The sequence below is a fragment of the Mirounga angustirostris genome, unplaced genomic scaffold, assembly GCF_029215605.1.
Source record: "Mirounga angustirostris isolate CCGP_5_RB_7025 unplaced genomic scaffold, mMirAng1.0.hap1 SCAF_7, whole genome shotgun sequence".
In the NCBI taxonomy this organism is placed as follows: Eukaryota; Metazoa; Chordata; class Mammalia; order Carnivora; family Phocidae; genus Mirounga; species Mirounga angustirostris.
The window spans coordinates 41,403,558-41,911,096 of NW_026991715.1; the positions used below are offsets into that span (position 1 = coordinate 41,403,558).

General features: G+C 39.3%; 10 protein-coding genes, 3 long non-coding RNA genes and 1 pseudogene across 28 annotated transcripts in view; 5 read left to right on the forward strand and 9 right to left on the reverse strand.

Moving 5' to 3' along the window:
- SPINK6 (serine peptidase inhibitor Kazal type 6) overlaps positions 1-4,140 on the forward strand; it is a 17,750-nt gene extending 13,610 nt beyond the window's left edge. The window contains exons 3-4 of the mRNA XM_045889620.1: positions 2,864-2,979; positions 4,095-4,140. Of these exons, the coding sequence (XP_045745576.1) occupies positions 2,864-2,979; positions 4,095-4,140 (162 nt within the window). The remainder of the gene's footprint in view (positions 1-2,863; positions 2,980-4,094) is intronic.
- Positions 4,141-64,051: 59,911 nt separating this feature from the next.
- Positions 64,052-71,020, forward strand: GZMA (granzyme A). The gene is made up of 5 exons (XM_045886732.3): positions 64,052-64,175; positions 66,404-66,542; positions 68,103-68,244; positions 68,445-68,714; positions 70,664-71,020. Exons 1-5 carry the CDS (start codon positions 64,106-64,108, stop codon positions 70,823-70,825), a joined length of 783 nt encoding a protein of 260 aa, XP_045742688.1. The 5' UTR covers positions 64,052-64,105; the 3' UTR covers positions 70,826-71,020.
- A 1,544-nt stretch (positions 71,021-72,564) lies between these two features.
- On the reverse strand, positions 72,565-116,628 carry CDC20B (cell division cycle 20B). The gene is made up of 12 exons (XM_045889632.2): positions 116,514-116,628; positions 115,982-116,044; positions 100,126-100,354; positions 99,031-99,161; positions 92,426-92,519; positions 89,794-89,910; positions 85,571-85,767; positions 84,312-84,406; positions 81,345-81,570; positions 79,350-79,475; positions 78,769-78,886; positions 72,565-74,550 (listed from the first exon to the last, which is right to left on the reverse strand). The coding sequence occupies exons 1-12, from the start codon at positions 116,574-116,576 to the stop codon at positions 74,366-74,368; spliced, it is 1,644 nt and encodes a 547-aa protein (XP_045745588.1). The 5' UTR covers positions 116,577-116,628; the 3' UTR covers positions 72,565-74,365.
- GPX8 (glutathione peroxidase 8 (putative)) lies at positions 105,007-119,030 on the forward strand. Of its 3 annotated transcripts, XM_054512007.2 has the most exons (4): positions 105,037-105,268; positions 105,824-106,085; positions 109,298-109,469; positions 115,893-119,030. In XM_054512007.2, exons 1-3 carry the CDS (start codon positions 105,065-105,067, stop codon positions 109,459-109,461), a joined length of 630 nt encoding a protein of 209 aa, XP_054367982.1. In that variant the 5' UTR covers positions 105,037-105,064; the 3' UTR covers positions 109,462-109,469; positions 115,893-119,030. The 3 variants fall into 3 exon arrangements, with proteins under 3 accessions (XP_064452198.1, XP_054367982.1, XP_045750854.1); XM_064596128.1 differs by lacking the exon at positions 115,893-119,030 and having other exon boundaries at positions 105,007-105,115; positions 109,298-109,932; XM_045894898.3 differs by lacking the exon at positions 115,893-119,030 and having other exon boundaries at positions 105,038-105,268; positions 109,298-109,932.
- A 28,609-nt stretch (positions 119,031-147,639) lies between these two features.
- On the reverse strand, positions 147,640-154,570 carry MCIDAS (multiciliate differentiation and DNA synthesis associated cell cycle protein). The gene is made up of 7 exons (XM_045886745.2): positions 154,454-154,570; positions 154,270-154,366; positions 153,997-154,088; positions 150,724-150,796; positions 149,942-150,165; positions 149,204-149,314; positions 147,640-148,953 (listed from the first exon to the last, which is right to left on the reverse strand). Exons 1-7 carry the CDS (start codon positions 154,568-154,570, stop codon positions 148,513-148,515), a joined length of 1,155 nt encoding a protein of 384 aa, XP_045742701.1. The 3' UTR covers positions 147,640-148,512.
- A 4,450-nt stretch (positions 154,571-159,020) lies between these two features.
- CCNO (cyclin O) lies at positions 159,021-161,440 on the reverse strand. The gene is made up of 3 exons (XM_045886757.2): positions 161,010-161,440; positions 160,201-160,386; positions 159,021-159,710 (listed from the first exon to the last, which is right to left on the reverse strand). The coding sequence occupies exons 1-3, from the start codon at positions 161,394-161,396 to the stop codon at positions 159,225-159,227; spliced, it is 1,059 nt and encodes a 352-aa protein (XP_045742713.1). The 5' UTR covers positions 161,397-161,440; the 3' UTR covers positions 159,021-159,224.
- Positions 161,441-161,802: 362 nt separating this feature from the next.
- On the forward strand, positions 161,803-171,284 carry LOC123852613 (uncharacterized). The gene is made up of 3 exons (XR_006792950.3): positions 161,803-161,906; positions 164,481-164,589; positions 171,023-171,284. It is a non-coding gene; the product is annotated as an uncharacterized LOC123852613 (long non-coding RNA).
- A 17,827-nt stretch (positions 171,285-189,111) lies between these two features.
- On the reverse strand, positions 189,112-233,549 carry DHX29 (DExH-box helicase 29). Of its 6 annotated transcripts, none has more exons than XM_045894921.3 (27): positions 233,177-233,549; positions 225,050-225,123; positions 223,543-223,656; positions 222,498-222,627; positions 221,662-221,804; positions 219,669-219,797; positions 216,195-216,321; positions 215,320-215,478; positions 213,343-213,508; positions 212,954-213,077; positions 210,886-211,500; positions 209,271-209,414; positions 204,935-205,111; positions 204,167-204,304; positions 202,545-202,689; positions 202,308-202,425; positions 201,414-201,498; positions 199,766-199,854; positions 198,702-198,830; positions 198,533-198,608; positions 197,365-197,589; positions 196,036-196,172; positions 195,516-195,609; positions 193,369-193,671; positions 192,321-192,452; positions 191,237-191,333; positions 189,112-189,401 (listed from the first exon to the last, which is right to left on the reverse strand). In XM_045894921.3, the coding sequence occupies exons 1-27, from the start codon at positions 233,355-233,357 to the stop codon at positions 189,346-189,348; spliced, it is 4,107 nt and encodes a 1,368-aa protein (XP_045750877.1). In that variant the 5' UTR covers positions 233,358-233,549; the 3' UTR covers positions 189,112-189,345. The 6 variants fall into 6 exon arrangements, with proteins under 6 accessions (XP_045750877.1, XP_064452199.1, XP_045750886.1 ...); XM_064596129.1 differs by having other exon boundaries at positions 191,222-191,333; XM_045894930.3 differs by lacking the exon at positions 215,320-215,478.
- Positions 233,550-233,599: 50 nt separating this feature from the next.
- Positions 233,600-360,108, forward strand: MTREX (Mtr4 exosome RNA helicase). Of its 4 annotated transcripts, none has more exons than XM_064596131.1 (27): positions 233,600-233,931; positions 244,132-244,269; positions 245,817-245,883; positions 249,807-249,869; positions 251,217-251,329; positions 257,088-257,262; positions 258,570-258,660; positions 260,265-260,389; positions 261,479-261,577; positions 262,216-262,318; positions 263,728-263,859; positions 265,448-265,527; positions 267,085-267,195; positions 268,787-268,888; positions 271,375-271,500; positions 280,722-280,872; positions 290,571-290,743; positions 291,494-291,562; positions 303,895-304,023; positions 321,940-322,050; positions 323,303-323,491; positions 328,128-328,291; positions 332,506-332,611; positions 335,675-335,731; positions 336,904-337,066; positions 346,117-346,221; positions 359,724-360,108. In XM_064596131.1, the coding sequence occupies exons 1-27, from the start codon at positions 233,798-233,800 to the stop codon at positions 359,768-359,770; spliced, it is 3,123 nt and encodes a 1,040-aa protein (XP_064452201.1). In that variant the 5' UTR covers positions 233,600-233,797; the 3' UTR covers positions 359,771-360,108. The 4 variants fall into 4 exon arrangements, with proteins under 4 accessions (XP_064452201.1, XP_064452203.1, XP_064452202.1 ...); XM_064596130.1 differs by lacking the exon at positions 359,724-360,108 and adding an exon at positions 347,602-347,896 and having other exon boundaries at positions 233,798-233,931; XM_064596133.1 differs by lacking the exons at positions 291,494-291,562; positions 359,724-360,108 and adding an exon at positions 347,602-347,896.
- On the reverse strand, positions 295,362-296,119 carry LOC123841159 (polyubiquitin). Its single transcript, XM_045870826.3, has one exon. It carries the CDS (start codon positions 296,030-296,032, stop codon positions 295,571-295,573), a length of 462 nt encoding a protein of 153 aa, XP_045726782.1. The 5' UTR covers positions 296,033-296,119; the 3' UTR covers positions 295,362-295,570.
- PLPP1 (phospholipid phosphatase 1) lies at positions 346,409-446,810 on the reverse strand. Of its 6 annotated transcripts, none has more exons than XM_054512024.2 (8): positions 446,253-446,810; positions 407,983-408,137; positions 382,282-382,321; positions 377,361-377,512; positions 371,249-371,529; positions 359,020-359,077; positions 348,724-348,900; positions 346,409-348,227 (listed from the first exon to the last, which is right to left on the reverse strand). In XM_054512024.2, exons 1-8 carry the CDS (start codon positions 446,368-446,370, stop codon positions 348,099-348,101), a joined length of 1,110 nt encoding a protein of 369 aa, XP_054367999.1. In that variant the 5' UTR covers positions 446,371-446,810; the 3' UTR covers positions 346,409-348,098. The 6 variants fall into 6 exon arrangements, with proteins under 6 accessions (XP_054367999.1, XP_045750928.1, XP_045750944.1 ...); XM_045894972.3 differs by having other exon boundaries at positions 446,313-446,809; XM_045894988.3 differs by lacking the exon at positions 407,983-408,137 and having other exon boundaries at positions 446,313-446,807.
- On the reverse strand, positions 363,799-371,242 carry LOC129046355 (uncharacterized). Its single transcript, XR_008507493.2, has 2 exons — positions 369,000-371,242; positions 363,799-368,453 (listed from the first exon to the last, which is right to left on the reverse strand). It is a non-coding gene; the product is annotated as an uncharacterized LOC129046355 (long non-coding RNA).
- Positions 372,606-372,703, reverse strand: LOC123836927 (U2 spliceosomal RNA; annotated as a pseudogene).
- A 14,354-nt stretch (positions 446,811-461,164) lies between the features above and the next one.
- Positions 461,165-471,768, reverse strand: LOC129046356 (uncharacterized). The gene is made up of 3 exons (XR_008507494.2): positions 471,433-471,768; positions 470,284-470,465; positions 461,165-465,410 (listed from the first exon to the last, which is right to left on the reverse strand). It is a non-coding gene; the product is annotated as an uncharacterized LOC129046356 (long non-coding RNA).
- Between the last annotated feature and the right edge of the window lie 35,771 nt (positions 471,769-507,539).

The window sequence follows — 507,539 nt, forward strand, 5'->3', positions numbered from 1 at the left end:
CTTCAGGGATCACTAGAGGCCAGGACAATCCGAAAGCATGAAGTGTGTCTATGTTCTGAGGAAGTCTGTGCATAGGCCATTTGATTGTTTGGGTTTTCGTTGTTGAAATCTTGTATTCTTCCAGGTCATTCCCAGGGGGCAGTGGAAGGGGAGAAGTGGGCTTGGGGAGGGGGTGGCGTCTAGACACTCCCAACAGTGAACCCTCCCCATCTGCCTCTTTCATATCACTTTCTGAAGGACAAAAGAGGCTGGATGGCAAGATCAGAGGGCCAACTGCCAGGGAAAGGTGTCTTAAGGAGGTGTCTCTCTCATATAAGAGACTTTGTTTTTTCTTTTTCTCACTGACCTGGCTGTAGAGACACATGTATCTCTGACCAAGATGCCCTGTCTTCAGCTTCCACAATGCCCGTGCCTGGCCCACTGTGGCATTGATCGCACATCATGCTATGGTTATCTGTGTCTTTTTTTTTTTTAAGATTTTATTTATTTATTTGTCAGAAAGAGAGAGAAGGCACAAGCAGGGGGAGCAGCAGGCAGAGGGAGAAGCAGACTCTCCGCTGAGCAGGGAGCCCAACGCGGGCTTGATCCCAGGAATCTGGGATCATGACCTGAGCTGAAAGCAGACACTTAACTGAGCCACCCAGGCGTCCCAGTTATCTATATTTTCTCTGCTTCCTTCATGCAGATGAGATGGTGAGCTTATATTGTTTATAACTGATTCTTCTCTGTATCACCAGAGCTCAGCACTGTGTCCTCCAAATAGTAGTTACCCATTGGCTGTTTGTGGAATAAATGAAAATATCAGAGATGATTCTGGTGTTTACAGTTTCTTGACTCAAGCACACAGCTGCAAATGTGTACATCAATGACTTAAGTGTAAAATACATTAGCTTTTGAGAAAATTATCCTATGATTTATAAGACCCCAAAGATTTTCCAGCCTTTTTTCTGTTTGGAGACCTAAAGGAAAGATTACCGTCTGGGAGGTAGTATGAGAGGATGGAGTTATCTTTAAGAGCTTTCAGGAAAAGTAGAACTTTAGGTGGGACTATGAGAAGCCTATCTTCTCGAAGCCATGCCCTAAGATCTCTGATAAGTACCATACTGCCCAACCTCAACAGTACAACTGCCAAATCTCAACAAACATCTATATTTAATAGTCTCAGGTGCCTTAAACCTGTTACATGTGATAATATTTTTAAACCCAGCAGTGTGATTCTTTTGCTGAGTGTTTCTCCATGCAAACCATCAGAGGGCTTTATCAATATATAATGGTTTACTCATATCTTAAACAAATAATTCATCTCACCTATGCCCAAACATTTCTCTAATAAGGTATTTTCATGAAGTCTCCAAGTCATGACTATAAGTGTGGTCAAGGGTGCATAGTGACAGTTGATCTTTATTTCTCTCAGTGAGGATGTGTTGGAAATCTGCCATAGTAGGTTGTTGGAAATTCTAGACCAGCAAGGAGAAGCAATATGTTTAAGCACTGGTTTCAGTGACATCTGCTTGTGTGGCATTGGTAAGCCACGTAATTTTCCTGAGGATCACTATTCACATCTGTAAACTAGATAATATAACATCGTTCGCCGTATATCTCAGGCAGGGTTATTGTAAGACTCAACTCACATAATCCATATAAGAGTAGCTTAAATATTATGACTCAATTAATAAACATAAGACAGTGTTGTTTTAATGGAACTAAGATGGAGTAAAGTATGGTCCCTGTGTTCATGTTTAAATGTTACTTCAGCCCACACAGCTGACATTTGGAGGAGTTCAGTTTTACCTATTACATATTGCCTGTACTCTGGAATAAAATGACTCAAATGCCATTTGCACACCAAATATTTACTCAGTTGACACTGAATTGAAAACTCCAGACTATTCTGAAAGACCGCTAAAACTAAGGAGAAATATTAGTGCATAGGTACTACCATCCCTTCTATAGAACCCATGATGATAATTACTAATCAGTCATAGTATGTGTTCTCACCAAGGCTGGATGCACCCTCAGAACCCTTCTAAATAGAGCAGCTTAGGCAGCTATTACTATGTTTTTATAGTAAGCACAAAAGTTCAAATCGTACAAATAGACTCCAAGACAGAGTAAGTTAATAATAAAGACATTAGACCATTGTTTTCAAGAGATAGTAAATGGATGTAGCAGCCAACAGGGAAAACTAACAAGCCATTACATAACATATGAGAACTCCGTGCAAGAATCATCCACGTCTTTATAGCAAGGCATAAAGACTGCAATTAGAGTTAAATTAATACAAAGAAAGAAAGAGAGAGAGAGAGACAAAAGAAAGAAAGAAAGAAGAAAGAAAGAAAAAGAAAGAAAGAAAGAAAGAAAGAAAGAAAGAAAGAAAGAAAGAAAGAAAGAAAGAAAGAAAGAAAGAAAGAAAAAGAAAGAGGGAGGGAGGAGGGAAGGAGAGAAGGAAGAGAAAGAAAGGCAGAAAGAAAAGAGCAAGCAAGCAGCATTTAAAGTTGAAAAACTAATCTCTGAATAATTAAGTGTTGGAGCAAAAAGTCATACCTATAGCATTTACCTCACTCCTTATATAAGAAGTAAGCATCTACCTTACATCATTAACTTACTCCTGAATACCATAACTACAGAAATGGGTTTCCTGTGTCTCAGAGAAAGAGTCTCATTTACATTTAGTAAATTCTGGTTAAGCAGATAAGGAAAGCTATTTTTCTATTTCAGGAAGCTTTACATCGGGAGCGCACGTGTGTGTGTGTGTGTGTGTGTGTGTGTGTGTTTAAGCTTGCTGTCTGAAGCTTCTGTTCTGAGGGATAGATCCATAGACTAGAATTCACTAATGTCAATGTCATCGTGCTTACGTTGGTAGATTGACTGTGGTGAGTTCCAGGATCCCAAGGTCTACTGCACGCGGGAATCTAACCCCCACTGTGGCTCTGATGGCCAGACATATGGCAATAAATGTGCCTTCTGTAAGGCAATGGTGTAAGTATCATACTCATCAAAATCAGAAACATGAAAAGTTTGGGGAAAATTTATCATCAATAAAAATATTATTTTATCCAAATTATTTTCAGACATTTTCTTTTATACCAAATTATATGTTACTAAGGTACAAATTTCTATTAATTCCTCTTTTAGTTTGATGAAAAAGAGCCGTTCAACAAAGAATAGAGGAAAAGATTATCCTTTAGAATGCAGACTAGTCAAACTTTACATAGTATACTAGGAAGATTCCATCAAGGACCCATGTGTATTGAATTTACACGTTTATAAGGAACAGAACAGATGCTATAGATTTTAGCCAATAAACTGTGACCTTCCCAAGGGATCAGTTTATAATTAATAAAAATTTATTCAATCAATCTTTTAGTCTAATTGATTGCCCTAAAACCAAGGAAATTATAACCCTTGTTTAAGCCAGATAAAAGTCTCTCACTCCTCGCCATTTTCTGGTATTAGAGTTTTCTGTGAATGTCTTAATTTCGCTCAACTTCACTGCAAAATGCCTAAGCACAGGGATTATATAACTACCTATTATAATAACAGAACCAGGCACATAGAATGAAATTAATAAATTAATATGTGCCTACTTGCTTATGTAACGTATCTGATTAATTAATACCAAACTTTCTCAGAGAAGAAAGGCAGTAGGGTAAACAGAGATTTAATTTAATGGACACATATTACTGAGAAAGTCTGAATATATATCCTGCTATAAAGTGCCAAATGCCGGAATATTTGGTTCAACCTCTTACATCTTCTATGAGGACTGTGGCCCTAGTGTACCTTTGCCATTACCTCTCCGGTCACTTTAACCTTTTCTGTTTGTATGCATATTTCCTCTCAGAGAATGAACAGTTGAAACCAAGAGGTCAAGCCTGGGTAAAAATCTGAAATTTGTGTAAGATTCATGTTTTCTGTAATTTGTCCAGATGTCATCTCTGAGTACATTTAATTAACCTCTGCCAAATCGTAAATGTGGATACCTATAGAATCAAATGATTGCAGGGACTCTGTGTAGTCAAAACTTCTTCCAACCTTTGTAATGAATAATAACAATATTACACTGAGCATATATTTGTCTTTCTCTTTTACAGGAAAAGTGGTGGGAAGATCAACCTAAAGCATCAAGGAAAATGCTGAATTTTGTGCAGTGTGTGTGCTGACTTCCAGCCACTTCTTTTCTCACTTCTATTTTTCTCTAATGGAGTCTTTAAATTTATAAAGATACGCCTTCTACTCTGCCTGCCTCTTGGGTAGTTCAGTTTATATCTATTTCCCTGGATTTGCTTGTTAATAAAGTAAATTCTGTAGAAGCATTGCTTGTGTTTTTACTTTGAGATCAAGAAGACATACGGATACATTATGGAATAATTGACCTCGCATAAACTTGGATAAAAAGCCCTGTTTTTTGGATCTAAATCAACCAACCAGTCACTGTGGGATCTTGGGAAAATCCCTTCCCCTTTCCTATTCTTGGAGTTGCATGTAGGTGATGAGGGACTTTTAACAATGTGACAATACATTATGTTTACAATTATTTTGCAATACCTATTATTTAGATGGTAGATCACATAATATTGTTTCTTCCTAAATTCAGGAAAAGTACTTTATATAAAAATAAAATATTCATCCTCCCTAGACCACAGTTTTTTCATCTCTATGGAATGGTAGATTTATGCACAGAGATGTTACCCTTCATGTATACTACTGAACAGGACCTAACCAAACTGGGGGTGCATCTGATCTTTAGATCAGGAGCCAGGGAGATTAGGTTATGCTAGGGAAAATACACCCTTCAACTCTTTCAAGTGTAGGATTTGTGCTCTTCCGTGCTTAAAGACTATTCCCCTTGCTGAAGACAAATGCCCACATAATACATAGTTCAGATAAGGCAATTATAAGAGGGTGGATCATTGAGTCACATGGACCAGAATGCGAGTCATGGGCTCTCACATAAGCTATGTGTCTTTGAACAAGTCAATTGACTTCTTTCATTTACAATGTACTCACCTGTAAAATGGGGACTAATACTTACCTCCTAAATTTATTGTGAAGATTAAGAAAATGATACATGTAAGCAGTTAAGTAATCTCTGATGTGTAAGGAGAGCTCAAAAATCAGTAGCTTTCACCATTGTGCTCTGTCATCGGTTTCAGCATGATACTGATGTCTTCACTGCCCAGGATATTTTTGTTCTTTTTCTCAGTATTTACATAGTTGGGTTTTTTTTAATGTCTATATTCCGTTCCTTTAACATTTTTGAAAATTCTCATCACATGGGGCTTTTTCTCTGTCCTGTTTTTATCTATATACTAAGTGCCCTGCTCATTAGCGAAATTGAGTTCTTTTCTCCTCTTCAGTTTCTGCTCTCTGGTGTAATTTAGTTACTTCTAATGTAGACACGTAGGTACTACATGTAGTTTGGAAACTGAGTCATTGTGCATGTTTGGACATATTGCCTCTCGACGTGGCCCACTCGTCCTCTCTCCTATTAGAACTGCCCCCTCCAGCCGGGCCAGGTTCCTATCAGCTATCCCTACAAATTGTTTCCACCGCTGTGTCCTGTCCTCCTGGAAGGCCTCTCGTGCTGCCTTGGGCCCCTCTGGCTACCCTTCCTTCCTCATACAAATCTCTCGCCTGCCTTAAGACTACCATTTATTTCAAGGCTTATTTCAGGTGCCATAACTGGGTAAATAACTCAATTACTATCTCTTGAATAGTTCTGAGCTATTCTTTGGGGGTGGAAGGCCAAAAATCCTGTATTTCTTAGAAAGAAGAGCAAGTCACATGTGAAATAATCAATGATCAGAATATAGGAGTTTAGGTTCAGAGATATATACATTTGTCAAACCTCAGTGAATACACACTTAAGATTTATGCGTGTCATAGTTTGCAAATTTGACATCCAAGTAAAAGAATGTAAACATGTAGCATAGTAGTATAGTCTTAACTGCGATACGCACAGTGGAGTTTTTCAGACAGAATGATGCTGATGTCTGCCATTTACTTTGAATTGTATCAAAGATGGATTAATGGACAGATACACGAAAGAACTAGCATAGTGAAATATAATGATACAATCTAGCTGGTGGGTTTCAAGGGGTTCACTCTAAAATTATTTTAATATTGTTATATATTTAAAATTTTTTCAGCAAAAATGTTTTTTTAAATGGTTTTTAAAAAACACGGAGGTTCTTCTAACAGAAGCAAATATTCATAATTCTGATTATGTTCCTCATTATGGTGAGAGCCAGGACAGAACACACTGTTTTAAGTATGGTTTGTACTCTTCTCTTGAAAGCATAAGAAAATAATTCATTTGATCCGAACATTCCTATCTATCATTATACCTTCGAATGACCACGGGAACATTGTCAAAACCGGATCATACCAAATTCATAAGCACTAACTATCCTCAGGCGCTTTTCTTTCCCCTCCAAGGGTTGCCAAGTCACGTCTTTCTCATCTGTTCACCTCTTCCTGGCTTTTGAAAGCTAAATTCACTGCAGAAATGATGTGCTGTGTCGGTGAGTAGGCTGAGTAAGGGGACCTTGTCCAGAGGCTTGCCTGTGCCTATGTAAAGCTTTCTTGAAGTAGTATACATAAACATATGCACCCCACACACATCCTCTAAAATTGAAAGGGGAACAACAGGGGGAAAAAAGGCCAGAGAAAATAGTAACTAAGATAAAAGACTGAAATAACTCACCACAGAAAATTAGGTTAACCAATCTATCACTGATTACCCGTGTTCCCAGTGATTAGCACCCAAACATGATCACATTTAAATTTAGCAATGGTCGTGAAGTTGCAGCTCCATTGCATGAGAGAGGTAGAGAGATATAAATGATTCACCCACACTCTCATACCCGGGGAGCGGCAGAGCCTCTACTCCAGATGGTCACATCAATCCCCTATTCCTAAACTACCTTTCACAAAATAGTAGTAATTTGAGTGACTTGGATATGTGTTGAATTGGAGGGATTAGTCCTATATGTTTGGAGACAACAGAATTAAAAGTATTCATAAACTTAGCAAAGGCTTAAAAGAAGATGCCAAGAGGGTGACAGCACCTACCATAATTCCAAATGTGTGAACACTGATGTTAATTTGTGATGGGGCTACAGCCATAGCCTGGAGTCCTTCAGCTGTAGCCTGAGGAGTCCTGGCTCAAAGGGTTTACTGAATCTGAACCAGGCATTCTCTGAAATGTTCTTGGTCTTTCTCTGACTTTCTTCTTTTCTTCCTCAGAGCTGGTATCTGGGACTTCACAGAACTCGAGTGCATTTCAGTTCTGTAGTTTGACCTAAGGAAAAATAAGCAGAACATATGTCTCCTGCTTTTGTGTGAGAAGATTTAGACCTAACCTAATAAGAGAAGGGTATCCTTGCATGGCCCCATTTAGCTCCCTAGTTACCCTTTAGATTTGATAAGACACATACACTAAAAGAATGCACATCATAAAGCACAATTCCGTAAGTTTTGGTATATTGTATCTCCATTTTCATTTGTCTCAAGTGTTTTGTTGTTTTTTTTTTAATTTCCCTGTTGATTTCTCCTTTGACAGTTGGGTTTTGTTGTTTTGTTTTTTTTTTTTTAGAAGTGTGTTGTTTAATTTCCACATATTTGTGAGTCTTCCTGTTGTCCTCTTATTCCTGATTTCCAGTTCCATAACTTTGTAATTGGAAAAAATATTGATATGACTTCAACTTCCTTAAATTTGTTAAGATTTACTGTGAGGCCTAACAAAAGATCTATCCTAGAGAATGTTCTGTATTCTGTTGCTGTTGGATGCACTGTTCTGTTCCACTTCATCCATCTGGCCTAAAAGTAGTTCAGATTCAATATTTCCTTTTTAATGTTATGTCCAGATGATTTAGCCTCTGTTGAAAATGGGATGTTGAAGTTCCCTACTATTATTGCTTTATTGTCTATTTCTCCCAACAGTTCTATTAATATTTGCTTTATATATTTAGATGCTCCAATGTTGGGTGCATATACGTTCACAATTGTTATATCCTCTTGATGAAACATTTTATCATTATTTAATGACCTTCTTTGTTTCTTGTTAAAGTCTTGATGAAAGAAATTGTAGAAGACACAAATAAATGGGAAGATATCCCATGTTCATAGGCTGGAAAGAATTAATATTGTTAAAACATCCATTGTACCTAAACTGTTCTACAGATTGAATGCAATTTCTATCAAAATTCCAATGGTATTTTTCACAGAAATAGAAAAAATAATCCTAAAATTCATTTGGAACCACAAAAGACCCTGCATAGCTAAAGCTATTGAGAAAGTCTTGAGAAAGAAGAGCAAAGCTGGAGACACCACTCACACTGATTTCAGATCATATTATACAGCTATAGGAATCAAAGCAGTATGGTAGTGGCTAAGAATGGACACACAAACCAATGGAACAGAATAGAGAATCCAGAAATAAACTCACACATAAATGGTCAACTAATCTTCAAGGAAGGTGCCAGGAATACAAAGTAGGAAAGGTAGTCTTGTCAATAAACGGCATTGGGAAAACTGGATATCCACATGCAAGAGAATGAAATTGGACCTTTATCTTATACTGTATACAAAAACCAACTTGAAATGGATTAACGACTAACTTAAACATAAGACCTGAAGTTGTAAAACTCCTAGAAGAAAACAAAGGGAAAAATCTCATGACTTTGGCTTTGACTGACTTTCTGGATATGGCATCAAAAGCACAAGCAACAGGTGCAGAACTAAACAAGTGGGACTACGTCACACTGGAAAGCTTTTGCACAACAAAAGAAATGATCAACTAAATAAAAAGGCAACCTACAGAATTGGAGAAAATATTTGCAAAGCATGTATCTGGTAAGGGGTTAGTATCCAAAATATATAAGGAACTCATACAACTCAAAAGTTAAGAAAATGATTAAAGAATGGGTAGAGGAAACAATAGATATTTTTCCAAAGAAGATGTATAAAGTTCCAACGGACACATAGAAAGATGCTTGACATCACTAACCATTAGGAAAATGCAACAAAAACACAATGCAATATCAGCTTACACCTGTTAGGATGGCTATTATCAAAAATTCAAAAAGTAACAAGTTTTGGCGAGGTTGTGGAGAGAAAAGAACCTTTATACATTGTTGGTGGGATTGTAAATCAGTACAGCCATTATGGAAAACAGTATGAAAATTTCTCAAAAAAAATTAAAAATAAAACTATCATGCGCTTCAGCAATCCCACTGCTAGGTATGTATCTAAAGGAAATTAGATCCTGATCTCAAAGAGATTTCTGTGCTCCCATGTTCACTGCAGCCTTATTCACAGTAGCCCAGATATGGAAACAACCTAAGTGGCTGTTGACAGAGGAATAAAGAAAATTTTGTGTGCGCTGTTAAAGGATAAATTGAGGCACACTAAAATTTACACATTTATTTGGGTAAACATTGATTCAAATCAGGCAGCACCAAACTTAAAATGGTATGAAGCACTGACAGAAGCTGGAGGAAAGGCTTTTACACAGAAGATGCGGAAGCAAAACAATTACTCGGCCGGCCCTACCTGAAGCAGTCGCCTTGTTTGGGAGAGCCTAGTTGGCTGTTGGCCATTAGTTTTTCCCACATCCCGCTTCCTCGGATTCGAGTGCGTTGACTTTGGCTTAGCTTGGATTTGCTTACTACATAGGCTACCAAGGCCTTAGAGCCACTTCAGTCCAATGTCCTCCTACTTTAATTACTTTAACTATATACAACTGAATGTTACTCAGCCAAAAAAAAAAAAAAAAAAAGGAGAAAATCCTGCCTTTTGCAATAGCAAGGATGAACCTAGAGGGCATTATGTTAAATGTAATGGCCAGACACAGAAAGACAAATACTGCATAATGTCACATATATGTGGAATCGAAAAAAGTCCAAGTCACAGAACCAGAAAGAAGAATGGTGGTTGCCAAGGGTGGGAAGGGCAAGGCAGAATGGGAGGATGTTGGTCAAAGGGTACACATTTTTAATTATAAGATGAATACGTGAATAAGTTCTGGCAATCTATTGTATAGCCTGGTGACTATAGTTAATAACACAGTATTGAAAAATTATGGAAGATCATCAGCTGAGAAAAGGAAGCAGCTGTGGGAGAGGTAACCACACAATTCTCAGGTTAGAATGACAGTGGCAGCTACCTGAATTATTTTATTTTTTGTACAAATAGTTTGACTTCATAAATACAGTCCTCAAGTTCTCATTACACAGAAAACTGTTCACCTAATAAAATCTAACCCATTTTGTGGTCATAATTTTGTTAGATGTGCAATGCTTTGAAAACAGTTTTATAGATTTCAGCAGACATCGTTAAATACTTTCCTACTGAGTATTTCAAGAGGCACTGAGCCCCTCCTACAGGTGTCACAACTAATTATAGGTTAATTTATGGGACTTACTGAAAACCTTCATACTCTTTTATATAAGTGAAACCGGCACAATCTCAAGAACACATTACCACATATGACTTCATGCCCGCCTCCCTAAGGACACCAACTTTTTGTTTCTCAAATCCTAGAATCTGGGAAGTGATTTGCTTCTTCTTGTTAATACGCTTTACCTGGCTCGTTTGAAGGGCATTGTTGCACCATGCTGCCTAGATGGGAAACTACAATGCTGCAGAAACACACCGACAGAGAAGTTCTGTTGGATAGAAATATGCCGAGGACGAAAACAAAAAGATGGCAAAAGGAATAATCATTATTTTTCGTGGATTTCCTTCTTGGCTTTTCCAGCTAAAATGTCATCTCCTCAATGGGCGCTTTGGCCATCTTTGTGCTCCTCATCAACTGTATCTGTATTGGAAATCAGTGTTCTTGGTACATCTGTACCACCAATAGTCTGTCAGTCTGTTTTCTCCAGGGATATTGAGTCCTTTGGAAGAAACTGGATTTGGAGTTAGACAGATGTCTTTGGAGTTAGACAGATGTCTTTGGTTTGGGTCCTACTAGCAATTGTGGGTTAAACCCTAACTTTCTAAGCCTCAATACTGTCACATGTGCAATAAAGAGAAGACTTGACAGATTTAGGAAAAATGAATAAATATAATGTGCAGAAAGTCCCCATACAAACTGTAAAGTGATACATCATGTACCTATAAGGAAATATGTTTTTAATAATAATAATAGTTTTAAAGGAAAATATCATCTAGTGCTGGGGAAACAGCCCTGAAATGTGCTCAGTAGGCTTACTGCAAATGAACTAGAGCTTCTTGCAATTTTCAGTTTTGTCTTTAGTTTCTGGTATGCTTATCTTCTTTTTTAAAATTAATAGATATTATTTTTAGAGCACTGTTAAGTTCATAGCAAAATTGAGCAGAAAACACATAGAATTCTTAAATACACCCTTCTCTCCTTCTCCACCAATAACATCCCCCACCAGTGGGGTGCATTAGTTACAATCAATGAATCAACACTGACCTATCATTATTAACCAAAGTCCATAGTTTAAAATAGGGTTGCTCTTGGGGCGCCTGGGTGGCTCAGTCATTAAGCGTCTGCCTTCGGCTCAGGTCATGATCCCAGGGTCCTGGGATCGAGTCCCACATCGGGCTCCCTGCCCGGCGGGAAGCCTGCTTCTCCCTCTCCCACTCCCCCTGCTTGTGTTCCTGCTCTTGCTATCTCTCTCTCTGTGTCAAATAAATAAATAAATAAATCTTTAAAAAAAAAATAGGATTGCTCTTTGTGTGATACATTCTCTGGGTTTGGACAAAAGTATCAACATGTATCTACTACTGTACAGAATTGTTTCCAAGCCCTAAAAATACCTTGTGCTCTACCTATTCATCTTTCTCTCCCCTTGAACCTCTGACAATCACTGATTTTTTTTTAACTGTTGATGAGGAGAACAAAGGCAAGAGAAATGTAGCCAAAGTTAAATTTCCTTCCAACTTGCAGCCCAGTGATAAATACCTGAGACGTGCAGAGTGTGACATTCCCCAAGGAACTCATGGCCGCCTTAATGTTGTTTTGCTAGAGACTAAAGGCAACCTTATCTTTTTTTTTTTTTTTTTAAAGATTTTATTTATTTATTTGACAGAGAGATACACAGCGAGAGAGGGAACACAAGCAGGGGGAGTGAGAGAGGGAGAAGCAGGCTTCCCGCCGAGCAGGGAGCCCGATGTGGGACTCGATCCCAGGACCCTGGGATCATGACCTGAGCCGAAGGCAGACGCTTAACGACTGAGCCACCCAGGCGCCCCAACCTTATCTTAATAATAGCCAGACCTCCAGGATCCTCTAACTCTTCTTTAACATGCAGAAACCCCTTTAGAAACTTAGGTTATCTCTACCCTCTCCCACCCCAAACCTAAAAGTATATAATCAGTCACTCTTCACAATGCAATGCAGCTCTTTCTGCCCACGGGTCCTGTCTCCCTCCATGCTATAATAAAAAAAAAAAAAAACCCTTTTGCACCATAAAATGCCTCAAGAATTCTTTCTTGACCATTGCTCTCCATGACCCCACATCGCTGTCTCTATAGTTTCGCCTTTTCCAGAATGTCATTTGCTTGGAATCACATGTCGTATAACTCTCTACAATTTCTACATTCCCATTTCAATGTGGAAGAGGGGATTTCCACCATGAAGCAATTCTTGGACACCAGCTGGGGGTACCATAATTCAACTCAAAGCTGACACTATCTACCCAGAGATAGCATTCGATTCCAAGGTTAAAGGGCCCCTCACCCATCTCAGAAGCCAGTCACAAGCCCAGGCTGTCACCTGTGCTTCTGACTGACAGGCTACAGATTACAAGTTCCAGTCACAAATCCAGGCTGTTACTTGAACTTCTGACCAATCCAGAAGCTCTCCAAACCCCACCTCTTGGTGTTTTTATGGAGGCTTCATTGCAAAACTTGACTGATAAAACCATTGACCAGTGGGAATTGATTCAACCTCTAGCTCCTCTCCCCTCCACAGAGGTCCGGGGGGGTGGGACTGAAAGTTCCAAACCTCTAATCATGGGGTTGACTCCTCTGGCAACCAGCCACCACGCCTAAGCTCTTTCCAAAAGTCATTCATTAACATCACCAAAAATAACCTTTAGCACCCTTAACACTTAGGAGATTCCAAGGGTTTGGGAAGCTGTGAGCCAGGAACCTCAGAAAAAGACCAAATATATATATATAAGAATAAATTGCAATATTGCAGTAGTCTTATCAGATTGACTTCTTTTATGTAAAAATATACATTTAAATTTCCTCCTTATCTTTCTGTGACTACTCTACATCCTTGTTACCATTCAATGTTGTCAGTGCTTTGGATTTTAGCCATTCTAAGAGATGTGTAGTGACATCTCATTCTTGTAATTTACAATTCCCTAAAAAGATATGATGTTGAGCATCTTTTCATAAGTTTTTTACTGTCCGAAAATCTCGTTTGTTGAGGTAAAAGCTCAGATCTTTTGCCCATTTTTAAATTGAATTGTTCATTTTCCTATGGTTGAGTTTTAAGAGATTTTTTGTATATTTTGAATAATAGTCCTTTGTCATATACATCTTTGACAAATATTTCTGCCAGTCAGTGGCTTACCTTCTCATTCTCTTGACTCTTCTTTTTTGCAGAGAAGAAATTTTGGATTTTAATGAAATCTTGAGACAAGGAAATTGAAGGTCTCCATAAAAATCTGCTTTTTGCTCCTTTTCCTGCTTCTGTTCTTGCTAGGACCTGCACCCCCGTCCCACTTTACACATGCCTTGTAAATAGTGTATGTCCTCCTTGCAAGGGACAAGGAATTAATGATTTTCTAGGATAAATAACATCTAAAGAAGGACCAGGTGAGAATGAAAACAGGATGCAGAAAAACTGAAAATAGAAAGCAGAAACAGGAAAATATGACCCTGAATCTGGAAAAATATCAATCATATAAACAGATCCAGCAATAACATAAATGATATAATTGATAAATGAGGCTATCAAATCAGTTATCTCTTCAAGAAGGTAGAAGAAAGATAGAGCATGTTCAGAAAGGTAGATGGAAGGTAAAGAAAGAAAGGAAGAAAGATCAAAGTATATTTTTAAAGATTAAAAAATCAAAATGTCTGATGAAAATAAACCATATGGTATTAACAGCAGATTAACTAGCACAGAAGAAAAGTCTAGCAAACTTGAAGACAGCATTAGAAATGAGCAAAAATAAAACACAGAAAAAATATATATTGAAAAGAACATCAGTAATTTGTAGGACAACTTCATTCAGTGTGGGAGAAGGATGACGAGGGAATAAAAAAAGATTTTAAAAAATAATAGTTACTAAAATTTCTAAATTTGATGAAAACTATAAACCCATAGATCCAGGGATCTTAATGAACCCAAGCACAAGAGTGATGACAAAACTCAGCATCGCCTATAAACCTTTCAACTTAAGGCCTGTCTGCATTTGAGTCTAATATTTCTCAAAACATACCTTAGTTCTTTTTTGTTTTCTTTTTTCCATATTAATCTTTATTCTTAGAATGCTGGTTATCACTTTATGTGTCTCCAACTTTCTTAAGTCTGAGGGTCAGATCCTCTGTGGTGCCTGATCCTGACCACCTTTCTCAGCCTTTCCCCCACCATCCCCCCCCATGATCCCCCCCGCCGAATGTGCTTCCTCAGGGCTCCCCTACTTATTTGTGTATAACATTAATCAAATTGCCTTCTTCTCCTCCAGTTGTGAACTTCTCTTACTCATCTTTAAATTTCCAGAATCTAATAAATTTCCTGGAATCAGTAGGTTCCACCCAGCAAGTGTCTGAGAAAAGAGTGAAGAATGTAAGCTCTATGAATCTGTCTTTGTTTTTACTGCATTTTCAGCATCTGGTAATATTTGGAACAATTGGCGCTCAATTATTATTTTTGAAAGAAGGAAGGAATTTTTATTGGTTAACGTTTGTAAAACCAGAATCATTCTACATGCTTCTATGTGCAAGACCTTGTTCTACGTATGGAGACATGGAGACACAGTAGTGGAAAAGATCCATGAGCTCATATCCTAGCATGTAGGTGCCTGCATTTGTGTGTATGACTGTGTATGGATATGTATTTATTTGGTGGGAAAATATACAAGTAAATAATGAAATGAGAAAGATAATTTTAGATATTGAAAAGAACTAAGAAGGCAGTAAGCACAATTAATTTGATTGGGGTAGGTGTACTTTGAATTGTCAGGGAAATCTTCACTGAGCAAGTAATATGTGAACTGATATTTCTAGAAAAAAAGGAACTATTCAAGTTTCTCAGCCAAGACTTTTCCAGGCAGAGGAAAGAGTGAGTACAAGAGCTCTAGTACATTGTGTGTTTGAGAAAGAGGAAGATGGTAAGTGTAGATGGCATTTATACATAATGACTAAAATCCACCTGTGAAAAACTTGCTAGAAGAAAAGTATTGAGTAAGAACCAACACACATGTGCTGCCTAAAAGCAAGGGATTGAAAGACACAGCCTCCAATTCACATTCACCTTGCATGTCTAGATTTTTAATGTAATGACTATTAGGGTTATGTTCTTAGTCTGCCTAATGAATTCCCCGATCTCAGAATACCTCCCATCAGCATTTTCACTGTCCTAGTAGCTGTGACACAAAACACTGTTAATGTTGTACATGTATTATACAGACCATCCTAGGTTACTGTCAGATAGAAGCTTTCTGGCCCAAAGTTCGGCTGGGGGCAGATAGATCAAAAAGCAAACTAGAATAAAATGACTTAATTGCAATTATCATCATGTGCTGCTGATGGGAGCAAATTCTGTGTGTGTTACATGTAATTCATTTCATTCTGTCTAACCATCACTTTTGGCCATTATTCCTGACTGTTTTGAAAAGGCATGAAATAAGCTTCTTTGGTTTCTGGTGTCTCTAATCGCTGGGGAAATAGATTACACAATCAGGGTGGAGAATCTGGCTGGTTGACAAATGTATATACTTCAATGCATGCATATGAATCCACTTATAAATACAGCCTGTAGAACATCCACAGTGGTGGACTCTATTAACACATTCCCTAAAGATCTTGCAGACCTCACTGACCATGAAGCCATCAGGCGGCTTTCTGCTTTTGGTCAGCATGGCCTATCTGTTCCTTTTTGCCGGTGAGTACTATATGTGTGAGAAATGACATTCTGGACCAGACTGGTTAGTGTCAGCAGTCTTGATGTGATGTTGTTAATGATGACAATGATAATGATGATGATAAGGATGGTTAATGATGGTGACTGCCCATCACATTTTTAATTGAGAAGGAACTTTTATTTGCAAACTAGCTACTTTAATTATCAGTACAATGCTACACAAAAGATGGTTTTATCCTATCGTAAAAACAATGTTACATCTCATAGGATGAGATGGCCTATCCTAGGTCACATGGGCCCCAAGTGGCTAATCTAGGAGTTCCAGGCCGATTAATTTTGTTCCCCTCAGCAGACCACAATTAACAGCAGAAGCTTCATTCCTCAAAGAAACAATTTATAGTGAAATTAGAAATTCTCATTTAAAGTCACCTTCAAGAAATTCTTATCTAAGGAGTTCAACTGCCAGAATTTTCCTGAGAAGCTTTCATTTTACAGAAAGCTGAGTCATTCTTATTTACCCAGTAGGTAAACAAAGTAGAGAGATAATTAGAAAGAGAGACTCAGAGAGAAGTAGAAAGTGCCCACTACTGGTGTGCTAAGATTTGACTTCTAATCCTCATTATGCTACAATCTTCTTCTTTAATATTGAGCAGCTCACTCCTGGCCTCTATTTCATCACATGAAAATAGAGAGTGTGAACCTAACTTGTTCTAAGACTTCTTTCAATAAATGATTATGTGTAAGTAGCTTGGCTCTAAAGCCTGGAAGACATGGGTTTGACTCCTGGCTCTGCCATTTATGAAGTATATGTCCTTAGACCAGTTATTTGCCCCAGAGCTCAACTTGCTTCTCTTTGGGATGACTGGAATGACTTAATGTATGTAAGATTTGATATGGTGCTTAAAACATAGAAATCTTCCAAGTCGATGGAGGATAGTGTTAGTGGGGAATGCTGATGAATCCTGACTTTTTTTAAGTGTTCTTGAAATTCTTTTGTATTATATTATTATATTGGCACTTGTTTGCCAGGTGTCTTGGTTATCTTTCAATCAAATGGTTTCTGGATTCTGGAATTTTCAACTTTTTTTCTGGTTAAATATATGCCTCTTTGACAAAGAATAGATCCAGACTCTGCCTTCCTTTCTTCAGGAATAGCTCAGTTTTAAGATAAACCCTAACGAAGTGAACCACATGCTTGGATAAAAGTCACATAAATCATAAATACCAAATGTAGGAAAAAGAGCTTTGTACTGGGCATTTGTAATCTGGCCTCAGGCTCAGTTGTGTGGCTAGGAGGTTGTGTGTCCTGAGCAATTTTCTTCCCTTCTCTGGGCCTCAGTTTTTCATCCATAAAGTAAGACAGTTGTAATGGACAATCACTAAGGATAATTTTAGCTGTTAAATTCTGGAATTCTTCTGAGCTGTTGTGATTTATCAGTGTGTGTTCTCTCATTACAGAGGCTGTAAGCCAAGGAGGTTCTCAGGTATGTACTCTCTCATGGGTCCTCTTCAGTCATAAGAGGCTGTCTTTCAACAATAGCAGATCTTGAGCTGAGGGGCCCAGTGGCTGTTCTGTTAAGAACTTCAGAGGTCATTTGGCTAGCCTGGTGAGAAGCCGAGATGGTAGCCTGACACACTGACATAGAGTGTCATCACGGGTGCAGAGGCACCAAAGGACTCGAAAATCACCTCCCATTTTCCTGAAATTAGTCAGATGTCTCATGTCCCTATAAGGAGTTTATAGGCAGTGTTTATAAAAGTATGGGGTGAATATCATTTATTTTCCAAATCAGGATAATTTTAAAAGTGAAAGTAGTGTATATAATAGTTATACCAAAAAGATAATAAAAAAGAAAACTGATAGTATCCCAGGCAACTCAGAACGTACAGTAACTCTGGATCTGTGTACCTTGTTCATAACATCACTACAAATGCTTCATAAAATGCACATTCCTGCTTCTTATACAGACATATTACATTATCAATTGAAGCAGGACATCTAGGGATTTTGAGTCTGAGCAATCTTCATTTTAAGAAGCCCCCTGTCATTTTGGCACACATTAAAATTGGAGAATCACAGCTCTAAATTTCTGTAAACATACTTGAGTATACGGAGTGAGTCTATGCCAGACTCATGAATAGCGAATCCTCTGGCAGTTTGTATTAGCAGTTAGTAATTACAGGATCAACGTTCTTGAGAAGGTCTACAATAAAAATAATAGTAACAATAATAATAGTACCCACATCAAAAAAATACATATATACCTTCAAATACAAAGAGATACGGTAGAGCGGTTTAGCCTATTTTTTGAAATACGAGCTTTGAGAAAGAATATTTAGGCTCATATTCCAGCCCTATTACTCACTAAATGTTTGACTTTAGGTAACTTACTTCAGTATTCTGTGCCTCAGTTTATCAATAAAATTTAGCTAATAATAGCACTTAATTCAGTATTATGTGAGTTAATTTATATACAGCCCATACGAGTGTTTAGCACATAATAAACGCTAAATACAAATTAGCTATTATTAAATGACAATTTTATGATTACATTTTAATAACTAAGCTACATTTATACTTTTACCTTTCTAATTGAACATTAAATATTTTTCACAAAATGTTTGTAAAGACATATAAGGAGAAACAACTTCAATGCTTTTGAACATTTAATCCACTCAACAAATATCCTGCACACCGATACCAAAGAATATTCTAACATTTAACTTCTGTCACTTGATTCTTTACTTTAAAAGCATAGATACTTTTCACCTGTTCAGAAGGTAATATCTAAATTCTTTAGCTTTGCATTTGAGTCCATTTCCAATCTGTGGGCAGTGTCCCTGTTTCACCTCATTCATTCTTTACCCGCCTGTGACCAGGGCATTGCCCATACCAGGTGGCCCACAGTCCCTGGCCAGCCAGGACCTCTCAGATGTTGTTGCTGATGTTGTTATTTATCTGAAAGACAATCACCAGCCACTGTCTGCGCCATCATCAAAGTGCTCCCATTCTCTCCGTCCGAAGGACTCTTACAGCCCTGCATATATAGAAATCTCCCACCGGCAAAATCACTTCTATCTATCGTCCCCACCAATGATTCATTGCATTCTCATCAGTATTTCTGTTGGATTTTATTAATGTACTTAATTCAACATTTATTTTATTCACAAATAGTCTTCTCTATTAGGACATGAGCTCTTTAAGGTCAGAAAAATGTTTTCTCTCCTTTGTGAATCCTAGTTTAAAAATGAATGAAAGATTCAGCAAATGATAGCGAATATATAAGAAGATTATCCGATGTGAAATGTATTATCAGTTCTACTTTCCAAAAATTAGCCTACTACAAAAATTTTGAGATGTGCCTTTTTTATCTACATATCTTACCTGAAAACTTAGTTTAAAATATGTTGATGAAGAGGTCTAAATGGACTTTTTTGTACTTATTTTTTGAAGTTTTTTTACTTTTTCATTTTGAAATAACTTGATTTAAAAAAAAAACAGTAAAAATAGTTCGAAGAAATACCATCTTAACATTTCACATAACTTTAGCACAGTCATCAAAATCAGGATCTTAACATTGACATGTAACTGTTAACTAATCTATCATCTTATCCAAATTTCACCAATTGTCCCAGAAATACCATCTTTCTAGTATGGGATCTAATCTAAAATCCCATGTACTTGTTTTATCTCCTCAATCTCCTCAACTCTTTTTAAGCAACAGTTACTTTCTTGAGGAAAAATTTGATTGTAAAATTTTCATTAGACATTTAGTTAGATGATCTTGGAAATCCAACTCACTGGCACAAGGTTGGCACTCAATCGACGTTTATTGAGCACACAGTAAAGAAATTAAATTGATTTCTTTAGGGAATCGTACAAAAGGGAATTAAAAAGGAAGCTAAATAATAAAAAGAGAGAAAATAAATTTTTGAAAACAGAATCATGATAAATAAGAAGGAAAATAAAAGGAGAATTTGATTATTTTTAAAGATTAACTTCTGGTAAAGTAAGTCCCCTCTGTCCCATCAAATGTAAACTCTGTATCAGACGTTGTTTTTGCAACAGAAAATGTTTGGGAAAAAACTAGCCAAATTCAGTCATTGCTTAAACTACATCATACCAAATACTTAGATTCTTTGAAACTATTTTGCCAATTGACAGGACTAAATATTTTATTTAAATCTGCAGTTTTCATGTGTTTTTTTTTTAAGATTTTATTTATTTATTTGACAGAGAGAGGAAACACAAGCAGGGGGGGTGGGAGAAGGAGAAGCAGGCTTCCTGCGGAGCAGGGAGCCTGATGCGAGGCTCAATACCAGAGTCCTGGATCCCAGGGTCCTGGATCATGACCTGAGCCGAAGGCAGACGCTTAATGACTGATCCACCCAGGCACCCCTCTTCATGTGTTTCGATACCACCTAAATATCTTTTATCCCATATGGTGACCGCAGAAAGCATAAAGATAACAAGTCAGATTCTTGTTCCAAGACAATGACGAATTTATGCTATCCAGGTTGATGACAATCTGCTTAACTCTGATATTTCTAATCCTTAGGCTGATATTTCTAATATTCTGTCTTGTTCCCCTCTTTACCACATGGGGAAAATGACATTCTGTGTGGCAGGTAGAGGAATATATTTTCCTGTTGAACTTTTAAGTCTAGAAAAACATGTTGAAGACCATTGCAATGAGATCATGACTTCAGCTTTACAAACGGCATTATTGCTATGATGCTTTTAATACCAACTAATTTGCAAGCAGATATATAAGTATGAATAGGAACTTCTTGGGAGAAGGGACTTAATATTCAAAATTAGGTGCTTGGAAAAATGCTTTCCAACCATCACCATGACAGATAAATAAAGACGAAAAGCAACCTAGAAAAATCACAGTGTATTAAGATATCAAAGCGTTAGTTCTATCTCCATTACCACGTCATGGAAATGTTGGAAGCATTTCTTCCAAGAGTAAGTGAGCCCTCAGAGTCCCCACCTGCAAAATTAGAACATTGGATTTATTACTTTTCAAAGACATATCTTTTTTTTTTTAAGATTTTATTTATTTATTTGAGAGAGAGAATGAGAGAGAGAGAGCATGAGAGGGGGGAGGATCAGAGGGAGAAGCAGACTCCCTGCTGAGCAGGGAGCCTGATGCAGGACTCGATCCCGGGACTCCAGGATCATGACCTGAGCCAAAGGCAGTCGCTTAACCAACTGAGCCACCCAGGCGCCCCTAAAGACATATCTTTTGATTAAATAAATGCAAAAGCAAAATTTCAGCAGGGGAAGTAATAAATTCAGACTTTTCTCTGGTTGAAGCACTGGTAAAGAAAGAAGGATACAAAGGTGGGCACTGAAAGTTTGTTTTCTATTCTTTTTTTTTTTTTAAGATTTTTTTTATTTATTTATTTGACAGAGAGAGAGATAGCGAGAGCAGGAACACAAGCAGGGGGAGTGGGAGAGGGAGAAGCAGGCTTCCCGCCGAGCAGGGAGCCAGATGTGGGACTCGATCCCAGGACCCTGGGATCATGACCTGAGCCGAAGGCAGACGCTTAACGACTGAGCTACCTAGGCGCCCTGTTTTCTATTCTTAAGAGGAAGATCTGTAAAAAAAAAAAAAAAAAAAAAAAAAAAAAAAGAGGAAGATCTGTAAACACACTTTATCCCAGGCTCTCTATTAAATTCAATAATTATTTATCCTATCCTCCCTACTTTTAACAACGCTTACTGAGCATCTATTACATTCAAGACATACAGGAAATACACATATGAAAAAATGATTCCTGACTTTTTACTGGATACCTGCATCAAAAGCCTTTAAAAAGGCAAATTCAAACACAGAGACTTTACTTCTAGAAATGCAGCCTGAGAAAAGAATTGGGGTTGTATCAAAAGGGCAGTATTGTTTGCATAACAAAACAACAAGGAAACAAACTAAATGTTTCTAAATGGGGATTTGCATAATAATCTGTATAACATGGTAATTATTCAAAATGCCTATACAACTATTCAAAATGGTCATATAAAATATATGTTACTTGACACAGATAGGAACTGAAAGTATATTTCAGGTTTAAAAAGCATTTGGTAAAATGCTGTCAATTGAGTGACCATATTTTAAAACTATATCAACATAGAAAATAGCAAATTTGTGGATAATGGATTCTGGGTTTTTAAGTAAATCCCTCTTGTACTGCTCTGTGTTTTTAAAAAATTCTATTATAAACATGCATTGTTTGTATGATTGGCAGGTAGGGAGATAAATAGCTAATGAAGAGATCAATGATAGAACATGATTATATATGTACATATTTTTTATCCCCTTTCTTTAAGAAGTTTGCATCAAGAAAAAAATTTTTTTTTAAAAACAAACATGTTTGCATTATTGAAGGTTGGTATCAAATAATGTTTGCCGGCATTTGGAAACGGGAAAAATCCATTTTTGCCTGAGAGCTATTATGAAAATTTTGAATATCAGATGGTACTTGAGATGTACATTAAAGAATGATATGAAAGGGAAAAGTTGTTCCAGGAGGAAGGGGTAATGTAGTGTTGAGGAAAAGCAAAGTGTTTTCAGAGGTTAGTAATGGACCCATTTGGCTCTATTAGTGGCCTCCTGTATGATCATAATGTGAAATGGCTAAGAATGTAGGCTCTGGAGTTAAACTGTCCTCATTTGACTTTGGTTTTTATGACTTAATAACTATGTGACTTCTAGTGCCTTGCTGGATGACATTTAGTAGGTACTGAGTAGGCATTAGTTGATGGAAAAAAGTACATGAATGCCAGATGCAGTGGTTCTGTGGATTTGGAGGGTGAAGAAAAATATTTTCTTTTTTTAAAATATTTTATTTATTTATTTGACAAAGAGAGAGAGACAGCAAGAGCAGGAACACAAGCAGAGGGAGTGGGAGAGGGAGAAGCAGCCTTCCTGTTGAGCAGGGAGCCCGATGTGGGGCTCGATTCCAGGACTCTGGGATCATGACCTGAGCCAAAGGCAGATGCTTAACAACTGAGCCATCGAGGTGCCCCAATAAATATTTTTTCGGTATTTGACTTTTACCAGGTCCTTTCCTAGGAAATGGATAAAGATGAATCCGATATGGCTTATTATCTCGAGACACTTCTAGCTGTGTTGAGGAGTGACTTATAAAAGACACTTAGACAAATTGACAGATTTCTCCAGAAAATTCCAAGAGATAAAGAATTTATACTTGGATATGCACTTATGATAAAGCAGTCTGGCAATCAGTATTGGGAGCATTAAAAGTTATGACCTTTGAGATAGCAATTCTTCTCATAAGAGCATACCCTAAGAAAGTAATCAGAATACATACAAGTATTTTATATATAAAATGGTGATTTTGACTCAATTAGTGTACAAAAGAAGAAATATACAACAATGGGGTATTAGTAAAATAAATCATTTCAAATTTTTATGATGGAGTATTACACCACAAAAATCCTGCTTTCTAGGATGTGCATAATGGTACAGAAAAGGTAAGTGATAAAGAATGAATGGGACATATATACAATGTGATTCTATTTTTATTATAAAACTGGCAATGCAATGCATAGAGAAGAAATGGAAAGAAAAACAAATGCTCAAAAAGGAAATCTCTGGGTGCTAGGACTACATGTAACTTTTATTACTTTTTATTTTCAACATATATCTTTGTTGGAATAATAAAATATGTGCTTTTTAAAAGAATTTCTAAGCATAAATGTAGTATATCTTTCATTCCTTGAGAGAACTAATGATGTCAGTGGCATTATTCATAAAGTTAAAAAAAGCACTTCATTTAAATTACAGGCTTCTTGCAGCAACTATGAGAAACCAGCTACAGGTGGAAAACCCTGTCCCAAGATCCACAAACCGGTGTGTGGTTCTGACGGGCAAACTTACCGCAATGGCTGTGAATTCTGCAAAGCAGCTATGTAAGCACGTGGAAGCAGCTTCTAGGAATGCACATTTAGTTTGGGCCAGTGGGGTATGGGCTTGGGAAAGTACTGGTTAAGCCTTTACTGTTCTAAGTATTGTACAGATAACTCTTAGTTAGAATAAAACAATGTAATTATCCCCAAAGAGAGAGACCTAGAAAACCGAAGTGCCCTCTCCCAATTCATCCAGTCTGGGCTGAACCCATTTCCACTACATTTCATTCTGAGCACCATCTTTTCTTTCAGGAAAAAAAATGGAAAGCTTGGTTTCAAACACAATGGGAAATGTTGACTCCTTGGACACTGCAAGGCTAGAGGTGCGCTCCGTTTGTCATTTGCATCAGAAGATTTGGTCCCTGTTACTCAATATCTTTTGCGGGGTATTTCCCACCTGTTATCATGCATAAAAGACAACAGTTTCAATGAAGGTACCTTGGCAGACTTTTGACATTGATGTTATTTTTGGATCACAGTGGAGCCACCTGTTTGATTTAGTTAGACCACCTGAATCTGAAATGATACCACTTGAAAACAAACACAGGGCTTAGAGTATTACTACACTTTTCAAACCCAGAATTCACCCATCAGTGCTTTGAATCTCAGTTCTTCAGACTTATGCAGATGAACTCAAGGTTAACAAAACTCGGTCCAAGAAAATATATATTATCTGACCCAAATTAGCATTCTTTAGTATATAGTGTAGTGATGGAAGTATTTTGCCCTAAGAGACATACTGAGTGTGTGTGTTTTAGAGCTTCTCAGCTTGTATGCAGAGATAAGAAACAAGTACCACATGAGACAGACTGTGGGTCCCTTCAGTCATCGAAGCAGCTGAATAGGTTCAGGAACAGCTGAAGCCTGTAGGATAGTTGTCTCGGGCTTTATCGGTTTTATCAGCTTTATCAGTTAACTACCTGTACTACATAAAATACGGAAAGCTTCTATGTGTGGTAAATTGTGAAAAACTTTGGAAGTATAGGTTTATTGGCATGTTGTAGGTGCTTAGAAATCTAAAGATGGACAGACAAGCTTGGCATCTTCAGTGTGTTTACAGACTACTTGGAGAGACAAATGTATCCCAACTTACTAAAATGTAGTTTGATATGCTCCTGTTTTTTAGAAAATCCCAATGAATGAAGTATTCCATTTATTAATTGCTTAAATAATTTTTCAATGCTTATGAGATACCAACTACCACTCCAAGAATGGGGTGAAGATCTCTACTACAAAGCATCATGCTTTAAGATTTAAGTGGGTGCACAAAATATATTTTAAAAATATATTTTCAGGGGGTGCCTGAGTTGGTTGAGCATCCGAATCTTGATTTTGGCTCAGGTCATGATCTCCGGGGGGGAGATCAAGTCCTGTGGCGGACTCTACCCTGGGCGTGGAGCCTGCTTAGGATTCTCTCTCTCCCTCTCCTTCTGACCCTCCCCCAGCCCTCCCTCCACCTCGAGCATGTGCATGTTCTCTTTCTCTCTCTAAAAAAAAAAAGGATAAAAATATTTTTTCAGTTATCAATAAATTTGTAAAGGAAATCAAATTAAGACATAAGATGCAGAAAAGTGGGTACAGTTTAGAGAAAGGAATTATTTGAAACTGGTTACTTTGAACTCAATCCTGAGGGCTTAAGTGTATTCAGTCCCATGTAAATTTGGAGGAAGAGTAGTACAAGGAAAGAGAAGGACAAACATGAAAACACAATCCAAAGAATAAAAATAAAAAAGAAGAATAATTTAAGAAATAACACACAATTCAAAAATCAAAACTTGGAAATGGAAATAAGTTTGGGCATGATCAAGGATGAAAGGAATTAGTTCATAAAGAGCCTTGGGAGCCAAGCTAAAGCAATTCATATCCTAAGAATTATAGGAAATTGTTGCAATGCATTAATAGAAAACTTCATTGCCGGGATGGCATTTTTAGCTGATCTATGACAGATAAGATATTTGCTGGGTTGAAAAGAATGGATTATGTAAGTGATGGATCACTAAATTCTACACCTGAAATCAATTTTACCATACATGTTAACTAGCTAGAATTTAAATAAAAACTTGAAAAAAAAAACCTCTTTATCAGCATTAAGGTGAATCATCATGCTATACCTGTACCAGGCAGATTAATGGGGCACTTCATGTATAAAGATAGCTTTAAAACATGAGTTTCTTGTGAAAGAAATATTTTTGAAGTACAAGCTGGAAGGATTTTCCAACAGTCTTTTTTTCAGAGTAATGTTGCATACAAACTAAAGATTGCCTCTTATATTGAATTGCATGATGAAAAATCAGTTTAATGGTTGACAAACATTGACATTCAAATAAAGATGTTGCTGGTATTAAGAAAGAAAGAAAGAAAAGAAAGAAAGAAAGGAAGGAAAGGAAGAAAGAAAGGAAGAAAGGAAGGAAGGAAGGAAAGGAGGAAAGGAGGAAAGAAGGAAAGAAGGAAAGAAAGAAAGAAAGAAAGAAAGAAAGAAAGAGGCAAGATGGTGGAGGAGTAGGAGACCTGGATTTCGTCTCCTCTCAGGAATTCAGCTGGATAGGGATCAAACCATTCTGAACACCTACAAACCCAACAGGAGATCGAAGAAAAGAAGAGCAACAACTCTCTCATCAGAAAAGCGACCACTTTCTGGAAGGTAGGACGTGCGGAGAAATGAATCCGGGGCGATATTCGGGAGGATAGACGGCGGGGGAGGGGCCTCCGTCGGCCGCTTCCGGCAAGTGATAGAGCCGCGGAGCACAAAATCGGAACTTTTAAAAGTCTGCTCCGCTGAGGGACGTCACTCTGGTGGCTAAGCGGGGGGTGGAACCCTCCGGGACAGTGTGGTCTCAGGACCCTCGGGGTCACAGAAAGACCGGGGGTGCCTGAGTGCGGCAGAGCTCCCAGGTAACGCAGCAGGGAAGCTGGCTGCAGAGGCGGAGCCCAGGCGCGGGCTCTCAGCTCGGGGTTGCCATAAACCGTGATCCGCGGCACAGTCGGGCCCCTGCTCCTCCAGCAGGGACCCAACAAGCGGCAGATCCGGGGAGACTCACCTTCCTCCCCCGGGAGGAGCTGCGCGGGAGTGCACCACAGGGATCTGCTGGGTTTGGAGACTCCACCCAGGGTCGGGTGCCAGAGAGAGAAACGCTCAGTCACAGGCCGGGTGAGCACGGAGTGCGGCCGGAGACCGGGGAGACGGGAGTGACTGACGGCTTTTCTCTGGGGGCTCACTGAGGAGCAGGGCCCCGAGTTCTCAGCTCCTCCGGGGCAGAGACTGGGAGGCCACCATTTTCACTCTCCGCCTCCAAAGCTGTACGGAAAGCTCGCAGGGAACAAAAGCCCCGGAGAGCAAACCCGAGCAGATTTCTTAGCCGGGAGGGGGCAAGGGCAGGGCAATTCCGCCTCCGGCAGAGACATTTGGAAACCACGGCAACAGGCCCCTCCCCAGAAGATCAGCGAGAACAGCCGGCCAAGACCAAGTTTACCGATCAATGAGAATGGCAGAACTCCCGCGCTAGGGGAATGATGCACATAGAATTCATGGCTTTTTTACCATGATTCTGTAGTCTTTTAAAGTTAATTTTTTTTAACTGTCTTTTTGTCTTTTTATTTCTTTTTGAATTTTTATTTTTCCCTTTTTCAAACAACATCTTATCAATCCCTTTTTTTAAAAAAACATTTTTATTTTTCATTTTTAGAGCCATATTCTATCCCTTCATAGTAGTTACCCGTATTTTTGGCTTATATATATAAGTTGTTCTCTCTTTAAAATTTTGAGATAATTTCTTCTAACAGATTAAAATATACCCTAAATCTCTAGTATATGGTGTTTTCTATTCCCCTGCCTGAGCACATCCTCTCCCTTTCTTTTTCTTTTTCTTTTTTTAAATCCTCTTCTTTCTTTTTTCAAACAACTTCTTATCAATTCCTTTTATAAAATTTTTTATAATTTCCATTTTTACAGTCATTTTCCATCCCTTCATCATATCAACCCTTATTTTTGTACATATATAAGTTTTTCTTTCTTTAAAATTTTGGGAGACACTTTCTTCTAAAAGACCAAAATACACCCCCAAATCTAGTGTGTGGCACTGATCTATAAACCATATAGATCATACTTGATCACATTCTGGTTTTTCTTTTGTTGTTGTTGTTTTGTTTGGTTTGTTTTTGTTTTTATCTTTATCTTTTTCTTTTTTTTCTTTTTCTTTTTTCTCTCTTTCCCCTTCCTATCCCACTGCTTCAGGTCTTTTCTGATTTGTTTAGAGTATATTTTCTGGGGACGTGGTTACTCTGCTAGCATTTTCTTCTTTCATTAATCTATTCTTCTCTGCACAAAATGACAAGACGGAAAAAATCACCTCAACAAAAAGAACAAGAGGCAGTACCGACTGCCAGGGACCTACTCAATACGGACATTAGTACGATGTCAGATCTAGAGTTCAGAATCATCACTTTAAAGATACTAGCTGGGCTTGAAAAAAATATGGAAGTTATTAGAGAAACTCTTTCTGGAGAAGTAAAAGAGCTAAAATCCAACCAAGTAGAAATCAAAAAGGCTATTAATGAGGTGCAATCAAAAATGGGGGCGCTAACTGCTAGAATAAATGAGGCAGAAGAGAGAATCAGTAATATAGAAGATGAAATGATGGAAAATAAAGAAGCTGAGAAAAAGAGAGATAAACAACTACTGGATCATGAGGGCAAAATTTGAGAGATAAGCGATACCATAAGACGAAACAACATTAGAATAATTGGGATCCCAGAAGAAGAAGAAAGAGAGAGAGGGCCAGAAGGTATAATGGAGCAAATTATAGCAGAGAACTTCCCTAATTTGGGGAAAGAAACAGGCATGAAAATCCAGGAAGCACAGAGAACCCCTCTCAAAATCAATAAAAATAGGTCAACTCCCCGACATCTAATAGTAAAACTTACGAGTCTCATAGACAAAGAGAAAATCCTGAAAGCAGCTCGGGAGAAGAGATATGTAACCTACAATGGTAGAAACATTAGATTGGCAACAGACCTATCCACAGAGACCTGGCAGGCCAGAAAGGACTGGCAGGATATATTCAGAGCACTAAATGAGAAAAATATGCAGCCAAGAATACTCTATCCAGCTAGGCTGTCATTGAAAATAGAAGGAGAGATAAAAAGCTTCCAGGACAAACAAAAACTAAAGGAATTTGCAAACACAAAACCAGCCCTACAGGAAATCTTGAAAGGGGTCCTCTAAGCAAAGAGAGACCCTAAAAGCAACATAGACCAGAAAGGAACACAGACAATATACGGTAACAGTCACCTTACAGGCAATACAATGGCACTAAATTCCTATCTTTCAATAGTTACCTTGAATGTAAATGGGCTAAATGCCCCAATCAAAAGACACAGGCTAACAGACTGGATTAAAAAACAAGATCCATCGATATGCTGTCTGCAAGAGACTCATGTTAGACCCAAAGACACCCCCAGATTGAAAGTGAGGGGGTGGAAAACCATTTACCATGCTAATGGACACCAAAAGAAAGCTGGGGTGGCAATCCTTATATCAGACAAATTAGATTTTAAACCAAAGACTGTAATAAGAGATGAGGAAGGACACTATATCCTACTTAAAGGATCTATCCAACAAGAAGATCTAACAATTGTAAATATCTATGCCCCTAACATGGGAGCAGCCAATTATATAAGGCAATTAATAACAAAAGCAAAGAAACACATCGACAACAATACAATAATAGTGGGGGACTTTAACATCCCCCTCACTGAAATGGACAGATCATCTAAGCAAAAGATCAACAAGGAAATAAAGACTTTAAATGACACACTGGACCAAATGGACTTCACAGACATATTCAGAACATTCCACCCCAAAGCAACGGAATACACATTCTTCTCTAGTGCCCATGGAACATTCTCCAGAATCGATCACATCCTAGGTCATAAATCAGGTCTCAACCGGTACCAAAAGATTGGGATCATTCCCTGCCTATTTTCAGACCACAATGCTTTGAAACTAGAACCCAATCCCAAGAGGAAAGTCGGAAAGAACTCAAATACATGGAGGCTAAAGAGCATCCTACTGAAGAATGAATGGGTCAACCAGGAAATTAAAGAAGAATTAAAAAAATACGTGGAAACCAATGAAAATGAAAACACAACTATTCAAAATCTTTGGGATGCAGCAAAGGCAGTCCTAAGAGGAAAGTATATAGCAATACAAGCCTTTCTCAAGAAACAAGAAAGGTCTCAAGTACACAATCTAACCCTACACCTAAAGGAGCTGGAGAAAGAACAGCAAATAAAGCCTAAACCCAGCAGGAGAAGAGAAATAATAAAGATCAGAGCAGAAATCAATGAAATAGAAACTAAAAGAACAGTAGAACAGATCAACGAAACTAGGAGCTGGTTCTTTGAAAGAATTAACAAGATTGATAAACCCCTGGCCAGACTTATCAAAAAGAGAAGAGAAATGACACAAATCAACAAAATCATGAATGAAAGAGGAGAGATCACAACCAACACCAAAGAAATACAAACAATTATAAGAACATATTATGAGCAACTCTATGCCAGCAAATTAGATAACCTGGAAGAGATGGATGCATTCCTAGAGATGTATCAACTACCAAAACTGAACCAGGATGAAATAGAAAACCTGAACAGACCTATAACCACTAAGGAAATGGAAGCAGTCATCAAAAATCTCCCAAAAAACAAAAGCCCAGGGCCAGATGGCTTCCCAGGGGAATTCTACCAAACATTTCAAGAAGAATTAATACCTATTCTTCTGAAACTGTTCCAAAAAATAGAAACGGAAGGAAAACTTCCAAACTCATTTTATGAGGCCAGCATTACCTTGATCCCAAAACCAGACAAAGACCCCATCAAAAAGGAGAATTACAGACCAATATCCCTGATGAACATGGATGCAAAAATTCTCACCAAAATACTAGCCAATAGGATCCAACAGTACATTAAAAGGATTATTCACCATGACCAAGTGGGATTTATCCCTGGGCTGCAAGGTTGGTTCAATATCTGCAAATCAATCAATGTGATACAGTACATTAACAAAAGAAAGAACAAGAATCATATGATCCTCTCAATAGATGCGGAAAAAGCTTTTGACAAAGTACAGCATCCTTTCTTGATCAAAACTCTTCAGAGTATAGGGATAGAGGGTACATACCTCAATATCATAAAAGCCATCTATGAGAAACCTACAGCAAATATTATTCTCAATGGGGAAAAACTGAGAGCTTTCCCCCTAAGGTCAGGAACGCGGCAGGGATGTCCACTATCACCACTGCTATTCAACATAGTATTGGAAGTCCTAGCCACAGCAATCAGACAACAAAAAGAAATCAAAGGCATCCAAATTGGCAAAGAAGAAGTCAAACTCTCACTCCTTGCAGATGATATGATACTTTATGTGGAAAACCCAAAGACTCCACCCCAAAACTGCTAGAACTCATACAGGAATTCAGTCAAGTGGCAGGATATAAAATCAATGCACAGAAGTCAGTGGCATTCCTATACACCAACAACAAGACAGAAGAAAGAGTAATTAAGGAGTCGATCCCATTTGCAATTGCACCCAAAACCATAAGATACCTAGGAATAAATCTAACCAAAGAGACAAAGGATCTGTACTCAGAAAACTATAAAATACTCATGAAAGAAATTGAGGAAGACACAAAGAAATGGAAAAACGTTCCATGCTCATGGATTGGAAGAACAAATATTGTGAAGATGTCAATGCTACCTAGAGCAATCTACACATTCAATGCAATCCCCATCAAAATACCATCCACTTTTTTCAAAGAAATGGAACAAATAATCCTAAAATTTGTATGGAACCAGAAAAGACCCCGCATAGCCAGAGGAATATTGAAAAAGAAAAGCAAAGCTGGTGGCATTACAATTCCGGACTTCAAGCTCTATTACAAAGCTGTCATCATCAAGACAGCATGGTACTGGCACAAAAACAGACACATAGATCAATGGAACAGAATAGAGAGCCCAGAAATGGACCCCCAACTCTATGGTCAACTAATCTTCGACAAAGCAGGAAAGAATGTCCAATGGAACAAAGACAGTCTCTTCAACAAATGGTGTTGGGAAAATTGGATAGCCACATGCAGAAGAATGAAACTGGACCATTTCCTTACACCACACACAAAAATAGACTCCAAATGGTTGAAAGACCTCAATGTGAGACAGGAGTCCATCAAAATCCTAAAGGAGAACACAGGCAGCAACCTCTTTGACTTCAGCCGCAGCAACTTCTTCCTAGAAACATCGCCAAAGGCAAGGGAAGCAAGGGCAAAAATGAACTATTGGGACTTCATCAAGATAAAAAGCTTTTGCAAAGCAAAGGAAACAGTTAACAAAACCAAAAGACAACCGACAGAATGGGAGAAGATATTTGCAAATGACATATCAGATAAAGGGCTAGTATCCAAAATCTATAAAGAACTCATCAAACTCAACACCCAAAGAACAAAGAATCCAATCAAGAAATGGGCAGAAGACATGAACAGACATTTTTCCAAAGAAGACATCCAAATGGCCAACAGACACATGAAAAAGTGTTCAATATCGCTCGGCATCAGGGAAATCCAAATCAAAACCTCAATGAGATACCACCTCACACCAGTCAGAACGGCTAAAATTAACAAGTCAGGAAACGACAGATGTTGGCGGGGATGCGGAGAAAGGGGAACCCTCCTACACTGTTGGTGGGAATGCAAACTGGTGCAGCCACTCTGGAAAACTGTATGGAGGTTCCTCAAAAAGTTGAAAATAGAGCTACCATATGATCCAGCAATTGCACTACTGGGTATTTACCCCAAAGATACAAAAGTAGGGATCCGAAGGGGTACGTGCACCCCGATGTTTATAGCAGCAATGTCCACAATAGCCAAACTGTGGAAAGAGCCAAGATGTCCATCGACAGATGAATGGATAAAGAAGAGGTGGTATATATATACAATGGAATATTATGCAGCCATCAAAAGGAATGAGATCTTGCCATTTGCAACGACGTGGTTGGAACTGGAGGGTATTATGTTGAGTGAAATAAGTCAAAAAGAGAAAGACATGTATCATATGACCTCACTGATATGAGGAATTCTTAATCGCAGGAAACAAACTGAGCGTTGTTGGAGTGGGGGGTGGTGTGGGAGGGATGGGGGACTGGGTGATAGACACTGGGGAGGGTATGTGCTCTGGTAAGCGCTGTGAATTGTGCAAGACTGTTGAATCTCAGATCTGTACCTCTGAAACAAATAATGCAATATATGTTAAGAAAAAAAAAAAAAGAAGAAGAAGAAGAAGGTAGCGGGAGGGGAAGAATGAAGCAGGGGAAATCGGAGGGGTAGACGAACCATGAGAGACGATGGACTCTGAAAAACAAACAGGGTTCTAGAGGGGAGGGGGGTGGGAGGATGGGTTAGCCTGGTGGTGGGTATTGAGGAGGGCACATTCTGCATGGAGCACTGGGTGTTGTGCACAAACAATGAATCATGGAACACTTCATCTAAAACTAATGTTGTAATGTATGGGGATTAACATAAGAATAAAAAAAATAAAAATAAAGTAAGGGAAATGTACAATTCACCTTGTAACCTTTGATAACACCTTATATAGTTTTCCCAGACTGGCTTATCATGTAACAATAAAGAAAACTTTTCTAGGCAAAAAAAAAAAAAAAAAAAAAAAGGAAAGAAAGAAAGAAAGAAAGAAAGAAAAAGAAGGAAGGAAGGAAGAAAAAGAAAGAAAGAGAAAGAAAAAAGAAAGGAAGGAAAGGGGGGAAAGCAGAAGAAAAAATTCAGAAACATTGTGAAAAATGACATCTTTGAGAAGGTTGTTTCCAAAGTCTCAAATTGAGTATGTGGAAAAACCAAGATCAGCACTCAGAGAATACCAGTATCACATACTTTTCAGCATACTGTTGCTAAAGCAGAGGTCTCCAACAAATGGCAAACAAGCTGGATATGGCTTCAGGATTTTCTTAGCCCACACACAGTCACTTCTTTTCATAGATGTCAACATTTGAAAACCGAAGAAGTGCACATAAAAAAAATGGATTTCTAGAAACTCTGGAAAAGTAAGAGGATCTACTGATGAGGTACCCATGTCCCTTAGTAACAACAATGGTTAACTTCTGACTCCTTTGGATGAGTCATTCCCACAGGGTCCCAGGACTCGTTCTCATTAGCTCCTGGCTCCTGATGGCATATGAGCTCTGTATCTCACTTTAAGGCACAACAGTTTCGAGCACCTCATCGAGTACTCTTGGTTTTGGAAAATTCACAACCTAAAGAAGCAGCCCATTCTATCAATACAGAACAATTTCTTTTGTTTTGTTTTGTTTTTTTAAGATTTTGTTATTATTTGAGAGAGAGGGAGGGGGAGCGCGAGGAGGAGCAGAGAGAGAGGGATCAGGAATGCCTGTTACAATATAAAGCAATGCCAAGACTGTATTTAGTTTGTAAAATCAGAAGAGAAAATACAAAATAAAAACTGAGGATAATTCTTTTGCAAAAGTTTAACTTAAAAAAACCCATGTTTAAACCACATTCTGATATTTTAGTTCTCTTTTTTACTCAAAAATTCCACCCCCGGTTTTTATTTTACAAATTTAGCCATGTGAGCAATGATATATTAATCACATTTTCCTTATATCATTGTTTGTACTAGTAGAAGAGGGGAAATGCAATAGCTATCCATTGCTAGAAGGCCATTTAAATAAATTATGGTAAATTTAACAAATGAAATAGTGTGCAGTCCTTAGGGAAAATAATAAAGGTGCTCTATATGTATCAATATAGAGAAACCTCACTGTACAGCCAAGGGAGACAATAAGGAGTAGAGCAGTGTATGATGTGCTATTAGTTGTGTGGAAAAATATACCCCTTATATTTGTAAATACATAAAACATCTCTGGAATAATACAGAAAAACCTAGTAAATGTAATTGTGTCCAAGGGGGGTTGGGACAGGAAAGGAAGGGAAAGTTATTTTAAACTATTTATCCTTGTGCATCTTTGAAATTAAATGTAATTTGCTGTATGACCTATTAAAAAAAACATAATTAACAAAGAAAATAGATCAGCTGATCTAGTTTTTACCATTTCATCCACATCTTTATTCTAATTGATTTCTTCTCAAAGTTACTGCTTGTTAAGGAACACTGTTTGGTTCTTACAACTCATGCATTTACTCATCTCTCTGCTGAAAATAATTATTTTCTTATCCATTTTTCTAGCTATAGCCTATCCTTCTTATGTGTCACCTCCTCCAGGAAGGAGAGACAATGCCCTACTATCTGATACCTTGACTCTGGGTCTATTGTCTAATTGACTTCTCACATTATAGCAGCGTTCATCCGACTACAAATGCCTATTTGCTTGTTTGCGCCCACTATTAGACTTTCCAGCTTCTTGGTGGCAGAATAACAATGTCTTATTCATGGCTGTGTGTCTAGATCTTACTATAGTTCTAGCATAGTAATGGTCTCTTCAAGTATACTTTTTGACAAATTGAAAGAATGGCTAGATCATACCCACAGACCCCACCCACACTTCACCACAGTTAGTAAGCCAGGTTACCAAGTGCCAAGCTCCTAAGCCTGGGTAAGACCTTAACCACCACCAATGTAATATACCATAGCATGCTCAATGGATAATAATTAACAAGGCATTTGATTTTAGTTAAATTTACCTGAATGCACAAGTGTGTACACTTGTGAAAATATGAAGCGGGCCAATTGCAAACGCAAGTGAAACTCCAGGCAAAGACTGGAACCATCCACACTGAAATGATTTCAAGTTATATAAATTGAAAAAATTACCAAGGATGCCTGTGAAGAAAAACAATGCAAGCCTGAAGACAACTTTTGAGGAAACCCCAAATTGAGAAAGTGAAGGGAAAAGGAGAGCCATTAAACAGAAAAGGTGATGATGACTCACAGACCTGTACCCCTGAAACAAATAATACATCATGTGTTAATAAAAAAAAATAAAAATAAATAAATAAATAAACAAAAAAAGTGAGGAAGCCAAAGAGAAACACTTGTACCAAACCAAAGACAAGAAACATAAGACCCAGTAGAACTCCATTGCACTCAACAACTAGAAAGCCATTCTATTGGCTTATGGATTATTGTCTAAACCCTGCTTATTTTGGAATAGAATTTGAATAAATCTTATATATATGTATATGTGTATATGTATATAAGATATATATATGTATATAGTAATGGATAAACTTCCAAAACCAATTTGAGAAACAGAGTAGATGGGTTATGAAACTTAGGTTTTAAGAAATAGTCGCAAAAAATAAAAAAGAAATAGTCACTTAATATCTACCACCTCCTCCAGTAGTTTGAGCACAAAAGAAAGAAACAAAAAACTACCAGAGAGTAGGACTGATTGATTGATGCTACGGCCCTTATGGGAAATGGTGGACATAAAGCTGATGTTCTGAAGAAGAAGGAAAATCACTGCCTTAGGAACAGGGGCAAGGAGGGAAGAAAACACCTACAGAAAGTATATATGGGGATGGAGAAGAGAATATGGAAGGAGGGCTCATGCCTGCCTGTCGGGTTTTATGTCTGGAAAATTGATGATAGCATCTTCTGTAGCGTGAGGTTGGGAATCCGGGAAATGGTTTTGTGATGTAGAGGAAGTTTATAATAGTCATAACTCAGAGACTGTTTGATTAATCAGGAAATCCTTAAAAGGAATTTGTAGTATGAAGCGCAAATAGTTCAGCTCAAGTAATTCAGACTCTGATTTAGAAATGGGACAGGCTGATTTGACCCCGTGATTTTTAGAAACCATGTAATACAGTTAAGAAAAAATGGAGGAACCAAAACATTAAGGTTATGAGAAGTTATGCAAAGCTTCTGTCTTGAGGTTTGGTAAAAAAAAAACAAATCAAAGAGGTGTAAAATACATACTACATCTGGGGATGAATGCTGTTGATTTTAAATTCTTGAAGTTAAATAACTTTATTTTATTTTTGTGCTTATGGTATCATTCCAGTGTCTTCAACCCAGATTTTGAAAACAAGTGTTTTTAAACCACAAGAGGGTCCAGAACCTGCATTTATTCTAGAGAGAAGAAATGAAGCTAACCATCAAGGAGAACAACAGGAATCTAATCAGCAAGGAGGTAGCAATACACAAGGAAAACAAGCAACATTTAGCCTGCAAGGACAACCAGGGTATTCTAACCAGCCAGGGAAACCAGGGAATTTTAATCAGCAAGGAAGGCCAGGAGTTCTCAATCAGTCTGGGAGTCTGCAAGGGAATTCAGGAGACTCTAATCCAAAAGGGAATGCTGAAGCTTCTAATGAACAAGGAAAACTGGGATCTTCTAGCAGCAAGGGAAACCGGGATCATCTGGCCAGCAAGGGCATCCAGGGTCATCCAGCCAGCAAGGGCATCCAGGGTCATCCGGCCAGCAAGGGCGTCCAGGGTCATCCGGCCAGCAAGGGCGTCCAGGGTCATCCGGCCAGCAAGGGAAGCCAGGATCATCTGGCCAGCAAGGGGGTCCAGGGTCTTCCAGCCAGCAAGGGAAGCCAGGGTCATCTAGTCAGCAAGGGGGTTCAGGGTCATCTGGCCAGCAAAAAAGACCAGGATTGTCTAGCCAACAAGGGAAATCAAGATCTTTCTTTCAAGAAGAAAGAAAAAATGCAGGCAACCCTTTGAATGCCAATATAACGGAGATTCAGGTTAGTGTTCATTTCTTTGTTTTTTTCCCTCTCTTAACTTAGCCATTCTATTTTCCAAGACTTGAAATAGTTAACAAAATATACTGTACTAATGACAGATACTTTGTGGTGATAGTGATTCAACAAAATGAGGAGGAATCTGGAGGAGGTGGTCATTTTCATATACACCTATGATCATTAATGAGCCATGCTCTTCCATTCCATTTCTCATTCCCTTCTATTGTCTTCCACTCCAACCTTTCTACCTATACTGGACTAGGTCAGACCTCTGTGAACTGAGTCCCCATACCCACCAGATTTGACGTCCATGCCCATCTCCATCCCATCCCTAATCTACAAGCCACTGAAGTGGTATTTCTAAATCACAAATCTCATCTGTTCTATCACTGCCCTGCTGGAAATTCTTCAGTGACACCTTACTGCCTAGAAGATAAGACCCAAACTCCTGAGCATGTAGGATTTTTTAATGACTGGACCCAATGTGCATGATTGGATATGATCGGACATTTCATGTCACTCTTGGTCATACATCATCCACGTTGTACAGAATCCTTTGATGTTCCACAAATGTATTCCAAATACCGATGATATCCTTTCTCATAGAATGTACCATATTGCTTTGTAATTGATTGTCTGTATGTTCAATTGGAATGTGAACTCCTCTAAAGAAAGTATCATTTCTTTTTAAATCTGTGTCCCCAGATTCTAGAACAAGACAGGCATATAATAGGTTCTCTTGAACTGCTTTTCAGATGAGTGAATAGATGATGTTTGGGAGACATCACTGCAAACAGCTGCACATCCATGACCCCTTTGTTCATCTTCTTCGTCCTACGAACACTAAGCCTCCTGTTGAAGATCCTCCCAATTTCATTTAGTGTCTCTGTTCTCGTCTGCTGTCAGAGCTCCTTTCTGTTCACAGGCTTCTGTCATTCTGTAACTTCATTCTAAGCCAGTGCCTCGGGTAGTACTTAACTCCACACAATCCTACCTCCTGCCTCATTTTCTTTCATGGGACAAGAAGAAAGAAAGATTCAATAAATTAGGACCATATGTGGAGTGCCTGTGTGTCAATCGGTTAAGTGTCTAACTCCTTATTTCGGCTCAGGTCATGATCACAGGGTCTGTGAGATGGAGCCCCAAGTGGGACTCCACACCCAGCGGGGAGTCTGTTTGAGATTCTCTCCCTCTGCCCCTCCCCGCACTCTCATGCACGCTCTTTCTCTCTCTTAAATAAATAAATAAATAAATAAATAAATAAATAAATAAATAAATAAATAAATAAATAAATCTGAAAAAAAAAATACGACCACATATGTTATTTGCCAGTATGACTTTTCCATAATTATTATTTTCTCAGGCAAGGGAAGGCTTGCCTACAAAGAATTAAAGTGGAGGCAGTCTGATGTGTAGTAAGAGCAGGGGCTCTGGAGTCACATAATTCAGGGTTTGCCCCCCAGCCTGGGTATTTCATCCATATCTGGTCTGGGGCTTGTCACTTAAATATACTGTATGCCTGCGATTATACAATAGAGCAAAATCTACTCTTTTTTCAGAATTGTTGTGTAGTTTAAGTTAAAATAAAAGGATTAATAAAACGATTGGTTTAGTGCAATGCTTAATCAACAATTAATTAGCAATAACCTTTGCTTTACTTACAATTTCAGAATTGAATTGAGTCCCCTTTATTTGCCTATTGGTCTTTCACATTACTGCAGACTGGCAAAACCAGCAGCAAGAACCCAACTGGAAATACAAAATGTCCATCTATCTACAAGTCAGTCTGTGGTTCTGATGGAAAAACCTATGGGAACCACTGTGTATTCAATGAAGCCAAAAGGTAAGATGACTCTTTGTGTCTTTGTATCAGGAAGTATTATTCTGATCCAAAGGGAGTAAAAACATTTTTCTCTGTGTCTCTAGTTCTCTCTCAATGGTGCCTGGGGTGTTTGTCCAAAGGAAACATGAAAGGTACCTAACCCTTAAACAGTAAATTCAGGCATTTTCTGAGAGAATGTGATACATTCAGCTTTTGAAGTAGAAATAAATTTATTATTGAGTCATTCATTTACCAAATATTTATTAAGCTTCCACTATATACCAGGCATTGCTCATGTGGAGGTAAGGTGGTGAACAAAACACACAGAATTGTTTCCTATTTCCTGCTTCCATGGAGCTTTTCTTCTTGCAGTTGAAGACAGCAAACAAAATGTATCAGAGGATAAATAGGACTATGAATTCCATAGATTACTTAATCTTGACTATTAAAATGTATTTTAAATTTAAATAACAGTATTAGAGAATGGATTTGGTGAGCAGGCAAACATTTAAGAGTTGCACGCTTGTCCATCCACATGAAATACGATGATTATAAGGCTGCTTAAAATGAGAACATGTGGCTAAGAAAGAGTTACATGTCTCAGCTTTCAAAATTAATGAAGGCTCAGCTATAAAGATAGTAATGAGGTAAAAATTATACCTCTCTTGGTTTTGATAGTTGAAATACGTATTAAAGACTCAAAAAATCATTCCTGCAGAAATAAATGTTAAAGGTAAGTAGGCCCTATAGCCATAAAAGTTAGAGCAGGAAGAAACATGAGACACCTGTTCTCTCATTTTATACATGAGACACCTAGCCCAGGGTCAAGGAGGGACTGGCACAAAGTCACAATTTCTCAAAGCACTCAGTGTGAAACAGGCAAGCCAAAGCTTAGACCTGCTCATTCCCATGTGAATTTTAAATAATCTCATTCTCTCTGTGTGTTGGTGCCACAATTTCTTGATCCTTAATTTCTTTCGTTAACCTGTTTTCAGGATAAGTAATGGGAAACTGAATCTGAACCATGAAGGGAAATGCTAAGCATTGACAGCAACCGAATTACCTGGAACCTCAAAATCTACTTTCATTTTTGTAAGCACTGGATTTCCTCGGGCATTCCACTGAGGTCAGCAAGAGTCTTACCGATATGATGGATCCTACATTATTTTCAAGTTTGTTCCACTACAAATAAAGTCAGTTCCAGAGTTGCTTCTGATTTCTGGGATCATTTATTTTCTAGACTTTCCCAAACTAATGGATATAGGACACAGATTGATTTTTCCCTGACACAGGGGATTAGGGTGAGAAAAATAGGTGAAAATTTTTAAAAAATAATAAGTTTTATTTTTAGTTCACTGTTTATGAACACTTCAAAAAATTAATGGCATTGATTTTCAAGGGATAAGATAGAAATTTTAACCAAAGAGTTCCCTTAGAAAAGGAATGGTCCAGGATTAGGTAAATATATTTAGCTGCCCAGATTATATCACCCCTGACTTATTTATGAATGGTCCTGTCTTTCCCATGATATCACTACTCTCTGATTAAGTCTCTTGAGGATAGCTGAAATTACAGATATACTAGAAAAAATCCCAAAGATTGGAAGAGACTTCAGTGCAATCCATTGTTCTACATTATCCCTATCACCATTGTCCTGACGAGCCCTAGTCCCTAGACTGCCACCTGAGGATTACCTTGTACAGTATCAACTCTACCACTTCCAGGCAACTGAAGCTTTATATTTCTCAGGGCTGCTTAATGAGAGCTATCTGGGAGTGAATGACAGTCCAGGCTGGGTAGGGTAAAGAGGCAACCCGTTGTACAAGGCCTAGAGTCTTGGCACAGCTGATGAGACATGAATGAACCAGCTCCATAAAAGTTTACCTCCCAGTAAGAGGACATAGGAAGATAAGGTCAGAAAGACACAGGGTAGAGAAGGGAAGGAGAATAGGAAAAGTCCTTCTTTACCATATGCAGAAGAAAGGGAACAAAAAATTTTAGGCAAATAAATGATATGAACAAAGGCCTTGATCCATACGGGGCATGGGTTATATGATACGGTACGTTTTTTCTGGGATCTGACGATGCTTATAGAAGCACCAGAGAATTCAAGCCAGGGCCAGTTGTATGACCAATTTTAATGATATTTAGATAATTTTTATTTCCTTCTAGAGGCCATGGAAAAAATTAGATCATTCTGAGCAGGAGGGAAATGAGTAAATTCCCATTAATAAATATGCTTAAATTAATTAATACTTATGTGACAGTAGAAGCATCATACAGTGTTTCAAAAGAATAAAGTGATTTACATAAAATGACATTAAAATAAGCTCAGCAGATATTAATTAAATAAAGCTTGTTGCAGAGCAGTTTATAAAATGTTCCTATTAAATACAAAAGCTCTGGTTTAGAACAGTGGGAAATGGTTGGAATGAAGTCCCAGAGGTAATTCTACATCCCTAGTTCTGTTACCCTCAACTGGAGCTGCACATTTATCTTAGTTACTGCGAAAAATGCTCCCCCAGAAAAGGTACGAATGCCCAGGGTCTGATGTAGAACAATTGAATCACCATCTCAGGGAAGGAAACCAGATATTATTATAAAGCTCCTCAGGTGATTCTCATATCTAGCAATTGTTTCAAATACTGAGGTTCTGGCCATATGTAGCGATTACAGATTTTAGAATTCTTGTTTTCTTGCCCTAGTTTTTTGGAACCTATACAACTTCCTTGCTTGGACAGATTGTACATAGCTTATCTATTATAAGACCTATAACTAACTACACATTATTTTCTCCCCTCCCAATTCATTTGTGCCTATCAGATCAAATGGTCCCCTACTCTATGCCCATGAGTAGTTTTGTTGCCATCTGTAGAAGGCAAGTTCCCAGAATCTGGGCAGGAGAAAGATACTCCAGTGCCTTATCTTTAGTATTTCTCTTACATCTAGTTTCTTACACAAAGATCTTTAGAGTAGATTTCTCAACATAGTATGGCTAGCTGAGGTGGCAAGAGTGAACAAGACAATCACAGTCATCCTTTGCCCTTTCTTCTTCCTGAAGGGGCAATCTGCGGTAGGTTTTGGTGGCTTTTGTGTATGAGATGGCTTTCCTTATCAACAAATTATGGAAAGAGCCCAAATGTCCATCAACGGATGAATGGAGAAAGAAGTTGTGGTATATATATACAATGGAATATTACTCAGCCATCGAAAAGAATGAAATCATGCCATTTGCAACAACGTGGATGGATCCAGTGTATTAAGCTAAGTGAAATCAGCCAGTCAGAAAAAGACAAATACCATATGATTTTATTCATATGTGGAATTTAAGAAACAAAACAAATGAACATAGGGGGAAAAAGAAGGGGGGGGAGGCAAACCATAAAAGAGACTCTTTTTTTCTTTTTTTTAAGATTTTATTTATTTATTTGACAGAGAGAGAGCAAGAGCAGGAACACAAGCAGGGGGAGTGGGAGAGGGAGAAGCAGGCTTCCCTCTGAGCAGGGAGCCCGATGTGGGACTCGATCCCAGGGTCCTGGGATCATGACCTGAGCCGAAGGCAGATGCTTAACGACTGAGCCACCCCCGCGCCCAAGAGACTCTTAACTATAGAGAACAAACTGAGGGTTACTGGAAGGGAGGTGGGTGGCGGATGGGCTAAATGGGTGATGGGGTTAAGGAGGGCACTTATGATGAGCACTGGGTGTTATATGTAAGTGATGAATCAGGAAAATCTACTCTTTGATCATTGCCTGAGACATCATCTCCCCCCCACCCTCCTTAGGAGAGAGAGAGAAAGAGGAAGTGCATGCAGGGAGGGGCAGAGGAAGAAAGAGGGAGAATCCCAAGCAAGCTCCAAGCTCAGAGCAGAGCCCTGATATCATGACCTGAACCGGAAATCAAGAGCCAGATGCTTAACCAAGGGAGCCTCCCAGGTGCCCCCAAGACATCTTTTAAAGAATGGAATATGGTACCAAATCCGTTTGGTTTCTTCTGAAACAGGGGTGAACTGGAAGAATTCAGTCTTTCATGAAATACTGATAAATGTGAACTTCTCTTACTCTCTTTTCAACAGTATGAAGTTTAAAACACACACACACACACACACACACATTATTCAGTGACCCCTGGGGAAGTTCAAGTACCAGTCTCAGTTGGTGTTTTACACGGTTAGGCAAAATCCAGGTAACTTGCTGTTATTGCCCAAAATGGCGGATTTCTTTGCCCACAATTTAAGGAGCAGCGGCACTGGGGAGACCGCAAACTGCTCTTCTCGTTTTTTCCCTTCCTTCTCCCTTAGTATCTCTATTATTTTAAAGATACTGTCTTCTCCTTCTTATCTTCCCTCTTAGGCAAGTTGAATAATATATTCATTTTTTTCTTCATGAAACTTTCAACTCACACATGTAACATCCCTTGTGCTGGGTAATTTAAAAAACAGAAAGACATGTGGCCGGCTGGGATTCACAGGCCGCCTCTCCTGCTCTTAATCTCTGCTTATGAGAACATACAAGAGAAGTCTACAGTGGGAGACATGCAGGGCTCCCCAGTAATTTCAACTCTAGACTTCGGTTTCCTTTTTCCTCAAATGTCCCGCATCAGAAGAACAGATCTACCCCAGAAGCCTCTGATGGTGTCTATGTCAATAATTCAAAGAGTAATTCAAAGGGTTCCTCTAAGAATAATATTCACTTAACTAAAATAATGGAGCACATTCTGCACTCACCAGATTTTGTATTCTTCCATTAAACTGGAGTCTGAGTGCTAGCTTTCCCCACAGCTGGTAAAAGGTAAGTTACATCAGGGTGGCAAAGATAAGCCTAACACCCAACTGTGAATGCAAACTGCCTTAATATTTTATCCCCCACATCTAAGACACAGGAATTGTTACTCCCACATTTAAAATAAAGAAGATGTATATTAGACTATCGAAACATTGTGTCAAGATCACTCAGTGGTAGATGAGAATTGAAATCGAGTCTTTCTATTGCCAAAACTCCAGAAATCAGACTGTGAAGGAGGTTAGTTAATTAGGGAGACAATGAGTGATTAAATCTTACCCTTTTCAAAGCCTCCAATGTCACCTACTTATTTAACTTAAGACATTGACCCATGGGGTCTCCATCTCATTTCTGTGAGTCTTCTTTATTTTTTTTCCAGGTTTATTGAGATGGAATTGACATATAACATTCTGTAAATTACAGCTGTACAACGTGATGACTGGATACACATTTATATCGAGAAAGGATTAACACAGTGAGTTGGTCTCTCCCGTGCCTACTACACACATCCTATCCTTTAGGCTACGTTCCAAAGCTGGCTATGCTGATACTCATCTGGGAGTTTTTCAAACATACCATTACCCAGGCTTCATGTACAAACAATTGATTCCCAATCTTGGTGGTGAGAGCAAACATGGACTAAAGGTCTCCAGCTGATATCAATTCCTGGCTGGGAATTTGCACTATAGTTTTACAAGAGGCTCCCAGTGGGAGAAACTGGATCGAGGAGGCAGGAGAGCTCTGTGTCATTTCTTACACTTGTATCGAACCTATAATTACCTCAGAAAACAAAGTTGAAATTTCAACTGTAAGGAGAGTTTCAATCTAAAACAATTCTCCGATTGAGTCTCTGTGCTCTCATGTTGCAAAATGCTAAGGGTCTTGGCCTGTATCTAATCACACTTCACAAAACTGCTCTTCTTGGCTGGCTTTGATTATCTCGTCCTTTCCAACTGAATAGCTTGGAAAGCTTACATATATTTTCTCTATCTTAGGATCTATAGTTACTCTGATTACCCTTTCCCATCTCATACCTCTGTACTCATTAGATCAAACTGTCCCAAGCCTCCCCCTGAGAGAACAACCAGGATGTCTTTACGACACAGAGCACACGCTGCTACGGATCATCTGTTTGGCGCCATCAGGCTCCTCACCAATAGGCCAGTAAAGGAGGTGCCTCTGCTGGGGGGGAGTGACTGAGAAAGACAGACAAGCAAAATAGACACAGTCAGTCCCTAGAGCTAAAGACCTCACTCTCTCCACTGCCTTCTCTGTCTCAGGTCAGTGAGGAGGACACCCACAAATGTAGCCCTGCTCAGAGCATGGCTGTGAGGACTGCTCCAGGTCACTCCCTCTAGAAATGACTGTTTCTATGTTCTGTGGAAAAACTGGGACCCCAAAGTGCCTATTTCCTTCAAGGCAGCCAGGCTCCTCGTGGCTGTGCCAGGCCTGGAGGAATGAGCAGCTCCTTCTGGAATGTGCTGAGAGGACTTATCTTGGCATTGCTCTCACCTCTTGAGGAAGCCTTTCGTTCACATATATGTCCTATTGAATCTGAGAGCAGGGGGAAGAAAAGTGAGAATACATGGTCTACCTTAATAAGCAAGCTAGGAATTAATTAGGACTCTAGGGGGTTGGATTTTGCCAGTCAGAAACCCTCATCTGGAAATAGGAAATTAGTCCATGTGCCATGTGTTACAAACACACCAAAATTTCTTCCCACAGACTTGAAAAAATGTCTCTCCTCTCATCATGGATCAAAGCCATTTTCATCATTGCCTTGGTGTTTCCTCTTTATTCTGGTGAGTAAGTTTTCCAGTTCAAGGTGAAATATTTCCAGTCCAAGGTGAAATATATCTTAGAACATGCAGGAAACCACTGCAGTAATCCAGGAGGGAGGAGCTCCTTCACAGCCTCTAAACTGATAAAGTGATAAGAGGCATAGTACAAGGGTCTTTACAGCTTTCTTCTTTTAAGATTTACCTATTTAATTTGAGAAAGAGAGAGAGAGAACAAGCCTGAGCTGGTGGGGGAGGGACAGAGGGTAAGGGAGAGAGAATCTTGAGCAGACTCCCAGCTGAACAGGGAGCCTGACAGGGGGCTCGATCCCAGGACCCTAAGATCACGACCTGAGCCGAAATCAAGAGTCAGTTGCTTAACTGATTGAGCCACCCAGGCACCCCAAAATGTCTTTTTAAAATTGCATCAGTGGGTTGTTTTTTCTCATTTCCTTTTTTGGACAAGTGGAGACAGAGTAGTGGGTTAGAATGGGCAGCAGAACTTCGCTCAATGTCCACCACCTGTGACTAAAGAACATGACCTAAATCCTTTTTTTTTTCCTTTTTGGAAGTCAAATCCATTGTTGTTAAATACAAACCACTGGAAGGAATGATCTCTTCTGGGTCTGCTGTTGGTTAATATTCTGGCTTCTTGATCACCCACTGAGGTCCCGAAAACAGGGCCTTTGTTTAAGGAGAAACACGTTGACTCCTCTGGCAAAAGTTATCTTTCTTAGAGCTGAAAGTGGACCATGAATTTCACAATAAGGCATCTGTGTTGTATTGGATAGATGCACACATTTAGATCAGGGTACTGATTCTTTAAGTACTGATTGATTTCTTCATATGTAAGTGACATGCTCTAAAGCATGGTCTTCTTGGTTTTGGATGTCTCATCTACAAAAATAAGGAGAAAAAAAATGCTATGTTCAAAGAAGGGTGTTAGGGATTATTAAAAATTATACATCAAATTATTTGTCACAGAGTAAGAATAATTGAAAATCCCAATTATTAAAAATATTTCCAGGGGCGCCTGGGTGGCTCAGTTGGTTAAGCGACTGCCTTCGGCTCAGGTCATGATCCTGGAGTCCCTGGATCGAGTCCCGCATCAGGCTCCCTGCTTGGCGGAGAATCTGCTTCTCCCTCTGACCCTCCCCCCTCTCATGTGCTCTCTCTCATTCTCTCTCTCTCAAATAAATAAATAAAAATCTTTAAAAAAAAATTTCCAAATTTGATAGCATTCAGTGAATTTTTCATTTTGCTAATGACACAAAGGCTCACCTCATTACTTGCAAGGTGTTGAGGAACAATTTCCATAGATTTATGCTATTAAGAGATGGGTTCTGTTTACCAAAAAGACCATTCTTCCTACTCCTCCCCACCCTGCTCCTCTTCATCCTCCTCCTCCTCTTCGTCTCTCTTCTCCTCCCTCATCCCTCCTCCTCCTTCTTCTCCTTACTCCTTCCTTTCTCTCCTTCTCCTTCTTCTCTTTCTCCTCCTCCTCCTCTTCTTCGCTTTTAATGATTTCACCTATTTGTTGGTTGCAGAAGCATCTTTTGCACATGTGACTGAAATCAGATTTGCGGTAAGTCAATAATGACGGAAGTTGGAAAAAATAAAATACTTAGCTTATTTTATTATAAATTTTAACATAAAAATTTATCAGACAAATGTACAAAAGAGAGATCTTTCAAAAATTAAAACAAAACTGTTATTCTTACACTAAAGTCAAGAAATAGAAACATAGCAGCCACATAAAATCATCTGTCATTATCTAGACAACATAAAAATATATATATCCCATTACACAAAAATACAGTTAAAGGGTGCAAATGTCGTACAAACGTCTGAGAGAGGTCAAATGGTGTTTACAGTAGAAGTGTTCATTTTAGCAAAACAAAAGGAAAAATGAACCAACCAAAATACACACTTTAAGGGTGGGTCAGATCTGATAATTTCCATATATACACAGAGAGGTGAAAATTAAAGTATGTATTTAACTATCTGAATAAACAGAGTCACAGAGAAATTTCAGAAGCTGATGAGATAAGCATGCACACGTATTGTTTATTTATGGAAATTACCAACACTGTCAACACTAAACAAATTGCATTTATATCTATATGTTTATGCACAGACACACACACATACATAGTGAAATTACCAAGAAAGATAAGGGAATGATGAATAGAAAAACTTCAGCTTCATGATTTCTTCTAGAGTGTGGAAGCAGAAATATGTGAAGGGAAGTGAGGATGGTGGTCACTAAATTAGAAAAACACAGTCAGCCAGTTCTGTGACCTTTTTAAAAAGTAATCACAGGTTTGTAAAGACGTTTTAATAACATCTTATTTTTTTAAGGGGCATATGTGTTCATTTTCTAGGTGTTGGTGTTATAGATGTTACCTTTTAAAACTACATATAGACTATATTTTTTCCAATTTTGATGCATAGCATTTCATAGGAAGATTAAAGAAAATTCTAGAGTTTCATTCTCTGATGAATTTTGTTGTATCTCTCTGTTGAGATGCCGGACTGTACACGATATTTACCTGGGCAAAAAGATTGCACCAGAGAATGGGATCCAGTCTGTGCCAGCAATGGAAGAACTTATGGCAATACATGTGTTTTCTGCAGGGAACGGGGGTAAGCACACAATAGTCAATCTTTGCTCTTCAAAAGTATGAAGAAACCATCACAAAGTGAAGGCAAAATCCATGTTGCTGATAACCTGGGCACAACATCCATAGACAGTAACTGTAAGATGTCTGTAAAAAATTAGGGGCCACACGTGTACCTTTCCCCAAAGTTCCTGTTTCTGAAAGTCATTTTGTATTTGAGTTTTCACGGTAATTTTGCTTGATACTGGGTAAAGGCAGAAATCAATTCATTGAACTTAATTGTGAATTACTAAGGGCAGACTAGTAGCCAGTATGATGTAATGCCTAAGCCCCGATGAAGAATAATAGATCTCTGTGGTGGCTGTGATCCTGTCCCTGCAGACCTCTCCTTGCAGAGGGCATACTCCTGTATGAACCTGAACTGACCTTTGCAATTTGAAATCCATCATAATGGACCCATTCTTGCTAGAAAGGAACTCCTCGGATGGTCCAATTTGTCTCATAACCTCCATGCCCGTCTCCAGATATCCTCCTTGGACAGCAGGGCGTTCTCGAGCACTCCTATCAAATCTCCCTTCCTGTCCCTTTCACTCTGAAAGAGTTTACAGTCTAACGCTCTGGCCATCTCCCTCCTCATTTTCTCTCACAGGTGTTTCCTTTCACAAATCTTTGCACATTGAATCCCCTCAAATTGGCCTCTGTTTCCAGAGAACCATTAAGAATATCTCCAGTATCTCCTCTCTCACACTGGGGTGCATCCCAAGACTGAGTCAGAACTGAGCATGTAGGAAGAGTCAAGTAGCCCGATAGGGGACATGTAGGGGTCGAGGACATGAGCCAGAGCCACACCCTAGGAGCAAGCTGAGCCCAACTGCTTCCAAAGTGGAGGACAGCCTCCCCACCATGTGCCAAGTTCAGATCCTCCCTGTTGAGATGCGCTTTGATATCGTCATGTGTCACATCCATATTCTCCATGTATATTATCTATATTTCTGCACCATAGAAATGGATCCAATTTGTGCAGCCTATGGTCAAATTTATAGCAGAGAATTTACTGTCTACAGTGAGATGACCCAGGGGGTTTAAAAGATTGCTTTTTTAAATAAAATTTTTATTTTAGAATAACTTTTGACTTTCAGAAAAATTTAAGAGATAGTACCAACTTTCCATGTCTCTTATCCAGTTTCTGCTAAGGTTACCACATTATAGAACCCTGGCACGTGTCTCAAACCTAAGAAATTAACATTGGTATATTACTATTAACTAGCCTATAAAATTCATTTGGATTTCACCAGCTTTTCCATTAACATCCTTCTTAATATTTTTTTAAATGTAGCACACTTTATTTCTTCCCTAAAACTCTTTAATTTCCTTTTTATTCTCTCTCTCTCTCTTTCTCTACAGGAATGATGTGTATTTTTCACATTTTGGTACTTGTTGAATATTGATCGAACTGCCCTTCAATGAATGTGTCATCACATTTTGTGGTACAGTCCACAGATGATTAGAATATTCTCAATCAGAGCCTGAAATTCATAGATGACCTGGTGCATCCTATGAACAGAAGATAAAATATAGAGCATTTAAAAATTTTTTCCAGCTCTAAGTTCCTGTGATTTCAGGATTTTTAATTCTCTGTGTTCAATTATTCAATGATAATTTGAAACACAAATGTCTTGATTGCATGTGTGATAACATGAAAAGTAATGTGATTTAAAATAATAAATATTTCATTCATTAAAATGTTAAATTGTCATTTTTATTAAAATACCCATTCTTTAACTGGGTAGTGGGTTAAGAGATGTGCATACTCTGGGCAAGTGTAATCAAAGCGATATATTCAGAGGTGAATAAATAATATGTTACTGGGGTGTTTAACAAAAGTTGAATTCTAGAAGTACCCAAGGCTAATGTGATGATCACAAAAGCTAGGCAGTAAGAACTTAATGAAGTAGTTTATTAGTAAGAGCTTAAATTTTGCAATGGAATGAAGTAAAGAATGTATTCAGAGATACTGTAAGATTTCAAAGGCTTGGGAAATATTTATTGTATTATTTACTTTCTCACAAATAAGTCAAGAGGTAAGTGACACTGGGATATCCATTTGTGGTGAGAGTCTGATGCTCTTCCATTTCTTTCCATCTCCCAACTAACAAGAAGCAGCTTTTAGCTGAGTGGCCAAATGCTCATTTAAAGCTCAATTTTAATGACAGAAAGGTAGATTGACTACTGGAATATAAGTATCAATCTGCCATATATAGTACGTCAAGCATGCTCATCTTTGGTCAAAAAAAACTTTTTTCCCATTTTTATGGAAGTGTGGGATCTATGTAGGGGCTATTTCTTTGTGTAAAATCTCCAGTATTAATTCTTAATGAAAATATCCATTGGAGTATACATTTTTTGAGTCATACTGTAAAAAAGCATTCAGCCAGTGCCATGACGTTTTTCCTTATAGAAATTTTCTCTAAAAAATGTTTCAAAAAGCAGATAAAAATCAAACTGAGATATCACCTCACATCCATTCAGCTGGCTACTATCAAAGAAGCAGAAAGTAACAAAGACGTGCAGAAATCGGAGTCTAGTGCTCTGTTGGTGGAATATAAAATGGTATGGCCAATGTATGCTATGACAAGTCTTCAAAAAGTTAAAAATAGAATTATCATATGATCCAGCAATTCCACTTCTGGGTATACACACAAAAGAACTGAAAGCAGGGACTCAAACTGATACTTGCCTACCCATGTTCACAGCAACTTCATTCACAGTCGCCAAAAGGTAGAAGCCACCCAAGGACCAGCAATGGGTGAAATGAGAAGGAAAATGTGGTACAAACATAGCAAGGGATATTATTGAGGATGGAAAGGCTGACAGCAGCTGCGAAATGGATAATCACTGAAAACGATATTCTAAGCGAAATAAGCCAGTCATGATAGAACAAAACTGTGTGAGTCCACTTATATGAAATACCTAGAGTGGTCAAATTCATAAAGACAGAAGGTAGAATGCTGGTTTCCAGAGGCTGGGTGAGGGAGGGATGGGGACTTATTGTTTAATGAGTATGGAGTTTCAGTTTGGAAAGACAGAAGAAGTTCTAAAGATGGATGTTTGTGAAGGTTGTGCCCTCTTTGCTTGTTGACTTCTGTTGTCTGTGTACATATGCGCACATACAGATGTAGGTGGATGCATGTGCTTGTTTAGAAGGTCTCAGCAGTAGACGCAGAGTCCAGGGATGGGATTCATAAGCGGTATCATGCAGGCATGAGGCAAGGTGCTGTCAGGTGGTGCCCAGTGAAGACAATCCCACATGATACAGAATGGGTCTCCACAAAGTAGCTGAAGAAGAACAAGTGGCCAACGTCCATGGACTTACTGGAGGCCAACAGGATCTGTGGTGACACCAACGTGTTGTTTGATACCATTTTGTGATCACTTTCCATGTTTTTTTTTTTAAGATTTTATTTATTTGACAGAGAGAGACAATATAGAATTTTATTTTCTCATGAATAAAGCTAAAAAGCAAATAAGTATCTTTTAAAAAAAGGAAAGCATTTGCAATTTGATTTTGTTTTATGTTTTAAGGTACAGAAGCTTTAACTTTTATGATTGAATCTATCAACCTTTTATTTTATGATTTCTAAATTCTTTGATGTCATATTTCAAAGTCTCCCATTTCTAAGCATGAATACTCATCTGTATCTTCATTTAGTGCTTTTATAGTTGAATGGTGTGAGTTAAGAATCTCCCTTCAGTTTTTCCTTGATGATTACCCAACAGCCTCAACAATGAATGTATCACATATCTATCCTTTCTCCACCAGAATAGGTTTAAAGATGATATTTCAAAACAATTTCTGATATATTGTTTCCATTTATGTTTAACATTGTGTAAAAAGAAAAAAGAAATCATAACTTAATTTCCAATGGTTTGGGTTTGGGGGGTGTTTTTTGCTTGTTAGCATTCAATGAACCTCCCTCCACACAGCTTCAAGCTACCAAGGAGAAGAACCCCCACACACCCTTAATCTTCTCCTCAACTCTTCTACTGAAGAATTCGGCCTTCATGATGCCAGGCTGTTTGGGGAGTGTTCCCTTTCCCAGAATTCTGTAGTAGCCCATCGCTCCACATCAATGATAGGAGTTAGCTCCAGTCCTGCTTCTGGCAGTGTGTCCCCGTGTCTGCTCATTGACCAGGGACTACAGTTTAACAAGGTTGACAGTTGGGCAGAAGCTCTGGTTCCTCTTTAAGTGGTAACGTCTCATACCAACTTTTCCTAAGTAACTTAAGTTACTTAGGAAATATTTGTCCAAGTTGATCCTGTGGTGATGAGTGCCACCAGCATTACCCTGGCCTCCTGGTGCTTCGTTGCTTGCAGATGCAGCCTTGTTATCTTCAGAGCTAGGATTCTTAACATGGGATCCATGAGCTCCTTCAAGGACATGGATGGACATCAAGAAGTCTGTGAATTTGCCAAAAAACAGTATGCAGGTATTTGGGTGCATATGTGTGTCTATACTTTATCAGATTCTCAAATGGCTCTACACTTCAAAAACAAACCAAAAAAAAAAAAATGGTAAAGAACCACTACTCTCGGAAAACAGTGTTTCACAATGAAAAGTTGATGGTTTTCACATGATGAGGAATTGGGTTAGAACCTTGCACTGCCATTTATTAGTTGTATGAACTTGGGCACTTTAATCGCCCTATCTAAATTCCATGGTCCTTATCTCTACATGGGAATAATAACACCTACCTTGCATTATAGTTAACATCAAAACCAATGTCTGGAATTAACCAGTGCCTGGAAAATCATAGTGTTATTGCTATTGTTACTGTAGTTGTTGATTTTTTTTCTTTAATATAACTTACTAAATTATCAGTCCAAATTATAATCTTGCCATGAAATACTGTGAGATTTTTAACATCAATAATGTAGTGTCCAATCTGAGACTGAGACAATGCAGCCCTATAGTAGGAAATGAACAGACTGGGAATGGCAGCAGCAGGAGAATGGGATATCTCCCCCACTCTGCTCTGTGTGATGTAGTTTTTAATCTTCTTGTTTTTTGAGCTTTAAAGAAAAGAGATTCTATTGCCTGATGCTTCCTACCTCCCATGGGTAGGAAGGAGATCGATATTACATTAAAGGTCCTCTGAATTCTTGGCGAAGAGAAGCAGAGAAGCATTGCTTAAATTCAAGATTCTGTTATCCAGAGATGTCATGGAAAATTGTAAAAGCTAGAGAAAAGTGAACCTGAACAATTAAAAGAATAATAGCAAGTCAAGTTGGAGGTTAAAAAATACCACTTTGCTAACAGTTTTCATGTTAAGGACTAGATAAGTGTCAAGTCTGGATTCCAAAGGCATTGAAACATGATGAATCATTAAGCTCTGTTTACCATTTCTCTGTGAGCCACCTGTCAGTCTCAAATCCCCGACTTACATCTACCTGAACCTGAAGTCTTCTCCCGCCCTGCCTGCTAAAGTCTCATCCTTCTTCCAATCTCTTTCAGAAGTAAATAACTAAATAAATATACATTCTTCATGAAGACCTTCCAGGCTCCCTACTGATGGTATTTGCCATGTCTCTGAATTCTTTCCTTTCCTCATTTATATTCCCCAGGCACTCAGCGTACTGTTTAGCACTGTGATCATTTGTGTATTTGTCCACAGCGTTGTCTTTTGTATCTTCCTACTACTCAGCTCTTTAAAGATAAGAACTATGTTTTGTTTTATTCATCTTTGCAGAAATCATCGAAAAACAGTTGTGGAATAATGGCACAGATTTAAAAAAAGTGAATTAATATGTGAATTGCGCAGGAAAAAGGTCTTGCCGTGATTTCAGCCTCTGGAATTAGAAGTACAAGCAAAAGTGTCCTTAATGAATTTGCTATTTGCCATTCCCTGCTGGGGACATTAGTCAACATGTGTTGTTGGGTTACAACATGTATTTTATAGCTGCACCCCTATTTTAGCTCATCTACCTTGTCTCGTTTTCCATATACATAATAACAAATAAGGGGGAAAGAGAAAAATAAATAAAAGCCACTAAAAACCTATAGCTTTATTATGTTCAAGGTGTACCATCATATTCAGTGCAGAGCCAGATGGTTCGGTGAGCTGGGCTCACATGAGGCTCAAGAAACCAAGGCAGTGGGTTTTATTTCTTTACAGATCACTCAGGCTCTCCTCGGGAAAAATGTGAACTCTCCAGCCATGTTGGCAGCCATGCCCAGGAATCACCTGGAAGGAGGGAGATGAAGGGAGGAAGAAAAAGGAGGGAAACTGAGTCTCCCCATGAGCCGTCTCTTCCCAGCCAGAATATCCGGGATGTAACCAGTCGCCCCAAAGACCACTTTTTCTTCTTCCAGGGGTTAAGATGCAAAGGTGCCTTTACTTACACGGGTACCTGTGTAACTAATAAGGCATTTTTTCAACTGTAACAATGGAAGCAGGCTCTCAATATCCTAGCTGCTGAATCCAAGGATGGAGAATTGTCCTCACTCAAGCTAAGGAGCAGGAGGTTTGTTTGGGGACCAGAGCCAAGTTGTGGGTGTCCTGCCAAGAGCGTTGCAGCCCTGGGCCATCCCACTCCAACCCTTTAGCTCTGATCACACTGTCCTCCTGGCTATCTATGCACACCTATGATCAAATAGCAAGCTGGTAAAATGCCCTCTGCTAGGAATACCTGCACAAAGAGGCAAAAGTAGTTTAACTCACTGCTTTCCAAGACTTGGTCACAGCCTTATAAATCCAGAACTGCTCTGGAGACTACCTGCATCAGAATCACTTGAAGTGTTTATTTAAAATGCAGGTTGCCACGTTCCCCCTCTAGGACTCTGACCCAGAGTCCCTGCAGGGGGCCTAGGAAATCTGCCTTTTAAGTAGGCACTCTGAGTGTTTACTATGACATTAGAGAACCATTCCTTAAAAAAAAAAAAAAAAGGAGCATTTCTAGATATTTCTCATTTTTGCCCTAACCATTTCAAAACAGAAATAAATCAATTGAGACACGTGGCAGAAAAAATGATTTAAAAACCTAACATACTAGGAAATTTGCTTATAATAAAACTCACCTGAATACTGAGTACTAAATTCATCGTGAGAAAGCACTAACAAGTGTGTGAGCATCACAAGGGATGGTAATTACAGATGCGAATGCCGCAGAAACAGGTGGGAAGCCTCACACCATCCACACTGCTTTGACCTTCTCTTCCTGACGCAGAGTGCCTGTCCATGTACACGGTAAACCAGTTCATTATAGCCAACTTGCTCAGTGCCACGTGTAGTGGGGAAGATGGGACTTCACTCTGGATCGCTTTCAGTTCTTCCAGAATCCTGTGAGGGATTATACAAGGAGATGAAATGTCATCTCATGCAAGAAGCTACGCGGCTCTAATCAGAGGGCTGGAAATCTGTGTAGGAGCTTTAGTCAAAGGAACCTTGCTGTTGGCCACTGCTCACTGTGACTTGTAAGTATTCTGAGCTCCTCTCATCCTCAAGGCACTTGGGGGAGGGCAGGTCTGTGAAAAGGACTCTGAAGTCCAAAACCAAAAAAAGGGATGGAGAAAAAAGTGGGTGAGCACATTCAGTGTTATGTTCTATTATAATATTTATCTTTTCCGTATCTATATCTTTTAATATCTATATCATATCTTTTAATATTTACGATACCTATAATACTGTAATATTTATCTCTATAAGCAAAGACCAGATCTTATAGAGTAAGATTGAAATGCATGACAATTTTCACATATTATTTTAAAATATTTTCTCACTGTAAATAGCAACATTATTAAATTTTTGAAAAACGGGAAAGGTAAAAATAGCACTCATAATGTTGTCAACCCCACACAAGCATTGTTAATATTTTGTTATATTTTATTGCAAGTAGGCTTTTTCATAAGCACGTTTAACATAGTCAAGCAAATTGTGTCCTCTGTGATTGCAAGTGATTTGCTTACTGTAGAGTTAGTGTTCTCCCACGTTGCTGTATGTTACATTGAACCATAGGAAATTACTGATATGTGACTATTTGACATTAAAAATATAGCCATTTCCTGTGGTCCAAACTACTGTTTTTCCTAATTGTGATTTGAAAGTCAGAATGATTATCATATAGATATGCTGCTCTGTTCTTCATTGATACCTGCTGTTGGTGATGAGTACCTGTTATTTCCTCGTTCACCTTAGCATAAATTGCATGCATAAAAGAAGAGACAGAAAAACTAGCTCTCACAAAGAAGATCCAAACAGATTTGTATTACATTGTTGTGTTGAATGAGAATTAACCAAGGAGGAACAATGTAGGTTGTAAATGAAGCTAGCCACAGGCATGCTTAATTAATAGACCCACTTGCTGCAGAGTCTGCCCAGCAAATCCAGAAATGTTTGTGCCCGCCGTTCCCAGACTAGCTTTAGGGTCACAAACCAGACTCCCAGCTAGCCCTCTTTGCTTGTTGACTTCTGTTGTCTGTGTACATACGTGCACGCACAGATGCAGGTGGATGCATGTGCTTGTTTAGATTCAGCTTTAAAATTTCACCGTAAGATCAAAGATGCACTTCCTTAGGTCCACCTAGGAAAAGCTGGACTCTTGTCAACCTATGCCATGTTTGAATGTTAAAGCGAGGTACATTATTTCCCTGAAGCACAGAAAAGCAAACCTGCTACTTCCACTCTAGTTCTTGGGTTTAGTCTCTTGGTTTGTGGGTTTAGTTTCTTCCCTTAGGTGTTGATTCCACAAATCCCAAGTAGGTGGAGGTACCCGCAGCTTCTCTGTCTGATCCTGTGTGGTCAGCACCCAAGCATACCTCTCCTGGCCTTTGCCACACAATGTTCTTGCTTCTGCCAGAGGCCTGGGATTCCCTTCCTGGTGCTTCTTCCTTGAAACGATGTGAAATGGAAGCAATTTGTGGTAACACACATTGTGGGAGTTTTAGGTAAAAGAAACACCAAAAGAAAGCCCCATAAATTCATCTGTCTCTCCGTGCTTATTTATAAATAGGAAGCCCTCTGAAAAAACTCATCAAATTTGAATAAAGTTCATGGTTTAATTTCCTCCATTCTCTGACATAAATGATATGCTGTCCTTGTTTCTTCCAAAAAGGCAAACATTGAGTTTTTCTTGGGACCCACCCCATGTCCCATAAAGAGAAACATGACCAAACATTTCCCCCCTTTAAAAAGGCAATTTCCAATAAATAAATAAATGAATGCATGAGTGAGTGAATCAACGAATGAACGGCAATTTCCTAACCCTGCTGTGATCCACAGTCATTTGAAGGGGATCTTCAACTCCTTCAGTTAAATATGTTTTTTTTTTAAATAACCATCTTGACTTTGGTCAGTTTAACCTGAAACTAGTTTTTACAAAGAGGTCCTCACAGCCAAGGTTGGCCAATGTGAGAGTGTGGGTAAGAAGCACAGCTGTGACCCAGCCTTTGCCTCAGATGCTCTCAGCAGATACTGGGAAAAGTCCTAGTGTGATAGGATCTGGCACTCCCAAGTGGTGAACTCCCCCGCAGTCAGACCAGACTTGGCCAACTGAAGCTTGCTCAGCAAGGGAGACAGTACACCTAGGACCCACGGAGTGGCTCAGTAAGTGTGTGTTGGGTGGGTCTTATCATGGGATCTAGGCTTGTGTCAGCAGTTTGGGGGAGGGTTCAAAGAAGCAGGAGTTTGCCCTGAACTGAGAGTTGTCAAGAAGTGGGGTAATTCTCTGACGGGCCACCCTAACAAATCTCACTTACCTAAAAGGCAGAAACAATAGAGACCACGTTTAAGAAGCAGCAGTGACTCATTTTAGCCAGTAGGGGGTGTTTGGTCACTTGTGGTGTACTCTGTGACCTGGTTTTTGCCTTTGCTCAGGCATGACTGCAGAGTGGCTTTGGCTTTGCTCGCCCTGTCTGATATTGGTGATCTTTGAGAGTGTTTATGATCAGCAGGAAAAATCAGGATCCTGCTGTGAGTGCCAGTCTGCTTTTCTCTTCCTCAGAAGATAGAGTCCTCAGGTCCTGCCCTAAAGACACTCCCAGGCTAGTGGGAGAGACAAGTAAGTTAACAGCCCTGATTTTTTTTTTCTCATCAGTGACAGAGATAACCAAGAAGGGGGTCAGGGAAGTTTTTCTAGAGATCTTCTAGAGAAGATAAGCAGGAAAAAGGGGGGAAGAGGGGAGAAGCTTCCAGGCAGGAAGAGCAGCATGGATAAGAGGAGTCTTTCTGGAAAATTTATTTGGAGGAAGTAGGAGAAAAAAAGAGAGTTCTCATGAGATTTGAGGAAGAGGGGACACAGGACAGAGGACCATGGAGCCAAGCACTGCAAACCATGGTAAGAAGTTTGAACTTGGTGGGGAAGGAAATGGGAAAGTGTTTTAAGGCGGACAGTGACGTGATCAGACTGGTTTTTAGAATGATTATCTGGCTGCCGTGCACAGAGTGGAATAGAAAAGGCACGGCTGGAAGGCAGAATGTGAATAGAAGAGTCAGACTAGTCCAAAGCGGGCTGCTAAGGAACTTGTCCAGCAGGAGCTACGAGAAGCTCAGGAGATCCACACAACCCCACATCAAGAGGAAAGAGAGAGCTCCAGACGTCTCCCCCCACACTCACTGCCCACTGATACTTATATCATGACTCCCCACACTATCTGCCTTAGGACATTGGGGGGACCTTTCTCTCAAGGTCACCCCTCCTTCCCATACTCTAATCCCTGTCTAGCATTCTGAGCAGTGAAAGGCAACTCCCTTCCCTGGCTTACTTCCCTGCTGCATTTTTCTTCCTGTCAGTTACCTCTGATACACTTTAGATGGTTTTTGTCTCCCTTACTGCAATGTAAGCTCCACAGAATGAGTATTTTTGTCCTTTTAGTTCTATATCCTCCAATGCCTAGAGTAATACTTGGTATATAAGAGACCCTCGGGCGCCTTGGTGGCTCAGTCGTTAAGCGTCTGCCTTTAGCTCGGGTCATGATCCCAGAGTCCTGGGATTGAGCCCCACATCGGGCTCCCTGCTCAGCGGGAAGCCTGCTTCTCCCTCTCCCACTCTCCCTGCTTGTGTTTCCTCTCTCGCTGTGTCTCTCTCTGTCAAATAAATAAAAATAAATAAAAATAAAAATAAAAAAAATAAGAGAACCTCAATAGGTATTTCCTGAATAATTTTGTGTAAAGGATAGAAGTAATCCAGACAGTGGCAAAGATAATCAAGAAGAGGCTAGTGATTTTGGACTCAGGTTTCAAGCAAGTAGTCGAAGTGGTGTCAGGTCTCCTTCAGGACCTGCAGTTCTTCTCTTTATAAGGATGTGGAATGGAGTAGGGGACGTGTGGGGTTTGTGTTCTTACAGTAAAGTCAGGAAACTCCGTCTCATCTCTGCCACCTCTGTGGCCAGCAGGGTGACGTTGCTCAAGAAACCATAAAGAGGGTGTGAGGACTTCAACATGGTTACACTTCCAGGGTTCAACATAATGGTGCACTCAGTGCTGTTCCGCATGCTTGTGCACAAGAGAGCTTGAGAGGACTGTGCCTTACTTACACATACAGGCTCCCCAGATTCCAGCTGTAATCCATTCATTAAGATCAAAAGTACCTTTAAGGCTCCTTCCTCCTTGTCCATCCAACCAGATAATAAGCATGAAGGCTGTGAGAAAGCATGAGTAGGAGAGAAGGAAAGAAGGTGCACGTGGGCATGTGACTCCGTGTTCTATGGAAAGGCTTGCCCTTGTGACCATTTCAGCTTCTAAATGTTAGCAAGGTGAACGCTGGGAGCACCAGCTGTTCAGAGGAGCCTCTGAGGAAGTGGGGGCAGTCAAAGGTGAGTAAGTGAGGACTGAAAACAATGCAAGGATAGGCATTGTGACCGGGGCCACAACTGTTGTGTCCTGTGTTTTTAGAAGGTCCATAATCCACAAAAAAAAAAAAAAAAAAAGAAGGTCCATAAGACCAAGACCCTCTGCAGTTTCAAACTGAGCTCAAGGCAAGAGAAAAGAAAGAGCTAGAATTGTCTCCCTCTCCTGTGTATTCAACCCTGAGCACACTCGCTACTTTCCTTACCTTGATTCTTTGAAAAGAGAGCAAGGTGGGTAGCCAAGAAGAGGCTTGGCGAATGGAAGAGAAGAGCAGACTGTGGGCAAGCCCTCAAAGGCAGGTGAGACCCTCAGGCTGGTTTGCACATGCTCAGAAGTGGGGAAAACACATTCCCACTGAGGTGGCAAATGAAGTCTCTGGTCCCTTTTCTGCCCAGCTGCACTGCACTAGAGCCCTGGTTTTCTTCCACTGGTCTCAATACCTGTCCATTCACAAACCTAAGGCCATCTGAATAATGACTGAGTTCTCCACTGCAGCTTTTCAAACACAGAACTGTCATCCACCACCAATATAATTTTATCACTGACAGGCCAGTGGAACTGAAGTTAACCTAGACTAGCATGGCAAAACACGCCTATAAACATATGCTGTGACTTTTTAGAAATCAGTTGCTGAAAACAGATGAGCATAGGGGAAAGGGAAAAAAAATGAGAGGGAGGCATACCATAAGAGACTCTTAACTGTAGAAAACAAACTGAGGGTTGCTGGAGGGAGGTGGGGGGTGGACTAAATGGGTGATGGGCATTAAGGAGGGCCCCTGTTAGGATGAGCCCTGGGTGTTATATCTAAGTGATGAATCACTGAATTCTCCTGAAACTAATATTACACTGTGTTAACTAACTGAAGTTTAAGTAAAAATTTGAAACATTAAAAAAAATTAATTTCTTATTGTCAATTATCAGAACATGTCTTCAGCCATGTCCTTCATTAGAACATACTAAATAAGCAAGACATTTATTTTAATCAGAGCTATTTTTTGGGTTGTGTTACTCTTGTCCTTGACTAAAACTGCATTTCCTATTTTCTAGCTGGAAGGTAAAGCTGCTATAAAACTGTAGAATACTTAAGCTACGAAAAATAAGAGGAAATGTCACACCTTACACCAGGTATCATGCAGCAAGAAAGATGGGAAAGCACCAAAAAAGACTCGTGAACAATTTCGAATACCTTGAGAGAAGTCAATGTCACTGTGAAACACTGAAAAATATGTAAGTGACACAGACCAGATTCTGGAAAAGGAGGAATAATGATGAATCATATCTGAGTATTAATTATTGCAAGGATTGCTGATTCTGGGGACTGATACAGTTCCTTTGATAGAGACACCAATAGATTAGAAAGGGAAAATCTCACTATAAGGAACTGTGACTTCACATTCAGGGTGAGAGTAAAGGGAGTTATATATTCCTGTCTAATCAGTAATCTTCTACCTGTAAATTGATGTGCTTTGAGATGAAAGAGGATGTGATTTCTTAGATATGACAACAAACACACAAGGCAAAAGAGGTTGGTAAGTTGGAGTTCATCAAAATTTAAAACTTCTGTGCTTTGAAAAACACCATCAAGAAAAATATAAGACAACCTCTAGACTAGGAGACAATATTTGCAAATCATGTATCTTATAAGGGAATCATATCCAGGATATATAAAGAGCACTTACAACTCAATAATAAAAAGATAAACAACCCCATTTTTTATAAGGCAAAATATGTGAATAGACATTTCTCCAACAAAGCGAGATAAAGGGCTAGTAAGCACGTGAAAAGAAGCTCGTAGTCATTCAGGAAATGCTAATCCAAACCACAATGGGATACTACTTCACACCCACTAGAATAGCAATTACTAAACAACAACAAGAAGTGTTGGCAACAATGTAAAAACCTTCTACAGTTTTGAAGATTGGAACCTTCATACAATGTTGATGGGAATGTGAAATGGTACAGTCACTTTGGAAAACAGTTTAGAAGTTCCTTAAAATGTTAAACATAGAGTTAATATATAACCCAGTAACCTGGGCCATATGGTAACTCTAATGGGTTATATGGTGACTACTAATGTGTACAAATCTTTTGGGACTGATGAACATGATCTAAAATGATTTAGGGTAATGGTTGCACAACTCAGTAAATATACTGAAAACCATTGAATTATAAACTTCAAATGGGTAAAATTAATGGTATGTAAAATATATTTCATAAAGCTCTTAAAAATCAACACGAATGAGGGAATAGCAACCATATTCACATTAAAAAAAAAAAAACAGAATTGTCACTGTTTCCATTAGGAAATTTTTAGTAGCCATAGTCAGTCAAGATTTGACTTTAAGTCTGCACTAAAATTACTTGCCACAACGAGAGGCTGGGTATCCCATTGCAATTACTGAAAATGATTAACCTTTGATGCACTAGTAATATCTGGGGAAAAGGAAACATAGGGGTCTCAGTAGGGCTTCCTTATAAGGTCATGTGATTTCTGAGAAACCACTAGGTCTGAAATTATCGACATGTTAACTCTGGGGATGGTTGCTGTAACACCAAACATCCTGAAAGAGCATATGACTGTGTGTATTATAATAAAGACCACATCCTCAGCTCAGAAAAGATCATAAAACATTTCTAATAGAAAGCATACTGAATATTGTTCCTTGAGGGACTGAGGTTCATCTGTCTTAAAGAAAAACATTCCTCAGTATTAGAACAAAATAGCCACGTCTGACTACCATTTTCCTTCTTTACTAAATCAGAAGGAAGGAAGAAAGGGAGGGAGAGAGTGGGGGAACGAGGGAGGAAAGGAGAGAGGGAAGATGAAGGGGAAGCTCAGTATCTTTCTTGTGTCTCAAGATGTATAATCAAACAATCAAGGGAAACACAGAGGGCTGGAAAGAGGCAACACTCCCTATCCCCACCTCCCTCTGTCTCCACACCTGCCAGAGACTTCAGATAGGAGCACAATAAACTATCGTCCACAAAATGGGGAAGGAGAATCTAGGCAGGAGCTTACTAATAAATAAGACTCCCTCCTGCATTTCCACTTGCCCTTGAACTATTAGTCCTTACATTAACCCAAGGAGATAACTAGAAAAAAATTTGGTTGCTGACCAATATTTTTCAAAGCTCTAATTTAAGTCTTCATAAATTCCATTAGTGGATGCAGAAGGTAGTATTGCTGCTGATGAAAACTAGAAGCCTCCAAATTTCTGCCGAGGCGTTTTAGAGTCTCTCCTTGTGTACTACATTCTGAGGGCAGCAGGGTCCTCTCGCCCCCACCCACACTATAGAGTCGCCCTCCCCTCGTTCAGCAGTCTTAGCCAAGGAAAGCAAGCCCACTTGGTAATGAGCAATTGTTCCCTGTTCTCACTTGTGTCTCATTTCTAAATGCTCAAGTTTGAAATTGGAAGGAGAGAAAACCACATCCTTTGTACCCTCAATATATAGATGGAGTCAGCCGAGAACTAACACAGATTTTCGTGCTGATTGATGTGGGGACAGTAGCCACAATGAGGAACTCCTGTATGTGTCTGGCAACCTCTCTCTCAATTGCCATTTTTCTCCTGCAGATTCCTGGAGGTAAGACTGCTTCTCATCATTTCCAGCATAACTATTAAGCAAATGGAGCAGACTGTCAGCAAACTTTTGACCAGATTAGCTCAGTACAAGAAGAGATATGTGTCCCCCATGCTTTAATATTCTCCCTTGGAGTCTATGTCTTTATTTGAGAAGGAAAAACATCCTTCTTTCCTCTTTAAAATTTCCTCACAAAAAAATGATAGAACTGCCAGTGCTTATTGCTGCCAATTTATAACTTGAAAATTGACAGAAAGACAATGTTAATGCAAGCAAATAAACAAAAATGCTTGCCTTAGGAAAATAGATAGTACCTTTCAGGAAAGAAATAGTGGTGTTCAGCCTTTCTTGCTGCAGAAAGTACATAGATGGTTTTAAACAAAAGTAAAAACAAAAACAAAAAAACCTGATTTCATTACCCAAAACAAATCAGGAATGATCTGAATTTATATCATTTCTCTAGGCTAGTGTGTCGTTGGGAATGTCCCCACATTGACTCTTTGGAAGTGCTATGGTATTTTGTATTGAGCTAATTCTTTGGCATTCCAAGTAATAACCGACATGCCTGGTTTTGTACGAGCTGCATGGGCATCAGTTTCAAATGCTCTGAAGCTCATGGCATTATCACAAGACAGGTTATACCCCCTGAGCGGCCTTAGATTTTCCTTGAAAACCTTCAAGAACGTGAGGACTGCTCTAGGGCTTCCTCAAGTTTGCTGACAAGTACGCACCAGCCATGGCGTTAGCCCAGGGTCCGTCAGCTTTGGGACATGGGAGCGGGGGGCAGGGGCTGATGGAAAAACCTGTCTCACCCAAGGAAGTTGTTCTATGGTTTATCTTGCACCTAAAAATGAGAAGAAATTTTTTTAAAATAATGAGGTTCCCGCATATTTGGGTAAAAAGTGTTGGCAGAGCATAAGCCTGGCATAGTATGACTGTGTTCAGGCATGTTAAATCCTCCATAACATCGAAAACAGAGCAGATAAAAAATCCAGTTATATCTTTCCTTCAAAGGAAACAACAGAAGCAGTTTGCTCTGCTCTTCTCTGTTTCCTGTGGTCAGAGAGAGCAATGTGGGCCCATAAGGGAACAGATATAGCAAAGCAAGACTTGATGCTCTGGACCGACGGTCTCAACTCTCCTATACTTTAGAATATTCTGGAGGGCTTTTTAAACAATACTTGCATCCAGCCCCAGCTCCAGAGATTCTCATTTATATTGATTCTGGGTAGGGATCAAGAATTGCTAGGTTCCAAAAGCTCCTCACCCGCTCTAAACTCTACCCCTGACCCTTTTAGGAGTGGTTGGTTGCAGATGTTGACTTTTTTTTTTTTTTTGAAGCTTGTGTATGTGCTCACCAAACAGGTGATTCTGCAAAATGAAGTTATTCTGTCGAGTGTATGATTTCTGCAGTTCAGATGGGATCTTTCCATACATGACTCACCCAAGGAAAATTTGAGATGTGGGTGAAGTTCTCTGGATTTCTCTAAATTCCTTATCCTTTAACTTCCCTATCCTTTCCCATTCCCAACACACTTCTGGAAATGAGAGCCCTTAGGACCACTCTCTTCCCCTTCTGTCACTCTTACCATTTGCATCTTTTTGTGAATTTGGCAGTGAGTTAGTTTTATGAATGGAGTAACTGTCACTCTGCCCTATTTGAGAAGCCATGGAGTCTCAGCCAGCGGTCAGGAGAAGTATTTTAGGAGAGTCCAAGAACATCTGGTGCAGGTGGTGGACTGAAAATATATCACAAAGGCACAAGATGGGTAAACCAGCATGGATGGTGTTTCTTGTGTAGTACAGATCTATTGTTCCGTAATAATGAAACTCCTGCTCTGTCATCAAGGAAATTTAATTGGTCGGTCTCCTTACAACATCTTCTCTCCTCTCTTCTCCTACCTCTTTGGAAAAGGCCTTCTGTTCAACCGTGTGTTTCAGTCTGCAGGTTGACGGGAGCCTCAGGTGCAATAGATACTATTCTGTCAACTTAGGAATGAGGAGAGTACAAATTTCAATTAAACAGAAGTCTCACAATGACCAAAGAACCCATAGGTGGGGGCACAGCTAAAAGGTACTATATCAGTAGTTGGGGGAGGTTGGGGGGGCTGGATGCTGTCACCTATGTTTCCTCTCCAAGCAGGAAAAGTCTGTCTGGTCTTAGGAACATGGCTTTAGGGAGAACTCTCTGGGGTGGGCACTGATAGGATTTGCCTTTTTCTTTTTAACAGATTTCTGTGTAGAAATTATTGGAGGAAATCAAGTGAGTCCTCATTCAAGACCCTATATGGTGCTACTTAAAGGAGAAAAAATCTGTGCTGGGGCTCTGATCGCAAAAGACTGGGTATTGACTGCAGCTCATTGTGCCCTGTAAGTGCTTGGGTTCTAAAAAATGTTTGTGCAGATATTCTCATTTGGGGGAATATTAATAAAGAGAATAAATCTTCACCAAAACCACAGGAAGCTCATGTGTATATCTTCACATCACTTAAGTCTCTGGGAAATTGCTTTACCCCAGCAGAGAGTTAAGCCCAGACTCAGCTCCAAAGTATCAGACCACTGGGGAATCCACAGTGAGCACCCTCACGCTTTGTGTTGGACTCCTCAAGAGCTACCGGCTCTGGATGCCCCAAGGCTTTGCTTCTGGTCTTGACTTCATGATTAGAGAGAATTAACCACAGTCTGGAAGGGTAAAACTCTGTCGCCTCGGGAGCCCGAGCACAACAGTCAAGTAGAGAAAGCTTGTTTCTAATACCTTCCTTTTTCCTTTCCTGAACGTCTCTCACACCTCAGCCATCTCTTAACTCCTGCTGACTACTAACTTCAAAGCTCTTCCAGGCCTGGTCTTTCCTCCTTTCTCATAATCAAGCCTCTCAACCTGGACTGTCCAATAGGGTAGCCACTGTCATACTGGTTTTATGAATTTACACGTGGCTCTATGAATTTAAATTAAAGTTAAATAAAATTACAGATTGAGTTCTTTGGTGGCACTAGCCATGTTTCAGGTCCTCGGTGGCCACAGTTGGCTAGTGGTTACCATTTTGGACAAGGCAGATGTGTAGAACATTTCATCATCAAGGTGTGCTCCACTGAAACCACGGTCTAGTTTCTCAAGTGAAACTCACATCAGCTGATGTAACAGAAAAAATGACAGTGTGACGATCTGGTTGGTTTCATTCACACTACGTTGTGAATGATGATAACCTTAATTATTAATACACCGGAGAGTATTTTTTTAAGTAGGACCCACGCCCCACGTGGGGCTTGAATTTACACCCCTGAGATCAAGAGGCACAGGCTCTACTTAACTGAACCAGCAAGACGCCTCCTGAGTATTTTGATTTTATTAACCAAAATGAACCTTTTGCAGGGAGTCAAAAAAAGAATCCTGGGCCTCTGCTTCCGATCACCATCCCCCCAATATACACACACTCAGTGCCATGCAAATAAGGTCCTTCGATGGGCAATCATATTTCTGAAAGCTTTCCCTTTTAAGTTTGTTGTTCTCTTACAAAGACCCCTTCAGTGCATTCTTCTACAACTACTGAATGCCTTTTGCTTCCATCTCTAGACCCCTGAGACCTTTGTTTTCCAGTATTCTGCAACCTGATTCTCTATCACAGCTCAGGGAAGGTAAGGGGGCACTAAAGACCCAACCCCTAAGACCCCAAGACTTGGCTTAGCTGCCATGGAATTCTCGTTATATGTTTTTCAGTGAACCTAGTTTAGCGTGTTACAAAGAAGCTGGTGGTGATGATGACAGATTCATAAACAATTTTTTATTCTTTACACTTTTTTCCTTCCTGAGCCACAAACAAGTATTGCCACAGAAAGTAGTTTTACAAATGAGACAGTAAAGCTGATCATATAATATGCTGAGCTCCTGATATAAAGAGGAAACCCAGTTAATAGTGTTGTGTCTGCTTTCAGGAACAGAAAGTCCCAGGTCATTCTTGGAGCTCACTCAATGACCAAGAGAGAGTCAGAAAAACAGATAATGTATGTTAAGAAAGAGTTTCCTTATCCGTGCTTTGACCAGGACACGCATGAGGGGGATCTGAAACTTTTACAGGTATGTACCTTTGATTGACTTCAGAGTCACAGAACCTCCTCCGATCTGGCCGCCTACATGGAAATTTTTTCCTCGGTGCTCTGTGGCCATAGACAATAGCTACATAATGGGGTCCTTGAAGGTTGGGCTAGAATTTAAGTAAAAATAGGACCATTTAAATGATCTTATTTTGTTAAGTCTTCATGCTTGTCTTCTAACAGCTGAACAAAAAAGCAAAAATTAATAAAAAAGTGAGTATCCTCCCTCTCCCTAAGAAGGGGGATGATGTCAAACCGGAAACCATGTGTCAAGTTGCAGGCTGGGGGAGCATTCACAATAACTCACCTCAGTCTGATACCCTGAGAGAAGTCAATATCACTGTCATAAACCGAAGAATCTGCAATGATGAAAAGCACTATAATTATAATCCTGTGATTGGACTGAATATGATCTGTGCCGGCAGCCTTAAAGGTGGAAAGGACTCGTGCAATGTAAGTAAAATAAGATCCCACGTTTTAGCTGTTGAAGTCATGCAGATAGAGAATATGTAACATCAGGCTTTGTCTTGTCATGGCCTTGGCTTCTGCAGGGTCCTGGTGCCTTTTTTTTTACAGAAGTTTGATAAAATCCCAAATAAATTCATGTTCTCAGCTCACGTAAGTCGTTCATCAGAAACCTGTTCTCATTTTTCGTACAAACACATACAGATCTCAATTTGAAAATATGTAACATCCAGGAGAGCTGAAGTCAGGGCTCCTCTAGGGTCTTCAATGCCCTTTCCCCCACCTCAGTACTCCCCGCAAAATTCACTGCCATTCGACCGAGCAAGTCTGAAATGCCTGTCCTTTCCAAGCCTAAGGATCTCTGGCTAGACTCTGCAGCTTCCTAGAGCCAAGCTCAGTCCCCAGGAAGCAGCTTCCAAATGTGACCCATACAGAGACTATGCAAGCCTCCATCCCAGAGTCCCCTGAGAGGCAGTGGGACATGGCCCTGCTTAAAGATACAAGTAGCAGAGACTCCTTAGAAAGTTTTAAGCTCTGAGTTTATCATTTCTCACTTTTCCCAAAGACCCTGTAGAGCCTCCCCTGAAGAGAAGGAGTTGCAGTGTAGGTGGTCTGGGAGTTTGAATCAGAGACTGAGAGATCCAGGGGTCTCTGTTCTTCCCAGAAGCTTGTCTAAACATCTGCAGAATCTGAATGGCTGGATTTCAGAACCAAGGCTAGGCACATCCCAGGAAGAGATGACATTGGTCCTCTGCACCTTTCCACTTTCTCTCCTTTGCCCTCCCTCCTCCCCTCCCCTCATCCACCATCCTGGCAATCCAGGAACCCAGAACCTTCGCGCCCTTGGAACCACATGCAACATCCTAAGGCCACAGCAGCGTCCCCAGTGTGCCTGTCCTCCTCTCCACAGCCACCCTCCAGGGCCGAAGCTTAGCAGTTCTTCTGCCATCCTTTTAGTGCCCAAGACCCCTTAGAATTGGCCGTGGGTGAATTAAACCTGAAGGACTCCCTGTGAAAATTTCAGACCCTCTGTGAAATATACCTGTCCAGAAGGGGTCCCAGGCTCCCACATACTTCCTCAGTTTATATACTCATAAGGCCAATTTTTGCCTGAAAAAGAGGGACCACTGATGCCTTCATGTGGCTGGGAAGGAGTTGGGCACTCAGAGTCCAGCGTTTGCAGAGTTTTATGCACATGCCTCAGTGGCCCTCTGTCTAGCACCACCGATATTCCCTAAAGCCAGAGCAGTGAAATGACCACTTCAGACTCTAGACCTCAAATACATTTAAATACGCTGATTCTAGAGTTCTTTGAGAAAATCCAGGCTCACAGAGTGGTGGCACAGGCAGGGGTGAAGCAGTGACCTCCAGCTAACTGAAGCCTCTCTGTTGGCGGAGTCAGCTAGCCCTGAAGTGAGATCACTGGTTTCTGGAAGCTCCCGTCCAGTGTCAGATGCTCCAAAGAGACTTGGGGAAGCAATTTCTGTCTATTTGATAGATGAAGGGGAAAGTTGCTTTGGTTTTGTTTCTTTAGGAAAACAGTTACATGCTAGAGAACCTAGAAGACGTGGTGCTTCCTCTTTGCCTCAACATCCCATCTGCATTGCACTATTTTACCCCTTGAGTTATTAAGCATTTTAAGAAAACGACAAACAGGAGGGTTTCCCTTCTAAAGCAGAATCAGTCTCAAAATTAGTGGGTAACATGAGCAACAATACAAGTTTTATTTCATGTTCACTGGTTTACAAATAAATTGAGTGAGCCAATTTAAAAATATTAAAACATTTCCAAACATTTGGGACTTTTAAGCACTAATTTTCATTTAAGTCAAGATTGGTTTTAACTCCACATTGAATGTTCCGCATTCAACAGAATTTTTCCCATCCCACTAGTGATCATGTTCCATGCTGATCCCCATTCCCTCTCTTGTTCTGCAGGGAGATTCTGGAAGCCCTTTGATATGTGAGGGTACGTTTAGAGGTATTACTGCCTTTGGCCTTCCAGGAAAATGCGGAGACCCTCGAGGACCTGGCATCTATACTCTTCTCTCGCAGAAGCATCTCAACTGGATAATTAAGACTATGAAGGGGTTAGTTTAGCTAATTGTACTTCATTTCATTTGCTGTCACTTCTTTTTTCATTGTTTGTTTCAAATTTTTATTTGAATTCCAGATAGTTAACATATAGTGTAGTATTGGCTTCGGGAGTAGAATTTTGTGATTCATCACTACGGGATGGGCACTTACTGTGACTTTTTAATCTTATCATAAATAAAATCAATTTGTGTAACTGTACCCATTTCTCCTATACCTTTAGTGAGCAGATCTGCACTGGCAAAGTGAAGCAGAGTAATATGACAACCTGACAGATATTGCAAGGGAGAGATGAGGGAACCAACGTCACCAGTGTCATCCATGTGTCAAGTGGCACACATACTTTCCTTGAATGATTCACTGTCCAAATGGGGCCCAGCAGGAGTGACAATAAGGTCAGGTCTGTCTAGTGACAGGCTCAGCAATTCTGCAGGGAACAGGAACAGACAGTCTGGAGCATTTGGGTTAAAAGGAAATGCGTTTGCCCTTCTAAGGCCATTGTTCCACATCAACACATGCTATCTATCTATTTCTCTGTCTCTCTCTATATATATCTAGCTCAAGAACCTGAGTCTAAGAAAGAAATAGAAATGTCTTACAGTGTTTTCCAAAGGCAGGTGAGAAATAGAAATTAAAATTCTAGGGGACAGAAAGAAAAGTCCCCTAGAATTGGCCAGAGAAGAAAAGTATACAACAGAGAGTCAGCCTCCTCTCTCATTAGTTTGCATATAAGCCTTTGATTATCTAGGTGATTTCTTGGTTCTCCTCATCTCTGAGCCTGGGTGGGTCCAGCCAACACAATGGTTACAGGGGCTGCCATCACATACTGGGGAGTAAGTGCTCAAAGTTTTCCTTGAAAACCCCCTATGTTGTTATTCAGCACATTGAACTCATTGGGTAGTCATCAGTCCAGCAGCCACTTCAAAATGGGATTATGTGAATGGATTCCTTCAATTTCCATCTGTTCCTTTAGGAGTATACATGCGCACGCACACACACACAATGTATACCCAAACCAAGAACATACATCACCACCAAGAGATAGCCACTTAAAACAAAGAGAGCATTGCTCAATTACAAATGCTCAGGCCTCACCTCTAGAAATTTTTATTTAATTGTATTCAATGAGACCCAGGACATAATATTCTCTATATAATTTCCCCAGTGATTCCAATATACAGCTGGGGATGGGAGTCCCTACACTAAAAAGTGAGGTCTGGTACTAACATCTAAAACAGGGCTCTAACAAGTCACTAGGATGATACTGTAGATACCTGTGATAATCCCTAATTCATAGTTAGGATTTTAACAGCAATAAGAGGATGGAATATTCCCTACTAGCAACATTACAGATTTTGAAGTCCACTTAAAAAGTAGTTGCATGGAACCCTCATTCATTGCTGATACTTCTTAGGAAAGTTAGCAGTGACTACTTAAAACTCAACAGACATATCCTATGACCAAGCAGTTCCACACCTGGGTATATACCCAACAGAAATGAGTGCTTTTGTCCACTAAAGAATGTTTAAAAATGTGCATAACAACTTTATTCTTTTTTTTAAAGATTTATTTATTTTTAGAGGGCATGTGAGCAAGGGGAGGGGTAAGGGGAGACTCCACCAAACAGATTCCCCATTGAGCACAGAGCCTGACATAGGCTTGATTTCACAACCTTGAGATCATGACCTGAGCCAAAATCAAGAGTTGGATACTTAACCAACTGAGCCACCCAGGTGCCCCACAACTTTATTCTTAGAGTCAAAACTGAAAATAGTTCAAATATTCATCCACAATAAGATGGATCAAAAATTGTCATACATTTATACAATGGAGTATTACACAGCAATGAAAGAGAAAAACCTACAGTTACATGTTACAACATAAATTAATATTACAAACTTAAAAGTGAGTGAAAGAAGTCAGACAAAAAGGATATACAGGGTGTGATTCCATTTATCTACAGGTTGGCATAAGACAAAACTAATCTATAGTGATAGAGGTCAGAATAATGGAAAGGTGTTGGCAGAGAGTAGGTATAAAGAAGTCTGTAGGGTACAGGAAATGTTCAAGTGGGTGGTATAGACTGGTGCCAAGAGTTCAAATCCAAGTAACATCATCTAGAAACACTTCCTGGAGAGGTTAAGACTTAAATGAGCAAAGAAAAGGAAGAGAGTAGTAGGAATTTCAGACTAGAAGAAAAGCTCCAACAAAGGCACCAAGGCAGGAAATTGCAAGACTTAGCCCAGGGTCAACACAGGAGATGAGCAAGGATTAACATTTAAAAGATAGAACAAGTGTGCCAGGTGGCCCAGTCGGTTAAGAGTCTGACTCTTGATCTCAGCTCTGGTCTTGATCTCAGAGTTGTGAGTTCAAGCCCCATGTTGGGCTCCATGCTGGGCATGGAGACTACTTAAAAAGAGAGAGAGAGAGAGAGAACAGTGGCCTGATCGAGCCTAAAAAAAGCTTAACAATTATCAAATCCAAATTTCTGTTCTTGTAAATGTTATGACCACATTGCAAGGTCACTCGGTCAGTCTATGGCAGGTCTAGAGCTCAGGACCCTAAGGTTTAAGTGATGGCTTTATGTAATAGGGAGTCATTGAGAGTTTCTGAGCAGGGGGCTGAGAAGATCACCACCATGCTTTTAGAAATGTAACCTAACAGTGTGGAGACCCATGAAGAATAAAGACAGGAAAAACAGAGGAATTACAACCAAGTGGTCATCAGGTATTCAGGACATGACTAGAATGAAACAGAAGAGAACAAGGTGTGAAAGGATTAAGCATGGAGCAGAATAATCAGGAGATTCCCTGAATGATGGGATGACCAAGATAGGGATGAGACCATGAAGAGGGTCAAAGGAGTCCTACAGGGGATCTCGTTTTGAGAGGAAATAATGTGCATGCTTAACATACTGCCTAGCATATAGTAGGATTTTAACCAATATTTTTCAAGTGAATAAGTGATGTTTTTAATGTATTTGATTTAAGCTAAATACAGGAAGGGATCTCAGAAAGGAAATATCCAGAGGCAGAAAGAAATATGAGGCTGGAGACTGGGAGAAAAGTCAAGTGGGAGAAAGGTGTTTGGAAATCTCTGCTATAGATATTCTTTTTTTTTTTTTTTTTTGAAGATTTTATTTATTTATTTGACAGAGAGAGACACAGTGAGAGAGGGAAAGCAAGCAGGAGGAGTGGGAGAAGGAGAAGCAGGCTTCCCGCTGAGCAGGGAGCCCGATGTGGGGCTCGATCCCAGGACCCTGGGATCATGACCTGAGCCAAAGGCAGACGCTTAACGACTGAGCCACCTAGGTGCCCCTCTGCTATAGATACTCTATCACAGTGGCAACACATCCCTAACAAGGAAGAGATAGAAAAGAAGAAAAAGGAGGAAGAAGAAGAGAAGGATGAGGGAGGGGAAAATAGAGAAGAGGCAAAGACAATGTCTGGGAAATGCAACAGGAGGAAGCAGAGCAAATAAAGTAACCTGAGAAAGAAGGTCACGAGAACATTCACCTCAGAAAAAGCACTTCATCCTGTTTGAGCGTCACAACAAATCCATGGAGAAGACAAGGCCACTGTCACTATTCTCACTTCGAAGCGAGGAAAGTGGAGCTCGTGGAGGAGCTGAGCGACAGCAATTCCATTCACAGGCTGTGCCATCAGCTGCAGCAGAAAACACCCGGGTCTGGTCTGGACTCAAAGCCAGGTGCAGCACTCTGCCTCTGGGGCCTGTGGGAAGAAGGGAGGACAGTTCATGTCCCACACTACATGGGCTGTTGCTGACGGGGGGTGGGGGGGCCACGTTTCCCCTCCCCAGAGGAAGGCATCTCTGAAACCTGCCATGTTTGAGGCTGGTGCTCCCACTGTGCCTTTGCTGTGGTAAACACCAGTCAGAGCTGACTGTGGGCAGCAACCTAAAGTGGCTGAGGTTTTGCTTCACTGGGTTTCCCTTTCAGAGCTCTTCCCCCCTTTTATTAGTTTCCTAGGGCTGCCATAACAAATTACCACACACTGCTTGAGACATGAGAAATTTATTTTCTCCCAACTCTGGTGACCGGAAGTCCAGAATCAAGGAGTTGGCAGGGCTAGCTCTCTCTGGAGGCTCCAGGAGAGATTCCAACCCGTGCCTCCTACCTTTGATTTGTGGCCACATCACTCTATTCTCTGCGTCTGTGGTCACATGGCCCTTTCTTCCATGTGCTTGTTCTCTTCTGTGTGTCTCTTCTTCGAAGTACACTTGTCATTGGATTTAGGGCCCATCTCAATAATCCAGGATGATCTCACCTCACAATCCTCAACTTAATTACATCAGCAAAGACCTCTTTGCTGAATAAGGTCACAATCACAGCCTCCAGGGATTTGATGAGGATAGCGTGGCGGGATCATTTAGCCCACCACACCCCTCATGCCCCAAACCCTTATCAGTTCTATCTTCTCTAATCCACCAACACCCAGGAATTGCTACTGCTGTTCTCCTGCCACCCATCCCATCCTTCTTCTTATCCTCTCCAAAAAGTCATCCCCTTGGGACCTAGGTTTTAAGGAGCTAATCAAATAAATTGAGGCAGCTTAATAGGAAAGGACCCAAAAAGCTCTTAGTTATGTAATTCTGGAGACAGTCCCCTTTTTTCTGTTATCTAACTGATCATCTCCCAAAGAACATTTTGTGAAACAATAATTCTATATGAGGTTAATAGGTATTAAAAACTGAAAAAAGTGTTTAATGTTCTCATTAGTTTGGGATCTCTAGGTTAAAAAAAAAATTAAACAGGATTCCTTATTTCAAGACTGCTTTATTTGGCAGAAAAGACTATAATCAGCATTTCTGAAACTTAGTTGACCTGAGTCCTTTTGATGTGAACTTCTCACGTGGCTCATGTTCCTTGGAAAATACTTGGCAGAATCTATCCTAACCCAACAGTGACTGTTAACAATCAAACTTTCAAGCCAAAGCAAACAAAACAGACTCCATGAAAGGAGGCTGGAGCCAGGAGGATAGAGGGAAGGAAAGAGGTTGGGTAAGTTCTTGATTGAGGAGGTATTTGGGGACACACATAAAATCTAGCTAGGGGGATGGTCATCTCAAAGAACCAGTACAGTTTACAACTCAAGTGAGCTCTGGAATTTCAGAAATAATCTTGTGTTCTGACACCAGATTCTCAGCATCAAGGGGTGCATACACATATTCCACTCCTGAAGGAGACATATCTCAGACACTTGGGAATTTTTCCATCCACACACATCACTCCCAATGCTCTCCTGCATGCTCATGCATGCACATACCCACATGCCCCCAAAGAGACATGGGATTGGCCCTGGGTGTATCAGTGCATTAAAAAATTTAGATTCATAGATACAAAGCAGCTCCCTTATTTTATAGATGAAAAAAAATTCAGGAATATCAGCTGCCTTGTCCCAGGTCACAAAGCTAATTAATGGCAGAACCAGAACTAGAATCAAATTCAGTGCTCTAACCGTTTAGCCCATTCTCCAAACCCAGAGCAAAGAAGAATCTCTTTTCCTATGGAAGACCAGTGTCCCTTATTTTTTTTAATTAAACATTTAAAAATTAAAGCAATATAAATGAAAACCACTTAATTTAGTTAGGATAAATATAAAACATTACATGAATGCTTTTAAACTTAAAAGTCAATTCAAGAAACATAGTAGGTGATAGCTATGCTTTCATTCTTTATTATGATGTGTTGAGATGAAGAAAAGCGGGGGGGGGGGGGGGGCGGGGAGTAGATAAGGAGTAACAGAGAAAAAAATTCCAAATCTTTTCCAAAGCAGGCTTTTGAAAAATGTCTTGACAAAAAAAAAAAAAAAAAAGGACAACTACTTCCAGAATTTGTTAGGAAAATGGAGTTTGGATTAGAAGCAAAGGCATTCTTGAAACACTTCTCTCATATTAGTGAAAATCTTAATTTACTAGATTAAGTGGGAAATGCAGTCTTTACCTCAGACAAAGGTCATCCTTTAGGATTTACATCCTTAAATTCCAAGAGTATTATTACTGAAAGGATTAAAAGTTTTATTTTTTTATGCAACTGTTTATAAAGGAGACCACCTATCGATGCATGTGCTAGGGACTGATGAAACCAAATCAAAGGCCAAATCTCACCTATAGGCTAGAAAGTTACCTATTCCTGTTTCAAAGCTTGTAAATTACAACTTTTGGAGGGTGAGGGGAAGGATGGCGAGTTGTCTTTCTTCTGCAGTTAGATGGGGGAGGCCTCTTCAACTGAATTTTCCCCCCAGAGAATCATGAGTGTGGTTATAACAGGGTGAGACAAAGGAAAGGCGTAGATAATAGTAGATAATCTAGAATAGCTTTTTCCAAGCTTTATGGCCACAATCCACAGTTCAAAACTATATTTTGTTTTGAAATATATCGAAGTTCCAGAGCTCACTTGAGGTGTAAACTGTACTGGTTCTTTGAGACGACCATCCCCCTAGCTAGACATATAGACAGGTAGGTGGTACTGCAGAACTATAACAAAAGTTCCACGAAATACTGTCTGCTTTTACATTGTTTCCATTCTCTACTATTCTATTTCATTTTTTTGATGCTAACCACATGATACACATTAATATAACAACCACCCTGCTAAATACTTTGGGGAAATATTGCATGTGGAAGAAACTACTGGGTCAGAGATGATCATTAGTGTCTAAGAACTGGAAAGTAACTGCATCTTCTCCAACCATAAACAGGTTAAGAGGAGAAAAGGTTAAATGTACTCTTTGGAACTCTGTCTAATATCAATGGAAAAAAGCACAAGGCATTACAGCTAAAGAATTTATAGCTTGTCAAGGCTAGAGAAAAAGGAAAATGTACCGGTTCAGTTCATTCCTTATTCCCAGGATCAGCAAATTGACTCCAGGATCTGTCAGAGGCCCCCACCTCACTGAAAGTTCTAGCTAGCTACTGGAAATGTAGTTTTGTAAAGAACCAGGTTTAAGACTTGATTTAAAATATTTCTCTAAGGCACCTGGGTGGCTCAGTTGGTTAAGCATCTGCCTTCGGCTCAGGTCATGATCTCTGGGTCCTGGGATCGAGCCCCATGTTGGCCTCCCTGCTCCGCGGGGAGTCGGCTTCTCCCTCTCCCTCTGCCCCTCCCCACCACTCATTCTCTCTCTCTCTCAAATAAATAAATAAAAATATTTCCCTAATCAGAAAACATATCCCGTGAATTACATATCTTATGATTTAAAATAGGCAAAGGATCAACTCACGTCCCTCCTACACTCATGCCTGGCCACCCAGGTAGCCCTGTCAAGAGCTGCCTACATTTTTATTTACCAAATCACATGGTATAACACTTAAGGATGTCAAAGTCATTCTGAGGTCAGACTGACCAGCAGGAGCAGGAAGTCTTTCTGTTAAGGGTGTTTTGTTGTTGCCGAATAACATTCTCAGAATCTACAAAGAGAGTCACAGTATTATCACTATCTAACGCTGTATATATTTGGGGTTTTCAGTCTGTTTCTTCCCACTAAAGTAGAGGCTCCATGAGGACAAAGATACTGTCTGTCTTGTTTATATGTATATCCCCAACACCCCCCAAAATTGCCTCACACACAGTAGATGCATATTCAATAAACCCACACACTGCAGCACTGCTGGTCTGCAAAATAAGGAAAGGTGAGTTATGATAACTAACTCCAGAGTTCCAGAAGAGTTTAGAAACTATCCCTGATCATCACTGCTTCATCCATGCATGTATGCAAGAAGACAGGACCACTGTAAGTAATGAACAGCCTTAGTCAAATTCAGAAACACTCATCTATACACGCCCTGAGGTGGGGTGGGTGTAGGCCTTTTTCCTCTGATAAAATAAATACTTCAAAGAGCCAGAGAAGATCTTTCATTCAGGGCTTTTCGGGCCAATGACAGCTCACTTAGCTATGGATACACAGCATTTTACTCACCCACGTACTTACCCAAAAATCCACGCGACCTGGCCAGACCAGGACAGGCCCACACAGTCACATCATTCTTGGGACTACCTTGGCCACTTACAATCTCCTTTGTCTTAGGTAGCCAGATTAGCGAACAAATCTGTAATAATGGCCAAAAAAAATACAGAGTTATGACAAAGTCTGATTCATTATGAATGTATTTCGAATGGATTCTAGGCAGTATGCTCTGTCCACATCCATCCTCCAGTCCATAGCTGGGGTTAAGGTGTTAGAGGAATTATGTTAGTTCTAGGAAATTTGATCCCAAGACAACAAAAGACTAAGTATACAAATAGGTTTAGGTGCAATGAACCTACAAACGTGAGCACAAAGCAATGCTAAGAAAGAAGGGAAATGTGGGAAATAGAGGGGGAAGGAAAGGACACACAGATCAACTTGCGACTCCCAGAGAAAATTTTACAAAAACCAACTGTCCAGAACTGAAATCCTTATAGACTCAAAAAGTACAGAGAGGTGTGTTTGGGTCCTATGCTCTATCAGCAATCATTTTCACAAGGTTCTAGAAGATCAAAGTGAAGGCAAACTCCCACAGAGATGTTTACCTGTGAGTTTGTGCTTGGGGTCTGGATGCTTTGACCAGTATTTATGTCCAAGACACGTAAATGTCCATCTTCCATTCCGCCTCCAACAGCAAGGACTGCAGACTGCCAGGGACACCAATCCATGGCCTTGAAAGTTCAAATAATCACACAGGCAGCTCAGCCTTGGAGAAAGTGAACTTGTGAAAGTGACATGCTCAGGTAAGCAGGAGTCCAGAGGTCTGCGCACACCCCAGCTCTCCTGGAGCTCTGATCTGAAGGCCGAAGCAATGGCACTCTCTAGAGATTACTTCTAAGGGACTAGAAATCACCTGGTAGGTGCCTTCCTCAAATTTTGAGAACTGCCAGTATATTAAACCAAGAAAAAGCATCCAATAATATGTTTTAAAAAATATACTCAACATGTCCTATAGGCCAAAAATCTGCTGCTGGAGTAGGTGACATGTGCCCACCAGAATCTGGTTCTGAAATGAAGCCTTTCTCTCATTTGTCTACCTGTGTCTTTAGGTTCTAGGTCAGAGAAAAAAGGACAAAATGGAGCCACACATAATTGCTCGCACCCCAAAACTCTCATGCATTTCAACTCCTAATACATTTTTTTAGTAAGGAAAATTGCCTTTGATTCCCTACTTATAAATTACTATAGGTAATCCTGAAAAATAAGATTCAGTATTGCATATTTATACTGATAATTGAAATGATGAGTAACAATAATTTTAAAGGACATTCTAAGAAATATTTCAGTTATATATATATCTGTATATCCTTATCTACATGTCCATCCTGCCATTAGCTGTCCCAAGCCTTGGCTTGCTCAGGCTTCAGAAACTCTTGGTTCAATTCACTGTATTTCTGACAAGGCACATAAGAAAGTAACTTGTTTTGCTTGGCTTGGGTTTTTCATGTGTTGGGTTTTTGTTTTGCTTTATTTTGTTTTTGTATTTTGTTTGCTGACAGAATATTTTACATACATTTTCCCTAGATTTTTCCCAAATCATTAATAATGGGAATTTGGACTTAAAATCATTCTTAATGTCCTGTGGATATTAAAAACCACAAGCCAGAGTACCACTGTGCTTTAGCAGCAGGTGCTACATATTACACCCTATGTCAGGAAACTCCGTGATAACTTTGTAAGTTCTCATTCTAACAAATTTGCTCATAGTTAATAAAGTAGAACCATTTCTTTGCTCTGTGGGTGATAAATATTCTGGGACTATGTTGAGGCCAAGACATATATCTATGACACCAAAGGAATGAGAGTATGGATTTTTTTTTACTAGGAGTAAGAATTTAATATCAGAGAAATAAAAAAATATTATCCAGAAAATGGTAGAATATTGGTTTAACTGTGCAGCACCCTTCCTCCTCCTTCTCACAGTGGGTCTCCTTTCCATGGGTGTGAGCTCATGACCTAGACCTGGACAGCCAGTGAACCCATCTCTCTGACCACAGTTATCTGCTGAGAGATGAGAATGTGCCCAAAGTCACACCAGAGTCCTGCCTGGGACTTTTCTACCAGAGTTACAAGGAGCGTAGTTTCTTAATCAGCTCCCATCAGGGAGAATCTGAATTCGAAGCCGTAAGAGCCACCTTGCCCACAAAATGTTGTCTGAATAAAGAATGAAACCCAACAGAGTCAGGCAGAGCCAAGAGCCAAAGAGAGAGGGTTCTAATGACATTATTTAAGGCCCTAGATCTGGACAGTATTGAAAGCAGCTGTATGTACCCAGGACTCCTCAGTCGTAAGAGGAAATACATTTACTTTTTTGCAGAAGCTCAAGCTTACCTCTGGTTTCAGTTACTTACAACTACAAAATCTGACACATGGGGGTGTATAAATAGGGTTGTCTTTCAAGACAGTGATGGCAAAATCCAAAACAAGTTCTGGGGGAAGAAAATCTCAAAGCATTGCCTTAATGGCTTCGTTCTCATGTGTGAAGGATAGTCAATGATCTCTGAGTGAAGAGCAACTTGGAAAGCTATTGGATGTCTTACCTTGACTGCTGTAGGTTGGGGTATAACTTTCAGCGGTTGAACCTGGGCTTTCGCACCCGGGTCATGGGGCCATATCGTCAGCAGCCCATCACTACAACCACTGGAAAGCAGCCTGCCATCAGGGGACCACTTGAGAGCACAAACAGCTTGCTTGTGGTGAAGTGTTCCAACGTGATGCTGGGCAACCCGAACATCGTGATGAGAAACACGGCCCAGCCTCGACCCGCTGCACAGAGGTAAAGGGGCAGGTTTCCAACAGAAAACTCGAGCCTGGGTTCTAGCAATAGCTTATAAGCATTTGAAAACATGAAGGAAAGCATAGTTCAAACTACCTAAAGACCCCTCAGGACAGATTCAAGACACAGGTTTTGAACATTTGTTGGGTTAATAAGGATAGAGTATCCTGCTTGGTGATTGTTTTCACAAGTGAAAAAATTTTTGTGGCAAAGTTTCAAATGTGGATATTGAGATGATATCCTTTGATAGATATTTATCTTTTTTACGATTTTATTTATTTATTCGAGAGAGAGAGAATGCAAGCAAGTGAGAGCACAAGGTGGGGGGAAGGGGCAGAGGGAGAGGGACAAGCAGACTCCCTGCTAAGCGGAGAGCCCAATGTGGGGCTCGATCCCAGCACCCTGGGATCATGACCTGAGCAGAAGGCAGCCGCTTAACCGACTGAGCCACATTTTGACAGATATTTCTAATGATTTTAATATGATGCAGGCAGCTATGGAAAAGATAAATTTAGAAGATTGCCATATTTCCCCAGGGAGTAGTTTATGTACTGAACCTAGGAAATAGTACTTTTCTGGAATTCAGAATATTTCATATTATCTCAATGCAATGGTTTTAGAATATATATATTTATAGTGAAATGTCAGAGATAGAAACATGTTATTTCCTTTTTCTATTAAACTACAAATCCACTATTAGTTTTGTTAATGTTACTAATATCTAAAAAGAGTAGAAAACTATCTGAATGTCACAGCAAACTGCAATGTGATTCAGAACCAGTAGATAATGTCACTGGTAGTGATTTGGATCCAAAGAATGATAAAGATCCTATCACTTTATCAAAGATAATAAACTCTTTCTGGGCTAATTTAATTTTCTCCAAGGAACAAGTAAACAACTATCTACAATTATTTCTGAAATTTCTCAAAATCTGGTCTCGTATTTTTTAAAACAATTCAGGCACCACACTGAACAGCCTTCTGATGAACAATATGGGCTCTGCAGCCAGACCACCTGGGTTCAAAGCCTGACTCTGCCCGTTTTACTAACCATGTGACCTCAGGCTAGTGTCTCAGTTTATTCATTAAGAATAAGTTGGCAGGAAATTAGAAACCCCTCTACAGCATTACTGAAGGGATTAAAACGCAATTATGCACATAAAGAGTACAGCACAATGCCCAGCACACTTTACTCCAAAAATATTAGCTGCTGTCATAAGAAATGATCTGTTCATTTTCCTCATGGATAATGAAACTAAATTTAAACAATGCAGACTGTAAAAAGAATTCATATAGAGAACTGACCTCACCACAACTTCTCACAGTAAATGATTAGCCCTTTATATGGTATTTTGTTTAAGTGGCTTTAAGTTTGACCTGTAATCACAAGGTATTGAAATCTCAAATTTATATCATAGCTGCTTAAATTATAAAAGACCTTGGAATTTATTTAATTTAAACCTACCTTAAGAACTACAGTATAAAAATGAATGGCGATGGGGCGCCTTGGTGACTCAGTCAGTTAAGCCTCTGCCTTCGGTTCAGGTCATGATGTCAGAGTCCTGGGATCGAGCCCCCCATGGGGAATCCCTGCCCAGCAGGGAGTCTGCTTCTCCCTCTCCCTCTGCTGCTCCCCCTGCTTGTGCTCTCTCTCAAATAAAAAGTAAAATCTTTAAAAAGATAATGAATGGCAATTATTAAAAGCAATATATATTTAGATCAATTATATAGGATCATAGGAAAAAGTCATTTAACTTTTCTGATTAAAAAGAATACACAAGGGCGCCTGGGTGGCTCAGTTGGTTAAGCGACTGCCTTCGGCTCAGATCATGATCCTGGAGTCCCGGGATCGAGTCCCGCATCGGGCTCTCTGCTCGGCAGGGAGTCTGCTTCTCCCTCTGACCCTCCCCCTCTCATGCTCTCTCTCTCTCATTCTCTCTCTCAAATAAATAAATAAAATCTTAAAAAAAAAAAAGAATACACAAACAATGAATCACGGAACACTACATCAAAAGCTAATGATGTAATGAATGGTGACTAACATAATATAATAAAATAAAATTTTTTTTAAAAAGTAGGTAGACTAAATCAGTAGTTCTCAAAAGTGACGAAGCATCAGCATCACTTTGGAAATTAGAAATGCAAATTATCGGCGCCTCTTCAGACCTACTGATTCAGAATTTCCTGGAGACAGACTAGCAATCTGTGTTGTAAGGAGCCCTCAGGTGATGTTGCTGCATGCTCAAGTTTGAGAATCATGGAACCGGCTGATCTATGAGGTTGCTTCTAGCTCTAACATCTATGGATCTATGGGAAATGTGCCCCAGAGAGCTTAACATATTCCAAATTATTGATCCTGATAGCAATAAATACTTGATTCCAACAAAATATCCCTCTGATAGGTATTACTTGGTACAGAGAAACGTTTTGCTTAAACAGATTTTTACCTTTTAGCTGAACAATTTAATGGATCCTGAACCTCGCTTTCCAATACCAGCATATGGCCCAGGCACATAGCCACCATTGTACCTGTGGCCACTGGACCACTGACCTCACCAGAAGATCAGGATATTCAAGAAGGTAGGATCATAACTGCTGCTAACTAATATCCTGTTTGGTTTTGGTTGGTTTTGGTTTTGGTTTTGGTTTTAAATATTATGGGTCTGTTCACTCAGCCCCCATAATCACTCAGTGATACAAATATAATCCATTCCACTAAGATGTTTCTTACCTGCTAAGAATACAGTCATTCCAGCTCAGAGCTGCAACCACTGACAAATGACCAAGCATATTTCTCAGCCGCTTTTTAGTTACCACATCCCATAACTGAAAAAATGAACAAGCAGAGAAATATAGCATTGTCTTTTTCACAGTCCACTGTCTTCTTAAAGGCCTGATAGCAATTAATGTTGCTACCGCCAGTCCTCGTACTAAGGGAAAGCTCAGCTCCTTTAACCCTGGGCAGCATTTCTCAACCCTGTCTGTATATGACATCACCTACGGAGCTTGCTATGGATGCTAGCCATTCTGATTTAATAATGGATACGACATTTATTTTATGACATTTATTTTAAAGCTCTCCAGGTGAATTCAATGGGCAGCCACAGGTTGAGAATGGCTCTCACACGTCTAGTTTCTTCTAAATTGTGGAATTTCATATCTGGAAATCCACTGACAGACTAAAAGACTCCTTTTCTGCCACCTATAAGTGATACTCTGACCCATATGAGAAATGGAACTTTGCTGTAAGAAGAAATCATTGACATAACCTTCATAGCATCCAATATTATTGTAGAGATGAGAAGGCAGTGAAAGCCATCCATGGTCCTCCAAAGTCATTGAACACATGAGCAATATTTTTACAGTTTTGCTATATTGCTGTATTGCTACAGTTTACAGTATTGCTAGTAATAATAACACATGAGAAGTTAAATAGACTGATGGAAACTGGGTAAATTCCCATTTCAGAGAGCCTATCAGAAAAAAAAAATTCACTCATTTTAAGTAACTCTACTCCTGATCAAAGCTTGTGCAGAGAAAGGAGAGCTGAAGGTTATCTTCCTCTCTCCAAAGTCCTAACCCTGGGGATTCTACAAGCCCAACTTTAATACAAGAAAAAAGACTTTTAAGGGCACCTGGCTGGTTCAATCAGAGGAGCATGCGACTCTTGATCTCAGAGTTGTGAGTTCATGCCCCACGTTGGGTGTAGAGATTACTTAAAAAAATAAAATCTTTGAAAAAAAAGACTTTTAAAAAGGTAAATATGACAGAAAGAAAGGTGGTGTGAAAAAAACTAGGTAGGGTATCCTTAAGTCCTCATTAAATGCCATTCAAAAAAGGAACCAGAATGCTATATCCACTCACTCCCCATAGTTTCAAGCACCACAATTAATAGAGATTCTCTATTGTATATTGTTATTAAAGGTCAATTTTAGTTATGTAGCAATTACACAGAGCACATTTTGAGGGGGAAAAAAAAACAACTGTTACTTGTACTTCTCCTTCGCTGGTGCCAACTGCCAGGCAGGTTCCGTCTCTTACCCAGGACACAGAAGATACATAGTTACAATTGAGATTTAGGTCTATGTTTTCAATCACATTGTAGTTTTCCCCATTCCAGACAAACACAGAGGATCCAAGGGCTAGAGCAACAAGATTTTGAAAATTCCAATCCAGAATATTCAGATCTATAAGAAAAGCATTTCATATTAGGGTAATTATTTAGTGAAATAAAAAATTTTCTTTTTTTTTTTTAAAGATTTTATTTATTTATTTGACAGAAAGAGACACAGCGAGAGAGGGAACACAAGCAGGGGGAGTGGGAGAGGGAGAAGCAGGCTCCCCGCAGAGCAGGGAGCCCGATGTGGGACTCGATCCCAGGACCCTGGGATCATGACCTGAGCCGAAGGCAGTCGCTCAACCGACTGAGCCACCCAGGCGCCCAAAAAACATTTTCAAGTAACCAACTTTTTTGCAGATAGATGAGCAAAATTAATACCTTTCCCATGGTAGTTGGAAAATAGAATCACATATGCAAGCAGATCATTAGAAGTTCAAAAATAAAAACTAGAATTCTGTGTTAAGATTCACAGTCTAATGAGCAATAATGCTTACTATTTATGCTCAAATATATTTATTTAGAGTCATTTAGAGAACTTGGAAGTTTAATCTACCATTATTAGTACACATGGATTTTACCTAACTGATCACTAAAAATTAAAAACACATATTTTTGTCATTGAAATTATCTGGTCTTTCTTTTTCTTTTTCTATTTTAATTCCAATATAGTTAACATATAGTGTTATATTAGTTTTAGGTATGGAATATAGTGATTCAACAATTTTACACATTACTCAGTGCTAATAATGATAAGTGTACTCTTAATCACCTGTTTCACCCATCCTACCCACCCACCTCCCGTCAGGCAAGGATCAGTTTGTTCTCCATAGTTAAGAGTCTGTTTTTTGGTTTGTCTCTTCATCATATGGTGTTTGTCTTTCTGTGACTGATGTATTTCACTTAGGTCCATCCTTGTTGTTGTAAATGACAAGATTTCATTCTTTTTTATGGCTGAATAATATTCTTTTTATGGCTGAATAAAATTCAAACATATATATACAGGCATATCGTATGTGTGTATATATATATACATATATATATCACATCTCTTTTTAAGATTTTTTTATTTGAGAGAGAGAGAACGCAAGCATGGGGAGGGTTAGAGGGAGAGGGACAGACTCCCCACCGAGTGTGGAGCCTGGTGTGGGGCTCAATCCCAGGACCCCGAGATCATGACCTGAGCTGAAGTCAGACGCCTAACAACTGAGCCTCCCAGGCACCCCCATACCGCATCTTTTTTATCCATTTATCTATCAGTGGACACTTGAGCTGCTTCCATAATTTGGTTATTGTAAATAATACTGCAGTAAACATAGGGGAAAAGCATAACCCTTACAGAGACATCCTTGAACGCTCAATATCCATATGAAAGATGCCACCATCATTTCAAACCAAAAATACCACCCAACTACAGTATATCTAGAAGAAGTGGTCACTGGCTTCTAAGTGATACTTGGAAGTTCCTAGCAGTGTTCTCCAGCTTCTACTATTAGAACTCTTTGCCAAAAGAATCCATATTTGTATGACCACATACTAAAATGTATCCTATCTTATTTCTTTTTTTTAATTGAGATATAGTTGACATATAACCCTATCTTATTTCTTATAAGACAAAAACTCTTATCCTCATTGATACATATCAATACAAAACTATGAAGCACACCAACTCCACTACAGTTTTCTAAGCCACCGATAATCCACCTCTCCCACCGATGACAACTCTAAACTCCGAACAAATAAAAAACAAACCCCCTCAGAACTGGAAAATAAGCAAAAGCAGTTAAACTAAGTAAAGGAGTCAAAACTAGAAGAAGCAACCTGCCCAGGGGTGAGCTTCTCACTTTTTTTTAATCACAAGGTTTGGCCAGAGGGTGGGCCCCAGTCACGGAACAGCAGCCCTGCTAAAACTCTGATAGAAAGCTCATCATCTTTCTGGTGAGAGGAGCCAGGGAAAGGAGGCTGAGGTGGCCAAAGTGTGTAGAGAAAGTCCTGGAGCGAAGAGAGCTACAGAAAGGCATTCCCTTGTTGTGAAAGTATGAACCCACACACATCTCAGCCCTACCGTGAAATCATGTTAGTACAGGGAAAACTCAAATCAGCTTAGCAAAGGCTTTGAGAACTGAACTGAGATTTGAAGTCCATTTAGGACTCAGACTAGACTCTGATCCGTATATATGAAGGATAGGCCCAAACCAGCATAGTCAAAGCAGAAGGAACTGATCTGAGACTCAAAACACCACCCACAGACACCTGGGTGCCTCAGTTGGTTAAATGTCTACTCGGCTCAGGTCATGATCCCAGGGTCCTGGGATCAAGTCCCGCATCGGGCTCCTTGCTCCTCAGGGAGCCTGCTTCTCCCTCTGCCTGCCGCTCCCCCTGCTTGTGCTCCCTCTCTCTCTCGTTCTCTGACAAATAAATAAATAAAATATTTTAAAAATAAAAATAAAACACCAGCCACAAAAGGCAAGAAAAAACTTAAGGTATAAACGTAACTAAGACAGGGGCGCCTGGGTGGCTCAGTTGGTAAAACATCTGCCTTCAGCTCAGGTCACGATCCCAGGGTCCTGCGATCGAGCCCCACATCAGGCTCCCTCCTCTGCAGAGAGCCTGCTTCTCCCTCTCCCTTTGCCCCTTGAATTGAAAAATAAATGAGCAAAACCTCAGGGACTTTTGGAATAATATCCAAAGATCTCATATGTGTAATTAGATTCAGGTCTTGGAAGCAAGACAGTAAGTCTTCAAATTACCTTAGAGCTCTCACCAGAAACTATGGAGGCCAGAAGTCACTATAATATCTTTAAAATGCTGAAAGAAAAAAATCTAGCAACCCAGAATTCTATATGCAGTAAAAAATATCATAAAATGGAATGTAAGAAGTGTAAGAGAAGTCTTTGCCAACTAACCTGATCTGAAAGATGCTAAGAGAAGCTTTTCAGGCTAAAGAGAAATTAGATGAAAGGGAAATTTGGATCATCAGGAATGAAAGAGAAGAGTGGAACTGGTATATATTTGGGTAAATATGAAGATCATTTTCCCCTCTTTTATCTGAAATACATATATGTATAGTTTTTAGAGTACAATGTATAACAATGGTAGATTTTCAATATATGTAGATGTAAAATATGACAACTGTAGTAACCTAAAAAATGTTGGGGGGTGGTGGCAACATGTGTAATTACAAAATTTGCATCTACCTACCTATTCACCAGTCCCCAGTGTATTCTCTTCATTGCCATTATCATTAATTACCAACATCCTGCCTTTGCTCACATTGTTAACATTGCTGAAAATGCTCTATCTTCTCTCCCCCACCCCTCCATATCCTACTCATTTTTCAAGACCCAGCTCAAGTCTGAATATCTCCACAAACTCTTTTTAGACAAAGATCCAAAGATCACTGAACTACTTATTATATAGCTCCTTTTACCCAACAGCTCATTATTTATATTCTACACTAGCATGTTGGTAGAAGTTCCATGTGAGTTAGTCCTGTCTTCCTAGGGCACCTGGGTGGCTCAGTCGGTTGAGTGTCTGCCTTCGGCTCGGGTCATGATCCTGGAGTCCTGGGATTGAGCCCCACATCGGGCTACCTGCTCTGCAGGAGTCTGTTACTCCCTCTCCCTCTGCTCCTCCCCCTGTTCATGTTCTCTCTCATGCTCGCTCACTCTCTCTCAAATAAATAAATAAAATCTTAAAAAAAAAAAAAAAAAGTCCTGTCTTCCCAGCTAGATTATAAACTAGGCACATAACAAGAAGACCCAATGTGGCTGTTTGACTGATTAGATTTATCCATGTTTAAAATATATGCCTAAGAATAGGCCCCCATTCTCAGAGTTCATTCTAATACAGTAAAAACAAAACAAAACAATGTATATTTCTCATACCCCACCAACACCAACAATACCCATTCCAAACATGAAATTTGCACAGGGAAAAACCAAACTACATTAACCATATTTGAATAGTACAGCTTTGGGACATGAGGCACAAGGGCCACTGGGTTTTTCCAGAAGCAAATTTCAAGTTTATGCCACAGCACAGGATACATTTTGTCACTCCAACTTTTCAATTCATGATCTAAACCATAACTTACAATAGTCATTTCGAAGACCAGTAAGATGAATCTTCACTTCCGGTTGGAGTATGGAATAGTCTCTATCATTGACTCTTTTAAGATGGAAGGATTCATCTCTGACTCCATCTCTGCAGCCTATAAAGAACAAACGGCTCCACATATCTTTATGATCCCAGAAGCATAATATTTATGCAGGTATTAAGACATAACAAAGTGAAAAAGAAAGTAATTGTCATGTTAGAACTGAATTACAAGTTGCAGGAGAAGGGAAGGAAAAAAAGACTTCAGTATTAATTTAAACAAAAATTTTTAAAAAATACTTCATGACATGGGGTGCCTGGTGGCTCAACCGTTAAGCATCTGCCTTCGGCTCAGGTCGTGACCCCAGGGTCCTGGGATCGAGACCCGCATCGGGCTCCCTGCTCCGCGGGAAGCCTGCTTCTCCCTCTCCCTCTGCCCCTCCCCCTGCTTGTGTTCCCTCTCTCGCTGTCTCTCTCTCTGTCAAACAAATAAATAAAATCTTTAAAAATATATATATATATTTCATGACAATTTTTACTAAAAAGCACAAGTGCCAGACCTAAATGTAATATCTTGTGGGAAGCATGCAGAAACACTATATCATACTTTGAATATTTATTCTGTCACTTGAGATTTTAAAATCACAGTAATTTTCGCATATCCATTTGTCTAGCACATCAACAATTACCTGATAGATGTAAGCTCTACTCTGAGTCTTTGTCAGTAAATATCTGTGGATTCATTTCTTTTGGCTCTTTGTCTCACTGTTTCTGTACCAGCGTACACAGAGTTACTTCTGGCTAGTTTTACCCATGACTGTCTGAGGTCAGGGTCCTACCTTGGGTTCAGTTTTAATTCTCATCAAAAGACCCACCTAAGTCTAAACCACAGGCCACCATCGTTTCATCCGTCCAACCACTTGGCTAGTGATCAAACCGAGAATGACATAAATTAATAGGCACTGAGCCCACCCAGGTAATATTTGGTCTCTATGACCACATGCCTTCTGATAAAAGGCCTAAGAGCTTCACGATGCTATACCAAGAAGTAGATCGTTACTCACTGCCTTGGTGTTAGCCACGAAGACCTGCAGTTGTGGGCAAAACTGAAAGGTTACTAGAAACACTCAAGCACCTCCAATAAAGGTTTTTTAAAAAAACAAGTACACACTTCCAGTTACAAAATGGAACTCAACACTCAACCGACTGAGCTACCCAGGTGCCCTGGGAAGTTACAAAAGTCATGGGGATGTAATGTACAGCATGGCAATTATAGTTAATAATACTGGATTGCATATTTGAAAATTACCAAGAGAATAGGTCTTAAGAACAAGAAAAAAAATTCTGTAACTATGAATGGTGATGAATGTTAACTGGACTTACTGTGGTGATCATTTTGCAATATATACAAATATCAAATCATTGTTTTACGCCTGAAGCTAATACCGATGGCCTATGAATAACATGGGTTTGAACTGCATGGGTCCACTTACATGTGGATTTTTTTTATAAATGCCACACAGTACTGTAAATGTATTTTCTCCTCCTTATAATTTTCCTAATAACATTTCCTTTTTTTCTAGCTTACTTTATTGTGAGAATATAGTATGTAATACATATGACATACAAAATATGTGTTAATCAGCTGTTTATATTATTGTTAAGACCTCCAGTCAACAGTAGGCTATGAGCAGTTAAGTTTTGGGGGAGTCAAAGTTATACACAGATTTTCACCCAAGTGAGGGGTTACTTTTCAGAAGCGTGATCTAAGGGGCACCTGGGTGGCTCAGCCGTTAAGCATCTGCCTTCGGCTCCGGTCATGATCCCAGGGTCTTGGGATCAAGCCCCGCATCAGGCTCCCTGCTAATAACCTTTCAGTTTTGCCCTATGGGAAGCCTGTTTCTCCCTCTCCCACTCCCCCTGCTTGTGTTCTCTCTCGCTGTCTCTCTCTGTCAAATAAATAAATAAAATCTTTGGGGTGCCTGGGTGGCTCAGTTGGTTAAGCGACTGCCTTCGGCTCAGGTCATGATCCTGGAGTCCCGGGATCGAGTCCCGCATCAGGCTCTCTGCTCAGCAGGGAGTCTGTTTCTCCCTCTGACCCTCCTCCCTCTCCTGCTCTCTGTCTCTCATTCTCTCTCTCTCAAATAAATAAATAAAATCTTTAAATAAATAAATAAATAAATAAATAAATAAATAAATAAATAAATAAATAAAATCTTTAAAAAAAAAAAAGAAGTGTGATCTAAGTAGACTGAAGGAGGTGAATGAAGCAGGAGAACTAAGTTCCTACCTACTATGCTAGAAAGATATGATAAAGTCTAAAATCTCAAGACAGAGCAGTTTACAAATATTACTTAGAAAATAGATGTATTTTAAAAAAGAAAAGAAAAGAGATGTAAATAGTAGGGGAAGAGCTGGAAGAGGTGGTTGCCTCTAGGAAACAAGACTTGGGGATGGGACAGGTAAGGCAGAGAAGTAGGAAAATTATCAAAATTTTATAATTATGTTGATTAGTCTAATAAATATAAAAATAATACATTCTAATATATTCTAAGGTAAGGAAGAAATGAAGGAAGCAGGGAGAGAGAAGGATAGGAAAGAAGGACAAACAGAAAATCTTTGGCCCATACCTTTCCAGGCACACTGGGATTGCTCACAGAGCTGCATTTGCCCACTAACCCACTGAGACACCTTCCGGGTCGAAAATAGCTGGTTTAGGCATTTCTGAAAACAAGCAAATAAATACTTCTTTAGAAATGTACATGTACAGGGGCGCCTGGGTGGCTCAGTTGGTTAAGCGACTGCCTTCGGCTCAGGTCATGATCCTCGAGTCCCGGGATCGAGTCCTGCATCGGGCTTCCTGCTCGGCAGGGAGCCTGCTTCTCCCTCTGACCCTCCCCCATCTCATGTGCTCTCTCTCATTCTCTCTCTCAAATAAATAAATAAAATCTTTAAAAAAAAAAAAAAGAAATGTACATGTACATCTCAGATGTTATGCATGATATAGTGTTAAAACTGATAATTCACTAGGAAGGTCAAAGTTTCCACATTATCAAACCCAGTGCTACAACTGTTATTATTTACTACCTAACCACTGTGTAGTGAACACAGTGCTGAGCATTTTACTTGTATTATTTCTAATGTCCCCAACAACTCCATAGGGCAGGTATTCCTTAGCTAGAATAAAATCTTCTTTTATTCTTATAGCCTAAAAATCCTTTTAGCCCACAAACCAACTAAAGGCCAGCGATATCATCAAAGCCTGCAAGAACTGAAATGTCATGATAGTTCTAGTACATTGTGAAATTGAAAGACATCCCCAAGATAACAAAGTTGAACATTAGTAAGGCTACTTTTTTAAGGAAGATTTCTTTCAAGAGGAGCCTCTCGGCATTCAACCTAGAGGTGTTCTTTCAGTCTGTACTGAGATTTTCTCTGGAACTTAATTTTCTTCATCTATAGTACGTCAGGTTTGAACTCATCATCTTAAGGGTCCTTTTCCATTTCCCTTTACCTACCAGAAGTGGGAACATCAAAAAATTTTTTAAAAAGTAAAAAAATAAATAATTTAAAATTTTTTTAAGATGGGAACATCAAATCACAGAGATCTTAAGTAACTTGCCTCAGTTTCCATGAACACAAAAATCTGATTGCTGTCTCTTTGGTCTAGTACATAAAAAGCATTTCTGACATTGTTAGACCCAACATCAATCAAAAACAGATAAGAAAATTAGTAGTAAGTGTAAAGAAAAGTACTTACTGGTATAAAAACATTCTAGCGAATAGTTAAAGCAGAGACAATTCCTTTCTTTCTCCATGATAATATATCTAACTGTACATGTAAAACAATCATTGGATCACCATAATTCATACAAAGGTCTCTCTCACAGGCATCATTTCGAGATTTTGGTTTTCTTCCCGGATATTACATCATTGCCAGTCAGTGAATCACGGATTTTTAGGTATTCAACTTATAACAATGAAGTATAAAGCAGGGTTTCTCATTTTTAGCACTACTGGAATTTGGCAGCAGATAATTCATTGTTGTGGGTGTTGTTCTGTGCATTATAGGAGGTTTAGAAGCATCTCAAACTCTATCTACTAGATGCCTTCCCCCTAGCTTGTGATAATCAAAAATGTGTTCAGACATTGTCAAATGTCCCCTGGGGAGCAAAATCACACCCAGTTGAGAGCTACTGATATAAAATAACATTCCTAAAATCAATGTAACTCTTCAGAGAGTCACTTCTTCAGAATCCCATAGTTGGCACAAAGCTGACCAGGGCATTGCCCAGCACAGGGCGCTTCTGTTCCACATACCCAAGGGTGCTCTTGCCTCAGTAAGATCTACTTATTACTTTAATGAACCACTTGGCATAGAGCTGACTATATATAATAATTTTGAACATCTTCACAGCTATGCAGGCCCTCGTCGTAGAAACACCCTCTGTGGGACCTCTGAGGACCACTTGAAGACCCACATTTCCTGTCATTGTGAAAGACCTCACAGCGTATCTGTACCACTCCTGATGCTGTTTGACTTCTAACTGGTCATGACAACAAATGCTTGATATAAAGTAGTGAGATAGTGTCCATTATCCCCTTCCCAGGTTCTTCAGTGACGCTGGGACTCTAAGAAGTCATGAGGTCAAGGCAGTAAAAACTCCAGTCTGTAAGACGTAGAGTGTGGAAAGGCAGTGGTGTTAATAACCTGGCCTGGGCGTAAGGTCAACATGCCCCTAATGACCTAGAACTCCCTGGCCATCTGCACCTCCAGACCCGTAACCAACAGTAAAGCACTTGGCAAAAGACCTGCCCTCAGATCTCAATTATTTGAGATCAATTTGCATATGATCTCAAATAATTAAATTTTATATTCACAATATTGTTCCTCTAGCAAGATATATAGAACACTGGAAGCACATACTAAATGGGTAACTTTGCCCAAGCTGAGAACTTATGACTTTCCTAGTTTAAAGCTTTCTAAATGAAACCTTGATTCCTTCTTCAAAAGGTCTTCATTGGATTTGATAAACCCTTAAAACATGCTAGTGATATTTAATGTACCCAAGGATTTAGATCAGACTCCTCTAAGATCTTAAAACCATAATAAATAAGATACTTAAAGGAACTAAATTAACTTAGTCAAGAAACAAACAAACAAAAAATAACAAAAACTTAAGGGAAATGTTTAAAAGACCATCTTATAGGGGCACCTGGGTGGCTCAGTAGGTTGAGCGTCTGTCTGACTCCTGATTTCGGCTCAGATCATGATCTCAGGGTCCTGGGATGAAGCCCCACCTAGAGCCCTGCCTCGAGCTCCACAGGGCTCTGCGCTCAGCAGGGAGCCTGCTTGGGATTCTGTCTCTTCCTCTCCCTCTGCCCCTCACCCTGCTCACACTTTCTCTGTCTCTCTAAAATAAATAAATAAATATTTTTTTTAAAAAAGACCATCTTATAGAGGAAGAATTTAACTTATCTTGAGAGACCCCAGAGGGCAGACCAAGTCACTAAATAGTTGGAAATGATTATACAAGAAGTTTTTTGGCTGAGGGGAAGCATACCATAATATGTATAATTTCATTATATTTTTAATCCTTACCTTTTTTAAAAAATCTTTATTTTTTAATTCAAATATAGTTAACATACAGTTTTGTTTTGTTTTTTTTTAAAGATTTTATTTATTTATTTGAGAGAGAGAGAACACATGAGAGGGGATAGGGTCAGAGGACGAAGCAGACTCCCTGCCGAGCAGGGAGCGCGATGCGGGACTCGATCCTGGGACTCCAGGATCATGACCTGAGCTGAAGGCAGTCGCTTAACCAACTGAGCCACCCAGGCGCCCTAACATACAGTTTTATAAGAGTTTCGGATGTACAATGTAATGATTCAACAATTCTGTACATTACACAATGCTCTACATTGTGAATTTTCTGGAATTTTCTTTTTATTTTGTTGATGGTTTCCTTCACTATGCAAAAGCTTTTATTTTGATGTAATCCCAGTAATTTGATTTTGCTTTTGTTTCCCTTGCCAGAGGAGACATATCCTTTTTTTATCTTTGAAATAAGAATGCTTTATTTTATTTTATTTTGTTTTATTATGTTATGTTAGTCACCATAGAGTACATCATTAGTTTTGGATGTAGTGTTCCATGATTCATTGTTTGCATATAACACCCAGTGCTCCAGGCAGTACATGCCCTCCTTGATACCCATCACCGGGCTAACCCACCCTCCCACCCCTCTCCCCTCTAAAACCCTGTTTGTTTCTCAGAGTCCATAGTCTCTCATGGTTCATCTCCCCCTCCGATTTTCCCCCCTTCATTTCTCCCTTCCTTCTCTTAATGTCCTCCATGCTATTCCTTATGTTCCACAAATAAGTGAAATCATGATAATTGACTTTCTCTGCTTGACTTATTTCACTTAGCATAATCCCCTCCAGTTCCATCCATGTCGATGCAAATGGTGGGTATTCATCCTTTCTGATGGCTGAGTAATATTCCATTGTATATATGGACCACATCTTCTTTATCCATTCATCTGTCGAAGGGCATCTCGGCTCTTTCCACAGTTTGGCTATTGTGGACATTGCTGCTATGAACATTGCGGTGCATATGGCCCTTCTTTTCACTACATCTGTGTCTTTGGGGTAAATACCCAGTAGTGCAATTGCTGGTCATAGGGTAGCTCTATTTTTAATTTTCTGAGGCACCTCCACACTGTTTTCCAAAGTGGCTGTACCAACTTGCATTCCCACCAACAGTGTAAGAGGGTTCCCCTTTCTCCACAACCTCTCCAACATTTGTTGTTTCTTACCTTGTCAATTTTTGCCATTCTAACTGGTGTAAGGTTAGAACTAACTGGTGTGGTCCAGTGTGGTTTTGATTTGAATTTCCCTGATGGCTAATGATGATGGACTTTTTTTCATGTGTCTGTTAACCATTTGTATGTCTTCTTTTGAGAAGTGTCTGTTCATGTCTTCTGCCCATTTATTGACTTGATTATTTGTTTTTTGGGTGTTGAGTTTGAGAAGTTCTTTATAGATCTTGGAAATCAGCGCTTTGTCTGTAGTGTCATTTGCAAATATCTTCTCCCATTCTGTGGGTTGCTTCTTTGTTTTGTTGACTACTTCCTCTGCTGTGCAGAAGCTTTTTATCTTGATGAAGTCCCAAAAGTTCATTTTCCTTTGTGTTTCCCTTGCCTTTGGGGAAGTGTCTTGAAAGAAGCTGCTGTGGCCGATGTCGAAGAAGTTACTGCCTATGTTCTCCAGTAGGATTTTGATGGATTCCTATCTCACATTGAGGTCTTTCATCCATTTTGAGTTTAACTTTGTGTATGGTGTAAGAGAATGGTCAAGTTTCATTCTTCTGTATATAGCTGTCCAATTTTCCCAGCATCATTTATTGAAGACACTGTCTTTTTTCCATTGCATATTTTTTCCTGCTTTGTCGAAGATTATTTGACCATAGAGTTGAGGGTCCATATCTGGGCTCTCTATTCTGTTCCATTGGTCTGTATGTCTGTTTTTGTGCCAGTACCAGGCTGTCTTGGTGATCACAGCTTTGTAATATAGCTTGAAATCAGGCAACATGATGTCCCCAGCTATGTTTTTTTTTTTCAACATTTCCTTGGTGATTCGGGGTCTTTTCTGATTCCATACAAATTTTAGGATTGTTTGTTCCAGCACTTTGAAAAATGCCATTGGAATTTTGATCAGGATGACATTGAAGGTGTAGATTGCTCTGGGCAGCACAGACATTTTAACAATGTTTATTCTTCCGATCCATGAGCATGGAATGTTTTTCCATCTTTTTGTGTCTTCTTCAATTTCTTTCATGAGTGTTCTGTAGTTTCTATAGTATCCTGCCACATTACTAAATTGCTGTATGAGTTCTAGTAATTTGGGAGTGGAGGCTTTTGGGTTTTCCACATAAAGTATCATGTCATCTGCAAAGAGAGAGAGTTTGACTTCTTCTTTGCCGATTTGGATGCCTTTTGTTTCTTGTTGTTGTCTGATTGCTGTGGCTAGGACTTCTAGTACTATGTTGAACAATAGTGGCGAGAGTGGGCATCCTTGACGTGTTCCTGATCTTAAGGGAAAGGCTCTCAGCTTTTCCCCATTGAGAATGATATTCACTGTGGGTTTTCCATAGGTGGATTTTATGAACTTGAGGAATGTTCCCTCTATCCCTGTACTCTGAAGGGTTTTAATCAGGAAAGAATGCTGTATTTTGTCAAATGCTTTTTCTGCATCAAATGAGAGGACCATATGGTTCTTCTCTCTCAGAGGAGACATATGTTAAAAAAATGTTTCTACAGCTGATGTCAAAGAGATTACTGCCTATGTTTTCTTCTAGGAATTTTATGGTTTCAGAAATCACATTTAATGGGTCTTTAACCCATTTTGTGGTTATTTTGTGTATGGTGTAAGAAAGTGGTCCAGTTTCATTCTTTTGCATGTAGCTGTCCAGTTTTCCCAACACCATTTGTTGAAAAGGCTTCGTTTTTCCCACTGCATATTCTTGCCTCCTTTGTAGTTCCAGACACATTTTAAGATTGTTCTAGTTCTCTGAAAAATGCTATTGATCTTTTGATAGGGGTTGCATTAAATCTGGAAATTGCTTTGGGTAATATTGACATTTTGACAAGATTTATTCTTCCAATCCATGAGCATGGAATATCTTTTTATTTGTTTGTGTCATCTTTAATTTCTTTCATCAGTGTTTTATAGTTTTCAAAATACAGGCCTTTTACTTCCCTGGTTAAGTTTATTCCTAGGTATCTTACTGTTTTTGGTGCAATTGTAAATGGGATTGTTTAATTTCTCTTTCTGATGCTTCATCATTAGTATATAGAAATGCAACAGATTTCTGTATACTTATTTTGTATCCTGCCACTTTACTTAATTCATTTATTATCAGTTCTGTTAGTCTTTTGATGGAGTCTTTAGGGTTTTCTCTATAGAATCATATCATCTGGATCTTTACCTTTTTTCTGTTTCATTTTCACTTTTTTGATTGATACTAACTGAACTTGTATATTTTTTGGGTATTATATTTCTTTTACAAAGTGCCCCTATTCATGTCCTTCACTCACTCATTTTTTTCTGTCAGGAACCCGTCATTTTCTTACTGACTTGTAAGAGCGGCTAAGCCAGTTCCTTCCTCACATTTGGGACTCATTTGTCTGAGCTTCTCAGGACATGAGATCGTCAGTTTTCTCTCTTTACCTACCTGGCCTTTTGAGGCAACGTTTTCATTCCAGCCTCTGCCCAGTGCATGAGCTGCCTTGCAAAAATGGAGAGCAGAGTTACTTGTTTCAAAACTCCTTTTGATGGGTGTCTTCAGTGGTTCTTGGTAGGACCCTGCAAGAAAAACATTTAGCTTTTGTTTTTCAAAATAAGATAATCACTTTGGTTGGTGGTTGACCACTGTGTCTTTCACAATAGAATGTGAAGACATAGGCCCTCATCTCTCCAAAATCCTGGCAGAGGTGGGTAAAAGAGGGAGGGTCAGCACAGGGCCTTATCCAGAACACCAGGATCATAAGTGAGCACTGCCTCAGTGGCCTCTGTAGGAAATGCCAAGATTAAAGACCTGACTCCCACTGCAACAGCAGCAGAAATGCTTTATCTCTGCACAGAAAGAACATATTTGCACATTTGAAGAATAGATACAAACAGTTCCAGAGTTTAAGATGATGGAGCAATGGTGTCTGGTTTGCCCAGGCTATGATCATCCTGCCAGGAAATCATTGTGGGATGCTTGCTTTCCTAATCATTTTGCCTCTCCCTCTTCCTTTTATAGAAAGATGCTGTAAGGATAGTTTGAGATGGCATCAGTGAAATACTTTCTAAGTTAAAGTAATAATAGAGTCAATGTTATTCTCATCATTATTATTCATATCTGTCCTCTTCTCAAGATTGAGAAAGCCCTTTACCAGACTTTTAACTGCACAGAAAACCCTGTCATGTCATCCTCTAAAACTAAGTATCTTATATGTTCATATCACTTGTTCATCAGAGGGGCCAAGGGACCATTGAAAAATCTTATATAATTATAATCTTTACAAAAGGAACCACATACCACTGTGATTCTCAGAAATGCATCTAAAATACAACATACTGTCTTTTGTTTTTGTTTCATTTCCCAACCCACCCCACCCCCACCCCCACATCACCACCTTGGAAATTTCTTATTCAAAGGAAGAAGAAAAGGAAAGCACTTGATGAATGTGATACTAGATAGTTTTACGAGACAAAGATTCTCTCTGGAATATCTGTTTCATTAACAATTTTTAAACAGCCTGTGGAATTTCTACTACCTCACCTAGAATCAGAGTCTCTTTCTCAGGTGTTATCTTCAGCATGGATCCGGAAGCTTCTGGGAGGTAAGTGGTTGAAAGCTCTTCCCCAAAGGAGCAGGCTGCCAGATCCCTGGTTTGGCTTTGCCGCCCTCTGGTGGTAACTGGGCTACTGGCGATGGGAACCTCAGCAGACAACCTCTTCACAAAGTTGCTCTTGAAGCTAGAATATGTAGTCTTAACTTCATCAAATGTCTATTTAACAAGAAAAAAAAGCTGTAATTTATAGTGGCCTCAATGATGTAAAAGTAGGTATTCCTTAAAGGAGAACTATAAACAACTCATCTAGTACAAAACAAATTATAAATCAGATTTTTAGTTTTTGTGACCTGAGAGAATGTTATTTTATATATATAAATATGTGTATGTGTGTGTGTATGTGTGTGTACTTAGAGCCTCTGTTCAAGGGTCTCAAGACGTATAAAGGCAGCTTAGAGAGTAATTATGTTTACAGTTATTACAATTACATATCAATATAAAATATGAAGTTGAAATAACCCTATATATTGAACAGACAAAATGTTTATACAAAATCACAAAATTGCAAATCTGGAAATAAACAGCAATTTTCTAGTCCAAACTTTTCATTTCACAGATGAGCTAACTGAGGTCTAAGTTGCTCAACATTCATCCCATTCCCTCTGAGAAACCCCAGGATTGGTATTTACAGATCCTATAATGGTGACCCAGGTCATGTATCTACATGAAATTAAAATGCAAATGACAAATTGGAAATATATTATATTTTTAATAAGATGTCAGGCATGTTAGATTAATATCTTTGTGTAAAGGACTCAGAAAAATTTAGACAAATTTTCAAACCAAATAGAAAAAAATAGGGCATAGGACCCAAAAAGACAATTCACAAAAGAGATATATAAATACCCCCAAAATATTCAACCTCACTAATAATCAAAGAAATGCTAATTTAAAACAGTAACAAGATGATAGCAGTGATTTTTTTTAAATGACAAGCCCCAGGATTGAAGGTTCTAGAAACAAACACTGACATTGCTGGTGGAGCATAAATTAGTATTCGGAAAAGACAATTTGGTAACGTGTCAAAAGCCTTCAAGTATGTGTATAACCTCTACTGACCCAGAAACGTCACAGCTAAGAATTTAAGGAAGAAATTAAAAAATATGAGCAAAGATGAACAAAACCAAAATATTTTGAGTGCTTACCACAATATGAACCCATATGCTAAATGTTTACACACATTCATATTTAATCGTCAGAAACACCTGTGAAGCAGGTCTGTTATTTATTCCCACTTTACCAATGAAGAAACTGAGGTTTAGAGGTTAAGTGAATTGCTTAACACCACACAGTGAGTCCATTGGAGATGCCATACCCTAATCTCATCTGTCTGACTCCACAGTCCACACTCAGCAGAGAACACGGGGGTGTTACTGCAGTATATATGTTTATAGGGGGAAAAGATGGGAAGGACTCAATATTTACCAATGGAGAATTGAGTAGATAGACTATGTGACATCCTTAAAAGGCAATACTCTGTACATTTGTACATACTCTGAAACTTTGTACATTGTTTATGGGGATGTAAAGTGGTACTACTGTGGAAAACAGTCGGCAATTCCTCAGAAAATTAAGCCTAGAATTACTGTATGATTGAACAATGTCACTGCTAGGTATAGACCCAAGGGAAATGAAAACAGGTACTCAAACTCAAACGCAGGTACATGCATGTTCATGGTAGTATTATTCACAATAGCCAGAAGGTAGAGATAACACAAATGACCATCAGCAAAGAAATGGACAAGCCAATTGTGTTTATGTATGTACATATACATGTTATACATAATATAATTATTTATTTATTCATGAATGACATCTCAGCTAAGAAAAATGATCAAGAAATTTCACACCAACAATCTTACACTGTCTCAGCAGGTGCATGTTTCTCTGGTTCATCTCCTGTCACATCCTCTATACTGTCTCCTCACCTGGGTGCTCTTCCCCAATTCTCTGCCAGGGTAACTTCTAGCCCACCTTCACAGCTGGGATCAGCCATCACGTCAGGAAGGTGTCTCTGACCTTCCCTTCCTCCCCGTTCCAAACTGGGTTAGGCAGTCCATGATATCCAAATAATTGCAATGGTTAATTCTATGTGTCAACTTGACTGGACTAAGGGCTGCCCAGAGAGCTGGTAAAACATTGTTTCTGGGTGTGGCTGGGAGGGTGTTTCTAGTGGAGATGAGCATTTGATTCAGTAGGCTGAGTAAAGAGATCCACCCTCACCACTGTGGGTGGGCTTCATCAAATCCACTGGAGGCCCAAATGGCACAAAAAGGCAAAGGAAGGGCATATTTTCTCTCTTCCTGAACTAGGACATCCATTTTCTCCTGCCCTCATACATCAGAGCTCCTGGTTTGTCAGACCTTCGTACTCCTTGATTTACACCAGCTGCTCCCCAGGCCTCAGGATTTTGGACTCAGATTGAATTAAACCACCAGCTTTCCTGTTCTCCAGCTTATAGCCTGCAGACTGTGGGACTTTTCAGCCTCCATAACCTCATGTATATATATTTACTTATATTCTATTGTTTTCTTTCCTCTAGAGAATCCTAATGCAAGAATGATTATTTTTCATTGCACGTGAGAGAGAGCTGATATGCAGTGAAAACGACTGGCAGTATTAGATACTCACCACCAAAATATGAATCAATAGCATAATGAGATGACTTTTTTTTAAGCATTACAATTTTAGGTCTCATTACGGGAAAAACAATGTCCAAAACAAGAGCGAGGGAAACCCAGTTGTCTCTGTGCTGGTCAGAACCCATCTGGAGAACTGTGTCCAGGCTTGGACCTGTCCTGTAAGGTGAGCCAGCCAGGATTCTAAACCTGAGTTCATTTAGAGGAAAGGGACTGCAGTGATTCGAGGTCAGGGAACACAGCAATGGAGCAAGACATGAACGGAGTGAGGGCACCGAGGGTATTTAATCTAGAGGAAATAAGACCCATAAGGAACTGTCTTCAAATATTTAAAGGAAGCCAATGTATGAAACAAAGAAATATTCACTTTGTATTGCTCTCTAGGACAAGACTGGGCGCTTCAAGCAGCAGGGTCAGAGAATTTAAGTCCAGGTGTCATATAAAGTTTGACTTTTTTAGTAATTCAGCCAGAGAGCACCCAACTAATACTATCATAGTTAAGAGGTGATACAATGGGTTTTGTGTACACTTTGGTTCTTTACCAGAAATTATGTGTACAGGAAGAGACTTTTCTATTGTATCCATCCTTACCAGCCTCCAAGAGAGTGGGAATGACATGGCTTATCAGTCTCTGACAGGTCGTACATGGCTAAGCCGTGGGTTCAGCTCATCTACCCCCAAGAGCACACACCACAGACGCAGGGCCCAGAAGCTGAGCTGTAGCTTCCTGAGCACATCCTCTAAAGTGCTAAAGATCTAATCCTGAAGGGAAAGGGCACACCCACAGTTTTTCAGATCCTTCCGTGCACTTTTTCCTAGCATTTTCTCTAATCACACCACGACCCCAAAATTCAGGCCAAATAGAATGAAGCACCTGCATTTGAAACTTGCTGTGTGTCTTAGGGAAGAGGCTAAGGTGACCCAAGGACTGCAGCCCTTAATTTCCCGTCCATTCATACCCCTGAAATTTTCAACAGTGAAGTTAGGCCTCCTATAAGAGGCGACAGCCGCGGGAAAAACAAAGACAAAAAAAAAAAAAAAAAAAGGAGAAAAAGAAGAAGAAATAACTAGATGAAGCACCCAAGGAGAGGTGGGTTTGGGGGATTTCCTTGTTTGTTTTTGCTTTCTTGGTAGAATTGTCTAATTTAATTGTTAAATTCCTGATTTATTATAGAGTTCAGTTTTTTTTTCTGTCTACAGGTTGCAGCCCATTAAATCATTGTCATGGGTCAGAACCAGGCTGTTTTAAAACTACCATAGGCGTGGGCGCCTGGGTGGCTCAGTTGGTTAAGCGATTGCCTTCGGCTCAGGTCATGATCCTGGAGTCCCGGGATCGAGTCCCGCATCGGGCTCCCTGCTCGGCAGGGGGTCTGCTTCTCCCTCTGACCCTCCCCCCTCTCATGTGCTCTTTCTCTCTCTCAAATAAATAAATAAAATCTTTAAAAAAAAAAAAAAACTACCATAGGCGTATCAACAGTCAAAGGGGAAGTATTGTTTAATGAAACTTCTCAGTTATGTATGTCTGCGTACTGAGTTAAATTGTAAAGTGCATTTCTTACTGGGGGTCATGATCAAAAATTTGAAAAACACTGGACTATAGTTTGCTTTACCATAGAGGAGGGGTTTTTTTAAGCCTTCATTGTGTTTGATCTGTTTATTTTTGCTATATTCACCTGGCACTGCCTTAATTAGATGAAGTCAGCACAAGCAGCCCCTTCACATATTTCTCCGCCGTTTCCACTGTAAATTCCTAGAACTCATGTAGCAAGTTTAATGCGTACGTATAACATTCAATTCCTTCAGGCTATATACATCGTATTAATAGACCACATTTAATCTACCCTCTGAACTATTCCTCAGTGGTGCTTACCCACTCCCCTACATTTAACCAGTTACTGGGAGGGCTCAATCCACAGCTTGTGCCCTACAAGGGCACCATCTTCTGGTGAAATATTTTGTCAGGAGAATGTTAAAGAACTATCAAAAAAGTCCTGATTTTTCTAGCAAAGATTGCAATGGGCATCATAAATACATTGATATTCTTTAGCACTCTTTATTTTATCCAGGAGTTTCACTCCTTTCCCCATCTGAGAAGGGTCTTTCTATTCCTTAGCAGGGAAAGAAGCTAGTCTGTCCTTCTTGGTTTTCCGTTAAACTGAGCCAGTGTCAAGTTTCAGCTCCTCCTCAAATTCCAGCCTGCTGAGACTTCCCTCTAGAATCATCCAAAATGGAGCCTCTTACAGCGTACCCTTTAAGATGTTCAGGGTCGAAAGCAAAGGTATTTGCAGTTTTACTGTCTATGGTTCTATGCACAGTAATGCTATTTCTTCTACAACTAAAATTCCTAAAACCTAAAATCAACAGCTTTTATACCTTTGAAGTGAAAGATGCAAAAGGAAGAACAGTTTCTCTGGAAAAGTTTAAAGGCAAAGTAAGTTGCATCTTCTGATTTTTTTTTCTATTGTTTGTTCATGTTCTCTGTTTAATGGACTCAATTTTTCATTGTTAAAGGGTCGTAAGTTATAATTTAGTCTTCAAAGTAATGTTATTAGTGTATCTCGCCATCAGAGTTCTCATAGTGTATCTGCTTCTAATTGACAAACTCTGACTGTCCTGTCTTCAGAGGCGTGCTGAATTAATACTTTAAGTTGTTTAGGAAATTCTTAGTTAGTAATGGGAATATGGAGACATTAAGAAATACTAATTCCATAATCTAGCAACATTAAAAAGCACTTATCGATGTTCTTATCATCTTTTATTTAAAAACAAACTGTTGTATCTGATGCTTTTTTTTAATGGTGGTGATCTTTCAGAGTCTTAATTCACGCGTCCAGGTTATGATTTTCAGTAAAATTGGGTAGGTCTAAAAATATGAAATAACTATCTGCTTCAAAATGGTTTAGGATTTTAACTACTTGCAGAATTCTTTTTTAATCTTTTCTTTGCTTCACTTTCCGGTTGGATTTTTTTTTTCTTTTTCCGGGAGGTTGCGCTAGTTGTAAACGTGGCTAGTGACTGCCAACTCACAGACAGAAATTACTTAGCACTGCAGGAACTGCACAAAGAGTTTGGACCATTTCACTTCAGCGTCTTGGCCTTTCCATGCAATCAGTTCGGAGAATCGGAGCCCCGCCCAAGCAAGGAAGTAGTATCTTTTGCAAGAAATAACTACGGAGTGACATTCCCCATCTTCCACAAGATTAAGATCCTAGGATCTGAAGCAGACCCTGCATTTAGATTTCTTGTTGGTAAATATCTACCTTGCCTCGCCAATTTAATGTTTTTAATTGCTTTTCATGTTTAAAACAAAGAGACCAGGACCATAGTCTTCTATTTCATTTGAAATGTCTTAGTGGGAAAGCTTGATAAAACTATCAAAGAGCCAGAATCTCATCTCTTGTAATTTTCTAGAAGTTATGCTTCCCTGAAATCAATGTTTTAACTTCTTGAATGGCAAAATGAGTCTACTCCAATGTATTTTATTCCTTGTGATCATTTTCCTGAAGAATTTACTTGAAGTGTGGTCACGGCTATCTTCACAAAATAGCTTCACAAAATAGCTCTTGGGGAAATGTCCCTCTCCATTACTAAAGCTATCCATGTCTCATGAATATTGCTAGGCATTATCAGTTAGACAGATCTTTGTGGTTAATTTTATGTTGCCTTACTTGTCTGAGATATTATCTTCAAGGATGAATGATATCTTGGTTTACCAGGCTTTTGCTAAAATTCAAAACAGAATATAAGGATTTTTTTGGAGGAGGGTGATATTAGGCTATTTCTAAAATTAGGCTAGCTACAGAAATCTGTTTAAAGATTTTCCAGGAGGGCACGCCTGGATGGCTCAGTCAGTTAAGCTGCTGCCTTCGGCTCAGGTCATGATCCCAGGATCCTGGGATCGAGCCCCTGCGCCAAGCTCCCTGCTCAGCGAGAGCCTTTTCCCTCTCCCTCTGCCTGCCGCTCTGCCTACTTGTGCTCTCTCTCTCTCTCTGTCTTTCTGTCAGATAAATAAAATCTTTAAAAAAAATAAAATATTTTCCAGGGCCGGTTAGCATAACTGTAGTGAGATATAGTGACTAAGGGCATAGGTTTTAGCTCCAGTCTCTGGCTTCAAACCCCTGCTCTGTTGCTTTTGCTGTGTGGCTTCAGGTACGTGACTTAACTCCTCTGTGCCTTCCTCATTTGTGAAATGAGACTATCAATAGTACCTACTTCCTAAGATTGTTTGGAGGATTAAGTGTATTAATAGTAAAAGTAAAGTATTTATACGCTGCTTACACCATGCCAAACACTATTCTAAAAGATATTCAGCTAATGTCCTCTCATCTGACTTATGCAGATGATATCCTCAGTCCTATTTTCAAAGATAATTTGAGTTTGGATAAAACTATGGCCCTCAGTCAGACAATCAAGCTTCCAGTCCAGTAAGTCGGCTAATGATGTTCTATAAAATTTAAGTGTGAAATCGGAATCTTTTAAAAACATTATATTTAGTTTCTAGGGAAAATTAATATAATGCTTAATACCCTGCATAGCAACCAGAGTGATGTCTTCATTCCTTTTATTTCCAGGATACACTGAGGAAAGAAAAGCCAGAGCACATGTCCTTGTAATCATTTTCAATTCTAGCAGCCAAGTATATGGGCATCATAGCTCCTAAGTTCTTCCCCTTTATCACTAAAAAAAGCTCCTGAAACTCCACCTACCCCATGTAATCAAAAAAAGTCACAGTGATTTAAGGTGGCACTGAAGTTAGGTGAAGCTCCAGAGACAAAGACTCTGAGATCAGGGCACCTGGGTGGCTCAGTCGTTAAGACGCCTGCCTTCGGCTCAGGTCATGATCCCAGGCTCCTGGGATCGAGCCCCACATCGGGCTCCCTGCTCGGCGGGAAGCCTGCTTCTCCCTCTCCCACTCCCTCTGCTTGTGTTCCCTCTCTCACTGTGTCTCTCTCTGTCAAATAAATAAAATCTTTTAAAAACGGGGGGGGGGGGGGAACAACTTTTCAAAATGATTTTAAGATGGCTTTAATGTAGTAGTATGATGCTCACACTGAGTCACTGATGTTTGCTCTAATCAGAAATATTTTTCTCTAATAATGAAATAAATTTAACTGCTTGGCATGGTGCACAAAGTAAAACACATTTAAGTAATCAGGCTACCTTTTATTTCTTATTTTTAACCTATGCTCTCTCGTTGGCTCTTTTTCTCAGCACAAAGCAAAGTATTGCACACCTTAAATCTCTAGGCAGTGTGTTCCTTCTACCTACTTAATCACTATTTCTGAAAGAATAGTTAACACTTGTTATCTGTTTCCCTGTCTCAGTTCCCTTCTTAGATCACTGCGTCTGGCTTCTTGCCAGGATCTCCTGAACCTCACAGGTTACCAGTGACATTGCCACTCTGGCCCCCTCTTTCTTCCTTTCAGGTTCCTCCTTTCCATCAACCCTTAACTCGCTGATCCTCAGGATCCTGCCACAATCCACTGGCGCTCTTCTTATTCTATCCCCTTTCCTTGAGTGAGTTCTCTCTCCTCAGCTCCAAAGCCATATATTCAGCGGCCTCCTCTGACTGGATGTCCCACTTACACCTGAATCCCCTCCTATACAAAAACGAATTTGTCATCATCCTCCTAAAATCTGTTTGCTTGTCCACAGGAGTAGGAAGGTCTGTGTATCAGTCCTGGTCCTACCGCTCACTAGCCGTGAGACCTCGAGTCTAGGACTCCATTTTTCTCAACTACAAAATGGGGTTAATAATAATACCCACCTCACAGGGTTGCTGTAAAGATTAAATGAAAGGATCCATTTAGAGCAATGAGCACAGATTACTAGGTACATAGTAGACAAGTTATTTATATTTTTTTCTCATGTTAGTCAATAATGCACATCAATTCTGGATAGTGTAAGTGGAAAAAAAATCTACATTTCTTACATAAATTAAGATGTATCAAAAGGACAGCATAATTTCTCAAAGTAATATGATTTAACATTATATGTTAACTGAAATTAAATAAACACTTAAAAAATATGATAAAGAATTCCTTTCCATTTTTGTCTACATAACATGTAACAATATTAAAACCATAGATAACATTTAATATGAAAAGAATTCCATACATGCCATTACCAAGGACCATTAGAACATCATTTTATCTTTTAAAATGTTAGGAAACAAAGTTTTGAGTGAAAAGGTAAATTTTTTGTTGTTTAGATCAAAGATCCAAAATGAACCCTTTGTTTCGTGATTCCCGATCAGTAGAATCATCAGTGAAGTCACCAAATATACAGAAATATGGTTACTCAAAGCTTGAGTTTTGCTTTGTTTGGGTGTTTTGTTTTTTGTTTTGTTTTTGACATTCCTAGAATTTGATTCTAAAGTTGTCACACAGATACTAATAGAAATGACTATCTTAGCAAAAGAATAAAATTACGCTCATGAAAATATATTCTGGTATTTTAGATTCTTCAAAGAAGGAACCGAGGTGGAATTTCTGGAAGTATCTGGTCAACCCTGAGGGCCAAGTTGTGAAGTCCTGGAGGCCAGAGGAACCCATTGAAGTCATCAGGCCTGAGATAGCAGCTCTGATTAGACAAATGATCATAAGAAAGAAAGAGGACCTGTGAACATGGCAGTGAGTCATTCAGATGCAGTAGTCCGAATATAGACATGTCCGGTGGGGCGTGGGGGCGGGGGAGGGTGTCTCATCTTAAAGACTCTGACAATTAAATGTGGCCCTGAAGGATGGGGTGTTTTGTTTTTAGGATACGTTGCCAGTGAGTGGTAATGAATGTCCCCAGGTCAGAGATGTTACCTAAAGCAAAAATAAAGAGTAGCTAAAGAATCAAAATACAATATATTAAATATTTCATCTGACCACACTAAGTAATTCAGAATACAGAGTCACCAATGTGCTTTAATATCCTGTTGTTCACCTTAACATTTTCCAGGATTGTACTTGATGGAAATGCCAACACACTAGACCACTGTTTGAATTCAAGACACTGTATATGACTGAAATTTTGGGAGTAACTAACTATAAATGGCTATTTTTATGTAATAAAATACAAAATAAACATTGAAAAATGTGAAATAGAGAGATTCAAATCCCTATATACTTCTGTTTCATGTACAGGATTTTGTTTCTTTAGGTTTTTTTGGTTTTGTTTTTTTTAAGTACAGGTTCATAGTATGTTTTATTATATCTGCCCAAATAGTCACTGATAAATGACACTATCCTAACATTTGAAAAAGCCTTCATCACTTTCAGTATTTCTCTATTATTTTCCAGAAGCAACTCAAATTTCATAAATAGAATATTAGTAGTTGAAATACAGTCTTTATTTCTGAATGAAAATCCTAAGTGTAAGAAAAAGGGAGTGTTTGGTGATTTAGCTCAAGTCTTGATATATTAATTTTGGTTGCTCATATAGTCAGGCTAGACGAGCCATGTGGAAAGAATTCCATGCCACATCATTCTGATAGCTGAAATAGTAAGAATCAACTCAGACTCATCAAAGGTCTGAATGTAAACGGGGGCGGTTTGCAGTCACACCAGCCTTAAACATCAGCAGTCACTGAACCCTTCGATAGAGTCACAACATGCTCTTTCTCCCGAAGTCATAACCTTTATGTTTTGTCAGTCTTGTAATTATTGGCTAACAAAGCAACCTGCCAATTTGGTGAAGGCTAATTATTGCCCCACGAAATAGATATTCATTTCATGAAGTCAAGAGGAAGACTAGGGCAAAAGAAAAAAAAAGGGAAAAGGCAATCCTGTAAAATTTGGCTAAGAAGGAAGACCCAATCTCAAAAGCCATGAGTTGGCTGCCAAATTCTGACCTGATTAATGCAAGTGAGGATGGTTTTATATGGTGAAATCAGTAATGCCACCTCATATGTAGTTCTGTGTAAGTGTTTAAAGTTCTTGGACAAAGCAGAAAAATTTCCCCGAACACCTTCTCTTTCAAAGTATATGTCCAACCACCCACAGTTGGGGGTACAGTTTCTATTAGAGGTCAAGAAGATTTACAAGGATAGCTTCAAGAGTGGCAGGTGACTGTGTCAGCAAACCTGCTTGTACCCCTCACCAGCCGTATGACTTTGGGCAAGTCACTTGACTACTTTTAGATTTGCTCACCCATAAATTGAGGTCGGACTGAACAAAGAGCCCCTTCCAGCTCTATGAGTCAAGGACCATGCTTAGCAAGGTGTCTTCAGTGATCAGGAACAGAATCAGTACCCATCTGAATTGTTTTTGAATAGAAGCCCCCGCACAAGCCTATCTGTCCTTTGCAATTTTGCCCCAAGAGCACAGAAGCAGTTTGAATTCTGAGCCTCTAAGCAAACTTTTGTTCAGGGCAAACTCTCCAAGTGTTGCTCCCAGAGCACTCTTGCCATATACCCCCACTTAGGACAAGTGCCGCAGGCCTGCTACAGAGTTTTATGTGCTCACATTAGGGGTATGAGCGGAAGTGTATACGGCAGCCCTACACAGGCCACGCAGACTCCCCACTGTCAGTTGGTGATGGAGCTGCATGGGGACCGACCAGCACTGTCCTGGTGAATGCAGTTGAGATGTCCCTCCTGCCCAAAGTCACTAGTCCTCCAAAGCCATATAAAGTGGGTTCTCGGTTATAGATCTCCAATCCTGGTCGCTTTATTCAACCTACAGTCTCCACTACGGTCAGTGCTTGATTCTCTCCCCTTGGCCTTTGGGTATGCAGGGAAGGCAGCTGGGGATTGGAAAGTGTGTGTCCAAGATTCTGTCACAACTAGGCTCTCTGTGCTAAAAGAGGGTATGGAGCCATTTGCTGATGTCCTGCTGCCCGTAACTCCAATGTCTTATGTGAATTCCACCAGGTATGCACATACAGAGGAAAAAATTGTAGCTTTCTTGAATTGAACATATCTTCCCTGTCTTGGCATCCAAAAGCCTGAGACATGGACTGCTGTGTCAGCTGAGGAGTATGACAGAAAGTAGCTGGCATCACTGTCACATCGGAGGGCATTCAGTTGCCCTTATGATGAAGGGACAAAATCAAATGCACTTCAGTGTGGTAATTCATTGGCTTGAAGTTTGGTTTATCCAGAACGTGGGAAGGAGTCCTTCATTCTAACTCCTAATCTTCATCTCATGGCACATATAGCCGCAGTGTTGGAGACTGGAATAAATATGAATTTGCCTGAGATACACCCTGAGAGTCAGACTTCATTTTTGAAAATGCTTGATAATTATAGCGCATCCATAATATGCATATGATTCCTAGTAATTATGGTATATATGGCATCTACCCAGAGGTGGCTGATAAATAACCATCACCTCTCTGGAGGAGGGGTCCCAATTTGCAGCACTTGCCAATTTCCATGGTATAAATGCTCCCACATGGCCAACTTCCATCTACCAATGGTTTAATATCTGGCATGCCGAATTTCGGAAAATCTAACAATCAGTTCTCACAAACCACTATAAGTGGGCTCCAGGACACCAAAATTCTTAAAAATCAGACTTGATTAGGTTACCATAAGGATCCCCAAAGAGAAAAAATCTAGAGTGAAAACTTACTGTATATTATTTATTTTTATTATAAATATACTGTTTAGGTAGGTTATATGAAAATGTGGATGTACAGTTACTGAAATATGCTAACAATATGCTATATAATCACAGTAAAATATAATGACTTAACTGGATTGTCTACAGGTAACCTCAAGTAGGAAAATACTAGAGTAAAAAGAAAGAAATGTAGACAAAGCCTCAGAAGAAAAACAAAAACTGTTTTTTGTGTGTTTCAACACACTAACTGTTTCAGAAGGTGACCTTAACAAGCTTAAAAGTCCTCAGTGGTCCCTGTATAAAATACTGTGTTCATTCATGGTGTTTCTTTGAAAGAAAAATGGTATGTCTGCGTGTAAACAATATGGGGACACTTGGTCCATGTTTATTCCTTACCTGGATTTCATCTTTCCCATGGAATAATAAAATTCTAATTTAACTGTCACACCTAGAAACTAACACACCACACTGTTCCCCACTCTTCTCTTCCTTCCTCTTGCTGATCTGTTAACACTTGGGGGGAATGAATGAAGAGTAGCTTTGAAGTCCCAAGTGTGGATCTCTCTCTTTCCCTCTTACTCCTATGGAAACACTGATCTTAATTTCTCTTTATTGCATTCCATTCTTTCCCTCCTTTCTCATCATCTCAATAATATGGAAAGGAAGAAGAGCTTTAAATATGTATTGTTTATTGAGTATAAATGTTGGCATTTTATGTCTTGTTCTTTAATTTAAAAAAATTAAAATACAAAGGCCAAGCCTTCTAAATTAAGTAGGTTTTATTTTTATCAACATGTCAGAGACTTTCCATAAAAAATAACACATTGAAATTTAACCTTTTAAGAAAAAAACAAGATGAAAACAGTATCTACACGGAAGGGATCCTTAAACAAAAAAATTCTGGAAATAGAATGATAATGGGCAACAGTGAAAAGAGAATGAGACATGAAAGTAGCAAAATGCATAAAGAACCGAATTATAGGCATCTATCTCCCATGGTTTAAATGTTTAAACTTAAATAAGGTAAGAATAAAAATTGTTATATCAATAATTTATAGTTCAGTACAGTAAACGGTAATATATTTCTCACATCTCACTTAGAATATAACTAATGGGCCACACCACCAAAGTCAGTTCCATGAACCTGCTGCAAATGTCCACATGAGGACATGTATGTCACTGTACGTCTGGGACCCAGCACGTACCTGACACTGTTGCATGGACCAAAATGGCCTCCAAAGGAATCAGAATACATTTAAAAGCATATTGTACAGTCAATTCTTCCCACTTCACACGCTAAATCTCATGCTGTCCTCCAAATATTTTATGAGTCTGTGACTTCACAGAAAATGAAGTGAATAATTGAGGCAAATCCTCCAAATGATTCAACCCCATCCCCACCCCCAAAAGTTCCAATTTTCTTGATATTGCAAGTGAAAATGTTTGAGTTGACTGTCTCATCTTGAAAGTTACCTCAATTCTCCTTTCAGCTGGTACATACACATGGTTATAGAGACCTGCTCTAATGTCATATTAAGAAACTGATTAGAGAGAATACTAAAGATTTAGTTGAAAACTTAGAGAAACATTTTAAGCTTTCCATTTCACATTGTCATTGTATCCTAAATTTTGTATTAAAAATAAATATATAATTTCACAAATACTTTCATACTGTGTACCCAGGCCTCCAAAAACATTAGCTGGGAAATTTTTTAAGAATTAATTGTATTGGTTTCTTCACCATTTATAAAGCTGTGTATTGTATTATTATTGAGTAACAGAATAGCAATTACAAATATTACGGTAACTAGTGCCCTGGTTCATAGCAAAAAATAAACACATGCATGCACACACACACACACACACACTAACTACAGAACTAATTATACGCTGATGTCCATTGTATATGCAATAAGATAGCAGTTGTATGTTAGCTGATGCCATTCATACATTCAACCAGCTAACAATACACTGCCAACCCATCACACACAGGTAACTAGTGCAGCTTGTTAATGAGAAGAATTTATCCAGAAGCAAGTGGCAGGGTAGTTGTGGCTGCCAAATTGACCCAAAGCAGCCAGCTAACAATACACTGCCTACCTGACTCAGGTCACTGCAGCTTGTAATGGCTCGTGACGTCACTGAAGCTACATTTGCAGTGTGAAACAGTGGCAGAACTGTAATCTTAATAGTCACATAAAAGAAAACTTTAAACAAAACTTGTTCCTCCAAAACTGTCATAAAATATAAAAACATTATTTTTAAATCTCCTCAAAAACTTAAAAAGGGGGCGCCTGGGTGGCTTAGTTGGTTAAGCGACTGCCTTCGGCTCAGGTCATGATCCTGGAGTCCCGGAATCGAGTCCCGCATCAGGCTCCCTGCTCGGCAGGGAGTCTGCTTCTCCCTCTGACCCTCCTCCCTCTCATGCTCTCTGTCTCTCATTCTCTCTCTCTAAAATAAATAAATAAAATCTTTAAAAAAAAAAAAACTTAAAAAGGAAAACTTTCAGAATACTTGCACTTAGCTATTTTAAAGTAAATGCTTGGATATCAAAATATGGTATCACGGTATATGCGAATTAACAAAAGTTACACTTAACTGTAGCTTTTCCAATTACTTCTATTTACTGATCCAAAGACCAGTTGTCTGTATTAGACAGCAAAATATTTAGGAGTAGTCATGGCAATACATAAGCTGGGCAAAAAACAAAACTGCTGCTATTTTGGAGGGGAAAAATCAATATTAAAGTATTTAGGGAGTTTAAGGACTTAAAATTGTCACTCATTGTCTCCCACTATAAATAACATTAGTCATTGCATTCCGAAAGGGCCATTCTGTGTTTATTGTGTCACCACTGAAATATTGAAAAATTTAAAGAAGATTAAGAAAAAATATTGATGGGTTTGAAAATAGAATCCATGAGTAAAGTCTAAAGGAATAAGAACAATTTCGAGAGAGAGGGCAAGGTGAAGGGTGATTATGAGAGATTTAAAGCATATGAGGGCTGTTTATGTGGGAAAAAAGAAAAACTCATCTAGATTTGTTTTCTCTTTACACTGATTACAAGAGTAGCTCTGGCCTTTGGCTTCAGACTTTCAAGGAGAAAAAGTACTACATTGGATCAACTTCAAACTGCTAACCGAAAGGACAGACCATCGATTATGCCACTTCTCCTATTGTCCACAAGATGGCACCATTTCCATTTCTTTTTGGGGGGGTGGGGCAAGCTTTTAAATGTAACAGTGGCAAATGCAACCAGCCACTGTTAAAATAAAATTCTAACAGCCAGCTAGCAATGCACTGCCTACCTGACACATCCATGCTTCATCCTTTTCTGTTGAGGCCAAAACTAGAAAGCACCAGTGATATACAAATTATTACCATTGTCAGGGATCTTCAATTTCTTACAGAAATGGGGGGTGAGGGGAGTGTATAGTTAGACTCTGTAGTTAATGATATCTTAAGAGATTGATTTTTTTAATTTTCATATCCTCATACCAGGCCATACTTCCAACAAATACCTTCTTTAGGAAGAATTATCTTGTTCAAGATCAGAATTAAGAGAACTAAAGCAAGCACCAGACGCTCACCCTGGGAGAACCTGGACTTCTCTTCTGCTTCAGGTCTTTGGCGAGCACCCGCATGACATTCTCCTTCGAAAATATAAAAAACATATGGAGAGAAAAACTATTTTTATTTTTATTTTTTTAAGATTTTTTAAATTTATTTATTTGACAGAAAGAGACACATCGAGAGAGGGAACACAAGCAGGGGGAGTGGGAGAGGGAGAAGCAGGCCTCCTGCGGAGGAGGGAGCCTGATGTGGGATTCGATCCCAGGGCCCTGGGATCATGACCTGAACCAAAGGCAGCCGCTTAACGACTGAGCCACCCAGGCGCCCCGAGAAAAACTATTTTTAAAAATCATAATGTTACGTGGAATGTTTCTAGGTCCTCAGCTTGTCCAACTGCATTTACTCTTTTTCTTTAGCAAGCAGGCACCTCCAGAATACAACTAAATTACACATCTCAAAATGCAGCATCAGGGTTTAGAGTTTTGTGCTACATCTTGGTCCTAGCGCCTTCGACGAGAAACCCCTGGGAAACAAAAGGACGTCACTCACCCACATCATCTCTTCTTCTGTCCGGACCCTCCTCCGGGCGGTGCGCTCCAGTTTCCACTCCATCTCCGGAGGACTTCCCGCTACCTGGAGATTGGCCTCCCCTCGATCGGCTCTGGTTTTCCCCTCAGGTCTAAGCCGATCTTGACGCCTAATCGTCAAACCTCTAGAGTCTCACCCCGCCCCCCCCCACCATCATTTTTCACCCTTAACTTCCATTTCCCCCATTCCTCCCACTGCCCCTAGACGGCATTCCCCAGGGTACTGTTTAAAAAGCCGGCGGGGCGGCATCCGGAGCGGGAATCCCCCAGTCCCGCTTCTCATTGGCCAGCGCTGCGGTGACGTCAGAGGCCGGGAGGGATTCCCCCCAGCGCGCCCGGCCGCCCGCCTCCACCTCCCGGCTGGCCTCCCCGCCCCGCCGCCCCCTGCTCTTTGTCCGCGGAGGCGCGCACAGAAGCGCCAAGCTTTGCCGCGAGCAGTGGCGGGCCGGATCTGGGCCAGGCGCCGAGGGCTGTCGCACCAGCAAGAGATGAGAGGGTTGGCGGGCGAAGAAGCGGGTTCTGTGAGTTCACGTTTTTTCCATTTTCAAGGCGGGGGGAGGGGGGAAGCTTCGTTCGTTATAACGGGGCCTACTCTCCATTGGTAATGTTCACCGTTTGTGTAAACCACTGATTTTAGACGTGTTCCCCCAATGTGTTCATCAGCTCTTGCTCCATTTTTCAAATAGGCAGGAAAACGTGGCCAGATTTCTGTGCTAATGAGAAGGGGGAGCGATCACATTGATTCAGTAAGTTCCTCTCCGCTGTAGCCATTTGAAAGTGGTCAGGTTCTCCCGCTTGAGCTTCCGAGCTATCTTCCCCAACAAGAGGTTAGTGAGCGAGATGAAAGAGTCAGTGAGCGCTGGTGACAGGGAGCACCTCAGGAGGAGTGCAGAGCCAGCAGGAAAGCTGAGCAGACTGGGGGCTAAGTCATAAAGGAGAGGATGATATTGGGGGTTAAGGGAGGGAGTTAAAGGGAAATGACAAGGAGCCAGATGGGCTGTTCAGCCTTAGCAGCCCCACCTGAGCTGCCACGGGAGGCTGGCTGTGCCATATGGCAGGAGGGCAAACTCTCTGGGAAACCTCTGAAAGACTGGCAACCAGCTTTTCCCTCCCAGTAACCTCCTCCCTCCCTTCCCCCATTTGACACTGGATTGTTTTTGCTTTAATGCAACATGTGGGTTTGGGCATTTTCCTGGTGAAAGAATTCGTAGACATCAGATACTCAAAAGGGTCAATGATTTAAAAAAAAAAAAAAAAAAACTAACTAACTAAACTCACTCTCCTGTTTCCTTCTTACTGAAAGCAAAGAAAATTGACATCAAGGCTGAGACCCAATCTTGAACCAGTTTTCCATCTGCAGTGATAAAGGTTAGGGAAAATGCTGCACAGGGTAACAAATGAGATTTATCAAAATGCTTGATAGCCAAAAAACCCATGGATTGAAAGATCTGTAAGTTTTGGGGCGCCTGGGTGGCTCAGTCGTTAAGCGTCTGCCTTCAGCTCAGGTCATGATCCCAGGGTTCTGGGATCGAGCCCCGCATCGAGCCCCGCATCGAGCCCCGCATCGAGCTCCCTGCTCGGCGGGAAGCCTGCTTCTCCCTCTCCCACTCCCCCTGCTTGTGTTCCCTCTCTTGCTGTCTTTCTCTGTCAGATAAATAAATAAAATCTTTAAAAAAAAAAAAAAGAAAGAAAGAAAGATCTGTAAGTTTCACCCACAAGAATTTTACCTTCCTTGTAGTGCATTCAATTTCCAGTAAATCCTTTCAGCAAACATTGAGGCTAAATAACGTGAAATATTGGCTGAGAGTCAAATGTATTGTTAATTTAAAGATCAATTTTGCAAATGCCAGCTAAAATTAGCAGCATATTGGAAATAATATGGAAGACTTTTTGTTCTACTTCTAAGTATCATTTTACATGTGCCATTTATGAGAATGGGCACAAACACAGAAGTAATAAAAACCAATTCAATTAATGAACTTGGAAACCCATGTAAACTGTGATTTTAGAATTCATCTCCCTACAAGTACTAAGAATAGGTGAAATACTCTTTTCGAATTTAATTATCTGTAATACACTCATAAATTCCGTTTTAGCTGCTAATTCCATAGCATATCACACCGCCTCCAAATGCCTTTTTTTCCCTAGGTTAAAACAGAAAAGTGAAAGCCAACTATTGTCTTTTTAAAAGTTATTGTGCATTTAAATATCCATATTGAAATTTAACAGGAATGAAGGAAATAGAAAAATCACCATTGGCAAACGGTTGCAGTCAAGGATCATGAATAGTAAAACTGGTGTACATATGATGAGGGTGTTTGCCTCCTATGATCCAATACAAAAAGGAAAATCACAACTTTTCATTGGACAAACCTGGCAGCCACCACCTCAACCAAGTAATAAATTAACCTCACCATTAATGACATATTGACATCCTGTGCCTCCTGATATGATGCACTGGGAAGGGCACAACATAAATTCTGTGATATCTTTGCCAAAAAACCAAACAAAAAACTGCATAACCTGAATTTAATAATGAGAAAGTGCTAAACAAACCAAATTAAAGGACATTCACAAAAATAAATGGCCAGTAGTACTCTTCAAAAGTGTCATCATGACAAAGAAAAACAGAGAAACTATCACAGATCAGAAGTATATATCTAAACATGACAAATGCATTGTGAGATCCTGGATTGAATCCTGGACCAGGGTGGGGGAAAAGGAGATTTGTTGGATAATTGTAGATACTTGAATATTATCTATAGATTAGTTAACAGAGTAGTAGTAATGCGGGGGTATAGCTCAGGGGTAGAGCATTTGACTGCAGAGTAGTAGTAATGCTTATTTCATACTTATAATCATTGTGCTATAGTTGTATTCAGTGTTAACATCTCGGGAAGCTGTATGAAGGACATAATGGAATTATTTGTACCATTTTTGTACCATTTTTCTAAGTCAAATTATGTCAAAATAAAACTTAAAAATGAAAAACATATATTAACTAAATATCATGTGGTCATATGAATAGAAACATTATGGCACAACTGTTTGGGACGAAATAGAAATATCCTGTAAACATTTTATCTTAGTTTTTATCAAATACGGTTTAGGAATAATGTTAATGTGTAGGTTTATGTGCCTGTGAGTAATTTACTATCTTCAAAATGTTTCCTCTTTGTGAGCGGGTTTTGCAGGCAGATCTGTGATAAGGACAAGGGCTGTGAGGAAGAGCCCTCCGCCCAGGCCAAGGCCAATTCGACGGATTTGCTGTAAGGTGAGGGGGACGAGAGGAGAAGCAGGGAGAAGGGAGAACAGGCGAACGTGAGAACACTTTTCTTGATTCCTGTCTTGACGGTGCTCTGAGAGTCTGAGCAGGTCCCTACGGATGGGAAGCGAGAGGTATCCAAGCCTCCCAAATGCAGATTTTTTTTCAGTTACATGATCACTTTTTCTGAATAATAATGTTACGTATCTCAAAAATACACCATGTACAGGGCGCCTGGGTGGCTCAGATGGTTAAGCGTCTGCCTTCGGCTCGGGTCATGATCCCAGCGTCCTGGGATCGAGTCCCGCATCGGGCTCCCTGCTCCTTGGGAGCCTGCTTCTCCCTCTGCCTCTCTCTCTGTCTCTCATGAATAAATAAATAAAATCTTAAAAAAAAAAAAATACGCCATGTACAAAGTCAGCTCCCTTCATCCGCCCTCCCAGCTTACTCCTTTCCCCAGAGCATCGTCAGACCATTTCCAATGCATTTACATAGTGTGTCCTCAGAGTTGGGCGCTGTGGATCTTCCTACGTAAATGCGATCTCGCTGCACTTAGCGTTTTGCAACTTGCTTTTTCTCCTTCACCGCATTCAGTTGCAAGCCGGAGAGCTTCCGCATCCCCCCGCCAACTGTCGGTTCTCACGCGGCTCGGAGCGCAGCGTCTCCCGTGGGCTCGCGCCCCCGCCTGGCGCGCACCGGCCCGCCCCGGGCTCGCGCCCCACCGCCCGCGCCCGCCGCCCTGGCTCCGGCGCCCGCCTGCTGGACGAAAGGGACCGTTGCTGTGCGCTGTAACCGCCCCTGGCGCACGTGCCCGCCGGGCAGGAGCTGGGAAAGCGCCGCTCCTGGCGGGGCCGATACGGCTCCAGCCCACGTGCGGCGGGGAAGACCGGGTGCAGAAGAGATCTCGGGGTATCGGCTGTGGGAGAGTCGGGACGTTAGCCCCGAAGTTTGGGGAAAGAAAGGGAAGGAGACCATTGTGTTCTGGACTGATGAACTGTCTGAGCATGTCTGCCCCCCAGAATATATAGCTCAAAATAGCTCATGGGAAGGAATGGATGAATTCCTTATAATTCAGACTATCAGCAGGACTCGAAAGACAACTTGTAAAGGTTCTAGCAAGTAAAAGCCTCAATCGGAAGAGTAGTCAATAAAACACCACCTCACCTCCGGTTACATTGACTTGTTATAAGTAGTTTATGTACATGCATATTTTTCCATTACTACCTGGTTTCTAAATACAGGGTCTGTCTTTTAAAATATATTTCTTTAAAATATATTTCTCTTAGGGGCGCCTGGGTGGCTCAGTCGTTAGGCGTCTGCCTTCGGCTCAGGTCATGATCCCAGGGTCCTGGGATCGAGCCCCATATCGGGCTCCCTGCTCGTTGGGAAGCCTGCTTGTCCCTCTCCCACTCCCCCTGCTTGTGTTCCCTCTCTCGCTGTGTCTCTCTCTCTCTGTGTCAAATAAATAAATAAAATCTTTAAAAAAAAATGTTTTAAAATATATTTCTCTTAAAAAAATTTTAAAAATAACATATTTCTCCATCCATTTTACCCAAGATGAAGGGTAAAATTTGCCCAGCTTAAAGCATGAAATCAGAAGATCACTTCACCTTCAACTATTTAGCTGCTTTAATGCATTTTTCCCTTCTCTTGCTGCTTAGGGTAGCTCTTGCACAGGATGCTAAGATACTTCCCCACGATTTTAAGGAATGTAAGGAAAATATCAAACTGAAATCATTACAAATCTGTATAAAACCATGGATGAAGTCAGGCATATGAACATGGTGCCCCCTCAAAGAAATAAAGGCTCATGAATGTTTGGAAATCCTTTTACTAGATATCTTTCTTACCAGCACTTCAAACACAACACAATCCAAAACAGAATTGAGAATCTTTCCTTATTCCTATTCTCCCCAAACCATGTTTTCACCCTATTCCCAATATCCCCGTCTCCCTGGTGGAACAGGGTCAAAGTCTTCCTCCTTTAAGACTTTCTCTTCCCATAAGCCCAAACCCAGATATCAGTGACAGTCATTTTCACCTCTGCACATCTGCCCTCTTCTTGAACTATTTCAGTAACCTAATTGATAATCCAATATCTAGTCTATTCCCCTTGAATCCATTCATTTAACATGTTTATTTGCACAGAGCAAGTTCCATGCACCATGTAAAGCAGTGAAGATCCAGTAATAAAGCTGTAAAAGGCTATGTGCAGTATCGTTAGCTGATTGTATTTCTGCCTGCTCAAATCCCTGCAAGGATCTTCCTTACACACAGAATTAAGTTCCAAACTTTCTAGCTCACATACAAGACTTCTACAGTTTAACTTCTACCTTTCTTGCATCATCTGCCACAATACCACCAGTATCTTCTGTTCCCCATAATGTGGATGATGCCCAGCACTCTCCTGCCCTCAGGCTACCTCACTTTTTGTTGTTTGTTTGTTTGTTTTTAAGGAATCTCTACACCCAATGTGGGGCTCATGCTCTAACAACTGAGCCCAGAGAGGTACCCCCCCACAGGCTACCTCACTTTTGAGGATATTTTTCCTGTCTTCTAGCAATCTTACCCTTGAAATTTCAGTTCCCTGTTCCAAAACCCTTCTCAAATCTCCCGAATTGTAATTTTTTCTTTTCTCTATGTTCCCATAACATTTTGTTTGTATCTTTAGTCAGCTTAATTCTAGATTTTATATTTGTGTTAAGTATATTGGAAGCTCCAAGAATATAAGGATCTTGTCTTTTTCATCTCTGTGTCCTCCAGAGAACGGCTCAGTGCTTTACACATTTATGCTTTTAGCTTTATACATAGTTCATATTTGATATCTGAGATTAGGACCTTTCCCAAATCATGGAACTAGGATTATAGAGTCACAAAAGAAAGACCTTAATATGGCTGTCCTTAGAAGGTGAAATACCCAATTGTAAGAAAATTATGAGTAAAAGAATGTAGTGGAAAGTGAAGGTGATTGGAGTAGAGTAGATCTGGGTCTTCCTAGGCTGCCATTTGCTAATTGTTTAACTTGAAACGTGTTATTTCATCCCTTTAAGTCTCCTGTAAAATATGATAATTAGTATCTTCTATACTGATTTATGATGAGGATCAAGAGAGATAATATAAAACCCTTAAAGTATAAATTATTTCCTTTGAGATGAAGTGATGGCACTTAGATGACTAATTTAAGAGTATTTGGATAATAAATATGTCTCTATAAAGCACTTGTCCAGAGGCTAGCATCCTTAGGTCCAGAGCCCATACACAGTAGGCGCCTGACACATAGTAGGTGTTCAAGAAAGATTACATAAGTGAACAAATTCTAAACTTCAATCCAGTTCTCTAAATAGTAACACACTAAATCAAGGGGAATCCATATAGCTACTCTAGTTTGATGGTTATGTCACTAGAGAATACACATTTAAATGTGTTCCAATTCTGCTCACCAAGCAACTTCTTGATTTATGACTTAAGCTTAAGTCCAGAAAGTCTTACCCCTGAAATGGAAGTGATCCTACTCTAGACAGTTATATATATATATATATATATATATATATATATATACATACACACACAATATATCTGTATATATTGTATATGTCTATAATATATATCTATAATATATCTATATTATATATAGATATATAATCTACAATTGTAAATGAATTGAATTATTGTTTATTCCCCAGATTTGAGCTTGGTAAGTCAGTACCACATAATTGCTATGACTTGAGGATAGTTCTAGAGAAGTGGAATAGAACTGGAGTGGTGAATTCCACTCTGCCATTCATTTACCATGTGATTTTGCCAAGTTACTCCTTCCCACAAATAGTCTGATTGCAAAATGAGGAGAGAGTAGCCTGAGGGAATGCTAACATATTTCTCACCTCTGCATCATACAGTTCACAAATTGCCCACCAAAGTGACCTCCACTTGGTACCCCCCAACTGGGAAACTCTGCCTGAAATCAGAGCCATTCATCCCATCACCATCACAGCCATCCTGAAGCCCCCTGGAACAGTTCCCACCAGTACATGAGAAGTTAGCTTTCTAGAGCTGAACATAAAAGGAAGCAGAATACCACCAAAGGGCAGTTTGGAGCCTTAAGCCCTAAAACCAGGGCTTCTTTTTATAAAGGCAGAGGGTGAAGAGTTGGAGGGGCAGTTTAGATAAACCCATGCAAAAAGTTGACTAATTTAAAAATCAGGGGGTACCTGGGTGGCGCAGCCCATTAAGCGTCTGCCTTCGGCTCAGGTCATGATCCCAGGGTCCTGGGATCAAGCCCCACATGAGACTCCCTGCTCAGTGGGAAGCCTGCTTCTCTCTCTCTCTCTCTCTCTCTCTCTCTCTCTCTCTCTCCCCTTGCTCCTGTTATCTCTCTCTCTCTCTCTTACTCTCAAATAAATTTTCAAAAATCTCTTTTAAAAATCAGTATTTGTTCCTTCTTACCTATCTTAAGATTGCTTGTTCTTACACCTTTTTTCCAAGTTTTCCAGGGGCCACTGGTAATTTAGATACAACCTTTTAGGTCTGGGTTTGATTTTTATCCTATTTACAGTCTAGAAAGTTAGTCTCTTGCTGGTTCATAGATGCTGGTAGAAGACAAAGACTGCTGGGTCAGAGACAAATGTTAGAGTTTCTGCTCCTAATCCAATTTTATTGTTATTGAATTTTATTATCTTCTTTAAAGTCAGAATGACACAAAATATGTTCCCTTTTGTCTTTTTGCTCCTTTGTAGCATAGAGTTGTGAAAAGATCACAGACCTTGGAGCCAGAAGACTTAGTTTTGGAATCTTAATGGAAACATTTACTAGTTGTATGAACTCGGCCACGTCATTAACCAGAACCTTCATAAAGCCTAAAATTCCCCAAATGATCTGGCCTTGGCCTTTCCCTCTAGCCTTACCTGGACCCACCCGCCTCTTCACCTTCTTCTTATAAAGACTTTTCTTTAAAGAAGCCATACTCCTTCACCTTGAGATCTGTGTATATAGTTGACCCTTGAACAATGCAGGGCTTAAGAGGTGCTAGCCCCCAACATGGTCGAAAATCTACATATAACTTTGATTCCCCCAAAACTCAACTACTAATAGACTACTGTTGACCAGAAGCCTTACCAATACCATCAACAGTTGATCAATGCATATTTTGTATGCTATATGTATGATACACTATATTCTTATAATAAAGTAAGCTAAAGAGAAAATGTTAAGAAAATCATGAGGAAAATACAGTACTATACTGTATTTATAGAAAAAAAATCTGTGTATAAGTGAATCCATGTAGTTTAAACCCATGTTGTTCAAGAGTCAACTGTCTTTTGGTCTTCCTATTGCTCCTCCTCCTTGATCTAGTTAATTTCTGCTCTTATTCCAGAACTGAAATCAAACATTACTTCCTTTTTTAACTTTCCAGGCCATATTACCCCCTAGTTATTTGCTCTCATAGCACCCTGTTCTTTTAACAATTAAGATTTATCATAATTTACCCCACCCCAAATCAGGTAGTAAACTATATGTGATTCTACTGCAAGAGATCTTGGAGTGACTTAACTTCTCTTATCCTCATTTTCCCCCTGCTACAGAACTGAAAGTTTGAATTAAAATCTCTACCTTCTCTGCATTGCTCTGATTTCTATTATTTCAGGTAAAGATTATTCCAGGAGGTAGTGTAGTGTAGATATTTAAGAACGTGGGCCCTTTTTTTGTATGGAGGCCATACAAATTTAATTTGAATATCCCCTCTTCCATTAACTAGCTGTGATATCTGGGGAAATTATTTGACCTCTTGGTTTTGATTTCCAGGTGAAAACACAAGTGATCATGGAACTTTACCTGAAAGGTTTCTTATCAGCCCTTAGTATGTGCCAGGCATATGGTATGTGCTCAGTAAATTTGTCATGAGTACTGCTACCACACTAATTTCTATGCCCTACAAAGCACTGCCCAGTAGAAATATAATATAAGCCATATATATAATTTTAAACTTTCTAGTAGACATATTTTAAAAAGTAAAAATAACTAGGTGAGATTAATCTAAATAATATATTTTATTTAACCTAATATATACAAAATATCATTTCCACATGTAATCCATATAAAAATGAAATACTTACAATTTTTTGTATTGATTCAAAATGTCGTGTATGTTCTCCACTAATAGCACATCTCAATTCCTATTATCTGCATTTCAAGTCCTCAATAGCTAGTGGCTACCATATTAGTGCAGCCCTAAACACTTCAAGGAGTTCTAGTAGCTCTCCCCCTTTTCCTCTCTCAGGTTGTTAATCTGACCTACTTCAGCTTCTTCAACAATTTATTCAGGTTCTTCAACCAAGTATTCATGGACTGAGTACCATTTTAAGTACTAGAAGTAATTGCTTAATTCTAGTTTTTAAGGCAATATGGAATATTTCCTTCTGAAACTGGTTAAAGGAACAAAATATCAAGGGAAACTGTTAAATCTCTTGGTGATAATGCAAGAATTGCCTGGTTTATATATTATGATCTAAGTATGGTGTTCCAAAAGAAAATAAATTAGAAAGAAATCCTATGCATTCATTTCTAATCAATTTTTAAATTTCCCACATCAAGATTTAAAAGCTCACAGATTGGTCTTCTGCATTGAACACAGCCAGGTAGAAAGAATCAGAGTAGACATTCTTATGATAATCAATTAAACTAAAGCATACATTTTCTATAGTATGCCTGATCTTTAGGTACTTGACCTAGCTCAATCCAGTAAGAATGCATTTGGGCTAAATTAAGGAAACTTCTTTCTCCTCAAGGTGGCACTGTGAACAAGGAAGAGTAATTAGCACTGTTCACTACAGAATTTATTCAGGAACTATAGGACTATATTATTAGATTTAAAAAATACACCCTAACATGTATCTTGGTTATTCTGATGCCTTTTGTAATCCTAATTGCTCTTTTTCTTTCATTTTTGATTGTGCTTTCTTTTTGAGATCAAAATTATTGTCTATTATAACTGGGCCCATTAACTTTGTGAATTTTTATATTAAGATACTGTTTTCTTTACAAGAAAACTAATAGCTAGAACTTCTTGAATGCTAGCTGTGTTTAGCCACTCTCTTAAGCACTTTAAATTCATTATAAGCACTTTTATACAAACTTCAGCAGGGGAATAAAGAAAGAAGCTATTTTAAAAGAATATTTAATGCCCACGATTCCAACACACTTGATTTTACTGGGAAATTAAGAGTTTAAATTAAAGAGCACCCAGGGGCGCCTGGGTGGCTCAGATGGTTAAGCATCTGCCTTCAGCTCAGGTCATGATCCCAGGGTCCTGGGTTCGAGTCCCACATCGGGCTCCCTGCTCAGCGGGGAGACTGCGTCTCCCTTTCCCTCTGCCTGCTGCTACCCCTGCTTGTGCTCTCTCTCTCCTGTCGAATAAATAAAAAAATCTTTAAAAAAAATTTTAAAAAAAAGTTTATGAACTTGTTTTTTTGCTTTTTGGGAGGAGGATAATATGTAAGGTGATAAGATATGATGTTTGTCTTCATTAACCAGAGACTTGACTAAATAAGAGACTTTGTTTTGTTACCTGCTACCAAAAGAAGAAAGATCTCATTAAGAACATTTTTGGGGTTGCCTGGGTGGCTCAGTTGGTTAAGTGTCTGCCTTCAGCTCACAGGGTCCTGGGATTGAGCCCCGCATTGGGCTCCCTGCTCCTTGGGGAGTCTGCTTCTCCCTCTCCCTCAGCTGCTCCCCCTGCTTGTGCTCTCTCCCTCTGTCAAATAAATAAATAAAATATTTAAAACAAAATTTTTTTTCAGTTTCCTGTTAACAAACCCCAACCAACCCTCACAAGAATCAGACCTAGTTTAGTATGGCACAAGCCACCTAAATTATTTTATCATCAAATATGATAAATTGTGTTTCAAACAACCTGAAAGTTTACAGTTACCCTACTGCTCAAGAGGCTAGCAAAATTTTACAACTCCCAGTTTGAGACCACATAATTTGAATACGTATATGGATTGGCTGTGTGAATTTTTCTGTAGAGATTCCCCAGCTTTATGCTCACATATTTAGTCAAAAAGTGCCCTGAAAACCTGAATTGTAGAACTATTCTGGAAAATGTGCCCTTCTGCTGCACCATAAGACTGTCCCATCATCACACTTAAATGAAACACTTCCAACTAAAGCTTATCCGGTAGGCAAACATACCTGTGTAAATACAGAAGCATTTAGTTAACATTTCATACAGTGCAAATTAGCAAGTGGGTCATAATTTCAACACAATTGTGTTTACATTTCAGTAATATTATATGCAAGGGCCTGATTTACTAGAGTAAGGCAGTGGGGCAAAACTCTTAAATTCTTCTTCATGGGAATGAGAAACACACAGCAGCATACTAGTCGTATGGCTGGTAATTTCTCTAGAAGTTCATGGAAATTAGCAAAGTGACTGTGGGCAGGACTAAAGTATCAATGCTCTCTCTTCGTTTGAGATGTCATAATTATGTTCAACTCCTGTTCAACAGATAGTTACTCTTCAAAAAGCACACACTACAGGATAAATAGAGAGTGAAATGAAATCATGCCTCTGGTACTCTCAGGCTAGAAGTGGAGACATGCACAACAATAATTCTAATACTGATGGACTGTGAATGTAGAATAATGAAAATGCAAGGTGCTATGGGATATTCTTTCTATATAAATAAGTATATAGTCAGTCATCTGTAAGCATTTTCTTCCTAAGGTTAAATAATTTCAATTCTTATTTCTCAATGCTTTGTTTACTGTCCTCCTCTGAATCCTCAGGTTTCAATATTTATCTTTGATTATAGAACTCCAAACTGTACCACCATTATAAAGGCCCCAGAGGCTGAAGATTGGAAGAAATACCTTAGTTCCCTTAATTTCCTAGCATTTTGTTTATTTTTGAAATAATTGTAGAATGTTCATGATCCCATGCAGTGTTGTTAAATATCCAGCCACAGGGTATTGGTTAGATAAATCCTCCCACATCTACATAATGAAATGGAGTCATTAAACTCTTTCAGAAATATGGGGCACCTGGCTGGCTCAGTCAGTAGAACATGTGATTTTTGTTGTTGTTGTTGTTGTATTTCACCATAATGATTTTTATTTTTTTCAAGTTTTTATTTAAATTCCAGTTAGTTAACATACAGTATAATATTAGTGTCAGGTGTAGAATTCAGTGATTCATCACTTATATACAATACCCAGTGCTCACCCCAACAAGTGCCCTCCTTAATACCTAGTTAACCCATCCCCCACACACACCTTCCCTCCAGCAACCCTCAGTTTGTTCTCTATTTTTAAGAGTCTATTTCCTGGTTTGCCTCTTTTTTTTTCCCCCATTTTCATCTGTTTTGTTTTTTAAATTCCACATATGAGTGAGATGATATGGTATTTGTCTTTGACTGCCTTATTTCACTTAGCATTTACACTCTCTAGCCTCATCCACATCATTGCAAATGACAAGATTTCATTCTTTTGATGGCTGAGTAATATTCCATTGTATGTATATATCCATCATCAGTCAATGGACATTTGGGCTCTTTCCATAGTATGGCTATTGTTGATAATGCTGCTATAAACATATGGGTGCATGTATCCCTTCAAATCAGTATGTTTTATCCTCTGGGTAAATACCTGGTAGTGCAATTGCTGGATCATAGGGTAGTTCTCTCTTTAACTTTTTGAGGAACCTCCATGCTGTCCTCCAGAGTGGCTGCACCAGTTTGCATTCCCACCAACAGTGTAAGAGGGTTCCTTTTTCTCCACATCCTGCCCAACATCTGTTGTTTCCTGTGTTGTTGATTTTAGCCATTCTGACTGGTGTGCAGTGATATCTCATTGTAGTTTTCATTTGCATTTCCCTGGTGATGAGTGATGTTGAACATCTTTTCATGTGTCTGTTAGCCGTCTGGATGTCTTCTTTGGAAGAATGTCTTCCATCATTTTTTAACTGGATTATTTGTTTTTTTGGTGGTTCAGTTTTGCTTTATATATTTTGGATACTAACCCTTTATCAGTTATGTCATTTGCAAATATCTTCTCCCATTCCAAAGGTTGCCTTTTAATTTTGTTGTTTCCTTTGCTGTGCAGAAGCTTTTTATCTGGAAGTCCCAATAGTTAATTTTTGCTTTTGTTTTCCTTTTCTCAGAAGACATATCTAGTAAGAAGTTGCTATCACCAATTTCAAAGAGTTTACTACCTGTATTCTCCTCTAGGATTTTGATGGTTTCTTATCTCACATTTAGGTCTTTCATCCATTTTGAATTTACTTCTGTGTGTGGTGTAAGAATATGGTCCAGTTTCATTCTTTGCATGTTGCTGTCCAGTTTTCCCAACATGATTTGTTGAAGAGCCTGTCTTTTTTCCATTGGCTATTCTTTCCTGCTTTGTCAAAGATTAGTAGACCATAGAGTTGTGTGTTCATTTCTGGGCTTTCTATTCTGTTCCAATGATCTATGTGTCTAGTTTTGTACCAGTACCATACTGTCCTGATCACTACAGCTTTGTAATATAACCTGAAGTCTGGAATTGTGATGTCTCCTGCTTTGCTTTGCTTTTTCAAGATCGCTTTGGCTATTTGGGGTCTTTTGTGGTTCCATACAAATTTTAAGATTATTTGTTCTAGTTCTGTGAAAAACACTGTTGGTATTTTGATAGGGATTGCATTAAATATGTAGATGGCTTTGGGTAGTGTAGACATTTTAACAACATCTGTTCTTACAATCCATGAGCATGGAATGTTTGTCCCTTTCTTTGTATCCTCTGCAATTTCTTTCATAAGTGTGTTATAGTTTTCAGAACACAGATCTTTTTCCTCTTTGGTTAGGTTTATGCCTAGGTATCTTATTGTTTTTGGTGCAGTTGTAAATGGGACTGATTCCTTGATTTCTCTTTCTGCTGCCTCATTATTGGTATATAGAACTGCAACAGATTTCAGTATTTTGATTTTGTATCCTACAATTTTACTGAATTCATGGGTCAGTTCCAGCAATTTTTTGGTGGAGTCTTTTGCATTTTCTATATACAGTATCATGTCATCTGCAAACAGTGAAAGTTTGACTTCTTCCTTGTTGATTTGGATGCTTTTATTTCTTCTTATTGTCTGATTGCTGAGGCTAGGACTTCCAATAGTGGTGAGAGCAGACATTCTTGTCTTGTTCCTGACTGTAGAGGAAAAGCTCTCAGTTTTTCCCTGTTGAGGATGATACTAACTGTGGGTTTTTTATATATGGCCTTTATGATGTTGAGGTATATTCTTTCTATCCCTATTTTATTGAGAGTTTTTATCATGAATACATGTTGTACTTTGTCAAATGATTTTTCTGCATCTATTGAGAGAATCATATGTCTTAGAACATGTGATTTTTGTGAGCTCGAGGCTGTGAGTTTGAGCCCCGCACTGAGTGTAGAGTTTACTTTTTAAAAAAATATTTCAGAAATAAAAAATCATAAAAGAATCATATTGTTAGGGAAAAAATGGGTGCACAATGGGGTATGATTCCTGTTCTTTAAAGTATATATTTATATATACTTTATATATAAGTATATATATACACAAATATATATTTATATATACTTATGTATATAAGTATATATATATATGTACACACACACACACAAAAATGGAAGTCTCCATCAAAGCAGGAGAACATGGGTTTTGTTACTCTTTTGGTTACTCTTTTTGCTTACGGTCATTGCTTTTGTAACAAGAAAAAAATAAGATGCTTCATTTCATAATAAAGTTCTCGAATTAAAGGAAATTTTAGAATCTTAATTTATTAGCATGAGGCCTAACAAATCTAAAGAAAAAAAGTAGAAATTGTATATATGAGAGAATTCTTACATTTTTAAGACTTTTCTTTTTTTTAAGATTTTATTTGAGAGAGAGACAAAGAGAGCACAAGCAGGAGAAGGGGCAGAGGGAGAGGGACAAGCAGACTCCCCGCTAAACATGGAGCCTGACATGGGGCTCGATCCCAGGACCCTGAGATCATGACCTGAGCCAAAGGCAGATGCTTAACCGACTGAGCCATCCAGGTGCCCCTTAAGACTTTTCAGCCTATTTTATTTTATTTCTTTTATAAAAGATTTAATTTTTAAGGGGCAACAGAGAGCCTGCTTCTCCCTCTTCCTCTGCCTGCCACTCCCCCGCTGTGCTCTCTCGCTCTCGTCAAATAAATAAATAGAATCTTAAAAAAAAAAAAAAGATTTTATTTTTAAGTAATATCTACACCCAGTGTGAGGCTCAAACTCACAACCCTGAGATCTACTGACTGAGCCAGCCAGGCACCCCTCAGCCAATTTTAAACAGACAAAATTCACAGATTAAATCACAGGCTGTTCATCACAAAAATCAGATCCCGGTGTAGAGTGGGCAGATCAGGCTGGCTCCCTAATGATACATAATTATACATAAGGATACAATTAGAGAGTTGCCTTTCCTTTAGATTCTACAAGTTCCTTTGGTTTTAAGATTTCTCTTTTAACACAGACGTTTCCTTGGCTGGATCACATAATTCAGTGTTATTTATGGACATCTTGCAAAAATGACGTAAAAGCAAGAATGAAATAGAGATCAATCCTGGGCATCACGGAGTGAAGGAGGAGTAAGAGAGCATGACAGACACCAGGAGTTTCGAGTGCCAAAAACAAACGGCTCAAATTTTACTGAGGCGGAAGGAATGTAAATATCCTGAGTACTTGTGTTAATCAAGCGAGAAAATGTTTGTAAAAGTACTTTAAAAATGTTAAAGCTCTCTACAAATAATAGCTAACACTTACTGAACTCTAATGTGACCACTGTACTCGGTCCCCTTAACATTCAATTATGCAAAATCCTGGCATCCACCTGCCCAGAGGTGGTGAAGGAGGCCCTGCTGGTATCTCCATTTTCCAGATAGGAAACTGAGGCATGGCGAGGTTAAATAATGCGCCAGGTCCCACAGCTAGTAAACGGTTGAGCTAGGATTAAGACCGAGATGGTGTGCTCCCAACCCACTCTTAATATTTTTTGTTAAAGATTTTATTTATTTTTTTGAGAGAGAGGATGAGAAAGAGAGAGCATGAGAAGGGGGAGGGTCAGAGGGAGAAGCAGGCTCCCAAGGAGCAGGGAGCCCGATGCGGGGCTCGATCCCAGGACCCTGGGATCATGACCCGAGCCGAAGGCAGACGCTTAACCATCTGAGCCACCCAGGCGCCCCCCGCTCTTAATATTTTTATGATATGTAGGTGTTAAGGTTTTCTTGTTGCTTTCTTCACAAGCACTATGGTGCTGTTTGTTTGTTTTAATGGCTTTACTGAGATATAATTCACATAACCGTATCAATGGTTTTTGGAATTCACAGAATCATGCAGGCATCACCACAATCAATTTTAGACCATTTTGATGAACCCAAAAGAAATTCCCTACCCTTTAGTAGTCTCCCCATTCCCTCTTTCCCCAGTCCTGGGCAACCACTCATCTATTTTCTGTCTCTCTGGATTTGCCAGTTCTGGATATTTCCTAAAAATAGACTCATTCAACATGGTCTTTTGTGGCTGGCTTCCTTCATTTAGCATAATGTTTACCAAATTTATCCATTTTGTAGCATGTATTAGTTCTTTACTCTTTTTTATTGCCGGATAATATTCTATGGCATGGACATACATTTATCTATCAGATGGTAGACATTGGGTTGTTTACACCTTTTGATTATATGAATAATGCTGCTACGAACATTCATGCAAAAATTTTTGTATGGACATGTTTCACTTCTCTTGGGTAGATATCTAAAAGTAGAATTGCTGGGTCAGGGCGCCTGGGTGGCTCAGTCGTTAAGCGTCTGCCTTTGGCTCAGGTCATGATCTCAGGGTCCTGGGATGGAGTCCCTAATCGGGCTCCCTGCTCAGCGGGAAGCCTGCTTCTCCCTCTCCCACTCCCCCTGCTTGTGTTCCTGCTCTCGCTCTCTCTCTGTCAAATAAATAAATAAAATCTTTAAAAAAAAAAAAAAGAAAGAAAGAAAAATAAAATAAATAAATAAATAAAAGAATTGCTGGGTCATATGGTATCTCTATGTTAACCTTTAAGGAACTGCCAAACTGTTTTTCAGAGTGGCTGTACCATTTCAAATTCCCACCAGCATTATATGAGGATTCTAATTTTTCATATTCTCACCAACACTTTTTATCTGTCTTTTTTATAATAGCAATCCCAGTGAGTGTGAAGTGGTATCTATCTCGTTGTGGTTTTTTTTTTTTTTTTTTTTTTTTTTAAGATTTTATTTATTTATTTGACAGAGAGAGACACAGTGAGAGAGGGAACACAAGCAGGGGGAGTGGGAGAGGGAGAAGCAGGCTTCCCGCGAAGCAGGGAGCCCGATGCGGGGCTCGATCCCAGGACCCTGGGATCATGACCTGAGCTGAAGGCAGACGCTTAATGACTGAGCCACCCAGGCGCCCCTCTCGTTGCGGTTTTGATTTGTATTTCCCTAATGGCTAATGATGTTAAGTATCTTTTCATAGTATGCCATGATCTGATAATTTCTAAAACAGAAAATCAAGACTTCAACCAATAGGAATATGGGAAAGACACTAACCTGTGAAAGATCAAGCTCCTGACCACAGGATCCTGGTTTCATTCATCTGGGAGACTTTTAGCACAAAGCACCATTCGTTACAGAGTAGAGGTGTTCCCGAAATGTTTGCTGAATTGCAGTCCTGATGTGCTTTTGTAAGTCAATTGCACTTTCCTACTTTCCTACAGAACTAATTTTAAATGGTATTAACTTCACAAATTAATCCTTAAAAGCCTTTTTAACCTTTAAGGTAGCAGAACCATGATATTAATAATACAAGCCTGAGCCCTAGGTCCTGCTAATGGAGTGATATAGTACAGTCGATTGCAGGACAAACAGAACTTTTCTAAACCTGTCCTGCTGTGAGCAGAGGTCCGGGCCTGGGGAGGGGGCGGGGAGAGATGCTGTTCCTTTCTTACTGATACATAACACACATAAAGTGCACTAATCTTAAATGTATAGCTTGATGATTTTTTTATATGAATACACCTATGTACCCACCATCCAGATGAAGAAATAAAACATTTCCACCACTCTAGTTTTCCTCATTCTGTTTTCCCTGTCAGTCCTGTCACCATAGGTATCCACTACTCTGACTTCAAAACCTTCCATTTTACCTAGAAAAACTTTTTATTTAGAATTTATCTCTGCCATCCTCCCACCTCCAATTCTAGACCCTGTTTTCTGATTACCTAGGGGGATGGAATTATCATGCTTTTCACAGCTCTGCCCTGACCTATCAGTTTCCCAAAGTACTCTTGGGTCCAAGAGTCTGTCTCCCTTCCCTTTAATCAAACTCCCCTTCTTTTGTTGACTCAGCGTTTCCCAGTAGACTGTGAGCATAGAGGCTATACTTTCCTTGCCTTTAGGCACATGGGGATGTTCAATCTGCCTGTCAAATAAAAGCGTATGACCTTGGGTATATAGGAAGGGAAAAACAAACGCAACATAACAAAATTGGAGTAATTCATGAATGCCATACAGTTCCGTATTCCTTCCAGAGGAGGTGGAAGAAGCTGCTTAGTCATGGGAGGTGGGGGGCAGGGGTAAGCTTACAATAAAGAGTGGGAGAATCGAGTCAAAATGTTATGGATCGGACGATCACAACTCTGAGGAAAATAAAACCAATGGTTGTAAAAAACTAGAATGAAATTCACCAAAATATGATTACATTTGGAAGGTGAAACTAGAGGTTGTTTCTCATTACTTTCTTTATTTTCTGAAACTGAATAACACCTACTACTGCTACAATGGGGGAAAATCATGTCATTTAATGAGACTACTTAATAACCCAAAATGATCTTTAATCAGAGAAAAGTCAGGCCATCTATCTAAGTGAAATGAAAAGATTTGCAAGGAACTGTGTTGGGGCAGAGCAAGAGGACTTTCCTGGTGTGGTGTCAACTCTCCTAAACTAAACCTGCTTTTTATATCCCTTCCCCAACTCCATTTCTGAATCTGAAACTGTTCCCTAAAATGCCCACCTGTTTCCACCCATAAAAGCATTTTATTTTTATTTTTCTTAAGATTTTATTTATTTATTTGAGAGAGAGAGAGTGCACGGCACATGAGCATGGGGGAGAGGCAGAGGGAAAAGCAGACTCCCTGCTGTGCAGGGAGCCCTCGATCCCAGGACCCTGAGATCATGACCTGAGCCAAAGGCAGCTGCCCAACCCACTGAGCCACCCAGGTGCCCCGGCAATAATAAACAACCTTAAGATAAAACCAAGATAGGGGTGCCTGGGTGGCTCAGTTGTTAAGTGTCTGCCTTCGGCTCAGGTCATGATCCCAGGGTCCTGGGATTGAGCCCCGCATCAGGCTCCCTGCTCTGCAGGAAGCCTGCTTCTCCCACTCCCCCTGCTTGTGTTCCTGCTCTCGCTATCTCTGTCAAATAAATAAATAAAATCTTTAAAAAAAAAGATAAAACCAAGATAACCAAGTGTTTTTAAATGTTCTTCTACTTACCTATCATGATTATTAGTTTCCTCTGAAGAAACAAGGAAATGTTTTCTGCCTCCCAATAACCCTACCGTCTTTTAAATTAATAAAGATTTTTTGTGGATTTTCTATGATCATAGAAGATTTAAGCCTATAAGGGGTCAGCCTCTTTTTATCTTTTCAGATCAAGAGGAAGCAAACCCAAAGGAGTTTATCCAAGTACATGATCTCCTAAACAATGAAAAAGAATATTTCGGGTAACGTTTGAGCCTGGAAGATTTTTTTTCTTTCTCTGCTAAAGCCAAGGCAATTCATAAAATCTCTTCTCATGCAGCAAGTGTTAATATACTAAGGAATCACTTCACAAAAAGTATGTGCAAGTATTAAGAAGCTTTTCCAAGTAGAATGTATTTAAATTAAGGGAGAATCACACCACCTAAATTTCATGCATCACATCAATTGGCATAAATGGGAAATGAAACTAGAAACAGCCAGTACCACAGAGTGTAAGTAATGGAGTCTCTATGGTTGAGGTAGAAAGTCTGTGTTTGAAAGACTAAACTTTAGGGGTTCCTGGGTGGTGCAGTCGGTTAAATGTCAGACTTTTGATTTCAGCTCAGGTCATGATCCCAGGGTCCTGAGATCGAGCCTTGAGTCAGGGATGGAGCCCCAAGTCAGGGTCCCTGCTCAGCAGTTGAGTCTGCTTCTCCCTCTCCCTCTGCCTCTCCCTGCCCACTTGTTCTCTCTCTCTCTCACAAATAAATAAAATATTTAAAAAAAATAAAAAACAAAACAAATGAACAAACAACAACCAAAGAGATAAACAGAGAACAAACCAGTGGTTGCCAAAAGGGAAGGGTGGGCAGGGAAGGGGTGAATGGGGAAGGAGATTAAGAGGTACAGACTTCCAGTTATAAATAAGTCATGGGGATGAAAAGTACAGTGTAAGGAATATAATCAATAATATTGTAATATACTTACTGTGGTAAGCATTTCATGATGTACATAATTATTGAATCACTATGTTGTACACCTGAAACTAATACGTGTCAACTATACTTCAATTTAAAAAAAGAGAATCTCTTCAGATATTTTTAAGAAGAAGCACTCTAAATGAGTAGAGCCAACAACTATTCAAAGATACCATCCTGGACAATAACTTATGTTCAGCCAAAATCTCACTGTAACTGTACCTCCAAAAATTAATTAAATAAAAACAAACTTAGGTTAAGCCACTATTTACCTGATGAACTGAAAATCACCTGTCAATATTATATGCCAAAGTTTGTTCCATAAGCTAGTCTGATAAAAATGTGTTGCCCATAAATATATACATTTAATAGAATAAGGACATTATTGTTTATATATAACAAAAACTAGTTTATATTTTTTTATATTTGGACAAGTTTTAATTTGTCATTCTAATTTGATCTAGAATTCCATTTAGTTGATAGGTTTTCAAACTAACTGTCGGCTTTTTTCCCCACCAGTATAAATCTCTTAAATATTTTGTGCCATCATGTTGCTAGCTTTCAGGTGCTTTAAGTATTTGGTTCAGAAGATAAAATACTTCTTGAGTAAATCATTTTTTAAACTAAACTCTGAAAAAAAAGCCATTCTCATGTTACAGATGTGACTTTTAGATGTTCCAATTTCTTTATACCACAATGACATAAAGATTTTTCTGTAATATAGCTGTTTTCATTATTCACTTAGCAATTTTGAATCAATTTCAAAATTCCCATAAAAGTAAGCCTAACGCATAACCCCATTCCCTCAGCCTCTCTCCTGCCAAGCTCTCCTCCACTTACTCTCTCCTTTCCATTCCCTCCACGTAGCAGAGCTCTCCATTCCTGGTATACATGCATTATGGTTAAGCCACTTACTGTGGAGTGTTTACTCTTAAGAATAGATATCAGTAAAACTTTCTAAATTTAAATGCAAACATGTCTTGCCTTCAATCCAGAAACAAAAGAACCTAAAGCTAAAGTTTCTCTAAGTAGTAGCACCTGTAAGTTCTTTATTTGTTGTTGAATTTGCAGTTTTACATTCTGTTTGTTCAATACTGGCCTTCATCATGTTGTCATGGTAACATTCTGATTTTACTTTTTAGTTTTTGCTAATTGATGGTTTCCTAAGCATTGCAGAAAAACCTAGCTTTAATTTCTCCCGCCTAGTCTAATATGTTTAAAGTTTATTATTCAAAGACAGGAAAACTTTGAACTAGAGGATCAAAAGGAAGAAAAAATGGGAAGGATTTTTTCTTTAAAGTCTTAAAATTTACAAAGAGATAACTAAATTTAACAAGACTCATTGAAGTGGGAGCAAAGCTAAGAATCAATTATATAGGCATTCATTCACTGATTTACTATGAGAACAATAACATTGAACCATTTTTTCCCTTCATCTGTAATGATAGTAATTAGCATATATACTAAACTATTGCAAAAATAATAATAATATATAGAGGATGTCATTGTAAAGTTTTAGGTAAAAGCCAGATATTAGTAAAATGAAAGCAAACATAATGAACATTGTTCTCAGTTACATTTGGGCATAAAGAGAAGACCTGCCACAGAAAAAGACATATACCATATGATTTCACTCATATGTGGAATTTAGGAAACAAAACAAAGGAAAAAAAGAGAGAGAAACCAAAAAACAGACTCTTACCTAGAGAGAAGAGAGGATTACCAGAGGGGAGGTGAGTGGGGGTGGGTGACAGGGATTAAAAGTACACTTATCTTGATGAGCACTGAGAAATACATGGAATTGTTGAAAGCTATATTGTACACCTGAAACTAATACAGCACTGTATGTTAACTACACTGGAATTTTAAAATAAATAATTAATTTTTAAAAAGACATACCAGTTTAGATTTAGAAATAATATTGAGTCTTACAGAGCAAGATAATTTTTACCATTTTCTTTGTTTAACTTGGAAAGAGTTGATAGGATGGATGGATGGATGGATGGATGGATGGATGGATGGAGAGACAGTGACAGCAATAAGACATAAATGTTATGGGGAAAAGAGACAAATTTCTCATGCAGAAAAACTCCAAATAATTTATGTAGATACTCTACCTCGAAGGAGGGACACAACACCTCCCCATTTCTTTTTTTTTTTTTTTAAGATTTATTTATTTATTTGGGGGCGCAGGGGGAAAGAGCAGAGGGAGAGGGACAGAGAATCTTAAGCAGACTTTACGCTGAGTGTGGGTCTGACCTGGGGCTCAGTCTCACAACCCTGAGATCACAACCTGAGCCAAAAACAAGAGTCAGTGCTTAACCAACTGTCCCACCCAGCTGTCCCCACAACTACCCATTTCTTTTTTATTTTTGAAGACTTTATTTAATTTGAGAGAGAGAGACAGAGAGTATGAGCAGGGGGAGGGGCAGAGAGAGAGGGAGAGAAGCAGAATCCCCCCTGAGCAAGGAGCCTGACTCGGAGTTCAATCTCAAGACCTGGAGATCATGACCTGAGCTGAAGGTAGATGCTTGATTCCAGGACCTGGAGATCATGACCTGAGCTGAAGGCAGATGCTTAACCGACTGAGCCACCCAGGTGCCCCCAAGTCCCCATTTATAAAGGGTAGGCTACATGTACTAGTCAGGGAAAAAGGAAGAATAACTTTATAGAGAAGGAACCTGATGAACATTGCATAGTCAGGTGATCAAAGTCAACAATTAACAGTCGTAAATTATGTTGATAGAATGTACCCTTGTTATGATGTGATGAAAATGGAACTTTTCCTATATGACCTTCCTCCAAAAAACATATAACACTGCTCTAATCATGATAAAAACATTAGATACATCTCAGTAGTGGGGAACATTTTAAAATATACCTGACCAGTACTTTTCAAAACTGTTAAAGACATCAAAAACAAAAAGTGTTAGAAACTGCCACAGACAAGGTAAGTATAAGGAGTCATGACAACTAAATGTAATGTGGTATTTTAGGTGGGACCCCAGAATAAAAAAAAGACAGTAGGTAAAAACTGAGGACATTTGAATAAAATATGAACTTCTGTTAATAATAGTGTATCAACATGGCTCATTAACTGTTACCAAATGTATTATATTAACATGTTAATATAGGAAACTGTATGCCAGGGGATATATGGGAACTCTACATCTTCTTAATTTTTCTATAAATCTAAAACTACTCTATAAGAGTCTATTAGAAATTATATATAAATGTTACATATATCAAATCAAACCAAATTACATCAAAATATCATAGTCTAAATTCAACAGATAATGTCTATCTTCAACTCATTTATGCCTGCATCTTGTTGATGCCAAAGTAAAGTAAAAGAAAATTAAAATAAAACATTAAGTTAACTAAGTCATATGCAGGGTGTGTACTAAACATCTGAATGACTGACTCTTAAAGTTTTCAGAAGATTTAATATTGTTTCCGGAGAAGTTCATTGAGCTGCAGTAAAAATGAAACCATGTTCACTGGTTTTATTTCTTCTTTTCTGATTCTTATGACTTTTAATTCTTTTCCTTGCCTTATTAAACTGGCTAAAATTTCCAGTACACTGTTAGCTAAAAATGAGCTTATTCATAGATGAGAAGTTTTATGGAGGAGAGAGATTATATTTTTAGCTTTATAGTGTATATTGATGGAATGTATATGGCAGTAGCTGAAGGATAAGGAGATGATCAACAGAATTATACTGTTCAGAATTTTTACTTGAAGTCACTCAACATTCACTTTTGAAGAGGCACATTTTAATCCCTAGATTAGCAACCCCTTATAAAAAAGATGCAAACAGATATAGCTAAATGGCCACCAGAGAAGTTAAAATGGAATACTAAAAAAAATTTATTAAAAGATGGCAAGTAAGAAGGAACAGAGGAACCAAAAAAAGGGTATATAAGACAAACAAGAAGCAAATGGCAAAATGGCAGACCAACTGTAACAAAATTACATTAAATGTAAATGAACTAAACACTACATATAAAAGACTGATATTGTCAGACTGGATAAAAAAGCAAGAACCTGGAATATGCTCTCTCTATATCCTAAATTTAAAGATAACAAATAAGTTGGAAGTAAAACAAAAGAAAAAAATATTCTAGGGGATGCCTGGCTGGCTCAGTCATAAGAGCATTTGACTCTTGATCTCTGGGTTGTGAGTTTGAGCCCATGTTGGGTATAGAGATTGCTTAAATAAAAACTTTTAGGGCGCCTGGGTGGCTCAGTCGTTAAGCGTCTGCCTTCGGCTCAGGTCATGATCCCAGGATCCTGGGATCGAGCCCCACATCGGGCTCCCTGCTCTGCGGGAAGCCTGCTTCTCCCTCTCCCACTCACCCTGCTTGTGTTCCTGCTCTCGCTATATCTCTCTCTGTCAAATAAATAAATAAAATCTTTAAAAAAAAACTTTTAAAATTCCATATATATAGAAGAACATATATATAGAAGAGCAGGAGTAGCTATGTTAATCCAGGCAAAATACACTTCAAGACAAAGATATGACCATAGATAGAAAAACTCCATAATAATAGAAAGGGCCAATACCTTAAAACATACTTAATAATTATATGTGCCTTAATATATGTGCCTAATAAACTTCACAGTATGTGAAGCAAAAGTTGACAGAATGAAAGGAAAAAATAGACAATTTCAAAATTACAGTTGAGGATTTTTTTTTAAAGATTTTTTATTTATTTGTTTTGACAGAGACACAGCGAGAGAGGGAACACAGGCAGGGGGAGTGGGAGAAGGAGAAGCAGGCTCCCTGCTCAGCAGGGAGCCAGATGTGGGGCTCAATCCCAGGACCCTGGGATCATGACCTGAGCCGAAGGCAGACGCTTAACAATTGAGCCACCCAGGCGCCCCTACAGTTGAGGATTTTAATAGTATTTGATAAGACAGAAAAAAACCCAAAAATCAGTAAGGTTGTAGATGATCTGAACAAAAATATCAACCACCTTAATCTAATTGACATTTAAAGTACACTACACTCAATAACTTGAGAATACAAATTCTTTTCAAATCATATATTACATGTACCAATTTAGTAGAACATAAGCATAACAAATCTCAGTAGATTTCAAAACATCAAAATCTTAAATAGTATTTTTTTTAACTGAAGCAGAATTCAATGTAGATGCCATCACAATGAGTTAAAGTAGAATATTTGCAGGTAAGACCCACATATTTGGTACTGTTTCCTAACCTCTCCAGGTGATTCTAATTAGAGCTGGTGTTGAAAACCAGTGATTTAGGGATATGGCAGCAACTAGCAAGGGAAACAGCCAAAAGAGATTTAAAAAATGGTGCATCTGGTGAGTACATTGACAATGGGAGATGCAGATCATTACTTTCATATAAGTTCTCTATTATTCTATTTTTTTTAAAGATTTTATTTATTTATTTGACAGAGAGACACACAGCGAGAGAGGGAACACAAGCAGGGGGAGTGGGAGAGGGAGAAGCAGGCTTCCCACCAAGCAGGGAGCCCGACATGGGACTCGATCCCAGGACTGGGATCATGACCTGAGCCGAAGGCAGATGCTTAACGACTGAGCCACCCAGGCGCCCTATTCTATTTTTTAACCATATGTATATTGCTTTGATAAAATTTCAAATTTACTACTTGAAATTTCTTCCTCTAAGGCGAAGTCCCCAGGTTCCTTTATGTAAGTGGATTCTCCACTGTTAGTCTCTATGTCTGACCTCTGTTTTCATCAAGGCACCTATTCCAATTTTAAATTACAGATTTATGTGTTTGCAGGTTATTATTTGTCTCATTCCCTAACTTCTAAGCTCCAAAGGGGCAGGTCCATGCCTGTTGTATTTACCAACATACACCAAATACCTAGCACACAGTAAGTATCGAGTATTTATTGGTTAAATTAGTGAATTATTAAATGGCTGGATTTTTAATTTCTACAACAAATGTGTATCACTGTTATAATACAGTAGAATATATACTGTTATAAAAAGAAAAATAATGTATTTTTAATATAAATATATAAATCAGTGGAATGTGGTATCCACATTCATGCTTGCTTAAATTTCTTTCCTGGTTCAGTCATTAGCAATTAAAGAAATACAATGCAATTTTCAAGGCTCATTTCACATTAATTGTATCAGGCTTTCTTATTTTCTAAGGTCTTATGCTCTTATTTTATACTTCCTTATAAATATTTTTGTAAAATCTAAAGATTTGTAGGGAAAATCGTGACACTAAGATTAAACCTTTCTGGGGCATCTCGGTGGCTCAGTCGGTTAAGTGTCCAACTCTTGATTTGGGCTCAGGTCATGATCTCAGGGTCCTGGTCCTCCACACTCAGTGGGGAGTCCGCTTGAGGATTCTCTCCCTCTCCCTCTGACCCCCACCCCTGCTCTCTCTGTCTCTGTCTCTCTCTCTCTAAAATAAAAATAAATAAATCTTTTAAAAAAAGATCAAACTTTCATATTTAGAAGTAACTCTATATGTGTATTGCTTTGAAATAAATGATTTGTTAATTTTCTATGTTTAGGAAAGATTAATTTTTGGTTTGTACAAAAATATATCTCACTCACTTCTCTGTTCTACTCTGTGTACTCCAATCTCCAGTGACACTAAATTGACCTAGGTTCATGGGGAGGATGACAGCTTTGTCAGCCTAGTGACCTTTGGAAACATCTCCCTCCCACCTATTCACTCCTCCCTTATAGAGTGAATGGTGAAAGCCAGTCTACAGTAAGATTTGTTTTTTTTTTTTTTAAGATTTTTATTTATTTTTTGAGAGAGATAGAGATAGAGAGAGAGCATGAGAGGGGGAGAGGTAGAGGGAGAAGCAGACTCCCCACTGAGCAGGGAGCCCTATGCGGGACTCGATCCTGGGACTCCAGGATCATGACCCTAGTGGAAGGCAGTCGCCCAAACAACTGAGCCACCCAGATGCCCTAGAGTAAGTTGGGGTTTTTTTTTTTTGTTTTTTTTTAATTCATGAGAGACAGAGAGAGAGAGAGAGAGAGAGAGGCAGAGGGAGAAGCAGGCTCCCAAGGAGCAGCGAGCCCGATGCGGGACTCGATCCCAGGACCCTGAGATCATGACCTGAGCCGAAGGCAGACGCTTAACCATCTGAGCCACCCAGGCGCCCATAAGGTTTTTTTTTATTATATTTCTTCAAATGTTGTTAATATTCACAAGGAGAAGATGCCTTAATTTTGGTTATAACTTTATAAATGTCCTTTTATTCACACCAAATTATGAGCAGGCGGTATCAAAGTACAAAAGAGACTGGTTTTGATTTTGCAGCAAGTATGCAAGGCCCCTCCAGTGTGATGATGGGCACACATTTACCATCTATACTGTATATCAAACCAAATAGCATATTCATCCGTTAACAAGAGCCACATTGTGTCATATTTTAAAGTTGAGCAGTAACATTATTTCCTTTGGAATTAACTGAAACTTAAGATTTACAATGGGCTGATGAGATTCAATTGCATAAAAGTAATATTTACAAAATTAATAGCAATTTAAGCTATCACAGTGTTTAAAGTTTATCCTTTTCTCAAAAAAACAAACAACTCCAACAAACAGAGAAAGACATGTATCATATGATCTCACTGATAGGAGGCATTCTTAATTGCAGGAAACAAACTGAGGGTTGCTGGAGTGGGGAGTGGGGTGGGAGGGATGGGGTGACTGGGTGATAGACACTGGGGAGGGTATGTGCTATGGTGAGCGCTGTGAATTGTGTGAGACTGTTGAATCACAGATCTGTACCTCTGAAACAAATAATGCAATATATGTTAAGAAAAAAAAAAGAAGGGGCGCCTGGGTGGCTCAGTTGGTTAAGCGACTGCCTTCCGCTCGGGTCATGATCCTGGAGTCCCGGGATCGAGTCCCGTATCGAGCTCCCTGCTCGGCGGGGAGTCTGCTTCTCCCTCTGACCCTCCTCCCTCTCATGCTCTCTGTCTCTCATTCTCTCTCTCTCAAATAAATAAATAAATAAATAAATAAATCTTTAAAAAAAAGAAGAAGAAGAAGAAGAAGAAGAAGAGGAAGAAGAAGAAGAAGAAGAAGAAGAAGAAGAAGAAGAAGAAGAGGAAGAAGAAGAAGAAAGAAGAAGAAGAAGGTAGCGGTAGGGGAAGAATGAAGCGGGGGAAATCGGAGGGGTAGACGAACCATGAGAGACGATGGACTCTGAAAAACAAACAGGGTTCTAGAGGGGAGGGGGGTGGGAGGATGGGTTAGCCTGGTGGTGGGTATTGAGGAGGGCACATTCTGCATGGAGCACTGGGTGTTATGCACAAACAATGAATCATGGAACACTTCATCTAAAACTAATGATGTAATGTATGGGGATTAACATAAGAATAAAAAATATAAATAAATAAATAAATAAATAAATAAATAAATAAATAAACAACTCCAAAAAAAGAAAAGGAAAAAGAAAAAATCTTAAAGCTACAGAATAATAAAGTTTGTAGTATCTACCACAAGGCCTCTGATTCTTGTAAGTATGGGGTTTTTTTTTAAGATTTTATTTATTTATTTGACAGAGAGAGAGCACAAGCAGGGGGAATGGCAGGCAGAGGGAGAGGGAGAAACAGGCTTCCCGCCAAGCAGGGAGCCCGATGCGGGGCTCCATCCCAGGACCCTGGTATCATGACCTGAGCTGAAGGCAGACACCTAACCAACTGAGCCACCCAGGCACCCCTCTTTTTTAAAAAATTTTTTATTGTTATGTTAATCACCATACATCATTAGTTTTTGATGTAGTGTTCCATGATTCATTGTTTGTGCATAACACCCAGTGCTCCATGCAGAATGTGCCCTCTTTAATACCCATCACCAGGCTAACCCATCCTCCCACCCCCCTCCCCTCTAGAACCCTCAGTTTGTTTTTCAGAGTCCATCGTCTCTCATGGTTCATCTCCCCCTCCGATTTCCCCCCCTTCATTCTTCCCCTCTTGCTATCTTCTTCTTTTTTTTTTTCTTAACATATATTGCATTATTTGTTTCAGAGGTACAGATCTGTGATTCAACAGTCTTGCACAATTCACAGTGCTCACCATAGCACATACCCTCCCCAATGTCTATCACCCAGCCACCCCATCCCTCCCACCCCACCCCCCACTCCAGCAACCCTCAGTTTGTTTCCTGTGATTAAGAATTCCTCCTATCAGTGAGGTCATATGATACATGTCTTTCTCTGATTGACTTATTTCTCTCAGCATAACACCCTCCAGTTCCAACCACGTCATTGCAAATGGCAAGCTCTCATTCCTTTTGATGGCTGCATAATATTCCATTATATATATATATAGCACATCTTCTTTATCCATTCATCTGTCGATGGACATCTTGGCTCTTTCCACAGTTTGGCTATTGTGGACATTGCTGCTATAAAGATCGGGGTGCATGTACCCCTTTGGATCCCTACATTTGTATCTTTGGGTTAAATACCCAGTAGTCCCAGGCACCCCTCTTATACGTATGTTTTTAGAGGGATTTAGACTGCAGGAGTTCCTGACTTCAGTGTAAGTAGAAACTACTGTTTGTTTCCCCCACAGCTTTGAGATTAATGGAAAAGAATTATTTGACTCGGGCACCAATCCCTTGACTTTCAGCACTAACCCAAAGGTCTCTCTCCTCTTTGTACTGGGAAAAAAAGGAGAGAGGCTGCCTGCTTGTTATTTGTCAGTGTCTTTCTGCCAGTTTTTTCTCAGGACAAGTTAAGGGTCTTTGTTGTTTTTGTTTTTTTCTGAACCTGAACTTCAGTAACTTTATATATATGCCGATGAAAAGAATTTTCAACTGTCCAGCGTACTTTTTAAGAGTCCATTTGTTAGACAAAATATGAGGAAATGTGGTCTATTTTATCACTTTTTTTTTGGTTTCTAAATACAGATAACAGTACATAGGACAAACTGGGGGAGCAGGTTCTGCCACTCTGCCCAGCTCACCTGTTATCTGATATCACCACTTAGATGGCAGAATGAGCGATGTGGTGTAATGGGGTTGGAAACTTGCCCACGCCGAGGCCACAGAAAGAAGTAGCTCTCATGTTGAGAACTGGGGAGGTTGGGACAAATCACTACTTGACATATGCCAGTCACATAATTTCACAACAGAGTACAAAAAGGAACCCCACACAAAAGGAAATAGAGAAAAAAAAGTCAAAGTGAAGGTACTATATAATGTATAAGTTTTTCTTAGAAGATCAACCCTAGAAATATGACATGAATGTGCACCACAGTTTTATCTATGGAATTCAAATGATAGTTTTACTTTTACCAAGATTTCCACACTTAGTTTCTGGTGCATGTGCACACACACACACTCCACACACACACATATACAAATACATATTATTTTTCAGGTGAAATATGCCATTTTCTTAAAACTTACGTTTTTTTTATCAACACAGTTTGCTTTTTGTGTGATTCTTCTGTTCAGACATATAAACTATATATAATTAATATAAACATATACCATAAATCTTACAAAATTATAGGAATGATCATTACAAACAAATGTGTTTAGCACCCATTTTGTAGATAGCCCATTGCCTCTGAGCATCTACATTTTTCTCTACTTTATTGCCCTAAAGCAAGTGTTTTGGCTATCTCTCCTAACTTTTTATTCTTCCAACCAGAATAAAAGTTTTCAACAGTAAGAAAATTAAGGGTCCTTCCAGGACCAGGGGAAGTTGAGTGATGTAAGGAAGCATTCACTCAGAAACCTGGCTTCTGGACCAATCTTTAAATAACTAGTGAGAAAGACCAGAAGTTCCCAATAATGCTTCTTATTATAGAAAATTACTTCATCTCTTAGAGCCTCCTTTTCCTTCTTATAAAAGTAGGGCATTATATAATTATAAAACAGCTAAGTGATTTCTAAGTCCTTTCCAGTTCTAAAGGTACATAATTCAAAGCTGCTAAAAATACTTTTTAAAAATTGATTGAGATTTATATATGTGTTTACACACACACACACACACGCACACTGTGAAAGGGGAGGGAATATACAGTATTTTATACCAAGACTTTACAGTACATCATTATGGAGACGTTTTTGCTCCTGAAAAATAAGTTTCAGGGTAGCATTCGCCCAGCAGGGGGAGCTCTTCTGAGAGTCCAGGTTCAGGAAACAGTTCCAGCTACTCCCACTTAGCCTCCAGGCGCTTCAGTCCGGATACAAGGCAGTGTTTGGGGGCACCACATCCTAGCTCAACTGGGGACCCAGCGGAATTTGTACCCCCCGTTGGCTGTCCTAATGGTGAAGGCATTGCCCTGGGGGAAAGCGAGGGTGCGGATGGTGCTATGGCTGCGGATGGGGGTGCTGAAGGAGCCGCCCTCTTCCAGCTCACTGTGGCTCAAGTTCAGCGCGCTCCGGCTGCAGTCTGTGCGCAGCCCCCGGAAGGTGCCGTGCAGGTTCCCCGGCATGCCTGCCTTGCTCGCGGGCTCCGGCTGTAGCCGCAGCCGCTTGGGGTCGCGGCTCTGCAGCGCTTCATCGCAGCGCTCGGAAATCTCCCTCAGGATGGCGTCCACTTCCGCGCAATCCTGCCCGGTAGCACTGAACAACTCCTCCAGGCTCCTTTTGGCTGTCGCCTTGAGCAGGAAGGGCTCGGCTGTCCTTCCGCAATCCCGGGACTGTGTGATCATCAGCTTCTACAAAAGATGGGGAGGAGCGCCAAGCTGGGGTCGGCTGGGCTCACCCTGCGCTGGGCGCGCAAAGCAGACCCGGGCGCCTTTTCGAACTCCGCGGGCTTAGACGCGGGCTGCAAGGGGCTCAGCAAGCTCTCAGCAGCCACCGCCGGTCTCCCAACCCCGCTGGGTCCCAATACTGGGAACAGGGTGGGGGCTGCACAGGAACATTTCCGACGTCCCGCAGTGTCCCACAGGCCCGCACCCCACTTACATCCAGCACCGAGGCCAGGTGCCGGGTCCGACTGGCAAGTTCCTTCAGTTGAACGTTCCGCTCTTTGAGCGAGGCGATCTCCTCCTGTTTCTGGGTCAGCGTCACGTGCAGCTGCAGGAGGAGACCCAAATATTAAGAGGTAGGCCACCGTGGTCGGTCTCATCTGTATACTCTGCATGAATTATACCAGGATCCTAACATCTAATCTGGGACTGGGGACCCAAGGGCACTTGCACTGGTGAGAATTATAATCACTTTTGTTTAGTTGTCCTTTGTTTTTACAAAGCACTTAGACAAAATGTATCTCAATCTTCAGTGTAGCGTGGTGGTGAAGAGTACGGACTTGGGCAACAAGCAGATACAGGTTCTGCCTCTGAAGTTCAATCTTCCTGTACCTCAGTTTCCTAACCTGTAAAATGGGGTAGTAAGGGTATCTTGTTCAGTGGTTGTATTAGAAGAAAAAGTAAATTGATAAGCACAATACCGGGTGTATAGGAAGCCTTCAGTAAATATTGGTGTCCCCTTTAAAAATCTGGTCGGGCAGGATCATTCCCGCTTACTGAGGTTGGAAACTGAGGAGAGCCACTGGAGCAATGGTAGCTACGAGAAGCATCCGCTCGTGCACTGGTTCTGACCTACACTGGGGCACATTCCCGCTCCTGCAACCCCCATTTCCGCCCAGAGCTCCATAACCTGTCCCCAACCCAGGATTCCTGGCGGCCAGCCGGGTGCCCCTACTTGGTTATTCTCAACGAGCGCGTCCCCCAGTGCCCTCTGGTTCTGGTCGGCCACCTCCTTCCAGTACTGCTCCGGCGGGGGCACGTCCGGAGGGCGCGGCGGCGGTGACTGCAGGGCCCTTGGGTCCAGCGGCGGAGAGAGACAGGGCCCAAATGGCAATACGTCGCAAGGAGAGAAGGGGAAGTCTCCGCCGGCCAGAGGAGGCGACATCAAAGAGGATGAGTCTGAGGAAGAGTGGGAGCTAGGTTTGCAGCCTCAGACTCGTGCCCAGCTAGCTACAGGGACAAAACGCCACGCCGGGTGTATTATGTGAAGACGTTAAGTAAAGCACCCCTCACTCTGCAATCCCTACTTTTCCCAGGCCCTTTCTGATCTTCTTCATACACAGCAGGCGCTCCATATATGCCTATTGAGTTGATCTGAATTCAGTCTCCACGGTGGCCAGGGCAAACCTGCCCGAAGTCCCCCAGGTCCGCCGTTCTGTACACTCCTGTCACCCAACATTTCCTTGACCACATCACAGCGTAGGGCTCCCTCTCCCAGAACTCACACCCGTAAACTGGGAAAGCGCTATAGATTTCAGCGATTCATCTTCTCCATTAGAAAGTGTGTTGTCCCATAAATATGAAAAAGCCTGACCCATTGACGAGTTACTGACGATGTTGACAGGTGCTGGGTTTACCACCTTCGCGACCACGAAATCGAATTCTGAACTAGTTTGATTTGCGGAGTGGGGGACACCCCCGCCTCCCTTTATTTAACTGCGAGGAGACTGCACTTGCCTGCAATGAGATCATCCACTGTGTCTCTGAAATCCTGCAGATCGAAGTCCGCTGCAGTTTGCAGAGAATGGTTCTGAAATAAACCAGAGGTGTAAGAGAGTTACTGTCAGGTCCAGCAGGCCTGAAACACTTCCCAGACCGACAGTCGCCCTCCCGGGCTTGGCAGCGGGTGTGCACGCACTGTCGCTCGCAACCGGGCCTCATACCTGAAAATCAAAGCCCCATCCCAGGCTTGGAACCCAGCAGGCTTGCACTGCCATGGTGAGGAGCGGCACTCGAAGCAGGGACCGGGTCCCCGAGGGTCCTGAAGGGCGCCGAAACCGTGCGGGGCTGTGTTTGAGGCGGGAGTCCTTCGGCGCTCAGCGTAGTGGCCCCACGCCTGGCAGCCGGCAGTCCCCGCGCCGCCTCACTGGACCGCCACCAGCCAACCAGTTGCCGCCGTGAGGCCCGAGGCGTCCCTCCAGGGCCCGCAGAACCTCAGGCTCAACTTACCTCCGCCCCGCCGAGGAGCTGTGCCCTAAGATAAGGGGGCGGGTGTGCCTGAACTCCGACTTCCCTTCCAAGACCTGAGGCTCTATATCCCGCCGAGACTCAGTCACAGCTAAACCACCTTCTCCCCATACAAGAAGGGAAAAGGTAGGCTATGATGAGGGGCAGGGATGCTCTGGAAAGTGCTTCTGTTCGGCCTGCAGCAAGGGTGACCCCTATTGCTCTTCCGTTTCTCAACAAGTCGGAGTTCACTTTCTCCCTACAGTGTGATGCTCCTCCTACATCTTGAGCTGGACACTCTCCTGGGTTCCCGCAATGTGCCTGGGTGTGTGAGGCAGGAGACAGTAGGAGGCTGACAGCCCCTTCTTATTCCCTTAATTCGTGGACATTGAGAGTGGACAAAATTAGCTCTTTTACACAGAGTCCCTATGCTAATTCTCACCCAATGTAGGAAGCACGCAGGACCCAGGAAGTGATTCCTCCCCCTTTGAAGAATCTGAAGCTCAGAGAAAGTGAATTGCCCAGTCATCCAACTCTGAAATGGAACTGGGGCTCCTGTCCTAGAATGATGGTGACTATTTCAATCTTCTTTCCTCCATACCTCATCGCCTCTAGCGTTGATCTCTTTTTTAAGAAAAGCCAGTCTTCCAATGAAGACAGCACTGGGGAAGAAGAAAGAAGTTTCTCAAGGCATATGGTGTGGGGGAATGCATCCAATATGCCCATTAGAAATATCTATTCTACTGATTCCACTATTGTTGATTGATTCCTTTGTGTTAATCATACTCATCTACCCGAAGCCCTTCTCTGCTATTCAAATATTGCCGAAAAGAGGAACATACTCTGACCCTAACCTTGAAGAAAGTACAAGGATCAGCTTTCCTCAAGGAGGAGAGCTTCAATCTGGGAGGCCTCAAGCACCAGTTGGGAAGTGAAGCTGTAAGGGTGAAAGGAGCTTAGAAAGGGCTGAGGCAAATCCTGAAGCACAAGTTGTGTCCTGGTTGAAGGAGCCAGAAACCAGACTGGTTTTCCAAGGGCTGAAATGTCTTCCTCTTAGTAGAGATTTGGCCAAAACCCTTACCATGAGGAGCCTTGAGGCCAAGTCAGGAACTGGGGCCCAGGAAATGCTTCTTCGTATGCTATCCCAGGTCTTTGGCTCATTCTGGACCTCAAACAAACACTTCTGGAGTGTTTCCGCCCTGTGTTCACCTTACCCAGCAGGAAGGAGGCTAGGAAATTTGACCTGAGTGTGCAATGGCCAGGGTCTTTCCAGGGGCTCTTCCTCTAGAGGGTGTCTCTCCCTCTCTACCAGCTCTCTCTCCCCCAGGAAAAGTCCTGGACCTCTTGGGCCATCAGGCATGAGCTCTGTGCTTGAAACTTTAAATCCTACCTTCCCAATTAGATAAAAATCTGGCATTTTTCCAAACCACAATGGCAGCCAAAAAAAAAAAAAAAAGGCTAATACAGAACATGATGTGAAATTTAAGTTCCGAATACTTAAGCAAAAATTCAACAAGAGCCTGGTTGGTTTTCATGACTTACAAAATAAACATGTTGGAGTTAAGATAGTGATTGGGCCTCTGGGTCAGTTGAAAGATGCTCAAGTATTGTCTTTCCTTATTTGAGCATCCAGATCTAAAAAGAAAAACAAAATGTCCTCTGCAGGGCAATGCCCACTCTCACCCCTTGCCTTACCACTCTCAGCTCTCTGTAGCTACCTACCCTGAGTCCATCTGGGCTCTAACCCAATTCTAGAGGCACTTAGGGGAAGCCTGGAAGGCTGTGTTCTACCACCAACCTCAGTTCTCAGAGGTGGTCATATCTTCTGGTGTTCAGTGCTGGACATTTCCCCCATGGAACCCGTGTCCCCAGGACCTGCTGCCAGGAAGCTGGAACTGGCACTCCTCCTGTAGGTTGCATCTAGCTAAGACCTCCTGTCCTTCTGGGCACTTCATGTCCCATCGATGAGCAAGGCAGGCTTCTGGCCTCCCACACACCAATGCTGGGAGGTTCCCTCATCAACTTGGGGAGTGTCAGCCGTGGCAAGTGTTAGAAGTGGGATGGGAGTAAGGAAATAAGTTTTTGAGGAAAAGAAAAAGTCAAATACCTCTTTGCCCCATGAGGGTAAGTGACATGAGCTTTTGGAGGGGGAGAAAATGACCTTTTTAAAGTGCCCCACTGCTGAAGAGCCATCTCTGCAGAGAGGAACGTTTGCTGTCGGATCTCTTCCAGAGTTCTTTGTCCTTCGTCCCTCTTCCCCTAAGTGTAAACTCTATTCGTCTTTCCCAGTCTTGATCGAGTAATTATCCGTCATTCTTCACACTCCTTAGATACCCAGGGAATGAAAATTGTTAGTGAATGGCCGGAAAGGGAATGTTGGGAGCACTGACAGGACATGTACCAGGTGCCCAGCGCTCCATTTTGTTCCCGCCTACTCGCCTGGGTCCTCAGTGCTCAATCTGCAGATTGCTTTGTCACAGCTCCAGGGAATAGATGGGGAGAACAGGGAACAGGAGACCCCGTACCTGGAGGCAAGTCCTCCAGGTGAGCCCCTCTGTCCCAAGTTGATCAGAACAGCTCTGAGAATGCGGCCGACGCAAAAGACTAGGCGGGAGGAAGAAGTTCCGATCCTCGGGGCTGAGATTCCGGCAAGTCTGCCCCCACTAGCTAAATCTGCCTGCGCTCCCGGCCTGAGATGAGCCTCTGCGGAAACCAGCCCTGGACTCCCGAGTCGGAATTTGGGCTGTCGGAGGCCGCCGGGCTTCAGGAGTTAAGGGGAGGTACCTGCGAGGCGGTCAAGTCACCACTAGGCGGCGCGTCGGACCCGAGTAGCGAGGAGCAGTCCGCGAGGTCCTGCAGGTCTATGGTGGTGAGCGCTGAGCGGGGAGAACCGGAGACACGCACGAGGCGGGCCCTGAGTCTCCCCGCCAGGGCTCGCCACTGGCATCCCCGCCAGGACATCCGAGCCCGGGGGAGAAATGTTCTTCTGGGCCGCGCGTGCCCTACCCACCCGGCGCGGGGAACCCGAGGGATCGCGCGGGAGCCAACCAGGCTCACCTGGCAGCGCAGCGGGCTCCGCGTCCGGGGGATCTTCGTACACCGACACTGGGCTGCTGCCGCTGCAACCAGGGAAGAACTTCCGCGGCGGGGCGAACTAGCCGGACACAGAAACGGTGAGCATGGGTCAGCCCACGGGACCCGGAGCGTGCGGACCCTGCCCGGCACCGGCCCGCGGCCCCACCTTCCTCTCCAGCTTCCCGGGCTTGACGAAAGGCCGGCCCCGCAGCTCCAGCATCCGGTTGGGGCAGATGCTGTCGAAGGCTCGGCGTCCCGCCGCGGCGCCTCCGCACGACTGCATCCTGCCTCCCCGCCCGCTTCGGCCCCGGAACGCGGTGCGGGTTATTCGGCAGCGGCGGCGGTGGCCGCGGCTGCAATAGCGACCCACAGTCAGCGCTCCGCCGGGCGCCTACACAGGCAGGCGCGTGGCCGGGTTGGAGGCGAGGGGCGGCTGTAGAGGTGCGGAGGGAGGGCCAGTGGAGAGGGAAGACTGCCGCGCGGGAGGGGCGGCTCGCGCCTGAGCGCCGGAGGTGGCGCCTTCAGCCCCGGACAATCTGCGCGCGGGCGGAGGCGTTAAACCCAACCTGGCAACGCGGCTTCCCCCGGGAGCAGCGAGCGCGGGACCTGGGCCCGCGAGCGCCCTTTTGGTGAGCGTTGGCGCCGCCGCCTCCCGGCAGCGCCTCAGAAAGGGAGGGTGGACGAGCCCCCAGTGGTCGCTAACACCGGGTACCGCCTTTCCGCTTTGGGACAGCAGGGATGGAAAAGTTAACGATTCTTATTTCATTTTCTTCCCACCCCAGCCATAAGGCACAAAATAAACGCGGAGTGACACTCGCCAAAGCCAGACTCCGGCATTTGACCGCCTTGTAGAATTTGGTGGGGATGTGGAATTCCCAAAACTACCCCCAGATTACAGAAGACCCTTCCCCCAAGGCTGGGGGCGCACTTCTGGCCTTGACTCACGGACTTGCCCTTGGTTTCTCTTGGCCTGATGCCTAGAGCCGAGCCCCGTACGCTAACCCCGCGCTTTCCCGGGCAGCGACGCCTGAGTGCAGCCTTTAAGAGAGAGTCATTTAAGAAAAAGCGACACCTACAAATTCTCCTCCCCGTTCGGAAAATGCCACACTGGACGGTCCCAAATCCCCTAAAGCCCCAGTCGCTTTCTCCCACGAAAGCCTCATTTGGCCACCGCAGCATTTGGCCACCCTGTACACAGCTGGCCTTGCTCGCTCGGCGGAAGTCTCCGCTGCCCTTCCCAAGACCAAGGCCTTTCCCAAGAAGGGACATCTCTAAATCCCTGGGTGAGGGGATCACTCAGACCACTCTTAGATCTATCGAATTTGAACGGTCATCTGAAATTACCTTTGGAACCTCCTATTGGGCACCTTGTTTGTGTCTTATACCAAGTAATAGTAACGAAAATCCTCTCTTAAAGAGGCATGATCCCTTTTTATTTCTCCCTGTTATCTGGATTAATAAAGACACCTCTTAACAGTGTTGGAGATGGTTCTACAATAGTAGAGCTAGAATAGACTTAGAGACTTTTTGACCTATCTATAAATGCAGGGACCTGGTTGGGGTGAGGGCAGGCAGCTAGAACTGGTGTGGTATCGCTGATGGTGAGGGGCTCTGGCTTCAGGGTCAGAGTACCTGAGGATTGGAACCAGGCTCCACCAGATCCGTGAGCCCCAGATCTTTAGGAAAAGCATAACACTGGGGCACCTAGCTGGCTCCAGTTAGTGGAGCATGTGACTTGATCTCAGGGTTGTGAGTTTGAGCCTCACGTTGGATGTGATTACTTTAAAAAAATAAAACTTTTTTTTTAAAAAAAGGAAAATCATAACACTGACTTCAATAGAGGTGCTATTGAAATGAGATTATGTAATGCAACTGGTGCTTGGTGTGGATAAGTTGATGTTTTTGATGTTGTTTTAAGGAGGCTTTTCAGCTGCTCCTCCAGCCTCCCACAACCTATTCTTGGCTTTGTTCTGATTCCTGAGTAGCCTAGTCACTAGCCAGTCCTCCATCCCTACCCATCTTCCCAGTCTGTAAGAGGAGGAGGGGAGCTCTTAGTTGAGTTTTGGGAAGATCTCTCACCTGCGACCATTCCTGATTTTACAGAATAGACTCATTTTTCCTCAGTGAGTTCCAAAGTGTAGAAAAATAGGGGCATCGTACATAAAAATGTGGCAGAAAGAGCTGGAATAGCATGAATATATGACTCCTATGACTCACATATGATTCTGCAACCAACTCACCCATATCCATCTTGGCTGAGTGATGGAGTAAATGCTGGTGAAAACAACTTCTCCCCAAAGTCACACTTCTGTAAAAGAGCCAGTGGCCCTACCCCCACCCTCAACAGTGGGTTTGAGGGCTCTAGATATTTGGGGACTTGGGTCAGAGGATACAACTTTTCCTTCTCCTTTTCATCATCACAGACCAGCTTCTTCTCAAACAGCTTTGGGATCACCACTTCCCTATCCCTGAGCCTAAGTCGAGAAAGTTCCTGGGGAGGTGAACATTAACATAAGGGGAGAGAAGGGATCTGAGGGGCTCAGAGTAAGTGGTCCTGGTGCTGGAGAGTACCTGGAGGGTGCTTGGGAAGAGAAGTACAAGGAAGATGCTCTAAATTTGGTTTGAGTTTGCTTGCTTTTCATTTATGCAAATTTGTCATACATTTAAACTGATCCTAAAGATAGAACATGACTGAGTTTGTTCCCCCAAAACTTAAGGGTTTTTTAATCTTTTTTTTTTAAAGATTTATTTATTTATTTTGACAGAGAGAGAGACAGCGAGAGAGGGAACACAAGCAGGGGAGAATGGAAGAGGGTGAAGCAGGCTTCCCACCGAGCAGAGAGCCCGATACGGGGCTCGATCCCAGAACCCTGGGATCATGACCCAAGCCGAAGGCAGACGCTTAACGACTGAGCCACCCAGGCGCCCCAAGGGTTTTTTAATCTTACAGAAAACTTGAAAAAAGTGCAATGAATAACAGTAGGTTCACTTACAATAGCTAACATTTTTTTCCATATTTGCCTTCTATTTCTTTCTCCAATTTTTTTTTCTGTGCTGCCACCAGTCTTCATTTCTTGAAAATTTGCTATATGCCAGGACTGTGTAGAGGGATTTGTATGGAACATCTCATGAAATCCATACCTCGGAGGCGCCTGGGTGGTGCAGTTGGTTAAGCATCCAGATGCTTGGTTTTGGCTGAGGTCATGAACTCAGGGTTGTGAGACAGAGCCCCGCATCAGGTTCTTCGCACTCAGTGCGGAGTCTGCTAAGAATTCTCTCTCCCTCTCTCTTTCCCCCTCTTTCTCCCTCCTCTCTCTCTAAATCTTAAAAATAAATCCATAACTCCATCCTACCAAATAGGTTATTGTTATTCCTAATTCTACAGAAGAGACTCCTGTGTAGAGATGAGACTTGCTCAAGCACTCCAGAGCCCACTTGTTTCATCACTATTTTATACTACCTCAGGATCTCACTTAGGCTTTACAACAGCACTATCAAGATTGTCAGGCTCAGAGAAGTGAAGACATTTGCTGGAGGTGACAGAAGTGAGATTCCTCTGGGTCTACAACAGACTCACCACAGTGAGAATGAAGGTGATGAGACAGCTGTGGAGTTAATTCCAGCAAGCCTCAGTCTTTCTAAGATTTTATTTGACAGAAAGAGAGAACACAAGCAGGGGGAGTGGCAGGCAGAAGCAGAAACAGGCTCCCCAAGGAGCAGGGAGCCCGACGCGAGACTCAATCCCAGGACCCTGGGATCATGACCTGAGCTGAAGGCAGACGCTTAAGCTTAACCCACTGAGCCACCCAGGCACCCTCAGTCTCACTTCTGGACTCCGTTTTCTCACCTGTGTCACGACTGGAGGCAGGGACTGTGCTGGCTCTCCAAATATGTTCTCTATAGTCTCTACTGAACGGAACACACTGAGTAGATAATTTGTCTCACACAAAACCCGCAGGAAGAGGGTTTTTAAAAAAGCACTTCCACAAACCTGTTAAGTGGGAGAAGTTGAGCGGTGTGGCTAAGGTTGTGGCTCTAGTCTCCGGATCACCTGCCTTCAAACCCTGATTGCTCTACTATTACCTACCCTCTCTGTGGTCCAGGGCCCTTCTCTGAAAAATGGGATAATAGAGTTGTTGGAGGATTGAGACAATGAACGCTGACCACAGTGCCTGGTACATTTAAGCACCCAATGATGGCCATGATTACTATTCCATTGTTCTCCCGGGCTCACATGCAGCAGGTGTAAGACAAGTGAACTGTTGAACCAAGTCATTGCAGGGTAAATGGGCTCTATTTATCATGGCCACAACAGCCTGCAAAGCCTTCATTTCCAACATCTGTTAGTTGTCAGAGTAGCCACTAGCTGTGGGTATGTGTGGTTCCCAGAGCTTCCCAGCTGGGCATCCTCGGTGTTCCCACCCCTCTAGACAGCATAGACTGCTGTGGGTTCTATTCAGGTTCACATCCCACCTTCCCTTTGGACCTCTGGGAATGAGCAGTCCTCAGCCTCATAAGAGGGTCATGGGATACAGGTCTACAAGTGACCCTCTCAGCGACTGGCATCTCAAAGGACCTAGTGTTCCCACATAGATATCCTAATTACAGAGTGGGAGCCAGGGAGGCAGGACCCCTCCGTCGTTACTACCTGTATTGCCCAGCTGCCCTCTCCTTCCCTCCCCGCAGACAACAGTAGCATCAGACAAACCAAAACTGATAGCCTGTTTATTGGGGAAAGCCTCGGGTCTCCCAGGTGCACTTAGCAAAATAAATAAACGAGGAGACGCTACTATCGTACACTATTTACAACCTGCAGGACGACCTCGGGACCAAGTGGGAGCCAGGAACCCCTCTTATGGGCCAAGACCGCACTCTTTCACAGCAATGGGAGAGGTCCGGCAGCCGGGCCGGGGTAGACAGGAAACCAAAGGTGTATTTCATTTCAATTTCGGCGACAGGCTGCACTTCTCGCGTATCTGGAAGGGCAGCATGTGAGTCAGGGAGGTCTCGTTTATGGCTACCAGTAGCTGCAGCTTGCCCAGGCAGTCCTGCAGTGCGGCCTCGGGGTGCCCGCCTAGGCTCAAGTCCACAGGGCGCGGGAGCTGTAGCATACGGTCGGCCAGCGCCAGGCAACAGATGGCCAGCAGGGAGGGAGTGTAGCTGGCGAAGGCATAGTCGGCCAGGCTCAGCTCCGCCAGCCCGCGCGCCAGGGCTTGAGCCTCCAGGGCTTCCGCGACCTCAGCCTGCCCGGCCTCCACACGCGCGTGCGTGAAATGCTCCAGGAAGAAGCTGATGGTTGGCGCGCCCAGGCTGAAGTGCAGTTTGTGCAGCACGATGCACTCGAGGTTGCAGAGTTGCTGCTGGGAGAAGGCACCGCAGCACAGGGCCAGGAGCTGCTTCACACGCGGCGGGTGCACCTCCACCTGCAACACAGGGGCGCTCAGCCCCCGCAGCGCGGCATCCAGGGCCAAGGCCCATCCCAGGGTCAAACCCGGGAGAAAACCAGGACTCCCCCCATCCCTTCCAGCGAGACAGCTGGGCCTTCGCCTCTCCGTTACTTCCACTTTAATCACCTGGGGTGTACTTCCAGCGCAGTTTCTCTAACTACTGTCCAGCTAAAAAAAGGTTTGAGAAATTTTAAATATTTCCCCCCCGGAGTCTAGAATAGCAGGGCTACAAAGAGCTGTTGGGATTTACTTTTGGGACTGACTTCTGCCTATTTCTTTAGGGGCCGGGTGAAAGGGCTGTTAGTAGGGAAGTGGGGGGAGCTATTGTGAAATTAAAGCTGTGGGATGTATACGTTTGCAAATGCATGGCAGAATGAATTCGGAGAGCCCAGCACTAAATCTTGTGCGCTGGAAAGCCTGGTGGTGGCCAGAGAGTGGCTGTCCCCCAGACCCCGCGTGGAGGTACCTGTTTGCAAGCGATGAGCAGGGACGTGACCCCAAGCAGCTGGAAGCAGTCTGCAGCCACAGGCGTGGTGGTAAGAAAGCGGTCCAGCGTGTTCACCGTCAGGCAGAGCGATTCGAAGGAGAGGTGGAACTGGCGGTGCACCGGGATCAGCCAGCTAAGCAGCTTACAGCGGGATTCCGCCGTGACCTGCGCGGAGGATCGTGGGAGGAGGACCCGTTGAGCCGCGGGCAAAGAGGGTCTGCAGAAGGAACCTACCAAGAAAACTCAGGGAGCCTCTCTGAAGGAAGGCACAAAAAGGAAAAACTTAAAAGCTCTGGAAACTGGGAAACACTGGGACGGCGCTGCTGCGCAAAGAGCAATGGTCTGGCAAGGAGCCGGAACCCTTGGATTCGTACCTGGCCCTGCGCCGCGTGTGTATACACATTACCTTGTAATCCTCTTGTCAATTCAGTGAGGGGAGAGGGCCACCACTTTGCAGATGAAGAAATAAGCTCAGAATTGTTAAATCACTTGCCCGGGGTCGGGAGGAGTCCTGACTCGAACCTAGAAACTGTCTTCACTCCTCCGCCTTCTACCGTGCTCCCGCTAACCAGTATGGAGACTTCGGGCAGGTCACTTAAGCCATCTAGGCCCCACTTTTCTCCATTTGTAAAATGAGGCTGGTGGCCCGGCCCTCTAAAGCCCCTTCCCGCTCGGACCGCGAACCTCCGTGCCCCGGGGCGCGTCGGAGCGCAGACGGAGCAGAAGAGGAAAGAGCCCGAGAGAGAAAGAGGAGCGGGGGTGGGGACCTCGCTCTCCCAACGCCTCACTTGTGGCTGCCGCGCCAGCGACTCCCGCGGGTGGAACTGGCTCTCCCGCGCCTTGCGGAAGACATAGCAGCTCTGACCGTAGTCACGGAAGGTCTGTAGATCTAGCTGCACCAACTGCTGGGCAGGAGCGGGTAGGGGGCTGCAGCCTAGCGCCGCGGATGCTGCAGGACTGTCTGCCCCATCAGACCCGGAGCTGGGGGACTCGAACACGTCGCAAACACCGGAGTCTCCAGGTACCGGGCACGGGTTCAGTGGCTGCAGCGGCTGTTTCCTCCGGAGGCGTGGACGCCTGCTCTTCTTCACCGGGGCGCGGAGGTTCTGGTCGTTGTCCCGCTTCCCAGACCGGGCGGCGGGACTCACGAGACTGGTGGGGCAGGGGGTCACCATGGTGCAGCCTGGTGGCCGCCCTACGACTCCTCGCCTGCGACAAACCGAAGGCGCGCTCCAGAGTACGAAGTAGGCTGCCCAGAGCCGCGGCGAAGCCCTAAGTACTCGGCGGGCGCCTTCCCCCTACCACACCCCCGGCTTCTCACTGGATGATTACTGAGCCGCACGAGGCCGCGCTTTCCCGGCCAAAGAACCGCTGGCGAGCAAGCTGCTGGCGGGGTGTAGCCTGCGCCGCCGGCAATGGAGAGGAGGAGCTACGCCCGGCTGAGCGCACCCGCCTTGCACTGCTGGTTCCGCGCGCGTCCCGCGTTCCCCAGGTAACGGAGACGGGGTTGCGGCGAGAGCTGCGCGCGCGGCCGGGGGTGGGGCGGCGGCTCGCGGGAGTGAGCGCCGAGTCCCGCGGAGGGGCGGGGCTGCTCCGGGGAAAAAAGATTCTCGCGGCCGCCATCTCCGCGTCCTGGTCCAGATAGTCTCGAAGTGCGATCGCCGTTCAGGCCGGCTATAATCCAGGTCGGTAATTTGGTAAAGATCAGTTTCCGACCTTTCAGGGCTCCAGCGAGAATTCTGTCAGTCCAGGAGTTTTCCTCGGTGACCCATACAAGCAATAATTCTAATTCGATTGCTTTTGTAATTTTTGTTTGAGGCAGGACCCTAGGTTCCAGTATCCCTCCTAGCGCTGGTCTCGGGCAGCAGAGCCTCCACAGGTTCTTCTGCGCTGTGTATCTGGGAGCTAGTCCAGCTCCCAGGCAGGCACTCGTGCGCGAAACAAAAGACTGCCCCGTGTCCCTCAGACAGCAGGTCTGAACTCCTGTAACCCTTGCTCCACACTTGCCCCACCAAACCAAGTAAACGGAGCGGTTTAAGGATATAACATGGTCGGAGCGTTGCATTGCTAGCTTGATCGAAGTGCTCAATCGGCCTCTTCTGTTTTAGGTCATTAGCTTCTAATCCTCTGCCACGGGTGGCTCACCCTTCCTTGGTTATTTCCTGCTCTCCGTTTCTGCTCCTTCAGAAGTTCACAAAAGTAGAGCTGGAGCGGGGGCGCCCAGGTAGGAGAGACTGGGCTGGACGAGGCAGTTTCCTCAGGACACTGCTGGTTTAGAACCTAGCCTCCCGCACTGGTAGAAGCTGGCGGCCTAAGCCTGAGTGAGTCTTCCTAAGGGGCACAAGTAGTATCTAGTCAGCCTTACAGGGAGGTCTCAGTGGCAGGAAACCCTCAGCCTGATGAACTTTCCAGAGGCACTCCCAGAAGTGAGCTTGTTAGGTGTCCCAAGAGCAGGTTCAACCATTCCCACCTGATTTCAGAAGAAAGCTGACAAATTTATGTCCTCAAATTGAAATCCCTGTCCCCAGAACTTTAGTTGGGTGTGGGGTGTTGTCTCTTAGAGATGCAGGAAAGAGAAAAGAGATGGATTTGGAGTTCTGGTCAGTTTTATTCCTATTTCCCTGTAACTCTAAGCAAGGTCTTTAGTCTTTAGACCTAAATAGTTTCGTTTGTCACTTGAGAGATTAGCTAAGAACCACCTGTCTTTCAAGATACAGGTGCCAGGACTTGCTGTCTCCTCAAGCTATTGTTGGGGAACCATTATGGGGTGAGCAGTGAAATCTGTGGAGAGGGGTCAGCTGTCAGACTTTTTCCTTGAGAAGCTTTCTGGATGAGGAGGAAGGACGTAGGAATCCCAATTCTTCTCATCGGCCCAGATGGCTGTGCAGGCCAGTGAAAAGAGCACAAAGTCAACTCCCAGGGTCAGAATTGTCACTCCCATTTATTGGTCATCATGGGCTGGCTGTTTACCTTCTTGGAGTCTCTGTTCCTCATTTGTTAAAAGTGGTTATTAATACTTGCCTTGAGGACCAAGTGAAATATGTCAAAAGCTCAAAGTCCTTTTTAAATATAAAACAGGGGGTTACATTAAAGCCTCCGTTGGGAAGTCAATATTCTCACCCTGGAGATATTCTGAAAAAGCAGAAAGATCATTTTATCCACCAGTGGATGTGAGGCTAGTGTCTGTAGTTAGAGTTAACTCCCAACAGAGGGTGCCTGAGCTTTGTACTGATGGGTCTACACCTCGGTATTTGTGGTATGCCTGCCATGCCTGGTCCAAGACTGTGATCAAGGCTGCATGGGTCCTGGGGCTCCTGGCTGGCTTAGTCAGCGGTGCGTGAGACTCTTGATCCTGGGGGTTGTAAGTTCCAGCCCCGGGTGGGCTGTATAGCTTACTTAAAAAAAAAAAAACAACACTTTTTTTTTTTAAGATTTTATTTATTTGACAGTGAGAGAGGGAACACAAGCAGGGGGAGTGGGAGAGGGAGAAGCAGCCTTCTCGCTGAGCAGAGAGCCTGATTCCAGGCTCCATCTCAGGACCCTGGGATCATGACCTGAGCTGAGGGCAGATGCTTAACTGACTGAGCCACCCAGGCTGCCACCCCCCAAAGAAAACCTTAAAGAAAAAAAAAAAAGAACAGGCTGCGTGGGTCTTTCCCTCATAGAGCTGACACTCTACTGGGGGAAGTGAAGAACCATGTGACACATTTTAAAAATGATTATGATAGAGGATCTCCTGACTAAAATATAGGATACCCAGTTAAACAACTGTCAGATAAATTTTAGCATGAGTATGTGTCAAATATTGCATGGGACATTGCAGTACCTTGTATGTACATTAAATGTTTAGACTTTACCTTAAGCCATTGAAGACTTACCAAATAGAATCTGTCTTTTGTTTTAAAAGATTATTCTGGCTGATGTGTGAAAAATGGATTGTAGGGGACAAGAATGGAGGCCATTTAGGTGCAGTATTTGTGGTATGAACAATACAGTGCAAGTTAAGGCCGTCTTATTTTCCCTATGAAGGGTCTTTAAAGTTAATTTCTCTTTTCTAATCTCTCTGGGACCTGGGTTGCAGTGCCCCTTTAAGGCACTAGGTAAATCTAAAATACTTTAAAGGTGTAGAACCTAATTAAACCCAGGCATCTGTAATGAAAGCTGCTTAACCATGATTTGACCCTGCTTATTTTCAGGTGTGATTTTTGAAATCTGCAGGATGAGTAATGGAACTGAAGTTATCTTGTTTTTCTTTCCAGTCTGGCACTCAAGCTTCAGTCAAAAGCTCTCACCGTCACCCTGTCCCAACTCTTGGACTCTGATTGAAGTAGGAAGAATACATTTGCTAACAGTACCTTGTTTAGCAGAGTAAGTGCGTTGGACTTGGTACCTAGGAGTGGACAGCTTTGTTAGTACCTCAAATGATCCTTAAGCTCACTTTTGATTTTAAGTCACTAAAATTTATATCTGTCACTAAAAATTGTATTTACTTAAGACTATTTTCTATTAATTTATTTAAGTGCCCAGATTGAGAAGTATTTAATGTAAAGTCTGACAAGTTTTTCTGGTATTTAGTAAAGAGCAGGAATTTTCTTTATTCTTTTTTTTTCTTTTAAGGATTTTATTTATTTATTTGAGAGAGAGAGAGAGAGAGAGAGAGCATGAGTGGAGAGAAGGAGCGGCAGACTCCCTGCTGAGCAGGGAGCCTGATGCTGGGCTCCATCCCAGGACCCTGGGATCATGACCTGAGCTGAAGGCAGACACTTAACCGACTGAGGCACCCAGGCGCCCCAAGAGGAGGAATTTTCAACACAGTTTTTAACGCCAGACATTTGACTTGCACATCTAAATGTTCACTAGTATCAGCACCTGGGGGAAAGGCCATCTCTTGGTTACCTGCCTTTCTGCTGCTTTGCCACTTGCCAGTTCACCAAGAGCTCAGTGCACACACTCAAGTGCATTGCTGCTTCCCTCATGCACACATGTGCTTTTTCTCCCGACTCACACCCACCAGTGGCATTCTGTCTGGCACAGGTGGTACCATGTAGTGGTGATGAGCTTCCGCTCTGGAGTCACCTCCTGGATCCTCATCCCAGCTCTGCAGCACACAAGCTCTGCAAACTTGGGCAAGTTACTCAGTTTTTTTATTCCTCTGTTTCCCTAGCTGTTAAAAAAATGGGGTGATAAGAGTCTCCTGTAAAACTGTGAGGATTAAATAAGGCACATAGTGTATGCATGCGTGCTCAGTATGAGTTAGCTACTGCTCCAATTATGTTTTTCTCTAGCTAAGGTATGTGTCTTTCTGCTAACCAGTGTGGCTAAAATAGTACCTGCTCTAATTTTGCGGATCGACATACATATATGATCAGAATTGGACATTGAGAAGAAGTCAAAGAGTAGTAAGCACAGTAGCATTATGCCTGAGGCCAGTCCAGTCCCCAGCTCTTCTGAAATATGGGAGACTAAGTGACCTGTTTCAGTGAGCCTTGAAAGAATTTCTTCAAACCATGATGATAGCCTAATGCTCTCTTTGCTGCTTTCCCTTTAGGTGGTAGAATTGCCCATGTAGATCAGGGGTGTCAGGAGGGAGCAGTTCTCATAATAATGAGAACTCAAAACAAAAATGCAAGCTAAAACTATCATGAGATACTATCTTGTACGTAATCTGATTGATAAAAGTTCATACTTTTGATAAGAGGATGCAGGGAAATAGGCCTCCTGTGTTTTTGGTGACAGTGTAAGTTGGTACAGCTGTTTTGGAAGATAATTTGGCAAGATTTATAAACATTTAAAATGAACATAATCTTTAACTCAGCATTTCTAATCCTGGATAATTATTCCGTATCAATGCAAATTTACTTTATAAAAAGGTATTTATCACAGTAGCCATATTAAAAGCAAAACATGGATTGTCCTAAAAAAAGGGCATCTAAAACAGAATATTATGTGGCCACTAAAAAGAATGAGGCAGATGTTTATGGACTGATGTGGAAGGATTTTCAAAATACCGTGCTAAACAAAATAAAGCGAGGTGCAAAGCACTATGTCAAATATGTTGTCACTGTGTAAAAAAAAAAAGAATACATACTACATACATATATCCTTATATATGCATAGAATCTCCCTGGAAAGATAGGCAAGAAACTGGTAACAGGTTGCCATTGGGAAGAAGATGTGGGAGACAGAAATAGAGAGGGAGGGACTTCCTATTGTACTTTCATTGACTTTTTGAATTTTGAACTCTATGTATGTGTTACCTCTTTTTAAAAATAGCATTTTTCATATGCAGAGGGTTGAAAGCTAGAAAACAAGGAACCCCGGTAAGTCCTGAAAAATGGTGATTGCTATTACATGTGGACATCAGATGGAGTGGTTGGAATAGGACAGGATCTGATCTGTTGTTTTGGAAGTTGGATTATATCAGTGAACAGAACAAACGGCCCTGTCTTCGCAGAGCTTCTCTGGGGTGTGGCAGTGCAGGGAGAGAGAGGATAGAGGGACTGGGACGCTGGGAGTGCCGGAGGCAGGCTGCGTTATTTAATATGTTGGTCAGATAAAGCTCACAGAGAAGATTGGGGCAGAGAACTCGAGGAGGTGGGGGAGTTGGCCATATGGGCATCTGGGGGAAAAGCATCCTAGCCAGACAAAATAGCAGTGCAAAGGCCCTGAGGCATGAACAGGTCTGCCCTGTGGAGGAAGAGCAAGGAGGCCAGTGTGGCTGGAGTAGGAGTGAAAAGGAGAGCAGCTGATGACGTCAGAGAGGTAATGGGGCCAGATCACATAGGGCCTTGTTATTGCTAGCAGTCATATGTCGTAAGACTTCTTATGCTTTGTTACGGTGCACTTTTATTTATTGTAGCATTTAACCATCACCTCAACCATGTGAGATAGGCACAGTTATTGTCCCCATTTTACAAAATGAGAGAATCTTCAGCAAGGATAAGGAGCTTGCTTGAAAATACACAGCTAGGGGCGCCTGGGTGGCTCAGATGGTTAAGCGTCTGCCTTCGGCTCAGGTCATGATCCCAGCGTCCTGGGATCGAGCCCCGCATCGAGCCCCGCATCATCGAGCCCCGCATCGGGCTTCCTGCTCAGCGGGGAGCCTGCTTCTCCCTCTCCCTCTGCCTCTCTCCCTGCTCATGCTCTCTCCCTCTCTCTCTCTCTCTCTCTCTGTATCTCTGTGTCTCAAATGAGTAAATAAAAATATCTTAAAAAAAAAAAATACACAGCTAGTAAGTGGAAAACTAGGACTTAAACCCAAGGCTGTGATTCTAGTCTGGACATTCATCCCTATGCTGTTCTGTGTTTCCTAAATGTTAAGAGAGAACCAAGAAAAGGCTTTGAGTCCACCCTTGGGCCACTGCTTAGAGAGGAGAGTAAAGCTGAGGGGATAGAGCTGGTTGAACTTTCTTAGAAAAACCTTGGAGGCTCTGTGGTGTAGTTTCGCAAGGCAGGCAGACTTCCCTGCCCCGAGTATGTGCCAGGAGGTACAAGCTGAGCTAGAATTGGGAGTGGGGAAAAGAAGTACGGCTTCGAGGCTAAAGGAAGTGTGAAGCCATTTGGAGTGTGATGACCACAGACTATGTCTAATTTCTATGAACCAGCCTCCTCTTGGGAGATGATTACATGAGAAAGTGACAGTTTCTCACAAAGAGCACAAGTTTCAGTTGTCTGGAGAGGGCAAGTTCGGTTATCTGGTAGCCTTGCTGGGAGTGCAGAGAAGGTCTCAGAAAGCAGAGGGGCCTGAAGAGTGAGGGAAACTGGTGGCTTTGTACTTAAGTAGTGACTGATAGGCTGTTCAAAAGTTCAGCTTTCCAGGCACTTGGGTGGCTCAGTCGGTTAAGCATCTGACTCTTGATTTTGGCTCAGGTCCTGATCTCCAGGTTGTGAGATGGAGCCCCCTGTCATGCTCCCCAGTCAGCGGGGAGTCTGCTTGGGTTTCTCTCACTCCCTCTGTCCCTCCCCTCCCCCTGTACTAGCTCGCTCTCTCGAATAAATCTTAAAAAAAATAAATTCAGCTTTCGTTCCACCTCCCGTTCTTGGTGTGAACATAATATCAAATGAAGTAGTAAATCTAAGACAAACCAGCAATGGAAGATTTCTAAAAAAGATCTCCTGTTACTAGACTATAACTGTACGGAGATAATGTAGTTGTCTGTCTCTGTTCTTCCACAGCCAGGTGCCTTCTGAGTGCTGGGCCTCGCTCTAGGTTCGCAGCAGAGGGAAGGACACACAAGGCCCCTGCTTGCATGGAATGGGGAGGGGAGAGGCTGAACACAAAACAGTAAACAAAATATAAACGTTTTCAGACCATACATAGTAAGTTCTGCACAGAGATTTGTGTGTGCAGGCCTAGAGTGTGGATGGATGGGGACTTTAAATTGGATGGTCAGGAATGCCCCTTTGAAGAGCTGTTCCCCTGTACTGCTTGTGTTCACAAGTGAAAATAAGTCTTTTTCTTTTATTGTTGTGCAAATCCATTCCCTAAGCGGGATTTCTCATAATACTGCTTACATTGATATATCATTGTTTGGGGAGCAGTATTTTCTGGTGGGGAGGGACTCCTACAAAGGTTTAGATTATAATAGTTAAATGCTCCTAACGTAGTTTTCCTGAGGTGATTTGTGAAGAAGTGAGCGAGGTAGCCCCACTGTACACAATGCATTTTTCCCAACCAAATGAAAGATAAATCTCCTACATCTCTGTGTTTGTTGTTGTTGCTTTTATTATTTTAAATGATGAGGCTGCAGCCTGCAGAAAGGTCTTCTTATGCCCCCGTGGGGCATCCTCTGTCATAATAACCTCAGGCTTCTCTGTTAAACAGGGGAGATCTACCCTGTCTTTTCTTTCTCTACCACACAGGAAACAAAGAGGGCAGCCATTAGTATCTTCAGACTATGGTAAAATAACCCCGTCCCAAATGTAAAGCAAAGCTGGTCCTATTGAAAAACAACAAAGGGAAAAGCTGAAGGGCACAGTACGTAATGCACCTGCTTGAATGTCAAATCACAGGGTGCGGATCAAAACAGAGCAGCTGTTGAGGGCTGCCTAGTCATATGTTTCTTAGAATTTATGAGAAAAGACACCAAGGGCCTGCAGTTAACAAAAGCTCTTAGCAAGTAGCAGGGTAGGTTGCCCTGTTGAGAGGCAGGATCCACTCTCTAGGAGTGTTCAGCTATGTAGATTTGAAATGAATGGATGCTGTGGCTGGATTTTTTTTTTCTTTTTTTTCTTTCCATGTGGCAAGTCTGGATGGTAAAGTTGTATCCTTCAGGAACAATGTTCCCTGGTACTTGGGAGAGACGGACAACTGTTCAGTTTTCCTCAGCATTATAACCCACATTTCTGTATTACTATTATATCTGCTGTTTCTCTTTCAGCTTGGAGGAATATATGTGTGAACCACTTAGGAAGCATCTGTTTTGTTCCAGACTTTGTGCTCTTCTGTATTCTAGATTGTAACATTAACTTTTAACTCAAAGACCAATTGCAGGTTTTATTTTCGGTGAAATGCACAAAACAATTTTAACAGGGAACTGTGAAAAATATTTTCACCAAAGTTAAACATTTAGAGAATGTGCCTGACTTACTTTGGTGATGTACAATCACTCTAAAATACGTAGTCCTTCTGGGAAGAGCAATGACAGTCGAATGCACCCCTTGTTCCAAAATAGCAATCAGAATACTCACTGTAAGAATACATTTCATCAATCAGTGTTCATTCAGTGTCTACCCTGCGCCTAGCCCATTGACTTTTTCATCAGTGACATTTATTGTATATTCCTGATTAGAAAATTAATCCCAGTTTGTTCCAATAAAATTAGAAAAAAAATTTTTTTTTAAGATTTATTTATTTATTTTTGAGAGATCAAGAGAGGGCGACAAGGGGAGGGACAGAGGAAGAGGGAGAGAGAGAATCCTCAAGCAGATTTCCCACTGAGCGCAGAGCCCGAGACACAGGTTTCTTTCTCAGGATCCTGAGATTGTGACCTGAGCAGAAATTAAGAGTCAGCTGCTTAACCGACTGAGCCACCCAGGAGCCCCCAAATAGAAATTTTTTATATTGAATAGAGAATTTTAGAGAATATTTTAGAGAAATAGAGAAAAAAATTTCCTGTTTTTAAAATAGGAAACACTAACATTGTGGTATGTACTCTTTCGGTACCTATGTTTATATTTAAACACACAACATATATATATATATATATACATATATATATATAGCCAGGTGGGGAGGAGAGAGGGCACGCACAACCAAGCTGAATAAGACTTGCTTATAGTAACTTTCAGCAGACGGTGGTTTGAAGCAAATTAATAATTCCATTGTGCAATTAAATATACATTGTGCATGTGTATCCCCACCAGTCTCCAAATTCTGTCTTCTACATAGCAATTAAGTAGGTGATAAAAATAAATTATCCCCTCTCTGGCATTTTGGAAGAGTGCAGGCAGTTTGACTTAGAATTCTTTATCTTAAAATGACTGGTTCTAAGTCAAAATCAGTACAACCTTTTGGTTTACCAAAGTGGGTTAGGAAAGAGAAAACATAGTGGATCAACATGCGCAGCCAGCCCTGATTCTTTCTGGCCTTCGCTTCACACACAGTCTGGGCACTGCACTTTGGGCCACAGCTACCTCACTCACCTTTTCTCTTTTGTTTTCTGGAGGCTAGGCTAAGCTCTTTTACAAGCAGCTTTTCTCAGTAACAGAGTGAAAAAAGAAATGTCCAAAGAACCGCTATTTGAAAACTGGGAACACATGCTTTTACTAGGCACTGATGCTTTTTTTTTATAAATTCTAGGCTAGAAGCAATGTCCACAATAGCCAAACTGTGGAAAGAGCCAAGATGTCCATCGACAGATGAATGGATAAAGAAGAGGTGGTATATATATACAATGGAATATTATGCAGCCATCAAAAGGAATGAGATCTTGCCATTTGCAACGACGTGGATGGAACTGGAGGGTATATGTTGAGTGAAATAAGTCAAACAGAGAAAGACACGTATCATATGATCTCACTGATATGAGGAATTCTTAATCTCAGAAAACAAACTGAGGGTTGCTGGAGTGGTGGGGGGTTGGAGGGATGGGGTGGCTGGGTGATAGACATTGGGGAGGGTATGTGCTCTGGTAAGCGCTGTGAATTGTGCAAGACTGTTGAATCTCAGATCTGTACCTCTGAAACAAATAATGCAATATATGTTAAAAAAAAAAAAAAGAAGAAGAAGGTAGCGGGAGGGGAAGAATGAAGCGGGGGAAATCGGAGGGGTAGACGAACCATGAGAGACGATGGACTCTGAAAAACAAACTGAGGGTTCTAGAGGGGAGGGGTGGTGGGAGGATGGGTTAGCCTGGTGGTGGGTATTGAGGAGGGCACATTCTGCATGGAGCACTGGGTGTTATGCACAAACAATGAATCATGGAACACTTCATCTAAAACTAATGATGTAATGTATGGGGATTAACATAAGAATAAAATAAAATAAAATAAAAAATTCTAGGCTAGAGTTCTACTAATAGCTAGTTTGACTTTGTTCTGGCCTCACTGTCCCTAGATCAAGTATCCTAGTCATTTGAGGTCTCTCTGCTAGAATGAATTTCACTGGTTAGGCAGGTACCCTACTCATTACCACAATTATATAGCAATTCCTTTTCTGTATGTTCTCAGAGATTCTTAACCTGAGCTTCAGGCTGCCCAAACCTAATTTTAAAATCTCTTTCTTCATCCCTTCTAGAAGTTCTTAAGGCTATCATCCCATAAGCCCTGCCCCTATCCTGGCCCTGTTTTTCTTAGTCTCAGTTAGTTTGTCCAAACTAAAGCATACTTCCTAGCTAGTTCTTAAGGTTGGCACTTCGGTGAAGTTGTCTTCTGCACCTGTGAGTCTAGCTTTACACTAGATTGGTCTCCCTAGTGTCCAAGTGGCATGTTTGACAGGGCTCTCTTCACTGGAATGTGCCTCTTAGGTGAGTCAGCTGAAAATACTTTATCTGTTTTGGGGGTTTTTTGAAATTTATTTATTTTAACTGATTTCTATACCCAGTGTGGGGCTTGAACTCATGATGCCAAGATCAAGAGTTCTGTGCTCTGCCAACTGTGCCAGCCAGACACCCCACTTTATCTGTTTTTGTTTCAAATTCTTGCCTCCCTGGTGGATTTCTCATCAGGTTCTGGTTTCTTGGACAAAAAATACAATTTTCTCACCCCAGGTCCCAGTGAAAGGTCACATCTTTCTTAGTGTATTCATCTTCTTTTTCATTTGGGTAATTCATTATGATTCTCCCAGAGGAGTCACCTCTTCCCAGCATCTCATCACAGTTTTGCTTTGGTCAGATACTTGAAGGAGATAGTAGGAACAGATTCATCTACAGGTGAACTAGTTATTGGAGTTAGTAGACAAGGACTTTAAAATAATTATTTTAGGGGCGCTTGGGTGGTTTAGTCAGTTAAGCATCTGAGTCTTGATTTTGGCTCAGGTCGTGATCTCAGGGTCATGAGATCAAGCCCTGTGTCGAGCTCTGCATTCAGCACAGAGTCTGCTTGAGATTCTCTCTTTCCTCTTCCTCTGCTCCTCCCCTGACTCATGCTTTCTCTAAAAATAAGCAAAGAAAGAAAATATTTTTTTAAAAGATAATTATCTTAAGTTTGCTAAGGAAAACAGAGGAATGAATAAAATGGGCAAAAGAGAATTTTTGGGGGGCACCTGGGTGGCTCAATCGGTTAAGCATCCAACTCTTGGTTTCAGCTTAGGTCATGATCTCCGGATCATGAGATCACATGCTGGGTCAGGCTCCCTGCTCAGCCTGGAGTCTGCTTGGGATTCTCTCCTGCTCCCTCTGCCCCTCCCTGCCCGCTCATGTGCTCTCTCTTAAAAAAAACTTTTTGGGGGTGCCTGGGTGGCTCAGTTGGTTAAGCGTCTGCCTTTGGCTTGGGTCATGATCCCAGAGACCTAGGATTGAGCCCTGTATGGGGTTCCCTGTTAGCGGGGTGTCTGCTTCTCCCTCTGCTTGTGCTCTCTTTCTCTCTCTCTCTTCATTTTACTTAAATGAATAATAAATCTTTAAATAAATAAATAATAAATAAATCTTTAAAAAAAATTTTATCAGACAGTTGGAATCTATAAAAATAAAATGAGCATATTATAATTGAAAAATATCTAAAACTACAGTAATTGAATGACTTTAACAGCAGTTGGAATATAAGAAAAGATAGGATTAGAGGTGCCTGGGTGGCTCAGTCGTTAAGCATCTGCCTTCGGCTCAGGTCATGATCCCGGGTTCCTGGGATCGAGCCCCGCATCTGGCTCCTTGCTTGGCAGGAGGCCTGCTTCTCCCTCTCCCACTTCCCCTGCTTGTGTTCTTGCTCTTGCTATCTCTCTCTCTCTGTCAAATAAATAAATAAAATCTTAAAAAAAAAAAAAGATTAGTGAGCTTGGAGACAGTTCATTAGAAACTACCCAAACTGAATCACAGATAAAAAATATTGACAGGGGGAAGCACAGAACATAAAATAACATGTAGGGTACAGAGAGTCTAACATGATGTGGGAAACAAAGGCAGAAGAAAAATTATTAAATTTCCTTACTACCTAGAGCCCATTGACAAGTCCTTGAAACAAGCAGAGAGACATTTCTCTAGGGACTCATCTGCCTCAATGTTAATACTTTGCTAAGGGCAAAAGGCAATCCTAGCCTGACCCCTGCCTTCCCCCCCCCCACCCCCACCCAACCTGGATCCTGTAAGTCCACTTTAACGTATAAAAATTCCTTTGGAAACTTCCTTTAACTCTAAACCCCCAAGATATGTGTTGACAATCATCCCCCAAACATATGGCCCACTGATATACATCTGAAGGGTCTCATGACTAAGGTTTTATTGGACAGTAATAAATGATCTGTTCCCAACAATAGCTAGCCCTCTCAAGGTCCTGGAAACCTTGCTTCCAAAATTCCTTAGAGACTTACGCTATCCCTAACCCCCTCCCAACTTGAGGGTATATAATGGGCCATTCCTCATGACCCCGGTGAAGCTCCTTCTGTTCACGGGTCCTGTCCCCGTGCTTTAATAAAATCACCTTTTTGCACCACAGACATCTCAAGAATTCTTTCTTGGCCGTCGGCTTCGAACCCTAATGTCTTTACTACGTCATAACATAAGTGAAGTTGGGATTCTAGGAGGAGAGGAGAGAGAGAATGGTTATGAGGCATTACTTATAGAGATGATGCTTGAGAAGTTACCAAACTGATAGAAAAAGTTAACAGGTTCCAGAAGCTCAGTGAACCTCAAGGAGGATCTGTATGTGTTAATAACAACAACAAACAACTCTAAGCACATCATAGTCACACTGCTTATGTCCAACAATCAAGAGAAAAATCATAAAAGTAGAAATCTATGTGTGGGGGGCGCCTGGGTGGCTCAGATGGTTGAGCGTCTGCCTTCAGCTCAGGTCATGATCCCGGGGTCCTGGGATCGAGTCCTACGTCGGGCTCCCAGCTCAGCGGGGAGCCTGCTTCTCCCTCTGACCCTCTCCCCTCTCATGCTGTTTCTCTCTCGCTCGCTCTCTAAAAAATAAATAAAATCTTTAAAAAAAAAAAAAAGAAATCTATGTGTGGGAATGGAAGACATATTACCCTTCAAAAGAGCAAGAATAAGATTTTGGCTGACTTTTTAGTAGAACTCATGAAAGCCAAAGTACAATGGAATGGCATCTTCAAAGTGCTGAAAGAAAAAGCAAAAATTGCAAACCTAGAATTCTATATCCTGTTGAAGATACCACTAAAAAAGTGAAGGTGAAATAAAGATGTTTTCAGCCCAAAGCAGAGGGAATTCATCAGCAGCACTGTACTATAAAAAATATTAGCAATTGTAATAATAATGTTTTGGTGTTTATTATGGATGTAGAAGTGAAATACGTGAGAACATATTTAACACAAAGGGTGTGAGAGAGTAAAATAAAGTTAAATGTTGCAAATATTGTCTTATTTGCAACCATGGGATTTTAATTTATGGAGGTAACTGAGAGACCACACAGAGAGTCCGGTGCCATTGGAAGATTTATTACATTTCCTGAGAGAAAGGGACACAGCATGCCATGCAAGTCCACATGGGGAGCACCAGGTTTCTGTCAGGAGGCAGAAGCAGGAATGAGGGGAAAGCCTAGGTCAGAGACTTTATTGGGGTTTCCATGGGAAAGGCAAGGCAGGGCCAAGTAAACAGTTTAGAGTTGGCTCCTTTGAATAATTCCAGGGGGCGATGGGCTATAGGGGTGGTCTCCAGTTGCCTGGTACCTGACCCCTGGGATGATTTAGGACAGAGGACATTTAGCTTGATGTGTGAGAGTTAGATAAAAGGGGTCCTTGGTATAAACTCAGGATTGGTTTATTTGCATATGAAAGGGGTGATCCGGCTAAGCCCCTTTCTATGGCCAAGAATTGGCCAGCCTTGGGAGGTGCACTCTCTCCTTGGTTGACAAGGGTTTTAAGTTGTCAAAACATCACAATATTCAGAAAATAGAAAACATGGTTAATAATTAATATTAATAAACAATAATCATGTATTGCTCAGGAAGCGGTGTTATAGTTTAAGATAGAATGTAGGAGGGTGAGGATGCATACTTAATATCTAGAGATGTGTTGTCCAGTATAGTAGCTACTAGTCATCTGTAGCTATTTATATTTAAATTAATTAAAATTACATAGAAGTAAAAATGTAGTTCACGTTAGTCACATTAGCCACATTCAAGTGCTCAATAACCACATGTAGCTAGCGGCTACCACATTGGAGACAGCAGATACAGAACATTTTTTTTTTTTTTTTTAAAAAGATTTTGTTTATTTGACAGAGAGAGACACAGCGAGAGAGGGAACACAAGCAGGGGGAGTGGGAGAGGGAGAAGCAGGCTTCCAGCTGAGCAGGGAGCCCGATGCAGGGCTCGATCCCAGGACCCTGGGATCATGACCTGAGCCCAAGGCAAATGCTTAACGACTGAGCCACCCATGCACCTGATACAGAACTTTTTTATCAGTGTAGAATTTTAGTGCACTATGCTGCTTAGGGTAATCACTAGAAGAATACAAAACAGTTTAGGTTAATAGAGTAGATAAATGGAACAAGAACAATCCTTGATTAATGCAATCGAAATCAGAATAGAATGGGAAAAGGAACCAAGAGCTTAAAGGACAGCTAGAAAACAAATAGCAAGATGGTAGACTTAACTCCACACCTAAAAAGATTTCAACACTTGAGTTAAAAGGCAAAACTGAAAGCAATAGAACTCAGAGTCGTGGTGCCCTCTGGGGCCGGGTGGGAGGCATTGACTCAGAAGGAGCAAGATAGTACAGCGGTGCGTTCTAGTTCTGGTGAGCCAGTTACACTCTGGGGCGGGTTGGAGGTTTACCTTCTTCACTTTCCATGCTCTCCTCTTTAATAGACCTTCAGTACTATTCTTGTCATTAAATGTTCTGTAAGGAGTATCACCTCACCTTTTCCTTTTGGGAATGTTAACAGAAGATTGAAGTTGTGGAAGAAAAAAGTTTCTGTGACTTTTTTTTTTTTTGCAAACACATGCTGTTGGCTGTGTGGGGAACTTAAGGTGGAGGACTCTGAGCTTGTACCCTCAGTCGACACCCTCAGCATTGTCAGATTAGGATCACGTGGCTTCATTTTTGGTCACGGGATAATTTTTTTTTTTTTTAAAGATTTTATTTATTTATTTGAGACAGAGAGAATGAGAGACAGAGAGCATGAGAGCGGGGAGGGTCAGAGGGAGAAGCAGACTCCCTGCTGAGCAGGGAGCCCGATGCGGGACTCGATCCCGGGACTCCAGGATCATGACCTGAGCCGAAGGCAGTCGCTTAACCAACTGAGCCACCCAGGCGCCCTGGTCACGGGATAATTTTCTACTGGTGGGTGAAGACCAAAGATACCTGTGATCACTCAGAGCTAGATGCTTCTCGGACAACCTTTTTAAAATTCATACCAACATTTCCTTGTTCGGAGTGTGTTTCTAGCCTTCTTCTCAATGTCCTAGTTCTTGTTCAACTTTTACCTCTCCCTTTGCAAACCCCAATCATTCTGTTAGCTGTTTGCTGGGCACTTTTTGGCTTGGATTCTTTTGAGAATAATAGGGCAGTGCCAGGACTCCAGATTTTTCACTCCCAAACCTGCTCTGTCCACAACCATCCTTGAATTGTCTCTGTGTTTCATACCTCACAGCCAAGCCTTGAGCACATTCCATCACCCATATCTTCTAGAATCATTGTTATTCGCCATATCCAGGGCTGCCACCATCTCTGATTTCAGTAGCCTCCTGAAGAGTCTTCCAGTTTCTCCCTTGTCCCTTGCAATTTATTCTACACAGTGGCCTGTGTGGTCCTTCTAATTTCCAAGTCAGATTATTTTACTCTCTTGCTCAGAACCTGCTAGTGGCTCCTCACTTCACTTAAAAGAAAAGCCAAAATCCTTATAGTGGCATGCGAGGCCCCATGTGATGGGGCCAGCCTGACCCCTGAGGTCTCCTAACGCTCTCTCCCTTGATCTCTCAATTCCAGCCCCACTGGCTGACTTACAGACCCTTGACTCCACCAGCCCATTTTCTTGCCCTAGAAGTTTCCTCTACTTGGACTTCTCATCAACCATGTCTTCGTGGCTAGTTCTCTCCCCTTTTTCAAGGCTTTGCTCTGTGGCCATCTCAGGAAGGCTTCCCTGACCACGCTATTTAAAACGGAAATCCTTCCTTTCTACTCCCCACCACTGCACTCCTGTCTCTTCTCTGCCCATATCAGCTGACATGCTGTTGGTCTGACTGGTTTATCATCCATCTCCCTCTCCCAGAATCCCTAATGGAAGAGATTTTTGTCCTTTTTTTCCACTGCTCTATGGCTAAGACCTGCCACAGTCCATGGAAACGCTCTGTAAATATGCTCAACACTTTGATGGCTCGGTGCCTGGTACTGAGTGCCCAGGAAGTGTGTATTGAAAGAATGGCAGTGTAGTTGCTTTCTGACGAATCTTCTTGCCTTTTTTCTATCTTTAATTCATCCCTTACCACTGTTACTTATTCTTCCTTAATATGAAACAAATTGTACATAAATGCAAAACCCATATTGAATAAAACATACAAATTCACCCTGTTGAAGTGTATGATTCAGTGGTTTTTAGAGTTGTGTAACTTCCATCACAATCTAATTGTGGAACATTTGCATTTCCCTGGAAAGAAACACCATTCCCCTTTATACCCAGCCTCTGGAAACCACTAATGAACTTTCTGTCTTTATAAATTTGCCTATTCTGGGCATTTTATACAAATAGAATCAATCATAGGTGATCTTTTGTGACAGACTTCTTTCATTTAGGGTGTTTCTATGGTTCATCCATGTTTTAGCATGCATTTAGGACCCTGTTCCTTTTTATGGCCAAATCATATTCCATTGTATTGATGCAGCATATTGACAAATTTTTTAAAAATTCATTGATCACCTGATAGACATGAATTGTTTCCACTTTTTGGCTTTTGTGAATAATGCTGTTGTGAATATACATATACAGGGTTTTTTTTAAAAATTGAAGTATAATTGATACACAGTATCTTACTAGTTTCAGGTGTTTATCATAGTGACTTGATATTTTTATACATTATGAAATGACCCCGTGAATAAGTATAGTTATCATGTCACTGTACAGACTTGTTACAATATTATTGACTGTATTCCCTATGCTGTACATTGCATTTCCTTGACATTTATAACCATAAGTTTTTACCTCTTAATCCTCCTCCCCTATTTCACTTGCCCTCCCAACTCCTTCTTCTTATGGTAACCAACAGTTTGTTTCCTATATCTGTGCGTTTGTTTCTGTTTTGTTTTTTTAGACTCTACATGTAATTGAAATCCTGTTGTATTTGTCTTCCTCTGTCTGGCTTATTTCACTTAGCATAATACCCTCTAGGTCTATCCATGTTGTCATGAACGGCAAGATCTCATTCTTTTTTTGTGGCTGTGAGTATTCCATTGTGTATATACATACCACATGTTCTTTGTCCATTCCTCTCGTGATGGACACTTAGGTTGCTTCTATATCTTGGCTTTTGTAAATAATGCTGCAGTGAACAGAGGGATGCATATATCTCTTCAAATGGGTGTTTTCATTTTCTTCAGATAAATACCCAGATGTGGAATTGCTGGATCATATCATGGTTGTAATTTTTGAGGACCCTCCATACTGTTTTACCTACTGGCTACACCAACTTCCATTTCCATCAGCAGTGTATGAGTGTTCCCTTTTCTCTGTATCCTTGCCAACAGTTGTTATTTTTTAACTGTTTGATAATAGCCAATCTGATAGGTGTGAGCTGATACCTCGTTGTGGTTCTTCTTGTGCACTTCTGTGGTGACTAGTATGTTGAGCATCTTTTCATGTGTCTGCTGGCCATCTGGATGTCTGTTTTTGGAAAAACGTCTATTCAAGTCCACTGCCCGTTTTATAATTGTTTGATTGTTTGGATACTAACCCCTTATCAGATGTATGATTTGCCAGTATCTTCTCTCATTCAATGGGTTTTTTTGTTGTTATTGGTTTCCTTCATTGTTCAAAAGATTTTTCATTTGATGTAATCTTGTTTGTTTATTTTAGCTTTTGTTTCCCTTGCCTGGAGGGACTGTCCAAAAAAAATATTGCTGAGACTAATGGCAAAAAGCTTACTGCCTGTGTTTTTTCTAGCAGTTTTATGGTTTCAGGTCTTTTTTTAAAGATTTTATTTATTTGACAGAGAGAGACACAGTGGGAGAGGGAACACAAGCAGGGGGAGTGGGAGAGGGAGAAGCAGGCTTCCTGCTGAGCAGGGAGCCTGATGTGGGGCTTGATTCCAGGACCCTGGGATCATGACCTGAGCCGAAGGCAGACGCTTAATGACCGAGCCACCCAGGCACCCCTGGTTTCAGGTCTTATATTCAAGTCTTTAATCCATCTTGAATGCGTTTCTGTGTATGGTGTAAGATAGTGGTCCCTTTTCATTCTTTTGCATGTTTGGTAATCTCAAAACCATTTACTGAAAAGACTGTCTTTTCCCCATTGTATATTCTTGCCTCTTTTCTCATAGATTAATTGACCTGGTAAGTGTAGGTTTATTTCTGGGCTCTCTATTCTATTCCTTTGATCTATAAGTCTGTTCTCTTGCCAGTACCAAACTGCTTTGATCGCTATAGGTTTGTAATATAGTTTGAAACCTGAGAGCTTGATATTTCCCACTTTATTCTTCTTTCTCAGGATTGCTTTGGCTGTTTGGGGTCATGTACAGCTTTTTGTGTGGACATAGGTGTTTATTTCTCTTGGGTATATAGTTAGAAATGGAATTGCTGTTGGGTCATATGTTAACTCTCCGTTTAACTTTTTGAGGAACTGCCAAACTGTTTTCCAAAGTGGCTGCATGATTTTTATATTCCCCCAGCAATGTATGAGAGGTTCATTTTCTCCAGATTCTCTCCAACACTTGATACTGTCTGCTTTTTTTTTAAAGGTTTTATTTATTTATTTGACAGAGAGAGACACAGCGAGAGAGGGAACACAGCAGGGGGAGTGGGAGAGGGAGAAGCAGGCTTCCCGCCGAGCAGGGAGCCCGATGTGGGGCTCCATCCCAGGACCCTGGGATCATGACCTGAGCCAAAGGCAGATGCTTAACGACTGAGCCACCCAGGCGCCCGATACTGTCTGCTTTTTATAGTTATCTTAGTAGTGGCGAGGAAGTATCTCAGTATGGGTTTGATTTGAATTTCTCTATTAACACCCTTAAACATCTTTTCACGGGCTTATTAGCCATTTGTTTATCTTCTGTGGAGAAAAATCTACTCAAATCCTTTGTTTTCTTTATTGTGGTAAAAAAAAAACCACACACACAGAGGAGATATACCCTCTTAATAAAGTTTAAGTACACACATACAGTATGAACCATACTATAAGTACAGTGCTGTATAGCAGACTGTAGAGCTTTTTCCTGTTATGTGATTGAAACTCTATACCATTGAACAGCATCTCCTCATTCCCTCCTCCCAGCCCCTGACAACCACCACTCTACATTCTGTTTCTGTCAGTTGACTACTTTAGATACCTCTTGTAAGGGGAATCATGTAGTGTTTGTCCTTCTGTGACTGGCTTATTTCACTTAGCCTAAAGCCCTCATTCTTTATTCATGTTGTCACATATTGCAGGATTTCCTTCATTTTAAAAGCTGAAAAATGGGCGCCTGGGTGGCTCAGTTGGTTAAGCGACTGCCTTCGGCTCAGGTCATGATCCTGGAGTCCCTGGATCAAGTCCCGCATCGGGCTCCCTGCTCTGCAGGGAGTCTTCTTCTCCCTCTGACCCTCCCCCCTCTCATGTGCTCTCTCTCATTCTCTCTCTCTCAAATAAATAAAAAATAAATAAATAAATAAAAAATAAAAGCTGAAAAATAATACATGGTGTGCATTTACCACCTTTTCTTTATCCATTCATCTGTCAGTGAACATCTTGGTTGTTTCTACTTCTTGGTTGCTGTGAATAATGCTGCAGTAAACATGAGTACAAGTATCTCTTTGAGATCCAGAGTCCAATTCTTCTGAATAAATATCCAGAAGTGGGATTGATGGTACATAATATGGTAGTTCTACTTCTAATTTTTTAAGAAAGCTCCATACTGTTTTCCCTGGCATCTGCACCATTTTACATTCCCACCGTCAGTGCAGAGTTTGCAATTTCTCTGCATCCTTGCTCACAGTGGTAATTTTCTGTATTTTTTGTTTGTTTGTTTGTTTGTTTAAATAATGGCCACCCTAACGGGTGTGAGGTAATACCTCATTATGGTTTTGATTCACATTTCCCTGATGGTTAGTGATGTTGATCATCTTTTCATATACCTGTTGGCCAATTTTTGTCTTCTTTGGAGAAATGTCTATTCAAGTCCTTTGCTCATTTTTAAAATCAGGTTATTTGGGGTTTGTTACTGAGTTGTAGGAGTATTTACTGGTTTTGGAGATTAACCCCTTGTCAGATACATGGCTTGCAAATATTGTCTCCCATACCATAGGTTGCCTTTTATCTCTTTTGATTGTTTTCTTTGCTATACAGAAACTTTTAAAATTTGATGTAGTCCTACTCTGTATCTTTGCTTTCTTGCCTGTGTTTTTAGCGTCCTATCCAGTGAATCATCTCCATTACCTGTGTTTTGAAGCTTTCCCCCTAGTTTTCTTGAGGAGTTTTACAGTTTTAGATCTTATTCTGTCTTTAATCTATTTTTAGTTGATTGTTATGTGTGGTGGAAGATAGGAGTGCAGTTTCATCCTTTTGCATATGGATATCCAATTTTCCCAATAACTTCTGTTGAAGAGACTATCCTCTCCCTATTTAGTTTTGGCACACTTTTTGAAGATCATTTGACCCTATAAGTGTGGATTTCCTTCTGTGCCCTTTATTCTGTTCTGTTGCTTTGTATGTCTGTCTTGGGTATCCCAGCATCACACCGTTTTGATGACCATAGCTTTGTAATGTTTAGAAATCAGAAGTATGAGGCCTTCAGCTTTGTTCTTTTTCTTCAAGATTGTTTCGACTAGTCAGGGCCATTTGTGGTTCCATTATAAATTTTAGAATTGTTTTTCCTATTTCTGTAAAAAAAAAAAAATACCATTGGGACTTTTATAGGGATTGCATCAAATCTGTAGACCATTTTGGGTAGTATAGATATTTTAACAATATTCAGTCTTCCAATCCATGAGCATTTAATTTCCTTTTATTTGCGTCATCTTTAATTTATTTTAGCAATGTTATTAGTATACAAATCTTCTGCCTCCTTGGTTACACTTTTCCTAAGTAATTCATTATTTTTTATGCCATTGAAAATGGGATTGTTTTCTTAATTTTTTTTTTTTTGGATTGTTCATTGTTAAGTGTGTAGAAATACAACTGATTTTTATATGGTGATTTTTTATCTTACAACTTTGCTAAATTCAATTATTATTTCTAAGTGTGTGTGTGTGTGTGTGATCTTTAGGGTTCCTTTTTCTACATAAAATATCATGTCACCTGCAAACAGGTAATTTTACTGCTTTTCTGATTTGAATGCCTTTTCTCTTTCTTGCATAGTTTGCTCTGGCTAGTATTTCCATTACTATGTTGAATACAAGTGGTTAGAGTGAGCATCCTTGCTTGTTCCTGATCTTAGAGTAAAAGCTTGTATTTCACCATTTAGTATGATGTTAGCTGTAGGATTTTCATATATGGCCTTTATTATGTTGTGGTGATTTCCTTCTATTCCTAGTTTGCTTATTTTTTAATTGGGTTGTCTTTTTATTGTTGAGTTGTAAGAGTTTTTATGTTCTAGATACAATCCCTTATCAGAGATATAACTTGCAAATCTTCCATTCGACGGGTTGTCTTTTTACTTCCTTATGGTGTCCTTTGAAGGACTAGTGTTTTTACTTTTAGCTTTATGATGCACTTGCAGTTAGTTTTTTGTATATGGTGTAAGATAAAGTTACAAATTAATTCTTTTGCCTGTGGATAGCCATTTGTCCCAGCACCATTTCTTGCAAAGACTGTTTTTTTTCCCATTCCCATTCCCAAATCAGCTCTCCATGGATGGGTTGGCTTATTTCTGAACTCTCAGTTCTGTTCCATAGATATATATGTCTATCTTTATGCCAGTACACTGCTCAGATTATTTTTCAGTGGTCTTTTCATTTTTCCTCACTAGCTGAGTGACCTCAGAAAATTTAGCTTCTTAGGCTCAGTTTCCTTTTTTGTAAATTGGAAATACATTACTCATTTCCCCTCAGGATTGTTGTCAGGACTAAACAAGAATATAATAAAGCTTTTATTGGTCAGTGCTTATCACATCATGCTCAGTTTAAAAAATTTTTAATGGAAATCTGCTTTCCTTTAATGTTTCCTTTGCCTCCAGCTAATCCTAATAAAGACTGTTGTACTTGTAAGAATGGATTTAATAAGAGGTTGGCATATTCCTGTCCCACTACCAGGATTCAACAAGTTCTTACCTGAAGAGCATGCCATTTTCTCATATGATCCTCTCATTCATTCATTCACTTATTCATTCATTCATTTTTGCTGGCTATTAAGTTGCGGGGCACTTTCCTGCTTTCCCCAAAAACTATAGCATGGAAGCACTGGCCTAGTCTTCATCCTTTTCTTACATCCCCACTGATAAACCGATATGTTGGCCCTCCTGTTTCTGAACCTACCTTCAGTGATAACCATCTTTATTTTGCTATCCACCAGCATTAGGTTTACTTATTACTGCAATAATTACATCTCAGATTTTAAATTCTCAAATTCTCTTCCTTAATCGGCCTTACTTTATTCACAATGAATTGGGATTGGATCCTGACCTCTAATTCCTCAGCCTCTCCATTTTCCTGGTCCATGGCCTCTCTTATGGCCCCATTTGCCTCTATGTAAGCATTTTTGGCCAACAATTCAATGAGACAATCTCTTTCATTCTAAGATCCCATGGTCACTTGAAAGCAAAAAACACCCACTATCAACTTTATCTGCTCATCTCCTCAAGCCCCTAAGCATTCATTGCTGAGAAAGCCAAAAAGCCTTTCCAGCTTTATCCCAATATTCTTCTTTAGTCCATTGTTGGCCTCCCTCGGATGCTAATATTATTCTATATAAATATATATACACATATATTAAATATAAGTAGGCTCCACATCCAATGTTGGGCTTGAACTCAAGACCCCTTGATCGAGAGTTGCATGCTCTGTGGACTGAGCCAGCCAGGTACCCCTGATGTTAGTATTATTCTTATTGTCTGCTGGTTAGTTCTCTTTTGTCTGTAAACCATTGAGGACCTTCCCATCCTAAAATATCTCATTCTTCAACCTCAGGCTTTGTTTCTTCATCATGTCTGTAAAGAGTACTCTTCATTTGGTGCACAGACCTTTTCATTTATATTCATTCCCTAAAAATTATGCTTTGTGTGTTTGTAGGAGAGTTAACATGGCAGGCCTCAGGTTGCTATCTTTAGAAAGGCCTGCTTGCACGGTTGGCTCTTGGCTGGAGCTGGAGTGCTTGGCTTTTGAAAAGTTCCGTGTTTTTCAGGTAACACTGTTTTGCCCGCTTGGAGCACTTAATAACTGCTTTCCTTCTGGGAGTCTGAAGTTTTTATAGTTATGGTTTTGGTCTTTGTGCCTACATGACCGGCCTCCAGTAAAATACTTGTGGACTCTTGAGTCTCACCTGGGCTTCTGTGGGCAGAAAGACCAAACATGTGTAGGAAGCCTATGTGTAGGTTCCTCCAGAATTCTATGTGATGTCTTTTTCCTTTGCTCATCCTGTTATGTATCCTTTCTCTATAATCAACTATACCCTCTGAGTCCTGCAAGTCCTAGTCAATCTTCAAATGTAGAGGTGGTTGTGGGACCTTGCCACCCTTAATTCAAACTGCTCTCTAAAGTTCGATCTCTTGATGTGGTAGTCTTTTCTTAGTCCGTAACACTTGTTGACAATACTCTTGCTTCCAGAAACTCTCCTTTCTTGACTTCCACAAGAAACTGCAGTCATAGTTGAACTCCTTGTTCTCGGTTCCCTCACACGTTATTCATTCATTCAGCAGACATTGACTGAATGCCTGTATGTGCCAGGCACTGTGCTCAGTATACGTGAGTGAAACAGTCATGGTGCAGCAGATGGGCTAGTGAGAGAAGTAAAAAAGCAGATATTACGTGTTGAGAAAAGTACTGTGTTGTGAGAATAATTAAGAGGGGAGATGTACTTCAGGAAGGGTGGTCAGTAAGGAAATCAGTAGGGTGGTCTCTGCAGACATCACTGATGCAGGGTAAGGTCTGTTTGGTAACGAACACAAGCAGTACTTTACAGCAGAGAACAGCATGTGCAAATGTTTAAAAAGCCACTTGGAATCTTCCAGTATTCAAAAGGAGTCTGGTGTGGCTGGAGCACTGTGAGAAATTTGGAAGAGGAGGAGAGCAGGTTGGAGTGGAGTGAGGACAGAACTTTGTAGGTCATGGTTAGGAGTTTTTATTTTAAAGGCACTGGGAGACCAGAAAGGGTTTAAATCAGCTAAGTGATAGGTATCTTTCAAAAGAGCATTTTTTTTTAAATTTAATTTTATTATGTTAGTCACCATTCATTACATCATTAGTTTTTGATGTAGTGTTCCATGATTCATTGTTTGCGTATAACACCCAGTGCTCCATTCAATATGTGCCCTCCTTAATACCCATCACCAGGCTAACCCATCCCCCCACCCCCCTCTCCAGAACCCTCAGTTTGTTTCTCAGAGCCCATAGTCTCTCATGGTTCGTCTCCCCCTCTGATTTCCCCCCCCTTCATTTTTCCCTTCCTACTTTTTTTTTTTTTAATGTATTATTTGTTTCAGAGGTACAGGTCTGTGATTCAACAGTCTTGCACAATTCACAGCGCTCACCATAGCACATACCCTCCCCAATGTCTATCACCTAGCCACCCCATCCCTCCCACCCCCACCACTCCAGCAACCCTCAGTTTGTTTCCTGAGATTAAGAATTCCTCATATCAGTGAGATCATATGATACATGTCTTTCTCTGATTGACTTATTTCACTTAGCATAATACCCTCTAGTTCCATCCACGTCATTGCAAATGGCAAGATTTCGTTTTCGGGGTTTTTTTTTTTTTGATGGCTGCATAATATTCCATTGTATATAATACCACATCTTTTTCATCCTTTCGTCTGTTGATGGACATCTTGGCTCTTTCAAAAAAGCATTCTTACAAAGATGTGAGACATAGATGTATATTTTGGGGTATTACTTATAGCCATAAAAGAATGAAAGCCTGCCATTTGCAACAACATGGACAGAACTGGAGAGTATTATGCTGAGTGAAATATCTCAGAGAAAGACAAAATACCATGAGATTTCACTCATGTGGAATTTAAGGAACCAATCAAAGGAGCCAGGGAAAAAAGAGACAAACCAAAATACAGATTCTTAACTGTAGAGAACCAACCTGATGGTTACCACAGGGGAGGTGGGTCAGGGAATGGGTGAAATATAGGGGAGAGGGATTAAGGACTACACTTGTCATGATGAGCACTGAGTAATGTACAGAGCTGGTCAGTCACTATATTGTATACTCCTGGAACTAATATAACACTCTTTGTTAACTATACTGGAATTAAAATGTGAAAAATAAAAAAAATTTAAAAAGCTCATTCTTAGAGTTGTAGAGAAGAACAGATTACAGAGGGATAGGAAGGGGAGAGCATAGTTTGGTAGTTACCACAGTGACATAGGTGGAAGATGACAATGACCTGGGTCAGAGTGACGGCTGAGGAGATGGAAAGGAGTGAATGGACTTTGAAATAGGGTGTTCTGCAAGATTTCAACCTCACCTGTTTTCCATCTGCTCTCTCCTTTGGTGCTTATCTCCACTCCCACATCTTTAACGATGATAAACCCATAGAAGACTCTAATCCGATGGCCCTCATCCTGATGCCACTATTTGACAATTTCGAAGGAATAACGGTATGGTTACGTTTCAGAAATTTAAATGTTTTTTTTTTTTATTTTTTTAAAGATTTTATTTATTTATTTGAGAGAGAGACTGAGAGAGAGAGCATGAGAGGGGGGAGGGTCAGGAGGGTCAGAGGGAGAAGACGACTCCCTGCTGAGCAGGAAGCCCGATGCGGGACTCGATCCAGGGACTCCAGGATCGGATCCAGGACTGAGCCGAAGGCAGTCGCTTAACCAACTGAGCCACCCAGGCGCCCTTTAAATGGTTTTAGAGCCATCATGCCTCTGTCACTTACTGCCAGTTTGATCTGGGCAAGTTACTTCACTTCTCTGTGCCTGCTTCCTCATTTGTACAATGGGCATAATGTGCTACCTACTCATAGGGTTGTTCTGAGGAGTAAATCAATACGTAAAAACCATTTGGGCACCAGCCTGCACACACCAGGTGATGGGAAACATTAGTTCTACCGCAGGACTCCACAATTTCCTTCTCCATGTCACAAACTGAACTTCCTCTAGCACCCAAACCACCACTTAGATCTGACAATGTCCAGTTCTATTAATGGCACTAGCTAGTGATTCCAAACTGCAGTCATATTTGACTCTTTGCTCTCAATTCAGTTATCACACTGCAGGCAGAAAGTTAAAATACAGATTGCTACTAAGTATTATTTTTACTTCCACCTGCACATAAAGTGAAAATTACAGCTTCTTTTATTCATTCATCAACAAATACTGAGTACCTATTAAGAGAGTCAAGCGGTTGGATTAGATTCCTACTCTAATCTTTTGTCCTTCAGATACAATTCCTGCCATTTGGTCTACACAGTTTTTTTGTTGTTTTTTTTAAGATTTTATTTATTTATTTGACAGAGAGAGACACAGCGAGAGAGGGAAGACAAGCAGGGGGAGTGGGAGAGGGAGAAGCAGGCTCCCCGCTGAGCAGGGAGTCCGACGTGGGCCTCAATCCCAGGATCCTGGGACCATGACCTGAGCCGAAGGCATACGGTTCGAGGGCACTGATACCAAAGTTTAGGATTGAGGAAATGATGTAAGCTGTCCATCCCAAGGTTAACAGTAGTATTAGCCATTCCTGCCTATTCTCTAGCACTACATCTTTGTGCACAGTGAACAGGTAGTATCTATTAATACTTACTTAGGTTTTTATTTTGGTTATCAAATAACTGATTTCTGAAGTTGTTCTTTTCAAGGAAATTTAATTACAACTGATTTTGGAGCTCACTTCCTCTTGTGGGTCAAGAAGGCCTAAACTCTCCAGATAAGAAGGACTGGTAGAGCCTAAGGTGTTTACATAGGGAATCAGGACCCTAAGTGACAGATACGATAGACACAGGCCTTGCCCATAGGGACAAAATGATGTGTGAAGCATCGATGATACCAAAGGATTTATTGTAAATGTAGTGGTAAATACATTGCAAACAATTATCATTAAAAAGGAACTAGAAAATTACACTTTAAAGTATGTGCTTTTTTTCCACCACCTTTAACTTATGGCTAGTACCAACATTTTAAGTACTGAAATACTTAATGCAATGGTCCATTTTCACATTTCATGACCATATCTTCATCGTTATTTTTAAAGCAGTTGACCATGACTTTCAGTTTCAATTATGATTCTCTGTTTTTATCAGTTCTGTAATGATCTGTAGAATCTTGTCATCTGAGTGGAAGGAAAAAAAAAAAACACCCATGAAAAAATTCATCACCTGGCTAAATTCCCAATGTATACACATGTGACTAGCAGGCATACTTGATGAAAAGATTCTTTTAAATTAAAACACAATACTATACCAGCAATATTCACACTAAACCTAAAGATGTCCACAAAATAGAATTTGTTGCCCTACAAGTATTATTATTATAGTTACTTGACACCTACTTTGACAGGAAGCAGGCCAACGCCCAAAGACATGATGTAATGTAACTATTTGTCCTTTTTAAGGAATTAGGTCTTTAAAAAGTCCTTTAAGACCAGGGGTTTCCTAACTTTGTCAGCTGGCTCAGACATACTGAAGGATCTATGACTGTTCCATGGTCTTCAGAATACATCAGGATTTCCACAGTATGGGCAAAGGAGGAGGAACTGATACCAGTTGCTCCATGTTTAGTCCCAAAAGAAACAAAAACTTTTAAGAGGCAAGGACTCTTGGAGAGGTGTCGGTAGGGAAGTGACAGATCTCTAAACAACAAAAGTAGCAAACACCAATTAATTTGGCAAACACAGCAACGGAGGCTATAGTGTTTGCTAAGGAGGTTATGGTAACAGATGCTTCTACTTTTAAACGGTTGTTCCCAGATTGTGACTTCCTAAGAACTTCTTAACTACTCTTTAGACAGCTGTAATTATCAGGGCTGCAAGCCTGATATATTAGACACTTCAGCAAGAGAATGCCCTGAGTTTCATTGGTTGCAATGGGAAACTCTGGTAACTGGGCCCATGGCCTGGCACTCAAATTCGTGGGGACTACTTCGACATTAAAAAAAAAAAAAGAAAAGGTCACTTGCTGCAAGGGAAACAATGACGGGTCTAGAAAGAACCATGATCTTTAAGCTCCCTAAGTCTCAGGGTAGTAGCACTATATCAGTAACTCCCAACTTGCCTGTGAGAATTAACTGAGATACCTGTTAAATACAATCATATTGAACCCCACTGATCAATTCTTAACATCATTCAAAGTGGGAAAACCAAATTTGAATGCTTCATGATGTGATGCAATGGGAAGAACAGAGCAGCAAGTAGAAAATATCCTTTTCCTAGAAATCCAATTAACCAAAGCTTTAGATACAACTATTGCATATCCTGCAGACAATAGAGAAACACATTAAATCAAAGCATGAAGATGTAACCAACCAAATCCTAAATGTGAGAAATTTTACCAGTAAAATAGTCCAATTTAATAAAAATTACTCTATTTAAAAAGGGGGATGGTAGTAGAGGTAAGTGTTATAAATTAAGGGATTAAAAAATAACACACAGGCCTCTCCCATAAAGGAGATTAAATTATGTCTGGGATAGGTCTTTGGACTTCGTATTTTAATACCTGCCAAGATGATTCTGATGATTTGGCAAGTTTGGGTAGAAAACACTGCACTGGACTAACCGAAAACTCAGGTGTTTATTGCAGGTTTCTGTTGAAGGATAATGTACTTTTTAAACACAGACTAGCTCTGCATTTGTGAGAACGGTAGATAAAAACATCTTGGAAACCTCAGAGAAAGTCCCTTATAATCAAAATTTACAATGCTCAGTTTTACCATCCTTTTTTCTGTGAAATGGTCAGAAGTTTAGAAGTGAAGCTTAGAAGAGGAAAGAGTAAAAGAATCTTAAGAGTATAATTAGATTGTGAATAATGAAGCAATGTCTAGGAGTTTGATGGAATTCAGCATAAAATAAATTTTATGAAAACAATTTTTAATCACATGGACTTCAGTGTGCTCTAATGTACTCCAATGTTTAAAAATAGATGGTTTTCTACTTACATTATAAATACTTACTTTCAAGGGACCTCTTAGGATTTTCAAGCTTTTTTCTTAAAACAGAATCAATGAGAACTCTAAGCTGCTTGAAAATGACAGCTATTTTTACAGGGGCCTGTTGAGAGGAGATGACAAATTGGCCGAAGTTAACCCCTGTGAGTGTGAATGTGTTTCAGTAAATGAAAGTAAGCATGTATACCTTACCGTCTGCTTAAACACATCTGGACTTGAATATAAAATGTTATTGGAAGAATACAGGGAAATTATTTCCTGTAACTTCTCTTACAATAACTCTGTGGGAGTGAAGTCTGAAATTTTGGGGAAGGAATTAACAGTTTTATTGACGTGTAATTTACTAACCTTAAAAATTTACTCATTATTAAGTGTACAATTTGATGATTTTTAGTGTATTTATAGAGTTGTGCAACCATGACCATAATCCAGTTACAGACGATTTCTACCACCCTGTCCTCTTGGAGAGAACTGCATATATTTTTAAAGTTGCATTTAAGTTTACTTCTCCAATCTTAGACAAATCGTGATGGCATACAGTAACAGAATGTATTAAATTTTTTTTAAGCTGGTCACTGTTGAGGGGGCTACAAGGAAGTAAGCTTATTGCTGGTAGCAATGATTGGTCTGGTCATACTCATTAAAAGCTATGAATCTGTGTCTTCTTATAGGTGGCACAAAGTAGAAGGAGCTTAAAAGTCTTGCTTGGCCAGTAACAATTCATTTAAGAAAGTTATTTAATAAGCTCACTGAATCTATAAGTGTCTCATCTATAGAAAGGAAACTACAGAAATTAATCACAAGGTTATCAGGATTAGTAAATTTGGGATAATCCATGTAAACTACTGAGACATAGTTAATTTATGGATGGCAAGTTACTATTACTGATAATGCCATCTGTAATAGCGATATTTGATTTTCATATTTAACAGATTTAAAACAATATAGCCAAGATAAAATAGGGAAGTCTTCCACTTTAAGTGAAATTATAGGAAGAAATTATGCAAACGCCAATAAAATTTTAAAAATCTACCTCAGTGGTACTGCAACTAGAAAATTTTAATGTTATGAGATCAGCTATAGGATGTACCTGAAAAGAGATCCAGCCATCAATAGAAAGAAGACGTTCCCGGTGTTGAACTTCGATATCACCACCAAAAAGTAAAACTGGAAAAGGACTTATTAGGGTAGTCTCCCTCAGATATACTCGGGTATACCTTACCTGCATAGGAATAAAAGAGAAAAAAAAAAAAACCTCACAGCCTAAAAATGTAAGAAATTCATTTATGTTTCATATAAGCATGTTTCTATAATTTGCTCCTATAAGATTTACATAAGTTTTGTAAAGCTATCTTTACGTTCTCACATGTGCACAATTTGCCAATTTTATAATAATCACATTCACCATCTGTGCATTTACCTTATTAAAAGGCATTTTAAAACATTAACTGTAAAGGTGAATTGTATACCTTGAACATAAATGAAACTATGAACAAGCAATTTTATAATGCCAGTGCTGTTAATTAGCTCAAAAATGAAACTGTTTCAGTGTCTGGTTTCTAGATCAATGTTCAGCTATGGCCATTAGTCAGTAATTCCTCATGTTTTACATTTAAGTTTTATGACAGGGTAATGATTTTTCGAGCCAGTGCTTCAAATTATGGATCCTTGTTAGTTTATAGCAAGCTACGATTCAAAAGATTTTTTTTTAATTGTAATCTATAAATACTTGCTTTTAAGTTATCTTGGGTTACACTCAAGTGACTCAAACTGTTGCCTGGTCATATAGAGTTTTGTCTAATCCCATACCCCCCTTATTTGGGATGCACATATAACATGTCTTTGTTCTCTGTTGAGGTAGCACCTTTTGGTAAAATCTCAGGGAACTCATACATTATTAAACAATATCTATTTGCTATAATTGTCTTTATTTCAAGTAGGAAAGATGATGGTCAGAGTAGAAACCTTAATATTTTTCTTCCAATAAGGTGGTTTTTTTTTTTTAATGAGAAACTATGTACAAAAATAAACAGCTTAATTTGAGAATCAAATATAATACCTGTTGGGGCATCCTAACTTGTTACAGCTGACTTCTAGAATAATGCTCTGAATAGTGGAATTAAGAATGAGCACTTTACCTTCTCCTGGTATAAGAGCCATCCATAAGTTTGCAAATCTCGATTTACCGAGGATGGATGTACTTGTGCTTTGCCTTGGGCTGTCTCCACAATGCAAGCCAATTTTTCTGTAACATCAACTGATTTTGTATAGATTATCTTCCCCACATTGTCATATAGTCCAGCAACCAGTACAGCTTTAAGAAGGGCAATTTCTTGGAAGGAAAGGGTCTGTGAGGCTCTGTTCCCTTCCCAGTCATTAGATGTTGTGGATGATGAAAATCCTGCTGCCTTAACCAACTTGATTAACTCTTGCTTTACATCCTAGATTGGTTTATGTTAAAGAGACAAGATCGTAATTGATTAAAATAGAAAAACTGACAACCCTTTAATATATATTGCTGTTTCCTATCAAAATTGATAGGATGCCAAATTATTTAGTTAACTACAGCCCAAATCAAATGAGGGACGAAAAAACGATACTGGCAAATCAAGGATTAAAGAGTTATCTATTTCCACATCTCAAGACTTTACATGTCATAAAACACAATGTCTAAAATGTGAGAGCAATAAAAATGCCTGAACACATAAGCATTCAATATATTTATTTTAGTAGTAGCTCTCTCCTCTCCATGAGGACTAATGTTGAGGAAGAACAGGAGAGGAATCTTGATCCTGGACTGCAAATACTTTGTTCATTTGCCCCTGAGAATCTCACCTTACTTCTAACAATGACACCTTCACTTAATCTAAAATTGTTGCCTAAAATCTATATTTACCTTTAGTAACTAAGTGCCAATCAGCTTAAATTCTATAGGAAGGATGAGCATTTTTCATAGTAAACAGGATACAGCCGATTAAAAGGTGGTATTTACATTTAGGATTTCCTTTAGGTTTCTGGTTTGGGGCTTAAGGAGACTTTGATTCCAGGTGAGAAGAGGCCAAACGGCTGCTCTAACACCACAGGGTAGGTGCAGGGATGGAAAACCTTGCAGCCCAGGGGAGGTGAAGAAAAGGCTCACAGAAGGAAGGAGGCGGGAGGCAACTGGGCGGTTGGCAGGGAGTGGAGACAGAGGGGAATCCCAGTGAGTTAGCCCAGAGGCAGCTGTTTCTTCAATTTATCCCTTTTTCTACTTGTAGAAGGACAAAACTCATTCTACTGAGAGCTGTCCCTGCTCTTATCCCAGCCGTTATCTTGAATGACAAAAAATAATGGGTTAAGTTTTTATGGGAATAAAATAACCCTTTGAGATATGAGCACAGAATAATTATGTGAGATACATTAAGTTTATTTTCTGAATACTTTTATAATGTGTCTGAAGTAGAAACTGTTTGCCTTTAGATGGTGTACTAAACACCATTTCCTATGCACTGTGAACATTAAGTATCTGCAGAGGAGCCCTGCTTTTTGCCATCAGTTGTCTGTATATTTTAACTATACTTCTACTCTCTCTCCTCCAAGAACTAATTCTGGTCCTCAACACTATCAAAACCACAGCCTGGTAAAACTGGAAAGTTGAAATGGCGCAGCAGGCATATGAGCCCAGAGATTCAGAAAGAGGCACAACATTTGTTAATTCTATTCATAAAATAGAACTGTTAGTAATTGCTGGCTCAGAGAGAGAATGCAGAAAAAGCGAAGGAATGAAGTTTCTCATCTCCTCCTCCTTAGAAAAGTCTGTGGGGTTCTCAGTTTTCAAAGAATCATCTATAAAGGGGCACCTGGGTGGCTCAGTCAGCCAAGCGTCCAATTCTTGATTTTTGGCTCAGGTCATATACACCTGGTCACAATCAGCCACAGGGTACCATGCCTTGGATGCCTTTCCATAATTATCATCCTACCTGCAACGAAGTAGCTGGCTAATATTTAGGAAAACAGAAAAGAATTTCACTAAAGGGAATTGGGGCTCTTAGGCAAAATGACTAGATTCCAAGCCTTGGAAGCATTTTATGATTATTACATTATGATTCTTAAATACTATTTTAAATCACAGTGTAATACATAAAAGTTACCTATTACAAGAAACAAAAAATTACAAATTTAGTAAATCAGTAAATTAAATCTGTACTATGTGTTAATCACTATCCTAGGCATGCATTTCTTTTTCTAAAATAAGCCTATCAGTCAACCATATGACTCCGAATTAGAAAGCTCTATTAAGACTTACCTCTAGGGTTAACAGTGATGTTCTATTAAGAAAGTTCCTCCGGCAGTACGCTATTTCAGAACGATAGCCGCCTTCTTGCCGTGCTTTCTTCCATCTACATAAATAAAATGACCAAAGTTCAACATGTTTTCTTTTCAAACTCTCTCTTTCAGAGGTATTAACCAAAGTAAGCTGTAATTAAATTACAATCACTTAAGTGGGGGGGGGTCTTAATTGTTGTAGGAGCTACTAACTGAATATAAGAGTATGAACGGCAATACTGAGATTTTTTGTGTATAAGAGTAAATTATTAACTCCAAATATGAGGTAATATAGGTACAACAATACAAAGTACATTATCCTTAAATTTTAGAAAGGATTAAAAAAAAAGGAATCTTTAAGATAATTATATCTTGACAAATGAAGTAACTAAAAGGTAAATCTTAGATGTATCTTTTTAATGAAAGTCAAAGATAAACTTTTTTAAAGTAAATAACCTCCGGTCACTGACTTATTGACAACACCCAGATTTTTTCTTTACCCTAGGTATGCGTTGTAGATTGTCAGGTGGTCTGAATCGGCCATAGCCAAAGCTGATTTTGCAAGATCTGCCTCATCTTTCCGACCAATAGGTGTAGTAAAAGGAGACTTCTCGGTCATCACCGCAGCTAGTGTTGCCTATCCATAAATAACCAAAACATTTATCAGTAAAGAGGTAAACATGGAAGGGTGATTTGTAAAAGAAAGCAAATCATACAACAGTCCCACTTTCAAGTTGCATGTTTCTTCTTTTCCAATACCTTTATTGTGTTCTATGATAGCTAACATTTTCATTTTAATTAGTTACTTTGGGCTTCATTTTGTTTAATTTTAAAAATATATCACTTTTAGACCATATTTATAAGGAGGTCACATCACCAGAATCAGAGATAAAAACCTGAATGGGTGTATAGGGATTCATAGTCTGTCACATAGTTAGAAGCAATCTCAGAATCACAGCTCATATATCTTGACTCTTAACTTACTAAATTTCCATTGCCTGCAATGTTCTTTAAATACTTTTAAAACAATTTGTAATGTATTATAACCCATTTGTTGTTGTTGCAGCTTTTCACATCAATTATCATGACAGAGGTTATTTTTTGGACTCAGCACAATTCTGGTGAGTATTCCTAATACTAGAGAAACAGACTACTAGAGTACATTACGTTACGCTCTTTCATTTTGTTTTTTAAATGGCCTTGATTTGCAGTCCCAGAAAAGGCCACAGCCTGGTAAAACTGGAAAGTTGAAATGGCGCAGCAGGCATATGAGCCCAGAGATTCAGAAAGAGGCACAACATTTGTTAATTCTGAGATAATCTCATAAAATAGAACTGTTAGTAATTGCTGGCTCAGAGAGAGAATGCAGAAAAAGCGAAGGAATGAAGTTTCTCATCTCCTCCTCCTTAGAAAAGTCTGTGGGGTTCTCAGTTTTCAAAGAATCATCTATAAAGGGCACCTGGGTGGCTCAGTCAGCTGAGCGTCCAATTCTTGATTTTTGGCTCAGGTCATGATCTCAGGGTCGTGAGCTCGAGCTCTGGCTGGGCTCTGTGCTAGGCATGAAGCTGCTTAAGACTCTCTCTCTTTCTCCTCCCCTCCCCCACAGCTCACTTGCTCTGCACCCCTCCAAAATCTATAAATATTTCAAGTGGGATTTTTGATAGCAAAAGTCTATACAAGCCAAACCCATTTACAAAATAGTACCTACAGTATACTTAAGGGATGAATATATATTATCTTGTATATAAATGTAAAAAGTTAAAAATTATTTCCAAACTTAGCCAAAACGATAGTTAAAGTGAAGAAGCAAGAGCAGCCATTTATCTTACCACTGGGTCAAGGCACCCAAATATGGCACCAAAAATAAGCATCTTGCCAATCTTGACATTCACAGGCAGAGCTGCAAGGTGTTGGCCCAGTGGAGTCAGTGTAGGCTCATTTAGTTCACATGCTCCAATTTTTCGGAGTAAATTCATTGCATTGCTGATTACTTGAAGCTGAGGAGGATCTAAGGCTTTGGAGAGGAAATCTTCAGGAGAACCAAGATTGCATTTCTGCACATTAAAAAAGTGATAAATCAGTATGCTATTAGAAAGAATTAACCAAAGAGATGGTCAAATTGGAAATAAATTCTGAGCAAAGAGACATAAATATCTCAGTAAGGCTATCCTGTGCTTTTCTTATAATTGGGAGTGAGACACTGTGTGTGTGTGTGTGGGGCGGGGGATGGCTGGCATGAGGAAGGGATCTTCTAGTCCACATTTTTAGTTTCTTCATTCCTGATTTTTGTAAAGTCAAAATCTAAGAACTGAAGGGTAATATAGATCTTTCAGACCAGGAGGCCCTTGGTCTCTGTCAGGGTTTCTCAATCTCAGCACTGTTGTTATTTTGGGCCAGATAATTCTTTAAGAGACTGCTGTGCAATATGCAGTGTTTAGCAGTAGTCCCTGGCCTCTACCCACTAGATGCCCATGTAGTATGGCCTCCTTCTCCCCCCAGTTCTGAAAAGCAGAAATGTTTGAAGACATTGCCAATTGTCCCTTGGTGAGCAATATCGCCCCCAGTTGAGAGCTAGTTTTAGTCTATTAAGGATGAGTGCCTGTGGTAGAATTTAAGCACAGTGGGTTTACTTATAAAAAGATGGGGGACAGGGCGCCTGGGTGGCTCAGTCGGTTAAGCGTCTGCCTTCAGCTCAGGTCATAATCCCAAAATTCTGGGATCGAGCCCCATGCTGGGCTCCCTGCTCAGCCCGGAGCCTACTTCTACCTCTGCCTCTGCCTCTGCCGCTTCCCCCTGTGTGTGCTCTCTCTCGTGCACACTCTTTCTCTCAATAAATCTTAAAAAAAAAAAAAGATGGGGAAGGGGTATTTATTAACGAGTAAATAAAATACTTGAAAATCTAGAGAAACGTAGGGTAAGAGAAGTCTTCATGTTTTTTTTCTTTTTAAGAAAGGGGTAAAGAATGAAAAAATAGCATCTGAATTCCTTTGGCATTACCATAATATGAAGACATAATTCCTCCAAAGGCACACGCAAGATTTCAGGGACAGAATAGTCCATAAAGCCTTCAAATCTGAAGAATAAAATAGTGTTAAACACGTGACCTCTTATCAGAAACGCCACACTACAAGGACTGACGTGCTTCTGACTTCCAGTGCTGTCATACCTTTCTCTGGTGTACATCCTGAAGCAGAAGCCGTCTCGGACCCTCCCCGCTCTCCCCTGGCGCTGCAGAGCACTTGCTTTACTGACAGACGTCTCAACCAAAGAACTCATCTGACTGCTTTCATGGTACCTGAAGAAAAGTTTTAGGAGAGAATATTTAGAGAAAGGACTTAAAATCTGAAAAAAAGCTGGAAATAGGTGACTCTTAAAATTACATTGAAGACAGGCTAAAAAAAATCCATCATAATTGTGGGCCATTTTCCAAGTCATGTTTCATGTTTAAATAATTCAGCAAACTTTGCAAACTAAATCTCATACTATCCAATTAAAAGCTTCAGATACCTCTCCAAGGGAAAAACCTATTTAACTTAACCTTTCCCAAATTAATGGGACCATGGAAGATGTTTTATTTTAATGGAAGGCCTATGAATTATGCAATAAGACTTCTTTGAAAGAGTTTGAGAAATGCTTCTCACTAGTCATATGCATTGCCAAATATTGCTGAAGTTTCCTAATAGAGGGAGAGTGTACATGGATTACAATAGACTAGCAAGGTGGTCTTCCCTGTTTTTGCGATATAAGCATTAAAACATTTATAAAGTAGTAATCTTTTTATGAAGATTCAGGTAAGGTTACCTAGTAAGTGCCAATTACCATATCATGTACTTTCAATTATGAAAAATATTTATGCTCCCCATTTACACATGAGGGGACTGATGATTATACTTACTGTATTATTACTTGCTCAAGATTACAGATGAGAGATTTAAATCCAACTCTGATTCCAAAATCCATACGCTCTGTTATAATCTCATAAGTAATGTTTTTGTAAAGATATTTTACAAACAAATTTACAAAAAATTACGTTCTGAAAATTTTCTCAGAGTTTTCTACAAGTAGCAGTATGGGAAAACTCAAGACATGAAACTTGACATTTACTCTTGGACATGTTAAAGTTTCTCTGAGGCTTTTTGCTTCGGGTAGAATTAGGACATCTGGGATTTTCCCTATGATTCTGTGATTTCTCCCAAGAATATAAGAGCACCAAACCCTTTTCAAACTTACTTATTTTCTTTTGTTCTTCCAGTGTCAATTACAAATACAACATCTGGAATAGTGATACCTGTCTCTGCAATATTTGTTGCTAAAACAATCTGAAAATAAAAGCCAAAAGATTTAGATAACAACTTTCAGCAGTGTGCAATCATTTAACCTGTATTGTTTGACCTAATGAATTTTAAAAAGTGAATTTCAAAATTATTTACTAAAATTCACCATCAACTTGCTATTACTATGTAATTTTAATTCTTTACAATTAGTTTTCACAGCTTAGCTTGCTAATTAAAGTTACAGATTTTTATTCCAACAAAAATACCGTTCCCCTAATTCTAGTCAGTCATCTTAAAAATGAACTAAGTAGCCTGGGAAATTGGGTCCGGAGTAGAGACAGCTCAGCACAACCATTCACAATTATTGGGACAAAAACAGTGTATCAGGAAGAAGTTGCTGTCCTGGCTCTACCATTTACTAGCTTTGTGACCTCAGCTAAGTTATTTTACCTCGGGTGACTTCAGATACTTCTACTATAGTTTAGGAGATAGAAATAGATGATTTCTTAGATCCATTTCTAGTCCTAAAATTCTTAATGGTGATGGCTGAATACTGCAATCTTTGCATTTTTTCTCTTGCGTCCTTGGAGGTAAAACATTTAGGAAATTTTCCATCAAATACTCACTTTCGTACTGTTCTATCTCAACTCTGTAATTCAATAGTGAATGCTTGGTTTTCCTATTCATTTGACCTAGGAAATAATCTGGGTTCTAATACTTAGATGGAACCTAGGTGCTTATTCTATCTCAGTAACATTTAAATTAAAAAAAAATTTTTTGAGGGCTGCCTGGGTGGCTCAGTTGTCTGCCTTTGGCTCAGGTCGTAATCCCAGAGTCCTGGGATCGACTCCCGAATAGGGCTCCTTGCTCAGCAGGGAGTCTGCTTCTCCCACTTCCTGCCACTCTCCCTGCTTGTGCTTGCTCGCTCTCTGAAAAATAACTAAATAAATTGAAAAAAAATTTTTTTTTAAGAGGTAGAACTCTTTTCTTTAAACCAAATCTTAGAGGGAAGCCCAAATGTTACAGATCAGAGCAGCCTCAGAACCCAGGCTCTTTCTGGGAGCTCTTAGATTCCCCACAGTTCTTACACTGTGCTCTTTTATCCCCTCCTAAATCTGAGAAACTCTCTGTCAAGTATTTCTTCACATTTAGAATCCTGAACAGAGGAGACATGAAAATACCGAGACTGTTTCCTAACCTAATGATCTATATGTTACAAAAATAATCATGGATGAATAGCCTGGAGAACAACAAAGAATCCTCACAGGATTCAAATAGCTCCTGACATCTAATATCCTTCATGAAAAAGATGGGAAAAATAGTGATTTTTCTTTTCACAAGCAAAATCCATGCCATAATATTTTTCGTCACTCCCCTAAAAGCCCTGGCCCCTTAATAATGCATAATATAAATAAATATTCAAATACTTCAATTTTAATACTGGGTTCACTTCTGATTATGTTAAGCTAGAGAGCATCTGGAGTCTGCCATGCACTGTAAGGCACTTAAAAACATTTTAATAACTGTGATGTTACAGAGTCCTAACATTTTCACAAAATATTCTCAGAAAAGATCACACATAAATTTGCTGCACTGAATTTTACCTTCCTGACTCCAGGCGGAGGAACTGTGAATGCTGCAGCTTGATCTTGAGTTGAAAGAATAGAATGCAGAGCTATCACTTTATATCTGAAAGTTAAAATCATAATTCTTAGCAAGAGTTTCTCTTTAGAAGACACTGCAAAGAATAACAAAATTTATTTGCAAATAGCAATTTAATTTTTTATTATGAAAAATTTCAAACACACAAAAGTTCTGAGAATGATACAATGAAACCACATATAGTCATCAAAGAGAAAATACTTCATATGAATTTATATGGAATATAGGGTTTAGAGAATTTAAAAATATGCTTGGATATGATAACCATGACAGCAGTAATGAACCGTATCAGGAAAGATAACACTAAACAGCTGATTCCATATGTCTGGATGATAAACTGAACCTGTAGGGGTTTTGCGCTGTCCAGGTGGTTGGGGAGGGGAGTCACCATCTTATTCTCAAACACAGGAATCCCTCTGCTTACTCATATTAAGAAAATAGAGGGCGCCTGGGTGGCTCAGTTGGTTAAGCGACTGCCTTCAGCTCAGGTCATGGTCCCGGAGTCCTGGGATCGAGTCCCATATCGGGCTCCCAGCTCAGCAGGGAGCCTGCTTCTCCCTCTGACCCTCTCCCCTCTCATGCTGTTTCTCTCTCTCTCTCACTCTCCAATAAATAAATAAATAACATCTTAAAAAAAAAAAAAAAGAAAATAGAACAAAAGCTGAAATAATACCTAAAATTTTTAGTACATTAAGTGCTATAATAGAAATGTTAAAAAGCTTCACTTCGGATAATTTTAATTAAAGGTAAAAAGACTGAAAATTCTGATCAAGAGTTTTAATAAAACATTTTTCTATTTTAAAACTACTTGGAATATAATGAAGATTTGTAGTTACCGTTCAGAAAAAAATCTTCTGTCAGTTGATAGGAGATCATATAACTGTTGAATATGTGCAAGTCCTGGTAAAAATATCAACACTGCTCCTTCAATATTTCTGAATTGGGGACTTCTGTCTGAAATTCAACATAAGAAGAAAGGTAAGGGGTAACATGTAACATGTTAATAAAACATCTTCAGTTAGCAGAAAAGTTTTATCAAAACAAATGGAATCAAATTAGAAAAAGATACATACCTAAATATATAAGAAGTTCCAAAATGAGATCAAGGTTGATTTTATGAGGATTCATGTAGAGAATAGCATGCTGAGTGCGGTTGCTATACTTTTGGTAAAATGGATTTAAATCAGCACTTGATCCAGTATGAACTGGTATATATTCCTACAAGAAACACAACCAGAAAAAGATGAACAAAAATATTAACTATTTTTATAAGACAAAGAAGGAAAAAAGTATTTGCATTCATTCAAAACTGTATTTCTCATTGTCATTATTTTGTTAAAATATGGTAAGGGTAGTTTTTTACAGTGGAAAAAGTATAAAATCTGAGGTCTTGCGTATTTCATTTCATTCAACTTCCTTAAGTATAGCAAAACTTTTAATCTTGTCCTGTACATACTAAATTAAAGAAGAGCTAAGAAAAACAGAACACTGTATGCACTGTTCTGTGGCAACTAGGAAGCAGGTCAGGAGAGGTTAGAGTAACTTTTTTGGGAGGGGGGGTCGGGAGGGGCAGAAGGAGAGGGAGAATCTTATGTAGGCTCCATGCCCAGCACAGAGCCAGATGCGGGGCTCTATCTCATGACCCTGAGCCCAAACTAAGAGTCACATGTTTAACTGAGTCACCCAGGTATCCCCATAGTAACTTCAGTAAGTAGTTTATATCTGCTCATTCCTACTAGATTCTACTTTGGTTGCTGAATTCCAATTATCTCTTTTGAAATACCTTTAATTTTCTGAAGTACTTCTTTAGTTTCTAATTTCTATCTCCAGAATTTTAGGGAAAGATTTTACTTTATGCTTTCTTGATTTATCTGCTTAACTAGAAGATAAAGTAACTTCGTGTTTCCATCAGATTGGATATAAGCATGAAATATCACGGATACAATAAAAATACTGGATATAGTACTACTGGTTAAAGTGTAGGATAATTTAGCTTTTATGACAGTTCTAAAAATAAACATGTCATTGAAACTAACTCTAGGAAGAACTGTGCTTGCTCTAGGATAGCTTCAGCTATATAGCCAAGCTATATAGCCATACCAGGACAGAGACTGCTGAGAAAAAAATGGCAAGGATCTATCTAGGTTTTGGGCCTGCCCCATCCTCAACACCTAAGGTGTTCAGATAAAGTAAAGAAAATAATTACAAATTTACTCCTAAATAATTAATCATTGCTATGAAACAATAAGGGTTGCCTCTTATTTATATGGTCCTTGATTTTTTTTATGTCTGTATAGTGTAAAAAGATAAAATATCATAAACCGAAGATTAAAGAAATGACCTTTAAAATTTGCTCAAAATTTGGGGCGCCTGGGTGGCTCAGTCGTTAAGCGTCTGCCTTCGGCTCAGGTCATGATCCCAGAGTCCTGGGATCAAGCCCCACATCGGGCTCCCTGCTCGGCCGGGAGTCTGCTTCTCCCTCACCCACTCCCCCTGCTTGTTTCCTCTCTGTCTCTCTCTCTCTGTCAAATAAATAAATAAAATCTTAAAAAAAAAAAAATTTGCTCAATCCTCTCTCTCCCTTTTCTACCAAATTATACTCTAATTCACTGTGCCAGCCATGATTCAAACCTCTCACAGAAGGTTATGCCCTGGATATCACTATCAGATGTCTTTGAAAATGTTTTCTTTTTACCTGATACTTTATTCCCCCTGCTTTGCTTGTAACATTAATGGTAATTTCTTCTTCTTCCTCCAGAAATTTCTGACAGTATTCGGAGTCTTTCTCCAGTACAAAGCCTGTTTCTTCTATTATATCTTCAAGATGAAAAACCTACATAGATTAAGGCATATAAATGGTGAACTCAAATTCTTTTCAGTAAATGTTTTAAAAGAGAATGAGGGGATCGTTATCTTTTGAATGTTACCAAATGTTAATTTAGACTATTACGAGAAAAGCTTCTTTCTACATTATTTGGGAATGGAAAACTTGGTTGATAGAGATGAGTTTGTCCCTACAGTCTCAGGACAAATTACATTATGGTGTCTATTTTTTAATTTGTGAAAACTGATGAAAAAGAGCTGTCTTTATGAACTGAACCCAAAGGACAAACACTAAGAATAGAACAGGCAGAAAAGCAGCTTCAAAAACAAGCCTAAATTTGAGAGGTGGGTGAAAAAGGAGTTCCTTGTTGCCAGGCAGTCACCCTCAATCTGGTCACAATGGTTTTGACACGGAAGTGTGTTTTATGTTCTGTACTTCTCAGGTACGTCTTTCAGCAGAATCCTTCCTTCCAGCCCACCCACCCTCAACCTGATTCCCAAGCCATCTCCAAGTCTTCTCCTGACTTGCAGTACCATAGGACTAGGAATGGGCTCAGACTAGTATAGGGCTTATCTTCTGGGGAGACTCCCTGGTAGAAATGTAGTTTCTGTTCATGTACACATTATAAAGAAGACTTACCTCAACAGGATAGCTTCTTCCTGAAATTCTGAGAATAGGGCAGTGTGTGAAATACGTAGAAAACTTTTCACTGTCTACAGTGGCACTCATTAGAATCAAGTGCAGATCAGAGCGTTTCCGTAAAATTTCCTTCAAGATAATCAGTAAGAAGTCTGACTGGACACTTCTTTCATGAACCTAGTATAAATGGAACAAAAAAATTTAATCATATATAAGGTATAATAAAAGGCTAATGTAATCAGACACTCAAATCTACTAAAAGTTAATATTTAAATATAGTCGGTACATGTGGAAGCAGAGAGAAGCTGTATGTTTCAATAAGGTAGATCTTCAGAATTGAAAATCAAGTCACCCTCTAAAACTGAGGCCATAAAAATCAGCATATAATGAACAAAATTAGCTATGATAATAGGATGCAAGCTTAGGAGATGGTTTTTAAGTGTTTGGTTGTAAGATTAGGTTATCTCCTAAATTTCCCTTAGAAGCCCAGCCAGGGTGACTCCTAAAGTTCTGCCACTAATACCAAACTGTATGGTCATCATCATCATAAGACTGATGGTTCATGCATTATGTAGACAAACGGGGGTTGTTTTGTAGGGATCTAGCAGGATCTCAATGAGTTGTCCAAGAAAAATGGTTTGTAATGCCCTTCTGGCACACACGTTTTAGGGAAGAACATAACAGATGTGGTATACAGAACTCTGTATCTTCCAACTCTGTGTATTCTGACTTATTTCTACCCCATTTTTATTTTTTAAGATTTAAGACAGCACACAAATATTAAGTACATCAAAATAAAAATTAAAACCGGTTTTTCTCATTTGTTTGTAAGGGAGGCAATAATGGGTAAGTGTTCAAGTTCTGCAATTAATCGCTTGGGTTCAACTCTTCTTGGCCATTTACAGTATGACTTTAAGAATGTTAAATATTTCTGGGTCTATTTCTTCTTCTATAAAGCAAGAATACAATAATATAAACTTTGTAGAGTGCTTGTGACAATCCAATGAAATCACGCAAAGCCCTTAGAACAGCGCCCAATAAATAGTAAGTACTCAGCATTATGCTAGATGCTGGGAATGTAAAAATGACCAAGATAGTTCTCTCCATTTCAGTTTACAGGCTGGTAAGAAGATAATGTACAGGATGGTTTTAAATTTACAAATGAAGGGGAGTTAATTCAGGACGTCAGGGAGTTTTACTAAGAGAAATTGCCATCAATGCTAAGAACTGAAGGATGAGTTTGAAAAAAAGGATGTAATAGGATAAGAAAGGGACAGAAAGTGGTGATGGGATGCAAATTGTATAAAATTATGGTAAATTTTGGGGACTGGAAAAGCAAACATGATACCTTCAGCATGGGAAGGGGCAAGAGATAAAGCAGGTGAGGTGCTTGGTAATCTGCTGTGTAAGGCCCTGAGACTTTACAATAATGACTTGGGCAGTGATTAAAACATTTTAGGGGTGGGGTGCCCGGGTGGCTCAGTCATTAAGCGTCTGCCTTCAGCCCAGGTCATGAAACCGGGGTCCTGGGATCGAGCCCCACATGAGGCTCCCTGCTCAGCAGGAAGCCTGCTTCTCCCTCTCCCCTACTTGTGTTCCCTCTCTCGCTTTGTTTCTGTCAAAATATTTAAAAAAAAAAAAAACCTTTTAGGGGCACCTGGCTGCCGCAGTCAGGGAGCATGCAACTCTTGATCTTAGGGTTTTGAGTTCAAGCCCCACATTGGGTAAAAAAATTAGAGATTACTTAGAAAGAAACTTTAAAAAAAATCTTAAAAGTAGGGGAGGCAGGCAAAAAATTTGGCTGTAAACATACCAGCAGCCAGCAGGAAAAGCTACTTAACTCACACAGTGACTACAAACTAAACAAATCACACTTTTCATAATAATAAGGTAGAAGTATTATCCTGAGCACTATCAAAAAGAAAGGTCCTGAATAATATAATGAACTCTGTCCCAACATCTTTTACATTCTTATATTTAACACGATGATGAATTTCACTGGCCTTTTTCTTACTTTCACCATATTGTTCAAGATGTTGACAGTATCACATTTAAGCACAATTCAGTAAATCACAATTCAGTGAATCAGGCTGCTAATATTAAACCAGGACAGAACAGCTTCCTCAAGTTGGTCTGGCTTTTAAATTAGGGTCTACCCTGAGGCAAGAATATATAATGGAGAAAACATAGTCTTTTCAATAATGATGTCAGGAAAACTGGAACACTTTCTACACCATACACAAAATAAACTCAAAATGGATTAAAGTTCTAAATGTGAGACCATAAAACTCCTAAAAAGCAAAAATAAACTATTGTGACTACACCACAATAAAAGGTTTTGCACAGTGAAGGAAACCATCAACAAAACAAAAAGGCAACCTAATGAATGGGAGAAGGTATTTGCAAATCATATATCCGACAAGGGGTTAATATCCAAAATATGTAAAGAACTTAACACTACTCCACACCAAAAAACGCAATTTAAAAATGTGCAGAGGATGTGAATAGACATTTTTTCAAATAAGACATACAAATGGCCAACAGGACACATGAAAAGATGCTCAACATCACTAATCAGGGAAATGCAAATCAAAACCACGAGTTATCACCTCATACCTGTCAGAATGGCTAGAATGAAAAAGAAGTGTTGGTGAGGATGTGGAGAAAAGGGAACATTTATTCGCTGTTGTTGGGAATGTAAACTGGTACAACCACTGTGTTTTTAATTTTCCTCAGAAAATTAAAAACAAACATAAAATGATCCAGGAATTCTACTACTGGGTATTTACCCAAAGAAAACAAAAACACTAATGTGAGAAGATATATGCACCCCTATGTTTATAGCAGCATTATTTACAACAGCCACGATATGGAAGCAGCCCAAGTGTTCATCAAGAGATGAATGGATAAAGAAGATAGGGAATATATATGATGGAATATACGATGGAATATTAATCAGCCATAAAAAAGAATGAGATCTTGCCATTTGCAACAACATGGATGAATGAAGAGAGTATTATGCTAAGTGAAATAAGTCAGAAATAAGACAACATGTTTTCAAGTACATGTGGAATTTAAAAAAAGTCCAATAGGAAAAAAGTTAAATAAATACATATGGGACACCCAAATTATATACTATAAAGCTATTAAAAATCATGTTTTTGTAGACTAATGTAAAAAATTGTATAATACACACACATACTAAATATATTTATATATAAATATGCTAGTTAAATGTCAACATTGATTTTTTTTTTTTTGGGTCATGAGGTGTTTTACTTTCATTCTTGTATCTTTATTTGTAAAATATTTTCTAACCAAAAGGAGGAAAATAACCCAATAATCTATATGTAGTCTATTAATTAAAAAATCAATGAATGACTAAACTTTTTTTTTTTTTTAAGATTTTATTTATTTATTTGACAGAGAGTTAGCAGAGCAGGAACACAATCAGGGGGAGTGGGAGAGGGAGAAGCAGACTCCCCGCTGAGCAGGGAGCCCAACGCGGGGCTCAATCCCAGGACCTTGGGATCATGACCTGATCCGAAGGCAGACGCTTAACCGACTGAACCACCCAGGTGCCCCGAATGACTGAACTTCTCCTACTGCCTTCTGAACTTGGTGAATTAACAGAAACTCATAAAAACTTTACATCAGGGAAAATTTTTAAAATATTACTTGAATAAGAGAAATGCTATATATCTTATTTCTTCTTGACAAAACTATGTACAAAGCAAATGAGTTTACATATGCTAGGCTACTGTGCCATTTAACATAATTCCCATGGGAAAATCTTCAATTTAAACATTCAATTTAAGTGTGCATTCAAATTTGATTCAGGGAGGGATATATCTAGAGAGAAAATGATGAAGAGTTCTTTTTTTTTTTAATAAGAATCAAAGAAAATCCTTTAACAACTAAACGTAGTTGAGAGTCAGTATACTGGTTAGAACACAGACTGTAGCCAAATGACCTCGGTATGAACCCCCAGTTTCAGAACTTACTGGCTGTGTGAACTTACACAAGGTATTTTAACCTCTCTGTGCTTCAGTTTGACAACTGTCGAACAGAGGTAAGAATATCTACTTCACTGGAGTGTGAGAAGGATTAACAAATTTATATACATAAAATCAGAATAGCATCTACCATATAGCAAATGTCATATGGTATTAAATCAATTAACATGACACACATTTGTTAGAAGAAATTACATAATTATTACACGTAAAGTGTCTGGTATTTAAATAAGCAAATAAAATGCTAGTATTAGAAATAGCATCTTTTTAATATGAAGATGTTTCGAATTTATCTGAACTTGACTATAGAATATACTCACCTCGTCTACAATAACATGAGACACATTAGTTAGGAGACCATCTTCTTGAAGTTTCCTTAGCAAAACCCCTGTTGTACAATAGAGTAACCTTGTAGATTCACTAGCTCGAGATTCCATCCGGATCTGATATCCACACAAAGAATTCTGAAGGGAGAACACAAGGTTGAGATTAGATTCTCACAAGTGATCTGGGAAACAAGCGCTAAGAAATGTAGTGCAGGTGCTGATCCTGCTACTAGGTGGAGCAGCTTAAGTAAATCTATATCTACTTAGTGAAATTTATTAATTAAAATTATTTTTCCATGGTCTTCAATTATCTAAAATTGTAAAATTTGTTTTGCTAACTTTAAACAAGAAGAACTTTTGTTCTTTCCCAAGTGTTGACACAAAAGCTATTCACCAGCTTTAGGTACCATCAGTATCATTCTCTTCTTTTTTGGGGGGGGAGGGGCAGAGGGAAAGGGAGAGAGAGAGAGAGTCAAGCAGACTCCGCACTGAGCACAGAGCCCGAAATGGGGCTCAATCTCACAACCCTGAGATCATGACCTGAGCTCAGACCAAGAGTTGGACACTTAACCGACTGAGCCACCCAGGCACCAATATTCTTTCTAATTCAATTATCTTGGAACAAAATGATGAGGTACCCAGGAACAAAAATTTAGAGCAGTTCCCAAAATTTTCTATCAAGATTTCATAAAAGCTGCCACCATTAAAAAGCAGCTGGCATTGTACAGGTGGTGCCTGAGGGGAATCTTGAAGTTCCTTCTATTTCCACCACATTGATTTTTTTCAATCACTCTTTTATTTGCCATGTGTGTACATATCTGTCATCCTCTTAACGCGAGTTCCTTATCAGACAGAAACTGTCTTTTTTCTTCTTACATTCCATGTGAGAAACCCAGGTAATTTGTTACATAAAACATTTTTAGTAAAGGGGTACGTAAAGACAGAGGCAAAAATGTTAAGTACCGTCTCCAGAAAGGACGATGCAAAGTATAAATAAGCTGAGTTATTTAACTTGGAATTTATCATATTTGGTTCTAAGCAATTTTATTAATTTCTGTATTCTGTAGTCATTCTGGCTAAGGTGTGGCCAGTTTTGGGTATGCTTGCATGGCAAAATGCACGACAAGAGGTATTTTAGTATTTTTTCCATTTTTTAAAAATAAAGGGCTTGACAACAGTCTAGCTTTTTCTTCTATATATTTTTTTTCTTCTGCTTATTAAAAAGAATTAATGAGAATTATTCAGGAATACATTCCATAGAGAAGATTTGCAAAACTTGAGATTTAGGATATTACAGTCAAATCTGTACTTGTTTATATTCTTTGTTCTCTTTAGTATGTAACATATTTGACCATTCAATTACTAAACTGAATATATTTTTTCCTTGATATGAGAATTTTAATGACAGAATTACTACTAACAACCCCTTTCAGATGAGGGAGAGTGGCACAGTATGACATCTGTCAAAGAAAACATGAAAAGTGCCTGAGATGTGTTACTGAATACACAGTAAGTCGCAAGTCATACATGGTGCAGGTTCCATTCGGATGCCAAGAGCAAAGGTGAGTAATGTCACCACTCACTGAGGCGGAGTTGGACATCATCTTACCCTTCCTCCAGGTCCATTTTCACAGCCCAACTCGTCACATACTCTTGTGGCTAAACTCACTGCTGAGATTCTTCGGGGCTGAGTGCAGACAATGTTACACTTACTCGTTCCCCACTCATTTAGAAGCAAATCTTCCAACAGAAAATGTGGTACTTGAGTACTCTTGCCACTCCCTGTTTCACCTGCCACAACCACTACCCGGTGCCTTTTAAGCGTTTCAACGATCGAATTCCTATGTTTGAACACAGGTAACTGCTGCCTTTCCTTTAGGAGTCTCTGGTACTTCGGTGTGCTTTGTAACCTTCTAAACAGGGTTCGAGCGGGTTCCAAATCTTCTGCCTTTTCTGCGTCCAAGGACAGTGCAGAAAAATCTTCATCAGAAACTAAATTTTCCCAGGATTCCTCAGGGTCTTCAGAGTTTCCACGCTTGTTTCCAGAACGCTGCTGCTGCTGCTGCTGCTGCTGCTGCTGCTTCAATCTGTTCAGAAGTTTGGCAACAAACACATCACGGGGTTTATTGGTTTCCATTTTATTTAATGCCTCCTTTTTCTTTTCTGCATCACTCCACTCCAGCCAGACATCTCGGTAAGTGGGAGGAAGTAACTGATGCACTGACTACAGATGGGGGAGAAAAAAAAAAGAGCAGTATGTTATTTTCACTAACTACTGGATACCAAATTTCAATAGGCTAGAGTTCAGGATACCCACTTGCCTTTTGAAAGGTAATTTCTCTCTTAAATTAGTAAGTTATTACTTTAATATAAGATACACGCTCATGATGCAAATTTATAAACAGCATATCATATTCAGGCTTCTAGACTTCCTAACTGTGTGACCTTGGGCAGATAATCTCTCTGGGTCTCAGTTTCTACATTTATAAAATGGGGCTACTATCTCCTTTATAGACATATTCTGAAGTAGACTTTAAGTTACTATATGAAAAGGGCTCATTCCTGGAACATAGGAAACTAATGAATACATTTTTATTATTTATTCCTGCAGTGGTGCTATGTAAATATGTAGATGATCCATAAAGCATTTCTGAAACAAAGCTCCCTGTGAGATGCTGGTAGTTAAATTAAGATTATAGGTCAAAGTATTTAAAATGAACTACAATGGAGGGGCACCTGCGTGGCTCAGGCGGGTAAGCGTCTGCCTTTGGCTCAGGTCATGATCCCAGGGTCCTGGGATGGAGCCCCGCATCAATTCCCTGCTTGGCAGGGAGTCTGCTTCTCCAGAGGGAGAAGCACCCACTGCTTGTGCTCTCTCTCACTATCCCTCTCTCTCTCAAATAAATACATCTTAAAAAAAAAAAATGAACTACAGTGGAGTCAATCTAAGTTATCCTAATTCTGTGCTATAAAATTATTTCTGTAACAGTTTTCTCTGTAACAATGATAGTCATTTCTATCAATTAAGCTTAGCTTATGATACCTTTTTTGCAAAATAAGGGAAATAAAGGCATTAAGAACTTTTACTGCCAGAAACTGGGTAAGAACTATTGTTTGGAGTTGCATGTCATCAGGGTCTATAATTTCCATGAAGAAAAATATACATATTGTATAAAACAAATGTTGACAATCCAACAATCCAAGAAAAAAAGAGCTTCCTTCAGTAGTACTTTAATCTTTCCTTAACCTGAGAGCTTATAACTAATATAGCCTAAAACTGAAAAGTGGAATCAAGGTCTATAACTTCTCAAAGCTGAGGGAAAATACAACATTAAAGAGAGATAATATTTAAACATTAAACTGTTTAAAAATTCTTACTTCAACCAGCCTCGTACAACTATTTTTAGTCTGTAAAATAGCATAGCCTGAAAAACTGAACCACTGAAATGGTTCAGAGCCTCTGGTCTAAGGACAGAAAGACTGAGCTAGGTTTAGGGGCTAGAGGCAGGCAAAATTATAAATAAGCAGAAATGAGGATTAATTTGAAGAAGCAGTAAGTAAAAACTGGCACAAAGGGCCATAATTAAATATGACATTCCGTATGCCCATACAGTTTTAGGTCGGCTACGTACAGTCCACAAATGATTTTTGAAACAGCTCACTCTAAAAAGTCTCACCTGCCCTTTCACTAAATGATAAAGAGCTAGAGTTGCTCCCAGGTGCTGAGCTTGCATGCCATCTTCTGTTAAGATTGTAGGGCACGCTACCAGTACATCGTCTTCAGATTTGATTACCTTTACCCTACAAAGAAGCCAAAGATTTTTAAAAATAAAATTAATGAAGTAAAACGAGTCAGAATTCCATTAACCCCCAACCTAAGTTTACGTTAATTACTTAAATTAAATATTTCCATGGAAGACACTGTACCTAGATAACTGATGAGCATTATCACCCAGAGATGTGGAATGAGAGAGCTTCCTAAATGTCCACTTAACACATAAGAAACAAAGAGATTTTTCATCTTAGATTTTCCTAAAAGTTCATTCAATTAACCAGAAAAACATACCTACATTTCCAGTATCTACCTACTGGAACTTTTTCAAAAGAAGGATTTGGACTCTTGGGAAGATTCTTCCTGACCCAATCGATCAGAAATTGTTTGGGAGATTTTCCAGTCCAGCTTCGAGCTGTATAGTCAAAATTTCTTACATCATGAGGTTCCTTCTTTTTCTCTAAAATGACAAAGATTGGTGCTTTAAAAATTGTCATGCAGCGATGGACTCTGAAAAACTAACAGGGTTCTAGAGGGGAAGGGGGTGGGAGGATGGGTTAGCCTGGTGGTAGGTATTGAGGAGGGCACATTCTGCATGGAGCACTGGGTGTTATGCACAAACAATGAATCATGGAACACTTCATCTAAAACTAATGATGTAATGTATGGGGATTAACATAAGAATAAAAAAAATTGTCATGCAGTAATGTATCATCTCTTTTTTGAGTGATCAAAGTCCTCTCAATTTTGGGACAAGACTTTTAGAAGAGAATAGGTGAAAAATGACAGAGAAAAGCTTGCTCTTCTACAAGTGATGTAAGCAAATCCTCTGAATGGATAGAACCATTGAAAATCTGAATCTTAAAGTATCCTGAGTAACTTGTTGTAAAATATCTATGATATCCATGTGATGAATTATTTATGGTACTCTGAACTACAGTGTTTGGGAGGCTACCACACAGGAAAGGGTAATCTTTTGAAAAAAATATAAATCAGATGTCACTTCTCTGCTTAATAGCCGCCACCACCACCATCACCTTCTTTGGCTTCATATTCCATATAAAATAGAGTCCAAATTCTCCATGGTCCATCTCTGCCTATCTGTTATCACTCTACCATCATGCTCACTACACTGCAGCCACACAGGCAGTGGGTCACCTCCCCAAATGCTCCAGGCCTGCCTGGCCCAATACAGTAGCCACTAGCCACATGCGGACAAACCTAAATTAATTACAATTAAACTTTCAGTTTCTCAGTTGTACTAATCCCATTTCAAGCGCACAATACTCATATTTGGCTAGTAGCTACCACATTGGATAGCTCAGATACAGAACATTTCTGTCATAGAGTGTTCTGTTGAATAGTCTGCTCTAGATCCAATCTCCCTCCTTAGAAGGCTCTTCCCACCACGTCACTGGGCTGACACCTAATCATCTGTTAGATCTCAGAGCAAGTCATCAGTCCCCTTATCTCTATTATTAGAAACCAGTTTTCTTGCTCTGATAGCACACATCACAACTGGTAATTAAATATTTATGTATATTTAAACCTTACCTCTCCTACTAGACCATACCCTTGAAGAGGGCAAGCAGGTGATTTTGTTAATAACTGTACACATAGCATGTGACATTCTGAACAGTAAGGAAATCCAATAAATACTTATGAAACAATGTATAATTTAAAAAACTGACAATTTAGTATAGGCTTTGACTGTATTACAGATAAATATTACACAAGCTATATCAATAATTTACTTAGCACAAGTAAGTACACAATTACACACATACGGTGGCATGGCAGGACTCACGGCAGGCTTAAAGAGGTGCTGTTTTGAACTGAGCTTTGAAAGGAGGGAAAGGTTGGCCAGTAGGGGCTAAAAGGATGAGCAAAATCATGGAGCCATGAAATAACATGTGGCTGTAGTACACAGCTGGGAGAACAAAGTGGAAAGGCAGATTGTGGCAGAATGCAAAGGATCCTCAATACCATGATAAAGGGTTTGGACTTATTACCGATTAAGGGTTTTTAACAAGGAACTCACATTTAAATGTGTGTTATGGAAAGATAATTCTGGCTGGAAAGAGATGACGCTGAAGTAAGATAACTAATTATAAAATGTTAAAAAGTTATCATAATTATTACAGCACGTGGAAACATAGCTTTACTGCCAGCTTATGTAGTCTGCTGGAATGCAAAGTAACACAGTTTCTCAACTGTATTTTCATTGACATTTTACTACTTACACCTTGAAACACTTTCCCTTCATTTTACCTTTCTCTTCTTCAGTAGAAGCTACCGATTTTTCAAATAAGTTAAAGTTCAAAGCCCTTTCCTCTTCTGTGGGTAGAGGAGGCTTTTTCCTTTCATTCTGTTGATGCGAAATCTTTATAGCTGGATTGAATACTGGATGGTCTTCTAAAGTTTCCATTTCTACAAAGAAAAAAATCATGCTCTGTTGTATTTGTTTTTTATGTCTTTTTATTTTGCAAAGATGTTTTTAAAAAAAGAGCATTCCGTCTTTTTCCTTGTAGCCAAGTATTCAACACTTCCTATTTAGAATTTGTGCTAGAAGTCAGAGGCAATTTATTTCACATATACTAAAATGTTTTAAATAAATTATTTAACAGATGTAGAAGGTTCGGAAAAACATCTTCACTAGAAATGAATACTCATGGAATTATATCCGCCTCACTTTCTCCTTGAATGAGGTTTTAAGGTATACATCAGAGGATGACAAACTATGGCCTGCCGGTCAAATCTAGCCGGCTGCCTGTTTCTGTACATCCTATAAGCTAAGAATGATTTTTATATTTTTAACTGGTTGAAAAAAAAAAAAAATCTGATGGTGAAATGTGAAAATTATATGAAATTCCCATTTTGGTATCTGTAAAGTTTTATGAGACCATAGCCATTCACGTACATATTGTTCATAGCTGCTTCTATTCTGTGACAGCAGAGTTCAGTAGTTGTGAGACTCTATATGGCCGCACAAGCTACCATATTTATTATTTGGCTTGTTGCAGAAAGTCTGCCAAGCCCACGTATAAACTGGGATTTTGTACACAAATTAAAAAGAGGCAATCTCCATGCTGGGAAAGCCAAAAAAGAAAAGACATTTATACATCTAAGAATTTGGAAGTGTTTACCTCTTTGAAATTTCCTTATTTTTTCTTGAGCCTCTTTTTGGCCTTGCTTGTTTTTTTCTAGTTTAAAGGTAGCTGCTTGCTCCTTTGCATCCAGAAGTTTTGCTGCAAGGTGCAAGTACCTTTCATTCTGTTCCAAATAAGATGATACAGAAATTTAAAAAAGAACAAAATGAATTAATCTATTGTCAATTTATTATATCAAAACCTATGACCTTTTGATCTTATTCTTTGATCCAGCAAATCTACTTTTAGGAATTTTTCAGAGAACTAATACAAAGATGCAGGTTTGCAGGTACATATACATAATACTGCAGTACTGAATGAAGAGGAAAAACTGCAAAACAACTTTTTCTCCAGGAAAAAACTAGTCAGCCATTAAAAAAGAAAATGAGATAGCAACAGAATGAGGGTGATTCACATGGAAAACTTCCTTGACATGTTAAATAAAATCTTAAAACTACAGAAGAAAAAGTAAACGTTGAGTTTATTTCTAAAATAAGAAAACGTCTTATCTTTATACATTTTATAAACACATGTTTTTAAAGGATTGTATAGGTAATAATATAATAATACTCATCTGAAAGTTATCTTCCCATAATCAATCTTGTAGAAGATAGTAAGGGACATTAAAAAAAAAAAAAAGCCTCTGGGGAAAAGGGGTGTAATAAAACTTAAGGACTTAGCTCTGCTGAGCAGCCATTAGATACAGTTTAAAGTTAAACTCAAATTTCTGTTTTTTACCTTAGGTTAATAAGGGACAGGTAAAACGCATAACGTACAGGGTGAAGATAAGGGCATGTAAAATGCTGCTATGAAACAACCATTAAGATGAACGGAAAAGAGGGCGCCTGGGTGGCTCAGTCGGTTAAGCGACTGCCTTCGGCTCAGGTCATGATCCCAGAGTCCTGGGATCGAGTCCCACATCGGGCTCCCGGCTCAGCAGGGAGCCTGCTTCTCCCTCTGACCCTATCCCCTCTCATGCTGTTTCTCTCTCTCTCTCAAATAAATAAATAAAATCTTTGGGCGCCTGGGTGGCTCAGTTGGTTAAGCGACTGCCTTCGGCTCAGGTCATGATCCTGGAGTCCCGGGATCGAGTCCCGCATCAGGCTCCCTGCTTGGCAGGGAGTCTGCTTCTCCCTCTGACCCTCCTCCTCTCATGCTCTCTGTCTCTCATTCTCTCTCTCTCTCAAATAAATAAATAAAATCTTAAAAAAAAAAAAAAAAAAAAGAACGGAAAAGAGATAAACCAAGGCAGCACATGGAGCTGAATTCTGAGGCTACTCTGTGTAGCACACACACGATACACTGTTAACAGGTAGAAGGCTTAGCTATCTTCTCCATTCACCCAAATCACACTCATTCTTTCATCCCTCCTATCTCTGGCACGGATACCATCCCTCCACCTGCAAATCTCTTGCTGTCTTTGACTCATTAACCTTAATATTTGGCAAATCAACACTTTCTCTGGATTCTTGCTTTAAATGTTTCTATTCCTTTCCAATTCCAGTTTGGAGCCTTATTATTTCACAACTGAGGAAGTGCAATAGCTACCAAAATGGCTGCCTTATCCTTTCCAAATCACCTGGAACACTACCTAAATGTTCCAAACCACCTTAACCAAACACTAATAAATCTGACCTAAAATAGCAAATTCTTCCTGTAATTTACCTGCCCCCATGCTTCCAGTGGCTCTTCACATGAGGAAAAGTCAAATTCATTTTCTAGGCATCAAAATCTTCTGGTGTCAGCTAAACTCACCTGTTTACTCCTACCTGTCAGTACTCATCTACATTTTATGCTCTGTATATACTCATTTACTGTCTAATACCCTAAGGCCCCTTACGCAATTCCACCTCTGTACCCTGGTCACACTGTTTCACCCCTCTGGACCATCTTCCTCTCCTGCCCACATGCACTCTATGCACCCTTCAAGTTCCACCACTCTTCTTTGCAGGCTTAAGCAAATGCTCCAATCAGAAGACACCTCTTCTTTGAACCTCAACAGAGACTTGTACTGTCCCAAATTCTTTTTGTTTATATTAGTTTAAAACGGGCCCATGGTTAAAAAAAACCAACTTACAGGATATAGAAGAGTCTAAAAAAAGAAGTCTCCCTCCCATTCTAGCACCCCAGTCCTAATCACTAATAATAGCTTTTTGTGAATCTTTCCAGATCATTTCTGTGCATACATAAGAATGCAAATATACATATATATTTTTCTCTTTTACACAAATGGGTTCATCATACTACACATGTTATTCTGCAACTTCCCTTTTTTCTTTCTAAACCAATTTTATTAAGGTCTGACTTATATACAGTAAAATGTACACATTTAGGTGTACAGGTGAATTGAGTTTGATAAATGTATATATCCGTGTAACCACTATCATGATGAAGATATAAAACATTCCATCATCTCCAAAAGTTTCCTCATGCTGCCATACAGTCAATCCCCTTCCCCTACCCTTGGACTCAAGCAACCACTGATCTGCCTTTTGTCACTATAGACTGATTTTGCATGGATGACTCTTCTAGATTTTAATCCAGTAATTACACATGTACTCATTTGTGTCTGGCTTCTTTCATTCAAGTATGTTTTAGAGAGTTGCCTGCATTGGAGAGTTGCTTGCAGTGTTTGGGTATTATGAATATAAAGCTGCTATGAACATTTGCATACAGGTCTTTTTTGTGGGCATGTTTTCTTTCTTTCTTAAATAAATACCTAGGAACGAAACTGTTAGGTCATTCAGTTAAGTGTACGTTTAACTTCGTAAGAATGTGCCAGTCTTCCAAAGTGGATGTACCATTTTACACTCCCACAATCAATGTCTGAGTGTGCCTGTTGCTCCATGCCTTCCCAACACTTGGTATTACTCATCTCTTTAATCATAGCCATTGTGATGAAGATAAAATAATATCTCATTGCAGTTTGTTTTCATTTCTCTGATGACCAGTGATTCTGAAATTATTTTTACATATTTATTGGCCATCCATGTATCTATTTTTGTGAAGTGTCTGTTGTCCTTTTAAAACTTCTTTATAAATTCTAGACAGAAGTCCTGTCAGACATATATATTGTAATATTTTCTTCCTACAACTTGTTTCCATTTAACCTTACATTTTTAGTTTATCTTTTATCTAGGTTTTCTCTGATCAGACCACGGATTTCCTCTGTAAAGAAATGTGATTTTCTCTTATTATCCAAGGAATTTAGCATACTCCCTACAAATGATAATCATTTAAAATATCTGATGATTATCTCTTTAACCATGGGAGGAATATAAGTAACAGTTACTGAGCAGTTATTTTGTGCCATTTCTATTTTGTTTTTTGTAAGTTTTGTTTAATCTTCACATCAACTCCTAGAGGTAGGTATTTCTTTAATTTACAAAGGTGAAAACTAAGTCACAGAAAAGTTAAATTATGTTGCCTATGAATAGCCAGCTAGAAGCCTAATACACATTTCTAACTCACAGGGTCAAATTTTTCCTCCTCTTCTAAACTTTTAGAATTCTCACTCTTTTCTTCTTCATTTTGCTGTTCAGCATACCGCAAGATCCATTCTTTCATATTTACTTCCAAATTTTTCTCTTCCTTTTTTGGCTAGAAAGGAAAAACAAATATCTGAAAAACCAAAGTTAGAAAAAGGTGTCAAACTACCATCAAATATCCCTGTTTTTACTATTTTCTTTATACTCAGAAACAGCAGACATGTAGCCTCAAAAATCATCTTACATACTGTTCTGTGAAGGACAAATGAATTCAACATTACTTTAAGAAGTCCAAGCTTGCAAAATCCAAAAAATATGTTTTTATAAACAGGCAAAAAAAATAAAAGGAGAACTGTTAAAAACTAGTGTTTTTCCTTAAAAACAGTGGTTTTTTGGGGATAATGCTTCCAGATTGTTTTTGTTTTGTTTTTAGCCTTTACTGAGATATAGCTGATACACTTAAAAAGTGTACAAATTTAATGTGCATATTAATATATCAGTTTTAGATTAGTTTATCATAATGTATATATAAACTCAATATTTTGATGAGTTTGGATATATGCATACACTCATGATCACTACAATCAATGTACTAAACTTATCCATCATCTCCAAAAACTTCCTTGTGTTCTTTTGTTCATGTGTGTTGGTGGGAGTGGGGAGTGGTGGCTGTAGTAAGAACACTTAACAAGCCGTCTATGCTCTGAACATATTTTAAAGTGCACAATATTGTATTAACTCTAGGCACTATCTTACAAAGATCTCTAGAACTTATTCATCTTGTGTAACTGAAACTTTTAACAATTAAGCAACATTTTCCCACTTTCCCCTCTCCTCCCTTCAGCCTCTGGTAAACACCATTCTATTCTCTTCCTCTATGAGTTTATTTTGGATACCTCACATAAGTGAAATCATGCAGTCTTCATCTTTCTGTGACTGGCTTACTTCATTTAGCATAATGTTCTCCAGTTTCATCCATGTTTATAGAGGTTTTACAATATGCAGAGTATTTTTTTTTTAAGATTTTATTTATTTGACAGAGAGAGAGAGAACAAAAGCAGGGGGAGGAACAGAGGGAGAAGCAGGCTCCCCCGTGAGCAGGGAGCCTGAAACGGGGCTCGATCCTAGGACCCTGAGATCACGACTTGAGCCAAAGGCTGACGCTTAACTGACTGAGCCACCCAGGCGCCCCACGATATGCAGAGTATTTAAGTGTAATGCCCTAATGAAGTACACCTTCTAGTATTCATGACTTTCTGTAATTCCCTTCCACATGTATTTTGGAGTTGGCCACAGGACTTGTTGGCCACAGGAAACATTAGCAGAAGTGATACAAGCTGGGGCTTATCATCTTGAAATACTTGCTCTTGGAAGCCAGATGCCATGCAAATCAGACCACTCTGTGACCACCACATCTGAGGAAACCCAAGCTAGCCACATGGAAAGAGGAATGCCTGGCTAGCCCCCAAAGAAACCATTTTGGATATTCCAGCCTAAGAAGATACCTCATGGGACAGAAGGACTAACCAGCTGAGCCCAGTATAGACTGTAGAATCTAAAGAAATTAATTGTTGGTTTAAGCCACTACTTTTTTGGGTGGTTTATTATGCAGCAACAGATTACTGAAACAGTGATAGAAAAGCCTGGCAAAGCAGTTAGTTATTTTTGATAAGCAAAAATGTTATTGCGGGCGCCTGGGTGGCTCAGTTGGTTAAGCGACTGCCTTCGGCTCAGGTCATGATCCTGGAGTCCCTGGATCGAGTCCCGCATCGGGCTCCCTGCTCGGCAGGGAGCCTGCTTCTCCCTCTGACCCTCCCCCCTCTCATGTGCTCTCTCTCATTCTCTCTCTCTCAAATAAATAAATAAAATCTTTAAAAAAAAAAAGTTATTGCAACCTGGTATTTCTACTTATGAACTATTACATGTGTTTTCATTCTGATTTTATACAACTTTAAATGTTTAATTTCTTAAATTACCTTAATCTTAGTATCTTCTGGTGTTTTGGTTTTAGGCTGCAATGGAGGTGAAACAGTGGCTGGTGTTTGAGGAGACTGGAATTTTGGCCTACTTTTAGGTTGCTGTTCTTCAAATTCTTGACTGAATCCTTCAGGAAGTGCATCTTAAAAATGGGAATAAAAAAACATAAGCATACACATTCATTAAACATGCATATAAACCCTGCCTAGACAAACAACACAGAATTTTCTTCGATCCGTTATCTCCTAAGAATAGAAATCCTATGATGAACCTGGCTTTATTGTCAAAGCAGGAGTGGAAACACTCATGAGATAGCTAGCCCACCTCTGGCCATTTATTTCACCCTCAATGTGTTAGACTTCTAAATTTTCAAAAAAAATCTGAACCCTTCCCAACTCCTTGGTTGCCTGTCATGGTGTATGGTAAGATCCTCATTCAGTCATACAAGCAATTTGCACTCCAGGTTCCTGCCAAAGATTGTAACCTTGACCTTCTGGTTAAACAAATTTATCTAAAGCCATATGGTCCAAATTTCTGAACCAAAGCCAGGAAACACAGCCTGACAGGTTACAGGCAGGCAAACTTTGAGAATTTGTTGTATTAAGTGCACTGTAAAATGACTACTGACAACTAAAAGTAATGTACAAAAAATAATTCCTTTTTGCATGGACTACAAGCTCTGAAAACATACTGTAAAGAGCGAAAAAGAGTAAGAATATTTGCAAAATAAGCAATTATAACAGTGGAAAAATTTAGAACTTGATACAAATGTCACAAATGCTGAAATAATTTTGAGAAGGTTTGAGAAACTGAATTTTATGACAATACTACTTACCATCTGAAAGATTTAAACAGAGCCAATCCAAGGCAGAATGGAGATCACCTCCCTGTAAGAGTGTGTTAGTCATGGCATCTTCAATGTCCTTGGTCTTAAATGAAAATGCTTGTAAAGCCATGTATAAATCCTATGAAAGGGAAATGAAAAAAGGCATTCTATTTTCTCTCATTTTATTACTCATTTTGTTCTTCCACTCATTTTAAACCAGAAGCTGATAATAAATTTTAATTTCAAAAATATCTTTTTTTTCCCCTTCCGGTTAGAAAAGTTAAATATGCTCACCAAACTGAGAATTGAAAACTATGCATAAATTAAAAAAGGACCTGAAGACACTGCTCATATTCTCACTATTCAAAGATACTGTTTGCAATGTAGTATGTTTCCTTCCAGTCATTTTTCTATGATTTTGTAAAAACAAATTTCACTTAATAATGTAATGTAAGCATCTTCCCAAGTTATTAGAAACTCTTCATCACTTTTAATAGTTATATAATATTCCACTGGCTAGACATATCATAAGCTAATTACAGTTTCCTATTGGTGACCACTTAGGATATTTTCTTTTTTTATTGTAAGTAGTGCTTCAATGAACACATCCATACATAAAGTAAAGCATCTTAATGTACTTTCTAAAGCATGATCTTTAGAGCTGGGCAGAACTGGGTTCCAATCCAGACTCTGCTTACTCTGCTACTTACTAACAACCTCCAGCTATAGCGTCTGTAATCTTTCCAAGCCCCAATTTCTTCATTTGGAAAATGGGGCCAAGTACCTTTTGGTATTGTGCCAGAGAAAAAATAAACAAAGTGCCCACTACAGAGTCTAATATAATCTGGGGAATGTAATTTAATTTTCATACCACCATTTTAATGTGTGCTCTTGTACCTGGCCCAATTCCTTCCCTATTCTTGCTGACGGAAATGATCTACATGAAATCTCAATGGAAGCTGAAGAAGTCATTTTATCTCACCATCTCACATGTGGAGCTGTCTTAAAAAGGCTCCATTAAAAATAAGGAAGTTAAAAAAAGTTTGCAAAATACCTGTAATTTTTTGGCAGTAAGTCTTCCAGAAATCACCCCCTTGTCATTATTTTGCTTTTTATGCTCATTTATCACTCCAATAATTCTTTGCTCTAGTTTGTGATTAATTACCACCTGTTGAAGCCAAAAAGGTCATTATTAGAACCTAAATTATTAAATAACATTTAATAATTAGAAAAAAAATCACACAGTTTTCTATATCCCTGCCAACAAATACAAGGATTTCAGTTAAAATCAGATAAAATAATTATTGTATTTTAGACTACCATTCATTGGACCACATCTGTACCATATATTTTAGAAAAAATGTGACAGGTGTGCCTGGGTGGCTCAGTTGGTTAAGTGTCATGGTGTTAAGCATCAGCTTAGGTCAAGATCCCATGGTTCTGGGATTGAGCCCCACGTCGGGATCCCTGCTCAGCAGGGAGCCTGATTCTCCCTTTCCCCCCTGCTCTCTCTCTCTCAAATAAATAAATAAAATCTTTAAAAAAAAGAAAAAAAATGTGACATGGAAAAAGCAATGTATGGCAAGAAAAAATCCTTTGAAAAACCTTCTTGAACCTGCATGTCTCAAGACATTGTTCTTGGATTGCTATTTTATGACTGATTCCTAAGCTTGATCCTAAGCAAGCTGAATCAGAATCCTTGGAGATGGATTCCAGAAATCTGTTTAATGTAAACCACCCCAAGCACACAGCTTGAAAGAATGGATGCTACACTAAAAAGACCTATAAGGTAAAAGTAAAAGCTATACAAATAGTAATAATTAAGCTACGCAAATTCTTTTGGCTTTCAGGGTTTGATTCCTGTTTTTCTATTAGCCATTTTGTCTTCAATATTTTTGTTCCATATGTTCTTTCCATATTTTTGACCTAAGAATACATAAACACCTACCTACAAAGACACCACCCCTTGACCACATCTTTACTGAATGCCTACAATGAGCTATGTTTAAAAATATACTTCAGGAGTTCAGTCTAGCAGAGGAAACCTATATAAAAAGATAAACTGTAAACCAGCACAGCAATCATTTAAAAAGGTATATGAAAAAAGTATGGAATCACAAGGAAAATTGCTGAGTTATGAAGGACTTCCTAGAGGATCCAGAGATGACAAATGGAGAAGGGGAAGTAGGTCTTTTTAAGCAGAGAGCCCACTGACAAAAGCCTGGAGTCATAAAATCATATGGGATTTGAGGGAACAATGAGATTTAAACTAAAATTTTAAGTGGAAAAGAATAATGGGGAGGAGGCTGGAAATGTACACCAAATCAGGTCTGAAAGGATGCATATGCTATCCTGAGAAATTTGGATCTTATCCAGATCTTCCTTAATTTCTTATGGGCTTTCAATATATGTGTTATGATTTACTTCTATTTAGTACGGATCAGCAATTAACTATTACAAAAAATTTAAATACCCCATAATTTTCTTACATTTAAGAATATCTTTTTTTTTTCATTTTTCAAAGAGAACATTTCTTGAAATGACTCAATCTCAGTACTCACTTTTAAAATAGATTTATCCAGATTAGCAGGACCACCAGAATCATTTGCAGAATTAAAACTATAAATTTTTGGACCTGTATATAACAGACAAAAAGTAGTCAAGGCAATTTAGTCATTAATAGCTATTACACTATTTTAATTTTCCTCTAAAAAATTGCTAAACATTAAATATTTGATTTCAGCTCTTTTTTCCCCACTTCACCAAGGAATCTACAATCTAGCAATATGGCCTCTAAATTTTCAAAAACATTTTACCAATTAGAGTTCTCTAGGTTAACCAGTTACTTACAAAGAGCAAAGGCCTGTACATTTTTTAAATTAAATTTATCTTCATCTTCGTATTTTCATAATCAGATGCTTTTCTGCCTGGTACTTGGCTGAAGTAAGACCTCTCAGAGAGTATTAGATTCCTGGTAGAGACGATGGTTAATTTTAAAGAGAAACACTCCCTTAAGGTAAAAATGAGGTGGCAGTTCCTATCATCTTCTATTCATAGAGTCGAAGGTTGCTGTATTAGTTTCCTAGGACAAATTACCACAAACTTGGTTGGCTGAATATAACAGAAATATTCTCTCACAATTCTGGAGGCCAGAAGTCCAAAATCAAGTTGTCAACAGGCCCATGCTCCCTGCAAGCTCTAAATAAGAATCCTTTTTTGCCTCTTCTGGCTTCTGGCGATCCCCGGAGTTGCTTGCCTTGTCTGCCTCTTTTTTACACATGGTGCTTCACATGGCCTTATTCCCTGTGTGTCTGTGTCCAATTATCCTTCTCCTTTCTCTGGACACTACTCATTGGATGATTTCATCTCAAGATCCTTGACTAATTATATCTGTAAAGACCTTATTTCCAAATAAGATCACATTCTGAGGTTCCAGGTGCAAATGAACTTGGGGGCGGGAAGGGAAGGGGAAAGTGCGACACTACTCAACCCACTACAGATGCCAACTCTGTTCCGGCCAACAGAAATGCTATGCATATCATCAGTTCTCTAACAATGACCAACCAAGAAGGAATAAATAGTATTAAAAGGTACTTTCAAACCTTTGGTCTCATGATCTCCTTACTCTCTTAAAAATCAGTGACAATCCGGGCGCCTGGGTGGCTCAGTTGGTTAAGCGACTGCCTTCGGCTCAGGTCATGATCCTGGAGTCCCTGGATCGAGTCCCGCATCGGGCTCCCTGCTCGGCAGGGAGTCTGCTTCTCCCTCTGACCCTCCCCCCTCTCATGTGCTCTCTCTCTCTCATTCTCTCTGTCTCAAATAAATAAATAAAATCTTTAAAAAAAAAAAAAAAAAAAAAATCAGTGACAATCCTAAATACTTTCTGTTCATGTGAATTATAACACTGATATATACCATATTGTAAATAAAAAAGGAAAATTTTTAAATATTAATTCATTAAAAACAACAAACCTAAGACCAGTTAATATAAACACTTTTTATGAAAAATAACTGCATTTTCCAAAATAAAAAAAATTGTTTTCCATTTTTGCAAATCTCTTAATGTCTGGATTTTGCATTCAATTTTCTGTATTATCATGTAGTCACCGAAAAATACCACTATATACTTGTGAGAAAATAACCACAAAAATGACAACATTTTAGGGGCGCCTGGGTGGCTCAGTAGTTAGGCATCTGCCTTCAGCTCAGGTCATGATCTCAGGATCCTGGGATCGAGCCCTACATCGGGCTCCTGCTTGGCGGGAAGCCTGCTTCTCCCTCTCCCACTCCCCCTGCTTGTGTTCCTCTCTCGCTGTGTCTGTCTGTCAAATAAATAAATAAAATTAAAAAAAAAAAAAGACAACATTTTAGATTATGGAACTAGTTCTGATCTCACGGAGCCCCAGCCATCCTAAAATCTTATAATACCTACTTAGTCGGGGCGCCTGGGTGGCTCAGTCGTTAAGCGTCTGCCTTCGGCTCAGGTCATGATCCCAGGGTCCTGGGATCGAGCCCCACATTGGGCTCCCTGCTCATGGGAAGCCTGCTTCTCCCTCTCCCACTCCCCCTGCTTGTGTTCCTTCTTTCGCTGTGTCACTCTCTGTCAAATAAATAAATAAAATCTTAAAAAAAAAACAAACCTACTTAGTCTACTCTTATATATCTCAAAATAAGGCGTGTTTTTCTTTTTTTTTTACTTTAAGAGAGAAACCTAAACATTAAATTTAAAAGTTGCTTATTATGATTTTGAAGGTCAAGAACTTTGATCTTTGTTGACTTACAGGAGGGTATTCATTTTAAGATGCTAGTTAATATAATCAGGCATCTTAAAACAAAAGTTTTTGAGCATAACTATTTACATTTGGGCAGTCTGGACTAGAGACATTAGTGCTTCCCTGATTTATTTCTATGCTAGAGTTATATAGAAAGTACCCAAGGCTACCTAGAGTACATGAAAAGATAGTGACAATTCTGGCACCGTATGGTTAATTTCCTTATCTTTTAGTCTTAGACTTTAATCTTAGTAACCTTCCTCATCAACTCATGTCAATAGTCATAAATGAGAGGACCTATCAGTAGTCCTTAACCATTTCTGTGAGGTTTCATCAGTTGCAGTAAACTTGTTCACAAATTTAGCATACTAATTAGAGTTTACAAGTTCCGCAAATCATTGAGGGGACCCAATTATAACCCTTTGGGAAAAGGTACAGATGGATGAGCAGTTTATTATCAAGACTATACTGAGAAGCAGTTTAAGGTTGATGTGTTACTGAGAGAGGTAAAACTGTAAATTCCTTTATTTTTTTTTTTTGTTTGTAAAGACTGAAGTAAGCAGTAAGCTCTGAAGATAGCAATAAGCTCTCATATGTCTCCTCCAACTATTCCACCTGAGATATCCAATGATACCACTTCTCTGAATTCAGTTTATACTGTGAACTTCCAGAAGGCAAATAAAAGAAGAGCTGAGTCCCCAGAAAATCAGGAGAGGAATGTACACCAATACTGGTGCACATTCATGGGTGTCAAAGTGTCCCTAAAAGTGGTATGTTTTTATTTTAATCAATATGCTGAGGAAATGAAGCAACAATGAGATCTTGCCTCAGAGGTATCACCGATTGAATCAAGTAAACCAGTAAGGCCCTTTCTGTTTCAAATTCTTCTTAAAACATGTTCAGTCAGCAAAATTTGAAGCTTTTTATGAGGCATTACCTATTACGAATATCTATTATTGTCCCTGGAGGCGTGCAGAGGCTACTAAAAAGACTGAACTTACTTAATTCCTTGATACTGCTCTAATTTTCTACTGGGTGATTCTTTGGTCTCCTTTCCTGTCAGCTGCCAACTTTTCAGAATGTCAGTCTAACAGCTCCCTTCCACCAGATTCAAATGTGTTACTTAAGAAAAATTTAAGGCACCAGAAGAAAACAGATATTCAACCGTATAAATTACTAACCCTATTTTCAAATGCAATTCTAAGTCAACAGGCCAAGGTATAAAGATGGTTCCCATTCTTTTGCCAAGTAAGGTGCACAGGATTTATGAGCTACTTTCCTTGCTGCTTAAAGACCTTTTTCCATAAACTGTGGTTTTCCTTTTCACACAGAGTTACTGGAAATCTGACTGGAAGTAAGGATGTTAGTGTACCTCTAAGGCAAAAGTATTATGGATTTCAAATTTATAAATTATATTTCACAGAACACAATATATTATTGTCAAAAATATTAAAGTTGAAGTACAGGGGCGCCTGGGTGTGGCTCAGTCGTTAAGTGTCTGCCTTCAGCTCAGGTCATGATCCCAGGGTCCTGGGATCGAGCCCCACATCGGGCTCCCTGCTCAGCGGGAAGCCTGCTTCTCCCTCTCCCACTCCCCCTGCTTGTGTTCCCTCTCTCGCTGTGTCTCTCTCTGTCAAATAAATAAGATCTTTAAAAAGTTGAAGCACAGAAAAAGTGATTTCCTCAAGATGATTCAACTAATAAAAAAAAAAAGCATCAGCCAAAAATCAATTCCTTATTGCCCAATACTCTTTCTTTCACAACATATTCCTTTTAAAATGTATTCCATTTTACATCACAGAGTTTATAATGACCCACTAACACTAATACATTCACTTTGAGTTGCTAGTGCTGGTGACAGGTGCACTGAGACACTCTGGTTTCTTTCTGACCAATAGTATACAACCGCAAGGGGATCCGAACCAGCCAAGGGATCCAAACAGTGATAAATAAGACCCAGTCCTGGTCTTCATGGGGTAATTAAGCAACTAATTATCCAAATAAGCTCTGAAAGGGAGTACAGAGTATCTAGAGAACAGATGAGGATGAACAGATACAACCTGAGTAGTCAGGGTCTGTGAGGAAGTCCACACTGCCAGAACCACCTGACTAATCTGATCCTTTAAAAATGTAAACTAGCTAAAATCTCTCCTCCATTTAATACCAACACTAGCCCCCTCTCATTCTATCCAGACACTTTCTTCTTGTTTTCTTGTAACATGCCAAGCTTACTCCCATCTTAGGGCCTTTGCCCTTGTCCCCTTAGCCTCATTCTGTCTCCAGATTTTCTAAGAGCTGGATGCTTCAAACCATCTCAGCATAGAAGTTTTCCTCAGGGAAGCATTCCCAGTTCTTTTTTTGACAGAGAGACAGAGCATGAGAGGGATGAGGGGCAGGAGAAGCAGACTCCCCGCTGAGCAGGGAGCCTGATGTGGGGCTCGATCCCAAAACCCTCATGACCTGAGCCGAAGGCAGGCACTTAACTGACTGAGCCACCTGGGGACCTCAAGCCTTCCACGTTTTAAGCAAAAACAGACTCTACCACCCAATTTATTCTTTACCAAGTCACTGTTTTCTGCCCTTTGTCGCACTTTTTCTGTTTTATTTGGATGACCCTGAAAAATATTTATCACGGTTTTTATGAGTTCACTCATGACATTACTCCCCCAGTGTTCTTTGCCTCTTAGGATTTCAACTCTCAGCTAGCTTTAAGGATTTTCACACATACAAGCCTTACAGTCATCAGTTCTCTCTCCCAACCAGTTCATGTGGTATTCCCAGTGCCTAAAATCTTGCCTGGCACACAGCAACAATTCAAAAATATCTGATGAACAAATGAAATGAAAAAACAGGAGTGGAAGAATACTGAGAATTGTGCCAAGAGCCATTCCATGGCAGTAGTGATTCTCTACCTCTAGATGAGAGGGGAATTTTGAGAAGTAATGCTATGTACAATGCCTCAAACTTTTGAAAAGAGATGAAGTGGACTAGAACAGTTACCCTTACATTAGCAACTACAACAAGTTCAGAGATAATGTTTTTTTCCCCCCAAAGTAGGCCTAACATATGATATAAAAAATACCCAAACAGAAAAAAAAGGAAAAACCATGTTGCAATATGTGTAGCAGAATTATTTTATATACACTGGTATACATATTTAGTTATAAAATATTTTCTACAAATTTAATAGACAACCTATTCATTTTCTCTCTGATTTCTTAGCCTTAATTCCTCTGAATTTCTACTTGTCTCTTATTCAAGAATATTTTTTAATGACTATATGCACAGCACTGAAACAGACACTGAGGTATATGAATACATATCCATGAAACAGTTCCTACCTCCTAAAATTTTGTAGGATATTTCCTCACATACAACAGGCAAGAACTAGACATCAAAAAGAATGATTCAAGTAACAATGATAAATGAGCTGTGGATACAGAAGAATTCAAAAAGTAGTTGACATCTGGGATGGGTGTTACAGGATTTCGGAAGACAGTGTTTGGGATAGGTGGCATTCCATTAAGAGAAAATGGCAAGAATACAGGAGGAGAAAGTCAATAGCTGCATTTGGAACCATGAAAATACCCCAGATTTGCTATAGGTGAATATAGGAATTAGTAAAAAGGCTGGGAAAAGGGTCTCAGGTGCTAGGTGAATGGTATGGACTTTATCACAAAGTCAGTGAAGATGCTGTGGAAGAAACTGAGAAGTGCTATGAACAAAGCAGAGTTTCTCCAAGATGAATCTGATGTTTGAATGCAGGACAAACTAGAGGAGGAAAAATAACAGAGTTGGGGAGACCCATCAGAAGGCTTTGTTGGTACTCCAGGAATTCATGAGTGCCTAGACAGGTGTGAACAGCACAGAAGAAAAGTGAAAATGGTGTACACAGAAGATAAATGAGTCAAGACTGAATGAAGCTGGGCAAGAGATTACACATGAGGAAGAAAGGAAGGCATTAAAAGTAACTACTGACATTGGATAAAGAGGAATGTGGAAAAAAAAAAAACCAAGGAAATCAAAAAAGCTAGTGTGGGAAGAAAAGAGTAGTTTAGTATTAGTTGAGTTAAATTTGAGAGGCTTGCAAAAGAGGGCCAAAAGGTCCAAGTAAATATAGAAATGGCTAATTTGGGATTAGAATAGAGACCAGGACTAGACAGATTGAGGAGTCATGTACAAAGGACAAGACAGAATTAGTAATGGAGTACTCTCCTAAAAAGGCTATAGAGAGAGAACTATACTGTCAGAGATTAACACTTTTGGTGAGGGTCACATTTTGGAGCAGGAGGAATGGGAAGACAAAGATTAGAACAAATTATTAGAGAGCTGAATCAGAGGAATAGCAGGAAAAGAATGCAAAAGAGGCTGATTGAGAGTAAAGTGCTACAGAGTAACAGTCGAAGAGAAATTCTATGTATCTGTATTTATAGGCATTATAACTTTGTAGTTAAAAATATTATAAATTGTAGGCAGCAGCTCTTTCTGCCCATGGGTCCTGTCCCCGTGCTTTAAATCACCTTTTTGCAACAAAAAAAAAGTTATAATAAATTGCAGGGCAAAGAATTATTTATCCACCTTCTATGTGAAAGTTTGTGAAGGGCCAACTTCTTCAGTCTCATCCTCTCTTCAGCAATGCTTACATTCCAGGAGTACCTCAAAGACCCAAGCTCCTTCCTCACTGAAGATCTTTGTACATGGAGTTCCTTAACTCTGCCAAGAATACTACTCCCCCATTCTTTTTTTTTTTTTTTAAGATTTTATTTATTTGACAGAGAGAGACACAGCGAGAGAGGGAACACAAGCAGGGGGAGTGGGAGAGGGAGAAGCAGGCTCCCCACAGAGCAGGGAGCCCGATGCGGGACTCGATCCCAGGACCCTGGGACCATGACCTGAGCCGAAGGCAGTCGCCCAACCGACTGAGCCACCCAGGCGCCCTACTCCCCCATTCTTTACAAGGTTAACACATATTAGTCCTCCTGATCTCAGTTTAACTGTCACTTTTTCTAAGAGACCGTGTATGACCCCTCCTCCTCCCAGGTAAAAATTAGGTTACCTTGCTAAATTTTCTTCCTTAGCTTTTCTTTGTGGCATTTAATAAGTATGAAGCAATGTTGGTATGATTATTTAATGCCTCTATCAGCCATTACATTAGCAAGGTCCATGAAAGGTGATTGCTCACCCCACCCGTAACATCATGAAAGACACAGGGGTATCTGTATGCACAATAAATATGTGTTGGACGAATATTTCAACAAAAACTACAAGCAAACAAGCTAAGCAGAACAAAACAGAGTACACCTGTTCATCTTTTGGAATCAGTCGTAATAGGGGCCTGCTCATCTGTAGCCGCAATCAGCAATCCCTTGTTATCAAACCAAATTGCACAGTACGCCAAAACAGCATGGTTATGGTAAAACTCGGGAGATAATTCCACAATAGATTATACCCATATTCGGTGTGTTCGTACTGAAATTCTTACTACAGATTTTTCCATAACACATGAAAACACTACACCCCGGCTGAAAATAAGAACAAATAACAAAATGGGTCTGGCTCCAGGTTAGGAACTCCACATCCTACCTCTGCATCAGCCTAGCTAGTTTAGGTGATGGTTCAAGACGGATCCCTGCGGAGATGGCAGCAAATGCAATTTTTATTCTGTTCTCGAAGGAGAAGGGGGGTTGGTGTTAGGTGGGAGACGCCAGGCTGCAACAGGGCTGCTGTCATAACTTGGGAAGCCCCAAAAGCTTACACTGACCTAGAACAAGGCCATCAGATAGGGAACTAGCAGCTCCACGTGTGGGAGGTAACAAATTTTGAGACCTAAGGCCCGCCCAGGTTGCGCTGGCTTCTCCCTTAGAACAGCAGCAGCTGCTCAGGGTGGAAAGCCCGGGGCACCAGGACCTTTCGTACCTTGCTTGACTCGGGGCTCCCGGGTGCTGGCAGCAGCGGCGGGGGGCGGCCTGGCCACGGACTTCTTGTTTTGGGCCTCCCCAAGGGCTGCGGCCTCGGCGGATTTGGCTCTGGAAGCAGACACTGCGGCCCGGACCGCCGCGGCTCCCGGCGCCTTGTGTTTCTTGTTCTTGCCGCCCATGTTGCAGCTGTGGCAAAGAACGTCCCCGGCCAGGTCCCGGAAACACCGCAGCACCGCCTCCAAGTGCTCTTTACATTCCCCGGGTCTCACGCCACCACCCTGCGTCCTCCATCCGGGCTTCTCGGGCCTGGGCGACCGCTGCCTTGCAATTGGTCCGCCTCACCACGGTTCCGCCTCCTCGCCGCCCTCGAGGTGCCTGCGGCGTGCCGGACCGTCTCGCCACTCTCCCTCTTTGAGTCAGGGAGCTGGCCACGCAGTAGTGGTCGGAGAGGAAAAGTCTGAAGCGAGGAAGTCAGGGAAGAATTCTGGGGGATGGGGTTGTATGACTAGATTACTTTTGTCTCCTAAGGGCGACGGCTGAGGCTTCCCTTGGCGTCACTGTCGGTGCGCTCGCAGAGCATCGTGGGTAGGAGGGAGATTTGGTCTCCCAGCTCCGAAAGATGGCGGACGCTTTCGGGGATGAACTGTTCAGCGTGTTCGAGGACGACTCGACCGCCGCGCCCGGAACTAAAAAAGACAACGAGAAAGAAAAGGGGAAATGGAAGGGGCCGCCGGGGTCTGCGGAAAAGGGCGGGTAAGGAAGATGTCGGGAGGTATTTTTTTTTCTCTCTCTCCTCAACGTCGAGGGGAGAAAACACAACGTTCTTTTGTAGAGCGTGAGCAGCTGTAGCGTACAGCGAGTGGCGTCGGGAAGTGAAGGGGTTTGGGGAAAATGTTGGAGGAGGAAGACTTTTGGTTTGGTGAATCGGGATTTTGGTGTTCCCCGGTGTCCGCAGGCAGCGTGAGCTCCTGCCGCTGCAATTCCTTGACGCCTAGGTTGCTGACTGCCCTGGTTGTGCGCCGTGGGGTCGGGACGGGAGGTAAGGTATTTCTTAGGTTTGTACCCCACAATGCCTGGCACAGTCTTTAATAAATGAGACTAATGACCAGTTCAGTAAAGGGTTAAGAAGCTTGGAAAACGTGACTCGGATTGACTTGGTACCGGCAAACAGCAGCAGGAGAAAGGAGAGAAATTTAATCTCCATGCTTTCGCGTTTTTTGCCCATATAAAGAACGTGAGAGCGCGTACTACTGGGGTTGTGAGGATCAAGAGAGATAATATATGTAAAGCACCCTACGGTGCTTAGCACGTAATACATTGTCAAAAGCTGGTTATCGTTGAGTTTACTAAGAAAATTTTTAAAAAACTTACCGGTTCCTAAACATATATAGAGACTGATGAATAAAACTACCTTAAAGTGTACGGAATTGTTTATAGTAGAACAAGAAAATGTTAATACGTGAATTAGGACGATTCTACATAAAAAAGTAAGACGATTGCTTATCAACAAAATTTAATGTTGACTGGGGGAGATACCAGGAGAGTAAATTAAATTACACATGATTTTGCTCTCAAGGAATTTTTAGTCCTGATAAAGAGAACAGGTACATATTTTAAAAGTTAGTAGATGATTGAGATAAAATAAGTTGTGTATACAGTTAATTGCTATACAGGTTCAGTAAAGAGATTTCTATTTGTGTCATTCAGGGAGCCTTACATGCAAGAGGAAATGATTTGTTACTCATGGGCAGTTTGTTTTTTTTTTACAAATTGGGATAGAGGAAATGTTTGCTTGGGACAACAAGAGATAAAACAGAATAAAAATTGGTTTTAGACTGTGAAGGATCTTGAATATCAAGCACGTTAATTTAAATTTCATTTTTAAACCCTGGTGAATAAGGTTTTTGTGGTCTTTTTTCCTAACTTACTGATTGGGTAAGTAGAGTGGTAGTTGAGGAAAATTAAGTGGTAGTGGTTGTCAGAGTATATTGAAAGAGAAAAGACAATAAAATAAAAGTAAGAAAGCAAATTAAGGAAGTGTTCTAGCTTAGTTAGGAAACCAAAAGAATCTCAAGTTAGGAGGTGGCAGAAGGAAGGGAAAGGAAAGGTGCAAAATGTTGTGAAGAAAAGTGACAGGCCTTAACAATGGAACAGGCCAGAACAATGGAAAGGGAGTCAAAAGAGAGAGATTTTGAATTTGGATATCAGGGAGAAGAAATATAAGGAAATTTACAGGAGCTTTTGATTTGAAAATGAAATTAATTTGACTTGAGACAAAGTGAAGTTATAATAGTATATCCAGATGGAGGTGTCCAGTGGGCAATTTTAATTAGGTTTTGGGCCAACCTCAAAACTGGAAGTGTACATTTGGATGTCGCTTGAATTGGTACTGCTTGAGTTGGAGATCCATTTGGGCAAGTACTGAAGACAAGGATTAGAAAAACAGAACAATCAGGAGCATGAAGTGTCAGGTAAGTAGGAGTCAAGGTAGAAAAATAGTCTTTCTCATTGAGTTGGAAGAAGTTGGGAGAGTTTGGGGGGGAACAATTCAGGGAGAATGAGAAAGGAGCACAGGTTCTTGCCTTTTTTTTCCCCCCAAATAATAATTAATAGTTCCTATAGTTTGAATGGGCAACTGCGATGTGATGAAGACAATACACAAGTAATTTCCGACTTTAGTAAATACTGTGCTTCAGAATTACTAGGGTAAAATTAATTCACTTTGTACTGTACTAGTGGTAAGCAAGTGAAAGTTTGTAGGATACAAAAATTTAATTTACATTTTAATTTTACTAGGAAGTACATGAACATTAGAGAAGGGAAATACATAAGAAAATATAGAACACTAGGGACTTAAGGGATTTTGTTTACTAACATTTCTAGCTGTGTGTGGTTTTAGGAAAAAATCCAGTTTGCCTGATTCCAACTATCACACTATGATAATTGTTATTCATATCACAATATGCATCATTTCTTTCCAATTTAGGTAACATAGGGCAAATCGTGGAATTTAGAGAAACTTCTCGTGTATTTTATACTCTAGATCAAGTGGGTACTTTTTAAGAAACTTTATATTATGAAAATTGTTAATATGTGGCTAGGGTGTGGGAGAGCATGGAGAGAGAATAGTATGAAGAACTCCATGTACCCATACCATCTTCAGTATTGAGTCAGGGTCAATCTATTCCTGCACCTCCCCCCCATTTTTTTTTTAAATCAAATGCTATTCCTCATGTTATTTTTCCCTAAATATTTCAGTTGCATCTTATTGATAGTGATTTTTTTCTTAGCATGGTTATCATGCCATTATTATACCCCAGAAAATTTACATGATTTCCTTAATATCATTGGAGATTTTGGAAATGTTATCTTGATGGTGGTGGTGATTTAGGATACTCTAAGTATGCCCCAATAAAGCTTAAAAAAAGATAAGGAGTGCAACATATCAAATCATAAAAATCCATTCATCAAGAAACTAAACACATAATCATACACCCATGTTGGTCACCATTAGAAGTTCCTTAGGGCACAAACTCACTTCTCTTCAAACTGATCAAGAATCAAGCATTTTCCTCCCTTCTATGAACCGTATTTCAGGGTAAACAGCTGATAGAATGTTCTTTTTTTATACATAGATTTGAGGTAATAAATGCAGAAAGGACAAAAATAGAAAAAAAAAAATCACCATTTTGCTGGGGCGCCTGGGTGGCTGTCATTAAGCATCTGCCTTCGGCTCAGGTCATGATCCCAGGGTCCTGGGATGGAGTCCAGAATGAGATTTCTCCAGTTGGCTCAAAGGTATTTTATTGTACCTGGTTTATTTGAATCAGGATTCAGACAAAGCTCATACACTGTTTTGGTTATTAAATCCCTTAAGTCTTATTCTACAGCAGTCTCCCTCTTTTTTCCTTATGCTATTGATGTCTTTTGGAGGGATAGCTGAGATGAAGAGCCAGGTCCTTTGTCCTCTATAGTCTCTATAACCTGAATATGCTTTCTTACGCTGTTATTTAACTAGCTCTTATATTCTTAAGTATTTACTGTAAATTGTCCTTATATCTAAAGCTTAACTGTCTAGTGTAATACCTACTATGCCCCCGTAGGTGTTACACACTTAACCTGTAGCTAGTCAGAATTGAGATGTGCCCTGAATGTACAATACACATCAGATTTTGAAAACTTAATGTGAAAAATGCAAACTACCCCATTAATTTTTATCTTGATATTGAATTGAGAGTATTTTTTATATATTGGATTAAATGAAATATATTAAAACTGATTTTAATGCTTTTAATATGGTTAGAAATTTAAAATTACATGTAAAGTTTGCATTATATGTGTATATGTTTATCAGACAGTGCTGATAATAGAAGTTAGATTCAGGTTCAGTTTAGATAGGAATAATTCACAGTGCTGCTGTGTACTTCAACTGCATTACATCATGAGACATACATAGTTAAAATAGATGAGCCTTATCCCTCTTCAGCTTTTCACATAATGGCTTTAGCATGATTGTTGCCTTGCTCCATTATTTCTGTGGTGGTTGGCAAAATGGTGATTTTTTTTTTTAAAGATTTTATTTATTTATTTGACAGAGAGTTAGCAGAGCAGGAACACAAGGAGGGGTAGTGGGAGAGGGAGAAGCAGGCTTCCCACTGAGCAGGGAGCCCGATTAGGGACTCCATCCCAGGACCCTGAGATCATGACCTGAGCCGAAGGCAGATGCTTAATGACAGCCACCCAGGCGCCCCAGCAAAATGGTGATTTTTTTTTCTATTTTTGTCCTTTCTGCATTTATTACCTCAAATCTATGTATAAAAAAAGAACATTCTATCAGCTGTTTACCCTGAAATACGGTTCATAGAAGAAAGGGAGGAAAATGCTTGATTCTTGATCAGTTTGAAGAGAAATGAGTTGTGCCCTAAGTAACTTCTAATGGTGACCAACATGGGTGGATGATTATTTAGTTTCTTGATGAATGGATTTTTATAATTTGGTATGTTCCACTCCTTTGCACTCTTTTTTCTTTCTTTTTTTAAGCTTTATTGGGGTATATTTAAAGTATCCTAAATCACCACCACAATCAAGATAACATTTCCAAGATCTCCAGAAATGCTGCATGCCTTTTGTAATGCATCCCTCTCTCCAACCCTGCTTCCAGGCAACCCCTGATCTTTTTGGCACTGGAGAACAGCTTGCATTTTCTAGAGTTCAATTTAAATGGAATACTGCAGTGTATATTCCTTTTTTGCCTGGTTTCTTATATTCAGTGCTTTGGAGATTCACTCAGTTTACATACATGTTTATACCTTGATCTTTTGACAGACACTTGAGTCTTTTGTGTTAGTATTTTTGATACTCCTACCAGTGAGAACTCTTTAAATTGGTTCTTTTGACAAGCTTAGTCAGCCTTTGATAGCTTTTGTGCTTTTTGGCAAAAGATTTTCTAGACTCATAGTATACATTTTCAGTCCCAAACCTGGAATCTGATCTCTCCAAAGGGTCTCTAGTTCCTTATAGTGGGAAATGTTATTTGGTGCTTAGCATGATCATTGTGTCAGGATTTCATTGCTTTTAGGCCTTTAGAGTGGAAGGAACTGGGTAATCACTGTTATTAGAAAAAATAAAGTTCATACTGACTGATGATATAATTAATATTACAGGGTTTTAATTTGGCTTTGATTTTGATAATTGTATCCTTTTTTTTTGCTGAAAATCTTCATACCTAATGATAATTACATAATTAGACTTTATGTGTTCTTATAATTAAAAAAATAACAATACATAGTAGTATTGCCGCTCAGAATAGAATATTGAATAGTTAGTGGTTCTAGTAGGTGGTTCTTTTTGTCCTTAGAAAAAAATACATCACACTGACGGTGAAAATACTCTTTAGTAGTTCCTTTTCTAAATGTTTATGCTAAAAATTTGATACCTATTGTGTTCATTTGTTTCAGTTTATTTTCTGCTTTTAAGGATTGCTAAGAATTGAATTTTTTTTTTTTAAGATTTTATTTATTTATTTGACAGAGAGAGAGAGACAGCCAGAGAGGGAACACAAACAGGGGAGTGGGAGAGGGAGAAGCAGACTCCCCGCTGAGCAGGGAGCCCAACATGGGGCTTGATCCCAGGACCCTGGGATCGTGACCCGAACCGAAGGCAGACGCTTAACGACTGAGCCACCCAGGCACCCCTAAGAATTTAATTTTTAAGACATTATGTAAAACATTATTATTTTACAGTTCCAAAATCAGAAGTATAAAACAGTACATTCTTGCTTTTAACTTTGTGTCTTCTGCCCTGTTCTTTCCTCCCCTTTAGTTTTTGGTTTCTTTTCATTATTTCTTTCTGAAAATGCACATGTGCACGTGCATGTCTGTGTCTGTCTTCTCCACTCATTCTTCATCAGGGCGCCTGGGTGGCTCAGTCGTTAAGCGTCTGCCTTCGGCTCAGGTCATGATCCCAGGGTCCTGGGATCGAGCCCCACATCGGGCTCTCTGCTCCGCGGGAAGCCTGCTTCTCCCTCTCCCACTCCCCCTGCTTGTGTTCCTGCTCTCGCTGTCTCTCTCTCTGTCAAATAAATAAATAAAATCTTTAAAAAAAAACAAAACAAAACTGTTCTTCATCATTTTTCACTTAACATGACGAAATAGACATAGTTGCACGTTAGTATATAGAGCTCTTTCTTTTTTATACCTGCATGGTTGTAATTCCTCATGTGGATGTAATGTAGTTTATTCCATCAGTATTCTTTTATATATTCTTTTAATAAATAGGGTTATTTTCAGTTTTTTAATATTACAAACAGCCTTGTACATGTTTGTCTTTTTTAAAATTTTTTATTTTTTAAGATTTTATTTATTTATTTGACAGAGAGAGGGAACATAGCAGGGGGAGTGGGAGAAGGAGGCTTCCCACCTGAGCAGGGACCCCGATGCAGGGTTCAATCCCAGGACCTTGGGATCATGACCTGAGCCGAAGGCAGACACTTAACGACTGAGCCACCCAGGCACCCCTTTCCTTTTTGATTTTTAAAATTATTCTGGCATTTTTTTCTTCGGGATAGATTCCTACAAGTGGAATTACGAGGTTAAAGGGTAAATGTATGTCATTTTGCTAGGTGTTGGCCAAATTCTTCTTCACAGGAGAGGCACCATTTTGTGTTTTCAACAGTGTGGCAGGCAGAATGGTGCCTCTCTCTCCTCCCCCACAGTGAGGTCCGTGTCTCAATCCCGAGAACAAGAATCAGAATTAGAAAATTAACACTGATACAGTTTTGTTATCTAATCTACAGACTTACTCATATTTTGCCAATTACTTTAATATCCTATATAAGCAAAGCATTCTGTATTTCTAGAAATAACATTTTCATGCAGTTTCAGTAAATCAAAAACTTACTCTTCTGGGTACTTGACTGGCTCACTCATTAGAGTGTGCGACTCTTGATCACAGGGTTTTAAGTTCAAGCTTAAAATCTGGGTGTAGAGATTACTTTTAAAAAATAAAATCTTGGGCGCCTGGGTGGCTCAGATGGTTAAGCATCTGCCTTCGGCTCAGGTCATGATCTCAGGGTCCTGGGCTCGAGTCCCGCATCGGGCTCCCTGCTCCTTGGGAGCCTGCTTCTCCCTCTGCCTCTCTCTCTCTCTCTCTCTGTCTCTCATGAATAAATAAATAAAATCTTTAAATAAAATAAAATCTTGAGAAAAATAATAAACTTACTCTTAAAGAGTAAGCTTGGTATCTATGACACTTTATTTCCATCCTTCTGTTTAACTCAGGTGTTTCAAGTGTGCAAGTTCCACATGTGACATACATACCAAGCTATAAGAGAAATAAATAATTGGAGACCTAAAAGTCTAACATACAGGAATGAATAGTATAGGTCTTCTGAAGGAAAGTGTTCTACTATAAATTTAGGTTTTAAGTTTCTCAAAGTTATACGAACTAAATTTTTTTGTTTTATGGTTGTCACCAGCTGCTAATAAGTTTTAATTGTAATGGTTTTATTGATGCTTAATAATTCAAGGATAGAATAGTAGAATGTTAGAACTAGAGGAATCTTAGGTATCTTCCAAATGTCTTACTTTACTGAGGCCCAAGGGAATTGATGGCTTGTCCAACTGATACATGGCAGCAAATATGGGACAAGAGTAAACACCTTTCCAACTAAATTGGTAGTAATAGGATTTACAAATTTCAGGTTTTGCTAAGCATCAAAGAAGGAGCTTCATTATGGAAAGATTGTTAAAGCATACAGATCGTTACTATTTGTTACTCTTTTAAAAAAAACTTTTTAAGTAAAACATAAGAGAAATATAAAAGTCCATAAGCTGAATTTTCATAAAATGAACATACCGATGTAACCCTCATTTGAGACAAAAAATAGAATATTTCAGACATTCTTTTCCCCCCAAAAAAGTGACTATCCTTTATAACATATTTTTTTCTGTTTGTGAATATTATGTAAATGGAATCATTCAGAATATATACCTTTGTGTCTGACTTTGGCTTAGCATTGTTCATGAAATTCATGATGGTAGCTATCTCAAGTTGAATGCAGAAAGAGATGCAGACTCCAGATGCATTCTCTTAAGACAGACATTAAAGAGATTTGTAAAAATATAAAACAATGCCGCTCTTCTCATTTTGAAAATACTTTTTATCAAGTGTTATTTATGTTAATATTATGGTTTTGTTATTGCTATTTTAAAATGAAATAAGTAAAGAGGGGTGCCTGGGTGGCTCAGTTGGTAAGCATCTGCCTTCGGCTCAGGTCATGATCCCAGGGTCCTGGGATTGAGCCCCACATCGGGCTCCCTGCTCAGCGGGAAGCCTGCTTCTCCCTCTCCCGCTCCCCCTGCTTGTGTTCCCTCTCTTGCTGTGTCTTTCTTCTGTCAAATAAATAGATAGAATCTTTAAAAAAAAAATGAAATAAGTAAATATTTAAAAAATTCTCAATTTTATTATACCAGTAGGTATAACTACATAAACAAAATACTTTGAAATCCTCCATCATTTTTAAGACTTGTAAAGAATTCAGAATTCAAAAATTTGAGAGCCACTGATTCAATATAGTCTAATTTATTTTCCCTGTGAGTAATTATTTTGAGCTTATTTTCATATGCTTACTGGCCATTTGGATATCCTCTTTTGTAAAATGCCTGTTCAAGTCTTTATTATCATTTATTTATTTATTTTTAAATTTGTAATCTCCACCCCCTGTATTTTATTTAGATATATGGCTTTTGTCAGTTATATGTGGTTCAGATGTCTTCTACTCTTTGTCTTGCCCCTTTACTCTCTTAATGATATCTTTTGATTAACAAAAATTCTTAGTTTTTTTTTTTTTTAAAGATTTTATTTATTTATCAGATAGAGAGCGAGAGAGCACAAGCAGGGGGGAGCGGCAGGCAGAGGGAGAAGCAGGCTCCCTCCTGAGCAGGGAGCCTGATGCGGGACTTGATCCCAGGACCCTGAGATCATGACCTGAACCGAAGGCAGAGGCTTAACCAACTGAGCCACCCAGGCATCCCCAAAAATTCTTAGTTTTAATGCACTCCAATTTATCAGACTTAATTTTTTGTTAATAATTCTATGTCCTATTTAGTAAAACATGAAAATACTCTTGTTTTATCTTCTAGAGGCTTTGTTGTTTCACCTTTCATAATTAGATCTAAAATCCACATGTAATTGTTTAATGTAACAAGCATGTAGGTCAGATTGAATTCCTGTCTGGATACCTAGTCTACTAATACCATTCATTGTCACTACTTTTGACCAATGAATCCAACCACAAAGAAAAAATTTTCTCTGTAATAGTAATGTCATGGGACAAGCGAAAGCATTGAATTTTTATTGAAGTTGCTCATGTAAATAAATGTTTAACATTGTTTTAATTTATAATTTTTAAAAGTATGATGTTAATTATGTTAATGTGATCTGTAGAATATTTTTAAAGCAAAATTTACAAGAAAATAATGAAATGTCAAGAGTACTGTTCAGTTTTTTTTTATTTTATTATGTTAGTCACCATTCATTACATCATTAGTTTTTGATATAGTGTTTCATGATTAATTGTTTGCATATAACACCCAGTGCTCCATTCAGTTCGTGCCCTCCTTAATACCCATCACCAGGCTAACCCATCCCCCCACCCCCTCCCCTCTAAAACCCTCAGTTTGTTTCTCAGAGTCCATAGTCTCTCATGGTTCATCTCCCCCTCCAGTTTCCCCCCCTTCATTTTTCCCTTCCTACTATCTTCTTTTTTTTTTTTTTTTTTTTTTTAACATATAATGTATTATTTGTTTCAGAGGTACAGGTCTGTGATTCATCAGTCTTACACAATTCACAGCGCTCACCATACATAGTACATACCCTCCCCAATGTCTGTCACCCAGCCACCCCATCCCTCTCATCCCCCACACTCCAGCAACCCTCAGTTTGTTTCCTGAGATTAAGAATTCCTCGTATCAGTGAGATCATATGATACTTATCTTTCTCTAATTGACTTGTTCGCTTAGCATAATACCCTCTAGTTCTATGCACAACGTTGCAAATGGCAAGATTTCGTGAGGGTTTTTGTTTTGTTTTGTTTTGTTTTGTTTTGATGGCTGCATAATATTCCATTATATATATACCACTCTTCTTTATCCATTCATCTGTTGAGGGACATCTTGGCTCTTTCCATAGTTTGGCTATTGTGGACATTGCTGCTATAAACATTGGGGTGCATGTACCTCTTCGGGTCACTATATTTGTATCTTTGGGGTAAATATCCAGTAGTACTGTTCAGTTTTATTAGGGTATTCTGGGCTTTAGCTAGTTTTGATTTGTAACACCTGCTTGCATGACTTTCTATAAATGGCATCTATTATATATGGAATAATAATTTATAAAATCACTGGAAGGAAGAACTAATACTGCAGAATTGATTCTAAACCATTTACGTTTCAGGAAACGTTTTGATGGTAAATTGCAATCAGAGTCAACTAATATTGGAAAATCCAAGAGAGATGCAGATTTTGAGGGCACAGATGAACCCATTTTTGGAAAGAAGCCTAGGATGGAAGAATCAGTAACTGAAGATTTAAGGTACTATTTCCATTGTCATAAATGTTAGTAACTCTTAAATTAGATGGTTGCATGAAATCTGGAAGATTACTTACATGTTGCTACTTTATAAAAAATATTTGTTGAATTGAAGAAATGAAAAATATTTTTTAGTTATATTCATACAAAAATATAGAATATCTGTCTAAGTTTGGGGACATGGAAGACAATATAGAAAAGATTTATCTTTTACTATTTAGAACCCAACTTTGAGAAAGAATCCTGAAGCCTGATTTTTTTTTTTAAAAGAAAAATACGCCCATATTTCCTTTATTTGTTAATCTCCCAAGGAGAGGATTACTGAAAGTAGAATGAATGGAAAGAATAAAACAGACCCAATGGAAAGTATAAGTGAGAAGGAATATTAAGAGGAATATTAAGAGGAATTCTTACATGTTGCAATAGAGTGGCTGTGAATCTCAAGAATGCTATCAGTGACGGAGACCCATGGATATCTGTGACTGAAATAGCTGGTATTTCTCTTCTAGAAGAGAAATAGAATTTGATACCATTTACTTAGGTTGACCCGTTTGTTATTGCGGTGATGAATCTTCACAGCTTTGCTTCTCCTTGTTATGCCATATTTTGGCTTGGCACTACCATGAAGAATTTACTCTTTCTGTGAATTTTTTAAACCAGTTAGCTGTTGTAGCTAGCAAATAGCTACTATTAATGGTGGTAGATGTGTCACTGAAATATTTCAGATGCACCGTTTTCCAAAGCTAGTGGAATAGGTTACAATATAATATTGGCAATTTAAAATCATTGTTGCTTATTGTAGTAACCCTTGGGTTTTGTCCAAAGTATGATTTTTCTTCAGTTTATCCACAGTCCTGTCCTTTTTAGAGTCTAAACAGAACCTAGATAAGAACTTAGGATTTTGAAGAGAATAGGGAACACTTCTATAAATTATAGCAACGTCTTTATTAAGCTAGTTTATTTTGTACTCTCTATCACGTAATGGTTTTTATAACCAGCTTCATGTTTTGAAGTAGTGACAATGCTTTGGAGGGGTGGTTTTTTGTTTTTTTGTTTTTAATAGTTACTGGAACTAAGCTGGTACATTTCTTTAAATAATCCACTTGGCATCTGTACTCTATTTGTAAATATAGATGTTAACTGATTATTTTGAATTCTCAGCATAGATTTGAGTAATTGGAAAAATTTTTTGAGGGGCGCCTGGGTGGCTCAGTCGTTAAGCGTCTGCCTTCGGCTCAGGTCATGATCCCAAGGTCCTGGGATCGAGTCCCACATCAGGCTCCCTGCTCCGCGGGAAGCCTGCTTCTCCCTCTCCTACTCCCCCTGCTTGTGTTTCTGCTCTCACTATGTCTCTCTCTGTCAAATAAGTAAATAAAATCTTTAAAAAAAAAAAAAATTTTTTTTTTGAATATTCTTAATAGCAAATTCTTTCCAATTTTAATACTGATAATTGGGCAGTGTCATTTTCCTTAACAGTGCAGACTGGAGGCTTATTATCTAATTATAGAAAAATAATTTAATGTAACTTCAATAATTTTTTTTTTTTTAAGTTTGGCAGACTTGATGCCCAGAGTCAAGGTACAATCTGTTGAAACTGTCGAAGGATGTACACATGAGGTAAGCATAAAGAATATATAGAAAGTTGGTGTTATCATTGGGAGTTTGCTTTTGGCTGTCTGGTGTGATCATTAGCAAGCAGTTTAGTCTTAGGGGCTTTGGAAACAATATTAGTAATTCCTCTGGGGTATATAGTCCAGTGGAAGGAGCTGGGGCTTTGTATTCTAAACTGAACTCAGATCTTGACACAGCATTTTATCTAACTACAGTCTTAGATTAATTTCTTAACCTTTTTGACATTGTTTTTTTAATTTTTAAATTTGGAATAATGTGATTTACCTCATGGGGCGGTTGTGAAGATTACAGAAGAAAATTAGCATAAGGGACCTGGCACAGAGTAGATGTTCGGTACTCCTGAAGTCAAATAACAGTGCCATTTTACAGGTCACATGCTTTTTCATTTCTTCTCTGGTTAAATGATATGTTGCCATTTCATTATTCGCCAGAAGGTGGTAGTCTCTGATAGCTTTAGTAACCCTTTAGAAGTAAGAATTTATAAACATTAAGGACATGAGGGAACTGTAACATAGTTACTAAGCCTTCTGTCTTTACAATATGACCTTAGAAGTTATTATTGCAGGAAATTGGTAAGTCTTATTAAAAGTCTTTATTGAGTGAGCACAATAATTCCAAATTGAGAAAAATGGCTTTTGATAGACATTTAGAATAGACATTAGAACCTTGTTTTTAAAATACCTGTTCTTGGGGTGCCTGGGTGGCTCAGCATCTGCCTTTGGCTTGGGTCATGATCCCAGGGATCTGGGATTAAGCCCCACATCAGGCTCCCTGCTCAGCGGGGGTCTGCTTCTCCCTCTCCCTCTGCCTCTCTCCCCAGCTTGTACTCTCTCAAATAAATAAATAAAAACTTAAAAAAAAATTTAAAAAGTAGGGGCGCCTGGGTGGCTCAGTCGTTAAGCGTCTGCCTTCGGCTCGGGTCATGATCCCAGGGTCCTGGGATCGAGCCCCACATCGGGCTCCCTGCTCAGCGGGAAGCCTGCTTCTCCCCCTCCCACTCCCCCTGCTTGTGTTCCTGCTCTCACTATCTCTGTCTCTGTCAAATAAATAAATAAATAAAATCTTTAAAAAAAAAAAAAAATTTAAAAAGTAAAATACCTGTTCTTCTGCACTTGTTTTCATAAGTTCTTTTATGTTTCTTTAGAATAGCACTTAACTTGGCATTTGTAATACCCATTTGATCATTCATTCAGTACTTATGTTAGACCCTATTCAAAGCTCTGGTCTTAAAAAGATAGCAAGGGGGCACAAAATTTGCTCTTTAGAGGTCAAAAGTTCTTTCTTTCCTTCACAATTCTCTGCAATCTCTCCTCTGTCACTTCTCACTTTTTGCAGCTAACTTTACCTTTTACTTCCTTTAGAGGCTTGAGGGTATCAAGTTGGAGTGTCCTCTGTTTATAACCTCCTTCGCCATGCCTATCTACACCTGTCACATCCACTCAAAGGAAAAGGCAATGCTAAGGGAGGCTTGTTTTGCCAGTGTTCTTGGTTGTAACTTATCTTGCTTTCACAAAGACTTAGATCATTCCATTTTCCCTTGACTATTTCTAGCATCAAATCTCTTCTCTATTTGCCCTTTCCTGTCAGCATATGAATATTCAGAAGCTTCTTTTATTCTGGGTTGCTTTACAGCCACTATGTTGTGGGGGGTTTTTCCCCCCATTTTGTAGTCTTTAATTCAGTATATATCTTTTGAATGTTGGGAACATTGTATTATTCACTGAGTATAAAGAGATAAAAGAGATGTGGTCCCTTTTCAGAATTACTTTTGACTGCTCTGCTAGGAAAATCCCTGCTAGACTTTCTAACTTGCCATTCATTTTTAAATATACTGCAATTAGATTTCTTCTCCATTTCTTCCAAACTGCTGTGGCAAAAATCACCAGTGACTATGTGGTAGGTTTATTTGACTCTTGATCGTTTTGCTGGTTTTCTATTTTTCTGACTCCTTAGTGTCTTTCCTGTCCTATGTTTGTCTTACCCAGACTGTTTTCAGAAAATAAAAACAAAACCTTTTTGATTCTCGTACAAGTGAAAACACGATCTATTGTTCTTTCTTCTGTTAAATCTTAGAGAAGTTAAAATCTTAATTGCTCCCCACTGATGTTCTTTGCTCATGTCATAGAAAGTACCAGAAGAGATGTGAGAGGGTCACTCAGCTCATCAGCTACAGCACTATAAGTTGATAATATTGTATGGGAATCCTACCATGATCTGGGTTCTAGGCTTCAGATTTCTAGATCTAGAAATTTGATTTTGTCAGTTTACCAAGGGTTGTGCTTTGTTGGATAGACTCACTTTGATCATATTCGTAAGAGATGGAGGTATACAAAAGCATGACATTTCCTGAAATTCAGGATAAGTAGTTGTCTAACAAACTACCTGGGAATCGGAAACTATTTAGAAGTTTCTTAGAATCCTAATAAAGGGGAATATATAGTATTAAGGGAAAGACTAATGAAAACTATTCTGTCCCCTGGAAGTATTCATTCATTAGTAAAAACACTTGGTAATTTACTCTTTCTTAATGTGTGCAGGATAAAATACCAAATTCTAACTCTTGCCTCCCCTTTATGATTCCATTTAGAATGTCACATTTCTTCTAACACATTCATTATACTGGGTATTATTTATTAGGTTTCATAATTTACTAAATTTCACTTTTCTTAATTATAATCAGGGTCTACTTAGTCCTTTTTTTTTTTTTTTTAAAGATTTTATTTGTTTATTTGACAGAGACACAGTGAGAGAAAGAACACAAGCAGGGGGAGTGGGGGAGGGAGAAGCAGGGCCCCCCGCCGAGCAGGGAGCCCGATATGGGGCTCAATCCCAGCACCCTGGGACCATGACCTGAGCCGAAGGCAGACGCTTATCAACTGAGCCACCCAGGCGCCCCCTACTTACTAGTCTTTTTTGAAATACTACCCACATATTGTGATTATATGTATGTTTATATATGTGGGTAATTGTAAAATCACATAGTGATTTTGAACTGCACAGGTCAACTTAAAAGTAGGTAGTTTTTTATAAATACAGTACTATAAATGTGTTTTTCTCTTCCTTAGGATTTTCTTAATTATAGTCTTTTCTCTAGCTTAGTTTATCTTAAGAATATAGTATATATATAAAATATGTATTAACTATGTCATCAGTAAGGCTTCTGGTTAACCGTAGGCTACTAATAGGTAAATTTTGGGGGAATCAAAAGTTACACATGGATTTTCGACTGTGCAGAGAGGGGCTGGGGGAAGTTGTTGCCCCAAATCCTGTCTTGTTCAAGGGTCAGCTATAATCAAGTTGGAAATTTACCCACAATCTCTTAGTATTTCTAAGATGGGTAATTTCATGTAATACTTGCTTATTGAAGTATTGTTCCTATAAATTATTTCTAATCTTTGTGTGTAGTTTATTTTGCCCCTCTGGATTTATATACTAAATGGTTTAATTCTTGGGAATTTAGATACATTATGAACTGCTCTCCGGATCTTAATTTTCACTGGAGGAAAATAAATTTCTGTTTTAGGAAATAGTATTTTATTCTGCATAGCTTTCTTTCATATAGGAACATCCTTTTTATGTCCATTCAGCTTTTTTGAGCTTTCATTAGTATCAGGCTGTGGAAAATACAAAGATAGCTAGGATAGGTCCTAGACCTTAATAAACACAATTTCTTCAGGAAGATAAACTTAAAAGGTTTTAATTACATTACCGTTAGATAAACACAGGTAGAGGTTTTTTGATTATTCTAGCTTTAGTACTTGTTCTTAAAGGAAGTTATTTAATTTTACAGTGTCTAAGACTGTATCGAACACTATCCCTTTTATTTTTCAAACTGTCATTAATTATGGAGTGTTGAATGTATCAGTTCTCCAAATAGTAAGTTGGTGATTTTTTTTTTTTAACATCAGGTTGCACTTCCTGCAGATGAAGATTATTTACCACTTAAACCTCGAGTTGGAAAAGCTGCAAAGGTCTGTACGTTAGACAATACAGTTTGTACAGTTCTGTGTCTCTTTTCTAAAAATCTTAAAGATAAACTCTTTTATTTTTTTTTTTTAAGTTTTTTTTTTTTAATTTATTTGACAGAGAGAGACACAGCGAGAGAGGGAACACAAGCGGGGGGAGCAGGAGAGGGAGAAGCAGGCTTCTTGCCAAGCAGGGAGTCTGATGTGGGGCTCGAACCCAGGACCCCGGGATCATGACCTGAGACAAAGGCAGACACTTAATGACTGAGCCACCAGGAGCCCCTTAGATAAACTCTTCCAAATGAGATTTTTATACTTCCCAGTGTATATAAACCAAGAAGAAGCCACCTGAAGTCAAGTATAATAAGAAGCAAATCAGTAAATAGCCATGATAAAAAAAAAAGCATCATGTGATGAGATTTTTAAAAATGAAAGTAATGATTTTCCACCTTTTTAAAGAATCAAATGAAAATTATCAGCCTTTGTCTAGGAAAAAAGCATGTCTACAATAAGTTATACATACAGTTTTGGGAGTTTAACAAACTTTAATGAAATTTAAACTCTCATGCTTGTATTAAATGGATTTTGAAGTTCTGAAAGAACTGAAATGATTAATAGAAATTTTCCAAATCGTATTTTCTTTAAATGAAGAAGGTAGAATGGTGGAGTAAGTATGAAATCCTTTTTTTTAAGATTTTATTTATTTATTTGACAGAGAGAGAGACAGTGAGAGAGGGAACACAAGCAGGGGTAGTGGAGAGGGAGAAGCAGGCTTCCTGCTGAGCAGGGAGCCCGATACGGGGCTCGATCCCAGGACCCTGGGATCATGACCTGAGCCGAAGGCAGACGCTTAACGCCTGAGCCACCCAGGCGCCCCAAGTATGAAATCTTTAAAGTCTAGTAGATGTGTAGTATTCTGCCTCTGCTGAGTGAACTTAAGTGAGGGACTTTGCTTTTCAGAGCTTCAGAGTTCCCATCTGTGAAAGGAAAGAATACCTATTTTAGGGGTTGTTGTGAAGGCTAGTAATAATAATATATGGAAAATGTGTTGCACAGTGCCTACCACAAAACATGTTGTTGATAAATGGTAATGTTACTATATTGTAACTAATATAATGTGTGTATTAGCAAAGTTAATTGAAAGATTATAGACAGCAGAACTAACTTCTTTGCTGTTTAGTTAAAGGTGTTTTTTTTACTCTTCCTAATTTTCTCTATTGGGTGGTATATTTCCTAAATAGAATCATAAAGAAATGCTCCCAGAATGCTTCTGGGGGTAGCATCTCTTGATTTTAAGTGTGTTCTGATATGGTATGATATTTTTCATGCAGATATATTATTTTCTTTTTATAGGAATACCCGTTCATTCTTGATGCTTTTCAAAGAGAAGCCATTCAGTGTGTTGATAATAATCAGTCTGTTTTAGTATCTGCACATACATCAGCAGGAAAAACTGTATGCGCTGAGTGAGTAGCTTTTCTATTTAAAGGAAATTTTAGGTCTGTTAATATTTGCTTTATATATGTAGGTGTTCCTTTGTTGGCTTACAATCTTACATCCTCTTGTTGGAGTGACACTTTTATTATTATGTAATGTTGTTCTTTATCTCTTATTATAGTCTTTGTTTTAAAGTCTGTTTTGTCTGATAGAAGTATAGTTTCCCCAGCTTTCTTGGTTTCCATTTACTTGGAATATCCTTTTCCATTCCTTCACTTTCAGTCTGTGTGTGTCCTTACCATCTGAAGTGAGTCTCTTTAGGTAGCATGTAGTTGAGTGTGTTTTTTAATCCATTCAGCCACTCTGTCTTTTTATTGGAGAATATAGTCTGTCTACATTTAAAGTAATTACTAATAGGTATATTAGTACCTATTCACTGGAGGAATTTTGTTAATTGTTTTCTGGATGTCTTATGCTCCTCTGTCCCATTCTTTTCTTGTTCTTCTGCTTTTTAAATGAAATTTTTTAAAACAACTGCTTCTTATTTCACCGTTTAAAAGTTTAAGTTTTTCTGTTTGATTTCTGTAAATAAAGACACTTTTCCTTTTTTCTTTTTAATTTAAATACTTTTAATGTCTTTCCTTATTGCACTGGTTAGAACATCCAGTACAATGTTGAGTAGAAGTGATGAGAGAGGACATCTTTGCCATGTTCCTGATACTAAGTCTTTCATCAGCATGCTATTATCTGTAGGTGTTTCATAGATGCCTTTTATCAACTTGAAGACATTCCCTTCTTTGTATTCCAAGTTTGCATGTAATTGTGTATGTGTGTATATATATGCATACAGAATATTTAGCTACCGTATTTTGTCAAATGCTTTTTTTTTGTTACTATGTTGAAGACATTAATTTTCAAATAATAAACCACCCTAAGATAAACCCTGCAAGATTGTGATACATAAAACCCTATTAATAAACCACAATATTGTGATTGATAAGAAATACATATTTGGTCATCAGAATGACCAGATATATATTTCATGTATTTATTTGGTCTTCATCCATGGTTCCTGAGTCACGGTTCCTAAAACCCTTGGAATTTCATGTAATAAGAGCAATAAAGGTGTCTTTTGTTAGGTTAATGATGTCACTTTTGGATGTAGCCAGGAGAACCACCTGTGTGATAAAAGGGTTGGAACTTTTAGTTCCACCAACCCTCTCGCCTGACCTCTAGGGAGGATAGATGGAAGAGGCCTGGGGGTTGAATCAACCAATGGCTAATGACTTAGTCATGACTATGTAGTGAAGCTTCCATAAAAACCCAAAAGGCCTCAGGTTGGTGAGCTTCCAGGTTGGGGAATATGTGCAGATGTTCCTGGAACAGATGTTCTGGAAGACTGTGCACCTGGATAGGAAGGGCATGGGAGCTCTTTGTCTTTTCCCCATACATTTCTTCATCTGGTTGTTGATTTATAGCCTTTAATATACTGATAAATGTTAAGTGTTTCCTGAGTTTGGTGAGCCGCTCTAGCAAAATGCTCTATACCAAGAAGGAAGTTGTTGGAACCTTCAATCTGAAGCCAGTTGGTCAGAAGCACAGGTAACTGGCCTGGGGCTTGCTACTGGCATCTGAAGTTGGGGCTGGAGGGCAGTCTTTGAGCCCTTAAGTTGTATAATCTGATGCTATCTCTGGGGAGTATCAGAATTTAATTGAATTCTCAAGACACCCTGCTAGTAAGAATTGCTTGGTGTGTGAGTAGGGGAGACCCCCACGTTTCAGTGGGATCTAGGAACCCAAAAAAAGTTCCTGTTGGTAGATATATTATTGGATTAGATCTTCTAGAAATGTGTTAAGAATTTTTGTATCTATGTTCATGAAGGGTATTGGGCTATAGTTTTATTGTAATGTCTTTTTCTGGTTTTGGTATCAGTGTAATGTTCTCTATATTTTACTGATTAGTTTGCTAAAGGTCTACCAGTCATACTGATCTTCTCAAAGAACAAGATTTTGGTTTTACTGATTTTTCTCTGTTGTTTTCTTATTTTCTATTTTATGATTTAGATTTGGATTTGGGGGATTCATTTGCTCTTCCTTTTTTTAGTTTTTTAGGGAGGAAAGGTGAAGACACTGATTTGAGACCTTTCTTTTACTAATACAGGCATTTAGTGGTATAAATTTTTGTTTAATATTGCTGTAGCTGCAACATAGATTTTGTTATGTTTGATTTGGTATATTTGGGAAATGCTTTTGATATGTTTTCAAAATAATTTGATTTTTTTTTTTTTTAAAGATTTTATTTATTTGAGAGAGAGAGAGAGCATGAGAGGGGGGAGGGTCAGAGGGAGAAGCAGACTCCCTGCCGAGCAGGGAGCCCGATGCGGGACTCGATCCAGGGACTCCAGGATCATGACCTGAGCCGAAGGCAGTCGCTCAACCAACTGAGCCACCCAGGTGCCCTAATTTGATATGTTTTGATATGTTATTTGATTCTGAAGAAACTCCTTTACAGTTTATGGTAGTACAAATCTCCTGATGAAAAATTCTTTCAACTTCTGCATGTCTAAAATACCTTTTATTTTGTCTTCATTTTTGAAAGATAGTTGCACTTAATATAGAATTCTAATTCTCTTAAGAGTACCTTTTGACTTGTATAGTTTATGACGAAATCCACTATCATCCTTACCTTGTTCCTCTGCAGATACTTTAAGGCTACTTCAAGATTTTATCTCTATCAGTGGTTTTAAGCAGTTTGTTTATGATGAGGCTTGGTGTAGTTTTTTTCATGTTTCTTGTGCTTTGGGTTTGTTTTTCATTGCTCCCTATGGCACCTCTTCTTTGAGGACTCTAATTAGGATTATATTAGGCCACTTATAGTTGTCTCATGATTCACTGATAGTATGTTCCATTTTTGTGTGTTTAATTTTGGGCCTTTTCTAATGCTGTATCTTTCATTTCATTAATTGTCTATTATGTCATTAATCCATTCATTGCATTTTCATCTCATACCATAGTTTTCCTTGGTAGAAGTTCATTTGTGTGTGTGGTTTTTATCTTTTACATCCCATGCCTCTACTTTCTACTTAACTTTCTTCTAGCTTCTTTGGGTTTTTTTTTGTTTGTTTTGGGTTTTTTTTTTTTTTTTTTTGAGATTTTCTTAATTTGAGAGCGAGAGCGCACGAGCATGGGAGAGGGAGAGAGAGGCAGACTCCCCACCAATCAGGGAGCCTGATGTGGGGCTTGATCCCAGGACCCTGAGATGATGACCTGAACCAAAGTCAGATGCTTAACCAACTGAGCTGCTCAGGCATCCCTCTTCTAGTTTCCTGAACGTATGGATTACTGTTATAAACTGTTTAAATTCCTTATTGCTGTTTTTTTCATCTGGGTTACTTCTTCATCTGTTTTGATTGACTTTTCCCTTTATTATAGGTCAGTATTTTTCTGCTTCTTTGCATATTGCTTTGATGGGATGTTTGGCTGTCTTTAATCTCATCACTCTTTTGAAGCAGTTTGATTATGATGTGACTTTACAGAGTTCTTCTCATGTTTCTTGTGCTTGAGTTTGTTGGGCTTCTCAGATTTGTGTGTTTATTATAGTTTTTTATCACATTTGGGATATTTCCAGCTATTTTTTTTTTTAAGATTTTATTTATTTATTTGACAGAGACACAGCGAGAGAAGGAACACAAGCAGGGGGAGTGGGAGAGGGAGAAGCAGGCTCTCCTCTAAGCAGGGAGCCCAATGCGGGGCTCGATCCCAGGACCCTGGGACCATGACCTGAGCCGAAGGCAGACACTTAACGACTGAGCCCCCCAGGCGCCCCACTTTCAGCTATTTTTTATTTGAAACATAAATTATATGTTTATAATTCCTTCTAGTTTGTTGGGGACTTCACTTCTATCATGCCACTTTAGTTCGTCTCACAGCCCACTTATACTCTATTTCTTATTATTTTTTGGAGTTGATTCTTTTTCACTTTGGACAGCTTTTCTTGATAGGTCCTCAAGTTTATTCATCTTTTTTCTGCAATGTCTAATCTGATTTTATTTTTATCAAGTGTATTTCAAATCAGACATTGCATTTTTCTTTTTTTTTTTTTAAAGATTTTATTTGACAGAGACATAGCAAGAGAGGGAACACAAGCAGGGGGAGTGAGAGAGGGAGAAGCAGGCTTCCCGCCGAGCAGGGAGCCCGATGCAGGGCTCGATCCCAGGATCCTGGGATCATGACCTGAGTCAAAGGCAGACTCTTAACGATTGAGCCACCCTGGCGCCCCAGACATTGCATTTTTCGTCTCTAAAACTTTGATTTGGGTCTTTGAATGTTTCCCAGTGTTAATGTTTTCTTGCTGCTTTGAAGACTTTCTGTTTGTCTTTTTTATTCAGAGTTTGATGGTGTCTCTAGGTGTGATCCTGTAGATTAATATTTTTTAAAACAAATTTAGGAAGTTTTCATTGTTATTTTTTCAGATACTTTTTTCTCACTTTGGAACTTCCACTGGGACACTTGAGGTTCTCTATTTTTTTCTTCTGTATCTTTCTTTCTTTAGATTTGATCATTTTTGTTGATCTGTCCTCATATTTACTGACACTGTTCTGTCATCTCAAATCTGCTCTTGAGCCCATCTAGTGAATTCTTCATTTTAGTTATACTTTTCATCTGTAGTGTTTTCATTTATTTATGTCATAGTTTTGGCCTCTCTGTTGTGATGGCCTGTTTGTTGAATAATTACCCTCTATTTCTTCTCATTCTTAGAACATGCCTTCCTTCCATTTTTTTTGCACATTTCTAATAGCTGCATTCAAGTCTTTGTCTACTCAAAGTCTAACATCTTTACCCACTAAGAATTAGTTTCTCATGACTGCTTTTTTTCCTAAGTATGGATCATTCTTCCCTGTTTCTTTTTGTATCTTCTAATTTTTTTGTTCAAAAGTGGACAGTTTAGATAATATATTGTAGCATCTCTGTATCCTTTTCTGTTTCATATCTCTCTCTTAAACTATGTATTTGATCATGTTTGGATACTTTTAATTATTTGTTTATTTCACTATTTGGGGAATATGGTTATACAGCTGTGATGAATGTTATTTTTATTTCCCCAAATAGGTTATGAGTCTGTTGTGGGCCAGAATTATATTTTAAACAAGGAGACTCTACTACAGTGCTAACCTTAGTTATCATTTCATGGTCTTTATTTAAATACTTAATAGAATTTTCCTTAAAAAAACAAAACTATATTGCATTTTGTTAATAGCTATGGAAGAACTTTTCCAAAATTAGAACCCATCATAATTCCCCGGCAAGGAATGATTTGATAATTATTGCATGTGGGGAAAGAATACATACGGATGAACTTATTTTTGAAACTCAGAAGAACAAAACTTCATTTTCCAGTGTTTGCTAATTGTTTATATATGTATAAACTGACAGGCAGAGGCTCTCAACTTTTGGAGGCCCATTTATAGAAAAAGTGTTTTACTTCCAAGAAATAGGGTAACCATTAGTAACTTACTGGTATTAGCAATTAAGTTACATTAATTCCAATAGACCACAGTTAAATATTTTTGTTTATTTAGACCACTACACTTCATATTTACTAGAATAATTATTACTTTAATAGTTTGTCATTAGTAAATAGAACAAGATGTTAATGTTCTGCTAAGTCCATTTAAGATAATTAGGGGAAGTTGGGACATAATTTCTATATTAATAGAATTTTAAAATTTACGTACTTTAAAGAAAAGGTTTTGAATGCTTTATTCTTATTTGCTTTCACATTTTTAGGTATGCCATTGCATTGGCCTTAAGGGAAAAACAGCGTGTAATATTTACCAGCCCAATTAAGGCTCTGAGTAACCAGAAATACCGGGAAATGTATGAAGAATTTCAGGATGTTGGCTTGATGACTGGAGATGTTACTATTAATCCTACAGCATCTTGTCTTGTTATGACCACAGAGGTAATTTATATGGTGCTTCATCCAGTTTTTCCCTTTTAATTTTAATTTAATTAATGTATCTTCAATTAGAAAATACAATGCTTTATCAGTTGCTCTATATAGATAAAATGTAATACTTTATTTTCCTAGTAGATTTACTAGAAAAGGAAAAGTTCATCTTAAAAGGTTTTAGTAATTATATAAATTTAGTTGTAAATTATTAATCCTGTTACTTGTCATATGACATAGAATTTTTTCACCAAATATTTTTAAAGGCTTATTGTCAGTGACATGGAAATACATTGAGAGTTTTGCATACAGTTTAATATAAGTAGTGGCTTTCCTTTCATTTGATTTTTTATTTTTGCATTTTAGTTGATATAAATACACAAATAACTTTTTAAAAAATGTTCAGCTAAGTTAAGCTTCTTCCCATAGTCATAGTTAGGTTTTACTTAAAACTTACATACTTAAAATATCTTGTGTTTTGAACACAATTAGCCATCTTGGCTATACTAAGTACTTTTATACATTCTTGAATTATATCCCTGCATTTTACATGGACATGGTACTGTAGAGAGCATAAATTAACTTCTGGCCTGCAGAGCTAGCCAAAAGCATTGCTCACTTTTCATTTTGGTGCCCAAAGTAAGTTTCCATTCCCAAAACTTTTTTCCATATGTGGAAGATTTTCTTTAACTAAAAAATCAGGATACTGGTTGCCAGAGAGTATCCATGTTGTGAGATGAAGTAGAAAAAATTCAGTAAACTGTATAAAGTACCAAATGTTGAATAGGAGATAAGTTACTCTAATATCCTAGATAGTGTGGATCTTGTAATGAGTGTTACATGTACAATGAAGTGGCTTCAGGGCGCCTGGGTGGCTCAGTTGGTTAAGCGACTGCCTTCGGCTCAGGTCATGATCCTGGAGTCCCAGGATCGAGTCCCGCATCGGGGTCCCTGCTCGGCAGGGAGTCTGCTTCTCCCTCTGACCCTCCCCCCTCTCACGCTCTCTCTCTATCTCATTCTCTCTCTCAAATAAATAAATAAAATCTTAAAAAAAAAAAAAAAAACATTTGAAGTGGCTTCATACTTAAGATATATGCAGATGGGGTGATAATTCTCCCCATGAGTTGCACGTGATTACTAACTGTTGAGAAGTCATTTATTTTGGTTTTATGAGAAAAGGAATATTTGATTTATGAGATATATGTAAGAGAAGTAACCTAAATTATTTTAATGTCTCCATTAAAGCATTTCCAAAATTCCTTGTCAAAAAGAACTTTTGTTGTGTCAAAATTTTGCTCAATTGTTTTATGTTTTTTTAGATTTTGAGAAGCATGCTGTACAGAGGTTCTGAAGTTATGCGAGAAGTAGCGTGGGTCGTATTTGATGAAATTCATTACATGAGAGATTCAGGTATGTTCTGCTGTGTTGCTGAGATGTGTGCCATATATTTTCCTTAAGGGCATTAGGAATTTTGAGTAAGTAGTTGTTAAATTTTGCTTTCACTATCCATGTGGCTAGAGTTCTGGTAAACTAAATTGTGGGAAACTATATCATCTCATTTAACTGCAGCTTTTTAAATAGTAACTCTGGGTGAGAAAATACAAATAAAGATTTTTATTTATTATTTGGAAGAGAGAGAGAGAGCATGAGTGAGCAGGGTAGAGGGACAGAGGGAGAGGAAGAGCTAAGCAGGGAGCCTGATGCTGGGCTTGACCTGGGACCGGAGGTAATGACCTGAGCCCAAGGCAGACGGTTAACCAGCTGAGCCATCCAGGTACCCTAAAGCTAATTTGCTTTTAATAGAGAACTTTCCAAAATAAGTGTTACATTTTTAAAGCTTTTAGCTTAGAGTTAACTTGATTTTTATTAGTATTTTAGTTTTTAAAAACTCAGAAATGTAGGTTTATGGTAAAAAAAATATATGAAATAGGGATTATGAAATACAAATGAGAAAAAAATAGCCTTTTACTTGAGCTATTACACTACTGTAAGCAAAAGTAAGTATACTTGGAATTTTGAGTGGAACTGGGAAGACTAATGTTAACATTTAAAAGTTAAATGTTTAACATGTACACACTTAAAACTCAGTTTTTATTTATTTTTTTACTTTTTTAAAGATTTTATTTATTTGACACAGAGAAAGTGACAGTGAGAGATGGAACACAAGCAGGGGGAGTAGGAGAGGGAGAAGCAGGCTTCCTGCCGAGCAGGGAGCCCCATGTGGGGCTCGATCCCAGGACCCTGGGATCATGACCTGAGCCGAAGGCAGATGCTTAACAACTGAGCCACCCAGGCGCCCCAAAACTCAGTTTTTATTTAAACTAAAGCACTGAGTTAACCTCTATTTATAGTGAAAGTAATAATAATTTATGAAATCATTTACCCTTTAAACATTTCACCCCTTTCGAATTCATAAAATTCTGACTGGAGCTCTTTTGGTTTTAAAATCAGGAATCCTGTATTGATTTTTTATTTTAGGGGGAAACTCTCCAATTGATTTTTCTAGCTTTTTCCATTTAAATAAAAACTGGCATAGTTTTGCTGCTCATCAAATCTATCTTTCATGTCTAGAAATCATGAGGGTAATTTGGCTGAAAGATGCTATATGGTATAGTAATGTGTGTCTTTAAATTTTGTTTCTGTAACTTTTTACAAGCCATTAACTTTTGTTTCTCAAAGTGAGTTGGAAATACTATTTACATTGTCATGGGACTCTTGTTTTGCTGTGTGAGTAGTATTCAGTCTGGAGCTGCTCTTTGCAGGCTATTGTTTCAGAGTACATTAGTGGTTTAGTCTACTATCTATTGGATCAATTCATGGTAGGAATTAAAGTAGTTTTCATTGAGGGTCTATGGCTAAAAATATCTTTGTGTAAAGTGGTCTGCATTTCTAATTATTGAGCTTGAGAGATAATAATTTTAGATTACTTGTTAATAAAGTGACCCTGAATTCCAAGGTGTATGTGTGTGTGTGTATATATATATATATTTTTTTTTTTTTTTTTCCTCCCCCAGAGCGTGGTGTTGTATGGGAAGAAACTATTATTTTGCTTCCTGACAATGTCCATTATGTGTTTCTTTCGGCTACTATTCCAAATGCCCGACAGTTTGCTGAATGGATTTGCCATTTACATAAGCAGGTATTTTCTTTCTTTTTGATGTCTTCAGTATTTAAAATATTATAAGTTGGCTTTACTATATTTTATACTTTGTTCTTGATGCCACCTAGAATTAAGAAGACATTTTAATGTGAAACTACTTCTCACATCAAGTGCAAGCTTATCAAAATCACCTGATTAGTTTTTTACAAGTGTGTATTTCTGAGCGCCATCTTAAAACCCAATGTATCAACATCTCTTGAGAGTAGGGGCTTGTAAGAGCTAACTTTTAAGAGCTCCTAAGTTGATCCTGATGATTTGCCAGGTTTGGAAACTACTGCATTTCCTCGTAGAATGAGGCCTTATAATAGAGAATTTCTCTAAGACCTCAGTACCAGGAAAAAGCTGTACATCTCCTGAGCATGTGATTTGATTCTTCTTATGTTAACACAGTCAGCCTTTTTACTGACTGTGTTTCCCTTTTGTTTTTGTAGTCCAACTTTAGCAGCAGCATAGCACGTCATAACAAACATTTGTTCATTTGTACTAACCTTATTCTTGGTTTTATTTTCCTGCCCTTATTTTTCCTTTATACCGGTATTCTTACAAACCATTATCTGTTTATAAGCTCTCCGATGGCATTTTTGTAACATCTATGTTGCTTCTGTAGGATAGAAACCTATTTGATCTTCTGGAGGAGCTAGATCAACCTGCTGATTTAGTAAAGCTTTGAAAACCCTTTGTGGGGCAAAAAAATCCCATTTTACTTGAGGGAGCATTCTGTATTACCATACTACTGCTGTGTAGGAACAGGCATCTTCTTTAATTATGGCATCACAGTTCTAGGGTATGAATCCAAGATCACTATTGAAACTCACATCATGTATTTGACCCTGATTAGGGAATTGATAAAATTGAATAGATGGTAGTATAATTCGATAGACATAATTTTTCCACATTTTTCTCTTGCCTGGTTTTTTAAATTTTTTAAGTTTTTTCTGTTTTTGAAATGTTGAATTCAAAAGTTTATTTCCCCAAGGTCTTTTAGGTAGGTTAAATACACAGTATTATTTTGAAGAAATAAAATTATGTGTTTAATTGTTTTTCTTTTCTTTTTTTTTTTTTTTACAGCCTTGTCATGTAATTTACACAGATTATCGGCCCACTCCATTGCAGCACTACATTTTTCCAGCAGGGGGAGATGGCCTGCACCTTGTGGTTGATGAAAATGTAAGGGAGTAATTGTGATTATTTATTTATTTTTGTTTTATGTTATGTTAGTTACCATATAGTACTTCATTTGTTTTTGATGTAGTGTTCCATGGTTCATTATTTGCGTATAACACCCAGTGCTCATTGTATTACGTGCCCTCCTTAATAGCCATCACCGGGACTAACTGTGGTTCTTACCTTATAATGTCATCCTTAGTTGTTCATACCTATTTTTCCTGAAACTGAAGTAGAATGGTAGAAGTCCATTTTTTTTCTTAAGTAGTTTTATGGTCCAGAATTATTGGGCTTGTGTGTATTTTTATTTCAGAAATTATATTTAAGACTTGTGTTTTTCTTATGCATAAATTAAGATTTTTCTTCTTTCCCAGTTTTTTTTTTTCCTTCTTCTTTTCTAGTGTTTTAAAATGCCTGAAGAATAGGTACTTGGGACATGTTTCAGATATCTTATGTTTTGCTTTTCCCAGTTTTAATATCTCTACCTTTTATTACCTATTATACACATTTTTTAACTATTTCAATGACCTTTGTAACAATTATCACATTATTTTTATTTTGAGGAAGCTTTGTTTTGAGGTATGAAAAATGTTTGGATTGTGGTTAAATATTAGATTACATAGAAAAATATCTGATTCCAGGGTGACTTCAGAGAAGATAATTTTAATACTGCAATGCAAGTACTTCGAGATGCTGGTGATTTGGCAAAAGGAGATCAGAAGGGGCGGAAAGGAGGAACAAAAGGTAATGTGGAACTTTGTTCACTTTTCCCCTCAAGAAGGTATATAAAGCTCTAGATAATATAAGATAAAATTGGATAAATAAAGGTTTATTTCTTTTTCATATATGACACTGGTTGAGATATAATTCATGTACTATACAATTTATCCATTAAAGTATACAATTTAATGGTTATTACTATATTAACAGAATTATGCAACCATCACCACAATTTTTTTTGAGATATAATTCATATACCATAAAAATTACCATTTTAAGTGTATAATTCAGTGTATTTTAGTGTATTCCACAAACTTTTGCAACTACTCTCTAATTCCAGAACATTTGCATCAACTCAAAAAGAAATCCTTTACCCACTAGCAGTTAGTCTTCATTTCTCCTAACCTCTTCCCCTGCCCCTCAGCCTTATACAATCACTAATCTACCTTCTGTCTCTATTTTCCTTATCTGAATGTTTCATATAAATGGAATCATAATTTGTGTGGTCTTTAGCACCTGGCGTCTTTCACTTAACATGTTTTCAGGGTTCATCCATGTTAAAGCATGTGTTAGTACTTAATTCCTTTCATAATCAAATAATGTTCTATTAAATGAATGTATCACATTTATCCATTCATGAGTTATTGAACATTTGGGTTATTTCTCTTTTTTGATTTTTGTGAATGATGCTGTGGTAAATATTTGTATTCTCCCAGTTTTTATGTAAACGTATGTTTTCTTTTCTCATTGAATGTATACCTAGCTTTGGAACTGCTGAGTCATGGTATTTCTATGTTTAAACTTTTGAATAACTGCCAGATTACTTTCTAAAGTGGCAGCTCCATTTTACATTCCCATCAGAAGGGTATGAAATTTCCATTTCCTCCACATCCTTGCCAACACTCACTGTAATCTGTCTCTTTGAATATAGTCATCCTAGTGGTATGAACCGGTATCTCAGTGTGGTTTTGATTTACAGTTTTCTCATGGCTAGTGATGTATCTTTTCATGTGCTTATTGGCCATTTGTGTATCTTATTGGGAGAAATACTTATTCAAATCTTTTCCCCATTTAAAAATGAAATTGTCTTTTTTTGTTGTTGTTGAGTTGTAAGAATTCTTCCTATACTCTGAATAGTAGACCCTTACCTTTTTCCCATTCTGTGGATAAAGGTTGTTTTTTCCCTTTATTGTTGGTGTCTATTGAAGTACCAAAGTTTTTAATTTTGATGAAATCCAGTTTATCTGATTTTTTTTTTCTTTTTGTTGCTTGTGCTTTTGGTATCATACCTGAGAATACTTTGTCTAATAACAAATCATGGAGATTTATTCTTCTATAGTTATTAAGAGTTTTATAGTTAAAGATTTTTATATTTAGGTCTATAATCCATTTTGAGTTAATTTTGGGGTATGGTTTATATATTGTTTTTGCAGGACCATCGAATGTGTTCAAGATTGTGAAGATGATTATGGAAAGAAATTTTCAACCTGTAATTATTTTCAGTTTCAGTAAAAAGGACTGTGAAGCCTATGCACTTCAGATGACCAAATTAGATTTTAACACAGGTACTATATAATTTCAATATAGTTTTAATGTTATATGAAAATAAATATAAATATATTTTTAGTTAGAAGATTAATCTGTTGTGATTAATCTATTATGTATTGCTAGGATATGTAGTTCACATTACAGTTACAGTAATGTACTCATTACATTTGTAAAAGTTTTAGGACCTTGTTTTATCATTTCCTTCTTTTCCTTTTGTTTTATTGGAAGGTATAAGTACATTGCTTTGTGTAAAAGCCGAAGATCCCTACTGAAAAATATTAGGATTATACCCTCTTGTACTTCATTGCCATAAGCTCCTTTGTTACTGCCTTTATTACTGTGGCTCTCTGTGTGACGACTTAAGGCTAGGTTACTTGGTCAGATCACTTTCTGTATAGAAAGTACTATACTTCATTTTTCTAAAAATCCAAACCAGGAAGACCTGCCCTTTACCTAATTGTGGTATAACCTTTTAAATAAAGTAAGATAACTTGTATTAAATTAATAAATTTTTCCCACATATTATCTGTGAGTGTAACTCACTTAAAGTCACACAGCTAGATAGTAGCCTAGCCTATCCAAAAATTCGGCATACTTTATTTTTTTATTTTATTTTTTTTTAATTCGGCATACTTTATTATATTATACCCATTTATTATTCAATTTATCTTTTTATGTATGTAATTCTGTATAATGAGAAGTAAATAATATCCTCAGTTATCCAAAATCAAATGGCAGTTGTGTTGGTTTCATTATCAAGGCACAGAATTAAACCCATGCATTTTAGAGCTACTTTTTACTTATCCATGGGCAAAGTAAAAACAGATATTCCACATAAACTCCTAAAGTTAGTAATATTTTATTTTTTAATTGAGTGAATTGCTCTGCTTAGACATGTTTCCTTATAACTACCAGTGCTGCATGGGGCGCCTGGGTGGCTCAGTCGTTAAGCGTCTGCCTTTGGCTCAGGTCATGATCCCAGGGTCCTGGGATCGAGCCCCACATGGGGCTCCCTGCTCAGCGGGAAGCCTGCTTCTCCCTCTCCCACTCCCCCTGCTTGCGTTCCCTCTCTCGCTGTCTCTGTCAAGTAAATAAATAAAATCTTAAAAAAAAAAAAAAAATGTTTACCAGTGCTGCATTTGCTTAATGTTACAAGGTCATATATTGATTAATTGAACAAATATTTATTGACTACCTGTAATTTAATAGATGTTATGCAAGAAGGCAGTATAATAGTTAAGAACATAGGCTTTGTTTGACATTGCTCCTCTAACAGTTAATAGCAGCCTCCATTATTTGCTATAAATCTCACTTTCCTCAATCATGGATAAAAATTATCCCTGTGATCTGTAATTGTTAGATGTATGGCACTTAGTATAGTTTTTGTTAATTTTATAAGATAATACTTTTATTCATGGATGAATTCTGTTAGATATGTTTTGAAAGGCAGTGAATTTTATTAAACAGTAATTTTTATCTATTTTGCCTTCTGTTTTAAATACTAACTCTACTGTTATTCTTTATAAATTTACATTCTTTGCAATCTGTGAAGCTTGGTATCACTGATTCACTTAGATATTTATGTACCCTTGAATTTTTTCTTAGATGAAGAAAAGAAGATGGTTGAAGAAGTATTCAGTAATGCCATTGACTGCTTGTCTGATGAAGATAAAAAACTCCCTCAGGTTTGTTTAGTGTCACTAAGTAAAATGTGGATATTAAGTGTGATAGCATATTTTTACTTTGCATTTCTTGGTTTCGTTACTATATATTGCATTGTTTACACACTGCAGTAAATATGTTGCATTGTACACTAAAATGATACCTTGATTTATTTTTTAAATTTCTGAAAAGGTGACAAGAGGAAAGATGTGCTGCCTAAGGGAATTCTTCTCTGAAAGCTAACATGGTCTGGAAATTGTTGCTTCTGTTCCTAATACTACAAAATTACTAATTTTAAGTCACTAAATTTCTTTTTTCTTTTTTTTTTTTTTTCCCCCGAGAGAGTGTGTGTGAGCAGGGGAGAGGGAGAGGGAGACAAAGAACCCCAAGCAGGCTCCACGCTCAGCACCCGACACAGGGTCCTGGGATCTAGTCCCATGTCAGGCTACCTGCTCAGTGGAGAATCTGCTTATCTCTCTCCCTCTGCCCTTTCCCCCTGCTTGTGCTCTCTCTCCCTCTCTCTCAAATAAATAAATAAAATCTTTGAAAAAAAGAAGTCAGACGCTCAACTGTCTGAACCACCCAGGCACCCCAAAGTCACTAAATTTAATTCATAAGTCTACCAAACAGAATACCTAATGAAAATCATGTGTTTAGTGAGGAATTTAATGTCTACTCTGCTTTTAATCCAGAGAATTTTTCCTTCGACTTTTGGAATTGCTTGGCAATTTCTAAAATATACTGATGACTGGGTACCACTCCCAGAGGTTCTGATATAATTGGTCAGGTGTGTATTGTGGTCACTAGAATCTTTCAGAAGCTCTCCAGATGATTCTAATGTGCATCCAAACCTGAAAACTACTGTAGTGACCTAAGAGATGAAACTTCTGTTTTGTGAAAAGGAAGTGGGAGGTTATACTCTGATTACAAATGATTACTCTGATATATAAAGGATTTATGATAAAAATGCAACAGCATGTTTCTCAGTGTTTAAAATACTATTTAACTTGGAAGATTTTCTTGTAATTTTTCTTTCCAGCTGAATTATTAATATTTGAGGGCTAAGGCATGTCTTTATACATCTTTGTTATCCTAGCACAGTTCTAATAGTAGACATGTAATGGCATTTGATAATGTGTTAATGAGGATGAATTCCTTAGTAATTCATTTGTTTTTAGATGAAGTACATATTTATGTGATGTATGCTTTATACTTATTTGTTTTTAGTTGGAGCTGACTAGTATTAAGTTTATTTTGTGTAGATGCATATTTTGCCCTCATTTCTATTTGTATTTGGGGAGATGAAGTGATGCTGGAGAATTTGAATGAGGCAGCAATGCATATATGAATTTTATTATTTAAAGTATATCATATTAAGGAAAGCTAGGACAGAATTATTTTGAGTTTTGAGTTTAATAATCTGTGGGAATATGGGTTTGGTTTTTGCTTTTATTCTGAAAAAGTTACAACATTTCTTTAAACAGCTTTTTATTGCCCATTTTTCTTGGTTTGGTTAGTTTAACATTTTCTCTTTCCCTTTTCTGTACATCACTGAAAAATAAACAATATTTCAATCACAGGTTGAACATGTACTTCCTCTTTTGAAGCGAGGGATTGGTATTCACCATGGTGGTTTACTTCCTATTTTGAAAGAAACTATAGAAATTCTCTTTTCTGAAGGATTGATAAAGGTATGATTTTATTTATTATGCCTTAGAATTGTGTTGTATGAATAGTTTGAAAATTATTTTTTTTTTTTAAGGAGGCTCCACACCCAACATGGGCTGTGAATTCATAACCCTGAGATTAAGAGGTGCATGTTTTATTGACTGAGCCAGCTAGGTGCCCCAACAAGTTGATTTTTATGTATCGTGTTATACTTCATACATTTTGGGCTGTAGGTAAAATATCATTGGGTTTCTTTCCTATAGTTAAAGTAAGAAATGGTAACACTATACAGTGTGGAATTTTGCAGAAGGTGCTGTTTAATTTTCAAAAGTGGAGTTGATTCTGAGTGGACTCCTGTTTGTATACAGATTAAAACGATTAGAGAAGACAAGGAGAATTGCCGGTAGTTATAAAAGAGCGTTTTTTAGGATGTGCTAATTTAAACCACAGAGAGTCTAATTTAATTTTAAAGCTTATGTTGATGTCTGTACCCAGAAATGGGGTATTAAAAATTGGAAACTACTTCAAAATGTAGTTATAAGCCTATATATGATTTACAAATGATTTTATGTTTAAAAATCAGGTTAGAATTTTAAAAATCAGATATTATGAGAATCTGAGCACTAAATAGAATATTTAAAAGAAATTTACTCACTTTAAAGAACAAACTTGAGATATTTTAGATCAAGAATTGGTCACTATTTCTACCTAGGTCCTGGTAAGGCCCTCTTGATGTTCCTTTATAGATTACTGTTGAGGCTCGTCTATGGCCATACCACCCTGAACGCGCCCGATCTCGTCAGATTACTATTGAGGCTCATTTTAAAGAATCTTTTCTTAAAAATTTAAGTGATACTTGGTGGTGGTAAAAGTCAAATAGAACAATTGTAAATAAAGTAAAAAATGAAAGACCGTCATTCCTCTTCACTTCTCAGGAATACCCACTAGCAAACATACAAATAATACTTATTTTGTAAACAAAAAATTATACTACCCATGTTACAATCCAATTTTGTCATATATGTAGCTTTTCATTCTTTTTAGTAGGTGAATAGCTTTCTATTGAGTTGATGAAATAAAAGATGTTTTTATCTTCTTTCCTACTGGTGAAAATTTAGATTAATAGTACTTCAGTGATTTTACTTTGTGTGCTTAAGCCAGTTTTTTGTGTGGTCGATTTCTTGTTGGTAAAGTCTTACAAGTGAACTTAGCCACTGATTCTGTTCTCCCCTCAGAGATCCTGAGGGTAGCTCTAAAACTGTTGCATCATCAGTCAAAAAGCCAGGAAATACGACCTTCTGTGTTTAGAAAAGTAATCTACAGCCTCATGCTTTGTACATTAGATCAGTAGTATCCTCTTTAAGGTACTGCCACTAGAATTTAAGAAAGACTATTTTTCCTGAATTAAAAAATTTCTGGGATGCAAGGGACATTAGATATTATTTAGTAATTTTATATGTCAATACTGAATTACATCTGGAACTAGCATGTTATTTTTGCAGTCTCATTAACAACTAATTTTAAAATTAATGTTTTGTTTATACTTAAAGTACGAAACTAGTTTTTCAGCTTAATAAAATACATGTTTAATCATATAATTATTTAATTATTTAGGCCTTATTTGCCACAGAGACTTTTGCTATGGGAATTAATATGCCAGCTAGAACTGTTTTATTTACGAATGCCCGGAAATTTGATGGGAAAGATTTCCGATGGGTAAGTAAAATAATTAATATAATTGGAATAATTTTTACTTGTTTTACCTAACGTGATTTGGGCTTACATAATCTTTGAGATTTTCAATTCTAAATAGTAAAGAACTTGTACCTGAACCAATAAACAAGTTCATCAAGGTTTAATTTTAGATCTGTCATTTCTATCCATTAGGGTTTTTTTGGTTTTGGTTTTGTTTTTGGAGGGGGGTTGGGTTTGGCTAACCCAAAAACAAAAATCTCCCTTGGTGAAAGAGTTTGATGATGAGGGTTAAGTGTGCAGATGATTTATGAGTGCTTTAAAGCATCTTAAATATATCTAGAGTGTTCATTTCTTTAAGTTTAGGCTATTTAAGGCACCAAATCTACAGTGGCTCCAGTTGCAGCTCACTATTTTATCTTTCAGGTTGAAAATAGAAGCTTTAACAGGTTTGCACATAATATCTTTTCTAAGGCAGAAGAAAGGGAGAGAAAGTTGGAATCATGGGTAAAACAGTGAATTTGGGTAGAAAGTAAATTCTTAATCCAGAGTCAATAACCCATTCAGTAAACAGTTACCAAATTTAAACTTTGTTAAAGTTAAACCCAATCTCTAAAGAAACTTAGTAGCAGATGAAAATTAACAGATGTGCAATAAAATGTTGCATTAATGATTCTGAGAAGCATGTACAGATGGATAAAGCATAAGAAAAGTCACTTGTATAAAAGGGGTCATGGAAGGAAGGCTTCATTGGAGAAGGCAGTCCTGAAACTGAGAAACAACAGCACATGGGTATTTACTAGGTAGACAGTAGAGCTTCACAGGGGTGAAAGCAGGTAGATTTCTACTTTGAGTATCCAGTGCAAGGCAAAGACTCGGTTAAACTGGCATTGGGAGAAATTTCTAAGTAGTCAGCTATTCTACAGTTAATCTAATCCTTGAAAGTGGTGATTCTTTTGTACTCAAGAGAAGTTGCTGGCAGTAATTACTAATCATCAAAATACTGAAAAGCACTCATGGTAGAATTGTAAAGGCAAAGCATTTTTTCTTGATTTGTTTTATTTGAAAATGTATTGGATGCTATACAAAAGAGAAATATAAGTACAGTGAGGCAGCTGCCATTTCTCTTTAGAAATTTTTACATAGTCTTCAAAATTTTTCTGTAACCTGTAACTTTTTAAAATTGAACTTTTAATAATTTAATTCATGTAGAATGTGATTCCTGTTTATAACAGTTAAGTTTTATGTTTTATATAAAAATCTTTATATTATCTATCAATTTAAAATTACTTAATTCTCCGAATAAAATTGATGCCATAAGAAAATAAGTAAATAAGTCTTTTGTGACTTTACATGCTTCTTGGCGTCCTCAGGACCTTGAGTAAGTCTGCAGAGTATAGTGGATAATTGAATTTAAGAAAGCAGTCTTTTCTTGATGATTCAATATCATATTATTAAACCTAAAAGCCATAACGTGCCATAATGTTGTAATGATGTCCTTGGGCCCTGTTGAGGTTCTATTGCATTGCCTTTTTGAAATGTTCTTTTCAGATCTTTTTTTAGGTTTAGCTTTTTTTGTTTTTGTTTTTTCTAGTGCCTTTGTTTCTCCCAGGTTGTTATGTCTGTTTTTGATGCTGTCAGTAATACGCATTCTTGTAGCTTAACCTTCTTGTGTCAAATATTTTTTGGGAATCTGAAAACTGTGGACCCTTTCCATCAGAGAATAGTACAGAAGCACTTACAGATAAAACTTTTTCCAGTGTCGGGGCGCCTGGGTGGCTCAGTTGGTTAAGCGACTGCCTTCGGCTCAGGTCATGATCCTGGAGTCCCGGGATCGAGTCCTGCATCGGGCTCCCTGCTCGGCAGGGAGTCTGCTTCTCCCTCTGACCATCCCCCTTCTCATGCTCTCTCTCTCTATCTCATTCTCTCTCAAATAAATAAACAAAAAATCTTAAAAAAAAAAAAGAAACTTTTTCCCAGTGTCTTAGTGGTTGAATGTCACCCTGAAAAGGCTTACTAATCTTTTTTGACTAGGTTCTTCTTAGTGATGAATGGTCTCTACTGAACTCCAGGGATGTATACCAAGAAAATAAGAGAATTGGGCTTTAAAAATAAAAATGTTTATTTTATATTAATCTAATTTTGCAAATTAAGAAAGTCTATTACGATCAAGTCAGAATTGGTATTTTGTAGCGTTTGACTCCTTCTTTGCTTTAGTGTTTTCCAGAACATCTGGCTCAAAGATATTTTATGTCAGTGAATTAACAGTCTTCCCTGTACCTTTGGTGTATTTGATCATTTTGGAGCTAAAATTTAGTTTTATAACATTATTCTTAAGTGTTTTTGCATTTTTGTGTTTTTACTTAAACCCCTAAAAGCTGATGTTTTTAGTTATGTTTCCTTTTTTGGAATATATAACTTGTGCTTATGTATTTTGTGATAAAAATTTAAGAATATATTTTTCACAAGGTTTTCTCCTAAACTCTGGATTTTTAATTATCTTCACTCAGATTTCCTCTGGTGAATACATTCAGATGTCTGGTCGAGCTGGAAGGAGGGGAATGGATGATAGAGGAATTGTAATTCTTATGGTGGATGAAAAGATGAGCCCAACGATCGGAAAACAACTACTTAAGGTAACCGAGTTAAGATTCTGTGCTCTCACCAGCAATTTGAGACACATACTTCAGGAGCCACTTTGAAATTAGTTGTGTCAGTTCAGATATCTTTCTAAGTAGAGGAGTTAATTAAACTATCTAGCCTTGAAAGGTAGAAGAGGGTAACTGCACAAAGTGCTGATATTTTGTACCCTACTTTCTGTTGTAATAAGTGAAGCATAACTCATGAGATGAAGGGCATGTAAAGATCCCCAGAGAGGGCAGAAATGTTTACTTTGCCCTCCAAATTTACAACAATCTCTATAACTGCCTTCTCTACTGAACAAATTGGTCTTCCCCTATCATAATAGGATGTAGCGCACATGATATCAGTGTTTTGGGCAGTTATCTTCCCCTACCTTTGCAAGCCCAGATAGCTTAATTAATTCTACAATCTGCCATTCTTTTTTTTTTTTTTTTTTAAAGATTTTATTTATTCATTTGAGACACAGAGATACAGAGAGAGAGAGAGCATGAGCAGGGAGAGAGGCAGAGGGAGAGGGAGAAGCAGGCTCCCCGCTGAGCAGGGAGCCGGATGCGGGGCTCGATCCCAGGACGCTGGGATCACGACCTGAGCTGAAGGCAGACGCTTAACCATCTGAGCCACCCAGGCGCCCCTATAGTCTGCCATTCTAATACTGCCTATTTGGATCATGAATATCCCAATAAATTAATTCAGATTTTTAAGCTTTATTTCAAATTAGCCTGTCCATTTTGCTTGTTTAATACTGTTTTTCAGATTGTTTTAAGGGTTTTATTTTTGTTTTGTTTTGGAGAGCTATTCGGGGAAGTTTGGCCTGGTTGCTTTCCTTCTCCTTCTCCATGCAGTAAGAAGTTTTTAAAACAAAGTCCTAGAGAAAACTCTTGGTAAGATGGGAAACTTAACATTATTTAAAAGTTGGGTGCCTGGGTGGCTCAGTCGGTTAAGCGTCTGCCTTCAGCTCAGGTCATGATCCCAAGGTCCTGGGATTGAGTCCCACATCAGGCTCCCTGCTCAGCAGGGAGTCTGCTTCTCCCTCTCCCCCCTGCTCGTGCTCGCTTGCTCGCTCTCTCAAATACATAAAAAAAATCTTTTAAAAAATTAATTACAGATTTAACTGCCAGATCCTTAGCTAAAGAGCTCCAAAATATGTTAAGTCCTACATAGGTCAATATCTCTGAAACAGACTCTTCAGTTTCAAAGACTTGGGAACTGCAAGGAGAATTTGAGATATGGTTGTGGGAAGTCTGGTATGCTAAAGCAAAAATAAAAGTGTACGTTTTTTAAAATAGATGGTTAATGTGGGTAAAGACAAAGCTTGTCTGTACATATTCATAATGATCATATGGTGTCTTATTTTCACTTTTAAAGATTAACACTTGGAAACCTATTTTTAAGTGTCCATGTAATTTTAGTTCTTCATGTAAAGAAAATGACACAAGATTGAAAATTGGTATTTTTGGTCTTCAAATTGTGCCAGATATAATAAACACTGTTTTTCTTTCCTTGTGCTCTATGTGTGGAAAAAGTTGAGTCAGGTTGCCAACAGTAGGAGGTAATATTTTAATGATAGCTTCTGGTTTCCTTAGTACAGATATTTCATTCTATTTACTTGACGTTTCTGAATGTAAACTGTACCTGTTAAGTGTAAAAGTTCTGTTGTCTTTTATTTCAAAAATTTTTTTGTGGTAAGAACACTTAACATGAGATCTACCCTCAACAGATTTTTAAATTATAAAATATGTTATTGTTGACTGTAGGTAAAATGTCATACATCATATCTCTGGATCTTATTTATCTTGCTTGACTAAAACTTTATGACCTTTAATTAGTAACGACCCTTTTATATCTCTCCTCAGTCTCTGGCAACCACCATTCTAGTCTTTGATTCCTTGAATTTGACTATTTAGAAAATTCATATAAGTGAAATCATGCAGTATTAGTCTTTCTGTGACTAGTTTATTTCACTTAGCGTAATGTCCTCAAAGTTCATGTTGTCACATATTGCAGAATTTTCTTTAAGGCTGAATTGTATTCCATTGTCTGTATATACCACATTTTTTTTTTTTTAAATCCATTCACTTATTGATGAACATTTAGGTTGTTTCCACATCTTGGCTATGTGAATAGCACTGCATTGAACATAGTGTTATTATCTGTCCAGTGTCTTGGTTTTGATTCTTTTGGGTAAATACCCAGAGGTAGAATTGCCAGATCATATGTAGTTTTTGTTGTTGTTGTTGTTTTCAATTCTTTGTGGGATATCCATACTGTTTTCCATAGTGGCTACACAATTTTACTTTCTGACCATCAGTGTGCAAGGATTCTGATTTCTCCATCATTTCTTAAATGAATTTTTAAAAACAGCTTTATTGAGATATAATTCATATTGCATACAGTTCACCCATTTTCATGGTTGCTAATATATTCACAGAGTTTTGCCACCATCATTACAATCAATTTTGGAACATTTTTACCAGCCCAAAAAGGAACTTTATATCCATTAACTATCACTCCCCATTTCCTTCCTAACTCTTCCCTTTCCCCAAAGCCCTAGGCAAACCACTAATCTCCTTGTCTCTGTAGATTTGCCTATTCTAGGCATTTCGTATAAATTTAGTCAGATAATACATGATCTTTTGTATTGGCTTTTCTTTAGCATAATATTTTCAAGGTTCATCCATATTTGTAATATGTATTAGTACTTCATTGCTTTTTATTGATGAATGTTCCTCTATTGTGTTGACATATTACAAGTTATTTATCCATCTATCAGCAGATGTATATTTAGGTTGTTTGTACATTTTGGCTGTTGTGAATAATGCTGTTGTGATTGTTTCTTTACAGGTTTTTATGTAAACATATTTTTATTTCTTTTGGGTATATACCTCTGAGTGAAATTGCTGGGTCATACATAATTCTAGGTGTAACCTTTGAGGACCTGCTAGACTGCTTTTCATCAACAGCTATATACCATTTTTACATTGTCATCAGCAATGTATGAGGGTTCTCATTTCCCTGCATTCCAGCTAACATTTGTTATTATCTGTCCTTTTGAGTTGTAATCATCATCCTAGTGAGTGTGAAATGGTACCTTTCACTTTGAATGCTGTGTAGTTTGACTTGTTTAAAGGATATAGTACCTACCTGTTGATGATACTGCAATTATATAAGCAAATATGTGTGTATCTATATTTCTTGATTTCTAGACACATTTCTTTTATTGAGACTAACTGTACTACTACTTTTTTTGTCCTCTAGGATTTTTTCAGGTAGTTTTGCTATCATTAAAGAATTTGCAGGCAACTTATTCAGAAAAATAACAACTAATAGTTATAGAATATTCAACATGTCTTAGGGTTTGAAATAATTATTATTACTATCCCAGTTTTATAAATAAATAAGGCATACAGAGGTTAAAGAATTTTTCAAAAGTCATATCGTTGTTAAATAGCAAATCCTGATTTTAAAGTCACGCAGTCTGGTTTCAGAGTGCATGCTTCTAACCACCATGTGCTGCTTCTGCTCAGTACCTCATGCAAATAGATTTTTCATTTACTGGCTCAGACCGAATTTGGCTTGAAAGCACTTTGTTCTTTTGACATATTTCTTAATACAGTATATGAACTAATACATCATTATAACATCAGGTCTGTTTTCTTGTAAGCGACAGTAATGAGATTTGCTCTTAAGTAATAGGACTTTAATAAATAGAATATTTATTTTCTCGAATAATAATTAAAATATGTAGACTATTCATGTTATTGTATGTAAAAATAGTTAGTATGCTTTGTACATTTGTAAAATTCAGATCTGTTTGTCATATCTAATAATTTTTCCTGTTGTTGGGTTAAGTAGTCATAGCCAGAAAAATGGCAGAATACATGTGTTTATTGCTTGTTGACTAAAGATTATTTGTTGAGGTTTCTAATATCTCAGCGTGCACACACACACACTTAAATATTTGTGTGTGTAAATCATTTAATGATCTTGCATTTAAAATATTTTAATAATTTTCTTTAGCTTCTTTGGCTTGACTAGTTTTGTACCAAGCATTATAAGAATCTATTCAACTTTTCCAATTCTGCTATTGTTACAGTGTCCTCTTTTTGTCTGTTTATCTAATACTTTCATATCCATTGCCTTTTTTAAAGTTAGTTTATTTACAGTATTGTCTACTCCCAGTGTGGGACTCGAACTCATGACCCTGAGATCGAGTCACATGCTTTTCTGACTGAGCCAGCTAGGTCCCTCTACATCTGTTGCTTTTTATTTATGGACAGATTTTCCATCTATTAGCTCACATAGAATTTGAGATAAGACAGGAGTTTGTTCTTTGGGTATATTTGACAGGAGCTAAAAAGCAAAATCCATTCATTATAACGTTTGCTTAAATGAAAAGTTGACTCAGAAAGTGTTTATAATAACCTTCCAAAAAGACTGGTGAATGCATCTTTTATTCTTCAGCAGTTAAGAAAGCTTTTACATCTCTCCAGTATTACCAGAAGAAATATGCCTTCCAGTGTAGTGCCCATATTTTCAAAAAAATGTAAAACCATCACAGTACTTTGAGGACATGTTATTATTTGTTTTATCAACATAAGCTTATTTCCATAATTTCTGAAATGATTAAATAAACTTAATGGTTTCTTACAGGACATGAAGTGCTTCTTCTAAGAGACTCTACAGGCTTTCTGCTTCTAGAAAGTTGTGTGTTCATTTCAACCTGAACTACATTCTTAATGGCTAAGGAAAATGAAACTTATTTGAAGGAAAAATAGCTTTGACTTTACTGGTTTTTTAAAAGCGTTTGGAACTTTAAGAAGAACATACCTATTCTCTTAAAGTTAGTGCTGTCACGTACTCAAGATTACTTATGGACCTTTTTTTGGAGAATTGAGAAGACTCACATTTGTCCATATGCTTCTGTCTTCCATTGTAACGGTTCAAAATGCAAAAATATTTAGACTGGCAGTTTTTTAAACTGCTCTCTTGAATGAACCATATACTCTAAAACTTCAGAAATCATTAGAAGTAGAATAGCATTCAAAGGGTAGTATTACAAATCTGCTTTGGAAAATTGATCTGTTTAGCTCTCTGTCTTACTAGCTTTCAGTGAACAACTTGTCAACTAAAAAAATCCTTAAAAGTTTTTCTAGAATGAAGCTTAAGTTTAAAATCTTAGCACTGGCTGCTTTTGTTGTTCCAAGTTAAATATTAGGTGACCCTCTTTTGGGCTTTTTGTTGATATATCATTTAAAAATTTTATAATTTGGCTGATCAAATTAAATATATAAAAAGTTGAGTGGGGTGCCTGGGTGACTCAGTCATTAAGTGTCTGCCTTCGGCTCAGGTCATGATCCCAGGGTCCTGGGATTGAGCCCTGCATCAGGCTCTCCGCTCCGTGGGAAGCCTGTTTCTCCTACTCCCCCTGTTTGTGCTCCTTCTCTCGCTGTGTCTCTCTCTGTCAAATAAATAAATAAAATCTTAAAAAAAAAAAAAGTTGAGAAATACTTGATCAACATTTGAGGGTTCCTATAATTTTAGTAATGTGAATATTGAAAAACAGCGATGTGAAATAAGTTCCATTTTGAATTTGCCCTCTGGGAGAACTTCAGCCCAGAGATGCTGTAAAATTTATCTCCTACCTCTTTAGCCTGGGCAAGTCTCTCCACATCTCTGAACCTGTTTCTTGTTTAAGACAGTTTTGTTAGGAATATTGTGAATTCAAAATTTATTTAAGTATTAGTACAGTGATTGGCACATGCTTAGTAGATGTGGTCATTTTTAAACTTGGGGAATCTATTTACATCAGCTACAGAACAGTGAACAAGAGCAGCATTGACTCAATGGCACAGTACCTAATAACTCCAATTCAGGAAAATTTGGGATAATTCTAGACTAGATGATTGTGATTTAAGGCTTTATGGAGGAAATGGATCCTGCTGCAAGCCCTAAAGGGTTGGGGTAGGAGTGGGGATTGGATTTTGATTTCTAGAGCTGTAGTGATCTAGATCAGATTTGATGAAACTTTGAGGTAGATGATGGCAGTGGTAAAGAAACAAAAGAACTGATCTAAGATATATTGAGGAAATAATCTGCAACCGTTGGTTGATTAAAATTTTAAAAAGGGATAAAGCAGAAGAAAGACCTAAATCGGAATTTAAATGTTAATTTCATTGTCCATTAATCAAATTAAAATTGAACTATCGTAAGTTTACTCCTTGCAGAGCCACAGAAATTACAGCAGGTGGGGTTGTCACACAAAGGATTTTATTTGCAGCAAATAGGGAGATCATAGGGAATAACTTCCAAAGTTGTGATTCTTGAGCAAGGGTGAATGGATTCCTTTCATTTAGGGTTAGGATGAATATTTAGTCTTGTTATCATGTGTGGAAGTAGGCATAAGGCACGCACCTTAATGAAACATTGCCTACACATACACTGTATGTTATATAAACGAAGCTTGTGTTCTTCCTTTGGCAGAGATTTTCGTATTAAAATGAGGTAACTGTCAGTCCTTTGATTCATCTGTGCAGATGAAAGTCTGGGATTGAATTCAGACTGGTCTGGGTGGTCTGGGAGCTCCTCATCAGGGCAGTTGTTACTGCTTGAGGGGTAGTTTCGGTTTCCCTCGCAGGATGTTAGGCCTCACTTAAGAGATCAGCTAGAAGGAAGAGCTTAAGGGAGACTGTGGGACAGAGGTCATAAGAGTATAAGCAGGTAAGCAGTAAAGGTCAGGGCTTGGGGGTCTGGCTGGTGACAAAATCAGTAATCTCACTAACCATTAATCTTTGTAAGGGTGAAACCCAGGAATGGGAAAGAGCAAGAGAGAGAAATTTCATTTTAGGTAATTTAGCCATATTATTATTATTATTTATCACCCAAATTAGGTTACTGTAGGAGTGGAAAGGGTGCTTTTAATAATTATACCAATACAGCAGATGTAGGTTGGGACTGTCTTGGGCTCACTTAGCTACAACGTCAAAATGCCAAGCTGAGTTTCAGGAGGTAACTGAAAATTCCGAGGTGTATGCTACAGCAATCAAGAATACAGAAGCAGGGCGCCTGGGTGGTTCAGTCGGTTAAGCGACTGCCTTTGGCTCAGGTCATGATCCTGGAGTCCCGGGATTGAGTCCCGCATCGGGCTCCCTGCTCGGCAGGGAGCCTGCTTCTCCCTCTGACCCTCCCCCTTCTCATGCTCTCTCTATCTCATTCTCTCTCTCAAATAAATAAATAAAATCTTAAAAAAAAAAAAAAGAATACAGAAGCAGAGCTTGAGCTTAGAAGTAAACAGTGGTAATATTGAAGCCCCAAATTTCTGAGGAGGTAATAATACAAAAAAAAGAAAAGTAAGGGCTGCGTCTGCAATATTGTAAAATAGCTGAAGTTGTCTTTAAATTCCTCTCTCCTCCAAGAATTTGTTTTTCATACTAACTTCACATCTCCCTTTGGCCTTATTTTCAAGGAAAGTTCATAAACATCAAGGTTTTAGGGACTTAGTAACTGTGTCCCTAGGGTGAATGGCTCTTAATTTTTCAGGAGTTAAGGAGTACTTTCATTTAAGACTGTGATGAAAGCTCTGCTTCTCATAAAATCGTGTATGTGTCCATTTAGAATTAGGCTATCAGGTTGGTCTGTGGACCTCAATTTAAGAGCCCCTGACCACCCTAAGAGTATTTGTGTATTTCACTGTGCCATTTAGAAATACATAAGCATACTTTGTGACACTTAATTTCTAAATATTTCAGCGTGCATCTCCCAAGAATTTAGTTATTCTCCTATTGTAGCTGGGGCATAGAGGTGCAAGAGCATCTGGCTCTGGGGGTTCCCAAACAGAGCAGGTATAAATTCAAAAAGCAGCAAGTGGTGGTGAAACAAAAAAGGAATTTATTTCAGTCAGGCCAATACCAGGAAGATAGAGTACTAGTGTTTCAAAGACTGTCTCCAAAGTGCCGAAAATACTTCACAGGTTTATATAAGGAAAATGTGGGACAAAGGGTATGTGCAGGTGGGCATTGCAGGTTAAGTTATTCATCCTTTTGGGATTAGTCATGAGTGGAGTCATTCTGGCTCAAGGAAGTCCTTGAAGGGGTAGTTTTGGTTCCCAGCAGGGGTGCTTTGTGCACAAGGTCTTTTGTTTGAGTTAAGAGACTCAGATAATGTAGATAAAGAATGATCTAAATTTGGCGGGTGGGGAATGCTTCAGTTTTATATCACTCCAGGCAGCTGAGTTTTAAGGTGCTGATTTTTATCTAAATATCGTTCTGAAATGAATTTAGTGTACTCTGTCAGCACAGACTAGGTTATGCTACAGTAACAAACCTAAATCTCAGTTACTTAAAGGTTTATTTCTCTTGTTCAATGCAGGTTTATAGAGGAGGTTGTGCTTATTCTTGAGAATGCAAGAGGATGGAGAAACCACCATCTTGAACATTAACAGTCACTGTGCCAGAGGGAAAAGATAGCTTTTCACACCAGCAATTAAATACTTGGCCAAAAAGTGACACATCATTACAATTTATTTGCCCCACCCACAGGGGGGTGGGGCAGAAAGTATAATCTTACCAAGTGCCTAGAAGGCAGAGAGCTAAACATACTTGGTAAACGGTATTTTAACTAGTACTGTTGTTTCTTAGTGGACTTTCTCCCTTCACTTTCCTAAAGATCAACTATTTATCACTTTGTATTGGTCATTTAAAAGAACTTAATACATTTCTATAGTATTCCTTAACATGGATTAAATTATTATATATATATTTTTAAAGATTTTATTTATTTATTTGACAGAGCGAGAGCGGGAACACAAGCAGGGGGAGTGGGAGAGGGAGAAGCGGGCTTCCTGCCGAGCAGGGAGCCCGATGTGGGACTCGATCCCAGGACCCTGGGATCATGACCTGAGCCGAAGGCAGACGCTTAACGACTGAGCCACCCAGGCGCCCAACATGGATTAAATTATTAAGCAGTTTTGGGATGCCTGGGTGGCTCAGTCAGTTAAGCATCTGCCTTCGGCTCAGGTCATGATCTCAGGGTCCTGGGATCGAGCCCACATTGGGCTCCCCGCTCATCTTCCTCTCCCTCTGCCCTCCGCTCGTGCGCGCACGCACTCTCTCAAATAAAAATAAAATCTTTAAAAAGATTATTAAGCAGTTTAATAGGTATCTATGTAAATTTTATTTGAAAAAAATCACAACATTGACATGGTTTTTTTTTCTCTTAGGGCTCAGCTGATCCTCTAAATAGTGCTTTCCATTTGACCTACAACATGGTTTTGAACTTACTACGTGTAGAAGAAATTAATCCCGAGTACATGTTGGAAAAATCCTTCTACCAGTTTCAGCATTATAGAGCAATTCCAGGAGTAGTAGAGAGTAAGTATAAAATTACTATAACAGAGTCTTCTTAACCAGTAGAGTAAATAGCACAATTATTGCATTATTGGCCGCCTAGGGCATTGTTTATTTTTTGGTTAGTTATATCTTGATTTTTACATAAAGTAAGAACTGCGATCTGGTCATTATAACCGACTAGAACATTCTAAAATAAAAGAAAACCCTGCTAGTATACCTTTCTGTAGTTGGTTCAGATTTAATATAATTTATTGTTATAGGCATATTACATGATAGCTCATGTTCGTGAGTCATGATATAACAAAAAGCCTGGTATATTAAAATTTGACCTGTAAGAAGCATGTGTGTATTATTCTTGCCCTTGTACTGTTTTCTCATTTTAAAAGAGTGCCACAGCATAAGTTTATAAATAAGGAAATTTAATACTCTAACTGGGATTTGAGTTCAGCCTTTTTAGAATTTCTAGCTCCTATTATGATAATGCTTTCTAAAGTTCAGAAAGTGTTCTGTGGTAACTCTGTTCAAGTAGAATTGTGTATTGATCTTTACCTTAGAGAATACTTTGGCTGATCATCGTATAGAGCTGATTAAAATCTAAAACAGAGGCAAAGATTGAAAATATTGGTTTTGGTAGATCCTGTAAAAATAATGCATAGTCATTGTCAAGAAGAAAAACCAGAAAATTGAACAAAAGATACAGGGGAAAGTTAAAATCATTTGTAACCTTATACAGAGCCAGCCACAACACTTCACAGTTCTAACTTTTTTCTTTCTCATACAAAAGTGTTTTGTTTTTTTTTTTAATGTGGGATTAAATACATTCGTTCTCCCTTATCCATGGTTACATGTTCCAAGATTCCCAGTGGATATCTGAAATCACAGATAGTACTGAACCCTATATATACATTTTTTTGTATACATACATACATTCTTTTGATAAAGTTTAATTTATAAATAAGCCACAGTAAGGGATTAACAACAGTACTAATAGAACAATTATTACAATATATTGTAATAAAAGTTACGTGAATGTGGTCTCTCTCTAAAAATATCTTACACTGTACTCACCTTTCTTGTGATGACGTGAGATGATAAAATGCCTACATAATGAGGTGAACTGAGGTAAATGACATAGTCACTGTGATGTAGTGTTAGGCTTCTGTTGACCTGACAGTATGTCAGAAAGAAGGTCATCTGTTTTTAGACTGTATTTGAACACAAGTAACTGAAACCACAGAAAGCAAAACTGTGGATAAGGGGGGAGGACTACTGTATACAGTTTTTATAAAAGTAATGATGGTACTTATATTAGTATCTTTTGTTAAATATTTACCTTATGGCTAGCCTTGTGTTAATACTTTACATTCATTACTAGCTCAATGATTCTAGCTTTTTAAAATTTAATCTGAAGTATCCTTTGAAAGTATGATTTTTATGATTACACAGTATTTCCATTTTGTAAATGTGCTATGATTTACTTAACAATAAAGGCAAATTTGAGATACTTTTCTATCACAAGTGTTAGTACACTCAACTCCATTTTTATGTAGCTAAAAGTAAATGAATTATAATAATGGCCTCAAAAGAAAAAGGCTTAGAACATCCGAGTGTGTTAAATTTTTTTTTTCTTTTTCTTTCTTTTTCTTTACCCTTACCTGGATGATAGATCATAGTTATTTCCTCTTATATTAATTTCTCAGGTCTTAAGAGAGGCTTCTTCATTACAAACTATAGAGTTGGAAGGAGCTTTGGCATCATTTTACAGATTTTTTTTCTTAAAGACCTAGGACTCCCTCCTCCTTGAATCCCCACACCACTCATTGCTAAATGCTATGGCTTCCCCTTCAGATTCTGATTATACCTTATCAGCCATGTAGGAACCAATCATTGGCAAATAACTGGAAGATTGAACCCCCACATACTTCATGTGTCCTGTCCTCAGCTGCCCCAGTTGCTGGCCACAGAGCAAATCTGGCTTTGGGTGATACCATTCCATGTCCTCAACCAGAGACACTGAGATAATAACTTTCCAAATGCCGACTTACAAGATATGTATCACTGTAAAACAATATTTTGTCACCAGGCAGTGAACAAGGAGCAGTATCATCTTGTAGAAACCCACAGCTTTGGTGCACCTTGATTTGGAGGAAATAGGCCTGGGCCCCTATCTGGAAAACAGTTTGGAAACTGGGGGAAAAACTAGTAAAAAAGAAATGGAATCTTGATGAGCTGCCCAAATTTGAGAAGAATTTTTATCAAGAACAGCTTGATTTGGCTAGATGCACAGCACAAGAGATGGAGACATACAGAAGGACTAAGGAAATTACAGTTAGAGGTCACAACTGCCCAAAGCTAGTTCTGACTCTTTATGAAGCAAACTTCCCTGCAAACGTAATGGATGTGACTGCAAGACAGAATTTTACTGAACCTACTGTTACTCAAGTTCAGGGTTGGCCATTGTTCTAAGTGGATTGGATATGGTTGGAGTAGCACAGACTGGATCTAGGAAAACATTGTCGTATTTGCTGCCTGCTGTCATCCACGTCAGTCATCAGCCATTCCTAGAGAAAGGTGATGGGCCTATTTGCTTGGTGCTGACACCAACTTGGGAACTGGCCCAACAGGTACGGCAAGTAGCTGCTGAATACTAAAGAGTATGTTGCTAGAGGTCCACTTGCAACTATGGTGGTGTTCTCAAGGGATCACAAATTTGTGATTTGGAGAGAGGTGGAAATCTGTATTGTAACACCTGGAAGACTGATTGACTTTTTAGAGTGTGGGAAAACCAATCTGAGAAGAACCATCTACCTGTCCTTAATAAAGTAGATAGAATGCTTGATAGGGGCTTCGAACCAAACAAGGAAGGTTGTGGGTCCGATAAGACCTGATAGGCAAACTCTAATGCGGAGTGCAACTTGGCCAAAAGAAGACAGAAAGCTTGATGAAGATTTCCTTAAAGACCACATTCACAGAAACATTGGTGCACTAGAACTGAGTGCAAACCACAACATTCTTCAGATTGTGGATATGTGTCATGATGTAGAAAAGGATGAAGAACTTACTCATCTAATGGAAGAGATCATGAGTGAAGAGTAGAATAAAACCACTGTTTTTGTTGAAACCAAAAAAAGATGTGATGAGCTTACTAGAAAAATGAGAGATGTGTGGCCCACCATCGGTATTCATGCTGACAAGGGTCAGCAGGAGTGTGACTGGGTTCAAAATGAATTCATAAATGGATAATCTCCTATTCTGATTGCTACAGATGTGGCCTCAAGGGCTAGAAGTGGAAGATGTGGAATTTGTCATCAGTTATGACTACCCTAACTCCTCAGAGGATTATATTCATCGAATTGGAAGAGCTGCTTACAGTATCAAAACAGGCACAGCATATACTTTCTTTACACCTAATAACTAAAACAAGTGAGCAATCTTATCTGTGTTTCATGAAGCTAATCAAGAGCAGTTAATCCCAAGTTGATTTAGTTTCTCAAAGACAGAGGTTCAGGTTGTTCCAGGGGTGGAGGAGGCTTGAAGGATGACCATTGGGACAGATACTCTTTGGGCAAAAGGGCTGGATTTAATACCTTCAGAGACAGGGAAAATTATGACAGAGGTTACTCTAGTCTGCTTAAGAGAGATTTGGGGGGAGAAACTCAGAATGGTATTTGCTGTGCTGCAATTTATACCAGTCAGAGCTTTGGAAGTAATTTTGTGTCTGCTGGCCTAGAGACCACTTTTAGGACAGGTAATCCAACAGGCACTTAACAGAATGGTTATGATAGCACTCAGCAATGTGGAAATAATGTCCAAATATGCACAATGGTATGAACCAACAGGCATATGCATATCTTGCTACTGCAGCTCTGCCTATGATTGGTTATCCAATGCCAACAGGTTATTCTCAGACTTTAGAAGTAAATGTCTATTTTTCATAACTGCTCTTTATATTGTAAGTTATTAGACAAGATATTTAAGAAACATGGGAAATGGAAAAATGTCTGCAATGCAGCAGTAATTATGGTGTACTTCTTCATTATTTAAGTTGGATATTTCTCTCCATTCCTGAAATAACTTTTAGGTCCTTTTTTGTATTAGAAAATGCAGGTAGTCTTTTCACAAAAGTAAAAGTACAGTGATTTGAAATACAATAAATAAAGGTAACACATGGACTTCCAGTAAAAAATAGGTGAAGACTGAAAAAAATAATAAATAAAGGCCTAGGGAAGTTAATTCAAATACATCTTATAAAATTAATGGCAAATGTGTAATTTCAGATTACCTTTATTATTTTCTTGTATAGTGTTTGATGCCATTTGTCTTGGTGAATACCTATGGCCTTAGCAAAGAGAAAGAAATGATTCTTTTGTCAAGGAACCGTATTTTTTATTTATTTATTTTTAAAGATTTACTTATTTCAGAGAGAGCACAGGAGCACAGGGGGAGGGGCAGAGGGAGAGTGAGAGAGAATCTCAAGCAGAGTCCACAATGAGCATGGAGCCCAGTGTAGGGCTCAGTTCCAAGACCATGAGATCACAATCTGAGCTGAAACCAAGAGTTGGACACTTAACTGACTGCACCACTCAGGCGACCTGGGGAACCATATTTTTTAAGGGGCTATAAATCTCTTTCTCCTGCAAAAAAAAAAATTATAGTAATAGAATAAAAAAACAGGATCAACAAGATTTAAGTGCATTGTGGATTTGGGTGTGAATTAAAGTATTTTAATCAGATTAGTAGTAAAAAGGAAATCTGTTAATTTTACCTCATGTCGAAATTTCAGATGCTGTCATTGAAACACAAGGTTATAAACCAGCTTAATATTTTTTTTAAGATTTTATTTATATTTATTTATTTGAGATAGAGAGCGGGGGAGAAGCAGAGGGAGAGGGACAAGCAGACTCCACACTAAGTGCAGAGCCCAGCGCGGGGCTCAAACCCACAACCCTGAGATCATGACCTGAGCCCAAACCAAGGTTCGGATGCTTAACTGACTGAGCCACCCGGGCACCCCAAATCAGCTTAATACTTTAAATAAAAGATTTAAACTTACAGTATTGCTACTAAGCAGTTAGCACTGGGTCATGCATCACTAGGGTAATTATACACACACACAGCCAGCAGTTAGACTGGTTTTGTGGCTGAATAACTAAGAGAAATAGGATGCACATTGGTGTACCAATCTTTGATTCTTTTTCTTCTTTGTAAAAATAGTGTATTCTAACAACCAATAAATTACTGTTTAAACTTCACTTTATATTATTTTTCTATAATTCCATAGAAAATATCCCAGATATGGTTGGGGATAGAGCGAGAAATAAATATTTTCTCGTTTATTTAAACCATTGTTTTATGACTTCTCACTGGACTCAAATTCTTAAATATGACTTTGACAAACACTCTGCTACCTATTCTGAACTTAAACATTACCATCATTTTCCATTCCCCTGTCCTCTGTCTCTCCAATCCCCAGCTGCTGCTATATTCAGGGTGGCTCTGACTGACTTAGATTTTAAAGGGATTGTGAATAACATAATCTGCACTTCCTGGTACTGCTACTATACACTTGCTTATTCTTCTGCTTGAATTATCCCTGCTTTCCCTACCCATGTTTTTAAAGGGCAAAGACCTTTTGAAGCTCATAAACAAAAAAATGAAATGTCAAATGTAGAACAGACATTTTAATGGGAAAAGGTAGAAATTCAAATGATGAAAGAGAGGGGCGCCTGGGTGACTCAGTCGTTAAGCGTCTGCCTTCGGCTCAGGTCATGATCCCAGGGTCCTGGGATCGAGCCCCGCATTGGGCTCCCTGCTCAGCGGGAAGCCTGCTTCTCCCTCTCCCAGTCCCCCTGCTTGTGTTCCCTCTCTCGCTGTGTCTCTCTCTGTCAAATAAGTGAATAAAATCTTTAAAAAAAAAATGATGAAAGAATTGATGAAGGAATTGCACCACCTTTACTACAATTTGCAGGACTGAGTGGTATGACCAGAGTCATAATAGTGTAGAAGGAAATGGTTAGAGGTGATAAAGGCTATCCTGCATGCTTTAAAAATGCAGAATACATATTGAATGCAGTTTATTCTCATTTTTAGTTATTATTAGTAAGGGTTTCATTCTTTTTGCTGTTGATACTGCTAGAACTTTTTCAAGAGAGCTGGTATTATTTTCACATTAGTATATCCAAATTAAAATGTAGACTGTTGTCTTTGGAAGTATAGAATTAATCTTTATTTTATCACTTATAGTGCTTTATGTTTTGTAACAAACTTAGATGGCTGGCATACATGAGATGTTTTTCATTTTTTAGATTTTCCAGTGAGCTATAGAGTAAAACTTAGAGGATTTCACTGTTTCCATACTGAAAGGAAAAATGCAAAGTTAATTTTAATCTTTAGTGTCATTAAAGGTAATACCATGGTTAATAGCAAGAGCTGTGAAGTTAAACATGGGTTTGATTTAAGACTATCTGAGCTTTAGTTTGCTCATCTAAACTGCTGGGATAATAACTAGTTCATCCAGTTCATGAGAATTAAATGAGATAATTTATGTTAAATGGTCACTGAGTACTTGTTTTAACTACTGATAGTATTGCTGTAGATCAGTAAAGCCATTTAAACTTTAACCTGTTAGAAAATTTGCTCAGTACTGGGAATAGCAGTCCATTTTCCCATCACTCCCAGGTCTGTATCTGTGCACATGTTATATGACATTAATATATCTTTGGAACCACCACCTCTCCTGTCCCTCAAAAAGAGGAAATTGTTTGCAAACTCTCTTAAGAGTTTATTGGAGTATCTCTCACATGCTGTTTCCTAAGATATTGAGACTTTCCTGTGGTCTACACTACAGTGAAGCCAGCTTCTTATACTCAGGTTCCTCTACTATTTGATTGACTACACTTACTTTCTGCAGTTGTATAGAGCTGTAGTTAGAATCCTAAATATAAAATATATGTGACTTCTTAAAATGTCTCAGACTTTTGACTCATTAGTAAAATGGTCTGAGCACAGAAGTGATTTGGAATAGAGGATGGGGAGCAGTATTTAAGCATCCAAGCAGATGTTTATAGTCTCCCTAAACTCCTGTCAGTGCTTATTGTTTCACTGATTCCTGCAAACCGTGTTACTCTGTAATTTAGATGGGGCAGCAGTATTAATATTTCTTTGTAGTTTTCATTTCAAAACTTCTTACTGACTTTAGTCTGTCCAATAGTCTTTTATAGTTTTCTAATTGTTTCTCTTTTTGGTAATGTCTGTTGCCATAATATGTGTTAAGAATAGCTTTCTAGTCGTCAGTGAATGGATTTCATTTCCTATAAGAAGACTTGCAGTTCATTTAAGAATAATCAAGATGATGTATTATGCCTGAGGGAATGCAAAAAAACAGAAGTTTGAGGGAGCAGTCTGTGAGAATGTTGAAGATGATAATAAAAATAATAATAAAACAATTGGGGTGCCTGGGTGGCTCAGTTGGTTGAGCGACTGCCTTCGGCTCAGGTCATGATCCTGGAGTCCCGGGATCGAGTCCCGCATCGGGCTCCCTGCTCGGCGGGGGGTCTGCTTCTCCCTCTGCCCTCTTCCCTCTCGTGCTCTCTGTCTCTCATTCTCTCTCTCTCAAATAAATAAATAAAATCTTTAAAAAAAAAATAATAATAAAACAATTGTCCTATCCTCCCTGAATGTTTACTCTGTGCTATACTCTTAGCTAAGTACTTTCCATATCTTCTGTCAGTTAATCTCTAATTATAGTCTTAGGGAGTATGGGTATTTTTGTTATCTTAATTTTGTGGATAAAGAAACTAAAACACAGATTTAATAGAGGAGTTTGATCAATGGAATAGAATTGAGAGTCTAGAAGTAAACCCATACACCTGTGGTCACTTGATTTTCAACACATGCTCTTGGGGCAGTGAGATAGCCATATGTAAAAGAATGAAATTGGATCCTTACCATATATTAAAATTAATTGAAATTGAATGAAAGTCCTAAGTATAAGAGCTGAAACCACAAAACACTTAGAAGAAACCATACATATAAATCCCTATAACCTTGGATTTGGCAGTGGTTTCTTAAATAAGGCACTAAAAGCACAAGCAACAGAAGAAAAAGTAAATTTGATTTTATGAAAATTGAAAACTTTTGTACCTCAGTAGATACCAACAGAAAGTAGAAAGCCCACAGAATGGGAGAAAATAATTTGCAAAACACATATCTGATATGGGTCTAGTTTCCAGAATATGGAAAGAACTCTTAAAAAACAGACAAATAGTCTAATTTTTAAATGGACGAAGTATTTGAATAGATTTCTCCAAAGAAAATAAACTGTTAGCCAACAAACAAGCACATGAAAAAGATGCTCAACGTTCCCATTCCTGGGTCTATAACCAAAAAAAAGAAATTTTCAAGCAAAAACATGTGCATCAATGTTCATAAAAACACTATTCACAGTAGCTGAAAGGTGGAAATAATTCAAAGTCCATCACCTGGTAAACAGATCACTGAAATGGTATACCCAAATGGTGAAATAATATTCAGCCATAAAAAGGAGTGAAGTACTGATACATGCTATGCTGCTATCACATGGATGAACCCCGAAAACATGCTCAGTGTAGGAAGCCAAACACAAAAGGCCTTGGTATACTGTGATTGCATATATATGAAATATCTAGAGTAGATAAATCCTTACAGATAGAAAGTAGACAGAAAGGTTGTCAGGGGCTGAGGGAAGGAAGAAATGAGTGTTTGCCCAGTGGATATGGAGTTTCCTTTTGGAGCAATGAAAATATTTTAGAACTATGTGATGGTGATAGTTGCATAAGTTGTGAATGTACTAAATATATTAATGGTGAGTTTTATGTTTTGTGTATTTTACTCCAGTTGAAATAGTGTTTGTTCACAATGGGATGGAGGCATAATGAAATGAGTGAGGAAGGGAAGTCAGCAAGAATTTGACAGGAAATGCTATCATAGATGGTTAGATGAGCTAAGAGAAAATTTGGGGAAAAGAGCCTATGTTTTGGCTGTTGACTGAGTAGAGAAAGAACTGTAGTTGAATTGCCTGTTCTCAGTTTTAGCGACCTAGACCCTGATGGTGGTGGAGGTCTCATGACAGTAGCAAATTGGATTCTCCAAAATAGTTCTGTCTAAAGGGACTTTCTGCAGTGGTGGAAATGTTCTGTATCTGTGCTATTCAAGTCCAGAAGTCAGTAACCAGCTGAGTTACTGACAGTTGAGTATTTGAAATTGTGCTAGTGCTATTGAGGAGCAAAATATTTAATTTTCATTAATTTTAATTTAAATAGCCACATATGGCTGGTGTCTGCTGGTAGTATATTGAAAAAAAGCTGACCTAGCACGTTTCTACCATTACAGAGAGTTTTATAGTACAGTGCTCTGTTGAACAATGTAGGCCTAGAATTCTTAATTAGTTAATATCCTCTCCCATGTCTATAGGAGAGAAACAACTCAGCAGATACGATCATTGCCAATTCAGACTCAATTTGAGGATTCACAATTAGTGAGTTGGGGGACTTTAATGTAGAACCTTAATGTAGAAAGAAAAGACTCAGGATGATGTGCAGTTATCTCTGAATTCAGTTTTTCCACAAAATTTCTAATCTATGCGAGCTGACTTTGTTTCCTACATTTGTAGTAGGAAAACAGATGTATCTTTGTATAATTTTACATAAAGTATTTTTTTAATACTTGTGTTTTATTTACAGAGGTAAAGAACTCAGAAGAACAGTATAATAAAATAGTAATACCAAATGAGGAAAGTGTCATTATTTATTATAAGATTAGACAGCAGCTTGCCAAACTGGGTAAAGAAATTGAAGAATACATTCATAAACCAAAGTATTGCTTACCATTTCTACAGCCAGGTCGTTTGGTAAAGGTATGTCATTTTTGGGTGAAGATGCTAATAGTTGTTCTATAATAATTATATTGTTTTACACTGTTCATGTGGAATTGATTGGGGGTGGGATCATGTGTGAAGACCTTTTAATCTCCACTCATTTTCATTTTGGGAGATATAAATCGAAGGAGACACTTTTGGAATTGACATATAAAATATCTCCAGTTATGAAATCAAAAAATAGAAGCAGTTTTGGGCGCCTGGGTGGCTCAGTTGGTTGAGCGACTGCCTTCGGCTCAGATCATGATCCTGGAGTCCCTGGATCGAGTCCCACATCGGGCTCCCTGCTCGGCGAGGAGCCTGCTTCTCCCTCTAACCCTCCCCCCTCTCATGTACTCTCTCTCTCTCTCTCATTCTCGCTCTCTCAAATAAATAAATAAATCTTAAAAAAAAAAAACAATAGAAGCAGTTTTAAGCCCTGGATGAATTCATTAGCTATAAAATATTAAAGATTTCATATAGTCTCAGAACAGATACGTCATATCATTTTAGAAATTTGTTTGCCAACGGAGATATTCCTATTGTTGCTGTTTTAGAGGCCTATGATATTTGGTGGTGATTTTTTTTCTTTGGGGTTAATATCTTTTTCCTTAAGTTTAACCAATCTTTCAAAAAATATTTTACCAGGAAAACTCAAAGTTTTATTAGCCTATAATGTGGGCAAGGAAGTCTATAAAATTGCCTTTTGAACATAAATGTTTTTATTTACTTGCTTCCCTTTCTTTTTAGGTAAAGAATGAAGGAGATGATTTTGGCTGGGGAGTAGTGGTAAATTTCTCAAAGAAGTCAAATGTTAAGGTAAACCATTGCCCTTAAGGTAGAATCATATATAAATTTCTAGTAAAAAGTTTTTTCAGACTCATGAAATTGATCAAAGTAGAAATAGTGTTACAGTAAGAGAAGCTGTAATAAATTCTGCCATAAGGAATTACATTTTTGAATAATCTTAAATTTTGTCTTCAAAGTGCTGTTATTTTCCAAACAACAAATTTTAATTTCATGACAGTTTACATGTCTTCTTTGAATTCATCGGTACTTTTTATAATTTTACTCTTTAAATTGAATATTAGAATTAGTTTCTGATAGGGAAAACTAGAATTTTGATTTTAGGTGTATAATAGTTGAAGAAAAGGTATTAGAACTAGTTAGGTTTTACTTATTCTCTCTAAGGGAAAACAGTAATAAAGTTGGCTTTGATCATTATTTATATAAATATTTTGAAAAGATTATGTGTAAAATTAAGGAAGATTTTGTTACTGTGTTAGATGAGTGACTATCTTGAAATTAAGTTAGCCACCCTGTGACATTTTGTCTCCCAATATGTGACCTCAGGCAGCATTTTGTATCTCCATGTGTATTTTTCTTTATCTTTAAAAATGAATAGTTTGCAGAGCACCTGGGTGGCTTAGTACATTGGGCATCTAATTCTTGATTTCAGCTCAGGTCTTGATCTTGGTCGTGAGTTCAGGCCCCACACTGGGCTCCATGCTGGGTGTGGAGCATCCTTAAAAAAAAAAAAAAAAAAGAACAGTTTGCATAAGATATCTGCATTCTTTTTTTTTTTTAACATTTTTTTTTTTTAAGATTTTATTTATTTATTTGAGAGAGAGAGAATGAGACAGAGAGAGCACATGAGAGGGGGGAGGGTCAGAGGGAGAAGCAGACTCCCTGCCGAGCAGGGAGCCCGATGCGGGACTCGATCCCAGGACCCTGGGATCATGACCTGAGCCGAAGGCAGTCGCTTAACCAACTGAGCCACCCAGGCACCCAGATATCTGCATTCTCATAAGGTTGACCATGTCATGATTTTGTTGTCATTAACTTTGTTCCATCTGGGTATAGAGCAAGTAGGAGTTAAGCTTTGGGATTGGAAGTTACTCCTGAAATACGTAAATGAGTTTAGAGATAATGAAGCCATTTGTTGGGAGAAACAAGTTCATAGGTTTGGGGGCACCTGGGTGGTACATTCCGTTCAGCATCTGCCTTCAGCTCAGGTCATGATCTCAGGGTCCTGGATTCAAGCCCCGCATCAGGCTCCCTGCTCTGGGGATTCTGCTTCCCTCTCTCCCTCTGCCCCTCTCCTGCTTATGCTCTCTCTCTCAAATAAATAAAATTTCATAGGTTTGTGATGGCTGTTTTGGTGAATGATCTGTGATTAATCCCACTGAGGAACTTCTTAAGGATATTTAGTTTGTTACTACTATTTTGATACATTACCATCTTCATTAGTAATTATAAGATTTGTTTTTTAAGTATTGTCACACTTGTTATCTCATTTGATCCCAATTTAATAAGCGTTCATTGACCACAGACACAAAATCTCTGTGCTTACTCATTTGATGAATAGCAGAAAGCAGATAATGAAAATAAAAGGCAGAATAGTATAAATACTTTAGTAAAGATATAAGTAAAGTGCATTTGGAGCACAGAGGAGGAAGAAATTATGTCTGAGCTATTAGAGATGGCATCTAATTAGGAAGATAATTTAAAATTTTTAAAGGAACCTTGGAGAATGAGTAGCATTCATTTGATGGAAATTTACTGCTGGAGGAGCAGCGATATGCAGCAGGCCCAGAACATTTCAGGTAAAAAGTGAAATCTTTTAGAAATATTGAAGTTAATCACAGAAAATGGTTAAAATATGGATTTGAGTATATTCAGTCTAGGTATCTAAACATGTGAAAGCACTGGTAGGTGTTCGAAGATTAGTTGGTTGATTGGTTTGCTTGGGTTTAGTTTGGTTGTTTGCTTTTTTAATCTGTTTATTTTTGAGGAAGAGATTGATCTGATCAGAAGTTACTGTATTGACAGTGTTTGAAGGATATTGAAAGAGATAGCATAGTAGATACAAGTTTGTCAGTTAAGGAGACAACTCTTTTTGGGTGAGTCGGAAGGAAGATGGTAATAGAATAAGGGTTCAGATAGAGGATACTGAAGAACTAGAATGGACAGTCTTGTTGGGAAGTTGGGGGGAGCTTTAGTGATGATAAGATTTCAAACTTAGGTATGTGAAAAGTTGGCTGTATTGAGCCAACAGTATTAAACTGGATAAAGTTTGCCTCTCATTCTGTGTGTTCCCCCCACCACCTTATTTTAAATATACAGTGAAGTAAAGCTTGGAATTTTAACCTTGACGAAGATTGCATGGGTATTATTCCTTTGAGCCTGACAAGAACTCAGATATGACTTACAGGCTTTTATATTTTCTATTTCACCACCTTTAGCCATGGGAAAACTATAAAATGCTTGCCTACCTCTTCTCCCTTCCAAAGACACACACTATTTTCTTTGAAATAATTATTAGTAACATAGGTATGATCTTCCTTGAGAAGAACTTGAAAGGATAGTCTTCATTTAAACTTCTGACAGCTGTTAAGTTCTGTTTTTCGTGTACGATGAAAAGTGTGGCCATAAATGCTAAATGTTGTGGTTCCATTCATACTTATATAACCCATGGTGGAAAAGCCTTTGCCAGTTTACTCATTCCATAACTTGTCTGTATCTAAGAGAGTATTGCTAGGGCAGAATATTTTTACTTGTAGTGTACTGAATCGCTATATATTTCTTTCACTGCAGGTTTTACATTACTTATATGTTTGTTTTTTCAACAGTTTTACTGAGATATTATTTATATACTGTACTGTTTAGTCAGTGACTTTTAGTAAATTCACCATCACCACAATCGATTTTAGAACATTTTCATCCTCTCAGAAGGAAAAGGAAACTTTTGTCACTCCACCCTGTGCTCCTATACCCTCAATCCTGAACAGCTACTAATCTACTCTCTATAGATTGCCTATTCTGAAGATTTCATAAAATTGAATTGTGATATGGTGTTTTGCGACTGACTTCTTAGCATGTTTCCAGGCTTTAAGCATGTTGTGTATATTAGCTCTTTGTTCTTTTTTGTGATTGAATAGCATTCCATTGTACAGATACATGACATTTTGTTTATCCATTCATGAATTGATAGACATTTGGATTGTTTCTACCTCTGGGCTATTATGAATAATGCCCCTATAAACATCGATGTCTGAGTTTTTATGTGGACATAGTTTTCATTTCTCTTGGGAGTGAAATTGCTGGATCCTGTGGATACCATATAACCATTTAAAGAACTGCCAGGTTGTTTTCTAAAGTGGCTGCACCATTTCGCATTCCCATTAACAATGTATGATGGTTTTTATTTCTTCACATTCTCACCAACACTTAATATCTGACTTTTTGATTACACTCAGTATATAGTGGTATCTCATTGTGGTCTTGATTTGTATTTCCCTGATGACTAATATTGCCAAGGATCTTTTTATGTGCTTATTGGCCATTTGTATATTCTTTGGAGAGGTGTTTTCAGCTCTTTTGCCCACCCACATTCAAAATGAGTTGTCATTTTATTACTAAGTTATATGAGTTCTTTATGATATTTGATTTCCAGATATTTATCTCCCATTTTGTGGATTATTTTTACTTTCTTAATAGTGTCCTTTGAAGCACAAGTTTTTAATTTTGATGTAATTCAAATTAAATCTTTTTTTTTCCTTGTTACTCATGGTTTTGATGTCATATATAAAAATTAACTGCCAACATCAAGGTCATGAAGATTTACCTCTGTGTTTTCTTCTAAGACTTTTTTTTTTTTTTAATGCTACCATGCAATGAAACTTTCATTAACATTTTGAACAGCTATTGAGAAAACCAGTGATTCAGCTATTACTGAAACTGGTAATTTCTAAACTTAAATTGGGGCAAATGGCTATAGTGCAGAGCAATGCCATCATTGGGCACTATGAATTCAAGACTGAAGAATTAACAGCCACCTCTCAGGTGGAGAACCAGGTGGAGAGTTGACTCTTTCTGGATATTGTAATCAGAAAGAGTGCGGCCATCTTCCATCTGCTTGCTGGCAAAGATAAGCCTCTGCCGGTCAGGGGGGATGCCCTCTTTATATTGGATATTCGCCTTCACATTTTCAATGGTGTCACTGGGCTCCACCTCCAGGGTGATGGTCTTGCCGGTTAGGGTCCTCACGAAGATCTGCATGCCACCCCTCAGGTGCAGAACCAGGTGCAGGGTCGACTCTTTCTGGATGTTATAATCAGAAAGAGTGCGGCCATCTTCCAGCTGCTTGCCTGCAAAAATGAGCCTCTGCTGGTCAGGGGGGATGCCCTCTTTATCTTGGATCTTGGCCTTCACATTTTCGATGGTGTCACTGGGCTCCACCTCCAGGGGGATGGTCTTGCCGGTTAGGGTCTTCACGAAGATCTGCATTTTGACCTGTTAGCGAATGCAAGGACACTGGATGCAATCACGTCGACTCACCCAGATGCCAAGACACCGACACCTGACAATGCCAGCCGCTCTTCTAAGAGTTTTATAGTTTTACCTATTATATTTGGGTCCCTGATCCATTTTCAGTTAATTTTTGTATGTGGTATAAGGTAAGGGTCCAGCTTCATTCTTGTCCTAGCCCTGGTTACTGGAAAACTCTTTCCTCATTAAATGATCATGTCATCCTCGTCAAAACTCAGAAGATCGTAGACTTTATTTTAGACTTTCAGTTCCATTCCATTGACCTCTATGTCCGTCCCAGTGCCGGTACCATATGGTCTTCATTTACCATATCTTTGTAATTAAGTTTCAAAAAAAATAGATTTATGAGTTCTCCAACTTTGTTCTTCTTTTCAAGATTGTTTTGGCTATTCTGGGATCCTTACAGTTTCATATGAATTTGATTATCTGCTTGTCAGTTTTTACAAAGAAGTCAGTTGGGATTCTGAGAGGGCTTACACTGAATCTGTATATCAGCTTGAAGAATATTGCTGTCTTAACATAATTGAGTCTTTCAGTCATGAACACAGCGTGTTTTCCCTCATATTTACAGACTTTTTTTTTTTTTTTTAAAGATTTATTGAGAGAGAGCGCACGCAAGCTTGGGGTGGGAGGCAGAGCATACTCCCCGCTGAGCGAGGAGCTGGACATGGGGCTCCATTTCACAACCCTGAGATCATTCATGACCCTCGCTGAAATCAGGAGTCGGTTGCTTAACCGGCTGAGCCACCCAGGCGCCCCTTATTTAGATATTCTTATTTGGTAATTTATTGTTTTTCAAGTATAAATTTTATACTTTTTTTCTGTATACAAGACCATGTTGTATCTGCAAATAGAGATGATTTTCTCCCTTTTCAATGTGGATGCATTTTAGTTCTTTTTTTGCCTACTTGTTATGGCTAAAACCTCAAGTACAATATTAATAGAGCTGATGAGAGCAGATATCCTAGTCTTTTTCCAAATTTAGGGGGGAAACATCCAGTGTTTATCCATTATGAATGATGTTAGCTCTGGGTTTTTAAGTGTCCTTTACCAAGTTGAGGAAGTTTCTTTCTATTCATAATTTGTTGAGTATTTTTGTTATGAAAGATTGTTGTATTTTGTCAAATGCTTTTTATGTACCTATTCAGATAATCAGGTAGTTGTTTTTAATTCCATTTGGCATTTATTTTGATGTGGTATATTAGGTTAATTGATTTTTAAATGTTAAATCAACTTTGGATTCCTGGATAAATCCCACTTGGTCATGCTGCATTATTCATTTTATTTGTTGCTGGATTCATTTTGCTAGTATATTGCAGAAGACTTTTGCATCTACATTCACAGGAGATACCAGTCTATAGTCTTCTTGGGATGTTTTTGTCTGGGTTTGGTTAACAGGTTAGTGCTGGCCTCATAATGAATTTGGAAGTGTTCCCTTCTCTTCTGTTTTTTGACAAGTTTTTGAAGAAATGGTATTAATTTTTTTTTAATTGGAAGACTTTGGCAGTGAGAACACCTGGGCCTGGGCTTTTCTTTGAGTGTAGTTTATGATTATTAAGTCAGTTTTATAGGGTCTGTTCAGATTGTTTATTTCTTCTTGGGTCAATTTCAGTGATTTGCTTTCTTAGAAATTAATCCATTTCATCTTAGTTACCTAATTTACTTGTATATAATTGTTCATGATATTAATTTATAATCCTTTTTATTTCCAGAAGGTGGTTAGTAAATGTCCCCTCCTTCATTTCTCATTCTAATAATTTGAATCTTTCATCTAGCTAAATGTCAGTTTTGTTGATCTCAAAGAACCAGCTTTTGGTTTCATTGATTTTTCTATTTTTCAATTTCATTAATTTCTGCTCCATTTTTGTTAATCCTTATATCTGCTAGCTTCAGTTTTAGTTTTCTGTTCTTTTTTTATTGTCTTAAGGTAAGAGGTCAGGTTATTAATTTGAAATCTTTCTTGCAGTTTAATACAGGCATTTATGCCTGTAAATTCCCCTCCAGGGTAATAGTTTATCTGCATCCCATAAGTTTTGGTATATTTTTCTTCATTTTCATTTACTTCCAAGTATTTTCTGATTTCTCTTTTGATTTCTTCTTTGACCCACTGGCTATTTAAGAGTGCATTAATTTCTATATATTCATGAAATTCCCAAATTTCTGTTTTTGATTTCTGATGTCATTCCTTTCTTGTTTGAGAAATAATTGGCATTATTTCAGTCCTTTTGAATTTATTGAAATTTGTTTAATGGCCTGACATATGGTCTATCCTGCAGAATGTTTATATACAGTTGAGAAGAATGTATATTCTGTTTTGGGTGAGATATTCTATAGATGTCTGTTAGGTCTGGTTCGTTTATGGTGTTGTTCAAGTCTTCTGTTTCTTTTCTTGCAGATCTTTTGTCTATTCGTTCTATGCATTAAAGTAAGGTATTGAAGACTCAACTATTATTTTTGAATTTCTGTTTCTCCCTTCATTTCTGTCAATTAAAGTGTGTCTCCTATAGACCGCATAGTTGGATCTTTTTTAATTCAGTCTGAAAAATCTCTGCCTCTTTTTAGGGTTCCTTAATCAGTTGGTTAATCTATTCACATTTAGTGTTATTGATATCGTTGAATTTGTGGCTGTCATTGTGCTTTTTGTTTTCTATAGTTTCATTTCTTTTGTTTTTCTAGTCTTCCTTTACTGCTTTCTTTTGCATTAAGTGCTTATGTTCTAACATAACATTTCAGCTTTTTTTTTTCAGTTTATTTTAATGATTTCTTTCTCTACTTTTTATATTTTTTTCTCTACATCTCTATTTTTTGTTTTTTTCTTAGTGGTTTTTAGGGCCTTTCATATCCAGTATTCCCATGTTAACTTAATAGAATAAGTTTCAGATTTATACTGAATTCCAATGAGATGTAGAGACATTATTCCCATATACATTTGTTCCATTTTCCCTCCTTTTGTCATATAATCTATGTTACAAACCCAACAATACATGCTATAATTGTTACTTAATATGATTTTATGATTTATAAAGAAGCTTAGAGAAGAAAGAGCAAGTATTTATAGCTTTTGTGTATTAATCTCATTATTTATCATTTCTGGTTTATTTTATTGGATCCTATGGATTCAAGTTACCATCTGGAGTTTTTGCCTTAGCTCAGTACAACTTTGCTCCTACCCACCTCCTTTGTGCCATTATTGGAAAATATACTACATTCCTATATGTTGCAGACTTAACAATTCAATATATATGTATTATTTCATTTTTAAATCATTTAGTAGAAAAAGAAATAATTTTTATACTGTCTTTTATAGTTACATAATTACCTTTACCAGTGCTCTGTTTATTCATGTAGATTCAGATTAATGTCTAGTATCACTTGCTTTCAGCCTCAAGAATTTCTCGTATTTTTTATAAAGTGGGTTCTGCTAGCAACAGATTCTCTGTTTTTATATGGGAATATCTGTTTTTGAAAGATAACTTTGGTGTATTTATAGATTCTTGGTTAACAAGTGTTTTTCTGTGAATATGCCAATCCACTGCCTTCTGGTCTCCATTGTTTTTGCTGAGAAGTTTCTGCTGTTAATCTTATTGTGGTCCCCTGTAAGAGGGGAATCTTTTTTTTTTTCCTCTCGCTGATTTCAAGATTCTCTCCTTTGTTTTGGCTTTCTGCATTTTTATTATGATGTGTCTCTGCTCATCTCTTTATATTTATTTTACTCAGAGTCCATTGAATTTCCCGAGTATGTAGATTAATATTTTTCAGCCATTATTTCATCAGATATGTTTTCATCTCTTTTTGTCTTCTCCTGGTACTCACTTCTCCTGGTACCCATACTTATGGGTATATTATTGTACTTATTGGTATGCTGCATTTGTCTGAGGTTCTGTTCATTGTCTCCTTTTTTATTCCCCATTTTTGGGGTTATGTAATCTATCAGGCTGTGTACAGATGTGCTGCCGCTTTCTTCTGCTACTTCAGATCCCTTGAGCCCCTCTAGTGATTTCTTTCATTTCAGGCATACTTGTACTTATGAATTCAAGAATCTCCTTTTTGGTGGTTTTTATCACATCTATCTCTTTATTGCTATTCTCTATTTGATATGACATTGTTATTTTACCTTCCTTTACTTCTTTAATTATGATTCCCTTCGTTGTTTGAAAATATTTATCCTGGCTTCATTTAAGTCTTTGTTTAATCCAGTATCTGGTCACTCTCACAGGCATTTTCTTCTGTTACCTGCTTTTTTCTGGTACTTAGGTCTGGAATCATACTTTTCTGTTCATGTCTTACAATTTTTTCTTTGAAATTGGACATTTTAAATAATATATTGTAGTACTCTTGGAACTGGTCCCTCCTTCCCTCCCCTCACACAGGTACATTGTTATTTGCTTGTTTATTAGTTTAGTCATTAGCTCAATTGAGTGAAGTCTGTTCCATCCCCACTCATAACCTTCTCCCTTTTGAGTGACACTTTAGGACCTGTGGACTACATGAAGCATGGAGGCAGTATCCTCAAATCTTTTTTTTTTTTTTAAGATTTTATTTACTTAGCATGTATGGTGGGGGTGCTGAGAGAGAGGGAGACCAGCAGACCCCTGCTGAGTGGGGAGCCCCACGTCGGGCTTAATCCCAGGACCCTGAGATCATGACCTGAGCTGAAATCAAGAGTAGGATGCTTAACCAGCTGAGAGACCCAGGTGCCCTAAGCATCAGGTCTTTATAGCTCGCCTCTCCCAGCATGACAGCAATGCCTTAAAGGCAGGGTAAACAAGGGCAGTTGAGGCCCCAGTATTCTTAGCAGTACCACACCTAAGATAGAGTCTCTGGCCAACCATTGATGGCTGGGCAGAAGAAGGGTGTCCCCACCACTCAGCCTCACTTGCCCAGAACTTTTGCTCATTAGTGGGTGGGAGCAGGAGAAGAAATGATGCCATCCTATGCCTTCTGGAAAGATTGCCCTCCAACTAAGAGCTGCAGGGAGAGGGAGGCCTACTGTGTTTTTGCTTCACTAGTCTGCACTTTTTGTCTTGCTGAGCTAGGAGAAATGAGGTGGGAGTGATCTTGGTTTAGATATCAGACTTATGTTGTTCCTAATGAATTGTGTGGACTTCTTGAATAGATGTTTCTTCACTTGCTATGTGCCCTTAGAACCATTTCCAGAGACTTTACATGGTTGGTTTTTTGGAACTTTCTCAAGTTTGCTAGGGAGCTGGGTGTGTGATGCGCTACTCATGCTGTCATGCTGGTAATTGATCTCAGGTTTTATATTTTTAAGGGAGAAAAATTATACCTAACATAATTATAATTACATTTGCACACACATACATAGTGAACAAGTTTTTAAGTGATTTACCTCTCTTGGTCCTTAATCCATGTATAAAAGTAGTGCCAGCTGATGAGAATTCTTTTAGGCAAATAATGAAATGGGGAGTAGAGAAGAACACATTTCACTTTTTTTTTCTGCTTAAATTGGTGGTGAAACTGATTTCTCCACTGAGTTGCTTACATTTGTTCACTAAAAACATGAAATACTTTTTTTATTGATTTTGTAATCTAGGCCAGAATACTAATACAGAGATTTTTGTGGTTAATAGGGTTTGGTGTAGAGACAGGAAAAATACACACTAAGGAAGAAGATATTTGAAGCATTTTAAAGAGATAAAAATGTGATTGTCAATATTTATTTTATATTGTTTCTTTACATTCTACAAACTTGAAATTTTCATCAAAATTATATTTTAATCTGATAATTTCCACTTATAGTATGGAATTGGCCACATTTTAAAAGGAATGAAAAGTTAGGAAAAAGAAAGTTCAATTATATGTTTAGGAAGTTAAAAATAAGGACATAGGTGTAAAAATTAAAAGAATTTATACTAGGACAATCATTAAGCCAACTAGAATATTTAGTAACTATTTTCTTATGTGAAGGATGACATTGTTGATACACCTTTACCACAGTGTAGAGCTTAGAAGTAGTTCAGTGAGAACGATTTTACAATCTTTTTTTTTTTCTTTTTGATAGAAAGCATGCAAGCAGGGGGAGGGACAAAGGGAGAAGGAGAGAGAGTCTTAAGCAGGCCTCATGCTCAGCACAGAGCCCAACTCTGAAATCATGACTTGAGCCAAAATCAAGTCAGATGCTTAATCAACTGAGCCACGTGGGCGCCCCGAATTATTTTATAATCTTTAAGAAATATTTTTAACAGCAAATTTCCACATAATGCCCCAATACAGAGTCTTTGAAGTGTGCTCCCATAGTAACACTTAAGGATATCTCTGTAATGTGAGTGATTTTGGTAGCTTTACATAGATATACTTGAGTTCCAGTGGTCACTTCTTTGATTGTTTTAGCTTACAGAGGAAGAATATTAAATTTAAAAATAAAATCTATAGAATTGGAACTAAACCCAACAAGACAGTTTTAGATTATCTAGATACATTACAGATTGTTCATAAATCGTAGATTATTTTTGTTTAAATACTCGTCACCTAACACTTTGGAGTTAATTCATTCATATCTTATACAGAGGGATTTTTCCCCTCCAGAAGCAAAGATAACAGTCATTGATTCTCCTTACAGTCTTTTGTCTCCTGGAAGATTAACAGTTGGGTCATAACTTCTTAGCTCATTGTTTTATAAAATCATTTTATATTGACTAAGCTTTGCATAAATACATAATCTTTGCAGCTACAGACTTAATTGAAAATACTATTCAGCTTTGGTTTGTGGATATACCAAAATGAATGTTTTGATGAAACTTATTTTAAAATAACCATATTTTGGGGGAAAAAAAGTATGTGGAGAAAAACACTGGGTTTTGAGGAATGGAGCTTATGTATTCAGAAATTTGAATTCAATAATTTAAGATAATTATGGTTGTATTTTTGGTTTGTATTTGGAAACGTATTTGTTAAGCGATTGGTAGTTTAGTGCAGAAATAGATCGTAGGTATGAGTTTGTCATTTCTTGAAAGTTTTTCAGTTTTGAACAGTAACTGTGCCTAGGGGATACCAAGCAGTTAATTCTTTGACGTGTTTGCTCCTCAATCAAAATAACTTTCCTTTTATCTATTTTATGCAAAAGGATCACTCAAATAATTGAATTAAAAAGACCAAAGAAAAATATCTTTTTGCTATTTTAAAGATACTGCTGTTAAGCAAATTATCATAAATTACAGATGTAATTAATCCTTGGATCTTGAGAATCATATTTTTATTAGAGAATATAAAAGACAAAAGTTTTTAAATAAAATTATATAAAACCATATTATAGAGGTGCCAGTGTACTAGGCAATAATCTACGTTCAGTATAATTTTCATGTTGTTTAATTAGGATAATTTGAAGATACAGTTTCATTTTCTGAAACTTGATTTCTTATGGTTTCTTTTTCTAATTCTATTATAATATTAAAATTTTAAACTAATCATTGGAAACTTAAAAGGGCATTTTATGTCAATGACTCATACTATTTTTTTTTAAGATTTATTTTAGAGAGAGTGTGAGCAGGGAAATGGGCAGAGGGAGGACAGCTCATACTATTTAAATTCATAAGTATCAAGTCTACAGCCATACCACCCTGAACACACACACACACAATCTCATCTGAATTCATAAGTATCAAGTAATTTCTATGTTTTCTCATCCAATGGAGCATGTTGAAGCATGAAGGACAGCCTTCATTTCATGAAATAAACATTTACTGTGCAGTATGTGCCATTCATAATGCTAAATGCTGAGAACATAGTCCCTGTACCAATTTAACTTAAAATTTGTGGGCCAGTATTTAATAATGAGCTTCTTTTATCTTATTTTCTTCTAGCCTAATTCTGGTGAACTGGATCCTTTATATGTAGTTGAAGTACTCCTGCGCTGTAGCAAAGAAAGTCTGAAAAATTCAGCTACTGAGGCTGCAAAACCAGCTAAACCTGATGAGAAAGGAGAGATGCAGGTTTGCACTGTATTTTTCATCTTCAGATTTCAAATATTTTTTGAATTATTTATAATCATTAGATTTCCTGAGTATGATTATAATGAACATACTATCTTGATTTCTAAGTGGGAAGATTTCAAGGCTTTTAAAGGTATGTTAAAGCCATCTAAAATATCAGAAGGGTGATTAATGAGATTAAAGCTCTGTTTCTATTATCAGATTGTGGTCAGGTAAATAATGAAGTGAAAGATAAAGAGAATTTAATAATATAAATTTTCACATGAAGTTGAATTTTACTTGAACTATAATGATGTTTTATCATTTTTGTGATGAAATAACTTTGCAGTTTTACATCATCCATGCTGTTTATTACATTCATATGAAATACTGAAGTAGTAATTTGATAATTAAAAACACTGCATAAGTTTCCTAAGTTGCAACCATTTAATTTACATGTGCTTTTAACAGAATTTTAGTTGAAGCATAGTTGACATATAATATTATATTAATCTGAGGGGTGCAACACAGCGACCAGCATTTATATATACTAGAAATGCTCAAAAAGGGGCACCTGGGTGGCTCAGTCGTTAAGCGTCTGCCTTCTGCTCAGGTCATGATCGTAGGGTCCTGGGATTGAGCCCCACATTGGGCTCCCCGCTCTGCAGGAAGCCTGCTTCTCCCTCTCCCCCTGCTTGTGTTCCCTCTCTTGCTTTTAACATAATAACCATGTTGCATGCACATGACAAGATTTGCATCCATCCATATTGTTGCACATGACAAGATTTCATTCTTTTTTATGTCTGAGTAATATTACTGTGTGTGTGTGTGTGTGTGTGTAACACATATTCTGTTCTTTATCCATTCATCTATTAATGGACAGATTGCTTTTATATCTTGGCTGTTGTATATAATGCTGTGATAAACATAGGGTGCATATATCTTTTCAAATTAGTGTATTCATTTTTTTAGGGTTGATACCCAGAAGTGGAATTATTGGATCATATAATATTTCTATTCCTAATTTTTGAGGAGCTGCCACATTGTTTTCCACAGTGGCTGTACCCATTTACATTCTTAACAACAGCACATGAGGGTTCCCTTTTCTCCACATCCTTACCAACACTTACTTCTTATCTTTGTGATACTAGGCATTCTTAGAGGTGGGTAGTGATATTTCATTGTGGTTTTGATTTGCATTTTCCTGACGATCAGTGACACTGAGCATCTTTTTTTTTTTTCAAATATGATTTTTTTTATTATGTTAATCACCATACATTACATCATTAGTTTTTGATGTAGTGTTCCATGATTCATTGTTTGCGTCTAACACCCAGTGCTCCATGCAGAACATACCCCTTTAATACCCGTCACCAGGCTAACCCATCCCCCCACCCTCCCCCTAGAACCCTCAGTTTGTTTCTCAGAGTCCATCGTCTCTCATGGTTCGTCTCCCCCTCCAATTTCCCCACCTTCATTCTTCCCCTCCTGCTATCTTCTTTTTTTTTTTTTTTAACATATAATATTTGTTTCAGAGGTACAGATCTATGATTCAACAGTCTTACACAATTCACAGCACTCACCATAGCATATACCCTCCCCAGTGTCTATCACCCAGCCACCCCATCCCTCCCACCCCACCCCCCCCACTCCAGCAACCCTCAGTTTGTTTCCTGAGATTAAGAATTCCTCGTATCAGGGGCACCTGGGTGGCTCAGATGGTTAAGCGTCTGCCTTCAGCTCAGGTCATGATCCCAGCGTCCTGGGATCCAGCCCCGCATCGGGCTCCCTGCTCAACGGGGAGCTTGCTTCTCCCTCTCCCTCTGCCTCTCTCCCTGCTCATGCGCGTGCTCTCTCTCTCTCTCTGTATCTCTGTGTCTCAAATGAATAAATAAAATCTTAAAAAAAAAAAAAAAAGAATTCCTCGTATCAGTGAGGTCATAGGATACATGTCTTTCTCTGATTGACTTATTTCACTCAGCATAATACCCTCCAGTTCCATCCACATCATTGCAAATGGCAAGACTTCATTCCTTTTGATGGCTGCATAATATTCCATTGTATTTATATACCACCTCTTCTTTATCCATTCATCTGTCGATGGACATCTTGGCTCTTTCCACAGTTTGGCTACTGTGGACATTGCTGCTATGAACATGGGGGTGCATGTACCCCTTTGGATCCCTACATTTGTATCCTTGGGGTAAATACTCAGTAGTGCAATTGCTGGATCGTATGGTAGCTCTGTTTTCAGCTTTTTGAGGAACCTCCATATTGTTTTCCAGAGTGGCTGCACCAGCTTGCATTCCTACCAACAGTGTAGGAGGGTTCCCCTTTCTCTGCATCCCCGCCAACATCTGTCATTTCCTGACTTGTTAATTTTAGCCATTCTGACTGGTGTGAGGTGATATCTCATTGAGGTTTTGATTTGGATTTCCCTGATGCCAAGCGATGTTGAGCACTTTTTCATGTGTCTGTTGGCCATTTGGGTGTCTTCTTTGGAAAAATGTCTGTTCATGTCTTCTGCCCATTTCTTGATTGGATCATTTGTTCTTTGGGTGTTGAGTTTCATAAGTTGTTTATAGATTTTGGATACTAGCCCTTTATCTGATATGTAATTTGCAAATATCTTCTCCCATTCTGTCGGTTGTTTTCCGGTTTTTTTGACTGTTTCTTTAGCTGTGCAAAAGCTTTTTATCTTGATGAAGTCCTAATAGTTCATTTTTGCTCTTGCTCTTGCTTCCCTTGCCTTTGGCATTGTTTCTAGGAAGAAGTTACTGTGGCTGAGGTCGAAGAGATTGCTGCCTGTGTTCTCCTTTAGGATTTTGATGGACTCCTGTCTCACATTGAGGTCTTTCAACCATTTGGAGTCTATTTTTGTGTTTGGTGTAAGGAAATGGTCCGGTTTCATTCTTCTGCATGTGGCTGTCCAATTTTCCCAATACCATATGTTGAAGAGACCGTCTTTTTTCCATTGGACATTGTTTCCTGCTTTGTCGAAGATTAGTTGACCATAGAGTTGAGGGTCCATTTCTGGGCTCTGTTCTGTTCCATTGATCTATGTGTCTGATTTTGTGCCAGTACCATACTGTCTTGATGATGACAGCTTTGTAATAGAGCTTGAAGTCCGGAATTGTGATGCCGCCAGCTTTGCTTTTCTTTTTCAACATTCCTCTGGCTTTTCGGGGTCTTTTCTGGTTCCATACAAATTTTAGGATTATTTGTTCCATTTCTTTGAAAAAAGTGGATGGTATTTTGATGGGGATTGAATTAAATGTGTAGATTGTTCTGGGTAGCATTGACATCTTCACAGTATTTGTTCTTCCAATCCATGAGCATGGAACATTTTTCCATTTCTTTGTGCCTTCCTCAATTTCTTTCATGAGTATTCTATAGTTTTCTGAGTATAGATTCTTTGCCTCTTTGGTTAGATTTATTCCTAGGTATCTTACGGTTTTGGGTGCAATTGTCAATGAGATCGAATCCTTAATTTCTCTTTCTTCTGTCTTGTTGGTGAATAGGAATGCCACTGATTTCTGTGCATTGATTTTATATCCTGCCACTTGACTGAATTCCTGTATGAGTTCTAGCAGTTTGGGGGTGGAGTCTTTTGGGTTTTCCACATAAAGTATCATATCATCTGCAGAGAGTGAGAGTTTGACTTCTTCTTTGCCGATTTGGATGCCTTTTATTTCTTTTTGCTGTCTGATTGCTGTGGCCAGGACTTCTAATACTATGTTGAATAGCAGTGGTGATAGTGGACATCCCTGCTGTGTTCCTGACCTTAGTAGGAAAGCTCTCAGTTTTTCCCCATTGACAATGATATTCACTGTGGGTTTTTCATAGATGGCTTTTATGATATTGAGGTATGTACCCTCTATCCCTATACTCTGAAGAGTTTTGATCAAGAAAGGATGCTGTACTTTGTCAAATGCTTTTTCTGCATCTATTGAGAGGATCGTATGGTTCTTGTTCTTTCTTTTATTAATGTATCACATTGATTGATTTGCAGATGTTGAACCAACCTTGCAGCCCAGGGATAAATCCCACTTGGTCATGGTGAATAATCCTTTTAATGTACAGTTGGATCCTATTGGCTAGTATTTTGGTGAGAATTTTTGCATCCGTGTTCATCAAGGATATTGGTCTGTAATTCTCCTTTTTGATGGGGTCTTTGGTTTGGGGATCAAGGTAATGGTGGCCTCATAAAACGAGTTTGGAAGTTTTCCTTCCATTTCTATTTTTTGGAACAGTTTCAGAAGAATAGGTATTCATTCTTTAAATGTTTGGTAGAATTCCCCTGGGAAGCCATCTGGCCCTGGGCTTTTGTTTGTTGGGAGATTTTTGATTGCTGCTTCAGTTTCCTTAGTGGTTATAGGTCTGTTCAGGTTTTCTGTTTCTTCCTGGTTCAGTTTTGGTAGTTGATATATCTCTAGGAATGCATCCATTTCTTCCAGATTATCTAATTCGCTGGCATATAGTTGCTCATAATATGTCCTTATAATTGTTTGTATTTCTTTGGTGTTGGTTGTGATCTCTCCTCTTTCTTTCATGATTTTGTTTATTTGGGTCCTTTCTCTTTTCTTTTTGCTAAGTCTGGCCAGGAGTTTATCAATCTTGTTAATTCTTTCAAAGAACCAGCTCCTAGTTTTGTTGATCTGTTCTACTGTTCTTTTGGTTTCTATTTCATTGATTTCTGCTCTGCTCTTTATTATTTCTCTTCTCTTCCTGGGTTTAGGCTTTATTTGCTGTTCTTTCTCCAGCTCCTTTAGGTGTACAGTTAGGTTGTGTATTTGAGACCTTTCTTGTTTCTTGAGAAAGGCTTGTATTGCTATATACTTTCCTCTTAGGACTGCCTTTGCTGCATTCCAAAGATTTTGAAGAGTTGTGTTTTCATTTTCATTGGTTTCCATGAATTTTTTAAATTCTTCTTTAATTTCCTGGTTGACCCATTCATTCTTTAGTAGGATGCTCTTTAGCCTCCATGTATTTGAGTTCTTTCCGACTTTCCTCTTGTGATTGAGTTCTAGTTTCAAAGCATTGTAGTCTGAAAATATGCAGGGAATGATCCCAGTCTTTTGGTACTGGTTGAGACCTGATTTGTGACCTATGATGTGATCTATTCTGGAGAATGTTCCATGGGCACTAGAGAAGAATGTGTATTCTGTTGCCTTGGGATGGAATGTTCTGAATACATCTGTGAAGTCCATTTGGTCCAATGTGTCATTTAAAGTATTTCCTTGTTGGGCGCTTGGGTGGCTCAGTCATTAAGCGTCTGCCCTCGGCTCAGGTCATGATCCCAGGGTCCTGGGATCGAGTCCCACATCGGGCTCCCTGCTCGGCGGGAAGCCTGCTTCTCCCTCTCCCACTCCCCCTGCTTGTGTTCCTGCTCTTGCTATGTCTCTCTCTGTCAAAAAAAATAAATAAAATCTTTAAAAAAATAAAAAAATAAATAAAGTATTTTCTTGTTGATCTTTTGCTTAGATGATCTGTCCATTTCAGTGAGGGGTGTTAAAGTCCCCCACTATTATTGTATTGTTGTCAATGTGTTTGTTTTATTTGTTTTTAAGTGCCTTATATAATTGGCCGCTCCCATGTTAGGGGCATAGATATTTACATCTTCTTGTTAGATCTTCTTGTTGGATAGACCCTTTAAGTAGGATATAGTGTCCTTCCTCATATCTTATTACAGTCTTTGGTTTAAAATCTAATTTGTCTGATATAAGGATTGCCACCCTAGCTTTCTTTTGGTGTCCATTAGCATGGTAAATGGTTTTTCACCCCCTCACTTTCAGTCTGGGGGTGTCTTTGGGTCTAAAATGAGTCTCTTGCAGACAGCATATCGATGGGTCTTGTTTTTTTATCCAATCTGATAGCCTGTGTCTTTTGATTGGGGCATTTAGCCCATTTACGTTCAGGGTAACAACTGAAAGATATGAATGTAGTGCCATTGTATTGCCTGTAAGGTGACTGTAACTGTATATTGTCTGTGTTCCTTTCTGGTCTATGTTGTTTTTAGGCTCTCTCTTTGCTTAGAGGACCCCTTTCAATATGTCTTGTAGGGCTGGTTTCGTGTTTGCAAATTCCTTTAGTTTTTGTTTGTCCTGGAAGCTTTTTATCTCTCCTTCTATTTTCAGTGACAGCCTAGCTGGATATAGGATTCTTGGCTGCATATTTTTCTCATTTCAACCAACTTCTTATCAATTCCTTTTATAAAATCATTTATAATTTTCATCTTTACAGTCATATTCCATCCCTTCATCGTATTAACCCTTATTTGTGTACATATATAAGTTTTTCTTTCTTTAAAATTTTGGGAGGCACTTTCTTCTACCAGACCAAAATACAAGCAAAATCTAGTGTGTGGCACTGATCTATACACCAGCCTGATCATATTTGATCATATTCTGTTTTCTTTGTTTTGGTTTGGTTTGTTTGTCTTTATCTTTTTCTTTTTTCTTTCTTTCCCTTTCTTTTCCCCGGTTTCAGGTCTTTTTGGATTTGTTTACTGTATATTTTCTAGAGACGTTGTTACCCTGTTAGCATTTTGTTCTCTCATTCATCTATTCTCCTCTGGACAAAATGACAAGATGGAAAAAAACACCTCAACAAAAAGAATAAGAGGCAGTACCCACTGTGAGGGACCCCCTCCCCCACCGTCTGTCTTCCCAAATATTGCCTCGGATTCACTTCTCCGCATGTCCTACCTTCCAGAAAGTGGTTGCTTTTCTGTTCAGAGAGTTGTTGCTATTCTTTTCTTTGATCTCCTGTTGAGTTCGTAGATATTCAGAATGGTTTGATCCCTATCCAGCTGAATTCCCAGGACCAGATGAAATCCAGGTCTCCTACTCCTCCGCCATCTTCCTCCTTCCCCAATACTGAGCATCTTTTCATGTGTGTGTCAGCTATTTGAATGCCTTCTTTGGAAGCCTGTCTGTTCAGGTTCTCTGCCTATTTTTTAGTCATATTTTGTGTGTGTGTTTAGTTTTACGAGTTCTTTTTTTTTTTTTTTTTTTAGCCTCTTACTAGATATATCATTTGTAGATATCTTCTCCCATCAAGTAGGTTGCCTTTTCATTTTGTGGATGGTTTCCTTTGCTGTGCAAAAGTTTTATAGTTTGATGTAGACCCTTTTGTTTATTTTTGTTTTTGTTGCCTTTGCCTGAGGAGCCTGATCCAAAAAAAATATTGCTAATGCAACACTACCTATTTTCTTTTTAGGAGGTTTTTTTAAAATTGTTTTTGTTTTTGTTTTTAATAGAATGTGAGTGGGGGTGGGGGAGGGACAGAAAGGGAGAGAGAATCTTAATCAGGCTCTGTGCCCAGCAGGAAGCCCAACATGGAGCTCCATCTCATGAACTGAGCTGAAACCAGGAGTCAGACGCTTAACCAACTGAGCCACCCAAATGCTCCTTCTTTTAGGAGTTTCAGGTCTTATATTTAGGTCTTTAATCCATTTTGAGGTGTTTTTTATTTTTATATGGTTTAGGAAAGTAGTCCAGTTTAATTCTTTTGCATGTGACTGTCCAGTTTTCTCAGCACCATTTGTCGTTCAGACTCTCTTTTCCACATTGTACATTCTTATTACCTGATTTTTCTTAGGTTAATTGACCATATAATGGTGGGTTTATTTCTGGACTATCTGTTCTGTTCCACTGATCTGCTTTTGTGCCAATACCATAACTGTTTTGATTATTATTACTTTGTAGTATAGTTTGAAATCTGCAATTGTGTTGAACTCCAGCTTTTTTCTTCTTTCTGAAGATTGCTTTGGCTATTTGGCTTGATGATTCTGCATCAAGATCTTTGTGATTCAACATAAATTTTAGGATTATGTATTTTAGTTCTTTGAAAAATACTGTTTGTATTTTGATAAGGATTGCAATAAATCTGTAGATTGTTTTGAGTGGTATAGACTTTTTTTTTTAAGATATTATTTATTTGAGAGAGAGAGCACAAGCAGGGGGAGGGGCAGAGGGAGAGGGAGCAGCAGAGCCCACACGGTGCTCCATCCCAGGACCCTAGGATCATGATCTGAGCCGAAGGCAGACATTTAACCAACTGAGCCACCCAGACGCCCCGAGTGGTATAGACATTTGAACAGTATACTTTTAGTCCTTGAGTATAGTATATCTATCCTTTCTTTGTGTCATCTTCAGTTTCTTTCATCATTGTATTACAGTCTTCAGAGTACAGGACTTTTCGCCTTTTTGGTTAACTTTATTCCTAGATGTTTTATTCTTTTTGATGCAATTGTAAATGGGATTGTTTTCTTAATGTCCCTTTTTTATAGTTATCAATGTAGAGAAGTGTAACAGATACTACTGATCCTGCTGCAACTTCAGTAAATTTATTCTAACAATTTTTGGTAGAGTCTTATGGCTTTCTATATATAATACTGTGTCATTTGCAAATGGTGACAGTTTTACTTCTTACCAATTTGGATGCCTTTTATTTCTTTTTTATGTCTGATTGCTGTGGCTAGGATTTCTAATACTATGTTGAATAAAAATGGCAAGAATAGTCATGTTTGCCTTCCTCATCTTGGAAAACTTTTCAGCTTTTACCATTGAGAATGGTATTAGCTTGGGTTTGTTACGTGTATTATGTTGAAGTATGTTCCCGCTATCCTGTTTTGTTGAGCATTATCATCATAAACAGATTCTGTTGTATTTTGTTATGTGCTTTTTTTCATCTGTGGAAATGATACGATTTTTATCCTTCCTTTTGTAAATGTAGTGTATCATGTTGATTGATTTATGGATATTGAACCATCCTTACATCCCTGGAACAAATCCCACTTGATATGGTGAATGATACTTTCAGTGTATTGTTGAAGTCAGTTGCTAATACTTTGTTGTGGATTTCTACATCAGTGTTCATCACAGACACAGGCTTGTAATTTTCTTTTTTAGTAGTGTCTCCGTGTGTTTTAAGAATTTTGATTATGCTGGCCTCATAGAATGAATTTGGAAGCATTCCTTCCTCTTCAATTTTTTTTAAATAATTTGACAAAGAATAGATATTAACTCTCATTTAAATGTTTGGTATAATGTACCTGTGAAGCCATTTAGTCTTAGACTTTCGTTTGTTTGGAGTTTTTTGATTATCAGTTCAATTTCAGTACTAGTAATTGGTCTGTTCACATTTTCTATTTCTTCTTGATTCACTCTTGGAAGATTTTATGTTTCTAGTTTATCTGTTTCTTATATATTGTCCAATTGTTGGCATATAATTTTTTGGACTACTCTATTACTGTTATTTTTTGGTGTTGGTTGTAACTTCTGTCTTATTTCTGACTTCATTTATTTGAGTCATCTCTCTCTGTTCTTGATGAGTCTGGCTAAAAGTTTATCGATTTTGTTTATATTTTCAAAGAACCAGCTCTTAGTTTTATTGCTCCTCTCTATTGTTTTTTAAAGACTATTTCACTTATTTCCACTCTGACCTTTATTTTTTTCCTACTAACTTTCGGTTTTGTTCTTTTTTTTTAAGATTTTAATTTATTTGACAGAGAGCGAGCACAAGTAGGCACAGCGGCAGGCAGAGGGAGAGGGAGAAGCAGGCTCTTGCTGAGCAGGGAGCCCAATACGGGGCTTGATCCCAGGACCCTCGGATCATGACCCGAGCCAAAGGCAGCCGCTCAACTGACTAAGCCACCCAGGTGTCCCTGTTATTTTTCTAGTTCCTTTAGGTGTAAGGTTAGATTGTTTGATATTTTTCTTGTTTCTCGAGATAGGCCTGTATCCCACTATAAACTTACCTCTCTAAGTACTGCTTTAGCTGCATCCCAAAGATTTTGAATTGTTGTGTTTCCATATTGATTTGTCTCAAGGTATTTTTTTTTCTCTTTGATTTCTTTGTTGACTCAATTGTTTTGTAACATGTTGTTTGGTCTCCTTGTATTTATGTTTTTTCTTTGTAATTTTAGTTTAATACTACTGTGGTTGGAAAAGATGCTTGCTATGATTTCTGCCTTTTTAAATTTATTGAGACTTGTTTTGTGGCCTAATATGATCTGTCCTGGAAAATATCCCATGTGCACTTGAAAATTATGTGTTATTCTGCTATTTTTGAATGGAACATTTTGTATATATATGTTTAGTCTACCTCGTCTAATGTGTTTTTCAAAGCAACTGTTTCCTGATTGGTTTTCTCTCTAGATGATCTATCTATTGATGTAAATGTTAAAATTTCCTACTATTATTGTATTACTGTCACTTTCTCCCATTGTGTCCCTTAATACTTGTTTTATATATGTAAGTGCCCCTGTGTTGGATGCATATAAATTTACAATTGTTGGGACGACTGGTTGGCTCAAGTTGGTTAAGTGTTTGACTCTTGGTCTCAGCTTAGGTCTTGAACTCAGGGTTGTGAGGGGTTGTTTGTTTGGGAAACTCTTTATCTCTCCTTCAATTCTGAATCATGGTCTTCCTGGAAGTAGTATTCTTGGTTGTTGGTTTTTTTCCTTTCATGCCACTTTCTTCTAGCCTACAAAGTTTCTGCTGAAAAATAATCTGATAGCCTTATGGGGTTTCTCTTGTATGTTGCTAGTTGCTTTTGTCTTCTTCACAAGGCCACTTTTAAAATTCTCTTTTTTATCCTTAATTATTTTGATATTTTAGTTTTTGTCTGTCTTAGCGTGGACCTCCTTGAGGTCATCTTGTTTGTGGCTTTCTGTAGTTCCTAAACCCTGATGTCTGTTTCCTCTCCCAGGTTAGGGACGTTTTCAGCTATTATTTCTTCAAATAAGTTTTCTGCTGCTTTCTCTCTCTTGTCTCCTCTGGGAACAGTATAATGTGAATGTTAGTACACTTAATCTTGTCCCAGAAGTCCCATAACTTACTGTCATTTTTCAAGGTTTTTTTTTCCCCCCTCTTCATCTTGGGTGTTTCCACTACCCTGTCTGCCAGCTCACTGATCCATTCTTCTGCATTCTCTAACCTGATGTTGTGTATTTTTCATTTCAGTTATTGTATTCTTCAGCTCTGATTGGTTCATTTTATATTTTCTGTCTCTTCGTTGAAATTCTCAGAGTTTGTCCACTGTACTTTTTTTCTTTTTTAATACTTTTGTTTTTAAGTAATCTCTACATCCAAAGTGGGGCTTGAACCTACAACCCCAAGATCAAGAGTCACACACTCTTAACTGCTAAGCCAGCCAGGCGCCCCTTAGTTTATCCATCCTACTCTTAAGTCCAGTGAACATCTTTATGACCATTACTTTAGATAATTCTTTATCAAATAGATTGCTTATCTCCATTTTGTTTGGTTCTTTTCCTTATGTTTTGTCTTGTTCTTTCGTTTGGAGCATACTTCTTTGTCTCTCATTTTGTTTGACTCTCTTCCTGTTTATTAGGTAGGTCAGCTGTGTCTTCTGATGTTAAATGTAGTGGCCTTGTATGGAAGACATTTTGTGGTGCCCTATAGCACAGTACCCCCGGTCGCCAGAATCAGGTGTCCATGGGTGTCCCCTAGGTGTCCTGTTTACCCTTCTGTTGTAGCTAAGCCCTGACTGCTGCAGGAGAGCTGGTGGTCAGGACCGGGCCCCAGACCAGCTCGCTCAGAGGTCCAGTTGTCGTACTGGTGGGCGGGGTGCCAGTTCAGCCACTGCTGCTGAGTAGTTGTGTTGGCAGGTCGTAACTGAGGCTGCCTGGTGGAATGGTGTGGCATGAGCCACTTTGGAGGGGCTTCTGCCAGGGCAAGTGGGTTGGATGGGGCACATCCACAGGGGAACACCAGAGCAGGTTGAACAGTGCTAGCCGGGTAAGTGGAGAGTGTCAGAACTGGCTTCCATAAGCATCAGGTCAGGTAGGCTACAGGAGGGAAAGAAAAATGGCACTTTGTACCTGGAGAAGGTTCTTGCACTTCCAGCCCTTCTGGCACATACCCTAAAATTAGTAAATCTTCACTTATAACTCATACACTTTTCAAACTGCTGCCTCTCTTCTGGGTTCCAGCCTGAATGATATAGTACACTGGCACTTTAGGAGTGAACTCTAAGGTTCCTGTAGCCCTCCAGTTCTCCTGGAGTTAAGTTTCCCTGTTTTTCAAAGCCAGACATTATAAGGGGGCTTGTCTTCCTGATGCACGCCCCCAGGGCGGGGGTGCCTGATGTGGGATTTGATCCTTTGACTCCTCACAGTGGAACTCTGTGCCTGAGATAACACTCCTGTTTGGGGGTCACCCTGCTGAGGGGTTTGGTTCCCAATCATGTTTCTCAGTGCCCTTCTACCCTTCTCAGTTGGCCTTTTCTCTATATCTTTATTGTGGAAAAGCTTTTATGCTGGTCTTCGGGCCCTTTTCAGAGTGATTTGCTCTGTATGTAGTTATAGTCCTGATGTGCCCATGGGAGGAGATGAGCTCAGGATCCTCTTACTCTGCCATCTTCCCAAGCTCCTCAATTTACCTATGCTTTCAATTAAATGCAAAACATTCAGTTTGCTACATGAGACACCTGTATTCTTGAACAACCCCCCCCCCCCGTTTTTTTAAATAATTAAGACAAAATAATTATAGGTAAAAATCTCACTACTGAGATGCCACATAAGTATTTGAAAGCTGATATACTGGAATTTTGTTATTTTAAAACATTGTTTTAAGTATGTGGTATATTCCTATATTTTTTAGGAAACGTCATTGTGATGCAGTATGTCATAATAACCTTTGATTTATCGAAATTAAAATCTGCCACTGCAGAATCAGAGGCTGCTGCTTTGGATTAGTTCAGATGACAGTGAAATTCAGAATTAGCAGTATTTAAGGAGACTGTTCATTATTAGATGTCTTAAAATAATAATTAAAAGTATAATTATTTACTTCTGAATCCCAGCTACCGTTTGGTTTCTATTCCTCAATCTTAAAATTTGTTCTGTAGAATTCCAGCACCATTGAAACTTGTATGATTTGTTTCCATAATATTTATTTTACAATTGACTGCTTAACTGTAAATGAGAGTAAAACTCCCACAATTTAACAGATAGTCATTGTACTCAAAGGGACCTTTGAAGTTACTGCAACTTGGAATGGCAGATATGTGGCACACATGCCAACATTCTTTTTCTCATGGCAGACATTGATGATAAGTCGTGGCATTCTTTCACAGTGAACTCTTAGATTCTTCCAAGAAAATTATCTAATGACTAATTCATTAGAGTTAGCATTTTAAGGAAAACCTGTTTGTTGTCTGTCTCGCTTTTAGGCCCAGATTTTATTAAGCCTAGCAGCTGTGCCCATTTTACTTAAAGATACTAAGAAGCTTTATAGTACTTAATAATCAGATTTGTCTCAATTTAATAGCCTCTGCAGTGTAGACGTCACTGGATCCTACACAAACTGTGTCTTCTGTAGCATTTTTTAAATTGAGGTATAATTGATGTTTAACATTTTTTATTTAGCTTATTTCAGGGAATTAAGGGAGGTGTGTTAGCATGAAGTATATATACCATATCATCTCTGGTTTCAAGGGGTTTACAGCTTAATGGGGGGAATAGTTTGTGCTCTAGTTGGGGAATATCAAAAATGCATCCTCTAACTGGGGTAGAGTGTGTTTGAGGGGGGAGATCAGTAAAGGTTTTATAAAAGAAGTATTGAGAAATTCACCTGACTTGTAGAAATATTTTCAGACAAGAATTGCTTCCAACAATGGAAGCAACATGCACAGAGCATGAAACATCCCTTTTTTTTTGTTTTTGTTTTTTAAAGATTCATGTATTTATTTGGGAGAGAGAGAAAAAAAAATTGGGGGAGGGGCAGAGGGAGGGAGAATCTCAAGCAGACTCCCTGCTGAGTGTGGAGCCCGCCACGGTGCTTGATCTCAGGACCCTGAGATCATGACCTGAGCCAAAACCAAGAGTTAGACACCCAACAAACTCAGCCACCCTGGCACCTCGAAATGTCCCTTTTTTAAAAAGAACTCTTAAGTTCTGTTATTTGTGGTTGAATGATAAAGATACAACGAAGAGAAGGACCATCTATATCTTAAGAGTTGAATAGGTATGTATTGTTCGCTTTTATAAATTAATATCTTGAATAGGAATCCTGGACACAGGGATATCATTCCACAGACAATTTATAAGGAAATTTCATCTCTCAACTGCAGTTATTATGTAGCCTGGGTAGATTTGAACCAGACTTCCTTTGCATGAGATATGAGGAGGAAGTGGGATTTCCATAGTCCTTTTCTTTCCTTTAACTTGGAGTGTGTGTGATACCAAATTTAGCTTTTTAAATGCTTCTGAGATTGCTGCAAGTTTTTGGTTAATTTCCAGAGTTCTGGAAAGAAAATTAGATCAAGACACACATTTAGGTTTTAAAAATCTAAGATTTAATAAAACACATCAGCTCAAATAACTTTGCCTGCACATGATTAAAATGTAGTTGGTCCAGAAAATATCTTTTCTGGATGAAAAGTTCAAAAATCATATTTTAGTTAATAGCCTTGATTTGAAGAAATGACATTGCCTGAAACTTATTTAGAATGTATTCACTTAAACTTACTGACTTCTCCTATTATCTATCTACTTTATCATTTGCTTATTTTAAAAGGGGAAATTGATTTATGGCAAACTTGAAAAGATTTGAAAGGTCTATTCCTGTTAATTGGTATTCTAACAGGTTTGTAGTAATTACCCACATGATTATTTGGATGTATATAAACCAATCTTGTGTCATGATGAGCCTGAATTGTAAGTTACTTTATAAGGTTATTAGGGTTAGAAAGTTGCATGAACACTATGCAAATATTATGGTTTTAGATCTCTGTATGTAGAGATTTACCATTCTATGAGAACTGTTCAGTTGGTTTTTAAGCATTTAACTTCTTATTTACAAAACTTAAGTCGTAGGATCTTCCTTTCCTTGTACTTAAGGAGACATTTGTTGGAGGACTTTTGTGTCTTTCTTGCCATTAATGTGAGAGTTGACCATTTTTGGATAGTGTTTATTATGGGAAACAGCATTAGAAATTGATCAGTTTCTGTCTTGCTTCTGAATCAAGTCTTCACTATATGGTGTTTATTTTGTTTTCAAAGAAATTCTCAAATACTTGTGCTAAATGAATTCAACTTCAAGTACACAAAGCATATACTTCTGTCTAAAGCCAGGTGAATGATTTTGAGTTTTTCTGCCATTTTGGATTATGTACATTCACTTCAGTGTTCTCTTTCCATTCAAACAGTGCATCTAGGATTTGCATGGGTCACAAACTGGTGATTCAAAACCAGTTTAGCCCTCATGATGTCTTATTTAAAAACGAATTTGACAGTTTCAGAATAGAAGTTATATTAAAGGATTATAATCAAATAAAGTAAGCATCCACAAATCCATACTTAGGTAAGTAGGTAGATAGGTAAGTAGATAGATAGATAGACAGACAGACAGATAGATAGATAAAATACAGAAAGAATGAATATGTTAGAAAAGTCACCGTTAGGCAGCTACCACAGATGGACTCAGGCGAGAATAATCCATGGATGCTAAAACTTGTGAGTTGAAAGTTTAGTGAGGAATGGGATATTTACAAAGTATGAATCTCCGCATAAGTTTCTTATTAATTGTAAAGGGGGAAGTAGTAAGTTTACAGTAGAGAATGCTAGCAATAACCACCTGAATTGAGTGATAAGAGTTAGTATCACCAGTAATGTTGATCAATGGACGGGAAGAACAAAAAAACATTGTCTCTGCCAAAAATGCATCCTTGAATCCGATGATTGCTTATAACGAGACAAACTCAAATTCAGAGGCATTCTACAAAATAACTAGCTAATTCAAAAACATCAGTATCCTGAGCAGCACAGAAAAACTGAGGAACTGTCCCAGATTAAAGTAGAATAAAGATTTATGACAACTAGGGGCACCTGGGTGGCTCAGTAGTTAAGCGTCTGCCTTGGGCTCAGGTCATGATCCCAGGGTCCTGGGATTGAGCCCTATGTTGGGCTCCCTGCTCAGCGGGAAGCCTGCTTCTCCCTCTCCCAGTCCCCCTGCTTGTGTTCGCTCTCGCTGTGTCTCTCTCTGTCAAATAAATAAATAAAATCTTTAAAAAAAAATTAGGACAACTAAATTTAATTCATCATCCTGCTTTGGATGCATGGAGTGGTGGGAGAGAAGGAGGGTGGTATAAAAGACATTGGAGAAGTAGGTGAAATTTTAATACGGACTGTAGATAATATCATTGTATCAACATTAAATTTCCCTCTTTTAATACTGGTACTGTGGATGTGGTTTGTATGTGTGGAGAGAGAATGTTAAAAGCACATGGGGCAAATGTAAATAATTGGTGAATCTGAATAAAGGTATCCCGGAGCTCTTTGTTCTAATAACTTTTAACTTTGAAATTATATGAAAATGTCAATCCCATAAAAACAAAAGTATTCTGGATTTAAAAAGGTTAAAGAGACCTGACCGCTAAATGCAGTAAACGACCCTTGGCTGGACCCTAGATCTGAAAGTGGTAGTGGCGCTAGTAGTAGCTATAAAGGACATTAGGGAACCAGTTGGGGAAATTTGAGTATGAACTGTATAGTAGATGATAATGTTTCATTGTTAAATTTTTATGATATAATGTGGTTGTGCAGGAGAATGTGCTTGTTCTTAGAAGATACATGTTGATGTATTTACTGGTAAGGTAAAGTGACATGTTATCAGCATGTTAATTTCAAATGGTTAAAATGAGAGGAGGAACAAGGAAGGCAGAAAGAAAGAAAAACACTCCCTCCAAAAACCCCAAAATCTTATCTGGAAAGAGAAAAACACACATATGGCAAGGTATTAACAATTGAGAAAATAAAATGGATAGTTTGTTGTATTACTTTTTTGGTCATTTTCAAAGTTGTAATTGTCTCCTTCAAATGGCTTTCTCTATTTTTTCATTCCTCTTTTTCATTTCTTAACACTTAACAAATACCTTTTCTCTTTGGTTATTGAGTATGATCTGTGTTAATATTTTAGTTTTGGTATATACAGATCTGTTGACACTTAAATTTGCTATTATACACAAGAACATTTTTTGAAGGTGTTAAGGCACTATTTTAAAGTATTTTACATGCATTGTTTCATTTAATTCTCAAAACAGTTTAATAAGATAGATATAATTTTATCTCCATTTTTAAAATGGGGAGAATGAATTAAAAAGATGAGGAGACTTCCTCAAAGTCACAAAACTAGCAGAAGACTGAAATCAAACCCGGGCAGCCGTGACTCTAGAAACTGCTCAGCTGCTATACCATTTTGTTCAATAAAACACTAGGAATGTATTTGTTACCAGCAAGCCAGTGACAGTTGTTTTTTCAGTCGTGATCACACTAAAGGTAACCATGAGAGACCAATAGATGAATTTGGACCTTTGAAAGTGTTAACTTCTCAGTGTACAGATGCCCTCTAAATTTAAAGGAACCATACTTAAAGGAAGCAAAATGTCATGTTTGATGGTGAGGGAAGGGTATTCTTGTCAAGAGAAAGCATGAAAGTTAGTTTGAAGATAGGTGATTCTTTATTATGTCTTACGGAGTATACTATTTCCTCTGGTTGAAATACTTCTTTTCATCCACCCTTCCTCTGGCTCATCCAGAGCTTACATGAAACTTACTTGGCTATCTAAAGCTAAACCAGGAGTCTTTCCTTCCTTTGTAGTGCTCTTGTACTTTAAGGTATTCAAAAAGTGCCAATAAATGAGGACATGAAAATGAAATCTGTTATTGCGGGAATAACTTATGTTTAGGTACCATTTATTTGCCTGTTACTTAGAGGTTGAATTAGTGTTTACTTTTGGAATATAACTTCTAATAAGATACAAGCTTCCACAGTGATTATTATCAACTATTAGGTGTGTCACAAACTGTAAATGCAGCTTCATTTTAAGGATTCACGCTAAATTTAGGAAATGGCAGAGTTTGAAAATGTGCAGTTTTAATTGTGGTGTTCTTTAACTTTTTCTTGGCAGGTTGTTCCAGTTTTGGTGCACCTCTTGTCTGCCATCAGCAGTGTTAGGCTGTACATTCCTAAAGACCTTCGACCAGTGGATAATAGACAGAGTGTTTTAAAATCAATACAGGTACATGTGTTAATTTTATAAATTTAAATATAAATTTTATGTGAATATAAATAGGATTTATAGCAAGACAACTTAAATGCTTTAAAATGTACTGCTTTCTTTCAAAAGTATAAACACTGCCATCAGTGGCAGTTCTTTTTAGTAAAAAATAATAACAAATCTTTGTGTAGATTGTCCACTCCTTGTGAATATACCAACAAAGTGAGTTACCAAAGGAGATTTCACAGAGGAAAGCATGGCTGCTATTATATGCAAAATATATTTTGCTTTATTATTTGTTGAGTGAAAATAACTAGACTGTATTAAAAATTTTATGTATAAAATCACATGCTAGGATTTTTAACCAGTTTTTAGTGTAGTTAATAAATTAATGAAATAGTTTTACTTTCAGTAGGAAAGATTATGACATTCTAGAATTTTATTTTCCAGTAGGGGAAGAAAAAAGGAATTTTGTCATTTATTTAGTCAATAAATACTTGGATTAATATTTACTATGTGGCAAAGGCTCTATACTAGAATTTGAGAAAACAAAGATAAACAGGATGCTTTCATTAGAGTAGGAATAAGCTGTGATCCATAGGTAGGCTTCCTGAATTGAAGAATTCTCTTGACAGCTTTACAGAATCTTTATGTGGATAACCTTTTTTTTTTTTAAATCCCTAACTCACCAAATCGTATTTTACCTTTAAGGCCTATTCAAGACCCTGAAAGTCTCCCAGGGGGATACCAGCCTACAGTGAGCTGCCCTTTCTCTGAACTCACATGCTCATTATATTTAACAGTTAAATCATGTAAAAAAAAAATTGACAGGGATCTGGAACCCTTTAGAAAATTTATGTCTTTCCATTCAGTAGTGCACCCCTAGGAATCAGCCCCAAGGAAATCATGAGAAAATTGAAAACGGTTTACACTTGAGTTGTTTAACACAGGATTACTTATAACAGTAAGATGTTACAACAACCTAAATATATAATAATGTGCTTATCAATAAGTTGTGCCACATTCAGAACTGTTGAATTCTAAATACTAGAATTATTAATTTAACACATCCCTGTATCAATAAATCATAGTACAGCAATTCAGAAGGAATTTTCAAAACATACGCAATGAAAAATTGTGCTCCAATTTAAGTGTATTTTTAAGGGCATGTTTCTGTCTTTGTGCGTAGAAAAACATAGAAGGAAATATTTATTTAGTCTTAACTAATCTTGTCTATAAAATGAAAACATTAATTTTAAATTTTTTGTTTTAGGAAGTTCAGAAACGTTTTCCTGATGGTGTTCCTTTATTAGATCCTATTGATGATATGGGCATTCAAGATCAAGGGCTGAAAAAAGTTATCCAGAAAGTGGAGGCTTTTGAGCATAGAATGTATTCTCATCCACTTCACAATGATCCGAATTTGGAAACTGTGTATACGCTTTGTGAAAAAAAAGCACAGGTATGGCAGAAACTTATTTTTTTATCATAAAATTCTATGTATGTCACTAAATTAATGAATATGTGTTTTTTTATTTTCCTTTCCTATTGGTTTCATCAGCTAAAACAGGGAAATATCTACCTATCTTTTAAGGAAACCCATCAATTCGTATCAGCAAGATAAGATAAAAATCATTATAATTTGGTATTTGATGGGTTTTCTTCACAGTTTTTTTAATGTAATATAATTCATGTAGCATTAGATTCACCCTTTTAAAGTGTACAATTCAATGGTTTGTAACATATTCACAGATGACTGCAACCATACCACTGTCCAATTCCAGAGCATTTCCATCACCCCAAAAAGAAACCTCATACCAATTAGCAGTCACTTCGTATTTCCCCCGTCTTCCAGATCCTGGCAACTACAAATCTGCTTTCTGCCTCTATGGTTTTGCTTATTCTGGAGATTTCATAAAAAAAAAATCCTGCAACATGTGGCCTTTTGTGCCTGTTCTCTCCACTTAGCATAATGTCTTCGAGGTCCATCCATGTTGTAGCATGCATTAGTACTTTATTCTTGTTTATGGCTGAAAAATATTCCACTATATGGATATTCCACGTTTTGTTTAACACTTTATCAGTTGATAGACATTTGGGGTTTTTCCACTTTTTGGCTATTATGAATAATTCTGCTACCAACATTGATGTACAAGTTTTTGTTTGGGTATGTTTTCATCTCTCTTGGGTGGAATTGGGTTGAATTGCTGGGTCATACAGTAAGTCTGTGTTTAACCTTTGAGAAAGTGCCAGGTTTTTTCCAGAGTGGCTATACCACTTTACATTCTTACCAGCGATTTATGAAAATTCTTATTTCTCCATATTCTCATGAACACTTGTTACTGTCTTTTTGATTATAGCCTTCCTAGTGGTATGAAGTTGTAATAGTTCAGCTTTTAAGGGTAATTAGCTGTACCCTCTAACCAGAAAAGCATTCTTAGAGCCATTGTGAATAATGAATTTAGGAAAAGCTTTTCAAAGTGAACACATTCCTTTCCATTATCCACTTCTCTTCAACTAGAATCTTTTGTGCTCTAGAAATGTCACTTTCTCCTTGAAACTTACAGCTCCTTGCTATTATGCTTTTTCAGCTTTTATCGCATGCCACTTTTACCGCCTTTGTCTTCCTTTCACATATTATTATTTTAAGCTCCTTAGGGTCAGGTATTTCATTTTAGCTTACTTGTGCTCTCCCATATCCCAAATGATCTCTTTATAAAGTAGATACCTACTATTTATTGAACATGCTTGTGAGTGGAAACTTCTTGGCTTAACAGAGTAGTATGTTTAGTTCACGGTTTTATAGCACCCTTTTAGCTTTCTGTGAACTAACATAAGGGGGCCTTTTGCCATGTGGGCAACGAACATATAGTGCACCATGCTCTGGTCCACCAGGAAGGTGCTTCTCAAGATGAGGAAATGGAGACCCAAAAAGCTTTAGTAACTGGTACAAAGATCCTCACTTGGGATCCTGGCCTGTTCATCTCTCAGCAAGACCATTCCATCAGCTCCCTCCCTGCTTCCATTTACTTCCTGTGTTGCCACCAGAGAGTCGTCCTGAACAGTTCACCACACAAGAACACAGACTCCTGAGCTTGGTTGAATGGTGACTAGAAAGCATCCACAGAGAAGGCACTATGAAGCCACAGAGAGTGGCATTATCTGAGCTACTCAGACATAATTGCAAAGGCCTTGGTGTCTGGCAAAGGGACTGACTAAGTAAACTGGCTATGAAAACTCAGCAGTACATGGAAAAATGCTTGTGCAGGTGCATTAAATGCTAATATCAATGTGGACTATAATTACAATTTAGCACAAATAAAAACATACACCAAAAAGATGAGAAGGAAATCCTGAAGTGGTGGTATTTGGGTAATGAGATTATAGTAGTGTTTTTTTCCTTCTTTTTTTTCCTCCCTAATTGTCTGTAATGTGCTTAGAGAATATTTTATAATGAGCGAAAACTACAGTTAACAACTTAGGGGGAAAAAACAAGTCTTTTTATGGCCTCCTAGTGACTTCAGGATAAATTTCACGTCCCTTATTTAGCCTTGCCTAAGAAAGCTTCAAGAATCTGATCCCTCAACTGTTACCATTTTTGTCACTCACACCTTTTGACCAGGCTTTCCTCTTCTAGGAATTGAGACTCCAAAGCGTGAGGTAGTACAAGCATGTTCTTGTAGCATTGTCTGAAAAAGCAAATGAATATAAAAATAACCTCAGTGTTTCATCAGTAGGGAATTAGATGTATGACTTATACATATCCATATCATGGAAATCAACATGAACATTAAAAAAAAATGAGATCGGGGCACCTGGGTGGCTCAGTCAGTTAAACGTCTGCCTTCAGCTCAGGTCATGATCCCAGGGTTCTGGGATCAAGCTCCGCATTGGTCTCCTTGCTCAGCAGGCAATCTGCTTCTCCCTCCCCCTTGGCCCTCCCCCTACTCATGCTTTCTCTCTCTCTCTCTCTCTCTCAAATAAATAAATATCTTTAATTTAAAAAAACCTTTAAAAAATGAGGTCATTTTACATGTAGTCTTTGCAAAATGTATTACACATGTATTTACAGATGATTTATTAGGGAGGAAAAAAGGAAGCTGATCTCACTTCTGTGAGAGAAAAGCTCCTATTACTGTGTATCCATGCTTTTACAGACATGAATATATCTGTTCTTTTAAAATGTGTAGGAAAAGATCTAAAACAGCATAATTTAACAGAAATATAATGTAAACCACGTATGTAATTGTAAATTCTTTCACTTTTTAAAAGAAATGGGTGAAATTGATTTCAATATTTTCGTTTAACTCAATATATCCAAAATACATTTTAATAAAAATTATTGAGGGGGCGCCTGGATGGCTCAGTCGCTTAAGCATCTGCCTTCGGCTCAGGTCATGATCCCAGGGTCCTGGGATCGAGCCCCGCATTAGGCTCCCTGCTCCACGGGAAGCCTGCTTCTTCCTCTCCCACTCCCCCTGCTTCTGTTCCCTCTCTCACTGTGTCTCTTTCTGTCAAATAAATAAATAAAATCTTTAAAAAAAATAAGTAATTAAAAAATAAAAATTATTGAGGAAAAAAATTCACTAGTGGGCTCTCTTCTACTAACCAGTAAGTTTTATATGCCTCTGAGTACTTAGCAGTCTTCTGCTCTGCTTATATGGACATCCTCAATCAAGGAAACTTAGAAAACACCTTTTTTTCCTAAAACACCTGATAAATTATGCTAGGTAGCAGAGAGTTGTTTCCTCATAGCATTATGACAACACATTTGATCATAGCAATATAAATAAATTAAGAGACTGGATTCTGAAGGTTGACAGAGTGGTTTTGAATCCCATCTTTATTACTCACTAGCTCTGATCTTGACCAGTTTACTTAGTAATCTCTCTCAGATTTTTATCTTGGTAAAATTCACATTTAGTATTAGTTACCTGTCTTACACAATTGGTGTAAGAATTAAATAATGTAAAGCACTAGAAATGGGGTACATAGCTGTCAGTAAATACCCATTACTGACCACAGTCATTGTCTTTATCATTTCTGATCCTCAGTTGAAGCCTAATAAATCATATGCAAAATTTCAGAGTCTTTGAATTTCAACTTCTGAGTCCCTAAAATTTTCTTTTTGTCAGTGTTTTTCTGAACTTCAAGCCTCAATCTTAGGAATTCATTATTTTCTTGCTGTTGTACTATATTCTTGTGCCAGTTGGAAAGTAGGTAGTATTTACTGATTAATTGAATTTTAAAACTCATCCATTCTGGAGGATGACCTAAAAATACATTTTCCTTTTAAAGTGTAGAATAAAGACCTATTCTCTTGGCTAAAGCCATTTCTAGCTTAGGCAGCTTATGATACAGTTAGAAGGCAAATATAAGAAATACTTTTCAGGACATCATGGGGGAAATACTGGTAGCCAAGAGATAAGACTCCTATACCCTCATCTTTCCTGTTCTCTAAGCTACCCCCTGATTTCCTAAGGTTGAAAAGCTGGATCTAATGCTGCTTTGGAAGCATGATTGTCAGATCTTGTCTGGGAGAGCCTATCCTAATTTACCACTGACTTTTTCAACCTCCAGCAGATTACCTTATCTAGCTAATGGCTATCCAACTTACTCCTTTTTCTAAACCTGCCTCCTTGCTCCTCATTTAAGCAGGAACCATGCTGTGTTCCCCAACTTCTTAAAGTTTTAACAACTCCTGAATATCCTCCCTGCTTTAATATATTTCCATATATTTAACATTTTTGCTGGTATTTAATTACTACAAATATATCATTCCTTTTGTGTAATATCCTACATAAGGTATCCTTATAAAATACTTTCTAGGGTGCCTGGGTGGCTCAGTTGGTTGAGCACCTGACTCTTCATTTTGGCTCAGGTCATGGTCTTGGGGTGATGGGATCGACCCCTGTGTTCGGGTCCACACTTAGTGTGGAGTCTGCTTGAGACTCTCTCTCTGCCCCTCCCCCCGCTCGTGCACACATTCTCTCAAATAAATAAAATCTTTAAAAATATTTTTTATTTCATTATATGAATAAATCTTGTTTTACTTTGTTTACTTTATTGAACTTTCTTTATACTTTTATATGCCTTAGATTGCAATTGATATTAAATCTGCAAAGCGAGAATTAAAGAAGGCAAGAACTGTCCTACAAATGGATGAGCTCAAATGTCGCAAACGTGTTTTAAGGAGGTTGGGATTTGCTACTTCTTCTGATGTCATAGAGATGAAAGGACGAGTGGCTTGTGAGATAAGCAGGTAAAACTGGTTGTTATAGAAAACTGATTTTAAAATGAGATACTGTTTTTATACAAGAGCTATAAATCTTTTGGGAAAAAAAAAAGAGCTGTCTTAAAAATAAAAAGTTTGTGGGGTGCCTGGGTGGCTCATTCAGTTAAGTGTCTGCCTTTGGCTCAGGTTATGATCTCAGAGTCCTTGGATCGAGCCTTGCATCAGGCTCCCTGCTCAGCGAGGAGCCTGCTTCTCTTTCTTCCTCTGCCTGCCGCTCCTCCTGCTTGTGCTCTCTCTCTCTCTCTCTCTCTCAAGTAAATAAATAAAATCTTAAAAAATAAAAAAATTAAAAGTTTGTAAAATACCTTCCATAGTAAATGCAGTTTTTGATGATGAAATTAGAAAAAGAGCATTAAAAAAAATCTCTTCCATCCCACTATTTAATACAATGCTATTAGCATTCTGATATATTTCCTTTTTTTATTTTAATGCATTGCATATTTCTACATATTCATGATCTTAGTTTATATAGTTTTGTATACTTAATTCTTTTTTACAATTTTGAACATTTTCCCACCTTAAACTTAGTCTAATAACCATTATCCTATTGTATAAGAGATATTATTAAAGTTTTGGGCTAAGAAACAGGGAATTACAGCATAGCATATTATAGGCCACGGCATAAAACTGGATAAAGATATTGTCTATTTTGGTGATCTTCTGACATACTACAAATGACCTTAAAACTAAATGACTTGAAACCATAGCAGTTATTTCATTCTTTCTGGTGGTTTCTGTGGGTCAGAAATTCAGGAAGGGCCTCTTGAATGGTTCTGGCTCAAGATTCCATGTGATTTCCATTAGCCTGAAGATACTCTTGTTTTGTCCATAGTTGTTAACCATTATATTCATTGAGTTCATAAAAGATGTTTTGCAACAGTTTCTTGTGTTTTCACCATGGCCCTAATGGATGGGGCTGGAGAATTATAGCCTTTGTGTATGGTTTCAGATGTTTCTGGGGAAGATGTATTCATATTATTCTTATTGATTTTTTAGTTCAGATGTTAAGAACTCATGTCTGGCGGGGCCAACAGGAGATTGTGTGGTAAACTAGAACAATTCTTGGTCACCAAAAGGGGGCAGCAACTACTCAGCCCCAATTATTACAGAACGATGTGATAACAGATTTTTCAACTTAGAAAAGCCAAAAATCCAGAATTTTAGGTGAAATACCTTGGTTTTTAATTGTTTACAAATCAGTTGAAAATTATTTTTTTAGTCACTGTGTGAACCAAATACATCATTTGTTCAAGTTAGATTTGGCATGTCGGCTTCTTGTTTTCCTTAAACCTGCTTTCCTACTTTGTAATTAAAGAATTACAGGCACCATAGGTTAATAATTTACCCAGGTCTAAAGCTAAGCCATAGCACTGGTTTACTAATTCATAAGCCAGAATTAATGTTATTGGAATTATTTCTTTGTAATATTATATAGTATTTAACAATTAACATAGAAAATTTCTTTTGGGTATCTGCAGCTGGATTTAGTCCTGGGAGAATAGTATTGATTTTACTCTAAAATAAGACTATTTAGAGAGAGAGAGAACAGTATCACATATGAAAGTATGTTACTTTTCCCCCAGTATTTGCTTCTCCCTCTGGTCTCTTTCTTGCTGAATAAGACCCAGACACTAACGACAGAAACTTGGGAGTCATCCTAGATTCCTCTCCCTTCTTCTCTCTCTTCCCATCTTCCTGAGTGTTTCCTCTATCTCTGCCCACTAATGTGCCTTCATTATTTCTTGCTTTGAGTACTGCAGAAGCCCTGATTTTTGTTGCCTCCTATCTTGAGTCTTTATAATCCATCCATTATACTGCTTTCCCAGTGTTCTTTCCAAAGCACAGAGCCTATCATTTCATTCTTTTGGTGAAAGTCTCTCAGTTATTCCCTATTGCTTTTAGAATAAATGCCATAATTTAGTGTGTTGTTGCCTTTCCTCTCTAGCCACATCCCACACGTATTTCTTTATCTTAGCATGACCTTTCCCTCACTCCTACCCCAAATCCCAATTCCTACATATTTTTTCCTCCATCTTATGAAACTTGCTGTGAATTTCTCCAATCTTATTTTAAGCTCCTCAGCTTTTTTTTGCATAATTGCCTGTATAACCTGTTAGATCACTCTCCTGTGATTACTGTTTCTTGTCTGCCACCCACCTTAGTGGCGTGTATGTAGTAATACGCAGCGCTTGTATTGTCCTCTTTGTTTGACTTAATTCTCATTTGACTATCAGGAACCCAAATTTAGTTTTTTTACTTTATTTTTGATTAGTTAGAACTATTTATAAAGATTGATAGTTCATGACTTTATTTTTTTAGATAACACCCTCAAAATTACCGAATGGGTATATTAAACCCGTTTATAGATGTAAGATACGTTGTGGAACCTTGATTACAGAATTGTAGAAACACTATCTTTGTAGTCTTTTATAGCTTCCATTGAGCACAGTTGAGCATTCAGATTTTTTTGTTTTCCACCCATGATGGCAAAGAGAAAACAGGAAATATATTTTGCAATTATTACACAAATCAGAACATAAGTGATGATGGTAAATTTAATCGCATAGCAAAATCTTAGACTGTAGGTAAATTCTCAAACTGAAGAATCAATGAGTGAATAATGTATCTCTAAGGACAAAAAAATTTTTTTAAGATTCTTATTTATTTTACTTTCCTCTCTGTTTAGTAAGCAGGAGTTATGTAATGTTTTGTGCTAAGAACTTGGACCATTCCATTTTACTAAAAGGACTTGTGACAATAGTCTTTTACCTTTTATGATTTGTTTGCTAAATTGTCCTTGATAGTTTTTAAGTGGTCAAATACTAAAGACAGTTGTAAATACAAGGAAATTGTTAAGAAGGAGAGATAAAAAAAATCTGTTGGATTGATCATTCTAATCTTTATAATATAAACCTGAATATGAAAATGTTGCACAGTTAAAGAGCAAAGAGGATGGCCTTCCTCTTCAACAAAATTACAACTTGTGAAAGTTTTAAAAAATAATATATTCTGGTGATTCAAAAGAGGAACCAAAAATAATAAGCTAGAGTCTTTTTTTTTTTTTTTAAGATTTTATTTCTTTATTTGACAGAGACAAAGGGAGAGAGGGAACACAAGCAGGGGGCAGTGGGAGAGGGAGAAGCAGGCTTCCCGCATAGCAACGGGCCTGATGCGGGGCTCTATCCCAGGACCCTGGAATCATGACCTGAGCCGAAGGCAGACACTTAACAACTGAGCCACCCAGCTAGAGTCTTTAAAAGAGATGATTTAAAATCTGCAGTCAATAGTATGCTTTGATAATGCTAAGTGCAGGAGAAAAACAGAAGTAATGATAAGCTAGTACCTATTGGAGATGTATTTGAAATTTGGAATTGTATTTACTATGTGGATATTGTCCAGATTCACAAATGACAATTGATGAGCAGCAGTTAGTTGCATTTAAAGGCCATTGGCCATCTTGGTTATATATGTTCTCAACACTGGGAATGCAATGTGTGTCTCCTATGGTTACATTGTAATTATTAAGATTTCTAATGAAATTGTTTTTCATTATCCCTTTGTGTTATAAATTGTTAAACAACTTAAAAACAATTAAATGGATCCTTGGACCAAGAGGAAAAATGGTGATGACTGTCTTTCCTACTGAGAGTTAAGAAAGAGTTCTTTATTTCAGTAAATGTTTGCATTTTGGTGTTTCCTAGAATGGGATTTTTACATGAAATAACCATCTTATATTTATTATTGATATATTGGAAAATATGAAGACCTGCCATATTCTTTTCTTTTTTTTTTTTTTTTTTTAAGATTTTGTTTATTTATTTGACAGAGAGACACAGCGAGAGAGGGAACACAGCAAGGGGGAGTGGGAGAGGGAGAAGCAGGCTTCCCGCGAAGCAGGGAGCCCGGTGCCAGGCTCAATCCCAGGACAGTGGGATCATGACCTGAGCCGAAGGCAAACACTTGACTAACTGAGCCACTCAGGCGCCCCAGACCTGCCATTTTCTTAAGTAAATCTTTGTCGTTCCTCATTGATCACTCCTTATGGTCAAATAATGGATTTTATTTAAAAACTTTCTACATTTTTTTTTTAACTTTCTACATTTTAAGCATTATGTATACATTTTTTATTTTTATATTACAATATTTGAAAATTATTCTCTTTTTTTTTTGTGGTGATCTAGTGCTGATGAGCTCCTTCTAACTGAGATGATGTTTAATGGCCTTTTCAATGACCTCTCTGCAGAACAGGCAACGGCACTACTAAGCTGCTTTGTGTTTCAAGAGAATGTGAGTTAATAGATTTAACATACCTTAATGATTAATTCACACATCCTGTAACTTAATTTTAATATTATTATGGATATTTTAAATTATAAAAATGTTCCATATTTACATATTATGGGTAATGTTAATTAGAAATCAACACTAACACAAATATAGTAAGAGAGTATTAAATAATACATATTATCAGAAAGGAGAGTGAAATAAGATCTTATTTTTGGATAGTCATTAATCATATTCCAAGCCTTAAATTTGTTCTGTAACCCAGTGCATTGTTTGAAGATCTGGTCTGGTCAGATAGTCCTAGAAAGAAAAGGATGAATGAATGAAAATAAAATTAGGCAAAAGAGTGAAAATAAAAGGGAATAGTGAGGTTAAATTAATATCTCTCCTCCCAGTAATGGAGAACAACTATGAAGCAACTGATTTTCTGAGTGGCTGAAGTCTTAGTTGTCATAGGTAAGGTTTGAGGTAGTGGCTATAGGATTCTCATTTTTGGTTTTGCAGTAATTTTTACATTGAGTGGTTTGTTCACTTTCAGCGACTCTTAAAAATCAAAAAATGAAGTGCTGGATGGCCCACCACAAAAACACTAATCTGTCTTTTACTTTTTTCCCAAAACCAGTATGATTTGCTTTAAAAAGTAAAATGCAGGTTTTACATTTCAAACTTTATTCATTGTGGATGAAGTGGACAAAATAAGAATAAGACAAAGACATTTGCCCTCTAAAAATAATACTAATTTCTAAATTTTTAGAAGACCTTTTACCATGTATACTTAGTTTAACGTTCAAATGAATTGTGTGTAAGACAGACGGTTTTTGCAGTTCTGCCATTGATCGACTTATTAACTATTTCCTTCTTTATGAAGCAGGTCAAATACATTACTTGTTGAAATAAGTAGGTCCTTTTCTCTCAGCTCCCTGATTACTGATTAGAATTAGAGCTAGAGTGGCAGTGATAACAAAGAGGACAATAATCCCAAAACAGTTTATACTCCTGAGAATGCCTGCTCTGCACCTGTGAAGTAATTGCAGATGAGGAATTCATTACTTTACAAAATACTCTGTTTGGCTGTTGTTTTTCTTAGGTTCAGAATTTTATTACAGTAATTTCTGGGGTAGTTGTTAAGAATATTTGTCCAATTCTGTTTGAAAAGACCTAAGTTTGAAGATGATTTGGGGATTGGTGCTCTTCTGCCTGTGTCATACTTTGTCTTATAGCTAATTTCTTGCATTTGTTTTTTTTTGTTTGTTTTGTTGTTTTTAATGTGGCACTATAAAAATCCTCTGTTTTCTGAGAGCCCAAGTATGTTACCTCTTCAAAGGAATTGGGCTTCGCCAAACCATTATTCTGAAATTTGTGGGCAAGATGTCACTATATGTGGTTAATTAAGATTTGTTCAATGAAACCACACTGTTATATGTAGTGTCATCAATTCTTGTGGTGGTGCCTTTCAACAGCAAGATGGAAAATTACACTACAAGTCACATGGAATTTTGTTGATACTTTTAGAAGAATGTTTTCTAGCCAGATGGAAAGGTTAAACATAGTAAGGTACTTGTTATAAATATGAAAAAGTCTGCTTAATATACTAACTTCTTTTTAGAAATGTGTTCTTTCTAAAACTGCGTCCCTGGATTTTTTATGTCGTTAAAAGTAATTTTAAAGATGAAATACAATCTTTAGAATACAAATATCAAGTAACTACCAATATTTGTTAAAAATCTGTGTGCACTGCCCAGATCTAGGCACTTGAAATAACAGAAATTTTTGCTTTCCTGATATTTATATGCTAGTAGATGAAGGTAAACAATAAAGAAGTAAAGTACACACAGATTATGTCAAATGGTGATGAAGGTTTGGAGGAAAGTGAAGCAGAGGAGGCAGATAGAAAACACTGGGATAGGGTTACTATTTTAAATAAGGTGATTAGTAAAGGCCTCGCCAAGAGAGTGAAATTTGAATTGAGACTTAAAAGGAGAGATGAAGGAATGAATTGTACATACACCTGGTGGGAGAGCATTGGTGAAATCCCACTTAGGTTTCTCTTGTCAGGACCAGTGTCTTCTACTTACATTGACCAGAGAGGAAGTGGTCAGTAACTGTTGACCATGAATGGACACAATATCAAAGATGTTAAGTAGTCTTGAGTTCACAAATGGAGATGTTGAGTTCATTGTGGCCATTTTGTTTTTTCATCATTCATCATGGTTTTTCTTTTTTCTTTTTTTTTTTTTTTTTTAATTTGGACAGGAATAATATAGAACCTAGGTCATTATTTTATTACATAATAGACATAAAACATGCACAGCAAAACCAGTCCTTTATAAATACTGATGCTTAAAATAAAGGCATAACGGTTGCACCTAAACTTATAATAGCTTTTTAAGAAAATTTACCTATAATTTAAATCCTGTCTCACACATACATATATACCATTTTTGTAATAATTTTGTTTTTGTGAAAGGCTGCCTTTGTCAGACTTTGTTCACAAATAACTATTTTTATTCTAATCACGATAGAATAGGGTTTTGAGGATCTGACCTTTTCTTTCTCTTTGACAAGGTAGGAAACCAACACACAGAATCCAAGCCACTTGTCCAAGTTCATTTGCCCAGTTAGTAATACCTGGGTAAAATAAAAATTGAGGACACTACTTTTAATGTTCTTTATCCCAGATTTTTGGTTTCCACAGAATGAGAGTTGAATAGGAGCCAAAACTATTTCAAAATCAAACTGTGATAAAACAGTTTATAATCATTTTGGTGTAAGTAAACTACTGTGGGTGTTTATAATATTTGCTCTCCCTCCATTCCATTGTGGTCACAGAAAATAGCTGGTAAATTGTAAATTTAGGAGTGTAATATTTTCCTCTGAAATACAATGATAATATAATTTAGGAGGAAAGGAGTGGTAATTTTGCTTATACCAACTAATGTCGTTAGAAACTCTAAATGCTAATAACTAAGATCTTATAATTTGATATTGATGGATATCATGAAGGCTTTGTTTTGTTACAGCAGAAAGCATTTTAAACTTGGGTTTTTACATCCTTTTCTTTCATAGTCTAGTGAGATGCCCAAATTAACAGAGCAGTTAGCAGGACCACTTCGTCAAATGCAGGTAGGAGTATTTTGAACTGCATGTTTTATGAATAGTATATGTAAAATGAACATTTTTGACAGTCTAATCCTAGTATGTATCATTCCACAGAGACCACTTCCTTCAAGATTAAATATGTTATTTGGTGTTAGTCTTGTCATTTAATGCTATGTTGATAACATCACTTGGGATTTTTACTTGAATAAACATTCTCCCCCACCAGTGTAATAAATTGTATTGAGTTACTCTGCGTGTAGATTTAACACATAATGTAACTAGGCAATATCAACAACTCAGTGCCTGCATTGTTTTCCTTGGTATTAAGAATGGCAACTTGATGGACTAGGATTAGTTAGCTTTATTTTTTGTATGTTTTTCCATTGTAGTTTACAACAAAGTTTTAAAATATGTTTTATCCTAAGAAATTAATTATCCCTGGGCCCTTAAAACCCCAGTAGCTTATAGTAATGAATTTGTGTGTTTTATGATTTTCTTATGATGAACTGATTTTATCTACCTTTTAACATTAGAAAGACAGGGAAAGATGAACTATATGATATTGCAAAAGAGGAGAAGTGATTCATAAAAAGAGCCTCTTAAGTGGAAAATTTAATATCCCTTATTACTAAGAAATTTAAATTTCTAGAACTAGGGAAGTTTATGTAGGACGAGGTGGTTTTGACCTTTTATATTACTGAGGAGAAAAGAATGAATCTGAATATCTCACTGTGGGGGAAAAAAATTAAGGTTTATATTTTTTAAAGCATTATTGGGGAAAAGCATTATTTTGCCATAGGATTTGTGTTTTTCTAAATCTGTTTTGTTATTGATGTCTTTGGGGGGTTTTGGGGGGTTGCTATTAATGAAATACTTAAAGATTAAGTGCTACTCTTGAATGACTTTAATGAAGAGTTTGTTTTTTATTAAAAAAAGGTTTAATTGGGTGAAAATCACACTCTTGATAAATTTTTCTTAATTCAGTGTAATGGGGAAATGTTACATTTGGATCACTTAGCAGTGGAAAAGACACTGTAGCTACTTAGAAGCACAGAGTATCCAAACTGTGGGCATAAGAACCTAGGAAAAAAGGACCTTGTGGAATTCTGGCTCTGGAAACCTAAGAAACCTAAAGAAAAAAAGTACATGGAAGATCGTAAGTAAGAAATTTTAAGTAAATCTTTTTGTCTTCAAAGGAATGTGCTAAAAGAATTGCAAAAGTTTCAGCAGAAGCCAAACTGGAAATTGATGAGGAAACTTACCTAAGCTCATTCAAACCTCACTTAATGGATGTAGTATATACCTGGGCAACTGGAGCTACATTTGCCCATATCTGCAAAATGACAGATGTCTTTGAAGGTATGTTTAAATTCTGTATACATACATTCCTTTTTGATATATAAGAAATATACTCAGGATGGCATTGTTTTAATTAAATAAGAATAATATGTTATTTTTAATTTTTGGTAATAAAATGGAATGGTGGGGCGCCTGGGTGGCTCAGGTGGTTAAGCGTCTGCCTTCGGCTCAGTTCATGATCCCAGGGTCCTGGGATCGAGTCCCACTTCGGGCTTCCTGCTCAGCAGGGAGCCTGCTTCTCTCTCTGCCCCTCTCTCTCTCTCTCTCTCTCTGTCTCTTATGAATAAATAAATACAATCTTTAAAAAAATGGAACAGATGATCCTAGTAAATCAGGTTCGTGTGAGGTTGTTTTTTTTTTTAATCTCTTGGCAGTAATCTAAAGGCTTGTTATATTAATTCCACTAAAAGACAGCAGAGCTGGGGCGCCTGGATGGCTCCGTCGTTAAGTGTCTGTCTGCCTTTGGCTCAGGTCATGATCCTAGGGTCCTGGGATTGAGCCCCGCATCGGGCTGCCCGCTTGGCGGAGAGCCTACTTCTCCCTCTACCACTCCCCCTGCTTGTGTTCCCTCTCTCGTTATCTCTCTCTCCATCAAATAAATAAATAAAATCTTTAAAAAAAAAAAAAAAGACAGCAGAGCTGAAAATGCTGTCCATCATTGCATTTCTAATAACAGACTTGGCCTCAGTGAGATGGTACTTCAGCATGAATCAGATTAATGAGAAGTCTTTTTTTTTTTTTTTTAAGATTTTATTTATTTATTTGACAGAAACATAGCGAGAGAGGGAACACAAGCAGGGGGAGAGGGAGAGGGAGAAGCAGGCTTCCCGTGGAGCAGGGAGCCCGATGCGGGGCTCGATCCCAGGACCCTGGGACCATGACCTGAGCTGAAGGCAGACGCTTAATGACGGAGCCACCCAGGCGCCCCGTGAGCAGTCTTTTAAAATGTCTTTAAAAGACTGAAGAATAATTGTTATTCAACTGAACAGAAATTTTAAGTGAAAAAGTAAAGGCAGAGGGAATATAAAAGAAATAATAATTACAAGAAGCAAAAACACAGTATCTAAGGGAGACCATTTTAGAAATGTTTTACTCATTTCAAAAAGATTGGCTTATATAGGTATTTATAATGGTGAATGATATTTACCAAATTAGATATTTACATTGAACTTTTTAAAAATGAAAGTAAATGAGCTTGGACTTCATAGAGATTATTATAAGAATATTTAAAATGCTATTGTTTGTAGCTCTGTTTTAAGAAAAATTGTATTTTTGACACATCTGATATTATTAAAGACTGAGAGTTTATACTGAGTTTATGAATCATGGATTTTTATGATGCATAGGTCAAACATCTGCAACAGAATATTGAAATTTTCAACTATGAGCCTTTACTATATTGAACTTCATGGGTTTTAAGGTTTAAAATGTTAAAAGTTTATAGTGTATTTTTTTATCATAGTGTCCTATATATAGTGTTATGAAATTTATTTCTAAGCCTCCATTAAATGATCATTTAGCAATATGGTTCCAAAATCTTGCTCTGAGTACTGCATTCTCTTACTGGGACCATCATTATTTATTAAGTGACTACTGTGTGCCAGGCATTGTGCTGAGCACTTTATAGAATTTAGATCTCATCACCAAAATGGCAACTCAGGATAGATATTGTTTCTACTTGGCACAAGGAAGCTGAGTTTTTTTAAGTAAATAATTTGCCGAAGGTCATAGAGGTGTGGTATATGATGGCACTATGATTTGAACCCTGGCCTCTGTGATTACAAGTCACATGGTAATTAATAACTTCATCTAAGCACCATAATGCCTTATCCTTGAATTTTGGATCACAATTTTGGATCACTTCTTAAATCCTGACCTAGATCGTACCATCTCCATCCACTGACAGTTCATGCTTGTAGGCATGGTAAGGAGATCTGTAATAGTTCACGGTGGGGAGCGATAGCTGAGGATAGGAGAAGAGCAACCTCGCTTGTGAACACTGCTTCACATTCAGGAACCTAGGTACGTGTAGGACTGCTTGTGTGGTGTGAAGGTGCAAAGGCAGTCATACAGCACCACCACTCTTCAGTCTGGCATCTTTTTGGAACATAAGGATGAAACGTACGTTCTCTGCCTGTTCTGTGCCTAATTGTTGCGGAAAAATAATCAGACCAGTGAGAGGCCAAGTGACACTCGGAGAAGTAGAAGTTGGATTTATTTTACGCGAGCGGCCCCAGATGAGCTCATGCTTGAAGTTCTGGGCCCCGGGGAAACGGGGTTATAGGGCTTTTATAGGGGACTGCGGGCAGTCAGGTTCCAAGGGCTGTGCTGACTGCTGGTCAGTGGGTTTGAACTGGGGGAGTGGGGCTGCTTTAGGTGGGGATAGTAGTGCCGGGAGTCAGTGGCGGGAAGCCTGTTAACAGAAGCAGAAACGGCTGGTTAGGGCGCCTGGGTGGCTCAGTTGGTTAAGCGACTGCCTTCTGCTCAGGTCATGATCCCAGGGTCCTGGGATCGAGTCCCGCATCGGGCTCCCTGCTCTGTGGGGAGCCTGCTTCTCCCTCTCCCACTCCCTCTGCTTGTGTTCCTTCTCTTGCTGTGTCTCTCTCTGTCAAATAAATAAATAAAATCTTTAAAAAAAAAAAAAAAAAAAAGGAAAAGAAACGGCTGGTTATCTCTTGCTCCCAGTAGGGCTTCTGGTTTTCTCTAGCTTATTGTTCGTAACTTCCCATCTTCTGGGGTCTCCTGGCCTGGGCCTGCTCTGGGTAATTTTCCTCTTCATAATGACTGTTCTGTGCCTAAATAATGCTAAGACTTGTTAATAGCTCATATTTATGGAGTGTTTGCTTCTCTGAGAAGTCAGACACATGACATAATAGTGGTTGATAGCAAAGAGTAGTTTGTTTTGTTTGTTTGAAGAAAAATCAAGGGGCAACAGGCCTGCACATCTAGGGCGCCCTATAAAAACTGTCCTTGTGGACTGTTTTTTCGGTTCTTTGTACTTAAATGGAAGAGTTATGACAGTATAGGAAGACAGATTTGAAACTGCTAAAATTGATGAGAGTGTGCAGTTTTCCAGAACGTACTGGCATTCCTGAAATCTGTTTTGCCCCGTTTCAGTTCCTTGGGGCTGTTTCTACATCACAGTTTGCATGAGGAATCAAAAGTTTGAAAATCTGACGATTTCTGTTTGTAACTAAACTTGAATTTGGGTCTAACATCAGCATAATCTTTATGTTTTTCTGGTCTGGGTGCCATTGTATCAGCTTTACTTTTCCTTTCTAAAATTGCAATGGACTATATATATTAACTCTTAGAAATAAAGCATAATTAAACAGCAAAAAAATAACTGAGAACCTTGATTTACTTAGCCGAGTATTTCCTTTTTCCAGTGTACTGTGTGCCCCCCTTTTTACCCTGCTGCTGTTTAGTTCTTCCATTTCAGAATAGCCGTTCTCTCTTCATTTTGTTATTGTACATGCTTTATATAATTGGAAAAAAACTGTAATTAAAACTCTAGTCCATAGTACATTGTGTCTTTACTTTTATGGCCAGAAAATGATTGCATGGGAACTTTAAAATGCCCTTCACTCAAACCATATTTGTTTCCAGTTAGATTCTTAATTTTCTTTTTATATGAAAATAAGTGATCATTTCATATCATGAGCCTCAGAAGTGGTTTTAAGTATTTTTCAAACATCAACTGGCACAAGTTAACATTGTAATGATGAATACCGTGTGTCTGAGAGGATGCCTAATGCGAGAGAAGAGCTTATACTGTGATTCAGTGGAGGAATTTTGAAGACTTCATACAAATAATTATTTCCTCTGTTATCACCCTGGAAAAAAATGATAAGAATGTGGTTGTTTCTTATTTCTATCATACTAAATTGGAAGAGCAATTTAAAGTATTTGTAGAGGCTCAAGCCTAGGGTTTCAGTCTACTAATCCATGTGGTAGATCCATTGTAAGCTTTCAGAGGCTGTTAAATTTTCTTTCTTTCTAAACAACAATAGCATTGTAGTCTTCACTACACATGAAGGACTTGCTTTTCTACTTACTTAGTCACAGGAGTTCTCCTAATGATTCATTGACCTGTGCTCTCACTTGAAACTGTTCACCAGGTAGTGCGTTCCCACACTCTGCCTCCACTCACACTCTTCTCACTTGCCTTTCAGCCGGCATAGTTTTACCCTTCCCCAGGTCAGGGGATATCAGTGTCATTAGGGATTTTCCAGTGGATTTGTTCTTAGAAGTACTTTTGCTAATAATAATAGAGTAACCGTTTATTAACATGCATCATTTCTGTTTCTCTTTCGGTAAAATTTTAGTATTAAATTACTTAGAAATTAGTACTTGAACTTACACATTTGATGAATAATGACTGAGACCATAGTGGGAATTAGGTACTGGGTGCATCATGAGCACCAGTCTCTGCCCTCCAGAAAGGGGTTAGCCTAAGCTGGGATCTAGTGGTAAATATTTGCGGGAAAATATATTTGTGATCCTGACCTTTCAAACTCATTAAAACCACCTAGATAGGAATATTAAATCAGATTCAGGACATGAACTATGGGGGACCACTTTGTGGAATGCCAGAAAGCTGGAGGTAGAAACACTGTTTAGAGAAAGGTGTTGCTTTCCATCCTCAATGAGCTTAATACTGTTCTGTTCAAGAACCAGATTAATCTGATGATTGCATGTGTCCATCAGTGGATGAATAAATTGTGGTGTATCAGCATAATGTAGTCTTCAGCCATAAAAAGGAATGAAATCCTGATTAATGCTAAAATTTGGATGAAACTTGAACACATTAAGGTTCTAAGTAAAAAAAGGCAGACACAGAGGCAACCTGTTGTATAATTCCATTTATATGAAATGTCTGGAATAGGCAAAGCCATAGAGACAAAGTAGATTAATGGTTGTCCCATGGGCCAGGGGCTAGAGTAGGAAGCGAAATTGAATTCTGACTAATCACTGCCTTTTTTTTTTTTAATTGTGACAAAATATATATAACATAAAATTTGCCATTTTAAATGTCCAGTTCAGTGTCACTGATCTTTTTCACCTCAGGTTTACATCACCATTCTGGAAGAACTCACATTGAGATACAATTCACAGAGCATAAAATCCATCCTTCTAATTGTACTATTCAGCGGTTTTTAGTGTATTCAGAGTTGTACAACCATAATCACAATCTAATTTTAGAATATTTTTATCAACCACAAAGAAGTCACTCCTAACTTGCTAATACAGTCCCTCACATAGTAAATGGCACAGCTGAAATGTAATCCCCGGTCTGTCCACTTGCAGAGACAATGGACATGGAGTGTCAAGCATCTACAGCAGCTCTGCCCCCAGCTTTGTAGGTGATCACTCATGCATCACAGGAAAGGGGGGAACCACTAGGCCTCCTGTCTTCTTTATCTAGAAACTCATGTGCCTATATCCTTTACCTTATTCTTTCTTCTTCAGAGGATGGACCCTTCTGCCATTGTTACGAATCTCAGGGCCTTGCTCCACTCTTTTCTGCACCCTCCTCAATCTTGCCATTTTAGGATATAAATAGGCATATAGTTTTCATCCACACCTTTTTCAGCTACAAATATAACCGAGTGGTTAAGAGCAAGAGCACAAATCCTGGGCATAAATCCTACTCAGTAGAATGACCCTGGGCAAGTTACTTAACTATGCCTCAGTTTCTTTGGCTATAAAATGAGTGTAATAGCTCCTTCCTCATAGTGTGAGGATAACATGATGCATAGAGAGCCTTTAGCACAGTTAGCCTGGCACACAGCATTCAATAAATGGGGAGCTGCTGCTGTCAGTTTTTCGTGACAGGTATTTTGTTGTCGTCACCCTCAATCCCTCATTCCTTTTACAGCCAGACTCAGAATAGGCCATCTTCAGTTCCTTATCCCCCATCTCCATCTTGATCCACAGTAATGTGTTATTTTGCTGAAATTACTATGAGAATCACTTCTCAGCCTTTTGGCTAAAGAGCAAGTGAAATTACTAGAAGACACCAGTGACTTTGCCAAATTCAGAAAACAGACCCCTTTATTTGGATTCTACTTGCCGGTTTTTACTGCTTACTACTTCTAGAAAATCATTAATAGAAATTCTTTGCACTACCTGGCAATGAAGATTTTTACAGAAGTGAAGAGCTTTAGAGTAAGGCCTAAAAAACTTATAAAATATTGGGGGATCTAGCTGGCTCAGTGGGTTAAGCAGCTGACTCTTGATTTCGGCTCAGGTCATGATCTCAGGGTCCTGGGATCGAGCCCCACGTTGGGCTCCGTGCTCAGTAGGAAGTCTGCTTGAGCATTCTCTCTTTCTGTCTCCCTTTGCCCCTCCCCCCACTTGCACATGCATGCTCTCAAACCTTTTTTTTTTAACAGTTTTTAATTTTTTTATCGTTATGTTAATCACCATACATTACATCATTAGTTTTAGATGTAGTGTTCCATGATTCATTGTTTGTGCATAACACCCAGTGCTCCATGCAGAATGTGCCCTCCTCAATACCCACCACCAGGCTAACCCATCCCCCCACCCCCCTCCCCTCTAGAACCCTCAGTTTGTTTTTCAGAGTCCATCGTCTCTCATGGTTCGTCTTGCTCTCAAACCTTTTTAAAAACTTATATTTACAGTTTTTAAGTGTATAAACTAAATTTAATGATAAATTGAAATTTGTAAAGTAATACACATTTTTTTAAAAGATTTTATTTATTTATTTGGCAGAGAGAGACACAGCGAGAGAGGGAACACAAGCAGGGGGAGTGGGAGAGGGAGAAGCAGGCTTCCCGTGGAGCAGGGAGCCCGATGCGGGGCTCGATCCCAGCATCCTGGGACCATTACCTGAGCCAAAGGCAGACATTTAACAACTGAGCCACCCAGGCACCCCAGTAATACACATTTATTATAGAAAATTTAGAAAATAGAGATACCTCATTTCTGTGAGGCACTATGATAATTGTTAAATGCGTAGGCTCTAGAATCTTCGGTCTGGATTCAAATCCTGACTCCATCATTTACTCCTGACTCTGACCTTGGTAAAGTTATGTATGCAACTTCCATTTCTCCTTTTCCCTCTCTGTAAAATGAGGATGACAATACTTGTCAGATTGTAAATGTGAAATGAGAAGTTTTACATGAAATATGTATTACAGATCTACCACAAAATAAGTGCTCAGCAAATGTTGGACATCACCCTTTTTTCTTGAAACACATTCAGCCTAATTTCTCCTTTCTTTGATGCCTAAATATCGCTAGGAACATCGGTAACTTTACTCTCCAGTAATACAAGAAAGTACTCAGGGTTATTGTAAAATGTGTATATATGTGATTGGATTTTACAGAATTTATGTCTCTGTTTTGGTTGCCATTTTGCTGTTGACTCTTACGAAGTCCTTTGCTGGGTGCTAAATAACTTTGACAGAGTTGTGTAGTGGAAATAGGCTGTATTTGGGGCTGGAGTTTTCTCCCAGAACTCCATGAACCTTTTAATGAGAGGAGGACCAAAAAAAAACCTGTGGACTTTGAATATTTTGGCTAAAGGGCTATATCATGACATTTTACATTCCTGCAGAGTTTTGCCAATGTCAAAGAATTTGTATATTTCTTATCTCAAGTGACATAAAATCAGAGCTAGGTAGAGCATGCCCTCTGTTTAAATAGTACGGAACCAAATCTAAAGTAGGTGAACGTCCTACATGTAGGAGATGAAAGGGTATTATCCCCATTTGTCTTTCAAGGTGACCTGTATGCTGGTCATTTTCATTACCAGTGACATCGCACACACCTCCCAGAATGTGAAGTAGCATCGTTGTGTTTTCATTGTTTTGGCCCATTGGTGGGTTCAGCAACCAGCAGTGTTGTCCTTAGGGGTGCAGCCCTTGTGCAGTAATTTATCTTTGGCTCTTGGAATTGTCCCACAGAGAGGGAAGGCTCTCTACATGTGCATGGGCACATGCTCCTGGATTCTGCGGACTCTGTTGGGCAAATGGCTTTTATTTCTGCCTTCATTTAAGCTAAAAGTACATTCTCCTTCCTGAGTTAACTCTCCCCGGTTTCCACTGGGCACAGTGGAAAAGAACATGGAGGGCATTAAGAGAAAACTGTGCACAGTGAGTGTATTACAAAACTTCATAAAGGCTGATGGATTAGTTCATTGTTCTAAGGAGTTAATAATGGTAAGGACTTAGAGGAGTTCAATCCTTGCATATCAGACAGAACTGCTATTTCTAATGTATTTCACACATTAAAGTCCCAAGAGTTTTAAACTTAAGTAGATAGGTCTTTGAGAAAGGATCCCAGGCCCCTCCCTTGCTCAAATGTGGTAGAAGCCAAATGATGTTTATAGCTTCAGCAAAGAAACAAACAAACAAAAAAACACCCCACTGATCTCAGGGAGTCACATCCAGTGGGAAGAGACTTACCTCCTCCTTTGTGCTCCTTTGAGGACACACTGTATGAAAAAAGCACTGATAAAAAGTCTACTTAAGGTCAAGAAGAATGAATGCACCTTTAAAGTGACAAATCTGATCCTGTTACTTGTCCCCTGCTTAAAAATCTCTAGTTGCATTCTCTTCACAGGATGGTATCCAGATACCTCATTAGGCCACCCTCAGAGTCCTTGAGTAGCTGCCCTTTGTTACACTTCTCTGCATTGCCCAGGTGGTCTTCCTTTGTTGCTGTCTGACAGAGACCTCCTCATTCTTACAGACCCAGGTTATATGTTATCTTTGTGGCCTTAATCCAAAGTTGCTCTCCCCCCTGCTCCCAGGGCATTTTGTGAACTTATAAGAGCAAATGTCAACACATTTACTCTCTACCATTAGTCAAGGATGGGAAATTAAACTTTTTGTCTTTGTATCCCTCCTAGTGTCTGCCAGGCAGCCAGTCAAGTCTTCAACCTCATTTACTGCATGGGAAGTCCCTCAAAGTACTATTACTCAGTCATCCCATGTTCTCCTACCTTGCCTCTAACAAAAGTTCTACTGTTCTGGTTATTTCCATTTTACAAGTGATTTGTTTCCTTTTCTTTACAGGCAGCATAATTCGTTGTATGAGGCGCCTGGAAGAACTGCTTCGACAGATGTGTCAAGCAGCAAAAGCCATTGGAAACACTGAGCTGGAAAACAAATTTGCAGAAGGTCAGTATCCAGTCGAAGCTTTTTCTAATAATTAAGGCAGATCTTTTGAGACTTGAATTCTTGGCCACAACGTAGGAAGACATTTTCAGATGCTCTTCACTGGAATGCCACAGAGGGCCATCCAGTAGTATTTAAACAAAATTTTAGAGTGTCTCTGTGGGAAAAAGTTTCGAGATTTTAGATGTAATCATTTATAAATATTTATTGTGTACTATGTGCAGGCATGGTTTTAAGCACCAGGGGATACAGCAGTGAACAAAAACCCCACAAATCCCTGCCTTCATGGAGCTTACATTCTAGTGTAGGGAGACATGCAATAAACAAGTCAACAATTAAAGTATTTCAGGTGGTGATAAGTCTACAGGAAAGAAAGGAAGAGACAACAGGAATTGAGAGACAGATGAGATGGCCTAGGGCCCCCACTCGAAAGGTGGTATCGAGGCCCTTCATGTATGCTTGATAGACGTAAGCAAGAGTACGAGACCAGTGAGTAGAACAGTAGGAAGGAGAAGAGAGATGATCATGTTACCCCCCAGCTCCCAGCTTTTTCCTGAAATGATTGGAGATTTTGACCCCAGGAGTGCGGTGCTCTGGCAGTTCTTGCTGTTGCATTGTAGGGAAGTCTGTAGATTAGCAAGGTGGAAGTAGGAAGACCAAAAAAGAAAGGATGGCCAGTCCAAAAGGGGGTAGTAATGGAGGCGGGCAGGGGGTCGGAGGGAGTATATAACATGCTTACAGTTTGTTCCGTCTGAATATTTGCCAAGAAAAAGGGCTGTGAGTTAACACATCAAAGAATAGCGGCCACCTTGTCGCTCTGTTAGTTGCTCATGTAGTCACAACCCCTAATGATTTCTGCTAAACAGTGTCCTAAGAAGAGGTGTGCAAAAACTGGGTACTGTTTCCATATGGTTGATGGGGCAGACCTATTTAATCAACCAGAGTTTAAGTTACGTAAACTTACTAAATAATGAAATTTATGTTTGTCCTCCCTTAGTCCAGAAAGAATCTCAAGTGGTAAGTGAAAATAAAGTGTCTCCTGAAGTAGGCTGAGAATTCATGCTTTTGGGTCAACTAACTACTACTTTTGACGGTTTAGTCCTTCCCTCAGTGGGTCTTTGTGCATAGTCGGAGACCCTGTCACGGCCCTGCACACACACAGGAACTGGGATACTTCTGAGTCCAGAGTCATAGGAACAGGAGTCTGGTTTCTAAGTTACCCTCCTCTCCTCTCAGAGGTGCCTGTGAACTCCTCTATCTTTTAGACCAGCAAGGTTTTGTATCATCGAGATTGTTGTATTAACCTCTTCCCCCGCCCCCCCCGCAAGGGAATCACAGTCTTTGTGGTCTTGGAAGCTTAAACCATCTTTTCTTTTCTCTTAGGAATCACCAAAATCAAGAGGGATATTGTGTTTGCTGCCAGCCTCTACTTATAAAGAGTCAGCTAAACGAATGTGGGGTTTTAAATTTTGCACCACCTGATTACAGCTGACTACAAATGCTTACAGGAGTGTTGATTTGGTTCTCCCATGTCAAGGCAGTTGTACTGAAACATTTTAATATGTATCATACTTCAGTCAGGCATCATTCTAAGAAAGCATATTATTGCATACACATTTGTACATAAGCATTACATTTTTTTAATAAAAATGTACAGGTGGGCATTGTTTTAGTGAAAGGCTTGAAATTTTTTTTAATGAACTCAGCGCTATTAGAGAACCATGGTGTTAAATGTAACTATATACACACAGGTAAAGTGGGCGTCCAAGAGGTATAGCAGCAGCAGTCCCTTAAAGGTTTGTACACCATGAAGAAAACTCATCCTCTGTCCTCTGGTTGCAATCCTTTTCCTTTAGAAAGCGGGCCAGTTTTATCTACCTTCAAGGTTGGTGACTGTTCCTAAAGTGATTCCCCGTCGTCGGTGTTTCGTGCAGAGTTGTATGGGAGTCCTCCTCTTTCCTTTCTTTAAAAGAATTTCTCTCCTTGAAGAAATCGGATACATACACTGCCTACAGAAAACAAGTTATACTTAAATTACATCATTAAATACTTTTGTCCCATTCTAAGTTTAAAAACCATATACATAGTTGTAACAAGCAGTTGGCAAAAATAAATATCAACCCCACAACAGAGAAAGGGTACAAAAAAATAAGTGACTAAGAGAAGTTTTGTTAGAAGAGATTCTTTTAAATTGAGAATTGCTTATTTAGGTAGGTTTTGAGTAAATAGCTTTACTCTGTTAGCACTCAGGTTCTTCTGCAATTCATGCCAAAAACAAAATGAAACAAAACACTATAGCCATAGCCTTTTACAAAAGTACATACAGTAAGATTTTTATAACTTTTGCAAAAAGCAACATAGTTAATAACATCAGGTGATGACCCAGTAAAAATTACTGAGCCTCATTATCTGCCTTTGGATAGTTTTCTCCCTGGGACAGGTTTTCTACTTAGTTATCCTAGTGTTTACCAGTAAAAGATGTAGGCTGCCGCCCTGTATACTTACAACTAATACTGCAACCAGGGCTCCTTGAATGAGTCCAGTCAGTACATCACTCCAGTGGTGTTTGTAGTCAGAAACTCGAGAGAGGCCCACGTAGATGGACACAGCAACAAGACCAAATTGCAGTGTGGGGCGTAAGAGTCTTGCCCAGTCTCCCTTCATCCTGGCTTGAAGGTAAAGCTAATAGAGAAGACAGGAATAAAGAGAAGAGTTTAACACCCCAACTGGAAACTTTATATATTTTAAGTATCACCACACCCCTAAAGGTGTGTGTTTTACATGATCAAGTCATTATATATTAATAATCATTACTATTAATAACCATTAAATAACCAGAGTATAAATTACATCTAGAATAGGCTGTAGGCAAGCATTCTTACACTCATCAACACCTGAAACTTCATCCTTTTAAATAAGCCAAACAAAAAGTGATTGCCCCAGAGACTTGTCTTTAGAACAGTTCATTACTGTACCTGTCTAGCTAGACTGCTTTCCAAACTGTAAACAGGGCAAGGGGTTCCCCGTGTTTAGGACTTTCTTGGATTTCAAGGGCAGCCCGTCCTCTGGCAGAGTCTGTGCTACAATTCTGATTCCCAGCCAAGTTAGCCTTAGTTCCAAGTCTTGGGATAAACTGCTAGCATTCTGAGCACGGGGGTGTCCCTACCCTGGGCCAAGCTACTATGTTTTCCGCCCAGTCTGTCTAGAGACAGAGTTTAATTGATTCGGTTTACTTGAGAGTTCTCGCCTCAGGTTATTTTAAAGGGCAGTGGAGACTAAATAATCTGTATTTTAAGTAAATCTAATACTCTGCCTAAATAATACAGGTTCTACTTGAGTCCTGATCCAACAGTGAATTAGTCTTTGAGTAGCACGTGTGCCCTTTAAGTTCCATGACTTTTCCCTACACTCCTCAGACTTGAGAGTATCTCCTTTTGTGTGTCAGCCTGCCCGACTTGGGTGCATCCCTAAAGACTGTGATATAGAAGGGTTTCGATAGTTTTCCTATCACTTCCTTTCAGCAACAATTTTTGCCTTATTTCTGTCTAATAAGAATATGCTTTTAAAATCTATTTTAAAAGTTGTTTGATAATTTGTGACTCATACACTTAATTAAATGCATTCCTCAGAAAACAATTTATGTGGCTGTGCCCATAGACACTGCCTACTTGAAACAGATCCATTCCCAGTTCCTTGTGCATTGTGAGCGAGCATTTAGTTCTCAGCGGCTGGCAAAAACTCGGAGACTAATTTTATCGAGTATTTTTACAGTAGAAACATCTAATTGTAAAAGAGCATACCAGTTGTTCAATTGAATTGCACTCATTAGCTGGTTAAAGTACTCCTGGCTTTCTGCAGACACCCTCCTTTCCTTTTTCTTTGTTGTTGAAGCTATAAAAATGTAAACAGTAAGAGGCTTGTCTCAAGATTCTGGAGTTGGGAAGATAGCTGGTTCTGGTTGAAGCAAAGTTTGCATTTGGCAACTGAATCCAATTAGGTAACACAACCATGCCAGTAATATTCCCCTCACTAGTTTTGTCTTCATTGGAAATGTTTTACTCATTTCAAGGAGAATAGTACCTTGACTGGGGCTGAAGCCAAGTTTTGGATGTTACTCCCCAAAAGTTCAGCTGTCCCTCTTTTGATTATTTAACTGCCTTTTCATATAACTGTTAAAGGCATGGGTTCTTCAGACTATAAAAATATATACCTCTGAATTATAAATACTTATAGGAATGCACCGTAGGGAGAACTGCACCTACCTCTGTTAAGGACATAGCGAGAAAAAAACAATACCAACTCTAAAATGGATTTACGCTTAGTCCTAGTTTGTGCTTCCAACCCAAAGAAAACTCAGGACTTTTCAAGGTCCTTCCCTCACTTCGGCTTCTAAAATCCTAACAGTATTTTCCTTCCAAAGACCCTCACTTTAACTCTAGGTAGCTTGCCCCTAACTAATATTCACTTACGGATTAGTACTCAAGCTTCTGTGTACTTTAGGTGACCTTCCACCCTCAAAGTAGCTAGTTTCTCCTTACACATCTACCCAAGTATAGATGTTACCCCCTTCTCTGGTGACCCAGAGATGATTTCACCCTGAGGGGGGTACTAGGAAGCCCCCCACTGTGGTTCTACACCTAACCTTACCCTCCCCTCCAGGCTCTGGCTCTGATAACCAACGGCCGTGGCGTGTACGCAGGCTGCCGTCACAGAACAGTTCTCAGCTCGGGGTGAGGCTGGCTGAGTGAGTGTGCTTCCTTTTCGCCTGCCGTTTCCTCAGTGTAGCTCTGGGAAGGCCGGGCATCACCTAGCTACAGCCCTGTTCACGGCTGCGAGGACGCCTCCATTTCAGTAGACCCCACGGAGCTAAACACACTGAGTTTCTTGGCCCTTGGACCACTTGAGTTCCACAGCTGACATGCCAACTCCAGACGGGGACAACTGTCCTCCCGTGCTGCCAGCCAGAAGTCTTTCTTACGTCAGCAGCTTCAACAGAGCAGACAGTGTTAAGCAAAGCTTTTCCTGGGTCCTGCAGTGCAGATCTTCTAATATCTCACCCTCTGGAGGCACTAGAGATTTGACTTCCTCTACCGCTCATTTATAACTGCTTCCCAAAATCATTACCTCTTGCCTGTTGTCTCCTTCTCCATTTTTTGACTTTGTGGGTTTATCATTTTTTATTCTATTCCTTGTCCTTTTAGAGGAAAGAGGACAGTCGATGTACCTTTAAACACAAGACTGTTGAGGGAAGTACATGTTCGTAACTGCCTCAGAGAAGCAGTGTTGGAAGCTCTCACCACTGTTCTACGCGTACTAGATTTAGGGACAGAGCTGCTTTAATGCTAAAGCTTATAATAAAAGGCTCTGTAAGGCCCTGCCTTTGCAGACTCCCCTCTCCCCACACGTGTGTTTGCTAATCACGTACGCACCGAGCACATTCAAGTAAGGAAGTCCATCGCTTCTCTCTTACAACTCAGAACTGAGGAACTCTACATCCAGTGTTGTGCACGGTATGGGAGGGACTCAGTGGCAGTGTCAGCGACTTACAAATTCCCCTCCTGGGCGGAACTGTCCCTCCACAGACACAGTGAAGGGGGAGACCCATCCGGGCCACACCACTCTGCCTTCTCTTCAGAGAGGGCACTGAAGGTGACCTCTGACAGGCCCGAACCTGAGATCTGCTGGGCCGTATTCTCCCTCCGGAATTTGCAGAAGGATGAACGGGTTCTCTTTTTTCAGAGGGTCTAGAAAGAGCACCTAAAGGATACAGGATAGGCTACTTGCAAACTAAACTTCGGAGAAAGCAAAAGTTATGGTGAGGCAAGGACAGCAAGCCCTGAGGAGAGAGCAAAGGATGGGGTAGAGTGGCAGCCACACCAGGAAGCCCGGCGGCCCGTGAGACAGGTGGAGCAGACAGGTGGAGCAAGTTCAGTTCCTGGTGGTATGCTAGTTCTAGCTCATCGAGGTCTTTACTATAAACCATTTTGGGGGCGCCTGGGTGGCTCAAGTCTGTTAAGGGTCTGACTCTTGATTGCGGCTCAGGTCACGATTTCAGGGTCCTGGGATTGAACCCCACATTGAGCTCCCTGCTCAGCAGGGAGTCTGCTTGTCTCCCTCTCCCTCTGCCCCTCCCCCTGCTCACGTGCACACACTTTCTCTTTCTCTAAATAAGTAAATAAATCTTTTTAAAAAAAATTTTTTTTTTCCCTCTGGGAGATCTAAGTCAGTTGCTTACAACCAAAAGATAAAATCCCAATTACCAGCCACCTGTGTTCAATTAAAATCCCATTTTGTTCTTAATTTGGATTTCTGTGACTTGAATGATGAGGAGTTTTACTTTTAAAAAAAAGTTTAAGTTTCAATCGAGAAGGAAAATAGTATTTATACACTGGGGTTCACACCGTGAGGGAAAAAAAAATTAAATCCCATGAGAACAAACACATTAAATGTCCACTGAAGGCCCTGTTACAAGAGCGGTCTGGCATTGGGTATGGGATTTACTTCCATGACTTCTTTCTACGTACAGTACAAGGTGTGAACCCCTACCCTAAGCCAAAAATGGTTCATCTACCCATCTCTGTTGCTGCTCTCAGGCCCATTTAATATTCTTCTCTGAGCATGCTTCAGTTTGGCCTCAACTGACCTGCCCCATGGGGATTTTGGTCCACTAGTGGGGGACATACTGCCTAGTGACAAATTCTAGTGTCTGGATCCCTCCTGATCCTAACATCCAACCTTCTGGTGAAAGCAGCTCCGAAGCAGAAAGTTCCCAACTAGAAATAAGAGAAAGGGTAGACAAGGCAGAATGGACCAACCTGCAGCTGGTCACTGAGGTACTCCCTGGAGGCAAAGCAAACAGGTCTGTGAAAAGAACAACTGAGCCTATCACTAGTGTCATCCCTGCTGTCACAGGAAAAGGCAAGAGGCATGTGGGGATCCAGGAGGCACAAACTGAGAATAAAGTTACATCATGTACTTCACCAACGTTTACACTGCTCCCTGCCCACTTTTTCATCTGTTCAAAAGGCAGGATAGACATCTACCACAGGAGAACTTAGGAGAGGAAATGAACCTCAAGGCCTCAAAAGGAAACCACAGTGAGGCCTATCTCGATTTCTCGCTGTCTCTCCAGCAAAGGAACTATTATTTTCCTGACCAGACGGTGTATCAGAGCAAGAGCTCAGGGCGAATCAGATACAACCAATGATTGTGCATAACCCAGATTTAGAAAAAAAAAATAGTTTGATAATTAGCCTTAGGGATAATCCACCAATATCCTCCAGGAATGTCCTCACTAAAACCAGGCATCACTACTGGCCCTTGTGAAAAGGAAGGTTCCAGATGTGGTTTTTCCTTCCAACAAGAGCAAACTGAGCAAGGGTAGGCCCTGAGCCACTCTTCCACATAGGGCTTCTGGTCAGGAAACTCTTAACTGCTTAGTGTAGGGTCAAGTGTTCAGTCTCTTAAAGTGTCCAGTCTCTTAGCAAAGTAAAACCTATTGAAAATGGGATGGAAATAAGTTACTATGTCCAATACTCTTTAAAGAAATAAATAAAAGCTTCTTAGCTAAGATATACTAGAGATTCATAAAGGCCATTTCTTATTCCTTAAGGCAACAAGGTCAGAAAATCGATTTGCTCAAAATAACCAGAGAGTCAAAGGCAGAGGGGATTGGAGGAAGACGTTCCACGTGCAGGCAGCAAATGCTTCCCTGACAAGTGCAGAGAAGGCTTCCTCCTAATCCAGAAAGAATCCAACACTGAATCTCTTTTGGGAAGAGCCTCATGATAGTTTTGTAGGGAACACAAAGACCTGGTCAAAATAAACAGGGCTTTTCAATGCATGGGGTCACATCGGAAAAAAAAAATGCAAAGGTATACACGTTCTTCTTTTTTTGTAAAATATTATATATACAGCTTTTTTTTTTTTTAATACAGCTTTTTAAAATAAGAAAATTCAATGTCTGTTGACACTATTTAGGTATTCTTTCATTATCTTACTATCACCAAAGGGTAGACTATAGCCTTTTTTGCCTAAAGTTTCTGGAAAAAAAAAAATTAGCTTCCATTAAAGGGTCTAACTTCTCACTTTTAAAATCTGATTGCTGGGGCGCCTGGGTGGCTCAGTCGGTTAAGCGTCTGCCTTTGGCTCAGGTCATGATCCCAGGGTCCTGGGATCGAGCCCTGCATCGGGCTCCCTGCCCAGCAGGAAAGCCTGCTTCTCCCTCTCCCACTCTCCCTGCTTGTGTTCCCTCTCTCGCTGTGTCTCTCTGTCAAATAAATAAACAAAAAAAGAATTTAAAATAAAATCAAATCTGATTGCTGACAAAAATATTTTGTGAGGCTGGTTTATTTTTATTTTGCCTTTCCTTGATCCTGTAACACTTAACTACAAAATGCTGTTGTCTCACAGAGTTAATAATCTATTCTTAAAATAAGGGTTTTTTCCCCCATTTTAAAGTTGAGTCGGGGTCAGCTTGCAAGCTAAGAATGGTTTTCACATTTTAAAGGACTATTTTTTTAAAAAAAGAACATGCAGGGCGCCTAGGTGGCTCAGTTGTTGAGTGTCTGCCTTCAGCTCAGGTCGTGATCCCAGGGTCCTGGGATCGAGTCCCGCATCGGGCTCCCTGCTCTGCGGGGAGCCTGCTTCTCCCTCTCCCTCTGCCACTCCCCCTGCTTGTGTTCCCTCTCTCGCTGTGTCTCTCTCTGTCAAATAAATAAATAAAATCTTTAAAAAAAAAAAAAAATGCATGCAACAGAGACTGTATTGTGGCCTACAAAGCCTATGATCTGACCTCTTACTGAAATCATCTGCCACCTCCTGAACTAGACCAACAGTTGCATGTTCAACACAAAGAAATATTCCTTGCTCTATGTATTTTGAAAAACAGCCTCTAAGACTGAGCCAGGCAATACATTATTCTACCTCCACTTCATGACAGATCTGGCCAGGAGAACACCCTAAGGCTGACCTCTGTTTAGTGTTTACTCTAGGCTTCAATTTCACCATCTTTAGGATTTACAGAGCTTCTAAATTTAAATGTAGAATCCCACGTTACAATTAGACAGGATTCCTATAGTTCCTGGGCTGTTCACTTGCCCAATGCCCGGCATTAAGTCACACTTTGGAAACCATCTTCCTGAAATATCACCAATCGTAGGTACTACAGGGTGAGTGTGGGGGGAAGGACTGTACAAATCTTGAGAGAAGTGGGTGGTATCAAAGAGCACTATCCCAACGGGAGGGGGCAAGACCCAGATACATCGTGTGGCAGGGGAGGGGGTGTAGCTGAAGCACAGACACTAAGGTGCTTGGGCCCCCACTGTCGCAATTAATCCAGGAATTTCGTAACAGACAGAAACACAATCTGAGATTTCAGGCTCCACAGTACAGTGCTGGGAAACGTGTTTCCTTCAGTATCTATTCCAATACATTCCATATATATATGTACTGAAAAAAGAACGGTCTCACAACATGCTTCCTTTCCCGGACAGTGAAGTAAGTTTGGATTCTTTGGCACTTGGCCCAGTTCAGTGGGCAGACCCAGCTATGTGCAAAGAAGCCCTGCCGTATGCTCCCGCCAGCCGAGGTGGTATCCATGGGTGCTGACTGCCCTGCCACTGTCAAGTGCAGGGCTGGGCTGCCTGCCAGAGGAGAACAATGGTCAGGATATTTTCTTTTTTAAAGTTAATTTCTGGGTGTCAGGAATCCTTGGCGGAAGTTTCAGCTATCAAAAACTGTCCTCCAAATTTAAATGACTGTACATCTCCACCCAAATCTGGGACTGACCCATGATGCCAAGATGCCTAGGGAAACAAGATGAGTCACTGCCTAAGGAAATGGCAGAGGACGTGGGGCTGGTTAAATGTTGTATATAAATGTGAGAGCTGGAAAGCAGGGAGACATCTGTGTTCAGGGGCTGAAATAAAAGCTGGGGCCTACATCCACATCAAGTAAATATTTCCACCCCTCAGAGTCCCTGAAATGCAGTGCATGGTTGCTCTGACCAGCTTTCCTCTCCAGAAAGGCCTTGGTCTATGACAAATCTATTTATCTGAACTTTTCATTATAACTTTACCTCTACGAGCTCATACTGACCGCAGTTACCAAAGTACAATCAAGATCATTTTCCCTCTGCTTAGATCCTTACCTTACCTCCTCATACACTCCCGGGTGTCCACAGAGCAGGCTGACCACTGAGGCCCTCTATCTATTAATCTCATCCTCTATACAGTAGTTTCACATATTTTACAAAAGAGCCCTCAGTGAAAGTTTATATTTGACTGAATGTACAGATATTTTGAGAAGGGTCAAAGGAGCAAACATGAACTGTAAACTACAGGATATGGAAATATGATATGTCTGAGAACATTCTTTACAATTAAAAACAGTTGGGGGGCGCCTGGGTGGCTCAGTCAGTTAAGCGTCTGCCTTGGACTCGGGTCATGGTCCCAGGGTCCTGGGATTGAGCCCTGCGTTGGACTCCCCACTCAGCGGGGAGCCTGCTTCTCCCTCTCCCGCTGCCACTCCCCCTGCTTGTGTTCTCTGTCAAATCAATAAATAAAATCTTTAGAAAAAAAAAAAGTTGGTAAAAGTCACGTGTCATCACCTAAACTTTAAAATAACTGGACTAGGGTTCAGATCAAGGGGTCTATCAGCAAAGCAAGGGAACCTGATGAGCAAGAGACCACTAGAGAGCTGACAGACCGCAACAGCCTTCCAAGGCCCCTATTTCCCCAACTTTATAAAAGGGTGGCAACCATCCCTCTTCTCCTACGTCATGAGGATTATCAAGAGTCAACAATTAAAGTAGTCTAAATGCAAATCATCAATATCAACCTCAGGGTTCTTGAGTCTCTCTCCTTAAGGACTTAAAGACACTGACACACAGGTGAGGGACGACAAAGCACAGAAGCCGCAATGGCGAGGTCTGGCTGGGGGCAGATAAAACACAGTGCAAACACTGAAAAGCCGTCAACGCGGTCACAGACTTCTACTTTGGGAAGATTCCTCAGGATACTAACGGCTCTAGCCTTCATCTCCCCCAGTCCCCATGCCCCATTTATTTTATTTTTTATTTTTTAAATTTTTAAAATTTTATTATTAACATACAATGTATGATTTGTTTCAGGGGTACAGGTCTGTGACTCGTCAGTCTTACACAATTCACAGCGCTCACCACAACACATACGCTCCCCCCATGCCCTATTTGAAAAGAAAAATATATGGTGGCTCCCTTTAGAAAGAATGCTAACTTTTCCTAATAAGATAAATGAACAGAGGATATTGGAATAGTATTTCTTGTTCCTCCCTTCAAATAAATCACATTCCCCATGGCACATTTTCAGAAACATTTGGGTGTGTATTTTAAAAAGGAAGCCAAGCCCCAAATTCTGCTAAATTGGTACCGTTGCTTCCTCGCAAAATTAAATTAACCTAAGACAAAAGACTTATATTTCCAAAAACGGTGAAGAAGCCAAAAATTAGCTCAATTATAATGGTTTTGAAATTGTGGGTTTGAATTTTGCATAGCACACGCATCTGTAATTTTTACATTCTTCTGACTTCTCAAACTTGGGTTTTTCAAGTGAAAGCAGGATTCTGGTAAGAATTGATATTAAAATGTCTCCAAATGAGACCAAATTAACTCCCAGCAGTCTACTCTTAATATTACATATCCTGGACTTATAATGTAAGCATTAAATACTCAAGAGCACTTACTGTGACCAAGGAAAGGGGGGGGAAAAAAAGAGCAAACGGCAAATTCACACACAACACAACCATATAAAAATCCACTCACAAAATTAAGATTAAAATTGTAGCTGATCATTTAGGGTAGAGAGCTCTTCTCGCTCTCTTCTTTTCCAACAAATTTTGTTAATTTTATAGAGAAAGAGAGACACGCAGAGATAGGAGAGTGAGAACATTATAAAAAGTAAGTCCACTGAGCTGACCTTTAAAGACTCCTGGGTATGCCCTAAAGCCTGGTCTTCCTTAAGTGACTCTGGATGAACACTCATCTCCAGAGCTGGAACCGTGGGCGCAAATACCTCTACCTCTTCACTGTCCACTGTGTATGCCGCAAGGGCCAACCGGCACGCTGCTGTCGGGGTTAGCAGTTAGAAGTGCACCTGCCAACTGGACAGATGCTAAGTCCCGAAGCAGCGACCTTTCTGGTCCCGCGGAAAGCCGTCAATCAAGTGCTTCAGAAAGTGGAAGGAAAACAAAACCTACTCAAGGAGCAGCAAGAGCTGGCTTCACATCCACGAATCAAAGCTCCACCCCTAAGGCCAGCAGCACCCCCGGAGGAAAGGGGCCGCTTGAGCTCCTAAGGCCCAGGGCTCCCAGTTAGGGTCAGGCCGTCGCCCAGCAGTGGCCACCCCGGCCCGGTTCTCCAGAGCAGGGACCCGCGGTGCTGACACAGAGGCTGTTGGTACGTCGCAGAAAACCCGTCCCGAAGCGAGGGCGCACGTCACCGGCCTCCGAGCGCCAGGCTGGCAGCTTGCTGGTCAGGTTCCTACCCTGGCAGGAAACCCCTAGTGCCCGGGGGAGGGCCCCCCACTGCCCGGAAGGTGCCCACGTCGCCGCCCGCTCCGCAAGGGGGCCTGCACGCCGGGCCGGGCCTCCCCCGCAGCCGGAGCGGGCGGTGGCAGAAGCACGGGCGCCCCTTCTGAGCCGCAGAAGCCGAGCTCACGAGGATGCCGGAGGTGGCCGCCCGGGAGGGGACACTGAGGCTGAACACGTGAGCTGCACGGCTGCACGCAGCACCTCACCCCCCGGAAACGGACGCTGAGTACTTACTGCCACGAACAGCATGCAGTACATGGAGAACGAAGAGTGGCCCGAGTAAAAAGACAATCTAGAAGAGAAAGAAGACAAAGGTCACTTTTCTTTTCTAGAGGCGGACAATCGTCTTGATGTCCTAAATCTTACTGCCTCGGAGCAGACCCCTCTCCGCCCTCACCTTGACGAAGTACAGGAGTGGGGAAGGGGTGCCTATGACTGAGGCTTCCCGCAGGGAACAAACGTGCCACGGCCATTTCTTGAAGTAATGCTCGGCAAGCCACAACCCACCGGTATATAAATGGTCGGACTTCATGACACGCGAACTTAAAGGACCAGGATTTCAGTTTTATTTTCTGCCCGCAAGGCTTGCCCCGGAGTGCTAGTAATACCCCCTTTAGAACACTCAGAAGTCAACTACTTCTTCAAAAAGAAAATCGACTTTAAAAAGTTAGAAGTGGTATTTTAGCCTTTTAAATAACGGGCACACATCCTGCCTTAGATTTCCCACCAGATGAAAGGGTTTTTGTTTGACATTTCTTTTAAAACTGCACTGAGAGTCCGTACCAGATGAATCCACACTTTTCAGTATTATATTCTATCAACATGTGAGTATCATCTTCCCACCCAAAATGACAGAATGCTTGCAAAACTTAATTTTATGGCCCCTTCTGGAAAAGGGAGAAGCTTACTAACATCCATGATCTGGGTTCTGCTTACAGAGTGCTGGCCGTTGGAGCAGAAAAGGCAAGAACATTCGATCCAGTAATAGTAACTCCATGCAAAGGATGCATCAAGCAAATAATGAGAATGCTTCTCCTGCCCATGAATATGAACAAAACTCAGAAGGGCAGGCTTCTAAGTATTTTACTTATTACCCCCTGCTTGATTCAAAAGGAATTTGGTTACCTGGATTCAGAGAGGTGAAATTAAAACACAGATCAGAAAGTCATCTGTGGGGCGCCTGGGTGGCTCAGTCGGTTAAGCGGGTTCCCTGCTCAGTGGGGAGCCTGCTTCTCCCTCTGACCCTCCCCCCTCTCATGCTCTCTCTCTCTCTCATCCTCTCTCTCTGTCTCATCCTCTCTCTCTCAAAAAAAAAAAAAAGAATAGATAAGAACAGGGGCACCTGGGTGGCTCAGTCGGTTAAGCGACTGCCTTCGGCTCAGGTCATGATCCTGGAGTCCCGGGATCGAGTCCCGCATCGGGCTCCCTGCTCGGCAAGGGGTCTGCTTCTCCCTCTGACCCTCCCCTCTCTCATGCTCTCTGTCTCATTCTCTCTCTCAAATAAATAAATAAAATCTTAAAAAAAAAAAAAAAGAAAGTCATCTGTGTATGTTTGGCAACTGAGAGGAGGTGGGAGTGGAGATTTTTTAAGCATTGTACCGATGATGATCTAGCAAGAATTAGGAGTCTTTTTCATAATCAGATACATCTCTAAGAAAATGAATATTCTCACGTCTAGTACCAGCTAGGAATTACATCATTGAACTTGATAATTACTGTGGATTTAATCTATGTAAAACAAGAAAAAGAAATCACTTTTACCCTCACCAACTGTTTGGCTGTGGAGAACAGATCGGTACAAGTCCTTCCTTTAAATTAGATAATTAGAGCAGAGTTCTACACATTTTTATGTTTCAGCAAGTTATACTGAAGAACCTACAAGTTAATAAAAGCCAATTTCAAGAACTGTCGAATACCATCAAGCCCACATGACCACGATCAAGGAAATGTTCTCAAAGCCGAGCAAGTTCAAAGTCTCACCGAGACTTCGTCTTCAGACTAGTCACTGTACATTGTGCGACAAAACTGTAAATTCCAAACCTACCCAACAGTCTTACACAGTCTGATTCAGTCACAGGCTGATTTCACTAGGTAAAAACAAAATGGTTTCGGTTTTGTATTCCAAATACATAAAGAGGTATTCTATTCAGTATAGAATCAGCCAAATAACCTCTGACTTCAAACAGGGATTAAAACACATAAAGGGAGAACTCTATCTGACCTCACTCTTTAAGTCTCTAAGTCTGATCACAGTAAGTGATCAAACAAATCATGCTAATATGGACTTTTACCACTATTAAAACAGAATAAAACACCAAAATACAACTTCATGTTGTTTTCATATTCCATACACATATCTTTATTGGAATCTCTAGGAGATACAGCTCTTTATTATGTCTGAAACTCACAAATGAACAAATAATTGTATGAGTAGTTTGATAAAAATCCCAAAAGTAGGAGTGCCTGGCTGGCTCAGTCGGTGGAGCATGTGACTTGATCGAGGGGTTATAAATTCAAGCCCCACGTTGGGTGTAGAGATTACTTAAATTCTTTAAAACACAGTAATAGTAAAAGTAAAATACAATCCCAAAGGTAGTCAAAATGCAGATTGTTTTCATCACAGTAACCTCACTGAAGTACTTACGATTTTGGCCCTGGGCTCAGAATGTCACCCCGTTCTTAGATTTCAACCCAATCCTAGACCACCACCTCACTTCAGAAGAGGCCCTCTCATGACTGTAGATAAACAATTTGCAGCAGCTTCCCATCAAAGCTTAGGAAAGTCTTTCCAGAAAGAATATTTACAGAGATCAAATATATTCCGAAATGCAGCTATTTCACTAACTCAGGCATGACCTATGACACTGAGCAATAGGCGAGTCTGACAATGTAACCCACTGTGCACAGCATTCTTCTCCAAGTGGTAGATTTAAGATTTTTGTTTTATTTGCCAGCCAGGACCTCCCCTTCTCCTGGGAGAGCTACTCGGCCTGCACCCTAATGTCACAGCCTTCACCCCGCCCCTGCCAGTGCCCATGCGTTCCCACTCCTCAATCCATCATTCTTCCATCTCCGTTTTCCAACATCTACATTCAGCCTTACAAACTGCAAAGACAGCCAAACCTAACCTTTATCAGTCATCAGAAGAAAGTAACTCACAAAGTCTTTCTTAATTTTTTTTTTTTTTTAATTTATTTGACACAGAGAGACCCAGTGAGAGAGGGAACACAAGCAGGGGGAGTGGGAGAGGGAGAAGCAGGCTTTCTGCTGAGCAGGGAGCCCGATGCGGGGCTCGATCCCAGGACCCTGGGATCATGACCTGAGCGGAAGGCAGATGCTTAACGACTGAGCCACCCAGGCGCCCCGTCTTTCTTAATTTTTTAAATGGCATTTACTAAGTATTTGGGGGCTCGTGGTGAGGTTAAATCACAACCTCCTAAAAATCTCACTGCTCTTGCCCTGCCCTCTGATTTTCTTTCCTCCTCCCCACTCCCCAGAGTTAAAAGGCACAAAACAGTTACCCCTTTAGCTATTCTTTTAGTTTGAAATATCTACTTTGCATTCATTCTTGAATGATGGTTTTCCTGAATATAGAATTGTAGGTTAATCCTTTTTTTTCTCATCACTTTGAGGGTATCATTTGACTATCTTCTGGCTTCTACATTTGCTATTAAAATAGAAGCCATTTGTCTGCCATTCCTTTCTAGGTTACCTGTCCCTTCTCTGTAATTACCCTCCCCCTCCTCCACCAAGGTCTGCAATGTTCTCCAGTCTCACGATCATATATCTAGTAGGCATGTCTCTTTATTTATCTGATTTAGTATTCGTTGGCTTCCCATTTATATACTTCACCAATTTTGAACAGGTCTCAGCCATCACAACTTTGACTGTTATGTATCCTCCATCCTACTCTCTTTTTCTGAGATTCAGATTCAACATGTTTAACATTTTCATCCTTATCTATCTCTTAACCTTTCTTTTGTACTTTAAATCTTTGTCTATCTTCCATTTCAGCTCTCACTTTCAGTGTCTAAAGTCCTTTATCAGTCTATTTTTTTTTAATTTAAATTACTACGTATGTATCATTTATAAAAGATCTCTTTGGTCCTTTTTCCAATCTATGGTTAATTTTGATCCTGTTCATCCTTCATTATATTCTCGGTCTCTATTTCTACACAGTAGATATACTGATTTTTATATTCTATATGGTAACTCTACTATCTGCAATCTGTGAGACCTTATGTAGTTTGTTGTATCTCCTAACTCTCACTTAGGGTAGCTTGTTTCTATGTATGTTCATTCGCAGGAGAATATGAACTCATGTCCTTGACACTCTATCTGTGGGTAATCTTAGAGGTCTTGGTTTAAAAAGAGTTCTTCCAGCAAAGATGTGTGTTCTCTCCTGCTGGGTTCACTACCAATCCACTTTTAAAAATTTTAAAAATAAATGAATAAAAGAAAAGCCTGTCTGTTTATGGGAAACTCATATGAAAAGGAGGAATCTAAAAAGGAGAAGTTGATAACTCGGGAGATAAAGGAAAGAAAAACTGGGTGTGCCTTGAAAATCAGATGACTGGGGAATAAAGGTTCTACACCCTGAGCAGTGGAACTCGTGTCTCTGACAGATGAGCAGAGGTCAGGGAGTGACAAAGGTTACTGACAGAAGGGTAAAACAGACAAAACACTAATCAGGAGAAGAGAGGTCACAGGTTTCCTACAGCATGAGGGAAAAACTGATTACTTGGTGCAGAAAGACTCCAAATCACCAACATGGCATTATCGAAGAGTTAAAAAGTAAACAAAGGGCAATTGGTAGATTACACAAGGGACTTAACTCTGAGGCATTCCTATGCTGGCAACTAGTAAACACCCTACCTCCTACCGCCCCCACCTCCTTTTAAAAACACACTGAACAAGGAAAACTACCTTGCTAAAAGGTAAAAGATTTCAGAGTGAGTCAGAAGGAAGACAAAGTTCTAAATCGCTTTCTAAGGTGTTTTTTTAAGGGGCAGGAATGCTAGCCAGAGGCAAGACTGCCAGACCTCTACTTTTAGCCCTCTCCCAAAAAGACAACATGAAAGCCAAGAAAGCCTACTCAATCTGGCCAGTCCACTCCACTTCCTACCCTGATGCAGATCATGAAATCACCATTAACTCTTTACCAGCGGGGTCAGGAACGACGAGGCTCAAGACATCAGTCCAAGTCTGTACGATTATACATAAGATACGTTCATCAGAAAAATTCAGAAGGTACAGCAAATCAAGAGAAAAATTGCTGGTAAACTTCCAACCTCCCTGAGATCCATCTTAATTCATCTTGCATCCCTAACACCCACCACCATTTAATCGAGCATACAGGAGGTGCTCAATACATTTTTTAAGCTCAAACAGAATCTAATGTCTTAATGATAAATGAATTTTTATGTAGTTATCCCAGAAAATGTAAAATTCTTACACTTTTCATATTTTCAATGTCACAAACAAATGCACCTCTGCTCCTTCCCCCCCCCCACCCCCCACTCCCCTGACACCGCACCAACAATAGGGTATCACTTCAGTGGCTCCACAAGAAGTAGACCTTTAACTATCCTGTGTTTTGACAGCTATAAATAATGTATAAAATAAAACTAAGGATGTACGTTACCTTTGCATAATAATGTTAGCATATAATTAAATGCTAAACTTAGCTAAGCCTATGCCAATAATCACAGCAAGCCACATAAGTTATCTGATTTTAACATCTTACCTCTGATGTGTTTTCCCCTTACAGTGGTTACAAATTCTGACTTTATCATCACAGTTCAGGAGAATTATAAAGTCCAGTCTAATACCCCTGCTCTTTTCACCCTTCTGTAAGAAACTGTGAGCAGTATCAATGTGTGTCAGCTTAAACCCGCACTACCTAAGGCCTCTTCCCAATACATGTGGCAAGCATTTCAATAATGTGTGTAAAATGTCCAGAAACCTTTTTTACATTATGATCAAAGGCAGTCAGATTAGTGGAACAAATGATATCCATAATGATAAAGGAACAGATACACTCTGTTGTAAATAAAAAACAAAGTTTTAGAAGTATTCTCACGGGCACCTGGCTGGCCCAGCAGGTGGGGTGCGACTCTTGATCTCAGGGTTGTGAGTATGAAACACACAAAGAAACACACAAAGACAGATTTCAATGATCTCTGAATAAGGAACCAACACAATCCATACATCAGGTTTTACTTTTCACAAATTCAACGCACATTCTACCTCTCAAGAAAAATATTTATTTTCTAATTAAACGAAAATACTGAATGCATGCTGTTCACATTTATTCTGAACAGAAACCCCAGGCTTTACACCACTCGATTATATATATTTTTAAGATTTTATTTATTTATTTGAGAGAGAGAGAAAGCAAGCCCAAGTAAGGGGGAGAGGCAGAGGGAGCAGCAGGCTCCCTGATGAGCAGGGAGCCCAATGTGGGGCTCAATCCCAGCACCCTGGGATCATGACCTGAGCCAAAGGCACACACCCAACTGAGTGAGCCACCCAGGGGCCCACCCCTCCATCCATTATATTTTTATCTGGAAAAAGTACTAATGTATCTACGCAACTTTTTTTTTTCATATTTCAGAGCTGGCAATGGGGAATTCAAGAGTTCTAAGGTGAAGGTACAAAGCATCAATACGAAATAATCAGCTGATGACGTGTTCATGTGATTTAGTAGCCTATTAACATTTAATGCACAGCACTGCTGTGGGATGGCATGATATGCCAAATGTCTAAACTTAGAGTGTAATTAGTTGGGGCTGGGGTGGGGGAAGGTTGGTTGTTTTTAAAATAAATTATGATATACATATATTTACCAATAGATAGTGGCAGGAAGTCACTGAAAGTAAAGAAAGGATCTTGTCTTTGCAAGTGTGCACCTCGACCAAAATAAAGCCACATGTCAACTCATTCTGCATTCAGGAAAGACAATCAGGCACCACGTCAAATCTCAAGGGAGAAAAAAATCTTTTGCTTTTATTCCACATTAAAACAAAATTATATGGGGCGCCTGGGTGGCTCAGTCGGTTAAGCGACTGCCTTCAGCTCAGGTCATGATCCCGGAGTCCCGGGATCGAGTCCCGCATCGGGCTCCCTGCTCGGCAGGGAGTCTGCTTCTCCCTCTGACCCTCCCCTCCTCATGCTCTGTTTCTCATTCTCTCGGTCTCAAATAAATAAATAAAATCTTAAAAAAAAAAAAAATTATATGGAACGTATAAATGCAACACAGGCTAAATCAAACGTATGCGTAAGAATGTGTACAGCTATTTAGGTATTACATGGGGCAACTTCGCTTTTATTTCTAAACAAAGAAGTTTCTTCAGCCTTAAATGCCCCAGATTGTCTTAGAAATAACAAACAAGTGGCCAACAAAACCCTGAAAGTGACACTGCTTCTACTGAAGCTAAATCTAGTAAAACACTGCCTGTACCCCCTCAGCCTCCAGCCCAGCTGCCTGCCTGTGCTACTGCTCGCTGAGCCCTGACACACACCCCATCCTAACTCACACATTCGAACCGTACTCATCCTCCAAAATGCCTCCTCTCCTAGAAGCAGTATTAACACCCTCTGGTTTCAGGGTTTCATCCTCACTCCTTCAAGGCATGTATCTGTCACACACACAGTCTCCCAACATGTCTCACCCCTGGTGCAGTGAGCACCATGTACACTTTGGGAGGCACTCCCACCGCGACTAGGACTTAACAGCAATAGATAGTAGTTGAATTTCGTAACTTCATGGATAGGCTGAAGCTGTGATTCTCACGTTTTGCCAGGTACTTAATCCCACAGCTAGTCAGTCTAATTATAATGGGTTTTCACTAGTATAGAAGGCACTCCCTCAAAACTCAGTTTTATTTACCTGCATAGCGGTTGCATTAAAAAAAGACAAAAGGAAAATTATTTCTCACATTCAACCAAACATATCACAATTAATTATCTAAATAATACAAAGCTGCCATAATCCAAAAGAAGTAACTTTATATTGAATATCTGATTTATACAGCCAAAGACCAATCGCTCAGAACTGATCAGAAACGCTGAGTCTATCCTTAAGCAAATGTAATTTAAATAAAAGCCAGAAAAAATAAAAAAGTAAATTTCTTAGAGAAGACAAAAGTTTCTATATTGTAGTATCACAAACAGAGCAGCTCTTAGCGAGCTGTCTTGCTCAACTATAGACCCCAACAGTTAAAACCAGAAACAGGCAAGACTGCTTAACTGATGCTCCAATGAAAACCCATTGTGCTTATTTCTTATCAAACTTTCTCGAGGCATTGACAAAGACATTTTGCGAAGACCTGAACATCCCAACTGCCAGACCAGAAAAGCCCGGATAGCAATGGAATGCCTAGACGACCACATCCCACATGTCCCCTTCCCTGCCCGTGATCGTGGGCTGAACACATAGTGACTCCCACCCATGATCACGCACTCCCGCCTGCTCTCTTGCATGTACTCCACCCCAACCTCTCCCTGTAACACAGTAGGTGTCCATCTTGCTGGTGGAGAAGTCAGTGGTTAAAGCTTGAGCCTGCCACCAAGTTCCTTGCTGGCAGCACCCTACATTTCTCCCTTTCTCTTTTCCAAACCATCTTCTCTTGAGTTACTGACTTCTCTTACAACCAGTTTATCTGAGTTTGTTCCACAACAGTGTTGGCAAACCCAGCCAGGAGCTGTGCTTCCGATTTGTCCAGCCTCCTTGGGGTTCCCTGGCACAGAGCAATTGGCCCCAGGACCACCAGGGCCCACCTGCTCGGCTCCTGAGTTAGTGGCGGTGATAGGTCATTCGGTAACACAGCTAGTTGTGCACAATCTTAAATTCACCCTGCCAAACATCCTAAGATAACAGATGTCATGTGAGGTTGTTCCCATCATCCAGGGGATTTTAAGCACTGGTTCACAAAGTACGGTCCTGAGATCAAGCACAGAGGCAGGAGCATCTGGGAGTGTGTTAGAAATACATCTTCTCAGCCCCCACCCCCACTTCCTGAATTAAACACCTGAGGAGGAAACATTGAAATCTGTGTTTTCACAAGCCCTCCAGGTGATTCTAACGAACAACTCATATTTGAGAGCCATTGGTCTAAAGAGTCTCTAAAGAGAATGTTTACCTGGGCAGAGTGCTACAGGTCCGAACTGCCTGGGCTCATTAGTAATTTTTTTTCACAAAGTAATGCTATTCTCAATGGCATAAGCGAGGGCAGCTGGATGTCCCAGAGTTACAAGTACACAGCCCCTTTTCATTTATAGTAAATTCCCAGGTATTAATTTTAAACAATGAAGAGGAGCTCTCTGGATATTACAATTAATAGGTATGCCAGTATAGTCCATTTATGTTCTCACTTCTATGTTTAGGACCCAGGGCCACAAATGAAGCCTGGTAAAAGTCCTCTGACATCAGTGATACAAGAGCACAAGACTGTGCACATATGCAGGAAGGGCAGAAAGAGGAATAGAAGAAAATAAGAAAACGAATGGGGAAAAAGCCAAAACTGTAAGAGAGTACTCTCACCCTCAGATGTAACTCTGACTCATTTATAGTCAACAAAAATGACTCATTTCGGGTGCTTATGTTCCTTTCTCTCCAATGTCAAGCATTATAATTTCATAATTAAAATAAACGTACAGGGGGCAGCCTGTGGAGATAAATAAATTAAAGGAGATTACACTATAATCCTAATATATTACAGACAATGTCTAGACTGAAATGTTTTTGCATTTTTGGCATCCTGACTTAAAAATTCAAGAGAAAAGCAATAGGAAAGCCTGAATCCAACGAAATTATGCTTCTCAACAGAACAGCAATGCAAAGCCAGTTATGCACCAACGTTACAAAGCTCTGGAACTGTGGCAACAACTAACTCATTCTGGAAACACCAATGGAAATCCCATTTTTTCTCAGAAGATACAAAGTTTTCTTAAAATTTCATTTCTAGGTTTGATTTTCCTTCTTATTTCAGAACCCCAAAGCTAATCAACAGATCTTCTCACTGAAAATGTGGGAGGCTGAAGAAACTTTAAAGGGTAATGGGTAAAAAACCTACATGTACTTAAGTCAAAAGTACCATCAGAGTATTACAGTACATGTTGGCCAATTTATAGATACACTAGGAAGACATACATAATAGGACATATATGGAGTGGAAAATGTAATCACATTTATGTCATTTAAAATAAATTACATTTTGGGGCACCTGGATGGCTCAGTCGTTAAGTGTCTACCTTCGGCTCAGGTCATGGTCCCAGGGTTCTGGGATCGAGCCCCGCATCGGGCTCCCTGCTTGGCAGGAAGCCTGCTTCTCCTTCTCCCTCTCCCACTCCCCCTGTTTGTGTTCCCTCTCTCGCTGTGTCTCTCTCTGTCAAATAAATAAATAAAATCTTTTTAAAAAGTAAAAAATAAAAATAAATTATATTTCACATTTTGTCCAAATGGCTCGTGTAAGAAAGAAAAATCTCTCATAACACATATTGTTGCAAGAAAATTTTGAGCTAAAATATATGTACCCAAACCAGAGAAACAATACATGTGTAAAGAAACCATGTTCTTAAAGAATCATTTATAATGATATTTTCTGGAGTTTAGGTAAGCCCTTATCACCTAACTTTCTTAAATACCGTGACAAGAGAAAACATTAGAGTTTTCCTATTTTCTGTTGGGTGATGCAGGAGACATGTTACTAGAGACACAGGCATGGATAGTCCTCTATATTTCCCTGAGTCTTCAAACTCTTCACTGAAAGTCATTGCATCTCCTAGTCATTAAATTTGAGATCTTTCCCTAGGACGTTGTAGTGTTATGAGAGCAGAGAATGAGATCTCCACATCCCACACCCTCAGAGCCCAGTGTTGGTGTTGGTAAGTTCATCACTCCTCAAAGCCATTTCTGGACGATTCTTCCCCTAGCCCTCTTAAAAAATGCTTGCTTACCTAAACTCAAATCAACAATACCACCTTCCATCATCAATTGCCTATAGCATTAGCCATTTCTCTCTCCTTCATTCATTAAGACTTTATACCCCTACCAGTCCTCCTATGACCACCTCAAAGCTTGCCATTCAACAGCCTCTCTATTCTCTGGTCTCGTTATCAACAAGGAGGTTCTTTTCCACTGCCATCACTTTTTTAAGTCCTCTGTGCTAGACTAAGCTCCATGAAGATGAGAACCAGAGCTTTCTAGTTCACGGCCAGATCTCATGCACACAGCACAGTGTATACTCTTAGTTAAATAAGGTGTTTTTTTCATCTCCACTAAATGCAAAAATTGGGGGCTACTACAAGGCCTGTGTAGCTTATAAGAGAACCAACAAGGACAATAAAGTGCCTGAGAATAATGTATAAAGAACAGTCAAAGGATATTTTACCCAAAGTACCTGTTGGATGATGAATAACTAAGGTAAAGTGACAGCTATCTTAAAATATAAGAACGTCAATCATACAGAAAAGGTAAGGCTGACAATTCTGAGACATGAGATGGGGAACTGGCTCTGCTACTAATTAGTAGCTTTATTTATTTTTATTTTTTTTAAAGATTTTATTTACTTGAGAAAGAAAGAAAGCAAGTGAGTGAGCATGAGCTAGGGGAGGTGCAGAGGGAGAGTGAAAAGCAGACTCCCCACCAAGCAGGGAGCCCGATGCGGGGCTCAATCCCAGGACCCTGGGATCATGACCTGAGCCGAAGGCAGACGCTTAACTGACTGAGCCACCCAGGCCCCATTAGCGGCTTTATTTAATGTTACTGGACCTCCATTTGCTCATCTACCCAAAGGAGTTGGACCTTTTGGGTTTCAAACATTCTATTTCATTCATGCCTAATAACGCTCCAGGTATAGAAAGGAGCCTAACAAGGGCATTATAAGAAGGCAACCTAAAGACCTAAAGCTGTCAATATATGAAGTTTCCTTACAAAAAAATATACTCTAAGAATACTAAGAGATAGAGCAGAACTTAATACACGCATCAAAGGTCAGCAAACTACAACCCCTGGAGCAGCCACTGTTTCTGTTAATAAACTTTTACTGGAACATAACCACACCCATTTGTTCAAGGATTGTCTATGGCTGTTTTTTCCTGGTACAACAGCACAGATGGACAGTTGTCAAATTAACCAAATGGCTCACAAAACCTAAAATATTTACTATCTGGTGCCTTAAGAAAAAGTATGGTGGCCCTGCACTATATGACATATGAAGTTCATTTTAATTATTCATGAGAGATGGAAAGACCTGCATTAAAATGCTCTTAAACAGAAGGTAGGGATAAAATGGGGAAAAAAGCGTAAGTAGAGATAAGTCAAAATACGATCTCAATTCAGCTCCCAGTGATTACACTAGCTTCTCTCCCTAAGCTAGTGGATGGCTCATCTTCCAGTCTCTGAAACCTTTTTTTCCAAGAATACATAAGATAAAACAAACACTGAAGATTTAACACTCACCTGCCCTCCTTCACTTTGTGTGCATTCCCTCGACATATGTAGTTTTCAATGTAACCAACACTGCAGTTGATTTTTGACCAATCTGGGTCACATACATCCAGGAAGTGAGGCCGCAGTCTGCCTATTGAATACTTGGCAATGTCAGTCAGGGACTGACTAGCAGCTGCACCAAATAAAAATGTTCCAATGGCTTTGTAAATAGTGGCTATGTAGTTATTTCTGATAAAGGAATTCGAGTGCAAGAGGTTATAATAAACAGACAGGGCTTCTCCAATAATCATCTGAAAAAGAAACAGAAAAATAACATGTTAAAACAGCAACCAGGCACTTTAAACAAAATAAAAAATAGAAAAGAAAATGGTAAATCACAATAAAATCTTTATTTTAAAAACACCTCCCTTTTTCATTTGCAAATGGAGAGTCAGGATATCTAATTCTAAACTATGAAAAAAGGTGTCAGATCAACTATGGATACTGCTTACAAAGCAATGGCCAAAATAATTTCAAATCTACCTGAAACAATAAGACCTTATTTCTTTCCTGGTACTCAAATGAGTTTTAATAAGCAGACAATGATGTATCATGAATGACAAAAACCATGGTTTGTTCAAATAACACAAACTTTCCTAATTAGAGTATCCCTTGTATAAGTACTTTTATCTGGCAGTGTCTTCATTTTTAGCCAACATTCCTCTGAATCAAAAACATCCATCATATTTTAAAAAGTAAAATAGTTTCAGGGAGTAAACTAATATCAAAGCAGGGATCTAACACTGAGGCCAAAGGGTACAGAGGGCAGAGATTAGCTGACAGAGCCTCCCAGCCCTGCCTCTCCAGACCCCTAGGGCTGGTTAACAAGGCTCTGACAGACTTAACAAGTCTCATTAACAGACCAAACACACATTTGATGCTCTCCTTCTCCAAGAAAACATTTCAAGTGATTCTTTCCTCTTTATTTTTCACTAAAAGTGGAGACAAAGCCTTCCCAGATTCTAGTAGAGTGTGTGTCAGCCAGCATATACTGCTATAATGAGTTTAAAGGCATAAAAAGCCTTCTCAATACTTGACAAGTTCACAGACCAAAACCGTAAGAAATCCAAAAAATACTGAGGAGCAAATTTATACAAAATTACATTTGCTGATAAAATAATCCACATTCTAGCTACCTGAGTCCAAAATAAATAGTTGAACAAGAAGAAAAAGCTTGCTTATTTATGTTGAGCAAGGGAGGAGATGCAAGTCACAAAATTTTTCTTAAGTACTAGTCTTGCTGCTTCATCTTAAATTTACATGAACAATCTTATAAAACATTCAAACATTTCCATTTGGTGCAGATTAATTATCTTCATGGTAAGCCTTATAGTAGGTAAAATAAATGGTTGCCTCCTAAAAGAGATTTTAAACTGATAAGAACAGATACTACACTTGATCTTAGCCAAAAGGCCAAGAAGCGATTAAGAACCTAACACCAGGGGCACATGGGTGGCTCAGTCGTTAAGCGTCTGCCTTGAGCTCAGGTCATGGTCCCAGGGTCCTCGGATCGAGCCCCGCATCAGGCTCCCTGCTCAGCAGGAAGCCTTCTTCTCCCTCTCCCTCTGCCTGCCGCTCCCTCTGCTTGAGCTCTCTCTGTCAAATAAATAAGGAAAATCTTAAAAAAAAAAGAAAAAAAAAAAAAAAAGACCCTACACCAAAAGTTCTTTCTTTGTTTGGCTCCATGGCTCCATAATTAGAATGTTAAAACTTAGACAACTAGACTATGAATCCTACAAAAGAAAGAATCAAGTTTTAGTCATTGAATAAAAACCCAGTACCACCATAATGGCCTCCAACAGAGTAGGTGGTTAGTAAATTTTAATTGAAAGGGGTGCCTCGTGGGTAAAACGTAAACTCCCTTAGTTTAAACATTAAGCCCCACAGAAATAGATTCCTCATTACAGTAATTAATGTGAATTCAGATCCTTTTCTGAGAACAGGTCTCTCAGAAGAGAAAAACCATATGCACTTCTAGGGATACCACACCTCTGCAATTGTGCTTAGGGTTCTCCCAACCCCCTCCAGTGGCCCATGTATTAAAGTATATACTGTCTCCTCTGACTGCCAAGGTGTCCCAGCAACCGCCTTTATAGATGAGCATGCAAGAGAGGACTTCTCTCATGTTTCATTATGGAGTTGCTCTTTGATCATTTACAATATATACCAAGTATATTAATCAACCACAATTTGAGCAGCTAAAACTCCCCCACTTCAGCTGTCAGCTGTTCTTGTGTAAGCACTCAATTATTTTCCAGTTCTTTAGGGCCACCCAAACCCTGGTTCTTGACACTGAGGTCAGAAAGTCAGCTCACTAGGAGAATTCTGCGCAATGCGTACAGATGACAAACTGATTCACAGAGGTAGTGTAAGCTGAAACTTAAAACCCTTAATGCTGGGAAAGGGCAGGGGGATTCCAAAGCTGACAAATGCTGGGTTAATGTACATCGTTTTTTATTATGTCCTCCATCCTCACTGAGAGAGCTAGACAACAGACAAGTTCTAAATTGATTTTCTAAATTAAATGTAGGGATGTGTCTGAGCATTTCACTATACAAGACAGCCATATTTTTGTTTCATTTTAATACTTTGTCCTGCCCTCTGAGTCATTTATGCCAATGCTTAGCTTTTGGTAAAGTCCACACTTTAGCTGACTGTGGCCTTATCTTAGAGTTGTGATCACTTCTTATGCATTATTTACACTCCAAAGGTAGGATCAATTATTAAAGAACTAAAGATAATGTCTGGGGAACTAAAACAAAATACTTTTTTTTTTTTTTAAGATTTTATTCATTTATTTGAGAGAGAGAGACACAGCGAGACAGGGAACACAAGCAGGGGGAGTGGGAGAGGGAGAAGCTTCCCGCAGAGCAGGGAGCCCGAAGAGGGGCTCGATCCCAGGACCCTGGGATCATGACCTGAGCCGAAGGCAGACGCTTAACGACTGAGCCACCCAGGTGTCCCTAAAACAAAATACTTTTGAAGATCAAAGCTAATAATTACCAAATCCATGTAATTCAACCATTTAAAACTTATGCACCACAATATTTTCTCACCATCTCCTTTATAGTTCCATCAACCAAGATGATTTTATACATCTCTACACTGTCCCTATATTATGTACCTCCCCTTCAGGGCCCACCTTCCCAAAAGTGTAGTCTAAAATCACTGGTGTGCTGGGACACCTGGGTGACTCAGTCGGTTGAGCGTCTGCCTTTGGCTCAGGTCGTGATCCCAGGGTCCTGGGGTCGAGTCCCGCATCGGGCTCCCTGCTCAGCGGGGAGCCTGCTTCTCCCTCTGCCTCCCGCTCCCACCGCTTGTGCTCTCTCTCTCCCGCTCTCTCTCTGACAAATAAATAAAAATCTTTTAAAAAATAATAAAAATTAAAAAATTAAAAAATAAAATCAATGGTGTACTTCCACTCCTTCCTAAATATCTTGAACTACCGTCATTCCCTTTATTCTACTGAATCTTTTTCAAAAGTCAAAATGGTCTCATCAGATTGAACAGTATTTATCAACTCTCATTTACCTTAACTTCTCACAGTATTTGATCACTGATCATTTCTCCTTATTGAAATTCTCCCTTGGCTTCTGAGAAACTGTATTAACTCTGGTTCTCTACCAGGCTCCCTCAATCACTTATCTATCTGTGGATCATCTGTAAGCCAGGTCAAAGCCTGGTATGAAGTCTGAATCACAGTCCTGATTTTTTTTTTTTTAAGAACTGATTCACTTTCTAGTAAATAAAATTAAACATTATTTACATGTCTAACCAAGAGCTTACTGAAATAAGTGGAGTTAATAAACAAAGTGAATTTTTAAAAATTAGTACATAAAACTACCACCCTGTGCAGTGTTGGCTGATATGAAAATAGTACTTTCATAGCACCTTTAAAGAGTCTGTTCTTTTTTAAGAAACCTACACTCAATTTATAATCGTTTTATTAAACACAGAGATAACTTTCTCACATAGATGATGTAATCGTCAAAACTTAGGAATTCATGAAATATAAATAACAAGTTCTCGCTCACTGAGGGTTCCATCAGGCCCTGTGTGGATGCAGGCTACACCTACAGTGCCCGGCCGTCAGAACCCCGACCTGCAGCAGGCCTCTGGTCTGTACTGGATTTCGGTAGTTTTGCTTGTGCAGCAACCTTTTGACTGAGAGACACAAAGTCAAGCAGAACTGAAAGACAAGTCCAGGGGCGCCAGGGTGGCTCAGTCGTTAAGCGTCTGCCTCTGGCTCAGGTCATGATCCCAGGGTCCTGAGATGAGGCCCGCATTAGGCTCCCTGCTCAGCGGGAAACCTGCTTCTCCCTCTCCCACTCCCCCTGCTTGTGTTCCCTCTCTCGCTGTGTCTCTCTCTGTCAAATAAATAAATAACATCTTAAAAAAAAAAAAAGAAAGAAAGACAGACAAGTCCATCTGCAGCAGTGTTCGAATACTCCAAGGGAGAATCTTGTATGAACTCAGCTACTACAGCTGACCCTTCGACAGCACGTGTTTCAAATGAGTGGGTCCACTTACATTATACAGTACTGTAAATGTATTCTCCCTTTAGGATTTTCTTACTAACGTTTTCTTTTGTCTAGCTGACTTCATTGTATAATACATGTAACATACAAAATATGTGTTAATTGACTCTTTATGTTATCAGTAAGACTTCCAGGCAACAGTAGGCTATTAGTAGTTAAGTTTTGGGGGAGTCAAAAATTTTAACACAGATTTCTGACTGCACCGGGTGTCAGTGTCCCCTAACCCCAACTTGTTCAAGGGGCAACTGTATTTGCAACTAAGTATCCTATTAAAAACTTTAAATTCAAATAGTATCTCAGAAACACACATACTTAAAAAAAAAATCTACTCTCACTGCCTTCTTAAAGGAACAATCATAGGCTTGGCTTTTGTTCTTTCAGCAGTAAAAATTCAGTGTAAAGATTTGTCTAGATTAAAGGGATCTGATTTCTTAAAACTTCACCTTACTGTAGAAGAGCCAGCCAAGGTCACTATGTAATTACTCTCATTTCATTCCAGCACCTAGGACATGCCAGGTTCCACCATGCCCAGCTCCCAGGCAGGCAGCGGGAGTCCCAAGGAGAACAAAGCACCATCTCTGCCTTCCAGGAGTTCACAGTCTCATAAAACAAACATGTTTATGAGAAAGGTTTTCTTTTATTAATTATGTACCCCAAATAATGAGTTGATTAATTCTCAATGCTAATAAGGAGCCGTGATCATTCTTGAATAAAACATTGAATTTCTAAATTAAGCTTTTTTTTCAATAAACACCAAAACTGACCAGACACACATGTTATCTTATTGGCCTACCTCCTGGATGGCACCATATTTTCTACTTTCAACCAACATAAATCTTCCTTCTAAAGTTACAAGTCATGGAGCATAAAGCTATTTAATCTAAGTCACAGACTCTCTCAGTTGAGAAATTATGAAATAATCTAGTCCAATCCCTTGATGTCTTCTCCTTAGAGCACAATCTCTAAGCATTCTCACCCGAAATCCTAAAAGCAATAGTTACTATTAGGTTTCAGTACCAGTAAAAATTCTCTTGTGTTCACTGCTGATTATATACACAACTTTGGCTTTTCTCTCTAGTTGCTGGCATTATATAAAAATTCTTTAACATGGGTTAGAATGAAGTCTTAACATTAGTTATTTTTCTTTTTTTAGAACTCGGTAACTAGAAAGTTGGTACATACACACAGATCCCACAAATCATAAAGTAATACCCTAGGTATAAAGTATGCTAAAAACATACTGCTATAACATGTATCTACTGCATGATTACTGCAACAACAGCAACTTAGAGCTCTAAAAACCACAGTGACTTGGAAAATATTAGCATAAAAGCTACACACATTCAGTTAAGATTCTTCTAATTATACAGTTATTCCTTTGGTTCCACTTAAAATAGCTGAGATCACCTTGATCAAATAACATTAATTAAACGTTAAAAAAATACATTGTTTTGGACATTTATGCATTCAGTCATTAACAGATTAACACAAAACTAAGCCAACTGCCCAAAAGTGATAAACTTGGAAAAGTGGATTTGACTTACAACAATAATACTGAATGGAATGATTATTCCACCTAATAACGCATAAGGTATGGTGTCTTCTTTGTAAGGATACTTGATGGACTCATCATTACAGAATATTCCTCGTTGGAAGGGGGTATGCCTTGAAGTAAGAATTGCAAAAGGCAATCCAGCTAGCAAAAGGAATAAATGAAAATATCATTAAAATGGAAATACGAAAATTAATGGCAATAATTATCCCAGAGACTGTTTAAAAATGCATTTGCCATGAAAATAAATAAGAGCACATAAAAAGGAAATGCAGCAATGCAAGCAACACAAGTTAGAAAGATTACAGTTGAGATTAAAAAGATAGAAAGGGGACTAATGCTTTACCAATCTAACCAAGAGTATCTTCTTCCCTTTGTTTGTGCCCGAACACGCTAAACAGATGGCAGAGAAGACAAAAAAAATCCCTTCTCATGTTCGTTTGCCGCTCAATCACAGGGTTTTCAACACTATTCCCAAACCCATCTGTCATGCACTCTGCTTCCAAAAGGAAAACAGCTTTTTGACATTACCCATTTCGTCTCTACATTACTACCACATTTGGACAGGACATGGTCCTGGCTGAGCTATTAGAGTATCTGAATAATATGTTATCCACTCGTTTCTATACTGTCTATAGCAAGTTTCGAGCTGCTGTGAAAAGGATCTGAACTTAAACCAAGTGTAAGAAAAAATGGACAGTGAAGTCAAGCACAAAAACACCAAAAGACAGTTCTGTTTTCACCCATGTTTTCCCTCAAGATTATGTCTCACACTCACCTCCTAAACTGTCTTTTCCCTAAAAGTCAGCTTTAAGAATTCAGGTCTCCTTCACTGAAGCAGACATACTGATTAATATGCAGCATACCAACTAGGAATACTCTATAAAAGAGTTATAGGGGGCGCCTGGGTGGCTCAGATGGTTAAGCGTCTGCCTTCGGCTCAGGTCATGATCCCAGGGTCCTGGGATCGAGTCCCGCATCGGGCTCTCTGCTCCTTGGAGCCTGCTTCTCCCTCTGCCTCTCCCTCTCTGTCTCTCATGAATAAATAAATAAAATCTTTAAAAAAAAAAAAAGAGTTATAGGTTAGCAGAAACCTTCAACATGAGGTCTGTGTCGAGACTTACCCAAGTATGGAAGATTGTCTCTCTCAGAGACCCATTCTCCCAGCAGCAATGCCATAACCACCAAGCTAACATACTCATTGTATGTTTAAGTGTTCTTTCCATGAAGCACCAAGTCTTGATGACCATTTACAGGTCTCCTTAACTCCACTAAAACCCCAAAGGCTGAATGACAAACACAACTCTGCCACTCTGCCTGAGTGTCGTTACTACAAATATCAAGTATGTTCTACCTACAAGAGCTAAATGAAAAGAAGTATATTCCTAGTTCTTTTATTTATCTTCCTGTTTTTCATTTACATCCTGAATACATGAACCAAAGTTTCTATCTTTGTGTTAAATCATCTGCCAAAAGTGGCAATCCATTAGAAGTCTTTAAGATGTTCACAAGGTTCCCAAAGCCATACTTCTAGTAAAAGCTACAATTACAAATAAATAAATAAACTAGAATTGACTTTGCTAACTGACCCTTATACTACCTCTTATGTCTGATTTCAGACTATCCTCTGATTCACTAAACTGTCTGCACTCAGAGGAACAGGGTGAAATGCCCAAGCCTTTCACACAGATAGCACAGCTCCAGCACAAACCTTGTGCACATAGCAGCCACGCTGTGGAGGTTAGTAAGCAGATCTGCGCTATCAGTCGCTGCCTGCCCTGTACGGTAACTAACCATTCACCCTTCAACCAATAGCCATACTCTTACCGCATGAGCAAATTTATTTTGTATTCACAAAGTACCACCATTTCTACAGTTCAATTCTACTTGGAAAAACTCTACACATAATAATGGAAACTTTCAATCTCTACATTGCATATTTCTGAACTGGTTGAATTTTTCAGTGATGTCTTTCTTTTGTAGTGGGACAAGAAAATATCTAGTACAGAAATTAAATCCACATATGATTAGTGTCCAAAACTCAATAGGCTTTATGTCCTTATTCTCAGGAAAAATTCATATTAATAGACCCAAATATATTGAAAAATGTTCTTAGCAAGCATATCCACTAAGCTGGGTTTTGTTTTTTTTTCCTCTGACCAAAACAACTATGTTGGAAATTATTTTTAGATTTAGAAAAAAAGTTTGTGGGTATTTTTCTTAGGATAAGAAGGAAAGAAAATAAAGTCACATACAAGTATAATTAGCCCATTTTTAAAAACAGGAATATATAGATGGGTAAATATTGAGTGAATCCACTATCAAAGAATTCTGGTAGGTGCTACCAGGAATACAAAGTTATATAAGGCACAATACATAGGTGCAGCAAAGAATAAACAGAGGTACAAAAAGCTATGAAGGTTCAAAAGAGAAGTTCTGATGATATGCAAAAAGCTGGTGGTTACCACAGAACTCAGCAGAAAGCGTCTAATAAAGACAAGAGATTTGGGGATATAAAGGATCTCTGAAGCCACAGAGGTAAAAGAAAGAGCAGGACGGATATGAAATGAAATGAAAAGAAGAGGAGGGTGAGGCACAGGGCAGCAGCAATATTAAAAGGATGAGCACAGGAGGAAGATCCACTGAGGCAGACCTGGAGGGCCGGAGAAAGGTCAGGAGAGAGTAACATCACTGAGGTCAAGTCCAGAGACAGCATCTCAGGACGTGGTGATTGAGCCACAGCATCTAATACATTTTCAAGAGGCAGACTTAGTAAAAGTGGTTTTAATAAGGAAGAAAGGGTGGAAGCCATACCATGGAGATTTTAGTAAGGAATGATTAAAAAAATAAAAATTTAAAAAAGCAGGGATCTACCACAAATGCACACTATCTTTTAAGAGTGTGAGTGAAAAGCAATTTTATCACAGAAGGCCTTAGAAATATCTTAAATTAATAATATTTGTAATTTCTGAGAGTCCATGAGATCTATTTTATCAATGTCATTATCCAACACCATTTCACTTTTACTAAACCTGAATGTAGACCCCAAAAAGGGGAGGGAGAAGATCAAATCACCAGTTGTTCACTGACCCACTTCAGGCTCAAAAAGATGACCTAGTCCAGACTCCTGCTCTGGAAGTTTTGGAAATGGAACAAAGACTGACTCAGTCAGAGCTGGCAAGGAGCACTGAACCATGCACAAGAAAGAATGGCTGAGGAAGAGGCTGAGGACAAAGTAGGCCTGCAAAGAAAACAGAAGTGACTAGCCTGGCCGCTGAGAGTGAGAAATGGGGAAAGCGGCTTTGGCTCCCCATTGCCAAAGGGCCTCACTGATCTTGCTGTTTTGGAGCTGTTAGAGTGCCCTGTATCCTGTCAACAAAACCCAACCTTACTCCAGCTAGTTATAAAGGAATTCTGCCCCTTGCAACCAACAGAGCCATAACTAAAACAATTATAAAAACTCCTCCTACTGTGAGAGCATGTCGATTACTAATTTTTTTATTAGCCTTTGTAATGCTAGAGTGAACATTTCCAAATACTAGACCTTGTTTTCATTTCTAATTATTTCCTGAGAATATACTTTTTATGTGGAATTACAGGCCAAAGGATATAAATGTTAAGGTCCTTGACAAACTGCTCCAAAAAGGTTATTTTATATAACCACAATTTACTCTATCAGCCACAGTGTACAAAAATATGGAGAAATGCAAAAATTTAAGTAAAAACATCTGATGCTATTGTTAACTAAAGATTTCAAGGCAAAAGAGAAGGGTTCCATTTAGTCTTCTCAATGTAAATCGAACACCCTTTTCCTTTTACCTGAAAGATTACATCTCCAAGACAATCCCTTTTCATCATTAGTCAAATGACTACATTTGTCAATGTTTTTCTTAATACTTCAGTACAAAATTCATTTTCATTCCCTTTTTGAAAAAAAGTTTACTGACGTATAGTTCACATACCATAAAATTCATCCACTCATAAGTATATCATTCAGTGATTTAGGTAAATTTATAGAGTTGTACAACCATCACCACAATACAGTTTTAGAACTTTTTCATTACCCCCAAAATTCTCACAAGCCCATCTGCATTCAATCCTTGCTCCTACTGCCAACCTCAGGCAACCACTCATCTGTTTTCTGCTTCTTTTTGAGCATTTCACTTAAATGCAATCATTCAATATGTGGTATATCTTAAGTCCTTCTATCAGTTAGCATAATGTTTTTGAGGTTCATCCACATTGTAGCATGCATTTTGTTCCTTTTGTATTGCTAAATAGTATCCTACTGCATGTATATACAACATCTGGTTTATCCATTCATCAGTGGATATTTGAATTGTTTCGGTTTTTGTCTAGTAGGACTAATACCATTATAAACATTCACGTACATGTTTTTGTGTGGACATATATTTCCCTTTCTAATGAGTAGACACCTAAGAGTAGAATGGCCAAATCATATGGTATATGTTTATATTTAACTTTTTAAGAAATTGCCAACCTGGGGGCCCTGGTGGCTCAGTCGTTAAGCATCTGCCTTCGGCTCAGGTCATGATCCCAGAGTCCTGGGATCAAGCCCCACATCGGGCTCCCTGCTCAGCGGGAAGCCCGCTTCTCCCTCTCCCACTCCACCTGCTTGGGTCCCCTCTCTCGCTGTGTCTCTCTCTGTCAAATAAATAAAATCTTAAAAAAAAAAAAAAATTGCCAACCTGTTTTCCAAAATAGCCATACCACTCTACACTCCCACATTCTGCTTTTTAATATGCCCATGTAGCTAGTCATATTCATCCATTTAAGAATCAGATTTTCTGCATGGTAAACTCATACTTACCCACAAATAAATATAGCCTTCTACTTTCTACTAGTGAATATTTGTCATAGTTCAAAAGAGAATGTGTGATAGGGTAACTCGCCACTTTCACCAGCTAAATACCACCAGAGCAGTTCTTCATCCTTTACCAGAGATAGGAAAAGATAATATAAGAACATGGTTGGGTGCCTGGGTGGCTCAGCTGGTTAAGCCTCTAACTCTTGATTTCAGCTCTGGTTGTGGTCTCGGGGTCGTGGGATCGAGCCCCATATTGGGCTCCATGCTTAGTGGGGAGTCTGCTGGAGATTCTCTCTCCCCCCCTCTGCTACTCCCCCAACCCACGCACATGAGTGCTCTCTCTAAAATAAATAAAATCTTTAAAAAAAAAAAAAAAAAAAACACGGTCACACAACATCTTTAACTTCCTCTGCACAAATACTCAGCATCTTGAAACCATGATATAAACAAAGATGTTAGTTGAAAAGATTGGCGGTGGGGTGTCCAACAGAACTGAGAAACTGTGATTAAGAACTTTTTTACATGTGAAGGGAAATAGTGAAAACTACACAAACGCCTCCACAAAATAATGTTTTAAGGTTCATCAATGGTGTAGCATAGACTGGTATCTTGTTCTTTTTTACTGTAAAATGGTATCCCATTAGGGGTTATAAAACTATCTGATGCTCAGGAAAGAGTGGCATGCAATTTCTGAGTCCACAGCAGCAAATCATTAAGGGACACACTTCCCCCTAAGGCTAAGAGCAGTAAGCATCAGCCTGAGAAATCCGGGCACAAAACTATCAGACACCACACTTCAGTAGCCTCGAAGAGGAACATAACCCACTGGCAGATAAAAGATACCACCAAACAGAGAGGACGATGTCCATTTGTGAAATCTCAGGGATCATATTCTCCTAATGCCTGAACAAGAAGGGAAGGATGTAGATGGAGACTAGAACTATAAAGAATGTAAAGGTACAGACTGAACTGTAGAATAAATGGGTCTATTATTACTTTTAATACTTGACTGTGGCCCTAGGCTAAACAGATAAGGGAGGTGTTTATTTAGTCTACCTTCTTTATTAGTTCATTTGAAAACCTACCTTTGTTTACTCACCAACGGGGACATTCCAAGTAGGAAAGAGTCAATTTTGAAAATACGAGTTGTCAAAGATGCTAGTGAGGACCTAAGATATAATTATACTTAATAAAATAGTAAAAAGAATATGTCAATGCCTTCTTTTCCTTCTGCTTATATTTAAAGAGCACGAAACTGTGGTGACTAAGAGAACCTGTGAAGTTACTCTGCTCCATACATGCATAAAATAAAGTGTACTCGGGTACATGGGAATACATGATAAAATAAGGTTCAGGAAACAGAGGGAATAAACCAGAAACAAAAATAATTATTGAACTACACCAAAAAACAAGATTCAAGAAGAAGGAACTAAGATCAGTTTTATTACTTAAAGCACTGAATGTTTTTCTTTTGCTGTAAACAATTCAGAGCAGTCACCTTATATATAACACACTCTCATGTTACATAGAGTGTTGATATGAGTATATTTCATTAATATTAATCTTTACTAGGGGCAGGGGGTTTTTTTTAGTGAAAAATAATTTTTTCAACTAGCATAAGAAATTATAACTAAAATTAACTGAAACTAGAACATCACTAAATCTTAAAGAACCCTGAAAAGTTTAATATTAACTACATTTGAACACAATTCAGTATACAGACCACAATCTTATGGAACTCCCATCTGTAATAGAAGTCTGATGAATTCAGGAAACTTAAGATATAAAAATAACTTTTTTGTCAACATTAAGAGATAATATAATTCAACTAGAGAAGGTAAAATCTCAAAATCTTGAGTACTGTTTCTTTAATAAAGAAGCAATCATTCGGTTCAACAATTAAGTGGGGTCTTACTACTCTGTACCAGGCACTAGTCTGAGGGGAGACGTAACTGCAGATACAGTACAGATCTTATAGTGGTCAAGTTGTGAAGTCACTTACAAAGTAGAGTCAACAGTATTTGTTGATGGATGGATTGGATAGGAGTGTGAGAAAAGAGGAGTGAAGGATGACCCCAAGGTTTTCCATTTGAGAGACCAGAACGTGGGGGGGGGGGGGGGTGGCTGGCTGGCTCAGTCAGCTGGAAACCAAAATTAAAGGCACAATACCATTAATAACAGTTCAAAAAATGTAAATACTTAAGTATAAACCTAAGTACATATATATAGGATCTGTATGCTGAAAACTGCAAAACACTGATGAAATGGTGTTTTTCCTAACTAAGTGGAAAGACATCATCTTCATGGATTGAAAGATTGAGCAAGGTAATAATGTCAATTCTCCCCAAATCTATCTATAGCTATACTGTAATTCTTATAAAAATTCCAGCCATATTTCTTTCGTAGATATGCTGATTATAAAATTCATGTGGAGCTCAGGTCTTGAGCTCAGGGTCATGAATTCAAGCCCCTATTTTTTTTTTTAAATTAAAATTTGTGTGGAAAGACAAGGGAACTAGACAGCTAAACAATTCTGAAAAAAATAAAGTTGGAGGAGTTACACTTCATGAAATTTTTGAGCTACATTTTGTAGCTCTACTTTATTTTTACCACTTGATTTTTAGCTACTCAATATATATTTTTACCACCCAATATAAAGCTACAGTAATTAAGACGTGATATACGAGGAAGGAAAGACATATATATTGATGGAGGAAGAACAAAGTCCAGAAATATACCCACACAAGTACAGCCAACTAATTGTTTTTTCAAAAAGGTACAAAAGCAATTCAATGGAGAGTCTTTTCAGCAAATGATGTTGGAACAATTGGTCATACACACACACATACAAAAAAAACGTACCTCAACATAACCTCATACTTCATACAAAACTTAACACAAAATGGATCACAGAGATATAACAATACAGAAAACTATAAAACTTTTAGAAGAAAACAGTTTTAGAAGTCTTTGTAATAGGGTTAGGTGAAGAGTTCTTGGATACAACACCAAAAACACAGTCTATAAAAGAAAAAAATACCAGGGGGCCTGGGTGGCTCACTCAGTTAAACGTCTGACTCTTGATTTCAGCTCAGGTCATGATCTCAGGGTCATGGGATTGAGCCCCTCATCAGGCTCCCCACTCAATGGGGAGTCTGCTTCTCTCCTTCTCCCTCTCCCTCTGCCTCTCCCCCTGTTCATTCTCTCTCTCTTTCTCTCTCAAATAAATCATCTTAAAAAAAATATATATATATATCAATTAACTTTATTCTTCAAAATTAATTTTTGCTCTTAAAGACATTTAACAGAATGAAAAGACAAGATACAGATAGGGAAAAAAATACTTGCAAATCACATATTCAACAAAAGACTTTATGTATCCAGAATAAATGAAGATCTCTCTAAACTCCATGGAAAAAAATTAATATAAATAAATTGAAATCTCACCAGAAAATAAGCAAAAACTTGAACATTCACTTGACCAAAGAGGATACATGGGTATGCAGCAACCACTTGAAAAGATGTTCAATATCAACAGCCATTAGAGAAAAGCAAATTAAAGCCCTAAGGACACATCACTGCACACCTATTAAAACGGCCAAAATGAAAAATACATCATTAGTGCTGGTGAAGATGCACAAGTGGACCTCTTAGCCATTTCTGGTGAGAATGAAAAATGGTATCGCCACTCTAAAAATAGTTTAGCAGTTTCTTAGAAACTTAGGGGTATCTACCCTAGAAAAATGAAAACTAAAAAAAAAGAAAGAAAGAAAGAAAAAAGAAAACCCGTTCACCCATACAAATACAGCCAACTTTTTTTTTTTTTTTACAAAGATACAAAAGCAATCCAATGGAGAAGGAAGATCTTTTTGGTAAATGATGTTGGAACAATTAGTCATCCATACACACATACAAAAAAATGAACCTCATAGAGCTTTTCTTGTAATGGTCAAAAACTGGAAATAACTAAGATGTCCTTCAGACAAAAAGAAAAATAAACTACAATACATCCATCTATTACTCAACAGTAAAAAAATAAATTACTGATGGACTCAACTGTGAGTGAAAAAAAAAAAAAGGTCCATTTCAGAAGGTCAATTTCAAATATATACTATATGAATCCATTTATATAACATAAATGACAAAATTATAGTGATGGAGAATATAGATCATTGGTTGTCAAGTGTTACGGCCTGGGGGAGGGTGTGATTAGAAAGAGACAATCTGAGGGAGTTTCTCTGGGGTGATCAACAGTTCTGAACAGTTACACAAACCTCTACATGTGATAAATTTCATAGAATTTCACACACACACACACACACACCCCAAACACCCATGTTAACCCTGGAGGAACCTGGGTGAAGGGACCAGGGAAGTCTCTGAACTATTTTTGCAACTTGTAGGAGAGTCTAAAATTATTTCAAAATAAAACATGTTTTAAGTGTTTTTGGAATGCTGCTGATCAAGTAAGATGAAGACCACTAGATTTAACAACTTACAGGGTCGCCTGGGTGGCTCAGTTGGTTAAGCGACTGCCTTCAGCTCAGGTCATGATCCTGGAGTCCTAGGATCGAGTCCCACATCAGGCTCCCTGCTTAGCAGGGAGCCTGCTTCTCCCTCTGACCCTCCCCCTTCTCATGCTCTCTCTCATTCTCTCTCTCTCAAATAAATAAATTTTTAAAAATCTTTAGATTTAACAACTTAGAAACTGCTGGTGTCTGAGAGGAATTGTTTTCATGAAGGTGATGATTAGAAAGCAGAGTGCTTAAAACTCAGATTATGGAGGGGTTTAATTTATTAGAAATGGCATCAAGTAGGATATGATCAAGGAAGTTTAATGGCTGAGAGAGACAATGAAATGGATCTCTGAAGTAGAAAAATTAAGGGAACTGAGAATTTCTTTTTAAATTTGGGGAGGGGGGGAAAGATGGCAGAGGAGTAGGGGACCCTATTTCAACTGGTCCCCGGATTTGAGCTGGGTATCTACCAGATCACTCTGAGCACCCACGAAACCAGCCTGAGATGTAAGAAGATCTGGATCTCTACAAACAGAATATCGCAGGCGGTTGGTTTTGAGGTACGAAGCGGAGAGCCGTGATTCTGCGGGCAGATATCGGAGGATAAACGGCAGCGGGAGGGTGCCTGGCCATGGGGATCCTATACCGCTGGTGAGTGACAGCCTCGCGCGCTGTGGACAGGGTACAGACTCGAAGACCGGTAGCATCGGGAAAGAACTTTAGGGCAGCCCCCAGGGTGGAGGACCAGACCGGCAGGGTCGCGCTCACGCGAACTGCAGCCCCCCGGACAGAAACCAGAGCGACGGTTGCGCACACGCAAACTGCAGCCTCCGAGAGGGAAACCCAGTGCGCCGGGGTCACACCGGTGAACTGCAACCCCCAGGGTGGAAACCCCGAGCGGCGAGTGGTGGAGTCACGCGCATGCGAACTGCAGTCCCTGGACGGAACCCCAAGCGGCGGAGTTGCACCCGCGCGAACTGGGAGCAGCTGGCAGTTTTAGAAGCACAAAGGGCAGAGACGAGCCCCGACCTGGAGGCAGGACTGGGAGCGCTGCGGAGGGGCGCACAACCCAGGACGCTGCAGTTTATAGCAGCATGGACAGAAACGGAGACAGTGTGGCCTGGAGAGCTCACTGAAGAACAGACTGAGGTCTCTCTGCTCTGAGGCAGAGGGTTGGAAATGGTCTCTTCTGCTCTGACTCACGGAAGAGACGCGGAGCCACCAGGGAAAGGCGCCAGAGAACAAAAGCCCCAAAGACTGATTCCCACTGAGCCCATCCCCCGCCACAGGGGCGCAGGGCAACTCCGCCCAAACAGGGTTTGGGTAACAGCGTAACCAGAGTAACAGCGTGGCAGGCCCCTCCCACAGAAGACAGGCTAGGAAAACAAGAGGCCAGCAACCCTAAGGTCCCAAGAAAACAGGTGTATCTTGCTTGGGTTCTGGTCAATAATTTGGACTCTATACATTGCCTCAAACACCCATCAACAGAATGACTAGGAGGACGAGCCCCCAAAACAGAAAAGACTCAGAGATGATGACTTATGCTGCAGATTTACAAATGGATGCAGATATAACCAAGATGTCAGAGATGGAATTCAGGCTAGCAATTGTGAAGACAATGGCTAGAATGGAGAAATCAATTAATGGCAACATAGAGTCTCTAAGGGCAGAAATAAAAGGGGAATTGGCAGAACTTAAAAATGCTATCAATGAGATCCAATCCAATCTAGATAATCTAACAGCTAGGGTAACTGAGGCAGAAGAACAAATAAGCGATCTGGAAGACAGTATAATAGATAAAAAGGGAAAAGAGGAGGGCAGGGAAAAACAACTCAGAATCCATAAAAGTAGAATCAGAGAAATAAGTGACACAATGAAACGTTCCAATGTCAGAATTACTGGGATCCTGAGGGGGTCGAGAGAGAAGAGGACTAGAAGATGTATTTGAGCAAATCGTAGCTGAGAACTTCCCTAATCTGGGGAATGAGACAAACATTCGAGTCCTAGAGGCAGAGAGGACCCCTCCTAAGATCAAGGAAAATAGGCCAACACCCCGGCATGTAATAGTAAAACTTGCAAATCTTAGAAACAAGGAAACCATCTTAAGGGCAGTTAGGGGGAAGAGATTCCTTAGGCACAGAGGGAAGAACATCAGAATAACGGCAGACCTATCCACAGAGACCTGGCAAGCCAGAAAGGCCTGGCAAGACATATTCAGGGTACTAAACGAGAAGAACATGCAGCCAAGAATACTTTATCTGGCAAGGCTGTCATTTAGAATGGATGGAGAGATGCAGAGCTTCCACGACTGGCAGAAGTTGAAAGAATATGTGACCACTAAGCCGGCCCTGCAAGAAATATTAAGGGGGGGTTCTATAAAAGGAGAAAGACCCCAAGAGTGATCTACAACAGAAACTTACAGGGACAATCTATAAAAACAACGTCTTCACAGGCAACATGATGACAATTAATTCATATCTTTCAATAATCACTCTCAACGTGAATGGCCTAAACTCTCCCATAAAACAGCACAGGGTTGCAGATTGGATAAAAAGACAGGACCCATCCATATGCTGTCTACAAGAGACTCATTTTGAACCTAAAGATACATCCAGACTCAAAGTGAAGGGATGGAGATCCATCTTCCATGCCAGCGGACCTCAAAAGAAAGCTGGAGTAGTAATTCTTATATCAGACAAGTTAGATTTTAAACTAAAGTCTGTAATAAGAGACACAGAAGGACACTATATCATTCTTAAAGGGTCTATCCCAACAAGATCTAACAATTGTAAATATCTATGCCCCCAACATGGGAGCAGCCATCTACATAAGCCAACTGTTAACCAAAATAAAGAGTCATATTGATAACAATACGTTAATTGTAGGAGACCTCAACACTCCACTCTCAGCAATGGACAGATCATCTAAGCAGAAAATCAACAAGGAAACAAGAACTTTGAATGATACATTGGACCAGATGGACCTCATAGATATTTACAGAACATTCCACCCTAAAACAACAGAATACTCATTCTTCTCGAGCGCACATGGAACTCAGAATAGACCATATACTGGGTCACAAATCAGGTCTCAACGGACACCAAAAGATTGAGATTATTCCCTGCATATTCTCAGACCACAATGCTCTAAAACTGGAACTCAATCACAAGAAAAAATTTGGCAGAAATTCAAACACTTGGAAGCTAAAGACCACTCTGCTCAAGAATGTTTGGGTCAACCAAGAAATCAAAGAAGAACTGAAACAATTCATGGAAATCAATGAGAACGAAAACACATCGGTCCAAAACCTATGGGATACTGCAAAGGCGGTCCTAAGGGGGAAATACATAGCCATCCAGCCTCACTCAAAAAAAGAGAAAAATCCCGAATTCACCAACTAACTCTACACCTTAAAGAACTAGAGAAAAAGCAACAAACGATGCCTAAGCCACGCATTAGAAGAGAAATAATTAAAATTAGAGCAGAAATCAATGAATTAGAAACCAGAAACACAGTAGATCAGATCAATGAAACTAGAAGTTGGTTCTTTGAAAGAATTAATAAGATTGATAAACCACTGACCAGATTTATCCAAAAGAAAAGAGAAAGGACCCAAATTAATAAAATTATGAATGAAAGGGGAGAGAGCACGACTAACACCAAGGAAAAAGAAACAATTATTAGAAATTATTATCAACAACTATATGCCAATAAACTGAGCAATCTGGATGAAATGGAGGCCTTCCTGGAAACCTATAAGCTGCCAAGACTGAAACAGGAAGAAATTGACAACCTGAATAGGCCAATAACCAGTAAGGAGATTGAAGCAGTGATCAAAAACCTCCCAAAAACAAGAGTCCAGGGCCTGATGGATTCCCTGGGGAATTCTACCAAACATTCAAAGAAGAAATAATACCTATTCTACTGAAGCTGTTTCAAAAAATAGAAACAGAAAGAAAACTTCCAAACTCATTCTATGAGGCCATCATTACCTTAATCCCCAAACCAGGCAAAGACCCCATCAGAAAGGAGAATTTCAGACCGATATCCCTGATGAATATGGATTCCAAAATCCTCAACAAAATCCTGGCTAATAGGATCCAACAATACATTAAAAGGATCATCCACCACGACCAAGTGGGATTTATCCCCGGGATGCAAGGGTGATTCAACATTTGCAAATCAATCAATGTGATAGAACACATTAATAAGAGGAGGGAGAAGAACCATATGGTCCTCTTAATTGATGCAGAAAAAGCATTTGACAAAATACAACATCCTTTCCTGATTAAAACTCTCCGGAGTATAGGGATAGAGGGAACATTCCTCAAGCTCATAAAATCCATTTATGAAAAACCCACAGCAAATAACATCCTCAATGGGGAAAAGCTGAGAGCCTTTCCCTTAAGATCAGGAACACGTCAAGGGTGCCCACTCTCACCACTGTTGTTCAACATAGTACTAGAAGTCCTAGCAACAGCAATCAGACAACAAAAAGAAATAAAAGGTATTCAAATTGGCAAAGAAGAAGTCAAACTCTCTCTTTACACAGACGACATGATACTTTATATGGAAAACCCAAAAGACTCCACCCCCAAATTACTAGAACTCATACAGCAATTCAGTAATGTGGCAGGATACAAAATCAATGCACAGAAATCAGTTGCTTTTTTATACACTAACAACACAATGGTAGCAGGAGAAATTAAAGAAACAATTCCATTTACAATAGCACCAAAAACCATAAGATACCTCGGAATAAACCTAACCAAAGAGGGAAAGGATCTATACTCTAGGAACTACAAAACACTCATGAAAGAAATTGAAGAAGACACAAAAAGATGGAAAAATATTCCATGATCATGGATCAGAAGAATAAACATTGTTAAAATGTCTATGCTACCCAGAGCAATCTATACCTTCAATGCCATCCCGATCAAAATTCCAATGACATTTTTCAAAGTGCTGGAACAAACAATCCTAAAATTTGTATGGAATCAGAAAAGACCCCGAATCGCCAAGGAGATGTTGAAAAAGAAAAACAAAGCTGGGGGCATCACGTTGCCCGATTTCAAGCTATATTACAAAGCAGCGATCACCAAGACAGCATGGTACTGGCACAAAAACAGACATACAGACCAATGGAACAGAATAGAGAACCCAGATATGGACCCTCAACTCTATGGTCAAATAATCTTTGACAAAGCAGGGAAAAACATGCAATGGAAAAAAGTCTCTTCAATAAATGGTGCTGGGAAAATTGGACAGCCACATGCAGAAGAATGAAACTCAACCATTCTCTAACACCATTCACAAAGATAAACTCAAAGTGGATGAAAGACCTCAATGTGAGACAGGAATCCACCAAAATCCTAGAGAAGAACATAGGCAGTAACCTCTTTGACATCAGCCACAGCAACTTCTTTCAAGATACATCTCCAAAAGCTAGTGAAACAAAAGCAAAAATGAACCTTTGGGACTTCCATCAAGATAAAAAGCTTCTGCACAGCAAAGGAAACAGTCAACAAAACAAAGAGGCAACCCACAGAATGGGAGAAGATATTTGCAAATGACACTACAGATAAAGGGCTGGTACCGAAGATCTATAAAGAACTTCTCAAACTCAACACCCAAAAAACAAATCATCAAGTCAAAAAGTGGGCAGAAGACATGAACAGACACTTCTCTGAAGAAGACATACAAATGGCTAACAGACACATGAAAAAATGTTCATCATCATTAGCCATCAGGGAAATCCAAATCAAAACCACACTGAGATACCACCTTACACCAGTTAGAATGGCAAAAATAGACAGGGAAAGAAACAACAGATGTTGGAGAGGTTGTGGAGAAAGGGGAACCCTCTTACACTGTTGGTGGGAATGCAAGTTGGTACAGCCACTTTGGAAAACAGTGTGGAGGTGCCTCAAAAATTTAAAAATAGAGCTACCCTATGACCCAGCAATTGCACTACTGGGTATTTACCCCAAAGACACAGATGTAGTGAAAAGAAGGGCCATATGCACCCCAATGTTCATAGCAGCAATGTCCGCAATAGCCAAACTGTGGAAAGAGCCGAGATGCCCTTCAACAGATGAATGGATAAAGAAGATGTGGTCCATATATACAATGGAATATTACTCAGCCATCAGAAAGGATGAATACCCAACTTTTACATCAACATGGATGGGACTGGAGGAGATTATGCTAAGTGAAATAAGTCAAGCAAAGATAGTCAATTATCATATGGTTTCACTTATTTGTGGAACATAAGGAATAACATGGAGGACATTAAGAGAAGGAAGGGAAAAATGTGCGGGGGGAATCGGAGGGAGAGATGAACCATGAGAGACTATGGACCTGAGAAACAAACAGGGTTTTAGGGGGAAGGGGGGATTGGTTAGCCCGGTGATGGGTATTAAGGAGGGCACGTACTGCATGGAGCACTGGGTGTTATATGAAAACAATGGATCGTGGATCACTACATCAAAAACTAATGATGTATTGTATGGTGACTAACATAACATAATAAAATTAAAAACTACAAAAATAAATAAAATAAATAAATAAATAAATTTGGGGAGGGGGAGGATCAGCTTATTCTTGAAAGATTCCCAAGGAGGCTACTGAACTATGCTCAAGTACAATAAACCACCAGATATTCTTCTAGAGTTATTCTAAGGTCTACAGAAAAGCTTATGAAAACCCTAAATGAGTAGTAAAATTAGACAATAAGAGAAGATTAGGGGCAAAAAGTACATGCAAAGCATTTTGCTTCCACTTAAAAGGTGAGTAATTGGCAGTGTCTTTCTCCAAAATACAACACCAAAGTGGTTTGCTACACTGGGAGTAATACCAGTGAACTCTATGCTTAGGAACAAGGACAGACTTTGAAATTGGTCTATTATTTGCATCAGTGAAACCCATGCTCTTCTCATGGCTTTCTAATTAACAGAAGAACATCCTTTTTTCAGTTAGAGAAATACACATGAACAGATTAAGTGACTTGTATAAAGTCACACTGAATTTCAGGAGTGGAGCAAAGAAACAGATTCAAATTCAAATATTCAATCTTAAGGAGTTTAGGTCAGGATTCAGAAATTACTCCAGCAGATAAAGTCAACCTAGACAGACAAGCTCCACCTTAAGCTTTGGTGGCTGCTATCACCCTAACCCAAGCTTCCTGCCACTCTTCCCTAATCTAATTTTCACCACCTTGAGTCTCATTCATAACTTCCAAATGACAACAGAAAACCAAAACAAAAGAATTTACAGGACTTACCCACTTCCATCAAAATAGGCCCACTCTACACTGAAGACAATGAAGTATTGTCAAAAAGAATGTGACCAACAGAGTAAGGCAGACTTGAGGTTAAAATCCCAACTATGCCCTTTGATAGCTATAAAGGAAAAATACCTACCAGCCTCAGAGAGCTGCCATGGGAAGATAAAGAATCTGTAACATAGTAGTAATTCACACACAGGAGACACTCATGTGATAGAACACAGCCTACATTTACCATACATGAAAAAGTTCTAAACCACACAACAAGCACCCAGATTACAATAATTTCAGAGAATAAGCAAAATTCTACAGTAAACAAAATGGGTGCCTTTCCAGTTACTCTTTTCAACTCCTTGACCAATGATTTTCTTATTGGGACACACAAAATAGAACTACTCTCCACCCTGGAAACAGGTAATGTACAGCTAAAATTAAATAAGGGTATACTCTCCACCCCCAAGTTACAGAGAAATTAATTTGAAAGAAACCTCATGTTTTTTCTCTCAAATTTTGAGAGCTCCTAAAAGAATGGCTTTAGGTATATCATAAGATTAACACTCAAGTATAAGCATGTATCTGATTGGGGCGCCTGGGTGGCTGAGTCGTTAAACGACTGCCTTCGGCTCAGGTCATGATCCCAGGGTCCTGAGATGAGGCCCGCATGGGCTCCCTGCTCAGTGAGGGGCCTGCTTCTCCCTCTCCCACTGCTTGTGTTCCCTCTCTCGCTGTGTCTCCCTCTGTCAAATAAATAAATAAAATCTTTAAAAAAAAAATGTATCTGAATGAACACATATACATATTTAACTGAACACGATTGGTACACTGTGCTTCACAACTCCCATGTATTCTTTTTTTTTTTTTTTTAAGATTTTATTTATTTATTTGACAGAGAGAGAGAGACCACAAGCAGGAGGAGCCGTAGGCAGAGGGAGAGAGAGAAGCAGGCTTCCCGCTGAGCAGGGAGCCCGATGCGCGGCTCGATCCCAGGACCTGGAATCATGACCTGAGCCGAAGGCAGAGGCTTAAGGACTGAGCGCCCAGGCGCCCCTACAACTCCCATGTATTCTACTGAGAAAAATCACTGAATCACTAGACCATTCACCCCACTTTTACTGCCCTGCCAGTGACCTCTGCTTATAATCCCCCTAGACAGAACGACATCACAAATTAGATCTCCACCCCACCCCACCATCTAAGCCAAGATAGCCAAGAACAGCTGTTGCAAAGTCATTTGATGAAAAAGAGTACTCTCTGCTGCTACCTACTCTGGTGAGCAGCAACTGGGACCTGCCTTCTGAAAGGTGGTTGCTCTGATGCCATGCTCTGAACTGGTGTTGACTGTTCACAGTCCAAAAACAGAGCTAAAAACACAGAAAGTTTTCTTTCTGCAAGTGATGCGTAATTCGGGGTGCCTGGGTGGCTCAGTTAAGCGTCTGCCCTCAGTTCAGGTCATGATCCTGGGGTCCTGGGATGGAGCCCCGCATCAGGCTCCCTGCTCAGTGGGGATTCTGCTTCTCCCTCGCCCTCTGCCCCTCCCCCACTCATGCTCTCCGTCTCCAGCTCACTCATTCTTTCTCTCAAATAAATAAATAAAATCTTTAAAAATTGACCAAAATGGTGGACAATTTTTTTAAATTCTTATTTAAAGAAGGAGCCCACAGGAATGTGGCTACAATAGAATATTAAGTAATCTTCCAGAGAGCTAGATACACGACATAAGCTATTTATGGCTACAGGGAAACACCAAAATGTTTCATGAGTGACTTCTTTACAGACACTATTTTTGCTCACACTTCACAATTACTGAATAAGGTAGTATTCAAAATCCCTATGCTGCATTGGACATGTTTATTTTTTATGGCCTACATCACCAATCCTGCACTCCAATCACAAATAAGGTAGTTTCACATAAGCAGTTTTAAGCTTAAACTTTTAAACATAGGTCCTGTTTCTCAACAGAAACTAAATGCAGGATTTTTAAATATTTGTTTAAGGTAACCATATAACATGACCAAGGAATTAAATAATTTTAAATGAGCTTTCTTTAAAAGGCCCACAATCCCTTATTCTAAGATTCAAGACCCTCAAAATTCTGACCAGAACTTACTAATGGCAAAACTTAACCTGAAGAAATGAAGAAATGATCCTAGCCTTTATTTACCTCACTTACTTGGACTAGTCATATTTCACTATATAGATCTTAATGTCTTTGATTATGTTCTAGACCCTGCCAAGAACATTACATAAGGTATACGAATCATATAACCTTTCAAAAATTCAAAAAGTTTTGGCTCCAAGAATTTTGGATAATGGACTGTGAATCTGTATTTAGATAAAATCTTCACTATTAAAACATGTTTCTAAATTCAACCTATTATTTTTCAGGAAGCCAAAAAATTTTAAATGTATTCAAGTTTTATTGAATAAAGCCTGCAACAGTAATGGTCCCCCCACATAAAATGTACTAAACGTATCTTAATTATCAGACTGTAAGTGCCACAAGATTTCAGTTCCTTGTTTTTTTCTTTTAAAGACTGAATTTGTAAGTACTATCAATGTCTTTCTGTTATAACTGAAGAATCAATACTGATACACTATTAACTAAACTCCATAGTTCACATTAGGGTTATTCTTTGTTGTACATTCTATGTGTTTGGCAAATACATAATGACATGCATCCACCACTATAGCATCATAGAGAATAGATTCACTGCCCTAAAAATCTTCTGTACTCCAACCCTTCATCCCTCCTCTGTCCTCCCCCAAACACCTGGCAACCACTGATCCATCGTTTTATTGTCTCCAAAGTTTTGCCTTTTCCAGAATGTCATATAGGTGGAAGCATACCCACCCTATGTAGCCTTTTCAGAATGGCTTCTTTCATTTCACAATACACATTTAAGGTTCTTCTATGTCTTTTTATGACTGGATAGCTCATTTCTTTTTAGCACTGTATAATACTCCATCATAAAGACATACCACAGTTTATCCATTCACCTTCTGAAGGAAATCACAGTGGTTTTCTTTTTTTTTTTTTTAAAGATTTTTATTTATTTATTTGAGAGAGACAATGAGATAGAGAGAGAGAGCATGAGAGGGGGGAGGGTCAGAGGGAGAAGCAGACTCCCTGCTGAGCAGGGAGCCCGATGTGGGACTTGATCCAGGGACTCCAGGATCATGACCTGAGCCGAAGGCAGTCGCTTAACCAACTGAGCCACCCAGGCGCCCCCACAGTGGTTTTCAAATTCTGGCAATTATGAATAAAGCTGCTACTCTAAATATTGTGTGCTGGTTTTGCGTGACCTAAGTTTTGAATTCATTTGGGTAAATAGCTAGGAGCACAACTGTTAGATCATGTAAGATTATGTTTAGTTTTCTAAGACACTGCCAAACCATCTTCCAGAGTGACTGTACCATTTTACAGTGCCACTGGCAATGAATGAAAACTTCCGTTGCTCCACATCCTCACCGGCAGTTGTTGTCAGTGTTTTGGATTTTAACCATTCTAATAGGTGTGTAGTGGTATCTCGTTATTATTTTAATTTACAACTCCCTAATGAAGATATTGGACAACCTATCATATGTTTATTTGCCATGTGTATATCTACTTTGGTGAGGTGACTGTTCAGATCTTTTCCCTACTTTTCAGTTGGGTAGTTTGTTCTCTTATTGTTGAGTTTTAAGAGTTCTTTGTATATTTCAGATACAGTCCTTTATCAGATATGTGTTTTATAAATATTTTCCCTCAGTCTGTGGCTTTATGCAGAGCAGAAGTTTTTAATTTTAATGAAGCCCAGCTTATCAATTATTTACTTCAAGGATCATGCTTTTGGTGTCATTATCTAAAAACTCACTGCCAAATTCAAGGTGAAAATTTATTTTTAATTACAAAAAAAGCTTTCAAAGAAACAGGGTTTCAATCAATTTCTGTTATATAAAATTGGGTTCAACCAATTTCTTAAAACCTAAAAAAGTAAAGAACATCCCGATCTACAGTTTTCAAAATACTACTTATGAAAGAGAAAAATAAATTAATGAAATATTAACAGAAATGCCTATACTTTTTTTTTTTTTAAGTAATCTCCACGTCACAAATGGGGCTCAAACTCACAACCTGGAGATCAAGAGTCACATGTTCCACCAACTGGGCTAGCCAGGCACCCCAAATGCCTACACTTTTATCTAAAGTATGTCAGATGACACTTCTGAAATAAGTCATACTGACACTCTGCCTTCAGACTCTTTGATCCATAAGGAAAAAAATACTAATATTTTCATATATTCAGAGATGAATTTGTAAAAAAAAAAAAAAATTTGGTTTGTTTTACAAAAAGGTTAAGAATTAATGGAAAGGAGGGATGCCTGGGTGGCTCAGTCTGCCTTTGGCTCAGGTCATGATCCCAGGGTCCTGGGATCAAGTCCTGCATCGGGGTCCTTGCTCAGCAGGAAGCCTGCTTCTCCCTCTGCCTGCCACTCCCCCTGCTTGTGCTCACACTCTCTCTCAAGTAAATAAATAAAATCTTTAAAAAAAGAATTAATGGAAAGGAGATAAATTTGACCTTTTTCATATATCCTAAAATAACTGCATATTAATTTCATTATATCCATCAAAAATACATATCAACTTGGCCATTTTGCCAACTCAGTGTTTACCGAATTCAATTATGTCACTTCTGCTTGAAAAAGCTGGGGGTGGGGGGTGAGGAGATTTAACTCTGAAAGCAAGTTTTTTTTTGTTTTTGTTTTTAAGATTTTAAGTAATCTCTACACCCAATGTGGGGCTCAAACTCACAAGCCCCAGATCAAAACTCACACACTGCACCAACTGAGCCAGCAAGGTGCCACTGAAAACAAGTTTAGATGGTAAGAAGACTTAATTCCTGGTTCTAAGCAAAATGAACATTTTAATTTCAATTGTCTTATCACATACAATTCACTGATGAAGCTTGTTGAGTAGAAAGAGATTTTAGGACTTCTCAAAAATCAGAGTTTTCCTCTAGAAATAACATTCAACCCATTCCAATCCTACAAATTTGTCAAGAAACATGCAGCAGAAAAGTTAGAAAATAATGTCTTCTAGTTTAGCGGAGTTGTGCTCAGCATGTGAAGCAAAAGTTCTTCATCCCTTAACCTTATTAGCAAGCATTCCATAACAACCCCTGAAACTATTTTTTTTTTTTTAAGATTTATTTATTTTAGAGAAAGAACACATGCGTGAGTAGCGGGGAGGAGCAGAGGGAGAGAGAGAGAATCTCAAACAGACTCCCCATTGAGCGTGGAGCCCCATAAGGGGTTTGACCCCAGGACCCTGAGATCATGACCTTAGCCAAAACCAAGAGTCAGTCCCTTAAATGACTAAGCCAGGCACCCCACCCCAGAAACTATTTTTAAGATTTTATGAGAAGATATTTTTCCCAGAGAATCCCTTAAAAAGTCACAGCATTTAGGAAAACAAAAGTGAAACTGAGTAAGTTTGGCTACTGTGACATGAAGAGAACTTCAGTTTTCATTACTGGCAGTAATATACTCAATATTTATGTAACTCTTCTCTCCTCTAAGTACATCCAATATAAGTTAAAATTTATCAAAATATTTTCAAGCGTTCCATAAAATGAATATATAATCATTAATATACTAAATCTACACACTACGTCTTCCAAACATAGCATGAAAAGCAATCTTAAATAAAAAAAAGTCTGTGATTACGGCAAATTATTTAGGGATGCATCTGGTATAACTTCATTTTATGACAATTATATACAGAAAGCGTGCTGGAAAAATTGCTCAGAGCAACTGATTGAATCAGTACTTTCCATAACAATGTTGATAGGAAACATAGCTCCATATGGGAATAAGTAAACAATAAAACTTTTTTCCAACCTAAGAAACCCACATCCATAATACTATATATCTTTAATTCGAATGGCTATTTCCCCCATATTTTAAGATATTTGTAATTAGGATATATATCCAATATAATAATGTCTCATTTTCTCCTGAAAAGCTGTTTTAATGAGGTATCTCATATTAAAGATAACCTGGAAATACATTGTATTTACAAAAAGTTAAGGTTTATTTTCATGGTCATAATTATAAACATAAGCCACACTCTTACCCATTTCACATATAGTAGTGTTTCATTAATTTTTTTCTACCTATATTTTTAAAGATCTATTTATTTATTTTAGAGAAAGAACATGCAAGTGAGCAGGGGCGGGGGGGCAGAGAGTAAGGGAGACAAACAGACCCCCCGCTAAGCAAGGAGCCTGCCACAGGACCCTGAGATCACGACCTGAGCTGAAATCAATAGTCAGACACTTAACCAATTGGGCCACCCACAGGCACCCTTCTAACTATATTTTTAAACAATTATGACATACCAAGCACTATGTTTGGCGCTATGGACACAATGGAGCAAAAGAGATCATGCCTACCCTAGTAAACCATATTTCCTTGTGCCTGTTGGGGCGAATCTGGAAAAAGGCAGCCACAGCACCTAATAACATGGCAAGTGGAACAAGACACTGTTTTGATACCAGTTTCCTGGACTAGTACAGGAAAGAGTGTCAAGAGAGACTTGCCATGCCATAAAAGCCAACAAACACCAATGGCTTCCTACAGTGGAGGGCATTTATGGACACTCTGACCATGAACAATACTTTACTTATATATTACCTTATAGCTTATAAAAATATATTAACCCATCTATTCTTTCTTCTTCATGACTAGCAATTTCTTATTATCATCTAAGCAGCTACTCAAAAAAAAAAAAAAAGATTGGGCCTAATTTGTCTTTTTTAGGTCACCCTAAAGAAACAGGATTTTTTAAACTGTGTGCCAAAAACAACTTCAGAAAATCCATATACACAACAGTAAATGATCTCCCTCATCCTCTCAAACATTACCAAATCTCAAACTTCGCAGATACAGTATTCTATAACAATTCAACCCAAAAGAGTTATTCCATACTGTCTTTTTCCTCAGGCATTAATAAAGGGAGTAAAAGAATTTAAAAAAAATTAAATTGAAAGAAATTACAATACCAAAAACAGAGAAAAATATTTTTTCTAAGTTGTGTTTTATCCCTTAAAATTCTTAATACTATCTACTTAACATATTCCACTAAATCTTAGGAATAATCAATGCTAGAAAAATACTTGTGCTGAATGCTATACAAAAGCCAAGCATTTTTTGGTTATGTTTACCCACACAACTGTCGAAAAGATAATCCAAAGTACATTTTAAATTGTGGCTTAGGAGGCTATTGACATTTCTGTTTTTTGTAATAATAACCTAGAATGACTTCACTAAAACCAAAAACTGGAATAATCCACATCCTAGAGTAAGGGAATTCTAGTAGACAAACACTTCAAACAATGGAAACATAACAGGAATTCAAATAACACAATATTAAAATGAACTTGAAAGTTTTTTGCACATTAAGATAGGTTTATATAAATGTTCTATCATGAGCTAATAACTTAATATACAATAGATACTTAAGATGAAGTTCATCATTAACAACGGTAGATTGTGACAAAGACTCTCTCCTTGACCAAATTTTAGCTTCCTCTAAACTCTGTTCTCGATGAGGCTTCGACCTTGGCCTTCTGTGTTTGTCCTGTACAGCCCAGCCTTAGTTAAGAATCCCCCAATTGTTGATATCTGATCACACTTGATACTTGATCAAGTTCCTTATTCCCAACTTTTGATGTCTAAGTCCTGGTATACCCTGAAGAAGAATCCTATTAGTTTTGCAAAAATCCTGCTACCCTTGATGTCTTCTCTTAGTGATTTTCCATCTCCTGACCTCCACACCCTGCTACTTGGCTATAAATCCCCACTTGTCCCTGCTGTATTCAGAGCTGAGCTCCATCTCTTGCTCCTATTGCAATAATCTTGAATAAAGTCTTCCTCACCATTTTAACAAATGTCAGCATCATATTTTCTTTAATAATAGTTATAAGGGAGAAAACCTCTAATTCCTCAATAAACTTTGGTTGGTAGACTTAAAAAGGGGAAAAACTAAAACCTCTTCTTAAAATTACTCTATATCAACCAACACCTGAGTGCTGAATTGTGTTCAAGGCACCAAGTCCATAGAGTTAAAGATACAAAGATGTGTCTGTAACAAAGAATTTGACTGGCCTTTGTCTCTGGCTCCTACGAAGAGACTAAATTCTTGGTATTTCCTGAGTAACAGGAATACTTTTGTTATTTATGAATCTGTTAAATCACACCTGAGTTTATGCTGACATGATGAGTCAGGATGGGTATGATCACCAGAAAGATCAGCCATGTGATCAGAGGGCTTGGAGCCCCAGGGAGGGAAAGGGGACTTGAGATTGAGATTCAATCAAATATGAAATATTTGAAATAAGTGAAACCCAATAAAAACACCATACACTTGAAGCTTTGTGAATATACCAGAGTGCTGGGAGGGTGACAAGCCTTGACTCCATTGGGAGAGGGCACAGAAATTCTGCATTCGGGCTCCCCTCAACGTCCACATTTCACTTTAAGTGTATCTTCACTTGGCTGGTACTGATATGGATCCTTTATAAAAAATTGTAATAGGGGAGCCTGGGTGGCTCAGTTGGTTGAGTATCTGACTCTTGATCTCAGCTCAGGTCTCAATCTCAGGGTCATGAGTGCAAGCCCGCATTAGGCTCCACGCTGGGCATGGAGCCTACTTTAAAAAAAAGTAATTAAAAAATAAAGCACTTTCCTGAGTTCTCTGAGTCATTCTAGTGAATTATTAAACCTGAGAGAGTCATGGGAACTTCCAAATTTGTAGTAGGTTGATCAAAAATACAGGTGACCTGGGAACACCCAAACTTGTGGCTGCCATCTGAAATGAGGGCAGTCTTGTAGGGGTAGGGGGTCATGGATTTGTAGCCAGTTGGTCAGAAGCTGGGTGACCTGGGGACCCTCAAACTTACAGATGGCAACTAAAGTGAGGGCAGTCTTTTTGGAAACCGTGATCTTAAACCAGTGGAGTCTGATGCCAATTCTGGGTGGTTAGCATCAGAACTGGATTATAGTACACTATTACATGCAAGACAAAATTTCTGTCTTTGAGATAGATATAGGTTTATCAGTAGGTCCATTCAGGACCACAGCCAACCCAGCAAGAACAAGGAGTGGAGTTTTTATTTTTATTTATTGTGCATCTTCAAAATATCATTATTAACATCTTTTCTTTTGGAACTTTCTTGGAGACAAACAAAACTAAACCCACACACAAAACAGTTAAGCTTCTGGAACAACTATGTGAAAATGGGTATACAGTTTGGACAGTTAAGCTTCATGTTTATCAAAATGAAAATGGGATAATTTCTAGTGGGTTTTAAAATTTTTAAATAGCCTTTCTTGTACAAAACAGTATGTGTTCACAGGAAGAAATAAAATGGAAATGTGAGAGATAAAATGAAGGTAGTATCATATAGTAGTGATCAGAGAAAACCATTATTTCTCATCTCCTTCCCCTTCCCACTTTATATATTAAAAGAGATCTTACCAGGTCAATAAATATCAAAAATTATAAAATATATGGATATCACAACATTTCATCACCAGGATATATCATAAACAGTCCCTAAGCCTGAACTAATTTATTTCCAATTTTCTGCTATAAAAAATGATGCTGTAATAAACATTCTTATAACTAATTCTCTACATGAAACTGTTACTATTTCTTTTCTTTTTTTATATAATTTTTTTTTTAAGATTTTATTTATTTATTTGAGAGACAGAGAGCATGAGAGGGAGGAGGGTCAGAGGGAGAAGCAGACTCCCTGCCGAGCAGGGAGACCGATGCGGGACTCGATCCCGGGACTCCAGGATCATGACCTGAGCCGAAGGCAGTCGCCCAACCAACTGAGCCACCCAGGCGCCCGAAACTGTTACTATTTCCTTAAGGTAAACTATGTGAAGTACAATTTCTAGGTCTAATGATACATTCTTCTTAATACAAATTTATACTCCTACCAACTTTGTATATAAAATACTTGTTTTCTATTTTTTTTTTAGATTTTTAAATTTATTTTTGAGTGGCGCCTGGGTGGCTCAGTCGTTAAGCGTCTGCCTTCAGCTCGGGTCATGATCCCGGGCCCTGGGATTGGGCCCTGCGTCGGGCTCCCTGCTCAGCGGGAAGCCTGCTTCTCCCTCTCCCACTCCCCCTGCTTGTGTTCCCTCTCTCGCTGTGTCTCTCTGTCAAATAAATAAATAAAATCTTTAAAAAAAAAAAAAATTTATTTTTGAGAGAGAGAGAGCGCACCGCACATGTGTGTGTGCATGAGTGGGGGGTAGGGGCAGAGGGAGAAGCAGACTCCCCACCGAGCGGAGAGCCTGATACAGGACTCAATCCAAGGACCCTGAGATCATGACCTGAGCCAAAGGCAGACGCTTAACTGACTGAGCCACCCAGGCGCCCTATACTTGTTTTCTATACTTGATAAGGTAAGGAAAGCTTTTCCCTTTGCCAATATAAGAGGCCAAACCATTTTCTCAGTGTTGCTTTAAAATGAACTTTTTAATAAATCAAATCTTTTTTTTTAAGATTTTTTATTTATTTGACAGAGAGAGATAGCGAGAGCAGGAACACAAGCAGTGGGAGAGGCAGAGGGAGAAGCAGACTCCCCACTGAGCAGGGAGCCCGATGCGGGGCTCGATCCCAGGACCCTGGGATCATGACCTGAGCCAAAGGCAGATGCTTAACGACTGAGCCACCCAGGTGCCCCATAAATCAAATCTTTTTAAAAATATTTTTTGGCAATTCTTTTCTTCCACAGACAACTTTCTGTTCATGCTCTTTGCCCATTTAACTTTGGGGCACGCATCTGTTTCTCACTAACTTATTAGAGTATGTATATATAATATAAAAAGTTTAAGCCTTTTTCACATACATCCAAATATATCCATAGTTTGTCATGATGCAGTTTAGGTCACTGTGAATAATACCATGTCTCTTTAGGAGTTTTATAAGTTGGCCACAGAAAATAGTCTTTATTAGGTTAACAGTCTATTATTTTAGGCTAAACATTTGTACTATACAGTAGTAACACAGAGCAATCAAGACCTAAAAAAAGCAAGTACTCAGAGTCACTAACAAAACCTAAAAAAAGCAACTATTCACAGCCACTACTCAAGTTAATGTAAAATAACCCATTAAACACAGATAACAGTTTTCTATTCCCAAATTGTATACACTTTAAACTCTAGAAAAAGTGTACTTATTCATTGCAACATAGGGATTTGGGATTTAACACTTACTTTACTTTTACTATCATTACTCTCAGAGTTTGCATACAAATTAAAGATTTTATCTTTTTCTAGAAATGTAAAATTTTACAAAAGTAAATGTACAAGGAATAAGGAGGGAGAAGATACATGAAGCCAAAAGGGGAAGAAAGAAAACTGATGTCACTAAAAAGTGAATCGTTAAAACCCATAAAGAACCTTAATCCTGAACACACAGAAAACTATATAGTTTTCTGAATGTTGCATCTTTTTGATTAGCTGATGAATGCATTTTTTTTAAAGATGATAGACCTCAGATTGTAAAAAAAAAAAAAAAAAAAAGACATGCCCTTAAATATATTTTATCATCCAGGGGCGTCTGGGTAGCTCAGTTGGTTGGGTGTCCGACTTCTTGATTTCAGCTTAGGTCATGATCTCAGGGTTGTGGGATCAAACCCTACTTTGGGCTCCCAGCTGGGCGTGGAGTCTGCTTGAGATTCTCTCTCCCTCTCCCCTTTTCTTTTGTTCTTCCTCTAATAAAAAAAATGTTTTATCATCCAAAATCTTAGTACTCAAATTATAAAGTATGTGTGTATGTATTAAGTTACATCAAACGTAAATCACCTTACAGAAAATAAAATTGTCTTCTATATCTAATGTTATGTAAATTATTAAAACAACAAATAAACAAACTTACCCTAGGAATTTGTAAGAATACCCTTATAATAATCCACAAGCCAACAGCACATTTAAGGCCCAGAAACTGGCCAAATACTACTACTTCCTGCCATTTTTTTTTTAATTTAGCTTTATGGCTGTTAACTTAAATGTTTCTTCATATTTATTAATAACTCAAAATTACTTGTTACAAAAATTAGTAAAAACCAGGGCGCCTGGGTGGCTCAGTTGGTTAAGCGACTGCCTTCGGCTCAGGTCATGATCCCGGAGTCCCTGGATCGAGTCCCACATCGGGCTCCCTGCTCGGCAGGGAGTCTGCTTCTCCCTCTGACCCTCCCCCCTCTCATGTGCTCTCTCTCATTCTCTCACACACACACACACAAAAATTAGTAAAAACCAAAACTGAACAAAACTGAATTTTCAAAGCGCTCATAATGATCTTAAAGAATGTCCAACTAAAGGAAACAACATCAAAATATTAACTGTCTTCAGGCAGTAGAACTAAGGGTGATTTCTCTTTCCTTCTCAACAGATTTTCTTAAATTCAGAAATGAATATCTATTATTTTTATAACTAAACTTTTTTTAGAAAAAGATGAAAGGTACCAAGTCAAATAACTAAAAGTAACTTCCTGATCTTCAAGCAACTGTCTCCTCAAATAGAGGGATAGTTTTTAAAATTTTACCCAGTGATAGCTGCTCAAAATAACGGCTACAACAAACACCTTGCACTTCATACAAGTAGAGTTACAGTAAGACAGTACAGTCTATTTTCATCTAAGTGGCAGGACTATATGCTTTGCTGCACATTGTTTCATCAGCCTGAAGGCTAAAATAAAAGTTACCTGTTATGGTAGAATTTAATTTTTAGGGAAAAAGTAATTATCTCCATAAACTAAATCCAGATTTTTCTCCCTTTTTAATGCTATAAAAGTAGTTACGATCAAATTAGAATATGTAGACAATATATGGAAATATTCACTATATCTTGATATACCGCAAAAACCCAGTCCCCTTTACCTTCACAATATAGTGCTAAAGACCACCCAAAAACAAACAAACAAACAAAACGAAACAAAAACCTGCTAGCCAAAAATAAAAAAAGAACTCAGATATGAAATGGAAAACTAAAGAACCAGTTAGGTTATTATTCTTAACCACATCAGGGCAAAATAGGCAAAGAAAAGATAGCCTGTCCTATTGTGGAAATAAAGCTGCTTTGTCTGCTACAACAAAAATTTTTAAGTCAACTATCTAGGGAAGCCAACTGCCAAAAGACAACTGGTTAAAGGAGAAATACAGAATCACCTGCTGCAATCCCAAGACACTCAAGGAGGTAAATCTTTGCTCCATCTCTTCTATTTCCAACTCAAAGAGAAACAGGGTGGGGCAAGATTCAGTAATCACAGCCAAGGATAAAGAATGTAATCACAAAATCTCAAGGACCAATCTTAACCCTAATTTGTGAAACTAAACCTAGAAGGAAAGTTTCTAATTATTTAAAAAAATGAAAACCAATATTATCCTATAAACTGATGAATTATCTAAAGATCAGTACAACTTAAAAAATAATAAGTTTTGATGTATTCTGAGGATTTTATTTTGCATATGTACTTAAATTCTGCTGAGTTGTTTTCTCAATTTTAATGAATAAATCTACCTCCTTTTTTATGGTTTCAATATTCATTTAAAATATGACAAAATAAGCATTATCTTAGTTTCAGCTCTGCCATAAAATAGTTTACTGGGCTTGACCAAGTGTCTGGGCCTAACTTTCTTCACTTACATACAGAAAGGTATTGGTCCAAATGACCTAAATGAACCCTTCCACTGTAAAATAATCATTCTATATTTCTTCATGATGACATCAAGTTATTCTGGGTCACATCCCCTTTAACTGAAGTTACACTGTCCCTAGATGAAAACAGTTGGTATATTCCTCTAGTCATTCACCACATCAACACTGGTGAAGACAGTACTACAGATTTACTCCCACCCCTACTCCATCACTTCATCCATCCTCCAGCACAACAAACCCATCACTACCTACTTATTAATTTACTTACAGAGGAAATGGGTAAACCAAGCCCCACTATGGAGAGGACAGTGGATGTGATGGTACTGTCATGGTACGGATACTGGATGCTGTTGTCTTTACAGAAAAAGCCTCTCTGAAATGGATTTATTTGGCTCAAACTTAGAACAGCCATAGGCATGGAAGCTGTTGGGGAAGGGAAAAAAGATACACATGGTTAAATTCAATTCACTTCATTAGGAAGTAAACTCTACTGAATGGGATACAAATCTTAACCATATTTGATCCTTTCTGAAAAGGATCAATATTTCAAGATACCCAAGAGTAGAGATAAAGGAAACCATGCAGCATTAGCTTGTCCATATCAGCCCCACCTTTATCAGGTATAAATTCTCTTGCTTGCGTTGACCTCTGATTTTAAAGACAATCAATAAAAGAAATACCCAGGGAAGAGAGCAAAATTGGCCCATAGAAAAATAAAGTTGAAAAAACAAGAAGGTTTTGTATTTTACATTTTGTAACTAGTTTATTTTTAATTGAATTGTTCGATATTTTAAATATGTTTAAGAGAAAAAGGGAAACCTGTAAATACATTTAATTATAAATAACATTGTAACAGCCAAAAATACTCGAGGGGAAAAATAGAAACTTTTGTTTCACATTAAAAATTAATAGGGTTAGGAAAAAATAGAAACTGTAAGTGTATTTGATAATAAAAACAGAAAGAAACTAGTCCTTTTTTCCCCCAAAGATAAATTTAAAATTTTTATTAGCCCTGCAAGGCTCCAAATCACTTGAGCCAATTATACAGGAATAATATCCATTTCAAATTTTTCGCCCAAGTAAAATGAAAGACCAAAGAGAAGTTAAATAACTTAAATATTTGAGTAGCTTCGTAGTATGTTCAAATTTACTATGTTTTTACGCTTTGTTTTATACAATTCAAACACCCTAGCATCTACTCACTATATGCTCAGTACTAGGTTAGGCCACACATAGGGAGACAAACTAATAAAAAAGAGACACTAGTTTCAAGAGCCTAAACCTCACGTGTAGAAACAGAATGTATATTAGAGGAAACTGTTTAAAATGCAATACCAAGATAGATATTTGGGGGTTGATGAAATTGTTCTGTATCTTGATTGTGATGGTTACCCATAACTCTAAGCATTTGTCAAAACTCACAGAATGTACATCAAAATAAGTGAATTTTACTGTATGTAAATTTACAAAGAAATACCATAAAAAAGAAAGTGTGACTAATTTCTAAAATGGTATAAAAGGTCCTATAGGAATTCAGAGGTCAACGTGAACTAGAGTAATTAGAAAAGACTATTTTTAAAAAGGCAACTGAGTTGAACCTGTAACTGCAGGTAAACCACAGGCAAAAGGGACGGGCTCAGGGAGAGCATTTAGTGGTACAAAGAAGCAAGGTCAGCATGAGGTTGCACTAACAAGAGCACAGAGGGAATGAGCAAGGAGTTTTCAAGGTACATAACATTTCAGAGCCAATGTGTATTGCATCTCACACATGCCAGGCACTGGGCTTCACAGATTAACTCCATCCTTACCTATAACCCTGCAGGTAATAGCACTTCTCCCATTTTCCACATAAAGTTATTATGAGGCTTAGACAAATGTGGACCCTTGCTGAAACAAATAAGGAGTAAAACCAGGATTCCAATACAGGCTGTTTCCAGTGTCAGTGTATATATGGCCTCCCATGGAGGAAAGTGATCTGGATAAATTAAGAGGTGAGAACTGTGACAAGATGATGAGACTGGGAGGTGGGAGACCGGTTGTTTGAAAAAGCTTGTTCAGTATAAAATACATATTATATTCATAATGAAAACTCAAAGTTAATGGAACAAAATGTTCTTTGCTACGGATAACTCTTAATTCTTCAATTCTGTGGTTTTTAATGGGAGGAAGAGGGCTTGAGATTTTTGCGTTTAATAAAAAGAATTATGTATTTAAAATACTGGCCTAGGGGCACCTGGGTGGCTCAGTCGTTAAGCATCTGCCTTTGGCTCAGGTCATGATTCCAGCATCCTGGGATCCAGCCCTGCATCCGGCTCCCTGCTCCACGGGAAGTCTGCTTCTCCCTCTCCCACTCCCCCTGCTTGTGTTCCCTCTCTCGCTGTATCTCTCTGTCAAATAAATAAATAAAATAAAATAAAATACTGGCCTAAAAAATGACTTTTCCTGTAGGAAATAAAATATCACTGCCCTCTTTGCTCAGTCAGGATCAGCAACAGGGTAAGATAAGGGATGCCAGAAATTAACTTAAAAAACAAAAACAAAAACAGGGGCTCCTGGGTGGCTCAGTCGTTAAGCATCTGCCTTCGGCTCAGGTCATGATCCCAGGGTCCTGGGGTCGAGCCCCACATCAGGCTCCCTGCTCCCCGGGAAGCCTGCTTCTCCCTCTCCCACTTCCCCTGCTTGTGTTCCCTCTCTCACTGTGTCTCTCTCTGTCAAATAAATAAATAAAATCTTTAAAAAAAAAAATAGTAGAAAGGAGACGATTTCATATAGCCTTGAAATAATCCAGTAATTAACAAATGAGTAGTGTGTTAACAGTGAAAACAGAAGAGAATGCATGAAGGAGTGTTCTGAATATAGAAATGACTTAACTTCATGCCTGATCACAAGGGCTGACGCAGACCTGAAGATGACGCTTCAGGGTTTGGAAGAGAGAAGAATGGTGGGCCCACTGACAGAAATGTGAAGCTGGGAGTGGGACATGGTTTATGGTGGAAGAAAATTAGTTTAGTATTGAGAATATTGCCTTTGGGGTGATCTGGTAACTTCTTAAATGCTCAGCTTCATCTCTGACTCTTCTCCAGGCAGCCCTTAAGACTCCAGAATGAACCATTTGCTGCTGCTGTCTTTTCATATTATGTTTTCAAAACCCCAGGTGCCTTCACATATGTTCAGCCTTCTACTAGGGATACTTGCCTTCTCATTTCCCCTTCAGTCCAAGGCAGGCACACCCTATGTATCAGTCCCATGGCAACTCACACACACATCTATCGTGCTATATTTTATATTGCCTGTGACATTCTGTCACCAACTTGAAGGCAAAGACTCTATCATTCTCATATGCTTTGCACCAGGCACAAATACAGTTGGCTCTGAATAAAAATACACTAAACAGCTATAATGGGTAACGATCAGAAGTAGGGAGGGTATGATACCCAAGACACTGGCATTAGAGATGGTAACTTAAGCCAGGGGAATCCAACAGTTCAGGAACAGCCTAAAATCAAAAGTAACAGAGATAAAACAATCAGCTAATGACTAAATATCCATAATGAAATCATGAACAGAGACTGTAGGAGAGAAAGGAAGAGAGGATGACCACATGCTCTAGAGGGCAGGGGTTGTGTCTGTTTTGTTCAGCAGCACACAGTGGCCATTCTTGCCAAAGAATGAACAACAGAGAAGTAGGGCAATGTTGTGATACAAAAGCCAAGAGAAGTAGCTTAGAGTAACAAGTCTATATCCAGGCAAAGGTAGGATGTCAAATACTAAGACATCAAGGAGAGTGAGAACTGAGTGGTCTCTGAGGTCTGAGGAAAAAGGGATCTTTGGTCACCACCCTTTTATTATAATACTATACCACCTCCACTAACAGAGCAATATCTTTATGAAGAAACTTCAATAATGAACTTCAATACTGGGTTGTCAATGTCTAAGCATGAATATCTTTCGTCAAGTTAAATATATCACAATTATTTCCTCTACTGCTCATACATTTTATATATACCTATGTATACAAGCACATCCCCATGAACTGAATTCTGTGGCCCCCAGAATTCTTATTTTGGAGCTCTAACCTCCAATTTTATCATATTTGGAGACAGGTTTTTTAGGAGGTAATTAGGGTTAAATGAGATCATAAATCTAGTAACTTAATCCAGTAAGACTGGTCTCATAAGAAGAGGAAAACAAATAGATCTCTCTCTCTCTCACTCCATGTCATGCACCAAGGAAAGGCCATGACAGGACACAGGAAAACGCAGCCATCTATAGGCCAGGAAGAGAGTCCTCACCTAAACCCAATCATGCTGGCATCCCGATATCAGAATTCTAGCCTCCAGAACTGTGAAAAACTAAACTTCTGTTGCTTAAGCCACCCAGTCTATGGCATACGGTTACAGCAGCCCAAGAAGAGTAAGACAGATCACAAACACATACACGCGCGCGCGTGCACACACACACAGGCAAATCTAACCCCCCAGAGTAAACAAATATCTCTATTTTAAGAAGCAATGGAATGGGGTGGTTGGGTGATGGACACTGGGGAGGGTATGTGCTGTGGTATGTGCTGTGTATTGTGTAAGACCGATGAACCACAGACCTGTACCCCTGAAACAAATAATACATTACATGTTAATAAAAAAAGGAAAAAAGTGGGCGCCTGGGTGGCTCAGTTGGTTGAGCGACTGCCTTCAGCTCAGGTCATGATCCTCGAGTCCCGGGATCGAGTCCCGCATCGGGCTCCCTGCTCGGCAGGGGGTCTGCTTCTCCCTCTGACCCTCCTCCCTCTCATGCTCTCTGTCTCTCATTCTCCCTCTCTCAAATAAATAAATAAAATCTTTAAGAAAAAAAGTAATGGAATATTCTCTGCTGTAGAGATTCTTTTCTTTTTCTTTTTTTTTTTTTTAAAGATTTTATTTATTTATTTGACAGAGAGAGACACAGTGAGAGAGGGAACACAAGCAGGGGGAATGGGAGAGGGAGAAGCAGGCTTCCCGTTGAGCAGGGAGCCCGATGTGGGGCTCAATCCCAGGACCCTGGGATCATGACCTGAGCCGAAGGCAGATGCTTAACCAATGAGCCACCCAGGCGCCCTGAGATTATTTTCAATAGTAATTTTTTGGGATAGTAATGGAGAGTACTGTGTCCAAGTTAGTATTATAGAAAGATGCTTCTCGAAATAAACCCTTTCACAGAATAGGTATATCCTTATATAAAGGATATAGAAACTATTTTTGACCCTAATCATAATTCTAGGGTATTTTTTTCTTACTTAAAATTTCCATACGAGAAGTCACTTTTTAAAAGTTCTTGCTAAACATCTTTCAGTCTTCTAAACACACTTGTTAGCTACTATATGTCTGCTCTTAGTGCATCCCTTCTAAGACACACTGAGGAAGATAGATAAATGAATACCTCGATAGATAAATATGCTTCCTATATTCTCCTTCAATAAAGTGATAATTGAAATTTCTCCTATATTAGATATAGTACATATATCCTTAAAGACATGGTATTACAAAATACTCTAAAAGAATAAATGGAATTAAGCTCAAATGCATTTTAAAGAGATACCAATGTCAATTTTTAGTATGTAGAAGCACTAGGTTTTTCAGGGCTCTTTGCAAGGGGACTTGGCACAAAGTTGTAGCAAACCAGTAGCTGCAGTTGCACCAGCCTCAGGATGTTTCCCATGGCCAAAAATGCTCTAAGTTGTTTCCAAGATCAAAGCATGCAGCAAGGGACATCTAGGTGGCTCATTTGGTTAAGCATCTGCCTTCAGCTCAGGTCATGATCCCAGAGTCCTGGGATGGAGCCCCGCATCGGGCTCCCTGCTCAGCCAGGAGTCTGCTTTCCCTCTGCCTGCCGCTCCTGCTTGTGCATGTGCGCTTGTGCACGCACCCTCTCTCCCTGACAAATAAATAAAATCTTAAAACAAAAACAAAGCATGCAGCAAGCAATGGCAACGCAGAGCCACCAGGAACAGACACCTGATTTCCATTACAAATATGGTAACGCTTATTAGCTAATGGAGCCACTTTCTGTGTTGCTTTGTGTGCATATGCAGCAGCACAAACTGGAATAGAGTGGATTTTGTCCCCTGCTGGCAGCATCACCCCAAAGGAATGGAGAGATCAGTAATCACCCCAGCTGGTGTAATACTGAATTGTTTCAAAACCAACTCATAATTGATACCAAGTAAAGGCACTGTGCACCCATTAAAATATGGCATGACTGAAGAAATAAAGCACATCTGAAACCTTAAAAAAATAAATTGAAGCAATAGTTTCAAAAAAAGTGCTAAATTTACTTTATGAAAATAATGAACTAAAAATCCAGACATTATTAAATGGACTTCAGTACCTACTACCTCCCCCTATTTTCTCAAAAGATCCTATTTCAGACATCTAAGTAAATATTATGCTATCCAGGGAAATTCAAATGTCCATTCTCTTGAAAATCTCCCCTTCTTATTCATTCGGACATTTCAATTCCTATTATATAGCAGCCACAGTGCCAGGAAAAAAAAAAAAAGGAAAAAAGACTGGAAGGGGGGACAAATGAGTAAGAGCTCACCAAAAATGTTTACTAAAAAAGATAGTGAGTGCTACAGGAAAGTAACAACTATTATTACAAGCAAAAGTGAAGCTTAGAGTATTTAGACAATGCAGCAATCAGGACCCCAGCAGGAAATAGCACGCTTAAACTGGGTAATTTAAGAAGAGCTTAATAAAGGACTATTTGCAAGGTATGGAAGATGGTCAGAGTCAAGAGACAGTACAACCTCCTGAAGCTGCTACCACCCCTAAGCCTTAAAAGTACAAAGAGGGCAGCTTCATAAGAACTGTGACCTCTGGGAAAGCCAACAAGACATGAAGGGGCAGGAGGAAGCCAGAAGAATAAACACAGCAACCCTCCTCTCCTCCTGCCAATGTTTCCCATTGTCCAAACACAAATCTAGAAGTCAAAGGGCAAGGTCAGCCTCCTCGTACTGAGGGCAGGGTAGTCAATGATGGGAACAGGTCCACAGAAGGAAATGGAATATATCCAAACCAGTATCAGGACAAAGGAAAACCAGTTAGGATCTCACCATGGAACAGATAATAACTAAAAGTGGATAACTGTGGAGAGCTTCATAAACGGACTATTTACAGAATCTATACTGAAACTATCTACTAGGAACTTTGAATTTTATTCTGTGAGTAACAGGAGACACAATCCAATCTGTGTTTTAGTAGGGGAAAAAACTCTGAGAAGAGCCATATAAAGGAAAAATCAGTGTGAGGTTAGAATAGAGGGAAAGTCTAGAGCCAAGAAACACAAGTGTGTATGAGAGATGCTAAGGGCCTGAAATAGAGAAGTAACAGCGAGAATAGAAGAAACAGATTCTAAAAATGTTTAGGAGAGAACTATGGGCCATGTCTCTCGGTATGTATCCATGGATATGTGTCTTTCAATTACACACACACGTCTACCTACCTACATTCAGCCTTTGGTATCTCTCCAGAATATATTTTTCACTTTTCCTTTGAGTAGATGACTATCTGTTAGCATTCCTTCCACAATCCTGCTTATTATAAGTACTTCAAGGAATATTTGTTGAATGAATAAATGAACAAATGAATAAACAAGTGAGCAAAAGCCTCTGAGACACATAAAACATTTGTGTAACCATAAACTTAGGTTTTCAAATGTTTTAAGTAACTTGAGTCTTTTGGAAAGAAAAATTCAAACAAACAAATCAAGAAAAGACCCAAAAACAAAAACAGAAAACGGATTAACAATCTGAAGTTCAAGAACATGCTAGGGAAGCACTTCCAATTCTACATTCTAACAACTACTTCTCAAGCATGTTTTCCACTAGGAATGCAAAGCGCTAACAAATAAACAGGCTGATATACCCATGTTGATTGCTACAAGAAATTTATAGTTCTACCATCTCCTGGAATCCTGAGGGCAATGCCTGTATAGTCCAGCGTTACCTCCACACAAAGCTTCAGACTTGGCTATTGTGGAACCCCTTCTCCTGACAGCACTCCTTACTCTTTTCTCAGGGAGAAAAGAAGCTGGGGCCCCAAACCAATCGTCTCTACTGATTCACCCAAAACAGAGGCCCACAACTTTCCTGCAGAAAAGCATAAGAATCAGATGTGAAAAAGAGATGATGAAAAGTATAAAGCATTAATACTTCAAGATGGGACTTTACAAATAATTAACAATCAGCTCCAGATCCATCTTTTCCCGGACTCTTGTCTAGAACCACTAGAAACAATCAGATCTGAAACTTTATCACAAAGCACACATTTGCCTATCCTACCCGTAACAGTAGTGCTGGATTTCCAATCTCAGCACCTGCCTCTAAACATCTGCAAAGTTAGCAAAGAACTTTGTTCCAAGATTCCCACATAAAATGTTTTCACATACTGTACAACTCTATAGTACATACTATACTGTGTACTCTCAGTAAAAGGATAAATCATATTGTGGTGTCTTATTCACCAACAAAAATATTTGCTCTTACTGGAAGCACCTAAAATAATTGGGGCAGCCTAACTTACAAGACCCTTAAATAGCCATCCTGCTAGTCTTGCAGCAATTTATAAACCTGAATCACAAAACACAAACATCCTTAGGAGAAAGGTTTCCTTTATAGTGAAAAGATTAATGCCATGGTTGTGGATTTTTACTGTGAATCCTTATAGTTTCCACTACTCAAAACAAATAGTTAATCATCTTCCATGGCCCTTCTCATATATGTCCAAGAAGAAGAATAAAAACATGTAGTCCTAAAGTATATTTTGTTCTTGAAGCCTTTAACTCCTTTTTTTCATGTGCCAAGAATCTCTTAGATCTTCGGGGGTGGGGGTTAAAATTGTTTTTATTTTTATTAACATATAATGTATTATTTGTTTCAGGGGTACAGCTCTGTGATTCATCAGTCTTTACACAATTCACAGCACTAACCATAGCACATACCCTCCCCAATGTCCATCACCCAGCCACCCATCCCTCCCAGACCCCCTCCACTCCAGCAACCCTCAGTTTGTTTCCTGAGATTAAGTCTCTTATAGTTTGTCTCCCTCTCTGGTTTCGTTTTGTTTCATTTTTCCCTCACTTCCCCTATGATCCTCTGTCTTATTTCTCAAATTCTTCATATCAGTGAGATCATATGATACTTGTCTTTCTCTGATTGACTTATTTCACTTAGCATAATACCCTCTAGTTCCATCCACATCATTGCAAATGGCAAGATTTCATTTTTTGATGCCTGCATAATATTCCATTGTATATATATACCACATCTTTATCCACTCATCTGTTTATGTACATCTCGGCTCTTTCATAGTTTGGCTATTGTGAACATTGCTGCTATAAATATTGGGGTGCACGTACCCCTTCGGATCCCTACTTTTGTATCTTTGGGGTAAATACCCAGTAGTGCAATTGCTGGATCATATGGTAGCTCTATTTTCAACTTTTTGAGGAACCTCCATACTGTTTTCCAGAGTGGCTGCACCAGCTTGCATCCCCCCAACAGTGTAGGAGGGTTCCCCTTTCTCCGCATCCCCACCAACATCTGTCGTTTCCTGACTTGTTAATTTTAGCCATTCTGACTGGTGTGAGATGGTATTTCATTGTGGTTTTGATTTGGATTTCCCTGATGCCGAGTGATATTGAGCACTTTTTCATGTCTCTGTTGACCATTTGGATGTCTTCTTTGCAGAAATGTCTGTTCATGTCTTCTGCCCATTTATTGATTGGATTATTTGATAGGCTCAATTTTCTAATAGTCCTTGAAAATCTGAAGAGCTGTCTGTTAAATAAATAACCTGGAATGGAATTCTCAACACATATTTTACTCATGTGTAGGGCCCCAGCTGAAAGGGGGTCCAATACCAGGGGTCTTCCTTCATTTTGAGCTTTTCAAAGTAGAAAAGGAAGCCAGGATGTGACTTGATTAGAGATAGTACTGGGGGATAAAGCCAATTATTTAGGAGATAAAAATTTGATTTTATCTTTTCTTAAAAAAGTTTTTTTTACAAGCCATTACAAAATCCCCATGGAAACAAAACATAAAAATTTCGTAACTTCCCAGAGATTCTGCTATATCCCATAGAGGGCTAGGCCTTATGCAAAGCAAATTTAGGGACTATATTCTATGAACTCTCACCAGACAAGATTTTTCTCAAGCCTCACTTTTCCTGGTCTGTATTAAGAAGAAAATAAGGTCATTTTGTATTTTCCAAATAGAATATTTTAGAACACACATATATACCCTAATTGAAAATCACAGCTTTATTTTTATTTATTTATTTTGGGGAGAGGAGGGGCAGAGAGAGAGAGAGAATCCCAAGCCCCAATGCAGGGCTCAATCTCATAACCCTGAGATCATGACCTGAGCTGAAATTAAAGAGTCAGACACTTAACTGACTGAGCCACCCAGGTGTTGTGACATATTAAATGGCATTGCCATTAATATTTGTTGACCAAGACTGCATATCCAATTACTTATTATGTGACCATCTTCCTGTTAATTTGCCATTTCATGATCATTAGCATCCAAGGGTCTAGAAGTCTGACCTTAGTTTTGCCCCTGAGTGGGGGTGTGGGGTCTGTGTATGTCTCTTCAATGACTTTTGTACTTTGTAGGTACTCAATAAATGTGTTTTGAACTAAAAACAAAACAAAACTAAACTAACATGTATTGAGCACCTATTATAGATCACCATCATACTAAGGCAGCTGCACATACAACTGCATGTTATCTTCATATAAAAACATACTGGGGCACCTGGGTGGTGCGCATCTGACTCTTGATTTTGGTTCAGGTCCTGATCTCAGGATTGTGGGATCGAACCCCAAGTCAGGCTCCGTGCTCAGCGCAGAGTCTGCTTAAGATTCTCTCTCCCTCTCCCTTTGCCCCACGCTTGCTCTCTCAAATAAATAAATAAATCTTTTTTAAAAAACCGTATTTATATTTCACACTTACTACCACAAAAAAATTTTAAAACCTAATCAATGAGTATGGATCATATACATAGAAATATATCCAATATAATGTTAAGTAATCAAAATAATCTATAAAAACACTATATTCAGTATAATTTCACTTATATAAAACAAATTATGTGTTTGTATCTAAATATTTATCGGAAAGCCTAGAATATATCACCAACTTTTAAGTAGTTCTGTCCAGAGATGACATTCATACAAATCAGGAAGAAAACTGATTTCCTACTATATATACTTCCATGTTTGAATATTTTACAATAAAATAAAAGACCAAAATAAATTTGAAATTTAAAAAATACTTTATCACAATGAAGAAGTTTTTCATTGTGTTTCCTGAAATTATGTTATACATGCAAGCTACCTGAAAAAAACCTATCTATGGTAAAGAGATTGTCTGAAACCAGGACAAAGGAAAAGCCTATTTTACTCTTCTGTTTAAAACAAAAAAAACAAAGCAATAGAAATTATCCCTTCATTTTTATACCTAATTGACAAGATCAGAGAGAAGTACACTTACAGTGAAATAATTACTTCTGGGGTTTCCACTCTCATACCTATAGAGAGCTATGATGATCTATTCCATATTAAATAGATAAATCAAAACTCTATGTCTAATATCCCCTAAGAAGTGTACAGAACAAAAGTAGTTTTTCACCTTAGAAATTTTGTTGTAACATTTTAGGCCTTCCCAGGACATACTTATTGTATAGAGAGTGGAAATAATCCTGAAGGTCATCAGGTTAGTAGAGAGAGTCAAATTTAAGCCATAAAAAATACACTTATTTGAGTCACCACTTCTTGAAAAAATCTTATAAAATGGCCAGACAAATCATTCTAAAATGGTGGCACTGCCTTTTTAATTACCTAACAAGAAATAAAGATCTTCCTCATCTTATGATGGGGTTCTATCCCAATAAACCCATAAGTTGAAAATATTTTAAGTCAAAAATCCATTAATAAACCTCAACAACTGAACATCATAGCTTAGCCGAGCCTACCTTAAACATGCTCAGAACACTTACATTAGCCTACAATTGGTCAAAATCATCTAACACAAAGCCTATTTTACAATAGTGTTGAATATCTCCTGTAAGTTACTGAATACAGCGCTGGAAGTAAAAAACCAAATAGCTGTATGGGCACAGAATTGTTTAAAGTGTATCGGTCATTTACCCTTGTGACACCATGGCTTACTGAGAGCTGCAGCTCACTGCCACTGCCCAGCATCACAAGAGAACATTTACCACATATCACCAGCCCAGGAAAGAACCAAATTCAAAACTCAAAGTACAATTTCCACTGAATGAGTATTGCTTTCTCACCATCAAAAAATCCTAAGTGGAACCACTGTAAGCTGGGAACTATCTGTATCACTCTAGTGAGCCTTTCAAGTTTTTGATTTAAAAAATTCTCAAAAGGGGCGCCTGGGTGGCTTAGTCGTTAAGCGTCTTGCCTTCGGCTCAGGTCATGATCCCAGCGTCCTGGGATTGAGCCCTGCATCGGGCTCCCTGCTCAGCATGAAGTCTGCTTCTCCCTCTCCCTCTGCCGCTTACCCTGCTTCTGCTCTCTCTCTCTCTCAAATTAATAAATATATTTTAAAAAAAAGATTCTCTCTCGGGGGCGCCTGGGTGGCTCAGTTGGTTAAGCGACTGCCTTTGGCTCAGGTCACGATCCTGGAGTCCTGGGATCGAGTCCCGCATCGGGCTCCCTGCTCGGCAGGGAGCCTCCTTCTCCCTCTGACCCTCTCCTCTCTCATGCTGTTTCTCTCTCGCTCGCTCTCTAATAAATAAATAAAATCTTTAAAAAAAAAAAAAAGATTCTCTCTCTCCCTCTCCCTCTGTCCCTCTCCAACTCTCTAATAAAAAAGTATAATTAATTATAATGGTAAAGTATAATAAAACTAATTAATGTCCTAAAGCCCACAGATGAAAGTGATAAAAAAAATAGGACCTTATAGAAGATGAGAATTAATTCAACTTGATATTCCTACATCTTCCCCTAATTATCCTTCCCACTTTGCCTCCTCCCATTTGTACCCTTTTCCCATCATCTTTCTTTGCTCTCTATACATTGCCTCCTTATCTGGTTATATTATAGAACTAAAGTCATTTTTTTTTTAAGATTTTATTTATTTATTTGACAGAGAAAGACACAGCGAGAGAGGGAACACAAGCAAGGGGAGTGGGAGAGGGAGAAGCAGGCTCCCCGCAGAGCAGGGAGCCCAATGTGGGACTTGATCCCAGGACCCTGGGATCATGACCTGAGCCGAAGGCAGTCGCTTAACCGACTGAGCCACCCAGGCGCCCTAAAGTCATTTTTAATATTAGTTATGCTAATTACAATTTTATGTTTCCTGTCCTAGTTTCAAAAACAGAATTTTATTTCTCTAAGGAAAAGTGAAAACATTTGTTCAATACCTGCTATTTGCAAGTATTTGTCTACGTATTATCCCCAAAAATTCCATGAAGGGGAAAAAAAAAGACAGCCCTCTAAAATCTGTAGGTTTGAAAACTTAAAAGTCACTAAATTGTAGGTCAAGAAAAGTCAAAACAAAAATCACAAAATAGTTTGAAATGAACAATGAAAATAGAACAAAGCAAAGCTTAGAGTACAGAGCTAAAATACTACACATAAAAAGAGCCTTAAATTTATACATCAGAGAAGAGGAAATAAGCATTCAGTACAGTAACTTATTTTTAAATCTCAAGAAAGTAAAAAGAATATAGATCAAAAACTAATGAAATAGAAAAAGAAGCAAAAATCAGATCAATAAAACTAAATGAGTTTCTACAGGTTAATGAAATGATCACTCTTATTAAAGGCTTAAGAAAACAAAAGAAAGGGGCGCCTGGGTGGCTCAGATGGTTAAGCGTCTGCCTTCGGCTCAGGTCATGATCCCAGGGTCCTGGGATCGAGCCCCGCGTCGGGCTCCTGGCTCAGCGGGGAGCCTGCTTCTCCCTCTCCCTCTGCCTTTCTCCTTGCTCATGCGCTCTCTCTCTATCTCTGTGTCTCAAATGAATAAATAAAATCTTTAAAAAAAAAAAAAAAGAAAAACACAAATACAGCAAATTATTAAAATGAACTACCTATATCTTACCAGAAACTCAGAGTCACTAGGTAACTCACCCAAGAGTACACAACTTGTGGGTACACAGCTAGGGCAAATAATCAATATTACACAGGTGGTAAGCAGGGAAGCCAGCATTTTAACAAAAAGTTCCTTTTCTTTTCACCACATCATACCATCTCTTTTTTTTTTTTAAGATTTTATTTATTTATTTGAGAGAGAAAGACTGAGAGAGAGAGCATGAGAGGGGGGAGGGTCGGGAGGGTCAGAGGGAGAAGCAAACTCCCTGCCGAGCAGGGAGCCCGATGCGGGACTCGATCCAGGGACTCCAGGATCATGACCTGAGCCGAAGGCAGTTGCTTAACCAACTGAGCCACCCAGGCGCCCCAAACCACCTCTTTTTTAGGAAAGGAGTCCAACCACCAGGGTCTCAGTTTCCTTATCTACGAATGAGAAAGAAGAATGACATTATCTCATAGGTTCCTTTCAGTCAAGTCCATGATTCTATAAGCCTAAACTGGTCTGCATATATAGACAAACAACTGATTTCCTTTGGTCAGATTGGGGTGAAGGTGGAATTGCTCTGGGTGAACTAGAATACATCTTAATCTACTATGTGTGGGCTGACTGAGCCATCCTAATGTCTAAGTACACTTTGCTGTAAACTACAGAAGAGAAATGTGAAACCTCAGCAAAACTTACAAGAAAAATAAACAAGGAGGGAACTGCTTCTTGGAGCTCATGTTTTACCAAAAAGGGTAATGGATAAAACCCTTATGTAAGAAATATTCTCCCTTTGAAAAAGGAAAAAAAAAATCCAGCATATGTAAATTTAACCATGTTTGTACATTTTTCTACATATAGTATACTTGAGTCTAACAAGTAAGTCTATAGTTACTTTTGTAAAATTTACTTCTACGAACCCTTTCATTTTCCCCTTTTAGCAATTGTAGGTTAAAAGTAAATAAAAATTTTTGGGCTCTTTACTATTTTGTGTTACCTGAGCAGTTTTTAGAAAGTTGTATTCGTTCCAAACTTAAGGAATGTTCTTTATTTGGTGTCCAATTCAGTTTGAATGAAACACATGGGGGGGGGGATACAGTATTTTTCTTGCTTTCTTTGGAAACAGGTGTTACATATTCTCTCCAGAATCACATGAAAAATCCTCCTGTTAGTTGACAAGAGTTATGTGTTATTTCTGAACAGAAGAGTTTTCTTCTCCTCCTTTATAAAGGATCATTAGGTGTCCAAAAGTAAAGAGAATCATTCAAAATTTCTCCAACTTAACAAATTAAACTAGTAAGTTTGCAGGTAGGAGAGATGGTTTCCTCTACAGATTCAATGCACTCCTAATTATTATGCCTCTTCATCTGACACAAATGTTTCATGTCTAGTACAAAGCTTGACACATCTGACACTCAAGAGAGAATGCAGACTAAAAATAAATACCAGAAATTATCAATTATAAAAGGGAAAAGCCATGAGATTTTATTAAGATCACTCGGAGAGAAAAAAAAATCACTCAGAGAAAGTGACAACAGCCATAATCTTGGAAAGAAAACACAAAGGCAACAAAGCAAACTAATAAGGAATGGAACTTTCAGGAAAATAGGATGAGAACATGAAGGAAAAGACAATGCCAGGGAAAATGAAGGGGCACTTTTAAAAATACCAGTAACAGGAGCTACTTTTTACTAAACTCTCACCCTATATTCTGACAGTATGCTAGGTGTTCCAGCTTTCTAATCCCTCAATAACTTGAAAAAGTAAATATTATTACATCATGTTGAAGATGAAGAAACCTGCCCAAGGCCATGTAGTTGCAGAATTAGGATCTGAACCCAGGCCAATGAGGCCATGAGCCCACTGAGTTCATTTGGTCTAACAAATGCCACTTTTAAGGAAGCTGAACAGAAAAAGAATAGACAAGAGGTCACTGATAAAAGGACTGCAGCACTTGAACTGAGAACAGAAAGACTGACAAGATTTAAGGAGTGAAGACCGAGTGAGTAGAGGTGACAGGGGTACCTGGGTGGCTCAGTCAGTTAAGTCAGAAAGGACTTGACATGTGAATGAATGGACAGAGCTACATCCAAAGCAGATGGGAGGAAATCAAAGCACAGGTAAACAACCAAGACCATCAAGAACAGGGTCAGCTGGCGTTTTTTACAAAAAAATGTATAAGCTTCCTATTTCGTTTGCATTGCTATGCAATGTAGTCCCAACACAAGTCCTCTTTGGGGAAGCCACATCCAGTTACTAGTACTGACTTCACCCTTTCCCTGTTCCCATACTCCCCGTGGCCCTTTGGCCCTGACAGAAAAGTGTGGCAAAGAATCAAGAGGACTAAAACAGTGTGCATACACCTCTGTGCGTCTGCACCATACTGAACATTTAACATTAATTTTCATTTCATCCTTATAATACTAGAACAGAAACTCCATTATGTGTAGATATTTTTGTTTTGTTCACTGATATATCCCAAGCACCTAAGTCAGTGCTTAAAAGAGGGCAGGCCCTCAACAAGTATTTGATGAATGCACAAAGTCACCTTGTAAAACAGGTATTATTATCCCCATTTTAAAGATGAGAGGATGACTCAGAAAGGATAAGTAACTTAATTAAAGTCATAGATATAATAAGGGTGAAATTAAAAATATTTAACAACTAGTGCTGCACCAGCATTGGCCACTCAGAACAGACACCAGCTGGTGCTAGAGAAGCTGGGTTCTGCTTCAACCTTTCAGTTGAGGATCTTGGAGAGACCCACAGCGGGACTTGGACAATGGATAGTTGTGACTAGAGAGAGGAAAACTCAGATGTATGCTACTAGCTATCAGCTATGCTAGTATGTGGTGCATCCAGATTTCAAACACGTACTTATTTAACTCTAAATCCTTCTAAATGAAGTGGGAAACAGGGGCACCTGGGTGGCATAATCGGTTAAGCGTCCAACTCTAGGTTTTGGTTCAGGTTGTGGTCCCACGGTCTTAAGATCAAATCCTGCATTGGGCTCCATGCTCAGCGTGGAATCTGCTTGAGATTCTCTCTCTCCCTCTCCCTCGGCCCCTCCCGCTCATGCTCTCTCGCTCTCTAAAATACATAAATCTTTTTAAAAAACAAAGTGGGAAACAGTACCATTTGCTAAAAAATCAGAGAGCAGAGGATAAATAGAGGTTATAACAGAGCAGGAAAACATTCAAAACAATTGTAATGGAACAGAGAGACTAACATGCTAAACAACTGCAATGGGAAATGGAATTAGAAATGCATTAAAGATTGATCACTGAGCTCAATCTGTCGCCAATTAAAAAAAAAAAAACGGGATGATCCAACTCAAGTAGGGAACTGAGAAATAACAAATATGAATGGGCAAAGCAAAACTACACTGTGAGGATGTTCTGTCTCAGGTAAATAATTTGGATATGTCTCATTAAAAAATGAAAAACCAACACTGGCTCTTGATCAAGAAAGGTCTTAGTGAAAGCTGTACTGCAGGAAGATGAGTTTGTGCAAGGTAGAGGTGGAAGAGGGGAAGAGCCCTGCGCCAGGTAGAAGGGGTCAGTGCTAGAACGCACTGTATGTTTGGGTGTGATTCACAGAGATGGTACGTGAAGTATCCAGGGCCAAGAGTTCAGAGAAGAGAGCACCCTCAGCTTTTATGGACACCTGCACTCTGGTCATCGGCCTGAACTGACCACAACATCTCTGTGGCTGATGGTTTTACTATAAAAAGTACTTTTAGTTATCTTGCTGGGTTTTTTTGTTTTGTCTTGTATTTAAGTTGGGATAAAGGGGAGAAAAGGCAGTTTGGATATAGTGACATTTACCAAAGAAGGATTTTACTTTTTGTGCTTATAATGACCTACAATATACTCAACCTTGGAGTCTCCTAGTTCATTAAGACACACAAAATAAATGTGTGTATATATTTAAACAAACTTTTTTTTTTAATTTAAAGATTTTATTTATTTATTTGACAGAGAGAGACACAGTGAGAGCAGGATCACAAGCAGGGGGAGAGGGAGAGGGAGAAACAGGCTTCCCGCGGAGCAGGGAGCCCGATGCAGGGCTCGATCCCAGGACCCTGGGATCATGACCTGAGCCGAAGGCAGACGCTTAACGACTGAGCCACCCAGGCGCCCCTAAACAAACTTTTTTGAAAAAAAAAAATCCAGGACTTTAAGAGGTTATTTTAATATGGACTCAGATTCCTACGCGCATGCACACACACACACACAGCCTATTTATTTATACACTAACAAAAATAAAAAGCAACAAGTTGGTCACCTGTTGTTCCCTGCCCAAAAGGCACAGAGTGCCAACTGGCCAGGAACAACATTAAATTCCTTCTACCCTCTCATGGTAACAGCTGTTCCCTTTCTTTTTCAAGATGGCAAAGGTCACAGTCAGTAGCACACTTTCCATGCAGATTTCTATATGCAAAAGGCAAGGAGATGGCTGACGTAAAAGGGTGTGGGGAGAGACAGCTAATTTTCTTCTATTTTACTTTCTCCTCTGTGTACTTATCAGGAATCTATTTTGGGCTTCTTTAACATATGAAGCTGTAACTATAATCATTTTCAGCCAAAAAAAAATTCTGTTTACATGAAACTGGAATTGGGGATGATAAAAACATTCTGAGAGTTCAAGGCCAAAAACTACAGCAAAATTGTACAGTAACATTTACATCATTAACGGTTGCCTAATTAGAAATGCATTATGCTAAGTGAAGAAGCCAGACTCAAAAGGCTACATACTGCATGATCTCATTTATATGATTTTATAGGATAGAGAACCAATCAGTGGTTGTCAGAGATACAGGATGTGGGAGGAGTCGACTACAAAAGAGCAGCAGGAGAGAATTTATTTGGAGTAATAGATCAATTCTGTATCTTGTGTAGCAGTTACATGAGTCTAAAATATAAATTGTCTAAATTCATAGAACTGTATGCCAAAAGAGTGAATTTTACTCTTCACTTAAGCCTCATATCACATTTCTCTATTCCCCACACCTGTTCCAGACCTCTTGCCACACTCTACACAATGACCCCCACCTTCCACCTAACATCTACTTGCTACTCTAGCTTCTATTTAGCTACTCCTGAAATCTTTCCTTTGATGTGGCAGGGTAAGGTCCTGCATAGAGTTGGGACTTTTCCACCTGAGTTTACTTCTGGCATTCTGCCAGTTACTAAACTTAAGTGAGCAGGGGCAAATTACTTATCTGAGCTCGATTTCCTCATATGGTGAATGCCAAAAAAAAAATACTATTTATATACCTTCTGGAACAGTTGTAAACTAAGAGCCTCGTAATGTGCCTAACATAACACCTGGCACATTAAGAGAGCTTAATCAGTGCTTATTCCCTGATCTTTCTCCTCCGCCTATCGCCTCTAGTGAAAAAGTACTTTTTAACTTGGAAAATCTATCAACACATACACAAGAAGATTTCAAATTATCAACTACATGTACTTGAGACAGCTTTCTTCAAAGGCTTGTCAATAGCCAACAAATTTCACAAAACAATGTAGGATAGTGAATCAAGGGAAAGATTCCTCTTTGAAGAGGTTCCTCTTTGAAGAGTTTATTTAGTCTTTAAAGAAATTACAACCTATAGCGTTCTATCTGGGTATTATTTAAGCTTTTGAAACAAAGCGTCATGTGTCCAGATGAGAACACCTGGTTAAGTTACTTCTCTCTCTGAATATAAAATGAGTCTTCCGGTCTCAGCAATCCCATCCACAAGCTTCACTTAACCAACAAAGTCTCTCTTATTAGTAGTTGGTCAAGAGATAACTTGTCGTGTGGGAAGGCCTATATTCCGAAGAATAACAATTGTGTGTTTACTGTTATACTGATTCTTGAATAAAGCTAGCAAGCTGATACCCTTTTAAAATTTCTGGGAGAATCATCTTCTAGAAAAGCATATGCATAACTGCCTCTTAAGAGGTGGTGTAGGGGAGCCTGGGTGGCTCAGTCGTTAAGCGTCTGCCTTCGGCTCAGGTCATGATCCCAGGGTCCTGGGATCGAGCCCCGCATCGGGCTCCCTGCTCTGCAGGAAGCCTGCTTCTCCCTCTTCTACTCCCCCTGCTTGTGTTCCCTCTCTTGCTGTGTCTCTGTCAAATAAATAAATAAAATCTTTAAAAAAAAAAAAAAAAGAGGAGGTGTATACTGGTGGTTGGGGGCAGATTTAAAAACCTTTCAGGAGATTGCTTTAGTAACTTAAGCTGTACAAAAGAAATCAGAATGACTTGATTTCACCATTTTAGTACAAAATTAGTTATCTCAGTGCTCAAAATATGAGTAAGAAATAACTCAAGAATAAAACCACAAATCAAAAATTTTAAGTAAACTACTAAATAAAATCCAGACCTGAAACCTCAACTGCATTTAACAGTTCATGTGCCCCTCCCAATAAAAAATATATTGTATAATATAAATCTTAGAAGTATTTAGGTGGATCCATCATGTCTAGTCTGAAATTATGCCAACTGGCAAGGGTCCAAAAACTAAAATAAAGTTATACTAAGATGGGTCTCAGAAGAAAAACATAAAAATGCTTACTTTGGCAGGAAGTCACCAAAGTGGCATATCTAAATTAGTAAGCTTTGTTTAAAACACACACACACCTATTTTTTTAAAGGCACACAAGCCAAAAAAGTTGGTAAAATTCTTTCTTAATGGTTATGATTACTGCAGTAGCAAATCATATATCCATTTTCCCAAAAATATATGTTTGTAATACTCAAGTTATTTTATACAGAAGATAAGCTGAAGAAGCAAGGATTCCCACCAATTATTACTTCAAGACTAAGGGCAAACATACAATGCTAAAACTACACAATGAATATCAGCTACATGGGAAGCAAGAAAAAAGACAGGCAGGCATTAGTTTGTTAAGTGCTTACTAAGTACCAGGTGCTTTATTTATAAGGATTCTCATTTATTCCTAACAAATCTATTATGTAGACCATATTCTCTCCATCACACAAGTGAAGAAATTGAAGCTCACATAACCATCTGTGTGACCCAAATCAAGAATATATAGCAAAGCAGAATTTTGAAACCAAGTTTACCAGGCTCCACATCCCAAACTCCACCATACTTGGTAACAGTTATTTGGAAAACAAGGGTATGAAGTAATCCATTGTTCTCCGCGAAGAGGGTTCTTTAAGAGGAGTTCAACTATTCCTATACAGTACCAATGATATAAAAAAGGTATTCCTAGGGGTGCCTGGCTGGCTCAGTCGGTAGGGAATGTGACTCTTGATATCAGGGTCATGAGTTCAATGCACCATATTGGGTGTAAAAAACACACACGGGGTGCCTGGGTGGCTGAGTCGTTAAGCGTCTGTCTTCGGCTCTGATCATGATCCCAGGGTCCTGAGATCGAGCCCCACATCAGGCTCCCTGCTCAGCGGGAAGCCTGCTTCTCCCTCTCCCACCTGCCCTGCTTGTGTTCCTGCTCTCGCTATCTCTCTGTCAAATAAATAAAATCTTAAAAAAAAAAAAAACCACACACACACATACACTTGGGAATTTATTTTAAAAAAAAGATATTCCTATATCTGGCAAGATCATTCTTCCCCCAACTGGCATATCATAGGTAACCATGACAACCTATTATTTTAGGCTATTAGTGTATCAGCTGATAGCCCTAACTGATCTCCCATTCTCAGAAATGATTCTTCTGGCCTGTGTTTGGAATCTTCTCTACTATACTCACCTTTCTCAGTCCAACATTTTTTTTTTAAACATATTTTTTTGAATTTGTCAGAGAGAGAGCACGCACAAGCAGGGGGAGGGACAAAGGGAGAAGCAGGCTCCCCGCTGAGCAAGGAGCCCAATGCAGGACTCAGTCCCAGGACCCTTGGATCATGACCTGAGCCGAAGGCAGCTGCTTAACTGACTGAGCCAACCAGGCGTCCCCCCAACATTTTAAAGTAATTACTAATACCCACATTTTCCATTTCTTCATCCAATACCCACTTTTCAGACCACTCCAGTATGGAAATTGCTTCCTTACATAAGATTATCAATGACCTTTGTGTAACTAAATCCAATGGACACTTTACAGACTTTATCTTACTGGACCTTTCAGGAGAATATAGACATTGTTACCACTCTTTCCTTGGGGCACTCTCTTCACTTGGCTTTCCAGAAACATTCTCCTAGCTTTTAATGTTCCCTCTCAGTCTTGGTGTTCTCCATTTCTTCCCACAATCTGCAAGCTGGTTTCTCAAAGCTCCGTCTTAAACCTTCTCTCCTTCTCACTTTGTAACTCCTGTTCGAGATTTCACCAATTCTCTTAACTTCAATTACCATTAATATGTCAGTGACTCCCTCCCAAAAGTCAGACCATTCCTCTGAGCTCTAGACCCATTTATGCAAACAAGGACTTGACACTTTCTCTTCAAAAATCTCAAAGGCACCTTAAACATAAACCAGAATCGGGGCACCTGGGCTCGATCCCCCTGATCAGCGGAGAGCCTGCTTCTCCCTCTCCTCCCCACTCATGCTCGCTCTTCTCGCTCATGCTCTCTGTCGCTATCTTTGTCTCTCTCAAATAAATAAATAAAATCTTAAAAAAAAAAAAAAAGTAAACCAAAACCAAAATCATTATCTTTTCCAGACCCCTCTTCCTATTTCAGATCAGGTTCTCTCCTAGGGCTCTGCAGCTCAGTAACTGGTAGGAATCAACATCCATCCATTAAACAAGCCAGAACGTTCAGAACTATCCTTGCTATCCCAACTTCCCACATTCAGTATGTCACCAAAACTTTTCCATTTTACCTCCCAGAATCTTCAAATCCATCCACCTTTCTCCATCTCCACCATTACCTCTTTAGTCTCACTACCATGATCTCACTTGGACTATTTCAACAGCCTTTGAACTCATCTCCCTAAATCCATTCTTTTCCAGGCCTCATCCATCTATTACTTATCCTATACCCAAAGTCATCATTTTAAAAAGCTATCGCACATTCTCCTATTCAAAACTCTTTTTATAAACCCTCATAATACCCATATCTCTCCTTTATAGCACTTACTGGTTCATTTTTCTATTTATTTGTGTGATTCTATGAATCTCCTCTGCTTAAGAGTGTGGCACATAGAGGTGCCTGGGTGGCTCAGTCAGTTAAGCGTCTGCTTTCAGCTCAGGTCATGATCCCAGAGTCCTGGGATCCAGCCCCAAGTCGGGGGCGGGGGGCCTGCTCAGTGGGGAGTCTGTTTCTCCCTGTCCCTCTGTCCCTATCCCGGCTTGTGTGCTCTCTCTCTCACACTCTCTCACTCTAAGAAATAAATAAAATCTTTAAAAAAAAAAAGTGCGGCACACAACATGTGAGACAAATACTTGTGGAATAAACAAATGCCTCCTATGTAATGTACATAAGCCAAAGGGAATATGCAGATAAAGACCCAGCCCTTTTCAGATAAAGAAACTGAAGCTGTGAACGTGGGGGATTTATCCTAATTATAGGTGAAAGAACTGGAATTCAAACTCAGACCTGTATGTTTCCAGTGTCCACACACTTAACTTTTATGCATCCCATAATACAAAAGAATTCTCTAAAGACTTTTATACATTAGTAAAAATAAATGGAAATTATTTTATATCTTGGTAAAACACAAATTTTTTAAAATAAAGTTCTGTTGAAACTCCAAGGTAAACTCATCCTGCATTCTAGCCTCTTTAAAATGGAACACAGTCTGTTTCTCTCTTATTCTGGCTAATAATACTTTGCATAGATAAGATGGATACACATATATGATTCACACCCTTTATTATAGTATTAATATGTCTGTATCTCATATTACATAAACACCTTCTCCTGAATTATATTTAGGTAACTCACTGAAATATGCTTATGGCTAGCCCCTGCTTAAACCGTAAGGTTTCATTATTTGTTATATCTGACAGTTCAAAATGTCAAACTCCTCTACCTCTATACAACTTCAATTCACAATATATCAACCAAGTTATGCTGTCCCCCTATCTCAGTATTTCTTTTTTTTTTTTTTGTAAGTAGGCTCCATGCCCAGTGTGGGGCCCAAAGCGGGGCTTGGCTTCAACTCACAACCCTGAGATCAAGACCAGAACTGAGATCAAGAGTCAGATGCTTAATGACTGAGCCACCCAGGCACCCCCCACCCCAATAGCTCATTCTTAATCATGGAAAGTCCAAAGACAGGAAATATGGGTAACTAACACAGCATTTTTTCAGTAATCTGACTTTTTTTCCCTAGTAAATCCTAGACATAGGTTGAATTAATTGACCAACCTAAAGGACAAGTTCCTTACTTCAGTAATTTTAAATCACTATAAATGTGACCCTTAAATTTTTCCAAATGAAAAATCAGAATCTCCACCACAATCTCTTTACTGGGCAGCAAGCAATCTCGGGCCTTTATGAAGTACATCCTCATGATTAATTCTCTCATCCCTTCTATCAAAGAAGCTTCATCCTCTTCTGAACTCCTCTAAGAAGGCAAAAACAGACCATCCAGCAATATTTACTTCCTTCATTTCCTTTGTTTTCCTTTTCCCCACTCTCCTTTTTGCCTCCCTTTTTCTTAGAAGTTATTTATTTACAATGAGCACTGGGTGTTCTATGCAACTGATGAATCACTGAACACTACATCTGAAACTAATGATGTACTATAATGTTGGCTAATTTAAATTTAAAAACAATTTTTTTAAAGAAGTAATTTAGCTAAAGCCCACATCAGGGCCTTTAGGCTATAGAGGCTCACTTGAGTTTAAAATTTCAGTAATGGGCACCTGGGTGGCTCAGATAGTTAAGCGTCTGCCTTTGGCTCAGGTCATGATCCCAGGGTCATGGGATTGAGCCCCACATCGGGCTCCTGGCTCAGCAAGGAGCCTGCTTCTCCTTCTCCCTCTGCCTCTCTCTCTCTCTCGGTATCTCTGTATCTCAGATGAATAAATAAAATCTTTTAAAAAATTAAGTAAATAAATAAAATTTCAGTAACTATTGAATAGCTCAGTGCTTTTAAATGTATGTTTTAAGTTACTAACAAACAAAAAATATGCTCTTAAATAGGACTCAATTTTGTCAAGATTTTCTTACAACTTTGGCCATGGAATTTTAATTCTGCTATATTTTTAATTGGTGTTGAGTTTCCATGGCTATAAAGTAGATGAAATCCTTAACTGTTCAATGGTATCTATATCCCAATGGCCCACATAGTAATAAATCAGTCAGACAGCTACAGCTACACAGGAACATTGAGGTCTCACCATTCCAATCATTAATTGGCTAATGAACTAGTCTGTACTGAGGAAAACAGAAACACAATCTCAGATAATGTAATTACTCTATTTCAAAGAATATTTCTCACCTGTTTATTATTCAGCAGGTCAATGGAACAGAACATAGCACAAGCAAATGACAAGGTTAGAAGAGATTCCCTTGGTGTGTCAGATCTTTGCCAAAAGAATTTGACAGACTTTACTGAGGACAAACTGCTATTGATACAATAATCTCCTGATATTAAGCAGACTAAGTTAAAACTGTGGTTTCTTTCCCTTTTTAATTAAATGGTAGGTGAACATTAATCTTTTTTTTAAAAAATGAACATCTCCCTTCACTGAAATTTCAGTCTGACCAAATTATACTTTGCACTGGCTTTTCAAGATAGCACATACCCCCATTTCTCACAGTATGACTGATACTGGAATAACAAACTAGTTCAAGATTTCCTGAGCCCCTTTGTCACTGATAAAACTGTGTACCTAAGTATGGCAAAAGAGAAAACTCAAGCAGGGGGCCTGTTACTTTGTATCAGGACCCATCACTACTACCTAAACACTTTTCAGCTTTTTCCTACTTTCTGCTGACAACATTCACACCATTCGTGGCCAGACTAGACTTGTAATTGATCGCCTACAGGTCTGTCCCAGTTGCTCAAAACACCCCCTTGTATACTATGTGCTCTCTCTTCCTTCTTGGACTTCCTTGTGAGTCCACTGGTGTCAACTGCTGTAATATATTCTGCAGCAACGGACTCTTTTTTTTTTTTTTTTTTTAAGATTTCGTTTATTTATTTGACAGAGAGAGAGGCACAACGAGAGAGGGAACACAAGCAGGGGGGAGTGGGAGAGGGAGAAGCAGGCTTCCCGCCGAGCGGGGAGCCCGATGCGGGGCTCGATCCCAGGACCCTGGGACTGTGACCTGAGCCGAAGGCAGACACTCAACGACTGAGCCACCCAGGCGCCCCACAAGTGACTCTTCTTGATAAGCAAAGTTTGCTTACCACTACAGTCCTGAGATATATGCAGGCAGGTATTATTCTCTTTATAAATTACACATGAATAAATGAAGCAGCCCATGAGATCCTGCCCATGTGATCATTGAGAGTAGCAGAAGCAAAACCAGAATTTGACTTCCAAGCCAACTGCTTTCACTACTAGACCATACTTTGAACTGTTTAGTTACATAAAGAAATTGCACTCACTGGAAAATCTCCATGACATCAAATCCTAAGCAAGGGGGAAAGTCAATGCAAAAACATCCCCATAAAGGTAATTTACCTGTTATTATATTTGGTTCATAATTAGGCTATCTCCAATGGCAGCACTTAGAATCTCATTCATATTGTGGTACATAAAGTTAGTATTAATGTAGATATCCAACACTAGCTATAAAGTTGAATATTACCCATAACCTGCCTAACAAGTTTTGATAACATCACAATTTAAAACCTTTTTGCCAACTTGACCTCTGGGTCAGAAACAATACATATTTGGAAATTCCTTTCTCATATCTATGCCATTTGAAAAAGAAAGTAATATAAATGTCACTTGCTTCTGTTACACTGCACAACTATGTTAAGTATATTTGCCAAATTAAATCGGGATGTCGCTTGAAAAATTGTGTTTTTTTAATAATAGTTTTAAAGTTAATACCATAAAAGTATGACTTTTAATTACATTTAGTCACACATTTAACAAACTGCCTTTATGCAGAAGGCTATTAGCTAAAATGGGGCCATCCCAGAACACTGCAGATGGGTGTGACCACTACATACATCTGCTTCTTAAACTCTGTGGAAAGAAGAAAGGATAACTTCTTACTGATCAAAAGAAGTTATGATGAGAACAGGTTATGTTTAGCTCCTTCAGCCTGAACTACAAGTTAGCTCTTGACCAGCTTCTATTTAAGACCTAAAACCTTCATGTTTGAGGAACTGAGAACTAAGAGAAGTTACCACTATCCAAGCCAGGCCATTACTAGCGCACACACCTGTTTCTATTTTACTATCTTCTCTCCATCCGCAAACACTCATTTGGGTCCCTTGCCTCTGAGCTGTGGGAATACTGTCCACCTAGAAGTAAAATCAGAAGATCTTACTGAGGTATCTGATCCCAGAAAGAAGTAAGTTAGAAGTAACTGAAACATTTCCCAAGGGGCGCCTGGGTGGCTCAGGCGTTAAGCGGCTGCCTTCGGCTCGGGTCATGATCCCGGGGTCCTGGGATCGAGCCCCGCAATCAGGCTCCCTGCTCGGCGGGGGGGCCTGCTTCTCCCTCTCCCGCTCCCCCTGCTTGTGTTCCCTCTCTCGCTGTGTCTCTCTCTGTCAAATAGATAAAATAAAATCTTTCAAAAAAAAAAAACAACCATTTCCCAAAATGATCTGGGCACTAAAAAATGAAATACGAACCAGATTCCTATCTCAATGCTCTTTAAGCTGAAACTAGAACTACACTAAATAATGTTCCAAAAGAAAAGTCACTACCATGTGACATCAAATTTGAATAACAGACTGTGTCAGTGGTACTAAATTGGTTTATTAATTTAATAATGATAACAGCACGGGCCAGAACTATACTAAACACTTCACTATGCTAAACACTTCATATACATTGTCTCATACATTATCTCATCTAATTTCACAGCAATATGAGGAATGCACTATTAACATCTTTTTCCTCATTAGATGACGAAACTCACAGAGTTGAAGCGACCTGCCCAACATCATAGAGTTAGTAATAGATGGAGCTAAAACTCAAACCCTGGAGGAGCGGCTGACTTAAATACACTGCCTATACATTCATGTTGCAAACATCTGAATGCTTACCATGTGCCACACACTTTCTAAGCACCCTCCTCCTGTGTCTTCACCCGGTAATACAGGTGGGGCCTAAACTGTCTACAGGATTATTTATAGAATTTAGCACTAACTAAAAGTAATGTTCCCAAAGGTATACGTTATCTCTGCTAGAAAGTAAAAGCAATCATCTCAGGAGAAATCATTTTGAAATATAATAGACTTCATTAAAATACCTACCGATCTCCATTTACAAGGCTCTGTGTACCTCTTCCAGGATGGAGACCCTGTCTCACTCACTCTCAGTAACTTCAAAGCTGGGACCTATCAGCACTCAACTTACCATACAGTATTGTCACTGTTTCTTACGAGTCTGTCTTCCACAGTAAGCAAGAGCTATTTGAGTTTTGTTTTTATTTTTTTTGTTTTATTTTTGTTTTATTTTTTTTGTTTTATTTTTCTACCCATTTTTGTTTTCCAGTGCTATGACATAAAATGAAGCTAACACCTCAGAGTTTTGTGATGATTGCATGAGTTTATGTAAGACATTTACCAAAGGCTCATTTAGGTATCCAGTGAATGATGGTTTGCTTTTCCTCATTTACCCCTAGAGCACCTAAGCAGCCAACCCATCTCTCTCAGTGCTGATGTAAATGTACCAAAAGGCAAGGCAGAACCTGGCTTAACAAGCTGCCAATTAACTCAAGAGCTCATCCAGTACACATTTCCTATATGTCATTTTCCTAGGCACCCCACCCCGAAAAAAGACTCAGGAAACATTTCCAAGCAATGACAACTGAGAACTAAACCATGAGATTCTAACTACATCTGCTGGAATGAGTTACCAAAGGTGACTCTGAACTCTATAACACATGACTCACACGAAATACAGTGAAGGACAAAGGTCTTCCTTTCCTGTATAGAAATGCCCAAGACAACGCTATCTGAAAAAAAAAATCTGTGGGTATGTTACCAAACAGGGCAAATTAGTTACATCTTCCAGTATGATATACTCTCCTGGCAAACTCTTAGCAGTAATGAGGAGTTTGAGTTATGAAAAATTAAATTGCCTCCTTTGGACAGCAGGCACATGCTCAAAATATCATAAGTAGAAATAGACTCTGGGGCGCCTGGGTGGCTCAGTTGGTTAAGCAACTGCCTTCGGCTCAGGTCATGATCCTGGAGTCCTGGGATCGAGTCCGGCATTGGGCTCCCTGCTCGGGGAGGAGCCTGCTTCTCCCTCTGACCTTCCACCCTCTCATGTACACTCTCTCTCATTCTCGCTCTCTCAAATGAATAAATCTTTAAAAAGAAAAAAAAAAGAAAAGAAATAGACTCTGAAGTCACATCATACAGAATTCAGATAGTCATAAAACAATTAGGCTACCTAAAAATAATGATTGTTTTTAGAGTCAGCTAATCCCCTAACCTCTCCTTCCTCAACCTCTCCATTTATTGGCACCTTTCCTAAATCTGGACCAGTGAATCCACATTCAAAATTTATAATCCTTAAAAATGCATTTCCCAATTCCTGACTATACCACTTCTTAGCTAGGTTCCATTAGGAGAGTCTCCCAATTACTTTAGCCTTCAGTTCTATGACCTACAGAATGGAGATGACCAAGCTACCCTCCCTGATCAAGTTGTTAAGATACTTTACAGGGGGGCACCTGAGTGGCTCAGTCGTTAAGCGTCTGCCTTCGGCTCAGGTCATGGTTCCAGGGTCCTGGGATAGAGCCCCGCATCAGGCTCCCTGCTCAGTGCGAAGCCTGCTTCTCCCTCTCCCACTCCCCCTGCTTGTGTTCCCACTCTCACTGTGTCTCTCTCTGTCAAATAAATTAAAAAAATATTTAAAAAAAAAAAAAAAGATACTTTACAGGCTGGGGCGCCTGGGTGGCTCAGTTGTTAAGCGGCTGCCTTCGGCTCGGTCATGATCTCAGGGTCCTGGGATCGAGCCCAGCATCCGGCTCCCTGCTCAGCGGGAAGCCTGCTTCTCCCCCTCCCACTCCCCCTGCTTATGTTCCCTCTCTAACTGTGTCTCTGTCAAACAAATAAATAAAATCTTTAAAAAAAAAAAAAAGATACTTTACAGGCCATACTGGGCCTAGTAAGCACTAAACAACTGTCAGTTATTATTATCGACTTTGACATTTAGAAGTAAGTTACAAAATTCACTATTACAAATGCCATGGCTGCATATTATATTCCAGTCACACTGTTACAAATGTTACAATTCCTGTTACAAATTCCTCTTTGCTGTTTGGCCCTTAACACCTGCTCTTCCCTAAACCTAGAATCAACTTCTTCCAGTTCCTCCACAGCCAATTCAAATACCACCTCCTCAGAGAATCCTTCCTTGAGATTGCCACCCTCCACCATCTCACTCTCTTTTTTTTTTTTTTAAAGATTTTATTTATTTATTTGACAGAGAGAGACATAGGGAGAGCAGGAACACAAGCAGGGGGAGTGGGAGAGGGAGAAGCAGGCTTCCCTCAGAGCAGGGAGCCCGATGTGGGGCTCGATCCCAGGACCCTGGGATCATGACCTGATCCGAAGGCAGACGCTTAACGACTGAGCCACCCAGGCGCCCCATCTCACTCTCTTCTAACCTTGTTTTAATTTTTTTGTGGCATTTACAAACATCTGTAATTGTCTTAAAGACTAAAGACATTATCTTTTTCACAGTGATATTTATAGCTCCTAACATTGTATTAAACACATAATGCGTGCTCAATAAATAAAGATAATTCAAAATCAAATATTTAAAAAATCTAGCACTGGACACACACACCCAAAAAAACAATTTCAGATTAAGATATATCGAAATAATATCTGGTTGAAAAAAGCAAGAGTAGAGGAAAAAGAGGATATGGAGAAGTATTACACAACAGTTTTTTGTTTGCAGTCCACTTAATTGCAGAGAATTCAAATAACAGAATTTACACAAATGAGGATGTACAATTAAGGTCATTCAAAAAATTTTTTTAAATGAAGTCCACTTTTTATACGAGGAGTGACCATTTCCATGGCCTGGGCAATAAAAATAGTGAGGGTGACACAGAGTACAGCTAACTCCATTTTCTTGATTAAGCTGAAATTCAGGATTTATGAATGTATAAAGTTTTTCCATTTGTTTAATTACTCTCCAACACAGACCTACCCAGATCAATTTCCTCCACTGCTGGGATTACCACTACTTGGAGATCATATATGTGGTTTTTATACATGACTGATACAACACTACTATTTCAAGATGGTCTATAAGCTTCAAAGACATTCCATGAGTATTCATGGGAAACATTTCAAAGTTTGTGAGTGTTTTTGTACCTAACACAAAACTAGTTTATGTTATTTCTACTAAAATTATGTTACAGTTGGTAGGATTAGAGAGGATTAATTTTATTTGACAAACATATGTACATTAAGTTCAAGGCACTGTTCTAAGCTCTTTACATACTGACTCACTTAAGCCTCACAACAACCATATAAAGTAGGTACTTTTATTAGGAAAAGAGGCACAAAGAAGAAAATTGCCCAAGGTCACACAGCTAGTAAAGAGGAAGTGAAATGTGAACCTAAGCAATTTAGATCAAGAGTCCATCACTAGACTATGTTACCTCTCTATTATTTTAAAGAAAAAGAAAAACTTATAGTTTATAAAGAAAAAGTCATTCCCAAACTCCCATTAGGCTAGTTTCAGGCCAAAACAAAACAACAACTCTGTTTAAGCCATCTGGGTTTTAAACCTAGACAGCAAGCAGGCTGAAGGGAAGAATAAAAGGAGGAAGAGAAGAGAGAAGGAAAAAAACTGTAAAAATGAAAAATAAGGTAAGTAAATAAGAAGGCTGGAAGAAGAAAGCTACTTGTAACCACTGTTCATACTATCTGAATGGTGAGTGCTTTCTAAAAAGACAGTAAGAGAGACAAAACAGTGTCTATATAATCCCTAACTAGCTTATTACATGGATTGTGTACTTCTAAACCAAATGCTGAATTAAGTCACCTAAATTAGGAGGAAGTGGACAATTAACATTCCAAATTCCTTTCCATAAAGTGTAAGCTACATTTTAACTGGGTTACTTAAAATCTGAGAGTTTAGTGACTTTCTTCCAACTTCTTTAATAGGGTCAATAACAACAATTTAAACTTCAATTTCTTATCCACAAGAATCAGAATAACTCCCCAAGCTGAGCAGATAGGAAACTTTGGTAGAGCTCAGCCAAAAATGATTAAACAAGAAAAAGATTAATCAAGATCCACAGCATGTCCATGAGGTTCCAAGAGGATGTAATTCAAACTGAATATAAAGGAAGAATTTACATTTCATAAAATCTATAGAGAAGAACATTCTCTGAACATTTCCATACCTTATTCCAAGCAAGGTAAGTTTAAGTTAAAACTCAAGTGTATAGGGCGCCTGGGTGGCTCAGTTGGTTAAGCAACTGCCTTCGGCTCAGGTCATGATCCTGGAGTCCCAGGATCGGGTCCCACATCGGGCTCCCTGCTCGGCGGGGAGTCTGCTTCTCCCTCTGACCCTCCTCCCTCTCATGCTTTCTGTCTCTCATTCTCTCTCTCTCAAATAAATAAATAAAATCTTTAAAAAAAAAAACCAAAACAAAACAAAACTCAAGTGTATAAAGCCAACTGGAGCCAAACAGTAGTATCTTCTTCCAGGCCTCTGCTTTTATTCAAAACTGGCCAAAGGTTTCGAAAAAGCCTGCAACAGGACCCCAGTCTAACCCAAGGATATGCCAGCTTAACACATTTTTGTTCATTTTCTGAGATCCCTTCCCTCTCACTGTGGCTTGGAGGAAAGAGAAAAGTTATATAAAAAAGAGATAAACACAGTAAACTTTCATCAGAAGCAAAAGAAGTTTGCTTAATAAAAGTTAATGGAGGTTGAAATGGCTAGCAATCAGGATAAGCATTATGTCCAATTTATGTATTGATTTACTTATTTTTATCTTCAGCATCCAATACAATGCCAAGCACCTACCAGATACTAAACAAATACATGTTCAATAATGAATGAATGAACAAATAAACGTTAGGAAAAAAGGGAAGGCACAAAATGCTGCAGACTATTTAGCAAGTGAGAATCTTTCACTGAATACTTGATTGTTTCTTCCCTGAGAAACAGGTCCAAATTGAGAGACAGGAAAGGGACCACTCCTCAGGAGTAATACTTAAGGGGTAGGATGATGTCAGTATCATGGCAACAACATATGGTATCAGTATTTGAGATAAGTACTGAGGAAGAACAAGTAACAGGGATTCTACAAACACCTACTATTGGTTGCCAGTTTTTTGCTGCCAGATTTTATTCTTAATCTATTGACTCTGATTTGGCATAATGGTGATACCACATTTGGAGCTTGCTAAGGAAACTATGACCAACCTCTCTTCTAAGAAGAGAGCCCATGAGCTTCTGTTTGCACCTGCTATAATGAGCAGCTGTGAATGGTGTTCAGTGCAGAAAGGGAAGCTACCTCAAATCTGTTTGGGACACGTATGAATGTCATTAGTAGGGTCCCAACCAAAAACAAACAAACCACAAAAACAGTCAAAAAAGGTATTCAAGAGAATTTAATGAAGGAACCATCTTTGTAAGTAGAGGCAAGATTTAGGGAAAGTAGCAAAGGATGGTGGAATACTCCCAAGCTACCAACATCAGGAGGCCATTATCATCATTAGGCCTAAAGGGGCAACTAAGGGGTTACCAGAACCCAGAAAGATCTGTAATTGGAGCTGACTGGCAGAGAGGGCGATTGAAAAGAAGCTGTGACCTACTCACAAACCACAGAACAGCTCTAGCAACACAAATCCAGCAGGAAAGAACTGGCTCTTCCAGGCCTCCTACTGATGTACCACCAGCCAAAGCCAAACAGAAACCATAAAGCAAGAGGTCAGTTGATAGAGCCCATATAATTTGCCTGCTTCCCAGAGCACAGAGCAAGGTGGAGAACAAAGCTGGAGGGGCAAAAGGAGAATATGAAGGCCAAAAAGGTATTCTAAATGACTGACACACAGCAAAACACAAGCACATAAAAAGTTTTTGCCAGTTACACCTTCTAGACACCACAGGATGGTCTACAAAAAAGTCATAAACTTACTTGGGTCCCTACTGCCTTGCATCAAGTTGGGGAGGAAAAAAAAAAAGAGTCTAAGAAATATTCCAGGAAACTTTTGTCACTTCTGCATCACTAAGGATAAACAAACAAACCATTTATTTATAATGGATCAGGTCTAAGACAACTCCCTTCTCTGTACTCAAAGGGCACTTATTCCATACCTCCATTATTACGCTTATCATGATGTAATATAACATGTTTGTTTGTTCTTCATTAGACCCTAATCTCCTTTAGGGCAAGGATTGCCTTACTCATCTTTGTATCCCTAGCACCTAACATGGACTTGGCAGAATCAGCCTTCAATCAATGTGCACTGAATCCATCAGTGGACTCGGTGTCCACTACCTGGCAGCCTTAAGCCATTTTGGATAAAATCTGGAATGACTCTCAGTAATTAAACACTAGTAAGTTTTATTCAGGACACCATTTAACACACTGGGCAAAAACATTGCTCATTTCACACCAGCCTGCTATCATTCCCTATAGAGCAACTTTTCTTGTGTGCTCAGATGCTTATAACTCGCCTTTTCTACAATGATAGAACTCATCATCAAAAGAGCCAGAGAAAGATGTCAAGACTATGCTCCATTTCAAATACATACCATCTCTCAAAATTCTGACTCTTTTTCCAAGAACTTACCACATCCACTGAAGGAACTAATCATTTGGGTATTATCAGATGGAGGAAGTGATGTTTTACAGTGATAAAGACGACCAAGGGGTACAAATGTACATGTACATATACACACACACACATTTAATGATCACTTCAACAGACATCACACTCCATAAAATTTTAAAGTAGTCATGTAACACAATCATGTAACATCATCATATTAAAATGGATACACTGTATGATGTTGGGGTGGTCATTAACAGAACCTGGAACATATTCACGTTGTAATTATGAATCACTTTCACATAACCCTGTACTTAAGAAGTGCTTAATCATCTTTTTGTTGGTGTAGTTAACTCTTACCTGCATATTATCCACAGAAAAAGAATAAAGTTAATGCCAAGTTGATAACCCCTAATTTTAGGCTGTCAATCTCCTGCTGTCAGTAAAGTGAATAAAAACCAATTTTAAAATAACCCTTACAGGGACGCCTGGGTGGCTCAGTCGGTTAAGCGGCTGCCTTCGGCCCGGGTCATGATCCCAGCATCCTGGGATCGAGTCCCACATCGGGCTCCTTGCTCAGCAGGGAGCCTGCTTCTCCCTCTCCTCCCTCTGCTTGTGCTCTGTCAAATAAATAAAATCTTTAAAAAAAATAAATAAAATTAAATAAAATAACCCTTACACTCCAATAAAAAGGTGAATTTGCTATCAAAATGTATTGCCTTCCAAAACTCAGCATGAAAAAGTTTTTTTATATCCTCCCCCACTGTTCTCTTCCATTGCTGTTTGTAATGGAGAATTGATATTGTTAAATCTAATGTCATCCTATATACCAAATTAAAATAAGTCAGTACTTCATTTTCTATTTGGGAAAAGGGAATTCTGGGCCCATCATAAAAATCTTCTGAATAACTTTAAAAGAATTGTGAGTAATACAGTAACAGATAAAACATGTTTCAAATAGATGAGGTATCTTTTTCTAAAACATACTTAATCCCTAAGTCCCCAAACAAGTTTTTCCAAAACCATCGAAGACATTTAAATCAAAAACACAATTTTATCTTTTTGAGAGCCATCATAAATCCTGCAACTGTCAGGTCAATGTAGCAATGTAGCAATAAAATTATTCTTACCTCTATAGTACAATTATGTGCTATTTGCATCATGCTGAAAACACCGATAAGAACTTACAATTTATAAAACTGTACTGCATACAGGTTTCTCCATTATAAATTTTAAAACATACAAACAAAATATAGGTCTACCTTATGACTTTGTGGTTATTAATATTAGCTTTAGCTACCTTAAAACAGTATTAGGTTTCATTTGTCCTAGTACAGTGCTTGGCTCACAGAAAAAACTTGACATTTGTTTTATAAATTAATAACTCTCACAAGGTAGGAGAACAGGAAGTTAATACATAATTCTAAGAGTGCAGCAATGACAGGGTACAATCCAATATATTAGAATTAGTAAAATTACTTCTGACCAAACATTTTCCTCTCCCTTCTCTAAAACATAAATGAAGCTTAACAAAGCCCTACTGACAGTGAGTAGGAGTTAAAAGTACATTTAAAAATTTTACATCTTACCAGAGGGGCGGTGGGTGGGGAAATGGGTGAAGCAGGTGAAGGGGATTAAGAGTACACTTATTTTGATGAGCACGGAGTCATATATAGAATTGTTGAGTCACTCTACTGCACACCTGAAACTAACATAACAGTTTTCTAACTACACTGGAATTAAAAAACAAATCTAAAACTAAAATAAAATTTAACATCTTTCCAAAGATAATCCTTTCATTGTAAATCAATAAATTTCCATATAGTTAATGTAGTTATTAGTATGTCTTGACATCTGAAAGAATTCCTTGCGTTTCAATAGCGTTCCAAAACGTTGTTTCGCTTTCCTACACTTAACTCCAAGAATTCACTGTGGAGCTCTACAGGAAGTGTCCTGGTCAACAATAAAGATATTTCATAAATAATAAAAAGGGATTTTACCTCAAAGAAGAGGTAAAAGAATTTTTAAGAATTGAGCAAGAATTCGGGCTCCCTGCTCCTTGAGAGCCTGCTTCTCCCTCTGCCTCTGTCTCTCATGAATTAAAAAAAAGGGGGGGGGGCGCCTGAGTGGCTCAGATGGTTAAGCGTCTGCCTTAGGCTCAGGTCATGATCCCGGCGTCCTGGGATCGAGTCCCGCATCGGGCTCCCTGCTCCTTGGGTGCCTGCTTCTCCTCTACCTCTCTCTCTGTCTCTCATGAATTAAAAAAAAAAAAGAATTGAGCAAGATTGCAAGCGCCTAAGTGGTCAGGTATGAGGCAGGAAAGTGGAATACGAGATTCAAACCCGGGGAATTTATCAGTGAAAAGCCATTATGCACACCTGCACCTAGGATTCTCAAGTCACAGATCCCCCAGCCAAAGAACTTGCCAGTACCATTACTTTACTTCCATACTTGACTAGGGCTACCCAAACCTCAATCAGATCATATATATATATATATATATATATACACACACACACACACATATACACACACACATACATATAACGTCTAAATAGTTCGCAAAATACTGCTTTACAAAACACATATTAAAAAGGTGAAAGTTGGGCGCCTGGGTGGTTCAGTCGTTAAGCGTCTGCCTTCGGCTCAGGTCATGATCCCAGGGCCCTGGGATCGAGTCCCACATCGGGCTCCCTGCTCGGCGGGAAGCCTGCTTCTCGCTCTCCCACTCCCCCTGCTTGTGTTCCCCCTCAAGCTGTCTCTGTCAATTAAATAAATAAATAAAATCTTTAAAAAAAAAAAAAAAAGTGAAAGTTTCCTTCCAACGCCTATCCCTTATCCAGGTGACTTCAATTCTTTCTTGTCAAAAGAAAGAAGCAACTGGCAACCAGAAGCCCCAGAAATGAACTCTTCCATGAGGAAGACAACGCCAAAGCTGCTGCAGCCAAAGATGTCTAGCGCTCCTTGTGGGCTGTCACTGGAGATGGAAAGCTACACCATGGCAAGGTCTGCACAGAGAAGCAAACAGGTCTGGAGCACGCGCGCGCGCGCACACACACCCAAACACACACACCCGAAAAGGCAAGCTGCTTCAGACCTATAGGCAGAAACCTGGCATCCTCACACCCACTTGCAACCTGACAATTTACAACCGGGTAACACCTTCTAATTAGGAACGTTCTAGCCTTTTAAAGATGAAAAATTAAACTGCTTCCCACAAGTAAGATAAATCAGGCACTGGCGCCTGTTACTGAAAATCCCCAGGGAATCAAACCTCCCGTGTCGCTACTGAACCTGACAAGCCAGTGACCGGGTTTCCCTACAGCAGAGAGGGGAGGAGCCCACCCCGCTCTGTTGGGAGTGGAACGGGAGACAGAGGACAGGAGCAAGGGACGGAGCGCAGAGGCGTGAACAGCGTCCAAGCAGAGCTGGGCTCAGCACACCGGCGGGGACAGACAGACAGAGGGGACCACGCGGGGGCCGGGGGTGCAGGCTGCAAAGCGGGATCCCCGGGCTGCGAAGCCGCCCCCCGAGTCTCTCCCTGCAAAGGCGCGCCCGTCAGGCGCACACACACCGCCCCCACGCCCGTCCGCAGCTCTCCGCGAGTCCCCTCCCAGAAGACACACGCCCGTACCCACCGGGACTCCGCACCCCGGGCTCGCGCGCACACGCCCCTCGGGCCGGCGGCACGTACGTACCCAGCAACACGCAGAGCACATCAAGGGCCACGTACGGCAGCCGCGTCTTGTCAAACATCGTCTCGGCCCCGGCGGCCCGACGCGGGCGGTAGATGAGGCACACAATTCACGACACCGGGCGGGGGGGGGGGGGGGGCGACGGCCCCAAGCTATGCCTCCTCTCGCCCGGAGAAGCGCCGCTGAGGGCAGACGAGGTCCAGGCGGCTCTCTGACGGCCAGCAATGGCGCCCGGGACCCCTGCCCTCGCAGCTCCCACACACCGAGACGCTCGCGTGCCAGCCGCGGCGGCTCCGTGGTCTCGGGCCCTCCTCGGTAGGCCCTGGCCTGCCCCGGCGGCTCGCTGTCCCGATCCCGGCGCCCGCTCCCAACAGGCGGGGCGTCGGAACTCGTGCTTTAAGGATGGGACCGGTAGGGAGGAGGAACATGGGCTCGGCCCCTCCCGCGGCACAGCGCGGGACACGCCAGCGCGCGGCCTCGCTGGCTGAAGGGAGCGCGGCGAAGCCTAGGCGGCCAGTAATGGGGCGGCGGGGCGGGGCCGGGAACCCCAAGCCCGAGAGTTCTGGCCAATCAGCGCCGCCGGCCCCGCCCCGCCCGACCTGCGGAGCCCGCCTCTGGAGTGGGATGCACTGCGGCCTGGCAGACGTTGGGGGCGCCTCGGGTGCGAGGCAAGGGGCGTCGCTCCGACCGGCGTTTCTGCGGTGGTCGCAGGAGGAGGTCTCGTTAGCCCTGGCCGGGGGTTATTGATGCCGGGAGGGAGAGCTGGGTTCTGGACCTACGATCCCAGAGCGCCGGCTCTCTGCCGGCCATCCTCATCCATGCGGTTCAGATACTACAGAGGTCCGAGACAGGCAGTGACGAAGACTTGACCAAGCGTTACTGAGGCTCCTGTGAGCCTTCTACTTGCTTGGGCTTCGACCTAGGCCTTGAAGTGTGGCCCGGCTGAACCCAGTATTAGTACGAATCCTGCTAAGTCATCCCGCTCCTTGATGTCTGATGCCTTTGATACGTGATCAAATTCCTTATTCGCCACCTTTGGCCTGCCTTTCTGTTTCTTCATAGTAATTTTCCATCCACTGACCCCCTCTCTCTGCTTGTTTGTTGGCTATAAATTCCCAGCTGTCTTTACTATACTCAAAATGAAGCACAATTTCTTTCTCCTATTGCAAAAATTTTGACCCCAAATAGCAGTAGTCTTCCTCACCATTTTAACGAGTGTCAACCCTTTCACCCCGTGTTCTAGGAGGACCCTACCAGAGATTTAGCAATCTCAGTTTCCTAATCTGTAAAATCAGGATGATAATCCCTGCTCTGTGTTGTGGTCAAAAAGTGGTGTAGCCTGGGGACACCTGGGTGGCTCAGTCCATTAACTATCTGACTCTTGATCCGAGCTCAGGTCTAGATCTGAGTCCTGAGTTCAAGCCCCACCTTGGGCTCCATGCTGGGTGTGGAGCCAGTTAAAAAAAAAAAAAAGTGGTGAAGCCTGGAAAAAAATATCAAAATTTTATAAAAGGTTAAAACCTCTATAGATGTTAACAACTGGTATGTTTTCTCCTTATTCATAGCTTCTTTTTTTTATTCATATCTTCTTATACAAGATGTAAGATAAAAATCGAAAACTGTGCCTACTACTTCTCAGACTTTTCCTGCCAGATGCCCCTAAAACTAATGGAGAGATAACACTTCCATTAAAGATTCTAAAGATAGAGCCCCAAGTTATACCCCACAAGCAAAAACGTATTCGATAAAGCAGGTTTTTCTTTAAGAAGAATGTAAATTTTGGGTGCTTGGGTGGCTCAGATGGTTAAGCGGCTGCCTTCAAGTCAGGTAATGATCCCAAGGTCCTGGAATCAAGTCCTGCATCAGGCTCCCTGCTCAGCGGGGAGTCTGTTTCTCCCTCTCTCCCTGCCTCTCCCCCTGCTTGTGCTTTCTCTCTCTCAAATGAATAAATAAAATCTTTAAAAAAAAAAATTGTAAATTTTGTATTTCACCTTTTTTGGAATATCTTTTAAAAGTTTTAAACAATTTATAACTGAGAAAGATGTGCCATTGTTTATATGGCTTCCTTTACTTCCAGAGTTACAAGGCCCCCAGAGTGCAAGGCCAAAATAAATTGAAATTACTTGTGATATCTAAGTATTTGGTATTCATTCAAAAAGTATTTATTGTGACTATGTGCTGGGCATAGTCTAGGGACAGTGCTTTATTTAAACAGCTTTGAAATAAACATTTACTTTTAAAATGCCTTTTCAAAAGTAAACATTCAAAAAACCCTATTGATTAATGTTTTTTTATTCACTCATTCATTCATTCAGCATTTGTTGAGTCCCTCAATATACATCAAACTCAGTGCACACTATAAAGACACTAAAATGAGCAAGAAAGGATCTCTGCCCTCTAGGAGCCTACTGCCCCATCAGGAAGACTGGTGTGTAATTAAATGAATATTGTGACAGAAGTGTGTTGGTGTACAGAAGGCACACAAAGCAGGAGTAAGTGTTTTGCCTGGGAGCTCTGGAAACACTGCATAGGGAGGTGATACATTGTTCTTTCCCATCCCTCTGCCAACACCAGAACACATTTTCTTAGGTTAGGAGGGAAAGAAAACAGTTAATATATTAACAGATTTTTTGCCCTTTGGAGGAGTTACAGATAATAGCTTTAAAAATAGATCGACAAAGCAAAGTCCATTAAAACGTATTAAGTCATATCCTTTCTTTTTTAAATGGGATCTGTACTTTGTGCAGATTATAAGCAATGAGTAAGTCCTCCATTGAGGAGAGAATGACTAAGAAATGTCACTTTCTTTTGGGGTGGGAGTTTTTGTTTTTGGAGGTAGTGTTATTTGTTTTGATCTATTGTCATGATTGGATTCTGGTGTACTATTTGGAACTGACAATGAGTTAAATGACCTTGAAATGATAGTGAAGATAATAAAAAGGAAACCCTGATTGAATAATGTCACTGTTAACACCCCGTTGGGGATAGCTACTGGTGTGTCCCTCGAGTAGGCATGAAACCTCAGAGGTTTTATTTTCCCCCCAGAAACTTTCTTAAATGGTTACCAATGTTTGTCCTTGGGCCTGCATGTTTCTTTCTATAATACAGGCATTAAACAAAAGCAAAGCACAGTGGGTTTGGGAAGAGTAGTCCTGAAGATTCCCTCAAGGAGACAGAAACTAATCTTTTCTTTCAGTACTAAGCATTTTTAAAAGGAGACTATAATCTTCCTCCTCCATTTCCACTTTCTCTTTAAATATTTCTGTATTCTCACTTCTGTCCCTACTCCTCTACTTGCACTGTTCTTTAACATAATATTATTAAGTCTCCCTCTCTCTGTTCAAATAGTGCTTCTTGTCTCAACTACTTTATTTCACAAAGTTGCTGCAAGGTAGTAAGAATAAATTCAACTACAGTACTTGTGTTTGTATGTGCTTATGTTCTTTCTTCCCACATGAACTGAAACAAATACAGTTTTTACTATACTCAAATATCACTGTAAAATGAAAACAATTAAAAGTGGAAATGTCTCATTACCCAGAGCATGTGCCTCCCCCCAAAAAAGTTTTTACAATATGATATCTTTTTTTTTTTTTTAAGATTTTATTTATTTGCGAGAGAGAGAATGAGAGACAGAGAGCATGAGAGGTAGGAGGGTCAGAGGGAGAAGCAGACTCCCTGCTGAGCAGGGAGCCCGATGCGGGACTCAATCCCAGGACTCCAGGATCATGACCTGAGGCGAAGGCAGTCGCTCAACCAACTGAGCCACCCAGGCGCCCCACAATATGATATCTTATAATCCTTTTAACACTTCTTACCAAAGCTACTTTTTCTTGTTTCTTGTTATGTAATATTTGAAATATACATATATGAAATATAAGTTATGAAGCATAATAATAAAATGAGCAACTATTAATCCACCACTCAATTTAATACCTAGAATACTGTAGTATCACTGAGTTTACCTGTGTGTCCTAACCCATATCCCTCCTTCGGGAGAGGTAACCACTATCTGGAATTTTGTCTTTATCTTTTCCTTGCTTTGTTATTTCTCTGTGGAAAAACATATAACCATATATGTATATATCTCTAAAAAATATATATTGTTTAACCTTCTTGTTTTTAGCTTTTAAAAACATTATGCAATATATGTAGTCTGCCTTTGATTTTTTTTTTTTTCCCCACTCGAAGTAGTATTTCTTGGGGCACCCAGGTGGCTGTCGGTTAAGCGTCTGCCTTTGGTTCAGGTCATGATCCCAGGATCCTGACATCCCCTGCGTTGGGGGGGTGGTGTCTCTGTTCAGTGGGGAACCTGCTTCTCCCTCTCCTTCTGCCTACTGCTCTGCCTGCTTGTGCTCTCTCTTGCTCTCTCACTCTCTCAAATAAATAAAATATTTAAAAAGAAACAATATTTCTTTTTTTTTTTTTTAAGATTTTATTTATTCATTTGAGGCACAGAGATACAGAGAGAGAGAGAAAGCATGAGCAGGGAGAAAGGCAGAGGCAGAGGGAGAAGCAGGCTCCTCGCTGAGCCAGGAGCCCGATGTGGGGCTCGATCCCAGGACCCTGGGATCATGACCTGAGCTGAAGGCAGACGCTTAACCATCTGAGCCACCCAGGCGCCCCAATATTTCTTGTATTCATTTGTGTTGCTGCAATAATTGCAGGTCTATTAAATGAATGTATGCCTTATACATTCTTCTGATGATGGGCATCTGGGTTAGTTCCATTTTTGCTGTGGGAACACTGGTATGCATGTCTCCTGTGTGGCCATGCTCGTTGCGGAGCTGCTACATCATGGCATATGCACACAGCCAACTTCACTAGATAATCCCAGGTTGTACTCCCAGCTGGTTGTACTGGTTTACCTCACCCACACTAGCAGTGGAGACAACCCCACATTTTTATCAACACGTTATTTTTGAGATGTCTAAATTTTTGCTAATTTCATGGTTGTAATATGCCATCATGATGGGTAGTTATCACAATATAATCATAATTGGATTTCCCCGATCACTAATGTGATTGGGCATCTTTCTCTCAATTTACTCACCAAAAATGTTTCTTCTTCTGTCAATGGCCTGTCTTTGGCATATTTTTCCATTGGGTTGTTTATCTTATTTTTATCAGTGGAGAAGTTCTTTATATAGTCTCAATAGCAATCACTTGTGGCTTGCGATTTCACTTCCTTTATGAGCAGCTAGATTGCAGAGTTCTTATAAATGTAATATACACAGAAATCTCTTGACAGATTTCTGTGAAAGTTTTTGCTCTCTTGACCAAAGGTGAAGACTGGTTTCCCTTCCCTTCTTTTTCCACCTTCTTTGAACATGGACATAATATTTAGAGCTAAGCAGCCATCTTGTGATCATGAGGAAAAGGCCAAGAAGAGTAGTGCCACTGGTCTTTGGAATATAATGTTGAGCCACTAAAACAGTCAGCAACTAGCTACCTCCAGATTTCTTCTTATGTGAGCAAAAAACAATTGCTTAAGCCTCAAGTATTCACAACTGATAGAAGGCTCAAGAGTATGTTGCGTCCTGTTTCCGAGAAATCACATGTCATATTACTCTAAGAGAACCTTTTACTTGAGCTAGCTTAATTGAATCTGGTACTTCAAACCACAACGCCCTGAATAAAACAATTTTGGGCAGACAGAAAAGAGTGCTGAGGGAGAACAGGCTTCGAAGAATGGTTTGAGCAAAGAGGCAAAACAAATAGCATATTCTGAAGCCTCTGAGTAGGAAAGGTAAAAAAGCTCACAGTGTGGATGAGGTTCTAAAAGGGAGGTTATAACAGTTCATAGCTTAAGTGTATGTCTGGAGGCAAAGAAGAATCACTGAAAATGCACAGTGACCTGCTGAAAAGAGTCATTTAAAACAGGTAATCTAGTAGTGAGAGGAAGTCCTAATCTCTGCAGTGTGTTATAAACTGAAAACCTTATTTTGTAAACTGGATTATCTGGTTTCAAATCCTTTTTACGTTTATTTCCATTTTGTTACCCTCCATCCTTCCTAAAATCTTGTTTATGGCTTCCAGCCCATTTACAGTTTTGCTAAAGGGTATTAGGGTTAAAGTCTTCTGTTAACCCTTGAGCCAGTACACAAATGGGAGGAACCATAGGAAGGAAGTGAATCTCTAGGATCAGCCTCGGGGACCTCACGGGTGGGCAAACGGGCTCCACCGAGGTATTTCCATCCCACCAACCCTCTCCTTCAGTGTCGAGCTTGCAGAGCCTGAGTCTTATGTTGTCGTTGGTTTTCAGGAAGACAAGATTTTCTTAATGGGCTTGCTGTGATGATCAAATACAAAAGTGTGAGTGTAGTTGCCTAGCAAACATCTGATCTAAGCAGACACTCAATATATATATTTTTCAAAAACAAAGATTTCTGTGAATCCACCTCCATTATTTCCGCTTTCCTACCACCCACTCAACCCCAAATCTACCCTGGTTCCCTAATCTACCAAAGAAATAGGGTTGGTCTGACGTGACTTGTTCTTAGTAAATCCACACCTGGTGCTGTTGATCACCGCTTCCTTTCTCTACGATGCTCACAAATTACTGCTTTAACAATCTCTTTAAAAATGTATCATCAAAAAGACAGAAGTTAATTACCTGTAAGATATCTATAGTGTTACACACAAGACATATATTGTTCCTTAAAAAAAATCTTGACTAGGATTGCCATCCATTTCCTACTCTTCTTCAGAATCCATGTTTTTCAGCTGTTTTAGCAACAGAAAAAAAATCCACCCTTCTCTCCCGATTCCTTTTCTGTTCACAACCCTTGCTTTGTGCTTTTCTTACATTATACGTGTTCCTCTCCTAAACCCCATCCCTGGATGGGTATGAGTGCTGAACTCTTTGTCTTCAGCAATGGGAGCAGGCCTCCTGCCGCACTGCATTCCCAGCTCCAGAGTTGTACTCGGCACAATGAAGTCACATGCAGTTAAATTTTTATAAACAAATGAGAAAAAGGAAAACAAATAGTTCAGAAGAGAGTCAAGCTATGCCTCCCACCCTTTTCTGCCGTTATTTTAGCAAATTGAAGCTTGTCTGGGGGTGAAGGTGGGAGGTAGTGTTGTTAATTTTCCTGCCCCTATTCTTACAAGTCTATGACACCTACTTTATAAGCACTTTTTTTGTGTGTCCTCTATTATGTGTAGTTTAAAAAGTGGATCTATTCCCTTCTAAATCACAATGTTACAGAATACTCCTGACTGGAAGTCAAAGGAGCAAAGGAAAGCAAAGGAAACTTACAGGGCCTTCCCTCCTTTTCCTCCTCATTAAGATCAGGGCCAGTAATGCATTTCTAGGCACTTCCTAACCTTCAGAGCTACCTTCCCTTTCAGAGTGTTTCACCCAGCAGATTTCACTTACTTTGCACTTTTAAAATGTTGTCTTTGAAAAATCTATGGCAGTGATACTAGAACTTTGTACTTTGAAATCATCGGGGGTGTTGGTTAAACAGGCTTCCCAGGACAGGGTGTGGGGAAGGGGTGACCGTCACCATGTCTGGCTGCGAAGGTGACAAGAAGAAACCTCTGAGGGCACCTGGGTGGCTCAGTTAGTCGAGTGTCTGTCTGCCTTCGGCTCAGGTCGTGATCCCAGGGCCCTGGGATCGAGCCCTGCATCAGGCTCCCTGCTCGGCGGGAAGCCTGCTTCTCCCTCTCCCGCTCCCCCTGCTTGTGTTCCCTCTCTCTGTCAAATAAATAAATAAAATCTTAAAAAAAAAAAAAAAAAAAAAAAGGGAGAAGAAGAAGGCTCTGAAACAGCCCAAGAAGCAGGCCAAGGAGATGGACAAGATAAAGCATTCAAGCAGAAACAAAGAGAAGCAGAAACAAGAAGGAGCTAAAAACGAAAGCCATGGGGAAGGGCCCCCTGGCCACCGCGTAGAATTAAGAAATCTGGCAAAAGGGAAGCCGGTCCTAGTTCCTGAGGCAATGGTGATCCTTAATTCCATTCCTGTTTAAACATCTGGATTCTCTGTCACAGCGTTTGTTGCCACCTGTAGCTGGAATGAAGTGTTGCCTTAGATCCTGTTGTAGATTTAAGAATAAACTTTTGTAAAAGAAAAAAAAAATCCAATCATTAAAAAAAAAAATGTCCAGCTCCATTCCATCTCCCGAGATTCTAAGATGAAGATCTAGTATGGGACCCAAGCATTATTTTATCATGTTTAACAAAAGCCCCAGGAGATTCTGATTCCCATCAGAATTTGAAAACCTCTGATCTAGTCTGTCCACATTTTCACTTTCCAAACAAGTCTTTTTTTTTTCAGACAAGTTTATTTATTTATTTTTTAAGATTTTATTTATTTATTTGACAGAGAGAGACACAGTGAGAGAGGGAACACAAGCAGGGGGAGTGGGAGAAGGAGAAGCAGGCTTCTCAGTGAGCAGGGAGCCCGATGCGGGGCTCAATCCCAGGACCCCGGGATCATGACCTGAGCCGAAGGCAGACGCTTAATGACTGAGCCACCCCAGCACCCCCCTAGTCAGTGTTTAACATGTTTTGAGTTTTATAAAAACAGTATCATACTATGTATACTAGTAAGGATTTGCTTTTCCATTCACCATTATTACTAGTGTTTATTCATGTTATTTCCTGTTCCAACAGATCAATCATTTTCACTGATAGATAAATTTCCATTTGTGTGAATATGCCATTCTACTTATCCATTCACCTGTCAATTGACATCTGGGTGATTTAAAAATGTATTTACTGGGTGATTTACTTTGGACTTCTAAAATGCATTTCAAAAAATACACTTAGGCAAGAGTAGCTCTAGAGCACTTAATAGGAGTGGAATCGCTAGGGTATTGGGGTAGGCTGACCATGACCCCCAGAGATGTCCACATCCTCATCCTCCAAACCTGTGACTATAACCTTAGATGGAAAAAGAGTCTTAGCAAATGTGATTAAGTTCAATATCTTGAGAGAGGGAGATTATCCTGGATTATCCAAGTGTGTCCTAATTGCGATCCCACCGTCCTTATAAAGTGGGAGGCAGAAGGAGATGTGAATCTAAACAGAAGAGAAGAAGGCAGGGTGCCTTGTCAACACCTTGATTTCAGTCCAGGGAATCTGATGTTAAACTTCTGGTCTCCAGAACTACGAGGGAATAAATTACTCTTGTTGTAAGTCAAGTTTGTGGTCATTTGCTGCAGTAGACATCGGAAACTAATACAAGTATGCATACATACAACTTGAGAAGATAATGCCAAACTATTTTCAAATGATGATGTGTCAATGTCATGTATCAAATATTAGTTCGGGGACAAACCATCAAAGATCCCTATCAAAGAACGTTGGTGGAGAGAGTGGGTTGCTATTCACAGACACACTCTCAAGTTACTACTTTGCAGGCTTACTAATCACAACTGAGTTCTCTGCTTCATTGTATTATTCTCTCGCTGTTGGCAACCATGGAGAGATCATCTTGTTGGCCTCAGGTCGGGGAGATGTAACTAGTCCTTAGATGCCTAAACAGGTTTTTAACATCATTGGCAAGCCATGTGTTTATTGGAATGATTTCCCTATCTATGAAGCTACTTTTGTTGTTACACCAAGAGCAGGTTTCTGTAGAAGCATTGCCCTGGCCTTTGCACCTTGCAGAAACATCACTTCTCTTCATGACAGAGCTTCCAAGGACAGCCAAGGGGTTGAAATGCAGATAAGCCCACTGTGCCCTTTACTCTTTGCATGTTTGTTTGATTCAGTACAATTCATAGCTCTCAGTCCTGACAAACTTCTGACATTCTAGGGTCACTGTTGCTGCTGCTGACAGTCACAGCCCATAAGGGATAAAAGAACGAGATTTTTAAAAAGATTTTATTTATTTATTTGAGAAAGAGAGCACGCCAGCCCGAGCAGGGCACAGGGCAGAGGGAAAGCATCTCAAGCAGACCCCCTGCTGAGCTCAGAGCCCCATTGGGGCTCGATCTCACAACCCTGAGATCATGACCTGAGTCGAAATCAAGAGTCAGTAGCTTAAATGGCTGAGCCACCCAGGCGCCCCAGGAATAAAAGCAAGAGAGTTTTTAAAATCTTGCATCTCCAACAAGCAGGAGGACGATATATTAGTTTCTGTTGCTGCTTTCACAAGTTACCACAAACTTAGTGGTGTAAATTAACACAAACTTATAGTTCTGTGGGTCACAAGTCCAACATGTGTCTCATTGGACTAAAATCAAGGTGTTGGCAAGTCTGTGCTCCCTTCTGGAGGATTTAGAGGAGAATCCATTTCTTTCCCTTTCTCAGCTTCTAAAGGCCGCCTACATTCCTTAGCTCAGAGTCTCCCTCCTCCCTCTTCAAAGCCAGCAACAGGTGCATCTCTGACCATTTTTCCATAGGCACATCTCCCTCTGACTGCACTGGGGGAAGTTCTCCAATTTAAAGACACATGTGATTTTAGGTCCCAGGTATCTCTTGTCAACGTCCTTAATTTAATTACATCTGCAAAGTCCCTCTTGCCATATAAAGTAACATATTTGCAGGTTCTAATACTTAGGACATGAATATCTTTGGGGGAGGCATTATTCTGTCTACCACAGAAGAATTGTTTAAAGAGGAAGATACAGAACAAATACTATGCTTATATAGTTAAGTACTATATATGCCACATAAGCAAACTGTTGTTCTGAGGGCCCATTAGAATATTTCATTTAAAACTTTTTGGGGCACCTGGGTGGCTCAGTTGGTTAAGGATCTGCCTTCGGCTCAGGTTATGATCTCGGGGTGCTGGGTTGAGCCCCATGTTGGGCTCCCTACTCAGTGGGGAGTCTGCTTCTCCTTCTCCCTCTGCCCCTGCCCTCCTCCCACCCCCACTCATTCCCCCTCTCTCTCAAATAAATAAATAAATCTTAAAAAAAATTATATGTCAGGGAGCCTAGGTGGCTCAGTCCGTTAAATGTCTGACTTCAGCTCAGGTCATGATCTAAGTGTCGTGGGATCGAGTCCCACGTTGGGCTCCCTGCTCAGCAGGGAGTCTGCTTGTCCCTCTGCACCTCCTGCCCCCCACCTCGTGCTTTTTCTCTCTCTCTCAAATAAATAAGAAATCCTTAAAAAAAAAATAAATAATAAAAAAATTATACGTCTTAGTTATTTAGTGAGACTAATTACATGGAAATTTTTACTTCATGGAACTTTAATAAATAAAAACATTACATGTACCAACCTACATTGAAAATCCACAAATCTGAATACATTTTGCTTTCTCCTAATCTTAATTGTTCTCCCAGTAATACTAGACTTTCACTTTCCTAGGAATGTAACACTTTATTACAAAACTGTGGTAGAAATCTAACATAACAAGCATCTGGTATTGCTTATCTCATACATTTTTTTTTTTTTTTTTGCAAAAGTAAGAAACTAAGAGAGGTACCTGGGTGGCACAGTCAGTTGGGCAGTTGACTCCTGATTTCAACTCAGGTCATGATCTTGGGGTCCTGGGATCGAGCTCCACGTCAGGCTCCATGCTCAGCAGGGAGTCTTCTTCTCCCTCTGCCCCTCCCCCCCCACGCTTGTTTGCTCTCTCTCTCTCAAATAAATAAATCTTAAAAAAAAGTAAGATACAGATAAATATTTATCTCCAGTTAGATAAAAATAGAGTCCTAGTTTATAGGCCTGGTTTTCTAGTTTTAAAAAAGCCTGATTTAATCCCTATAAAATATTATTCAGCTCACCAAAAAAGAAAGTTCTAGGTGCTTAAAAATAAAAATAGTTTCAGAAAAACAACCTATCATCTCCTTTTCACACCAGAAATATTTGTTGGACTGTGTTGAAAAGAAACTCTTTCAAATTCTTTCCCCAAATTCTGATCAGATAGTTTCCCTGCAAACTATGCACATCCAATTATTAAATATTTATTAAGCAGCTACTATGTACTAGATACTCCAGTCATATGGCTTCCAGAAGACACTGTACACTTTTGACCTTTTCGAAGGCCACAGGATGCAGCCTTTGGGGAGGCACCAAGCTTCATCACACATTTGGAAGAACCTGAGGCACATGCCCCAGGGTCCCACCTGCATGACTGGGCCCTTCCTGATTCTTCCCATCTGCCCCAGGAGTGACTGGAGGCCTGGTTCTGAACCCTCACTAGCCCTGTGGCTGGGGCCCTGCAGCAGCCAGGATCCAACAAGGGATTTAATAAAGGGAATTAGTTACAGCTATTAGGAAATAGCTGAGCTGCCAGGAGGGGATGTTCCAGTATCTCAGATATTAGCAGCAGCAGAAGGAAGGCATTACCACCTGGAGGCTGGATAGAGGGTAGAAATTATATGATTAGAGCCCACCGGCAGGTGCCAGCCAGTGGAATCCAGAAACACAGGGGGCCTGTCGGAAGGAAGTGGAAACCGTGAAGGAGAGACAATTGTGGCCAGAGGAGGCTAAGACAGAAAAGCAAGGAAAAGGCCCTGCTTTCTTTGTTTGGCCCTCCAGATTGAGGCCAATACCTCTCATCGACTGATCCCCTCTGAAAGTCAGGCGGTAGGGGGCTAGGAAACAGCCCGCAGGAACCAGGCACCATGCTATGCTGAGCAGAGCAGACAAAGAGTTGAAGAATAGATCTGAGAATGCTGCCCCAAGATTAACACAGGACTGCTATGAGACGTCTTGGGTTCCAGATGCCTACCTGTTTGATAGTTTACTTGCAGCTGAGCCCTGCACACTAGCCAGCTACAATTCCTGTGATCTCTCACGGGAACTCCCATCACCAGCTTCCTGTCTCAGTGCACATTGGAATCACCTGGAGACCGTTTGAAAAAGGACTGATTCCTGGGCTTCTCCGCAGATACTGAATAAGAGTCTTTGAAAGTAAAGTAGAAAAACCTATATTTTTAACATCTCAACTTGATTCTGCTGTAGATGGTCTTTGTACTCATTTTTTAAAGTGGGGCTTAAAGGTGGGACGACTCTAATTCCAAACTTCCAGATCTTCCAAGTTTTCTTTCACACTGCTAGAATGAAACCTGTTATGCCGAGCTGGACTGCAGAATTAGGGTGGTCTCCGAACAAACACACAATATTTAATATATAAAAATAGATTGAACTTTATATTTACATTAGCGCTAAAATCCAATTTTAGTATATGTGCTGCCAAAGCTAAAATCCAAATGATAGAATAATTTCAGTATCATTCAAGGGACACCTGGGTGGCTCAGTCAGTTAAGCATCTGCCTTCAGCTTAGGTCATGATCCCGGGGTCCTGGGATGGAGCCCCGCATCGGGCTCCCTGCTTGGCGGGAAGCCTGCTTCTCCCTCTCCCTCTGCCTGCCACTCCCCCTGCTTGTGCTCGCTCTCACTCTCTCTCTGACAAATAAATAAATAAATAAAATCTTTAAAAAAAGTAATAATTCAGTATCATTCTTATAACCAGATAATGTCCAATATTATCTGTGAATATACTGTTTTTCTGGTTTAAATTGAATTAAGCTTTGGCATTAAAAAGAAAACTTTCTCCATGCTCTGATTTTAGTTAATATAGGGATTGGCCATTTTAGACTTTAGCCATAATCGTATATATTTCACATAGTTTAAAAGGCTAAACATCAGAAGCCTGCATCTATAGAAGACAGGATTCATGGGCACCTGGGTGGCTCAGTCGGTTAAGCGTCTGACTTCGGCTCAGGTCATGATCTCAGGGTTCTGGGATTGAGCCCCACATTGGGGTCCCCGCTCAGTGGTGGGGGGGAGGTTCTGCTTGTCCCTTTCCCTCTGCCCCTCCTCCTGCTCAGGCCCTCTCTCTCTTTCTCAAATAAATAAATAAATAAATAAAATCTTTGGGTAAAAAAACAGAAGACAGGATTAATTTCTTGTAGATTTGGTCCTTATTGTAATTTATCAGTATCTTGTCTATTATTTTGTTTTGTTTCTTACTATAGACCCAGCTGCAATCTGAGGAGGTACCTCAAGGACCACACAGTCCTAGGGAAAGGAGAAAGCTGAGGAATTGGGGCTCTGAGGCCGGATCTAACTTGGACCTGAGCAGATTTTTCTTTAATGTTTTACATATTAGGTTTCTACATACACTTTTATGTGGAAAAAAAAAAAAAAAAAAAAAGCTTTCACTTACTCAGTTTTGAAAATCCTGGATTCTGGACAATGCTTCACATAGAGCAAATGAATAAAAGTTTCCATAACTGCAGAATCTCACATGTTTGATGTTTCTGGGAAGTAGGCTCTTGATAGAGGTGTGATTTAATGCAGCTTGGAGACATAAGTCTGAACAGGCTCATTAGTCTGCCTTTAACTATAGGATTTATTGATGATGATGGGATGAAACTATCTGAGAGCTGTCAGCCAGGAACAATGTATGCATAAACCAGGGGGTGAGAAACCGGGTCAACAAACATGTAGTCAGGAAACATTGTGGTTTCTTAGGTTAACTGCTAATGAATTATTTTAGGTAGAAACCTCCTCTCGCTCTGACATGGTTATTTTTTTAAAAGAGCTTTTCCCCTGAAATCTTAGGTGGCTTGGAATTACCATCAAGAAATAATTTTTCATCTTTGAAATGTTGGCTTATTTCCTTAGTGAAATTATGCAATGTGACTCTGTTTTATCTTTTTCCTACCTTTGGAAAGGTAGGAAAATTGCTCAGCCTTTTTTTTTTTTTCCGCCGTCAGCAAGACACATTTCACACTCACATTGAATTCTGCTCAAGATGTGGTTAAAACCAGCCAGTAGTGTTAGTAGTTAAAAACAGTGTCTCATGTATATAATATTCATATGACTTAGAAGTATGGATTCACTTGGTGAGATATTATGCAGCCATTAAAATGATACTTTCAAAGGTAACATGATATCATGAAATGATGTAATCTTTAGTGGAAGTGGAGGACATAATTACATCTAATGTAATTATGATCATATTTAAAAATATATGTAGAGTATCTTTTTGACATTTTCTTTTTTCTTTATTTTCTTAATTTAAATTCAATTAACATATAAAGTATTACTGGTTTCAGAGGTAGAGTTCAGCGATTCATCAGTCTTATATGACACCCAGTGCTCATCACAACACATGCCCTCCTTAATGCCCATCACCCAGTTATCCCATCCCTCTACCCCGCCTCCCCTCCAGCAACTCTCAGTTTGTTTCCTATGATTAAGAGTCTCTCATGGTTTGTCTCCCTCTCTGTTTTCATCTTATTTTATTTTTTCCTCTCTTCCTCTATGATCCTCTGTTTTGTTTCTTAAATTCCACATGTGAGTGAGATCATATGATAATTGTCTTTCTCTGATTGACTTATTTCGCTTAGCATAATACTCTCTAGTTCCATCCACATCGTTGCAAATGGCAAGATTTCACTTTTTTTGATGGATGCACAGTATCTTTTGATGCAACAATTCTGCTTCCCAAACAGGTGTGCAAAGATAAATATGGAAGAATGGTCACTGCATTGTTTATAATAGCAAAAAGTTAGAAATAACAGATCTTGAGGTGCCTGGGTGGCTCAGTCGTTAAGAGTCTGCCTTCGGCTGAGGTCATGATCCCAGGGTCCTGGGATCGAGCCCTACATCAGGCTCCCTGCTCAGCGGGAAGCCTGCTTCTCCCTCTCCCACTCCCCCTGCTTGTGTTCCCTCTCTTGCTGTGTCTCTCTGTGTCAAATAAATAAATAAAATCTTAAAAAAAAAAAAAAGAAAGAAATCTTCATCAGTAGGGATTACGTAAAGTATGGAACATCCATGCAGTGGAATACTATATTGTCATTTTTAAAATGGAGTAGATACACATATCTGGACTCTGAAAGATGTTTAGATATATTATTATGAAAAAAAAGCAAATTGCTGAACAGAACATATAGTAGAAGCCATTTGGTAAAAATATCAAGTCAGCATATATAACAGATAACTATTAGATATTATATATCAACATTACATAATACATATAACATATAATGGGTATATAAGTTTGCTGTGTAATAGGTAATATTATCAAACTTTTCACAGTAATTATTTCTGTGACTATTGTGGGTTGTCATTATAAGAAATGTTAGTTTCTCCTTTATTCATTTCTGCATGTAAATTGTTTATAGTAAGCCTGCCAATTTATAATACATTATAATGTAATACATACAGTTTATGATACAAAATACATAAAATTTTGATATTGCAGAAAGACTGGAAGGAAATACACTAACATGATTACAATGCTTGTTTCTAACTGTGAGAACCATGAAAGATTTAAAAAAATTTTTTGTGCTGTAGGGGCGCCTGGGCGGCTCAGTCAGTTAAGCGTCTGCCTTTTGGTTCAGGTTATGATCCCAGGGTTCTGAGATCGACGAGGCCCTATCAGGCTCCCTGCTCAGTGGAGAGCCTGCTTCTCCTCATGCTCTCTCACGCGTATGCCCTCTCTCTCAAATAAAAAAATAAATCTTTAAAAAAATTTTTTGTGCTTTAATAACTCCATGTGTAATTCTTTTTTTTTTAAGAAGATTTTATTTATTTATCTGACAGAGAGAGAGAGAGAACAAGTAGGCAGAGAGACAGGCAGAGGGAGAGGGAGAAGCAGACTCCCTGCTGAGCAGGGAGCCCGACGTGGGGCTCGATCCCAGGACTCTGGGATCATGACCTGAGCCGAAGGCAGCCACTTAACCAGCTGAGCCACCCAGGCGCCCCTCCATGTATAATTCTTATCTCATGTATTAATGCTCTACTTTTGTAATTTAAAAAAAGGTAGAAAAAGAAGGCAGGGAGTCAGATAAGTAGTTGTTAAGGATTGGATTAGGTCATTTAAACACCTAAACATCTTCTAGCTTTAATTTACTCTCTTTAGTCACTGATAATGTTGCCTTTTCAGAATGCCAAAAGTGCAATTTGGTGGATCAGTTTCTTTAAGAAGGCCAAATTATGGGAGAAAAGGCATTAGAGATAAATGTATGAATTGCTTTTGCTGGAGGTTTCCACTGAATGTATTCTTACCAGTGTCCTAACCATACAAACTGCTGGAGTCCCTCACAGCAGAGGACACTCGCTCCTGGAGCACGGCTTCTCCATTTGTTTGTAAGGAGCCATCAGTGCATGTGACTACAAGCTAAAGTCAATTTTATTTTATTTATTTTATCTTTTTAAAGATTTTATTTATCTATTTATTTATTTGAGAGAGAGGGAGAGAGTGCGCATGAGCAGGGGGGAATGAGGAGAGGAAGAAGCAGAGTCCCCACTGAGCAGGGAGCCTGATGTGGGGGTCCATCCCATGACCCTGGGATCATGACCTGAGCTGAAGGCAGACGCTTAACTGAGCCACCCAGGCGCCCCTAGAGTCAATTTTAAACAAAAAGTGGCTTTGGCAAATTTCTAGAGCATTAGAGTCTTGAGGCGGTAAGTCCTTGAACCCTGTGATGTCAGCTTATTTCTCAGAAGAGCTCCTAGCTGAGATTTTCCCAGAAATCTGACCATCTGAGGCAAAGATGTAGACACCAGCTCTTTACCTTGAGGATTCCTTTTCTGGTAAACTCTCTTGTGGGCAAATTTTAATATGCCAAGAAAACTTCTGCAGCAGACTTCAGTTGCCCAGGGATTTGAATTCCATAAATCACAGTTCATAAACGGTACCACCCACAGGGGGCTCCTACTAGGACCCCTGTTTTCCCAGCACCTACAATTCTAACTGATTTTTTACCTTTCTAATAAGGGAGGGATGGGGAAGAGGGATCAATAATTGGCAGCCAGACCAAAATCCACAAGTTACCAACCAAGACCCAGCAGGTGGGATTTGCCACAAAACCAGAAAGACAACTAGATTTATGGCATTTGAGTCAGCAAATAGCAGTATCATTTTGCAAGGCGCTTGCCGCTGATGGAAAACCATTTCATCGATGGAAAATCGTCAAATGGCTTCAGTCCTTTGCTGCTGTTTTTAATTGGCAGGCCCTAAGTCTTTGTGGCATGAGTTGCCGAATACATAAATAAAGTCATTTCATGTCATAAAACCCTTTCAAATGCCAAAATTAGGAAAGGAGAGTTGATTCAAATGCTGCAGAGACAAAAAAAAAAAAAAATGTGTTTTTCCGGGACAAAGGAAAATGAGTGATTTAAGTTTGTGGCAGATTTTAGTCTCATTGCGCACCCACACAAATAATCTTTTTTAAAAATTCTATTCAGCACTTGGGTACAAGCACATAGTGTACCCAGGAAGTTCAAATGTCTATTATCATTATTAATACCCTTGTTTTTGTCACTCGCTCATTGCCAAATACAACAATGAATTAAGCCCAAGCTACTGCAGCAAAAGGGTCAGGAGCGTGAGTATCCTAGATAGAAGAGGCCAGGTCAGCTTTTCCGTTTCCTACAGGGCAGGTTCCTTCGCTCGTAAGGATGGCTTCTTGGAGTAGGCTAGCACAGTGAGTCATATTGACAGCTGTCTGATTTCACCGGGTGAAAGAGTTTCCGACATTTATTTCCTTGGTTATGTTGGAAACACTCCTAAGACAGTAGTTACCTGCTCAGCAGTCAAAATAAAAAGGGATCCCGAGGGATGCCGCTATCTCAGGGGCTGTGTTTTCACTCTGGAAATGCAGCCTCCGTCTGGGGTCAGGTGTGGTTTTGTGTTGTTTTCTCTGGGGGTTTTGCACAGAGTTCTCCGATCTTTGTGGGCACATCTCAGTCGGTTCTCAGACAGGAGACTCAAGCAGGGACGCTTCAGTCCCCGAGGTATGCAGCTTTCAGCTCAAGTGGCCAAAGGAATGTCCCAGCCAGGCATTTCTACCAGTGAGGCAAGCTAAGGGATTCTTTCTACTTTTTGGAACGTCACTGAGCTGTGGAAGGAAGAAATGAGTATGGTTTCCTTTTCTTCTTCTTTTTTTTAAAAGCTGAAACAGGAGCAGGATTGTAGCTGTCACAAGCTGACTAAATATTTTTTTACAACACCAAAGCTTTTAAAATCCTTGGAACCCTTGTGAGAACCAGTGTTTATGTTGGGACCTTTACATTAATTGGGAGGGGGGTATGTACGTGTGCAAGTTACGTGTGCACTGTTCTGGCCTCTCCCGCCACCGGGGCTCCACATCTGAGGAAGGGAAGGCGAGAAAATCATCCTAGCCACCGTCTGGAATAACTTCAGACTGCAGAGAAGCCGACTTCAGCTCAACAGCCTGAAAATGGACAAATGAGAATGAGGTTTGCAGCAAGCCCAAGAACACCCTTGACATTCAAACCACACACCCTAGCCTCCCTGACTACCAGACTCGTAATTCTACTCTGTGTCTCTGCTGGGGGAAGTTCCGTGCAGTGTCAGAATTCAGCCAGTAGGCCTCAAAACCCTGGGAGGATTCTATTTCTTTCTTTCTTTCTTTTTCTTTAAGATTTTATTTATTTGACAGAGAGAGACACAGCGAGAGAGGGAACACAAGCAGGGGGAGTGGGAGAGGGAGAAGCAGGCTTCCCGCGGAGCAGGGAGCCCTACCAGGACTCAATCCCAGGACCCTGGGATCATGACCTGAGCCGAAGGCAGACGCCCAACGACTGAGCCACCCAGGCGCCCCGGATTCTATTTCTTAAAGATAAGTCTAAGACCTAGTTGCAGTGGGTTGATTTCACTCTTCTCTCCTAACAGAAGCAACCAAATAAAAATATATAGAAAAATGGAGACTGTGTGGCTTGAAAAATTCACTTTAATCTGATTTATACCAGGGTGATTTAGCATTTATCCAGTAACTGGTTTTCAAGTTGAAACTTTTTTTTTAATGAATCTATGGATCAGTTCCCTGGAACATTCACCAGCTACTCTTTTGCCCTTATAAAATATTAGTCTTTAATAGGGTTGTTGAGCCAGTTTACGTGTGAGTTGACCCTGAGGAAATCTGAGTGTGACTGTCATGTCATGACCATAATTTAGAAAAAAAGACAAAAAGGTTTTCTTCCTATGGTTAATCTGTAGGGTTATCTTTTGTGTGGGAAATATCATTGGCTATTATTGTCAAAGTATAATTTTTTTAAAAAGATTTTATTTATTTATTTGACAGAGAGAGACCAAGCGAGAGAGGGAACACAAGCAGGGGGAGTGGGAGAGGGAGAAGCAGGCTTCCCGCGGAGCAGGGAGCCCAATACGGGGCTCGATCACGGGACCCTGGGATCATGACCTGAGCCGAAGGCAGACGCTTAATGACTGAGCCACCCATGCGCCCCATCAAAGTATAATTTTTAAACAGTGAAAAATGGCTCTTAATACAAACATTTAAGTGAGCACATGTTGACTATTCATTTACCTTGGTAACTGGGGCACCATCAAGATGGTCAAACTGGTTCAGAGGAGAATTCAAGAGACTGAGTATATGTGGTTTAGGAAAGAAAGAATCCAGGAACCAAATTGCTGTTAGGTGTTGTTTTGCTTTTTTTTTTATTAGATTTTTTTTAAACTTCATGGGATGCAACATGGTACAGCCATTCTGGAAGAGAGTTCAGCAGTTTCTCACAGGGCTAACCATACCCTTACCATGTGATCCAGCAATCACAAATGAGCTGAAAAGTCATGTCCCCACAAAAACCTACACACACATATTTATAGCAGCTTTTTTTTTTTTTAAGATTTTATTTATTTATTTGAGACAGAGTGTGCACACAGAGGGAGAAGCAGACTCTTCGCTGATCAGAGAGCCCTACATGGGGCCCGATGACCTGAGCTGAAGGCAGATGCTTAATCGGCTAAGGCACCCAGGTACCCGATAGAGCAGCTTAACTAAAAGGGCCCCAGGCTGGAAACCATCAAGATGTCCCACAACAGGTGAATGGAAAAATAAACGGATATATCCATACAATGGAGTATTAGTTAGCATGAAAAAGAAATGACACAAAAAGACAGGGGGGAACTTTAAATGCATATGACTAAGTGAAAGAAGCCAGTCTGGAAAGGCTATATACTCTATGATTCCAAACATAAGGCATTCTGGAAAAGGCAAAACCGTAGAGACAATAAAAAGATCAGTGCTTTGTGTACACACACACACACACACACTCACATTTTGTAAAAGCAGGAAGAAAATTGTGGAAGAATGCACACCTGAGGTATATGGTTATCTTCAGGAAGAGGAGTAAGACTAGAAATGAGGGAGGGCACAGATTAACTTTTTCCTCTCATATTTTTGCATTATATTATTCCTTGTGTATATACATATTAATTTAATAATTTAGGAGAACAACTCATAAATTAACAAAAACAAAAATTTTCTATATATTATCACAGAAAAAGATCAGTGGTTGCCAGGGATACATGGGAGGTGGGAAGGTTGAATCGGTGAAGCACAGGGGACGTTTAGGGCAGGGGAACTATTCTGTATGATACATGAATGGTGGATATGTGACACTATGCATTTGCTAAATTCCGCAGAATATACAACACAAAGAGTGAACCATAAGGTAAACTATGGGCTTTAGTTAAAAATAATGGATCAGGGGCGCCTGGGTGGCTCAGTCGTTAAGCGTCTGCCTTCGGCTCAGGTTATGATCCCAGGGTCCTGGAATCGAGCCCCGCATCAGGCTCTCTGTTCAAAAGGGAGCCTGCTTCTCCCTCTCCCACTCTGCCAGCTTGTGTTCCCTCTCTCACTGTCTCTCTCTGTCAAATAAATAAATAAAATCTTTTAAAAATAAATAAATAAATAAAAATAAAAATAATGGATCAGGGTACGCCTGGGTGGCTCAGTGGGTTAAGCATCTGCCTTCGGCTCAGGTCATGGTCCCAAGGGTTCAGGGATCAAGCCCCACATTGGGCTCCCTGCTCAGCGGGGAGTCTGTTTCTCCCCCTCCCTCTGCCTGCCGCTCCCTCCCCGCCTCCCCCGCTTGTGCTCTCTCTCTCTGTCAAATAAATAAATAAAATCTTTAAAAAAAAATAATGGATCAATACTGGCTCATCACTTGTAACAAATGTTGCCACTAAGCATGATATTATTAATAGGGGAAACAGTGGAGGTTGGGTCAAGGAGAGAGAGGATATACTGAACTGTCTGTAATATCTGTTCAATTTATCTGTAAACCTAAAACTGCCAGAAAGTAAAGTCTATTAATTTCAAAAAACCTGTTGAATGCCCTCTAGGATAACAAAACCATAATTTTTGAGATTCTTTTTTCCACCCAACAGAAATTGTTTACAACTCTACTCTAGAAAAATCATTTGCCACTTATCAATCTTCTACAAGTTTATGTCTGATTTCACAGACCATGGGCCCTAAGCAATAACAAATAGTAAGTTAAGCAAAGGTGCCTTTCCCTAGAGAAGTATAAAATATGTGGGTTGGCCTGTTAGACAATGCCAGGATGACACTGAAGGGACAGATGCACAGTCATCCTTTTGCCATATTTTAAGTATCAAATATTTTTTCTTAATATTATAACATGTCATTTGCTAAACAATTTTACCACACTCTTGGTTAATCTTGCAAATAAATTTCCGAATTAAGAGCTAGCTCCTTGTATCAGCCAGAGCCCAGTCAGGAGTCAGAAACCATACCAATCATTTTAATAAATGATTAATTTATCTAATAAATAACTTAAATACATAAATAATTTGCCAATTATTTAATATAAAGAATTGTTTAGCAAGTGCTGGAAAACCAGAAACACAGAAAGAGAACATGAAGATATCAACTTCAGGAAGTGATCATCACAGAAGTAGTAATTTCAGGACTGGAGGAACAAAGGGTAGAACCCGGAATATTAAAATTTAGAAGCTCAGGAAGCAGAGACTGAAGGCCTAAGGAGGCCTCTGGAACTCGGAGGAGAGACCCAGAATTACTGGGAGCCAGATCTCTGAAGTGGGGTGTGGTTGGAGGGTATGGTATCATTGAGGGGTGCAATGAAGCCAGTTGTGGGAATGTGGACCCCTTGCAGACTGGAATTAACTGTGGCTACTAGAAGGGACTGCCACTGTCGGGCTGAAGGGCTGTTTGCAGGGTGACATTGACGACATTGGTAGGAACAGGAAACAAACGGGAAGGAGCAAGTGGGTTGTTCCCTAGCGCCTCCTATTGGCAGAACCTATGAAGCGCAAACTGGCAAAAGAGAATTGTGCTTTGCATCACAAAGCAGTGACCAGAAGCCTGCGTTTGAAGCTGGGACAAATGCGTAACAACCAGCACACTGCTCTAACTGGAACACTTGAAATTTATACCTTTGCTGTTATGGAAAAGCATGGGTTTGGGGGACAGACAGACCTGGTTTTCAATCGTAATTCAAATATGTGCTAGTATGTTACTCTAGGCAGATACTCTATTGCCTTTCATTTCTCTAAGGCTTGGTTTCCTTATATGAAAACAGAGACAGGAATACCTATCTCACGGGGCTTTTGTGAAGATTAAATAAGGTCAGGTATATAAATTACCTAGGGTGGTGGCAGAGCCAGGCAAACTCAGGCAGTGGGACTTAATCTATTAATCACTGTATACATTGGCTTTCCAATCTATGTGGAAAACTACCTGATTGGTCAAAACACAATACAGTTTGGGTGGGTGGAGGGGAAGTGTATGTGGTTATTAAAAGGCAACATAAGGATTCCTTATGGTGATAGCACTGCGTGTATCTTGACTGTGTGGCAAGTACACAAAACTATATAGATGGCAATGTGGTGTAAGTAAGCATACACACAAGTAACACTAGGGAAATATAAGTAAGATCGCTGGATTGTATCAATGTCGATATCCCAATTTGTATTACAGTTTTAGAAATTGTTACCATTGAAGGAAACAGGGCAAAGCGTACAAGGGATCTCACTATATTATTACTTACAACTGCATGTGGATCTATAATAACCTCAATTAAAATTTCAATTAAAAATAGTAATATTATTTGTTATTGATGCTGAGACTACCTTCTTTGATGCCCTTACATTAACTGCAAGAAGAGGAAAATATCAACTAGGGATATGTTCATGTCACACTGAACATTTTAAACCATGTTTCTAGGAACACAAAAATGAATAGTTTAAGGTTTTGATGACAATGGATTTAACTTTATAAACATAAGTAAAAGCTATATTACCTCCAAATGATATTTTGAGGGTGGCTCAGTTGGTTGGGCGACTGCCTTCAGCTCAGGTCATGATCCTGGAGTCCTGGGATTGAGCCCTGCATTGGGCTTCCTGCTCAGCAGAGAGTCGGCTTCTCCCTCTGATCCTCCCCCTCTCATGCTCTCTCTCTCTCTCTCTCTCAAATAAATAAAATCTTTGAAAAAAAAAAGATATTTTGAGTCTATATAACTTAATAAATCAGATATTCTGAAAGGTTTAGGACAATATCCCAAAAGATAAATGCCAAGCTTGAAGTGACACACACCGTTTAGTCTCTGACCCCATTACCCCATAACTGAAAGTGAAACATAGCAAAAAAGGGCTCCAGATTACCAAAAGAGTTCTTTTTGGCCCAAATCATCCAGAGATTTCACCTAAATTCTTCCCTTCAGCTTGGGTTTGGACACAGTCCGTAAGCTAAGCTTTAATCATCATTCCAAATGTCAAGACGAAGTGACATTTCAAAGAAGTCATCTGGTTTCACAGATTAAAAGAACAACAACAACTTTTAAAAGGTATATGTCAAAAAGATCTTGCCAAACAGCTGAAGTAACAAATGAAATCTAGCTGGTTTTCCACAGAGATTTATCATCTCTATTGGTGCGTTTGTTCTTAAGCAAGATGTCTGGCTGTTGTTTGGTTTTGGGGTATCTGCTGTGCGACTGTGGTTGAAACAATCAGTTGTTCTGAATCGGCTCCCTTTTCTCTAAGGCTCTCCTGTGATTAAAAACATATCTGAACGAATTTCTGTGCCTCTACCAGGCTTACTAGCTCAAGAAGTGACTGAGTAATAAAAACACAGGGCAGGTTTTTATAACAAAACAAAAACAGCATTATCCTGAGAACACATTACACATCTCACTGTGCCAGATGGTGATGTTGCTTCTGCCTTTCCTTTCAACTTGGAACATCTCTCTCATCATTAAAACTGTCAGAAGCCAGAGAGGGGAAGAATGGAGATAAATCCCTTTCTTGTTGGTTTCAGATCACCTCCCCATCTCATTTCATAGTAAACCGCAAACTTATGATAAATCATGCTATTTATACCACATAATTCTACCACGGAAATAGTCAATCTCTCAGATAAAAATGGCCACCACAAAGGGGGAAAAAAAACCCACCTCTTTTATGGGGGTTGTTGAATTAGCAACTTGTTTTGAACTCTAAACAATGGCATACTATTATTGTGCTCTGAACAGAGTGGGTGTTCCACAAATTCTTGTTAATTATCTGTGATAAGAAGTGAGAAGAAAAAAAATTCACACATGAGACTATCCCAGTTGGAATCCGATGAAGACAAGTGGCTTAAACAAAACCCAACCCTCTTCTTTGAAAATATGTTTCTAGGGCGCCTGGGTGGCTCAGTTGGTTAAGCGACTGCCTTCGGCTCAGGTCATGATCCTGGAGTCCCTGGATCGAGTCCCGCATCGGGCTCCCTGCTCGGCAGGGAGTCTGCTTCTCCCTCTGACCCTCCTCCCTCTCATGCTCTCTCTCTATCTCATTCTCACTCTCAAATAAATAAAATCTTTAAAAAAAAAAAAAAAGAAAATATGTTTCTATTATTGCTTTCATTTTAATTAAAAATCTTCTGTCTGTACAGCAAGAGCTATGAATTATATCTTAGAATTTTCCAAGATACCTTAAAATTGTCATAAGAGGTCAAACCACCAAAAAAGACAACGGAGTGAATTGAACAGGGGAGGAAACTGCATGCATGTCTGGGCTTCTTCCTTTCAGGCTCCCACAAGCTCTATGGAGCAGAAGCTGCCAATGGAGTACAAAGGTCTGCCCTTTGCTGCAAATAACTGTGCTATTCTTCTTTTTTTTTTTTTTTTAAAGATTTATTTATTTGACAGAGAGACACAGCGAGAGAGGGAACACAAGCAGGGGGAGTGGGAGAGGGAGAAGCAGGCTTCCCACTGAACAGGGAGCCCGATGTGGGGCTCGATCCCAGGACCCTGGGATTATGACCCGAGCCGAAGGCAGACGCTTAACGACTGAGCCACCCAATAACTGTGCTATTCTGAGGACATCAAGGCCTCTATAAGGCAGTGAAGCCAGTGCATTTGTGAGCTGAACTCAGTTATAAAGAATTTCAGATTCTAGCAAGGGACTTTCTAGTGGACCATGCTAAATCAGGATGAAATCAGAATTAGATTAATGCCTTTATATAGCGGTATGTCCTGAGAAGGGACAGAAAGCAGGAATTCATGGTGTCCCCTTTCTGATTTGGAACCCCAGAGAGCAGTTAGTTTGGTCCTGATCCAAGCACACGAATTTCCTTCTACTCTTAGTCAACTGTGTTACCAGTGACAGTTGTTAGGATGGGTAGAAAGGAGGCAAAAATTCATGCATACCCATCACTCCTGGAAAACCAAGTATAAGCCCTTTTCTGTAAAAGACAGAATTTTAACTAATAATCGGACAATTCAAGCAAAACTATCTCAAAATAACCTTTCTTCTGCCACTGTGATCATAGCATTCTGGGCCATGCCAGGATATTAAAGTTGGTGGGGGCAATGCTGTTCTAATTATTTATGTAGTCTGCTCATCCCCTGACATCCTCATTTTTGCTGATGGTACAATGACATTCCTATAATCCAGCCTTGAAACCTCAAAGATTCACCTTAAACTCTTCCCTTGCTTGCCACGTGTAATTAACCAATACAATCAACATATTCTGTTTTTTAACATTCTAGCCACTGCCCTCTGAAAATTTATCTTCTAACACCTTCTCATGTCATTCGTTTGCTCAAAAGCTTTCAGTGGCAAACACCTCTGGATTATTAAATAAAAGTCTAAATTCAACCAAGCATCCACAGACTATAAAAATCTGGCCTGGAGCTGTTCTTCCAATCTTATCTCCTTACATGAATTATACATTCCTCCCAAATGAGTCTATTGATTGTCCCTAAAACATGTGACCCCTTCCTATTTCCTTTGCTTTTCCAAGGCTGCGTCCCCTGCCTGGAATGCCCTCCCTTGCCAGTATGAATCACACACCCTGGAGTTCTCAATTTCTTGTGTGGAGAGCTTTTGCCTTCCCGGTAAATGTTCTGCTCACTACTGGACTGCTTCTGCAACCCATGTACTTGGTTTCGAAGAGCTTCTCTCTTAGGCTTAACTTCTTTTTAAAGCTTTGTTATTTGAAACTGGCAGAAAATTATGGAATCCAGGCTGTAGTCTGTTATTGATCCTCAATCCACTGATCTATACATTGTGGAACCTGGTGAACTCTATATGATAAATGGCTTCTACATATGATAAAATTTTATCCTAGTGAAAAATACTCAGATATGGAATATTTTTGTCAAAAGGAGTGTAAGAGACTCTCTTGAACCTTGGTGTTCAAAGTGAGGTCCACAAACCAGCAGAACTGTCTCACCCAGGAGCTTGTTAGAAATGTACAAGCTTAGATGCTACCCTGACCTATTGATTAGAATCTGCATTTTAACAAGGTTCCTCGGGGGATTTGTGTGCACAGTGAAATCTGAGAAGCATGAGGATCTTGAGATCCTACCTGGAGATCCAAATTGTTTGCGTGGCAAGATAAAAAGAAAGAGGCAGGGTAACATAATGGAAATTATTCTGGAATAGGAACCAGAAGTTGTGTGTTTCATGTCATTTACCATTTGTGGCCCTGGAAAAATCACTTAACCATTTGGGGCCTTCCTTTCTGATCTTTCCAGTGGGAATAATCTCTCCCTGTTGTTTCATGGGGGTGGTTGTGAGATTTGAAAAAAAAAAAAATGTGGAAGTGATTTTAAAAACATGTTGCGCGGCACCTGGCTGGCTCAGTTGGAAGAACATATGACTCTTGATCTCAGGGTTGTGAGTTCAAGCCCCACATTGGGTGTAGGGATTACTTAAAAATAAAAATCTTAAAAAAAACCCAAACCATGTAAGGTTTACACATATTAAAAATTTTTTTTTTTTTTTTTTTTAAATATATTTTCTCAGGGGACACCTAGGTGGCTCAGTTGGTTAAGTGTCTGCCTTCGGCTCAGGTCATGATCCCAGAGTTATGGGATTGAGTCCCGCATCGGGCTCCCTGCTCAGCGGGGAGCCTGCTTCTCCCTCTGCCTGCCATGCTCTCTCTCTCTCTCCCTCTCTGACAAATAAATAAATAAATAAATAAATAAATAAATAAATAAATAAATAAATAAATAAAATCTTAAAAAAATACATCCTTTCTCAGGATCACACAGCTGATTTGTGGCAGAGCAGGAACCGCAGCCCAGCTCTCCTGACTTCTAGTCCAATTCACCGTGAGGGAGGCCCCTGTCCGCACAAGTTTAGGAAGGCCCTTGGCACTGCAAGAGGCAGCTCGAACAATCTTTGGAGAAAGGAATTTGGTAATAGGTTTCAAGAGTGTTTCAGTGTGTTAATACCCCACAACCCAGTAGTTTCTTTACTAGAAATCTAGCTTAAGGAAAGAACTGAAGAATTTTAAGTAATTATGTTCACTGCAGATTTACTTATAATAGAAAAAAAACCAAAAACGGCAAACAGCTGGAAAGTCCAATAGGGAATCGTTAAATTACAAGTCATCATAGGATAGTACATCATGCAGCTAGGAAAATTTTAAGGACAACAGAAGATGTTTGATACAACATTAAACCAAAAAAAGAGGCAAATCATAAAATTATCATAAAATTATATATTAAGTAGGATCTCAACTATGTTAAAAAAAATGTGTGTGTGAGGGGGGAAAGACTGCAAGGAAACAGGAAAATATTAACAGTGCTTATTTTGGGGCAGCAGCTTTTTGTTCTGCCCTTCAGTTTTTTCGAATGATATTGACTGATTTTGATCAGGGTCCACAGGAATGCCTAAAACGGATTAGGAAAAGTGATAGTTTCTATAACCATTTGTACAGTGGAAGTGAATTTGTATCTGTTAGTAGTTGCATTTACTTTTTAAATAACTTCTCTCTCATTTTGAGTAGGGGATATGCACACAAGGTAAAAAAAAAAAAAAAAAAAATATATATATATATATTAGTCCCAGTAGTACAGTTAGGTGCACAATATAGCAAACCTCCCTCCTATTCCATCCCCCAGAGCAACTCCCCTCCCTGGAGCAACCACTGGATCAGTTTCTTCTGTTTGCTTCCAAAGACAAAGGCATTTCTCTGAAAAGGTAACACTATAAACTACTCTGTACCTCTGTTTCTTTCTTTTTTTAATTAATTTTTTTAAACTTTTAAAAACATTTTATTTATCCATTCGAGAGAGAGCACAAGCGGGAGAGAGGGGCAGAGGCAGACGCAGGCTCCCCACTGAGCAGGGAGCCTGATGCAGGCCTCGATCCCAGGACCCTGAGATCATGATCAGAGCTGAAGATAGACGCTTAACGACTGAGCCACCCTGGCGTCCCATGTTTCTTTCTTCTTAAATTTTTTTTTTAAAAAAATTCAAATCTTCATGGTGATTGGGTGGCTCAGTCGGTTAAGTATCTGACTCTTGGTTTAGGCTCAGGTCATGATCTCAGGGCCCTGAGATCGAGTCTCACATCAGGCTCTGTGCTCAGCACGGAGTCTGCTTGTCCCTCTCCCTCTGCTCCTCCCCCCACTCTCTCTCCCTCTCTCTCTCTCTCATAAATAAAGAAAATCTTTTAAAAATATTCAGATCTTGGCATGTGGGTGGCTCGGCAGGAAGCCTGCTTCTCCCTCTCCCACTCCCCCTGCTTCTGTTCCCTCTCTTGTTGTGTCTCTCTCTGTCAAATAAATAAATAAAATCTTTAAAAAATAAAAAAAATAAAAATACTCAAATCTTCAGAAAAGTCACAGGAATAGTAAAATGAACTCCTGTACGCCTTTCACCTAGTGAAAAATACTCAGATATGGAATATTTTTGTCAAAAGGAGTGTAAGAGACTCTCTTGAACCTTGCTGTTCAAAGTGAGGTCCACAAACCAGCAGAACTGTCTCACCCAGGAGCTTGTTAGAAATGTACAAGCTTAGATGCTTGTTCATCAATTAACATTTTGCACAACTGCATTCTCTCTCTGTATGTATATAATTTTGATCACTGTTGTTATTGTTACTATTATGATTGCTGAACCATTTCAGAGTGAGTTGCAGACATCTTTATCCTAAACACTTAATTTGTGTATCTCTTAAGAATAAGGACATTTTTTGGGCGCCTGGGTGGCTCAGCTGGTTAAGCCACTGCCTTCGGCTCAGGTCATGATCCTGGAGTCCAGGGATGGAGTCCCGCATCGGGCTCCCTGCTCGGCCGGGAGTCTGATTCTCCCTCTGACCCTCCCCCTTCTCATGCTCTCTCCCTCTATCTCATTCTCTCTCTCAAATAAATAAATAAAATCTTAAAAAAAAAAAAAAAGAATAAGGACATTTTCTTACCAAACCATGATACAAAATGATTAAATTTGGGAAATTTAATATTGATACAATACTATTTTTGATACAATATTATTATCTAATGCATAGTCGAAATAAGAATTTTTCCAGTTGTCCCAGTACTATCCTTTGTGACAATTTTTTTCTCTAAACACCTTGAAGCATATTTTAAGCATTTTGTAAAGCAGCCTATTTCTTTTGTAAGAGTCATACGGCATTCCACTGGATGGATGAGGCATAATTTACTTAAATAGTAACCTATTAATGAACTTTCCAGTTGTTTCCAATCTTTAGCTGCTACATACAATATGCAATGTGCAAGTTTCTTTGTATACACATACAAGGAGGTGTGTATCTATCTGATAAATTTCTTGAACAAAAAGAGCTGTGTCAGAGAGTATAGGTGGCTGAAGAACTCACGGTGGCTTTTCTTTTTCTTTTTTTCAAATTTTTATTTAAATTCTAGTTAGTTAACATGGAGTGCAATATTGGTTTCAGGAGTAGAATTCAGTGATTCATCACTTACATTTAACCCTCAGGGCTCATCATAACAAATGCCCTCTTTAAAACCTGTCACCCAGTTACCCCATCCCCCTGCCCACCTCTCTCCAGCAACCCTCAGTTTGTTCTCTATTGTTAAGAGTCTCTTATAGTTTGTTTCCCTCTCTCTTTCCCCCCCTTCTTTCCCCTATGTTCATCTGTTTTGTTCCTTAAATTCCATATATAAATGAGATCATGTGGTATTTGTCTTTGTCTATTTGTCTTTCTCTGACTATTCTGCTTAGCATAATATACTCTAGCTCCATCCACATCATTGCAAATGACAAGATTTAAATTTTTTTTTAAGATTTTATTTATTTGAGAGAGAGAGAGAGAGAGCTCAAGCAGTGGGGAGGGCCAGAGGAAGAGGGAGAGGGAGAAGCGGATTCCCTGTTAAGCAGGGAGCCTGAAGTGGGGCTTGATCCCAGGACCCCAGGATCATGACCTGAGCAGAAGGCAGATGCTTAACAGACTGAGCCACCCAGGCACCGCAAGATTTCATTCTTTTTGATGGCTGAGTAATATTCCATTGCATATTATGACTTTTCTTTTTGTACTTCCTTTGAAAAAATTTTTTTTCCTTGCAGCAAATTGCTACAAGGACTTTGTCATCTTCAGGTTATCCAGGCAAGATGTGTAAAACTATAAGTTAGTTTATGCTTTCGTGTATGTGTGTTTCAGTAGCACATACATTCATAAAGAGCAATATTAGTTATTGTTAAAAATAAAAATATTTCTTTTCCTGATATAGAAGTAATATGTGCTCATTGTAAAAAATCTGGACATTCTTTAAAGGGATAAAAAAGAATGCAAAAAAAACCAAAAACGCCTCTCATCTCACAATTTAGGAACAACCATGATTTATATTTTGGTATATATCCTTCTAAACTTTTTTCTGTGGATACACATACACAAGCTTTTTTTATATACAAAGATGAGATGATTCTATCAATGTCGTTTTGTGGGGTTTTTTGAAGTATAGTTGACACTATCCATGTAGTTTTGTAATGTGTTTTCCTTTTTTTATAATTTTATTTTAGGGGGGGTTCCTGTCTGGCTCAGGCAGCTGAGCACGCAACTCTTGATCTCAGGATGTGAGTTCAAGCCTTACGTTGGGTGTGGAGCCTACTTAAAAATAAATAAATAAAGGCATCTGGGTGGCACAGTTGGTTGAGGGTCTGACTCTTTATTTTGGTTCAGGTCATCATCTCAGGGTCGTGAGATTGAGTCCCGCATTGGGCTCTGTGCTTAGTGGGAAGCCTGCTTGAGCATTCTCTCTCTTCCTCTCCTCCTGCCCCTCCTCCCTGTGCTCTGACTCTCTCTCAAATAAATAAATCATAAATAAATACATTAAATAAATAAGTAAATAAATAAACAGAAGTTTATTTTAATTCCAGTATAGTTACCTACAGTGATCTATTCATTTCAGGTATACACCATAGGGATTCAGTAACTCTATACATTATTCAGTGCTCATCCTGATGAGTGTACTCTTTTTTTTTTTTTAAAGATTTTTTATTTATTTATTTGACAGAGAGAGACACAGCGAGAGAGGGAACACAAGCAGGGGGAGTGGGAGAAGGAGAAGCAGGCTTCCCGCTGAGCAAGGAGCCCCATGCGGGGCTCGATCCCAGGATGCTGGGATCATGACCTGAGCCGAAGGCAGACGCTTAACGACTGAGCCACCCAGGCGCCCCTGATGAGTGTACTCTTAATCCCCTTCATCTATTTTACCCGTCCACCCTCCACCCACCCACCTCCCCTCTGGTAACCATCAGTTTGTTCTCTATAGTTAAGAGTCTGTTTTTTTGGTTTGTCTCTTTTTTCCTTTGTTCATTTGTTTTGTTTCCTAAATTCTGCATATGAGTGAAATCGTATGGTATTTGTCTTTCTCTCACTGGTTTATTTTTTCAGCATTACACTATTTAGCTCCATCCATGTCGTTGCAAATGGCAAGATTTCATGCCTTTTTATGGGTGAATAATATTCCACTGTATATGTATGTATGTACGTACATATACACACCTCATCTTTATCCATTCATCTATGGATGAATAGTTGGGCTGCTTCCATTATTTAGCTATTGTAAATAATGCTGCAATAAACATAGGGGTGCATATATCTTTTTGAATTAGTGTTTTCATATTCTTTGGGTAAATACCCAGTAGTGAAATTGCTGGATCATATGGTAATTCTATTTTTAATTTTTTGAGGAAACTCCATAATGTTTTCCACAGTGGCTGCACCAGTTTGCATTCTCACAAACAGTGAAAGAAAGTTCCCCTTTCTCCGCATCCTTACCAACACTTGTTGTTTCTTGTTTTTGATTTTAGCCATTCTGACAAGTGTGAGGTGATATCTCATTGTGGTTTTGATTTGCATTTCCCTGATGATGAGTGATACTTAGCCTCTTTTCATGTGTCTGTTGGCCATCTGGATGTCTTCTTTGGAGAAATGTCTGTTCATGTCTTCTGCCCATTTTTATTTGGATTATTTGTTTTTTAGGTGTTGAGTTATACAAGTTCTTTATATATTTTGGATACTAACCCTTTATCAGAGATGTCATTTGTGGGTTGTCTTTTAGTTTTGTTGATTGTTTCCTTTGCTGGGCAGAAGCTTTTTATTTTGGGGTAGTCCCAATTGCTCATTTTTATTTCCCTTGCCTCAGGAAGACATATCTAGAAAAATGTTGCTACAGCCATTGTCAGAAAGAAATTACTCCCTATGCTCTCTTCTAGAATCTTTATGGTTTCAGGTCTCACATTTAGGTCCTTAATCCATTTTGAGTTTATTTCTGTGTATGGTTTAAAAAAGTGGTTCCATTTCATTCTTTTGCATGTTGCTGTCCAGTTTTCCCAACACCATTTGTTGAAGAGACTGGCTTTTCCCCATTGCCTGTTCTTGACTCCTTTGTCAAAGGTTAATTGACCCATATATTTGTGGGTATATTTCTGGGCTCCCTATTTTGTTCCATTGACCTATGTGTCTATTTTTGTGCCAGTACCCTACTTGTTTTGATTTCTATAGCTCTGTAGTATATCTTGATATTTGGGATTATGATGCTTCCAGTTTTGTTCTTCTTTCTCGAAATTTCTTTGACTATTCGGGGTCTTTCATGGTTCCATACAAGTTTTGGGATAATTTGTTCTAGTTCTGTGAAAAATGCTGTTGGTATTTTGATAGGGATTGCATTTTATCTGTAGACTGCCAGGGACTGCATTAAATCTATAGATTGTTTTGGGTAGTATGACATTTTAATACTATTTGTTTTTCCAATCCATGAGCATGGAATGTCTTTCCATTTATTTGTGTCACCTTCAATTTCTTTTATCAGTATTTCATAGTTTTCAGAGAACAGGTCTTCCAACTCCTTGGTTAAGTTTATTCTTAGATATTTTATTATTTTTGGTGCAATTGTAAATGGGATTTTTTTTTAAAGATTTTATTTATTTATTTTTTGAGAGAGAGAGAGAGAAACAGCATGAGAGGGGAGAGGGTCAGAGGGAGAAGCAGGCTCCCTGCTGAGCCGGGAGCCCGATGCAGGACTCGATCCCAGGACTCTGGGATCATGACCTGAGCTGAAGGTAGTCGCTCAACCAACTGAGACACCCAGGCGCCCATAAATGGGATTGTTTTGATTTCTTTGTCTACTACTTCATCGTTAGTGTATAGAAATGCAAGGATTTCTGTGTATTGATTTTGTATCCTGTGACCTTACTGAATTAATTTATCAGTTTTAGTAGTTCTTTTGGTGGAGTTTTTAGGGATTTCTATATATAGTATTATGTCCTTGGCAAATAGTGAAGGTTTTACTTCTTCCTTGCCAGTATGGATTCCTTTTATTTCTTTTTGTTGTTTGGTTGCTGTGGCTAGGACTTCCAGTACTATGTTGAATAAAAGTGGTGACAGTGGACATCCTTGTCTTATTCCCCTTTTTTAAAGATTTTATTTATTTATTTGAGAGAGAGAGAGTGAGTGCATGAGCAGGGGGAGGGGCAGAGGGAGAGGGAGAGGGAGAAGCAGAACCCCCTCCCCGGAATGAGCAGGGAGCCAATGTGGGGCTCAATCCCAGGACCCTGGAATCATGACCTGAGCCGAAGGCAGACGATTAACTGATTGAACTACCCAGGCGCCCCTCTTTGTCTTATTCCTGATCTTAGGGGAAAAGCTCTCAGCTTTTCACCATTGAGGATGATGTTAGTTGTGGGTTTTTCATATATGGACTTTTTTGTGTTAAGGTATATTCCCTCTAAAACTACTTTGTTGAGCGTTTTTATCATGAGTGGAATTTGTACTTTGTCAAATGTTTTTTTCTGAATCTATTGAAATGATTATATGGTTTTTATCCTTTCTCTTGTTGATATGCTTTTCCTTTTAATAATAGCTCACAGATAGCTTTCTGTTTCAATAAAAGTAAATATGTATCACTATTATTAATACCCATAGAATATCCAATATATTTCTTTGCTCATTTATTCAATAAATATTCATATATGGACCTGGCACTGAGCTAGATTCTGGAGATGCAATCATAGGTAAATAAGTCTTTGCAAAAACAAACTTACCATAATTAATTTAATTAGTTGGACAGTAAAGTTGTTCAATTTTACTATTATAAGAGTTATGGGAGCACCTGTCTGGCTCAGTTGGTAGAGCATGCAACTTTTTTTTTTTTTTTAAGATTTTATTCATTTATTTGAGAGACAGAAAGTGAGCGAGAGAGAGAGAGCACAAACCAGGGGGAGAGGCAGAGGGAGAAGCAGACTCCCCGCTGAATAGGGAGTCCGATGTGGGGCTCCATCCCAGGACCCCAGGATCACGACTTGAGCCGAAGGCAGCCACTTAACCAACTGAACCACCCAGGTGCCCCAGAACATGCAACTCTTAATCTCAGGGTTTTGAGTTTGAGGCCTGTTGGGTGTAGAGATTGCTTAAAAATAAAATCTTTAGAAAAACAGTTATGATAAATATCCTGTACATAAATTTTTGTGCCCCTGCTTGAATATTTCCTTAAAATTAATTCCCTGAAGGATTAATCAACCAAAAGTAAATATTTAAAAAATATTGCTACAAATGCAGTTTGACTTCCAGAAATGTTCCAATGACGTTCCCATTAAAAGTGCTTATTGCTCCATATTCTTGCCAACACTGGGGATTTAGTAAGTTTTAAAATCTTTGCCAATCTGATAGGCAAAAATTAAAACAAATGTTATCTCTCTTTCAACTGACAGCTCATATCTTTTGCCTTGGGATGTTCATCTTTTTCTTAGTGCTCTGTAAAAATGATTATCTACATTAAGGAAATTGTCATGTATTTTACAAATATTTCCCAATTTTTTGTTTGTCTTTGGACACAGTTTGTATTTTATCATAGTTTTGGTATTTTTAACCATATTGAAGTTATTCTTTTCCCACATAAAACAATTTCTGTCTGACTACCCATAACTTTTAATAGTGATGGATAATTAATAGGCCTGTTGATTGAAACCACTTGGAAGTCTCAAGATCCAGGTTTTTGTGTGTAGAAACACTAATACCAACTTGTAGATCCCTGTTGAATTCCTGGCAGGGCACATGGAGACCCTCAGGAGTGTGCAGGAAGAAGAAGAGTAGGTGATCTGAAAGTCTGTTCCTTCATGCGGGGAGAAGTGGAAATTTGGGGAAAGAGAAAGAGGTTTAAAGATAATTTTTAGGAAGTTTGTCAGTATGATAGCCAGTTTTCACAAAACCTGTGGCAACAAAAACCACATTACTCATCATACTTTGCAGTTGGACTTGGACATACTCTTGGTTCAAGGCAAGGGCTGGTAAATGCAGTGCCAGCCCGAGGACCCACCTATATTTAAGCTCCCCATTGTGGCCACACTAAGGGTGAAGCTCCAGCATTCAAACTATTGAAAATGATTAATCGAAGCCACTCACGGTGGCTATTCCCTTGCCAGGGCTCTATTCAGGAATTGTGCCAATGAGATGCAAGGAAAGGCTTTACTGGAGAAAAGCAAAGAAGAGTCTCTCCTGATCAGAGAGGACAGGGAAGCCCATTGCCTCAGGTTGTGTGGCCTTGAGGGGAACTTGCCTTCAAAGGAAGCTGAATGGGTGGGTAGTAGAGAGAAAGGCAGAAAGAAGCTGGGTTCCTAATAACATCGTCAAACCGCCGAATGCACCTGTCCTGAAGTCTGCCCTACTTCTGCCCTCCCTGTCATAGGGAATAATAAATGTCTTGACTCTTTATTCCTGTGGGAGTCAGAATTTCTCTTACTTGCAGCTAAAAACATTCCAAGTGACACAAAGAGTGGAGTTTGACCAAGTTGGAACCCTGGCCAAAGTACTGAATTCCTAAACATAGCAGTCCGGACTTGCTCAAACCCAATGTTTAGAATGGATCTTTTTTCGAGAGCCATTCTGAATGGTTCCTGGAATATGCTGTTTTCTCCCACCTCAGGGTCTTTGTACATGTTGTTCCATCTTTCTGGAACATTTCCTCCCTCTGCTCTTTGTGACCCTGACTCTGGCTCGACTTCAGTTCTCTACTAAACATCAAGGGCTCCAGAAAGATTTCCCTGGCCCCGCAGGCCTGAGTGGGTGCTCCTCCCCTGTGCCCCCACAGAGCTCTGTGCTTTCCTGGGAACAGCTTCTGTCCAACTATAGTGACTTCCCTATATCTCCCCCTGCAGGCGGGGACATAGCTGCTTTGGTCACCATTGTCTCTGCAGGGCCTGGCATGTCGCCATACAATGTTTTCAACATTTGCTGAATGAATGAATCAAAGAAGCATTCATTCTTTCTACTCGGGCTTTACAAAGATTTTGCCTTTCACAAGAAAGCTGCAATTTGTTACAAACATAGATCTGTATTTAACTTTTTCTTTAAAATGCAGGTTCTTCTTGAACAGAAAAAGGATGTTAGATAGAAACTAAAGAAATTTGAAAAAAGACTGGACTGGATTTCAGTTAATAAAAAAAAAAGAAGCAGACTCTTTCTGTGGTGAGTGCTTACTATGTAGAAAAGATAAAAAAAATTGAGATATAATTAACATACCATAAAATTCACCCTTTTAAAGTATGTATGTGTAATTCAGTGCTTTCTAGTATATTCACAAGATTGTATAGCCATTACCACTATTCAATTCATCAGTTGATAAACATCTAGGGCGTTTTTACCTTGGGGTTATAATGAATGATGTTGCTGTGAATGTTCATGCGTACGTTTTTGTGTGAACCTGTGTTTTCAGTCCTCATAGCTATGTACCCAGGAGTGAAACTGCTGGGTCACAGGGTGACTCTTTGTGTAATTATTTGAGGAACTGCCAAACTGATTTCCAAAGTGGCTGCACCATTTTACCTTCCCACCAGCAATGTACGAGGGTTCCAACTTCTCCACATCCTAGTGAAGATCCATTTGAGTAAATATATTTTAGACAAACAGGACGCTGACATGGAGAAAAAGGAATGATGTACTTTCTACCCATGTGGATGATGCATATGAATCAAATGGTCAGTAATAACCTCACCAATCTGCCATTTCACATCTAAGAGCTCTTGAGGACAAGGCAAAAGAAAAGAAAATGACTAACTTAGGAATGAATGATTGATGTAACCAAAGTTGTCTGTTAAAAAAAAAAACCCCGGGCGCCTGGGTGGCTCAGTTGGTTAAGCGACTGCCTTCGGCTCAGGTCATGATCCTGGAGTCCCGGGATCGAGTCCCACATCGGGTTCCCTGCTCAGCAGGGAGTCTGCTTCTCCCTCTCATGCTCTCTGTCTCTCATTCTCTCTGTCGCAAATAAATATAAAATAAAAAACAAAAACAAAAACAAAAAACCCCAAAAAGCATACATATTGAACAAAGAGCCTGAAGTAAATTTAAACTTGAAAGCTATGCAGCAATGGCCTCTGCTTAAGCCTAAGCCATTCCCTGCTGGGGTTCAGATGTGTCTGGGCCTGTCTGGTAGACTTGAGCTGCCAGAAACTGATCTGTAAGAGGGACCAATGAACTCAGGGGAGAGAATTCACGTAAGGGAAGAGAGACTCAAACAGAAAAGTTTATTAAGTCTTCTCATGGGAGGCACAGCTCTGAATACACAGGACTCCCCAAACCCTAGTCTTTTCTCCATGTACCCAGAACTGAGTCCTAGGTTTCAATGTCCTCTGCATAAATTCTGAAAACACTGTTTCTGGGCTTTGCATGTTTGTGTCCGCCCTCCCCTGCCCCCGCCCCCCAATTCCTCTGCTGAATTCCTAATGCCCCTTGTGATGGTATTAGGAGGTGGTGCCTTTGGGAGGTGCTTATGTGTTGTGAGGGTAGAGCCCTGTTCAGTGGGATTAGCACCGTTATAAAAGAAACCCCACAGAGTTCCCTAGCCCCTTCTGCCACGTGAGGTCAGAGTGGGAAGGCAGCAGCCTACCACCTAGAGGAGGGCCTTTACTAGAACTCAACCATGATATGATCTTGGACTTCCAGCCTATGGTATTTCTGTTGTAACAGCCCGAATAGACTAAGACAATTGTGCTCGATAAAAGCTCTAAGGCAAGGAATGAAAGGTAGTACTGCCTCAGTAATCTGCTCACGTAGATACGTTACACAGAGGGAGAGACTCCATGACCTCCAGAATGTTCATCTCCATATTGATACAATGCAGCCCCCTATGTCTCAGGGGTGGTGAGGGTGGCAACAGGCCTGTAGCGGGTGGTTGGCTGGTGATATTGGAGGCCGTCATGAGACAACTTTACACAGTTGTATGGGAAGTGAAGACGTGAGCAGTCAGTATTACTGAAGAGGGGCAGGGCAGAAGAAGAGAGTGGTGGTGGCCCGTGAACCTTCTGGTGAGCCCGGGTGATATGCTCTCTGGAGATTCCCAGAAAGGGCATTGATGGGGACTAGGGGGTGAGGAAAGATCACAACACGTGCGGATCACTATCTGTATGTTAAGAATGTATAGCATTTTGGCTGGTGTGGCCTAGGAAAATACAGTCTAACCATTAATGAAATAAAATTAAAAAATAACTAGGTAGCTCAGAAATGAGCCAAACAATTTTGAAATGAATGACTAAAAACACATTGTTCTTTTGGGTTGACTGGTAGTTGTATAAAATAAATTTTTTTCCACTTCAGAAGTCTTTGCTATTGTGATAGCTGATGTAATAACCCTGTTTAATGGCCTTTCCTGTTATAGGTTACTGTGTTGTTCTCATATTTGGGAACTTTCCATTGCTTCAGAGATGAACTTTCCCACAGTTTTCTATCCCGTGACATTTGAGGTTATAGATGAAAATGTAATTAGTGGTCAATGGCAGGAAAAGTAAGCAGCTGATACAATGTGTAATGATCAAAAAAATGAAGCAAGCTCAATTGGATCCAAGATGTTGACTTAACATAAAGCCAGCACAACAGAATCTGTGAGGACAGCCATGCTGTGGGGTTCTCCCATCTCACGAGAGAGCTGAAGGATGGATCCACACATGGTACCTTTTCAACCTCATGGAAATGAAACCATGTGATCACAACTCTATTTTTCTAGTAGGATGAAACACATTAAGTTCAGGCCAATGCCCTCTTTTGAAGATATCATAAGTTATCATTATACTCTTTTCCATCAAAGAATACTTTCCAGACTTCCAAGAAAGAAATACAACAGATCTCACCTGTTCTTGGTATGTGTTGAAGCATAAAGACAGCTCAGGGAATAGTGGGGAGGTGTTTGTAAAACACGTTACAAGTCCGAGTCTTCATTTCAGCTCAGGTTATAACTTCCAGGTCGTGAGATCTAGCCCCGCGTCAGACTCCCAGCTCAGCGGGGAGTGGGCTTGAGATTCTCTCTCTCCCTCTCCCGCTGCCCCTCCCCTAGCTCACACTTGCTCTCGCTCTCTCAAAATAAATAAACAATATCTTAAAAAAAAAAAAACACCTGAGAAGGCACGGTCAAAGAAGACACCATCTTCCCTCTGTGTGTGGAAAAGATAGATCAAATCAATGGTTTTCAAACTGTGGATTCAATAGGGGCACCAACCACCCTGAAATTATCCTGGGGTAACTGGGGAGGAGCCACCTAGGTCCACAGCCCTCACAAAAAATCAGACTGCCTGAGTTTTTATCCCTTTTTTATGTTGGCTCTTGTCTAATATTTATATTTGAACATAGGGCTTTGTCACTCAAAGAAGGAGAGAGAGAGAGAGAGAGCATGAGAGAGCGAAAGAGAAAGAGATTGCAAGTGAAAACCACTGGGGTTTGCTTAACTTCACTTGTGCAAATGTTATGCTTTCTCAGGAGGAGCCTTCGCCTGGCTGAATCCTGCGTGTTAATCACAGTTGTAGCAAGCTCTGTTGCTGTTTTCCTTGCTCACACCAGGAATTCATCTACTCCTGGCTCCCAGGAGATGGTCTTGGCAGCGCTTGTCATAGCTGCTTTGTTACTGAGCTGCATGGTGGAAACAGCAGAGCTCTTGGCTGGATCTGTCCCACCAACCCCTGGCTGACCTCTCATGCTGTACATCTCCATGTACCCCAGACGAAAACGCATGAGCCTCGGACAGGGGATGGCTGAACTGGTGGTCCTGTCCAGAACTTGCTCAGGACAGCTGAGATTAAAAGAGAATCAGGAGGGAGAAGTCAGGCCATTCCTTGAAGCGCCATACAACTTATGGAAATGCCAAAAGATGACAAAGCCAAGGGGAGGGCTTGAATGTTTGGCTACTTTAGCACTTAGCTCCCTGCACTTTGGAAACAGCATGTCAAACAACGTGGACACTGCTGAGTCCAAAACACACTTTGATATTTGCTGAGGTTTTTTGTTCTGTTTTGTTTTGTTGTATGTTTTGCATCTTTCTACACAGGCACTTTAAGACCCTGTAGAGAGTCTTCCAATGTTTTGCATACATCATAATGGCATAAAACCAGGGGAGGAACAGGGACCGCCAGAAAGAATTACAAACAGAGAATAGAAGAAAAATATGGAAAAAAAGGGAAATTAGGGTGACATCTGTGAGCACAATCAGTAACTTAATCTGGCAATGTAAAATTGACCCAGTTAAGAGCAAAGAGAACCAGTTAGGTCCCTGCCTCCTGATGAGCACCCCCCTCCCCACCTTGGGCGGGCTTTTGGGCTCCTTGGGCAACAGGCAGACGTGTCAGGTCCTGCTGGCTTCAGTCTTGTCTGGCCTCTGGAACAATGGCCAAGCACTTGATCATTCAACATTTCCAAGTCCTGTGCCTCTGAAGGACACGTGGCATCATTGGGAGTTCTTTGCTTGTTAGTAGACCTGGAATTTGCCTGCTGCACCCCCATCTGGTCCCCAGATGGTGGGGCCGACCCAAGGCTTCCAGGTGTTCACTAAGTTGCGGGTTCTTTGCATTTGTGGCCACTTTGCAAGCCTGGTACTTTGCCTGTTTTTTCATGGGGACTAGAATCTGGTCCAGAAGCAGTCTGGAGCTGCCATGCCTCTCCTGGCTCCTGCCAGTCTGCTCATCTGTCTTCTCCCCTCTTATGGTCCACTCACCCCACACCAGGCTACACTCAAGTTCTACACTTGTTATTTTGAAAAATTTCAACCCTACAGCAAAGCTGAGAAAACAGTACAACAAATAGCCATATGCCCTTCACTTAGATTTACTAATTGTTAGCAGGTTACCACATTTGTTTTTCTTTCTTGCTCTTTCTACACACACACACACACACACACGCACACACACACACTATCATAATTGTCCCAATAATGTTCTTTGTGGCTATTTTTTTTTTTAAATTCGGGATCCAATCAAGGATCGTGCATTGCATTTAGCTGTCATGTCTCTTTAGCTTTCTTTGATCTAAAACAGCTCCCTTGCATTTTAACAAAATCTTTCTTGACGTCAGTATTTTTGAAGAGTACAGGATGACTGTTTTGTAGAATGTCCAGTTTGGAAGTCTCATTATCTCATCCAGATTAGATGCAGAGGGGCCACAAGGATGGGTTTTTTCCCTTCCCTTGCACTGCTGCACATACGGCATTTTGGGGAGGAATACCCTTACCCTATAAGTATGACTGCCTCTTAGGTATGGGCTGTGCCTTACCTTACCTTACCTTCCTCTGCACATCACTGCACAGGGACCATCTCCCCCCGCCCCCAACAGAAGGCAGAGCAGCAAGGGTGGCCAAGAAGTTTGTGCTGGGCAGACCTGGGCTCTCAAGGGCCTGGCAAGGTTGAGGCTATCAGACATTACTGAGAGTTCAGTCAGACTGGCGTGGTTCAGAAGGGAAATAGCTAGATGTTCCCCTTTGGGTCCCATTTTTGATAGTCGCAGGTGAACTCTCAGATAGGCTGGGGTCTTAGAACTCTGTCAGAGTCTAGTGGTGGCCAGGCTGAGAGTGGACCCAAGAGGAAACAAGTGGGGAAGAGACTCCACAGAAGCTACATCTGAGAGGCTTTGAAGGCCTAAAGACTCTGGTGTATAACCTTCGGCATGTGGACAGCGTTTCTGGACTCAAGTAGAATCTGCAGGCAAAGGGACTGTCGTGCTGGGCTTCAGACAGAGACAGGAAAGCCCAGGAGGAGTTGAGACTAGATGTCTGGTTGAGTATAGGGACTTGGCAGATATCCATGATCTGCTTTAGCAAGGAAGCCAAGTTCCTCCTTGGAAAGGAAGCATGGGTGCTATAAGTTCAGAAAGTCATCGGTTAGAGGAGACCTTAGACTAAGAATTCCTCCAGGACAGGAAGCCTTTCCTACAGTTTTGATTGAGCACTATGCTTGGTGGATGAGAGGCACCCAATCCTTGCTGTTGAATAAATGAATGGATGAATAAATAAATAAATGGATATTATTTCTAAAGAAGCAGGGTCAGATTTAGTATTCAAGAGTTCAGTTTAATTGGGAGGATCTAAGAGTCAACATCTGAGGGTACAGATGGGGAGATGGCAGAACATAGCATTTTGGGATACCTAAGTCAAGGATAATCCACTTGGAAAATGGGGTTGAAACACAGTAAGTTGTTGAATGTATTACAATTTGTGCTCAATCCACCTAACTCCAGACTTTGCTCTTATGATGAGCTCATTGGTGTCCTAATTATCTGCAGGCAGAGGTCCCTTGTCCAGCCCCTGCATAGCCAGAAACGTGCCTGCCCCATCAGGGACATGTTCTGCTTCCATGAAGCTGGGAATGGGGTCACCAGGATGACTATTTTTCCTTCCTGCCCTGCTTCATGTGGTAGAAACAGAGGGTAGGATGTGGACACACTCATGATATCCAGCCATAAAGTGGCATCCAAAGCTCACTCTCTCATATCATAAAAGCTGGGAAGAAAGTCCAGAAGGAGGAATGGAGAAATGCCATGGAAAGAAAGCCCAGGAAGCTCCTAATAAAACACAGCATAAACATAAAGTTTTGGCACTTTAAGACAAGCAGGATAGCGAGGGGTCAGTGAGAGAGAATTCAGCATCTGGAGTGCTAGAAGCTTCCAGCAAGATCTGCTAGACTGATAAAAGTGGCTCTGGAAGATCTCTTAATGGATACAGGCACTGTGCAGGGGTAAAAAAAGCCTTGTCAGGTGATTCAGAAGAAAAGTATTTTTAAGTTGAGAGGAGTGCAATTGTATTACCATCCCCACATTTAGAGATGAATAAAAAAGGCACAAAAAAAGGAAGTGGGCTGTTCTGGGGCCTCCCATAACTACAGTCCAGCTCAGCTTCCTTATATAGGTTTCTTTTTTCACACATGCTCCTAGTTCAGGTTTCTAAAACTGATGGGTTTTATTTGCAGGTTAAGCAAAACCTAATTTTTCTAAATACTCACTGAAGACAATGCTGGCAAGAACCTAATTTTGGTTATGACCACTCCTAGTGCCCCCTCCATCCTATCTTCCTGAGTCCCTTAAAGAAGGTGGGTGAGCTCTTGATCTCTATGAACTTTCCTCTCCTCTCCTCTCCTTCCCTCCCCTCCCCTCCTCTTCTCTTCCTCTCTGTTTCTTTCTTTTTTCTTTTCTTCTTCTTTTTTTTTGCCAGCGTGTCAGTACAGCTGAGTGCTCCTGATCCCTGTTGGCTGTACAGACCCAGCTCCAGTTGTGTCCTCTTTTTACTGGCAGACTGAGGTCAGCCTGGCTGGATTATAGCCCGGCAACCTTTCTGTTGCTAATGAATTGGCAGGGAGAACAAAACAGTGCAGCTCTCCTGGAACTATTTTGTCATCTATCGTTGGAGCCCATAAGACTTGGGATTTGGAAAAGAACAAATGTCATTGAGTCTGCTTGTTTGCCTTAGGATGTCAGGACCCCCAGTTCACCACACCCTGCGTGTTGATCTGATTACAGAACTCATGCAACTGACAAAAGGTTAAAGAAAACTCCACCCTTGCACTTCCCCACTCATTTCCCGCACTCCTGGCAGTCTTAGGTCAGGAAAATTCTTATATTTATAGTCCTGTGAAGGAGGGGCTGGGCGTGGTGGGAGGGGGTGGGTAGAGGGTGCAGGCTTGGCAGCTTCATAAGGGCTGTGAATTGGAAAGCTGGGACTGAAAGAGCCTGTAAGACCATTAAGACCAACATTCTCCTCTAGAGAAACAAGCCAGAGAGGCTGCCTGGTGCTATGGGTTGAATTGTGTCTCCCCAAAATTCACACCCAGAACTTCAGAGTGTTACCTTATTTGGAGATAGGGTCTTTACGGAGGTATAAGTTAAAATGAGGTCAGTCGGATGGGTCCTAATCCAATATAATGGGTATCCTCATTAGAAGAAGTTTAGACCCACAGACATGTATTCAGGAAGAAGGACATGTGAACAGGAAGACAACCCACCCACAAGCCAAGGAGAGAGGCCATGAACAGATCCTTCCCTCATGGCCTCAGAAGGAAACAATCCTGCTGCCAATTTTGATTTCAGACTTCTAGCTTCCAGAACTATCAGACAATAAATTTCCGTTGTTTAAGCCACCCAGTTTATGTTGCTTTGTTAGAGCAGCCCTAGCAAACTATCACACCTGGAATCTTAGTTCTAGAATGGCCATGCCAGTTGGGTCTCCTGACTCTCCTGCCTGAAGTTCCTTGGGTCACATTGCCCCCTGCACTGGAGATACACTATGAAGTTACCATTCACAGAAAACAAGAGTAACCAAGAGAGACAGTTTGTCTAAGAATTTCAAGAATAACATTTCTGTTCTTTCATGCTGGGATCTCTGTGTTTTAATAGAGGCAGGAAGATGTTCCCTACCTACTCCCATTCTATTCCATTTTAAAAGCTGGTCCCCATTTAATTCATTTCCCCAGAGCCCATGGAAATAGGCATTCCCTTTTTATATAATTGTCTTAATTTTTTTTTAAACATTTTATTTATTTATTTGAGAGAGAGAGCACAAGCAGGGGGAGCGGCAGGCAGAGGGAGAGGAAGAAGCAGGCTCCCCACTGAGCAGGGAGCCTGATGCAGGGCTCAATCCCAGGACCCTGGGTTCATGACCTGAGCTAAAGGCAGACAACCGACTGAGCCACTCAGGCACCCTGTCTTAATTTTTAGTAATTGTCTCAATCTATTTTAAAAATTACCCACCTTTCTTTTGTGAGAACATCCTTAGCTTAGCCACTCTCCTCTTATGTCCAAACTTGTGTTCCTTACTTCTCATTAATGGTACCTTTGATTTCTATCAATTTAAAATTAAGAATGGGCTTCAATTTCATTTTTATGCAGATAAATCTTGGCACTTTGTTATTGGAGGAATTTTTTTGAAGAATGGAATGATACAGATAATTTGTAATAACTTCTTCCAAAAGGGTGAAATTCTGATCTCAAAGGAATTAAAACAGTATAATCAACAACAAAAATAGCCTTTACCATTAAGGCAGGTTCTTTTCTAAAGTGCTGTCCCCCTAAAGGGAGTATTAGGAGACTGGGGATTGACTGAGGACATGTGAAGGTTCTGTTCTCCCTTAAGGGAGAACAGTGCTGAGGGAGAGGCAGGGATAGTAAAGCATTTAGACTATCTGGGGAAAGCTTAGGGACATCCCAGAGAAATCCTGGCAGACACGTGAAGAGCATAAGGACAACCACTGGGCATGAGGGATTAGCCAGTTGGCTCCAGAAAAACATTCTCTGAGGAATCTGTACCTCTGCTACCACCCCAAAATTCATCAGTTGGGCTGGCCTGTGATGTCAGGGACCAACCATTACACTGGCTTTGCAATATGGCTAGTTTGTATAAACCCCTGCATCACAGAAAAGGTATATCCATTTGGGTTTGTGATCAGTGGCTCTCAGTGTTTAGGATTTCAAGAACCATCCCTCTCCCTCCACTAAAAGAGAGGCACTGACAAATGGTTGGCAGCTTTTAATTCTGCCAAATGAAAATGTTATATAAAAAATAGTATCTTCTATCAACATCATTTCATACAAATACGAATATTCTAATGATTTTTTAACTTAAAAAGACAAAACCTAAGAACAATGACAGTTTTTCCCTCAAACAACATTTGGCAATCCTGAAGTGACATTTTTAAAAAATGAGGGACGCCTGGGTGGCTCAGTTGATTAAGTGTCTGCTTTCGGCTCAGGTCATGATCCCAGGGTCCTGGGATCAAGCCCTGCATCAGGGTCCCTGCTCAGTGGGGAGCCTGCTTCTCCTTTTGCCTGCCGCTCCTCCTGCTTGTGCTCTCTCTCTGACAAATAAATTTTTAAAATCTTTAAAAAATTAAAATAAAATAAAATAAAAATGATATAATTTTTTTTTTCAAATGGAGAAATCACAATATTTTATTTACCACTGCTGCCTCTGGTACTGTTGCTGGTGCTTGAGCCCTGGGGAGTTCTCTGAGCAAGCCCAGCATGCTCCCACTTCAGGCTGGACGGTAGGTTTGATACCGATTCCCTGCCCTGAAATTCACCCCCTCCCTTTTGTAGCTCCCTGGTTTCTATAAAAACAGATGTCCCTTCTGAGAAACAAACTGAGGTTCTAGACGGGAGGTCGGTGGGGGGATGGGTTAGCCCGGTGATGGGTATTAAGGAGGGCACGTACTGAATGGAGCACTGGGTGTTATAGGCAAACAATGAATCATGGAACACTACATCAAAAACTAATGATGTAATGTATGGCAACTAACAGCATAATAAAATAAAAAAAAACCCAAAAAAACAAAACAACAGATGTCCTTCCCAGAAATCTTTGCATCTCTTTCCAGAGTGAAGAATTAAAAGTTGTTCTTACTTAATAGTAGCTCCTAAAAATGCTTTGTTAGCTAGTATCAGTTCTCAAAAGGAATGTCATATGCCTCTACAAAGGTGATGTCCCCTCCGGTCTTAGGTTGGGTTGTCCCAGAAGCAGATTCTGAGATAAGGATTGGAGTTCAAGTAGGTTATCTGGAAGGGGATCTTGCTAGGGGGAATGGGGATGTGAGACAGGGAAGAACAGGCAGCCCATAAAGAGGAAGCATAAATGAGCCCATTACCACTGGGGCAGCTGGGAGACCCCTAGGAAACTGCAAAGAGTACCCCTTAGAGTGTTGTACCACAATTCCCATCTGCTACTGGTTGAGTTCTGCTCCTGAAGGCATTGCCCAGCACTTGCCACCAGCCCATGCATAAGCCACATGAGCTCCATCAGCCAGAAAGTCTTCAGGCAGAGTCACAGAAACCACCTGCTTTTATGATAACAAGGAGTGCTAGAGGATATGGGTGGGCACCAAAGGCATCTGCTGTACCCCCTCTGCAACCTCTCAAGTCTTGATATGAAATCGTATCACTGACCATGCCTTTCAGTATAGAAATTAGGAAGACCTATGACGTACCTCAGCCACTGAAGGAAAAAAGGGCCTTCTTCCCCAAAGAGCCACATCTTATTTTTCCACGCGTGGCCAATAATCTTCATCTCACATTCGTGGGCAAGGCTGCTGATAGACGTCATGGTAATAAAATTTTTATACTTAAGACACAGATCTCCCGCTACTACCATGGGACTTTTACTAACAATGACCCAGAGACGGTAAACTGACTCCAACAGTGTTATCACCTGGCAGTGGCTGCCCAGAGCACTCTACTGAGAATTCTGAAGTTTGGGAGAAGCAATAGGTTGATTATGGATTAGGACAGCTAGGTACCAATTCATAAGGGTGAAAAAAGAAATCACTGGAAAACTTAGAAACTCCAAACCTAATGAAGTGGAGAAAACTGTATTTTCAAGGTCCTTTCAGGAACATACTATATGTGTATATATGTGATTGGAAGGAATATTTTTATAAGATCCTCGGAGGCTGTGGGTGAGAGACACAAAAGGCAGCACCCTCTAGACATATCTTGGGTACATCTGTTGGGTGGTGGTGGGGGGCAGACAGTCTGGGTTCTTTTGTTGACATGGAAGGTAAAAAAAAATCACTGAAGGCAAAATTACATTTACAGGTCTTTTAACATGTCCTCAAGTCCCTAGTATCTGGGCCCTCAGAAAGTAGTAAGCCTGTATAGTTAATGTGATGCAACTCTGCTGTAACAATATATGGCCCCTAACTAGCCTTCAGAAGTGGCCACAAGGGGCAGGTCTGGTAGGCTGCAGGACTTTCATTTTGCTGAGTGGATTTTGTGTGGTGGCAGTTGCCCTTAGCTGCTATCCTTACTCTTCACATGCCTAGTGCTCTGCTCCTCTTCTCATATTACATATTGACAAAATAAATAAGTTAGGCCCCAACCTCACATAGTACCTGAAAGCACATTTCACATAAAATAATGAGCTAAATGTAAAAGACCAAAATTATGTTTTTTTCTCCAGACCAAAATTATTTTAAAAACTTAAATTAAGGGGCGCCTGGGTGGCTCAGTTGGTTAAGCGACTGCCTTCGCCTCAGGTCATGGTCCCGGGGTCCTGGGATGGAGTCCCGCATCGGGCTCCCTGCTCTGCGGGGAGCCTGCTTCTCCCTCTCCCACTCCCCCTGCTTGTGTTCCCTCTCTCGCTGTGTCTCTCTCTGTCAAATAAATAAATAAAATCTTTAAAAAAAAAACTTAAATTAAAAATTTGGTAACATCCAGTGTTGGCAAAGATGTGCACTCATGGGTATAATTTCATAGCTATTTCTATTAAAATTTTGATGGGGTGCCTGGGTGGACCCGTCAGTTGAGCGACTGACTCTTGATTTCCACTCAGGTCGTGATTTCATGGTCATGAGATCCAGCCCTGTGTTGAGCCCTGAGGAGGGTGGGGGGGTGGAGGGAGGCTCTGCACTGGTGCAGCGTCTGCTTGCCCCTCTCCTCCTGCCCCTCCCTCCACTGGTACATATGTGCATGCCTGTATACGCTCGCGCGCTTAGTCTCTCTCTTTCTCTCTCAAATCAGTAAATAAATAAAATTAAAAAAAAAATCTTTTTACTTCATTTCTCACTATCTATCCTGTAAAAATGCTCATGCATTGAGCTAAGATACCTATACAAGGTTATTCATTGCAGCGTGATTTCTAATACGGAAAAATTGGAAATAAAATATTCTTCAGAGAAAAAATATTTCTCAAAGAAAAATTGCTAGAAATTAAGGTACATCCTTATAGACAGTTACACAGTTTTTAAAAAGAATAAGTTTATACATATTGACGTGGAAATAGCTCTAAGACTTACCATAATTTATTTGAATTTAACTTCTTCATCTGTAAGATGGGGAGATTGAACTAAAAACATTTCTGAGAGTCCTTCAAATTTCATTCTAAAAAAAGGAAGTATGTCATATAGCTCAAGATTTTTGTGGTCTTAAAAAAATAGAATTATCCCTTTTTCATTTTTTCCCTTGGGAAAATCTGAAAGTCACAAAACCAATAACCCCCTCTGTACTTTTTCTCCTTTCTCAAGGTTAAATCTGCTTTATTTCTCAATCCAGAGGATCAAAACATCTTGGAACCTAAAAGTAAATAAGGAAACACTGAAGGTAAATATGCCCAAACAGCTTTACTAAGAAAAAAAAAAACCCCCGAATGCATGGGTTGCATGGGTTTCAAAGACAATACACTGCAGAGCCCACAATTAAATGAATCACTCTCTAAACCCTCCGTGCAATATTGGTGAAGTCTATCAGCAGTGATCTGCTCAGCCAGAAAAGGGCTGTGTTTGTATTGGGGAGGAGAGGTTTAAGAAGAGGCTCCTCGGGCGCCTGGGTGGCTCAGTTGGTTAAGCGACTGCCTTCAGCTCAGGTCATGATCCTGGAATCCCAGGATTGAGTCCCGCATCGGGCTCCCTGCTCAGCGAGGAGCCTGCTTCTCCCTCTGACCCTCCCCCCTCTCATGTACTCTCTCTCATTCTCGCTCTCTCAAATAAATAAATAAATCTTTAAAAAAAAAAAAAAAGAAGAGGCTCCTCATATGAACGACTGAGATGTCCTGGTTCCAATTAGAGGGGATTCCAAATTTACATGAGTCAAAAAGCAATCTCCTAGGAAACGATGAAATGTAAAGGATTTCATTTTAAACAAACAGGAGAGATAACCTAAGGAAGCAGAAGCTTTGTTTCCATGTTGACTATATTTCCATAACCACTTGAGAGCCCAGAGTTCCTTTGTTGCACAAGTAAAACATTTGCTTAACTTTTATGGACCCTCAGCTTCCCCATATGCAAAACAGGTATGGAACTTTTGACTCATCTTTCAGGGTCACTTTTGAAGAAAGGTGAATATTAGAAAAGACTTCTGGAAACAAAAGAGAACACATCAATCACTGAGGGAAAACTAGGACATAGAGCATAACAATAAATTATCCACTGGCTAAGGAAGTCCTGGATCCAATATAGGCAATCATTTTGGTTCTTATTTACAGCCTGAGAGGCCTCTGAAGCTCATTAGAGTCTGGAATTACTTCATACGCTGGGCTGGAAATTTCAAAGGAAAATTTTAAGAAATTTTAAAGGAAACTTCCAGATACACTAGCTGGTTTGCTCTTCACTAAATGTTAACTGTACCATTTCCTCTTTAAAATCAGGCTGAATTTTGCGCTGGCAGAGCCAAATTCTGCCTCTATCACTGAGCAACTCTTGCTGTTGTCAATGCAGTTCTGTGTGTAGACAGGAGAGGAGAATATGGCCCATTGTCCTACCAGATATAAATTATGGTCCCAATTCAACAAAAAACATCTGTCCTCCGCGCAGGGAAAATAAGAAGAGTCTCTGAAGCCAGACTGATCTTTTGTGACATGGCATCCTGGCTCTCGGCAGAAATTCACGTTGTGGTTTGTGATTAGCAAGGAAAAAAAAGAGAGAGTAAGAGAAAGAGAAAGAAAGAAAAGGATTCTGAAACTGACTTGATTTATGATTTATAATTACTCTGTTTTGAGGCCCATCCTAATGATAAAATCTCTATTAAAATTTATTCAGAGAGAATAAACTGATAGTTTTTTGAAAGAGAAAAGATTTTAAAGAAGAAATTTTTATTTGTATTACATTGCTGTACATGAGAGTTGATGCTTCATTCTATCATTCTCTCTGGACCTCCAATAAAAAGAAGTATCCATAATACAACTGATTTTATTATTATCTGTAGTCACTGTTGACTGTTTCACTGAAGGTATGGATGACTGAAATAAAGGGTTGGTGGATTACATGTAGATCACACCCTTCAAATAATAAAATATATTTGATCTCTACCTAAGTATAATAGAATTGTTTTTTTTTTTTTTTAAAGATTTTATTTACTTATTTGAGAGAGAGAGAGCAAGTGAGCAGGAGCAGGGGCGAGGGGCAGAGGGAAAGGGAGAAGCAGACTCCAGCAGGGAGCCCCATGTGGGGCTCGATCCCAGGACTTGGGAGATCATAACCTGAGCTGAAAGCAGACACTTAACTGACTGAGCCACCCAGGCATCCCTTATTTATTTATTCTTTAAAGATTTTATTTATTTATTCTTTGAAGATTTTATTTATTTGAGAGAGAGAGAGAGCATGAGAGAGGACAAGCAGGGGAGGGGCAGAGGGAGAGGGAGAAGCAGTCCCGGGACTCTGGGATCGGGGCCTGAGCTGAAGGCAGACACTCAACCAACTGAGCCACCCAGGCACCCCCAGAATTATTTATCTTGGAGAGAGAGAGACGGAGAGACAGAGAGAGAGAAGGCCTGAAGCAGGGCTCCAGGAGGGGCTCAATCCTAGGACCCTGAGATCACAATCTGAGCTGAAACCAAGAGTCCAAAGCTTAACCTACTGAGCCACCCAGGTGCCCCAATAGTGCCTGGCTGGCTTGGTCAGCGGAGCATGCGGTTCTTGATCTTGGTATTGTAAATTGAAGCCCCATGTTGAGTGTAGAAATTACGTAAAAATAAAATCCTAAAAAAAAATCTTAAAAAAATCTTAATCTATTAGAGTTTTCAATTTTTTGTGGTCCTACCCCCCTCCCATTGGGTGAGAGAGAGCTGTGAGTAACAATAAGCAATTTCCATGCAGTTGAGGAGTGCTGGGGAAGGTAGTTTGGCTGTTCTGGGTGCAGTACTGAGTCGAGTAAAGTAGGTCAGGGTTGAGAACTACTGGAACCCCTCCAAACCTTAAGTTTTTTCTCAGAGAATCCCCTTGAGTTAACTTGATAAAGTGAAATGATTTCTGCAGCAGGCTAAATCTGATTAACCATAGAGCATTAATCATATTCTAGCTATCAGGCAAAAAGTCATGAGAAACAAAGAAACCAAGAGATCTATATAAAAAGGACCTAGAAAAACAACAAAATACACCTTTGCCAAGATTTCAAATCAGGATTCAGAGTAGCAGGATATCTGAGATGATTTAGACTTGCATAATAAACAATTAAAGGAAACCTCAAAATGGTTAGTAAATGTGCAGAAGAGAACAATCACTTGTAATCAGAGAGACTCTGAGTGTCCCATGAGACAGATGTCACCTAAACTTGACCTGACACCGCCTTTTGGGCTCATCTGAGGTCAAGGAGGTGCTGAGCCCAATGGACAGGGGTTAGAATTGCTTTGTGAGGGCTCTGTTTCTTGCTGTGCCTTGAGCAGTGGCCTGACCAGAGGATCCATTCACGTACCTCAATCTAGGTCCCAGGGCTGCCTGGTCTGTGTAAGCTGTCTCAGTTGGGCCTCATCCCTAAGGGTTTCAGAGATGATATCTGCTTGTTCTGCCATTACATGACATGCTGTTTCCTTAATAAGGCACATCCAGCAGCATCCTTGGATATTCATAGCTTTAGGAAATTCCCGAAAAAGTCACAGAAAAAGGAGAGGAAATGATTTGCTACCTGCTGCTGTGGTTTGTAAGTTAGTGAGTGTCATGGTTAACTGTGTGTCAACTTTCTTAGGCCACAGTATCCAGATATTTGCTCAAACATATCTGGACATTGTTGTGAAGGTATTTTTTTTAGATGAGATTAACCTTTGAGTAAAGCAGATCACCCTCCATAATATGGGTGGGCCTCACACAATACTTGAAGGCCTCAAGAAAAAGAATGACACCCCCTGAGGAAGAAGGAATTCTGCCAACACATTGCCTTCAGACCCTGAAGCTGCAACATCCAGCCTGCTAGCCTGCCCTGCAGATTGTGGTCTTGCTAGCCTCTTCAATCCTGAGTCAATTCTTAAAATGAATACTATGTATCACCCCCCACCCCCACCACCATTCTCTTCTATTGGTTCTGTTTCTCTGGAGAACCCTGACTGCTACCATGAGTAAAGAGCTCAAGTAACCCTACTTTGGGCTTAGACTGAGGCAAGAACTGGGGAGTAGGGTATCTCCATTGCTTTCTATTTGCATTCAGGTATAATCACACTTTTGCCAAACAGACAAACAAAAATTAATAGTCCTGATTCATTTGTGTGACATAATTAAATACACCAATATTTTGTGTTTCTATGATACCCAGATGTTTTACCACCCACACTTACTTGAAAACCACTGATCTGATTACACAAGGAAGATAAGGTTGCTTTTCCCAACCCACTGCCATGCCTCTGTTCTCAAGCTATCAAGCCTCTCAGTAGGAGGGGTCTGGCCCAATCCATGAAGTATTTTCAGGAATGTAATGACAGAGTCCTAAAACTGAGCATTTATGTGTCACAGTTTAATAAAGTGCTTTCAAATAAAGTATTCTAAATTCTTCTAAACAACTATATGAGTTAGGTAACAGAGGTACTATTATAACCACCCTATTTTGGAAAAGAGAAAACTGAGGATGAATTTAACTTCTGTATGTCATACAGCTAGTCTGTTCAGTGAGTCTAGGGAAAAGTCAGGATTAGAAACCAGTTCTTCTGTGCCTTACCTAGTACTTTTTCTTACCACTCAAACATATATATGGCCAGGTAAGCAAACTCTTTGTCAAACTGGAATGCCAATTTAGCATCCTAACAAGGAAATTCATTGTCTGTGCTGTCAGTGGTTTTTGACAAGGAGATGAGAGGAAAGGGAGGTTAGGGCACTGGGAACCAGGTCCAACAAGTGCTAGGGATGGCTGGAGAGCTGGAAGTTCAGGGAGCAACTGGTGAGATATCCCCATTTTTCTTTTTTTTTTAAAGATTATTTATTTATTTATTTGAGAGAGAGAGAGAGCGAGCACATGAGAGGGGGGAGGGTCAGAGGGAGAAGCTGACTCCCTGCTGAGCAGAGAGCCCGATGCGATGTGGGACTCGATCCCAGGACTCTAGGATCATGACCTGAGCCGAAGGCAGTTGCTTAACCAACTGAGCCACCCAGGCGCCCCGAGATATCCCCATTTTTCTACAGAATGAATTCCAAGTCTATCAGTGGCCCAAGGCTTTTTTTTTTTTAAATTCCTCCTTTTTCCTTTCTCAACTTGTCAAAATAAGTCTAATTCAAATAGACTCTGGGAAGCAATTCCTAATCACTCAGTCAAAATTAATCACTATCTCTCCTGTGTACTCATTCGCATCTTTTATTATAGGACTACTCATATATTAAGCATGGATCTGTCTCTCTAACTAAGTGATATAGAAGTTACAGTAGCTTTCTGCCATTATTTTTATCAATCAGTAAACACTGGAAGTACTATTATGTGAGGGTCCAATGGATTTTTATTACTATGAAAAGAGATCCTTAAAATTAGTTTTAAGTGACGAGAAGTTGGTGAAAGATTTTTTTAAGAAACAACTTTTATTGCTGTTTTCATAAAACATGATACATTTTACTTTAACACTTTAGAAAATACAGATAAACAAGACAATAAAAAAAATCCAGTAGTCCTAGCACCTAACTAATGTTCATATTTTTATATAAACTCCTAGCCCTTTATTATGTATAAATGTGTATTTATATATGTATAAATGTTTCTAATTCTATAGTTAACTGTAATCTCTCTTCACTAATATTTATAAACATCTTTTGATGTTACATTTATACATCTGCATCATCATTTAAATAGCTACACAGTATTGTTAGATAGCTATTCCATGACTAATCTCCTACTGTTGGACATTAAGGTTGTTTCTAACTTTACTATAAAGAATAAAGAGATGAACATTTCTGTGTACGTCAGCATTTGTCCAATAATTTCGTTAGTTCCTCTGGAAATGAGCCAAAGGCTCACTTTGAAGCTTTGGTGCCTACTGCCAAATAACTCACAGGAAATCTGCACCCACTCGTATACCTACCACATGTGTACATTTTCCACATCTTTGTCAGGGTACTATTATTATTATTATTATTGTTGTTGTTGTTGTTATTTTAGTATTTGTCAAGTAGAAAGCATTTAAAATTACTTTTCTTCTTTTTTTGGCTAGTAAGATTGAACTTTTTCTTTAAGAGCTTTGAGGGATAATTTATATACCATAAAATTCAGCCAATGTAAGTGTACCATCCAATGATTTTAGAAATTATGTAGTTGTATAACCATTACCACGATCTGCTTTTAGAACATTTCTATTGAGTAAGGGACAGGTGAGTCTAGGTAGGGAGAGACAGGTAGGGGGCGACAGGAGTAGGGTCATGCAGGGGGCTACCTAAGCAGGCTCACAGAAATCCCAGATGTGTAAGAAATGTTATAGATGAGATATTAACCAGAGAGAAGGGAACATAACTAATTTACTTTGTTTGTTCTAAATATAGATGAGATATTTTCATAATATTTACAAATCTACCTTTTTTGTCTTAAATGTTATAGACAAGGTATTTACCAAGTTCCCTGGTCAGTTTTCTATAAAAGACTGACCATAGATACAAATGTAGGAATCTGAAGGGGTACATGCACCCCGATGTTTATAGCAGCAATGTCCACAATAGCCAAACTATGGAAAGAGCCAAGATGTCCATCGACAGATGAATGGATAAAGAAGATGTGGTATATATATACAATGGAATATTGTGCAGCCATCAAAAGGAATGAAATCTTGCCATTTGCTATGATGTGGATGGAACTGGAGGGTATTATGCTGAGCGAAATAAGTCAATCAGAGAAAGACGTGTATCATATGACCTCACTGATATGAGGAATTTTTTTTTTTTAAAGATTTTATTTTATTTATTTGACAGAGAGAGAGAGAGAGATAGCTAGAAGGAACAGAAGCAGGGGGAGTGGGAGAGGGAGAAGCAGGCTCCTGGCCGAGCAGGGAGCCCGATGCGGGGCTCGATCCCAGGACGCTGGGATCATGACCTGAGCCGAAGGCAGACGCTTAACGACTGAGCCACCCAGGCGCCCCTGATATAAGGAATTTTTAATCTCAGGAAACAAACTGAGGGTTGCTGGAGTGGTGGGGGGTGGGAGGGATGGGGTGGCTGGGTGATAGACATTGGGGAGGGTATGTGCTATGGTGAGTGATGTGAATTGTGTAAGACTGTTGAATCATAGACCTTTACCTCTGAAACAAATAATATATGTTAAAAAAAAAAAAAGAAGATAGCAGGAAGGGAAGAATGAAGGGTGGGAAATCGGAGGGGGAGACGAACCATGAAAGACTACGGACTCTGAGAAACAAACTGAGGGTTCTAGAGGGGAGGGGGGTGGGGGGATGGGTTAGCCTGGTGATGGGTATTAAAGAGGGCACATACTGTATGGAGCACTGGGTGGTATACGCAAACAATGAATCATGGAACACTCCATCAAAAACTAACGATGTAATGTATGGTGATTAATATAACATAATAATAATAATAAAAAAGACTGACCATAAAAGCTGTCAGTGGCAACCCATTCGGGACCCCTTTCTCTCTAGAGAGCTTTCCTTTCTGTTCTCACCTTCCCTTAATAAACTTTCACTTCACTTCACCCTTTTGTCTGCGAGATTCATTCTTTGACTCTGTGAGACAAGAGCCCTGCAACACTATCATCCTAGAAAGTTCCCCCACACCTGTTAATGGTTAATCCCTGCTTCTACTCCCAGTTCCAGACAGCCATTGCTTTGCTTTCTGTTCCTATAAATTTGCCTTTCTAGACATCTCATATACATGAAACCATACAAGATGTTGTGTTTTGCATCTGGCTTCTTTCACTTACATTATGTTTTGGGGGTTATCCATTAGCATGGATTACTAGTTTGACCCTGTACTTTTTTTCTTTTCATGTTTATTTGCAGTTTTTCCTCTCAGAACTGTCTGCTACAAAGGTCCTTGACCTTTTTCTATTGGGGCAATGAATGATTTTGCAGATGAAGAACATAATTAGTGTCATATTAAATATGGGATTCTGGCAGCACTGGGAAGAATGACTCTATGTGCCTTTCCAAATCTAGGACAATCAGTAAAAGTTTACTGCACTGAATTAGGTTTTATCTACATACAATAAAGGACTATGATATGGCACTAAGGAGTAATTTATTTGAATCATTTTAGTTTCCTCTACTTAAGGAGTGTCATAAATTTCTCATTTATTTTCTAGAAAATGTTCAAGTTAATCCTTAAAATCTGATTTTATTTTAGTATAGTAGAAATAGATCCTTTTTGGGACAAAGTAGAGTAAATAAATAAATGTTGCTCTTGGTAGTATGTTTTCTTACATCAAGAGCCCTTAAAATGTTCCTCAGCTATCCTCAGATTCATTAAATAGCTATTGGACAATGAAACAGTATTCTTTGTACTCTTTATCTCTGTAAAAATTGAAAGAAACCATAACAACAACAACAAAACCCGCTGCAAGACCCACCCTCAAGTAAAAACTCTAATCTAAAAAAAAAAAGTCTGATTTTGATCCCAAGTTAACCATTAATGAATTTGTACCCCGTGCTACTTTGCTAAATCTTTTTTGACTTCCAGAAATAGAAGCTCAGATTTGGTAAAAGTTAGAGTTCTTAAAGGTAGCAGAGAAACTCAGTTTGACATATGGGAAGGCACAAAACTTTTCATTACACCTCCTTCAGCCTCCTAAATGCCCCACCCTTCGAGCAGTTTGTGGACTGTTCAAAGCTAGAGAGAAGCTTAAGTCACGGCTCCTCATCTGCATGGCTGCTTTCCTAATTTTGCATGTTTTCCTTAAGAGGGAACTCCAAATTATATAAGCGTCCAGCCCCACAAAACCTGGGTCTGCCTCTATAATAAAAGATCTCTCTCACCTGTTCCGAATGTTGTTTGTAGGTTGCTCTTTACTTCATGGGTTGAATGTAGATTCATTTCTGCAAGGCTTCTTTCCATGATTTTCCCTGGACATCCTTTTAGGAAATATGTTATGCAAATAACAAAGTGATAATAGAAATGATATACCTAGAATCCCATCACCTCAGCAGGTCACCCATGTTTATTCTCCTGTGGCCCCTTCCAGGTTTTGTTCACATGTCTACATCATTTTATGTGATTACCCTAGGATTTTTAAAAGTTTTATCTTAAAAGAAAGTTTGATCTTGATAAATGTGCAACACAAAGTTGCATTTATTGCACCTATCCTATACTTACCTCTTCAAAATCTATATGACATGGCTACATTCCAGCGTTCAGAGGAGACAGAGCAGCAGGAAAAGGCCAATGCCTGGCATTTCAGTGTCACCTAGGGAAAATGACCAGCTGCTGGTACACAGGAGGGTGGGAAAAGGATGCTAAACTGGGGCGCCCGAGTGGCTCAGTCTGTTAAGTATCTGCCTTCACCCAGGTCATGAGCCCAGGGTCCTGGGATTGAGCCCCACATTGGGATCCCTGCTCAGCGGGGACTCTGCTTCTCCCTCTCCCTCACTCCCTCCCCCTGCTTATGCTCTCTCAAATAAATAAATAAAATCTTAAAAAAAAAAAGGATCCTAAACTGTCAGGGCTATATCGTTTGTTCACTACCATATACTCTGTGCTTAGCACAGGGCCTGGCATTCAGTAAGAACTTAAACATTGATTTAAGGACTAATTCTAAATCTGACTGAACCAGTTCTATTTTTTTGGCGGGGGGGAGGGTTGATAGAACAAAATTTTAGAAAATAGCAATTTATTGCTTTCCATTAAAGTTGAATCTGTCTCATTAATTTGTGTATTAAGTGTCTGCTATGACCAAACAAAACTACATCACTTGGGATCATGTGAGGGCGAAAGGAGGAACAATCTGGAGAGTATGCTCTTTCTAGTCCCAATCCCAATCCTAATCCTTACTTTATGGCCATGATGAATAAGGAGAATGGAGAAGTTTTTAATCTTTTAAAAAGACAGCCTTATTTTCTCTTTGCAGAGAGTAAGGAAATATACAAAAATGACATTGGGGGAAAAAAAAGAAATTTTACTTAGGGAAGGAAGAAAAGTAGAGCTCTTTATTGCCCTTAAATAGCTCTGGAAGATTATGACACCTAGCTCTTTGCCAGAAACTGGGGTACACTTACCTGAAATGCCACATTCATTTTGCAATTTCTTGCAGGGCAAGATCACACCAGTTTATTGTCCAAAAGGGGTGATCATTTTAGATTTTGGTGAATGTAACCCAGCACATACCTTTCTTCAGGATACACTAAAGGAGGGCTCCTTGTGGCCTAGGATGACAGATGCCCCAATCACTTGAGTGACTTGATGTGACACACACAAAGTCACTAGAGAGGTCTGACCCTGCAAAATACGCAACTTCAGCTTCTCTCTGCCCTGAGGTCAGTGCTACTAGGCAATAGCATTTCCTGGTAAAATTCAATTAAACAAAATCCCGGAGTTGTTTTTCTTCAAAATAATTTTGACTTAATTTCTCCTTTTATATCAAAAGACAACAAATTACATTTCAGAGAATGCTGTTTAGGTTACGAGGTTCCCGTCAGAGCTGTTTTGCAATACGTGTTTACATAATCTGAAGTGAGGTCGGCAGTCAACTGTGAAACTGGGGCCAGCCGGGCCGCCTTGTGCACATTTTACTTTGGATCACAAACTAATGTAATGTTCTATTGTTTAAGTGTCAAGTAGGTTTGGGTTTTGTTTTGGACATTCAAATTGGGATAAGAAAACAAACTGCCACCACCAGATTTTAAAAAGCAGTAAGGTCCGTGCTTTGTAAAGAGAACATGCAGCATCAATATTTTCTGCTTTTATCAATGAGCTCAAAC

Excerpts from the sequence above, each read along its gene's own strand:
- GZMA (XM_045886732.3), top strand. The coding sequence starts at position 64,106 with ATGAGGAACTCCTGTATGTGTCTGGCAACCTCTCTCTCAATTGCCATT. Across the intron at positions 66,543-68,102 it reads ACTGCAGCTCATTGTGCCCT|GAACAGAAAGTCCCAGGTCA; the intron begins GTAAGTGCTTGG and ends GTCTGCTTTCAG. Across the intron at positions 68,715-70,663 it reads GTGGAAAGGACTCGTGCAAT|GGAGATTCTGGAAGCCCTTT; the intron begins GTAAGTAAAATA and ends CTTGTTCTGCAG.
- GPX8 (XM_054512007.2), top strand. The coding sequence starts at position 105,065 with ATGGAGCCTCTTACAGCGTACCCTTTAAGATGTTCAGGGTCGAAAGCA. Across the intron at positions 105,269-105,823 it reads TGGAAAAGTTTAAAGGCAAA|GTTGCGCTAGTTGTAAACGT; the intron begins GTAAGTTGCATC and ends TTTTTCCGGGAG. Across the intron at positions 106,086-109,297 it reads TGCATTTAGATTTCTTGTTG|ATTCTTCAAAGAAGGAACCG; the intron begins GTAAATATCTAC and ends CTGGTATTTTAG.
- CDC20B (XM_045889632.2), bottom strand. The coding sequence starts at position 116,576 with ATGGAGTGGAAACTGGAGCGCACCGCCCGGAGGAGGGTCCGGACAGAA. Across the intron at positions 84,407-85,570 it reads CCAGCGAAGGAGAAGTACAA|TTATGGGATGTGGTAACTAA; the intron begins GTAACAGTTGTT and ends TCATTTTTTCAG. Across the intron at positions 74,551-78,768 it reads CAGGTCGCGTGGATTTTTGG|GCCCCAGAGGCAGAGTGCTG; the intron begins GTAAGTACGTGG and ends TTCTTCCCACAG.
- MCIDAS (XM_045886745.2), bottom strand. The coding sequence starts at position 154,570 with ATGCAGTCGTGCGGAGGCGCCGCGGCGGGACGCCGAGCCTTCGACAGC. Across the intron at positions 154,089-154,269 it reads GGAGCCCGCTGCGCTGCCAG|CGCTCACCACCATAGACCTG; the intron begins GTGAGCCTGGTT and ends CTCCCCGCTCAG. Across the intron at positions 150,166-150,723 it reads AGTGGATGATCTCATTGCAG|ACTCATCCTCTTTGATGTCG; the intron begins GCAAGTGCAGTC and ends ACTCTTCCTCAG.
- CCNO (XM_045886757.2), bottom strand. The coding sequence starts at position 161,396 with ATGGTGACCCCCTGCCCCACCAGTCTCGTGAGTCCCGCCGCCCGGTCT. Across the intron at positions 160,387-161,009 it reads CGCTGGCGCGGCAGCCACAA|GTCACGGCGGAATCCCGCTG; the intron begins GTGAGGCGTTGG and ends TCCTCCGCGCAG. Across the intron at positions 159,711-160,200 it reads TGCTCATCGCTTGCAAACAG|GTGGAGGTGCACCCGCCGCG; the intron begins GTACCTCCACGC and ends CCTGTGTTGCAG.
- DHX29 (XM_045894921.3), bottom strand. The coding sequence starts at position 233,357 with ATGGGCGGCAAGAACAAGAAACACAAGGCGCCGGGAGCCGCGGCGGTC. Across the intron at positions 213,078-213,342 it reads GGTAGATACTGGAAATGTAG|GGTAAAGGTAATCAAATCTG; the intron begins GTATGTTTTTCT and ends GCTTCTTTGTAG. Across the intron at positions 197,590-198,532 it reads AATTATGTCTTCATATTATG|AAATGCAATCTTGGTTCTCC; the intron begins GTAATGCCAAAG and ends TTTAATGTGCAG.
- MTREX (XM_064596130.1), top strand. The coding sequence starts at position 233,798 with ATGGCGGACGCTTTCGGGGATGAACTGTTCAGCGTGTTCGAGGACGAC. Across the intron at positions 260,390-261,478 it reads TTTGCCATTTACATAAGCAG|CCTTGTCATGTAATTTACAC; the intron begins GTATTTTCTTTC and ends TTTTTTTTACAG. Across the intron at positions 290,744-291,493 it reads AGCCAGGTCGTTTGGTAAAG|GTAAAGAATGAAGGAGATGA; the intron begins GTATGTCATTTT and ends CTTTCTTTTTAG.
- LOC123841159 (XM_045870826.3), bottom strand. The coding sequence starts at position 296,032 with ATGCAGATCTTCGTGAAGACCCTAACCGGCAAGACCATCCCCCTGGAG.
- PLPP1 (XM_054512024.2), bottom strand. The coding sequence starts at position 446,370 with ATGTTTGACAAGACGCGGCTGCCGTACGTGGCCCTTGATGTGCTCTGC. Across the intron at positions 382,322-407,982 it reads TTGGTTTACCCATTTCCTCT|GATGAAGAACTGCTCTGGTG; the intron begins GTAAGTAAATTA and ends TCTCTGGTAAAG. Across the intron at positions 371,530-377,360 it reads TTCCATTCAGTATTATTGTT|ATGATTATTGGAGAAGCCCT; the intron begins GTAAGTCAAATC and ends TTTCTTTTTCAG.